The 448,576-nt window shown below is 39.5% G+C and overlaps 4 protein-coding genes and 2 pseudogenes across 17 annotated transcripts; 4 read left to right on the forward strand and 2 right to left on the reverse strand.

Annotated features, from left to right (window-relative positions):
• The first annotated feature begins 7,683 nt into the window (after positions 1 to 7,683).
• On the forward strand, positions 7,684 to 13,046 carry LOC132366216 (tripartite motif-containing protein 60-like; annotated as a pseudogene).
• Positions 13,047 to 34,092: 21,046 nt separating this feature from the next.
• On the reverse strand, positions 34,093 to 35,794 carry LOC132366399 (protein enabled homolog; annotated as a pseudogene).
• A 17,775-nt stretch (positions 35,795 to 53,569) lies between these two features.
• Positions 53,570 to 65,928, forward strand: HSD17B13 (hydroxysteroid 17-beta dehydrogenase 13). 2 transcript variants are annotated; one of them, XM_059923976.1, is made up of 7 exons: positions 53,570 to 53,779; positions 55,326 to 55,433; positions 56,443 to 56,574; positions 58,092 to 58,198; positions 60,292 to 60,429; positions 64,006 to 64,122; positions 65,838 to 65,928. In XM_059923976.1, the coding sequence occupies exons 1-7, from the start codon at positions 53,570 to 53,572 to the stop codon at positions 65,926 to 65,928; spliced, it is 903 nt and encodes a 300-aa protein (XP_059779959.1). The 2 variants fall into 2 exon arrangements, with proteins under 2 accessions (XP_059779959.1, XP_059779960.1); XM_059923977.1 differs by lacking the exon at positions 55,326 to 55,433.
• Positions 65,929 to 99,784: 33,856 nt separating this feature from the next.
• Positions 99,785 to 153,303, forward strand: KLHL8 (kelch like family member 8). Of its 6 annotated transcripts, XM_059922661.1 has the most exons (13): positions 99,785 to 99,956; positions 101,124 to 101,226; positions 108,700 to 108,830; positions 111,323 to 111,434; positions 128,904 to 129,268; positions 134,809 to 135,357; positions 135,764 to 135,950; positions 139,658 to 139,801; positions 140,698 to 140,809; positions 145,007 to 145,175; positions 145,398 to 145,557; positions 150,158 to 150,359; positions 150,575 to 153,303. In XM_059922661.1, the coding sequence occupies exons 5-13, from the start codon at positions 129,056 to 129,058 to the stop codon at positions 150,696 to 150,698; spliced, it is 1,860 nt and encodes a 619-aa protein (XP_059778644.1). In that variant the 5' UTR covers positions 99,785 to 99,956; positions 101,124 to 101,226; positions 108,700 to 108,830; positions 111,323 to 111,434; positions 128,904 to 129,055; the 3' UTR covers positions 150,699 to 153,303. The 6 variants fall into 6 exon arrangements, with proteins under 6 accessions (XP_059778644.1, XP_059778643.1, XP_059778641.1 ...); XM_059922660.1 differs by lacking the exon at positions 101,124 to 101,226 and having other exon boundaries at positions 111,323 to 111,448; XM_059922658.1 differs by lacking the exon at positions 101,124 to 101,226.
• Positions 153,304 to 169,903: 16,600 nt separating this feature from the next.
• On the reverse strand, positions 169,904 to 375,226 carry AFF1 (ALF transcription elongation factor 1). 8 transcript variants are annotated; one of them, XM_059922667.1, is made up of 21 exons: positions 375,093 to 375,226; positions 362,803 to 362,876; positions 261,717 to 261,837; positions 260,022 to 260,942; positions 224,934 to 224,978; positions 219,896 to 219,982; positions 218,924 to 218,960; positions 215,453 to 215,504; positions 204,187 to 204,265; positions 204,024 to 204,061; positions 201,809 to 201,965; positions 195,597 to 196,523; positions 186,685 to 186,788; positions 185,783 to 186,029; positions 184,991 to 185,082; positions 184,756 to 184,816; positions 181,654 to 181,790; positions 180,975 to 181,046; positions 180,410 to 180,550; positions 178,287 to 178,510; positions 169,904 to 175,299 (listed from the first exon to the last, which is right to left on the reverse strand). In XM_059922667.1, the coding sequence occupies exons 2-21, from the start codon at positions 362,838 to 362,840 to the stop codon at positions 175,178 to 175,180; spliced, it is 3,702 nt and encodes a 1,233-aa protein (XP_059778650.1). In that variant the 5' UTR covers positions 362,841 to 362,876; positions 375,093 to 375,226; the 3' UTR covers positions 169,904 to 175,177. The 8 variants fall into 8 exon arrangements, with proteins under 8 accessions (XP_059778650.1, XP_059778649.1, XP_059778652.1 ...); XM_059922666.1 differs by having other exon boundaries at positions 224,934 to 224,975; positions 261,717 to 261,840; XM_059922669.1 differs by having other exon boundaries at positions 204,187 to 204,241; positions 261,717 to 261,840; positions 375,093 to 375,225.
• Positions 375,227 to 417,275: 42,049 nt separating this feature from the next.
• Positions 417,276 to 423,984, forward strand: C5H4orf36 (chromosome 5 C4orf36 homolog). Its single transcript, XM_059923978.1, has 4 exons — positions 417,276 to 417,536; positions 418,006 to 418,137; positions 423,035 to 423,189; positions 423,609 to 423,984. Exons 2-4 carry the CDS (start codon positions 418,073 to 418,075, stop codon positions 423,740 to 423,742), a joined length of 354 nt encoding a protein of 117 aa, XP_059779961.1. The 5' UTR covers positions 417,276 to 417,536; positions 418,006 to 418,072; the 3' UTR covers positions 423,743 to 423,984.
• The last annotated feature ends 24,592 nt before the right edge of the window (positions 423,985 to 448,576 follow it).

The following is a 448,576-nucleotide window of genomic DNA, read 5'->3' on the forward strand; positions in this document are numbered from 1 at the left end:
TTGTGTATCATGTTAAATAGTATTCTAATTTCATTCTTTAACATGTAGCTGTCCAGTTTTTGTAGCACCACTTATTGAAGAGTCTGTCTTTTCTCCATTGTATGTTCTTGCCTCCTTTGTCATAAATTAGGTGACCATATGTGCTAGGGTTTATCTCTGGGCTTTCTACCCTGTACCATTGATGTATATGTCTCTTTTTGTGCCAGTACCATACCATCTTGATTACTGTAGCTTTGTAGTATAGTTTGAAGTTGGGGAGCCTGATTCCTCCAGCTCAGTTTTTCTTTCTCAAGGTTGCTTTGGCTATTCAGGGTCTTTTGTGTTTCCATACAAATTGTAAGATTTTTTTGTTCTAATTCTGTGAAGAATGCCATTGGTAATTTGATAGGGATTGCATTGAATCTGTAGATTGCTTTGGGTTATATAGTCATTTTCACAACATTGATTATTCCAATCCAAGAACATGGTATATGTCTCCATCTGTTTATGTCATCTATGATTTCTTTCATCAGTGTTTTATAGTTTTCTGAGTACAGGTCTTTTGCCTCCGTAGGTAGGTTTATTCCTAGGTATTTTATTCTTTTTGTTGCAATGGTAAATGGGATTGTTTCCTTAATTTCTCTTTCGTTGTTAGTGTATGCAAATGCGAGAGATTTCTGTGCATTAATTTTGTATCCTGCAACCTTACCAAATTCATTGATTAGTTCTAATATTTTTCTGGTGGCATCTTTAGGATTTTCTATGTATAGTATCATGCCATCTGCAAACAGTGACAGTTTTACCTCTTCTTTGCCAATTTGGATTCCTTTTATTTCTTTTTCTTCTCTGCTTGTTGTGGCTAGGACTTCCAAAACTGAATAACAGTGGTGAGAGTGGACATCTTGTTCCTGATCTTAGTGGAAATGCTTTCTATTTTTCACCATTGAGAATAATGTTTGCTGTGGGTTGGACATATGTGGTCTTTAATATGTTGAGGTAGGCTCCCTCTTGGCCCATTTTCTGGAGAGTTTTTATCATAAATGGTTGTTGAATTTTGTCAAAAGCTTTTTCTGCACCTATTGAGATGATCATATGGATTTATTCTTTAATTTGTTAATATAGTGTATCACATTGATTGATTTGCATATTTTGAAGACTCCTTGTATTCCTGGGACAAATACCACTTGATCATGGTGTATGATCCTTTTGATGTGTTGTTGGAGTCTGTTTGCTAATATTTTGTTGAGAATTTTGTGTCTATGTTCATCAATGATATTGGTCTGTAATTTTCTTTTTTTGTGGTATCTTTGTCTCATTTTCATATCAGGGTCATGGTGGCCTCATAGAACGAATTTGGGAGTGTTCCTTCCTCTGCAATTTTTTGCAAGAGTTTTAGAAGGATAGGTTTTAGCTCTTCTCTAAATGTTTGATAGAATTCGCCTGTGAAGGCATCTGGTCCTGGAATTTTGTTTGTTGGAAGATTTTTAATGACAGTTTCAATTTCATTACTTGTGATAGGTCTGTTTACATTTTCTAATTCTTCCTGGTTCACTCTTGAAAAATTGTACCTTTCCAAGAATTTGTCCATTTCTTCCAGGTTGTCCATTTTATCAGCATATAGTTGCTTATAGTAGACTCTTATAATTCTTTGCATTTCTGCAGTGTCAGTTGTCATTTCCCTTTTTTCATTTCTAATTTTATTGATTTGCTTCCTCTCTGTTTTTTTCTTGATGAGTCTAGCTAAAGGTTTATCAATTTTGTTTATCTTCTCAAAGAACCAACTTTTAGTTTTATTGATCTTTGTTATTGTTTTTCATTTCTATTTCATTTATTTCTGCTCTGATGTTTATGATTTCTTTCCTTCTACTGACTTTGGGTTTTCTTTGTTCTCTTTCTCTAGTTGCTTTAGGTGTAGGGTTAGATTGTTTATTTGAGATTTTTCTTGTCTCTTGAGGTGAGATTGAATTGCTGTAAACTTCACTCTTAGAACTGCTTTTGCTGCATGCCATATGATTTGGGTTGCCGTGTTTTCGTTGTCATTTGTTTCTATGTATTTTTTTATTTCCCCTTAAATTTCTTCAGTAATATCTTGGTTATTTAGTAGCACACTGTTTAGCCTCCATGTATTTGTGAGTTTTACAGTTTTTTTTCCTGTAATTGATTTCTAATCTCATGGCATTGTGGTTGGAAAAGATCTTTGATATGATTTCAGTTTTCTTACATTTTCTGAGGCTTGATTTGTGACCCAAGGTGTGATCTGTCCTGGAGAATGTTCTGTGTGCACTTGAGAAGAAAGTGTATTCTGCCACTTTTGGGTGGAATGTCCTATAAATATCAATTAAATCTATCTGGTCTATTTTGTCATTTAAAGCTTGTATTTTCTTATTTATTTTCTGTTTGGATGATCTGTCCATTGGTGTAAGTGGGGTGTTAGTGCCCCCTACAATTACTGTGTTACTGTTGATTTCCCCTTATATGGTTGTTAGCATTTGTGTTATGTGTTGAGATGCTCCTATGTTAGGGGCATAAATATTTATAATTGTTATGTCTTTTTCTTGCACTGATCCCTTGGTCATTATGTAGTGTCCTTCCTTGTCTCTTGTAACATTCTTTATTTTAAAGTGTATTTTATCTGATATGAGTATTGCTACTCCAGCTTTCTTTTGATTTCCATTTGCATGGAATATCTTTGTCCATTCCCTCACTTTCAGTCTGTATGTGTCCCTAGGTCTGAAGTGGGTCTGTTGTAGACAGCATATATATGGGTCTTGTTTTTGAATCCATTCAGCCAGTCTATGTCTTTCTGTTGGGACATTTAGTCCATTTACATTTAAGGTAATTATGGATATGTATGTTCCTATTACCATTTTCTAAATTATTTTAGGTTTGTTTTTGTAGGTCCTTTTCTTCTCTTGTGTTTCCTGCCTAGAGAAATTCCGTTAGCATTCGTTGTAAAGCTGGTTTGGTGGTGCTGAATTCTCTTACCTTTTACTTATCTGTAAAGCTTTCGATTACTCTGTCGAATCTGAATGAGATCTTTGGTGGGTAAAGTAATCTTGGTTGTAGGTTTTTCTCTTTCATCACTTTAAGTATATCCTGCCACTCCCTTCTGGCCTGCAGAGTTGCTGCTGAAAAATCAGCTGATAACCTTATGGGGATTCCCTTGTATGTTATTTTTTGCTTTTCCCTTGCTGCTTTTAATATTTTTTTCTTTGAATTTAATTTTTGTTAGTTTGCGTAATATGTGTCTTGCTGTTTTTCTCCTAGGGTTTATCCTGTACGGACTCTCTGGGCTTCCTGGACTTGGGTGGCTATTTCGTTTCCCATGTTAGGGAAGTTTGCGACTATAATCTCTTCGAATATTTTCTCAGACCCTTTTTTTTTCTCTTCTTCTTCGGGACCCCTATAATTTGAATGTTGGTGCCTTTAGTGTTGTCCCCAGAGTCTCTGAGATTGCCTTCAATTCTTTTGATTCTTTTTTCTTTGTTCTGCTCCTTGGCATTTTTTCCCACCATTCTGTCTTCTAGATCACTTATTTGTTCTTCTGCCTCAGTTATTCTCTTATTGATTCCTTCTAGTGTATTTTTCATTTCAATTATTGTGTTGTTTATCTCTGTTTGTTTGTTCTTTAGTTCTTCTTTGTTAAACATTTTTGTATTTTCTCGATCTGTGCTTCCATGCTCTTTCTGAGATTTTGGATCATCTTTACTATCATTACTCTGAATTCTTTTTCAGGTAGCTTGCCTATTTCCTCTTCATTTATTTGTTCTTGTAGGTTTTTACCTTGCTCCTTCATCTGTAACATAGTTTTTTGTTGTCTCATTTCTTTTTTTTTTGATGGGTAGACTGTGTTCTTGTCTTACTGGTTGTTTGGCCTGAGGCTTCCAGCATGGAGTTTGTAGGCTGTTGGGTACAGCCGGGTCTTGTTGCTGAGATGAGGACCTCCAGGAGACCTCACTCTAATTAATATTCCTTGGGATCTGAGGTTATCTGTTAGTCCATTCGTTCGGACTCAGAGCTCACCACAGGAGCTCAGGCCTTATGCCCTGCCCGTGAACCAAGATCCCACAACCCATGCGGGGCAGCAAAAAAAGAAAAAAGAAAAAAAAAGGAGCAGAACAATAACAAACAGTAAAAATTAAAATAAAATTAGAAAACTAACAAATATGTTAGAAAAAAATATATATAGATGAAATATGACCAGAAGGTAAAACAGAACCACAGTAGCAAAAATGAGGAAAAAAAAAAAAAGCTGTGGGACTTCCCTGGTGGCACAGTGGTTAAGAATCCGCCTGCCAATGCAGGGTACACGGGTTCGAGCCCTGGTCTGGGAAGATCCCACATGCCGCGGAGCAACTAAGCCCGTGCGCCACAGCTACTGAGCCTGCTCTCTAGAGCCTGCAAGCCACAACTACTGAGCCCACGTGCCACAACTACTGAAGCCTGTGCGCCTAGAGCCCGTGCTCTGCAACAAAAGAAGCCACCACAATGAGAAGCCTGTGCACCGCAATGAAGAGTAGCCCCTGCTCACTGCAACTAGAGGAAGCCTGCGTGCAGCAACAAAGATCCAACGCAGCCAAAAATAAATAAGTAAATAAATAAATAAATTAAAAAAAAAAAAAAAAAAAGCTGTGAAAGGACTTGGCCGTAGGGGATGGGGCTTATGTGGGGGCAGGGCTTTGGCACAGGCGGGGTGTAGGTGGCGGCCTATGCTTAAGACTCAGGCAGAAAAGACCCTGGGAGGGTGGGGGGCGGGGCTTAGGGTCATCTGGAGGGGCCCTTGAGTGCCTCAGGCCTTGGAGTGTGGATGATCAGGCCCAGGAACCCAGCAGGCTCCAGTGGGTGGGGAAAACGCCATCCATGCCTTCCCCCCCCATCCTCAGATCCCAGAGGGTCCCTCCCTATCTGCCCCTCCTCCGTTTTTCACCCCTCCCTCCCTCCTATACCCCTAGGATCTCTGCAGCCAGAGGGGGCCCCAGAGGGTGGAGGACACCCCTGGGACCCCAGCAGGCTTCCCCAAACCTGATTGGGCAGGGGAAATGCCAGCTGCATTCCCCCCGATCATCTAAAGCCCTGAGGGTCCCTCCAGGTGTGGGAAGCCCTCCCTCTCCCAGCCACCCCTCAATGGCACCGATTCCATCTGGCCTCCACCCCTCCTTCTCGCTTACTACCCCCATGTCCTACCCGGTCACTCGGGGGTTCCTCCTGTCTCCTTGGGTGTTGAGGTCCCCCCCTAGCATCTGGTAGGTGCCCTAGTTGTGGGGAGACACAAACTCTGCATCCCTCTACTCTGCCATCTTCTTTAGTCATACTTGTAATGTACTACCTGTATAGCCTTGGGCAATATTCTTAAAACCTTATATATTTAATCAGCCAAAATGCATTTGTAAAATATGGAATCTTAAACAAGGATTAGGAATCCATGACATGACAGTGTTATTTATGAACATTAGATTGGAAGGTCAGAAGAGTTGGAAGACACATTTTCATTACTTTATACATTTCTTTTTATACCATAGAGGAGGAAAAATATTTTTCCCTCTACTCTGCTAGGTTCTTGGCTGAGACACCCCTCTGCCCTTCCATAATTAAAGATTAACAGGAGAAAAAACAAAACAACTTTAAATGCATATGATCATGTAGGAGCCCCACAAAGCAATGAGACTCAGAAGGCAGCCCGGCAAATGAGGCTTATATACCAGACTGAGAAGAGCAAAGGGATAGGGGCCTGGGTTTCAAATGGGAGGAAGGCCATTCACTGGAAGGTGAGTAGAGGAAATTGTTGGTAAAGTTTGCTCTGCCATGCAAATAAGTCAGGTAGATGAGTGATCTCTGGAAATAGAGCACTTCCAGGTACAGTCTCCCTTTCTAATATAAATTTCCCTAAATTATTCTCTGTTTTCTGAGCTTCTATGTCTACAGTTTCTCAAAATAGTCTGCTCAAAATCATCCTTATGCCAAATGAGCATATTTTGGGGTGGCATATTCTGTTATCCTTTAATTACAATATAACAAAAAAGAATTTTAATGCACTAATACCTTACAGCTCCTTCAAAACTAGAATGCATGCAAACTTTCTTTGCCAAACTACTGCCATAAGCAGTTAACACCTTTTCTTCTCACTAAAGATTTAACAGTACCAAAATTTATAGTAGCTTTTAGACTGAAATAGTGCTATCGTATATACTTTAATACAATGTTACATGATATAATAAAAATCTAGGCAGTTGAGATAGATTTCTAAGAGCTTTTATTTACTTTGAAAATGTATAAGATCTTGTGTCTAGGAGTCCCCAAGACTATACCTAGGTACAGCTATTACTTGTGTCTAGGAGTCCCCAAGACTATACCTAGGTACAGCTATTACTTGTGTCTAGGAGTCCCCAAGACTATACCTAGGTACAGCTATTACTAGGGGGACTCAGAAATCTCAGGGTAAAGTATATTCAGACCTGTGATTGATTATAGTGAATGAATACAGCAAAATCAACAAAGGGAAAAGATGCATGAGATGAAGTCTCAGGAAACCAAGGCAGACTTCCAAAAGTCCTCTCCCAGTAGAGTCACACAGACCCACTTAACACCTCCAGCAACAAGTTGTGACAACATGTATGAAATGTTGTTACCAGGGAAGCTCTTTAGAGGCTTGTTGCCCCGAAATCTGGGGGGAACAGGTCATGTAGCGAGCCTCTGCCTAGCATGTATCAGATCTCCAGATTCCGAGAAGGAATACTGGTGGTTAGCATAAACCACATCATTTGTACCTACACTTTAGCACAGTGAGCCATTATCAGGGAATGATGGTAACCCTTACAGAATCCAAGTTCCCAGACAGGACCCAAGGGCCAGCCTTTTTTTTTCTTTTTTTTTAAATTTGTTTATTTGTTTTTATTTTTGGCTGTGTTGGGTCTTCGTTGCTGTGCATGGGCTTTCTCTAGTTGGGGTGAGCGGGGGCTACTCTTCGTTGCGCTACAGGGCTTCTCTTCGTTGTGCTACGTGGGCTTCTCATTGCGGTGGCTTCTCTTGTTGCAGAGCACGGGCTCTAGGCATGCGGGGTTCTGTAGTTGTGGAGCACAGACTCAGTAGTTGTGCACAGGCTTAGTTGCTCCGCAAGGGCCAGCCTTTTAAGCAGGCCTTTCTAAGGACAGCAGTCTTAAGCCTGCTCTTTTAACTCTTTTTGTACAATGCCACTTATTGAGCATCTGTTCTGGGTTAGGTACTGCATGTCATCCCCAAAGCACCATGGTGTATTCATCAACCCAGAAGTTCTCTGAACCCTAACATTCAGAGATTTTTTTTGTTTTTTTTTTAATGGAGGTTTCATTATGTTGACATGGTTTATTAAGTCATTGGTCATTGGTGATTATCTCAATCTCCAGTGCCTATCCCCAGGAAGTCACAGGTTAGGACTGAAAGTCCCAACCCTCTAATCATACCTTGATCTTTCTGGTGACTTGCCTCCATTCTGGTGCTATCTATGGGTCCTTGGCCATCACTCATCTCATTAGCATACAAAAGACCCTCTTAACACTAGGGAGATTTCAAGGTTGTTAAGAGTCCTGTGTCAGGAACCTGGGATAAAAACTAAATATATATTTATTAGGTACAGAAGTAACAAGAAGTACAGTGTGCTTAATGGTTTAGAGTTTTACACTCCTGGGAAGTTAATAAGTTAACCTGTTAATGTTTCATAGTTGGTGCCAGATGACACAAACTCCTGGGTCAGAGACAGAGGACTCCTACTATTGGCACAGCCAGCAGCATGAGCATGAGCATCAGTTCCCCATACCTCCCAAGTCCCACAGAGGTGATGTGGAGGGGCCACGCGGATGCTGTGCACACTGCGGGTTTGCAACACATTCAGAGATCCCTGAGTTTGGGGGATCCCCTTTCATAGCAAGCCTGTTTCTGGTCCCACGGGGAGACTTGACCTCCCCTTTCAAGGATGCTTTCTGCAAACACAACCCTGAGAAATGGCCCTAATGGTATAGGTATATTAGTGTAAACTGGGTGCAATAAAGTTTTATAATAAAAAAGGAGACTGTCCATATTCTCAAGAAATATTTTAGTTTAAGTATTTAAGGGAAAACTGACATGATATCTGTAATTTAAACTGTTTGAAATAATATATTCTACACACGTATATATTCATACACACTCTTGCCGTCACATGTAGTGAGAAAGAATACTGGTCAGCCCAAATCTTAAAAACTGGACACTCTAAGCAAGGGAATAAGGGGGTTGACTACATTATTGTTTCAGTATCGCTGTAGTTTTGAAGACTTTCAAAAGGAAAAGTTAGAGAAACCTCTGGTTGGTTTATTCTGTCCTGTCATGTCTAATTTCCAGGCAGAGTTATTCTCTCAAATAGTGGCTACTCAACCATCAGTACACTATTCCTTTTCCTTCTCCCCCACATTATCAGGCACCATTTTTTAACTTTTTCTGCTGTTCACATTTCACATAAAATGATGCTTGAACATAGTAAAATTGTCATGATATTACATTTAATGCTGGACTTGTGCTTATAACCAAGGGGAAATTACCCCATTCTGACTCATCCCTTCTACGCTATCTTATTTCAGAATTATTAAAATGTGAAAAAAAAATGCATCTTAGAATTAATAAAATATGGTTGTATATACTTGTCATGCATTTTAACGTCCCTCCTTGCCCATTATAATCCAGCTCACTTTAGGAGAACGTTGGGCGTTAGGTCCTGAAGGAACTTAAGCCAATTGGACTGTGTATGGCCTGCCTTCCTGAATATACATGCAGGTAATCCTCTTCTAGAGGTAAATCACACTCCCCACCCCACCCCAGCTAACACTTACCTTGAGTAGGAATTACTTGCCGGATATTCTGGCCACTGTTATCCACATGTGTGTGTTTAGATAGCAGGGTTTGTGTGGTGTGTGTGAATGGTAGGAATGGGCTGGTAGAAGGTGGGTTTTCAAACACAGACTGACTCACAACTCCTGTCTCCTTTTCCTCTGATCTAGCAGGGCTCAGTATTTCTGAAACCCTTCTATGTTAGTGTCTCATCTGTATAAATATTATTCTCTTTGACTAGGTGACCCTTTCCTTACTTTTCCCTGGGTTGAGTTGAGGCTTTGTGGAAGGAGCTTGAGTCCCCTTCTCTGGTAAGGTTTGCTGTGCGTCAGGCACTGTGGTAAGTGCCTTCCACATAGTCACTGATTCTCAGTTAAACCCTCACACCAACTATGAAATTAGTGCTGGGAGAGGAATTTCAACATAGGCCTTTGAAGTCTTTTATGTATGCCAAGAATGCAGGGCCCTGACCGCCCTTCAACCAGGCCATCTAATACCAGTTCATGTATAAATATTCTCAGTTGCACCTACAGTGTCCTTTATAACTTCTTCTCTCTATTCCCAGAGAAATTCAGATTATATTTGGTTGTCTCTTCTCTTTAATTTTTTGTAATTGAACAGTCTCCCCACTTTTGTCTTTTATATAACATTGACATTTTTAATATTAATGTTTTTAGGGTTTATTCATTTTGTATTCATTATTATTATTTATTTTTTAATAAAAAGCCCTTCTTGAATATCTACTACAGGCCAATGAGCAAGGTAGACTAAGAACCTACTTATCTTACTCACTATTGATGGACAAAAGAGAAACTAACCAACAAACACACACATGAAGTAGACAATTTTAGATTATGATTGCATTCTGTGAAAGAAAATAGAGGGGATAGCAAGAAAGTGCAGGGAGAGAAAGACAGTCAAACTATGTGAGTAAAAACTGTTTCCTCGAGGAGATAGCATTTGAGAGAGGAGACCTGAAAGAAAACACAGAGGTGTACAAAGATTCCTGCGGAGAATGCTTAACTCCATAGCAGTGACCTCAGCATTGATGAAATAAAATTTATATTTTAAGGCAGGACAAGAAAATTTAAACATAAAATCCTCTTTCTGTGTTTGTTTGGGCCACCTCTCTCCCTCCCCAGTGTGCAGGGTGCTTCTGCATTACACATAAACCAGAGCTCCTCAGAGATGGGACTGCCTGCTCAACCTTAAAGATCAATTGTTTTCCTGTTCATATGACCCTAGCAACTTAACTTCTTAAAAGAATAGCATTCTTTCCCAACTCTGTAGGAGGTCATAGTGACTTGCTGCTCACTTTGGACATGCTTACCTGGACTATGTATCCTTCATGATCTTTATGTAAAATATCAGTATATCATTTTGATATATGATCCTTTGTCTTGAAAATGTATAAGACTTTGCTTTCCAACTTCTAACAGGTGGAACAATTCTTTCTGAGAGTCTGTCTCCCAGATTATAATCCTCAGTTTGGCTCAAATAAAATTTCCCCTTTTTTCTTCTTAACTTGATTAATTAAATTTTTGTAATCACCATATTCAACCAAAAAAAAGTTAATTTTTGCTGCAGTGTACCAAGGAAGAAAGAACGATAGGACTCAAACTCAAAGTGACTAGTCAGGATCAGTACTTAAGATTTTATATAACATGTTGAGGAGTTGAGGTTTTAAAACGCATTCAGACACTGGAAAAATTTAATCACTGGGAAGAGAGGATATAAGTTGTGTATTCAATGGAAAATTTTGATTACTGAGTGGGAATGGATGCAAGGGAGCAAGAGTGGAAGCAGGCTGACCAGGTAGAAGGGTGGTACCATAACCAAGTGGAGAGCTGTTGGTGGCTTGGTCTAGGTCAGGCTTCTGTACTGCATTCATATACCTCACAAAGTAGGGGACTGCCCCCAAAATGTACAGAACAATAAATGAGTAGAAAAAGCAAGGGATATAGTGATTTATATCCCAGTGTACTACAAAATGAATGAAACCACTTCCATTTAAGTTAACCATTTGGATGAGCCTGCAGGTGATTTTTCTAGAACTTTAATACTTTGAAATAATGATAGATTCAAGGAACTTTTAAAGATAGTACAGAGGGGTCCCATGGACCCACTGTCTACGTTCCCATGTTTCTTAACAATATTATATGAAAACCAAGAATTTGATATTGGTCAAATGAGTACGTATAGTTCTGTGACACTTATCACATGCAGATTCATGTAGCCACCACCAAAATCAAGATAAAGAACTATTCCATCTCTATGAAGTCTCTTTTATAGTCTTATAGTCACAGCCATCATACTCCTACATCATACCAAAACCATGACACCCACTTTTTGTAAAGTAGTATTTCAGAGTAACATTCAAAGATCATGACCCCTCATCTATAAGTATTTCATCATGTATTTCCTAAGAATAGAATACTTTCTTATGTAGCTAAAGTGTAATTTTAGAATTCAAGAAGGTTAACTATGATACTCTTATCTAATAAATAGTGCATATTCCGATTTTCCCCGTTGTCCCATACTATCCACTTTATAGCAGTTTTTCTCCCTATCTAGAATCAAAGCTTAAGATCATGAATTTCTCTTAGTTGTTTCTTTAGTCTCTTTTAATGTAGAACACTCCCCCATATTTTTTTCAGTGTCATTCTTGTTTATGCAGTGTTTAAGACCATTGAATGTTCCATGGTTTCAATTTTGGTGATTATTTCCCTGTGATTAGATTTGGGTAATGGTGGGGGGGCAGAACTGTTGCATATGTGGTGTTTTTCTTCCCATCGCAGGCCATCAATTTATCCATTCATTGGTCAGGAGGTGTTCTCTAGTCTCTACATTGTAAAGGTACTTATTTTGTCTCTCTACACATGAACTATAATTCTTAGAATAATATTTTGAGATTGTGTGAATATATTATTTCCCATGAAATTTTACCTTATAGTATTTGCAGTCATTGATGATTCTTGCTTGAATTAATTATTATATTGTGATTGCCAGTCTAGGAAATTTTGAAATTAAAAGCTTTTCTCCCCCATAGGAATGATTGCTTTCTTGAACCTGTGGCTACTTACTTGTAGAAGAAACTCACTAATGTTATATTTGGGTGGGCTAATTTGCGATAGAGCTACAAGCAGTGAATCTCTCTTGCCCTTCAAGTTGAGGTAGGTGCAGGGGACTCAGCAAGACTTCGGTGGCTGTCATCAGCATGCCGGTCCAGTGCAACGTAAAGCTGGTCAATCTGTGATCTCTGGAGGAAGATATCCACTTCTCCCTGGGTCTTGAGCTTGAGGCAGGCCTTGCCAGAGGGAGCATTCTTATCCACCACTTTTGTTCTCAACTCAGTGGAGTTCATGACAGCCCTGGTACAGGCACAAGAGGTGTCTAGCTACCCCATCTGTGTGGATAACTTGAAAGATCCAGTAACCATCACCTGTGGGCACAGCTTCTGTTGCTCATGCATCAACATGACTTGGAAAGATCTAGGTGATACCTTCCCCTGTCCTGTCTGCCATTTTTGGTTTGGAGACAAGAACATCAGGAGCAAACCCAGCTCAGTCATTTGACTGAAATTGCTAATTTACTCCAGATCAGAAGGAGCATGTGGAAGGGGCAGGAAGAGAATTCTGTGTGTGAGAAGCACAATCAGTTTCTGACCCTTGTTTGTGGGAAGAACCTAGAGGTTTTATGTACACAGTGCTGTTTCTCCATTCAACACCAGAAACACTACAATTGCCCCATCATGAAAGCTGCCTCTCATCACAGGAAAATTCTAGAATGTACTGTTGAGCCCTTGAAGAGTGATATGGAACAAGTTGAAAAAGTGATAACTCTGCAAGCCAGCCAATCAGTTGAACGTGAGAAACCAGGTTAAATGTAGGAGAGAAGAAATAAATTCTGAATGTGAGCAATTTAGACTGTTTCTACAGAATCAGCAAGAGGATATTCTTAGGCAGATGGAAGATGAAGAGATGGACATTTTAACAAAACTCTATGAAAACTTTGTAACATTTACAGGTCATGCTTCCATACTGAAACATCTGCTGAGGGAGGTAGGGGAATCTTGCCATGACGTAAGAACAACCACTCTGCGGATGTGGTTAGACTATCCTTGCAAACTTGTTTGTTCTTTTTGTTCACCTATAAACTCTGGCTAATGTATTTTGTCAACTCAGCCAATTTATAAACATGAAAGTTACCAGTATGGGAAGACATGGCAAAATTGAGTCCTGATCATTAACTTGTAATGAAATGTTACCTAAAAGAATAATTTGGAATGAGAAATATTAATTCAGATTATTGACAGTAAGAAGAAATTTGGTGTAATGTCACAAAGTGCAGAAAAAAATACACTCACTGTTAGCTTTCATATATATGTCTAAAAACAAATTCACTCTGAAGTTCAAAAATATAAAATTCCTTTAACACACTCAAGATCATTAACTATGAGTTTTAATATATCCCTGCACTTCTGGTTCACTTAAGAAAAATCAGAAAATACAGTTTAGTAAAAGAAAAAAAAGAATATTTACTGATAGTCTCACCACACAGAAATAACCATGATAAGCATTTGTTATCATTTTTTAGGACATTTTAAATGTAGATACATAGTCATGCATTGAAAAAAAATTGCATACGTAAATTTGCTTTTTTTTAATTTAAAATGAACATTTTGCATGTTAATAAATATATATGTGCAACATCATTTTCAATTCTTGCATGGTATATATGTGCCACTGTTTATTCAGTTTATCCATTATTGTTGGATAATTTATTTTTCAGGACTCTTTCAGTTGCAAGGAACACAAAACTTAAACTGCTCCAGACCAAAAGAGGAAAAGTCTTAGGCAGGCTGTCCTCTGTTGGCAAGATAGCTACCAGCAGTTCTGGAATAATATCCTTTCAACTCCAAGTTCAGCAGGTGGGGGAAAAGCCATGCCTTCAAATGTTCTAGTTCTAGAGTTCACTCTAACTAGACCAATTTGGATTCGACCACTGTATGGAGAGGAGGAGCTGGGTGTAACCTGACAAAATCAGAGCCATCTTACCAGAATGAGGGAATATGAATGCTGATGGGCAAAAACAGCATCTGTCCACTACAGACATTTTCAGTGTTTGCAACTATTTGCCTTCATGGACTATATACCCCAGGGGCTATCCTTGAACATAAATCTTTAGAAACATGATTGATTATTTCCTTGGGATATATACTTAAAAGAGAAATTACCAGATTTAAGACCATGGTATATTTTTAATGAATTTTATACCTTTTGCCAAATTGCCTTCCAGAAAATGCTGCCAATTAACCTGTGCTTTAGAAAATAGGAAGTTCTGTGGAAATTTCTCTCTCACTTTTTTTTCTTAAAGCTTAGACATATATTTATGGCTTAAAAAGATTGCCAGTTCAATTATATAGAATGAAAGTATTCTGTACATTGAAAAACAACTCAAACAAATAAAAAGTTTCCTCATATCCTTACCATTACTGCTAGGCAAAAATTTCATCTTTTTTTACTTTGTATTTATATTAATTACTCCTAAAAAAATTTTATATACATATATATATTGGTATTTTTATTCTGTAAATTTTCTGCTAATGTCCTTAGGCATTTATCCATTTGTGTATTGTCTTACCCATTTATAAAAGTTGTCATGTATTCACCCTTAATCTTTGTCCTGTATGTTGCATTTACCTCTTAACTTAGTTAGGAGCTAATAAAGTTTAGAGTATATAATATAGAGGCCTGGTTTGTTGCCCACGTTTAAAGCCTGATTCCACCACTTTGTTTTGTGTCTTTGGGCAAGTTCTATAACCCCGCCTCTGCCTAAGTGTCCTTTTTGGGAAATAGAGATCATAAATAGTATTTATTTCACAGAATTGCTGTGAGGATTAAATGAAATAATGCATCTGAATAACTGAGGACAGTGTCTGGTATATAGTGATCAATTTTAGGTATTATTTTTGTTTGTGTTGTTTTTCGATGTGCAGAAGATATACATTTTATGTAATTGAATCTAGCAATCTTTCTTTTAAGCCTTCAGTAAGTGTCTAAGCTTTAAAAAAAAAAAAAAAAAAGGATAAAAGAGAACTTTCCACAGCTTTCTATTTTCCAAAGCACAGATTAATTGGCAAGAATTTACTTTGTATAATTGCTAATCTGGGGACTTCTCTGGTGGCGCAGTGGTTAAGAATCCGCCTGCCAATGCAGGGAACACGGGTTAGATCCCTGGTCTGGGAAGGGCCCACATGCCACGGAGCAACTAAGCCCGTGCACCGCAACTACTGAGCCTGTGCTCTAGAGCCCGCGAGCTGCAACTACTGAGCCTGTGTGCCACAACTACTGAGGCCTGTGCACCTAGAGCCCATGCTCTGCAACAAGAGAAGCCACCGCAACGAGAAGCCCACGCACCACAAAGAAGAGTAGCCCCTGCTCGCTGCAACTAGAGAAAGACCACGCACAACAACAAAGACCCAACGCAGCCAAAAATAAATAAATTTTTAAAAATTCATTAAAAATAAATTGGTAATCTGTACAGGCTTAGAGAAAAACAATCTATCTGGTAATTAATGCCACTGAATTATACACTTAAAAATAGTTAAAATAGTAAATTTTATATTATAAATATTTTTGTATAATTTTTAAAAATTAATAATGTAATATTCCAAAACCCATTGAATTGTACACCTAAGTGAGTGAATTATATGGTATGTGAATTTATATCTCAATAATGCGGCTTTCTTTAAAAGCCTAGCTGGAAAAGTAATGTCCACTTAGAATATGACAAATTTCCCTTCTCTTTCCAAATGAAGGCACTATGACAATAAGAATTGCTTTGCATTTTGATTCATTCATTTGACAAATATTTACTGAGTACCTATTATAGGCCAAGCACCGTGCCAGCCCCTGGGGATTCATTGGAGACCAAAACAGTCATGGAGATTATTATAGTAAAGGTATGGGGGCCAGACATTAAAAAAATTCACCCAAATGAATATTTAATTACAAGTCCAAGATGTGCTTCTTGGAAAACTGAAGATTACCGTATAATGGGAAAATAATTTAGACTAGGGGTCAGGAAAGACCTCTGTGTGGAAATCAAGCTAAGGCTTAAGGGAAGAATAGGACTTATGCTGGAGGATTTCCCAATGAGTTCCATGAACATATTATAGTAAATAACGAACAGCCTATAGCAACATTAAATTTTAGGGGAACAGCTACAACAAAAACAAACACCCTACCAATTTTCCTAACAAGACATTTAAACCTACTCAGTTCTTACACTGATAAATGATGCTGGGATGCAGTAAATGTTCTATGCCAGCACTTCTTAGACTTTGCTGTGCCTATAAATTTTCCTGAGGATCGTCTAGAATGCAGATTCTGATTCAGTAGGTCTGGGCCAGGCCCTGAGATCCAGATGTGACCGTGCTGCCTGGCAGAGCACCGCATTTAACTAAGGAAAACAGACATCGCAATTAAATAGATGCACCAGCTTTCCTGAATGATCTTGTGAACTCTCTCTTGAACTGTTTATTTTCAGTTCAAGCAAGTTTGCTGCTGTTGGATTTCATAAAGCTTTGACTGAAGAACTGGCTGCCTTAGAAAAAACTGGAGGGCTTCCCTGGTGGCGCAGTGGTTGAGAATCTGCCTGCCAATGCAGGGGACACGGGTTCGCGCCCTGGTCTGGGAAGATCCCACATGCCGCGGAGCCACTGGGCCCGTGAGCCACAATTACTGAGCCTGCGCGTCTGGAGCCTGTGCTCCGCAACAAGAGAGGCCGCGATAGTGAGAGGCCCGCGCACCGCGATGAAGAATGGCCCCCACTTGCCGCAACTGGAGAAAGCCCTCACACAGAAACGAAGACCCAACACAGCCATAAATAAATAAATAAATAGATAGATAGATAGATAGATAGATAGATAGATAGAAAAAACTGGAGTCAAAACAACATGTCTCTGCCCTAATTTCATAAACACTGGCTTCATCAAAAACCCAAGAACCAGGTAAATTGAGACAGAAATGGACAAAAAAAGATTGGGGATTGCTATGAATATCAACAATTCTGTGGGTTTTCCTAAGTATTTTAATCCTTGAAACACCTGATATTCGAGGCCTTTACCTCGTCTCAGTTTCAGCTTCTGTAGACTGTGGGAAAATAGGTGGAGAGACAGAGAGAGGGAGAGAATGTATATAATTATAGGTATGAATGACACAGTGAAGTTGCTAATCCTTCCTTTAAGTCTGGTGGTTCTCAGACTTAAGTATACATACATTTCTCCGGGAGCGCTTGGGAACTATGTAGGGGTCCCACCCCACAGAGATGTTGATTTATTCACTTTGGTTGGGATGCAGTAGTGGTGGGGAAGGGAGCCTGGAACTCTGTATGTTTAACAAGCATCATAAGTAATTCTGATAGAGGTGACCCAGGACCACAATGTAAAAAAAGTCCTTTCCTTTGGTAATCTAGAGATTATCCTCCAAAATAAGTAGCAGACCATAGTCTGTCCTTGGTTAAAAAATAAAATTACAAAGGATCGGTGCTGAGGTTTAGTTTTAATGTTTCCTCTGTTTGGGAATAGCTTTAATGTTTTTGTAAACGTGATGCATACTTTAAAAAAAAATTCCAACATACACAAAAATACAAATAAAGTTTCTTTTTAAATTTCCTTAAAACCCTCTATCCAGTAGAAACTACTTTCAACATTTTGAAGAACATCCATTTGGACATCTCTTTATGTACAGATTAAATGTCTAAATTTCATATAATTAGCATATATTACATATGGGAATCTGGAAGCAGTAAGTAAACTGCTTGCTTCCCTAAGCATTATGATTATAGATAACAATACTGTATTTAAAAGTTCAAAGTTGCTAAGAAGATAGATCTTTTTCTTTTTTAACATCTTTGTTGGAGTATAATTGCTTTACAAGGTTGTGTTAGTTTCTGCTGTAGTTGGAGTATAATTGCTTTACAAGGTTGTGTTAGTTTCTGCTGTATAACAAAGTGAATCAGCTATACGTATACATATATCCCCATATCCCCTCCCACCCTCCCTCTCCCACCCCTTTAGGTCGTCACAAAGCATCGAGCTGATCTCCCTGTGCTATGCAGCTGCTTCCCACTAGCTATCTATTTTACATTTGGTAGTGTATATATGTCAATGCCACTCTCTCACTTTGTCCCAGCTTACCCTTCCCCCTCCCCGTGTCCTCAAGTCCGTCCTCTATGTCTGCGTCTTTATTCCTGTCCTGCGCCTAGGTTCATCAGAACCATTTTTTTTTTAGAGTCTATATATATGTGTTAGCATATGGTATTTGTTTTTCTCTTTCTGACTTCACTCTGTATGACAGACTCTAGGTCCATCCACCTCACTACAGATAACTCAATTTTGTTTCTTTTTATGGCTGAGAAATATTCCATTGTATGTGTGTGGCATATCTCCTTTATCCATTCATCTGTCTATGGACACTTAGGTTGCTTCCATGTCCTAGCTATTGTAAATAGTGCTGCAATGAACCTTGTGGTACCTGACTCTTTTTGAATTATGGTTTTCTCAGGTATATGCCCAGTAGTGGGATTGCTGGGTCGTATGGTAGTTCTATGTTTAGTTTTTTAAGGAACCTCCATACTGTTCTCCATAGTGGCTTTATCAATGTACATTCCCACCAACAGTGCAAGAGGGTTCCCTCTTCTCCACACCCTCTCCAGCATTTATTGTTTGTATATTTTTTGATGATGGCCATTCTGACCAGTGTGAGGTGATACCTCATTGTAGTTTTGATTTGTATTTCTCTAATGATTAGTGATGTTGAGCATCCTTTCATGCATTTGTTGGCCATCTGTATATCTTCTTTGGAGAAATGTCTATTTAGGTCTTCTGCCCATTTTTTGATTGGGTTGTTTTTTTTTTTTTTGATATTGAGCTGCATGAGCTGCTTGTATATTTTAGAGATTAGTCCTTTCTGAGTTGCTTCATTTGCAAATATTTTCTCCCATTCTGAGGGTTGTCCTTTCGTCTTATTTATGGTTTCCTTTGCTGTGCAAAAGCTTTTAAGTTTCATTAGGTCCCATTTGTTTATTTTTGTTTTTATTTCCATTTCTGTAGGAGGTGGGTCAAAAAGGATCTTGCTGTGATTTATGTCATAGAGTGTTCTGCCTATGTTTTCCTCTAAGAGTTTTATAGTGTCTGACCCTACATTTAGGTCTTTAATCCATTTTGAGTTTATTTTTATGTATGCTGTTAAGGAGTGTTCTAATTTCATTCTTCTACATGTAGCTGTCCAGTTTTTCCAGCACCACTTATTGAAGAAGCTGTCTTTTCTCCATTCTATACTCTTGCCTCCTTTATCAAAGGTAAGGTAACCATATGTGCATGGGTTTATCTCTGGGCTTTCTATCCTGTTCCACTGATCTATATTTGTTTTTGTGCCAGTACCCTGCTGTCTTGATTACTGTAACTTTGTAGTATAGTCTGAAGTCAGGGAGCCTGATTCCTCCACCTCCGTTTTTCTTTCTCAAGATTGCTTTGGCTATTCGGAGTCTTTTGTGTTTCCATACAAATTGTGAAATTTTTTGTTCTACTTCTGTGAAAAATGCCATTGGTAGTTTGATAGGGATTGCATTGAATCTGTAGATTGCTTTGGGTAGTATAGTCATTTTCACAATGTTGATTCTCCCAATCCAAGAGTATGGTATATCTCTCCATCTGTTTGGATTGTCTTTAATTTCTTTCATCAGTGTCTCATAGTTTTCTGCATACAGGTCTTTTGTCTCCTTAGGTAGGTTTATTCCTAGGTATTTTATTCTTTTTGTTGCAGTGGTAAATGGGAGTGTTTCCTTAATTTCTCTTTCAGATTTTTCATCATTAGTGTATAGGAATGCAAGAGATTTCTGTGCATTACTTTTGTATCCTGCTACTTTACCAAATTCATTGATTAGCTCTAGTAGTTTTCTGGTAGCATATTTAGGATTCTCTATGTATAGTATCATGTCATCTGCAAACAGTGACAGTTTTACTTCTTTTCTGATTTGGATTCCTTTTACTTCTTTTTCTTCTCTGATTGCTGTGGCTAAAACTTCCAAAACTATGTTGAATAATAGAGTGGGCAACCTTGTCTTGTTTCTGATCTTAGAGGAAATGGTTTCAGTTTTTCACCATTGATAATGATGTTGGCTGTGGGTTTGTCATATATGGGCTTTATTATATTGAGGTAAGTTCCCTCTATGCCTACTTTCTGGAGAGTTTTTATCATAAATGGGTGTTGAATTTTGTCAATAGCTTTTTCTGCATCTATTGAGATTATCATATGGTTTTTATCCTTCAATTTGTTAATATAGTGTATCACATTGATCGATTAGCATATACTGAAGACTGCTTGCTTTCCTGGGATAAACCCCACTTGATCATGGTGTATGATCCTTTTAATGGGCTGCTGGATTCTGTTTGCTAGTATTTTGTTGAGGATTTTTGCATCTATGTTCATCAGAGATATTCGCCTGTAGTGGTTTTTTTTGGTGACATCTTTGTCTGGTTTTGGTATCAGGGTGATGGTGGCCTTGTAGAATGAGTTTGGGAGCGTTCCTCCCTCTGCTATATTTTGGAAGAGTTTGAGAAGGATAGGTGTTAGCTCTTCTCTAAATGTTTGATAGAATTCTCCTGTGAAGCCATCTGGTCCTGGGCTTTAGTTTGTTGGAAGATTTTTAATGACAGTTTCAATTTCAGTGCTTATGATTGGTCTGTTTATATTTTCTATTTCTTCCTAGTTCAGTCTCAGAAGGTTGTGCTTTTCTAAGAACTTGTCCATTTCTTCCAGGTTGTCCATTTTATTGGCATATAGTTGCTTGTAGTAATCTCTTATGATCCTTTGTATTTCTGCAGTGTCAGTTGTTACTTCTCCTTTTTCATTTCTAATTCTGTTGATGTGAGTCTTTTCCCTTTTTTTCTTGATGAGTCTGGCTAATGATTATTCAATTTGTTTATCTTCTCAAAGAACCAGCTTCTAGTTTTATAGATCTTTGCTATTGTGCCCTTCATTTCTTTTTCTTTTAACAGACCCATCTCCTTTTTATTTATTTATTTATAAAGTTATTTATTTATTTATTTATTTTTGACGGCGTTGGGTCTTCGTTGCTGTGCGCTGGCTTTCTCTAGTTGTGGCAAGCAGGGGCTACTCTTTGTTGCGGTACGTGGGCTTCTCATTGTGTTGGCTTCTCTTGTTGCAGAGCATGGGCTCTAGATGCGCAGGTTTCAGTAGTTGTGGCACACGGGCTCAGTGGTTGTGGCTTGTGGGCTGTAGAGCGCAGGCTCAGTAGTTGTGGCGCATGGGCTTAGTTACTCCGCGGCATATGGTATATTCCCAGACCAGGGCTCGAACCCATGTCCCCAGCCTTGGCAGGCGGATTCTTAACCACTAGGCCACCAGGGAAGTCCTGTGTCCTTCATTTCTTTTTCATTTATTTCTGATCTGATCTTTATGATTTCTTTCCTCTGCTGACTTTGGGGTTTTTTTTTTCTTTCTTTCTCTAATTGCTTTAGGTGTAAGTTTAGCTTGTTTATTTGAGATGTTTCTTGTTTCTTGAGGTAGGATTGTGTTGCTATAAACTTGCCTCTTAGAACTGCTTTTGCTGCATCCCATACGTTTTGGGCCTTCATGTTTTCATTGTCATTTGTTTCTAGGTAATTTTTAATTTCCTCTTTGATTTCTTCAGTGAAGTCTTGGTTATTAAGTAGTGTATTGTTTAGCGTCCATGTGTTTGTATTTTCTTTTACAGATTTTTTCCTTTAATTGATATCTAGTCTGATAGCGTTGTGGTCGGAAAAGATACTTGATATGATTTCAATTTTCTTAAATTTACCAAGGCTTGATTTGTGACCCAAGATATGATCTATCCTGGAGAATGTTCCACGAGCACTTGAGAAAAAGTGTATTCTGTTGTTCTTGGATGGAATGTCCTATAAATATCAATTAAGTCCATCTTGTTTAATGTATCATTTAAAGCTTGTGTTTCCTTATTTATTTTCATTTTGGATGATCTGTCCATTGGTGAAAGTGGGGTGTTAAAGTCCCCTACTATGATTGTGTTACTGTCAAGGTCCCCTTTTATGGCTGTTAGCATTTGTCTTATGTATTGAGGTGCTCCTATGTTGGGTGCAGTTTACAATTGTTATATCTTCTTCTTGGACTGATTCCTTGGTCATTATGTAGTGTCCTTCCTTGTCTCTTGTAACATTCTTTTAAAGTCTATTTTGTCTGATACAAGAATTGCTGCTCCAGCTTTCTTTTGATTTCCATTTGCATGGAATATCTTTTTCCATCCTCACTTTCAGTCTGTATGTGTCCCTAGGTCTGAAGTGGGTCTCTTGTAGACAGCATATATAAAGGTCTTGTTTTTGTATCCATTCAACCAGTCTATGTTTTTTGGTTGGAGCATTTAATCCATTTACATTTAAGGTAGTTATCAATATGTATGTTTCTATTCCCATTTTCTTAATTGTTTTGGGTTTGTTATTGTAGGTCTTTTCCTTCTCTTGTGTTTCCTGCCTAGAAAAGTTCCTTTAGCATTTGTTGTAAAGCTTGTTTGTGGTGCTGAATTCTCTTAGCTTTTGCTTGTCTGTAAAGGTTTTAATTTCTCCGTCGAATCTGAATGAGATCCTTCCTAGGTAGAGTAATCTTGGTTGTAGGTTTTTCCCTTTCATCACTTTATGCCACTCCCTTCTGGCTTGCAGAGTTTCTGCTGAAAGATCAGCTATTAACCTTATGGGGATTCCCTTGTATGTTCTTTGTTGTTTTTCCCTTGCTGCTTTTAGTATTTTTTCTTTGTATTTAATTTTTGATAGTTTGATTAATATGTGTCTTGGCATGTTTCTCTTTGGATTTATCCTGTATGGGACTCTCTGCACTTCCTGGAATTGATTGACTATTTCCTTTCCCATATTAGGGAAGTTTTCAACTATAATCTCTTCAAATATTTTCTCAGTCCCTTTCTTTTTCTCTTCTTCCTCTGGGACCCCTATAATTCAAATGTTGGTGCATTTAATGTTGTCCCAGAGGTCTCTAAGACTGTCCTCAATTCTTTTCATTCTTTTTTCTTTAATATGCTCTGTGGTAGTTATTTCCACTATTTTATATTCCAGGTCACTTCTCTGTTCTTCTGCCTCAGTTATTCTGCTATTGATTCCTTTTGGAGAATTTTTCATCCCATTTGTTTTATTGTTCATCATTTTTTGTTTGCTCTTTAGTTCTTCTAGGTCCTTGTTAAATGTTTCTTGTATTTTTTCCATTCTATTTCCAAGATTTTGGATCATCTTTACTATCATTACTCTGAATTCTTTTTCAGGTAGCCTGCCTATTTCCTCTTCATTTGTTTGGTCTGGTGGGTTTTAACCTTGCTCCTTCATCTGCTGTGTGTTTCTCTGTCTTCCCATTTTGCTTAACTTACTGTGTTTGGGGTCTCCTTTTTGCAGGCTGCAGGTTCATAATTCCCGTTGTTTTTAGTGTCTGCCCCCAGTGGCTAAGGTTGGTTCAGTGGGTTGTGTAGGCTTCCTTGTGGAGGGGACTGGTGCCTGAGGCTAGATTTGTCTTTCTGGTGGGTAGGACCATGTCCGTTGGTGTGTTTTGGGGTGTCTGTGAACTTCTTACGATTTTAGGCAGCCTCTCTGCTAATGGGTGGGGTTGTGTTCCTGTCTTGCTAGTTGTTTGACATGGGGTGTCCAGCCCTGAAGCTTGCTGGTCATTGAGTGGAGCTTGGTCTTAGCGTTGAGATGGAGGTCTCTGGGAGAGCTCTCGCCGATTGATATTACATGGGGCCGGAAGGTCTCTGGTGGTCAAATGTCCTGAACTCGGCTGTCCCACTTCAGAGGCTCAGGCCTGTCAGCCACATGGCTCAGAAGGGAGAAATAAAAGAAAGAAGAAAAAATAAATAAATAAATAAATAACGTTATTAAGATAAAAAAATTTTTAAATATTATTAAAATAAAAAACTTTAAAAAGTAAAAAAATAAAAATAAAAGAAGAGAGCAACCAAACCAATAAACAAATCCAACAATGATAACAGGTGCTAAAAACTATACTAAGATACACATAAAAATCAGAAACTAGTCAGTCACATACAGCAAACCCCAAGTCTACAGTTGCTCCCAAAAGTCTACCACCTCAATTTTGGGATGATTCATTGTTCAGGTATTCCACAGATGCAGCATACATCAAGTTGATTGTGGGTATTTAATCCGCTGCTCTATAGGCTGCACAGAGAAATTTCCCTTTCTATTGTTTGTTCGCGCAGCTCCTGGGGTTCAGCTTTGGATTTGGCCCCGCCTCTGTGTGTAAGTCACCCTCTGGCGTCTGTTCTTCGCCCAGACAGGACGTGGTTAAAGGAGCGGCTGATTAGGGGGCTCTGGCTCACTCAGGCCGGGGCGGGGGAAGGAGGGGTACAGAATGTGGGGTGAGCCTGCGGCGGCAGAAGCCAGCGTGACACTGCAACAGCCTGAGGCATGCCATTTGTTCTCCCAGGGAAGTTGTCGCTGGATCACAGGACCCTGGCAGTGGCAGGCTGCACAGGCTCTGGGAGGGGAGGTGTGGATAGTGACCTGTGCTCACACACAGGCTTCTTGGTGACTGCAGCAGCAGCCTTAACGTTTCATGCCCATCTCTTGTGTTCGTGCTCATAGCCGCGGCTCACACCCTTCCCTGGAGCTTGTTTAGGTGGTGCTCTGAATCCCCTCTCCTCACGCAACCTGAAACAATGGTCTCTTGCCTCTTAGACAGGTCCAGACTTTTTCCCAGACTCCCTCCCGGCTAGCTGTGGCGCACTAGCCCCCTTCAGGCTGTGTTCACACAGCCAACCCCAGTCCTCTCCCTGGGATCTGACCTCTGAAGCCAGAGCCTCAGCTCCCAGCCCCTACCCACCCCGGCAGGTGAGCAGACAAGCCTCTCAGGCTGGTGAGTGCTGGTCGGCACCGATCCTCTGTGAAGGAATCTCTCCACTTTGCCCTCTGCACCCCTGTTGCTGTGCTCTCCTCCGAGGCTCCAAAGCTTCCCACCCGCCCACCCCCCGTCTCCACCAGTGAAGGGGCTGCCTAGTGTGTGGAAACTTTTCCTCCTTCACAGCTCCCTCCCAGAGGTTTAGGTCCTGTCCCTATTCTTTTGTCTCTGGTTTTTCTTTTTTCTTTTGCCCTACCCTAGGTACATGGGGAGTATCTTGACTTTTGGGAAGTCTGAGGTCTTCTGCCAGCATTCAGTAGGTGTTCTGTAGGAACTGTCCCACATGTAGATGTATTTTTGATATATTGGTGGGGAGGAAGGTGATCTCCACGTCTTATTCCTCCGCCATCTTGAAGGTCCTCCAAGAAGATAGATCTTAATTGTTCCCATCACAAAACAGAAATAACCATGTAATGTGATAGAGGTGTTAGCTAATGCTAAGGTGGCAATCATATTGCAATATATAAATGTATCAAATCAACTGGTTGTATACCTTAAACATATCATATGATATGTCAGTTGTATCTCAATAAGAATTATTTAATTAGTTAATTAATTTTAAAAAGAGTTCACTGAAACTGAAAGATGTTATCTAAGGAGGAGGAGAGTACCATCCCCAAGGATAAAATTTGCCAATATTTAGACACTAAATTAATATATTTGAGTCAAGTTTTTCACTCAGACTGTCTTTCAGCAGTTAAAAACACACATTATATTGAATATATTTTTTAATTATAATTGAATTTTTTACCCTTGCCCCCAGAAGAATCCAGCACAAAGCTAACCTTCATGTGGGCAAGGGTGCCCTCTCCTGGCAAAGCTCTACTAGTGCAATTAAAAAATCATTGGGACACTTGCTGTGAAGGGTGGGAAGGGGAAGTATAAATAGAAGTTGGCCTGATTCTAGCCTAATCACAGGAATATAACCTGGCTAAGGAAGGGTCTGGGGCTTGTCCTGCTACACGAACCCCTTTGAAGATAAGCTGATATTAGAGTGGATGCCAAAGGTGAAGTTAGTTTTAATATAGAAACTTAGTTTTAATTAGAGAACAGAAAAATTCTTACTTAGTTTATATTTTGGACCCTATATAAAATCTGTAATTTTCTTAAACCTCACAACAATACTTTGCTTAGAGAAATAAAGTAATTTGACTTAAATTGGCAGAACTGAGATTCAGACTAAACTTTCCTTTTTATGCAGAGGGATAGCCTTCAAGGAAAAAGGAAACAACCTCTAGATGACCAATTCAAAATAATTTGTATTATATTAATATTGGAAACTTAAATTCTCTTTTAAAGCACCTCAAAGATGTAGTTCATTGGTTATATTTACACATCTAACGTACTGCAAAGAAACTGGTTTACTGTAAGTGTTATAATGCAGCATAATAATATAATGAGTTTATTGGAATTAAGTATAATCAGGTGTTCCAAGTAATTTTTTTGACAGCTAAGAGTTATTTTTGTTAAATAAACTTGGATATCAAGAAATCATCTTATTAAAAGCATTTATTGAAAGCCTACTAGATAACAGGTACCCTACTAGGATACCTAACATAAACTACCTCTAATCTTTAAAACAAGAGGTCTAGATTTGGACCCACACCATAGTTTGCCTACCTCAGCTCTAATCCTTATAACAATCTGCAAGATAAGTTTTACTATGCTCATTTTATGGAGAAAGAAACTGAAACTTGGAGAAATTAAGAAAATTGCCCAAGGTCACACAGTCCCAGAGCTGCAGACTAGAATTCTTACCTAGGTCCCTGACCCCAAAAGCCTCATTATTCCTAGCTTTATTTTATTTTTTTAATTAATTAATTAATTTATTTATTTATTTATTTATTTATGGCTGCTTTGGGTCTTTGTTGCTGCATGCAGGCTTTCTCTAGTTGCTGCAAACGGGGGCTACTCTTCATTGCAGCGCGTGGGCTTCTCATTGCGGTGGCTTCTCTTGCTGTGGAGCATGGAGTCTGGGCGTGCGGGCTTCAGTAGTTGTGGCACATGGGTTCAGTAGTTGTGGCACATGGGTTTAGTTGCTCCGCAGCATGTGGGATCTTCCTGGCCCAGGGCTTGAACCCATGTCCCCTCCATTGGCAGGTGGATTCGTAACCACTGCACCACCAAGGAAGTCCCTTCTAGCTTTATTTTTTTAACATAATTTTTTAAAATAAATTTATTTATTTATTTTTGGCAGGGTTGGGTCTTTGTTGCTGCACACAGGCTTTTTCTAGTTGTGGCGAGTGGATGCTACTCTTACTTGCGGTGCGCGGGCTTCTCATTACAGTGGCTTTTCTTTGTTGCAGAGCACAGGCTCTAGGCACGTGGGCTTCAGTAGTTGTGGCACACAGGCTCAGTAGTTGTGGCTCGTAGGCTCTAGAGTGCAGGCTTAATAGTTGTGGCGCACGGGCTTAATTGCTCCGCAGCACGTGGGATCTTCCCGGACCAGGGTTCGAACCCATGTCCCCTGCATTGGCAGGCGGATTCTTAACCACTGCGCCACCAGGGAAGTCCTTAATTTCTTTTTTTAACTGAAATATAGCTGATGAACAATATTATGTTAGTTTCAGGTGTACTATATTGTGATTTGACATTTACATACATTATGAAATGATCATCATGATAAGTCTAGTAACCATTTGTCCCTACACAAAGTTATTACAATATTATTGATCATATTCCTTATGCTGTGTATTACATCAGTGTGTCTTATTTATTTTATAACTGGAGATTTGTCCAGTTCACCTATTTTTGTCCCCACTCCTTCCCCCTCCCCTCTGGCAACCATTTATTTGTTCTCTGTGTCTATGAGTCTGTTTTCATTTTATTTTGTTTATTTGTTTGTTTTGGTTTTTAGATTCCACATATAAGTGAAATAATATGGGATTTGTCTTTCTTTGTCTGACTTATTTCACTTAGCATAATATTCTCTAGATCCATTCATGCTGTTGCAAATAGCAAGATTTTTTTTAAGGGCTGAGTAATATTCTGTTGTATATATATACCACATTTTCTTTATCCCCTCATCTATTGATGGACACTTAGATTACTTCCATATCTTGGCTATTGTAAATAATGCTGCAGTGAACATTGGTGTGTACTTTTATTGATTTCTAATTTCATCCCACTGTGGTCAAAGAACATACTTTTTATGATTTCAATATTTTTAAATTTAATGAGATATGTTTTGTGGCCTATTATATGATCTGTCCTGGAGAATGTTTCTTGTGCCCTTAAGAAGAATACATATTCTACTGTTGTTGGATTAAGTGTTCTATAGATGCTCTTAGGTCCGGTTGATTTATACTGTTGTTCAAGTTTTATATTTCCTTGCTGATCTTCTGTCTAGCTGTTCAATCCATTGTTGAAAGTGGGATTAATGTCTCCAACTCTTACTTTTAAACTGTCCATATCTCCCTTCAATTAGGTTATTTTTTACTTCATCTATTTTGAGGCTCCATTATTAGATATATGAACAATTTTTAATTAAGTGCTTTTCCCTTAAATAAGTTATTTTTTTCTTTTCTGTTAGCGTATAAATAATGCAGCATAATCTGGGTTTATTAGATTAACAATAATTGTATGTTCTGATTCATCCTTTTAAAACGTCTACTCTCCTATATGTAATATACATAACAAAATTTATTTTCTCTAAAAATTTAGCTTTTGTGTGTGTGCTACAGAAAGATATTAGTTTTCATTGGCTAGTACCGTAAAAGATGTTATATAAGAAGGTGACAAGTAACATTTGTATAGTGTAACTGTATAAGTACTTATATGTACATTTCCCATTTAACCATCATGTTACCCACAGAGTGCTAAAGCTGGCTTATATTCATTCAGTGACACCATGTTGGTAGCTTGAAATTGGCTATTTTGGTGGGAGTATTTATACCATAGAAACTGGAAAATGCTACAAAACTGGTAATTCTGTCCCCAGGAGAGCCAGTTGTTACACATTTACCAGCATACCACTGCATTATCTCCATTTTTCAGATTAAACATAAAAACAAAAAACCTGAGCTTTAAAGAGTAGAGATGTCATCCCCAAAATTATTCAGCTACTTAAGTGGTAAAATAGATAATCAAACAGTTCTTCTACCTGAAAGTACTCTTTCTCCCTAAGTATTCTTATGATCCTACATGGATTTTTCTTCTCAACCCCAGCAGATTGGCCTGAAGTGATTTTGGATAGTTTCTACAAAATCCGTTACCTACATTTATTTAATAGGATTTGCAACTCTTGTTAAAATTAGACTATCAGGGAATAAAATATTTCCACGTACTGATATTTTAATGATTAAGATTTTAGTCTGCCAAGAAATTGAATTTTTTCTGGAAGACTTTTCTCTTGGTCTTTTTAATATCATGATATTGGACAGCCTTTAAGTTTAATGAAAATTCTTCTGACAGAGGCTAAGACCTTAGGTAAAGAGATCAAGTAACTAAGTTCAGTAAATGCAACGCCATCTGATTCGTAGGTTAGCAAGGCCACAGTGTGCATGAGATAGTATGCTATACTGTTTACACAGGTGTTTGTGAACTTTGATGGAGCTTGGGAATATTGAAGTCTGGTAGCGATATGCTTGAAAGTGAATTTCCCTCTGAACACTTTTCAAGGCACAGCATCCTTCAACTTCTAGAGTCATCCTCCTCAGCACCCGTTACCTTCTTATCCCACAGGCTAAAGGACTGCTTAGTCTTCTTCAAGTTTCCATTGCCTTTCATTTTTGCCTCTATTGAGCCAAAAGCCATCGCTTTCATTATTATATTTCCTCTGCAGTGACATCTCCAAGCTTTTCATATGTAATACTGTTGCGTCGGGGTGCTGGGGTGAACACAGTGTTCTAATAAATGACTGACCTATGCTGAGAATGAAAGATTATATCATGTATGTTTTAAGCTCTGCTCTCCTTCATGTATCCAATTATCATGCTCACTTTTAAGTACAATACTACACTTTCCAATTGTCCCAGTTTTACTTTACTACATGTTCTTCTTTCTAAATGAACTATTCTGTATTTGTTCCTAAAGAATCTCATCCTTGGGCTTCCCTGGTGGCGCAGTGGTTGAGAGTCTGCCTGCTAATGCAGGGGACGAGGGTTCGAGCCCTGGTCCTGGAAGATCCCACATGCCGTGGAGCAACTAGGCCCGTGAGCCACAACTACTGAACCTGCGCGTCTGGAGCCTGTGCTCCGCAACAAGAGAGGCCACAATAGTGAGAGGCCTGCGCACCGCAATGAAGAGTGGCCCCCGCTTGCCGCAACTAGAGAAAGCCCTAGCACAGAAACGAAGACCCAACATAGCAATCAATCAATCAATCAATCAATAAAATCTTTAAAAAAAAAAAATCTCATCCAATTTTTTTTGCCTCACTTCTCTCAACTAGTGGCACACATTTAAAATCCGCCTCCCCAAAATGTTAGTCACCCAGTTTGGTGACATTAGCAAATTTCATGAATAAATTTGATTATGTATCTTTTTTCTAAGTCATTAAAAAAATGTTAGGGACTTCCCTGGTGGCGCAGTGGTTAAGAGTCCACCTGACAATGCAGGGGACACGGGTTCGAGCCCTGGTCCGGGAAGATCCCACATGCCGCGGAGCAGCTGAGCCCGTGCGCCACGGCTGCTGAGCCTGCGCTCTAGAGTCCGCGAGCCACAACTGCTGAGGCCCGCATGCCTGGGGCCCGTGCTCCGTAATGAAGAGTGGCCCCCACTCACCGCAACTGGAGAAAGGCCCGCGTGCAGCAACAAGGACCCAACGCAGTCAAAAGTAAATAAATAAAATAAATTTATTTTTTTTAAAAATGCCTAAAACTCAGGACCAACTCTTGTGCAATTCCGTCCTAAGTGTCCTTATTCTAACACCCAGATAACAGAGGCCACTTTTTAGGGACTACTTGCTACTCAGTAGTACATATACCAGGATGATTACACAGTAAAGATGTAACATGGAACTAAGTAAGAAAGCTGAAAATTAAATCAAGACCTAATAAATATAAGGGTTACATACGGAGATCAAGGACTTAGAGCTGAGCATATTCCTATATTTTAATTCCTCTGATACTCTAGAAATTGTTCATTAAATAGTCTTAATAGGATAATAAAACTTGTATAATGGCATCTGACTTCTTTCCCAAGACTTCTATTCTAGAGATTTAAAAGTGAAATTTGTCAGTCCTAATCTAGCTAAATTATTTTCGAGTCCTAGTTACTCCTATAGTTCTCATTTGCAAAATAGGGACTATAGTATCTCCTTCATAGGGTTGTTGGAAAACTTTAGTGAGATAACTTATGTAGATTGTTTAACACAGTGTGCAGTACATGATAAGCACTAAATAAATGGTTTTGTTTTTGTTATTTTTTTATATATACTGCAATTTTATTTCAATCGCACAAACGAAGTTAGTATGTAGGAAATTTAATTGAAACAGTACGGTAAAAATAGAGAACCAAAAATTCTAATAGGAAGTACACCTAAAGCATGAGAATTCAACATTCATTAGTGTTTCATCTTCAGTTTTGATTGACACTTGATGCTTGCAAATTTTGAGGCAAACTTTGAGATCATGATGACTATTCTGAAGAGACTTCAGCACCAGCACTAAAATTTGTACATTCAGTTGGTTTGCAGTTGACTTGTTAGCCATTTACATAGTGTATAGTACAGATTTGTCACAGGTCAGATCACAGTGTTGAAGGAAATAAGTACCTTCCTGTAATTAGAAAGGATCCCCTAAACTGCACTCAGTTTAAGACATCCAATGTACAAGAGCACGAAAACCATCATAATATTGTGGCTCCAAGGAATATAGTTTCGATAAGGAAAATAACCTAAGCTTCTGTTTCCCATTTTAATTACTGAAATCTCTAACAATGACAAAACTGTCACATAGGACAGTAAATGTATACAGTAATTCAATCAAACTTCTTGGAAAGAACACATTTAGCAATCTGGGATAATGCAGAACGACAGGAAATAAAACATGACTCAACACTGGTTCTTTTTGTCATTTTACACAGACATCATGTTAATATTAGACCAAGGCACAAAACGTTTAGTGCATAAACCAGTTTCTTTTTTAAGATCTAGCATTTTTACCGTAGTCTTTTACCTTACTTTGGACCACTTGTACCCAGTACTCTATCCTACTATAGACTGTTTAACTTAATCAACAAAATCAAAAGTGATTTCTGACCAGATTTATGGGGGACATAAATATTTGTATCATCAAAGTGTTTGCCTAACCAAAAGTACAATAATAAAGATGAAAATGCCTCCTATTTCTTTTAGAAAGTAGTACTTCATAAGCTTGCCTGCATCTTTAATGTCTTCACTATTGGATGACAATGAATAGTTGATAGAAAGAACTGTATACTTGAATTATGAGAGCTCATCCATCACAGATCTAAAAGTGAAGTTTCTACAGAAACAGGAACTATTTTAACAAGGGAAAAAAATTCACTCATTCAAACCTCTTTGAAGTGGTAATGGCTGCAAACTTGCAGCACTTAGAATTCTAACTATGCTACCAACAAGTTCTGTCTTACGAACTTAGATTAAGAAATCTAGAAAGCAGATGAAAGTGGATTATTTCTTCAAAATTTTAGTAAAACTACTGATAATCAAAGGTTTCAAAGCAAATATGGCACATAACAACTCAAGCATAAATCAAGATGGAGAGCCTGGAGAATTTTGATTTCCTAAAATTTCAAAAAATTCTATCATTGCAACATACAGGATTTCTCCCCTATTTTAATCTTAGAAGTTTCAAAGAAAAGAGAGTGGATAACATACACGTGAGTGCCCGCACACTCACGCATGCACACACACACACGGTGGTAAGTAGAGTATCTAGTTCCTTCTTCCCACCACCTAAGCCTCACTTTATTTATTAAAAGAAAATTATGTGGGACACCCCCCCCTTGTTGTTTTCCCTTTATCTAATGACTTCTGTGACCTTAAAATTGCTGCCATCATTGTTACTTTTCTAATATTTCAACATAACAAGATTCAAAAGCAGCTTTGTAGTCAGGAACGTGTACCTGAACACCTGTATAACTGCAGGGCGCCTAGGTAATAACAACTGCCAAATTCAGGGATGGAACTTTTGAGTTCCACAGTAAGATGTAATTCATGTGAAGCTCAGAATCATGTTTCAGACCATTGAACTTACTCAAGTTAAAATACAAATAGCTGAAGACATGATGTAAAAGATCAAGTACTTGGTGCTGTTAACATATTTACCAATAAAAGTCACAAAATATTCCTCATTATTAGTCATGCAGGTAACTGAGAACGAAGATAGTGTAGAAATTAACTTTAAATAAAAAATTATTCCTTCCCTTCCTCCCGCTCCGCTATACTCTATAAAATGTTTTCCCTGAGACTAGGCCTTGAAAAGGCCACTACATATTTGTTTGACATGCATTACCATCTGCAATTTAAAAAGCTAATTTTGTGGTGGTTGTAATTACATTATAAAAATGTCCACATGCATAAATCTAAAAAAGGTTGAAAACCTACAGTAAATCTACAATATACTGTTTTACATTTGACCACTGGTTTGTGTTATGTAGGAGTCACAGATTTGGTAAAAGCATTGTAACAATTTAGGAAGGCATCTAAATCTTTAAATTCTGGACAAATTTTATGTTTGAATCTACAAAATTGCATGAAGGCTAAACTCGAGAGACTTCCTATCATTCTAAAATTCCTCACTCCGAACAAATTATTTTTAGGACACTTTCTTATAAATATCACCCTTTGAAAGCACATACAATTCCATTTGTTCCACGTTTTATCATCTTAACCTACATAGGGCTGAACTCAATTATTCATGGAATATCAAATATGATAGGAAGACAAACCTGAGAGAAGCATTTACAATACAATAGCATAACTTGTAAATTCCTCATCACCATTCTCTGAAAAAAACTTCTCAAGCCTTTCTCCTCTTTATTTGGGCAATGGATTGTGGAAAATGTGCGATTTTCTCTTGACATGAAAATATTTCAATGCACGGTGATCTTGCCTGACGGATTCAGTATTTTCTGCATAACTGATACAGGAACTCCTATACGACTCTCTTCCATCCTGTTGTAAAGGTCAGAAAAAAGCAGCAAACTGGGAGGGAAACAGCTTATCACCAGGGCAGTAATGCCTGAAGTCTTTCAAAGTATGCTGGTTTTTCCCTCCTTCCGACTGTTTGTCTCCGTTTTCTTCTTACAGCTCACAAAATGTAAGGGTTTTGCTGTTGTTAACACAGTTGTTCTTTGTAGGTTTTTTTTTTTCCTTTCTCCAGATTAAAGTCCTATCTCTCCTTAGTTTGATTCTCTATGCAGTATTTGACTTGCTCAGTTCCTGCCTGATTGCATCAATGAGCTCTGCTTTCAGCTTAGTTAATTCTTTTCTCATTTCATCTAAAATGTCCTGCTTCAGTCTGTCAGAGTCCAGTCCCTCCATCTGGACTCCGTTGGCACTGGGCTGTGACAAGGGCACAGATTTTGGTTTGTGTAATGAATCATAGGACCTGTTGTCAAAAACAACCTGATTTTACCTTGGAGAATCCCATCTGGAAATAACAGGTGACTTGCTGCCACTCATTGTATTTGTTCTTTCCCAAGGTTTTCTTGTCGGTTCAGGTGTACTTGTTGAAGAGGTCTTAGAAGTTACAGGCTCTGAATCTTCATTTTTGTCCTCTTTTTGTTCTGTTTCTATTGTTGATCCCTTTTTTAGCAATTCTTCTCCTCCTGGCCAGCAGGGCACTCATTTCTTCCATTAAACCACTACCCTCTAATGGAAGGGGTCCATTTCCACCACCCGTATCTGTTTTAGATGAGGCCGAATTCACACCAGTGGTATTCCCTCTGCTTGGGAAGGAGGCATCCTCCATCCGTGACACTTTCCTAAGTTTTGCTCCAGCAATTGCAGCTGCAAGTCCAGTTAAAGGGCCATGGTCTTCAGACATGTATCCAAAAAAAAATCCAGATGCAGGGAGGGAAGGAGCAGCAGGTGGGGTTGGGGGAGGAGGGGGTACCTGATTAGGAAGAGGTGGTGGAGGAGGCGGAGGCAGGGGCCCTGGGGACGGAAGTGGAGGGGGTGGAGGGGGCCCTGGGGAAGGAGGGAGTGCGGCTGATGCCTGGGCAGGACCTGGTGGGAGTGGAGGAGGGGGTGGAGGTGCAGGTGGTCCCAAGACAATGCCCTGTTGGACTGGAGTCTCGGCCGGCTGAGAGGTTGCCTGCAAGCCTGGCTTAGAAGCAGAGGAGTCTCCCAGCACAGAGTTTAGAGGAGTCTCCACAGAGGCAGGGATTTGCCATTCTTCGCTCTCGCTCCCATTCCAGCTGCTCCCTTTCTAGCTGCTCTTGCCACTCTCTTTCTTGCCTTTCCCGGTCCAGTTTCTCCAGCCTCTCCCGCTCTTGTCTCTCCCGCTCCAGATGATCCTGACATTCCCTTTCTTGTCTCTCTCTCTCCAGCTGCTCCTGTTCTAGTCGCTCCCTCTCCAGCCTTTCCCTTTATAACCTCTCCCTCTCCAATCTCTCCCTTTCCATCCTTTCTCTCTCCAGCCTTTCCCACTCCAGCTCCTTTTGTCGTTGCTGTTCTTGTAGTTGCCTTCTTTGAATTTCCGATTCTTCTTATGATGGGCCATTCTGAACTTGGGCAGGTAGTTGTGAATTTTGTCTAGGCAATGTTGGCCCTGTTTCCTGTGAATTCAACACTTCTAAGGCATGCATCATGGCACTTGTGAAGACATTGGCATCTTCTTTGCTGCCAAAGTTGAGACCATACATCTGTCTAGCAACCCTTTAGGAATGGCACAATTTATCACGACCTGATGGTCCTGAATCTCCCCGCCCACCACTCTGAATGTGTTGTTGCCTGTATGATGATATATATGAACTCTGCTGAACCTGATTGAACCACCAGCTGGCACCCACTTTTTATTGGCATCATCGTAAACCATCACAGCAGCTCTTGCCTGACAGATACTCTGTTCACGTCTCATTGTGTTTTCTTCTTTATGCCTTTAGATGTAGAAGATCTTTGTAGGTTCCAGTCTTTTTTATCGATGGTTTTTCAGATGTTAGTTGTGATTTTGGTGTGTTCATGAGAGGAAGTAAGCTCAAGGTCCTTCCACTCCACCATCTTGAAAGACTCCTCCTGTTTTTGTTATTATTAATGCTAAAACAGCTATCATTTTTGAGCATCTGTGTTGGGCTAGATGCTACAAGTCAGTTATGTTATGGTTTGTATGGTAACTTAACTTACTCACTTAGCACCAAACCAAAGCTAAAACGTCATTGAAATGTTTTGTTTCTGAAGACTGCTTCTGATTTCAGTTTGGGACCCACCCTGGAACCTGAGGCAGTGGTAAACAAGCTGATAGATGGGATCCTGACTGAGCAGAAAATGATCTTTATTCCATCTTCTATAAGCTTTTTAACAGTGGTGGAAAGGTAAGCCACAGTGATGTTTGTCAGCATTATAAATAAAGGTTATCTATTACATGTTTTTACTCAGATTTAAAACCAGGCATTTGATAAAAGTACAATTAAATGTAATTAAATTAATAAAAATAATAGGCTTAAAGAATCCATCCTTTTTTAAAAAATTTATTTATTATTTATTTATTGTTTATTTTTGGCTGTGTTGGGTCTTCGTTTCTGTGCGAGGGCTTTCTTTAGTTGCGGCAAGCGGGGGCCACTCTTCATCGCGGTGCGCGGGCCTCTCACTATCGCGGCCTCTCTTGTTGCGGAGCACAGGCTCCAGATGCGCAGGCTCAGTAGTTGTGGCTCACGGGCCTAGTTGCTCCGCGGCATGTGGGATCTTCCCAGACCAGGGCTCGAACCCGTGTCCCCTGCATTGGCAGGCAGATTCTCAACCACTGCGCCACCCGGGAAGCCCTAGAATCCATCCATTTTTAAAACCACATTTGTTAATCATTCAAGCAAGATTGGTATAGCAGTTGGGTAAAGGAACTGAATAATTTCCATATTTTTTTTAAAGTTTTTTGTGGTTTTTTTTTTGAAGAAAGAAATTTGTATAATTCTGGAAGTCCTGTCTTATAAATGAATGCATATGAAGGAGGATAGTTTTTAAGCATTATTACATAATGGAATTATGGGACAATGATTTTGGAGGAGACCATAGTCGGGTTTTAGATATTCATTTAAATATACAACAGATAATCACTGAGCTCTTACTTTGTGCAAAATTATACTGAAGCATAGGAATTGCTAAATAATCTTTTATAATTTTGGAGACTCTTGAGCCTTGCTACTTCATATGTGGTCCATGGACCAGCAGCGTCAGCATCACCTGGGAGTTTGTTGGAAATGCAGAGCCTCCTGATCTCTTGAATCAGAATTTGTACTTTAATATGACCCACAGGTGATTGTATGCATATTCAAATTTGAGAAGCATTTCTTGGGAGCAGTAGCTCTCAACTTTGGTGCCCATTAGAATTCACCTGGGATTTTAAAAAATGCTAACGCCTGATACCTGCTCCCAAGATTCTGATCTGAATGGTCTGATCTAAACGGTCTGTGGCCTGGTCTCTGAGGGATACAACCTTCTAGGTGATTCTAATGTACAGCCAAGATTGGAAACTGCTGGTTTAAAGACTGTCTCATCATAGCACATTACCCCATTACTTTTCTGGGAAGGCTGTGTGGCAGTGAGTCTGGTCAGGGGAAAGTGAAGAGGTGCCTTTGGTCAGGAAAAGAAAAAAAAAGCCTCCTCCTGCCTGTCTCTAAAGTCAGGCTTCCCCGACATGGATCACTTGGGAAGTCAATTTAAAAAATAGAAAAATCTCACCTCTAGAGATTTTAATATAGGATGTTTGAATTGGGATCCTGGAATCTCTATTTTAACAAGCAACTGCCACAGGCATTTGGTTCAAAGATCATACTTTGAGAACTACTGACCTCTAGAGCCTTAAAAAAAAAATTCAAGAGATCAAAAGCATTAAGTGGCTTGTGTCAGGCTTTTTAGCCCCTTCTTCTAGGAACTATGGTTGAAACTACCTTAAAGGTTTAGGTAGTAAAGCTCAAGGATCTTCTTGGTGAATAAGTGAATTAAAACCTGTGAAGTGTTTCACATTTGACTTGTTACATTATGTGAGCCCTCGGTGATCAGAGTCCTTTAGAAGGTAACTCTCTGAGGGAAGGAACTTTGCCTGGTTTTCATCACTATATCCTCGCACTTTGAAGAGCTCATGGACACATAGGAGGCACCAAAATGTTTGTTAATTAAATAAAGATTACCTAGACCTTAACATAGAGACTCACAGTTTGTGTTCTGGAGTTAGATGAAGTTGTGTTTTTGTGACTTGCTCGCTACATGAACATGGATGAGTTATCTAACTTCTTTGAAGCTCAATTTCTTCATGGAGACAGCAACAAGTCTTTATAGGGCTGTGAGGAATAAACAAAATAATACATTTAAAATATTCAGTATACTATATTATATAAGTAATATAATATATACTATATATAGTATATATGTTGTATATACTATAAAATGTTATAGTATACTATAAGTAATAAATGTTATACACTACTATCATTGTAATTATCACTATTATTAATATTGCCCTGATTTTCCTCCGACTATGAATGTTTGGTGCTCAATTTCCAAACCTTATTTTAATGCCATCTAAGCAGATGTCTGTATATAGTTACACTGACTTACTTATATATTCTGTTTAGTTTCTCTCAGACTCATTGGAATGTGACAAGTTCCTCAAAATTCTTAAGTATAGGGTGGGGAGAAAAAAATTAAACCTACTGTGTGTCCATCACCATTTAAGGCATTTATGTTAACACATTGATTCTTCACAAGAACACTCTGGGGTATGTGTTAACTCTTTCGTTTACATGTAAGGAATTTAAACCCTTTTGTTAACTTGTTCAGCATTATGCTCAAAACCAAGTATATTGTTTGCATTTTCTTTTTTTTTTGCAATTCTTTTTTTTTTAATTTAATTTAATTTAATTTAATTTAATTTATTTTATTTATGGCTGTGTTGGGTCTTCGTTTCTATGTGAGGGCTTTCTCTAATTGCGGCAAGTGGGGGCCACTCTTCATCGCAGTGCGCAGGCCTCTCACTATCGCGGCCTCTATTGTTGCAGAGCACAGGCTCCAGATGCGCAGGCTCAGTAATTGTGGCTCACGGGCCTAGTTGCTCCGCGGCATGTGGGATCCTCCCAGACCAGGGCTCGAACCCGTGTCCCCTGCATTGGCAGGCAGATTCTCAACCACTGCGCCACCAGGGAAGCCCCTGTTTGCATTTTCTTTTAGCAATTCTGCTTCCACAGTCTCTTAGTGGAACATTTTAATAGTTTCTGGATTATAAAGTATAAAATTATTTCCTATTCTTATTTCCTTTCCAATGTCAGGTTTCTTTTTTTTAAGAGCCTTTAGCATCTGAAATACTCAGTTCTATACACCTTGTATCTTAAATCTTTTGAAGAATTTTCAAGTATATTTATTTTGCAGACTAAATCTTTCAAGTCACTCCTACCCTAAAGAAGACTAAACTTCCTTCCTTTTCCTTTTCAAAAGGAAATGGATTTCATTAGAAAGAACATATAATAGTGACTCAGAGTAAATGTTCTCAATCTTATTTAAGACGAACATGGACATGATATATGATAAATATAAGTATTCTTAAAGATATTTTACAAATGTACTTAATATTAATTTCCTAATGATTTTCATGTATCTTTCTTTTAGGATCCTTCCTGAGTGTTTCCTGGCAATTTTAAAATGAAAGATTGATGTTAGATTTGATGCAGTTATTGGATATAAAATGAAAGAAAAATAAGTGCTTGGTCTTTTGAAAACTGATTTACAAAGTTTAAGTTGATTTCATCTAATATTAATCAGAATTTTAATGTTTGGACTTCTGCATTTCCTAATTATCTTTTTTTCTTCAATAACACCTTTTGAGGTTCTGGCAGGTCCTAATTTCGTATAATACACAGAAATATATTAGGAACTGATTTTGTGAAAAAATGAGGAAAAAGAGAAACAGTTTTACAATAATTCCCAAGATTTTGTGGCTCATTGAAGGCTCTGCAAGGTTTGTACTAAAAATATTTAAGATATATTTTTATTTTTAATTACACTTAAATTTTATATAGTTCACATTTCCTTTTCTATTCTACATCAAAATGGAAACTTTAAGCTCGCTAAATATAATGAAGGACTATATCTAATGGTATTTCATAATGAATTTCATGCGATATAAGAAATATTGCTCAAACATTCCAGCCTACACATTACTACTCTTTTCTGAGAAATACCTCACATTCCAATGCCACACATTTCAGCAAAAGGAAATTAGAGATGAACACGTGTTGCAAGGATAAAAGCATCATTGGGATTTGAGGCAGAGAATTGGGAGAACGTACCCATAAGTAGCAACAATAATAAATGGATCAAACTTAAACTTTTGGTGTTTCTATCTTTTTATTTTGAACAGAACATAGCTTAACCTTCAAATGAAAGGAAAATGGATTATGTGATCAAGGTCTTTTTCTTTTTCTCTTTTAGTATCTGTAAATCTGTTTAAGGAAAGTTACACTATAGATTTGGTAACATATAAGTAAATTTCATCCGAAGGTATTTCTACAATAAATTTCTCCCTCTTTCCCATCAACTAACTTCTTCTAATACGTAGGAATCAAAATTAAATGTAGAATATACATCAAAATGTATATTCTACATTTAGTTGACGTGAGTACATATCTGAGTCAAAAATGCCTGCTTTCCAGGGACTTTCCTGGTGGTCCAGCGGTTAAGACTCTGTGTTTTCATTGCAGGGGGTATGGGTTTGACTAAGATCCCGAATGCCACATGATGCAGCCAAAAAAAAAAAAAAAAGTCTGCTTTCCAAAACATCATTATATTGAATATTGTAACTTGGAGTTCTCTCCATACTTTAGTTCTACTAGAGTATCTGTGAATCGCCAGCGTTTATGGATTTACCTAGACCCTATTACGTCAGCAGAGAGTGACACTAGAAGGTGGAGAGTCCGTTATAGTCATCTTCTAACTCATTTTGAAACAGATTGTTTATTCTTTTGATTAAGTTGTACCTGTTCCAGCTTGTCAAGTGGCAAGTTTCAACAGGCTAGGAGAAAGCCTTTAGTGAAACTTCAGTAAAATAACTGAGGCCCAAAATGTACTGACAACTTTCCTCTTTTCACAATAAACTTGCTTTGGCTCTTAACACACTTGTCTAAAATTAGCACTTGGATGAATTTTGGCATTGGCCATTATGAGAAATAAGTACTACTTCTCTCTTTTGCGAGGTACTTCTTGGATATTATGCTAACTCTGAACCCATTTCTCAATAGTTTAGTGGGAAAATCCATCTCAGCCATCAACCGTGCTACTTGTAAGGGTCACACCAAAATCAGAGAGGCTTACATTGTTTTCAGGTAAATGCAGAAAGACTCCCAATTGTCAACTGTCATGGTACCCTGTGGTCCTAAACTAGGACCTTGAAGACCGATGTCTCTCTCCTTTGCAGGGTACAGAAATCCTGACTGTGGCGGTGAGCCACCCTCCCTGGACACACCCTAAAGCCTTCTTCTGAGCCCTTGCTATCACGCTGGGGCTCTGCCATGGGACTGCTGAGGCTCACCAGCCTCTCTCCTATTCCCTTTGAGAATATTCCCATGCTTGCTTCAGAAACTCTTCCCTGCCCCTGCCCCCATGCCACCATTCTCACTTACCAGAAATCTACACTTTTTAATGGAAATGAGGGTTAGAAAGAGTGGGGAATCAGACCAAAGAAAAGGGTTAAAACTGACCCTCAGTACCTTTTCAACACCAACCTGGCTAGTGAGTAAACTGCCAATAAGTATTTTACAGTGGGGAAGCGGAGCAATTAAGAGCCTCCTCTCCCAGGCTGGGTGATAGATTTACCTCCTTGGAGAATTCTCTGTGTGTGACATCATTATCCCCATTTCAAAGCTGAGATAACTATAACCCAGGGAAGTTCACCAAACACATAAAATCACATGGCTACTTAGAAGTCAAGCTCAGGATTTGAACCCATGTTTGCTGACCTCACTATCATACAGCCTCAGTGGAATTCTTGGAGAGTTGAACCATCACCCTGTACAACCTCTACTTTTACCCAAGCTTTCCTTTTTGTTTAAACAATATTCCAAAATCAGCCAATGAAAATCTCTGATGGCAATTGAAGCTATTCAATCTGGGATTATTTTAAAGTAGAATAAAATGCTACAATGCAGATGCCCAATTATTCCACCTAAAAAAAATCCAGGGCTTCCCTGGTGGTGCAGTGGTTGAGAATCTGCCTGCCAATGCAGGGGACACGGGTTCGAGCCCTGGTCTGGGAGGATCCCACATGCCGCGGAGCAGCTGGGCCCGTGAGCCACGATTACTGAGCCTGCGCGTCTGGAGCCTGTGCTCCGCAACAAGAGAGGCCGCGATAGTGAGAGGCCCGCGCACCGCGATGAAGAGTGGCCCCCGCTCGCCACAACTGGAGAAAGCCCTCGCATAGAAACGAAGACCCAACACAGCCATAAATAAATAAATTAATTAATTAAAAAAAAAATCCAACCAGGCCTGGCCCCAAATCACCTATAGTCTAAAGTTTCCTGAAATTAGGAATTCCCTGGCGGTCCAGTGGTTACAACTCTTTGCTTTCACTGCCAAGCGTGCAGGTTCAATCCCTAGTTGGGGAAATAAGGTCCCACAAGCCACATAGATAGATAGATAGATAGATAGATAGATAGATAGATAGGTAAAGTTTCTTGAAATTAAAATGCTGAGCCTGAAAATATTGGAATAGTCGTAATCTACACTGGACATCAAATCCTTCCCCCAAATAGATAGGAGTTTCCACTTGACCTGAGAGCCAATCTGACCACTCGAGTTCTTTGGTTTTGGGGGGGTTTTTTGGTCTAGGAATGACTAGGTCAACCTCAGCATTGGGGAAATGTGCCTTTTACTTTTATAGTGTTCCCTATAATTACAGGCACCCTAGAAGTGCAAAAAGAGCACTGGTCAATGTAATTCAAATTAGCTGTTCTGAAATCTCAGTTTTTTCATCTATAAAAGGATCAAATTAGATTATATAGTCTCCTATATTATCTCCAGTTCCAGTTAAATAGATGTTTTTAAATCAATGCATGGAAAACCTGGCATCTTCTCTACCCCATCTGTGTTCCCTAACAGAATGACACTTTTAACAAGTGTCTAAACCAGAAACCTGGAGCTATACCTGCCTCCTCTTCCCTCACCTTCATCTCTCACCTCACCAACATCCTAATCCCCAGCACACACATTCAATATCAATCATCATTCCCACATTTATACTTCCAGCCCAAATCTTCCCTCTGAACACCAGACAGATATCCAGTGCCCTCTTGATATCTCTGCCCATACGGCCAATAGGCATTTCAAGGTAGCATTGCTGAAAGTGAGCTTTTAATGTTATCCCAAACCTGTTCCAAACCCCATTAATTAGTTGCTCAGGCCAAAAAGATTCGTGTCATCCTCAATTCCTCTCTCTCACTCCCATATCCATCACGAAAACAATTCTATTTGCTCCACTTTGAAAATATATCCAGAATTCTGTCACCTCTTTTCATCCCCACTGCTACCCCCAATCCAAGTCTCTCTCACCTCTTGTTCCCCTTTCTGCTACTCCAAACACAGCAGCCAGATTGACTCTTTGAAATATGAGATCATGTCATGCTTCAGCTCAAAATCCTTCATTAACTTCTTATCTAAAACTTAAAGCTAAAGTCCTTACCATGACCTACAAGGCCATATGTTGTCCAGTCTTCTTACCTGCTACTTTACTACCTTACTAGGGTTCTCCAGAGAAACATAACCAGTAGGAGGTTTTATATACATACATACTGGCAGACAGAGAGAAAGAGAGAGATGTATTTCAAGGAATTGAGGAATCGGCTCATATGATTGTGCAGGCTAGAAAATTTGAAATTTGTAGAGGAAGCTGGCAGGCTGGAAACCCTTGGGCAGAAGTTGATACTGCAGTCTTGAGGCAGAATTTCTTCTTACTCAAGGTGTCTTAGTTCAGGCTGCTGTAACAGAATGCCAAAGACCAGGTGGCTTATGAACAACAGAAAATTATTCTTCACAGTTCTGGAGGCTGGAAGTCCAAGATCAAGACACCAGCAGATTCAGTGTCTGGTGAGATCCTGCTTCCTGGTTCACAGTCAGCCAGCCTGTCTTCTCGCTGTGTCGTCACAGGACAGAAGGGACAGGGGAGCTCTCTGAGGTCTCTCTCTTTTTTTTTTTTTTTTTATTTATTTTATTTATTTATTTTTGGCTGCATTGGGTCTTCGTTGCTGCGCGCGGGCTTTCTCTAGCTGCAGTGAGCGGGGGCTGCTCTTTGTTGCGGTGCACAGGCTTCTTATTGCAGTGGCTTCTCTTGTTGCGGAGCACGGGCTCTAGGCGCACGGGCTTCAGTATTTGCAGCACGTGGGCTCAGTAGTTGTGGCTCGAGGGCTTAGTTGCTCCGAGGCACGTGGGATCTTCACGGACCAGGGCTCGAACCCGTGTCCCCTGCACTGGCAGGTGGATTCTTAACCACTGCGCCACCACGGAAGTCCCGTGAGGTCTCTTTCATAAGATACTAATTTCCTTCATGAGGGCTTCACCTTCATGACCTAATCACCTTCCAAAGGCCCCAGGTTATAATGGCCAACGTCAACTTCAATATTAGTTGTTTTGAAACGTCTGGTATAGAACTGCAAGTGTGTTAGAGTGATAAATTAAGTGTGTTCCTTTAAATAAGGAATTTTGGAGGCAGCGTCCACAGAAAGAGTTCATTGGAACAGGAGTAACTGATAGAGACAAGATCCCCTGGGGCATAATCGTTACACCCCACTTGCAGACTCCTTGAAATGAACCCACTGAAGGCTCTTCACTAGAAGACCGGACTCCCCCTGCTGAGAGCTGTTCTAGACGGACAGCTGCTGGAGGCTCTGTCAGAGTAGAGGGCGACTTCCGCTCACAACCTGTGGCAGGACCAGAGACCACGGTTTGTGCTGAGATGCCTCCTTCCCAGACTTCTCCTTGGAGTGGTTCTTAACCCCCTTTCCTATTTTTCCTACTTTGACTAACCTGTGTTTTGTGCAAAACCCAAGTGATTTGTGAATTGAATATTGACTACATTTTGTATAGCTCCAATGTCATGATTCTTCGCTGGACCCTGAGACAAACACCACACTTCCAAATACCATTACATTGGAGCTTAGGTTGCAACTTGTGAACCTCGGAGGGACACAAACATTCAGTCTATAGCACAGAGAAAGCTTGGTTTTGCTTTCAAAGCCTTGCAATGGATGCAGTGAAGCCCATCCACATTATCAAGAATAATTTCCTTTTATTTAAAGACTGCTGATTGTCGATGTTAACCACATCTACAAAATACCTTCACAGCTACACCTAGATTAGTGTTTGATTGAATAACTTGGGAACTGTAGCCTAACCATGTTGACCTATAAAACTAACCATCACACTACCCTCACCCTCTTGCAATTAACTCCAGCCACACTAGTCCCTTTTTTTTAAATTTTATTTTATTTATTTATTTTTAGCTACATTTGGTCTTCGTTGCTGCACGCAGGCTTTCTCTAGTTGTGGTGAGTGGGGGCTACTCTTCGTTGCGGTGCGCAGGCTTCTTATTGCGGTGGCTTCTCTTATTGTGGAGCACGTGCAGGCTTCAGTAGTTGTGGCACATGGGCTCAGTAGTTGTGGCTCGCGGGCTCTAGAGCACAGGCTCAGTAGTTGTGGTGCACGGGCTCTAGAGCACAGGCTCAGTAGTTGTGGCACACGGGCTCTACAGCGCAGGCTCAGTAGTTGTGGCGCACGGGCTTAGTTGTTCCCTGGAATGTGGGATCTTCCCGGACCAAGGCACAAACCCATGTCTCCTGCATTGGCAGGCGGATTCTTAACCACTGCACCACCAGGGAAGCCCCACACTAGTCCCTTGATGTTTCTCAACCCACCAGACATGCTCCCATTTCAAGACCTTTGTACATTACTCTTTTCTCTCCAGAACCTTTTCCTCCAGATATCCACATAGCTAGCTCCCTCTTAAGTCTTTTTCCTTAGGTCTTTTCAGAATTTCTCACTCCATATCTAAAACTGCAACCCTGCCTACACAGCCTACACACATTTCCATTTCTCCCTCTGTTCTCTAATCTTCTCCCTGGCACTTATCATTATGGAGCATGCTACATATGTTGCTTACTTATGCTCTTTATTGTCAACATTGCCCTTAGAGCGTAAGCTTCCCAAGGGAAGAGATTTGTTTTGTTTCTAATATTTATTTATTTATTCATTCATTCATTTGGCTGCTCCGGGTCTTAGTTATGGCATGCGGGATCTTTGTTGCCACGTACGGGAGCTTCATTGCTGCACGCAGGATCTTTAGTTGCGGCATGGAGGATCTAGTTCCCTGACCAGGGATTGAACCCAGGCCCCCTGCATTGGGAGCTCGGAGTCTTAGCCACTGGACCACCAAGGAAGTCCAGGAGGTGATTTGTTTTTATGTATTTTGTTCACTGCTGTACCCTCAATGCCTGGAACAGCCCATAAAACATACCAAGTATTTGATATATATTTTTTAAATGAATGCATATTTCTTCCATGATTCTAGCTCTTAAATATCTCCTTTGCCACCACCCTCATTCAGACCACCATCATTTCTGACCTGGATTACCGAAAAGCCTCCTAACTGGTCTCCCTTCATCTCTTCTTAAGCTGCAAACTCCAGCTTGCAGCGTTTCTGAATCTGATGATAGCAGTCTCCCGCTCAAAACCTTTTACTAGCCCTCACTGTTGTTAAGACTCTGAGAGATTAAACCTTCGCTGTGTCTCTATCTTCTCTCTACCCCACACTCTGTGCTCCAAGACAGAACTTCCTATTCCTTGAATGTGCCATGATCTCTCACCTCCTGGTACCCATACACCTGGCTTCCTATATCTGGAACATTCGTATCCCCTTCATCATCCAGCTAACCCCTTCTCACCCTTAGGTCCCATTTATGGCTCACCTTCCACACCCATCTTCAGGACTAGATGATTTGCCCTTCCTGTGAGCTCCCTTAGCTCCTTATATTTAGGACGGTCACAGCACTTTGTACCAGGTGGTACAGTAAAAGGGCAAGAGATTTTTATATTCCCAAGAAAATGGGTAGCCAAACCACAAGTCAATCACTATAATTAACCTGACAGTAAGAGATGAAAGACAGGATGGCAAACGGGGATGGGGAAAGAGTTCACTGAATATTTTTATGATGGAAGAGATCAAAGAACAGTTGAAAGCAAAAAAGACAGGTCCTATAACAGGAAGAGTGGAATTAATAGGGAAAGAAGAATAATGAGAGGAACAAGGAACGAATGGTTGAAAAGCAAATTATAGAGAGCAGGACCCTTTCTTTGCTACTGCAGGGAAAGAAGCAGGATTGATGTGTAGAGATGAAGCGAGGGGTTTTATAAACCAAAAATAAGCTGAGGCTCTATATGAGGTGTGAATTGGGGGTTTGTTTAGTTGGATATACACTAGGTTTGGAAAGCTCAAGATAAAGTTTATATGACCTTTAAGACTACCTAATACTGCTTTATCAATTTGGCAGTACACAGAATCCTTGATGATGAACTAATGAACCCCTCCAGAAAGAGGGAAAAAAAGTATTTATTTGAAAAGATTATATTCTTAAACTTCTACTTGGCAGATTACTATAGTTAGACTAAACAAACTGTGGATTAAAACAATGTGCACAGATTCCATAACTTCCTCATTTTATGGCCTCCAAAGAAATAATGGCTTAGTGTTGACCTTTCTTTACACCATGATATACCAGCTACCCATCATCAATTACAATATCATATCAACTCTTCTGAACTCTACAGTGTGCAAGTGACATTCACAGAATGGCTCTGCTCAGAAGGTAAAGTCCAACTCGGATGATACCTCTGCCAATGTTCTCTCCACATTCTCCTTTTCCTTCCCTTTCTTTTGCTATGTAAATGCTATGATTAATATTACCATCATTATTATCTGTGTTCCAAATTATAAATCTGCTAGTTATGCTATTCCATCTTTTTCCCTTTCTGGTTATTATTACCTGTGTAAAAATCATTACATTTCTAAAATTGGCAGTCAGAGGGGTGGCTCTCAAGAGGGATATTAATTTAAAAGAAAATAAAAGTAGACGAAATTCAAAAAATATTTCAGTTTAATAAGAATCTAAATGTTATAGATGGTATTAGTTTAGTCAAGAAAATTTTTCCAAAAGCAACTCAACCTAAAATGTAATGCAAAGAGAAATTAATGATAAACTTGATGTGCCGTCATTCATATCAGTAGGAAAAAACTGATGTAACTTGTGATCAGAGTAAACTAAACGTTTTTACTTGTTGCGAAAATTTGTTGAAATGAAGCCAATGATGTCATGAAGACATGCAAACAAAACTCGTCAACACTTAAAAAAAAAAGAAAGCAAGGGGGTAGAGTCTATGTTTCCAGCATTTGTTGAGAAGGTTGAACCTGTATTTGAGGAATATGAACATTCTCACCCCAAGGTAACAAAAAAAAATAATAAAAGGTAGTTTTCCAAGTGATCTCAGTCTGAATGAAATTTCTCAGCATCCAAACTATTTGAGCATAATGTGAACTAAGTAACATTAACAAAGTGATTTTCACTTTCTCAAAGTTTCTTAATTCTTGGATAATACAGATATCCCAGAAGGTAAAAGAATCTATATCCTGCTATAAAATTTTTAATTGCCTTTTAGAAGTATATCAGTAGTATATGAATTTGCATGGTGTGAGTCCTCTGGTCTGGCCCACTATGAGCAAGTGAAATATTGAACTTAGAGGCATTCAACCTGAAAACAGATTCCTGATGTTGCAGCCAGCATGAGGTCTGATCTAAATCACCTATGTTAATATTTAAATATTTAAATGGCTCCATATAAACATCACTGCAAACCTGCATGCAGACTGATATAGTCAAGTACTCTTTTTTTATAAATACACTCAGGGTTAAAACTAAAGAGCCAATTATACTCTCTCCAATGCAATATAGTATAGCGTAGGTCAGGATGCCTCAACCTTGGTACAACTGACACTTGGGGCTGGATAATTCTTTCCTTCAATGCACAGGGCTGTCTGTGGATTGTAAGATGTTTAGCAGCATCCCTGGCCTTTACCCACTAGATGCCACTGGCATGCCTGAGGTGTGACAACCAATAATGTCTCCAGTCATGGCAAATTGTCTCCTTTGGGGCAAAAGTATCCTTGGTTGAGAACTATTTGGCTGGTTGGTTTTAACTTAGTTGGTCTAAGTTAAAAGTTGGGGCTCTGCAATCTGACTTCCTGAATCCTAACTCAACCTCTTACTGGCTATGTGACTTTAGCAAGTTACTTCACTTTTCTTTCCATCAGTTTCTTCATCTATACAATGCTCATTCTAGTAGGACCTACCTCAAATATTTCCTGTGAGGATTAAGTAAGTTGTTACATAAAGCCCTTATATCAGTCTATGGCATATAGTAAGCACTTAATAAATTTAAGCTATTACTTTTATTATTATTTGGTTTATATAACCATTTACTACTTGCAAATCTACTTCATATACATGCTCTCTTATTTGAGTCTCATATCCCCCTTGTGTGTGGGTATGTGAGGAAGGTTGAACTTGTGATGTGTTGGTAAAGGTCTGTGTTGGGTAAAAGCATTTTACCCAGAAGCATTTACTTTTATCATTATTTTCCAGATAAGAAAAGTGAGACATAGAAAAAATAAAAAGAATTGCTTGAAGTCATGCCACTTTGTGTGTGTGTGTGGTAAAATATACATAATATAATGTTTACTACTTTAACCATTTTTATTTGTATTTGTATTTTATTTTATTTTATTTTTTTAAATCTTTTCAATGTCGTGCGGCATGTGGGATCTTAGTTCCCAGACCAGGGATCCAACCTGCCCCCTGCATTGGAAGCATGGAGTCTTAACCATTGGACCACCAGGGAAGTCCCTTAACCACTTTTAAAAGTAGAGTTTAATGGCATTAAGTATATTCATGTTGTTGTGGAACCATCACCACCATTCATCTCCATAGCTGTTTTTAAACTAAAGTATAGTTGATTGCGATATTGTGTTAGTTTCAAGTATACAACAAAGAGATCCAGTTATACATATTTTTTCAGATTACTTTCTGTTATAGCTTATTATAAGATATTGAATGTAGTTCCCTGTGCTATACAGTAAATCCTTATGTTTATCTATTTCATATATAGTAGTGTGTACTATTAAACTCATACTCCTAATTTATCCCTCCCTGTCCTTTCCCCTTTGGTAACCAAAAGTTTATTTTCTATATCTGTGAGTCTGTTTCTGTTTTGCAACTAAATTCATTTGTATTATTTTTAGATTCCACATATAAGTGATATCACATAATATTTGTCTTTCTCTGTTTGACTTAATTCACTTAGTATGATATCCTCCAGGTCCTCCATGTTGCTGCAAATGGCAACATTTCATTAGTTTTTATGGCTGAGTAATATTCCATTGTATATATTTAGCACGTCTTCTGGGAATAGGCCCTTTATCTAAATTCTTTAGGCAGCTTGTGGGGAAGTAAAAAGAAAGAATTCCCAAGTCTTCTGTTTCTTAAAAATAATCAGCCTAAATTAATCTTCATGCCAAGGAGACACATTTTGGGGTGGAAAATTTTGTTCCCTTATGTAGGCATATATCACATTTTGTTTATCCATTTATCCATTGATGAACACTTAAGTTGTTTCCACTTTTGAGGTATTGGAAGTCACACCCCTTGTAAGTGAATACTTCTGGCTCTTGGTCTAATGCTCTTTTCCAAATTATCACAAAGGGAACTGATATAACTTATAATCTCCCCCAAACACAGGAGGTTTTCAGGGAAATAGGCATCTCATGTAAAATGATTAGCAAATTGAGACTGATACTGAGCTTTTATGAATAAATCAATCAAACTAAGCTTGGTTAGTCCATGCTTTAAGATTCCTTAAGATAATATCTCTACTTTCTTCTTTTCCTGCATTAAAAAACAAAACAAAACCAAAAACATTTCACAGAGAGATACCAAGCGACCATTAGCTGATGCAGTATCTCTAGGATTATTTCTAGAGGTAAAACTTCATGGTGTGGACAAAGAATTGTTGCCTGCCATTTCATAAACAATGAATGTTGCTCTCCATCAAGCCATCAGCCACTGCAGCTGCCCAACCATGCACCTTGAGGGGAATTCAGGATACAGAAAGACAGGACACTGGCCCAAAATAGTTAAGATGCATATCAAAGGACTAATGTCAAGGAGCCCAGATTCTTGCATCTTCCCATACATGGAAAAGCACTAAAATTATTAACTTGAGATGTCTGTTTTTTGTGATTAACAATAAACTTTGATGTTCGACTACATTTTTTTCCCAGCAAAAACTACTATATATCCTGGCTCTGAAACCACAGAAATGCATCTCAGGGTGGGGGGGTGGGGTGTGGCTCGGAGGAGCTCTCGCTCTTTTTGTCTCAGCATAGAAAGAATTCAGCAAGAGGCAAAGTGATAGATAAGAAGTGATTTATTAGAATAGGACACTTGTGAGGCTTACAAACAAACAGGCAGGCAAGCAAGCATTAGTGGGTTACATTTTTGTAATCAAAGGAGAAGGCAGGTGGGGGCGGGGGGTGGGGGGGGGGAGACCATCTTCTTCCTCCTTCTTTGAGTCTTCCATCAACTCCTCCTACCTGTTGGGTGGGGGAGTTTTTGGCACTATGTGGCCCATCCAGGACTGTCATGGTGCCTATGGAAAAATTATTTCAGGTCTCACTATAATGACAGTCTTTCACTTTGAAGTGTCACCTTTCCCAAATTACTGCTTTTTATGTGTGAAGAGAACATGTCCTAGGGAGTCATTAACTTGTTGACATTCACTGGGCGGGATGTAGGCCTTATTTTTCCACTATTGTTTTATCGTCTTCAGGCATGACTCATGCCTCCATTGCATGGTTTTGTTGCTAAGCAAGCCTGTCTGGCTTTGCTGCTAAGCGATTTGCTCTGTGTCACAAGTCAAGCAAGCCCACAAAGTTTCAAGATTTTCCCATTGCTTTCTTGAGTGATCGTTAACTTACTGTGGTTTCCCAAAGCCCCTAAAGTTCCCTCTCTATCTACAGTCCCCTAGTGGGACTTCTAAACTAATTTTTTTTTTTTTTTTTTTTTGGCTGCACCATGCAACGTGCGGGATCTTAGTTCCCCGACCAGGGATTGAACCTGCGCCCTCGGCAGTGAAAGCACAGAGTCCTAACCACTGGACCGCCAGGGAATTCCCTAAGCTAACTATTTGATTATCCTACTCTATCCCTATCAGCTCCTCCTTTACCTCTTTGGAGCAGTACACTGTCTGAGAGGGTATAACATCAGGCTGTAGTCCTCAGTGAGGCCACCAAATAAAACATAATTCTCATTTTTTAGGTTGTGCATCTTTTTTTCAGTTGCCATGGTGAAACATAGAACAGAACTGCTTCTCAGAAAGTAAGTCCATATTATGCCAGAGAGCTGCTTAAGAAGGATAAAAGGTGCTAATGTTTCTCCTGAATTTAAAAAAGTGAGTTTTTTTATTAGCAGAATAAAAAGAATTGGTCCTAATTAACTTTGGGCAAATAAATCAGAGTATTGATTTCCCTACAGTAATAAATATTGATCTTTTTAAAAATAAATTTATTTATTTATTTTTTTTTTATTTTTGGTTGTGTTGGGTCTTTGTTACTGCGTGTGGGTTTTTCTCTTGTTGCAGAGAGCAGGGGCTACTCTTCGTTGCGGTGCGTGGGCCTCTCATTGCGGTGGCTTCTATTGTTGCGGAGCACGGGCTCTAGGTGCGCGGGCTCCAGTAGTTGTGGCTCTAGAGCACAGGCTCAGTAGTTGTGGCGCACGGGCTTAGTTACTCCGCAGCATGTGTGATCTTCCCAGACCAGTGCTTGAACCCGCGTCCCCTGCATTGGCAGGCGGATTCTTAACCACTGCGCCACCAGGGAAGCCCCAATATTGATCATTTTTGTTCATAAACTGAACTGCAAGAAAAGTGTGCCTCCTGAAAGTAGAGGAAGTTTAAAACTATGCCTTTGCTGTGGAATGTAATAGCAATTAGCACATGGGACTAGGCATGGATGACGGAGGTGCAAATGTAGAGAAATGGAATGATAGATACAGTAAGAGGGCACCATTTCATTGAACTGTTAGCTACCATAAATCCCATGACCTGATTTCACTCCAATGATAAATGCTTTACTTTTAAATAACTTATGCCCTATATTATGCTTGCATTCATTTTAAACTTGAGTATGAGCTGAATACAAAATAAAATATAAACTTTTAAATCAAGGTATAGATGTCAAATCAGTGCTTGAAAACTAATAAAATATAGTATTAAACAACAACAACCAAAAAGTAAATCCAGAGAGGACTTTCTCTGGAGTTCCCTTGTCCCCGTGCCAAGGTTTTACTAGCAATTGATACCACTTCAAAAGCTCAAAGTGTATCTAACGCGTTAGAACACATGGACAAAGCCTGCCTGCAAATGTAGCTTACCTCTGCCAGTCCCATCAACACCTGGAACACAGCTCTTCCCTGCAGCTCTCTGAAGAGGGTGGCTCTTTGCTGGGAATAGACAGGGACTGAACCAGAGGAGAAGAGTGCAGAGCAGAGCCATGAATATTATCTTGGATCTCCTCCTGCTTCTCATCATCATCATCTACTCCTACTTAGAATCCTTGGTGAAGGTTTTCATTCCCCAGAGGAGAAAATCTGTGGCTGGGGAGATTGTTCTCATTACAGGAGCTGGGCATGGAATAGGAAGGCAAACTGCCTATGAATTTGCAAAACGGAAGAGCAGACTGGTTCTGTGGGATATTAATAAGGTACTGGATTCATTTACCCACCTTTTAAAGTTACAAGTGAGACAGGTGTTTAAAAACTTATCCGACTTAACATTTGCTTATATTTGTATTTTTCTTTCTCAAAGTTTGGTAACTAAATTCCCTGGAGCCTTACTCTACATATGCATCAGGATGGGTTTTTTGTTGTTGGTGTTGTTTAAAGTACAAGTGCCATATTACCCATCACATCTAGTTGCAGAGAGCGAGTTGGAAGAGGACTATGGTCACGGCACCCAATAGCTTTTTTTTTTTTAAGATTTATTATTTATTTATTTATTTATTTATTTATTTATTTATGGCTGTGCCAGGTCTTAGTTGTGGCTCGGAATCTTCATTGAGGCATGTGGGACCTTTCATTGCTGCGTGCGGGCTTCTCTCTAGTTGTGGCATGCAGGTTTTCTCTCTCTAGTTGTGGTGCACAGGCTCCAGGGCTCATGGGCTCTATAGTTGTGGCGCGCGGGTTCCAGGGCATGTGGACCCTGTAGTCTGCACGCAGGTTCTCTAGTAAAGGCGCACAAGCTCAGTAGTTGTAGCGCAAGGGCTCAGTTGCCGTTCGGCATGTGGGATCCTAGTTCCCTTACCAGGGATCGAACCCGCGTCCCCTGCATTGGAAGACAGATTCTTTACCACTGAACCACCAGGGAAGTCCCCATCAGGATGGTTTGATGAAGGGAACATAACTGAGACCTTAGCAGTGATTTTTATGCCATGATATGCAGGTTTGATAACATAAACTCAGGAGCCAGGGTACTTCCAAACTGTTTAAATTGAGCAATTTCTCTCAGCCTCAGTTTCCTTATCTGAAATGGGGATAATATTGGGTTGGCCAAAAAGTTCGTTTGGGTTTTTCTGTACGATGTTCTGTAACAGAAAGAACATCGTACAGAAAAACCGAACAGAACATCTTACAGAAAAACTCGAACTTTTTGGCCAACCCAATACCTCACAGGATAGGCAAGAACAGGGGTTAGCAAACTACAGCCAATGGACCAAACCTGGCCCCAGAGCAGACTGTTGAGCTAGGAATGTATTTTTTAAAGGTCTGGCAAGGCAAAAACCAAATAAAAAACTAAGAAGAATATGTGACAGAATTTCTTCGTGCCTTCTCTCACATGCACGCAATCCTAAAATTTTTACAATCTGCTAGGTGCTTTACTGCCTATTACATAGTTGGTGCTCAACAAGCATATGTTAAATATATTGTTGAGTATTCTTCTCCATACTCAAACATCTCCTTTCATGATAGCACAAAGAGCAACATCTTTCAAGCATGTTCTTTAAGCTATGAGAATGTAGCAAAACAAGTGAAAACACGTGAGACTAACATGAGCCTTCCCTGGCAGAAAAGCCAGGTATAATCTCTGCAAGTTAGGCAAGCGGTGCCTCTCAGGAAGTTTGCTTACAAACAAGTGGGACATTTTGGACGTGAATTTTAATCTTAAAAAAAATTTCTTGTCCAATGCTTTCTCCCTCACTTTTGTCCCCTCACTGACCTACATCTTTTGGCATTTGTTTTTTCCAATTACAGCATGGCGTTGAGGAAACTGCAGCTGAATGCAGAAAACTAGGGGCCATTACACATGTGTTTGTGGTAGACTGCAGTAACAGAGAAGAGATTTATGACTCTGTAAACCAGGTGAGACTTCAAAATATAAATTTCTTCCCGTAATTTTGTGTCCCCTTACATGGAATATGAAAAGGTTCTTTATGACTACCTAATTTAAATTAGATTTGTTTTTTTTTTAGCCTTTGCTAATTGAGGTAGTTGTGTGAACAAGGAAGGACATAGAACTTTTCCTTCCATATAATCCACTCAACTCTGCCTATTATTATTGTTTCATATTATTAATCGATTTCATTCTGGTCAGAAGTTTGAGCAGCTGTACAGAGTGACAGAGAAAAGATTTATCACCAGGGAAAAGGATAACTTTCTACTTTCATTTTAGTCCTATTACTTTTGCAGTAATTCCTTTATTTTTTCCTTTAAATATTTCCTCTTTGAGATTTTATTTATGTTAGTGCCAATCTAATCTTCCATAGAAAATATAATATTAATAATTATTATAACAATTTTTAAGGGTAAATATCAAATACAATGGACCAAGCACTCTGAAAATGGTTGTACCCTTTGATTTAATCCCTACAATAACCCTCTTAACCTCACTTGACAGGTGAGCAAACAGATTCAGAGGGTTTAAGCCAGACCAAGGTCATGTAGCTAGTAGGTGGCAGAGCCAGGATTACTCAATTAGTACTTTAAAAATATTTGGTAAGAACTGATATGTCAGACCAAGGTCATGTAGCTAGTAAGTAGTGAAAACAGGATTACTCAATTAGCACTTTTAAAATATTTGGTTAGAACAGATATATCAATCAACACAAACATTAATTTCATTTTATTGGTAAGTTTCAAAAAATATCTATGATGTACTGGGTACTGAAATTTAGATGTTAAAAAAACAGTTTACCCCAGCTTTATGACAGTGTCCCCTTGGCAACCACTCTTTGGACTAAAGCTCTTTCCTGCCTGAACTCTGAGAGATCTCATCAAACAGAATAAAGAATCTAATCCCTGGATGATATCAGCCCCAAAACTTTGAGTTTCGATACTACACCCAATGAATGTGTTCTTTCTATTTCAACAGGTGAAGAAAGAGGTGGGTGATGTAACTATTGTGGTGAATAATGCTGGGGCAATATATCCAGCTGACCTTCTTAGTACAAAGGATGAAGAGATTACCAAAACTTTTGAGGTCAACATCCTAGGACATTTTTGGGTGAGCGTGAGTCAGAAATATTCCTAGTTTGTGTATGTCTGACAACTCCTCTTAAGGTACATGAAGTTCATAATTGAGTTCACATCCTTCTGGATGGAAAACTCCATATCTTTGCCTTAAAACAACAATCATCCAATATTCGTGTCTCTGACAGAAGGGCACAGATTTCAAGGGGACATGACTCACCAGAATGTAGGCTAGTTAGTCTGCCTTATCCACCGGTACCTAACACAAAGCCTGGCATGTACTGGGCGCTCAAAAAATATTCATGGAGCTTTCCTAAGGATTGTCAGTGTACACCTTTTCAGTGCTTTAGAGAAAATACATACAGTGTACATTCACTTGTGACCTCATGTCATGGAATTTTAGAACAGAAAGGACAAAGAACTCACTACTTGGGTTATATAGGGGTTGGGGGTTCTTCTGGCTGGAACTCTGAGCAAAGCTCTAGGTCAGGCTGGAGCTTAGAGATAAGGCTCTACAGACCTCTTATAATTGTTTGGTTTTGTGAGAGACTGAAATATGTCTTTGTAGAGAGCTTTTATATGAATTAATCTTCCAGTGCCTCAATATTAGTGTAGAGCATAGGACAGATCTGGATTCTGGAAGAGAGAAGAAAAAAAGAGATGTGTTCCCCCATTTTCCCAAGCCTCTCACACATGCTAATGAGAATTAATTATTATGCCCACCAAACTACTTAGAGACCCCATGTATTCGTTGTCTACAGCTGCATAACAATTATATCAAAACTTAGTGGATTAAAGCCAGAATAAATGTTCATATTCCTCTCACGGTTTCTGTGGGTCAGGAATTTGGAGGTGACTTGGTTTGGCAGTTCTTGGCTCTATGAATTTGCACAGGGTCCATAGGGTGGGTTTATAAAATTCTCATAAAATAATATTGATATTTCTCACCAAACAGTAAAGCTTTTTGGAGGTAAAGAAAGACTTTTTGTTTCCTGTAACATCAACATATAATGCACAGTATTACAAATAGGGAGATACTAAATCTAATCATGATGCATAATGACCATGGGTCAGTACAGGACTCAGCTTTTTCTACTCAACTTGATATAGGTACACAAGATTTTAACTCTTCTCATCAGAAAGATAAAGCCCCAAACAAACAAACAAACAAAAAAATCACATGATACCAGATTACCATATGGAATTTTCTCAGCTCTGAAAACTCTGAATTTTTCCCTTAATAATATTGTTTAGATGATGGATCCATAAAAGAGATATTTGATTCCCTCTGAAGGGAAGAAGAGGGATATTAAGATGAGTTCTTGGCATGTGATATGCAGTGCACAACACTCAATGCCAGCTCAAAACAATCGTTTTAATCTTTTTTTCATTTCTGTCATCGGTGGAGAAGTAATCATGGAATCTTGGCACGTATTTCATTTCATCGAAAAAGTTGTCTCAAATGACATTTTGTCTTAAAAATAAAACTACCTAATTTGGAAACTTAACACCTGTGTCATCGTTTCTTTTGGTTCTGCAATGATCCTGAAGATCACAAAGGCACTTCTTCCAGCGATGATGCAGAGAAACCATGGACACATTGTCACAGTGGCTTCAGTATGCGGCCACGGAGTGATTCCTTATATTATTCCATATTGGTAAGTATTACTTTCTAGCAGTGCTATATATTTTTATACTTTTAAGGTTTTATTAGACCTCAGATTCCAGTCCTCATAACAGGTAATTTGTTTAATTTTTCTTTATTTTCTTTATTTATTTTTGGAGAGCTAGAATTGTGTTTTCTTCATTTTTGAATCTTCTTAGAACAAAAAGTCAAATGCCTTGCAAAAAATAAAAGCTAAAAAGAATCTCATAGCAGATAATTTGGATTTACAGAATGTATACAGTAGTTTAGAATAAACTCTTAAAAATGACTTCTCCTAAAACAATGAAACTGGTTTTAAATGAAAAATCATTTAAAATATTTTTGGATTTCTGAGAACTCCTCCACAGAGCAATGAAAGAAAACAGTAATGCCAAGCATGTTTCCATTGTATCCTGGAATGAGTAGATGCTCATAAAGGAAATAAAGAACTAAAAAAAAAAAAAAAAAGAAAGAAGGAACTCACAGACTAAGAAGCAAAATATAAGGAAGTCCAAATGAACACAAATCTATGCCATGGCCTGCATGCCCAAGATAAGCTAAACAGAGTGGCTCCTGGATCAAAACGTTTTCCAGTGTGCTTGTGCCATGAAAGATTGTGTGTGTGTGTGTGTGTGTGTGTGTGTGAGAGAGAGAGACAGAGAGACAGAGAGACAGAGAGGGATTGAGAGAAAGCCTTTACCGTATTAAAAGATGCAGATAGCATATTCCATGCTCTACCAAGGACATAAAGAGACGAAGGTGGGAACTCCCTAAAGACACACTATTTGCAAAATATCTTTTCTTCATACACTCCTTCAATGGCATCTCATTTCCTTATTCTGGTCTTATATCAACCTCATAGAAAAATTTAATTTGTTAACGTTTTGGCCAATTCTTTTTGTAACAGCCAATACATGTGTATCAGTGGGTGGGGATGGGGGTGGGTAGTTAGTTGGTTTATTACTTACCTACACATCCATGTTCAAGGTTGAATTTGGTCACGGACCAAATTATTTCTGACACCAAATGTAGTCACAGATGTAGTTAATTTTCACTGTAGGTTAAGGTGTCCTTGCACATACATATGGTTGTTTCAAGCTGCCTCTAGCATCTTAAAACACAAATCAGAATTTCACAGATTAAACATTTAATATTGTTTTAATGTTTAGAAATGTGGAAACCCAATGTAATAATAGTTTTCCTTTTTTCTTTTCCTTTAAGAGAGCAGCCCGCCTTTAACTTTATGGTTCTTGTCATCTGGGTCAAAAATACAATTAACATTACATAGCTCCTTATAGGTAATAAAGTTATTATGCATATGCTATTTGATTTAATCCTCAAGATGGCTCTATATTTTATTACCAGCATCTTTTTATAAATGAATTTTATTTTATTTTTTTGTTTTTTGGCTGCACTGTGTGGCATGTGGGATCTTAGTTCCCCAACTCAGGATCAAACCTGCACCCCCTGCACTGGAAGCTCAGAGTCTTAACCACTGGACCACCAGGGAAGTCCCTATTACCAGCATTTTAAAGATCAGAAAATCAAAGGAAGAAGACAAAGTAGTATGTTGAATGTTACACACACTAACACACCCACACCACCTGAAGTCTTTTTACTCCAAATCTTCACAATGAAATTAAGAAGCCAAAGTGAACTCCACATTTCAAAAGAGAAACTATCAAGAGAGAGAGGAGATATGTGTAGAGTCCCACAGAAGTTTGTTAATACAGATATTAGTTACATAGTTTTTCTAAACATGATTTTCCTGATTCATATTTTTAAAAATAAAAACAGCAGTAAAAACTGATTAGAAAACAGTTTAAAGATTGAATGGAAAAACCTTATAGGTAGAATGAGCAGTAAGCAAGTCAATCAAAGTTATTAGAATTTGTTCTATTGTTATCACCGCTAATAAAAAAATTGGTACATTCAGAATTCAGTGAAATCAGATAAGAAAATGTAAATGAAAATAGATGACCACGTGGAAGATTTGGGGGTTTGGCTTTTATTTGTTCTCAAACAAAATCAACATTTTCCTCTCACAGAAAGCTGAGGAATGTTTCACTTTCCCTTAGCTAACAGGGGTGGATAATTCTCTTACAGTTCCAGCAAATTTGCTGCTGTTGGCTTCCACCGAGCTCTGACATCAGAATTTGAAGCCTTGGGAAAAACGGGTATCAAAACCTCGTGTCTCTGCCCAGTTTTTGTGAATACCGGGTTCACCAAAAACCCAAGCACAAGGTAAGGTCAAAATCAAGTTAAGATGGAAATATGGCATGAGAAATTGGTATGAAATCTACATGAGAAATTTTTAGGTGGGTCAACTCAGAAAACAGAAAACAAAAAAACGAAGAAGGAAAAGCATTTTTTCTTATTAATGTTATTGTATTGCCTTTACGTTTTCACTTTGAAATTAGATGAACAAAGGGGGAAAATGCATTAGGGACTAGTAGGAGTGATCAGCTGCCAATGAATCAGGCATTGGCTATTTATTCGTGTCCAGGTGAAAGACTCAACACACACGCAGGTGTTAAGAGGGAGTGAGAATGGGGGTGGGCAGGATGGAGAGGTGTGCTTCGGGGGTGATGGCAAGAGTGTCCTCTCCTGGAAACCACACCCCCAAAACGAATGTTACCTCACCTCCCTCCTCCCGCTCGCGGTTCATCCTCCTCAATAGAGTATGGAAAGGCACAGGTATATGCCCCGTTTCCACATTCGACAGCACTGGCCGCAGTGCTAGCACAAAGCACTCCAACATCTTCCAAACTTGCCTGATCCTAAGCATCATCACTGCGCTTACATAAAAAATAAATGTTCTTAGGCTCTTCCTTAGAGATTCTGATTCAGTAGAGTGAAACAAGCTCCAAGAATGTTTTGCTTTGTTTTGCTTTGTTTACAAGGAAACCAGGTAACTCTGGAGGCAGGTTTGGAAAACATTGACATAGTAAATATAACCACATGCATTTGATCATGGCTACCACCCTGTCCTCCTTTAAAATGCAAATGTTCCTAGAAGCGGCAGTAAGCTGAGTCTTTAACCCCTCAGTCACGGTGAATTTCTTTTTTTTTTTTTTTTTTTAAATAAATTTATTTATTTTTAGCTGTGTTGGGTCTTCGTTTCTGTGCGAGGGCTTTCTCCAGTTGCGGCAAGCGGGGGCCACTCTTCATCGCGGTGCGCGGGCCTCTCACTATCGCGGCCCCTCTTGTTGCGGAGCACAGGCTCCAGACGAGCAGACTCAGTAGTTGTGGCTCACGGGCCCAGTTGCTCCGCGGCATGTGGGATCTTTCCGGACCAGGGCTCGAACCCGTGTGCCCTGCATTGGCAGGCGGATTCTCAACCACTGCACCGCCAGGGAAGCCCCCTTTTTTTTTTTTTTAAACTGAGACCTTTTCTTTTTTTTTAAATTAATTTATTTATTTATTTTTGGCTGCATTGGGTCTTCCATTGATGCGCGCGGGCTTTCTCTAGTTGCGGCGAGCAGGGGCTGCTCTTCATTGCGGTGCGTGGGCTTCTCGTTGTGGTGGCTTCTCTTGTTGCGGAGCACGGGTTCGAGGCACACGGGCTTCAGTAGTTGTGGCACGAGAGCTCGGTAGTTGTGGCGCACGGGCTCTAAAACACAGGCTCAGTAGTTGTGGCACGTGGGCTTAGCTGCTCCACAGCATGTGGGATCTTCGCGGACCAGGGCTCAAACCCGTGTCCCCTGCGTTGGCAGGCAGATTCTTAACCACTGCACCACCAGGGAAGTCCAAGGTGAATTTCTTGACCAAGTACTTTGTTTCTGGTAAAGGAGGATTTGAGACGATAAGAGAGGAGAAATTGGCCCTGAAAAGAGAGGAAAAAAGCGGAAAGGTGAGGATAAGGACCCTAAAATTAATACACCTGCTTCACAATTTGCCTCGATTCTAATAAACATTCTGCTACAGGTTAACAAAATATACTGAGCTTGCTAATCTGAAGCCAATTTATTATTGGAAAGGAATTAGTCCTAAATATAGTCATTCAAAGGAGCTAACAAATTCCCTTTTAAGCTCAGCCTCATCTGAAGCTATGGACTCTGAAACTCTGAATTAGCTGCGTCATCTCCAGAGCTGTAGCCACTCCCTGGCAGTTGAGTCCTTAACTGTGTTAGAACACAAGTACTTAACAAGTACACGGTACTGTACGTAAGTAAATACAATGATATAATTGGGACTCTGGGCTCAGTTTTCTTAAATAGGAAATTGGGCCCAATACAAATCCTCTTGGTAAGCATTCAGGCATAGTGTGAGCCCAGAGTACCAGGTCTTCCAGAGGGGAAGGCAAAATAGATGACAAGAGTAAGGCTAATATAACCTCGGGTATGTGGGTTCCTGGGGATGACTGGGGGACTGACCCAGGCAATGCTGAAAATTTGGAATTGGTCTCACCCAGACTACCTGATTCTGAACTTCCTTGGCAAAGGCTAATATGTCCATATACTAATGTGAGGCTTGGCTCAGAGACAGGGTTGATAGACCCAGGTAGGGGAAATCAGGGAGGGAAGAAGTAGTACCCAATAATTTAGAAAACTATTGATTTGTATTACTCTCTGCTGGCTTGCCACTCAAAGTCATGGAAACCTCAATCACATAATAATCTGAAGTAAATCACATGATATCTCAGGGAAGGAAGTTATAACAGCCACTACTTACTTAACTCCTCCGCACAACCTTTGTATTCACTAAGCCATTCAGCCTATGCCTAGACAACTTAACTTTGGTGCAATACTTTCAATCCATTTACATTTTAATTTCCTGTCATCATCTTGCATTAATGGGCATTCTATACTGGCCTGTGGTTATGAATACTTCTCAAGAACCCACGTATACAGTCTTCAGTATAAGCAAGGTCACACCTCTAGTTGTAATGTAATACTCCCTATGCATGTCTTGAACTCTCATGAAACTTCAGCATAGGCAAGTCAGCAGTGAATTTCAAGTACTAAATGCCCTCAAAACAATCCAGCTTTGTGGGATACCTCCACAAGAAAGCAAGTGTACTTAGCTATAGATTTCTCTTCTCATAAGAAGAAAGCAAGTGTACTTAGCTATAGATTTCTCATCTCATATCTAACAAGCCCTGAAGAAAGATGCCAGATGTTTCCTTTCTATCCTTTGATCAGTCCTACCCACTACTGTTCCTTGCCTGGCTCCTCTTCTCTTCTATTATCTAATTCCTCACCACCATTTTGATGTTTTGACTGAGTGAGCCATGAAGCACACCTACTGGATGTGAAAGTAGTAGATTGTGATAACAAAACATCAACGTGGCATGGGGGAGGGAAGGCAGGCGGTATTTGTGCAGTGAATCCTGGAAGCTTTTATTTTTTTATTATTTTTTTAATATATTTATTTATTTAATTTATTTTTTATTTTTGGCTCCGTTGGGTCTTCGTTGCTGCGTGCAGGCTTTCTCTAGTTGCGGCGAGCGGGGGCTGCTCTTCATTGTGGTGCGTGGCCTTCTCATTGTGGTGGCTTCTCTTGTGGCAGAGCACGGGCTCTAGGCTTGTGGGCCTCAGTAGTTGTGATGCGCAGGCTCAGTAGTTGTGGCTGTGGGCTCTAGAGCGCAGGCTCAGTAGTTGTGGTGCACAGGCTTAGTTGCCCCATGGCATGTGGGATCTTCCTGGACCAGAGCTCAAACCCGTGTCCCCTGCATTGGCAGGTGGATTCTTAACCACTGCGCCACCAGGGAAGCCCCTGGAAGCTTTTAAATCCTAGTGAAAAGATAAGTTAATTTTCCTGCTTTTGTTAATTATAAAAAACAGCAAAAAGGACCAAACTTTTCTTTTTTAATCACAGACTATGCCCTGTATTGGAGACAAATGAAGTTGCAAGAAGCTTGATAGATGGAATACTTACCAATAAGAAAATGATTTTTGTTCCATCATATCTCAGTATCTTCCTAACACTAGAGAAGTAAGTACAGCACAAAACACCTAAAATACTACAACACTGATAGAGCTATCATTATGGAGAGTTTTTCAGTTGTGAAAGTTGCCATGGAAATTCTCCATGCCTGGGGAGAAGAGTTAAGTTTCCTCTACTATTACCTTACTCAATCTAGAAAGAGAATGATTCATTTTCTCTACTCCATCTATCACCTCTGCCTAGTCTTTGCCAGAGACTATTCTAACTGAAGGAAAAACAGTTTAAAGAGAATGCAATATGGTGAACTAGCTAAAACTAAAGGGTCTATAAAGAAGCCTGCTGGGGTTTTGATTAAGACTGCATTGAATCTATAGATCAATTGGGGGAGAGCAGACATATTAACAATATTGTCTTCAAATCCAAGAGAACAAAGAACACAAGGTATCTTTTTATTTTTTCATCTTTTTCAATATATCTACACAGTATTTTGTAGTTTTCCGTGTACAAGTCTTACACACCTTTTGTCAGGTTTATCCCAAAGTATTTCATGGTTTTTATGCTATTGCAAATGGCATTTTAAAAAATTTTCTATTTCCCATTGTTTGTTGCTAGCATATATTTGATTTTTGCACTTTGATCTGTATTTAGCAACCTTGCTAAACTCACTTCTAGTAGCTTTTTTGTAGATTCTAACAGACATTTTTACACAGATGATCATATTTCCTGCAAATAAAGACACTTTTACTTCTTTTTTTCCAGTCTATATGTTTTTTATTTCTAGCCTTATCACACTGGCTAGAACCTCCTATGCAATGTCAGAGAGGATTGGTGAAAACACACATCCAAGTGTTGTTTCTGATCTTCAGAGGAAAGTAGTCAGTCTTTCACAATTAAGAATGATATCAGCTATAGATTTTTTTCATTTTCTCTTTATCGGGTTGAAGAAGTTCCCTTCTATTACTACTTTGATGAGCGTATTCATCAAGAGTAGATACGGATTTTGTCAAATGCTTTTACTGAATATGTTAAGATATTATGGTCTTTCTATTTTAGTTTGTTCATATGGTGCATTACACTGACTCGTTTTAAAAATTAAACCAACCCTGCATTGTAATGTCTTTGTCTGATTTTTGTGTCAGGATAACACTTACCTCATAAACTGAGTTGGAAAGTATTCCCTTCTTTTCTGGAATAACTTGTGTTGAATGGGTATTATTTCCTTCTTAAACATTTTGTAGAATTCAACAGTGAAGCCATCTGAGCCTGTTGTTCAGCCTCTTAGCTAAACAATAAGCTCCTCAAAGGGAGTAGCTGTTTTTAAAGTACTTTAGTCTACCTTATTATAGAGGGCATAATATCAATAGACATTCAGTAAAAACTCAAGGAGAGGTGGAGAGGCAGATGGAATGGATTCTGGTGGTGCTGCTCTGTGAACTCTTAGCATCAGGATTCATTGACAGTTACAGCAATAATCCTAGATCTTCAGTTTTAGGTCTTTACTCACATAGGATTTCATGTAATAGTTTACTAATATGAGGAGGTGAGAAGAGTGGTATATATCAGTGCTTTCTTTATATTTGCATAATATTTGAACTGTGAGTATTAAAAGACACACAAAAAAAGAGAGAGGTAGATGTGAAGAAAGAACAGAAGAAAACTAAATGCAAACCAGATAACTCTCAGGGTATTTTTAACTGACAACAAAAAAGAACTCTGGTGTCAAAGATTTTAAATTGAAATTTTGTCATCTTTTTTTCATACAGATTTCTTCCTGAACGTGCCTTGGCAGCCATAAATCACATACAGGATATTCAATTTGAAGCAGTGGTTGGCCACAAAACCAAAATGAAATGAATAAATGTGCTGCAGGCTGAGATGTATGCACCTTAATGATGTGGAACTAAGTTTAGAGTCAATGCTTCAAAGCTCTATTTCACATTTTTCAATGCCATTAATATGAAAAACATTGGTTTGACATTAGCAGTGGTCAAATGAACAAGACTAATCACCTGTCTTTCTATTTCTCGAGATTATTTATGTAGTTTTAATAGTCAGATCTATTTTTTATTCCATGCCTCTTAAAAACTTCTATGCTTACATAAACATACTTAAAAGGGTCATTTTTCTTTAAGAGATTTCATTTCTTTTCTTTCCATTTAAGGGTGGACAAAGCTACCTCCGTGACCATAAATACCAAAAGAACGTATTTACACAGGGAAGTTTTAAGACTGTTCTTAAAGTAGTCTTCCAAACTGTAGCCAGACCACAGAATGTCAGCAAGTACACAGTGTGAGTGAAAAGTTAGAGATCAAGTTTAAGCAGGCAGCTGTGCTCCAAAAGGCAGAAAGATTACTCCTATGAAACTCAATGTTTGGGAGCTTTCTCTAGCTTCTCCCTTTTTCATCAGCCCCAAACAGAACTTTCTCACCTGATTCTGTCCCTTATATCCACCAAGAGTGGACCCGCCACACTTTCTGCCCTTTTCATAATCTCTTAAAATACTATGACATTTCAAAAGGTGACTCTCTCTTGAATCTCAGAGTATCTAAAATTTTAACCCCATGGTAACCTCTTCTTTGTAGTTTATGCTTTCACATATCATTGGTACCAGAGATGTTTAGACAGTTTTGAGCTTCAAAAATGAAAGCTAACCCAGGGAAAGGAACTAGGCTGGCTACCTAATAGTACACCACGGATCTGAGAGATGGAGGGGAAAACAAAGTGGTCTTTTTTTTTTTCTTAATAGAAAGAAAAATTTGATTCCAACTACATCAAGAATAATCTTGTTTTCTGTGTTTTTCACACATGTTATTGGCTGCTTTTACATTGACTATCCTCCTATTTTATCCTCATTAAAAACAAATCATTAATAAAAGCAATTTCTTAAAAACAAATGATAAATGTGTTGTTGTGCTTTTAAAAAATGACCTCTTGTAGTTATAAAATGACGAGTTTTGATTTCTAATCTCTGAGTCTCTGTGAGCCTCCTTCAGGAAGCAAGGATCTGGGTGGTAGCAGAGAGACCTTGCAGATGTTGAGGGGGACAAGGGGTTCTCCCAACTCCGACTTCTTTGACAAGAGTGTTGGTGTATGTGCTGAGACTTACTGAGTCCTTTGTATGTGAGGCACTGAGCAGAGTACTATTGTTTTAAGATTTTTTTCCTTATTACTTTGGCAATAATTTTTGTTCATGATATTCTTTTAATTGTTTGCCTTAAAACTAAGAACTTTATGAGCGAAACCTTAAAATGTATTATTTTAAAAGTATGATTAATGATATAAATAAAGAAGAAGAAAATGTATTTCTTTATAATCCATTCTCAGCCATGTATCTCATTTATAGTTTGTCCTCCCTTTCACTTACTGAAATCATGCTTAATAATGTGTATCAAATGGAAGTTTTCTTTCAGAGCATATGTAGTGTCCTCTACCGGAACAGGACAGCCCCAAGGCTTCAGATGGCCTTTGTAGCAAGTTAGGGGGAAATAGAAACAATGATGAAGTAGCCCTTCTCCTCCTTCCTCTTCTCTTTCTTCTTCCTCCTGCTCCTTCCCCTTACCTCCTCTTTCTTTTCAAACAATCTGCTGAAACAAGAGATAAGGAGATCAGCAGAAAGAGAGTAGCTCAGCTTTGCTTTGCACCGCAATAAAGAAAAACCAATTAATTACACTAGCTGAGAGTCTTCATCAGCTTAGAGTCTTAAGGAAAGGAGATGCAAAAAGAAAGCATTACCAAATCAACAATATGTGGGTCAAGGGTGAAGTACTTCTCTATCTCAGGAGCCTGTCAAAATTATTCTAGCTTGTGTTATTTGAGACTATTTGGCAAAATCAACTAAAAAAAGCAATAGACTACAAAAGTAAAGATGAAATATTACCTCCTCCCAAAATATGACACTGTAAATAGTTCCTGCCATAGCAGAACTTTTCAAAATCTATTTTTCTAGTGTAATGAAGTGGAAAAATTGAATTCCACAGAATTCCCTTCAGGGAGAATACTGTATCTGCACAGAAGAAATGCCTTGTCTAACCTGTGTAGGTTGGAAGGCAAGATATTGAGAGGGTCTGAATGTGGGTAGAAAGCCCTACATAAGACAAGTGGATGGATTTTGTGGTAGTTTCAGAAGAGGAAGAGAGAGAGAAAGGAAGAAAAGAAGGGAGTAGGGTGGTGGAAGGAGGATGACAAAAACCTATATGGTGACATCTCTTTGGGACCACCACCGTTCTTCATGCAGATCTGCAGGAAAAAATCATGAAAGGTTGGAAGTTTAGTGAGTAGAAAATGGTGAATACACAGATTTCATCTCCAGGGTCTCATGGGGCTGATCAGAGACAGTCTGAAGGGGAGGAGAATGTTGAAGGCAGAGAGCAGTGTGTGGAACCAGGAGCACGTTGGACCTTCACAGACCACGATATGAGGGTTTTAAGCCGGGTTTAGCCAGCTCTTTCAGGGACCAGGCATCCAAATGACGTAGAGGTAACAAGTTGTTTTATTTTGTGATTTTGTTTTTAAGAGTCTCCAGGCTGTTTTGAACTAAGGTGGAAAATTCAGTTCGATCTCAGATGAAATCATCATTTTAGAACCAGATTTGCCTCTCACGGTTACTACCAAACTATTAGATTCCTGGTGACAGAAGGGGAATAGACCCTAATATAGCATGACCTCTGAGGGCCTTTGGAATTCAACAGTCAGTGTCACAGGGGAATCAGGGAAACTACTGAGACAGTGATTACAGACTGGAGTTGGGGGGAGTGAGGGTTAAGGGAGGTGTAATCTAAGAAAGAATGTTTCAGACAAAGACCCAGACATAACCCAGTGCCATATGACCTTCTCAGAATGCAAAAGTCCAAGAAACTCCTGATGACCTAGGTGGCTGGATATTGATTTTCACCCCAACCCTTATCCTACTTTACCTACTTAAACAGGATTTTCTGAAGACCAAATGGCTTCTGTGGAGTTGCTGATCAGGCAGATATGAGGAACTCTGGTCTAGACCACATATCACCAGTAACTAGAAACATTTTAGAAGAGAGCAGGGTTGGGAGAAGAGAATTTGAAGTTGTAAGTAGAACATACCACTGACATAGAGAAAGGATGGCAATTAATATAATGTGCAGGATCCAGCATTGGGAATTGACGTGGACTCAAAGACACACATGCATTTATATGGGTGAAAAAATGCTGGCCAGAGTTCAAAAGAAAATTGCTACAACTCAAATTGGCAAATTTGGGGGCTATGCACAAATGGGAATTTGAAAAGACCTCCATATATGTGTTAATACGCAGAGGACTTTTGCCATGAGAGATGCAATAAGGTGGTAGAAAACACAGTTTGGAAAATAGGACCAGTCAGAGGACATTGCTCTAATAGCAATTTAAGCAAAAATTACTGTAAGAAGTCAAGTTGAAGGACCTCCTCTCCTCTCCCCACTCAGGGTGAAAAGATGTATCACTGCAGATTTGGGAGCAGATGCAAAAGTAACTCACTTCCCCTTGTTCACCCTGGATCTTAGTGGCTGATTACACATACATGTATTATACCCTCTCTAACCAATAAATGATGTTCAAGTACAAGTCACTCACCTAAAAAAACCCACAACTTCCCAAATTTGATTCTTGGCTGTCTTTACATATTCAGCAAACTTTGGTCCCTACTTCCGGTCTCTACCCTGGCACTCTGTCCTAACACAGGGCATTGCTTACTGTGCACAGCTCTATGGCAGAAGCAGCTCCTGTTGTCTTAGGTGAGGATTCCACAGCCATGGGGCTGGACCCAAGAGGTAAAGAGAAGGCATCCAGATGAAAATCAGTATTTATGGCCTTAGAGGCTCAAATAGCAACATTAAGTAAACATAAGCAATATGAGAGGTAAAACAGGTCTTTCTCCAAGGATAAAAATCCTCCTAAAACAAGAACACTAGATACAAAAGATTCTAGAATAGTCCTGAGTTGTGCCTAGCAAGTGTAACTACTTGAATCCTAGCATCTTCTAATTTTTTTCTGTCCTTGAAACAGTTTCAGGATCATTTCTAAAGAGTCCCTGCTATAGCAGGCCAGATGGAAAAAAAGAAAAAGGACGTTGTTTTCATAGTGCAGATTGCAAAATTGCTCTCCTTGAATCAGCTGAAAAGCAGTGATCTGAAAATTTCCTGACTTGCTCAATGACTTTATCATGTAAAGAAGGTGACTAAGAGAATTGCTCCTCTGTGACAAACTCTGACCAGTGGGGAGGAACTTGCTGGTGAAATGAAAATGACAAGAGTCTTGGGAGAAAGTTACATGTCAGTTAGTATTAGAAATACTTAGGATGAAGAGGCAAGGACTCATGAGGCACAAAATTGCTACCTTTAAATATTTGAAGAGCATCCATGTGAAAGAGAAATTTAGATTGTTTTATGTACCCCTAAAAAGGGAAATTGGGTCCAATGAATAGAAACTGCAGGGTAATAGATTTCAGTTATTATAAAGAAATAACTCTCAAAAATACTCAGCGCTCTTCAAAGATTTGATAACTATAATTATCAGTGCCACTTTTTTTGGGTTTTGTTTTATTTTTAATCTCATATTACACAAAAGTAGAGAAAGTTACTGTTAAAGGTGGGAAGTTCTCTGTTGCTAGGGGTGTCCAAGCAATGACTGGGAGGCCTTGTGGTTAGAATTGGTCCTATATGTATTGGAATACTTAGTGACATATTGGTACATAACAAACTACTCCAAAGTTTAATGGCTTAAAACAAAGGTATTTACTTAGCTCATGATTCTGTGGGTGGGCACTTTGTTGTAAATTTAGCTGGACAATTCTTTCCTGGCTAGGTCCATCCATGTGGTTACACAGCAGGGAGGAGGGTCTCAAGAGAGGAAATGTACAAAGCAGTGGCAGAACATCACTACATCCTGTTGGCCAAAGCAAGTCACAAGGTCAACCAAGATTCAGGGAGAGGGGAAATAGACCTACCTCTTGATGGGAGGGGTTAAAAAGTCATGTTGAAAAGGGCCTGGTACTTCCCTGGCAATCCAGTGGTTAAGACTCTGTGCTTCCAATGCAGGGGGTGCGGGTTCGATCCCTGGTCGGGGAACTAAGATCCCACATGCCACGAGGTGCAGCCAAAAAAAAAAGGGTGGGGGGGTCTGGCTACAGGGAAGATGAGGGATCGTGTTCATTCTCACAGTCTTGTACAAAAAGTCACTCAAGTATCTTTAACAGAGGAATGACGTAATCAAATAAGTGTTCCAGAATGATCACCCAGGCAATATGTTGAGAGCCATTGCTTTAACATTTCTCAACTTTTACTACAGAAAGCATGCAAATTATATAGAGTCAGTCTTCACTTTTCATGGTTCTGATATTCACAATTCAGTTCCACAGGATAGTTAAATAACACCATCCCCCAACAATCTCTATTACCAATCTCTAGTACCCTGGTAGAGTAACTGAGTAATTATGTAAGTATCAACTTTACAGCTTGCTTTTTAGTCCACAAATCACTATGTAAATAGCAGATGCACACATGATCAGTGACCAATCATGTCACTCCTTTTGAAGTCTGTCAGTTATTGGTCACTGCACATCTGGAATTCAGTTCACACACAGACAGCAAAAATGCAGTTGTGGTCCCCTCTTGTTTCGCAGCGATAAACCCATGTGACATTTTACAACATGGATCATTGAAAGAAGGAATTGGCCAAGAAAGATGAAAATACAGCAAAGAAACAAAAAGTGGTATCACTAGATATAAAATTCAAATCAAACATAAATGGAGTTATAGAGAAAGAGCAGACCATAGGAATATTGACATTACATATGCAGCCAGAGAAACTTAGTGAAGGCAAACTTATTGACATAAATGAGGAAAGCAGTTGTAATGAAAAGGATAAAGATGCCCCAGTGGAAAAGGCAACAGAAAAACACTTTACATTAAAGCAGCTCTTGGAGATACTTTACAACATTGAAAGCACAAAAGATAAAATATTGGAAGCTGATCCAAACTTAGAAAGGAATATGAGAATTAGTTAAAGCTTAGAAAAGTTACCTACTCCATATCATAAGTTATGCAATTAGAAGAAGGCGAGCACTACTCAAACTATTTGTGATACATTTTTTACAAATAAACATTTAAATTCTCAATATGTCTAATGTTTTAAATTACAATGTACTAAATAAATATTAGTTTTACTATTTTTTTCATTTCCTTATACATTCATAACCAACAGTAAAACAGTTTTAATGTTTCGACAGAAGACCACAGAACAATTGCAGTTCTTCCCATTGATGCTGAAGATTGCTATGTATGGTTTCAGCCAGCCTAGTCATTTTTATGGTCCCATAGTACCAGGCAGAGAGGACTCCCTGTTCAAGAAACTTCCTTCTCAGTCCAAGAGATTGTTTTGTATAGTTACTAGATTTGGAATTGTTTTGAGTGTAGTAACTCTGCAATTAATGAACAAAGAAAAAAATTAGATGTTAGAAAAACAAATTGAAAACAAATTGGGTTTTAATAAATAAAAGTATTTTTTAATTAGAACTTATCCCATAGCTTTAAAAAAAAAAAAGATTAAACTGCTTTAGGATCCAGTAAAATGCTCCCAGAAGGAAAACTGGAGATATGCTTTTCCCCAAATATACTTCAGAGGCAATAATGGTGATGCATAATGAGCAACAAGCAGATCTTTATCAAGAATCAAAGCTTCCTGCTAAAAAATGGAAATCAGTTACAGTCTCATCTAAAATGAAAAGCTTCCAATTTTAAAAGCATGCCAGTGCTTTTGGTGGTGGAGGCTCACTGCCGGTCTTGGACCCAGCATACTCTGTTTGCATTGGTCCCTCTGGTCATCTGAGCTAGAGGAATGAATAAAAGCACCTCAAAGGCCACTTCTTCAGTAACTTTCCTATGCCCTTTTGCTTCAGTTCAAAAATGCTGGTGAAAGCATTAAGGCTGAACACCAAATTATGTGTTCATCAAAACAAGTTCACACACCAAAAAAAGCTTTAAAAAGATAAATGACTGAATCATGGCTCTCCTCTCCCACAATTAAATGGATCCTAATAATATCTTCTTTTCTGGAGAAGAAGAAGAAAATAGGAAAAATAGTGAAAATGCAAAAGTGGGCCTTGTATATGTTACAGGAATTTCTTCTGAGACGCTCTTCATACTAAGTTACCCTTACAATCTAAATATGGATTTGTTGGGAATTCCCTGGTGGTCTAGTGGTTAGGACTCTGCACTTCCACCGCAGGGGATCTGGGGTTTGATCCCTGGTCAGGGAACTAAGATACTGCAAGCTGCATAGTGTGGCCAAATAACTATGGAGTTGTTTTTAGGTAATAAGAAAACTCATATTTATTTATTGAACAAATATCTACATAGCTTTTACTATATGCCAAGCATTGTCCTAAACACTTCATGAATATTCACTCTGGGAATCATCTCAACAACTCTTTTGGGTATTTTTATTTACCTCATTTTAGAAGAAACTGAGGCACAGAGAGGTTAAGTAACTTGCCCCATATCATGTTACTAGTGTAGTAAAGCTGGAATTTGAACCCTGGTAGACTGGTGACAGAGGCTGCACCCTTTTTCACTATGCTGTGACCTGTTGTTAATTTTTTCCATCCAACAGTTTAGTTTGGTATGTTTTTGTGTCTCTTTTCAGATCCCTCCCACTGATCTCTATTCTGCTGAAATTTGGAAAGCATTATCCTCTTTACCCATTTATAGGAACTTGGATCTGATTCCTAACCTATGATTTTCATTCAGTGTAATGGTCTATGAACATTCTGTGAGATCCCATTGTATATAAGGAAGAGATATGTCTTTGTTTATTAAAAAGACAGAGGCCTACCTATTTTTATAAAGTGACAGTCTTTGAAGAAATAATTATAGTTATCCACTTTTAGTATCAGCATGTATCAGGTAATGTGCTAAGCACTTTTATGTGCAGTTTCTCCCATGCTCCACACAATAATTCTAAGATGGAGGTATTATTAGAATTCCCATTTTATAGATTAGAAAACTAAAGTTAAGAGAGGTTAAGTAACTTGTCCAAAGTGACACAGCCAGTAGGTTGTGGAGCCTAGATTCAAGGCTTAGGTTTATCTGACTCTGAAGATCATTGTTTCGTCCGTATTTCTGTGCCATTCTACGTCACTTTATTTCCTTAAAAGGATAGTCAAAGATAAAATTCTTCCTCTGTAAGATGATAAGCCACACAGATACCCAATGTGGCTAAACTTTTATAGTCAACAAGTCATTGATGTATGCCCAACCAGAATAAATACTACATAATAAAATTTAAAGGGAAGTTAAATCAAACTGTAATGTAAACATCCCTTCTAAGATAAATTGTCATTAATATTTCTTACCTATTCCAGACCATGTCTCAGAAAAAAAAAAAAAATTCAGACACTTTACAAACACCTTACACAAGTCTTGCACAAAACACTTAACACTGATGACTTTTCCAAAAACAATTACATTTTTCATAACCTAGATGGCCTTCAAAGTGTTCAACAGTCCCGGTCATAGTTTTCAAAACCACACATTTCTCATTATTAGTGAATGAATAGAACACTTCAAAAAATATGCCATGTACCCTCTCAAGCATCACTTCCTTTGAAAAAGAAGTAAAAAGATGGGATTTCCCTGGTGGCACAGAGGTTAAGAATCTGCCTGCCAATGCAGGGGACACGGGTTCGAGCCCTGGTCCGGGAAGATCCCACATGCCGCAGAGCAACTGAGCCCGCGTGCCACAACTACTGAGCATGCGCTCTAGAGCCCGCAAGCCACAACTACTGAGCCCACTCACCTACAGCCCGTGCTCTGCAACAAGAGAAGCCACCGCAATGAGAAGCCTGTGCACCACAACAAAGAGTAGCCCCCGCTCGCCTCAACTAAAGAAAGCCCGTGGGGCTTCCCTGGTGGCGCAGTGGTTGAGAATCTGCCTGCCAATGCAGGGGACACGGGGTTCGATCCCTGGTCTGGGAAGATCTCACATGCTGCGGAGCAACTAGGCCCGTGAGCCACAACTACTGAGCCTGCGCGTCTGGAGCTTGTGCTCCACAACGAGAGGCCGCAATAGTGAGAGGCCTGCGCACCGCAATGAAGAGTGGCCCCCGTTTGCCGCAACTGGAGAAAGCCCTCGCACAGAAACGAAGACCCAACACAGCCAAAAATCAATCAATCAATCAATAAAAACTCCAATCTCTAAAAAAAAAAATAAAAATGCAATCTAAGAAATAAAAGAAGATAGTTTAAAAAAAAAAAGAAAGAAAGCCCGTGCGTGGCAACAAAGACCGAACACAGCCAAAAATAATTAATTAATTAATTAATTAATTTAAAAAAAAGAGAAATAAAAAGAGCGCAAAAAGAAACAGTGTGTATTAAATTAGTTTTAGACACAGTGCCTAATGTTTTTTCAAAGCAGACTAGCTTATAACTTGGAGGCTCTTCTACATGCTTATTTATAACTTGGCTATTTTACAGTAAATGATTTAAATAATGACTCTCCATATTCATATCTTTCTTTTTCTAAAGAATTTGTCTGTTTGTTTGTTTCAGTATCGCCGTGGTTCCCAAGCATCTGCCATGGTCTCACGGTGGGGGAAGGAGGATAGGATTTGCCATTTCATTTTACTGCCTCCTGAGCAGTTACAAACGGATCCCCCCAAAAGAGTAGTAACTTTTAAGGTAAAAACTCCATTCATTTTGGAAGAACTCGTTTGGTTATGATCTTTTTACATGAACTTTACCTATTCCATTGGGAATTTAACAAAATACATTTAAGAAAACATAAAAGAAACCTGGTTTAAAATGGGATGTTTCATTACACGGCCAAATTAACCATAAAGCATCTATTCACTACTTCATCACATCTTAATTCTCAAATTTTCCTCAGCAAGAAATCTTTGGCATTTCTGCCCCACACCAAAGCCCCATATTTTTTAAAAGTCTGAATTTTCAAGAACAAATATTTTTAAGTAATAAACAATTTCCTCCATTTTATAGGTGTTGGACATAGGGGTGCAGGAGCTGACCTTGCAGTTGTCCCCTCAAAGCCATGGATCAAGCCTGCCCTGGGAGTGGAGAAGGAAATGAGATTCACATAGAATTTGAGAGTAAAGCAAGAAACTAAGATGGGTCTGATAAGAATTAGATGAAGTAACTCCAGGAGCATCTTTGCCCTCAAACAGCGGTGAGAAGATAAGCAGGGCAGCAGGAAACTCCCTCATCATGCAATTACACAAATCCACAAATACATTCCTTCCTGTTGCATTTCCCCCAGTCCCTTCACCAGCCCAGGATGTCTAAATCAAGTGATTTTTACCTGCATCACCTAAAGCTTGAATAAAAGGTTGAAGAATTTTTCTACACATCACTGAAAAACACATGCTACGTGGCATGGTCTCTCTCAGAGTTCACACCTGTAGTTAAATTCCTAGGCGCCTAAAATAAGGGTAGCTGCCCACTCTCAAACCAGCGCCAAAGAGAAAGTGTATCTTGCCCCCCTCATCACAGCCACCATCCCTTTTTACATATCACTCCCCCACGCTCTAGCATTACAGGGAGTTACAGCTAACGCTAGATTGAAGGGCTTAATGAGTGGAAAGATTAAACAAAACAAAAACAAAAGAGCCATCACAAACTGCAAATTAAGGGATCAGCAAAACCCCTGCTGGTTTAAAAATCCCATTCGACCTTGCCAATGCACTAATTAATATAATAAAAGGCCCAAAGATCTCGCTTAAAATTAAACGAGCTGGCTGCCCACGCAGGGCTTGCTGCCCACTCTCCGAGCAATCTTCTGCTGAGAATGTAACCAATTGTCTCCTCCGGAGGTTAAAGGAAGGGAGGGAAAATTGCTTTGGCAGAGAGTCTAGCAGTTAACTATGCCCTTTTGAAAATAGAATTCTTATCCTGCTTTTAATGCCAAGCACATACAATGTCAAGTAAATTGGTCTTAATACCAAACATGACAGAACTGCAGCAAATGGATAAAAGTGCTACCGTTTATATTAACAAAAATAATAGAAAAAATATGGATACAATTTATCTCATAGTGTTAACCAGTATTTGAAATTTTTCTTCTTTCCAACTTTCACTCGTCTCGTATCTAGAAAAGGGCTTGGAACATACTGGGCACTCAATAAATATGTGTTTAATAATTACTCTAGTTAAAAAACTATACCCTTGTTGATGTCCCACAGACACTGTTAATGTTAGCGATTCAATATTAGTTCTTTTTTTAAAATTTATTTTATTGAAATATAGTTGATTTACAATGTTGTGTTAATTTCTGCTATACAGCAAAGTGATTCAGTTATACATATACATACATTCTTTTTTACATTCTTTTCCATTATTGTTTATCACAGGATATTGAATATCGTTCCCTGTGCTATACAGCAGGACCTTGTTTTTTATCAATACTAGTTCTTGATGCCCAAACTCAGAGGCCAAACATCTTGTTTTGCTTTATTCAATCCATAATCATTTATTATGCCTCTCACTGTCCTAGGCACAATAAAAAACATAAAAAAATTAAAGCTTCCCTGAGCAGCTTACATTCTGGTCCTCAAGAGAAAAATGCACAGATAGGAAAAGGTAACAGTACAGAGAAATAAGAACTGAGTGACTTATAGCAGGAGTATACTGCTATACTTCTATTACTGTTTCTTGATAAATAGTAAAAGATGCCATTTATTAAGCATCTTCTATGTGCTGGACACTGAAGTAGGTGGTTTATGTACATAATTTCATTTAATTCTCACAGATTGCTTCAGAATAGGTTTTACAATCCCTAGGTTTATAGAAAAGAAAACAGATACTAAGAGTTACTCAAGGTGATGCCATTAATAAAAGACCAAGTTGTGGATTCTAGATGTCTTACTTCAAAGATTACATATTCTTTCCAATATGTCATGCTGTCTCCTATTTTTAAAAGGTAGAAAGTATGCTGTGCCTCTCCTCAGAGCTACAGAGATATTTAGGAGATGTAGCCTGGATAGTGAAATTCTGGAATTGCTAGGACATTTTGAGAAATTTATGAGAAGAAAAATGGTCCAAGAATTTGAAATCTGGATTATTTAGGAAAATTTGTGCTCTCTATTCACTGTACATATGTAAAGAATGAAAGATCACTTAATGATAGGCAGGGAAATTTCATGAAAGGGATGAGATTTGAGCTATGCCTAGAGGAATCTAAAATTAAGATTCATCCTTAAACTCAAGGAGCAAATGGTCAAACAAAGGAGAAAGATATGAATCAATGGACATTTATACAGGATAAAGACACTTAGAACTGAACTAATTTTTCCTCTACACAATTAAAACATGGGTTTTGTAGTTAGTCATGTTTAGCCTCAGGCACAGTTCTTAGTGATGGCCATGACTCATACTGAACACATTCATCATTTTCCTAGGACATGAAAACCAGAGTTCTTATAACTCGAAGGACCAGTGATATTATACATTTCAAAACTAAACACAGAATTTGTAATTCTGTTATATATCATTTTAAATAACAAAGGCAAAATATAATCATAAAAATTCTAGCAATAAAAAAATGTGTAAAGCATAAAGTAAAAGTCCCCATCGCCCCCCTTAATCCTACTCCCCCGGAATCCTTCTTTTCATTGATTATTCAACAAATATTTATTGAGTACCTACATTGTGCCAGGCAATGTCCTATCGAGACTCTTGGACAATCCATGAACAAAATAGACAAATATTTTTGTTCTCATGGATTTTACATTCTAGAGGGAGAAAGGCAACAAATAATAAATATTTAAATTATATGGTATATTAGAAGGTGCTAAGTACTATGGAGAAAAAAACAAGTAAAGCAGGGCAAGGAGGGTTAGGAATGCAAGATGGGTGGGTGCAATTTTAAACAGGGAGCTCAGGTTAGGCTTCATTGAGAAGCACCATTCTCCATGCAAATCCAAATACACACTCACTCACTATTATTTTTACAACATAAGATCATATTCTAACATCATTTCTTTCAGTTCAAAAATAGATTGTGGGTGTAATTCTGTGTCATTATGTATGGATCTGCTTCATTGTTTTTAGTCATGGCATGGTATTCCATTATATTTGTGTACCATTACTCATTTAACCAATTTTGTCTTGAAAGTTACTTAATCTGTTTCCAATTTTTCTTACTACCACAAACAATGCTGCAATGAACATCTTTTTATATGTATCCATGTACCTACAGAAATGCTACTGTAGGACCAAGTTCTAGAAGTGGAATTGTTGGAGCAAAGGATGGGCACATTAAACATTTGATAGAGAATGCTAAAGTGCTTCCTGAAAAGTTGTACCAATTTACACTCCCATCAGCATTATTTAAAAGTACGTCTTTTCTCCTCCACCTTCATGAACACTAGGCATTACTATTTCATTTAAATCTTTGCCAATATGATTGGTTTTTAAACAAAATGCTCTTGCAAAATATTTGCAATTCTCTGATTATGATTTTATGATGTGTTTATTGTTCATTAATTCATAATAAGTATTGTGTTGTCAAAATTAATTTATAAAGTAATCTGCTTATGTGTTTATCAAATATTCAATTCTACAATTGTCTCCTACAAAATGCTTTAAATATTTATCAATATTAATTGAAATATTATTATTAAATTAGAGTCCTCATAGTAGTATTCTTTAAAATGTTCTGACTTTTCACTAATTCTAGAACCTTAATTTTCTCTTGTCCTATAAACTTTAAGTATATTGTTTTAACTTAAGACTTTCAATTCATTCTCACAGCCCCTATAACATTTTATCAAAGATCTTGCTAGCTTTTCAACAAACTGGGTTATGACCCAGAAAAGAAAACAAATGCACTTCTTTAAAATACTAAGTACAATTGGGAGCTTGAATTTAACAGTGTAGGGAGTGGGGCTTTATTACAACCACCAGTGAGCCAAGGAAACTCTTCAGAATTGTAATATTTGGGACTGCTCATAGATTTATAGAAGAAACTAACTTGATTCAAAGGAGATTCAGCCATTCAGTTAAAGACTAATGGGAAGAGATATAATATTTGCTTTTTATTTTACCTCTTCTTGGCACTTCTAGGTTTTCTTTCACCCCCGACTTGTGTGTTAGATATGGTTAAGCATCGTTAACTCCCCTATGTTACAATCTTCTTCTATATGACTCAAGTTCATCTTGAGAACACGAAAATGACCACATGAAGTCAGAACTGGGGGACACAAGAGTAAGGGCATTGCCTAAGTACTGGAGGCAGAAAGAACTCTGCCTGTTTCCACTCTTGTCCCACTACAATCCAATGTCTGCACAGTAGTGAGAATGAGAGCAAGGCTAGAAAAAAAATCAGATCATAATATTTTGCTTTCCTGACAGCTTTCCATTGCCCTTAAAACACAAAGTCCTTATAAAGCCTGACAGCATTTGGCCCTTGAGTACACACCTGACTCCCCTCTCCTACTTCTCTCCCACTCTGTCACCACATTCCAGCCAAACTTGCCTTTTTTCTGTATCCCAACACACCGAGTTTCTTTATACCACCAGACCTTCATATGTGCATTTCCCTCCAGCTCCTACACTTTCCCTGGGTGATCATGTGATAAGATCTTTCAAAGCACATTACGGTAGGCTGTTGATAAATATTTGTTAAAGGAAAAAGGTGGTAAATATTAGAGTTGGTCATATATCAATTAATTTAGCTAGTACATTTTGATCATCTATTATGTGCTAAGCATTGGTGATATAAAGATGAACATAAGACAAGTTACAGCCTTACTTTTCTTTTCAGTAGAAAAAGGATTGTTGTTTTAGATGCTTACAGAAATCTTAAAATACTGACTTGAAAACACCAACTTTGAAACATGATTTCTAAATCAAGAGTTAAATTAATATGGAAACAAACTAACAATAAAGCTGAAATTCAAAGATCCTTCCCCACTGTGCAAACTGATTTTTGTTTTCTTATTGAGTTTTTCCAGATGCAATTACCCAAATGTTTTCATCTTTCAGGATAGTCCTGTGACTAACTCCATGTCTGCTATAAAAACAGATTTTGGATTCTTCCCTGACGCAGTGGTTAAGAATCCGCCTGCCAATGCAGGGGACACGGGTTTGAGCCCTGGTCTGGGAAGATCCCACATGCTGCAGAGCAACTAAGCCCATGCACCATAACTACTGAGCCTGCGCCCTAGAGCCCACAAGCCACAACTACTGAGCCTGTGCGCCACAACTACTGAAGCCCCCACACCTAGAGCCCATGCTCCACATCAAAAGAAGCCACCACAATGAGAAGCCCACGCACCACAACGAAGAGTAGTCCCCACTTGCCGCAACTAGAGAAAGCCCATGTGCAGCAACGAAGACCCAACGTGGCCAAAAATAAAATAAATAAATTTATTAAGAAAAAACAGGTTTTATGATCTTTGATACATGTTTGCATATATAAGTATATAAAAAGATTTTTGTAATGATATACACTTCTTATCCTTGAATTCTGGATTTTGATCCTATCTGAATTATGTTTGAAATGGACAAGTATTACATATAGTAGAAGATCAATCAAATAAGATCCAGAGTAAAATTTATCCAAGAATTAAACATGGTAAATTTCAAGAAAATATGGTTAAAGAGAGGTTTTTAGAAGGCAGAGAGGAAGAAAGAGATTTCATGCTGGATGACCTAAGCCTTCAAAGGTGAAGTAGAAGACCACATCTTCTGTTGGAGTGGAAGAGTCACAGGATCTGAGAGCCTGAGAATGTGGGTAAATCTTAGAGAAACACAGTGGAAAAGGTGGGAATAATTTAAGAGGACATGAAAGTGATCAGATAGAAATTTGCAGTAATCCCAACCAATAGGGTTTTTTTTACAGTTTCGGAATCAATAAAGAGAATAATGATAATGTCCTAGGTTTGGAGATAACTAATAGAAATGGCAAGTGGGCAGAAAAGTCAAGGGCCCTAGGAAAAGTAAAGAGAATAGTATAAAAATCCCATGTACTCATCATCCATCTTCAGTAATTATCTCCTCATAGTCAACCTTATTTTATTTTTACTTCCACACTCCTCCTCAATTCATTAGATTATTTTGAAGAAAATCCCAGATATGATACCATTTCACCTAGATTTTAGTATGTATCTCTAAGAGCTCTTAAAAAAAACCACAACATAATCACAATACCATCATTACATCTGAAAAACTAAATTCTTAATACAAATATCCAATCCATGTTCAAGTCACTCTAATTGCTTCATAATTTTGTATAGTTTTGTCCAATTCAGAATCCAACTGGAGTGTACGCACTACATGTGCCTTATAGGTTTTTTTTATCTTGTATATTTGTTTTATTTTTTTAACATCTTTATTGGAGTATAATTGCTTTACAATGTTGTGTTAGTTTCTGCTGTATAACAAAGTGAATCAGCTATACGTATACATATATCCCCATATCCACTCCCTCTTGCGTCTCCCTCCCACCCTCCCTATCCCACCCCTCACAAAGCGCCAAGCTGATCTCCCTGTGCTATGCAGCTGCTTCCCACTAGCTATCTATTTTGCCCACTAGCTATCTATTTTACATTCGGTAGTGTATCTATGTCAATGCTGCTCTCTCACTTCATCCCAACTTACCCTTCCCCCTCCCCACGTCCTCAAGTCCGTTCTCTACGTTATAGGTTTTTTAAGTTTCTTCAAACTTACAGTTTTCCCTCCCACTCTTTCTTTCTTTGCAATTTGTTGTTGAAGAAACTAGAAGTAGGAGACACACTCAGATATGCAACCTGGGCTAGATTTCATAGGGCTTTATAGGCCATTGTAAGAACTTTGGGTTTTAAGTGCAATGGAAAGCCATTAGGAAAGTAAAACGTCATCTCAATTTTTTTAGCCTCGTTCTCATTCTGGCAACTGTGTGGACAATGAATTATGGTAGGCAAGAGTGGAAACAGTCAGAGCCATCACCATCTCTAGCACTTAGGCACTGCCCTTAGTCTTGTATCTCTCAGTTACTACTTCACATGAAGATTTTCCTGTTTTCAAGATAATCAATGACTACATTGGATGTATGTAGACGTTTTCTACCAAACAGCTCTCTTTGGGACAAAAGACAACCTTCTTTTTGGGATTCTTGATCATGAACATGAGTGAACGTACAGCAGATTAATCTTGGCATGGCAGGGAATAAGCCGTCAGCTGCTCTGAAGTGCTCCCCTCTGTGCAGAGACAAAGTGGACCTTGGCCAGACTCGCCAGTATGAACTGAATCCCACTGTTAGCAGCTTGCAGCACAAGCCTCACTGAGTCTGCTTGAGTTGGCAGCATTAAAAGAAACTCAACCCTCGTTAACTATCAGAGCCAAATGTCCCATCCTGTTTTTTTCCCAGCTGCCACTTCAAAATAAAGTGAATGTTTCAAAGTCTATTGAGTACTGCAAGCAGAGCTCAAAGATTTAATAAAAACACACATTTCAAAGAGAATTCATATGGAAGCTTTTGAGATTGCATGTTGCTGATAACATCTGAAATGTAAGTGCCAGGAAAGGGCCTTTCCTAACCCAGGATAATTAATAATAAAAAAAAAATTGTTGTATTCCTCTGTTTAAAAAGATTAAAATTTCCAATATCCTCTAGAAGGCACAATAACAGTTGTCACCATGAATTATTTTTTATAAACATATTTCCTGTTTACCAGTTCCTTTGGAAATTTGTTGCATAGTCACAATGGCAAGCCAAATAATGTGTTGGTTGAATGGATTCCATGTCAGACTGCTTGGGTTTGAATCCTAGCTCTGTCCCTTTCTTAATTGCATAACCTTAGGCAAGTTACTTAACCTCTCTGAGTTCAGGTTTCCTCCTCTAAAAAGTGGAGATAGTAATAGGACTATGTCATAGGCTTGTGATAAGCACTAAGTGAGTTAATATCTGCAATGCATTTTGAATGCTAACAATAGTTAGTGTTAGAAAGTGTGTTATGCATTATTAGCTACCTCCAAAGTTTTAAAATGTTGTTGAGGCTACGTTTGGTTTTTGTTTTTTTAATTTTTTAAATGCACAATTTAGTGGGTTTTGGTATTTTCACATAGTTGTGCAACCATCACCACTATATAATTCCTAGTCATTCTCCACTTCCTGACAACCATTAATACACTTTGGGGCTCTATAGATTTGTCTACTCTGGCCACTACATTTAAATGAAATCATAGGATATGTGGCATTTTGTGTCTGATTTCTTTCACTTGGCATAATATTTTCAAGATTTATCCATGTTGTAGCCTATATCAGTACTTCATTTCCTTTTAGGGCTGAATAATATTCCTTGTATGGACATACCACATTGTGTTTATCCACTATGTATCAGTTGATGGACATTTGAGTTGTTTCCAGTTTGGGGCTATTACAAATAATGCTTCTATGAATATTCACATACAAGTTTTTGTACGGACATAAGTTTTCAATTCTCTTGGGTGGAATTCCTGTGCCACGTGATAACTTTACTTTTAACTTTTTGAGGAACTGCCAAACTGTTTTCCAAGGTGGTTGCACCATTTTATATTCCCACTAGCAATGTATGAGGGTTACAATTTCCTTACATTCTTGTCAACACTTGTTATTGTTTGTATTTTTTATTATAACCATCCTAGTGGGTGTGAAGTGGCATCTCACTGTGGTTTTGATTTGCGATTTTGCTAATGACTAATGATGTTAAACATTTTTTCACACGCTTGTTGGCCATTTGTATACCTTTGTTTGAGAAATGTTTATTCAAGTCCTTTGCCCATTTTAAAATTGGGTTGTCTTTTTATTGTAGGATGTAAATATTCTTTATACATTCTGGATACAAATTCCTAATCAAATATATTATTGCAAATATTTTCTCCCATTCAGTGAGTTGTCTTTTCACTTTCTTGATGATGTCTTTTGAAGCTCAGAAGTTTTTAGGGTTGAGGAAGCCCAACTTTAAAAATTTTCTTTTAATACTTGTGCTTTTGGTGTTGTATCTAAAGACCATTGCCTAATCCAAAGCCACAAAGATTTATGTCTAGGTTTTCTTCTAAGAGTTTTATAGCTTTAGTTTTGTTTTTTTTTAATTAATTAACTTTTTTTTTATAGCTTTAGTTTTTACATTTAGATCTTGAATCCATTTTGAGTTAATTTTTGTGTATAGTACAAAATAGGTATCCAAATTCATTCTTCTACATGTGACTATCCAATATGTCTATCCTTCCGCCAGTACCACACTGTCTTGATAACTGTAGCTTTGCAGTAAGTGTTTTTTATTTTTGGCCACACTGCCTGGCATGTGGGATCTTAGTTCCCTGACCAGGGATTGAACCTGTGCCCCCTGCAGTGGAAGTGCAGAGTCTTAACCACTAGACCTCCGGGGAGGTCCATGTAGTAAGTTTTAAAATTGGGAACTGTGAATTCTCCAACTTTGTTATTTTTTTAAAGATTGTTTTAGTTATTCTGTGCGCCTTGCACTTCCACATGAATTTTAGAATCAGCTTTTCAATTTCTGCAAAAAAGCTTGCTGGGATTATGTTGAATCTCTAAATCAATCTAGAAAGTATTACCATCTTAATGATATTAAATCTTCCAATTTATGAACATGAGATGTTTTTCCATTTATTTAGGTCTTCTTTCACTTCTTTCCACAATGTATATGGTTTTCAATGTACAAGTCTTAGATTTCTTTTGATGCTATTGTAAATGGAATTGTTTTCTTAATTTCATTTTTGAATTGTTTATTCTAGTATATAGAAATACAACTGATTTTTGTGTATTGATCTTGTATCCCGCAAACTTGTTGAACTTATTTATTAGCCCTAATATTTTGTGTGTATGTGTGTACTTCTTAGGTTTTTCTACATAGAAAGTCATGTCTTCTGTGAATAGATAAATTTTTACTTTTTCCTTTCCAATTTGGATGTCTTTTATTTCTCTTTCTGGGCAAATTGCCCTAGGTAAACCTCCAGTACAATGTTGGACAGAAGTGACAAGAGGGAACATCTTTGTTCCTGATATTAGGGGGAATCTTTTAGTCTTTCATCATTAAGTATGATGTTAGCTGTGATTTTTCATAGTTATTCTTTGTCAGGATGAGGGAATTCTCTTCTGCGTCTAGTTGTGTGCTTTTATCATGAAATGGTGTTGGCTTTTGTCAAGTACTTTCTCTGCATCTACTGAGATGATCATGTAGTTTTTTCCCTTTCATTCTTTAATATGGTATATTATAATGATTGATTTTCATATGTTGAACTATTCTTATATTCCTGAGATAAAATCCCTCTTGATCAAAGTGTATAATCTTTTTAATATAAAACTGGCTTCATTTCACCAGTATTTTATTGAAGACTTTTGCATTTATATCCATAAGGGATATTGGTCTATAGTTTTCTTTTCTTATGTCTTTGTTGGTATCAGAGTAATACTAGCTTCATAAAATGAGTTGGGAAGTTGGAACAAATCTAGAAATCTGTCCATTTCACATAGGTTATCTAGACCTATAATTGGCGTATAATTTTCATAGAATTCCCTTATAATCTTTTTTTAATTCCTGTAAGGTTGGTAGTAATGTCCATGACTACATTTGTGATTTTAGTAATTTGAGTCTTCCTTCTTTTGTTCTTGGCCAGTCTTGCTAAACCTTTGCCATTGTGTTGATCTTTTTCAAAAAGACAGCTTTAGATTTCTTTGATTTTCTCTCTTGTTTTTATATTTTCCATTTTATATAATTCCAGTCAGTTATTATTTCCTTCCCTCTGTTTGCTTTCAGTTTAATTTTCTCTTCATTTTTTAGTTCCTTAAAGTATACAATTAGGTTATTGATCTACAGTTTTTCTTCTTTTCTAGTGTAGGCAAGTGCAGCTATAAATTTTTTTTCCTGCTCTAAGACTCTGCCTGTTGAGAAATCATTAAAGGCTAAATGCATGAAATATAAGATAATGCTTAGCATCCAAGGATCTTAAAGTATTAACAGGACACAGATTTTTTTTTTTTGGAAGGGAGAGCAAAACCAGAACACATTATCATTACTAATGGCAAATTTGTATTATTATCTTTAATATACCAACTAAAAGCTATCAAGCCTAACATTATTTTCAGAAGTAGGATATAAATGATAAATACATAACTTATAATCTATCCCTCCATTAATTTCTCCCTGTACATCATCCAATATTTTCCTTATTCCCATGCTGATATATTTTTCTCAGTCTAGTAATTTATTTATTAAACTAATGGTTGCATCAGTATGTTGTTTATTAAGACTTCCAATGAAATAAACTAGAACTAGGCTAACTTTCTGTTCCCCTAATTATCATGTTTTTAAAAACCGTTTTTGGAAGAGAGTTCCTACTAAGAACAGCTAAATAAACAAAAATTTTAAGAAAGAAATATATACTGGAAAGTACCTCATCATTCAAGTCCCAACTCAAACAACTTTTCTTTGAAGTCTTTTCTGACCATCTAGAAAATTATGTGTCTCTATAACCTTCCAATACATTCTTTTATAGGATTTGCCATGTTTTTTTGTTACTGTTTGTGTTATTATAGTGTCTTCTCCCATAGGCTGTTAAACTGTGAGTTCTAAGAGGGTGAGGGACAGTCTTTATTCATCACTGTGTTACCAGGACCTGACACAGTGCCTGGGACTCAACACTATTCATCTGGGAACATGGTTACCAACCAGTTCTGGGATTTTAGCCACGAGGATATGTGACACCTTGGAAGTTTGTTTCACATCTTTGGCTTCTCATTTACCCACCATTGTCAAAGAGTTTGGGGTTGTTATTGTCATCTTCATTTTAAAATTAGAGCGACACAATACAGAGAAGTTAAATGACTTTCCAAAAGTTACATAATGAATAAAAGTCTAGTCTATAAATACATTTTCAGTCATCAACGTTCTAAAATGATGTTATGCTCTTCCCTGAGGTTGCTCCCATAAGGTGTCAATTAATGAATCAAGATAATGCTTTTTGTACTATAAGGCAAATATCCCTAAAGTAGAAGGAAAATAACAAATTTTACAAAATTTGTTTAGAAGAAAGTCTACTGTTGTTTTAAACTTTCCCTTTAACCTGGTGTCAAAGCTAACTTTTAGATTGTTTCCTTTTGTTTCCATTTCTTCTACCTTGGAGGTAGAGTGCTTCCTTCACTACTGCTCTACTGTACTACTACTACTACTATACCAATATATTCCAGCAGAGGGAGCTCCAAGTGTTTTACAACTATTACTATGGTGCCTTTGCTTCCTCCCACTATGCCTATCTCAAAGACAAGTTTTGGCTTAATTCTGGTGCCAAGTCATTGAATGGGTCTGGCTTTCCCCTGGGGGTATATTAGGAACTGGTAAGGTTTAAAAAACCTGAAGAGAGAGACTCTGCGTTTTATCATACATCTTCATATTCCATTAAGGAGGTCATATTTAAATATACACTATGAAGTATAGAACATAATTTTTAACGCTTGATTTGTTATAGTTAGAGATCATGATAGATGATGATTCACTGATAACAACCATGCTTTTTCCCCCACAAAGATGTAGCTTATCCAATTCATCTCAAAGGATGACACAAGGATATTTTTACATTTTATTCATTTAGCAGATCAAATACTTAAAAATATCTCTACAATCTACACTATGGACCCAGAACTCATCCCACTCTAAAATCTAGTGGTACATCCAAGACCTTAATGCTGATTGTGGTAAATTGTTGGTTTGCCTGTGTTTTTAGTAGTTTACGCAACATCTAAATGATAACAAAGAGTGCATTTCGGAGTGCTTCTAAAAGATTCATTTAGCTTGAAATAAGCATTTTTTAAAAAACATTTATTTAAAATAATAAATCAAAGAATAAAAAAAGAAGTGGAAAAGTACTGAGTATCTTCTATAGGCTGGCTATGGTGTAGGCATAAATGGTAACATGATAACAATTTCATTTACAAAAATCAATTCAAGTAGACTAAGGATTTAGATATAAAATGTAAAACTCAAAAGTTTTAGAAGAAAATTTTTTAAGTCTCAATTAGAAAGTGTTTCTTAAAGGAGATATAAAAACCTCAACCCACTAGGTAAAGATTGATAGATTTTATTATCAATACATTCTAATTAAAAACTGATTATCAAAAGATATCATTAAAAAGTTAGAAGCCACAAACTGGAAGAGGTTTAATACTCAGATAATGAACAGAAGATTACTATTTAGAATATTGAAAATTACTCCTAAAAACTAATCAGAAAAAAGAACAAAAATCCAATAGAAAAATAAGGAAAAAATTGAAGAAGAATTTTGCAGAAAAGGAAATCTAAATTGGTAATAAACATATGAAACATTAAAATCTCATTCATAACTAGATAAATTCAAATTGAAACCAGGAAATACTATTTATATTTACCAGATTGGCAAAACTTAAGAAATCTGGCAAAACTAAGTGCTAGTCGGAGTGTGGGACGACTGAAATCCTCAGAAACTTTCCTAAGTGTAAATCTTGGAAGACAATTTGGCATTATCTAGTGACATCAAAGTTATGAACACTGTGAAATCACAAATACCACTTCTAGAGAAACTCTTGCATTTGCTATGTAAGCTTGTACATGTCACAAATGTACATAGCAGCGTGGTCTATAATAGAAAAAAAAACTGGAAACAACTCAATACCTATCAACAGGGGGGATGAATAAATTATGGTATAGGCATCCAATGCAATACTACACAGTAGTAAAAAAAAATGAATAAACCATCAACAAGGACAAATCTTACATATAATGTTGAGCAAGAAAAGCAAGTTGCAAAAAAATACATATAATATGATATTGCTTATTTAAAGTTCAAAAGCATGCAAACTAAATGCAAATAGGGTAAAACTACAAAGCAATACATGGGAATGATAAACATACATTCAGGATAGTATTTACCTCTGTGGGAGAGCGAGAGGAATGTGTTTGGAAAGGAACCCTCAGAGTAAGACTTTAATTATTCTTTATACCTTATGTATACACATATACTGTTAAGTGCAGGATAAATTTAATTATTTTAAAATATTGAAAATTGTACGCATAAAACTCTATTAGCTCTGAAGGGAGAAGTCCTCTAGATAGAATGTGATGGGTCTAAATTAGAGTCATGGTTGTAGAGATAAAGCTTTAGGAGAAAATCTGTGAAATATTATAAACAAAGAAAATACATAATCATGTTTGATTGGATTTGAGTACAAAAAAGAAAACAAGATTAAAAAGAAGCTCTGCTATTTCAAATTTTGGAGGCCAAGAGAGTTTAGATGGAACTGAGAAAGTTGGGAATGGCAACAGATTGGAAGTCAGGACTCAATATGCTGAAACTGAATATTGATAGGAAAGCTAATGGAGAGATGCAGTAGGTTGCTAGGTTGCTCTCACTGATGTGAAAGGTCATTGGTACAGGGGTCGAGGTTAAACTTAAGTGTGAATTAGATATCTGAAGCAAGGAGAGGTCAGAGGCCTTTCTTAGGACTGTTCTTGGAGGAAGAATAACCAACCAATTAATAAAAAGCAATGAGATCAACACTGTAAAGCAATTATACTCCAATAAAGATGTTAAAAAAAAAAGCAGTGAGATCATAACCTCCAGCTAGTATTACAGCAGCATTGTCTTCCTACAGTTGTCTTTATGTACAGAAACAAGGCAAATCATAAAAAAAGGAAAAGAATGACCAATGGGAATATTAAAAAGTTCATCCTTGTTATTAATCAGAGCAATGAAATTAATTATTGGCAAAGGCTTAAAGAAGAAAATAGAGTTGATAGAACTGTCAGGAAATAAACAATCTCATACATTGCTGGTAGGAGTCACTTAGGTAAGATGTCAAAAATCTTTGGAATATATGTGTTCTCTGATGTAGCAGTTCCACTTTTGGGGAAGTACCTTGATGATTTAGTTAGAAGTTACATTTAGTTACAAGTTACACAACCTAGTAATTTTTTTTTTTTGAAAACTGAAAAACTCAAAATAACAAAGTGAAACTTGATTAAAGGAACAGTAGTAGTAAGTCCATACAGTGAAACACTCTGCAATCATTTTTGAATGTTGTTAAACAGAAATATTTTTTGACTTGTCAAGTTATTCAACATATATTCGTCAGTGGGAAAAAAAAGCAATTAAAAAAGCCTACATTAATTCATGTAAAGAAAATGTTCCAAAAGGATACACAGCAAGATATTAAGAGTTGCTATTTTAGAATAGTGGTGTTATTTTTATTTTCTAATTTTTCAACAAGAAGCATATATTGCTTTTATAATAAGATAAAAAAACACTAACTTTATTTTTAATTTTTTTAAATGTCTTTGGAATTTTTCTTAGGTGGATCAATAATATGTTTAGATATGAAAGCAAAGAAAGAGGAAAATGTCAGGACATAGAAGTTATATCAAGAAAAGTACGGGGCTTCCCTGGTGGCGCAGTGGTTGAGAATCTGCCTGCCAATGCAGGGGACACGGGGTTCGATCCCTGGTCTGGGAAGATCTCACATGCTGCGGAGCAACTAGGCCCGTGAGCCACAATTACTGAGCCTGCGCGTCTGGAGCCTGTGCTCCACGACAAGAGAGGCCGTGACAGTGAGAGGCCCGCGCACCGCGATGAAGAGTGGCCCCCGCTTGCCGCAGCTAGAGGAAGCCCTCGCACAGAAACGAAGACCCAACACAGCCATAAAAATAAAAATAAATAAATAATTTCGGGTCTTCCCTGGTGGCGCAGTGGTTGAGAGTCTGCCTGCCAATGCAGGGGGAACGGTTCGAGCCCCGGTCTGGGAAGATCCCACATGCCGCGGAACAACTAGGCCTGTGAGCCACAACTACTGAGCCTGCGCGTCTGGAGCTTGTGCTCTGCAACCGCGATAGTGAGAGGCCCGCGCACCGCGATGAAGAGTGGCCCCCACTTGCTGCAACTGGAGAAAGCTCTCGCACAGAAACGAAGACCCAACACAGCCAAAAATAAATGGATAAATAAATAAATAATAAAAATAAGGAATTCCTTTAAAAAAAAAAGAAAAGTACATCTTGTATATTCCTACCACAAATGGGTTGAATATCATTGGTGATGTCACATCATTCTACCCTAGAAGTAAACTTGAAGGTAAGAATTTAAGTCCGTATTTCATTTGGGAGGTGATTCCAAGAAGCACTGGCAGCAGCAGAGAGGGAGAGAGAAAAACAAAGGGAAGGAAGCTAATTAAGGATGAATTATCATGTAGATCAGCCCTGTGGGCAGCTGGGCTCAAACCCCAGGGGAATTCTGGGAAAACGTGTAGAAGGTACCTCAGAGTTGCCCGCCCCCTCCCCCCATCAGGTCAGTGAGGTTGCTTGATTTTTTTGTCACCAAGTCCCTTCAGTCACTATTTTAGAGCTGCTTGTGGGGAGATTGGAGACTGGAACTTCCCAGCACTTCTAGCCTCCCCTGCCTTTGGGCTAGTGAGGCAGATAGAAAAAGCCATCAGGTAAAGAGTTGCAGGTGTCTGCTGATGGAAGCCTAGCTTTGACCTGCATACTCCACTATCCAACTTCAGAAACACCCCTACAGACACATCTAGACTTCTTGTGCTTTCTAATGGTGATTTTATTTATTTTTATTAAAAAAAATTTTTTTACATCTTTATTGGAGTATAATTGCTTTACAATGTTGTGTTATTGTCTGCTGTATAACAAAGTGAATCAGCTATATGCATACATATATCCCCATATCCCCTCCCTTTTGAGCCTCCCTCCCACCCTATCCCACCCCTCTAGGTGGTCACAAAGCACCGAGCTGATGTCCCTGTGCTATGCGGCTGCTTCCCACTAGCTATTTTACATTTGGTAGTATATATAAGTCCATGCCACTCTCTCACTTTGTCTCAGCTTACCCTTCCCCCTCCCCATGTCCTCAAGTCCATTCTCTACATCTGCGTCTTTATTCCTGTCCTGCCCCTAGGTTCTTCAGAACCATCTAATGGTGATTTTAGATGATTTTTTCACCTTGAGGGTCCACAAAATAATGTGAAGGTATAAGCATCCTCTGGGGCAGGTAGGGGGTGGGGATAAAATGAAGGAGGGAATTAAGAAGATTACAATTTGTTTCAACTGGTCTGTGCTGAGCACTGTGTTAGGTGCTGTGGAGATAGAACAGAAGCATAACTCGTAAATTCTGGCCCACAGAGCTTACAATATAACAGGATACTTATATACATTTAAAACATTTAAGTGACAATAAAGGCTGTATATGGTTAAGTGTCAGTGTGAATTATGCAGCTAAAAATGCCAACTGAGGAGAGAAACATTTCTGTATTTAAAAGTGGGTCATACACTTGAATCCTAGACCAGACCAGTGGATTATATGACAGTTGAAAATGAGGGTAGGTGATAAGCCCAGCATGAGCAAAAATGTCAGAGCAGGTGACTGAATATCTTCCAGTTGTCTTTCTAGATCCCTCTTCACCCTTCTCTATACAGCTTTGTGCCAGAAAAGCTACGTTGATGGACAAAATTAACAGACTTCCTTGTCCACCGGCTTCCAGAAGCTGCCTTTGGCAGGGGTTGTCACCTGAAGTCAAAGAGAAGGAGAGGGAGATTGGGGTACTTCTATCCTAGCACCCTTCCTGCAGGGGGTCATCAAGGCTTTATTACAGTCAGCAGGCCTCTACACACAGCTTTCTCTCCCCTCCAGTTCTGGTAACTGCTCTCTTACTAGCTCAGGAGTACTGCATGCTCCTTTTAGCTTTTCCTAGAACCTGTCCACACCTTTATTAAATTTGCCTCAAATGGCTCATTAAATGTACCGTGAGTTTTCTGCCAGCAGCCTGCCTGAGAGGGTGAGAGCGGGCTTCTTGGGAGGAGAGAGGAGGGAAACTTTTGTTTTTTATATAAATTTATTTATTTATTTATTTGGCTGCATTGGGTCTTTGTTGCTGCGTGCGGGCTTTCTCTAGTTGCGGCGAGTGGGGGCTACTCTTCGTTGTGTTGCGCGGGCTTCTCATTGCGGTGGCTTCTCTCGTTGCAGAGCACTGGCTCTAGGTGAATGGGCTCAGTAGTTGTGGCTCATGGGCTCTAGAGTGCAGGCTCAGTAGTTGTGGCACACGGGCTTAGTTGCTCCGCGGTATGTGGGAGCTTCCCAGACCAGAGCTCAAACCCATGTCGCCTGCATTGGCAGGCGGATTCTTAACCACTGTGCCACCAGGGAAGCCCAAGAGAAGGGAAACTTTTGGCAGACCTTGAGGAAAGGCTTCACATTGAGAAGTAGAGGCAGGTAAGATGGACACTGCTTTTAAATTTTTTCTAAAGAAAAAAGGTAGTCCAGATTTAAGGACAGTAGCCTGAGTGAAGTTTAAAACTCCTTGACTGACATGTAAATGACTGCTTATCAAGGCAGCACGCAGCAAAGGTGATCACATATCTTCTATCCTGAGCCCTCTTTGGCCTCATCTGTTTTCTATTCAACAGTTGTGAGCATAAAGCAAGAGTCTTTTTGTGGCACCTCCAACCAGGTAGGCACGGGCTTCTGACTCAAGGCTCAGCTGATGATAAAAGTAGCAACTGAAACTTCACATATAGGCTGAACAACAGGCTACTCTATTCTAATAACCCAGTTTTGCCTCTGAGGAAATTGGCTGAAAGTTTTTCTTTTGGTTCTGCTTCCTTGAAAATGAAATGCAATTATAATAATATCTCTTTTTCAAAGTTGGCTTATAAACTTCCAAAGAGAATCACTTACAAAGAGGATCTGAAAATTTGAGCTTCTTTCTGCACCATCTGTGTAGGGATTATGAGTGCATGAGTCTGTGGTTACAGGAGAGCCTGTAACCATTTAGGGGAAAGAATTACAGCCATTTAGGGGAAAGAATTACACCATCATCCCAAGGTTGCAACATGATAAACTCAAAGTATTGTCTTAAGGTTTCTGCGCAAAATGGTCAAGGCCTAGTGGAGTAAATTCACATACCCTATCTGATTACTCAACCCTGGTTTATCTCTTTCAATCAATGGTTTTCACTTGCTGATCTCTTCCTGTCTCCTGACTGTTGTTCCTCCTTCTCCACTGGCCCAGTGAAAGAACAGTCCTAAATTGCTAATTAATAAGGAAAGAAAGCCTGCAAGCCTGGGCAGTCCACTATGCCGGTTCTAAAATTTAGAGGCAGCCACATTTTGTTTATCACATACAAATATTATCCTTTTCACAACTGGAACTTCTAACCCTGAAAGGCTTGTAGCAGGACTATTTTCGTGGCTCAGTGGTCATGAGGGACCTAGGCTCTTTCTGTCATTCTTCCATCATCCTGTACATGACTTCCACCCTCAAATAACCTCATAGTCCAAGGTGGCTGCTAAAACTCAAGCCATTATTTCCAGGAAGAAAGAAGGATAAGAGAGGTACCTTCCAGCTGAATCAATTCCCTTTAAGCAGCCATCCCTAAAGTCCCATGCAACACTTGTACTTACACCTTATGAATAGAACTCTTGTCAGGGAGCGTGACAAATAATTTGTTAGCTGCGTACCTAGTCATCCCTTCAAAAAAACTGGGGTTCTTTCATTAATGAAGAAGGCAGGAAGATACTGTTTAGGAACTAGCAGTATCTGCCATTCTGCATTGTATTTTAAAAAATTCAAAAGAAAAAAGAAACCTTTCAGGGATAGAATTTCTTTGAGAATGTGAAGATGATATCAGAAAGCTAATGTAATATAGATCTACAGTAGTCTTCATAGAGATCATACATTTGGAATAGTATTGGAATTGAAACACAATTACATTTGTATCACTGTACCACTTTCTACCATACATATGGATACAACTTTGCTCAGCAGTGTATTGTACACATTTCAAACGTTGGAAAACAGAGTTTCTCTAAATGTGTTTTACTAATAATTAAAGTCAGGAGACTTCTGGAGTGTGGTAGGGATAGAGGCAAAATGCTCTCATCCTGTTATGTCACGTATTGCTCGAGAGAAGATTCCACAGCTCCCACAAAGGCAGCTTGAAAGTTCAACCATGTCTAGGCAGGTTCATGGGAAATGGAAAGTGATTTAACTTGGGCAGGATGGAATAGCCAAAGTGAAATGTTAAAAGCGGAGGGGAAAAAAGCAAATCTGAATTAAATGATACGTTTTAAAAACTCACCAACACGGGTAATTTTCCAAAGAAATAATTTAGTGCACAACCTTAACTGGCAGTGGCTATACCAAGGATGCCTTCTGTTTTAGCTCTATCTACTGACCTGCCCCCAAACTACCCCAGATAAGTAATCACTCTAAACAAGAACAGTGTACCTGCTATGTAAACATATCCTCAAGTACTGTCCTCTAGCCAACGCTGCAGCCCCACTCCTTCCATTCAAATCTTTAACTCAAATTCCCTGTTATATAGATACTCTGGAGGCACCAGTGAGAATTAGCCATCGTGCTTTAAGAAGCAGAGTTGAATAGTTGCAATGGAAACCTGAAGGTCCGCAAGCCTAAAATATTTTCTTCACAGAAAATATTCGTTGGGTCCTTCTTTATTGCACAAAGTTGATATGCATTCATTTATTTCCCAAGTATTTGTTAATCAGCCACCTCAGATCAAGTACTGTGCTCCTACTTTCTATTTAAGAAGTTTTCAGACAAATGAAAGAATAGATATCTAATTAAAATGCTCACTGATACGTGCTACCTGAGGGGCAAAAATAGGTTGTAATGTGAGCATATACAGGAAGCATTAACCCAGAATAGAGAGGAGGGGAACTGTAACCGGGATAGACTTCCTGATGAAAACAGTAACTAGGTTGATGTTGGTTGGCGAGTAGGAGTTAACCAGGCAAAGAGGGAGAAGGCATAGCAATTACAAAGGCCCAGAGAGAAATCAGGGAAATTTAAATATTTCAGAGATGAGAGTGAAAAATGGTCAGCAAAGGCTTAGAGATACCTGTGTCAGATTAATGGCAAGGGTAACGGATGGAAGAACTATCATAAAGTAACTAAAATAGGTTAAGTCAGGCCACTAGTGTGAGGCCAGAAAGTGCAGCCATCCAGTATATCATGGGGCAGAAGGCAGGAGGTGATTGTTAAGGGAAGCTGAAGCCGGCAGTTGGCTGAGGAGGAGGGTGATAAAACGGGAGTTGAGGAGTGGGAAGAAAGGTAACTGCAAACCAGTGACTCTGACCTGGACAGGAGGGGTGGTCTTGCTTGTTCAGACTCTCTAAGGAAATTTTCATAGGCAGGCAGCTGTCCAGGGGACTGCCCACTGACTGAAAGCTTTGCCTCCGCTGCAAATGAAAATAAAATGGTCCCCTTCATTAATCTTTCCAAATCCCTTGGCAGGCCCCATTTGAAATTCTTTTGGAGATTGTATAAAGCCTTTTATTCCAGGATTAGAGATAAAGACTTAAAATGCAAATGTCAATTGAGGTTAAAACATTGCAATTTGGACCAAAGTACAACAGACAGTGAGCCAACAGATACCAGATCTTTACCAATTTTAATTTATGGAACTTTAGGGAAGGTAAGGAGTCTCTAATGAAAGGTCCTTACTTATTAAGGCTAGTCCTGTTTATTCTCAAATGGAGCTAGGGAAGAATGAATAAAAGCTAAGAAGATATCTTTGTCATATTTAAGAAATGTGTGTTCTTTTCTTTCATTGAGGTTGTAGTAGAGGAAGAAGTTTTCCTTGACTCTTCTAGGGTCTCTGTCTACCTCTGAAAACGAAACAAAGATAGATGAACAGGATAAAAGCATACACATTTTATTGAATTTTTACGGGTATGTGGGAGACTTCATGTACATTCAAGAGAATGAAGACCCAAAGAAGTGACCTGAGCAAGAAGGTTTTACACCTTTTAGACAAAGAAACAATAAATGTGTGAAGAATTGACAAGACAGTGGTGTTTGGGCTAGGGTTAGTAAGTGGTGAAGAAGTAACTAGGAAGATAAGGGTTAGCTTATCTTAGGTATGTTTATACAGACTTCTCAGCCCTAAATTCCATCTCTGGCAATATAAATGTCTTCTTTAGTCCTAGTATAGGGAGGGTACTTTTTATATGGGCGTTTGATGACCTGTTTTGGGGAAGAAGAGTGAGGCGGGAATGAAGAGTGACCTTCCTGCTTCTGTTTTCTCAAATTCTTTCAGTTTAAGATATTCAGTATGACAAGGTGCCATATTTTGGGGTAGTATGTTCTGAATCCCATCAAGATGTATCTTGTTTTGTAAGATTTTATTTTTAAAAATAATTATTTGAGAGCACTGTTGTGGATATATCACATTTTAGGGAAGGATTTCCCCGCCCCCCCCCCCCCAGTTTATTGTTATTTGGTTTGAGAATTTCATTTAACTTTCAGAATTTTTGCCTGACTCTCCTCTCCCAACAAAAAGCTCTATATTGGTATACCTTATATGCTCCCCACTCCCCTTGCCACCCTCTGCATACCTTTTTATTTCTCATTATCTGTTTAGTCCGTCTCCTCCACTAGATCTTAAGTCTCCACAAGGGCAGGGACTATTCGGTTTTGTTCACTGTGTATTTCCCAGTTCCTAACTCAGTGTCTGGCATATAGTAGGTGCTCACTAAATATTTTTGAAAAAATAAATGGTAACCATATTGAAATATTGTGTATATTTCTTTGATGTTGTTAGTAACTATAAGTAGTTTGGTATATGTCAATTAGCAGAGGAAAAAAGAGCAGTTCTGTTCTATAAGCATTTTTTAGAAGATACTGCACATGCAATTAAAAAGAAGTTCAGATTATAAAAAGATTCTATTAGAACATGGTCTTATTAAATATATAGTATTACATCATGCTTCCAGACAAATTTTACAATTTGTGTGTGTGTGTGTACACTAAAACTGGTCTTGCTCTATTTTTCAAAATGTATTTACATTAAATTTGCAAAATATAATTTTCTGAAGAGAAATATTCTGAAGTATTAAGATTTATTTCTATTTCTGCTATTTAAAAAAATAAAAGTGATTTTTTTACCCTAGAAATGAAATTTCAAAGTCATTTTGGGGTTTTTACATAAGATGCTAATGTTAAAAAAAAAAACCTCTTTTCTAGCAAAATCAATCCAAACCTATGTGTTAATATTTATAAATGTACCTAGGATTGAATTTATTCTGAAACAGATTCCTAGGGTTGTGAAAGCTAGAGGTTGCTCTAACAAAAGACACATTTCGGGGAATATCCTTCTTCAAAGTTTTTTCTTTGCTCTCTCATTATCCCCCTCCTCCGACATTTCATTGACTTTATCGAAAAATCAGTTTATTTCAACATCATTTTTACTTGCAGTGGTTTTTAGCAGCGAGTGCTTAGGTCAATCAACTGCTTCCGTGGGCTTATAAACTGTGGTTATGTGCTTATAAACACCAGCTGTTTTATATATCCTTGTATAGCCTGTGGAGAAACTGACAGCAATAAAAGTAAAATCCTTTTTTTCCTTTTTTTTTTTTTTTTTTAAGAGACAAACCCTAAGAACCCTCACCAGGATCAAGTGGGGACTTATAGTACTGCCACAGAAGTGAAGAAACGGATAACTCCACAGATATTTATGCCGTGGCCTATCTAAAAATGTGTTTTCGGGACGTCCGCTAGGCCCTGGCCCGTCAGGATCCGGCAGGATAACACTCCCAGTCGGGTGAAAACTCCCGCTACCCAAGCGGAGCTGGGCTCCGAGAGCACGTGGGGCGGGGGCGGACCCCCGGAGAAGGTAATTGGAAACCACACTTCCCAGGGTGCTGTGCGCAGGCGCGGGCGAGAGGACGCTAGGCACCGGCTGGGCTCGGCGAGGCCGCGCAAGAGAGCGCGCGTCCGTCGGGTTCTCGCGCGGGGCTGGTGCGGCGCCGCTCGGGGCTGCGGGAACCTGGTAGCGCGGCTGCATTCTTGGCGAGGCCGGGAGGAACCGAGCGGAAGGACGAGCCGAGGACTGAGGTAACCGGACGCTCGTTCCCCCTCACTCCCCTCCTCCTCTGTGCGGTGCTGTCCCCTCCTGCCAAGTCCTCCCTCACCCCAAATCGTAACGCCGCCCGGGCTCGCGCCTGTGGCGCGGGGAAACTCCAGCCCTGCGCGCAGTAACCCAAACTCCACAGCTGAGAGGGTTTGGGCCCATTAAACCGCTGCACGGTTTCTGTCGCTCCCACGGGGTCGCGTTCCCCGAGGGAAACCCCAGCCTCTGGCTCTGTCAGCCTCGCCAGCGGCCCCCTGGCTCGCTCCTCTGGGTCTTTCGAAGAAGAGAGGGGCAAGCAGGTGCTTCGCGGGGTTCCCGAGCATGAGCAGTGCCGTGCGGTGGGCGCGGGTCCGGGGTCCGGGGAGGGCGGCCCTACACCCCCAGGACCCGCGGCCTGTGGGGGTGGGGCAGGCAGGCTGACTCCGGGCCCTGCGGCGCCGGACGCGCGGCCCGCCGGGGGGTTAACCGCGGTCCGGGATGCTCGCTCCGGGGGCTTGCTGCCCGCCCGGAGGGTTAGCCGCCTCTCCGAGACTGGCCCGCCTGAGGGGTTCGTGGCCCGTCGGGACTGGCCGGTCCGCGGGGCTCGCTGAGGGTCGGACTGGCCGGTGCTGGGGGCTTGCAGCCTGCGCCTGGTGGACCATCCGCGGGGGTGGAGACCGGATCGAAGAGTGCCTCCCGGTGTGACACCAGAAACTGCAGCCTCTTTCAAAACCCGCAGTTGCTCAGTGGAGTTGTTTTACTGTCGTGGATGCCTTCTCTCTCCTCCTTTCTCTCAGTTCTGGGCTTAGCTTGCTGGTTTCCTGCGGGAGGCGATTTATCTACTTCGCTCGAGTTTTCTAGCCCGGGGCTGGTCCTTTACTGGATTCCGCACTGTCCAGGCGTTTGGGTGCCTGAGTTTGAAGAGCTTTTTTATGTGTTCCCACTTGGCAGTGTTGGATCGGATGACTTTTCGTAGAAAATTGAACTTTTCTCAGTGTTCCTTCTAATCTGCATTAATAGCATAACTGTGTTTGGCCCTTTACCTTATGCTAATGTTACCACTTTGGGAAGATTCTTTGGGAGAAAGTTCTTGAAAGAAACGGGGTCGACACAGGTATTTTATCTGCTCGTTGCACGTTTTTTTTCTTTGCATTGTTTTTTTTCCTGTGTAGGTTGATATTTGCTCGACTCTTGGTGTTCTTCATTTTCGTTCTATGAGGAAATCCTTTTCCTCCATCTCCCTCGAGTCTTGATCCTGCCAGAGGGTAGACTTGGGTAAGCAGAGGATCTCTACTTGGCGGTGGCTTTTTTCATTGGCTGCTGTTTTTCCTCCTCCTTCCTAGGGGCACCCACTTTAGTTTGTCAGTCAACCCATGACCTACTTCAAACTTTCAGTCACTTTGTATATCACCCTTAAGATACGAAGAGTATGAACATAAATGTCAAAAGAAATCTTAGGATACCATACTCTATTGCATTTAGCTTCATCATGTTAACAGTTAAAGCTGTTAATTCTTTCAGCATTTGATAAGATTACTATTATTTTCTATATATTCTGTAATAATTGCACATTCTGTATCCTGGCAGGAAATTTAATTCACAGCCAGTGAGGGCAATTTTTAAAAATACTATTTCCTCATTTGTTAAGAAGAAAGTGAGGTAGATAAATTAGACACCCCCCCACCCTTTATCAAAATAGTTTATATTTAGAGAAGTTTTAGGTTCATAGCAAATTTAAGTGGGAGGTACAGATTTCATATACCCTCTGCCCTCATATGCCCCCTGCCTTGCCCCATGTATGCACAGTCTCCCCTAACAAAATCCCCACACCAGAATTGTACATTTGTTACACTCGATGAACCTACATTGATACACCATCACCCAAAGTCCAGAGTTTACCTGAAGGTTCACTCTTGGCGTTGTACATTCTGTGGGATTAGACAAATGACCCTTTTTCAAAAAATCAAGAACTCTTTTAAGAGTTGTAGAGAACTGAAAATGGGTTTGTCATTTTGAAAAGATTAAAGGGGCTATTTTGAACGTCCTAAAAATTAATTTCAAATAGCTTTTGTGTTTTAAAACATTGGATATTTAAACTGGTTTCTTATATTTGAATTTTCAACAAAGAGTCATTTATTTTTGTGTATTAAGAACTAAAGAGATGAGGGAGAAGAAATGCTTCGTAGAATAAGAAAATGTCATATTTTTCAGTTCTGAAACTCATTAGCTTGAGAGTTTCTTCACTTTTCTGAAAAAACATGTTTTATGTAAACCAATGAAGCAAGAGGAAATGGAACATTTGAAATATACTTTTTTAAAAAAATTGATGTCAATATTCAAGACACAGCTACACTAAAATGTGACCCATTAGGCTTTAAAAAAAAAAAATCTATTTTCTTTGTGTGAGGGGCTCTTGTGGAAGCATCAGGATATAATAACATATTGAGCTCAGTTCTGGAACTAGGCAACTCTGGATTAGAATACCAGCTCTTCAGTTGTTGGCTGTGTGACCCTGACAAGTTATTTTCTGAGCCTCTATTTCCTTAGCTGTAAAAGGGGGTAAAAACATTCATTTTTATAATGTGAAGTCATTTTATAAACTGTAATGCACTATCATATCCATCAGTATCATTAGTCACATGCTATATTTCAAAATGCTGCCAGTGTAGTTTATTTTCTTTTGAATACTGCTTATGTAAGTACTGTCAAACTTTTTTTTTTTAAGGGTTGGCTGTACAAGAGAGTTCATTGTCTGGTTATGAATAATTTAGTTGGTTCTTGTGAGTCAGAGGTAAAATTATGGAAGAGGGTCAAAGGGACCTTGAGAAAATTTCTACTTTGTGTGTGGTTCTTAACCTGGATCTATGGATGTGTCCATAAATGGTCTTCCAAGAGTCTGAATTCTGTGTAAATTTGTGTTTTTCTGGGGAGAAGACCCACAGCTTTCAATGTATGTTTAAAAGGAGTTCACGACCCTTTTTAACGGAACTGAAGCATTAGCTTCAGTTATCTAAGGAGGTTTCTTTACTAGATATTCTGCAGATTATTTTTAAAATTATTTTTTTTGATAAAGGAAAGTGAACAGAATTTTGTGTGTTTGTGTATGTGTATACAGATAATTTTTGAAGCACCGTGAGTGCCTGTTTTTCTTCTAGAAATAGAGGTTGATATTTTTGATATATTATGTTCCTACCAATAAGAGTGCTGCTGCTTATACCTGGAGCGCACACCACTGATTGATCCATTATTGTTAGGCAGATAATGTCCACTCCTCCTCCTACCCTTCCAGCCTTGATGGGCATTAAAATGCACGGCAAAGAATGTCACCCTGGGGCTTCCCTGGTGGCGCAGTGGTTGAGAATCTGCCTGCTAATGCAGGGGACATGGGTTCGAGCCCTAGGGTCTGGGAAGATCCCACATGCCGCGGAGCAACTGGGCCCGTGAGCCACAACTACTGAGCCTGCGCGTCTGGAGCCTGTGCTCCGCAACAAGAGAGGCCGCGATAGTGAGAGGCCCGCGCACCGCGATGAAGAGTGGCCCCCGCTTGCCGCAACTAGAGAAAGCCCTCGTACAGAAACGAAGACCCAACACAGCCATAAATAAATAAATAAATAAATAAATAAAATTAAAAAAAAAAAAAAAAAAAAGAATGTCACCCTGATACAATCCAGCATGTTAGAATATGATTTTAAAATGCTAAAAGATAATTTGGTTTGTTTATTCTAAAGTTTGGACTTTTTTTCTTTTCTCAACGAAACACCAAATGCTAAAGAAAATTAAGTATTTTCTCTTCCAAACTAGATGATGATACTTACATAATATATTTATGTTGTAATATTTCTTCTTATATAACACGGAATGTGAAGTTATATTGAATCCTAATTGATGATCATTTTAACATTCAGCATTGCTATTTTGGAAAGAATGTGAAATTTACAGTCAGCTTATGTAGATTAAATTTTAATTTGTGATTTTAATTATGACATTTAAAATTAATCTTATTTGCATTTTGGGAATTTCAGAAGTAGGTTAGTGTTCTAAGTTTGAGTTCATTTCCTGTAATAGAGTTTGCAAGTAAGCTATATCAAACTGCCCTATTTTCTTTGTTAGTGATAGATTGCTGGGCTATAAGGCTTTACAGTGTGAAGCCAACTTCTGTTTCTGGGTCAGTTACCAGTAGCAGTCACAAGGTCTGAAGAGTATGAGGTGGATCAAGTGATGGTATACAAACTTATGAATGAGTCTATCCAGTGGAGTAATGTCTTTTTAAAAAATTATTAATTAATTAATTAATTTGGCTGCATCGGGTCTTAGTTGAGGCACGCAGGATGTTCGTTGAGGCATGCGGGATCTTTCGTTGAGGCGTGCGGGTTTTCTCTTCTGTAGTTGTGGTGTGCGGGCTCCAGGGCGCGTGGGCTTTGTAGTTTGTGGCAGGTGGGCTCTCTCATTGAGGTGCATGAACTCAGCAGTTGTGGCCCGCGGGCTTAGTTGCCCCGTGCCATGTGGGATCTTAGTTCCCTGACCAGGGATCAAACCCGCGTCCCTTGCATTGGAAGGCGGATTCTTTACCACTGGACCACCAGGGAAGTCCCCCTCTTTTTTGAGTTTTTTTTTTTCTTTTCCCCTTTGATATTGGTATTTTCATTTGATATCTGAATGCTTTTCAAAGTTCAAGGTTCTAAATAAATACTTGGGGATTTATAAAGTAGCAGAACTATGTTTAACTCTCTAGATTTGCACTTTATAAAAGTAGTTTGAGAGGTCTATATGGATCTCGAAGATCAGTTAGAGATGAATGTCAGCATTTGCATAGTGTGTGTATATCTGTATACACACACACATATATATATATATAAAAGTCACTGTGTTGCATCTTTAGTTATTTTAATGCAGAAGATTGCGTATTTCTTTAATAATGAAAGTTTGAGTTAAATTAATTGGATACAGAAAACAGGAATCATTTTAGCAAAAATTTTATCTATGGTAATACTGTCATGTTAAGAAGATCAGTGATTTTATAAGGGAAAAGAATCTGAAAAAGAAAAAAATACGTATAAGTGAATCACTTTGCTGTTCACCTGAAACAAACACAACATTGTAAATCGACTATACTTCAGTTTTTAAAAAATCAATGATTTTATGTGTGTTCTCTTACTCTTGAACTTTAAAAAAAAATTCAAAAACATTTTCTGTATGGGGAGAATGTTATTAACATCCATATTTTAGTTCTTAAAATCTATACATACCATACAAAGATGTAGTTACACTCCCTGTACAAAGACAGTTAATGCCATCTTTGGCCTAGTGTTAAGAGTTTTGGCTATATAGTCATGCAAGCCTGTGTTGAGTCTTGGGCATTGCCACTTAATAGCTGTGTGACCTTGGGTAGGTTTCTTAACTTCTCTGAGCCTTATTGTCTACAACTGTAAATATAGGAATAATACCTCTTTGAGTTGTCCTGAGGAGTGGAATGAATAAATGTGAAATATCTAACTCAAATAATAGCAGTTACTTGTATAGCTTTTGTGCCAGACAATTTATTAATTCAGTCCTTATAACAATTTTATGAATTATGAAGTTTGTACTGTAACTTTCCTCATTTTTACAGGTGAAGAAACTGAGGCTGATAAAAGGTTATATAATTTAACCAAAGTCATACAGTCATACATACAAAGTAGATAGTAAGCACTCAACTAATGCTGACTGTTGTTTATTTTTTAAAAAAGAAAGACTTAGAGTAATATGGCCAGTTCTCATCTTTTGCTATAGTGAAAACTGAATCTGAATGTAGATCATTATATAACATATTTTATTTCTTTGCTGGAAAAAATGTTGATTGGAGGATTGTGTTCCTCATCAAGGGCTGAGGATCACATAATTTGTAAAAGTAATAATGTCCATTTATTGAATACTTGCTGTGAACTAGATACAGGGCTAAGTACTTTACTTATACTACTTCATTTATCCTTCCCAACAGTCTTACAGAAAGCTGAGGCTCAGAGTGATTTTAAGTGACTTGCCCAAGGTTACACAACTAGTAGGGAATCTCAAAACTGGCTCTAAAGTCTGCTATTAACCACTAGTTTATGTGCCTTGTGTTAGATATGACTATAGATTTCTCTAAAAAGAAAGGCAACAGCTTAAATAATTTTAAATAGGAAAAAAGTACTCTCATAGTTTAGAACTAGAAGTACAGTAGGCCCTCTGTATATGCAGATTCGAGGAAACTCAGATCGAAAATAGTCAAGAAAAAAAATTCCAGAAAGTTCCAAAAAGCAAAACTTGAATTAGCTGTGCACTGGCAGCTATTTACATAGCATTTACATTGTATTAGATATTATAATTAATTCAGAGAGGATTTAAAGTATATGAGAGGAGGATGTACATAGGTTATATGCAGATACCATGCCATTTTATATAAGGGACTTGAGTATCCTTGCATTTTGGTACGAAGGGCCGTGTCCTGGAACTAATCCCCCAGGATATCAAAGGAAGACTGTAAACAGCGATTTCCCAGATCTATGGTCTTGTAGACCAAACCCAGCTTGCTTCTGGTTTTGTGAAGTTTTATTGGAACACAACCACACTCATTACTTTATTATCTATGGGTGCTTTCCTACCACAATGGCATAGTAGAGTAGTTGTGACAGTCTCAGTGACACATAAAGCCTGAAATATTTACTGTCTGGCCCTTTACAGAAAAAGATTGTTGACCCCTGACCTAGACCAATGCTGTTCTTTTATAAATGAAGAAACTGAGACATGAGAGATTAGGTAACTTCCCAATAATGCAGTTAGTTAAAATCCAATTCTGATACCCAACTCACTGTTTTTTCTCCTATACCATGCTACTTCTTAAGTCCTATAAAATCAACAAGTGTACCATATAATCATTATATAAGGGACTTTAAAGTATTATAAAATGTTTATAATATATAGGAATATTTAACCTAGTTAAAACAATGCTAGCTATAATAGGAGTAAACATTTAGTCATTTCTCTTTCTTTCTTAGAATTTGAAGAGCTTTGGGATTATACTTTGTATAGCCCATGCCTTAAAGTTCTGCAGCCAGCTTTAAACTTATATTTCCTTATTTTCCTTCACAAATTTCTCTGTAAAAAATAGAGGCTTTGGAATTGTTTCATTAATTGATTGTAAACGCAGTTCAAGTTAGAAACCTATCACATATACATCTATAAAATACAGATCATACAGTTTGTACCTAGTTTTTTCTACTTACTGTTACATTATCCATGGAAGTTTTTAAGCATTGAGGTGATATGATCAGATTTGAATTTGGGAATGATAACTGGCAGCAGTAAGAAGGATGTATTGGGGAGAGAAGAGGCTGTGGGGAGGCTATAATAATAACTGTGAGATGATGAGGCCTGTGACTAAAGTGGTGTGGCTGGAGAAGCAAGGCCAACAATATGAGAAAAATTTAGGGAGTAGAGTGTGTGAAACTTGGTTATAGTTGGATAAAGTGGAATGGGAACTTTGAGTACGTGTGAGATATTGCATTCAATGGGGAGCCCTCTTGATCACGAAGGCTAGATTAGGCTCTCCCATATTATCTGGCATATTTCTCTACTATTGCCTTTACCACAATATTATTATCACCTGTTTGTGTCCCGTCTAGATGATTCAAGCTCCTTAATGGTGGGAATTATGTCATGTCTTATTCATCTTTTGGGGGGACAGATTACTTAAAAAAATTAGATTATGCTTTTGCATACTTTTTTTTTAAAAAAAGGAAAATACAAGAGATAGATTGGTTAAGGTATTCCTAAATTTCTTCACATTTAGGATCTGACTCTTGAAGCATTTTAATGAGTCACTTGTTTTTCCATTCATTATGATCTCATCCATCTAGAGGATTGATGATGCAGCCTCTCTTTAAGTGTGCTGTATCATCTGCTGAGGGATTTTCGTCTAGGCCACTAACAACACCATTCTTCAGATTTTGATGTGGGTACTTTCCTGGTGTGTAATACATGTTATTTTTGCATGTATCTTAGTAGCAAAACATAATACAGCCTCACCTATTGTGGCTACCTGCCTTTCTTGAGTTCCATAAAGTAGTGCTTTTCAGACGCTGTAGGGAAAAACTAGTTTGTGAACTAATACTTTGTTAAAGACAACAAAAATAAATTAATTAGTGGAAAAATGAAATGAAAAAAAGGACACAAAATTCAAACTTCAATTTTTTATGAAATTCAACAGACGTAAAATTACTTTCAAATATAACTTTGCTATCAGAGTTTCTAGACACTCCATTTGTGTACTACCTCACTGCAGACCTGTTTAAAAAAAAGTTTGTGGACCAGATCCACTTTGAATAGTACTGCTAGTACTGCTGTAAAGCACTTTGTTGTTGCTTTTCATATTCATCTTTGAACTTCCAGAACCTGCAATATAACATGTGATGACTGATTGAATGATTAATATAAGACAAATGGTGTTTATCCTTAACACTGACAGTGTTTTTTTTTTATTGAAATTCCTTGAAATGTTATAAAACCACATAAGTAGTATATATCCTTAGTATATATATGCATATGTTGCTTTATGTGCTTATTTTGTAAAAATAAAAGGAAGTTCCCAGACTCCAAAGAGAAGACTGATTCTTGTATAGTCATGGTAACAATTAGTCATCAGAACCAATTTCAATCTGCTTACTCAATAAATGACAGTTCTTTAGCATTCATTTTAAGTCAATGTAATAAATCAACAACAACTTCCCTTAGTGAACAAGATTTTGCAAGCCTCTGCAAGTCCACCAGTCACTGAACGCCACACTTCCTCGCAAGCTCTATGTAAGATTAGCAATGTGCTCTACTCAGAGGGACTATGCCTGACCAGCATGGCTCTTCCTGAAGTAAGTAATAATTATTATTTAGCTTTGTGTTTTTTGCTTTATTTCATATGTTGAGTGGGAAATATCTCATCTTTTGACACTTGGAAACAAATTATTGGTAAATTAATTTTTTAGTAGGCTTCATGTTTTTATTCAAGTAATTATCATCTGTTATCTGAGTACAACCCTGTGACTTCTATGGCATTCTCAAGTAAAAATAATAATAGGGGCTCCTTTTAAGAGTTTGCAAATGCAATTCACATATTTAGGTAAACTTCAAGTCCTTTTTTTTTTTTTAAACTGTTTTATACTAGACCCTTAAACTATTGTGACTGTAATAAATTACGTGGTCCAGTTCAAACAAGGAAATGATTATTGGTAGTGAAGCATCGGTAGAATGCCTTCTCAATAAAACAGACTCTAAAATAGAAACATTTTACAAAATATACAGTGCAGTGAAAATGTTGTTTTTAGACCTGGGAAATGACAGTAGTATTTAACAAGCAGACTCTGATAACAAATAACAATTGTATCTAAACATGCTAATGCTAAGAAACACTTTTTTTGTAAGTCACAGTAGTAAATTCTTGGAAGTTGCATGTACCTTTACTGAGTAGGAACTACTGAAGCTATAATTCAGTTTGTCAAAGCAGCAGATTCTCCTTTAATTATTGGCATAATATATTTTTTTCTGGACCATTTGATTCAAAATTTAAAATCTCTATACTCTTTGCTTTTGTAAATAAAAAGGAAATAATGAGTATAGCTTAATTTTTTTCTGATTTAAAAGTAAAAAAATAAATTTTAAGAAACATTTACCTGTGAAATGAAGTAATTCAAAAATGTCTGCTAAGTGACATCCTTTATGATTGTGATTAAAATAATATATGCAGAATGCAGTGTTATTTTAGTTAAGATAATTTATATGTTGATTTGGATAATAGAAAAATAGTCTCCAGGGTTCATAATTAATCTGTTCATCCATTCCAAAAGTATTTTTAATACCTCTATTTACCATGTGTTGTGCTCAACATGGGAACAGTAGGAGTGAGTAGAAAGTGCCTATATTTTGGGGACTTAAATAGTGTTACGGGAAAGACTAATAGTGATTAAGCAATTATTACGAGTATTATAAATTTGACTAAAAAGTTGAATATGGTATAATCCACTATATAAGTGCAATGAAAAAGATGTGATTAAACTGTTATAGGAGCACAGAGGAAGTACACCCAATCCAGGCTAGGAATAAGGGAGATATTCAGGGCTGGCCTTTTTGAGCAAATGAACCTCAGGCGAGTCTTAACAAATGAGTAAGAGTCAGTTGATAAGACTGGGAGTTGGTAAAGGGCATTTCAGAATGAGAAGATAGCCTGAACAGAGGCAGAGAGGTATGAAATAGCATGAAGTGTGTGGAGAATTACATGCAGTCATGTTTTCCTCTATACAACGTAAGGTGGGGTTTACTATCTTATTTCACAAATCCACACGAGTTAAGTTTGGTAAATACACACACATTCTCTGTCAACTTTCAGATATAGCTCTAAAATTAATCAGAAACTGCTATAAAATATATTTTGTATCATTTAAAATCTTCTTCTATAACTGAATTGTAAAGAGTACAAACTAAGGTTATTTTAAAGAAGAATGAGTCTAATAGCACTATTGCTGCCTATAGTAAGTACTGCATCAGTAACTATATAGCACTGAGTTTATTTTAGAGGTGTTTTCAGTCAAAGTGCCATTTGGAATTCTTTCTACTTAGTACTCTTCTGATTAATATTTAGTATAAAAGTCACTCTTTGCCTGTAAAGACCTTTCTGAGGATAATACAGTATGAGTTAATACAGTATTCTGCATAATAGTATTTCATCTTGATAGTACATGCTATAATGTCAGATTATAAATACAAAGAAGTTTGAAAATAGAGAATAAAGTGGGCTGATTTAACATAGTAGTACCTTTATGCTTTTGCTGTAAGGCCTCTTTTCTGTGATTCATTGTAAATTGTTGTGTTTACGTGTAAAAGTACACTATTTTTGTTGTGTATTTCCTGCAGTGAACCAGTAAAACCTATCTTCTTCTGTTTGAAGTATTTTTTTCTTCAGAACTTCCTATTTTGTTGGTTGATATGACTTTACTGGCTCTTAGAGGAACAATAAAAATGGCCTCAACTTCCTGTCTGCCTCAGTGCCATAATGTGCCAGGGTATGATAGAAACAAACTTCCATGGACCATCTCTCTTTTTTTCTGGTGTTTTTAATCTCTTAATATATTGGGGGAAGAAGGAGTATCATCTTTTTTTCTTCCTAGGAGTCAGAATCTTAGATACATTAAAAAAAATTCTGGGTTAGAGTTTAGGTGGAGTTACACTTGCACTCATTATTAATATGCAGTCTTTATAAGCCCCACAGTCAGTTCTTACTAGGATGTTATCTTTTTTTTTTTTTAACATCTTTACTGAATTTGTTACAGTAATGCTTCTGTTTTTTATGTTTTGGTTTTTTGGTCGCAAGGCATGTGGGATCTTAACTCCCCAGTCAAGGATTGAACCTGCACCCCCTGCATTGGAAGGCAAAGTCTTAACCACTGGACCGCCAGGGAAGTCCCTCGGCTAAGTACTATAGAGTGAGTGTCTTAGGGTAAATATTTTTTTCCTGCTCCTGTCTTCCTGTTCTATTTTATATAATAGACTTTTTAAAAAGTTGAAAACATTGCATTCTTTAAATAGACCATTTTCAAAGAATTTAGTATAGAAAGTTTTTGAGCTGTTGTGTCTTGCCCAAATTTGATGTCAAATGTAAAAGTAATTTTATCAAAATGAATATTTGTTAATGCCCTTTTTAGAGAGCAGTCCTCTGACAAAGGAAATAATTTTATGACCATAATAAAGCCTTTTACTAGACAGAAGCTAGAGTAGTTTGACATAAGGTAAGATACGTAGATGTTTTTGAGACATAATCTTTTCAAAGAGTTCACACTGTATTAAGCAGATATGTCTAAAACACAAGGGGAAGAAAAATGAATGAATTAGAGAAGTCAAAGTACTATTTGTGTTCATAGAAGGGAGATCACATCCCATTGGAAGAATTAGAGAAGACTTCATGAAAGAAGCATTACTTAATAAGCTAGGCTTTCACATCATTGCCCCATGAGGAACAGCTTGAGGACTTGTACATAAACTTGAGGAAAAAGGAATAGTGAAGTCTGTGATATAGTAGAAGAAGAATGGGCTTAATCAGAACTGAATTGAAACCCTAGCTCCCACCATTTTTTTTTTAATAAATTTATTTTATTTATTTATTTTTGGCTTCATTGGGTCTTTGTTGCTGCATGTGGGCTTTCTCTAGTTGCGGAGAGCGGGGGCTACTCTTCGTTGCAGTGCGTGTGCTTCTCATTGCGGTGGCTTCTCGTTGTGGAGCACGGGCTCTAGGTGTGCGGGCTTCAGTAGTTGTGGCACACGGGCTTAGTTGCTCTGCATCATGTGGGATCTTCCTGGACCAGGGCTCGAACTCGTGTTCCCTGCATTGGCAGGCGGATTCTTAACCACTGCACCACCAGGGAAGTCCCTTCCACCATTTTCTACCTGTGTGACAGGGCAAGTCAGGGATGTTTAGGCCATCTATAATGTAGTTGTGATGCTTAAATGACAGAGTACAGTCTGCCCTCTGTATCTGCAGGTTCTGCATCTGTGGAAAGTGAGGGCCAACTGTATTATGCCATTTTGTATAAGAGACTTGAGCATCGTTGGGTTTTGGTATTTGAGGGGAGTCCTGGAACCAATCCCCCGTGGATACTGAGGGACAACTGTATATGTAAGATTTCTGGAAAAATATGTGACACATAGTGGTTTAGTAAATAGTCTTTCCCCTCCTTTTCCCTACTTTATGTCAAAAATTAATGGAGCAAAAGATTGGTAGGTAGGCTGGAGTCAGAGCAAGGAGAGCCTTGAATGCCTGGATAAGCTGTTGAAATACATAACATTAAGCAGTTTGGAAGTGACACTTAGAGCTAGATAAATCTTGCAGCCTTGCCCTTGATAGATGTTTAGGGATGGGACAGAGGGGCATGGTGATTGGTTAATGGAAGATAGGAATTAGAGTACAGTGAAAGAGAGTAGAGTTCAATGAGAGTAGGAAGAAAGAGATGAATAGGAGAGAGATTTTTCCCAAGTAGAAATCAGGGGAATTAAAACTGATGGGTTATGTAAGTCGAAAAAGGAGTCAGATTGGCTCAGGATTTGAATTAGGGCAACTGAAAAAATGGCGTTGCCACTTGCAAAAGCAGAGGAATTAGAAAAAATAGCTGGTTTTACAAGGGAGAATTAGACTTTGATTTTTCATGCATTTTTGTTCTGTAATTCTGTTTCACTTGCAGTATGCTCTGAACAGTAGTGCAGGGGTTAACAGCACAGACACTTGGAGTCCTGCTGGCTAGGTTTGAGCCCTGACTCCACCACTTAAAATTATTATATCTTTTTGGTGAATTGACCCTTTTATGTATGTAGTGTCTTTTTTTTTTTTTTATTGCGGTAAAAAACTCACAACGTAAAATTTCCCATCTAAACCATTTTTAAATGTACAGTACATTAGTGTTAACTGTGTTTGCATTGTGCAAAACTGAAATGCTTATACCCATTGAACGACAACTCTTCTTTTTCCCCACCCCTCAGCCTCTGGTAACCACCATTTTATTTTTTTCTAAGAATATGACTAGTTTTGATACCTCATATAAGTGGATTCATGCAGTATTTGTCTTTTTTGTGACGGCCTTATTTCACTTAGCATAAATGTCCTCAAGGTCCATCTGTGTTGTGGCATATAACAATTTTCTTCTTTTTTTTTTAAGACTGAATAAGACTCATTCTATGAATAATACTCATTCTATGTGTATACCACTTTTTCTTTATCCATTCATCCATTGGTGGGCATTTAGGTTGCTTCTACCTCTTGGTTATTGTGAATAATGCTGCAGTGAACATGGTTATGCGAATATAGGTCCTGTTCTTCTAGGTCCTGTTTTCAGTTCTTTTGTATATATACACAGAAGTGGGATTGCTGCATGATGTGGTAATTCTATTTTAGATTTTTGCAGAACTGTCATACTGTTTACGTTCTATCTGTACTGTATTAATATTCCCAGCAACAGTGCGTAAGGAGTCCAGTTTCTCCACATCTTGGCCAGCATTTGTTATTTTCTGTTTGTTTTGAAAGTGTGAGGTGGTATCTCATTGTGATTTTGATTTGCATTTCCCTAATGATTAGTGATGTTAAGCACCTTTTCATATGTTTATTGGCCATTTGTATTTCTTTGGAGAAATGTTTATTCAAGTTCTTTGCCCATTTTTAATTGGATTATCAGTTTTTTATTGTGAGTTATAGGAGTTTATTATGGATATTAACCCCTCATCAGGTCTGTGGTTTGCAAATATGTTCTGCCATTCTGTGGGTTGCCTTTTTACCCTGTTGATTGTTTCCTTTGCTGCACAGAAGTTTTAAAGTTTGATATAGTCCCGTTTGTCTATTTTTTTTCTTTTGTTGCTGGTGCTTTTGGTCATATATCCAAGAAATCATTGCCAAATCCAGTGTCATAAAGTGTTTTCCCCATGTTTTCTTCTAGGAGTTTTACAGTTTCAGGTCTCACATTTAGATCTTTAATATACTTTGGGTTAATTTTTGTGTATGGTGTAAGGTAAGAGTCAAACTTTATTCTTTTGCATGTGGATATCTATGTTTTATATAGTGTCTTTTTTTATCACCAGTAATTTTCTTTGCTCTGAAGTTTGTGTTTGATAATGCAGCCACTTCCATTTTCTTTACTATTACTATTAGCATTACTATTAGCATGGTATATCTGTTTCTATCCTTTTAACTTACTCTTGTATCTTTATACTTGAAGTGGCTCTTTTCTTGTAGGCAACTTATAGTTGGGTCTCACTTTTTTTTTTCCCCCCACTTTTTCTTACCCAGTCTGTCGTTTTTTTTTTTTTTAGCCTTTATTTGAGGTAATTGTAGATTCACATGCAGTCATAAGAAATAATAGATCTTGTATATCCTTCACCCAGTTTCCCTCAATGCTAATATCTTGCATAACTTTAGAACAATATCACAACCAAGGAATTGACATTAATATAGTCTGCTTACCTTATTCAGATTTCTCCTGTTTTTACATGCACTAATTTATGAATGTATATGTTATCACATGCGTAAATTCATGTGACCACTACCACAGTCAAGATATAGTATAGTTCTATCGTAAATATCTTTAGTGGTACCCATTTACAGCCCCAGCCACTCCTCTTCCTTCATCTTTCCCTAGCCCCTGGCAGCCACTAATCTTCTCTCCATCTCTATAATTTTATCATTTCAAGATTGTTACATAAATGGAATCATATAGTATGTAACCTTTTGAGACTGGTTTTTTTTTCATGCAGCATAATGTTATATGTTTCAATGCCTTACTCTTTTTTATTGCTGAGTAGTATTCCTGAGTCTCTGCCTTTTAGTTGGGGGTGTTTAGACCACTTATATTTAACATGATTATTGACATAGTTGGGTTTAAATCAGCCATCCTTCTCAGGTTTTGGCAAACTGTGACCCAAGGGTCAAATGACACCAACTGTTTTTATAAATTTTTACTGAAATACATCTATGCTCATTTATTTACTATTGTCTGTGGTTGCTTTTGTGCTACATTGGCAAAGTTGAGTAGTTGTGATAGAGATTTACCGTCTGTGAAGCCTGAAATACTTACTATCTGACTGTTTACTGAAGAGGCTTTCAACTACAAATTGGGGTATTTGTTTTCTATTTGTTCCATCTGTTCATTGTTTATTCTGCATCAGAAATGTGAACTTAAAAGATATTAGAGTGATTGCTGCCTATTAGAACATCTATACATGCTTTCCTCAGATAGAATTTTAGACCTGACAGAAGGTGTCTGTATTAGTTCTCTACTCTGTTTAACAGACTACCATTAACTTAGTGGCTTAAAACAACACACATTTATTATCTTTCGGTTTCTTTGAGTAAGGAGTCTGGCTTATCTGGGTCCTCTGCTCAGGATCTCACAAAAGCTCCAGTCAGGGTGTGGGCCAGTCTTTGTTATCCTATGGATGCTTAACTATGGAAAAAATCTACTTCCAAACTCATTTCAGTTGTTGGGAGAATTTCTTTGCAGTTGTGTGACTGAGGACCCTAACTTTTTACTGACAGTCAGGTGGAGGCCTCCCTCAGGTCCTAGAGATTGCCTGTAGTTTCCTGCTACGTGGCTGTCTCCATGGCACTTAGCTTCTTCAAGGCTTGCAGGAGAGGCTCTCACACAACCTTATATAATGTAACATAATCAAGAGAGTGACAGTTCATCACCTTTCCATATTCTGCCAGTTAGAAGCAAGTCACAGGTTCTTCTCATACTCAACGGGATTATATGAAGGCATGACTCATTGGGGGTCACCATCATGTGTCCACCACAGTAACTTTAAGAAGATATTAATAACTATTGGGACTTCCCTGGAGGTACAGTGGTTAAGACTCCGTGCTCCCAATGCAGGGGGCACAGGTTCAATCCCTGGTTGGGGAACCTAAGATCTTGTATGCTGCGTGGCACAGCCAAAAAAAAAAAAAAAAAAGGATATTAATAACTATAATCTGTAGTCTTACATTGACCATTTTGGTTCTTGTCAAAAGCTGGAAATAGTAGATGCAATTAACAATAAAGGTAATACAGGAAAAGACTAGTTAAGGTATTTATCATTTTCAGAAACTGCATAGTAAGTGAAGCTTCCACGCTAATAATACCAGTATTTGCAACATGGGTCATACTTTCATAAGCACTTGTAAATCTATTATTGAGTTTGATATAATTCTCAGAATAGTCTTATGAAGTAGATAGGTATATCTGTTTACAGGTAAAGAAATTGAGGTTAGCAAAGCCTTCAAAAAAAAAAAAAAAGCCAGTAAGTGGTATAATCACGGATTTTAACTTAAAGTCTCTTTGTTTCTGTCACTAAAATAGGATTGTAGCATAGAACTATTGGTGGTGTGAATAGTCATCAAATATGCTTTGATAATGAGTAAGTTTGACTTTATGTAAATACTAGTAAATTCGATGTGAAAATGCAAATAAAATGAGATTTTTATAATGCAAGTGTATGTGTTTAGCAACACCGTATCTCTAACCCCCAGAATATTTCTGTAAGGTAAGTGGTTTCTCTGTTTCACAGAGGAGATAACTAAAGTTTAAGCAGATTGTCATTTGCCCAAGGTTACTCAGTTGGTAAATGGTGGAACCATGATCTGACCTCAAAATCTAGGATGAACCTATTTCAGTCAAAATACCCTCTATTTTTGCTTTGCATCATCGGATAGTCTTTAAACTTAAAATTTTTAGCTCATAGCCTCTCTTTTTGGAGATAGTGCATTCCACATCCTGAAAGTCATGTGCTATTGAATTATTCTCAAATTAGATTTTTTTTTAATGTGATAAAATACACATAGCATAAAATTTACCATCTTAATTATTTTTAAGTGCATGTTTCAGTGGTATTATTTACATTCACATTGTTATGCCATCATCACCACCATCCATTCCTATGACTCTTTTCATCTTGTAAAACTGAAACTCTGTACCCATTAAACAAGGCCCCCATTCTCCTCTCCCCACAGCCCTTGGCAACCATCATTATACTTTCTATCTTTATGATTTTCACTACTTGTACCTCATATATTGAATCATACAGTTTATCTTTTTTTGACTGGCTGATTTCACTTAGCATAACATCTTTAATGTTCTCAAGGTCCTCCACATTATAGCATATTGCAGAATTTCCTTTTTAAGGCAGAATAATATTTCATTGTATGTATATACCACATTTTGCTTATCGGTTTATTTGTCTGTGGACACTTGGGTTGCTTCCACGTTTTAGCTGTCGTGATTAGAGCTGTTATGAACATGGGTGTATAAATATCTCTTCAAGACCTTGCTTTCAGAGTCACAGACATAGAAAACAAACTTATGGTTACCAAAGGGGAAATGAGGGGGGGAGGGATAAATTAGGAGGTTGGGATTAACATATAGATAACCAACAAGGACCTACTGTATAGCACAGGGAACTATATTCAGTATTTTATAATGACCTATAAGGGAAAATAATCTGAAAAAGAATATATATTATATACATATGTATATATGTGACTGAATCACTGTGCTGTACACCTGAAACTAACATGACATTGTGAATCAGCTGTACTTCAATTAAAAAAAAAAGATCTTCCTTTCAGTTATTTTGGATATATATCCAGAAGTGGAATTGCTGCATGATATGGTAATTCTATTTTAAATTTTTTGAGGAACTACCACACTGTTTTCCACAGTGGCTGTACCATTTTATATTCCCACCAATAGTACACAGGGGTTCCAGTTTCTCCCCATCCTTGCCAACACTTGTTGGCTTTGGTATCAGGGTAATGCTGGCCTCATAGAATCAGTGAGGAAGTGTTTCTTCCTCTTCAATTTTTTGGAAAAGTTTGAGAAGGAATGGTATTAGTTCTTTAAATGTTTGGTAAAATTTACCAGTGAAGTCATAAGGTCCAGGGCTTTTATTTGTTGGGAGATTTTTGATTACTGATACAATCTCTTTACAAGTTATAGGTCTATTCAGATTTTCTATTTCTTTGTGATTTAGTCTTAATAGGTTTTGTGTTTCTAGGAACTTGTCCTTTTCATCTAGGTTATCCAATTTGTTGGTGTACAGTTCATAATTTTCTCTTATAGTTCTTTTTATTTCTTTAGAATCAGTAGTAATGTCCCCATTTTCATTTCTGAATATAGTGATTTGAGGCTTATCTCTTTTTTCTTTTTTTTCAGTTTTGTTTATCTTTGGCTGTGTTGGGTCTTCGTTGCTGCGTGGGGCTTTCTCTAGTTGCGGTGAGCAGGGGTTACTCTTTGTTGCGGTGCACAGGCTTCTCATTGCGGTGGCTTCTCTTTTTGCAGAGCATGGGCTCTAGTCGTGCAGGCTTCAGTAGTTGCGGCACACGGGCTCAGTAGCTGTGTCCCGCAGGCTCTAGAACGCAGGCTCAGTAGTTGTGGCACACGGGCTTAGTTGCTCCACGACATATGGGATCTTCCCGGACCAGGGATTGAACCAATGTTCCCTTCTTTGGCAGGCGTATTCTTAACCACTGCACCACCAGGGAAGTCCCTCTCTTTTTCCGTAGTCTGTCTAGCTGAAGTTTTGTCAATTTTGTTGATCTTTTCGGAGAACCAACTTTTGGCTTGATTGATTTTCCTCTATTGTTTTTCTGTTCTCTGTTTAATTTCTCTTTGCTCAAACCTTTATTATTTACTTCCTTCTGCTAGGTTTGGGTTTAGTTTATTTGTCTTTTTTCTAGTTCCTGAGGTTTTAAAGTTAGGTTGTTGATTTGATGTTTTGGGGGTTTTTTTTGATGTGTTTAAAACTGTAAATTTCCCCCTTAGTGGGAAATTAGCTTAGCTTTCGCTGCATCTCATGTTTTAGTATGTTGTGTTTTTGTTTTCATTTGTCTCTAAGTATTTTCTAATTTCTCTGTGATTTCTTCTTTGATCCATCAGTTGTCTAAAATTGTGTTAACTTCCACAATTTTGTAAATTTTTCGTTTTTCTTTTTTGTTATTGATTTGTAACTTCATTGTGTTGTGGTTAGAGAAGATACTTGGTATATCTATCTTTTAAAATCTATTGAGTCTTAATTTGTGGCCTAATATGTCATCTCTCCTGGAAAACATCCCATGTGCATGCACTTGAGAAGAATGTGTATTCTCCTGTTGTTGGGTAGTGTTCTGTATATGTCTGTTAGATCTACTTGGTTTATTGTGTTAAGTTCTCTGTTTCCATACTTATGTCTCGTTATTTTGTTCATTATTGTGAGTAGGGTATTGAAGTCTCCAACTGTTATTGTAGAACTGTCTGTTTCTCCCTTCATTTCTTAGTTTTTGCTCCATATGTTTTCATGACTTGTCATTATATATGTAAATATTTATAATTGTATCTTCTTGCTGTGTTGAACCTTTTATTAAAATATACTGTCCTTTTTTGTTTCTTGTAACATTTTTTATTTAAAATCTTATTTTTGTCTGATACTAGTGTAGCCACTTTGGCTCTTTTTTTGGTTACTGTTTGCATGGAATATTTTTTTCAATCCTTTTCATTTCAGCCTGTTTGTGTTTTTGGATCTCAAATGAGTCTTGTGTAGACAGCATATAATTGGATCATGTGTTTTTATTCATTCTGCCAATCTCTGTCTTTTGATTGGAGTGTTTAATTCATTGATGTTTGTAGTAATTACTGATTAGGAAGGACTTATTTCTGGTATTGTGCTGTTTGTTTCCTATGTGCCTTAGAGCTTTTTGAGCCTCATTTCCTGTATTACTGTCTTCTTTTGTGTTTAGTTGATTTTTTTTGTAGTGAAATGTTTAAGTTCCTTTCTTATTTTCTTATGTGTATACTCTATAGGCATTTTCTTTGTGGTTATCATGAGGATTACATTTAACATCCTAAAATTATAATACTCTAATTTGAATTTATACTAGTTTAGCTTCAACAACAGACAAAAACTCTGCTTCTTTACAGTTTCATCTCTACCTTTTTCAGTTGTTGATGTCACAAAATTACATCTTTATACATTGTGTGCCTAAAAACATGAACTAAAAATTCAAATTATTGGAGTGTTGTGCGCAGCTTCCGTACCCGGCGCGGAGCTGAGCTGTCAGCACCGACCTTTCGCACGAGGAACTCTGGTCTGAAGTCCTGGGTGAGCGGCCTGCGGACGCGGCACCCTATGAGCAAGTAAAATAGGACAAGCGCCAAGGAAATAAAGGATCATAGAACTAAGTTAAGGAGTGTATGGCATTTCCTTCGGATAGGACTGCATTTACCAATGGGCCTGTTATTCACCAAAATATAACAAGCTGTGTGGATGAAAGGCTCTTGGTGCTCCAGCCAGGCATCAGGGCTGTGCCTCTGAGGTGGGAGAGCCAACTTCAGGACACTGGTCCACAAGAGACCTACCAGCTCCACGTAATACCAAACGGCAAAAATTTCTCAGAGATCTCCATCTCAACATCAAGAACCAGCTTCACTCAACGACCAGCAAGCTACAGTGCTGAACACCCTATGCCAAACAACTAGCAAGACAGGAACACAGCCCCATCCATTAGCAGGGAGGCTGCCTAAAATCATAAGGCCACAGACACCCCAAAACACACCACCAGACGTGGACGTGCCCACCAGAAAGACAAGATCCAGCCTCATCCACCAGAACACAGGCAATAGTCCCCTCCACCAGGAAGCCTACACAACCCACTGAACCAACCTTACCCACTGGGGACAGATACCAAAAACAACGGGAACTACGAACCTGCAGCCTGTGAAAAGGAGACCCCAAACACAGTAAGATAAGCAAAATGAGACGACAGAAAAACACACAGCAGATGAAGGAGCAGGGTCAAAACACACCAGACCTAACAAATGAAGAGGAAATAGGTAGTCTATCTGAAAAAGAATTCAGAATAATGATAGTAAAGATGATCCAAAATCTTGGAAATAGAATAGACAAAATGCAAGAAACATTTAACAAGGATGTAGAAGAACTAAAGAGGAACCAAGCAACGATGAAAAACACAATAAATGAAATTAAAAATACTCTAGATGGGATCAATAGCAGAATAACTGAGGCAGAAGAAAGGATAAGTGACCTGGAAGATAAAATGGTGGAAATAACTACTGCAGAGCAGGATAAAGAAAAAAGAATGAAAAGAACTGAGGACAGTCTCAGAGACCTCTGGGACAACATTAAACGCACCAACATTCGAATTATAGGGGTCCCAGAAGAAGAAGAGAAAAAGAAAGGGACTGAGAAAATATTTGAAGAGATTATAGTTGAAAACTTCCCTAATATGGGAAAGGAAATAGTTAATCAAGTCCTGGAAGCACAGAGAGTCCCATACAGGATAAACCCAAGGAGAAACACGCCAAGACACATATTAATCAAACTGTCAAAAATTAAATATAAAGAAAACATATTAAAAGCAGCAAGGGAAAAACAACAAATAACACACAAGGGAATCCCCATAAGGTTAACATCTGATCTTTCAGCAGAAACTCTGCAAGCCAGAAGGGAGTGGCAGGATATACTTAAAGTGATGAAGGAGAAAAACCTACAACCAAGATTACTTTACCCAGCAAGGATCTCATTCAGATGTGATGGAGAAATTAAAACCTTTACAGACAAGCAAAAGCTGAGAGAGTTCAGCACCACCAAACCAGCTTTACAACAAATGCTAAAGGAACTTCTCTAGGCAAGAAACACAAGAGAAGGAAAACACCTACAATAACAAACCCAAAACATTTAAGAAAATGGGAATAGGAACATACATATCGATAATTACCTTGAATGTAAATGGATTAAATGCTCCCACCAAAAGACACAGGCTGGCTGAATGGATACAAAAACAAGACCCATATATATGCTGTCTACAAGAGACCCACTTCAGACCTAGAGACACATACAGACCGAAAGTGAGGGGATGGAAAAAGATATTCCATGCAAATGGAAATCAAAAGAAAGCTGGAGTAGCAATTCTCATATCAGACAAAATAGACTTTAAAATAAAGACTATTACAAGAGACAAAGAAGGACACTATATAATGATCAAGGGATCGATCCAAGAGGAAGGTATAACAATTGTAAATATTTATGCACCCAACATAGGAGCACCTCAATACATAAGGCAAATACTAACAGCCATAAAAGGGGAAATCGACAGCAACACAATCATAGTAGGGGACTTTAACACCCCACTTTCACCAATGGACAGATCATCCAAAATGAAAATAAATAAGGAAACACAAGCTTTAAATGATACATTAAACAAGATGGACTTAATTGATATTTATAGGACATTCCACCCAAAAACAACAGAATACACATTTTTCTCAAGTGCGCATGGAACATTCTCCAGGATAGATCATATCTTGGGTCACAAATCAAGCCTTGGTAAATTTAAGAAAATTGAAATCGTATCAAGTATCTTTTCCGACCACAACGCTATGAGACTAGATATCAATTACAGGAAAAGATGTGTAAAAAATACAAACACATGGAGGCTACACAATACACTACTTAATAACGAAGTGATCACTGAAGAAATCAAAGGGGAAATCAAAAAATACCTAGAAACAAATGACAATGGAGATACGACGACCCAAAACCTATGGGACGCAGCAAAAGCAGTGCTAAGAGGGAAGTTTATAGCAATACAAGCCTACCTCAAGAAACAGGAAACATCTCGAATAAACAACCTAACCTTGCACCTAAAGCAATTAGAGAAAGAAGAACAAAAAAACCCCAAAGCTAGCAGAAGGAAAGAAATCATAAAGATCAGGTCAGAAATAAATGAAAAAGAAATGAAGGAAACAATAGCAAAAATCAATAAAACTAAAAGCTGGTTCTTTGAGAAGATAAACAAAATTGATAAACCATTAGCCAGACTCATCAAGAGAAAAAGGGAGAAGACTCAAATCAATAGAATTAGAAATGAAAAAGGAGAAGTAACCACTGACACTGCAGAAATACAAAAGATCATGAGAGATTACTACAAGCAACTCTACGCCAATAAAATGGACAACCTGGAAGAAATGGACAGATTCTTAGAAATGCACAAACTGCCGAGACTGAACCAGGAAGAAATAGAAAATATGAACAGACCAATCACAAGCACTGAAATTGAAACTGTGATTAAAAACCTTCCAACAAACAAAAGCCCAGGACCAGATGGCTTCACAGGTGAATTCTATCAAACATTTAGAGAAGAGCTAACACCTGTCCTTCTCAAACTCTTCCAAAATATTGCAGAGGGAGGAACACTCCCAAACTCATTCTATGAGGCCACCATCACCCTGATACCAAAACCAGACAAAGATGTCACAAAGAAAGAAAACTACAGGCCAATATCACTGATGAACATAGATGCAAAAATCCTCAACAAAATACTTGCAAACAGAATCCAACAGCACATTAAAAGGATCATACACCATGATCAAGTGGGGTTTATCCCAGGAATGCAAGGATTCTTCAATATACGCAAATCAATCAATGTGATACACCATATTAACAAATTGAAGGAGAAAAACCATATGATCATCTCAATAGATGCAGAGAAAGCTTTTGACAAAATTCAACACCCATTTATGATAAAAGCCCTGCAGAAAGTAGGCATAGAGGGAACTTTCCTCAACATAATAAAGGCCATATGTGACAAACCCACAGCCAACATTGTCCTCAATGGTGAAAAACTGAAACCATTTCCACTAAGATCAGGAACAAGACAAGGTTGCCCACTCTCACCACTATTATTCAACATAGTTTTGGAAGTGTTAGCCACAGCAATCAGAGAAGACAAAGAAATAAAAGGAATCCAAATCGGAAAAGAAGAAGTAAAGCTGTCACTGTTTGCAGATGACATGATACTATACATAGAGAATCCTAAAGATGCTACCAGAAAACTCCTAGAGCTAATCAATGAATTTGGTAAAGTAGCAGGATACAAAATTAATGCACAGATATCTCTTGCATTTCTATACACTAATGACGAAAAATCTGAAAGTGAAATTAAGAAAACACTCACATTTACCATTGCAACAAAAAGAATAAAATATCTAGGAATAAACCTACCTAAGGAGACAAAAATACCTGTATGCAGAAAATTATAAGACACTGATGAAAGAAATTAAAGATGATACAAATAGATGGAGAGATATACCATGTTCCTGGATTGGAAGAATCAACATTGTGAAAATGACTCTACTACCCAAAGCAATCTACAGATTCAATGCAATCCCTATCAAACTACCACTGGCATTTTTCACAGAACTAGAACAAAAAATTTCACAATTTGTATGGAAACACAAAAGACCCCGAATAGCCAAAGCAATCTTGAGAACGAAAAATGGAGCTGGGGGAATCAGGCTCCCTGACTTCAGACTATATTACAAAGCTACAGTAATCAAGACAGTTTGGTACTGGCACAAAAACAGAAATATAGATCAATGGAACAGGATAGAAAGCCCAGAGATAAACCCACGCACATATGGTCACCTTATCTTTGATAAAGGAGGCAAGCATATACAGTGGAGAAAAGACAGCCTCTTCAATAAGTGGTGCTGGGAAAATTGGACAGATACATGTAAAAGTATGAAATTAGAACACTCCCTGACACCATGCACAAAAATAAACTCAAAATGGATTAAAGACCTAAGTGTAAGACCAGACACTATCAAACTCTTAGAGGAACACATAGGCAGAACACTCTATGACATACATCACAGCAAGATTCTTTTTGACCCAGCTCCCAGAGAAATGGAAATAAGAACACAAATAAACAAATGGGACCTAATGAAACTTAAAAGCTTTTGCACAGCAAAGGAAACCATAAACAAGACCAAAAGACAACCCTCAGAATGGGAGAAAATATTTGCAAATGAAGCAACTGACAAAGGATTAATCTCCAAGATTTACAAGCAGCTCATGCAGCTCAATAACAAAAAAACGAACAACCCAATCCAAAAATGGGCAGAAGACCTAAATAGACATTTCTCCAAAGAAGATATACAGATGGCCTACAGACACATGAAAGAATGCTCAACATCATTAATCATTAGAGAAATGCAAATCAAAACTACAATGAGATATCATCTCACACCGGTCAGAATGGCCATCATCAAAAAATCTAGAAACAATAAATGCTGGAGAGGGTGTGGAGGAAAGGGAACACTCTTGCACTGTTGGTGGGAATGTAAATTGATACAGCCACTATGGAGAACAGTATGGAGGTTCCTTAAAAAACTACAAATAGAACTACCATACGATCCAGCAATCCCACTACTGGGCATATACCCTGAGAAAACCATAGTTCAAAAAGAGTCATGTACCAAAATGTTCGTTGCAGCTCTATTTACAATAGCCAGGACATGGAAGCAACCTAAATGTCCATCGACAGATGAATGGATAAAGAAGATGTGGCACATATATACAATGGAATATTACTCAGCCATAAAAAGAAATGAAATGGAGGTATTTGTAATGAGGTGGATGGAGTTAGAGTCTGTCATACAGAGTGAAGTAAGTCAGAAAGAGAAAAACAAATACAGTATGCTAACACATATATACGGAATCTAAGGGAAAAAAAAAAAAAAGGCCATGAAGAACCTAGTGGCAAGACGGGAATAAAGACACAGACCTACTAGAGAATGGACTTGAGGATATGGGGAGGGGGTGGGGTGAGATGTGACAGGGTGAGAGAGTGTCATGGACATATATACACTACCAAATGTAAAATAGATAGCTAGTGGGAAGCAGCCGCATAGCACAAGGAGATCAGCTCGGTGCTTTGTGACCACCTAGAGGGGTGGGATGGGGAGGGTGGGAGGGAGGGAGATGCAAGAGGGAAGAGATATGGGAACATATTGTATATGTATAACTGATTAACTTTGTTATAAAGCAGAAGCTAACACACCATTGTAAGGCAATTATACTTCAATAAAGATGTTTAAAAAAAAAAATTCAAATTATTAAAATTGTTTAATTTCAATTTTATTTAAGTTCTATATTTTACTTATTTTAAGTATTCTAAATTATGTAGGAAACATGATTTGGTGTAATAAAGCAAAATTACAGTAAAATAGCTTTTTACATGAATAATTCTTTAAAAATGTATTTGTCTCTCAAATATAAAAAGTACAGTTACAAACCACTGTTATAATAATACTAGCTTTTCTAATTACCCATGTATTTACTTTTATATTCATATGGCTTTTAGTTACTGTGTAGTGTTCTTTCATCTCTTTCATCTTGTAGGTCTCCCTTGAGTTGCAGACCAGGTCTAGTGATCATGAACTCCCTCAGCTTTTGTTTATCTGGGTGTGTCTTACTTTCTCCCTCACTTTTGAAGGACAGTTTTGCTGGATATAGATCCTTCTTTGATACATTCTGTCTTTTAGTACTTTTAACAGATCCACCCATTGTCTTTTGGCCTCCAAAGTTTTTGATGAGAAATCTGCTGATAATCTTATTGAGATCACTGGTATGTGATGATTCACTTCTCTTCTTGTTTTCAAGATTCTCTCTTCAGCTTTTTGGAAGTTTGATTATAATATGTCTTGGTGTGGGTCTCTTTGAGGTCATCTTTTTTGGAGTCTCTTGGATGTTTATGTTCATGTCTTTCATTAAATTTGGGAAGTTTTCAGTCAGTACTTCTTCAGATATTCTCTCTGCCCCCTTCTCTGTCTTTTGTCTTTCTAGGACTCTCATGATATGTATGTTGATCTGTTTGATGGTGTCCCACAGGTCCCTTAGGTGCTGTTTATGTTTCTTCAATCTTTCTGTTTGTCAGACTTGATAATTTTCATTGTCGTAGCTTCAACTTTGCTAAATCTTTTTTCTACCTGCCCAGATCTGCCTTCAAATCCCTCTAATGAATTTTTTAAAATATTTATTTATTTATTTTTGGCTGCATTTGGTCTTCATTGCTGCACATGGGCTTTCTCTAGTTGTGGTGAGTGGGGTCTACTCTTTGTTGTGGTGCGCGGGCATCTCATTGCAGTGGCTTCTCTTGTTGCGGAGCACAGGCTCTAGGCGCGTGGGCTTCAGTAGTTGTGGCTAGTGGGCTCTAGAGCGTAGTCTCAGTAGTTGTGGTGCACGGGCTTAGTTGCTCCATGACATGTGAGATCTTCCCAGACCAGGCTTGAACCTGTGTCCCCTGCATTGGCAGCGGATTCTTAACCACTGTGCCACCAGGGAAGCCCCCCTCTAATGAATTTTTAATTTCAGTTATTAATATTTCAGTTCCATAATCTCTGTGTGGTTCCTTTTTAGGTTTTCTGTTTCTCTCTTGATAGTTCCATTTTGTTAACACAAATGACTTTGTTCACATCTTCCTTTAGTTCTTTGAGCATCTTCAAGACAGTTGTTTTAAAGCCTTAGAAAAGGAACTAATGGCATTTTTACTAGACAGAGGCAGTTTCTGTTGATTTATTTTTCCCCTTGAATAGGCCATACTTTTCTGTTTCTTTGTATGCCTTGTGATTTTTTTCGGTTGTTAAATACTAGATTTGAGTCTAATAATGTGGTAACTCTGAAAATCAGATTTTTCCCTATTCCTTAAGGTTTGTTGTTTTTTTTGTTATTGTTTGACTTTTTTTTTTTTTTTTTTTTTAACTGTTGTGGGCTGTCTTTATGCTGAAGATCAGCTTGAGGTTTAAACTTAAAGTCTTCTCAGGTCTTTTCTGAGCCTTTTCCTGGGCATGCATGGTCACTTTCTAATTTTCCTTGTATATGCAGTTGTTTTTTAATGTCTTAGTCTTTAGTGTCTTACTCCCAAAAGGGGAAATAGTGAAAAATGCAGCGGTAAAGGGCACCAGCCTTTAAAATATCCTGGAAGTCACTTCAGATGAGAGGGAGGGGCTTGCAACAGTGGGAGGAGGTGCAGTAACAGTGGCTGGCCACCTCTTTGTCTGCACCTCTGTGATCAGAAACAGTAGTGAGCAATCAGAGGAGAGATCCCTGATATTCAGAGGATAGAGTCCTTCTTGCCTACTGTGGCTCCTGCAAACTCTGTGCAAGCTGCTCCAGAAACACATGCACAGCTGCTTGCCACATGGCTGAGGGTGGGCAGCTGCTACTGTACACAGAGCTGAAATTGACCAAAGTCAACTGTAATTTACTAAGTCTTCTGGAAGTTGTAATCCTTCAGCAGACTCCAGAGTTTCAAAATAGTTACATCAAACAGATTCTGTCAGTGCAGTTGTTGTCTGTGTGGGAGACAGATTCCTTGTACTTCTACTCCACCATCTTCCCACAATTTTCCAATTAGATTTTAAAGGAGTCCCTGATACAATTAGCTGAGGTGGCTTATGTGACATTTAGTGTAAAAATACAAAGTCACCTGTTCTTCTTTCAACAATGATTTATATGGTCATTTTACATATATGGTATTGGTAAACTATAATTTCTAGTAATCATTTTTTGAGTGGTTGTTTTATGTGTGTTTTGTTATTTTTTTTCAGTCTCAGCTAACTGGACAATGGCAGTTGAGTAGGTTTTGAAAAATGTCTGAAGTTTAATGGACTGCATCTACCTTCTGCCTTTTCCCCATCCTTTACAAAAGAATAAATGGGATGTTTGAGAAGAGAGCTGTATTAAAAGAAGAGTGTTACAAATGGCTTCAGAACCTGTGAATGCAAAACAAGCTAGGAATCGCTTCACAAAGGGGAAAAGGCAACAGCACCAGCAAATAAAGAACAGATCTTCACTTGGTGATGGTGATGGAGAAGACTCCTTTATCTTTGAAGCAAATGAAGCTTGGAAAGATTTTCATGGTTCTCTTCTTCAGTTTTATGAAAATGGAGAACTCTGTGATATCACATTGAAGGTGAGACTGTCTTTTTTTCTTTCCTCAGCCTCTTCAGTGTATTATATAAAATAAAGGTTTCTATAACCACACAAGGCAAATTTTTAGTGCTTTACTTATTATAGTCAGAATGGTTTTAGTTTCAACCCTTTTTTACATTGAAGGGGAAGGGACATAAGGGAGGGTAAGTAAAGGGAGCCTAGCATAAGATAAAATTATTATACTAATTAAATGTTGATATTCACTATTTCTTAGTTTCACTTCTGAAAGTTCTGGAGCCCTAAAACAACAAATAGTTATTATTTGTGAAATGGATAAATTGCTGTTGACCAGATAAGCTTTTTTTTTTTTTTTTCTGGCCGCACCGTACGGCTTGCGGGATCTAAGTTCCCTGACCAGGGATCGAACCTGCACCCTCCTCAGTGAAAGCGTGGAGTCCTAACCACTGGACCGCCAGGGAATTAGCTTTTAACTTGTGAATTAAAAAATCTTGATGTTGGGAATTCCCTAGTGGTCTGGTGGTTAGGACTCCATGCTTCCATTGCAGGGGACATGGGTTTGATCCCTGGTCAGGGAACTAAGATCCTGCATGCTGCCTGGCGCAGCCAAAAAAAAAAACAACTTGATGTATTCACTTACTCTTGATGTTGGTTAGAAGTCAGAATTCTTGGTTGTATATGTAGCTGCACTAGTGTTTTACTGTGTGTTCCTATTCTGGTGTAAGCATATCTTGTTTTTCTGCACTTTTTTGCTTTATTGTGTTTCTCAGATAATGTGTTTTTTGTTTGTTTTAAACAAATTGAAGGTTTGTGGCAGCACTGAGTTGTCAGGTGATGGTTAGCGTTTTTTAGTCTAAACATAACTTTTATATGCACCGGGAAACCAAAAAATTCGTGTGACTTGCTTTATTGAGATATTTGCTTTATTGCAGTGGTCTGGAACTGAACCTGCAGTATCTCCAAAATATGCTCGTAATTTAATCTCTATTTCAATATTACCGTCTTTAAGTGAGATTGTTTATTTTTACCTGATAGTGGAGTAGAGTGTTTTTTAGACTTGGATGAAAAAGTCTTTAGTAAACTTTGTCTAAGGGCCTGTATGATCACGTTGCTCTGCTACAAAGGACAGTTTTAATAAAGTTGGAAAATTGATAAAGCAGTGTTGAAGAGCCTGTGTTCTAATTGTTTCTCATAGCTCATTTAAAGTACCTCTTACTATTCTTATCTCTCAGTGTAATATTAAATTCTTTTGAGGATTTATGTGTATACATGCAGCATTTTCCACATGAGATTTGCCACTTTGGGATCTTTTAGATTTTGCTTTCTGCTCCTGATAGGTCAGGTTCTTAGAGCTCAGAGTTGTGGGGATTGAGGACACCCTTAGAGAATCAGATCAGGGACACTCAGCAAAAGTCTGTAAACTGAATGCATAAATTCTGAGTTTTAGGCCCAGAATGTCCAGGAGTATAGTGTTATACTGTAAATAAATGACCTATATTCTCTTTACTTAAACTTTTAATTAGGACCTACAAATATGTAAGGACACTAAGATATTGAGAAGAAAACTATTAAATAATTTTACTAGCTTTATGTGAAATATAGCCATGTATAAATTTTAATGAAGGAAGACCTAAACTGTAGGTGTAGAACACCTGATTTGTATAGTATATTATGTTTAATCTAATGCCATTGTTCTGATTTTCAACACAGGTGTGAAATTCAGTGACCCACACTGGATTTGGCAAAAATAAAAATGTAAAATAGATTATTTGAATTTAATAAATTATCAGTTCATCAAATCAATATATGTTGGAAAATAATTAAATAGAATATTATTGATTGTATACATTTTATAATTGGATCTTAGAATAATTTTTACTAGCTACTGCATGTAAACTTTCTTAAGTGAAAAGTAAGGATACAGCCATTTTAGGGCAAGTGATAACTAATCTCATAACTTTTCTTTGTTTATTGGGTAACTTCAGCAATAGGTTGAAGTGAAAACCTCAGAAGACTCTATGGTGGAAAAAAGAAAAAAGAATCTGTGGTGGAAACCCCAAATTACTGTGTTTGAAGCAGTGATAGAAGTCATTTAGGAATGAGAAACTTCACTAATTTAAAGGAGCTATCATTTTTATTTTTTCAACTGTAAAATTATGATGACGATTAGGTTTTTGTGAGGAATAAGTGAATTGATAACATGTGAAGTCCTTATAACAGTGCTCAGTACATAATATTCAATAAATAATCAGCTGTTAGGATCATTATGTGTACTATTCTTGTTCCAAAAGTATTAGATAATGCTGCTACGGTATATTCTTTTCTTATCATTAGAAAGAATTGTAGCTTAATCTTTTAGCAGGTCTGTTATTGGATCTGTTTCTTAATTCTAATTCAACATTTCTTAAACTTTCAGAATTTAACTGTCACAGAACAACTAAACCAAGTAGGATTATGGGTAGTTTATAATGCTCTGTTCAATATAAACTTCACTTTTTACATTCATATAACCTTGAGGATTATACTTTGATATAGTCATCTCCTTTTTTTATTAGTATGCTTCAGTAGGTCATTATTGCTTTTAGGACAAGCATTTTAGAAAGACAATTATCAAAACTGGTTTTATTGTTCATATGTAAGGCCATTAGTGTGTTTTTAAATTCCAAAGTGAGCACTGATATTGGAAAAACAAACTCATTTAACAGATATTTACTAAGGTCTTACCTTAGTATATGGAGAGTATAAATAAATCTGAATAATATGCTGTACTTGCTTTGAGGGAGTTTGAAATTTAGCTGGAGATAGGCACATACACAGCTAACTAAAATACAATTTAGTGATTGTCATTTTATGATATTTTTATGGAAGCATAGGAGAGGATCTGTTAACTATGTCTGAGAGGTGATTGGAAAGGCTTCACATAGGAGATTATATATAATCTTGAGGTCATTCCAGGGAAAGGTAAAACTTGTTTATATATTATTATGTATATTTATTAGTGAAAATATTTTAAAACAATATATCTAGTAGCAGCTCTAAAGTTATGTGTGAGGGAAGGTTCTTAAGGCCAACAATTTGGTGGGGAAAAGGCAGAGGGAAATTGTCTTGAAAGGGGTATTGCATAGGTCTCATAATGCTTAAACTATACATCATAGATGAACAAGAGTAGCATCTACAAAGATGCTTTTATTTATGCTTTATGTAGTTTGAGGAAATGTCATTATCCTTGTTAAAGATCATAGTTAATTTTACCTCAAGAAGTTGATAGAGATTATTAGAGGAGGACAGTCCCTTACATCACCTCTTGATGCCACCACTGATTATGTTTCAGTCATGTTGTTTGGCTTTTTTTTTGAAAGTGCACGTGGTGCACTCAGTGGTGGCCAATGCAGATGATCCAAAAAAAAAAAAAAGATATTTTTAGACTATTTTTTAAATGTTTAATATCAGATTTCAGATCCCATTTTAGGGCTAATGTGAATTTGAGAACATGCCAAGCTTTCTGCTGTAGTATAGTTTACAGCTTGAATCTCAGTAGACTCTAAATCCTGCCTTCTAAATTATTTTAACAAAGTAAATATAGTATAACCAACAGAAACAATCATCTTGTACTTGTTGAAATAAGTGATATTCATTCTTCCTCTACATTAGTGAAAAAAGCTGGGTAAGGAGCATTTATAAGCAAAACCTTTTATACATTGTAACATTCCTCAGGCCTTTTTCTTTAGGAGTTATTATTTTAAAATTAGTTCCCAAATAATGAAACACAACTATAAGTGTATTACGTAATCAAAATGTTACATGGAAACAGGATAATTGCTAAAACACTACTATCCTATTACTTGTACTCATTGATTATTTAACATAAAGTGCTGGAGTAACTGGATAACTACTGTGTTAAAAAGATGATGAGTAAGAGGTACAAACTATGTGTATAAAATAAGGTACAAGGATATATATTGTACAACACGGGGAATACAGCCAATGTTTTAAAACTGTAAACGGAGTATAACCTTTAAAAATTGTGAATCAGTATATTGTACATAATAACTGTAACATATAATATTGTACAGCAACTATACATCAATAAAAAAAGATATCTGTCTTCTCAGTACCAAAAACTTCCAGATGGAAATAGATTTGTGAAAAACATAAAACTAGAAAAAATACCTGTAAATATTTATGGACTGTTAGAATGATTCCCATTTCAAGCATAGCACCTAAGGCAGAAGTCATAAGGAAAAAGATTGATTGGATTATATAAAAATCCATAGGGAGTGAATAAAATTTTGAAGCATACTTAATAAAAGAGAAGTTTTGAAATGTATATATGACAAATGACTAATATTCTAAATGTCTGAGGAGTTCTTACAAATGAGAAAAAAAGTCATAGAGTTCTTAGAAGAAATAAACGTAGTCCAAAATTTATGAATGATTCAATCATATTAGTAAAAAGTAAACTAAAACAATGAGATATTTCATACATTGAATTGGCAGATTTTTCTTAACAAGATAACATTCAGAATATGGCACAAATATTGTAAACGGATCAGAAATGGACAATTTAGTAGTATGTATCCAAATAGTACTTACTTATCCTTTGAAGCAGCATTTCTATTTTTAGGAGTTTATCTTTAGGAAATAATAGAGAATGTAAACAAAGATTCTCCTACAACAAAGTTCACTACTGTGTTTGTAATGGCAGACTATTGGAAGCAATCTAATTTTTCAACAAAGTGGTGAGATTTCAGTGTTCTTTATTACATTTCTATAAAATATCATTTCAAAATGATTTAAATAGGAAATGAAAAAACTTCAGTTAAGCTCATAGTAAATACTAACATTGATTTGTTTACTCTGCTTCAGTTTTCTCACTGATAAATTGTGGATAATAATAGTATCTACTCATAGGGGCATTGGGACAATCGAGTGAGTTAATATATGAAAAGCACTTAGAATAGTGCCTGACACGATAACTGTAGTTAACAGTATTGTGTTGTATATTTGAAAGTTGCTAAGAGAGTAGATCTTAAAAGTTCTCATCAGAAAGATTATATGAGGTGATGGATAGTTTACTAAAACTTACTGTGCTAATTGTTTCATAATATATACATATATCAAATCATAATGCTGCATACCTTAAACTTATACAACATTGTGTGTCAATAAAATTGGAAAAAAAATTTTTTAAAAAGAAAGGACTCTTAGACCAAAAAAAAGTATAGTGCCTGATACATAGTAAGTGCTAGGTGATGTTTGCTATTAGCCTCATTAATTCACAAAATGCTTCTGAAATGTGAGATAATACAGAAAAATCATAGTTTATGGTATATACATTATAGATACATGTATAAAAGATTTGACTCTCACTTGGAAGAAGAAAATTGCCTGACTTTAAGAAATTGTCCTAGATTGAAAGTAAGTGACAAAAGATTACATTGTTAAAACAAATACACTAAACTTGTCTGGAGTTTTTATCCCTGCTATACAACATGTACTTGATGCTGATCTCAGGCTAATTTTGATATTAAACTGAGTCTCTCTTTGTTTTGTTTTGAACAGGTTGGCTCAAAGCTAATCTCTTGTCACAAACTGGTATTGGCTTGTGTTATTCCCTACTTCAGAGCTATGTTTCTCTCTGAAATGGCTGAAGCCAAGCAAACACTGATTGAGATCAGAGATTTTGATGGTGATGCAATAGAAGACTTGGTAAAGTTTGTCTATTCTTCACGACTCACTTTGACTGTTGACAATGTCCAGTCTCTCTTATATGCAGCCTGTATTCTACAGGTTGAACTGGTGGCTAGAGCTTGTTGTGAATACATGAAGTTACATTTTCATCCCTCCAATTGTCTGGCAGTAAGAGCCTTTGCAGAAAGTCACAATCGAATAGACTTAATGGACATGGCAGATCAGTATGCCTGTGAGCATTTTCCGGAAGTGGTGGAGTGTGAAGACTTTGTAAGTGTGTCACCCCAGCATCTCCATAAGCTTTTGTCCTCCAGTGATCTAAATATTGAGAATGAAAAGCAGGTCTATAGTGCAGCCATCAAGTGGCTTCTTGCCAATCCTCAGCATCATTCCAAATGGTTGGATGAAACACTTGCACAGGTAGGGATGAATAAGATTGTGTATAGAAATGAAATGATATGAAAGCGAATCAGCATGTTCCATTTATCATAAAAAGTGTAGATTATCCATTGATGTAATATGATGTGAAAATGGCTTTGACTCTTTCCTACTTGCTATACCATTTAAGGATAAGTCTGAATGTGTTTTATTTGAATTAGAAAGATTATTCCCTGCTTTTTAACCTGAATATTTAAAAAATCCCTTTGAGATATCATTAGTACAGACCAGTACTGGAAATTGCTTTAGAACTTGGCACATTGAGCTTCATTCAGATTTTAGAAGGTAATAAATGAGTTTTAAAAAGAGAACATGCTTCAGTGAAAGTAAAGAATGAACTGTCCAATTGCAACTTAAATTTTATATCTGCAACTATTCACAATCTTAGGTTCGTTTGCCGCTGTTGCCGGTTGATTTTCTTATGGGTGTTGTGGCAAAAGAACAGATTGTCAAACAAAATCTAAAATGTAGAGATTTATTGGATGAAGCAAGAAATTACCACCTTCACTTGAGTAGCAGAGCAGTACCTGACTTTGAATACTCCATTCGGACTACCCCAAGGAAACATACTGCTGGTAATTAAATTACTCATTTTATCAACTCTGCTCTAAGGAATTTTGTTGTATTTGAGGGTTGGTTATGTTTGCCCAAACCTAATTGTAAGATGATTAGTATCTGATTGTCTTAAAGTAATAATTGGCAAGTAAGGTTATATATGAATTCTTACTGTGCATGATTTCAGATAGTTTTACCAATAAGCCAGTTTTTTAAAAAGCTGTAACAAGACCTATACACTCTGAAGAGACTGCTGAAATATCTTTTCTTTGGGGGTCTTTCTGATTCTTCTAGGCAGAATTAGATCCTCTGTCATTTTTGCTTAAATGACACTTGGTTTGCACATCTTACTGTGTTGCATTGAAATTTATTTGACATGTTTTGAGTCCTTCAGAGACAGGTAGGTATCTTAATAACTTTGTATCCCTGGTACTAAACATGGAGCTTAACACATATTGCATATTTAAATGTTTGTTTTTGCATTTTATCACATCAAAAGAAAGGTACTTAATACATCTAATGTTAATAGTATAACAGACCACACTAAACTCTCAGAATATAAAGCTCTTATACTTGAGGAGGCATGCAGTTTCGCCTTTATTTGCCATAATTTACAGACTTTCATATTTTCCTGAGAAAATAGTTTTATGTTCACTTACGTTACTCTTTATAAAGAATGTATTTGTGAGATAAGGGAGAATAAATGTGGTCAGTGAATTCTGGAATCAGTACTCTGAACAGAGACTTCCTGTACATCTGCTGTGACCTAATGTGGTTATTAAATAAAGAGATCCGTGGACTAGCCTAAAAACAACAAAAGGCAGTACATGGTAATGAATAGTGGGACTTTATCTAGATAGTATAAAGAAAATTTGAATGTTGTAGGTCTGCCTATGAAGAAGTAGTTCTTCTAAATAGTTTAACATGATGGCTTATTTTTCCCTTTTTTATAGGTTGATTTCAAGTATTAAATTTTTGAAATGTAGATATTTTTAGTTGTGAATCCTGTTTCAAGAAGTCAAGGTATTTAATTCTTCAGATTCAGACTTGAATTCAGAGATTTTGGTAGTCTAGGTTATATGACAAATGTATTAGACCCTCATATACATGATCTCTTACATGATTGCAAGAACTTTATAGAGTAGGTTTTAGTGAAGGATTTGATCCTTATTGTGAGAAAGATGGTGTTATTCCATTTTATGGATGAGGAAACTAAGAATCAGAGAGAGTGAAAGGATGCCCAAGGCTACACAGAACAGTGGAGAAAGGATTTGTGTCGTGATCTTTTTACTTCATTTTAATTTTTTTCCTTCCATGTCATGTTCCTAGGTGACCTATGTAGCTGAAATATTAGGGTCCACTTAACTAAAATCTAATCAATAATTGGGATTACATTCTGGGATTATAATTCCAGCTGTGCCATAAAACATCTGTAATTTAGGGCACATTTCTTAATCTCTGAAGGCCTCAGTTTATAAATAATTTTGACTGCAGGATCTTTAAAGTCTCTTTCAACTTTAAATTTCTCTGATTTAAAACACTGAATTGGTTGGAAAAGATAGCACAAGCAGTTCTGGTCATTCATGTATGTAGTCATTCAGCAAACATATATTAAGTGCCTACTATGTGCCAGGTTCTGGGTTAGGCATTAGAAATGTAAACACACAAATAGACTATAGCCGTTCCTATTTTGAGAGAACTTTCAGTCTGATCTAGGGAAATAGACATATGAATAAGTAAATGCAATAAAGTATTAAAGGTACTTTGATATAATCAAAAGGTATAGTGGGAAGCAAAAAGAGTGGTTATTTTTACTTTGGAAGGGACAGAAAAGGTTTTATAGAGAAAATAACCCCCAGTCTTAGTTTTGAATAATAAATAGATGTTTTTCTGGGTGCCAGTTAGAGAAAAGGGTATTCAGTTTATTTTACATATATTGAATGTTTAGTACACGCCAGGCACTGTGCTCGTCTTTATTAGTGCATAAGCGCTTAACACACTATCTTAATCTCGCTTAGACTCTGGTGACAGATATCAGCATAATCATTTCAATACTGTATATTACATGAATGAGAGTTACCAAAAGTTGTTATCAGAACGTTGAGGATGATCACTGTATGGGTGATGCAGGAGCTTAAACATTAAGGGAAAGAGAGGGAGAAAATCGCGTTGGACAGTGCAAGGCCTTTATGCTCTACTAAGTTTTTATCTTGTAGAGCAGTGGTTCTCATAGTGTGAAGCAAGTGGTAGCCTCTTGACCAGCAGCACGAGCATTCACTTGGGAAGTTTTTAAAAATTCAAAATTTTGGACCTACCCCAAACCCACTGAATCAAACTCTTGGTGGGGGAGGGGTCAGGCCCAGCAATCTCTGTTTTATAAAATAGCTCTTCTGATGATTCTGAATCAGAATAAAGTTTTTTTTTTTCTTTTTTTTAATTTGGCTGAGTAGGGTCTTAGTTGTAGCACACGGGATCTTTGTTGCGGCGTGCAGGATCTTCTAGTTGCAGCATGTGGGATCTAGTTCCCTGACCAGGGTTCGAACCTGGGCCCACTGCATTGAGGGTGTGGAGTCTTAACCACTGCGCCACCAGGGAAGTCCCCAGAATAAAGTTTTGATTTGTTAAAAAAAATTGTGGTAAAATACATATACCATAAAAATTGCCATTTTAGCCATTTTTAAATGTACAGTTTAGTGGCATTCAATAAAATTTTTAAGAACTACTGATGGAGGTAATGAAAAGCTGTTGAAAGAGCCTTTTAATTAGATTATTCAGTTGACAGTCTGAAAGCAAAAGAGTACTAAGTGATAAGAGAGAACAAGATTTTGCAGTAATAGCTGATGAGGGCCTGAACTAACAGTGGCTGTGGGAATAGCGAGGGAGAGAAAGGACACCTCAGGGAAGGAAGAGGTTGTTTAGGTGGGTGAGGAAGGGAGATCTTTTATGTTGGGTTTGAGGTGCCTCTGGGACATCAAGTGGAAATGTGGCTTAGAAATGTAGATTGGAAGGCATTATGATACAGATGGAATTTTAAGTAGAAGGATTGAACTTTTCCTGTGTAAGCATGAAGTATGTGAGAAGTAGGCTGAGAATGAAACAGAAAACATAGAAAAGAGAAAAATGATTGGAGAGAAAAGGAGACTTTGATATTATGGAAATCAAGAGTTAAGGAGTTTCCAAAAAAACTAGGGTTATCAGTATATCAAATGTTGTAATTGTATTCAGTCAGAAATTAACTTTATGAGTTTGTTGGATTTTGTCATGACCTTACTAGCAAAAGCAATTTTTCAGGATGGGTGAGGATCTCAACCATATTATAGTGGAATGTTAACCAGCTGAGATAACTGATGTATTCTATTCTTTGAAAAGTTCAAATGAGGGGCAAAAAAAGAAAATTAGATTTTTAGTGGTATAATGACATTAAATGCTATCCAAATAACTTTTTTTATTCCCGTTAATCAAAATTTTGAGTTCCTAAGTTTTTTTCCACACTTATTTATCTTTTTTTTTTTTTTAGTTAGGGGGAATTTCCTGGCAGTCCAGTGGTTAGAACTCCATGCTCTCACTACCATGGGCCTGGGTTCGATCCCTGGTCAGGAAACTAACATACCACAAGCCGTGTGGTATGGCCAAAAAATAAAAAATAAAAATAAAATAAGCTGTAAAAAAAAAAAAAAAAAATTAGGGAGCTGTGATTTTAACCTCTATTTTGTGGCTTTACCTTTAGGTGTGCTATTTTGTGTAGGTGGTCGAGGTGGATCGGGTGACCCCTTTCGCAGTATCGAATGCTATTCTATCAACAAAAACAGTTGGTTCTTTGGACCAGAAATGAACAGTCGAAGGCGACACGTGGGTGTAATCTCAGTGGAAGGTGGGTCTGCTTTTGTGTTAAATCACATCGTGTCACCACAATGGTCTTTTAAATATTTGAACTTTGAGAATTTCTTTCTATAAGAAAATTCCTACGTTATAAAATATGTTTCAGTATATCAAGTTATTTGGTGAATGTTTACTTGCTTTACGCCCATAGATGCTCAGTGTACAGTCTCTTGCATATAGATGCTTAACAGGAGATGAGTATTAAGGAAAAGGGAGTTAAACTATTCTGAGTTATATTTACAAAATAACCAAACTAAAGAAAAATATTTATTGAACCCAAATAATAAATATATATTAACTTTTTTCTATACCTGGTTACAAAAAACGAATTAATTGCAGAACCATGGATAAATTGTTAGGAGAATAAAAAGTCACTATTCTTCCAATTATAAAAGTATAAATGCTTTGGGGGGAAATATGAAAACATATTTTAATAAAAAACAAAAATCATCCATAACCCAGACACCTAAATAGTTACAGTTATCATTTTGGTATGTTAATAGTTCCAATTTTTATTTGTTTCATTTAGAAAAGGTTTGATATATTAAGAGTTTTATATTTTCTTTATACAAGAGCATTTTTTCATTTTATTAAACATTCTTTGCAAGGATGATTAGTGATTTCATCTACTAAGTAATAAAAAGTTGGGAAACCTAAGGGCGGGATAATGTTTGAACATTTAAATAACTTGTAAAACAGCATGTTTCAGGCATTTTATTAAGTAGCAGCTTACATTTATTTTCATTTGACTACTGAAGTGACTTGATCATAATGCTGAACAGAAGAATACTTGTTGAAAGTTAATTTATTGTACTGTTTTAACTATATATTGATTATATATAAATTTATTTATTTGGAAACAAATGAAAATACTTCTCTACTTGACAGGTAAAGTGTATGCAGTGGGTGGACATGATGGAAATGAACATTTAGGTAGTATGGAGATGTTTGATCCTCTCACTAATAAATGGATGATGAAGGCATCAATGAACACAAAGAGGTAGATGAGCATGGACATTTATTTTGATTTGTTGGTGGAAAATAAAGAAAGCTTCCTATAACTGAAAGGGCTAATTTTTTACTCTATATTTTTAGAAACTTTAAATACCTTCTTTTTTTTTTTTTAAATTTCATTTATTTATTTATTTATGGCTGTGTTGGGTCTTCGTTTCTGCACGAGGGCTTTCTCCAGTTGCGGCAAGTGGGGGCCACTCTTCATTGCAGTGTGCAGGCCTCTCACTATTGCGGCCTCTCTTGTTGCGGACCACAGGCTCCAGACGTGCAGGCTCAGCAATTGTGGCTCACGGGCCTAGTCGCTCCGCGGCATGTGGGATCTTCCCAGACCAGGGCTCAAACCCGTGTCCCCTGCATTGGCAGGCAGATTCTCAACCACTGCGCCACCAGGGAAGCCCTAAATACCTTCTTAAACATATTTTGTTAAAGCATCCAATGTGATGCTTTGTTATAACTTTTAAAATTTTCCTGAGAATTAAGAATAGAATCATGTCTTTGAGTATGATAATGATTGTCATAGTTTTGACTCATACCTGAGCATTTATTTAACTTTTTATTTTGAAATAATTTTAAATTTTCAGAAAAGTTTCAAAAATAGTTGTGTTCCTATGTACTAGTGGTGCTCAACTGAAGATAATTTTGCACATGGGGATACATTAACATCTAGTGTTCTATTCTTGAGTCATTTAACATAGTATTTTTTAACTGAGTTTTCTTGTGTGTTAGAAGTATGAAAAATTAGATGGAAATGTGAAGAGAGTTCGGCTGAAAAGATTTTTGGCCTTTTTTTCACTCATGAGGAGAAAGAATCTTAGTGGGAAAAACCTAGTCTTAAAATACGCTACTTATCTATAAATGACATTTTAATACTTTAGTAGGGCTTGATTTATGCTACGTGGTAACTACAAACAGTTTAAATTCTAACACATGAATTAAAATGGGGGAGAAAATCCTTAAGTACATTTTTAATCTTTATACTCTTGCCTCTTTATCATCTTAAGCTGGTTTTTAGCTGAGAATTGAGTGAAACTTGTCTAACAAAATAGCAGTTGAATTTCTTTAATCTTCTAAAATATTCCCTGAGCACTACAATAGCTTTCCAACTGTATAAAAAATAATAGAACTGCAATTATTGTCTCATGTTGTTTTTATAATTTGTATCCCCCCAAATCATTGTTTCAGTGTGCATTCCAAAATAATATTCATATGTTAAATACGTGATTTTCTCTTTTTCCCCCCTTTTCTTTTTCATCTTTTCACTAAAATGGATACTGATGTTTGTTCAAGGTATAGTTTTATTGAAACCCATCATCCTAACAGAGCATCTCTAGGGGTTGATTTATTTATTCAACAAATACTGGTTAAGTGCCCATTGCAAGATATACCAAGTGCTGAAGATACAGCAATAAATAAGACAGGGTCCCTACCTCCGTAGAGCTTACATTCTAAAAGGCAAGATAGAAATAAAGACATAGTTACAAGGGTAATAATGCTAGCACCAAAGTAAATAAAGAATGCTTGAGAGTGGAGTCCCATTTAACCTAAGGTCTGAAGGAACAAAAGAACTTAGACTGATTAAGTGGTGGGTGGTGTAAGATTGGTGGATGGAAAGAGATGAAGAGCCTTTGAAAATCTGGAGATGAATGAGAGCAGAGAGCATGAAAGAAGTCCCGTGTGGCTGACAGATCAAAGGGGATAGTGTCAACAGATACAACTGAAATAGCAGACAAAAAATAAAGGCCTTTCAAGTTTGCCAAGATTTTTTAATCTGGTGCACTTTGAAATACACACATTTTTTTTTTTTGATAGCAGGGGAGTGATAGAATCAGATTTCTCTTTTCAAAGATCCTCTGCTATGAAGTGGAGAATGTATTTGAGGAAGACCAGAGTGAAAACAGTCTGGGAAACCAAAGGGGTTATTGTAATATTTTTAGTCGAAGAAATAACGGTGGCTTGGACTAAAGTGGTAGAAGTTGAGATAGAGGAAAGAGGACATATTTGAGAGAGTTCAGAAGTGTACAATCAACAAGATTTTATGATAATTAGATGTGGGAGGTAAAAAGAACAATAAGGTAGAGGCTAAGATGATCCTTAAGTTTCTGGCTTAAACAACTGGATATGGATAGTGGTGTGACTTTCTGCATTAGGAAAAGCAAGACGGTGTACAGGATAAAGTTTTTGTTTGTCTTCTAAGGGTTATATTAGTTTTCTCTTGCTGTGTAACCAATTATGACAAACTTAGAAGCTTAGAACAACATCCATTAATTGGCTCACAGTTCCATAGGTCAGAAGTCCAGCAACTTTAACTGAGTTTTCCACTTAGGGTCTACAAGACCAAAATCAGGGTGTAGGCTGTAGGCTCTAATGGAGGCTCTGGGGAAGAAACTACTTCCAAGGTCATTTAGGTTATTGATAGAATGCATTTCTTTGCGATTGAAGGACTGAGTTTCTTGTTTTTACTGGCTGTAGGCCAGTAAAAACTCTCAGCTCCTAGAAGCCATTCTGAGGTCCTTTCCAAGTGCTCCCCTCAATCTTCAAACTAGCAGCGACTTGCAGAATCCACCTCGTTCTTTGAGTTTCTGACCTGTCTTCTGCTACCAGCTGGAGAAACCTCTCTACTTTTATAGGGCTTATGTGGTTAGATTAAGCTCATTCAGGTAATCTCCATTTTGCCATGTAACGTAGCATAATCATAGGAGTAAAACCAGAGGGTGAATATTGTGGAGGAAGACATCTTAAAATCTGCCTAGCACAGGGAGGTAGACAGTAAGTTTCACTTCAAATTAAAGTTAAGGTTGAAGATCCAGACACACAGATTTAAAGTAGAAGCTGTATATATGTCTGGAAATACATATTAGAGTTATCATAAATCCATGGAAAGAATGAAATTGCCTACAGAGAGAGTATAGGGTGATAAGAGGCCTTAGGGAACTTCATAATTCAGTGACAGAATAGAGAAGAAGGCACTGGTAAAGGAAGCGGAAAAGTACCAGCCAGAGATGTAATGGAGGAGGAAACTCAAACATGTGATGTCACAAAAATCAAGAGAGTTTTGAGGAGTAAAAAATAATCAATACTGTCTTACGGTCTTGTGGTTTAGGGGGTGGAGGGAGAGGGGAATTATATGGCACACTCACTTATGCCATGATATAACACTTGTATATTCTAGAGTGTACACGCATGTGTTCACCCATACCTGAAAGTTTTTATAACCACAGTATTTTGTAAGTCACTGCTTTATACTCAAGGGAAAAGAAGTTAAGGAGACAAAATGAATGACAACATTATCCTTAAGAATTCTTTCCTAGGATACTCTTTTGGTAAACTGAGAGTTAGAATCTCAGTAGAGCAGCAGCTCTCTCCAGAAATAATAATAGCTAATACACAGCACTGAATATGGGCCAGTCACTGTTCTTGGTGCATTACCTATATTGACAAATTAATATCAGTTGTGTCTACTGCTTTCTCAAATGGGTGACAGATGAAGAAGCAAGGTAGTAAAGGTTTAAACAATACACTTTATCCAAAGTATATACCAAGTCAGTGACAGATAAATTTTAGAATAGTTCAACTTTTGATTGCTGCAGTGTGTTTTTTAAGAAATTGATATAATTTTTTTTTCAATCACCATTATGATGAATTAACTTTTAACATGGGCTCTCTTCTGTTCCAAGATAAATAGATGCCCTTCAGAAGTTAAGCAGTGTGATATAAAGCTTGTAATATAAAATTGATGTTCTTTTGTGTGATGTAATGAAGCACTGCAACAAAATGTGCTCTGCAATTACATGAATTTAGTAATGAGATTGACTTCTGACCTCTGTAGCAAACCATCTCTGTCAGTTCATCAGTCTCTTAATTATGCAACTGAGTGTTTTACTAACTGAATGTTTTGAACTCCATTTATAGTATTTTGTTGGGTTTTTCTTTATTATTTCATTTAAGTTTAAAGTAACCTGTGTAGGCTATGCATTATAAAACTCCAGAGGGCACTGTTCACATAGACTTGCACAATTTGGCAACCCTGTAGCCATCTATTCAGAAGCTTTGATAAATCTAAAAATAATGGGGAAAAGCCACATTGATGTTTAATGTGATAAATGGGTGCATTAGCACAATTTTTTTGCTACCTTTTTTCTGGAAACAAATCGGAATGCTGAAGTGTCTCTTATTGTTTTTGCAGGCGAGGAATTGCCTTGGCCTCCTTGGGAGGCCCAGTTTATGCAATTGGAGGGTTAGATGACAACACTTGCTTCAATGATGTTGAGAGATATGACATAGAGTCTGATCAGTGGAGTACAGTGGCACCAATGAATACTCCCCGTGGAGGAGTTGGCTCTGTGGCTCTTGTGGTAAGTTATGTGGCAGCTTGCTCACTGGATTGCATTGTGTCACATCCCTAACCAAATAAGGAAAGGTCTGATGTATTCATATTTCCAGTATGCAGAAATTGATTACACACCAGATTATTTCATGAAATACTGCTCTCTTGCACATTCTGGTCTACCATTAGGACAGCATGTAAATCAATTCAAAATCTAATGTCTTGTGTTTTTTTTTCTTTCTTTGTTTAGAACCATGTTTATGCAGTAGGTGGCAATGATGGAGTAGCTTCTCTGTCTAGTGTGGAGAGGTATGATCCACATCTCGATAAATGGATAGAAGTTAAAGAAATGGGTCAGCGAAGAGCAGGCAATGGAGTTAGTGAGCTCCATGGTTGCTTATATGTTGTTGGTGAGTGGATGATTTTTCTCTAGTTTAATTTTTTACAGGACATACAATGATAGTGTCAGTAACACAAATTACATTGCATTTAGGCTCAAGTGGAATCAGTCCTAAGATTTGCTTTTGAATTCTTAAGGTTCATGTTCAAGCTTCTTTGTTTACATCTTCATCTTTCATGTTTAAAACTCTACCTCCGTACTTTTACTTTACTTTTCTTGTCTTCATTTCAAGGGAATTGTGTTGACTAAGCAAACCAATAGGTATTCCATATGCATGATGGCAGTTAGCATCTCTATATTGCTTTTTGACTTACTGTATAATAGAGTTGGAGGGGAATAGCCAAAGCAATCTTGAGAAAGGAAAACGGAGCTGGAGGAATCAGGCTCCCGGACTTCAGACTATACTACAAAGCTACAGTAATCAAGACAGTATAGTACTGGTACAAAAATAGAAATACAGATCAATGGAACAGGATAGAAAGCTCAGAGATAAACCCACGCACATATGGTCACCTTATCTTTGATAAAGGAGACAAGAATATACAGTGGAGAAAAGACAGCCTCTTCAATAAGTGGTGCTGGGAAAACTGGACAGCTACACGTAAAAGAATGAAATTAGAACACTCCTTAACACCATACACAAAAATATATTAAAAATGGATTAAAGACCTAAATGTAAGGCCAGACACTATTAAACTCTTAGAGGAAAACATAGGCAGAACACTTCATGACATAAATCACAGCCAGATCCTTTTTGACCCACCTCCTAGAGAAATGGAAATAAAAACAAAAATAAACAAATGGGACCTAATGAAACTTTAAAGCTTTTGCACAGCAAAGGAAACCATAAACAAGACCAAAAGACAACCCTCAGAATGAGAGAAAATATTTGCAAATGAAGCAACTGACAGAGGATTAATCTTCAAAATTTACAAGCAGCTCATGCAGCTCAATATCAAAAACACAAACAACCCAATCCAAAAATGGGCAGAAGACCTAAGTAGACATTTCTCCAAAGAAGATATACAGATTGCCAACAAACACATGAAAGAATGCTCAGCATCATTAATCATTACAGAAATGCAAATCAAAACTACAATGAGATATCATCTCACATTGGTCAGAATGGCCATCATCAAAACATCTACAAACAATAAATGCTGGAGAGGGTGTGGAGAAAAGGGAACCCTCTTGCACTGTTGGTGGAAATGTAAATTGATACAGCCACTATGGAGAACAGTATGAAGGTTCCTTAAAAAACTAAAAAGAGAACTACCATATGACCCAGCAATCCCACTACTGGGCATATACCCTGAGAAAACCATAATTCAAAAAGAGTCATGTACCACAATGTTCATTGCAGCTCTATTTAAAATAGCCAGGACATGGAAGCAACCTAAGTGTCCATCAACAGGTGAATGGATAAAGAAGATGTGACACATATATACAATGGAATATTACTCAGCCATAAAAAGAAATGAAATGGAGTTACTTGTAGTGAGGTGGATGGACCTAGAGTCTGTCATACAGAGTGAAGTAAGTCAGAAAGAGGAAAACAAATACCGTTTGCTAACAAGTATATATGGAATCTAAGAAAAAAAAAAAAGTCATGAAGAACCTAGGGGCAAGATGGGAATAAAGACACAGACCTACTAGAGAATGGACTTGAGGATATGGGGAGGGGGAAAGGTAAGCTGGGACAAAGAGAGTGGCATGGACATATATACACTACTAAATGTGAAATAGCTAGTGGGAAGCAGGCGCATAGCACAGGGAGATCAGCTTGGTGCTTTGTGACCATCTAGAGGGGTGGGATAGGGAGGGTGGGAGGGAGGGAGATGCAAAGGGAAGAGATATGGGGATATATGTATATGTATAACTGATTCACTTTGTTATAAAGCAGAAACTAACACCATTGTAAAGCAATTATACTCCAATAAAGATGTTAAAAAAGTAATAATAAAATACAAGTCTTTAAAAAAAAAAATAGAGTTGGAGGGAACCATAGGGCAGTACTTTCTCAGACTTTAATATGCATATGAATAATAAGGAGGTACTGTTAAATTGCAAGGAAAGGGCCCAGGTTCTGTATTTCTAACAGCTCCCAAGTGATAATCGATGCTATTTCTGGTCCACTCAACACATTTCCGGTAACAAGGCTTTTAAAGGGCTATGAAATAGGAATAATAATGCCTAACTTTAAGAATTATTTTTAGAATCTGAGATAATGTATGTTAAGCATCTCAAACTGTGTCTGGTGCTTTGTTATCAGTAAATGGGTAGCTATATTGTGATTAGTAATCCCTTCCTTTGCAAGAGGAGATGAGTTCAGAGAGGTGGTCACTAGCATATGTCACACTTTCTTTTTTTTTCTTAATTATTTTTCTTATTAGTCATCCATTTTATACACATTAGTGTATACATGTCAATCCCAATCTCCCAAATCATCACACACACACACACCCCCGCCGCTTTCAAACAGTGTCCGTACATTTGTTCTCTACCTCTGTGTCTCAGTTTCTGCCCTGCAAACCCGTTCATCTGTACCATTTTCTAGGTTCCACATATATGCATCACACTTCCTGATGTTGATATAAATTGGTGTTACAAAACTTAGAGTTTTCTTGATAAGAGAGTGAGATATTGTTAGCACTTAAACATCCACAAGTAATAGAAGTAATACTGACTATTTTAGTGCTTATGTGTATTAAAGAAGAGAAATAACATAATTTACCTTTTCAGTCTAGCCTGATCATCACAGCAGCTCTTTGAGGTAGTGAGAGACTGAGAGAGTGAATAATATACTCATAGTCACAGGCCTAAATAAGTTGACAAGGCTGGAATTTGAAGCAGGGTCTGTGAGAACCCAGAGTTCTTACTCTACACCATTGCTACCTCTCTCAGCTCCCTATCTAGCGTAGGCATTGACATATGTTATATCTCAACAGGAGTATCATTGTTGCTGTTACTTGTTAAATCTTCTGGGCCTTTATAGGTAGAACAGACATGGTAAAAATAAGACTGACTCAGGTTGAACCTTATAATAAAAACCCTCTTGGTCATTCAAGTCCTACTTAAAACAGGTACAACTGATTTGAATAAGAAAACTTTGAAGGTAACTGTATGTACAGGAAGCTAATTGCATCCTCCCTTTTCTGTTCCTCTGCTTTGAGTTCTTTGTTCAAAATTTATATGCATTGGCTAGGGAAATGATAGGGAGCCCATGAAAAAGAGGGCCATGAAAAATATAACTACCCTGTATTAAAAACTTAATCTTCTGCATTAGCATTAGCAATAATTAGAAGTAGAGCTTTTGTTATAGTGAAAAAATGTTTTTTATCATGGTTGTGGTGGTGGTAACACTATTACATTTATTAAAAGTCACTGAATTATGAACTATTATTTTATTTTTTAATTAATTAATTAATTTTTGGCTGCGTTGGTTTGTTGCTGTGCGTGGGCTTTCGCTAGTTGTGTCTAGCGGGGGCTACTCTTTGTTGTGGTGCACAGGCTTCTCATTGCTGTGGCTTCTCTTGTTGTGGAGCACGGGCTCTAGGCACGTGGGCTTCAGTAGTTGTGGCGCACGGGCTCAGTAGTTGTGGCTCGCGGGCTCTAGAGTGCAAGCTCAGTAGTTGTGACTCATGGGCTTAGTTGCTCCACGGCATGTGGGATCTTCCCAGACCAGGGCTCAAACCTGTGTCCCCTGCATTGTCAGGCGGATTCTTAACCACTGCGCCACCAGGGAAGTCCCGATCAGTGAATTTTACCTCAGCTGATTTAATAAAATTAAACCCATTAGAGAAGTTGACTTTGCTGATTTTTTTTTTTAACCTGACCTTCTTTCTAAATAGACCATCATAATATCAACACTTCTGTCCTCAGGAAAATAGGCTTAGTCATCAGGGAGACCTATTACTCATGTAGACTGAGATGGAACTTAAAAAGAGACACATATATTTTTAAAGGAAAGAGCACTGTTAAAATAGCAGTCTCTGTGTTTAACAATCAGGAACATAATAAGTAACATTGTTAAGGTGATCTATAGAGAGGACTGTCGGCTTCTAGAATAGGTAGCATGAAGATGTAGTTTTGGCAAAAATTGGTAAGAATTCAGTCATAGTCCACCATCTCTGTAATTAAGATCACGATTATAGTACTAAGGGAAACAGTTGGAAAACTTTGACTTTTATCTAAATGAGTCAAGTGACTTAGTGTAGTTTATTCTCTTCTCAAGCCTTCTTACTGTTTAAAAATCTAATATATACATGTACACACAGAGAGAAGGAATCTCAGTACTTTCTTGTTTGCCTCTAGGGAGCTAAGGGAAAATTATATGAATGTCCGTGGATTTTTTTTCTCCTAAATTATCTGCTTAAATATAGGGACTTTAGTTTTTCTCACTTTAAGATTTTTAATCCTAATATTGAGGAAAATGCTATTTAAATTATCTTGAATTGTAGTAAATGTATAATAGGAGTTGGTAGTAGTGATAGATGTTGGGGTTTTCTAAAATGTTTTGAAAAGATTGGTTTGTAGAAGCTGTTGAATTGAAATTTAATGGTTAATTTCTATGAAACATAATGCTATTTTAAAACTCTTTCTTTATATAGGTGGTTTTGATGATAATTCTCCTCTGAGTTCAGTTGAGCGGTATGATCCTCGAAGCAACAAGTGGGATTATGTAGCAGCCCTTACCACTCCCAGGGGTGGAGTGGGGATCGCAACAGTGATGGGCAAAATCTTTGCAGTTGGTGGTCATAATGGCAATGCATACTTAAATACGGTAGAAGCATTTGATCCAGTGCTGAACAGGTAATTTTTTTTTCCTTTACATTTTAATGGGGTCTTCCAGTAACAGATTATTCCAGAGTGCTAAAATGCTGCTACATGTAGTTAATAGAAAACTTTGGGGATAGCTTACTATCTTTCAAAACCAGTCCCATAATAGGGATTTTTTGTTTTGTCTTTTGAGTAAAGTAAATCATGATTTGTTTTAAGATAACATCCTTTCTCCTCTGTCTTTTCAGGTGGGAGCTTGTTGGATCTGTGTCTCACTGCAGAGCTGGAGCAGGTGTAGCTGTGTGTGCCTGTTTAACTAGCCAAATTCGAGATGTAGGTCATGGGTCCAGTAATGTGGTTGACTGTATGTGACTTGAGTTCCAGCCACCAACAATTTAATAACATCTGATAGGCAAGAAAGACTACCAGGATTTTGTAATAGCCACCTTTGAACAGTTTTAACTACTACTAGAGTCTCATTTAAATGTAAACTGTTGTATTGCAACTAAGTGCAACTTTTGAAATGGTAGCTGAAACTACTAGTAATAAAGTTGATACTTCCCACTTCAACAAATAATGAAGTAGGGAAGGAAGACACTCTAACCTGAAACCATATCTCCTCCAAAATAAATGTGTTTAAAGGAGTGCCAAAACCTTGAAATTCCTTTTTTTAAAAAGTGTGGATGAATCAAAATGTAAAATGAAGTCATTTGCTGAGCTTTACCTTTTGCCTAAAGGTGTTAACCTTAGGCAGTGGATTTTTTCTAGAGGGGAGATTGGAACCTATTCATCAACACAAGGATATCAGGACACATAACAGACCTGCTCCATTTGAAGATCTTTTCTACTTGGTGCTGATGAATTTATGCCTTGCTTTTTTCTAGGTGTTGAGTTTTCAATTCCTTGGATATTTACAGAAAGAGGAAAAATGTTTCATCTTTCTGAGTGCCCTTTGGTTGTGTTTTCAGAAGCTTATAGGAATGCTGTAGGAAGCCCTTAATTTCAGTTTGAATTGTTAGGACACCAAAAGATCTAACTGAACTAATTCCCTCTGAATGAATCTGCAGTTTTATTTTTTCATTGCATGCCGAAAGGATTTGTTTCATAATCAAAAATTGAACCAGAGGGGATATTAGAGAAGAAAGCTTTAAAGTCGACATTATTCTAGTGCCCATTCGAGAGCCTTGAGAGGGGACGGTGTCCATTACATGACTCCCTAATGAGGAGACTCCAAAAATATGTTTAACACTCTTCTTTGATTTAGTCATTTCATTTTGAACCCAAGATTTATTATCTTTCTATTTTGCTATTTGCCACCATCATAGTTTTTCTAAACTGTACAGAGTCTGGATTTATTTATTATCAGAAAATGAATGCATTTTTACAAAAACCCTTTATAGACTGTAGTTAAACTGTTGATTACTTCAAGTCCATCATTACCAATAAAAGATATTGTAAAAATGGAAAGATTGAAACTGTTTTTCCTGTTATATTTAATTCTCTCCAGTATATTTATTGAACTTTAATTGAAAATATTTCTTTACATTACTTTAAAGCCCAGGATATTGATACACCTACTGATCTAACAGCTCTTCATGGTTTTACCAGCATTATAAAGTGGCTTATTTGTTATATGTATATATTTTTATAAATATTTATGAAGAATATTAAAATATTATATTTTGTATTTGCAGTGCAAGTTTGGTACCTCTCTTTTAGGCCTTCCTAAATTTTCCTTTAGTCATGCCTTAGAATTTAGTATAGTTTACTGCTGTCAGTCATCTTGTTCACAAGGAAGCTGGGGCAGTGAAGAACACTATTCCATCTGTCCAGCCCTGAAGTTCATTGCCTAGTAGCTGTGATGGTCCTTATTAAATGGCAACCTAGGCTTGTCAGTACAGTAAGGCAGAAGGCCACATTACAAAAGCCAGTGCCTTGGGTATATTAGATGAAAAAAATAAGAAAAAATTGTAAGTGGGCTCAGCTAGCAGATAAAGGTCTATCGTGAAGCAGATTTAAATGTTCCCAGTTTTTTGCTGTCAGCCTGTGGGCAAGTCCATAAGTCATTGCTGGATCTAAACCAGTGTTCTCTTGTACAATTGTAACTGTATTTCAGTCAATCCCAAAAGCATTTAACTCAGTAGCACTCAGTGGACTGGCTACAACTGGCTGGATGTGGAGAATAAGGCTCAAAACCTGGCTTCAGCTATTTCTTATGTCTAATGGAGTTCTTGTATTATAATGCTTGTCTAGGTATGGTTACTAGTGTGTTACATGTATTTTGTGTGGGGGAGGGGATCTTTTATTCTTTCTAAGATTATTTAAAATGTTTTTTTCTTTAACATATTTCTGCCTTTGTCATGTGTATAGCATTTAGGAACATGAAGGTGTTACATTTCCATTACTGGTTTTATCTATACAGTAGTCATCTAACATTACTAAGTTGGTACCCTAGCTACCCATAAAGTATGAACTACTCATAAGGGAAGTAAAGTGAAGTAAATGGAACATGTGGCTGCCTGTTACATCATGTGTGGGTAGTCAGAAGCACAGCCTTGAAGGACCTGACAGTGGTATGAAAAGATTAATAGTAGAGTCAATATGCACAGTCTCTTTATTAAAAACGTATTCTTTGAGATATGAAATGTGAATCAGGCTGAAGGAATCATGCAACTGAAAGGTGATTATATTCATAGGAACAGAAGGATGAAATATTCAAAGAAGATGGCTACTTAATTGTGAGGCCTGTCCCTTTAACCTCAGATGTTAATATCACCTACCAAAAAGACATAAAATAGAGCTAAAATTCTAAACTATAAATGGAAAAAAGAAAAAGTAAAAATTTGCATATTTCTTTAAAAAATATTTCTAGTTGCTTCTGTGTGATTCTCCCGAATAGTTATTAAAGCCACTGCTTTTACTGTGTTGTACTGCCACTTTAAAAACAAATTACTTGATACTGTTTTTGACTAATTTCACTGTATTCTGTGTAACTAATTTATTTTTAAATGTTTGAATAAACTTTGTACTCTAAGGAGTATTATTCATTCTCTTAATTCCTAAATGCATTTTAAACTTACAGTGCTGTTAAATGCCTAGATAAGATATTGTTGAAATTGCATAAACTACTCTTGCAAATGGTACACTTGAGAGTTTTGTTCCTTTTTTCTCCATGTCTTATAGAAAATGCATTTAGAATCTAATTCATGTCTTATTGGTTAAGAATGTTTTCTGTGGTTTCTTGTATCAGACTTCTAAAGAAATTATATTGGGATGTCATTGACTCTGTCTCTTTTTCTCCTTTATATGTGGAGTAAACAAGTGGCAATAAAACTTCTCTACAATATTTTCTTAAAACCATGTATTAGTGTAGTAGTACTCCAGCAAATCAAAATAATAAATTATCATATATACTACCAAGTACTGAGATCAGAAAGTTGCTATTTATTGATTCAAAATATGTTGCATGTACCTATTATGAATAGGAACTTCTTCCTATATAGTGTTCATAACTTTGCTTTTCATGGTTTGATTGCTTTTATAGAATCTTTTCAAAACTATGTAATTGTTTATTCTTGATCCTTCAAATACAAAATTGATTTAGTAGTTGCTGGAATATTTTTCTCCTCAAAGAAAAGATCTTTATGTTTAACTGAAAATAGGAAGATTTTTGTTAACCCGTACAAAAATTAAAGGTTAAAGGCAACTGATTTGAGCAATTGTCTCTTCAGCAATTGTAGACTTGTACTATATAGAAATAAGATTCTTTATGCATTAAGATGTTGTCCTTCCAATTAGTAACCTCATGAAGCTATAATTATGTTTTTCCACTTGCCATTGCTAAAAACTTTTCTGAAACTTCTCTTTGAAAACAACCTGAAGATCCATTTGTAAGTCATCCAAGAGAATTAATCTCATCATAGTTATATGTTAATTTGGACCAGAATCTTAACTTAATAATGGCCCTATGTACTTTATTCATCAGACTTGATTCAAAATATTTTATGACTATCAGGTTAAATCTACCCTCAAAGAATTAGGTTTTCCTCTACTGGAAAAAAATTTTTCAAAAGTAAACAGTTCCAATGGAAGATTTCTAAAATTACCCTGAGCAATAGTAACTTCAGTGAAAGAAGTCTATATCATCTTTAGAAAGTCAAATACTGTATGATTTCAGTTATATGTGGATTCTAAAAAAAAAAAACACATGAACATAACAGAAACAGAGTTATAGATACAGAGAATAAACAGGTGGTTGCCAGAGAGGAGGATGGATGGGGAGAGGGGAGAGAAATAGGTGAGGGAGATTATGAGGTACAGACTTCTAGTTGCAAAATACATGCGTCAAGGTGTGAAAAAAAGGGGGGCGTTTCTTTGAAAGGAAACTAATGCAAAAATTCTGGTGGTTTTTGTTGTTTTAACAAGTCATTTTTCCATTATCTTATTGGTTGTGGCTAAATTTAGTCCATCTGAACCATAAGGAGTTTCTTAAATTTGGGTAGTAGTCATGGGGAGTATTAATAACTACAATTTGTTTAATGTATAGTCTTCACCAGTTACTTGATTGATTGATTGATTGATTGATTGATTGATGGCTGTGTTGGGTCTTTGTTGCTGTGCGCGGGCTTTCTCTAGTTCCGGTGAGCGGCGGCTTCTCATTGCAGTGGCTTCTCTTGTTGAGGAGCACGGGCTCTAGGCGAGCGGGCTTCAGTAGTTGTGGCGCACAGGCTTAGTTGCTCCACGGCATGTGGGATCTTCCCGGACCAGGGCTCAAACCCGTGTCCCCTGCACTGGCAGGCGGATTCTTAACCACTGTGCCACCAGGGAAGTCCCACCAGTCACTTTATAATAACCTTTTAATCTTTACAGTCCCAAGTCCCACGGCATGCGGGATCTTAGTTCCCTGACTAAGGTTTGAACCTGTGTCCCCTGCAGTGGAAGCGTGGAGTCCTGACCACTGGACCACCAGAGAGTTAAAGATTAGATTCAAATACAATAAATTGTCCAAGATCCACAACTAATCACTGGTTGACCAATATTCCATGTGACTGAAAAATTCCACTGTTCCACCTAACCAGCTATGCCTCTGCTTTCTCAAATATCTGTAGATATATATTTAAAGAAAGATGATTTTCTTTTTCATAGTTTCTTCGTAGCAGTATGAAAGTATTTATGGTCACCATTTCTCTTTTTGGGTCACATTTCCATTTATTGAGATAATTGACATAAGTTTTAGGTGCGCAACAATGATTCAATATATGTATGTATTGTGATATGGTCATCATAAGAATCCGTCATCACACATAGTTACATTTTTTTTCTTGTGATGAGAAGTTTTAAGATCTACTCTCTTAGCACTTTCAGATATGCAATACAGTTCTATTAACTATAGTCACAATGGTGTATGTTACATCCCCAGGACTTATTTATTTTATAACTGGAAATTTGTACCTTTTGACCCCCTTTACCCATTTCTCCCACCTGCTACATTGCCTCTGGTAACCACTGATCACTATATTTCTGTATGTAATATTTGATACATATACAAAAATATATGTAACATTGAAGTTATTAACCATAGTAATAAAACACCTATGTATTCACTCCCTAATTAAGAACTAGAACATTTCTGGTAGTATTGACTCTGCTCTTGTGTTCCTTCTCTATTCCAATCCCCAGCCTCCCCTTCTCCCCAGAGGTGAGTACTGTCCTGAACCAATCATTCATTCCTTAGCTTTTTTTCTTTTGTTTTTATACAAATATACCAAAGCCACATATTGTTTACTTTTGTTGGTGAGCTTTATAAAAAATAGTATTCTGGGGGGCTTCCCTGGTGGCGCAGTGGTTGAGAATCTGCCTGCTAATGCAGGGGACGCGGGTTCGAGCCCTGGTCTGGGAAGATCCCACATGCCACGGAGCAACTAGGCCCGTGAGCCACAACTACTGAGCCTGCGCGTCTGGAGCCTGTGCTCCGCAACAAGAGAGGCCGCGACAGTGAGAGGTCCGCGCACCGCGATGAAGAGTGGCCCCCACTTGCCACAGCTAGAGGAAGCCCTCGCGCAGAAACGGAGACCCAACACAGCCCAAAAAATAAATAATTAAAAAAAAAAAAAAAAAAAAAATAGTATTCTGTATGTAGTCTTAGTAATTTGATCTTTTCATTCATTTTTATAATTTATGTTGGGTATAGTTTTCCATATTTTTGCTTTTACAGTGGTAAAATGAACACTTGTATACAGTTTCTTGGTACACATGTGCAAGTTTCTTTAGAGTATAAACCTAAAAGAGTTGGTTGTAAGACATGTTTGATCAGCTTCATAACAGTTTTATAAGGTAATGTGAAATTATTTACCAAAATGGTTGTGTGAGTTTACATTATGGTTTATTATTTACTTTCTATTGTAAGACCTGATTCTTGCCAATCTGTTAGGTGTTAAGATGATATTTTATTGTGGCTTTAATTTGCATTTTCTTGATTGTTGAGCTGAACATGTTTCCATGATTATTAGTCTTTCCAGTTTCTCCTGTGAAATGCTTCTTGATGTCCTTTTTCCATTTTTTCTATTTTTTTTCTCATTTACATGAGTTCTTCATAATAGGATACTAATATTTCCATTTATTTTTATTGCACATATCTTCTAGTTTATGGCTTTTCACTTTGTTTTTTGATAAAGAAAACTTCTTAACTTTAATGTACTCACATGTTCTTTTTTGTGTCTTAAGAAATTTATTGTCTCTTCTGAAAGTCAGAAAGTCTCTCATATATAGTCTTTAGTCCACCTGGAATTGGTTTGTGTATGTGTGAGAGAGAAAAAATTTATTTTTTTACTGTGTGGATAGCCAGTTTTCTTCACACTGTTTAGTGACTAATCCATGCTTACCTCTGAACTTTATCTACATGGCCAATTTCCATGTAAGTAAACATCTGGGACTTTCTATTCTATTCCATTGGTCAGTCTGTCTAACCGAGAGCTGAGTGACACATAGGATGAATTACAAAGTATTCTCTCTTTTCTATTCTCTGAATTATTTCACATTGAAATAATCCATTTCTCAAACATTTAATAGAACTTGTAAAACCACCTGAACCTACCACCTTTTGAGGAAAAATTAACTACCAATTCAATATCTTACTGGTTATATGACCTTTTAGGATTTTTGTTTTAAGTCCATTTTGGTAAGATTTACTTTTTAAAATATCATTTGCTGGATCCCACAAGTTTTATTTGTACTGTTTTCATTAATGTTCACTTCTAAACATTTTGTAAATGTTCATTCCATGTTTTCTTTTGATCTGTGAGTTTAGAAGTATATTTTAAAATTACCAAGTATGTTTTTTTCTTTACTTTGGTCTGACCATGATCTATTTGACTCCACTTCATGGAAATGTATTGAGACTTGTTTTATTGCCTGTTATGTTAAAATTTGTTGTTATTTGTGTATTCTTGAAAAGCCTGACTAATGTTGTATGCAGTTTCTGTATTTGTACATCATATCAAACTAGCTAATTGTGTTCTCAGTCTTCTATATATTGCTGTTTTTTTCTTTTGGCTGTTTGACCTATCAATAGACGGAAGTGTGTTGCCATTCCATATTGTGATTAGTTTTCTGTGTGTGTGTGTGTATGTTGAGGTTTTCTGATGTACATTTATGCTAATTTTTAAAAATTGAACGTTTTATTTTTAAGTAGTGTATTTTCAGATATGTATTTGATTCTGTCTGTTCGTAGGGGCTTTATCCTGGACTGGAACTTGTATAGGTTAGTTTTGCAGAGTTCATGAGGCCCAGCCCTTTCAGACCTGCCTCAGACCCTTTGTTCTCTCTTGCTACTGGAGCAGGCAAAAACACCTTCCAGTTTCAGTGCTGTTCTGGAGTTGGTCCTCCAAATATCTCAGTGAGTGCCTTTGGCTCTCTTGTGATTCACATACTGCTTGCTTTCCCCCTGCTCAGTTATTAATATCGCGCAGGTCTTACGTCTGCTCAAATTGTGGGGTTCCTGAAACACCTAGTTTGATTAGGATATTGTTTTAAAATTTTTGTTATCCTACTTGTCCTGGCTGGTTTATGTTTTTGGAGGGGTGAGGATTAACTGGTCAGAAATTTTACCACTGTTGTCCAGGAACTTTTTTTTTTTTTAATTAATTAATTAATTTATTTATTTATGGCTGTGTTGGGTCTTCGTTTCTATGCGAGGGCTTTCTCTGTTGCGGCAAGCGGGGCCACTCTTCATCGCGGTGCGCGGGCCTCTCACTGTCGCGGCCTCTCTTGTTGCGGAGCACAGGCTCCAGACGCGCAGGCTCAGCAATTGTGGCTCACGGGCCCAGTTGCTCCGTGGCATGTGGGATCTTCCCAGACCAGGGCTCGAACCCGTGTTTCCTGCATTGGCAGGCAGACTCTCAACGACTGCGCCACCAGGGAAGCCCCAGGAACTTTTTTTTAAATGAAGGTTTTTTGTGTTTCCCCTCCACCTCCTCCTTTTAGTGGTTAACCTTGGAATTTTTATGGCGTAGTTAACAATCGAAAGTTAATCAATGTGTTTTAATGCCTTTCTGAACAATGAGGACCTTAGAACACTAAAATTCATCACCTTTCTTTCCAACCTTTGTTCAGTATTTCCGTTATTTCCCAACCCACATTTAAACATTATTAAATATTTATTTGGGTTTACTTTGATCGTATTTCTTTTGTGTATCTCAGACATTCCTTCTGAACTAAGTTTTTTCTAAAGGATGTATTTCTAGAAGTTATATGAGGGAAATTCTGTTCAAGTAATCTCAGTTTTGGTTCATCTGAAAAATGTCCTTTACTGTCATTTTTAATTTTTTCAGCTTTATGGAAGTGTAATTGACAAAATTGTATATATTTTGATGATTTGACATATGCATATTGTTATGCAGGTTAATTAACACATCCATTACCTCACAGTTACCTACCTTTGTGTGTGTGGTGAGAACACTTAAGGTTTACACTCAGTAAATACATGTACTGTTATTCCTGATAGTTGTACTAGATACAATTCTAGTTGGTTTTCTCTTGGTGTTTTGAAGTTGTTATTCCACTGTCATCTGGTTTCCTTTGTACTTCAGTACAGCGGCAGTCTTTCCTTCCTACAGGATCTCCTTTTTCTCTTCTGCTTTTAAGATCTCATCTGTTCTGTAGTTTCACTATAATGTATCTAGATGTGTCTTTGTATTTGTCCTGCTAGTATACATTGTGATTCTTATATTTGTGATGTGTATCTTTCTGATCTGAAAATTTATTTCATGGACTCTTTGAATATTACTTCTGTCCTCTTTTTCTGGGATTTGAAACTCTCTTCCTGTTTACTAATTTTCACTTCAGCTCTGTGTAATCTTTTGTAAAAACCATTGAGTTTTTAATTTTAATTACTATGTTTTTCATTTCCAAAAGTCCTACTTCGTTCTTTTTTAGATATGCTTGGTAATTTTGATGGATTCTTCTTAATTCTTTTCCTTTTGTTTGTATCTTTTTCTTTGGGCAATTCATACATATTTAGTTCTATATCCTATGGCTGATAAATCCAGTATCTGAAGTCTTTTGGGGGTCTAAATCTGTTTATCATCTCTGAATTTTTCCTTATGGTGCTATTCTTTCCTGTTTGGTGATTTTATTTTGTAAACGTACTCTTAACTGAACCTGTGGAAATCCAGAGGTTCCAAATTGGGCATGTTCTGAGAGGTTTTACATTTGCTCCTCTAGGCCAGGAACTAACTGCCCCTGGGATTTTTTTTTTTTTTTAACATCTTTATTGGAGTATAATTGCTTTACAATGGTGTGTTAGTTTCTGCTTTATAACAAAGTGAATCAGTTATACATATACATATGTTCCCATATCTCTTCCCTCTTGCATCTCCCTCCCTCCCACCCTCCCTATCCCACCCCTCTAGGTGGTCACAAAGCACCGAGCTGATCTCCCTGTGCTATGCGGCTGCTTCCCACTAGCTATCTGTTTTACATTTGGTAGTATATATAATAAGTCCATGCCACTCTCTCACTTCGTCCCATCTTACCCTTCCCCCTCCCTGGGTCCTCAAGTCCACCCTGGGACATTTTTGCTCTCTTCTTGGCTCTTGGCCTAATGTGAGGTGCTCAGGTTCGGCTCCTCCCCTTACTGTGGGTTCCGTGGTCTCCCAATCCCAGTGCTGATACTGGCATTTGTCCTTGGGGCAACTGTGACTTTTCTGTTTACTTTACACTCCTGCTCAGGTTCCCACTTATATATTGGCCTCGGAGGTTTCCCTGCTTTCCTGAGAATCCAGTAAAGCATTTAAAATTATGTTTATGATTTAAGAACTAACAGTGATGGGAGAGCCCTTCAGACTATGTAGTCTTTCATAACCCCCACAGGCAGAAAGTTGCCACTACCATCTATAGAGCCCCCAAACGGGCATAGTTTTGTCTTAGTTGATATTTACTTACCTTTCTCTTATATACTACTAGACCTCTCTAGTAAAACTTATCTGTTGAATATCTTTGTAGACCTTAACAGAAGAAGCTTTTTGGTCCCATGTATTTGTCATGCCTGAAGTTTTTTCTTAAATTTAAACTGGGAGTTCATAATTCATAAAATGTAAGGTTCCTTGGCATAGCTGTGTCTATCACTTGGTGCCTCTTTGCTCTGAATGTCTCAAGTATCAGTTATTATTTTATATATACCACTCCCTTAGCACATTGATGTTATAAATAAATTCCTTCATAAAGATGACTCTAAAGTACTGATGTAGATTCAGAAAATAGCATTCTGCCTGAAACTTTGCAACCTTTCTTTTGTTTAAAAAAAAATGTTTCTGTTTTGGCCTTTGGCCAAAAGTTATAGAGTTCTTACCTGACCATAATTTCCCTGATTTCCCCCTATTCGTCTGCAAACAAGTATCTTTTTTCCTGTCTGGAGATCAGAGTTCAGGACTGAATGACACAGTGGCTATTTGTAGTACATTCTAACACAGTTCTCTGGTTTTCCTTCTTCTACTTGTTTCATTTCTCAATACCTGTTTTAATGCAGTACCAAATCAGTGTGTTTTCTTGGGAGTCAGCTTTATTGAATTATAATTCATATGATACAAAATTGAGCCACTGGGTTTATAATCCATGATTTAGTAAACTTTTAGAGTTGTGCCAACATCACCATAATCCAGATTTAGTTCATTTTCATCATGTTCCCAAAATTTTCATGAGCCCTTCTTGGAGTTTATCTCCACTCCTCCCCTCCTTTCCTCCCTGCCTCTTGCTCAAGGTAATCATTGATATGGTTTCTGCCCATAAATTTGCTTTTTCTGGGTATATCATGTAAGTGAAATCAAACTCTATATAGTGTTTTGCCCCTGCCTGTTTCACTTAGCATAATGTTTTTGAGGTTCACTTCATCCATACTGTAACATTTTTAATACTGAATAGTAGTTCATCTTAGGCATATACCACATTTTGTTTATCCATTTACCAGTTGATCATTTGAATTGCTTCCAGTTTAGGGCTATTATGCAAAATGCTGCCATGAATATCCATAAACATGTCTTAATGTGAACATGTTTTCATTTATCTTGGGTGAGTTGATACAAGTGGAATTGCTGTTTCTTTTAAGAAACTACCAAAATGTTATCCACAGGGGCTGTACTATGTTATATTCCTATCATCAGTACTGTATGAGGTTTCTGCTTTCTCATCATCTTCTCCAGCACTTCGTGTTGTCTTTCTCTTTGATTATAGCCATTCTCCGGGATGTGAAGTGGTATCTCATAGTATTTAAACCAATGTGTTTGGTTTTTTTTGGTGGTGTTTTGTTTTTTTTAAATAGCATTTTCTCCCTAAAGGAAATGGCTGCTCTCTAGTGGTGCATTCCTCACATTACACTTGGGAAAAGGGCATTTATAACAAGGCTGAAGCGTGTTCAAATTTACATTCATTCATGTTGTGCCTACACTGTTTAGCACGCTGAGTGCAATTTGAGGACCAGGTTCAAAATGTTTTCCTAATTACCCCTATTAATAAGCCTCAGGACCTGGTTGGTTGGCTGTGGCTTTTACTTAATCCCTGGAGGTGCATTATAGTCACAGCAAGTTTTTGTGCTTCAGATCTCATCCACTTTATATACTCACAACTTTTGGCGTAAAGGTTGACACCTGTGGAGTGGCTAATGCCTATGAAGATAGATAGGGAGAAAAAGGCCAGAAACAGTTTTGTTGACTCAAACTTACCACATCCTTTCAAACCAGAGCCAGAAGAGTAAATAATTCTTACTAGTGGAATGAATATAAATTCCTTTTAATGAATTGCACACAAATGGAATGTCTGGTGGCTCCTTGGTATTTTCAGGTAACACTTTGTAAATATGCCTGTAGAGAGTTGTAAAATTTTAGAAGAATGGGTCTCAGCTGCCCCTAGGCTCCTGGGGCTCTGCTGAAATGAGAGCACCATGCACATTAAAAGCAGTGAAGAAATTGAGCTTAAGGAAGGAAACTAGCCAGGGACTAACTTAAGGGATGGTAAGTAAATAAAGATGTGGCTTCAGGAAATTAGGGTAGTAGAACTAAACATTTAATGGTTTAAAGTAAGAACTTACAAGTTTTGCTTTAATGCAACAGGATATCATGTTTTTTTAAGTGGAGAGAATGTACGTATGTGAAATTTCCCTAACCTCTTATGCCTTAGCACAATGCATTTACCTAACAATGCATTTTGCTCTCCTGACAGGTCTGTAAAATGATCATATATATGTGTATACATACATAGCACACACACACAGATGCCTGAATACAAAATAGTAGAAAGCATGATGGATGGGCCTGCTCATGGCTGATTTGCTGCTTCAGTCAAATGGAGGCAAGAGTAGAGGCCAGACTATGCATCTGTGAGTGACATTTTGGTACACAGTAATTGTACTCTATAGTAAATGGAATTATGTTATCAATTGGGGTGGCTAAAGGGGTATAAGATATAGGATAGGAGATACATAGTTTATTCAATTTCATGATAAGCACTGGATAGGAGGGAAATTGATATATTGGGATTAAAATAATTTTAAACATGCATTAGAACTTTAAAAATGTTGCTATAACGAATATTGTTTTTCAAAGGATTAATATGTGGAGATTTTGATTAATCCAATGTCATCATTGCCAAAACAAAATGACTTACAGAGATACTGTTATTTAACAAATTTTTATCCTCAGTCTTTGTGTTTTGGAACCAAGTCTGGTGATTTATATGAACAGAATTGTTTAACTCTCCCCAGAAAAACTATCATAAAGTAAGTAGGGTGTGTGTATCCTTGCCCATCCAGTTCTGCAAAGCATGATAATGACTAATTTGAAAGGTGATTTTAAAAATACAAACTATGGAAAGTACACAGCACATGTAGCTTAACACACGTTCCTCTCCACTTCATATTTTCACTTTCTAGGTCTGTTGTGCTAAAGGGATGCGAATGTATCATGAAACATAAGAGGAGTGTTGTCCTCTAACGGATAAGCTGGCTTATGCCATGCTGTCAAGCTTGAAATAACTCAGTCTGAACAGTATAGCCACAATGGTGGCTTTAGAATAGCATCTAGGTTAGAGAGGGCCACTGAAGGCAGGGACAGTGGCTGTTTGAATGGGAAAATACCAGATCTGAAGTCACCTGTCACTTGCATGGAGAAGAGACATGCAGTTCAGAAGCTGGGCACCCTTACTTACGCTTTATGCCAACATACCTCCTGAAGCATGTCACTTTGCACAGAGCAGTCAAACTATTGAACGGATGGAGTGACTCTCACAGGGATGAAAAGTCAGTCTTCCCTTGCTTTTTTTTAAAAAATAATTTATTTATTTTTGGCTGCGTTGGGTCTTCGTTGCTGCGCGCGGGCTTTCTCTAGTTGCGGCGAGCGGGGGCTACTCTTCGTTGCAGTGCGGTGGCTTCTCTTGTTGCAGAGCACAGGCTCTAGGCGCGCAGGCTTCAGTAGTTGCAGCTTGTGGGCTCAGTAGTTGTGGCTCACGGGCTCTAGAGCGCAGGCTAAGTAGTTGTGGCGCACGGGCTTAGTTGCTCTGTGGTATGTGGGATCTTCCCGGACCAGGGCTCGAACCCGTGTCCCCTGCATTGGCAGGCGGATTAACCACTGTGCCACCAGGGAAGCCTTGTCTTCCCTTGCTTTTTACCTTCATTTAAAATAAGCAAATAGAAAATTAATAGGACTAGTCAAGTAAGGCTCAGGACTGTACAATCAAAGTTTAGATGAGATCCATGGGCCAGAGAGAAACCTATGGTGAAATTCATTCTGTACATCCAGTGGGTTTTCAAAACTTTCCAATATTTTACAGCTTCTAATTTATCCAGGACAAATGTCATTTGCTTGGACCAAGAAGTAAGTTTTAAGGATTAATGGAGCTTCAAATCCTGAGGACCCATGTCAGTGATGTGAATGGAGTTTCACTCAGGGATTGAGCATGGCCTCCCTCCAACGTTGGAAAAAATGGGAAATGCTCTAAGCAGCTCGTGATGCTTGTTCTCAACGGAACGAACTTGGGAAGGGTCGTGCGATCATCAACCTAGTCCAAGTTTCTTAATTTACAAATTAAAAGCAAAAGATAATCTCACAGAAATGAGCTAAGTATAGGAAAAGGCATTCTACAGAATCAAATGCCAAGTGGCCAAATAAATCTGTGGCAAAATGGTTAACTTCAGTTGTCAGAGAAATGCAAATTGAGGTAGTATAAGACTTTTTGCAGGAATTCCCTGGCGGTCCAGTGGTTAGGACTCCACACTTTCACTGCCGAGGGCAAGGGTTCAATCCCCGGTCAGGGAACTAAGATCCCGCAAGCTGCGAGGTGCGGGCAAAAAAAAAAAAAAAAAAAAACTTTTTCATTTTGCAAGCAAAGCTGGCAAGAATGTTAAGCTCATCCACAGTTGGTATAAGAGCTTTTTTGGGAGAAGTGGTTTGGTGACAAAAAAATTGTTTAAATTGGTTTATTGTTTGACCCAGAAATCCCCCTTCCAGAAATTTTTCCTGTAATAACACTTGTAGGAATGCAAGACAATGTGTGTACCAAGAATCCTCAGCACAGCATTGTTTGCAAGAGCAGAATAATTGGGCCAGGGGCAGCTTGCGTGCATAATGGGAGAATGTTTAAATAAATGGTGATATGTCTTTAGTTACACAATATTTTACAGCCAAAATGATTAACATAGAAGACATATAGGGACTTCCCTGGTGACGCAGTGGTTAAGAATCCGCCTGCCAATGCAGGGGACACAGGTTTGATCCCTGGTCCGGGAAGATCCCGCATGCCGCGGAGCAACTAAGCCTGTGCGCCACAGCTACTGAGCCTGCACTCTAGAGCCTGCGAGCCCCAACTACTGAGCCCAAGTGCTGTAACTACTGAAACCCACGCACCTAGAGCCCGTGCTCCGCCACAAGAGAAGCCACCACAATGAGAAGCCCACGCAACCCAACGAAGAGCAGCCCCAGCTCGCCGCAACTAGAGAAAGCCCACACGCAGCAATGAAGACCCAACGCAGCCAAAAATAAATTAAAAAAAAAAAGAAATATAAAGCAGGGAGAAAGTCAGAATATAATACATCCAAATTTATGTTTAAAAATAATGTGTAAGTGCACAAAAGTTCTGGAAAGATGCACCAAACTTAATGGTTGTTTACTCTGGGGAGGAAGGGATGAAGCAGACTTGCTCTTACACTTTTTGCTCTATATGTTTTTGTGTCATTTGATTTTTTTAAAACTAGACTATTTGTAAATCACTTTGAAAAAAATTTTTTTTAATTCCAAAATGATACTTATGTAGATGTAGGCTTGGGGACCTCTGCGAAACCACTCTACCAGATCACTTACTCCCTTGAGATGCTTGTAAAGTCCTCGGTTACGATCTTGTATACCAAGTCCTACCTGCAGGAGGAGGAGTTTCTTCAAAGACTGCAGAACAAAGATGGGAAAGCAGGGAGTTGAATAGTTAACTGAAGACATTTTTCTAAAGCCCATGCAATTGAGTTCAATTGGTTTTCCAATAATAGTGTGTATATATGTAGAAATGTATGTGTGTGTTGTTTAGATGATAATTTAGCAGGGGAGAGATGCAAACCCATAATTGTTTCTGCCCTCCTACATGTGCAATAAGGTAAATGAGATGTTAGGACTGGGCCCCAGTAATAGAGAAGAATGATGTAAAGCACTTATCCAGAGCAGGCACATGGTCTTTTCAAGCTAAAATAGAATTGTCTGTTTAGAAAGTATTTCAAGGCCCGCCCTCCAGTCTGCTGGAAGGGCACAGGTCTTTATTACCAGAGCCTTGCTGTCTCACTACAGTCTTGGCTTTCAGCTGAGTGTGGTCTGTGGAGAAACCACAAACACTGAAAGAATCCTGCTCTAAGACAAAACAGGCTAGACGGGTACAGTTATCTAATCACAACCAAGTAACAGCAGATAAACCTCCGATTATATTCTGGTAAAGACCCACTGGACTTCAAAGCTGTTTGGAATGGATTGAAGGGTTTTGAACACCTCCTAGGTGTCCTAATTTAAAGCGGCCTGGATTGTGACAATTTATATTATTCCCAAGAACTATGGCAAATAGTAAACAAATATCCCTTTAAATAATTAAGGCGTCAAAAGTGCCTAAATACTTAGGGGACAGACGCACAGAGAAAAGTTTGTGTCTTACCTTAGAGGTGCTGCGGTAATCCAGCAGTAGTAAAATTGTCTCCCAGTGTCTGGGAGACAGCTCTTACATACCTTGAGATACCGGAATGCAATGACATTGGTAGAAGTCAGCCTACTTAAAAAACTAAACAAACTTTGTTAAAATGTGTCATAATAAAAACTGAAAAGCAAAAGATAATTTGGAGAGAAATATTTACAACATAATAAGAGGTTAATATCCTGAATATATAAATCAAAAGGGAAAGATGAATAGCCTGCAGGGATAATTTGTTATTTTTTTTCACTGCTCAGCATCCTCTTCCTTCATTAACAGAACTCTTCCTAGTGGAGAACTCATTCCATATGATTTAAGTGAAAACTTTCCCCACATCTACCCAGTTAGGCTCTTGAATTGGGTCTAGAGTATTGGTCCTGTAACCTATGCACTACAAATGGCAACTTCATATGTAACAAAAAACATAGTACCATAAGAATGAAAATGTAAATGAAAACATCAGAAGACAGTCTCCCACCTATCAAATTGGGTGATTTTTTTTCCTTTTTGTGTTTTCCAAACATAATACCCATGATTGGTAAAGGACCGGATTATTAATGCATGCTAAAATCACTAAGTGAAACGTGGTTGCCACAGGGCAAAGCCCATATTTGTAAGAGTTTTGGTGATCATATCCTCACCAAAGACTCAAAGTAAGCATCACTAACAGGATGATTTTAGGTGTCTCCTGATGTGATGCAACATGAAATACACAGCACCACCTGTGAAAGATTCTTGCCAAATACAATCAAGCTTCTACACCTAACCCAGGGACTTCCCTGGCGGTCCAGTGGTTAAGACTTCGCCTTCCAATGCAGGGGGTGCGGGTTCGATCCCTGGTTGGGGAGCTAAGATCCCACATGCCTCGCAGCCAATAAACCCAAAACATACAACAGAAGCAATATTGTAACAAATTCAATAAAGACTTTAAAAATGGTCCACATCAAAAAAATATTTAAAATAAAATAAACCTCACTCAGTTTATAGGAAATCTATATAGGAGATACAGATATGAATTAACTGACTCTTAGGGAAAAACAGTGCCAAGATGTAGGACCTTGTATTAAAAAGGTGTGTTTTTTTTGTTCTGGATTAACAGAGAGACATGACAACCAAATGCAATGCCTGAAACTTGAGTCCTGGCTCAAAAAAAAAAAAAAGGAAAAAAAAAAAAAGCTGTAAGACCTCTGGGGGACAATTACAGAAATTTGAATATGAACTGAATATCAGATGTTGAGAAATTTTCTTAGCTGATATAATTGTATTGTGATCCTGCTGGAAAATGTCCTAGGAAATGCATGCTGAAGTCTTTAGGGGTGAAGCATAAATATACACACACATACATTTACATAAAGAAAATATGGTGAAATACTGTTGAATCTGCCGAACTAGTTTGCTTCAGGGATGGCCATGGGAGCATTCTTCATACTATCCCCAAATTAGAGACAGTCTCAATGTTTAACAAGGGGGTTGGTTAAATAAACTGGTACAACCATGCAGTGGACAACTACTACTGAAAATGTATGAGACAAGATGTGACAATGGGAAGTTTTTGTGAAAAAAATGAAAACCCAGAAGAGGTTTTATGACCCATGTTTTAAGGCCTAGTTCAAGTGAGAGCTCTTCCCTCAGTCTTCCCTTTAGTCTGAAGCGGGACTAAAACTTTCCCTTTCCCGCACTTGCCATTGCATGCTCACCACAGTTATTGCTGGCTTGTCAACTCTACTGTGAGCTTGCCAAAGGTGGGTCCCTGTTTGTTCATTAGGACTGATATAAGTAGAGGTCAACCTAACGTAAGGAAGAAAAAAAGAATCAAAGAGGAAGAGGTGGGTAGCAAGATCTTTATCAGTGTTCAGTCAAAGACTGGAGGGTCACCTGTTGGGATATTGCGGTGCAGTGAGGGGAGGGAGGAAGTCTAAAAAGGCCACCAGTCTTGAGTGTTTATGGCAGAGGCACCAATGCTAAGCACACTCTGTACACCATCTAATGTGATCCTCAGCCCCTTACTAGGTAGACACCAAAGCCATAACTAAGTTTATGAGAAAAGAAACCCAGAGAGGTTAAGTAACTTGCCCATGGTCACACAGCAAACCAGAGAGCCAGGATTCAAATTTAGGAAGTCATCTTTCAGCACCTAGAGTATCATTTCTTTTGGAGTGGCAAAGGGAAGAGAAACCAGATGGACTTTAGATTTCTTCCCATACCAACCTTCTACAAATATGTCTCCCCATACCCAGCAAACAAATTGAAAATAGGCAAATTTGGTCACTGTTGCACCTGGCAGTTGATGTTAAGATAAGCAACACTGGTGGTATTAGGCTAATTTGTGATTGAGGTCTTTTCTTTTTTTTTAATTATTTATTTATGGCTGCATTGGGTCTTCGTTGCTGCGTGCCGGCTTTTAGTTGCAGAGAGCGGGGGCTACTCTCCATTGCAGTGCACGGGCTTCTCATTGCAGTGGCTTCTCTCACTGCGGAGCACAGGCTCCAGGCACGTGGGCTTCCATAGTCGTGGCTCACGGGCTCTAGAGCACAGGCTCAGCAGTTGTGCCGCACGGGCTTAGTTGCTCGGTGGCATGTGAGATCTCTCTGGACCAGGGCTCGAACCCGTGTCCCCTGCATTGGCAAGCGGATTCTTAACCACTGCACCACCAGTGCAGTGACTGAGATCTTGAAAATAAAGCGAACAGAAAGATGAGCTACCCTCTGCCTGCCCCTTTCCCACTTCAACAATAAATACATACTGTGAATAAGGGCAAATTATTCCATGTGAGACTCTCCTTGGCTGTACGTGGTAACTACATATAGCAATTTTAGGAATTACTTTATTCAAGCAAAGTGAAAGCATGGATTCAACGCCAATGATTTCTCTAAATTTTTATTAATTTTTTTTTTTTTTTTTACAGCTCCATCCTCTTGTGAAAAGTAAAGAATCTGAAGACGAACAAGTCAATTACATGGTTTTTTTAAACAGCAATTAATCCTTATTACAGAGAACAATAAACAAAAGATCTGTGGCACGGTATCTTTGGAAAGATCTTTTGCAAATTTTTCTTCTAAAAAAAGAAAACTATAATTCTCACAGATCACGTATGTCTCTTTCAAAGGACTGTACAAGGCAGCTAAATTTTATTCACAAAAGCCCCAAGTTTCAGTTCCATTGCTGAAGTAGATAAAACACGTGGAGTCCCCCTTGTCTGTGCTGCACATCTTCCCACTGAGCGCATCACTGCTTCCCTATCCTACCTACAAAACCATTGTGTGGACTAGATAGCTGGCACGTTATTACACAGTAATTAAAGAAAAATTCATATTATTTTAGAGACAGACCAGTGATCTTCATTTATCAACTGGACGATTTATTCTTTTTTAAACAATTTTAATAATACCAAGATTTGACTTTCCTCTAAAGTTATAAGAAAGCAAAAAATATATAATATAATATAATATATAATGGTAATAAATAAAAAAAGGCAACCCTGCTCAGGTATCATCCAAAACATGATCACATTCAGGAGAAGAAAAAAAAAAAAAAAAAACCAACACAAGATTTGGGACACACGTGTATAAACACACACACCAACATGAACAGTGTATACTTGGTATCTGAGGAGGGGATGTGCAGTAATTTTAACAATACATGTTGATGGCCTGAACAAAAGGCGAGTACTGCCTTTTGTTCTTAAACAAAAGTTAATTAACAAAAGTTAATACTGCCTGTATTCAGCATCACTTAAACATCTACTTGTAAGCAAAGCAAGTTATCTTCCTTAGGTCAGCCACTGCCTGGTCTGACCAGTGCAGCTCGGCCAGCCTCGCTGTCAGTGGTCTTATTTCTCTGTCCTTCCAGGTCGATACAGTAATATCTAGGCTCCCAGGGAGCTGTAAGTTTCCTTCCTGCTGTCTTGGATAGAGAAATACAGGCACTTCTCTACCCAGCACGGTACCTGTTGATATCCAACACACCGCGAACAGAATAGAGTGGCTTTCCCCAGGACAACAGGAAATTTACAGCTACCTTAAGAGAAGTGGTAGATGGGTGCTTGTCAACGCCTCGTAAATACGAACTAAAGAGCATGGCCAGTGGTCACAATTCGTTCTCGGATTTTCGGTGACTGACACAACTGGATTGGATATTTGAGGTGTATATGGTAGAAATACCACTTGCAATGTTTGAAGGAAAATCCCCAACACCATGTTTGTTATTCTGCCACTCCGCCTCCCACAAACAAAATGACAAAAGTATAGGAAAAAAATCTGCATCCACAAATTCTAAGTAGGACCAAAAACAAGAGGCAACCACTAGAGCAAGAGAGAAAGGGACCAAGTACCGCTATAATCCTGACACCCCACCACAACCACAATGAGGAAATCTCTACATCTGTGTTTCTAAAAGAAGGCCAAATATTCTAGCAAGATTTAAATACTGCTCATCAGTGGTAAAGAGTGTAGGAGATGAGGTGGCAAAGTTTTTCACAGATTTTGCATAGTGTCTGGGCAAACAAATCCTTAAGAAAAAGTAGAATCTGTGTGGGAGGTAGGGAATCAAGCCTTATTTGATTCATTTACCTAAAGATGCACAAATACACCTCAAACTTCATGAAGCAGAAGAGAAAAAGGTGCAAGACCCACCTAACATCTCAGAAAGCCATGACAAAATGAATACAGCATTATTCCAAAATTAGGTGTGGTCAACAAAGGCACAATAAATATATCCAATTCAGCCAGCCTCTTTGTGTGTGTGTGTGTGTGTGTGTGTGTCTATGTACACACACATTTCCTTTCATATATCAGAGATAAGAGTTTTATTCATTTTGGAGGGCACAATGGTTTGTTTTTGCTTCTAAAAATTACTGAACAGGAATCATAAAAAAAAAATAGTAAGCTCCTGATCCTACTAACGTTAATATTTAAGGTACCAATTAAGGCAAGTTTTCAGCCAGAAAGGGGTAGTTTGTTAGCTTCTAAACATCCTGAAATCGGGAATTAAAGGATATAGAACAAGGGAGATAAGTGTGGTCCAATTTGTCTAGGGGAAATAGCTAAACATTTTGGTCAAAACAGATTATAAAATAAAGGTCCTTTTGTTCAAAAAAAAAAAAAAATCAGATGCTTTTCCCATTCAGTATTGTGATTAAATCATAGCATCAGCTAAGTCATTCTCCTGTTGTAGTTCTGGTCCTGATAATATGCCAGCTGGACCCTCCTGCTCTTCTACCACAGCTGGCATATGGCGGACGTTTTCACATTCTTAACCCAGTGTAATTTGGTAAATTTCAGTGAAGTGTTTTATCATTGTTTATCAGGGCCCTTAGTCTAGCTAAAATCTTAAATTCAGTGATTCACATTTTAATTACCTCCAGGAAGGACAGAAACATTCAACATTTTTTAAAGTAAAACAGTGTTCTTCCATTTCCTAGTAAAGATAGACACACACACACACACATGAAACTGTAGTGCCAAAGGCAAGTTTTTTACACTCCATTTTTACTCAAGATGTTTTATATTTGTCTGTGAAGTGTGTACTATTACGGTTGTTGTAAGAACTTCACATATTCAAAGGCTTGATTTTATAATCTAGTCCTTTCAATTATCTACCTCAGTACAAATTTTGCCTTTGGGAATTTAAGCATGCAGTGGAAAAGTGCAAATGATTTTAAAATCCTTTAGATTTCTATATACAACTGTAACAGCGAAAAGACCTTATGAACATTAAGGATTCATCAGCCACTACCCTTTTACATACTCTACTTTAAAAGTAGCCATTAAGAATTCTTTTAGGTAAAATGCATTTTGCAGTAAGAATCACAAATATTCCATGATCAAAATAGTACAAACTGATCTCTGCAAACTCATTAGTTTTTTAAGGGACAAATAAAATCTTAATATAAAGGTCAGGGAAAAAACACACACACACACACACACACAAAGAATAAGGCCACTGAAAAAGCAATTACCTCTTTTAGAAATGGCTGAGAAACTGACTTGGAAATGTCTTCAGTCAGGGGGACACTGTGGCTCCTGAGAAGACACACGCACTCAGCACGGTGTGCATGGATCAGAACCTGTCCTGAAGAACACACTCTGGTGTCCTGTCTCCTACACAGAAGAGATGGACCCACAATGCCACAAGCAGACAACCTACCAGGCAATTACTGTTCATTTAACAACAGTCTGCTTTTTAAACAAGTAGTTTAAAAAGGACCATGGCTCTGCTTTAGAACATCAGTAAATGAAATCAGTCCATCAAGATCGCACATCAAGTTCTTATGCTCAGGTATTACACTACTGTTGTAATGCTCTCGCTTTAACCTAAACATGAAGTAACAGACCTCTGTCCTAGCTAGTGATAACCAAAGAACAGGCTAGATACTGTAAGACACTGAAGGAACAGCTTCACACAAACAATTCATACTGTGAAAAATAAGCATCACTCCCATCCGCTACACATCCCTTTTATATAGTTACCAATTACCAAGAAAGTTCTTACATTCATCATATGGACCTTAGACCTCTTCATCACAAATAAAGATGGTACTCCCTTCTTCACTAATAAACATGACAATGTCAAACATGCTTGGTAGGAAACAACACGTAGGGGGCGGAATGGGATGAAGGCAGAAAAATAAACCAGTTGTAGCGTTAACACTCACTCCTCAATTGTAAGAGATGTGCAAATTCTACTTCTAAAAGGGATAAAAAGAATTGGCTTCTAAAAACACTGCACTCAAAATAATGCTTCCAATAATAACCCTCAAAGTTTCAATGAAAAAAATCTGTGCTTATGGATATGTGGGAATTCTGTTTGTTTGGGTTTTTTCCCCCCCACTTTAAGTCATTCAAAATAAACTTGGTTTAATGTATAGAATCTGGCAATAACAACTTATGGGTAGGCCACAGTTCCTCCTCTTCAATCTAATCACATCTAGTTGATTGAGAACACTCTGGACTGAAGGCATGTGGTGACTTTTTTTTTTTGAAAGTCTAATAAACCACCCCAAATCTCCACAGCCTCTCAGGGAGTTAATTTCCCCTAGACAATCAAGGGCTCTCAAAGTCTAGTTTTGCTATAAATATAAAGTAATTTGTAGCAGAAAAATATAGCCTCTCTAAGAAGTAGATTTCATTTTTCTTTGTTCGCTGACAAAACTCTGAGTTGGTAGACAACGTGAGTTACCACATAACTGTAGACCACAGATCAGCACCTCAAATTCCAGCTCTACTTAAACAAAAATTAAAAAGCACTTCAACCATCTGGTCATGGATAAATGTTGGTTTCCTTCTTCCCCAAAGTAGAAAATGCAGAGTACAGTCAATGTGACTGCCTTTCTCTGGAGCAGGGGGTGGGAACGGCAGCGCCCAGTCCTCCGTGGTACATGGAGATGGGGATGCGGATGGGGATGGAGACAGCTCCCCTGTGCGCTGTAGCTCCTCTCTCCCCCAGCCCGACGGGGCCGCCTTCCAGCACAGTAACGGAGAAATCAGAGCTGGGTTGAACGTGCAGTATCCAGGCAATGGGGGGGTCGGGGGGTGGGTTGCCTTCAATTTTATAAATTAGGACAATACCTGGTATTATCAAAGCCACTGTTCAATGGCAGAAAGTGGGGTACAGTGGAGTCCTTCACAACTTATGTTTTATAGATGACCATTAGAATTTATTAAACAAATATTTCCCCCAAAACTTAAAAGAAAAAAAAAAAATCACCCACAAAACCCTACACCACAATTCACTGTTTAAAAAAAAAAAATTCCTTCTAGGAATGAACTAATGTGGCTACTGAGATGATGTGAATTTGCTTTCAGAGTTGAAATTGCTCCTCCTCATTTCATTTGCATCCTGCTGGTTAAAAAAAGACGGAAATGTTTCTAGACCATTCATACGCCCACTCAGGCTACATTGCACTTCTGTCCTTTAGGAAGGAAAGGCAAGATCATCTCTGAGGCCAGCCTCCTCATTTCTGCTTCTACAAAAACATCCTGTCCAACCAATGATTCCATAGTTCTTGAGTTTCAGTGAACAAATGTCCTGGCCATCTCATGGTGCTTCTCTTCTCAAGTTTGGTATCCTGATCAGACAAATGTCTGGACTGTTTTGAGGCTTCCAACGTGCAAAAAAGTTCCCAAGGCCTGGAAAAAGTTCAACCTGGGCCTCCATTAAGGTGTTTTGGTTACTTGTTTCAGCCGCTGAAAGCCCTGTCTTGTATAGCGCACCAGGTCCATCAGACTGCTGTCAAGGGCCAGGGCGCACACACCTGTGCCAAGCTGAGCAAAGAATTCTGCAAACAAAGCAAGCCCAACATGTAAACACACGTGCACACACAAAATAAACGTGAAAACATAAAAAGGCAAGGCTCCAGAAACTACATCCCCACAGTATTCTGTACGTCATCTAGCAGAGCAAAAAAAGAAAAAAAACTTCACAATCTACTGTAATGGTTTGCTAACTCTCCACATCCCTCCACTAGTCTAAAAAGGGAGGAACTAAGCTTGTTTCAGAGTTGACTCCATAATGCCTGACACAGTGGCTGACAGTGGAAAATACTCAATTTATACTTTTGGATCAATGGACACATGAATGAAAATAAACAAATAAAAATACTCAACATGTTAAAAAAAAAAAAAAAGCACCATTAGTTTGCTAAGAAAGAAAACAAGGTTTGAAGAGGCTGTGAGGAAAGTAAGTGGCCACAGCCAGCTGGCCGACTTCTTCCCTATAGCCAGGAAAGAGCATGTCAAGGCTTTAATCTGGTATTTACATATAAGCATTTGCTCAGTGGTCACTAGCACTGACACCAAGCAGTTCCTCTAATAGGTGCTTGACCATCTCCTAAACCTTGGATTTCTCCAAGGGTCTTCTTCACAAACAAGACCCAAGAATATTTACTAAGCCATATTTCCTATACTGTTGCTAACCATCTTTCTTAACATATACTGAAAACAAGCAATAAACGCAATATTTTTTTAAGGATTATGAAAGTTGTATTTATTCACGATGCTACACTTATTGCATTCCCTTAGAAAAATAGAGACTATTTATGTACCCAATTTGCACATATAAAACTTTATATAAATTATGTGTTGCACATAAAGGCCTCTGGTACAGCTAAAATCCTGACACTACAATTTGGGTAATCCTGCTTCAGGGTCTCCAGTTTATCAAGTCTGTCCACAGAAAATAAAAACTGAAACTACAGTCAGTCTTGCTGCTCACACTTAGAAATTATTTTAAATATAATAAAATAAAATTTTCAATTACTCTAAAACCCAAAAAAGTAAACTGGAAGGGGATACATTTTGTTACCAATTTCAATTTAACAGTATGACAAATTCACACCTTATTTTGGCTGGGTCTTTTTTTAAAAAAAAAATCACCTTAGTTTTGACATTATCCTTCTAAGTTGTGGCTGCTTCAGAAGGTAATTTGTCAAAAATAGTTACCAAACAATTTTAATAAGTAATAATAATATTCCTTTTACAAAATGGTACAATAACATCTTAAGGCACCAGAAAATACTAAATGTCTTCGGCTATATAACTAAAAGGCCATTCTTCCAAACAGAATAGGGCATATTCACCTCAGAGCGCATAACAGAAATATACCCAGAATTTAATGAGAATTTGTGTTCCTTTTTTTCCCATTCTACCCATATAATAAGCAAGGAGAATGCAATTTACATAATCTTCCCAGATGAGACTCAACAGCACTTCAAAGATACCCAAACTAATGTTATTTGCAATTTTCTTTTTTTTTTAACTTGTTTGCTTCCTTTTAAGCCTTACAAGTGTAGAAATTATAGCTGATAAACAAAAGTCACAAGCCTCACAAATGGAACTATAATATAAAAATAAATCAAATGAAACATTTATTAATAAATGAAGCCTATTTTATTACTTCAAGTGTTAATGATAAAAAAACTTCTGCACAGATGTTGCATTTAAAAAAGTGAAACTACATACTATGTTTCTAGCTTGGTAAACAGATGAACCTGATGTCTTTGAATGACATAACAATTGAGCATTGAACAGTACATCTTATGAAGACCTGTAAATTAGAGAACTACTAGCTTAAAGTTAGTGATTATGAAACAAATGTGTGTTCGTAGTTTCAGCTGCTTTTTTCTTCCTCAGCCATCAGGTGCTCCATCCATTTTACATTTCTGGGTTGAAGAATAAATGCAGTATTTTAGGTTATGCTACTTCCCATCTCAAATGTGTTGTGCCTGGGGACAGCCAATGACTTTCCATCTGCATTTGCTTAGCCCTTTTGCTAGCACTTCAGTTCAGGGTGAAATAACGATACCAAAACTTCTGAAGGGGCAAGGTGCTAAAGCCACTTCTGATTTAATTTTGCTAAGATCTAGTCACAGAAATCTATCTCCATGCCACAGAGCTCAAGAAAGAACTGTGACAGCATGGAGAAAATGTGAGAAGAGTAAACAGCTGCACACTTCCTTTTCTTCAAAACACTGAACAGATGGTGGGAATGTGAGTTGGTGCAGCCACTATGGAAAACAGTATGGAGGTTCCTCAGAAAGCTAAAAATAGAACTACCATATGATCCAGCAATCCCACTCCTGGGGACATATCTGGACAAAACTTTAACTCAAAAAGATACATGCACCCCTATGTTCACAGCAGCACTATTCACAATAGCCACGACATGGAAACAACCTAAATGTCCACTGACAGGTGAATGGATAAAGATGTGATACATATATATAATGGAATACTATTCAGCCATGAAAAAGAATGAAATAATGCCATTTGCAGCAACATGGATGGACTTAGAAATTATCATACTAAGTGAAGTAAGGTCAGACAGAGAAAGACAAGCACTGTATGATATCACTTATATGTGGAATCTAAAATGTGGAACAAATGAACCTATCTACAAAACCAAAACAGACTTGTGGTTGCCAAGGGGTAGGGGAGGTGGGAGAGGGATGGACTGGGAGTTTGGGGTTAGTAGATGCAAACTATTACATATAGAATGGATACACAACAGGGTCCTACTGTACAGCACAGGGAACTATATTCAATATCCTGTGATAAACCATCATGGAAAAGAATATGAAAAAGAATGTATTTATGTGTGTAACTGAATCACTTTGCTGTACAGCAGAAATTAACACAACATTGTAAATCAACTATATTTTAATTTTAAAAAAGAAAAAAAAAAAGGCCAAAACACTGAACAGAAAATACAATGTTATTCCCCTCCCAATCCCCATGGCCCAGTAATAAACACGACAGAACCATTTACCTTTATTCTTCCTGGTAAGGACCTCAGCCTGTTCCCAAAGATCAAAGGCAGTAAGGACATGGGAAGTAATGGTGACATAGGAAGATGTCATGTTCTGGATGGTGACTGGGGTGCTGATGGTGGCGGGCACGCCCCCGCTCCCCACACCGCCAGCGCCTGACTGGGATCCTATGGAGCTGGCTGGAGATGGCATTGGAGAGAGGGGGGATGGTGTGCCTGTGCTTCTGGAAGGTGGAAGAAAAGAGAACTGGTTAATCACCTGAACTTCCAGATCACAGATCTCCTGTTTCTGGAACTGCAGTCCAAGTCACAAGGCTTCAGTGTGTACTTGCCAAAATGACAAGCACTTCTAAAATCACTTCTACAAGGTCAGAGAGGCACCCTTCACCTTCAGTATCCTGGAAATTTATTTCATAAAACACAGTGGGATGGGGCCCTCCAAATGGAAAAAGTAACTGGAGAGACGTAAGGTGTTCTTCACTGGACATAGAATCAGGTAGGCAAATCTGTATTCCAAGTGTATCTCCCAGGCCCTTTACACATTTTACTCCCTTGCCTGGAATCCCTTCTCTCCCCAACCCCTATTCCAACTTCTCCTAGGAAGACAGTACTTCCCCTGAGAAGATGGTCCTCATCTCCGATATATTCATTCTCTCATCCACTCAATAAACATCACTGAGCTCCTACTCTGCAGGTAGCACTCCTCCAGACACTGGGGATACATCACAGCTTCCTTTCTGTCACCACTTGAACTTGTCTCTTTGCATTTATCATACCTCATTATACTTTTCTGTCTATTCCTTTTCCTGCCTCACAAGCACCTCGAAGGCAGGAACCATCTCTTCCTAATCTCTGCACTTCTAGCCCTTAGCACAGGAGGTGCTCTGGATAAACACCTGCTGAGCCCATCACTGACTGAACAGAGGGCAGCCCACGAGGAGACTGGGCATCAGGGGGACTCACACCGTGCTCTGTGTTCTCCTAGTGACTGCCCACCTGCACCTGCACGCTCACAAGTGCCTTGATGCGGATCAAACGAGAAACACATGTGAAGTCACTCAGACGTTAAGAAGTGATGGATATGAAATGGAAAGATGGGCCAGCAGCAGTGGCCTCGTCACATAGTTACATCTGCCCTTGGGCTTCATGAACTCTAATGGATCCTAAGCGTCCCCAGCAGAAAGTTCACTTTGAAGAACTAGAGCAGAAGCTCCCCGAGGGCGGCAATTCCTGTCTGCTTTGTTTACTGCTGCTTCCCTGAGCCTAAAACAAGGTTTGGTACAAGGAAGGTGGCTAGCCAGATGGTGAAGGAGTGATCTAAAATCACGTGACTGACAACCTGTTAACTTAGAATAATATCTTAGAGGTAGGAGTCATGAAAATTTTCAGAGGTAAAGAAGTTGCTTCTCAATCAGGACTTTCTTTTTTTAAGAGAGGCCATATGGGAATCTCTTCTTTTGAATGTGCTGGAAATGGGGCAATCTTCTAGGTGATGTTCTTAAAATAGCAAAACTCGTCAGAACTGGGAGCTTTTCAAGGAATACGACCAAATTAAAAAAAAAAAAAAAAATACTAGGCAAGTACCAAAGGGAAGAAAAGTCTATCTTCATCTTAAAAACACCCGCACAAGGACTCTGTTTTTCGACAGCTTACGGAACAGATGAGCAATTTCAGTTCACAAAATGGGGGGGAAATTTTAGCTAGAGATAGCTGTTTTCATTCTTAATATCACTGTTACAGACCCTGGAGAAGGTAGGAGGGAATTGGTTTTGGAAAGTTCTTGTTTACTGAAACGCTAAGACAACGTGCTGCATAGAAGGAGAAAGGACCTTGGCTCTGGTTCTGCTGGCTCTGCCTGTTTTGCATCGTTGGGCATATCTAAATATCCTCAAAGCTCTAAAATCTGGACCCTAGATTCTATGTAGTTATCTTTTTATGTTGCCCAACCAGCAAACACCTTGATTTCTAACTATTCCTCAAAAAGGTATAAATGTGCTAATGATTTCAGTTGAACAAGCAAATAAGCACATGGATGTAAACAATTTTTAAAACAAAGTCACAGCAAGAGGTAAAGAAAGAACGAACTTAATTTTGGAAGTTACTTAAATTAGACTGATCATTACCTTGCGATGCATGGAGAAGGTGCCTGGGCAACTTTGGAAGAAGTCTTGAAGAAGTGTTCATTAAGAGTACGGGAATACTTTATTGCTATATCTTTTTTACAACGAAACATAGCCATGTTCAAAATGGACTGGCAACGCATGCTGTGAACATAAACATAAGTTGAAGTGAAGCATTAGCTCCGATTCATGAGTATCACTACTACAGAGAGCAAGCCACCTAACCTTTTCCCTAATGTTCACCCTAATGAACATACTGGGTTTTCCTCATCGACGCGAGAAAGAATATCGAGAATCTCACTGCACTGTTCACACTAGCGTCAGAAGTAAATACTGGTGAAACAACACAAATATACAAGGATATAACTTAAGTCACAAGACCAAAGTCATCAGTAAAATGGCAGTAGATGCCATTTCAATAATAATTAACCATCAGTGGGATTAACCCCTTGACCACACATCCTACCCTTTCTGGTAGTGATTTGCTTTTCATGATCATTTTCACTTTAAGAAAACAGATATGCAAAAGCAAATGTAATACTATTTAGACAAAGAAAAAAATACACACCATAAAACAGCAAATATTTTCTCCTGTGTTTGTGTTGTGGCATCCGAGAAGGATTTTAATGACATTATGAATCTATAGGAAAATACAAATGTACATCAGGTTAAAAAAAGGCAGTCAGAAAATCCCAGACACAAAGATATCTTATTATGTTTGTTTTGGTTTTATATTGATTTTTCCTGAAGATGTGAAGACATGACAGCAACACAGAAGAAAAATGAGGCTTTAGAGCAACAATTCAGGCCATTCAGAAAATCAGGCGAGGACATGCCTTTTCTCTGACCTGTCCACCTGCTTGAAACCAAGTAGACTTGTATCCTTACTGAGTCCCCTCCTGAAATGCAGGTAATAAACAAAGACGAGAGCTTCAGCTGAGATGAGAGGGCATCTGATAAGAGAGTAAAACTGGAAAAACCAACCCTCCCCCTGAAGGGTTTGGCATTTCACCGTGCACTTGGCAAAATGATGCAGCCCAACCCAGTTGTTCTGCTCTAGCACTTCGTCTGGAATACATTTTTAGTTCATGACCAAAAAAAAAAAAAAAAAAAGTTTCTGGATCACTAACTTTTTTAAAGACTCCCCTTTGTTAAGCTGTCTTCAGACCAAAGTTCAAATGGATTAAAGCAATAAAGGTAAGGACAGAGAAGTACTTAAAAGGAAGGCAAAATGAGTCTGCACTTACTTGATGAGGTCTAGGGTTTCTGCATAGATGGAGCAAGCCGACTTGGACGCTGGGCTTTCCAATTCCATAGCAATGCCACACTCAATAAAGGACAAGGCAGCTTCCAGGTACTTAAAAGCCTTCCCAACCTTGTCCGTCTGTGGGCGAAGAACAGGGTCACTGTTAAGCCTAACACGGACTTTTACTTAGTTTCTCACACACATTCTTTACAGAAACTTCCCTCCACTGTCTTAATTTAACTATGGCTAGAGAGAAGTGTGAGAACAAACAAACTCAACATAATAACCAAAGCCCGTCAGCTCTGACCTACTGAGAATTTTCTTTTACTAAAAATTCAGTAGGAAAGAGACAACAATCTTGTAATAAGACTCTACTCTCAAAACCTTATTAAAGTACATATTCAAACTAAGGCACTCAGTACATGGTCCCCTTGTTACTAGTGTGCAATTACCCATCATATGATTTTCCTGGCAAATAGGTTATTCCACACAACTAGAATAATGCAGACACAGTTTCTTTGTTCGTGTTGAAGTTTATCTTATAATAAGTAAAAAATGTTATGGTTTACAAGCATCTTAGATTTCATGTTGAACAATAATCTTTTTATGTATTAATTTAGAGCCCAAAAGGTCATCTCCTCTGGGAGTCTGGGTTAAGGGCACAAGGCTATCCCCTGGGCCAACAGGGATAAAATTTCAGAGTCCCTTAACAGGAATGTGGAAATATGAATGCAATCAGATATTGGTGGTCATCTAACCCCAAATACATATTTTGTCACTTACGCTCTTCTCACTTGGTGGAATTCAGCCAACTCGACTGAGACTGTGCCGAGTCTCACTACATATGAGACGTCATATGCAGCACACATTGTAAGAGCAACTGATCAACATGACATTTGCAAGGTTGTAGTTTCTGCTAATGTCTCTACTTTGATATGTTCAAAAAGAATGAATGAAAACCATAAAGGTGCAAGTGGAGTGTAAGGAGATGGTGACACATCAGCAAAGAAAGAAGGTTTGGCAAATAAAGATGGCTACTAGTTTTAATTTTTAAAAATAACTCGAGGGACTTCCCTGGCAGTCCAGTGTTTAAGACTCCGTGCTCCCAATGCAGGGGGCATGGGTTTGATCCCTGGTCGGGGAACTAAGATCCCATACGCCATGCGACATGGCCAAAACAAAAAAAAAAACTTGCTTTAAAAATATTTTTTCTAGAGAACCCAGGCTCAGAAAATTAGTGACAGAAAGAATAAAAATCAAATCAGCATGTCCCAAATAATCAACAGTATAGGGCCTTATTGGTTTGCTTCACTGGTGCAAATTTAACTCTTCAAGTTTACTTATTCAATACCATCTCCTTCATGGGATTTCCAAAATTTATATTGGCCTTAGGGTAGAAACAAAAGAAACTATATTAAAGCAATTTGCCAGTATCCACTTCCTTAAGTATTTTGTAAAGTTAATAATGAAAATATTCCTGTGATAACTCTATGTATCTCCTGAGACAGGGTTAAACTAGTAGAGTTCTAATTTCCTTAACAGTAAGTAAAGTAAGAAAAGAGGTGAAATACACTACTCTATATTCAGTTGTGCACTTCACTATCTGGAACGCAAGATGGTCATCTTTGAGACATTGTGCAAGTAAAGGAGAATATTGTGAAGAGGCTGGCCATTCAGGTTTCTGTCCAAACTGGCATATTTTGAGAGTGGAATGAGCTAACATTACTTATTAAAATGGGATGCAATAGCCATAGGAAGGTAGAAAGAAGATGTACATATGCATAGATTAAAAGCAACACAAAAACAAAGTTCCCTGGAGTATTAATCTTGTTTGAATAATGAAGGAATCTAGTGCCCAGTGTCAAGATAAGTTTTTGATAACTGGCTGACAAAGTACTGAATATTTACTCTTTCTCAAAAATCAAAAGATTCATACAGTTCTAGCAATAGCCTTGGAGAACTGAAAGGAAGAGGTTAGAAAGATACCGCTGTTTGGTGCTATCTGAGGCATCTTAATCTGACTCAGGTCATGCTGGTACAGGGTCACTTGAGAGACAGTGTCTAATTTGTCTTTGACTCTCCTACAGCATCCAGCATGGTAAGGACTCAATCAACATTTTACTCCAATGAATGGGGACCTGATAAAAGGGTCTTGGCCCAGCCCTTCCCAGCCTGACAACAGATGCCAGGCTACAGACTGGGGTTGAAGAACACTGGGCTAGGGTTTTGAGGCCACCATGGACTGATCTGATTCAATCCCCGTGAACCTCCAGAGTTTGTGGTTAGGTTTGCCTGTGGCAGAATCAAGGCAACCGATGCTGTTCTCTTGTGGTACAAAGTTCAACATACGGTATCTGCAGGGGTTTAGGTGTGGGGAATACACCAAGCAAATAAAGGCCCCAGAGTCTTAGATGCTTAAATATGACAAAGGGCAAGCATTATATAACTATACTGCAGCACAGAAATAAAAGCATTATTTATGTATGCAATTAACAAAACTACCACCTTCCAGAAAGTCCAACAGCCACCAGGCAAAGAGTTCGTTTCTTTAAGGCATGTTTACCAACAGTGCAATCATCACCTTCACCTTAAAATTTCACCTGATGGTATAGGTCCACTGTTCACTGTCAGCCTCTAACAGTGAACAGGGCGTTAAGATAATTTTGGAATGCAAACAGGCTACCTCACTTTTTGAAATGTTTTGGGGTGACCACAAATTGACCAGCTTTCAATAAGCCAGAGTTGTTTTTCACATCCAAAGAATTGATTCAGTGGGACAAGGAAGCCCTCAGGTATATTAAATAAAACACTACCAGGTAGATCAACTTTCATTCATTTAGATATAAAACGTGCAACTAGTACTTTGTCTATCTGCCCATGATCAGATGGAATCAGCGAAGTCAAAACAGTGTCGCTTCCCTAGGAACCCCTCAGCCCTCGCTCATTCCGACCCTGCCGACCCTGCTGACACTGCGGCCAATGTCAGGCCCCCGCAGCCCTTCCCCCCCATCCCGCCCCCAAGCCACAGTCAGTGATTTGGAACGAGACGGCAAGTGTTTGATCAGAAAACATTCCACCAAAGGGAGAAAGAGCCAAGACTGACCACTAATTCTGCTTTGTCCTTCAACCTTTTGGCCTCCTTCATGTGAAAATCTGCTTGTTGTCTGAAAGAGAAGAAAAGACCAGGGGTGGGTCACAGGAACCTAAAAGTACTGGACTGGGGCAAGAAGACTTAAGACGACTGGAGGGGGGGACAAGGATGGGAGGAGAGGCAGGGCAAAGAGGAGGCAGGAGGAGGGGGAGGGAGAAGAGAGAAGCAGCAACATCCAGAGTCTTACTTGTCCAACTTCATGTGAGGCTTCCCTGGCTTGGAGTTACCATTTGGCAAAGAAGGCACTGGAAAACGATTTGCAGTATCTCCAGAAGATCCCTTAAAAAAGATCATCATACCGATCACCCTGTAACATTTAAGACCATTGGCCTAACTGTACCGTCTCTCTAAATTAGCCCAAAATAGTTCAAAAGCAAGGAACTCAAAACGCTGCACACTCTAGCTTGGTCAAGCACCTTCTCAGCTAGATTCAACTGAAACTGTAGATTTGCATTGTATCGGGGACACAGAAAAGCCATAAGACAAGAATGCCCAAGAGAACAGATTATCAACAAAGCCAAATTTAACATTTTCTCTTAAGCAATACATACACACACACACTCACCTACCCCAGGTTAACAGGAAGGAAGGAATCTGTATTCGAGAAAGTGGATACTTTTTTCCCCATTATCACTAATAATGAAAGTATTTGAGATCAAACATCCAAACCAAGAAACAGGGTAATCATGTTTTACTGCAAAACATCTGATAGAAAATTAACACAAAAATCTATTCTTATTTTTCACCTCTGAACCACTTTAAGAAGAATAAACTGCCACCTACATTTTCAGGTAACATGAACTATCTTTTACTCTCCCTCTGAAAAGTAGAGCTTTAAGCACAAATAACTCATTACTGCTTTATTAAAAGTGATGAATAGCTCTGAAATATCATCATAGAAAACTTATCTTATTTGGGCATTTAAAGTAAAGACACACCAACATATTCCCTTTTATACATTACTGCCTCCCCTCCTTACTTTGTGTTCTGTAGAGCTTCCAGATCCCTTCCCCTCTACTTTTCTGTGCTTGGAAACAGAAGACTCTCTGTGGTTGCCCTTGGTACTACTGGCACTTTTGGGAGGGTCCTGGCCACTGGGGTCTGCTTCCTGCCTTGACCTCTTTTGTGCAGGCTTGGCTGGCTTCTGGGAGGATGAGGACGAGGATGACACAAGCGAAGGGGGAAGCATTTCCTTCTTTGAGGGCTCAGAGGAGGGCCTGGGAGTTCTGGAATGAAACATCATGCAAAACTAAGTTAAGGCAAGACATGAACCGTATATCTTAGCTGTTGAGTTATAAGGACAAAATGGCTGTTGACACAAAAGATAAAGATATCACAGAGCCATGAAATCCATTTTTGTAGAAAGGCCAAATTTCAGAGCCCTTTTTTTGATGCCTTTGAAAACTATAGTCCTACCTGTGAGTAGTAAACGAAGTTGTATAATTTGTCACTAAGCTTGCGGAGTCTGCCAATGGTCTTACCTTTACCCGAGCAAGTCACTCTGCAGTAGCTGCTGCCCAACCTGCCCCCTGTCTCTGACAAGCAGGCAGGCCCAGCTGCCACCTCCTCTCTGCCCCCTTCACATCTGACCCTTTCTCTCTCTCTCTTTCAAATCTCTGTTGGTTCCTACGCAGTGACACGACTCACTTGTTTTTGCCAAGTCTTTTTGTGCTTTTGATAAATCTAAGTTTGCTGCCAAATGAACCGTTAATTCCTCTAAGGTCCTCATGGAGGAAAACAAACAGAACTTAGCATATCGTCAAAATGAGCCCGACAAGTTCACTATTCTCTCGTTCTACTGCAGAAGAAAAACGTTTTGCCGTGTTGCCAACCAGGAAGATTCGATCACCTTCGCAGCCTGTTCCCAATCTCTATACTCACTTTGATTTAGAAGATTCTTTGTGGGAGGATGAGGGTGATGACTGCGATTTGACTTCCTTCTCCAGCCTGATTTTCTTGCTATCGTGGTCTCTTTCTGCTTCACCCTGTTATTGCAGTATAACAGCAAATTATTACAAACATAACTGTACAGACAAAATAGAAAAAAATATGCAGCAAGGTCAATGAGAGCAATCAGACTTTTGGAAACTTCTAAACACACACAGAAACCTTATAAGTATCTACACTGTGTGTTTGGGGGGGGGGGGGTGGTGGTGAGGGCAGCAGACCATCTAGATTTGATGTGATTTGTACTGAGACGGATTTGTACATGAGGAAGGACTAAGGAAAGAGCCAGGTTTTTCTCTACCCAGGAAGAAAACAGTTGCGTTTTCTCATGACAACATGTATTATCAAATTTACAGAAAGTCCAAAACGCAGGCTCCTTCCCCCTGGTCTGTGCTCACGTAATGGCCCTTTGGGAAGGAAGCTTTCTAGCAAGGACAGTGAAGCCATGGGTGGGAGTCCTTCAATCGACTCAGGTGCTTTAGAATTAAACTCCTCAACTGTCAGCTCACCGGGAGAGAAATCTGGGACACCACCAGCCAATCTAGGACAATCCCTAAAAAACCCGAAATCCTCTCTGAGAGCCTTAAAGGGAAAAACAACATTCTTCAAATGATCTCACTGTGGGAGGCGCCGGTTTTCACCACAGTCTCTCCCTCATTCTCTGAATTTCTCCAAGAAAAATGAATAAATTAAGATGTGTAGGCTCAAGCTCTGCCCAGGCGCTAATCAGCGGCCCGGCCCTGCTCAAAAGGAGGGAAATAGCAAAGACATGCCCTTCCCTCCCCCGGCATTCTGCAAGCAAGCATGCCTGGGTGTGCGCCTCCATCCAGCCTTTCATAAATTCTGCGGAAAACATCTATCTCTTGTTTCAAAATGGACCATTCGAGATGGCTTATAAGGATACTTGGCTTTCATCTCTCGGTGTCTGCACAGGTGAGAACATTAAGAAGAAGGGAAAATATGGGTGGAGAAAAGAAATCCAAGGGAAGGCTGGTACTATGGTACCACTGGAAGCCGATTCTGCTCTGGCCCGCACACTCCATCCCAGAGCTGCACAGCACTTGGACATGGCTAGTCCACAGCGACAAGTGAAGTCAGGGACTTTGTCCAAAAAAGGAGAATGTAATCATTTTTCTACTGATGAAATGCTGAAGTGGTAATTTTAGACACATTGGATTAAATTACTTTTCACTGGTTTTTTTTCCTTTTTATATTCTTAACGTGGCTACTTAGAAAATTTTAAGTTATGTATGTGAGTCACATTATATTTCTACTGGACAGAACTGTTTTACACACTTTTCTAGAGGTGATCTGCAAAATGGACCTTGAACTTCCAATGAGCTGATGCAAAGAAAGAATTATTGAATGTACAGGTTAGGTAAGATAAAAACAAATCAGTTGCTCAGAAATATAACCATTCATTACAGAAGACCGGGGAAAAAGGGTCTTGAGGGACTTAATAAGGAGAGAACACGTGATGTGAATAAGCACATCCCACAGGCACGGCTGAAACAGTAAATTTCACGTGGCTGTTTCTCACGTGGCAGGCAGTGCAGGCCAACAGCACGAGCCTGGAGCACAGTTCAGGACAGATGAAAGGTCCTGGCACCGGCCACGAGAGGCCTGTTGCAGCTCTGCCCAGCATGTAACTCACCTTCCATTCAACAATTCATAATGAACTCAATGTTGGCAGAGAAGAAAGAATAAACCAGACGTGACTGGTTAAAATAGAACCCTACTAGTAAGGGGTATCCCCTCATCACTACACCCACTGTGGCCAAGAGGCTCTGCTACCAATGGCCCCAGTGAATTCTCTTGAGTCTTAGATTAAAGGCCACACAGCTGGCCCAGCAAGTATTACAAGAGGGTGGGAAATTTATCTTTGGGAAGAGTCACAGAATTTGCTAAAATACCCAGGCAGATAATTAACTTGCACACGAAGTAGTTAGTAATACATATTTTTTTAAATGGAAGGCATTTCCAAGCAGTTAACAACATGTGGGATAAGTCCCCAAGACAAAGCTAAGCATAAACGGTCCACAAGGTTACTTTCTAAAGAAAACACCAAACTCCAGAGGTGGAATGAGGGTTAATTTTTGTTTGTATATCTTCATGCTGCTTAGGACATGCTAGTTATAACTAGAAACCAAAGTGTCAGGCCTTATAAACCACACATGAAAATAAGATTCATAGTGAGTCAATCCTCACAAACTGGTTTTAACTCTGGCTTGTGCCTATCGGTGACTCAAGAGAACAGCCCAAAAACAAGAATCACCAAAGACTAACTTCAATGTTAGCTTTAACAACTATGTTGGCACTTACTGGAATAATACACTTTATGTTGACATGTAGCAACTTAGAAGCTGGTAATATTCTGTCAGCTGGTAATGTAAGCCGTTAAACCAATTAAGCAAAATCCCCTTCTGTCGACTGTGCTTGCTTTGACCCGAATTCTCGCCTGTGGGCCGGGGTCAGTATTTTTGTAGTTGGAACCCTCTTGTCTTCTGTAGGAAGAGTCCCGGGGGCATCCCCAGAGCAGGCACTCTGTGAGCATTTGCCAGCTGGCCCAGGAGCAGACCTGCCCTACAACCCTAAGTGGATGGATTTAGCAAGGCGCCATTAGAGAGGGAGTCATCGGATCCTGGGTGGCAGGAAACGCAGACTTGAATTCCAAGACTGGAAAACAGAAGGCAAGGAGTTCTTGAGCTGTTTCTGGGCCAAGAAGCCATTTGAAAGTGAGGTGAGAGTGACGTACTCTCTTCAGAAGGAAAAAGGAGTCTCCTTTGCTCACTGGCTTATCCACAGATCAACTCCCATTTCAGGGACCCCTGCCTAAGGTCTGGGTCTTGGACACTCCCTTCTTCCAGAAGGACAATGTGTCCACGGTGCCCGCATCTCCAACAGGAGGAGCCTGCTGGCCGATGACTATTCCCGACTGACTTGTTTACTTTTCCTAACCTGTTGGGTCAGGCAGCCTCAGATCACCTGCCAAACGCTGCCCCACCTACAGAGTGGAGCAAAAGGGCAAGGATGAACACCGTAAACGGAAGATGTGGGGCTGTGCTGGGCCGAGCCGGTTTCTGAAGACGAGGCCTCCAGGGCAGCCTGCTGCCTGCCCCAGCACCTGACTCACCAACTAGGTGCCGCGGATAACAGGGGGCAGTGAAGGCGGCTTTTTTAGAACTAACACTCATTTGGGGCCATAGTTTCTAACAGGCAGAAAGATAGCCTACTCAGAGCTTAGCCACGATGGGGAGAGATGACGGGCATCTGGAAGGGAAACCAAAGTGTGGCGGGCACTAGGGTGGCAGGAGTGGGGACAATGGAGGGGTTGAGCCAGGGATGATACTGTAACAGCCCGTCGGTACACTGATCTGGAAGTACGACCTCAGGCCTTGCTTCAAGAATGCCACCAACGGCCCCCAACCTGCACCCACCCCCTAACAGGCACTTGCACACACACCCCGCTCCTCCCGCCCCACCCCACTAAAAGCAAAAAAGGTGTGAAAGAGGGACTTCCCTGGTGGTCGAGTGGTAAAGAATCTGCTTTCCAATGCAGGGGATACGGGTTCAATCCCTGGTCAGGGAACAAAGATTCCACATGCTGCAGGGCAACTAAGCCCGCACGCCACAACTACTGAGCTCATGCGCCTCAACGAGAGAAACTTCGTGCCGCAAACAACAGAGCCCATGCGCCCTGGAGCTTGCGCACCACAACTAGAGAAGAGAAAACCCGCACGCCACAACTAGAGAGAAGCCCGCACACCACAACGACAGATCCTGCACTCCTCAATGAAGATCCCGTGTGCCACAACTAAGACCCAATGCAGCCAAAAATAAATAGAATAAATAAATACATAAATAATAAATATTAAAAAAAAAAAAAAAGATGTGAAAGAGAGCAAAGGAGCCAAGATCCACTAGACTGGGAGGGGTCAGCATACTGAGCTCCAGACCTGCTTTTGCTAAGCAGTCAAGTGATGTGAAGACCTTTCTGGATCCCATCTATAAAAGGTAGCAGCTGAACAAGAGGCACGTGCGGTCTCAGCACTCCAATTCTAAATTCTATCCTCCTCTCCCACAGGGAAGCAAATACGCTTGGTAGCACATGGAGCATAGCAAAAGTGGAGAAGCAGCCTTTGGGGAAGTTCAGGTACTTTTCTGGGATTTGCCTCTGCAGGAGGTTCAATAAGACGACGCCACAGCAGGTAAGTCCAAGCTGACCCCATGAATGAGGCAGGTTATATTCACTGGGGAAAGTACCACAGAAAAGCAAAGGGAATCCACTCTTTTCCTTCTTTTTGGTGAGGGAATACACAGGCATGAGACTGGCCCTAAAACAGTTCTTCCTATGATGCTTTTAGGGTAACTAACAGGCATGAAGAAATTAGATGTAAGTGGCTTTAGGAAATTATAGGGATGACTTTTCAAACCCTTGATTTTGAAGGATAATAACTGGGAATGTTGATCTGGAGAAACAACCCAAGAGAAGACAGTCAGATCTTGGGAAGGTCTGAACTAACCATCAAGCAATAAAAATGCACATTTTCCCACCAGATCCCATAACTTCCCTCCCCGCTCCTCAAAACACACATAAACGATGGCCCTGAAATGTTTTTCCAAAAGTGTCCAAGCTTCTTGGTCCATAAAGCAGTTATTTAGAAAAAGGGAAAGACCTGAATGAACGTAACCTCCCAGTTCTGTTATTTGTCTAAACGACTGTTGAGACAGTCTAGCATTTTATTTGAAAGACATCTATAAGGTGACTGAATGAAATGAGGTTATCTTATGAAAGCACCGAGAGCAATGCTTAGCTCTATGCATGTTTGGTGTGCTTTTAGAATCCTCTCATTTGCACTGCCCTGATTGTATATTATCTTGTGCTTCTCAACTTCAACTTTTCTTCCAAGTCTGGAAAACATAAAGCTTAAAAATTATGTAAAAGAAAATATAAGTTCTATTTTAAATTCTAAACTGTAATCAGGTTGAAGAAATTCTGTAGTTCATGTAAGGAGCACCATGTGAGTTAATGTCTATTTACCCTCACAATTTTCTCATGAATTGTCCCCAACCCACTCCTTTAAAGTAGAAGAAAAAAAAGATAAAAAGGAAAAAAAAAATATATAGGTACATTTCTATAGGTGCCACATTTGATGGCTTCATCACAGCTATTAACCACCATAAACTCTTTTTTTTTTTTTCAGGCTTACAAAATATGTTTTTTAATATATAAGGGGAGACTTGGGGGGGAATATTTAATCTTCATAATGCAATCCTTTTTTTTTTAACATCTTTATTGGAGTATAATTGCTTTACAATGGTGTGTTAGTTTCTGCTTTATAACAGAGTGAATCAGCTATACATATACACACATCCCCATATCTCCTCCCTCTTGCGTCTCCCTCCCACCCTCCCTATCCCGCCCCCCTAGGTGGTCACAAAGCACCGAGCTGAGAGCTGATCTCCCTGTGCGATGCAGCTGCTTCCCACTAGCTATCTATTTTACATTGGGTAGTGTATATATGTCCATGCCACTCTCTCACTTTGTCCCAGCTTACCCTTCCCCCTCCCCGTGTCCTCAAGTCCATTCTCTCTTTATGATCATTTTCTCACACTTTTGAGTCTAAAATGGCTTTAAGGGTTTGTTAACCCTCTGAAAATATTTGTTAAACTTTGTGCCAAGAGAGGGATGAACCTTTAAATAAATCCCACTAATGCAAAGGAGCAGGTACATTATTCAACAGCTCTCACTATATTCTCGTGGAGTTTTTTCTAGTGTTCACACTTAATATGAAGAAAATGAACAAGTCTTCACTATCCAAATTTGGGGGAAAGCACCTAAGCTTAAAAAGAGACCTGGGCTGCCCACAGAGCTGCCCCACTCGTCCAAGGGTGGTGGCCAAAGGTACCCTGAGCAAGTGGAGTCAGGGTCCTGACAGGAAAGGGGGAGCCTGCCCCTCGCAGAGAGAACCTGAGGTTATGATGTTCAGTATTAATACCACCACCTGGAGTCCAGCAGGAAGCAAAACCAATGACACACAGTTCTCTGATCATGAAATAGCTATATTGTTGGCTGATGTTTATATTTATCTGAAAGCTCCTAAGAAATGTTTCTAACTAGTGACATACTTCAGGCCAGGAATTCCTGGTTGTCTAGATCCATGATGTCTAAATGCACCACACTGGAGAGATTTCTTGGTCCAAAACACTAGCTTTATACAGTCCTGGCCTGGTAATAAGGTTCTGCTCCAGAGCCTTAGGCATTAGGATCACCTGAGGAGTTAGAAAATAACAGTGGGAGTGTGGGGCTGGGGGGTGGCACACATCCTGCCACCAGTACTGAGGGTTCCCCAGGGGACTGGAATGTGCAGCCAGGGTTTGGAACCACTGGTTCAGTCCCTGATCCTGTCAGTCCCACAGCAGGGAGGCAGGCCGTTCCCAGAGCCAGATCTCTCAGCTGCTCGCCAGAGCTTTAAGGCAAGCATGGACTTGCCTAAGATGAGGCAGTCATTATTTCTCCATCCTTTGAACAGAAAGATAAATGAGCTGCCCTAGGAGAGCTCAGCCAAGGGCTGGAAATGGCTCTCAGAGGGCACAGTTCATCTACTCAACAGGGACAGCTGAATTTCCCTTTCTGGAGCTGCAAGCAGAGCTTCTAGATTTGCACTGGAGGATGGACTGGTCTGACAACTGTCTGGGGAGCCTCCAATTTCCAACATTTACCCTTGGTTAGTAAGCGCTTTAGAAGCTAATACTTCTCCCCACTCCAGCTGATGCAGAAGGTCAGCAGTGGAGACTAGATAGTATTAGGGTAGCTGGGGGACAGGTGGTAAAAGACTTCCCAGGAGGAGGTAAAAGAGTGTATTTTTGCTATTGATTCTATGTACAAAATAGGTAACTAATGAGAACCTACTGTATAGCTCAGGAAACTCTACTCAGTGCTCTGTGGTGACCTAAATGGGAAGGAAATCCAAAAAAGAGGGGATATTTGTATACATAGAGCTGATTCACTTTGCTGTACAGTAGAAATTAACACAACACTGTAAAGCAACTAAACTCCAATAAAAATTAATTTAAAAAAAGATGATGTGATATATACATATGTACAAAATAAAATAAAACATACATCATGAAAAAAAAGTGTATTTTTGAAGATTTCTCGGGTATAGTAGATGCAGGCACCTTTTCCTAGCCTGGCCCATCACAATTTTCTCCATAAAGTTTTACACCTCTTACATGCACACATCGTTTTAAAAGTTACCGAGGACTTCCCTGGTGGCGCAGTGGTTAAGAATCCGCCTGCCAATGCAGGAGACACGGTTCAATCCCTGGTCCGGGAAGATCCCACATGCCGCGGAGCAACTAAGCCCGTGCACCACAACTACTGAGCCTGTGCTCTAGAGCCTGCGAGCCACAACTACTGAAGCCTGCGTGCTTAGAGCCTGTGCTCCGCAACAAAGAGAAGCCACTGCAATGAGAAGCCCGCACACCGCAACGAAGAGTAGACCCCGCTCGCCGCAACTAGAGAAAACCCACGCGCAGCAATGAAGACCCAATGCAGCCAAAAATAAATTAAATTAAAAAAAAAAAAAAAACACTAAACTAAAAGTTATCAGGAACGAGAATACACCCTCTTCTAGCTGAAACATCACTGTCAATTGGCACTTGATCCCACCCCACTGGACTTGCCCGCTGCAATTATGGTGGCAATACACACGCTCACGTCTCATTCGACAAGGTGCTCGAGAAACTGTCGCCCTTTACTATTTGGTAAAGTCACAATATATTTTTAACCTAGTGGAGTAATCAGTCAAATCAGACATGAGAGCAGTCTTCATGATCTTTTTGTCCTTGTTATCCTTAGCTCAACTTCCACAACTGAGTAAGAGATTTTTATGCATTTATAAGAGTGTTAAAGTTTATATTCCTTCTCAGCAGGAAAGAGTTGCCCCTTCTTGTGCCTTTCACTCTGAATCCTGGGTAGGTTGGCTTGGGAATGCCACTGGGGGGAAAACTCATTAATCTTTCACCATCAAGAAGCAGCAAAAAAAATATATCAAGAGCTCAATAATTCAGAATAAAGATTGAAAGGAGATTGTTCAAAATAGTGTATATGTCCAAGTAACAAGGGTCTTAAATAATGCAGGGATTATTATTATTATTTTACTATGTTCATTCCTTAAGTGAAGCTTCCAAATACTATGATAAATGACAGATTTCAATACTTCACAATGCATCATAACAGCCTATATTACCCAAAATGATGCCCTAACCATCTCTATAATAGCTCTAAAACTTTTTTTTCATAATGCTCTGCTCATTAGTAAAAGTCATTAACGGGAGTCACAAATTCTAAATCTGGTGGTTTCAAATTAATGAGGTGCTAGGTGGCCATGAGTTAAAACATGGATATAATATCAGTATCAAAATGATCAAACTACAGGAGTAACATTTAGTATATAGCACTCTTGTCAGTAATTCAGAATTAACATTTCAGTTCATGTAAGGTTTTAATTTCCAGGGCAAAACCTAATGAGCCAGGTGGTAAATACCAATATTATCACAATAGATAAAAACATACCCTTAATGCTATATTATTCTAAAGCAAGATATCCTTTTCAATGACTGCCTCATCTTTTTTTCAAACTAGCAAGACTTAAAGCAATCTGGCATTTATCAACACTTATCTGCAGTGAAAGACTGACTCTGGTATAGTCGCAAAGGCAACATGGAATCCAAAGATTTCCAGCCTCTTCTAAGATGATTCAGGGTTAAAATCAAGGGCCAAAGACAGCCCCAAGTCCGCAGCAGGGACTGCTGTAGGGAAAGGTCAGCCCCCCACTCACCTTTCTCTTTTTGGCCAACTTGCTTGAGTTTTCTGAGCTTCTCTTCTCAGAATCTGGCTTCTTCCCTGCCGATGGCTGTTTGTCTTCCGGTTTCTTGGGGCGGCTGCCCTTCCCAGGAGGCTGGGGTATCCGAGAGAGGAGGTCCAGGGTGATCTTCACCATCAAGCTTTGTGGGAGCGGAGTGTCCCTGAGCGGGGAGAGCAGCTTGGTGTCTCTCAAAGGCACCAGGGGTTTGTCCTTGCGGCGGTCCTCCTGGACGACCACTGCCAGTCGGCAGCCACTAGTCCTGGCGCCGCCGCTGCGGGCAGGGCCCTGGCTCTGGGTCAGGGGGACGAGGGCAAAGTGCTCGGGGCTCCTGTCCTCCGCCGCGTCCTTCGGAGGTGCCTTCGGGGGGGCCGGGGGGCCGCTCCTGTGCTTCTTCCGTTCGCTGGGGGTGGGCGCCACTGGCTTGGGCTCACGGCTCTCTGCGGCACGGGGCCGCCCTTTCGTCTTCACCTTGGGCTTGTCTTTGGAAGGCTGGTCTTTGGAGGCCTGGGGAGGAAGGCCGGGCTCGCTCTCCACCAGCAGACTGGCGCGCGCATCTGCATGCCCCGGGGCGGAGGCCTTGACGGGCTTCTTGGGTTGTTTGGATCCCACGGTTTGCCTCTGTGGGGGCTCCTGTTGGGCAGGGGACTTCTGACAGCTTCTCTTGCCCGCATGGGGGCCTTCGGAAGGCACCCGGGGGGCTTTGCTGGAGCTTTTGGGGGGAGGCTCTTTGGACTCCGAGCGCTCGTGACCTCCGGTGGCGCCGTCGCCACCCTTGCCCTTACTGTCCGGGTGCCGGGCCGGGGGCTCGGCGCTGCCCGGGGCCTCGGCGGGCGGCGCGGGCTGGCTGACTTTGGTCAGCCAGTTGTCCAGCTGCCATTTGTTTGTTGTCGGAGGTTCTGGCTACAAACAAGGAAAAAGAAGATAGGGTTAACTGACCAATAACGATACTCTTCTGCGTTAGTCACCCAATCCTACAGGACTGGCCTGGAGATGCAATCACTACAAATCTAAGAATTCAGGTTCTTTTGACCCCCCTCTAATTATAGGTCAAATTCTGTAACAATTAACTCTTAAAACAATCTTCCAATTTTTTCATGCTACAGGAATTTTGCTGTGGCGGACACTAATAATAGACCATTACATACTGACCAATGTAGACCACTGGCGACTGCAGAGAAATCTGTGTAATAAATATTTTGTTCCACTGGTAATTACCATATAATTTAAGCAGAATTTTCACATTTTGGCTTGTGAACTATTCTGTCAGAAAATGATAGGGAAAAATGAAGGCTAAAAAGAATCTTTTTATCAAGGATTTTCAGAAGAAGGTCAATGAATAAGTCTTAGTGATTATGGATGGGTTTCATGCTTTATCCCTTTTTTTGATGTACTTGTCAATTGAAAATGACTTTCTTCAAGACAATTTCATTTCTCTTATTCACTTAAAAATATTAATACATGACACAGCTTTCAGTTTATCACAGATACACTGTCTTCTGATTTTCAGATTTTACAACTGGGTAAAAAGAACCAAGTGAGGTCACATTAGCCAGTCATTAGTCCCACTTGAATTCTTTAAAAATCAAACATGAAGTCTCCTGTTACAGGCAGTCTCTGAAATAGCACCTATTTTTCTAAGAAACACAGGGAGGCTCCAGAGCACACAATTAAGAGCAGTGAGATTATACTGATTATCCGTTCAACTCACTTGGCAAATAAACAGAAGTCCCTGACTTCTCCTGTTATCTTAACAAGAGATATCTTGTTAAAATCTTTGTTGCTAACTGACTATTGATGCATCGCACTCTCTCTCTCCAACTGGGATATTAGATCTTACTAAAACAATGATGAGGACATCTTTATCTCCAAATTCTACTATTATGTCTTGCACACAGTGGTGTACATGAGATATTTATTTGGGCTTTTTCATGGGTGTATTATTGTACCTATAAATTTTATGCAATTTGGGAAAATATTCATGTCTTAATAAAGTAAGTAATGATTACTTTTTTTTTTTTAAAGGGCAGTATGTCACTGGCATGCTTCATGCTTTTAAGATCCATTCTGACAGGTGGTTTGTATAAATGACTAAATAATTTCCACAACACAACAGGAAGTTAATTCAAAGATATCTCACATGGGATTAACTGATTAGATTATGGAGTAAGGAGCTCGCTCCAGTAAGTGGATGATATTTTATAGGGAAGACTGTTAACAATTTTCCCAAGTGGAATATCCCAAACAATTCAATTCCATAAGAACATGCAAACGTAATACATTTAAGATATGTGGATATAACGTAAAGGCTTTGGGGCCAGGAAAAGGTTAGGTAATAAAACGATCGGGTAGCTAGACTGGGCTTTGTGTGATTGTAACAAAATAGAACTAAGAGGAACTCTAAGGAACTAGGTAGGATCATACTTCGGCCAGAAAGAGGGCTACAGAATTGTGGGTTTTTTGTTGTTGTTGTTTTTTTTCCCTTCTTAAGACAACATATCTTCTTTGTAGCTCCCTCCACTTACATCAACTCTATCTCCATGCTCTCATTTGAATTTCAGGGCAGGGAGAGAGGGAAGAAGGAAACTACTTTGACAAAGTCCCACATAATCTAAAACTGCATTCAATATTCTAACAAAACAGGATGGTTGTTTAGGGTAGAGAAAAAATTAGCACACCATACCTACTTGTCAGACATTATTTCTTGCAAAGACTTGAGGGCGTGGTAGTTCTAATGGTTAAATGATTGGGAACAAGGCATTAAGATATATCATTTATATATTGGGAGACTGGGAGATTGGGATTGACATATATACACTACTGATACTATGTATAAAATAGATAACTAATGAGAACCTACTGTATAGCACAGGGAACTCTACTCAATGCTCTGTGGTGACCTAAATGGGAAGGAAATCCAAAAAAAAAGGGGATATATGTATACATATGGCTGATTCACTTTGCTGTACAGTAGAAACTAACACAACACTGTAAAGCAACTATACCCCAATAAAAATTAAAAAAAAAAAAAAAAGATGTATCACCTCAGGAACCAAATCCTTCAAACCCTTTCTCGGGAAAGGTACAGAGATCTTTCACCAGGGCTACGCTGACAACTGCACTGCAATCAGTGACACTCTTGCTCTACAGAAGAGTACTTACACATTAACCAAAAGGGAAGGTCATTCCTGATATAAATAACATCCGCTTCCCCCCGACACACCCCAAAACAGGGCAGTTTAAGATACATTTAGTAGTCCCTAAAGGAATGTCCTGGTTACAGAAATAAAACATATTTTCCTCTACTGCGGTACTGAAAATGTCCAGAAGGGAGGCCTATGGCCCAATTGCAGGGTAAAACTGAGTTGGTGTGCCCAGACAAGAGGAAAGGGTAGGGGTGATCCTTTTTGTGTACCTACTACAAAGATGTAAAATGGATAGAATTCCTTTAAGGTTAGGTATTATTTGGGTGCTGGGATGGGGGAAAGTTTTACATAAGGGACTGATTAAAAACAGATTTTAAGATGAATTTTAAGAGTGTAAGTGCTGGATAGGATCAAGGTTTGGACTTTCATTTCTTCCTCAGCCTTTCCCCATGCCCCACCCCCAGCCTCCCAGTGCTGGATCAACCCAAACACTGCACAGAGGAGGTGCAACAATATATGAGCATTTTAATAAATGTTTGACTGTATGTCTCTTTACTTCTCCTAGATTCTCGAATTAGCAAAAGTTCGTGTATTTTAGAATGAATTATGATTTTGAAAAAAAAGTTTTGAGCTATGCACAACATATGTCTGGTTTTTTGTTTTTTTTGTAAAACATCATAGTTGTTGTGAGGGAGTACAACTCCAAAACTTAAGAGAAAAGAAAAAAAAGACAGAAAGAGAGAAGTAGCATGATGTAGTAGGGAAAAAAAATGGCTTCCGAGTTAAACGGCTATGGGTTTCAATCTTAGTGCTGCTACTTCCTGACAGGTGAAAAGAAAGCTCCCGACCTTCTAGGGTTGATGGTTACATTACGTAAGTTATGAAGAAAGTTCCAAGAGCTTAGTAGATAATCGACCACAGTTGTTTACTACCAAAGAATTAGACAATGAATAGATTAGAAAACTAAGCAGATCCCTGAATAACTGAGAATAGAATCTTTTTTCCCTGAACTTTACTTAAGCAGTAAAAGGGCGATACGTCCCATATATTCTGAAAAGCTGAGATTTACATGTTGACTCACTATAAAGAAGAGACTGAAAGTGGTTTTTCCCCAAGTTCACCACCAGCCCATTGGCACACATATAACATTTCAGATCTCATAAGGTCACTGGACAACTTCATCAAATGAATTTAAAATGGAGACTTAAGGAGCAAATTCCTCAGCATTAAAAATAGAATAAAGAAAAGGGTGAGAAAGTTAAAACTAGTAACTATGACCTATTATGGAATTCATGTAATGCTCAACTAACACAGATTTACAATAATGCAGGTATTTATTTTAAAAGGAAAGAAAGGTTGTTAAATAGCTGGGAAAAATTAAAGGTTTAAAATCTAGACAAAGACAAAAATATGTCTGAGGAAGTCAAGCATTGGTACATAACCAACAAAACCATACTCAAGTCTAGATTTGCACATTAACACAAATATACAAATATGAGCCTATTTAGGAAAGTGGTTTTAAAAAGTAAAGTATGATGGGAACATCATTTTTCATCTAAGAGTCTCTAAATCTATTCTATTCAATAACCTCGTGAGCAACAAGATATAACTGCTTCATTAAAACAAACACCAGGTTAAATATTTCTTTCAAGTTTTAATTATTCAGCCAAATCTGTGCCATTTCCATTTTATTTGAATTGAATTTTGATTTAATTGGATTCTCTTGCTTATATCAGTAACCAAACAAGCATGCAGATTTTTCTTAGTGAATAAGGTGAGATATAAAGCAAAGATCTTAGGAACAGTAACATGAACAAGCACACAATTTCTCTGTAGAGCATATTCAGTACCGTTTTCCCTGGGGCATAGAAAAATTACTTCAACAGCAATTAGTATCTCAGGAGAAAACAGAGAGCCCCCAGAAATACACAGAGTAGCTTCTAAAATCTGAAAGGCACTTCAAGTGCAGCTAATGCTGATCTATGTTTATTCACTCAAAAAATATTTACTGAGCACTTACTCTGTGCCAGACATAAACTCATATCTAACAACAACAACAAAAAAATGATACTCAGTTATTTTCCTCATCCTCTCTTGCCCTCAGATATGGCTCCTCAGTCTCACTACATCATCTCCAGATGTATTTGGTTAATGCTCTAGTGCAGTGGCCTTGCTTTCTAAACAGCAGAGACAAATACTGAAAACTTTAACGCTTTCTTAATCAGAAAATCTCATTTCCTGGGATTCCTACCTAAATACAGAGAATAGTTTTCTCTATACAAGCTAGTCTAGTTCACTAAAAATGTCTTCCCCAGCAAACATTTTACCCTGCTACTCTAAGTTTTGAAGACATTTGGCAACCTTGTTAGTTGTTACTACATTTCTTTTGCTCAACAATCCAGTAAATAGCATAAATTCTCCAGATAAATTTAGTGCTTGAGATTTTCAGTCTCAACTGTTTATCTTTACAATATCTCCCAAGGGTGGGTGACAGGCAAGCACTATTCCTATTTTACATGGGACAGTGGGATCAAGAAACACGGCCCTGGCGAAATTACATCGCCATCAATTTAATGCATGGCTTTTAGTGATTCAAAAATAGAACCTCTTATGGCTTATTTCTAGTTCACGTTCCTGCCCTTTGCTAAATCAGGCTGTCTCCTTTTGATTTAATTCATGCGTTCCTAAAATTTCAAAAAGCTTTCTCATTAATATTAAAATGGCAGCCTACTGAAAACGATTTTTGGGGTTTTTTTTTTTTTCCTCGAAATAAGGGAAAAGAAAATGGGGTGTACATATTCTCAATGAGTTGCTCTTCAAAACAGCTCTGGCAGCAACAGGGAAGAACCTATCATTTTCAACAGGAGAGAGATGACATCTCTCCCAAAGTTCCACAGCCCAACGCCAAGAAACAAGTAAACACGAATAGCCAGCAGCGTGCACGGCGGCCGGAAAGCGCCGCCCCCAGGACGGAGCCCCTCAGGCAGCCCGGGCCACCGGGGTTCGACCGCGCTCCCGAGACGGCCGGGAGCGGCCCAGTACCTCGGGAGCTGGGGCTTCTCGAGGCTCGTTCTCCTCGCTGTCACTGGAGCTGCTCTCGCTCTCCGAGTCCGAGGAGCTGTCAGAGTCGCTGGTGCTCTCCGACTCAGCGCTGCTGGAATGTGCTGAGGCCGCGGCTGCGGGCAGCGCCTGCGGAGCGCTGCGGATCAAGCGAGAGAGTCAAAGACCCACGAGAGGTGGATTCCTTCCCTTCTGACTCCCTTCCTTCTTTGCCCGTTTTTCTGCTTCTCGAAAGAAGGGGCCTCAAAGATCACCCAGCAGTACTAAATGACCATGGCGGCCAGTTGGGCGCAAGCAAGGCCCATGGTGGCTCAAAGCTCAGTGAAAAGCCTTGCAACAGATCACCAGGTAACTGCATAAAAGAACCTGGGGAACTTTCCTGAAGAACACTGCGAACTATGTGAAATGTAAGTGAGATGCGGGGTGCTTCAAATCAGGCGCGGACAAACCACGGCCTGAGCTGGCTGCCTGCTTTTACAAATAAAGTTTTGTTGGAACACATTCGCACCCAGTATTTTATGTATTGTCTGTCTGCTTCTATACTACAAAAGCAGAGTTGAATAGCTGCAACACAGACTTTATGGCCCACAAAGCCTAAAACCTTGACTTTCGGACCCTTTAACTTTGCTGACACCTGCAATATAAAACCCAAAGGAGTTAATTTATAAAAGAACAGCCAATCCATTAAAGTCTTCCTCTATTCTCCATATGAGAACCAACTGTAGAGTAGTCAGAGACTGCTGAACACAAATGGGGTTCCTTTGGAAAGTGACCCCACAGACAATCCACTCACACTTCTTGGGCAGAATGATAAAATGGGCCGTTCTTTATGAGTGGCTTAGGATCACTCCCAAATATCAGCTGAAGTAGAGAATAACTACTTCAAGTTTTCAGGATAGGGCAATAACTCTAGGCCTGTGAGAAAACACACAAGTGATCACACTGCTGGACACATACAGAATTTCAAAGCATATCTTAAAACCTTGCCCTAGATGGAATTAGCCACAGCAGTAAATCAATAACTATAATCGTGAAAGCCTCCAAATCTACCCAAAACATTTTCAAGATAATAAATTTATTAAATAACTACATTAGAATAACAAAAATTTATTAGATAATAATAAGGTCACTAGTTGAGACCATTTTAAAACAAACACTATACAAAAACAGAATTTTCTCATGTCAAATTTGTGGTAGCTGAAGAGCTTAAGCCAAGTGATGGTCAAAAAGAGATATACTTTCAGTATTATTCCTGCCTCTATCCCCCCCCACCTTGTTTTTTCCTGTTATTCCCTCCTCCACTTTTCAGTTAGGTTACTTTGACATATTTTGTAAGTCGTTACAAGCCACCAGAAATTACTGAACAAAATGGGATGTAAATAAGCAGAGCTTATGAATCCTTAAGACCTCACATAATTATGCGTGATCTTCCTCCACATTAACTACAACCTCAGCTATATGAGAGCAAGGTTTTTAGTGCTGAGCTTGTCTCAAAATGGATGACCACATCTCAAGGGAGTAAAACAGCTACAGGGTAATTTAACTCTTTGTCCATGGAGGACAGGTATTGGCATATTAAATCATTAAATTCAGTGCCAGAGGAAATGGTAAATAAAGGTAGTTCAGATAGTCTCCATTTCTAAAAACGAAAGCATTACATTTTCTAAAATATGGCTAAGCTGTTTACAAAGTGAAAACAGTGCCATTTTCCATCATACCAAAATGTACTGCAGGTCATCTTTTAAAGCAACTGAAACAATTAAAAAATTCATATAACTATGAAGACAGGCACTATGGAAAACAATTTCTAGAAATAATTCAGCTTTAATTTTTGAAAACAGAGCAAATCTGTCACTTTCATAAAAACACTGAGCTCTTCAGTATAACTTTTCAAATACTGGTTACATAATACTGACGAAAGTGACTTAAGCTTATTTTAAACGCTCAAATTTTACACATACAAAACTGACTAAAGATTTAGGTGGACGCAGGGACTCTCTCTTTCATAGCGTTAACAACCTCTCTAGGGCTGATTTAAGCTTCCAAAATATGAAACAGGTACTTTCTTTTAACTGTGATCATCCATCTCCTTCTCCCATGAAGAAGCTATGAAAATACTAAATAAGGCTGTAATTTCCCCATTTGGTAGAAAAAAGCAAACATTTTGTACAGATGGGGAGAAACCCAAACACAGTACCTTGGAGGTGCAGATGCAGAAGGAGGCTTCTCTGGGGTCTAGGCATTCACAATAAGGGGAAGAAGGACCAGGAAAAGAACAAAAAACAGGTTAGGACAAGCAGCTCAGAAATGTTAGATGGATTTAAATGAATTCCTGGTATTGTGGGGTGTACGGAACTTACCTGACCACTGTCACTGTCCTCACTGTCACTGAGCTGAAGGTCATCTTTGAGCATGCTAGAACAGGCAGGGATAGAGACACTGCAGAATTTAAAATAATGTCTAACAACTTCTTTTAGCATATAAACATAAAATATGCTTAATGAAACAAAAGGGGTGGGACAGGTATAACTTTTATTTATTCATCAAATGCTTTATTTTCTTGGAAATGTTAAGTTTTACAATTTTAACACAGAAACTAGTTCAGTCCAAACTCCTTATCATTTCAAAACTGAGTCTTTCACACGTTCTGAGCATTAAAAGCAGAACTACAAGTTCTGCAAGTGATTTCTTGCCAGCCCTGAGACTAAGGCTCCCAGGTCCACACAAACAGAAGAAACAATAACAACAAAAATACATAAAATAGAAAAATATACAGTACCCTCAAATCATTTTCTTCTATGGTCTCTAACAACTAGAATAAATGATTAACCATTAAATGAGTTAATATTGGATGAATATCTGTAAAGTACTTAGAACAGTGCCAGGCACTTAAAAAGTGCTATACATGAATTAAATAAATACATAAAAATACAACTGTCACCAAACAGTGCAGTTATGTTACGTTTTTGTCCAAAGACATTATTAATATTGAACTTTTTCACACACACAAATATCTTCTTCTGGGTGCCTGAACACTAATCCGTGAAAAGAGTAGTAATACAAATAATACTGTTGTCTAAAAAATATGTTTAACCTTCCTGCTATCATTCAGGTAAAAATAAAAACTCAGTTCATGTCCTCAAAGTTATATTAATACTTATCTCTAGGCATTCAAGTTTATGATGAACCTAAATATTAAAAGCAAACATTTTCCAATCTGTACTTGTTTACTCAAATCTTAGCCCTTTCCCTACCCCCTCCCCTTTACGTTTTTTTCATGGAGATACCCAACATCAAAGGAATGAATCAGTAATTGCTCCCCCCGACATCCCCCAAAATTTACAAGCATGACTCTTTGAGGAAATGTTATAAGTGAAATTGGAAAAAAAAAAAAAAAATCTGCTTGAGTATTACTGATGTTCCAAAAAGCAAATTATATTAAGAAGTTACAATCCTTCATTATTTCTAAAAATACCTCTTCAATATTCTGACCAACGATTTTTATTGCAAACTCACTACCTGCCACTAAAGTAAGCAGGCATTATTATTTTGGGAATCCATGGTAAAAATCACTATATTTTCTAATGAAAATAAATGATAAAAACTTGGCTCTTTCAAAATGACCGCCTACATGCAATGTTGTAATTCTGCCAAGGACTTATTTTCACCAACAAATGCACTAAAAACATCTTGTGATAAGTTTCTTTTAAAAAATAAAAACTGTTAGCTACTTGTAAATGTAGATCTTGCTCAACATGTATCTAGTAGAAGCTAAACTCCTATTTTAGCAAGGCTAGAAGACACAGCCTTTGGATGTACAACTTGGCAGCAGCAATCTTAATGGTGTACAAGAAGAAGTCACTCAACAGGTTTACGGCTAAAAATGGCTTGGCTGGGATACACACAAGCAAAAGATATATCTTTGGAATAAATGTTAGGTATAATACAACCAGAAAAAACAAATCTGGCAAAGTATATTCAATGTTAACCACCAACAACAAAACCACAGTAAATGGACCTCTTTATTTCTTAGTCATTGGGTTTGTTTTGTATAAAGCTGATTTGCCTTAATTTCCTGAAACAGCAGTGATCGTGTAATTCAACCACACTTCCTGTTGCAAGCAGCGGACTACTAAATATCTTGTAAGTTGTTTGCTTAGCTACTGAATGCCCAGTTTCCGTGCATATACTCTCCTCAAGTGAGAAAGTATATGAGATATGTTCAGTAAGTCAGAAAGTATATGTTCTGACTTTTAGCTCCACTTGCTCTTAGGGAATAGAAGGGACCATAAACATGCTGTCCCAGGGCTTCCCTGGTGGCACAGTGGTTAAGAATCTGCCTGTCAATGCAGGGGACACGGGTTCGAGCCCTGGTCCGGGAAGATCCCACATGCCGCGAGCACCTAAGCCCATGTGCCACAACTACTGAGCCTGCACTCTAGAGCCCGTGAGCCACAACTACTGAACCCATGTGCCGCAACTACTGAAGCCCGCACGCTCTAGGGCCCACGTGCCGCAACTACTGAGCCCACATGCTGCAACTACTGAGCCCACATGCTGCAACTACTGAAGCCCACGTGCCTAGAGCCCGTGCTCCGCAAGAAGAGAAGCCACTGCAATGAGAAGCCCATGCACTGCAACGAAGAGTAGCCCCTGCTTGCTGCAACTAGAGAAAGGCTGCATGCAGCAATGAAGACCCAACACAGCCAAAAAATAAAGAAAAAATAAAGAAAAAGAAACCCCTTATTCTGAACATCAAAAAATGGGGCAATTCATTTAAAAAAAAAAACAACAAAAAAACCTTAACCAAGTTTTGTTAATACAGAAAATTAATCACAATTGCCATCATGATTTTTTTTTTTTAAAAAGGATCTATATAGTTGGGAAATTTGTAACCTGATGACAGGTAAAGGTTTTATGTTTAAATGGATCAGTTGCTAAAAACTCCCCTACTGTGCCACAAATAATTATATTTGAAGCCAAGCATATCACTAAATTACTACACTATACTTCATATATTATATTCTATATATAATGGACCGGTCCTTCAATGTCAAGATGACAAATTACAGCACATCTGGGTGAGCACCTTTGCACCCACTAAAAGAGAAGCAAATCTCTTAGATCTAGTCTCATTTATACCAATAAAACCTAGGTCAAGAAACATAAGACCCAAGGGACATACTCAACTGTAAGCTTTTCTGAAGCAGGATCCAGCCATGTTTGTCTTCATATTTTCTTTATCTAGAACTTGGCAGGTACCCTAAGAAGGTGGCTGAATGAACAGCATCGCTTTTGCTGAATAAGTAACAGTACCACACAGCTGTGCCCTTTATGTAATCTGAACTTGACAGGCATTGCTTTTACTCATAACCCCACGGGCTGACTCTGATCAACCCCTCACATTCTAAGGATGAGGAAACAGCTCAGAACAGCCACCTAACTGGCCTAAGATCATGAAGCTGGTATATGCTACAGCCTGCATGCAAAAGCCATTCCATCGGATACCACCTCCTTGCTCTGGCCAATATAGGACCAGTGGTTAGAAAACCTAACTGAGGGAATGAAATCTAAGTCCCAGAACCCACTGAGAGAAAGACTCTGGTTTAAAAGAAAACAGGAACTATACTGCTGGAGTAAAATGAATACACTATTTTTCTCCTATGAAAGTAAATGAACTTTAAGCTTTATATACTGTTTAAACTGGTTAAATAACTAATTTCATTTCCAAACTCCAAGCAAACCAGTTATTTCGAAGCATATGGCATCATATGGCTTAGCTTGGCACTGTTCAAAAGAAGACAAATGCTCAGGTAAAGCAACTCTTTGAACTACCGTGTAGGTTTCACATTTTACATTATCAGCTAGGTAAACTTCTTACTGAAAGGTTACAAACAATCCTCAAACCCCTTTGTACAAATGCAATACACTGATTTCTTGGCTTAACATTTCCTATGATCGGGCCATACCTTTTATTTGGAAAAGAGCAAGTGAAGGCAAGCTCACAGTAGTTAACTTGCAATTAATAGTCACAACCCTGGTATTAGATGTGCTCAAAATGGCAAATAAACTGATACCTACTTTTCAGAAACCACTAATGAGCATGTGAGAACATACTTTCCTTTTTTTTAAATAAATTTATTTATTTATTTATTTATTTTTGGCTGTGTTGGGTCTTCGTTTCTGTGCACAGGCTTTCTCTAGTTGCGGCGAGCGGGGGCTACTCTTCATTGCGGTGCGCGGGCTTCTCATTGTCGTGGCCTCTCTTGTTGTGGAGCATGGGCTCTAGACGCGCAGGCTCAGTAGTTGTGGCTCACGGGTTTAGTTGCTCCGCGGCATGTGGGATCTTCCCAGACCAGGGCTCGAACCCATGTCCCCTGCTTTGGCAGGCAGACTCTTAACCACTGCGCCACCAGGGAAGCCCTGTACTTTCCTTTTTTGATACAGGGCAGAAATAACGACTGCAAATGCTTTTTGTAGGAGATGATGGGAGGTGACGAGTTAGGAAGAGGGCTCCGCATACAATAAATTTTTAAAAATGAAAAAGCAGACCTTAATCCCTTATGACACAACATACAAGGGGGACTCTCCAAATGGTGACAGCAGTTGGCAGAATTCAAATTCATGGAGAGACTGTCTATGGGAGATGGTAGACTAGCAGGGCAGAGGGAAAAGTGATTTGGTACACGATTCACTATAGTTAATGACCTAACGGTTGATAAGGCAAAAATTGCGGCCAAAGGTGTAAAAGATTATTTAAACTCCATGGATGAAGTGAAGATTAGAAAAATCACAAGAGTATAAATGAGGGAAAAGTTGAAGTTAATAAATAAGATTAAATCATTAAGTACGATAAATAAGGTACTAGTATAAGATGACATATTAGACAACTAGAAAGAAAATCTAGAAAAATTATTGCTGAAAATTATATTTCTATTAAACATTGCTTATAGGTATTTAATCAAGTTTATGTGTAATGTTTTTCCTTCTACATTTATCCTGAGTACTTACTATATGCCAGGCCCTGCTCTAGACTTTACTGATACAACTCTAAGCAGACAGAAACTCCTGCTCTTGTGCACTCAGAGTCTAGGGGAGGGAGATAAATAACCAAACTATATTCTTTCTCAATGGGTAAGAAGCCTAGGGAGGGGGAAGTAAACATAAAAGAGAAAGGATGGGTGTGGGAGGTTCTTCTACGTTAGGGTAGTTAGGGAAGACTGTACTGATAAGGGGATGACATCCAAGGAGGGACCTGAAAGGAGGAGGGAGCACAATTCAGGGAATGGGGAGGGTGATTAAGGCATAGAAAACAGCAAAGAGGCCAATGTGGCCAGAATAGTGTGTGTGTGTGTGTGTGTGTGTGTGTGTGTGTGTGTGTGTGTGTGTGTGTGTGTGTGTGTGTGTGTGTGTGTTGTGGGAGTATAGGAGAGGAGGTGGAGAGGTAGGTTATAGAGGGCCTTGGAGGCCTCTGCAGGGTGGATGAAAGGGGTGGGGATGGACGGGGAGAATATGAATTCTTGTGCAATTAGACCACACCTTGCTGCTTTAGAAACCCAGCAACCCAGAGTGGGCAGAATGTACCAACTGCTTTTAGGGCTAATAAAAATCTATCTTACTAAATTTTTCAATCTATGCTTAAATTAATCTAGGGTCACTTACTGTAGTAAATTAGCAGCATGATTAAAAATGAGACTTAAACAGACTCTTAAGGACACCCTTAAAACCATGTTTTCCAAATGCAAATGAATACTTCAAAGAAGTCACTTCCAATAAGAATTACTGCCTAGCCGTTTTCAAATGCCTTCAGAGCCTGTAGCCCATCAAGCCCCTTTAAAGGTGGCAAGTATTATCTGCCTCCCTCTCATCATTCAGTCTCCAGATCAAATGTCACCTTCTCTGAGGGACCTTTCCTGAGCCTCCCAGAAGTATCAACACCAGCCAAAAAAAAAAAACCCTGCTTCCTCAAGCCTGTCTCTGTCACATCACCTAGTTTGTATTACATGCCACCGCATTGAGTTACAAGGCATGGAAGACAAGGACTTTGTCTCACTGGCTACTATTTCCCCAAGTACCTAAACCAGCACCGGGCACACAGCGTGTGTTTAATAATTATGTACTGAATGGATGAGTGGAAGTATCTCCAAATAGCCTGGCATCCAGCCCAGAGGCCAATATTTATATAACTGGGGTCAAAGCATGTTAAAGAACGATGAGAATGACTTTTCTTATGTAGAACATAAACAAACCCATTTACGTAACACTTACCTATTATATACCAGGCACTTGAAAAATTTATTCTTCTTGTCCATTTTATTTAACCTTTGGTCTAAGACCAAGTACGGAAGTATATGTTATCCTAAAGGGGTGCTCCCAGAGTAGTTCAAGCCATCATTTGAGAAATACATATAGCTCCAAGAGGAATACTTTGAAGATGATCTTCCAGCACCTTAGCAGTATTTTTATAATTATTTAAAATATGCTTCATTTCATAGCCTCACCAAAATATCCCTTCAATATTATGCAAGTTTCCGGCATAAATTTGTATACAGTGTCAAGTTAAATATTGCCCTGCAAGGGATCCTAGAATATTGTCTACTAAAGCCAGAACCCCAAGAATTAAACTGACTATTCCAAAAGACTATAATTCTACCATGAAAGGAGGTGATTCTGCATTTGGGAGTTTCAGCATTTTCTAAATATTGATTTAATGTGTCCTAGTAACTGTAATTCTGAAATAAGCAGATTAAACATTGCACATAATGACCATTTGTTTGCTTTCACCTAAGCATGAAATTTTCTTCAATACCCAATATTACAAATTCTCATTTCTCCATAGCATGGCTAATAGTAACTCACTAAAAAAAAAAAAAAAAAAAGTTATATTCCTTATTCTTTCATTTTACACCTCTACTTTTTCTCTTGAAAACAAACAGAACATTTCCTTCTATATCTAGATTAATAAAATAATTATGAATACCAATAACTTTGGATTCACAATCACTTGTTAAGTTTGGAGTAAAAATAAAGTGCATCTTTTTCCAGCAATGCCAGATATTTGAGAACTGAGAATTATTATTAACAGCAAGATCTCCATTTACATTCTGAGAAGCTGAAGGTTTAATGTAGACCTACAAATGTATTACTGACCAGCACAAATGTTTGTTACTTGTTTTCAGAAGAGCTGAAGAACTGTGAATAAAGGATAGGGGTATAATCTCAAGGACAAATACTTTATAAGTTTTGCCCATTAGGGTGAGCTCTGCTACTTCAACCATACATTTATCAGCAAACAGCTCTTTAAGTCAGAGCTGTCAACTGAAATAAAGATCCCAGGTAAGACACCTTCATATAGTACTTTTTAAAAAAAATTATAGTTGATTTATAATGTTGTGTTAATTTCTGCTGTAGAGCAAAATGATTCAGTTATACATACACATACATATACACACACACACACACACACACACACATACAATACACATTCTTTTTTATACTCTTTTCCATTATGGTTTATCACAGGATATTGAATATAGTGCCCTGTGCTATGCAGTAGGACCTTGTTATTTATCCTTTCTATATATACTAGTTTGCATCTAGCACAACTTTTAAAAATAAGACAAAAAGAACTACCTAGAAAAGTATAAAACTTTTTTCCTTAGGTCAAATATGATTTAAACGAACTGATACAAGTAAGGCATTTCTTCAGACTTAATTCTCGGACATTTCAGCTGACACATGTCCTGATGTGATGATTTTATATTGCAGTAAACTGATAGACTGGGTCTTCCTTAGTTCTTTAGCAAGATATTTAAAATAATGTTTTGAGTAAAAGTTGAAAACTCAGGCTCATTTAAAAAGGTATCAGACTCTTCCCAGCCTTTATTAACTTTGCACCATTCCTTCTCGTCACACTTCCAGGACAATCCCAATCTTCACATCCAAATACTTCCCTCATTTCAAAAGAAACTTCCCAAGTAAGTAATAAAAATTCCAAATTGCTATAACTGCTAATTTATGTCTCTTAGTCTAAATAGGTAGTGACGATTTCTGAAGCAAAAATAAGAAACATAAAGGAGGGCACCAGCTAGTAAGGACTTGGCAATTTGGGGGGAGGGTAGGGGATGGGAGGGAGAAGGAAGTTAGCTACAATAATGCCTATCAACTGCTCTATAGTTTCTAAAACATTAACACGTTATCCCTTTTGAGAGGTTGGCAAAAGCACTGACATTAAGAAACTGTGTTTGACTGTACAGAAAGGGAACTATCCACAATCATGTGAAGGACGTAATAGCTGTACAGAAAAAGGAAATACTTTGGTACTTTGCCCTGAGAACTCAACAGACCCAAGTCGTGGAAAGGAAGAGGATTCCAAAGCTAGGAGCCGTTAAACCAACATTCCCCCCCCCCCTCAAACTTAGGGGCAAATAGCACTGGATCCCTAGCTAATCACTTCCCTGAGGTACCTGGTAGAAAGAATTCATCATTTGATAATTAACTAGAGCTTCAACTACAGAGATTAAAAGTAACAGATTTAGCACATTTCTTTTACACCTACATCCTCTACCAGCTGGCTAACCGCCCCCTGCCCCCAAGTCTGGACAGATGTGAGAGTTAATACAGACTCTCCACAGTTTATTCTCTAGTGCCAGGCCCCTCTTTTTCCCTTTTATATGTACTACTCTGCTTCTGTAAGGAGGCCCAAGTACTAATAACTCTGAAAGAAAAAGCAGTAAGACCTATATGGGTTTTTAAAACCAAAGTACAAATGACCCTGTAATTAACATTTTCTTTCCTGACATTCAAAGTGCATTAGACCATCTCCCTGCCACTCTATGTGACATTCAAACAGTTTAACTGCTTGTCAAAGAACCCTAATGCTGACACTAGATCAAATTAACCTTCGAGCACTAAGAGATGTGCCATACTAACTCTGAAACAACGACTGTACTCTACAGATTAATTGGAACACTGTTTTCATCCAAGCTCCATAAAAGTGATTTCTTTTTCCCATAGGTACATTTCATTTCAGCACTTATCCATACCACCAGCCCCACCACACACAACCCTTCGTATCCACCCAGTCTCAGTATTACCTTCTTTTCTCTATCACTCTTGTCCTCTTCACCTGTACTAGGCCCTACTTTCATTCCTTCTCCAAGTTTATTAGGATCAAAACAAATATTCTTTTCTAGGTAATGTTTTTTTTTAATTTGGTCACACTGCACAGCCATGCAGGATCTTATTTTCCCAACCAGGGATCGAACCCTGGCCCCAGCAGTGACAGCGCAGAATCCTAACCACTGGACCACCAGGGAATTCCCTCTAGATAATTTTTTTAAGATAATTTTTTTTTAATTAATTTATTTTATTTTTGGCTGCATTGGGTTTTCGTTGTTGCGCGCGGGCTTTCTCTAGTTGAGGCGAGCGGGGGCTACTCTTCATTGCGGTGCGTGGGCTTCTCATTGCGGTGGCTTCTCTTGTTGCGGAGCACGGGCTCTAGGCGCACGGGCTCTAGGCACACGGGTTTCAGTAGTTGTGGCACGTGGGCTCAGTAGTTGTGGCTCACTGGCTCTAGAACGCAGGCTCAGTAGTTGTGGTGCACGGGCTTAGTTGCTCCGCGGCATGTGGGATCTTCCCAGACCAGGGCTCGAACCCGTGTCCCCTGCATTGGCAGGCGGATTCTTAACCACTGCACCACCAGGGAAGTCCCCCCTCTAGTTAATTTTATATAGGGTAAACCAATTGTTTTTATCTAGAAAACACTACATATGTCACAATATATGAGCATATAAACTTGCAGGCACCTCTGACTTCAGTGGTTTAACTCAATCAGGAGAACAACCCATTTCTCTGAGTAGCAAAATTGTCACAGAATATGGTCCGAGTCCCTATCAACTACCTTGTCGGAAAGCTGATGAAAGTTGGTGTGGGAGGCTGCAGCTTTGGCCTGCCCGGGCCCAGATCAGACCCAGCTGCCTTTCTTCCTCTACACACACTTCCCAGGGACACAGCCACTTCCTCCCTTTGGTGCCACTGCTTCCACCAGCTCATTCCTCAGGGAGCTCCTCCTTTCTGTTCTTATTGCCAAGTGGGATGCTCTCAGCTCCCCTTTCCTTGCTGCCCCCACCAAAGACCATCAGCCGGGGCCTCTTATGGTCTAAACAGCTTTACTATCAACCATCACAAACAGCACAAGGTGTAAACCCTTGGGGAAGTCACAGAGAGTCCACACAATTATTGTAAGTGTGGTCCTTGGCACCGTCCTGTCTATTCTCCACCAGCCATCAGATAGATTCTATTTAGAGGAGGAGGTAGTTGGTTAAGCTAAGTCGGTGATTCTAGACTTTCAGAACTCAAGAGTAAAATAATTTTTTTAAACAAAAATAAAGAGGAAAAAAGAAAAGGTCAAAAAAGAAACAGGCAAAGAATAACTAACATAGGGTTAATTTTTTTTTTTCTAGTAAAGGACAATAAAAATAAGCAAAACCTCACCATCAGCCAGAACCACAAATGAAACAGATTTTTATTACACATACAAAATAATCCATCCATCCTATAATAAACTTATCTTTTTAAAAATTTTTTATTTTTCTGTTTTTGGCCGTGCCACACAGCTTGCGGGATCTTAGTTCCCTGACCAGCGATCAAACCCGCACCCTCCACAGTGAAAGCGCACTGTCCTAACTACTGGACCGCCAGGGAACTCCCAATAAATTTATCTTTTTAACAACAACAACAAAAAATCGTTATTCTTTTTTTCTTACTTTGCTGTAGAGATGTGAAAACAATTGCATCAAGGACCTGGCACTTAGGAATAGTGATTTTAACCCTGTTCCATATTCAGTCACGGTGAGGAGATAAAAGAAGCTCTTTGCCTCAACTATACAGTTTTTAAAATATTCAGTCCACAGCAACACCCCCTCCCAAAATACACGGAACAAATACTATGCCTCGAAAATAGAAGAAAGCTGGAGCTTGAACCTGAAGTCCTCAGAGACTAGCAACTCCGTGTTAGGAACTGATCAAATACTGAGGAGAGAAAGGCCTCCTCACTCAGTCCCTGAACCACTGCTAGTCATGAAAAGAAAGAAATACTAGTTCAATACCACCAAGAAATGACAAATTGGGTCAAAATGCTGGTTTAAAAATCTTTACTATGTAGTTTCAACTGTTCCCAAAACCCAAAATATATCTGGACTTACTTGGCCTTAATAAAGCACAGCTGGGCAGTAAGACTCATTCTTTATTAGTTAAAACTAGGCCAAAAAAGTGGCAGAAAGTCTGAAATTGTGCACATCCCCCAAAATTTGTTTCCACAAGCTAAAACTATTTAAGACTGAAATTTATAAAGCTAAAACCTTCTATTTTCCACAGTTAATATGTAAATAATGGCTCAAATGGCTTTCTTTTAAAACCCCTTAGCAAACTCTTAAGGTACCTAAACCTTCAACAGGAGAATTTAATCCAAATAGAAATGTTGGTCATTTCTTCCCTTTACACTGCAGCAGTATTTTATGAGTCATTACTTGAAAGCAAGGAGGAAAAAAAACTAAGCAACAGATTTACATGGGAAATTACAATGTTATATTATAAACTTTTAATAAACAAAAGCATTTTACTTACGATGTTCCCTGCTGAGAATTACTGTGGGTTTTTGAAGATGTATCATATTGTTCTGTGGGCAAGGGAAAAATGATCAGAGGAACACAATGACAAATTCATGAGACCGTTAGTTATAAATTCCCTCTTTTTTTGCTGTCCCCCCACTTTAATCTAAACACTTAGTATACTTAAATTATGCCAACCAGAGTGTTATACACTGCTTATAAAATAACATTTATGTTACCTCTAGAGAGAGGGCTTGCTCAGAATTGGAAAGCCCTAAGCAGAGCGAACACACTTTGAAGGCGCCACCCGGCATGCCGACCACACTGCCATGGGCAGGAGACTCTCCTTGCTGTCAGCTGGCGGGGCTCCATTGTGGAAGCACTAGGATGGGGCTGCAGTCACCCTCACCTGGTTTGACGTCACATATCTATCCGTGATTTGCTAGCACTCTCTTTTATAGACTCTGTCCTTGGCCCACTGTGCTCCCACCCATCCCCCCACTATTCAACAGCCCCCATTCATTCATTCAACTGCTATTTACAAACTGCCTATTAGACACCAAGATGTTCAAGGCATTTGACCCCGTCCTCAATGAGCGTACAGCTGACTGAGGGACATCAAACAGGCACGTGTTATCTACAACCCTAGGCAATGCAAAATCAGCGCGAAAACCAATCATCTAAATGAACCGTCCCGGGAATCTACAGATAGGTCACTCTGCTGGTCATGACGAAAGAAGGCAAATTAGAAAAGAAACAAAATTAATTGTGTCACAAAGGATGGGTGAGATTTTGACAGAATGACTGCTGGCAAGAGGGAGATGAGGGTGGGGAAGGCCTTCAGGCAGAAGAGACAGTGAGCGAAGGCTCGAACATGGGAGGAGTTGAAATGGTGCAGGTTACGACAGGGGAAGGCTGGGGTGCAGAGTGTGTGGTGGGCAGCATGGGGGGACCAGGGAAGTCAGATTTTAGAGGGCTCTGAGTGCCACAACAGGATGTTAAAACTTCAGTTGTCAGGCAATGAGACATCTCCAAAGCACGATGCAGCTGTTCCTCAGAAAGATTAACCTGCTGGTGCTACCTGATGTAACCTAGAAAGGAATGGGAAATGTTAAGTGTGGAGGCTGCAGACCAGCTGAGAGGCTGTGTTTGTCTAGGCCTGAGGTAATACGGACCTGAAGCAGAAGGGGAATGGAAATACGGTTGCCTTTCAGACAGGGGTGAGGAGAGTGACCACAAATGTCATGTGGAGGCCCTTGAACATTTGCAATTAAACGCTTTATCCTCATGGTGGCAGCAGCTCTTATATGATATTTTTAAATTGCTTGCCCTTCTGGCTAGCAAGCTAGGGCTGGCACTACAAATTAGAGGGGCTAAAGTACATGCACATGTACTCCTACACAGTCACCTTGACCCGGTCCTAAGCTCAACGAGGCTCTGGTAATCCTTAGGCAGCTGCGTTTTTTTGCACATGTGAACATAAATACTGGGACATACAAGTAAAATCCCTATACTTCATTCTCTACAGACTCCAAAACCACAATTTTTCAAGAAATTTGAATTATCTTGCTGGGCATACTTTGAGAAATATATGTCACACTCCACTTTTCTGAAAGCTATATCTGCACACACTCCATTCCTGCTTCATCCAACATAAAACCAGACCCCTCCAGGGTCCAACTAGGCCCCCCAAAGGCCACATTCTCACAGAGGTAAAAAGGGTTTCCAGCAGCAGCATAAAAGACCCCAAGGTAAGCATTTGCTGAGCCAAGACCTACAGGAGACCTGCCAGTGTCTGAAAACTTCTCATCAGGGCAACGAGGAATCAGCCTACACTATTCCACAGGCCTGGAGGGCCACCACCTCTGGCGAAGAAAGTGCTTACCAGTTCATGTTCAACTATATTTTGCTAAAAGGAGAAATCAGACAGTTTAAAGGATTACAGGGTCTTTCTAAACCAGGAGGTAGCAATCATGCAAGCTGTAAGTAATTCAGTGGAAGGCATATAATCTGCATGACTGGTAGCCCTAGCAAATTTGGGGGTGGGGTGAGGAGCAAGAGGTAAAGGAACGCACAGCAATCCCGCCCACAGCTGAGCTGGTGACACACCTGCAGACTTATGCCACTTCACCCGTTATCTATCTTTGGATAGGCTGCCAAGATGTTGAGAAAAAAAGATTTCCCAGTCTCCCCAGTACTGTGCAAGATGATCAGGTTTATCTCTCTGCATTTGGGGGAAATTTATTTATTTTTATTATTATTATTTATTTTTGGCCACACCACACAGCATACGGGATCTTCACTCCCCGACCAGGGATCGAACCCATGCCCCCTGCAGTGGAAGCACTGAGTGTTAACCATTGGACCGCCAGGGAAGTCTCTGGGGGAAATTTAGTTAGGAGTTATTTGCAAAGTCTTATTCAGTACTTCTAGAGCAGGGGGCAGCAAACTTTTTCTGTAAAGGTCTGATAGTAAATATTTTAGACTTTGCATGCCATACCTTGTGGCATAATAATAAATGAATGAGCACGGCTGTGTCCTAATAAAACCTTCTTTACAAAAACTAGCTGTACAACAGATCGACTCTCAGGCTACAGTGTGCCTATCCCTGTTCTAGAGGAAGATTATTTCATTTCTTGTTTTTCTCATCTTTTTTACTCTCCTCATATCCTTGCAATTTAAACAACAGGACAATCAAGGGAAAAACACAAGCGAGGAAAAAGAATAAGGTGGAGATATTTCAAGAAGAGTCACCTCTATGGAATATCTATGAGCAATCTTCTCCCAACACATACATGCACACCACGCACCCTACTTTCGTCTCCCTATCCTCTGAAGACTAACACTTCATAACTTGGGCACTCACCGTATGTTGATGAACTACATGACTGCAAATACACCAGTCATTTTTGTAAGGCTTGAAATGCCTTGCATGTAGTTGGGACACAAAGAATTTAGTGAACCGAGAGGTTACTGATATAGAGAAAGGCTGGATCCAGTTAGCTTTCTTCTGTTTCCCCCTGAATTCTCAAGTATTTACAATCCATTAAAAGGAACCAAAAAAAGAATTACATGACAAATACATATAGAAGGTCTAGAGAAGCTATGTGCTCTCTTCCTTATAAAAATTTCTTGGTTTTGTTTAAAATAAATACAAGAAACACACAAAATACCCCAATCTATTCTTATACACAATTCCTGGGTAACAATGCATTTAGAGTCACTCTCAAGATATTTATCATATGTGAGGTAATACCAAATTATATTTTATTTTTTAGGTACTTAATAAGACATCTTCATTAACTCTTTGCAATAATCTGAAACTCCACCTAAAGAACAGCTTTATATTTGCCCTTCCTTCCTATTCTTTAACCGTAGGAAGCCTTCATCTCTGCTGGAGCATTTTTCATTAATGTTTTCTACATTAAAACAGTAAAAACCATGCTTTGTTCTCCAATGCAATAATCAGTTCCACATATTTACTTACTTTGGTTTAGGGTTGCAGAACTGATATGCTGAGAATCCTAGAAAGAAAAATAAAAATCTCTAGTTAATAAAATATTAAGGTTTATAAATCCAAGGTTGTGTCACTGTTAAACCTGATAAATATTGATAAATCTAATTTTTACATAAAATAGGTTGTATTGCTTCTGTTGTTTCCTAAAGTTTATTCTTCCTTTGGTGTCAAGGATTTTCAACACAAAGTATAATGTTTTACCTTAAAGTCAATAATAAATTACATTTTTTGAAGAAAAAAAAACTATCATTAGAAAATATGTAAAGTATCTAACATGGTAAATTGTGGTTTGGGTAGATAAAACCTCAATGACATCATGGAAAGAAAGACTGATAATATATTAACAATGTGCATGTATACCAGGCTGGACTGAACACAGATCTGAAGGTGATATTTCTATATTCTGAATGTTATCCAAAAGTAGAAAAGGCGAGGGGACAGTGTTGTTAATATACTGTTCACAAATACTTTAACAGAAATGTGCAAGTAGGCAGTTCACCTTGCTATTAAAGCCATCACGAATGCAGCTGATTGCACTAAACTTTAAGAAAATGTAGGAGGTATGACAAGTGTAAATGTATATCTGTAACGTACCTAAGATCCTGAACTAGGAAGCAGACACCCTACCTCACTTAATTCTCCTGTACCTCCGTGTCCCTCTTCTAAGGTAAAGAACCTCAAAAATGAAAGAATTTATTGTAAAGTCCTGAATACTTTCATAAGCTACAAAACCCTATACAAATGTAAGATGTTCTTACTGACATAAGTGGAGAGTGAAGTATTTGAAAGCATTAGGAAGCACTTTAGTAGCTAAATTAATTGCAATATTAACCTAATCTCCAAAGAGTTCAACAAATAATACTTGATTAATCTGGCACACAGCAATACTTCAGACTTGTCACTGGTGCGGATGCGGTGCCTGCTAGACTTGTAAGGAATTACCTTTGCGGGAAAAGGAAATTTGGAGGGCTCAGCTGTACTAGGCGTGTGTATTGCTGTCAAAGGAGGAGGCCATGAATGGGTCATTTCCTGGAAAAGAGATTTGGAACGGGAAGAAAAAGTAAATTATAAATAAAACATTTACTGCTATTTAAGTTAACTTTTTAAACTGAATGTAGAGTGGAGTGATGGTAAATGAAAAGTGAAATCTTAAAAGTTATTTCATTTACTTTTTAAAAAAGCTCCTACTTGGTGGGCTATGTTCAAAAGCTGAAGCTCTCCAACAAACAAAACTGAAAAGAAATCAGTTCGAAGAAGAAAAACAAGAGCATAGAACAGGAATGGTCTTAACACTCTGAACAGCATGAAGCATAAAAACGGTAGTAGGTATTACCAGAGCTTGTGTAACTATGAAAACTCAGTCCTGTCTCAATGCTTTCTTTCTCTCTCAGCTTCTTTATTGCATTTCCTGGAATTATTTAAGTTCAAAGGAAGAAGAACTTTCCTGTTTGACTTAAGCAAACAAGTAATTCAGGTCACTTGTTCCACTTGGGAGAGTTTTAATGGATTTGACCCTTCCCTGATACACATTATTAGTACGTAAGAACTTTTGCAGAGAAGGCCTTAAAAAGTGACCGTCCCTTTTCAGTAACAGAAGTTTCATTTCTATTCACTGTTTTCATGGAAGCAAGATTTCTATATCTTCCAAATTAATATATTTATCTTGACATGAGTTCTTTTTTCTAAGCACATTCACTTGCTGGAAAACAAAATGTCATATTAAAGGTGTCTAATCGCAAATATGCACACACACTTTGTTGAAGATCTAAAATGGCACTGGAGATTAACACCAGCCCCTTCCTTTTACAGCTGAGAAAAATGAGGTCTAAAATGACAGGATCAGGTCCCCCAGGAAGCCAATGGCTGAGAGCACAGGGAATGGCCCCTTTGCGTTGGAGTCTGAGAGAAAGAAGTCCATCCCCACGTGTGTCAGACCTGCCAGGCAAACTGGCTTAAGATTGACAAGCAACCCTCCACCAGCACACTGGGGACCCCAGATCACGCTATGTTACCTCACCTGTACAACACACTGTTGTTGTTTTTTTTTAACATCTTTATTGGAGTATAATTGCTTTACAATGGTGTCTTAGTTTCTGCGTTGTAACAAAGTCAATCAGCTATACATATACATATATCCCCATATCTCTTCCCTCTTGCGTCTCCCTCCCACCCTCCCTATCCCACCCCTCGAGGTAGTCACAAAGCACCGAGCTGATCTCCCTGTGCTATGCAGCTGCTTCCCACTAGCTATCTATTTTACATTACACACTGTGCTTTTTTCCAAGTGCTGACCAACCTCTCCATCACCACAGAAATGCCATCTGATCCTTGCAACAACTGGAGATGGAGCTGGGCAAGCATCCCCATTCCCCACCTCTGCACACATCTTCCCCGCCCTTCCCCACAGCCGCCCTCCGGGTTGCTAGAACCTCAGAACAGACAGAAATGACCTGGCACAGTGACAAGCAAAGTAACCGATGATGGCTCGAGTAATTTTTGTTAAAGGTGATATCATGCCCTTGCTCACTTGACTAACCATCTTTTGTTCAGTACAAAAGAGGAATTCTATACTGAAGTAAAATGGAAAGAGTAGCAGCTCTGGAGCCAGAGACCCAGATTGGATCTTAACTCTGACCCTGCTGGTCAGGTCAGCCTGAGGAGTTTGAGCTGTCTGAGCCTTAGTTCTCAGGAAGAGGTGGACGAAGACCACTTATTTTTCAGAGCATAAAGTGCTGGAATACGTGGTAAGAGAAAGCACTTAATAAATTAAAAGCCTAGTTTTAAAAGAATTTTAATACTGCACCAAAGAGTTTCCTGTTGTTTTATTTATTTGACTATACTCTAAGGTATGGGACCATGAGAACGTTACAATGTAAAAACTTGTAATAATTGCAAAGGTGTCTGAAAGTATCATCCTTCTGTCTTCCAAGAATTTCTTTAGAATCCCAATGGTGTCTATGACTTTTAGTCACCAATGATTCCCAGGAAATATCTATTGTACTCTCAATGCCTAAGGCTGCCCCGGCTATTAAATTAGGCAGTTGGAAAGTGCATAAACTCTTTCAGGCCTTAAGTGGTTTGCTGATAGTGTGAAAGAATTTATACACTTCCCTAAATGCTTAGTTTACTAGGGGAAGTTAGGCCTTAGGAGAATTGGGGCCATAAGGAGAGGAGGCTGCCCAGAATTGCGGGGCCCTGAATTCACTCCCTACTTTAACAACGACTTATCACATGAATGGGGGTAAATCACTTAGCACCTGATTCACTCCTGGCCTTCCAGGTGCCACAGCTGCTATCTCCTCCCCACTCTCCACCTTGCTCATTTTGCTCTAGACACTGTCTAGTTATCGCCGTTTTTCTAATACACCAAACTGTTCCCACCTCGAGGCTTCTGAGCTCTTTCCTCTGCCTTTTCCTCCAATCACCTGCCTGCTATATGACTCATAGCGCTTATCAACAACTGACATTTTATTATATATTTATCTTCTCCACTATGGTCTCCACAAGAGCAAGGACTCTTATTCACACGGCATCCCAGTGCCTAGAAAAGTATGTGCATCTTCAGGGATATTTGCTGAATAAATGAACATTCCAGTGACACTGGTACAACGAGTGGTACAAAGCTACCACTCGTTGTACCAGTGTCACTGGAATGTTGCACTGAGATAATGTCTACAAGCACTGCATTAACTGCCCCAAAAGGCTGTCCAGGCTGTAGAAAACCTGAGCCGTTTCCATACACCCACTGAGGACATCATCCCCGTCTGGACCCTTGTGCATGACCAATTCCTGGTTGCTGGTAGTGTCTGCCTGCTACCTTCTTACCCTGCCAGTCTGCACAAGTCACAGGCCACCAATGCCCCTTCAGTAAAACGCTGCGACTCTGAACATTTCCACCAGAGAACCAAACACTATCGTCTATAACTGATTTTCTCCTTTAGGGAACTATTTACTGCTTCTATTGCCCATCAGAAAGATCTGTGTTAGGATTCCTGGCAATCTTCATAAATTACTGGTAGGAGATAAGAACAGGAACCACGAGGCAGAGGGAAGTATCTGGATCGACATCAGAGAGTGAGAGCTGGATTTGACCCTAGAGTCATCTACTATCTACCAGCCCAGGGCCTTCATTTTACCCGTGAGGAAACTGAAGTCCAGGGAGTACACGTGACTTAACTGAGGCCCCAAAAGAGGAGAAGAGAAGGGGACAGATTCTAAGTCTGCACAAAGCAGAGACCCAAGCCCCTCTTCAGTCCGGGACATCCTGCGATTTACTCTCTCTCTTTAAGACTTCCAAATGAAAACACTCACCTGTGGCTCACATTAACCATCTACTTTCAAGCATATCCAGGTAAGCAAGAACTCATTAAAGTGATGTTGGCTGAGAGGGGAGGGAGGATGGATGAGTTTATTAAATTAAAAATGCTTGCCTGATGTTCTAATACTACCACCTTACATAAAGGACTCAACAAGTCGTATATTAACATACATCAAAACGTTAACAGAAGCATTTGACACATGCAGGAGACAACTAATCTACATTGTTGCATTTACTTTTGAAATAACCATGGAACAAATCACACACAATTTCAGGGAAAATGCTAAGGCTATTATTTCATAACTAAGTCGTCTGTTACTTTTATGACTCATCTTACCAAAGAATTTCAGAAATACCAGAGGGAGAGGATAAAACAAAAGCTTGATCAAGATATCTTATTATTAATCTTACTTGCTGGTTGGCAAAAATTTCTCATTTTCAGCAATACAAAGTATGTTTCCTTAGAGGTATTTCTTTCTTAGAAAACTCTAACTACAAAAGTAGGATACCGAAGATAGTAAAACAAAAATAATGGAACTGTTTTCCAAACATCTGGCTAGACACCACCTTTGTCAAAAATTGCACAAATGAGAAGGTAACCAATATACTTAATTACTGGTTTCAGCACCACCTCACTTAATACTTTGCAATGAAAACTTAAAGGAAAAAATTGGGTAAGCATATTTTGAGGAAAAAAGTGTGCAGTTGGGATAAAAATTAATAGGTACATGTGTCATATCTCTCCTACTTCCAAAAAAACCAGAAAACAAAAATCAGAAACCTTATAGCAAAAGATAAAGTAAGAGTATCATTAAAAGTGACATGGAAGAAAATTAAGAGCCACAGAGGAGGAATGAGAAATAAACAAACAAAACTCTCAGCCATTACAATTACTGTATTTGAGCATTAAATTTAGCTCTAGATTTCCTGGAAGTTAAAGCCAAAATGGGACACATAACAGTTTATATAATTCTTCTCTGATAAAAAGAAAGCATGCCGGTTCATCAGGAGAATTTATTTATTTTCCTGGAACTGAATTCTAAAAGGAATTTGTCATCCTCGTGCAAGGAAAACTGAACAAATGGATAATGGATTCAATGATGTATTTGTAGAAGCAGCACAAATGTTCCTGGCATGGTCTCAAACAAGAGCAAAAAATAACCCTTTCAAGGTAGGTGTAAAGATGTCCATTTACTTTCTACTATTTTTCTTTTTATCCCTTTAAAAATTCATGGTCTCACTGACGATAAGGCCAAACATATAAAGTGTCACCTATAAAACACCGAGAGGTGAAAACCAAGCACTACTTAACCCCTGGTGCCCCCTGCTGCAGCAACACAGGGCATCTCCTCTCTGGGAGGTGAGCAATTCTCCAGGGTCTCTACAGACAACCAGAAAAGCTTAAGGGAGATGTCGTAAGACTCTGGTCCAAATGCCTCGCAGTTTGTAGACTTCATTTCAATTAAAATCTGTCAGATAGTTCAATAATGCCCTAAGACCCCCTTTGTTATTATTCTGGTTTATTTTGCTTTGGGAGGTATGAGGGGAGAAACTGTTTAAAGGAGTTTAGAACGGCAACTGTTTATTGAAGTCAAAGAAAATGAATATATGTCTGCCTACTTAAGTATTTCTTCAAGCAAGAAATAATAACAATAAGCTCACCTTCAGAATCTCTTCAACACAATGGACTTCACTGGAGTAGGTCTGCTGAACGGGAAAAGCAAGAAAAAGATTAGCACACAAACAAAAAACAACTAGAGTGCTGGTACTAATTAATACAGCAACACTCTTGTAAGTAGAATCACCTCAGGGCCCACCTCTTACGAGCTAAATAGGAGAAACTTCACATTCTGGATGAAATAAAACCAAAGAGATTAACCTGACCTAATCGTGCAGGAAAGGTTTCTGCTGGACACAATGACAGACGAATTACGACCCTTAGGTCAAAAGCTTCTGATGGAAAATATGTATATTAAAGAAAATTAGTACATTAGTAAATCTAGGGGAATAACAGATATAACAAAAGTGGAGGTGGTGTTAGTTTGCTGCTTTATAGCAACATCTGTCCAGTGAGCCAAGTTACGTGAACATGAAGATGGCATTCATTCTGAACATCTTACTGAGCCCACAGGAAGGAGGCCAGCATCCAATCAAGGATAGATTTTATGGTAATATCATGGTAATATTCTAAAATATTAGAAACTTTACCTGCCAAAAATTCATTTTAAATTCTAGCCCTACTTGAAGTCAGCATTTCCATCTTATACACACACACACACGTGCACACATACATGTACACATACACACACACACACACACACACACACAAACAAGTACACACAAAATAGTTCTCCAGAGACAGACCCTAGGGAGAGAGGAGATTACCTAGGGTCTTAAAGGAAAGATCACCTTGCTTATCCCCAGCTAAACAAATGACAGCTGCTGTTGCTAGTATCACAACCATAGTTTCTAGAAAATGTCATTTTACAGTCTTTACATTTTTAAGTACAAAGAAAATGGAAAAGTAAAATCTTTTTTTAAAAAAAATCACTTTTCCTTAACTAGAGATATGGAACAAATCCCCTGACTTCACAGTTTTTAATAGAATATCAGCTTTTGCTGTGTGTCAGTTCATGAGCCAAGTGCCCTGGGCAGCTCCTGTACAACACACCCCCCTCCCATTACTGCCCCTGCTGTGAAGAAAGCACTGCTCTTCCCAGTCAGTTGGTCCAATGCTTGCCTCACAGCCAGAGTGTAGATGGAAAAGGGTTCTTTTCAGGGCTCTCGTCTCTAATTTGAGTGTAATTTAATACAGCATTGGTTGTTAATTCCTGATCTAGGGTTTATTAATCCACCATTTCCCTCATTCCAGTTTCTTTAAGGAAAAAGGAGAAGAGCATACAGCATTCACACTCTCCTGGAATTGAATCTAATGGACACGTCAAAATTCAGATGCAATTTGATCTGCCTAGGTCTGGTTTTAAAACATGTAAATTTCATGGAGATGATTTTATTGAAATGTTTGCAGTTTGCTATTTTTGAGGTAGGGTCTGGAAGTTAGGAGGTATAACCAAAGAATCAAGGGTATCCCCTTTCTCTGCTGGCCCTACTGGACCTGCCTTTATGCATTATGCATGTCAACAACAGGACCTGCTTACCCAATTTTTGTTTTTCAAGACTATTAAGGAATGCCTAAAAACTGGACCAAATATTACAGCACAAATGTCAGAAACAATGAATGCTGTTTTGACCTGCGGGTAAAATGTAATTATATCCTACAGTTTTAATCTTTCACATGCGTCATTAGGAACAACAATTAGGAGTTGAAAGTTAATCAACAGAACAGAGCATATGACTCCCGACTCTGGTTAAATAGTCCCCTCATCCTATCTGCTGCTGGAATGAGAATGAGAATCCAATTAAAATATCTGGCAGTCATGGGGGATGGGGTTAGGGGAAGGATGGAGTGGGATGCTGGGGGTGGAAGATGTAATAAGCTTTTATATACAGAATGGATAAACAACAAGGTCCTACTGTATAGCACAGAGACCTATATTCAATATCCTATGATAAACCATAAGGGAAAAGAATATTAAAAAAGAATGTATATGTATGTGCAACTGAATCACTTTGCTGTACAGCAGAATTAACACAGCATTGTAAAACAGCTATGCTTCAATTAAAAACACTTTTGAGGGGCTTCCCTGGTGGCGCAGTGGTTGAGAGTCTGCCTGCCAATGCAGGGGACACGGGCTCGAGCCCTGGTCTGGGAAGATCCCACATGCCACGGAGCGACTAAGCCCGTGAGCCACAACTACTGAGCCTGCGCGTCTGGAGCCTGTGCTCCGCAACGGGAAAGGCCGCGACGGTGAGAGGCCCGCGCACCGCGATGAAGAGTGGCCCCCGCTCGCCACAACTGGAGAAAGCCTTCGCACAGAAATGAAGACCCAACACAGCCAAAAATAAATATAAATAAATAAAGTAATTAAAAAAAAAAAAAAAGATTAAAAGCCTAAAAATGAACTAAGTTAAAAAAAAAAAAAAAAAGAATCCGCCCGCCAATGCAGGGGACATAGGTACAATCCCTGGTCCAGGAGGATCCCACATGCTGCGGAGCAACTGAGCGAGCCACAACTACTGAGGCTGCGTGCCACAACTACTGAAGCCCGCGCGCCTAGAGCCTGTGCTCCGCAATGGGAGAGGCCACCGCAATGAGAAGCCCGTGCACCGCAAAGAAGAGTAGCCCCCGCTCGCTGCAACTAGAGAAAGCCCGCGCACAGCAACGAAGACCCAACGCAGCAAAAAAAAAAAAAAAATTTTTTTTTTTTTTTTTTTTTTTTTGATTAAAAAAAATACAGCAATCAACGAAACAGTGAAGCACAGTTGGAATGAGGGCAAAAAAGATTTGCCCACTGCTTCCAACAGAATGGGGTCAGGAAGCTACAACTTCAGGACATTCAAAGACTTTTTGATCTTCATTACTACTCAAGCCGTCAACCCTTAGCCAAGACGTTTCATGTCACTAAAAGATTCATTTTTTTCCCTAAAATTTTATTAAATGAGATGAACCAGGACTGAAGAAATTTTTTCCACAGATTATTGTTTATTGGTATCAGGGTAAGATAAATATTGCTCAACAGTCACCATTTAACCCATTTAAAATTCTAACTAAAGTCTAAGGCTCAAGCATTAATTGGTTAATGTACTGTGAATTTTCTTATCAGGTCCATTATGAAAATGGGGGTATTTCAAAGGGGTGCCAGAATTCCATCCCAAATACATGAGGATACCTCATATGTAAAGATCTCCATGCAGCACTGTTTACAATGGCAAATAACTGGAAATGATCATAAAATAATGTAAATACATGTACTTGCATGGAAAGACGCTCAAGGTATTTTCAACTTTTCCTTTGGAAAGAATTTCATACTTACAGAAAAATAACAAAAACAGTAAAAGAAATTCCTACAAACCCTTCACTCAGATTCCCCAAGTGCTGGCATTCTACCACAGTTTGCTTTCTATTTTTCTCTCCCTGCCCTCCACCCACACATCTACACTGAGCCATTCAAGAGTAAGTTAGACAGAGTTAATGCCCTTTTACCTCTAGATACTTCTGTGTGTACCAAGGTATGCTTTACAGCTTTATTTAAAAGGGGGGGGGGGGTGGTTACCAGATCATCTGTATAGTATGAGCCCATTTTATGTTCCATCTACCCAAGATTCATATACCCACTCTTCCCTGACCCAAATTAGAGACTCAAACTAGAGTGCAGTAGGTATCTCAGCAGAGGAAGATCCATAAGGACCGGCTGCCTCGTTTTAAAAAGTACAACTTGGCACCTCCAAGTCTGCCACTGGAAGGAGACTTTCCAAAAAGGGAGGGGCAGTTCAACAAACCATTATGGCTTAATCCCCTTCCTTAAAATCCACTTTCCCCACAGGGTCCCCAGCTGAGTAATGCCACCCCTACTCAGAGAAGCCAGGCTCTCCCTTCAACACTGTGGCCAAGGAGTAAATAATCAGCTTCTCTGAAGCTCAGCCAAGTTAAGGCTGAAGATCTTTAGGTAAGACTTCTTCAAAGAACAAGGGATGATTAAAAAGCAGCAACAACAACAATCTGTGCTAACTGCGTGAATGCAGAAGCTCTAGTTTGCAGGTCCTTCCCTGTCTAGCGCACCTTCAGGGGCAGAGGCACTGACTTTAGACACTCACAACCACAAATCACACTGTTGTCTCCCACCTTCAACATCTAGGTTCCTAGAGGAGACCAGCTTGGCTACCTCACACATACGGTGTCCTGTATATACACGGACCTCCCAGCGGAGCCCTCACTTCCCCATGGGGTATGGCCTTAACACAGGAACCATAATCCTATTCAAAAAAAAAAAAAGTAGCTACTTATTGAACACATATTGTACTTGATACTGCATTAAATTCTCACACATTTCCTCCATTTGATACCATCTATTGTAAAATGCACCATCATTAACTTGGCAGGGGAAAACCTACGGCACTAAACGTACGCCTCAACTGTAGATACATCCCTTATTACAGATACTGAAAAATGAAATAAAAATTTGAGGGAATCCTGCGTAATGCTCCATTTCATTCTCACATCAATCTTTGCGGTATAACCCCCAGTTTTTAAAATGAAGACTGAATTCTAAAGAAATTAAGTTACATGTCCAAGGTCACACAACGCTCTCAAGTGACTGAGCCTGACTTCCGAATGTTGCTACACTACTTTTTCAAAAACCTCAACTTCAGGCAAGAGACAAATAGATTAGTATTTAAGGAGGGGATATGATCCCAGTTGTCGTATGCATGACCAAAACCATTTTCAAAGAGTACTGTTTTCCCTGTGTTTGTGCAAAGAAGTTGCTATTCAGACTTAACTGCCTCTTACTACTGCGGGTACTTCAGACCAGAAAAGGCAGCGATGCTGGCCTCGGTCTGATTTCTCACTCCTCTTGGAATGACACTGTGTGATCCTAAGGAAATGCACTGATACCAAAATAAAATATGTCAGTAAATGTCTTTTAAGCATGACACAGTTTGTTTTAATAAGCTAAAAAGAGCTGGACGGAAGAAATAGACCTCACCGTTAAGACCAGGAGGCTCTGGCAATACTGTGTTTTAAGCCTCTCAAGTTTCAACAGAGCAGCACTTTTTCAACAATGCTGTTCTCAAAAAGGCTTAGTTATCACTAACCAGAACTGCAGGGAGCACACAGGCAGAGTGCTGACGAAGGAGGTCAAAAGATCTTGGATTCTAGTTCTGGCTCTGCTGAGGACTGGTTCTTGCAATGCTGGCTCAGATTCAACTTCCCTGGGACTATCTCCTCATGGCAATAAAGGGATAATATTACCAATCCTAACTGCTTCACAGGGTTGGTATGAAGGTCAAATGTGAACCTTTAAAAACTAACAGGAGGGACTTCCCTTGTGGCGCAGTTGTTAAGAATCTGCCTGCCAATTCAGGGGACACAGGTTTGAGCCCTGGTCCGGGAACATTCTCACTGCCAAGGAGCAACTAAGGCCATGCGCCACAACTACTGAGCCCACATGCCACAACTACTGAAGCCCGTGCGCCTAGAGCCCGTGCTCCTTCTCAACGAGAAGCCACTGCAGTGAGAGGCCCATGCACCACAATGAAGAGTAGCCCCCACTCACCACAACTAGAGAAACCCTGCGTGCAGCAGTGAAGACCCAACGCAGCCATAAATAAATAAATAAACTTATAAAAACTATCAGGAGGCACTGATATGTGAAATAAATACATGGGGCCAACATTATCAAGGCAGTCTTCACTGGTGTGACAGCTTTTAAAGAAACCCCAAATAGGTTCTCTCTCATTTTATGTTTTAAAAGATTAAACAAATTCTCGTGCTATTTTTCTTCAGATATATGTCAACTTTTGGACTATGGTTCAGTCTATAGTATCTACTTGCTGCTCACCTATCCCAAACTAACTAGATAAGCCACACTCTTCTTGCCCCTGCCTGGAACCCGTTTCCCTCTCCCACTTGTGTCGGGAAAACTCCTACTCAGACTCTGAGTGGCAGATTAAAGACCATCTTCTGGAAAATATTCCTTGATTCCCTCACTCCCAAAACTGTGCATGTGCTCCCATGGCTGTCAAACCGCCTCATGTCCCACCATCTCTGCTTCTCCTAGATTACTAGTTCCATGACTGCAGGGGCCAGCTCTGCCTTGCTAAATCACCAATTACACGCTGCCTGCCACAGAGAGGCAACCAATCAACGTTTGCTGGTACAGTTTTCAGCCTCCGAACTCAGAATATGAAAACAAATTCCCAATTTTTAGAGCATTAGAGACTTTCTAAATACTGTAGTTTCTTTGAATTATAAGCCAACATCTTAATTAACAAACTACACAGAAATAAACGTACGAGGGACAAAAAGGAAATTGTTTTGCATTGTTTTCTCCTTCAAAACATTAAGATTACTCTTAGAAACTATTTTTCACATATCAGATTGGCAAAACAAAAAAAGAAAGACGGACAATTCTGTGTCTATGAGATAGATGTGGGGAAATAGGCGCTCAAATACCGTGGTTGGTGGGAGGGTAAAACAGCACAATCTCTGAAGATAGCAATTTGGCAAGAGCCACCAAATTCTATTTTCTCATGCTCTGACCCAGCAATTTTACCTCTAGCACCAGCTCCTACATGTACAAAAAGATATATGCACAAAGTTATTCACTTCAGCCTAGTCTCCAAATAGTAAGGTACTGGAAAAAATCTAAATTCCCATCTAGAGGTAATTGGCTAAGAAAACTGTGTTACATGCCCCTTAGGCAGAAATATTACGCAGTCATGACAAAGAATGAGGGCACTCTTCGTGCACTGATTTGGGTAATCTCCAAGCTATACTGTTAAGGGGGAGGGAAAAAACCAGGTGCAATACATGCCAGGATTTGAAATGAAAAGGTGACGTCAGAAGAGAATATATATGTTGAGTTACTTATTATGCATAAAATACCATTGGGAATAACACAAGAAATCTATAACATTAATTACTTCTAGAAACGAAAACTAAGTGGCTGGAGGGCTAGAGTAATGGGAAGATTTTCACTGTGTATCTTTTAAAATTCTGCATTATGAAGTATATTATGTATTTATAAAGGAAAACACAAAAATTAGATTGAGATTTTAAAAATTAAGGATAAAAATTTTTACTCAAAAGTACAGCCAAAGGTCTCTGCCACATTTGTGTTTACTCTCTATTAGCATTCTTCTATGTAACTTTCCTTCTCCCAAACACATGTCTATATGAATCTGTCCACAGCTTCCTCCTCGGAGCTCTGGGCTTGCCTCATGTAACACTCAGCACACTGAACTGTTCCTAGATTTACAGTCAGTCTTCCTGTGAGGTGCTCCTGGGAAAACCTAGGACTTGGTGTCTGGCCCAGTATTTGCTGGCTAGTTCACTCTTGTATCCCAAACTAGAATGCTACAAAGCCCTTGAAAGAGATGTATTTGGGGTGGGGGTGGGTTCTCTCTCTTTTTTTTTTAATCAGTCATGCTTAAATACTGGGCAGATATATTTGAAATAGACAAAGCCTCATAGGATTGTTGTGAGGAAGAAATAAGACAACTCACGTTAAAGCTAATGCCGCACAAATAAACTTAAGCACTTATCATGAAGATGCAATAATCAGCACTTCCCAGAGACAGATTAGAGGAGGAAACCAAAAGGCCTGCCTGAGCAAGGTTCTGGCATAAAATCAATTTTATTCTGTGAATACAAAGTAAATTACCTAAATAGCTAGGCCTATTCCAAGAACTCGCTCATACTGCTTGGGTATGCCTACTTGGGCTGAAAAAAGGCACAAGGTTCTAACAGTATTACTTCTTCAGAAGTGTCATGCCCTTTGGGCAACTATCTAAACGTCTACTTCCACACCCAGTATTTTAGATAAGAATTTTTTAAATCCCTGGGCAGATTTATGGACACACTTATAGTACAAAAAGAAAAAAAGGAAAGCTATAGATTGTTAATATGGAAGGAAGGATAATGGGTCAGAAAACAGAGACTAAGATACCCTTAACAGTTTTCCTAAAGATGAATAGTATTATAATGCAAACCAATTTTAACTGTCAAACTCTCCCTTCAAAAAATTAAACACCCTGAATCTCTACTCAAATATTTTCAAATAATGGCAGGGTTTGGGGTAGTATTTTTTTTTTTTTAGGTGATAAGCTTCAATATGTAGCAAAGAGTTACGTGTTCCCTGGAAGCCTCTTTTTAATGTCAAACTGGTCTGCCAGGCATGGAGGCTACCACAATTAATGTTATGCTAACTGCAGAAATCTCTATAGTTCTCCAAGTAAATGTTTCAAGGAGAAGAGGAAAGAGATTGATGAAGGACAAAATTATTTTAAATGATGAGGAATCTACAGGTCACCTACAGCTATCGTCCAACAAAAATTTACTGTGGAAAGACCAAGCAATTCTACTCAGGTTGGAGGAACTAGAAAAGGGGCAGCAGTCTGGAAAAATGGGTGTCACAAACACTGGCTGTCCTTTCCTGGAAGTCTTCCTTCACCTTGACTCTGTACCCACCACCTTCAACTCTGAATGGTAACTCATAGTGCTCTAATCTGTCTCCCCCGGAACGGTTTCCTACAGGCAGGGATTGGCTTTATTCATCCCAGTATCTCCCAGGGCCTTAGCATAATTCTGGACTAACACAGATATGCAAGTAATATATGTCAAATGAATGAACCTGATCTTGCCATCTCATGGCATCTCCGACAGAATTCACAAACATGAGCTAGCCAAAAAGTAATTATGGAATATTTTATAGTGAATTCTCCATTTTTTCCTGTATACTGGAAGCAATGTGTGTTTGCTCAAATCCGCAAAACTCTAGGCAACTTCACAGAACAAGGCTGTTTTGTTTTTTAAGATACAGAAATCCTCAACTGAAAAAAAAAAAAATAATGAAATTCTATCACCACCATCAACTCAGTGAGATGCTTTTCACCCAAGGAGTAGTTGCCTAAGTGCAATTTGAGGATGTGAGTTTCTCAGAGAGCAGTTTCTGATGTGACAGTAACATCAGATCATGATTGTTGGGGGAGAGGTACATTGGGCATGCTTGGGTGAGGTAAAGGAAGGGTGTATCTCCTTGAGACTGGAGATCAAGAAATATTCCAGGATAAATGCAGAAACAGAATGCTGGAAGCTTGGAAGATGTGCTAGCACCCCAATTCACTTATTAAATGAGAGCTAACACACACAAATGCTTATAAAGTTCACCTTTAGGTAAACTCCTCTATAAGCGAACTATGTTATCTCCCTGCCTTTCACCAGCTAGAGCAAAAACAGGCTAAAAAATGAAAAGAAAAAAAAGACCCTAAATATCATTACTGAAACTTATAAACCCTTACAGGAAGAAGTATTTTGAACTATATGTACTTTAAAGATTAATGTAACTAGAGAGTTTATTGTTCCTTTCCAGTTACTTTGATTTTACCAGTGAAGCAATTTGCTTTAGTGTCATAAAGAATTTATTTTTCTAAAGTATATAAAATTTACAAAAGCTCATAACTTGTATTAACTGAACTACTTAAAATATTCTGGAAATTCTGTTTTGAGCTCTATTAAAAGAGGGCATCTTTTAATCACGAAACCTAGGATCTAGTTCTTAAGATCTGGTTTAAATAAATAAAAATAGGAGCCATGAGTAGCTGTTCCCCACATATATAATTATAACACTTACTTTATATAAATATACAAATGAAAATTAGGGGAGTAATGAAAGTGCTGGTTTCATTTATTGTATTACTATACTTCCTGAGATCACATGAGTATATAAATTTTAATATATCTGTAAGGCTTCTACAGAGTCACGTGAAATAGTTTTTATTTTAAAATATACTATTTAGGGACTTCCCTGGTGGCACAGTGGTTAAGAATCCGCCTGCCAATGCAGCGGACACGGGTTCGAGTCCTGGTCCAGGAAGATCCCACATGCAGCGGAGCAACTGAGCCCGTGCGCCACAACTACTGAGCCTGTGCTAAAGAGCCGCGAGCCACTACTACTGAAGCCCGTGTGCCACAACTACTGAAGCCCACGCGCCTAGAGCCCGTGCTCCGCAACAAGAGAAGCCACCCCAGTGAGAAGACCGTGCACTGCAATGAAGAGTAGCCCCTGCTCGCCGCAACTAGAGAAAGCCCGCGCGCAGCAACGAAGACCCAACACAGACAATAAATAAATAAATAAATTTACAGGTGGGGAGAAAACAGAAACACTAAAAAAAAAAAAAAAAAATACTATTTATGTTGCTGCATTATACGCAGAAATGTTTTCAGTAAATATCCTTTATGACAATATGTCAAATAGCTTCTTGGTGTAAAAGTGAAAAGGGAACAAAAAAAAAGTGAAAAGGGGTGGGGTGTAACTGAGATAGGTTTAAACAGACTTAAAAACAAAGTACCTGGATGAAAAACAAATGCAGAAAACTTACCACTGTTTGAGAGTAAATATATCTAATCTCAGTTATTCACCAACTTTCTAACTTTTGACTGTGAACTATTACCATTCACAGTGTAATAAGGAATCAGAAATCCCCAGTGTTTTAAGACTTGAAAACACTGTGCCTTTGACGGAAGATCACATGAGACCCCACGAAGCCCATTGTGGGCACAGCAACCATGAATGATTTAGTAAGACTGGCTAAAAAGCACTGCTTTGAAAAAAGAAAAAGACATCACAAAGAACAAGTCTAGACAGTGGTTCCATTCCAGTGATAATAAACTGACAAGTTCTTTCAAATGGTCCAAACTACATGACCTAACTCCCCTTCCGTAACCAATTCTACTCACTAAAACAACTTTTAAGGTTTTTTTTTTTAAGAGGAATTAAATTCGGATTTTTGAGTGGGTACATTGATTTGCAAAGCACAAGCAGTCTTTCAATTAAAAAATACCACTGCAGAGAGGGTGTTAAACTGAAGTGTGATGGTGTTTTGTGACCATGCTTACTCCGTTCCCATCCTACTCTGTTCTCTCCCCACCTCACACACACAGACGCACACAAACACACACAACACGCACACACAAGTACTCTCTCACAAATCATATTAAGGGATGGTTCTGAGTCTAAAACAACACTACTAAATTACTTTGTCAACCATGACAGGATTTATAGGTGCATAAACCTGTATTACTGCTCCTTTTTTTTTTTTTTTTTTAATTTTATTTATTTATTTATTTATTTTTGGCTGTGTTAGGTCTTCATTTCTGTGCGAGGGCTTTCTCTAGTTGCGGCGAGCGGGGGCCACTCCTCATCGCGGTGCGCGGGCCTCTCACTATCGCGGACTCTCTTGTTGCGGAGCACAGGCTCCAGATGCGCAGGCTCAGTAGTTGTGGCTCACGGGCCTAGTTGCTCCGCGGCATGTGGGATCTTCCCAGACCAGGGCTCGAACCCGTGTCCCCTGCATTGGCAGGCAGATTCTCAACCACTGCGCCACCAGGGAAGCCCTACTGCTCCTTTTTGAGTGTATGTGTCTATCAAATTTAAGTGGCAAACAATGTTCGGGAACCATGTCTAATTCTGTGTTTCATAGGGTGCCTGGACATTTTTTTTTTTAATAGCTAGGCATAAGTGAAGACTACAGAGACACCAGGGGGAAGAAAAAAAAAACTTTCCATCGGTTTCTGGATGAGGTTGAAAGAAACTGAAGTCATATGAATAAGATAAGCCATTTAATCCACGCTTTGTCTGAAAGGACATAAAGATTTTTATCCTGGACTTATTCCAGTGGTAATCTCAACAGTTCCTCTGGGCTAGGTGTTGGTTGTCTGTCTCCTGGCATCATGATTTTTAAAAACAAAAAACAGAACCCAGAGGGAAAAAAAGTAAAGAAAATTACTGAAGCAGTAGGCAAGAGGCAATATATACTCTGAGGAAACAATCTGAGCTTCAAACTGCCCTGGGGATTACTGATACTATAATAAACACAGAGGAGAGAAGGCAAATAAAGATGGCCTTGCCCTTTATATCTTAATTCTGAATAAGTAAATTCCTTTTTTGTTTTTTTTTGGTCTTTAATATTGGGTAACAAACAGATTACTTGCCAGGATCTAGAAAAAGGGCCAAAGATCATTCGAGAAAGTGTAATTATTTAATATAACATTATGGTGGTTATAAATCACTTATTTAATATCAAAGAGCACCTAAATTTAAGAGACTATTTTGCTTTTCTATAATTTATTAAAAACCAGATTCTTTACAAAGAAAAAGAAACCTTACTAATGCCACCGAACCGCAAGTAGATTTAATAATCTTTTCTTTTTCCTGCATTATCTTTATATGTAAGTTTGGTCTGAAAGTATAAACAAATTGCATGAGACTTCTAGGAAAGCTCATCTCATAAAGTGATTTACTGAACTGGCAAAAGTGAAAATATGTTTAATAACAAAGTTTTAAATAAACAGTCACTCAACAAGTGCCAGTATTTTTTAAAAATAAATACAAGGGACAGGCCAGATAAGTACATAAAAGAATTATTCTTGTATTTATTTTAAATAGGTATTTAATCTGTGCCAAGGAGAAAATTTCCTTTGCTTCTAAAATAAATGTGCTCTAATACCTGCTGAATTTAAAAGCATTAAGCATTCGTAGTACATCTACCATAATTCTATCACATCTTACACAGACCACCATTCTAAAAGTTACAGTAGGAAACAATACGTTTATACTCATTTTGAAAACATGTAGCAGTCAGTGACTCTCCGCCCATCTTTCTCCATCTCAATATACTTCTCTCGAAGTCCTTCTGACTCTCTCTCATCCCCTCACACACACACATGCAATGAAGTTTTAAAAGTACTCTTTTGACTTTAATCCGGAGCCCTTAAACCAAGACTCCAACTTTTTGAGTGTTTTAAGGCACAGTATAACTCAACCACATTTGTCCTAACTCCCAATATTCTTGCATTTACTGTCATTCCTATGTTCTCCTTTTCCTTCTACACTTTCTAGAATGCAGAATCTAGGTGCCAGAGAAGAGAGAATACGAAAAATAGGCCATCATTCTGATAGGAACAACAAAAGCAACTCCTCTTGAAAATTGCCTTTAAGGGACAGGAGGACCAATCCAGCAGAGGTAAATTATATCTCAGTTATACATCAATTCAACTGTGGCCCTCCTGACTATTCCACACACCTGGCCCATGCCCCGCCAGGGAAAAGGCTCCTGGAACCTACTTAACTTTTTCCCTGACATTATCATAATCACATTGCTAGTTTGGGGAAAGGGGAGGGGCACGGGCCAATTACAAAAATCCTTTGAACAAGTTCTTTAATTGGTATACAGCCAGCCAAATACTCTGTTAAAATAAGCAGTATTATTAATATCGTCACGATAATGCTGTCTACCAAGTAGCATTAAATGAACCTGAAAAGTTTTAGATTGGCCTCTGAGCAGGTAAGTCTTAATCTGTTTTTCTCTCTCTTTTAGGTAAAACTTCTAAGAAGCATCTCAATGTCAGAAAATCATCTCCTTAGTAAGATTCTCTCAAAAGCTTTTTGTAGGACAAATAAAACAGTTTCTTCTAACTAGAACACGGTCTTTAAAAACAAAAACAAGAACTTGTGAGGAACATAAATCACTGGAAAACTCTCTTGCTTCCTAAGTCTGAGTGCAACAGATCTCCAACTCGTTTTATGACATAGTTCCTACTTTGAAAAGCCAAAAGGCATAACCTAAATTTAAATCAATCAATGAAGAGTTTGCGCTATAACAACCTGAGGGTTCTGCCTGCTTTCTCATTACTTCTGCCCAATTTCTGAGCTCTCTTGCTGATGGAAGATACACTACTGCTTAACCTTAAACAAATTCTATTTTTTGAGGGGGGAAAAATATGTAAACACTGTCATGTTCTCTAATTAGCCTTTCATCACATAAATTTACACCCCAGATAGATACGGACTATGTGACCACAAACTATGCTGAATAAATTAATGAGACCCATAAAGCTACAAGAACATTAAACATTAAAATTTATCTACTACACCTGCTTGCACTGAAGTAAGAACACTTCTAAATATTCCTATACTAGTAGAAATCAATACATGGGTTAAAACTTGGGTAGGTGCTCCACAATCTTTTATATTTGACGTAAATTCTATTTGTCTGCCAAAAAACAAAAACAAAGCAATAAAAGCCAAAAGGGATTGGGGGGGCGGGGGGGGGGGGTGGAGAGAGAGAGAGAGAAGGGGAGGGGGGAATGCACACCTGTATACAAACATATTTAAGCTTTTATGCTGCCAATATCTTCGACCTGTACCTTTACTTTGGGAAGACAAAAGAAACCATCAATGTTTGCCAAGTGATCCAGAAGTTCAAGACCAGAGTTTGAAAGAGGGACAAAATATCTGACTGGTAAGGAATTGCTTATTTTAAAATGTTTTTAATTTCTTTAAAATGCACTGCCAAAAATGTGCTGTGATTTGCGATAGATAGAAAACTAGATTATACTTTCTCTGCTCTTACTCCATTATTTCATTATAAAGAGACAGAGAGAGAGAGAAAGGAAAATCCATAATCCAAACCAACAACCAGTGCAAATCTCAAGAGATATTCCAAGTCTCTAGGGGCAGCCAAAAGGAAAAAAAAGCCTCTCCACACCACCTGTCTGTTACCTATCAAGTGTACACGAAGGGAGGGGACATGGGACGGCTGAATGCCTGTGGCTAGAAAGCTTATTTACCTTGTTTGTAAGGTCAGGCACACAGCAGCACTCAACTAGAGTTTATTCAGATCCTTCCCTTCTTTGATGTTAGCCCCTAACAGAGGAGGCAAAAGAGAAAACAAGGAGGGAAGGAGGGAGAGAGGAAAGAAGGGAAGTGGGGAAGGGAGGAAACAGAAGGGTCGGGGGGGGGAGAGAGAAGGAGGGGGAGAAAGAGAGGTTTTCCTTTGAGGCCTCAGTCTTCCCCACCTGAACCTCAGGCTTGCACTCGCTGGTACTTACTGTGGGGCAGCTGTGCACTGGGGCACTTACCTCCGTGAACATGTCTTACTGCCTTCCTACATGGCAAAAAGGCTTTCCTGTTTCCATACATCCCCTTGCCAGCCCTAACCGGTGCCACTAGGTCACTGTATTTTGTGCTGGCAGCTGCAATGGCGGCCCTGACAGGAAAGAACTTTTCATCTCTTCCCTTGTACTGAGCCATAAGCAGCAGCGAGTGCTCCCAGACACAACTCCCCTGGCTCTGCTCCTAAAAATGCTCTCTCAAGTACACCGTTGCTTAGCAATATTTGCCTTCCCCCTGTACATTTGAAATTGGCAACATCTGTCCCTTTGGCAGTTTTGACTTGTGCAAAGCACCATGCTCATAGTTTAAAAACACACACGGCTTTATGAAATGGGCACTCCTCCACTCTTCCCATCTCCCCGAAAAACCAGGGATGTGGAAACCCCCCCAAATGGCTTAATCTTCACTTAGCTTTAAAGGTCGATATAACCATCTACAGGATTCAGAATACTGAAGCCAATAGGAGTTCCTATTAAACTCCACCTGGTAAGTAATGTTGTCTGTACGATTACACGTGAGGATGTGTCTGAACTAAAAATCCCATTTAGTTTAAAATTTTCTATGTAACATTTTCTATCACAAAGTATTATGTGTAAATATTTATTAGTAAAATAAGATATAAAGGCAATTTATTCACAGAATAGGTAGGGTAACTTTCATGCTCACATTATAGCCCAACCTCATAAACAAAAATACAGACACACACACACAGACATGGATCAATGGCAAAGGAACCTAAGAAGTCTAGAGAACAAAAATTCGTTTAAGTAATTCCAACATCATGAATTTCAAAACAAATGATCTTAAGTTTCCTAAGTTTTTTATGCATCCCTCAACATAGCCATCTCGGTAATTTACTGAGGTTACTCATTAACACTAAAAGTAGTTCATAATACAGTAATTTTATACATAGGAAAAAAACCTAATAAAAATAAAACTTTTATAGGTAGTATATATGTTCTGCATGTAATTTTACTTTATATCTAGCGCACTGACAGGAAATAAAAGTCAAAATATTAAAAGGCATAAAAGTCAACTAAGAATTGAACCATGTTCTGTGCATTCAAACTTGGGCATGTAGATATTTTTGTTCCTTTAAACAAATTAGGCTACAATTTTCTTTTTGGCCAAACCAATCTTGACATATTAGAAACACATGTTTTAAAAAACCTTTTATAGGAACCGAGTTCCAGCTACAAAGGGCAAGCTGACCTATTGCTCTCATCAAGTCTCTACCCGGAGCTGACAGAAGCAGAAAAGCCTGGGTGATACCAATGGCCACTAGAAATACATCCAAAAGGTCCTTGACTAGAGTTAACAATAGCCCTAAAATTCCACAACATGTGTGGATTCATAATCCTGCTTTAGCCGCAAACATGAACTCAACACCCTGGAACACACTTCTCACCATAGCTCATCACTAGCTACTTGCCCAGTTACGTACAATAATTCCTGTGAAGTCAAGCTTTTTATTGCAGCTTATTGGAGAACTCCGTGCAGTCTTTGCAAATTGGGGAATTCTCAAAAACCTCAGCTATTCCTCCAAGTCATCCTCAGTGGTTCTGGCCTTGCAGGGTAGTACTTATGAGCAAGGTTCTGAGCTGGACACACCAGCTTCCAGACTTGGCTCTGCCAGGGACCAACTATGAAGCTCACTGCACGGAAACAGCTTAAGCACAGTGCCTGATATACAGTACATTCTCAATAAAATACAGACATCATTTTTATTCAAATATTAATCTTACCATGACACAAACGCCTCAGTCTTTTTTTCCTTTCTTTCATTCTACTAAACTTCCCCACTTCTCCAACCCATCACACAAACACAACTATTATTTAATGAACATCTAAGAAAACTTCCACTGGAAAGAGGAAGAGAATGCTAAAGGAATGAATGACAACAAATTTTATATCTTTTGGTAACTATATAGTACAATCCTTGCTTGCACCTCTCTCTGATTTATCTTTTTTGTTTGTTTTTTGTTGTTTTTTTGATTTACCTTTAAACAGCGAAAGAAGCCATCACCTATTGGACACCTGTGTCTGCAATACGTATTTAATAAATTCTGAGTTAATGTGGGGAAAACATGATGATTTGTAGAGACTGGACCCTGGGCCCGGGGACTAGGGGATGGTGGGAGCCAGGGCAGGGGCTGTGGTGCTGTCCAACAGGCAAGTGCTGATAAGCCTTGAGGGCTTGCTTGAGACTGCCCTCACGTGGAGCCACCTATGGCACGAGGAGAAAGTGCAAAAAAGCTTCCCATGAGACGAGTTCCAGGCCCAAGAGGAGAAAGCAAGAACTGGCCATTTAGCACTGCCCTTCTACATGACTGTCCCTTTATGGGGCAATGATGGGCCATTAGAAAGCCAAACCCTGGGGTTTGTTTAACCAACTACTAGAGCATTATTGAGAATGTCTCCATTCTGAGGCTTCTGGCATGAGACCTGCTCTTAAGGATGAATGCCACGATCTATCCCACAGTGCCAATCAATAAATAATTATTAGGTCTGAAAGCAAGGGAAGTAAAACACAGGCTGTAATGCTCTTATAAAAATCAGCTATATCTTCATTACCATGCAGTGATGGTTCTACCCTATTCTGATATTCTGAAGAAAATCTATGGCCCCTGTACTATTTTTACTCCTGAAAATGTTCAAACAGAGTTGAGCCCATTCTCCTTCAAATCCTACATACCTAAGAACTTGCAGGACAACCTGCTGGCATAGTCAGCAATACATGTCACACAGTATTATCATAAAAGCCTTCTAAAGGATACTCCTCACTCAAAAATGTCTACAGTATGGCATTAGCAGCAGGAGTAGCAGTAACAGCTGTCGGTAGTAGAAACATTTATTAAGCACCAGTTGGATGGAGGGGGTGGAGGAAGGGGGCAAGAAAATAATGAACAAAACTCAGTTCTGAACGGAGGAAAGTTTTTCAAGCATGAAAAGCCCCTTCATTGGCGAAGGCAAAGAAATGTTTTAAGTCACGTCGAGGCATCAAGCTTATTTTTCTTCTGTGACATTGCCCCATCTCTAACTGAACTTCCTAATTCTCTCCTCCATGACTCAAAGTCTAGTCTAAAACAGTTTTACCCAAACTTCAGTCAATTCCACACTATCCTGACGGTGATACCATATTGCAATACTACCTGTACTGTTTTCTTTAAATCAACTATCAACTCACTTTTTTACTTGGCCTGATCCTAAGTAACAATATTTATGAAATCCTGGGTTTGATATGCTGGTGTATATATGTTTTCTAACTCGCATTAAGATACATAAAGATTGGTGCCCATATACTCTTTTGGAAGTTCATGTACTAATCAATGCTATTTAAGCCAAACGCTGAATGGAGCGTCTTGGGACATCTTGTTGATGTTTTTTAGTAAAGCTGTAGTGATTCCCCTACCTTGTAAAATCATCCTACTTTATTCGCTTACACAAGTGTTGTCCATCCTTCACAAATTACATGAGAATACGCCTACTCATGCCTTTCCTTACTGGATCTGTCACCCAGAACACAAAATTAAGATGTGCAATTCAGTACAATAATCTTTTTTCCATATGTTTCCTGATGCCCAAATACAACTGAAAGCCCCCTATAGTTCTCACAACAACTAGTACAATTCTGGAATCCTGAAAATGCAGCAGGTACTCAATACTTTATTAGTGGCACAAAATATTTATTCAAGTCTCTTATTTTAAAAAGTGATATATTTTTAAACATGAATAAAATTAAACCCATGATATAGAATTTCATTACTTCACCAAAACAGCTGAGAGAAACACCATCAAACCAACCCAAACCATTAGGATACTTCTTAAGACCCTGGTGACTTCTAAACATAGTTGTAAAGTCAATAAAGATAACCTGAAGATGGGTAATATACACTTTTCCCACAGTGTGAAATTTGCTTTTACTGTCAAAGGAAGGTGGGATATCTCAGTCTACTATATGCTAGGCAAATATATCCCATTTCATTTTCACAACAGCCCGGTGGTTCAGGCAGAAATGTCCCGCTTAACGGTGGAAGAAAATGAGCCCAAGTATTCTGACTCCAGTTATTCATTAGAAACATTACCTCCCACTTAATATTTCCTTAAAGCCTTAATATTCAAAACTTTTCAGCTACCTAAACTTCAGATCCTAAGCCAAGGCAAAGAAATAAATCCACTACATTTACTCAGACATTTAGTGTTAAAATAACTATAATGATGTGATACAGAATCTGTTTATTAAATATTTACTATATGCCAATCACTGATCTAAGGGTTTCACAAACATTTTCTTATTTAAGCCTGACAACTACTTTAAGAAAAGGTTCTATTATTGTTTCTATTTTAAAGATAAGAAACTGAGGCTCAAGCAGTAATTTTTAATAGTTAAATAATTTGCCTGTGGTCTAACAGCTAATTCAAGGTAAAGACAAGATTCAAACCCAAATCTTCCTTAATCCAAAATCCACGCTCCTGGGACCTCCCTGGTGGTCCAGTGGCTAACACTCTGCGCTCCCAATGCAGGGGGCCCGGGTTCGATCTCTGGTCAAGGAACTAGATCCCACATGCCACAGCTAAAAGATCCCACAAGCCTCAACTAAAAGATCCCGCGTGCCGCAATGAAGATCCAATGCAGCCAAATAAATATCAAAACAACAACAACAACAAAATCCGTGCTCTTAACTACTACCTATAATGCCTAAAAGTCCCATCTAATCAGTGCTCCACCCCACCTCCCCAAAATCTTCAAGTATATCTTCCTACCCTCCAACAACATCCAGAGCTTTTAGCATTCTGTGGATTACATGTTCTATTATATACTTATTATTCATCCCTAGTTATAAAATTATTAAGACATCAAAATTCTCAGCAATGGTATTGCTAGGAGTAAAAATGACATCCAACAAAAAAGAATAGTTTGGAAATTCTCCAAAAACAGTCACACCCCAGTTCTTAACAGTACCTTACACTAATTAAGTATACTTGTACAAGTATAGAAAATTACACCCTATAGAAACTGTACACTATAGAAACTTAAACATGAGTTGTCTATATAACTACAGGATCCCTATTGCTAAGACCAGCTCCTTGGCGGCGAGGGGGGCAGGGGGTGGTGGTGAGGGGGTCTCTGGAGTCCCCACAGGAGCCAGAGCTATTGTGTCCACCCTCCCTGTTGCAACCAATAAAAGCCGTTCACAATATAAAAACAAAAGCATATATATGTTGCTAAGATCAAAGGAAGGAAAGCAGCTCTTGTTTGCTGAATGGGTGTTGAAAACCAACTTCCTATTAGTCACTATAAAAACAAGAAAAGTCATTTAGAATAAAAGGTACTAAAGGATATGCTAATAGACTTGGTATAGGAAACAGCATCACAGTTCAATTGCTAGAATTCAAACTCTTTTTTAAAAAAGAACCATAATATTTTAGAATAGAAAAGAGCATAATGACTATCCACTCCCTTGTCACACACAGAAAAAAAAAAACTAACCGAGCGCATTTCTACTTGGTGACAAGGACGATAAGATCCATGTTCCACCGTTTCTGGTAGCGGCAAAAACCTTTAAAAAAAAAAAATGTTAAAAAGGTGGGGAGAGTTGTCAAGTAGGCCAACGTTGTGGGGTTTTTTCTTTAACTAAAATATGAACAAGTGTCTAAATCACACATTTAAAGGTTTATAGGAAAACACCTTCACATTTGGAAACAAGAGCAAAAAAGATAAAGAAACCAAGTAGGACCTACTTTATATAATTTCATTTAAAGTTTGAAAATCAATCCCTTTTTAGTTTAACTAGATACCATTAAACATGCTGCAGTATAAACCTTTCTGAAAAGATATGTCTTTTGCACGTCTGGGTTCTCATCTCTTGGATTTGCCCAGAGCGAGGCATAATCACAAGGACAGAGAGATTCTGTACTTCTCAGGGAGAGAGCACCAACACTCACAGGGCTCAGGCAGGTGACAGGAGGGGCGCAGGAGGGCTGGGGCAAGCCAGCTGCTGTTCTTCAGGAATACAAGTCCTATGTTGCCAATGCTTCCAGCATTTTAAGAAAAAAAATTATCAAAATCCAGATTTCAGTGTGAAATCTACTAATTTTCAGATGTTGCAACTAAATCAACACACCGTACAAGACACCTCCGCGTGAGGGCCCTCCAGCACTGACTTTAAAGCTTCCTTCTCTGCCAAAGGAGGGAACAAGAGATTGGAAAACACACCCATTTTGAAGAGAAGGGTCTCTTTTTATGCTGAACATAGCCCCACATACAGAATGAACATCTTCAGTTCCTTCCAAGAGATGGTGAAAAGTATGCCTGCCTAAGGGAACAAAGCATGAGGCAGCCTCACTGCCGACCTGGGATGGTCTCCCCTTTGCTGCACGGGCTCCTGCCAAAGCCTGGGATTGGCAGCAGCGGCCTGACAGATCGCAAGAAACATGAACCAAAGAAGCAAAACAAACCACAGTGTAGTTATTTTATATGACTTGCACGGAATAAATCTGTGAACTATAGGTGAGTCATAACGTAATAAAGGACTCAATTAGGTTCAGAACAACACCACCAGTGTTTTCCCTCGTCTTAGCAACTAATTCACTGGAATCTTGAGAGAACATAAGGGCCATAAAGGACCCTGGTGTCTCTGCTTTACCCTTTACTGCAAGATAATTAATCTTACCAGAAAATTAAACCCAGGCTGCCAGTTGGGCATTTTCAGGGTCAATAATTCTTAAGTTACTAGGATACCAATTAATGATACCCAAGTGGTCTAGAGGAGTTAATGCCTCTACCCAAAATGGCTGGCTCATTCCCAAAAATGTGAATCACTCAATGGCAAAATATTTAAAATTGAGAATCCTTTGAGACTAACAGCAATTTTAATGTAAGTACCACTTTTATATTTCTTTTATTTTTTTTTCACATCTTTATTGGAGTATAAATGCTTTACAATGTTGTGTTAGTTTCTGCCGTGCAACAAAGTGAATCAGCTATATGTATACATATATCCCCATATCCCCTCTCTCTTGAGCCTCCCTCCCACCCTCCCTATCCCACCCCTCTAGGTGGTCACAAAGCGTCGAACTGATCTCCCTGTGCTATGCAGCAGCTTCCCACTAGCCATCCGTTTTACATTTGGTAGTGTATATATGTCAATGCTACTCTCTCACTTCATCCCATATACTAAAGGAAATCTGGTGTCTTATTTAGTACAGAGGAAAGCACCTATATACACGACAGATACATAAAAAATCATTACTTTCCAACTCTTATAGTACATAAAACCACCTGATTAATCTCTAAACTCAGTACTGAAAAGCACAGCAATTTAAGGCTGGAACTCTACTAAGAACACCTCGTAATCAGATTATGTTGCTTATTTTCAAATCCACACATAACAATACCTAAAATTACCTGGGAAATAAATAGGCTGAAAATGGTAAGTCAAACAATTCCTCTAAAAAATTATTGAACTTAGTGGCTTCTTCCCATCTAAGTGTCCTAAAATAGAAAATTCAGTCTCACATCAAATAGTTTTCCCCCTCTGCTCCAACATTTATTAGAGGTTATCTTTCAGACTCCAGATCAACGTGAACAGGGTAAGAACTCTCTAGCTCAGCACAGTGCAGGAAATAGCCCTGTTTTCCCCAGTCCTCACCTGTGCTAAACACAAAGGACAAACAAGCACGTGAGACAAATGACCCCACCCTCAAAGTGTTTCCCACCTGGAGAAACACACAGAGGACGACGCCAAGGAGAACTGCTGATACTGGAAGTGTGGGCACCAGGAGCACAGGGGAAAATCCTCGCTAAAGGGCCTGGGTGACAGCAGGGGGGCTGGGAGGCACGGGCAGGATGGTCACAACCCAAGCCTGCAGAGACAAGTAAGAAAGCAACTGGAGATTCCTATCTTGAAGGCAAAGAAGAGGTACTGAAGGATCTTCAGCTAGGATAACTTGATCCGGTTTTCATATAATAACTCTTGTGGAACCGTGTGGCAGACAGTTTGAAGAAAAAAAGGCAGGAAGACAGGTTAGAAGGAAGTTGTAAGAGTTCAAGAAAGTGACAAAAAGCTCAACCATAAAGGGGCAGTGAGGAATGGAGAAAAGGAGACACTTTCAATATTTACAAAGTAATCCCCACCCACAGGACTGGGTTGCCAAATGGATAAAGCAGAGAGCAGAGAGGAATTGAGACTCATGACCAGGAAGGAGGAGAATGTCTTGTGTGTGCGAAGAGGTCCAGGGGAGGCAGATATCATGAAATCCACTGCACACACGTTCAATCTGAGATGCCTCTGCAACGTCAACAAGAAAAGCCCAGTGGACAACTGGATAAAAGGATGTAGAGCTCAGAAAACTTTCTGGAATTTCAGGCTAGAAAAATCAATTTGGCGGTCATCAGTATTTCAACAGTTGAAGCCTTAAGTGCAGATGAGATCACCAGGGATAGGCAGTAGAAGGAGAAAAGATGGTTGAGGGCAGACCCTGGGGAAGGGCGGGAGAGGCAGCCTCTGGAGGAGATTAAAGCATGTCCAAAGACGTAGAAGAAAGAGCAGAGGACAGAGAAGGGCAGTGTTTGCGGGGCTGGTGGTCAACGGTGTCAGATGCCATGAAGAGGTCAAGCAGGCTATGCTCAAGAGCACTCCTTGACCTGGGCATGAGGAGGAGTCCACCGGGGGTTGCGTGGTGGAGGGTGGAGGTGCAGGCTGGCCTGCAGTGGGCTCAGAGTGGATGGGAGGAGAGGAAGCAGGCACAGAATGTTTACCTCTTAGGTCTCCAGACTTTTGGCTGTAAAGGGAACAAGAAAGAAGCAATTAGAGTAAGACACAGGAGTGAGGAAAGCTTTGTTTTGCCCTTTCAGCTAGGAAAGGCCTGGATGTAACTACAGATTGTTAGGAAAGAGCCAAGTGATGGGGGAAAGGTTTAAGGCAACCAAAAAGGGTGTGCAGGTGGATGGGAGAGAGGAAGAACACCTCCCTCTCAGAGATCAAAGGAAAGAGAGAACTGGTGGGCGCGGATATGGAATTTTCCTTTTTGAATCATCGTAGGTGGAAAGAACTGAGATTTCATACCTGGTGGCCACCGCCACTAAACGGTAGAAGCAAAGTTAAAGGCCTCAGAGCAAGCCACGTGGCTGTCACCACCAAAAATGAGTTGGAATCATCTTCTCATTTGAATCATCTGTGCCACCCAACATTTGTATGATTTATCAGGTGCCGACACGAAGGCAAGGCCAGGAAGAAAAACGGCGCTCTTAACGCTTTAAATAAAAGTGTTACTCAAAGGGTCATGACTCCACAGAAAACATGCTGTGTGGCAGAAAGACTACTGGAACTAGAAGTTAAGGGTCCTGGTTTCGTGCCCCCAGCTCTGCCACTTATGAGCTTAAATCATTAAACTTCTTAGAGACTCAGTTCCATGGCATGTAAAGTGGTGATTCGTGCCAACTGCCCTGCCTAACTCACGAGGTTGCTGTGACAATCAAGAGGAAACAAATAAGCAAGTGCTTTGGGAATTAAAAGGGGGGGTGGTGGGGGGGGAGGCAGTAAAGTATTTCCGAGAGCATAAGCTTTTGTAAAATGAAATATTTACACCAGGGGTTGCCAAACTATGGGAAGGCTGCTCTTCAGGGGTGAGCTGGAAGCCCCTGTGCCATCAGGCAGGGATGGGAAGGGCGGTCAGTGGTCCCTCACCTTGGCAAACCAGTTTTTAAAAGCTCAACAACCCCCAAGCAAATGCTTTCTTTCCCTAGGCTCTTCATCTGTCTAACACTTGAAAATCAAATGTTTAGGGCTTTATTCACCTAGAACATCTTAACTGGGCATTCGTGATCCCTTTGATCTGATCCCACCCACATGCTCAAGGATACTCCAATACACAGGAGCCTGTTCCGGGTCTTCCTGTCTCCTCAGCAACTCTACCTGCTCATTTTGATAGCCCTACCTTGTTCCTTAAAGCCCAGCTCAAATTTTAACTCTAATCACTCCTACCACCACCTACTGAGCTCTTCCTATGTACCCAGTACTGTTTTAAGCACTTCCTATGGATGACCCTGCATCCAGTAGCCCCACTGTACAGAAGGATAAACTGACAACACAGTGAGGTCAAGTTCCTTTGCCTCTACCAGATCTCCTTGAACCAAAGGCCCAGCTACCCCTACTAAATTTTGCACCGTTTCTTGCCTCTATGTCTTTTCTCTCAATCCTTTAGCCTGGAATGCACTTTTGTCAATACCCAAAGTGCTTCAAAAGTCAACTCTAAAAAAAATGAAAGGCAATATAATGTAGGTGTCATAGTTAAGGGCATGGATTGGAACCAAACTACTTGGATATGGATTCCAGATCCAGCACTTAAGGCCTGGGTAAACTTGAACAAATGAATCTTTCTGCACCTCTGTAAATCTCTCAGTAAAACAGCCACAGTAACAGTGCTTACCACATGGGATGGCTATGAGGATTAAGTTGATTCACATAAAGCATCTGGAACAGTTCCTATCACAAAGTGCACTAGAGAACAGTGTGAGCATTATATGACTATAATTAGTAGTTCCATATTACCTCTTCATACTGATTATACTTTGTATTTTTTACGCTATGTAATAAATGTACTGTCAAGTGTCTTTCTCTCCTATCAGCTCCCCTTTGTATCTAGTGGGTGTTCAAATATTGTTGACCAAAATGGCAGAAACCTAGAATGTAAAAAGTGAATCCTTCTATGACTAAATTTTTCCTGACAGGAAATATTTTTTTTAACATTTTGTAAGAATGTCCAGATTATTTGGTAAAAGGAAAAAAAAATTTTTTTCCCCAAATTAACATGTTCTCAGACATGAGGAGAAAAAAATGTTGGAAGTAACATAAACTCTAATTATAGCATGAAATTCTATTAAAAATTTCTTCTCTAAAATGCAATAGCAAACATTTGCTTTGGGGTAGAATATTTAAAAAATTGAGCTGCAAGGAAAAGAATCCATAAAGCCTGAGCTGGTAAGAATGAGTGTGGGGACTCTGAATAGCACAGAATACTTCCTTCCTTTCTTAATTCATGCAGTGCAGTTCAAAGCTTCGCTCTTGCCCAATATGAATTTTTGGAGTTCTATTTTTTTGTAAATTGGAACAAAAAAACCCTAAGGTAATTTATCTAAGGGACAGAGCTAGAAATAGGACCTCTAATTACTTAAACACTAAGGCCCCTAGATTAAAACATTAAACCTCAAAACCTTTCAGCCAAAGGGATTAAGGAGATTAGAATGGGCTTGACAAATTACCACAGGGTTAGGGGGATGGAAAAAAAGCAGAGAAAAAGTAGGCCAAGCTTAAATAGGGAATAAAATGAAGTTCAAGAGAAATCTAATGGTGTGTGTGGACCCTGAACATCTGGCAGGGGGGGGAAATGGTCGACCTAGGGATTTCGACAATTAAAAAAGGAACAATATCAATGTAAAACTAACTGCTTAGGAAGTTCTTAGAAAATGTGAACATGCCGCAGAGTTAACCTTGGAAAATGATTTTCAAATAGACCTTGGCAAATGGAGAGGAGAAATCCATGGCCCCCAAAAAAAAAACAAAAAAAAAACAAACTTGTTATGATAACATGAACCAGAATCCTCTCTTAAAAAGAATTCAGCTGAAATATCTCATGCATATTGGCCACCCCCACCAAAACAGCCCAAATCAAAACCACTAACTCAGTCGTCAGCAGGACTCCCCTCGGAATATCTGGTTTTCTGTCCCTGAAGATTATCAGTTGGCTGAGAATAAAACACAATTAATCTAGAGAGGAGCTAAAATGACTCGGGTGGCACATGAGAGCCTGGGAGAGCGCACAGCCTGGAAAGATTCTGAAGTGGTGAATGTCTCCATTCTGGCAGAGGCACAGCATGAGGGACCCAGGGGGGATCCAATAACCCTCCACAAACATCTCAAGTGTGAAAACAACAAGGAGGAACAGGAATTTCTTATCCTGGTACCAAATGTACTTCTGGCGTTTTGAGAAGGAATGGAAAGTAAAACGTACAAGGAAAACAACTCCAATTAATACCACCCAAAAAGATGTTCCAGGTTCGATCGCAGGCTTTCTTTCTTCTTGCTTCTATAAACAATTCTGTTCTCTGCAGTAACTCATTTCCAGCAATTTTTGGAGCTTTTCCAAAGATATTTTGCCTATATTACTTAAAATGTTTCCTTCAGAGTTTAAAGTGTTTCTTCAAACTCAAAATAAATCGCCAGGATCAGGAAATTAAAGGTGGCAGCATCTACTCAGCTCTAGCTGGTGAAACTGAAAATCTGATTTTTCACCAGAATTCTCCAGTTTGTAAATATTGGCTCAGAGGGAGGAAAAAAGAAAAGAAAAGAAAAGAAAGAAAGAGAGGGAGGGAGGGAGGGAGAGAGGGAGAAGAAAGAAAGGAAAGGAAAGGAAAGGAAAGGGGAAGGGGAGGGGAGGGGAAGGGAAGGGAGGGGAGGGGAGGGGAGGGGAGGGGGAGGGGAGGGGGAGGGGAGGGGAGGGGAGGGAAGGGGAGGGAAGGGGAGGGGAGGGGAGGGAAGGGAAGGGAAGGGAAGGGAAGGGAAGAGAAAAAAGAAAAACACATTATACAGGCAAAACAAAATAGTCTGCAGGTCCAGTCTAGTCCTCAGGCTGCCTGCAACTTCTGCTCTAAAACTTCTGTCAGCCATTTGCCACTATTTTTAAGCTTCTATATTTAGATATTTTGGGGTCTAAAATTTAGCCATCCTCCAAGCAGATACAGGTTATTACTATTCATTATTTCTTGTAGATAGGACATATTCTGCTCCAGACACTCAACATCATCAGGGAATTGTGCACACAGAAAACCTTGCTATCATCTTCCTAACAAACATTTAAGTCACGTAGGTCTGCCCAAGTTACCTGAGCTCTAGCTCATGGAATCTAACTTAAATTTCCAATAAAGAACTACTGTAATAAAAACATTTTTAGAAAACTGAGTGAAGCTAGATAAGGTTGTATCAGAATCTTACTTTCCCCATGAGCTTGAAAATGTTGGGGACCCAAAGGAAAAAACAAAACAAAACATGAGCTGTAGAGGAAGAGTGTATGCAGTTCTGGGGGCCCTACTCCCTTATTTCTTCCCTGAGGCTTCTCTCATGTCCTGCTCAGGACAAGCAGTCCCATCAATTCAGGTGATCATTTTGTCTGAGGGCCCACAAGGGAGACTCCAGAACCAGCAGGAAGGGAGCCCTTCTCTAACTCCTTGTGGCCTGTTATCAGCTCTTCTGGAACAGTTTCATTTCCAGGCTCTGGAAGAAACCTCATGAGAATCAGCTACAGGTACTTGAGCCCACCTGTATACTTGCTGAATCAATCTCCTACGATGGGACCTGGGAAGTTTTATTTTTAACCATTTGTATTTTTAACAGGCTTCCCCCAGGTGATTCAGACTTGCCACCAAGTTTCAGAATGACTGCACAGAATGAATGCACAAATTCCATTTGATCTACAGTACTGGGTTTAGAACCCAAGAAAACTTATAATGGTCTCTGTATATCATGTGGCATAAACCATTGGCAAACACTTTCCCTCTGCTTGGAATACTGATGCTGTTTAACTTCTAACACACCTACTGTAGTCTGAATATTTATGTGTCCCCAAAATTCAGGCCAAAAACCTAACCCAAAGGTGATGATAGTAAGAGGTGGGGGCCTTTGGGAGATGCTTAAGTCATGAGGGTAGAGCACTCACGAATGGGATTAATGCCTTATAAAAGAAGTTCCAGAGAGAAAGTCCTAGCCCCTCCCACCATGTAAGGACACAGCAGGAAGGCACCGGCTTGGAACCCGGAAGAGAGCCCTCACAAGAACATGACCATACTGGTGCCTTGATCTTGGACGTCCAGCCTCCAGAACTGTGAGAAATAAATTTCTGTTGCTTACAAGCTACGCAGTCTGTGATACTTTGTTATAGCAGCCCGAATGGACTCAGGCAACCTCTCACATTTTTCACTTCTACTCACCATTCAGGTCTCACTCAATACTTCCCCAGAGAATTCTTCCCTAAGCTCCTACATTCTAAGCCACAACACTCCTTTATCAATCTTATAATAGTTTATAGATTCCTTTACAGAACTTGCCAAAGTTATTACACATTGATCTGAGTGGTTACTTAAATAGAGTCAGTTTCTAACTAGATAGTTAAGGTCCAAGAGAGCTGGAATCATCTGGGATTTCCCCGCCATTGTAACCGCATCCCCAGCATTAGGCCTGCCATACAGTAGGTACTCTAAAAATTTTAGTTAAAAGTTACTGAACTGATGATATACATGGGAGACAGGGAGCTTAACTATATTTTGAGTGACTCATCAGCAGGATATACACCATCAACACACCGAAAGTACACCTCTTGAAGGGTTAGATTATTTCGTAATGGGGAAGTTCCTCGTTTCAGGATTTAAGATAAGAAAGCTAAATAAGAAAGTAGGAAAGATTGTTTGCATACATGAATGCAAAGTGAATCACTATCACAGTTTTCCACTGTGGATTACTTCACTCTATTAGCCTGGCAGTTTATTAAAAATGGAAGGCATAATTTAAGAGTTGTCATGAGTCAAAGTAGTCCAACAATGAATTCACAGCTGCAGGTGACACTTGAGTCTTGGAAATTAGGTGGAAGGATTTGGTATCAGAAAACGTTCCCAAATGATGTCATGAGAGGCCACAAGGAAAAGAGCAATTGCTCTGCAGAAATCAGAAACCATCAGGACTCAAAGCCAGATTTCTCTGGAGGGGAATGGAGTAGGGCCATATAAGGAGGTAGAAGCAGTAGCAAATTTAAATTGATGTTAAATTCTGCTACGTTCCAGTGACTTATTTGCTTAAATTAAGTTAACTGTATTATTTACACGTACACTTCAAACCCTAAGTGAAAAAACAGAAACCTATAATTTCCCCTAATCTATAAGCAGATTCTCAAGTTTTCAAGATGATCTTCAATTTCTGCTTCTGAAGACCCAGCAGGACCCCATTTCTTCCCGCTCCTGCCCTTGCCACACGTAAAGCTAAGCCAGGGAGGGCCTGGTTTAGGACCTTCTCAGCTACACCTGTCTGGTCCCAAAGCTTTAAATACCCACCATAGGCAAACACAGCCCAAATTTATTATTCCCAGTATTAAGATGAGATTTCTTTTGTGTTGTGATTTCTAATCATCATGTGCGAAACTTACAGGATTTAAGCTATGTTAAGTAGTTCAAAATGGAGTCCCAGTGGCCAATGTGAACTTCTGTATTAGTTGTTTTGAAAAGTCTACCATAGGACTGTGAATGTCTTAGAGTAAGACCATTACACCCACTGATAAACTCCTTAAAATGAGCCCACTGAGTCGAGCAACTGAAGGCTCTTCCCTGGAGGACCCAATTTCCCCCTGCTGAGAGCTGTTCCACGTGGGCACTGCTGGAGGCTCTGTCCAAGCAGACCGCTACTTCCCACTCATGCTTGTCCCGAGACCGCTGCTAGACCGAGACCATTGCTAGACCGAGACCGCTGCTTGTGCTGAGACACCCCCTTCCCGGACTTCTCCTTGGAGTGGTTTGTTACTCTCTTGCCTATTTTCCTGACTTGACTAACCTATGCTGTGTGCTAACTGAATGCTGGCTGCATTTCGTTTATCTCCACTCCTGTGATTCTCACCCTGCCACAAACATCCAAACTTATCATTTTCCCTGGGCTGATCTACTACCGATGACTGCCAACTTGTCATGTCTACCTGGATATATAACGGCATCTCAAACTTAATATGTGATCCATCCAGAGCATCCTGGTTTTCCCTCCAAACCTGTTCCACCCAGGTCAACTCCATCTCAAGAGCAGGTATCATCCCACCATCCACACCTTTCCAGTAGGACCTTCCTTAATGCCTCACTTTCCCTCGCGCCTCAGGCCCACTCCCATCTCCAGTCAATCACAAAGCCCTATTACTACCCTGCCCAATATATTTGGAATCTATCCACTTCTCACCATGTCCACTGCTATTATCCTACGCCAAGCCATCGTCATTTCCCACCCCCTAGCTGGCCTCCCTACTTCTGCCACCCTTGCCCCTCCAAGCCATTCTCCACCCAGGAACCAGAATGATCTTTTTCAAAATGAGAAAGTAGATATATCGCTCCCCTGCTCAAGATCCTCCTATGGTCTCCATGCATACTTAACAAGCAGAGGTAGAAAGATCACAGAACTGAGAATTCTAACTCTGGCTCTGCTACTAACTAAACTGTAGCAAAATTAAGTGACCTCACCTTCTTAGGCTTTATTTGCAAAATGAAAGGGCTGTAGGTTTAGCCTTAAAATTCTAATATTCTAAATCCAGTATACAATTTAATATGCCCACCTCAACTTAATTCATTTCTCCCTTTCAGTAAAATGCCTATCTGCCTCTAAGCACATCCACTCCAGTCCAGGGTCCACACTCAGGAACGCTCACACAGAGATGCCTTGGTTTTCCTCTCACTCTCATTTGTTAACTTCCAGTAGAAAGAGCTAGAAAGGAATCTCAGCCTTCCATTTGGGCAGTTCGGTCTCTGATGTGGCAACTCTACAGCTGGAAGGCATCCATGTGAGATCGTGGAGTCCTGGCTATATCCTCAGATGGGTCATTTCAAGATGCTATACATCTTCCAGTTGACACAAAACTAAAACCAACATGCCCAGAGAAAAATCCAGTGCACACTGTGTGCTCTAGCCTCTATTTAGTCAGAATGTTGACCTTTTGATAATTTTTTTCCTGTAGGATTTTAGGAAAGACTAAGTGTTAACAGTGAGCATGACTTATCCCAGAAAGGAATACCATTATTTAGGAGAACCAACTAAAATACACAAACCAAGTGTTTCCCATGAAGTGAAAGGACAGAAAATAGCAAGGAACTCATACGTATGTGGCTTGAGAATAAAGGAGTGCCAGACAGACAAGATGACTTTCCCATCTTGGTCCATTTTTTAAACATACTGTTTGATGGAAGCAGTGGGGGAGGGGAGAAATGAAACAAACCACAAAACCCACACACTCAGAAAGCCAGGAAAGAAAACCTCCTCCGACCTGCCTTAGGACAAATTCGGCAAATAAAGGAAAACCACTTAGCTATCCCCAAGTCCCTTCCCATGGCTCTACCAACAGCCAACTTCCCCTTGCACCCTGGCATTCTCTATCCTTCTGCCCCAATGCCACAAGCAGCCCAAGATATTGCTACTATTCCGGTTCAATATTCAGAATTTACCTGCTCTGGGGTTAATTCCCCACTTTTGCTGTCCCCCACCTCTACGCTTTCCTTTGATTCACCAGAATATTAAAATCTGACAACTAAAAAAGAGCCCGTATGCCACAACTAAAGATCCCGCGTGCTGCAACTAAGACCCGACACAGCCAAAAAAATACTTTTTTTTAAATTTGAGATTTTTAAAATCCAATCTACATGGTTTTTTTTAAATGCTTTTTTAAAAATATTTATTTATTTATTTTTGGCTGCATTGGGTCTTCATTGCTGTGCGCGGGCTTCTCGTTGCGGTGGCTTCTCTTGTTGCGGAGCACGGGCTCTAGGGCGCAGGCTCAGTAGTTGTGGCACACGGGCTTAGTTGCTCCGTGGCATGTGGGATCTTCCCGGACGAGGGCTCGAACCCATGTCCCCTGCCATTGGCAGGCAGATTCTTAACCACTGAGCCACCAGGTAAGCCCCTACGTGTTTTTAAAACCTTAAAAAAATAGCCATTTTATTGGGTCTACAAACAGAAGATTAATGGTAAGTCTGTGAAACGTGAGATCTTACTAAACCAAATCTAAACGCTCACCAGAGAGCACCAATATCCCTGTTTCCCAGACTTACTCCCCCTTCATTACAAGTTCTTTGCCCAGAGCCCTCCAACTGCCTGACCCCTCAGCTCCATCCTCCCATGCCACCAACACCACCCAGGGTCTCCAAGGCAATTAGCACCACAGCTGCCACTGGCCTGAGAACCCTGATTAGAGAGGCCAGAGGGAGACATCATGTTAAAATGAAGGTTGACTGCAAACACAGGCTGAAGAGGAATCATTTACATCTACTCAACTGTTGACAGCAGATCAAGAAAAGCCAAGAAAACCCCATTCTCTTCCCACATCTATGGATGATTTTGTTCAACTGTCCACTCAGAAAATATGCGGGGACCATCTAATGCGGTCCTATGTTTGAAATATGTATTAAATCTGAGGAGCTGTAAGACCCTGGAGAAATCTCAACTCACCTTATCTTTTTTTCACCAGGAAAGCAAAAGGTTAACTGGGATCCTCTAACCTAAAAGGTCTACCAGAAAACCTGTTGGCTGAATTTACATGGGTTCACTGTCTTAAGGCTGATGTTTGAAACTTTCTCTATGCACCTAGTAGCAAACAGTTCTCTAACTGTTTCACATGTGTAGGCTGATCTCCAGGCTAGACTGTCATCTCTCTGAGGCAGGGACCAGTACTTCTTTGGCATCCCACCCTGTGCTTATACATATGGTTGGGTATTTGGTAGACAATGCAAATATTTGTCAATTGGTCTTAGAATTGTTTTAAAGCAATTTTTAGTTGCTTAGTTTTCTTTTTAAAGAAGACATGTTAAATTGTCCCCTTACCTTTTTTTTTTTTAAACTAGGAAAATAGAACAGACCTTATTTGATAAATAAAGAAAATTCCATTAAGTTCTTTCTGAATTATAAGGTAGGCTGACTGACCATAGGAGGTGGGAAGACCTCACTTTATTCTTCTCCACCTTCATTCTGTTCCCTACCCCTACCGCCCATCAGAGCACAAAATGTTCAGTAAATGGCTCATTGCAGTGAATCTGCATAGCTTATGGGGTTACAGGGATTGTTCTGCCATCTTGGTCATTTCTACCACGTGCTTTACTCCCCTTTCTAATTTTTCCTCAGCCCCCTTTCTAATTTTTCCTCAGCCTCCAAACCAGTCACATTCTGAAGACATCCGGAGACACTCCAGCTCAACAGCTGACTATGGACAGAACCCTAACCTCTTCTAAACCAAAAGCTGACACCACAAAGGAACAGATTTTCCTCCTTCAAGATAAGGGTTATCTTTCCAGCTATGGATCCTGGAATTTTTTCTTTTTTTTCTTTTTTTAAACCTTAAGGAATTTTGCCTTCTAGCACTATGTAAAACTGATGTAAAGCTGGTATCTGGGTGCACATACAAGTCTTTGAGGACGGGATATGCAAATTAGAATGTTTATACAATGGATGTAACTCAACCACAGACTTTACCTTAACAGATAAGCACTAAAATAAATTCACTTCAAACATTTCACTTTGCACTACAAATCTAAATTTGAGTAACCGGTGTTAATTTAGAATTTCAGTGATAGAATGTGTGCTCTGATTCTCCTCATTCAAACACCACGTTGCCATTTGTCAAAGGAGCAGAAAAAGGAATTTTTCCTTTGTTTAAAAAGATAAAGTATTTTGTTTACTTGAAAAAGCCATAGTTGAATAATGTTCTATATTATATTTGTGACTCACTCTCAAATGAGATGTCGTCACACCTCCACTCTTTTTTTGTAGGTGGTAAATAAAGTATATTAGAATAGAAATTTAGTTTCACAGTTTCTTATAATTTATAGGGAACAAATCTTTAAAAATTAATACTTCGCCTCCAACATTTTGACCTCTTGTTTTCACTTTTTTATGGTTTGGATCTCAGGAAAAACTAACTGGGGCAGAGGAAATATTAACCAAAAAAAATTTTTTTCTTTCCAATGTCTTTAAAGAAGCCAGTGTTCCCCAAAGCCCCCAAAAATCAAAGACAGCTCAAAACCTTCCTGAAACTCTCATGATAGAAATGTCCTCTGCCTCAATTGGGTTGTGGGTTGTATAGGTGTATCCATTTTTCAGGTGTATACATTTTTCAAAACAGAGCAAACTACCCTCTTCCCATTTCTATATTTTACTGTATGTAAATCATGGCTCAATAAAAAGATTTTTTTTTTTAACTTTCTACGAATCACATTTCAGTATCTGTCATCAGTAATCCACCTCAGACCTGAGTTTCTTGTGGGTCAGCGAGATCCTAAAGCCAGAAAGGAATCTCCCTGAACAAAGGCCACTGACACCCCTGTTCCTAAACCTCTAGAAACTTCCACCTCAAATCTTTCTTCACACTGGAATTGCCTCAGATGTGAACTTCCACTCACCTCGACTGACTGAGAAGGCATTTTCAGCTTAGTGAGCTTGGCTTTGGCAGGCACTTTTAAGTCTGTTTTTTCAAAACTCTGTTGCCGGTAGTCCTCCGGCAGTGGTTTCAGTTCAGGAGACTCACTAGGAGCCTGATCTTGACCATCCATGGGCCGGACATAAGCCGTGGGCTTCTGCTGCATTGCAAGGCTTTTTGAGGGGAGGGGGGGTGGGGGGAAAGTCTGAGAAGGTGGCTGGGGAGGGGCTACCCCAAGGCTGGCAACTGCTACTGAACTGTCTTGAAGGGTGTCTTTATCATGGACCTTTACCGGTAGGTCCTTGGGAGACTTGGCCGGACAGTAGCCTTTATTGTTACTGTTACTGCTGTGAACCTTGTTGTTTCCTTGCGTCCTGGGAAGAGTCTGCTGGTTGGAATGTACAGGTGACAAAGGGGGGACTGGGGAAGGCAAAGAGAACAAAGGAGAAAGCTCCCTCTCTGGAGCTGAGTCTGTCATTGAAGCACAGTGGTCTCCATCAGCCCTGCGGTCACCCTTTTTGTGATGACTAGAGCTGTACCCCTCCTGACCAAGGTGATCTTGGGTCATGTGCTGGCTGTCCGGTGGGCCATAGCTTTTGACATGGAGACTTGGCATTGGTTCCATTCTTGGCTGCGCCATCTTTGGGTTGTGGCTAATGGTACCAATAGGAAGTGGTCCAGAGGCAGGAGTATTAATAGGATGGTGGTGGACACTAGTGTGGAAGGAGTGAGATGGAATGCTGCTCCCCTTCTCAGGAAATGAGGGGTATCTCGGCTTTCCCAACCTATTTTCAGAAGCATCCAAGCGTTGAGGGTGGGACTTGGTACTAAGGAACTCCTTCACCTCTTCATAGTTTCCCAGCATGTTCTGTATTCGACTGGAGAGCTCATCACCTTTTTCTGTCTAAAAAAAGAAAAGACAGCAGAGTTAGATACTGAGGGGGAAAAAGCGGGGGGGGGAACCATTGTTTAGTAAACCACGTTACATAATGCCATTAGAAAAGAAACACCTCAATTTAATGTGTAACACAGAATTTAACATGCAATGTCGACTCAATTCCCCTGCTGAGAAGCCTGCCATGGACAAATATTACTAAATACAGGAGACGAACATTACAAAAGAAAACCACAAACTTTAGTAATTTTGACTACCGAGGTTCAGAAGATTTTCATATTTTGTTTTCAAAAACGATCTCTAGGATAAGTTGTCTTATTTTCACAAGTGTGACCCTTGTTCAAACTCACTTTCATCATAAAGTCAAATATGGTGATAAATCAGACTTTCTCATATTCAAGAAATTACCTTGTAGGACTTCCCTGGTGGTGCTGTGGTTAAGAATCCACCTCCCAGTGCAGGGGACACGGGTTCCAGCCATGGTCCGGGAAGATCCCACATGCTGCGGAAGCAACTAAGCCCGTGCGCTACAACTACTGAGCCTGCGCTCTAGAGCCCGCACGCCACAACTACTGAGCCCGCGTGCCGCAACTACTGAAGCCTGCGTGCCTAGAGCCCATGTTCCGCAACAAGACAAGCCACCGCAATGAGAAGCCCGCGCACCGCAACGAAGAGTAGCCCCCGCTCGCAGCAACTAGAGAAAGCCCGCGCAGCAACGAAGACCCAATGTAGCCAAAAATAAATAAAATAAATAAATATTAAAAAAAAAAAGAAAAAAATTACCTTGTAGGGCTCTCCAAAAAGGGGAATCTTTTCAGAAAATGCCTCTTTCTCTTGGTGAGCTTCCTGGTTGCGTCTTTCCTTCTCTCTAATTCGAAGCAGGTTTCTGTCTTCATTGTACAAGCTGCTTCAGATGCCACAAAAGAACAAAAACAAAGTTTATCAGTATCCAAGCTTTGCTGTGCATATGTACGTGTGTGAGGGAGGCAAGGACAGCTCAAGAAGCCTCGACGACAAGGGAGCTGGTTTAAAGAAAGCCCAAGTCACTCATCCCACTCCTAGATTAAGGCCTCAGTCAGCTGGCCGTGACCCTCCAGCTTCGGGTCCTGGTTCCGGAAAACTAAGAGTTCACTCTGGGCTACTGGCTTCATGGCTCAGGACTGACTCCAAATGGAAGAGTCTTTTATAGTCAGTGGTGGGACTGAGACAAGATTAATGATATTTTTACTTTCGCCTTGCAAAATACAGGGTAGAGGTGGACGCTTTTCATCTGAAGGAGTCAGCAGGATGTGAACTTTAAAAAGGCTGTTTTCCTGGATCAGTATTTTATATTTTGGAAGATTAAAATCCAAAGGCTTATTTCATAATTAAAAGATTACCAGGCACCCAAAACAGCATTTACTTTATTCTCAGCCTACTCTACTGGAAGAATCTCGGCATGTAAACCTGAAAAGATAACTTTTATTTCTCATTTCAAATGTCAAGGATGGGAAAATCCAATTTTAGATGTCAGCTCTACCTACTGAAAAACTATAATCTGATTGCACTGTTTAAACCACATAAAAATGTATCCTAAATCATCAGCCCCGGCACCAAAGGGGTTAAAAATGCATCTACTGGCAAACAAATCACGAAGTTGGAAACCCAAAAGAGTGCAGTTTTAGAATGCAAACCAAAAGTGGGCTTACCTTAGGTCAGCAACTCGGGCCACGCCCTCCCAACCCCGACATGTGATATGTAAGAACAATGAAAATAAGAACTATTAAGACTTTTGTCCTCATAGACTTGCTTTAGAGTATCTACTGAATCTTTCCCCCCAACATTATTTGAATAAATCGGAAAATATTCAACTGTTTCTCCAAGGCTCTAATGTACCTTAGAAATTCTAGCCCTGATGTCAGACACCCTCCCCCACCCCTTTCCCGGCACCTAGGCCCTCTCAGGACTTCTCTGACTTCCTCTGACAAGAGCCTACTTACTGGTCTCCCTGCCTCCACATCTTGTCCCTCTAATTTAGCCTTCTCAAGGAGAGAAATCCGATCTAAGGCTCTGGTTCTCATGTCACCATCCATATTTTAAAATAACCAGCGTTCGATGGCTCTTTGCTACTGCAGAATAAACTCTGAACCCTTGCTTTGGCATTAAAATTCCCCCATAATCTAGCACAGACCTACCCTAGAAATTACCTTGCTGTCTCCCTGCAGGCCTACCATATGCATTCTACCTAACAGTCAGTCATGTCCATTCCCCAGACACACCCGGTAAAGGGCAGCCTCTTGCTCTAATCCACCCCCACCCCAGAACCCCCTTTTCCTGAAAGATAACCGTTCTTCCAGGACCAGTTTACCTACAAAATTCCCTCAAACCACCTCTGTATTTCAGTCACTCCAGACCACTCCCTGCTTCTCAGTGATATCCTGGACTTCGATGCTTTCACTCTAATGACACGAATTTCCTCTCCGTCTCTCTCAACCACATACTCCTTTACCCAATTTTCAGCTACCAGCGAAAATCGGGAGTGATTCCAATTTCACCCACTCTAAAGGCTTTCTCAAATCCACCTGACTTAATATACTGATTGGTTCTCTCCCCTTCTCTCCTTTCACCTTGAATGTCAAGCCCATCATAATAGAACCTCTCATATTTTTCTGCCTCCTGGTGCTCAAGCATGGTACTTTGCATAGAAGCTAAACATTAAATGTTTTTTAATTTAAAAATAGCCACTATGCTTACAGTATATTACTTGTAATTTTTAAGTTTAACTGAAAGACACGGCGTGCAAAAACAGTTTTTAAAAAATTATAATCATCTAAAAAATGAGTGTCTGCTATTTCCATAGCCCTTCAATCTACAGGTTGGGGGAAGCGGGAGGGCACAGGCAGGGGTGGGGGGTGGGGGGTGTGCAGGAGGCTAAGCTACCCTGTTGAATTCACCGGGATGTAGTAAAGAATTATCTGCTTAGATCAGCGTAGCAAAAACTTTTCCTAGATGATGGGTATCTTGATATCAGATTTTAAGAGAACAGCAAAGTGAACATTTATGTTAGTCAACATACTAAAAACACTGAGGAAAAACTAAAACAGAAACTGGCTTATGGAGTCTTCTTTAAGAAGTCTGAATCTCACACATTTCAGACAGACTTATTTCTGGTTGACAAGTAGCACAATGGACCTGTTGATCACTCAAGAATTCCTTTCAATTGTTTTATGATTTTGGTAATTTTTTTTTTAATTTATTTATTTTTGGCTGCATTGGGTCTTCGTTCTGCGCGCGGGCTTTCTCTAGTTGCGGGGAGCGGGGGCTACTCTTTTGTTGCTGTGTGCGGGCTTCTCATCGCGGTGGCTTCTCTCGTTGTGGAGTACGGGCTCTAGGTGCATGGGCTTCAGTAGTTGTCGCTCACAGGCTCTAGAGCGCAGGCTCAGTAGTTGTGGCGCACGGGCTTAGTTGCTCCGCGGCATGTCTGATCTTCGTGGACCAGGGCTCGAACACGCGTCCCCTGCATTGGCAGGTGGACTCTTAACCACTGCGCCACCAGGGAAGCCCCAATTTTGGTAATTCTTGTTGGCTCAAAACACACACACACACACAATGTGTACCATTAACATCCGACCATGGGAGCCAAAAAAGAGGGTTGATCAGGAAATAAATTTTTCCTTCAAACTTGCTTCACAGCCACTTTGTTTGCAGGGAGGGGTAGGGCATGCAACTGTCCTCTAAGCAACTTGAACTCCCAAGCTTCTCTTTTCCAAAGCTACCTGGTACAGACAGCCCACACAGGGTGCACATAGAAGGGGAAGCTGCTTTGCAAGGGTGTCTGCTCTGCTAGTCTCACCACAAAGGGAGTTCTCCCTTGTCTGTTTCTGCTGGTTATGTCAGTGGAGTTTCTATAGCTTGACTGCTTGTTGAATGTTCCTGGCCTATGGCTCTGCTTTAAGAGACAGAGCTCTGCCCACTTCTAAGTAATCGCTACCTTTGCCTCAGAAAGGGCACCCCAAATGGCAAAATTCTCAGTCCCAAACTGAAAAGCGAGCGTGTGTAACAGAGCACCTCAACTATCAGGCTGCTCGGGGTCCTTGCTTAATTTTCCTGTCAACTGCACATACATTTAAGAAAAGCTACAGTGGTTTTAAAATTACTGAAGTATTTCTAAATCGATCAGCTCAGCCTTATCTCAGCATCAGTTAGGCTTTAGCACACTTCTAGATTTTTATTCCAAAATAATCAAAGCTGCTACAAAAATAATGAGAAGAACCCAATTTTACAAAACTCCAAACACTGGCTTACTGCTTTGGGATTCAAAAATTGAGGCACAGGCCTCCTACCGGGAGGGAATTCTACTAAATTAAGGATTCTGCTTAATTAAAGGTCTGACTTCATTAGTTTAAAAAAAAAAAAAAAGTTTAAAAGCCACAGCCAGATTTCACTGGCAGACATATGTAATATTATACCAATTCTGAGATGAGCTTTGAGTGTATTTTTTTTCTTATTCACCATCACCCTTCAACTGAGAAACCCAAAAATAGTGAGGTGAGGAAAAGATATCACAAGTGTCACTGGTAGGATGAGTTTTATGAGGCCTAAACTTGGTGAGAGAAACTCACTCTCACCCACACTGTCTGCTGGGCAACTCCCTCCTGGGTCTCACTCACCAAGGCCCCTGGGCAGGGCAGAAGGCGGCAGAAGAAACAGGAAGTGACCAGTCCAAGCCCCAGGATGATGACATAGGGTAAGCTGTGAGCCCTCATTCTTCTAGGCTGTCTACCTTCTCCTTGCAACTAACAGGGTTTTGCCAGTCATACTGGGCAGCTTTCTGATTTATTTGGCTTTTACTTATTACTAAGTTTACAATGGCTTAAGGAATGGTTTCTTAAAGGATCAGGCAAATTTTTTCATGAGCATTTTCTTTTTCTTGGTTCCATTTTGAAATCAGGGGAAGTTTACATTTTAAAAACATTAACACAATTAGTAGCATGAGTAAACCATTGTTCAGCCTCTTACACACCACTGTTGTTTTTAAACCAAGGTGCAAGCAAGGAGGGGGCGGATGGAAGAATTTTAAATGAGGGGACTTTAGGAAGCAGTAAATGTCCTGCGTGATTCGTAAACTCTGTAATTACCTTTGAATAATTACAAGTTGACAACCACTTCTCTTAATTAAAGGTGGCAGTTTTTCCTCTGGTATGAAGGAAAAAAAGCATTCCTGCTCTCACAGGATAACCTCACCCCAACATCAGGCTTGTCAGACTTTGTCACTGTTCACAGAGAGTGAGTTACAGTTGACCCTCCATGTCTGGAGATGTGGAACTCACAGACTTGGAAGGACCATACTAGGCCATTTCATATGAGGGACTTGAACATCCACGGATTTTGATGTCAGCAGCAGTCCTGGAACCAGTCCCCTGCAGGTACCAAGGGACTACTGTACAAGTTCTCCTTCACTGATTTCTACATGGCTCTTTGCATTAGATAAGAGGTTCTCAAACTTCAGTGAGCATCGAAGCACCTGGAGGACTTGTTCAAACACAGATCATAGAGACCTGCCCCCAGGGTTTCTGATTCAATCTGATGTGGCACCTGATATTTGCATGTTAAACAAGTTTCTAGGTGGTTCTGAAGAGTAGAGAGAGCACAGTCTTTGGGGGCTGTATGGATCGCTTTAGGCTTACCAAGAAACAATAGCAATTATGAGAGCACCAGAGCCAAGGACGGCTCCCACTTAGCACCTGAGAATCAGTGAGGACAGCTTTAGGCAAATCACATCAGCTTCCTATTTAATATTCACAACTACCCTGTGAGAAGGAGATGATTAATCCCGTTTCCCAGGTGAAAAAAAATAAGGCTCAGTGATTAACTTGCTATTAAATGGTAGACCTGAAAATTCAAGTGCAAGCCGCCTGACACCAAAGCTTCCGTTCTGAGTCACAGTTCGGTGGCTAGTAAAGCTTTCAGGCTATATTAAATAGAGCAAACAAAGAAAGCATGCTAAAATGTGGTAATTTACAGTCACTCATAACTGCTCATAATCCCTTAGTCTCAAAGAGGTACACATCGACAATTCAGGTATTATCCCTGCCAGCGGAGCATCTCAGAGCCATAAAACACATGTTCCCTTAAATGTATCCATACAGGTCTGTCCCTGCCCATGGACCCAAAAGAGGGCCCTCTTAACGGGGGGGGGGAGCCATGATGGGGGGGAGGGGCATGACAGCATGAAGTTGCTCTTCAAATTATAAAAACTGTGCTACAATTCTTATGTTAGAGCCTTTTTTAAGTTTACAGATTTAAGGTCACTGACCCCAAAATAACCTCTGGATTCACAAGTCATCTCTAATGTGCTAAGGGGCTCTTCACGTTAATTTCTTTCAAGAACAGGCTATAAATAAACTTGCACTAAAGTAGCCATTATATGCCCGATACTGGGCTCCACTCCCATTAACTTCTGGCTGGCTGACCTAGGCCATGTTCCTAGGGCCTCAGTGCCAGCTTTCTGGTCAACCCAGGAGTCCCCACCTGGGGGCGGGGGGAGGGGTAGACAGGTCACATGGTGATGTGAAGCAGCTGGCTGCATTCAAAAACAAGTCCACGCGCTGACGTGCCCCCGCCCCGGGGAGGGGGGGGCGGGTGCAAAGTCAGACCACCCAGCAGACATCCATGAGTTCCACCAAAAGTGTGCAAAAATATTTTTAGATAGGGAATAACTTTACTTTGCAGTAGGCAGGTTCTTGCTTTTGGATCATATACTACTGTCCACCATCTGCAAGTTTCAACACCGATGCCTCAGAAAGATTTCTGCAAAATACATCAAACCACCTCCTCTACCACATTTTTTTTTTTTTTAATTAAGTGAACTAGAAAGACCGATGGGGGAAACCACAGGCTTCAATTTCCAGTGCCTGGTGAGAGAGAGCGGTGACATGTGAGACTCACGAGCCATTACTAAGGTGGGCTGTGCCACAGATGTTTTCACTGACAGAATTCCACCACTCTCCATCAGCAGCACGGGAGCCTGAACAAAGCTTGGAAAGCTAAAACCTGCCAGGGTGCGCTCGCTTTCAGAGAGGTGGTGAAACTCCTGAGGAATTCAGAGCTGCCCAGTCAGCCCCTGAATGCAGTCGTCTGGTCAACCCCATGCTGGGGCCTGTCAGGGCACATTTACTCCCACTTTTCAAATGCTTCTCCTTGGCGGTATGGGCCCATGCATTAGAACATTGAGATAAAATGAAGAAATCACAGCTCTGTAAGGATTAGTGAGAGTGATCCCCCCTTTTCTCTTTCCCCTGCACCAAAAAAGGAAAGAGCCTATGTGGAAGGAGGGGAAGGAAGGCCCAAGTTGGGCTTGGGATGCGGGGGGGCGTGCTGGCTCTGCTATCATCTGGCTATAAGCACCTTCCCCAGGCTGAGCCCAAGGGCCCTGCTGCTAATCTAGGTTAGTCATGCAGGATCCCCGAATGCCACCAGGCGCTTCCATGGCAACTCGGCCCACAGGGCAGGCTGTGCACAGCTGACTGCCCATTTATCACCCTTGACCGGTCACTTCGCACAGACCTTCCTCTGATGGATGTGACTGACTCAAGTTTAAAAGTTAAATTCTCTCTCGGAGGATAGAGTGCAATTTCTCCTGTGTATTTATTTTCATGGGCATGGAAGAGACATTTGGCGGGAAGGACAGGGTAAATCCTGAAATCGACAGGGTGCATTAATTCTGGAAAAGAACGAGTCTTTTCACTGTTTTAGCAGCACTATGCCGTTCTGGTTTGAACGTACAAAGGATAGATCAAAACATAAAACTCACAAGTCTGTTCACAAAAGATAGGCAACTCTGGATTAGAGAGTAGAGATATACGTCACAAAGTGACAGAGGCAAAAGGAGAGCAGGCTTGGGTGATTACTCGTCGTGCAAGTGACTTTTTTAGTTTGGAAGCCACCCCTGTTGACTTTTTAAGTCCATCTTCTGGCCTTTGTTTCTATGTCCTCTACTCCTACAATCCGGGGATCAGAGAACATTTTGCACATTGGCTTTATGAAAAAATGTCCAACTTTTTTTTGTCATTAAACCGTATCACTCATAAATGCATTTTAAAATGAGAAATCAAAGTGGCTCCATGTTTGAAGGCAGAAGAAATGTTGCTTCAAAGAATGGAAAATGTTTTCGTCTCCCACTCTGTGCACATGAAAGAATTCACAACCGGCTTTCTCATGATAAAAATCACTCAGCTAAATCTTTCAAGGATATCACCTTCATTACCTGCCCCACCACTTAACACACACAATAAATATAAAGAAAACATCAGAGACTTAATCCTAAAACAAAATCTGATAGGATATAAAAAATAAATACCAGCCAAAGCGAAATGACAAAACAGCAGTATGTCACAGTTGTTTTCCTGGAGGAGTTCCTAAAGGATCATCTCTAACAGCTCTCTCTGCTACTCACTTCTGCTTGCCACAAAATGCTCAGCCTCATTAAAATACCAGAAGAGTTGTGACTCCATTTTGCAAAATTCAATCAACCTTTAAGATACTTCATATACCTTAAAGGCATGCTATGAGTTTTAAATTGAAACAGCCTCTACCTGGGCAAGGTTGGGGGGAAAAAAGTGAGTCACTTCACTTTTAACGAGAGACATGCTAATTTACTTTTCAAAATGAATCTGCCAGGTCCTCTGCAGGCATGTTAATGTGGAGCAAAGGTCTGAAAGGATATACTTTACAAAAATCTATCAAGAAGGAGCACCAGATCAGGGTGGAGGGAGTAGGTGGTAGTTTGGTGGTTTAGGGAGTTTCTTGCTTTAAAATTCTGTTTTAATGTGCTTTTCACAAGGAAGTATTCATTCATTTGTGTAGTTAAATGTTCTAATTAAAACCAAAAGAAATAGCCTCATATCCATATAACAGTATCAAGATCAGGGGTAAAGAAATATTGGGGTGTTGCTCATTTTGGCAATAACTCTCATCAGAATCTCTGAAAATTGATTTCGGACCCTGAACTCAGTCTTAGATCGTTGCTAAATAATAACTATAGACCCACCTTCATAAAACTGCATTGAAGACTATGTTCCAAAGTTCAAACACTAGCAGCTGCTGTTTTTTAATTGGAGTAGTCTCACTATAACCCATTTTGTTCTTCTTAATAAATCACATAGGGAATTCCCTGGCAGTCCAGTGGTTAGGACTCCCCGCTTTCACTGCTGAGAGCCTGAGTTCAATCCCTGGTCGGGGAACTAAGATCCATCCCTCAAGCCTCGTGGCGAGGCCAAAAAATAAAAAAACAAAAATAATTTTTCTAATCATATAAATACATTTTGAGGGGCATTTTTTGCCCCTATATAGATGGAAAAGCACAAGAACTTGTCTTTTCACTACTTGGTCTTAGAGGGGGCACGGGGGAAATGGTGTGGGTGGGCATACACAGCCCCAACAAAAGTGGGATGAGGGGGAAGGAGACGAATGAGCTAATGCATTCCCATGTGCAGTACCCCAAGTCCCGTACCTTCCAAACACATTTTAAAAAACAGAAAACTAGTACTGACGGAGGAAGGCCATCATGCCAATGACACAATTACACAAACCACACCAGGGAGAAGAAATCACTCCCACTCTCAAAGATTTTGACAATGCATATAGCTGGCAGTTAATAAAATATGTGTTTTTAATGTTACTTGAAATGAAAACATCTTATTGTTACTGACAAATTCCAGAAAACTTAGTCTCTGAGAAGCGTTCCCTAAAATGCTGACAGTACTCACCTGCAGTTAACTGAAAGGACAAAGAAGTTACTCACCACAGTGGGAAACAGGATCACTAGAGATAAATCTGCCCCCTGACTAGTAATTTACATCTCCCCCTTTAGTTATAAAGACCCCTGATGATCAGAGCCACCTCGCCTCTGACGGCCTGCTGGTTGGCAGTGCCCATTTGGCACCCATCAGAAACACGGGTAGGAGCTGTTGGCTCTTCCTGCAAGTCTGGTCTGTACTAGGATCAACCAGAGCTCTGGCCTCATTCCCAGGCCATTCTTCTTGCACACTCAACTGACCATGAAGGACCACATCACATACCTATAAAATAATGAGGCTGGTGAAAGTCTGTATCATTACAGCCACAAATTAAAAGAATGCTGCGGTCACAAACTAGGAAAGAATGTAGACAAGCAAGCTTAAAGTTTTGTTTGCTTGTTTTAATGTTTGCCTCATTTAATTCATACTCAACTTTAAAAAAATGTTTGGGGCATTAAATCAATTAAGCATCCAAAATTCAAATGAAGTGTTTTGTGGGCTTCCTCACTTCTCCTCCTCCTGGGCTATTTGCTCCACAAAGCTGCCTCTTTCTAAAAATCATGAATCTGATCTTGTTATTCACCCATTTGATAAGCCTTCCGAGTGTCCTGCTGCCTACAGGATTAAAGCTGAGGGGTAGGTGTGCCAAGCAACCCTTCACCACCTGGCTTCCACTTACCCTTCAACCCTCATGGACACAAACCCTTTTCCGCCCACTCCCTCACCTCTCAACCCTCTGAATACAAGGAACTGGGAGAAAGCGCAACCCTCCTCTCTCTGCTAGTTCCCTGATGAACTCCTAAATTGACTTTCAAAGCCGTCCAAAACATCACTGCCTCTAGCCTCGACCTCCACTCTCACCTCCCATCTCCTGTTGTGAATGATTTCTTTCTCTGGGATACCTCTGTTCTTGCCAATCTGCCCATGTTTACATTTACAAAAACAAGATGAACTGTATACGTGCCTACAGATTTCCCTGGTTAGACTGTGAGCTCCTTAAGGGCAAGGTCTATTCCTGAGAGCTTAGCAAATAGTGATGCTTACTTAATACACGTCTTTGACTAAAACGATTATATTCTGGCATTACTCAATTGCAAACAATCCAGAATTCTGCAGAATTCTGCCAGTCTTATTTATTATTTGATGACAAAATATGATTCACTGTCTGATACCTAAAACCGATTTTACCAGACTGTTGTACCCATCAAATGACTCAAACCTAGAAGGAAGCTGACATCATTCTTTCCTAGGTCAGCCATGAAAGCTGCCTCAGCTAACGCCGCATGTTTATCAGTTAATGTTACAGATTTTATTCTTCAATTAGTCATAAAAGCATACTACACCAAAGGAAAAAAAAAAAAAGTTTGGGTAACATTTATAGCAAATACACATTTAATTTTAAATCAACAAGATTCAGAACAATATTAATAAGCTGTCTCTAGGAGTAAAACTTCAGCAACAAAACTCCCACAATGAAAAATCTCTCTGTGCTGCTATAAATGCATCGTGGGAAAAACAAAGAAAATACAAGAGCTAGAGAAATAATTTTAAAATGCAAATCAGATTATGTGGCTCCTTCCACTGCTGAAAGCCCCCTCTATAGGTTGCCCTTAGCATTCAAGACTAAAATCCAGAAGCCTGGCCTGGAAGGCTCCAGCCCCACTTCCTTTCAACTGCTACCTCCCAGATCTATTCCCCTCCTCATGCCCTTCCCTCAACTACTAGCCACACTGGCCTTTCCATGCCTGGAATAGATCGAGCTGTGCGTTGCTGATCCCTGTCTGGACACTCGGTCCTAGAGCTGAGGACAACATTGTCACTAATATCTCCGGTAATTATCAGCTCCTCATCCAGGTTCCACACCTAAATGGCCACTCTCCCTGCCCAGCAGGACCTCTCTAGCACTTCACCCTGCTTTGTCTCTTTTTATCAGTAAAATTGTCTTGTCTGTTCATTTATCTGTTTAACTATGTCTGGCGCCCCCCCCCCACCTCCATGAAGAATGTGCAGAAGGTCAGTCACCTTTTCTCGCCCGTGCCTCACTATGTACCCAGCTCTATCCCATTAAGCTAAATGAATATTGGCTGAATGGATGGAATTCTGCATACAGATGCAAAGACAGTAGTGGTTTCTTTCCTTTTTTTTAAAAGAAAATCATACAACTTGAAGTTAACAGAAGCATTTTCAAAAGACAGTCATTTTTTAAAAACTAGGCAGTTATGGACAGAATCCTCTAAATGACTAATACATCAAAATTTCAAGTACCATATAGAAAGCAAGAGAAAAACAAATCAGTTCCAAATTCATCTTGTGTCTGTCTCATGAGACTGCTAAAATGTCCCTAAAGGGATTTAAAAAAACAACTCTTCTCTCAAATTATTCAGGAGCAAGTTTTTTGTTGTTTTTGTTTGTTTTTTGTTCTTTTAAAGAAGAGACTAATTCTACAGTCATAAGAGATCAAACATACTAAGTGGATATTTTTTGTCACTTAGCAGCTTAAGCACCAGATAATTCCCAACACACACCAAATTAAACAAATTACATTCTATAGAACAGCTTGGAAAACTGTACAGGATTTACCATTCCAAAGGAAGAGTCCCTCCCAATGACTGAACTTCTAACACACATTCCAGAAAACCAATTGCACCACATACGATAAGAAGAACCGTTTGAAACTGGGCCAAAGTACCAAATACAGCTTCAGCCAGAACAAATGCTCAGCCTTTAGACTTGCTAACCAACAGCAAAAAGCAACAGGAAAAGGCTTACACTTGGAAAATGAAAGGAAAAGCAATGTCTGTGTATTGATAAGAACAGTGGGGAACAATGGGATAATAAGGAAACTGGCAAGATGCAATTTATTGCTCTAAAGAAGAAAATATTCAGAAACACTTATTCTTTAAATGGGTACACAGAGATCCAATACATTTTTTGGTTACTGAACAAACCCCCCAAAATTGTAGGGCTCTTCCTCCATCCATTTAAGGAAGCTCATTCCATAAAAGGAGAGGATATCTGAAAACTAAATTTAACGATTCTCCATTCCCCAATCAACACACGACTGTAAGTAGTAGAAATCACTGCCAATTATATTTTAAACCTAGTTAAACAGACTGCTGTGGATACACATATGAAGAGAGAAACTTTCTAAGACTGAAAAAGTTTCCAGGCTCTAACAATCACATGGAATAAAGCCACATGGATAGTTAATCTTACTTGCATATTACACAAAACAGACGATGAAAATGTAATGTAAGAAAATGTCCTATACGTGTTTTTACAGAACCATCGGCACTTTTTTTTCCCTTTACCTCTTGACTTACAGTTCTCTCTTCTTTTGGTTAACTGCACATGCCACACTTGTTTTCACAGAAAGAAAGCTTAATGTCATAAAAACTAGAGGCAGTCTCATTATCTATTCCATTTCATTCCACAGACATTTCAAGTAGGAAGAACAGGGAGATTATTATAGGAGAAGAAAGCTGGAAACATGTATTGGTATTTTATATGGCAACAAGCAACAATGACATGTTTCTAAATATTCTCATTTTCATCCTAACCCCAGCTCACCTCCTACCACCCACTATAATTGGCATCGCCTTAAAGCTAAACAGTAAGTCATTGTTTTTCTGGAGAAGTCTCCCTTCATTTTGACCTCTGCTAAGCAGTGTTATGAGCCTTCCAACGCTTGTCAGGATTCTCTCGGCTGGATTTTGGCCCAGCCAGGAACATTTATACGCAGACTAGATCATCTTTTCCCCATCAGTGCCAACAGGCAGCTCACTTGCATAAAACAAAGGGTACTTACCAAACTTAATAAAGCATCCCTCCACCTTCTTCAATGCTAGTAAATGAGAATCTGAGGGCTCAATTATTTAAAAAAGAAAAGAAGTACACTTCAGGATTTTGAGAGATTATGTCCTTTATAATGCTTTAACATTTTCATTTTTAACTCTCTCTTTGAAAAGCCGAGGCTAATATATCCATTGTAAGGAAATGATAAGCAAACATTCAAAATTACCAATACACTGATAACATATTAAACAAGGCCTCTGATTATAAAATATTTCCTTCAAACAAAATTGCATTTAAAATATTATTTATGCCACTTAAAGTTATTTAAGAGCACTAATGCACTTATCTATCTATGGTTTTCGGTAGCCCGACTCAAGATCTTAATCCTCACAGAACGGTAACAGAAGACCTATTTGTTTCCAGTAAATATTGATTTTTATGTGCTAGACCTAGGGACAAAAGAATTAAGGAGGCCACAATCTAGCGGGAGAAATACAAAAGCGGGGAACCACTAAGAGTGATTGTAGAGGTTGGTTACAAGCGCTAAAGAATAGGGGAGAAAAACACCAAGTCTAAATGGAGGGGCCTTAGATGATTTAATTAAGAGCAGTGACATCTGAGCTTGAAGGATGAGCAGAAGTCTGGAAGAGGAGATGGGACCCCCATACCCCCGTTGAGAAAGGGATCACTGGCCATGGGGTGTTTGCACACATCTCACCTCGTTCCCCAACGCCAAATTTCTCATGCCAAATTTCTCATAGGAAGGGTCCAAAGAACTCTGGGTTATTTGTGGGGATGACAGCTTTTTGCAGTCATCCTCTCCACTGGGCTGGCCTAGGCCTCAATGATCTTTCTTCTGGCAACAATCCCCTCATACGGCCTGTGGGCTTTCCTCGGCCTGAAACAATGATCTCAAATAGGGTGCACCCCAAAAACTGTCAATTTTAGGCAATGAACAGAGCAGGGATGTCAAAGTTTAGAATGCAAATGGACTCAACTGTGGCCACAGATGATCACAAAAGCAAAACTGATCACTCCTCCCACACCCTCTTTCCTCCTCGCCGCCCCAAAGAGCACTGTCCCAGCACCCACAAGGTACCAGCCCCCGTTACAAAGCCTTGCTGCGCAGAATCTGGCCTGACTTCTTAATTCAAATGATTTTACACTCTTTTCAAGACCTCTAATGTATCATTCTGTTTACTGAGCCAGCAGTCACAACCCCAGGACTGAAAAAGTTCAGTAGTAAATTTAAAAGAAACATTTAATTGAACATCCCCACCCCAAACTGTTCCTTAGTTTCCTGACATGATTAGCCCAGAAATTTCAGAGTGGCGAGTAAAATTAAAGGAAAACAAGGCTACCAATGGCAAAGGGGGGGAGGGATTTTTTTTTAACATTCCTATTTGACATAACATTAACCAATGCTTTAATCCCAACTTATAAACGTACACTGAATAAAGTTAGCCGAAACCAAAAGAATGGACTAGACTAGGGGTCGGCAAACTATGGCCTGTGGGCCAAATCTGGCCCAGCTGCCTGTTTTTGTAAACATTTATTGGAACGCTGCCCATTTTTGTACATATTGTCTATAGCTGCTGCAGTCCTGGAACAGCAGAGGTGAGGAGCTGCAAAGTTGAGTAGCAGCAGCAAAAAATGCATGAGCAGTAAAGCCTAAAATGTTTGCCATCTGCCCCTTCACAGACAAGGTTTGTCAACCCCTGAATTATTAAACAAGAAAAACAAAGGATGAATTTTTAAGTTCATTTTGGAGTGTTTCATTTAAAGGATTACTTCTGAAATAATTTCTTCTGGAATATACAAGTCTTTCAGTAACACCAAATTTCTCTCTCACCAGCTTACTTGCCTAGAGGGGAAAGATGGAAAATCTCCACTTTTATCTCTTAATTATCTAATTTTAATGCCTTACTCCCTTATTCCAAAAGATTAGCATAATGTAGTGTGTGGTGAGAAGCGTCCCAAGGGGGCAGCCTGCAGATTCCAGTGCCACTCACTCTACGATGTTACCCACTATCTCCAGGGCTCAGCTTCCCCATCTCCAATACCTTGCCTGGACTAACAGTCAACAGCCTCAAAAGGGTGGCAAAACTGAATGTGTTGGTGGAAGTTCGGGAGCTGTACCAGGCATAAAAACCATGCCAGTCACTGGTTCCAGCTGCATCTTCAATGGAATAATGGCCTTCACACTACAATTCTTTAATTTTAGGATGAAATAAATGGAAAAGGACAGGATGTGAGAGAGATGGCAGAGCAGAAGAAAACATTAGGAGAAGCTCTGGGATTAAAAACTCCCAAGGCACAGTGAGTCCAGCCAACTTCCCTGAGCTATCTACTCCAGCAGGCGGGTGTGGTTTTTGGAAAATATGAAGAATTAAGCCAGTGGCTGCTATTAAAGGTCAGAACTTACTGTTCCTCAAATGTCCTGGTTCTTTAGAAGTCTGGTGGGAGACTGCATGACTAGATTTGAGTACCTTTATTTAAATAAAAGGACATCTGTTAGGTTGACAGCCCTGATGAAATTAAACTGAGATCTTCAAATGAAGGTAGAGTGAACATCTTGTTTGATGTCTTATTCCTTTGAATTTAAAACCTCTTAGGGGATCTCCCACTAATTAAGGCTGCTACACCCACTCTGCCCTCAGGCGGATGTTGCTTCCCGTACAACTCCGGGCCAATCATAGATTGAACTATTCCCTTACAATGAAATAGCTGAAAAATGATGGGAACATTCACATTAGACTTTACCAAAAGCTGGAGGATAACAGAACAGAAATAAGCAGGTAACATGCAACCAGATCATTTGATTGACAAATTACAACTTGTCTCACTTCAGCTTGGGGTCCCTGGTTATCTGTAGATCCGCTGCCAGGGAAGATATGCCATCACCCCCAGACTTCTCTCATCCTGCCCAAGAGGGAGGCTCTGAGAGCCCGGGGGTCCACCCATGAAGGATGAGGGACACATCAACTAAGTCCACCTCTTTCAGGAGAGCCCCTGCCTCGCTACCGGTGACTTCCACAGCATAACCCTGGAAGAACACAACCCAATCATCCTAGCATTCCTCTAACAAGTGCATGTTTTGTTTTTTTTTTTTCGTTTTTTTTGGCCGTACTGCACAGCTTACAGGATCTTAGTTCCCTGACCAAGGATTGAACCTGGGCCCTTGGCAAGGAAAGCACGGCCCACTGGACCACCAGGAAATTCCCAAACACACTCTTAAAGTAGCAGGGGGTAGTTTAGTTACACTCTTTCACAGGCATTTTACTGTTACCCAAAACTAGGGACGTCTAAAGGAATGGACACGGTCTTTACTCCTCACAAAGTGTCTTCACTTGCGGGGAGGGCTAATGCCACAAAAAAAAGTATTTTTAATAATTTTGGAGTCAGACTAAATGTTCAAAGCACTCTGTAAAGAAAGATTTGCTTATTTTTAGGAAAGCAGTCACCATATGCCTAGTCACAAACACAGAAGAAATTTTAGTTTGTAACAATCATGGGAAAAGTCATTTTTAAAACAATACTCAATATATCTTAGAAGGGTCGAAAATCCCAGAAACTCAGTAAAGCAATCCAAGAGAATTCTTAGTAAGAGAAACCTAGGTAAAGAAAAACGTACCTTATCCAAAGGTTTTGGTCTGAGACCTCAAGAAACTACCTAAATAATCTACAAAATGAGATATTATCAAGGACATACAACTCATGTTATAATTAAAAAAACAAAACAAAACAGGAATGACACCCTGAAAGAAGGAAAAATAAAACAAAAATGTGTCTATTTACTCATCTTCTAATCATCTTCCCACATTCACACCAAAAAATAACCCTAAGACTAGTTCTGTAACTTAATAGGGGTTTGGGTTACACAGATGTATGCATTGTCAAAACACAGAAGTCCACTTAAGATTTGTACATTTTGTGGCATGTAAATTTTATGGCAGAAGGGAAAAAAGAAAACCCTGTATATAAATACTTAACTTTAGTTAATGACATACAAGCTGAAGTATTTAGGAGAAAGTACACTGATATCTGCAACTGACATAAAAAGCACAAAAGACAAGATTACTGGATGGATACAGCAAGGAAGAGATGAACAGACATATGGTAACGCAAGTATAGTAAAGTGTTAATAATATAATCTGGGGATGAGGCTTTTTCCTGTGGAATTCTTTCAACTTTTCTATTTGAAAATGTTCCTATTACAATATTAAGGAAAACCACCACAAGAATAAATTAGTAAATATGGTAGGATCTGAAAGGCTGCCACATGCTGGGAGCTCCCACATCTTTCATCAGACACATTCAGAGAATTCTGGTGCAATCTGAAGTTTTCTCAGAAAGGAATACCTGGGAAGCATATGGTCATCTATCAAATAGCACGGTGGACTTTGCAAGGAAAGGAACTAAAGAGTGATCTGAACTTGTGAGACACAGATTGCATTTGCTGTGAGCGGAATTGAAACAGCTTGAGTGTCTGCGTGCATGCTGCATGAGTGCTATCTGTGCAAGCACGCTGAGCAAAACCTTACCTCACTGCTTCAAAATCGTTCTCTGGCTTCTGCTTTTTGCTCTACTGAGAAACTACAAGTGATCCAGCAGAGATACACACACACACATTTGTAGGAGTGAGTTTCGGGCTCCCATCTGCAAAGCTTTCAGGTCAATCTCCCTAGCAACCACCGAGAAGACAATTCACCTTTCCCGCCTCCCTCCTCCAATCTTCAACTTTTAAAAAAATTGTTGCTGTTCCCTATTTGCGAACTAGGTTGTTTGTGAGGTTTTGGAAAATTAATCTTCTTTGATTCCTGTCCTATTTCTTCATGTACTGATTTAGTGCCTATAAAGGAAAGACCAGAATCACATTTCCTTCTTTATATTTCAGAGTGTTTTTCTTGCAAGTCCTTCCCTACAAAATTACCAGGCCAGAAAGCTTTGGGCTTTAAGGAGGGCCTGATTCTATGGTTTTATTTTCCCTAGTTTGAGTTACATCTGATATATAAACTACAAAAGGCCCAGATTTTAGAAACGCATTTGACACAAGTAAATCTGTAATATAATAGGTGGTTACCTTATACCTACCAATCTCCCTTTCTGTATATTTTTTCCCTCGAACTAGTTCAAAATGCTACTGCAATCAACCTCGTCCCTGCCAGATATATTGAGGCTCAAGTCACTCAGAATTTTTTCCTTGCTCCTTTAAAAGGCGCACCTTAGTTCTCTGTTAACTCACCCTCGGCACCTCTGACCCCTCTACCACCTTCCGCTACAGCAACCAGACTCAAGGTCTCCAAATGGAGACTGCTGTTTGTCAGTCTCCTACCATGGCTTCGCTGAATTTGGGGGAAGGCAGAGAGGACGCTGAGCAATACAGGACAGGACAGAACTCTCTGGTTACTGGCATACTAAGCTGGTTAAGAGCATGGTCTCTAGAGTTAGTGAAGGTTCAAACTGGGCTCTGCCACTTCCTAGCTGTGATCGTTTGGGCAAGTCATTTAATCTCTCTGAGTCTCAGTTACATCAGCCATTAAAAGGGGTGGTGCTAATGATAGTACCAATTCCCTAAGATTAACATGAGGATTAAGTGAGCTAATGACTGCTAAAGTGCACAGTAAACAGAGAGCACTCAACTGGGTAAGAAAGAAGCCTGAAAATGTCCCTCAGATGTACCTCCAGCCCTAAAAAGAATACTGTGCTCTTTATCCATCCACTCGGGATCGATACTTCCCTAATTCGCAACTTGTATCCATCCAAGCCCTTGCCTGTGCCATGCCCCCTCTGCTTCAACAAATCCTTTCCTCACCACACTCAGAAGTGTTTCTTCCATTTTCTGAATTTCTATGAGAAGTCTGACCACTTCTCCCTTTTCTACAGGGCAGTGTAATCCACACGGTACCTAGCAGTGTCTTGCGTACTATGCCCCAAACATGGCCGAATAACTCACATTTGGGGCCAGCACCGACTGAGCTGGAGTCTGATGACAATGCACAGGTGCTCGCTGAAGCACAAATATCCCCAGGCCTAGAACCAGGGGGGCCCTGCAGAGAAGGGGTCCTCAACCATGGCACTACGGACACTCTAAGCCAAATCATTCTTCATTGTGGGGACTGTCCTGTGCCCTGTAGGAAGTGTAACGGGACCACCTGCCTCTATCTTAGACGATGGTAGCACACCTTCCTCCCTGCTGTGACCATCAAATATACCAGAAATGCCAAATATCCCTGGGGGCGGGGGTGGGAAAATACCCTCGATACCCTCCTCCTCCTTTCCCTTCCTCCCCCACGTTGAGAGCCACTACAGTGGAGAATGAGAAATATTCCCAAGTCACTGTTATTTTCTACTGAGAAAGCAGACTGAAAACAAACATGGAGATCTTTCTTAATAGCTACATTTGTGAAAGGGACCTTTGGGACTCTGTTGTGACTAGCTATGGTCAACCGCATAAGTCACAAACTCTAAGCTCTAGTTTCCTCTTCTTTAAGATGGAAATAATTGTACCAAAGGTTTAGGGCTGTTGTAAGAATTCAATTACCTAATGCATACAATTACCTTAGCCCAGTGCCTGGCACATAGTTAAGTATTCAATAACTGTGAGCTATTATTAATAAATACATACAGCTGGAGTCCAAGAACTGGGCAAAGCAACACAGGCATTGGTCTCCCTACCCCCATGCTTTCTATGCTCCTCCCACTCTTCTCTTACCCAAGGAGAAAGCAAAATAATTCAATATTAAACACAATACGATGGTTTCTAGAGCTGGCAGCATATAGAGCAGGTAAGAGAACAGCAGAAAAAAAGGAGAATCCAAGGATGGTATGAGAAGTGTGGTGTCCTGCAGCAGAGGCAAAGGGGTGCATGCATTTCATACTAAAAAGAGGCAGAAGGATGTCTGCTTTGTCCCACAATGAGTTTCTTATATGGAAGCAGCATCCTGGAGGAGGATACGGGGTAAAAAGGATTTCACATCTTTTATCCACAAAGGTTCCATCCATACATATCTCCCCTTCCAAACACTACAGGAGTTCCCTGAATTACAAATACCCCACAACTTCAAATAGTTGCATTCTCTCCCTCATTCTCCATGTGGCGACCAAGTTGTGGCGAAAGGTACTTCCCAGTGCTGGGCATTAGTAAAGACTGACCTCACATTTCTTCTGCACATTTCTTCACCCTGAGAGGAATTTTACACATACCGTGTTTCCCTATTCTCCCTCCCTTTTTCTGTTTCACAGTCACAGTTGAGTTAAAAGACAGACAGACATACACATACAATCATATTCCACTTTCTCCATCCTTCCTTTGTTTATTAGTAAACCAAGGAACATTCACCATATGGATAAGTGTATGAGGATAAGACAATTAAATGAAAAGTCTAGAGTAGATTAGTAGAGGCTGTGTGTCAAGCTGTCACTTGCTGTGTAACCTGGGTCAGTCAGTTAATCTCCACAAGCCTCAGTTTCTTCATCCGTGCAATAGGAGTGATAATCTCTGTCATACAGATTCAGGGATATCAAATATGCAAAGTTCCTGGCTCAGGGCTCAGAATATAATGGAATGCTCAATAAATGACTGTTATTATCATACACTGAAACTATACATAAAGCCTCTGTCCTTCAAAGTGTCCAAGTTTACCAACAGAAATACTCCCAAAATAATTCATTTTTTTCCACATTCTCCTCCTATTAAACCTAAAGATGCCCTACACCACTCCTCCCTCCTGCCAAAACAAAAAACTAACTTGAGTATAGGATAAACCATCTTATTCAAGCATGGTTTGTATGCTTTGTTTCATCAATTGCACTGTTTTCCATTATTGCTCCAAATTTTTGACATTTTGGTACCATAAGTGAAGAAACATTCTGGGTGCAGCCTGGGGGCTTAACCTTCATCACATGATTTTCATTGCTGCTTCTGCTGCTTTCTGTGTTCCAAACCCATTTTGGGGAGAAAAGCGGTAATTAGGAAACTATCTACGCTTTTAAAAATTCCCAACACCTACTGAAATAACCACCCACTCTTACCAGCTCAACTATGAAAACACAATGGGAAAAAAAATCATTTTTGAATTAAATCAGAAATGTTTTCCTCATTTCCTTATTTACAAGTAAATAAGTAATTTCAGTGACTCTTGCTGTCCTACAGTTTGGGCACAATTTTTAAAGGAATTCTATAAAAATATAAGTATCTGAATTTTCTATCCCTGATAATTTAAACAAATTTGATTGAGATTTACAAAGTTGAGGCAATTGTCAAAAATCTCTTTACTTTCTTGTTGATTTTATTTTTTTTTATTTTTGGGGGGACAGGCCACGCCACATGGCATGCAGGATCTTAGTTTCCCCGACCAGAGATCGAACCCATGCCCCCTGCAGTGGAAGTGCAGACTCCTAACCACTGAACCGCCAGAGAACTCCTAATTTTCTTGTTGATCTTAAAATGATACTAATAGGAAAAAAAAAAAAACAGCAATTTTTCAAACTAATATTTAAAAGCATGACTAGAAATAATGATTTCAGTCTGCATATATGATTCCAACTTCTCCTACTGAGACAATGTTTGGGTTCTGTATGAACATGCATGAACACTATCTGCAAGTGTGAATAGAAAAGAAAAAATCCTACAAGGGGTCTTCAATTATTATGAGTTTGTGACCTACACTAGCTCTTCAACTATGACAGTCTTATAAGTAAATATGAACGAGTGAGGTTCATAACTATGGTATTCAGTGTGGTTTCCATAACCAGAACCATGAACAGGCTGCAATATCTATTAAACCCAAGTGGCAGTGTGTTAATATCTCCATGACTACCCTGGCTTCTATAGCACAACGTATAAAATAACACCTTGCTTTAGTCAATATGCACTGGGCTATTTTCAGCTTTTAAAAAATGTATTCTTAGCATAGCGTTTCTAAGCATAAAAGATCTGAAAGTCTTATCTGTTCCTTTTCAAATTTAAGAGATAATGAGAATCTCAAAAAATCACAACAGCCTAAAGTAATCCCAACCTCATCTTCTTTTCCCCGTACATTGACTAAATCACTTATCAAATGTATACAAAGAATAGTTCAACTATGTGAAAACATTTAATGTATAAAGAAAAAAGCTGAAAAGGAACAAAAAGAACATCTTTAGTCAAGTTGTTGAGATTTAAGGAAGATATTTCTCTTTCGTCTTAATTACAATTAACTTTAATAAATTGCTGCTTTTATTTTACTGAACTACAAAAAGATTTTTAAAGAGCCTAAATTATATCTTTTATGGTCAAGGAAAAGCAAACGACCAAAAAGTCTGCTAGAAAGTGAGATACTATGCACAGCAATACAGAGACTGCAAAATGCTGTTTCTGCCCAAAGCCAGATGTGAATCACCTACAAAAATACAATTCCAGTTAGAGTTATATTAATAATACATTCATTCATGACAAGAGCAAATGTACATTTTCACTTCTTTCTGGAGAAACTGAGGCAAACAGGATTTCCCAAATGTCCCCAACATAAATGAGTGGTGTCTGTCTGGTGATTCAGGAGTCCCTGGCACTGGGACTTACCCTTTTCCATTCCATGAAAATCTAAAAAAAACAGAGATCCTGTTTAAAACTTTAATACTTCTGAAAAACAGGATGAGGTTTTTATAAGTTTGTTAGGAAGTCATCCTATTAAAAGCCACCAGTTTTTGACAAAATACTCAGGCTGATCTTGAAAAATGTACATGAGAAAATATCCATGAAAATTCTGAAAGCACGAAGGGTAAAGAAGGGAGATTAGCTCTTTCACATATTAAGACATATTATAAAGTTACAATCATTGAGTCTGATGGTGGTTCTTGAACAGAGAACAAAATGTTTAGTTTGGGGGCAGGCTGGGAGGGAGGCTGGACCATCCCTCCCACTCCTTAAACCAAAATAATATCCATGTGGATGAAAGATGTATCTTTTATTTTTTAAAAAAATGTCACCAAGACTCAAAGAAAACTGGAAGTATACATAAGAAACTAATGCCTTCAAGGGGAGCGATCTAAAACGAAGATGTAACAATTCTGAATATCTACACACCAAAAGCATTGCAACCACATTTGTAAAGCAAAAACTTCAGAAGATACTAGGAGATGTAGAAATTCTCTAATTGTATGAGACCTTTATTCATCTCCCAGTCCATGGCAGAATAAATGGACAAAGAATATAGAAATAATGTAAAATAGGTCTAATGTACAAACCCACGTTTAACCCTGGACCCTGAAAATAAAGAATACACCTTCTTTTCACATGTTCACAGTACAGTCATAAAATTACCATATATCATGCCACAAAAGGTATAGAACTAAATACATCTATTTGAAAATAACTATAAAACAGAGGTACAAAAGAGATAAGGTGATAAAGAGCACAGGATCCTTGAAGCAACTCTCTATAATCAAATAAAGCCGTGATGCATGCAGAGGATAAGAACTTTCAGTTCCTCTAGTAGTTTGTTGTGATCACATTTTTTTTCTTTTAAGAAGCCACAGAATCCCTTGAGAAAAAGGTACTTAAAACCATCTGCTACTTCCTAAAATATCCAAAGTAGAACATTATTTTCTATTTCTATATATACTAAAAGAACACCACCTTCTACTATATTTTCATGTTTACTTATCTTCAATGAGAAGTTCATTCCCGGGCTTTGCTTAAACCTCTTAACATATATAAGTTATTTCTTCAAGATCTGTTTTTGGCAGAGATGGAGGCCATCTTTCACCTCACTCCCCACAACAGCCTTTCACATGTATAAAAAGATGCTTTGTAGATTAACCTTTTAAAATAGCCAGGCTTAAAAACCCTCCGCAACAGTCTAAATCTTCATTCCCTTATGACTGTCCTCACTGAGCTAGGACTTCTCTAATTCTATCACATCCTTTATTTGATGGTTTCCAAACTAAGGAAAATGTCCTCTCAAATTTCTTTCCCACATGTTTAATTTGTTTATATTTATGCACCAATTAAAGCAAACTTTTAGAAAACATAGTCTCTATTTTTAAAGTTCAAGTTACGTTGTTATGGAACTCACTTTGCCTCCATGAAAATTAAAAAAAATTTTTTTTAAATAGGGCTGAGTTTTGGTATAATTCACAAAAACAATTAAAATTTTATTTTAAGAAACTGCCACATAATGGCTATTTCCTAAAACCATACTGACCCTGTTTAAAAATGCCATCCTTCCTACCAATATCACTTATTACATTCTGAAAGGACAATTAAATCTAACTTGTCATGATCTGCGTTTTCTCCATTTCAGGTTAACTTCCTCGAAGGTCCTCATGGCGCACGTGAAAACAAGTTCCCCACACTCCCTTATTCTCCGCCCCGGCCCGGTTGGGTTTTTGTCATAGTACCTAACACAGTCTGCCGTTGTTTTGCTGCCAGCTTGTTTGCTGGTTTTCTGTCTCCCTGCGGGGAGGGAGACCCCGGATCTGTCTGAAGCAGCTCAGAGCCCTGCACACGCTGCGGCTGGCTCTGAGCGAGCAGGGAGGCTCCATCGATACAGGATACAGAGAATCAATATTAAAAGCACTGTCCAGGCATGTGAATTGGTCACAGGCATAAAGCTATTCATACTGATACATAATCTTTAAGTAGGTAAAAATTAATACTCAGAAGCAGTGAATTCTGATAACATGTCCTCCAAAGCAGAAGACACACTGGGCAGACTCATTCAAGGCAGCTGTGCAGTGGACAATGAACCAGGGCCTCACAGCCTTTTTTTAAAAAACAGAATAGCAGTGGAGTGCTGAAAAGATGATCCGCTATCACTACCATCACACATGCACATACAGATAACTTCACCGCATTTCATGAAATATTTCTGTTTGTAAAATAGATGTATCTTTTCCTGAAGGTTGGAGCACACCACCAACTGAGGGCACGTGGTCACCACCTTCCCCTGGCAGGACCCAAGTTTCAATGATAATTTCCAGAAGCTTCATTTAGATAATGTATCTTTGCATGTGAGGCTGTAGTGAATGAAAACAGCTAATTTCTGCCTGAATGTTTTTATTATAAAGTATATTGAAGTTAACAACTTCTAGGACCATTCTGCAGTTATGAAATAAAGGAGTTATATTTAATAATATATTTGTGACATTTGAGTTGTGGGTTGGAAGTTTCTTTTGCGATTTTGACAACAGCATGCTGGTACTTTAAATTTGGTATTCTTTAAACATTCCTTGATAAGTTTCTTCATCAAAAAGCCCAATCAAATTTAAAAATACCAAAAGGGATTTTCTTTATAGGAAAAAAGAGTTGTGTTTTTAAGACATATATAAATTTAAAACATTTTCTAAATCACATCTCAGAACCACTACTTTCACAGCCCAACTGACTATGAGAATAGTACATAAGTCACAAGAAATTGAATGAATTAGATCGGTTTAAACATGGGCTATGGGTGAGCATATATTTTGGAAAACAGTTTGGTGGTTTCTCAAAGGGTTAAGTACAAAACTGTCATAAGACCCAGCAATTCCACTCGTAGTGTACCTAACCAAGAAAAAGAAAAACACAGTCTACACAAAGACCTGCATGCAAATGTTCAGAGCAGCATTATTCAAATACCCCCCCCCAAAAGGCAAAACACTGGAAAAAACCGGTCTATCTATCCAGACAACAGAATTAATTACTCAGCAATTAAAAGGACAGAGCTACTGACACATGCTATGCCACAGATGAACTTCAAAAAATTATGTGAGTGAAAAAAGCCAGATGCAAGAAACTACAAGATTCCGTGTACATGAAACACCCACAAAAGGCAAATTTACACCCAAAAAGTAGATTAATGGTTGGATGGGGCAATGAGGGATCTTACTGGGAGGATAAAATGTTCTAAAATTGATTAATGGTGATGGTTGCATCAGTAAAGTAACTAAAAATCACTGAACTGTATACTTGAAATGGTCAACTTTTAAGATATGTAAAATATACCTCAAAGTTGTAAAGAAAAGAAAAAACGAAAAAAGAAAACAAAGCAAACAAAAAAAGCTGGGCTGGGAAGAAGCGTAAAATGACAAGTACCATGGGAGATAAAAGATCTGGTGAACATGCCCCCTCTCCCTTTGCAAAAAGAAAAAAAAAAAGTAATTTACCAAGCTACCAAAAGACCAAAAGTGGTGAAGCTTCTACTCTGCTATTTAAAATAATGGATAGGGCTTCCCTGGTGGCGCAGTGGTTGAGAATCTGCCTGCCAATGCAGGGGACACGGGTTCGAGCCCTGGTCTGGGAAGATCCCACATGCCACGGAGCAACTGGGCCCGTGAGCCACAATTACTGAGCCTGCGCGTCTGGAGCCTGTGCTCCGCAACGAGAGGCCACGACGGTGAGAGGCCCGCGCACCGCGATGAAGAGTGGCCCCCACTTGCCGCAACTAGAGAAAGCCCTCGCACAGAAACGAAGACTCAACACAGTCATAAATAAATAAATAAATAAATAAATAAACGTGAATTTCTTTAAAAAAAAAAAATAATAGTAATGGATAATACCAATACCTTAGGGGTTTCACCACAGAATTACGGGTGAACTTAGATAGAAACCAAGTTTTATTCTAGGCTTATCATGAGAACTGTCAAGATTTTAAAAGCCTACAAATTAAACTCAAATGAAGTAAATCTAATGATTTTCACTTTATCCTTAGAAAAATATGACTGTTAAAATGAGAAAAATACGAAGATGTTTGTAAGAAAATGCCCCTGTCATGAGGGTTAAAACAAAACCCCTACACAATTAGCAATATGATAGAAATGATCATATTCAATCTTTTATAACTTGCCATCTAGGGCTTTTTGTCTTCTGGGCATAGTTCTGATTTAAAAACAAAAACTAATTGGTTTACTCTGAATTTTACTAAAACCAAGTGACACAGACCACTGTTTATTCTTCCCAACATCTTCAGGTAGCAGAACTCCATTTTGAAACAAATGTAACACACTGGGTTTCATTCTACCCTTTTACTATCCTAATGTTAGTAAATGTTGCTGCCTGATTTTTTCCATCTGGTACAAAGTTTATATTTACACAGATTTTCTTTTTTTCTTAATGGAGAGCTAGCATAAGTATGGTTGAACTCTAAGAGGGAACTGAGTGTGAAAGGGAGACACACAGCTTATAAAAGAATAACAGAAAAACATAATTCCTAGACGTGTAAATGCTAGGTCAAAGTTACTTGAAAAAAACATAAAACAAGAGCTTTAGCTATTGTTTTACTGTCTAGAACTTTGAACCAATAAATATCTGTTTTTAACCCCCCCCAAAAAAAACCTTACTTAAAACGTCCTATTAACTCAGTGAGAAGTTACTTTCCTTTAAAGAAAAAAAATTAAAATCCTAAAATCATGGACTCAAATTTTTATCAGCATTTTGGCAGCTTAAGTTACCAACTTACTAGGTAGACCATCTTACTTAGAAATGTAAATGTCTAAGGTAAAATATTAATTTGTCAATCATGAGACAAAAATATGTAATTTCTGTAAAGCTGGAAAAGAAACAAGTTTCATACTTTTATACAAAACAATGGGAACTGGTTAATTTTATAAATACCACTTTCCATAAATTCACATCCAGAGCAAATCAGGTACACCTGTATTTTTAAAGCAAAGAGAATGGGGAGAGGGAGAGAAGCCATTTAACAAGTTATCCAGATGCACGTTATCCACGATGAAAGTCACATGACAGTCTCAGCTCTATCACCACCACAAAAACATATGCCCCAAATCAAAATTTAATTACACTGCATAACAGAGTTTGTGAATTGTGCTTCATATTTTATCGACTGCTCTGCTTTTGACAGGACAGTTTCCTGAAGGAAAGTTCCAAGAATTGAAAAGTTACAACACCCACATACCAGAAAGTGTTTCCTGAATTTTGTTACAGGAACTGACTTCTGCTATAATTTTAACATTTACTTCCCATAGGAGCCCCATTTTAAAATTTTTGTTGCGTATTATTTGTTCAATGACAGTACACCTAGACAATGCTCTTGTTTAAAAGAAAGGAAAAAAACCCTAAACTTTTATTTCAGTTTCAAAAGTTTGGATATAATTGACCAATTCACAGTTATAACTTTTCCCTAGGAACAAAAACAACTGCCGCCTGGGACTTCCCTGGTGGCGCAGTGGTTGGCAGTCCTCCTGCCAATGCAGGGGACACGGGTTCAAGCCCTAGTCTGGGAAGATCCCACGTGCCACGGAGCAACTGAGCCCGCGTGCTGCAACTGCTAGGCCTACGTGCCACAGCTACTGAGGCCCAGGAGCCTAAGAGCCCGTGCTCCGAAACAAGAGAAGCCACCACAATGAGAAGCCCAGTGGCCCCCGCTTGCAGCAACTTAGAGAAGGCCTGTGCGCAGCAACGAAGACCCAATGCAGCCAAAAATAAGTAAAATAAGTAAAAATTAAAAAAAAAAAAAAACTGCCACCTGATGAATGGGGGATGGCGGGGGGGGGGGGGGTGTTGAAGAGTGAGTTAGTAGTTTTGGGAGGGAGACCAGAGCGGATAGGAAAGGGTAAATTAAGTATCCAGGTCCTTAAGAAACAATTTTTGGGAAAGTGCTGCTGGATCAAACATTGCACATTACTTCTTGGTACCTTCCTTTTCCTTTTATTTTTTAAATATAGGTGCATTTGGACATTTCAACTAATAGAGTTTATAATCGGTACATAAATTTATAGAGGTAGATATCTACCTTCTGTACCAACCTCTTGTCTATTTCAATGGGGGGATGTGTATATATGAATATATATTAAATCAAAATGTAACTGCATTACACACATAGTTTATATGATACTGTATCTCCCTCACACACACCCCATTTCACAAAGTGTGGTGGGTGGGCCTCTGGCCTCAGACCCAGCAGGGCTCCACCCAAGCTCCACCCTGGATCTGCCTAATAGGAATCTCTGGGGGGAGGGGAGAGCAGAATCTGCATGTTAAGAAGCACTCACGTTGTTTCTTGTGCCTAATTCAGTTTGAGAACTTTGAGCTTAATATAACCACACTGCCCCTAAAATATTCCTTCACTTTTATTTGTTTAATTGCCAATCGAGCTGTAAGCAATACTGAAAAGAAAGGCAAGATCCTTTTGGGTAAAATAAAGGCGAGCCAGTGACTCAGGAGTCACATCCTTAACTCTCCCCAGCCCACCCAAACAAAGGATCATGTGGCCCGCAGGTCTCCAAGCATTCATCATCACATGAGCCACTGTGGAGGAAGAACAATCTTTGGTACTTTTAGAATGTGGTCGAACTATGGGTGCCCTCTGGAAATACAATACCTAATACCAAAATAAAGACAATTTAGCTGTCAATAGAAATACAATATATTTCTCCCTTCTGTTTGCTTCAGTTCCTTTTGACAAGATGTCACTATTGGGATTTCCTCTTAATATATTAAATCTGACATCAAATTACTGCTTTAAGAACCTGATAGGAGTCCAATCTGGTTAAATTAAAAACGAAGCCAATAAACCAATGCAAGAAAACAACAGACGTTCACCATTGAAAAAGGCTTTCAGGATATTAAGTCTGCTGGCTTTGTGGCCATCAGGTTAAGCTTTAACTCACTGTGGATAGATAGGAAAAGGGAAAAGTTTGCACAGGAGCAGGATTCTCAACACTGATCACTGCCAAGACACAAAAAGTCAGCACTGGGATGTTTATTAAAGTTAATTTTTACTTTTGGGTCTCCAAGGGCATTAACACCAAAAGTTATAAATCTTATTCTCCCCCCCTCCACCAGAGGCCTAAAGCTAAACTTCATCTGGTACATATATACTTGAGCAAGACATTACTTTGCATTCTAGTTGCTGTATTATTTTGAGCAAATGAATACAGGTTATGTTCATACTAAAATGCATGAAGAACAATCGGAAGCAGAGCTAAAATACTACAACTTTAGCTTTCAATTTTTTTTTAACTTAAGTAAAAAGGATAGGTAATCATTTAAGCTGTAAAAGTTATGCACCCACCCCATATCAATAAAATGTAACTGAACCACAACAAAGAGATTATGATACCCAAGCTTGCTATGTTTGCACTTCTGAGCCAAGAAACATTGTCCTAAAGGTGCAGGCTGCATTTCCAAGTAGAATGGAAGCAAAGTCAGAATACACTGTTGCATGTACTCCTTCTCACCACATCTCACATACAGGACTTGCCCTTTCAGAAGACAGATTTTGGAAATAAGTTTATTTTCCTATCTTGGAAAGCAAACAAAATAGAGAAATTTGCTAACAGAAAACTAAGTTTATATATTAGAAGCAATCAAGTTGTATGTTATACCTCAAAGCAGTAATGAAGCGAACCAGCTTTATAATTCCTCCATTTTACAGCTATTAAGTAATACATAGCTTTGGATGCTCAAAACAAATAAGTGACAGTACCCAGATGAGAGAGATTTCTCTCTTATCCATGATTAAGATAATGAGTATATTTGACATTTAAGTTGCTTAGTGCAGCATTCACTAAATTCCATTTTCAAAACAGTATAGAACCAGCTATTGAATACATTTTCATGGTATAGTATAGAATCCCCTAACTCTCTTGAGAGACCACTTGTGTTATTTTATTTTATTTTATTTTTTGCCAAAGAAGATCCCCATAAACCAGCTGAATGAAAAAAATGACTCAATCCTCCTTCCATCCTCATCATGGAAGAACCTCTATAGTCTGAGTCAGGAAGCTCAGCGGGGTTCTCAGGATGAACTAGAAGGAAATCATTTAAGAAACCTCTTCTGTCAAGGACACAGTTTACAATGGCGTCATAAGGGAAAAAATGAAGACATTCACTGGGTCAAAATACTGCATAAATTATTTCCCTCTTGAAATCACTTCCTTGAACTGCACTTTCCAAAACATCAAGCATTCTTCTTTGATATTTGCTCATATTAAATCAGAACTTTTTTGCTTTCATGAATTTTCTTCCAAGGTAATCTTTACAAAGCTCATAAACTGGGGGTGGGGACAGAGGATGGAGCAAAACTGGTTCCATACCAGTTTAAGAGCATTGCTTTTTGCCGTGGAAAACTTCCCCCACCAGAGTCAGAGATCCACCAAAAACCGGCTTCATAATAATCTTGGGAACAATCTAACTTTCCTCTATTATTTTTTTTTTAACATCATTAACTTTAGTCAAATTCAAACAAAAAAAAACCTGTGGGAGAGTTACCTAAACCTAATTTCCTTCTGCAGTTTGTGTGAAAGCGCTTTTGAGACCTGCTCAGCCACCAGAAGCTACTCTTCTAAAGAAGCAAGTTCAACTCCCCCAACTCTCATTCATGCACCCTCCCCCCGCCATCCCCCCCCCCCCCCCCGCCCCGGCCACACACACACACCCTGGGGGGAGGTGGGCCAGGGCTTCTCCAGTAGCACAAGGTGCATTTAAAACCGGTTAATCGCTGAAGGTAGTTGAAGAGATGTATGTATTCCTTTCTAAAATTCAGGGATTGCTTCAATGAAGGGGTGAGCAGAGATGGAGAACCAAAGCCCTCCTTTCTCTTTTATCCATCAACACACTCCTCAAGATAAAGCAAGCTAATCCTCATAGAAAAGGATAGATCTACAAACTGATGGGATTCCATGCCCACCCCTACCCATCATAGGTTTACCAGTCCTCAAAAGAGGGTGTGCCAGGCTGTATACTCCTATAAAAGCAGTCTCCAAGTGCTTTAGATCAGAATTTGGAAACTAAAGCCATGATCTGTAACTCTTTCACCTTAAAGCAAGGAAGCATAGTCAATATATCTGTTGTCCTTATATAGACTCCAAAGGAAGCACACACTGATCTCACAGGGGAGGCATAGAATATGCCCTGCTTTAACTGATGTTGCACTTCTAAGTGACTGCCTTTCTCCACAATTCTGAAAAGGCAAAGCAGATATTTAATGTTCTCAAAATACTGACCCAAAATCTAAGTTTTAAAACTTAGGCAATTGACCTTTCACTCAATAAATGTCTTCCATATCTAGCAGAAGAAATCAACCACAAAGCAAAACAAAATAATCAATTTCCTACTTTTAGGTTTTTAAAATGGAGAGGAATATGTAACCTCAATTTATGGAAATTCACAAGCCAAGAGATTTAAGCAGTCCCTCCCTCATTCAAAGTACTTCTAGCCTGTGCAAGGAATACTAAAAATGTGAGACAATGTCTTAAGGAGCTGACTAGAGAGAGGAAATACACATGAAAAATTAGTCATACACCATCCATCAACATTAAAAGAAGACTATTACCTTATAACAATAACAATAAGAGAATAGTGCCATGGTCAGCTCGTGTATTCACTATCAGTGCTACAAAATTCAGTTTCATCTAAGTTTCCATCTATCTCTTCTACTCAAAAACAAACAAAAAAATCCCACCACCTAATTATTTAAACAGTGCACAATGGTTAGAACTGAGCTATGAACGCTATGAATATTCAGATCCAATGAGTCCAAGAATCTAAATTAATTGTTTCAAAAGCAAACAGATGCTGCAAGTGACACACGGGCAAGATTTTACTACCCCAGATTATACATCACAGATGATGGCTGCATTTCTCTTAGCACTACTCAGGCAGAGTGGCCCAGCTTTGGGGTTTCCTGAAATCCAAAAATACCTGCAATTTTCTCCGTATATTCTCTCTCGGGATCTCAAAGATTACCTATTCTCCCACAAATACAATGTCTAAGTGAGCTTGGACCACATTCCAGCTACAAGTGAAGAAAATGCACATTTACCACTTGAGAGATACACTCCCATGATGCAGACTAAGAAAACAGCAAGACAGCATGGCCTTGGGGACTTCCCTGGCAGTCCACTCGTTAAGACTCTGCACTTCCAATGCAGGGGGCACGGGTTCAATCCCTGGTCGGGGAACTAAGTTCCCACCTGCCGTGCAGTGAGGCCAAAAAATTAAAAAAAAAAAAAAAAAGACATTGTAGCTTTGTTTCTAGTTCAAGGGCACATCTGAAGGCCAGGCAGAAAAGCAGAATATGTACAGTCCTCCTATTTCAATTACTAGCAAATTGAACTACCATACTGATAACTCGGATTTTTACATCTTGTAGCAAAGTACTTTTAGCAGATATTGCTTTTTGTGCATTTAGACTGAGGCTTTGCAGTTCCCTTTCAACACCTATCTCAGCATTAAAGAGGCAGCCTGAAAGTAAGGAAATGCTGCAGGGCAGCTCAGAAGTCAGGCAGGCACTGCTCTACCTGCGTGACCTCAAGCAAGAAACAGACTGGCTGGGCCTCAGTTTCCTGAACAAATGTGAAAAATACAAGTACTTACCTATTTAAGTGACTGAGAAGAGTCAGAGGTAATCCAGTTACAGTTGCTGTGCCTGGCACACAGCAGTGTCCAATTTAGCTATTACCTCATTTTGTTCTTAATTAATTTAAGGGTTCAGACACTGAAATCACTCACATCTGAGTTCAAATCCCAGCTTTCTATTATTGAGCTCTGTTAGATACTATTTAATTTCTTAGCTCACAGTGTCTTAATCTAAGGTTTTGATGCCATGGACCCTTTTGGCAGTTAAATTTCAGTCAAGGTTAGCATAAATAAAGATGCAACTTTTGTTTCTCATCCAAGTTTTCCTACTACATGGCCTCAAGTTAAGAACCTCTTTCTTAGAACAACCAATAAAATGGGGGCAGGGGATAAACCACTGAGTCTAGAGGATTAAATATACAAAGCACATAGATGCGCTCTATATAGTGAAGTTCTTTTTCTTCCTAGAAAGTTCTATCTCTTAGGAAAAAATTTCAAAGTCTCATCAAGCCCAAACTTTAAGCTTAAAGCATCTATTTCTTTGAGTGACCTACCTGGGTCTTCAGACCTGAAATGTGTTTAGCCTTGTAAGATTTCCCCCAAATCACTTTATTACATCAAAAAGCAACTTGAGGAGCTCTCATTAATTTAAATGTGACACCAAAGTACTTTCCAGTAAAACTGAAAGTTTAAAAAGAATATATCTAAATTGTAGGCTTCCTTTAGCACCAGCTGCTGTCACAACTAAAATGAAATCATACACAACAGTTTGAATTTCATAAAAATCACTAATGCCTTGTCATCACTCTTAAAGCCTCATTACAAAAAAAGTAACAAACCATGGAAAGTCAGGGCTGGAGGTTCTTACAATAGCGTTCCTCTGACAGCAACTGCAGTTCATTATCCTCTCCCCTTCACCAACCCCGATACATTCCAGGTCTTTGCCTACTCAGCAGATTCACGCAAGCTGTGCCGTTTTATGTGCAATCGTACATTCTGGCAGTAAAATTTCCAGTCACTTACCAGGCAAATTCTCAACCACCTCCCCCAAGGCGAACTGTTTCACATTAATCGATTTCTAAAATTCTGCTCAAGGCATTAGCGGAGAGGGGGGGGCGGAATCAGGAGAACCAAAAGGAGGTGCACAAAGAAGCTAAAGGACAATTTGGGCAAAGGCAGACAAGTTAAATCAACTTGATTTTTCTGAAAATAATTATTTTTGGAAGAGAAGAGAAATTTAACTTTAATCTTAACTTTAACTCAACCCCCTCCTCTCTGCAGAAATTGTCTAGTATGTTCTCCAAACTGTTTTTTATCTGACATAAATAAAGAACCACAGCATCAGGAACGATGAGAAAGCAATGACAAAGCTGCTTCCTGCTCGTCCTCTTCGCAGCACCCCAACCCTTCCCTTGCAACCTTCAATTCTCCTAGCCACTAACATATTTTAAAAGTTTCTCTCGGTGCCTCCCTTACCTTGACTGGGCTGCCATAATTCAGTTTATAGAGCTCAAGGTCTCCTGTCCATCAGAGCCTTCAACCCGCGGCCCTTCTGCCAGCGCCGCGCTCACCATTTGCCGGGGCCGGGCGGGGACGATTCCCCAGCGCGACTCCCCGATGTTACGGGACTACCTGCTCCCGAACCCGGGCGTCCTCAGCGCAGCCTCCGGCTCCCAGCGTATTGGCTCGCGCTAATCCTGATGGACATCCGGGCACTGGGGCCTCTGCAGGCAAACTACACTCTGGACCGGCCCGGGGAGCTTCGCGTCCGGATTCAGACCGAGTGAGATCCCTCCGGGCGATTCCGGAGAAGGGAAACCGAAGGGCTCCCTTCGCGCAAAGCCCACCAGCACACAGCTCCCGCCAAGCAGCACGAGAACTCCGGCCCGCGTCAGAAGGTAAAGGAAATCGTCCTTCGGCTCTGTTAAAGTTGTCCGAGTTCGCCTGGACACCCCCTTCAACAAAGTTCTGGTGGTACGGTCCGCCTCCTTAAAAGGGCACGGCGCTCCACCGGCCCAGCCCGAGGCTGCGCCGGGCGGGGGCGCAGAGCCCGAGAGCCGACGCAGCCCAGCTGGCTCGACCGCGGCGGAGCCCCGCCTGCAGGCTCCTGGTTACCACTCTCTTGCCAGGTTTTAACAATGTACAAACACACACTGCCGGAACACGCAGTACCCGGGCGCTCAGAACTCCAGCCCCAATTTGAATATTTGTTGAATATTGGGTCCCAAGAGGCTGAAGTGAACAAGGAATAAAACCACAACAGTAAAACACGTTCGCTACGTTTGATCGTGCCAATGCTTGCAATCAGGAAATGTGCAACTAACGCACACTTGTTTGACTTTGTTAGCTTTCAGTTTTGATTTCGTTACATTGAAACAAATATGTACAAAGCGCCGTCTCTTTCTTTTTTTTTAAAACGCCCTCTCTTTTATTGGACAATATTCAGATTAAAAGGAAACAGCAACTCAGATGGTACTTAAAGAAGTAATTAAGGAACTGACAAATTTTTAGAAAATGACTGAGGATGCAAGCCAACAATATATTAAACACTGTAAGTACAAACGAAACCGTGTCCTACTAAGGGGACCAGGGAAGGCATTTAAATTTAAACTGTGCCTAAAGCTAATAAGCAGGGAAAAACGTCGTTGGGCAGGGGAGAGGTTGGGCTTCAGCGTCTCATGCGGACCAGCAGCACACTGTAGGAGCTGCAAACTCCAAATGAATGCTGAGTGAATGCCGGCCCCGTGGACTCCCCATTCTACCTAGAATCATGACAGTGACACCATCTCACAAAGAGATACTCCACACTGTACTGCTAAGGAGCCATGGATACAGACATATTGACATCTGCACAAAAACTGCAAAGCTGGGGGGTGGGGGCTGGCAGGTGGGAGGAAGGCCCAAAGCATCTCTATGGTGGGTCTCAAAGTGTGATTCGTGGTCTACTGGGAGTCCCCAGGACCTTCTCAGAGGTCAAGCTATTTTTAGAATAACACAAAGACATTATTTGTCTTTTTCACTGTGCTGACATTTGCACTGATGGTGCAAAAGCAATTGTGGGGAAACTGCTGGCACCTTAGCACTAATCAAGGCAGTGGCTCTTCACTCATTAGCAGTTTAAAAAAGAAAAAAAGGTCAGTTTTCTTTACACATGTCCTTAATGAAGGGAGCAGTAGGAATTACTACTTTTCTTAAATCTTGACCCTTGAGTACAGGTCATTTTAATGTTCTTTGTGACAAAATGGGAAGTCCACATGAAGCACTCTGCTGCTGCAGAGTGAAGTACAGTGGTTGTCTAGAAGAAAAGCACTTGTATAATTGAGCTGCAAGCTGAACTAGCTGTTTTTTTCATGGACTACCATTTCTACTTGAAAGAACAATTGACAAACTGTGGTTATTCTGACTTGGGTATTTGGCAATCATTTTCTCAAAAATGAACAAAGTGAGTCTGTTTTTTCAAGGAAAACAACTGACAGTATTTATTGCCAATGATAAAATTTGAGTTTTCAAGCATTTTGGAAAACTTGACATCTGCCACTGCGAGCCTGTCAGCTTCCCAATACTTAAAGACTTTCCCGATGAGGTAAGGACAGTAATGAATGTGGTTTTGGAAGACCTGTGTACGGACTTCCCTGGTGGCACAGTGGTTAAGAATCTGCCTGCCAAGGCAGGGGACACGGGTTTGAGTCCTGGTCCACGAAGATCAGACATGCCACGGAGCAACTAAGCCCGTGCACCGCAACTACTGAGCCTGCACTCTAGAGCCTGTGAGCAACAACTACTGAGCCCGTGCTCTAGAGCCTGTGAGCCATAACTACTGATGACCACACGCCTAGAGCCTGTGCTCCACAACAAGAGATGCCACTGCAGTGAGAAGCCAGCACACCACAACAGAGTAGCCCCTGCTCGCCACAACTAGAAAAAGCCCGTGCACAGCAACGAAGACCCAACGCAGCCATAACTAAATTAATTAATTAATTAAATTGTAAAAAAAGAAGACCTGCGTAACTCAGTGACCAAAATTTTCTAAACAGTACAAAATCGTGGGGCTTCCCTGGTGGCACAGTGGTTAAGAATCCGCCTGCCAGTGCAGGGGACACGGGTTTGAGCTGTGGTCCAGGAAGATCCCACATGCCGCGGAGCAACTAAGCCCGTGCGCCACAACTACCGAGCCTGCGCTCTAGAGCCCGTGAGCCACAACTACTGAGCCCACGTGCCACAACTACTGAAGCCCGCACACCTAGAGCCTGTGCTCCGCAACAAGAGAAGCCACCACAATGAGAAGCCTGCACGCCACAATGAAAGAGTAGCCCCTGCGCACCACAACTAGAGAAAGCCCACGCACAGCAACGAAGACCCAACACAGCCATAAATAAATAAATAAATAAATAAATAAAATTTTTTAAAAATCGTGCATGGGTAAAAGATCCATTGAAAGTGCAGGACAAAAAAAAAAAAAAAAGAATGTGCAGGACAGACCAATGGATTTTAATATATCAAAAAAAAAGTTCAATGATATGATTTCAAATTCCACATTGCAACTAACCTTTAAGAAACTATGACTTGTAGAGTTTTGATATAATATCAAAAAAGGTATTAAAATACTCCTCCATTTTCTGTGTGAGGCTGCATCTTCTTCATATATTTCAACCAAAATAACATTGAACACAGAAGCAGATGAGAATCCAGCTGTCTTCTATTAAGTTTAGACAGTAAAGAGATTTGCATAAATGTAAAATAATGCCAATCCTCTTACTAAATTTTTTATTTTGGAAACAGTTTTTTTTTCCAAATAAAAATATTATTTAAGTTAACAGGTAATGGGTTTATTATTTTAAAGAATTTAATATTTTAAACATCTCAATTTTAATTTTTAATACAGCAAGTGTCAATAGATAAAACACACACATACAAAAACTCTTTGGGGTCCTTAATAATTTGAGGGTGCAAACTTATTCCATGTCATTTGTTGATACTTGTTGATACTTCCATGTCTCCTCCAGCTCTCCACAATCATCATGGCTTCTCTTATATTAAAAGTAATACTATTATATTATAGCTATTCCTGTGTAGAATCTTAGCACCGAGATCAGCTTTGGTAAAATATCAAATCACCTGTGTCATGTGTTAAAACCACAGACTCCAGAACTAGTGAATCAAAATCTTTGTAGGGGGAGGTCTCCGGGATATGCATTTCAACAAATTCTCCAGCTAATACTTGTCTGCTTACATGTGAGAACGACTTGCTTAGATCACGCATACTTAAAAGATAAAGGTGAGTTCTTTGATTCAGTATTGGTTTATAATCCCTCAGTCATTTTAAGTATCATGGTTGGACAGCATTTATTTTCATTCATAAGAAATCTCTATCAGACAATAAAATACCACTGCACACATGCATTCTTTTGCAATAGGAGAATGATAAACCTTGAAGGAAACAAAGCATAAATTTAGGCAAAAGTCTACTCCCAAAAATTTTTTGCTTGCCATTTTCCCCCATCTTTCTCTTGTTCTAAATACCAACTATGATCATTTATCCTTTAAATTGATATCAGACATATAAGTAAGCAGAAACAATATTGCATAATAGCATTTACTCACAAAATTTCCATTTATCACTGGCTAGAAATATAACATCACTTATATTAAAATTACATTTTTCCCCTGTGAAGATGAGGAAATAAAAGAATACAGCAAATATTTACACACACGGAAATATGAAATCAACAGCAGATCGGGATACACCTGAAATTCCCAGGGCTCTCAAGATCATTTGTAACGTAAATTAGTGACAGTAATTTGAAACAGATGTGGGATTACACTCGATTTGTAATAGATCTAACAATACTAGAGGAAAGTGCAGGAGAAATTATTCTGGAATTGGATACTGCATGTGGCTGAAGAAGTATGGCAATACACACGTGGGTGTTATTATCTCCAAGTGTTTTGAAAACATCATTGTATCCAACCCACAGTCTTGTTCAGCAGTGAAACTGAACAAAAGACATTCTTAACCTTTTGGGGGTACAGAATTCTTTGGCTTTCTGATGAGATTTGAGGATACAGACCTATGCACATGACATTTGCTATACTTTGATGTTCATGATCCCCCTGCAGCTCACTTAAGGAGGACCTGAGGCTCTGTAGACTTTAGGTGATAAATCCCTGGGCCCTAAGGTGCACTCAGAATGGACCAGCTAATGGACCCAATTTACCTTACAAATAATGGGTACGATCACCTGTCAATCTTCACTGCCCCTTTAAAATGTTAGGACTGTCTTAGTAATTGCCCAGTACAGTGAAGTTTTGTGGGGGTTTTTTTTTGGCCCTGCCGCTCAGCTTGTGGGATCTTAAGACCAAGGACTGAACCTAGCGAAAGCGTGGAGTCCTAACCCCTGGACCGCCAGGGAATTCCCTACAGTGAAGAATTTCTAATGAAAATAATGGAAAGAGGGAATACCCTTCTAGTTGCTAGATGGGATTCTGCCCTATTCATGAATTGCCTAATAAAGCCAATTCAAAACAAGTCTTAAAAAAAAAAAAAAAAAAAGGAAAGATGTTACATGACAGCAAAATATTGTCTATATAGCAAAATAACAAGTTTCTCAGTATGGTGAGAATATGCTAATCAGTTCTACATTTCCAGAATTCACCAAGCCTACAGTGACCAAGTATGCTAACAACAAAAAAGTAAGGTATACAATTTAATAAACAGGGCAGAATTTATAAGGTGAGTGGGACAGACTGTTTTACTACCTGAAATGGGTTCTTGAATCACAAGAGTGCCTTTTTATTAGCTCTTTAAATTAATGAGCTTTATAAATGACACTTGCACACATGTAGTGGCAACAACAGATGGCATATATAACAATATCTTAAGTACAATCACAAATGTGCCCTACATATTGTTATCCAAGAGTGAAAACAGAATCATCTTTCAAGTGTTCCATCATTTATTTGGCAAAATATAAACAGGCATATGTTTTAAAATGTATGTTTATATTATTTTTTTTTAATTTAGGAGATAGAAAGCAAAATCTAACGTACTTTAAATTAAAAAAAAAATTTTTTTTAAAACAAGTTGCCTTAATCAGGACTGTTAAATATTCATTCAATGCATGCATTTGGTCCACAATAGTCATTCAATGATACTACTCTTTAATGGCATTTTTGGTCTAACAGTTACATCGGTCAAGTCTAAGAATTTTTACTTCATTTCAATGGGATGTTGTTTAATGAGGACACTGCAAAAATCACTTCACCAAAAGAAGAGTGCTCAAGGTGCCACTGGACAGTCACAAATAAATAAGACACAGGAAAGGGGAGGGGAGACAAAGGAGGAGAAAAAAGATGAGCCATCTCGGGTGGGCAGAGATAGCAGGGAAAACTGGATAAGCATTGCTGGAAATTAACTAGCTCCCCCTTCAGCTAGGACCTCAACACAAAACAGTCCTCCCCTTGCTGGTCCTGAGAAAGACCTCTTCTTCCCCAGCTTTACTCCACACTTTTCAGGTCCTCTACCATGATCTTCAAATCAGGGGTACGTGGAAGTCCTCAAGAGGGATGAGGGCAGAGGTTTGAAGCAAATCTATTTCCTGGTTCTTCATTCCCAAATGCCCTCTTTCCTGAAACGAGGGTTCAGGCTTTCCTCCCACTTCCACTTGCCTTTCCCTACTTGATCAAGAAAAGTAGGCCTCTCACCCATTCCAAATCACTCTTCTAAGTGTACATTGCTCCAGGGTGCAAATACGTCTGAAGCCCCAGAGGAACAGTTCTATGTAGGAGGGCAGTCCCTGAGCTCAAATCAGGAGAAACTCATTGGTGGCTCCTCATTTGACATATCCAGGTAACCAACCTGGAGCAAGGCCCTGCCTCACCAATCCAGCTATATATCAGAATTATGAAATGAGATGGAAGTTTTCTCTGATACGATTCAGCTGATAGGTTTGAGATTGAAGACTTCCAGTTTTTCAACATTCATTTGGGGGGGATACAAGCAAAAAGGTTTAAAGACTACTGCCCAGTGTCACCTCTTCCTTCACTGAAATGTCTTTTTCTCTACTCCTGGTCTACACTTTTGCTATCTTCTTCTGTTTGTGCATAGATAAAACATTCTTCCTTCACCTCCCCAATACCCCTGCCCATCCATACCAGCTGACTTATTTATTCTCAGCCTACAAACAAGCTCAAGTTTCCCCAACCCCCAACCCCACCCCAACATGTAACTGAGCAGGACCCTATGGGGTCTTCCTGGGACAGACCCCTCCCCCATATCTTCTGCTTTAGCTCCTCTCTGAATTACCTAAATAATAGTATCTGATGCACATTTCCTGAGTTGTTTTTCAGATGCTAAAACCACCACCAAACAAAGAAATTAACTACTTGATGATCCCGAGCACATACCCCCCAGACCTACTGGTGCCTAAGGATTGATAATGTTAACTCCTGTGACACCACCTTGTCACCCCACCATAAACCAATCAGAGAACAGTGCACGAGCTGATCACTTACCCTGGGACGCCCCACCCTCACCTGGCCTTTAAAAATGCTTTGCCGAAACCCTTTGGGGAGTATGGGTTTTGTTTCTTTGTTTGTTTGTTTGAGCATGAGCCACCTATTCTCCTTGCTTGGCCCTGCAATAAACCTTTCTCTGCCCCAAACTCCTACATTTTGGTTTGTTTGGCCTCACTGTGAATTGGGCATATGAACTTTCGTTTGGTAACACACACTTAAAAAAAAAAAAAAAAGTCTTTTTATTTTGGAATAATTTTAGATTTACAGAAAAGTTGCAAAGAATTCTCATATACCTCCCCGGCCAGTTTCCCCATTTTCATGTCTTATAGTACCATCTGTCATTTGTCAAAACTGAGAAATCCACATTGGTATATTACTATGAACTAAACTCTAGACTTATTTTGATTTCCATTAATATCCTCTTTCTGCTCCAAGAGCCAATCCAGGATATCACACATTGTACTGTGTGACAGTTTCTCAGTCTTATGACTTTGACAGTTTTGAGGAGTTCAGGCCAGGTGTCCCCATCTGACTTTGTCTAACGGTTTTTCCCTTCAAGGGAGGGAGGGACTTATGCTCCACTCCTATGGGGTGGTAGTATCCACACATTACTTGGAATTCTTTTGTAAGAAAGATTTACTTCTCCATTTATTAATTTATTCAATCATTTATTTATAGCAGTATGGCATATACTCACAGATACTTACTTTATCCTTTGGGCTATAATCCAATACTCTACGATTTACTTTATTGCTCAAATTGTTCTGGCTCTGGCCACTGGGAGCTCTTCCAGTTAGCCCCTCATCCCTTTGACTTGCTCCCATCCTTTTGTCTTTTAAGCACTTCCTTACTTTCTGGTACAAGGGACTCCAGGCTCATCTTCTATTTTCTCTACCACAGCTTTCTCTAGAATCAGCCATTTCTCCCACATATCAGTCTTCTCCCCCTAAAAGCTAGTGCCCAATCTCCTGCCATTGCAGCCAAACTTCCTAAACGAAGAGTGGTCTGCTTCCTTTGTGACCCCAGTGGCCACCTTCCTCAAAACTGTCCTCTGTGGACTTTCATGATACCTCTCTATTTGGAGGGACCTCATTGTGTTTCATAATTCTTTCTGCTCACACATCCGGGATCCAATATGAGATGCTAGAAAACGTCCCTTATCTCTCAGTCTACATGCTGTCTTGGACAAAATCATCAGTGACCCTCCAGAAGTATGACTCTAGCCCAAGCCTCTCCCCACAACTCCAAGTCCCTTCTTTCCAGCTGCCCAAAACCACTTTCCTGGGTATAAAAAGGCACTTGGGATTCTGCCCCAAATGGATCATTCACTTAGTGAAAAGTGTCACCTTAGAGATGCCAAGAGCCACCTATCATTCAACCTGAGCTGCTTCTTGGGTCTGCAAAGGGTGGTTTCTCTACAGAGGGAGGGGACAATGTCTCCTTCACCAAAGAAGGGACTGGTGCGGGGCTGTGGGGGGGTGGTGTTGCTGGTTCCATTCTTAGGAATAAAAGCAGAGGGCAGAATTCAAAGAGGACTTCCAATTAGCAGATCAGGAGGGATGTGGGTCACATAAAACTAAAAAATTCCATTATCTTTATAATGTATTTAACTGTAATGATCAGCAATTAACTTCTTAAAATAAGATCTGCCTCCTTAAGTTTTTTACTAGTAAAAACCAGGGAGTACGCACAATAACGAGTATGCAGGGAGTGTGCAGGGTAGAGCGGTGATGCCTTTAAAAAGGAAAGGCAAACAGGTTAAAGGAAAGAGAAAAAATTAGCCTGAGAAATGGTCCCAGGCCAGGCAGTGACCCCCGGGCAACTCAAACTCAACAGGGCCAGAATTAACATGACTCTAACCCATTCCTCTCCCCAGGTCCTAGTCACCAATCACCCAAACTAAAGATCAGTCACTCTCTCCTTTTCCTGGCTCTTCCTGCACATGTAATCACCACCCAAATCCCAAAGGTCTCTTGAGATACTAAAAGTGCAGTGGTGTCATTGCAGGGAGATCTTACTTGAAATGCTTCTCTGTTTTCTTGAATTTATACAACTAGTCTCGAAATGCTTTTTCTCCCCCTGGGTTGAATATGCTTTCACTCTCCTGTTTTACAAAAATATTTTATGACATAGAAAGATATAGTATAAAGTTAAAAAAAAAAAAAAAAACAGCAGTTGCTATACAGTGCATCTGTTATGAACCCACTTCACCAAAACTGAAATAGATTGACTGAGCCTCTGTACTAAATGCTAGCCATAGATATTCCTGGCTGGAAGGATCAAATGACTTGTCTTATTCTGGGCATTTAAAAATATTCTAAGTATTATAAAATGAACACTTACCCGTAATTTATGTTTTTTACAATTGTAATAATTTACAATTATTGTAGAAAATAAACTATGATGAAATCTTACCTCCAGAAAGGAGACCAAAGGAGATCATCTAATCCACTTCTCCATGCAAGAATGCTCTTTCTCTTCCTAGACTGGCCTGTTTGCATATCTCCAGGGACATGTGTTGTAATTACAAGGCAACCCCTTCCACTGCTGGCCAGCGATAGCAGTGGAAACTTCTGTGCTCCACAGAGCTAAAACTGGCTTCCCTGCAGCCATCATCCATTGCTTCTACTTCTGCCCTCTTGATTCTAATATAGCCGTCCAGCTTTCCTATGCTTACTGTTGGATGGTGTATGTTGCTCTATCCTTTGCCTTTATACCTATGCATGTTCTTATTTTTAAATACATCTATTGGAAGTAGATGACTGTGTTTGGTAAAACCCACTCTGCTGGATCTCTGCCTTGTAACTGATATGTTTAGTCATTATTTTAATTATTGATATGGTTGGGTTTAAGTTCTATCAACTTGCTACTTGTCTTCCATTTGTTTCTTTGGGTTCCTCTGTTGCTCCATTCTTTCATTCTTTTGCAAACTTTCAGGCCCCACCCAAACCTACAGAAGCAGAAACTCTGTTGGTGTGGTCCAACAATTAGAGTTTCAACAAGCCCTCCAGGTGATTCTGTTTCACACTAAAGTTTAGTAACCACTAGAGTCAATATTGTACCAATTCGCTAACTCTTCCATCATCTAATTCCTACTGGAAATTAAAAATAATCATAAGGTGTTCCATTTTTTCTAGAACACCTAACATTCTCTAAGTTCAGGTTCTTCTTCATACATCATCATACTTTTTCAATAGCTTAATGAGGATTATTTCCCTTGCCAAATCTCTCCCCCCCACCCGGCACTTAGCCTTCAACCTCATTGCCAGAATATGGAATATATTGTTCCTAAAATATACATCAGATGTTACTCTTAAGAAAGAAAGAGAGAAAGAAAGAAAGGGAGAAAGAGAGAGAGAAAGAAAGGGAGAAAGAGAGAGAGAGAGAAAGAAAGAAAGAAAGGAGAAAGAGAGAAAAAGAAAGAAAGAAAGGGAGAAAGAGAGAGCAAAGAAAGAGAGAGAGAAAGGAAGGAAGGAAGGAAGGAAGAAAGAAAGAGAAAGAGAGAGAAAGAAAGAAAGGAAGGAAGGAAGGAAGGACTTCCCTGCCTCCAGGCTGAAGATTACAGGGGCATCCAATACCCTTCGCAATTTGGCACATCAGTAGCTTTCTTTCTCTCACTCTCATTTTTTTCTTTCTAGATCTGAAAATGATGAATGTATTTATTTAAAGCAGAATTTTATATTATATGTAGCATTTGGCAAACATATAAAAGAAATTGTCATCTTCTTAGAAAAATGGAAGGTAACACTGATAAAGATAAGATCCCATATTTCATGCTATTTCTCCAAAGCAGCATTTTTGACCCAAAGTTATCTCAAGTGAAATCAGAGACATAGATGCCACAGACAGGAGATTCTTTCTCCAGGTTCATAAAAAGCTCAAAGCAATGGGATTTACTACACAATACTATGATGTTAGTTGTCACTTTGAGTTGCAAACAATATTTAAACTGAAGCAGATGAAAATATTACATCTTCTATGCTATTTCTTTTTTTAATTTAATTTAATTTTTTATACAGCAGGTTCTTATTAGTTATCTATTTTATACATATTGATGTATATATGTCAATCCCTATCTCCCAATTCATCCACCACCACCACCTCCCACCAACCTCCCTCCATCCCCTCCCCACCCCATCACCACAAAAGCCCTCCAGCCAGACAGTTCTCTTGTACCAGCAGTCTTTGCAGAGTATTTTCTCTTTGTTGGAATGGTGCTTCCCCTCTTCTCCAGCTGGAGACTTTCTACCATTATGCAAGTCCCAACCAAGGCAGCTCTTCTCAGAAGCTTTCTCTGAGATCTTAACCTTCACACTTTTTACCTATCACAAACTCTTACCTCTCATGTCTATCAAGTCGTGAGGCTGGATGGGATTAAGGGGAATGTTTGCTTGTTCAAGGGAAAGGCAGCCAACAGATACTGCAGTTAACGGATAATTACTGAAACAGAGAACTGTGAAGAACTCTGCTGGAGGGGCAATTGGCAAGATTTACTCCTACACATGAATGCCCCCAAACCAGCACAATCTGAGGAGTTCTCCAATCATGTAATCATTGGACTCTGACCTGGGCCCACAAATGAAGCAACTGGAGACCAGTGAATTATTTTCAACATTTGAAAAAGTCCACAGGAAATCACATAACTGCCCATGGAAAGCGTGTGAGGGACGCTGCTTTGGGCCTTTCTGGAGCTTATGCCAACTGAGTGTGGCAACACCAGTTAGCTTATGCTGATCAGGAAGTCCAACTGACAGCTGTAGGTGGTTTGATTTGATTTAAAAATAGAAAAACAAACAAAATTGTTTAAACATAGTTTGTTTGGTAGAGGGACTCTTTCAAAACATGAGATACAAAGAAAAAGAGAAAACAGTAATAATTAATAACACACACAGAGGACATCACTTTGAAGACAGGTACTTCCCTCTTGGATGTGAACTAATGAAAACAATTCAGATCCTTCAGACTGAGCAGTGGTTCACAACCTTGGCTACACCTGAGAATCACGTGGGGAGATATATAAATTCCTGACACCCAGGCCATACCCCAGATCAATTAATCTCTGGAGGTGGGACCCATGCATCCGTATTTTTAAAATGTCCTCAGGTGATTTAATGTGCAGCCAAGTTTGAGAATCTCTGCTTTTGAGCCTTGCTCCTCCAAGCATGGGCCACAGAGCCAGAGCAGCAGCGTCCTGCACAGGATGCTTGTTACAAATGCAAAATCTTAGGTTCCATTCCAGATCTACCAAATCAGAATATGCATTTTAACAAAATTCCTAGGTGATTCGTATGTCCATTAAAGTCTGAGAAACAGGGAGAGGAACCAAGATGGCGGAATAGAAGGACGTGCTCTCACTCCCTCTTGCGAGAACACCAGAATCACAACTAGCTGCTGGACAATCATCGACAGGAAGACATTGGAACTCACCAAAAAAGATACCCCACATCCAAAGACAAAGGAGAAGCCACAATGAGACGGTAGGAGGAGCACAATCACAGTAAAATCAAATCCCATAACTGCTGGGTGGGTGACTCACAGACAGCAGAACACTTATACCACAGAAGTCCACCCACTGGAGTGAAGGTTCTGAGCCCCACGTCAGGCTTCCCAACCTGTGGGTCCAGCAATGGGAGGAGGAATTCCTAGAGAATCAGACTTTGAAGCCTAGTGGGAATTAATTGCAGGACTTCGACAGGACTGGGGGAAACAGAGGCTCCACTCTTGGAGGGCACACACAAAGTAGTGTGCGCACTGGGACCCAGGGGAAGGAGCAGTGACCCCAGGGGAGACTGAACCAGACCTACCTGCTAGTGTTGGAGGGTCTCCTGCAGAGGCGGGGGTGGGGGGTGGGGCGTGGGGTGGCTTTGGCTCACAGTGGGGACAAGGACACTGACAGCAGAACTTCTGGGAAGTACTCCTTGGCGTGAGCCCTCCCAGAATCTGTCATTAGCCCAACCAAAGAGCCCAGGTAGGCTCCAGTGTTGGGTTGCCTCAGGCCAAACAACCAAAAGGGAGGGAACCCAGCCCCACCCATCAACAGTCAAGGGGATTAAAGTTTTACTGAGCTCTGCCCACCAGAGCAACAGTCAGCTCTACCCACCACCAGTCCCTCCCATCAAGCCTCTTAGATAGCATCATCCACCAGAGGGCAGAGAGCAGAAGCAAGAAGAACTACAATCCTGCAGACTGTGGAACAAAAACCACATTCACAGAAAGACAGACAAGATGAAAAGGCAGAGGGCTATGTACCAGATGAAGGAACAAGATAAAACCCCAGAGAAACAAGTAAATGAAGTACAGATAGGCAACCTTCCAGAAAAAGAATTCAGAATAACAATAGTAGATGATCCAGGACCTCGGAAAAAGAATGGAAGCAAAGATCGAGAAGAGGCAAGAAATGTTTAACAAACACGGAGAAGAATTAAAGAACGAACACACAGAGGTGAACAATACAATAACTGAAATGAAAATCACACTAAAAGGAATCAAGAGCAGAATAACTGAGGCAGAAGAACAGATAAGTGACCTGGAAGACAGAATGGTGGAATTCACTGCTGCAGAACAGAATAAAGAAAAAAGAATGAAAAGAAATGAAGACAGCCTAAGAGACCTCTGAGACAACATTAAACACAACAACATTCGCATTATAGGGGTCCCAGAAGGAGAAGAGAGAGAGAAAGGACCAGAGAAAAAATTTGAAGAGATTATAGTCGAAAACTTCCCTAACATGGGAAAGGAAATAGCCACCCAAGTATAAGAAGCGCAGCGAGTCCCATACAGGATAAACCCAAGGAGAAACACGCCGAGACACATAATAATCAAACTGGCAAAAATTAAAGACAAAGAAAAATTATTGAAAGCAGCAAGGGAAAAACGACAAATAACATATAAGGGAACTCCCATAAGGTTAACAGCTGATTTCTCAACAGAAACTCTACAAGCCAGAAGGGAGTGGCATGATATACTTAAAGTGATGAAAGGGAAGAACCTACAACCAGGATTACTCTACCCAGCAAGGATCTCATTCAGATTTGATGGAGAAATCAAAAGCTTTACAGACAAGCAAAAGCTAAGAGAATTCAGCACCACCAAACCAGCTCTACAACAAATGCTAAAGGAACTTCTCTAAGTGGGAAACACAAGAGAAGAAAAGGATCTACAAAAACAAACCCAAAAGAATTAAGAAAATGGTCATAGGAACATACATATCGATAATTACCTTAAATGTGAATGGATTAAATGCTCCAACCGAAAGACACAGGCTTGCTGAATGGATACAAAAACAAGACCCATATATATGCTGTCTAAAAGAGACCCACTTCAGACCTAGGGACACATACAGACTGAAAGTGAAGGGATGGAAAAAGATATTCCATGCAAATGGAAAACAAAAGAAAGCTGGAGTAGCTATACTCATATCAGATAAAACAGACTTTAAAATAAAGAATGTTACAAGAGACAAGGAAGGACACTACATAATGATCAAGGGATAAATCCAAGAAGAAGATATAACAATTATAAATTATATGCACCCAACATAGGAGCACCTCAATACATAAGGCAACTGCTAACAGCTCTAAAAGAGGAAATCGACAGTAACACAATAATAGGGGGGACTTTAACACCTCACTTACACCAATGGACAGATCATCCAAAATGAAACTAAATAAGGAAACAGAAGCTTTAAATGACACAACAGACCAGATAGATTTAATTCATATTTACAGGACAGTCCATCCAAAAACAGCAGATTACACTTTCTTCTCAAGTGTGCACGGAACATTCTCCAGGACAGATCACATCTTGGGTCACAAATCAAGCCTCAGGAAATTTAATAAAATTGAAATCCTATCAAGCATCTTTTCTGACCACAACACTATGAGATTAGAAATGAATTACAAGGAATACGATGTAAAAAACACAAACACATGGAGGCTAAACAATACGTTACTAAATAACCAAGAGGTCACTAAAGAAATCAAAGAGGAAATCAAAAAATACCTAGAGACAAATGACAATGAAAACACGATGATCCAAAACCTATCGGATGCAGCAAAAGCAGTTCTAAGAGGGAAGTTTATAGCTATACAAGCCTACCTAAAGAAACAAGAAGTCTCAACTAAACAATCTAACCTCACACCTAAAGGAACTAGAGAAAGAAGAACAAACAAAACGCAAAGTTAGCAGAAGGAAAGAAATCATAAAGATCAGAGCAGAAATAAATGAAATAGAAACAAAGAAAACAATAGCAAAGATCAATAAAACTAAAAGCTGGTTCTTTGAGAACATAAAAAAAATTGATAAACCATTAGCCAGACTCATCAAGAAAAAGAGGGAGAGCACTCAAAACACTAAAATTAGAAATGAAAAAGGAGAAGTTACAACAGACACCGCAGAAATACAAAGCATCCTAAGAGACTACTACAAGCAACTCTATGCCAATAAATTAGACAACCTGGAAGAAATGGACAAATTCTTAGAAAGATATAACCTTCCAAGACTGAACCAGGAAGAAATAGAAAATATGAACAGACCAATCACAAGTAATGAAATTGAAACTGTGATTTAAAATCTTCCAACAAACAGAGGTCCAGGACCAGATGGCTTCACAGGTGAATTCTACCAAACATTTAGAGAAGAGCTAACACCCATTCTTCTCAAACTCTTCCAAAAAATTGCAGAGGAAGGAACACTCCCAAACTCATTCTATGAGGCCACCATCACCCTGATACCAAAACCAGACAAAGATACTACAAAAAAAGAAAATTACAGACCAATATCACTGATGAATATAGATGCAAAAATCCTCAAAAAGTACTAGCAAACAGAATCCAACAACACATTAAAAGGATCATACACCACAATCAAGTGGGATTTATCCCAGGGATGCAAGGATTCTTCAATATACACAAATCAATCAATGTGATACACCATATTAACAAACTGAAGAATAAAAACCATATGATCATCTCAATAGATACAGAAAAAGCTTTTGACACAATTCAACACCAATTTATGATAAAAACTCTCCAGAAAGTGGGCATAGAGGGAACCTACCTCAACATAATAAAGGCCATATATGACAAACCCACAGCAAACATCATTCTCAATGGTGAAAAACTGAAAGCATTTCCTCTTAGATCAGGAACAAGACAAGGATGGCCACTCTCACCACTATTATTCAACATAGTTTTGGAAGTCCTAGCCACGGCAATCAGAGAAGAAAAAGAAATAAAAGGAATACAAATTGGAAAAGACGAAGTAAAACTGTCATTGTTTGCAGATGACATGATACTATACATAGAGAATCCTAAAAATGCCACCAGAAAACTACTAGAGCTAATCAGTGAATTTGGTACAGTTGCAGGATACAAAATTAATGCACAGAAATCTCTTGCATTCCTATACACTAATGATGAAAAATCTGAAAGAGAAATTATGGAAACACTCCCATTTACCACTGTAACAAAAAGAATAAAATACCTAGGAATAAACCTACCTAGGGAAACAAAAGACCTGTATGCAGAAAACTATAAGACAATGATGAAAGAAATTAAAGATGATACCAACAGATGGAGAGATATACCATGTTCTTGAATTGGAAGAATCAACATTGTGAAAATGACTATACTACCCAAAGCAATCTACAGATTCAATGCAATCCCTATCAAATTACCAATGGCATTTTTTATGGAACTAGAACAAATCATCTCAAAATCTGTATGGAGACACAAAAGACACCAAATAGCCAAAGCAGTCTTGAGGAAAAAAACGGAGCTGGAGGAATCAGACTACCTGACTTCAGACTATATTACAAAGCTACAGTAATCAAGACAATATGGTACTGGCACAAAAACAGAAACATAGATCAATGGAACAAGATAGAAAGCCCAGAGATAAACCCATGCATATATGGTCACCTTATCTTTGATAAAGGAGGCAAGAATATACAGTGGAGAAAAGACAGTCTCTTCAATAAGTGGTGCTGGGAAAACTGGACAGCTACATGTAAAAGAATGAAATTAGAACACTCCCTAACACCATACACAAAAATAAACTCAAAATGGATTCGAGACCTAAATGTAAGACTGGACACTATAAAACTCTTAGAGGAAAACATAGGAAGAACCCTCTTTGACATAAATCACAGCAAGATCTTTTTTGATCCACCTCCTAGAGTAATGGAAATAAAAACAAAAATAAACAAATGTGACCTAATGAAACTTAAAAGCTTTTACACAGCAAAGGAAACCATAAACAAGATGAAAAGACAACCCTCAGAATGGGAGAAAATATTCACAAACAAATCAACGGACAAAGGATTAATCTCCAAAATATATAAACAGCTCAATATTAAAGAAACAAACAACCCAATCCAAAAATGGGCCGAAGAGCTAAATAGACATTTCTCCATAGAACACATACAGATGGCCTAGAAGCACATGAAAAGCTGCTCAACATCACTAATTATTAGAGAAATGCAAATCAAAAGTACAATGAGGTATCACCCCACACCGGATAGAATGGGCATCATCAGAAAATCTACAAACAACAAATGCTGGAGAGGGTGTGCAGAAAAGGGAACCCTCTTACACGGTTGGTGGGAATGTAAACTGATACAGCCACTATGGAGAACTGTATGCAGGTTCCTTAAAAAACTAAAAATAGAATTACCATATGACGCAGCCATCCCACTACTGGGCATATACCCAGAGAAAACCATAATTCAAAAAGACACATGCACCCCAATGTTCACTGCAGCACTATTTACAATAGCCAGGTCATGGAAGCAACCTAAATGCCCATCGACAGACAAATGGATAAAGAAGTTGTGGTACATATATACAATGGAATATTACTCAGCCATAAAAAGGAACGAAATTGAGTCATTTGTTGAGACCTGGATGGATCTAGAGACTGTCATACAGAGTGAAGTAAGTCAGAAAGAGAAAAACAAATACCGTATATTAACACATGTATGTGGAACCTAGAAATATGGTACAGATGAACCGGTTTGCAGGGCAGAAGTTGAGACACAGATGTAGAGAACACCAAGGGGGGACAACCGCGGTGGGGTGGGGATGGCGGTGTGCCGAATTGGGCGATTGGGATTGACATGCATACACTGATGTGTATAAAATTGATGACTAATAAGAACCTGCAGTATAAAAAAACAAACAAACAAACAAGAAAAACAAATAATACTTAACTTTCTTTGGGTTATTTGCATGGAAATATGTTAATATAAATGTTTCAGACATTACATGAAATTTCTAAAAATCTTTTATGTTCTGGTATAATGTTATAAGTCATAATTCTAGTTATTACTTTAAAATGTATATCTCAGAAATAACTAAATTTCCTTGTCAATTGCATTATTATGAACTTTCATCAAATCTTTAACCATGGTCATTTTTAAGTCTTTTGTCATTTACAGACAGTTCTGGGTGTACTCTGATGCTTTTGCAAAAATGTTCCTATAAAAGGGTTTCATCTTCAAGGAATTCATGGAAAAAACTCTGACAAGTACAGGTTTCTGGTAACGGACTATACTGCTGAACTGAATGAATAAGCATTTTCAGAACTCTTATGGAAAACTGATGAATTCATAAAAGTGCTAACAAAAGATCAAGATAAAAAAAATTAATTACATGGGAATGAGTGAACTGATGAGGATGATTATAATTTTTGTGACTTTCTGTTTGAAAAAAAAAAAAAATCCCACAAGGACTCAGAGGCAAAAAACATACAAATCAATTTTCACTGCAAAGTAAAGGAGCGGTTACAGTGGAGGATTACTGGACTGAATGTCAATATTATGACATAGTATGAGTGTGTTTCGTGTTTGGTAATTGAAATCATTGCTACTTTTGTTGTGGTCATCCATTTACAATGCTTGGTGTCAGTTTATTTATCTCTTGTAAAAATAAAATACAGTGTGTGTGTGTGGGAAAAAAAAAGAAGTCTGAGAAACATTGCCTACAGAACATTTAAGAATTGCTTAACCCAGCATTATTTACAATTGCCAAGATATGGCAGCAACCTAAGTGTCCATCAACGGATGAATGGATGAAGAAGATGTAATATATATATACACAATGGAATACTACTCAGCAATTTTAAAAAAATGAAATTTTGCCATCTGCAGCAACATGGGTGGACTTGGAGGGCATTATGCTAAGTGAAGTTAAGTCAGACAGAGAAAGACAAATACTGTATGATATCACTTATATACAGAATCTAAAAAATACAACAAACTAGTGAATAGAACAAAAAAGAAACAGACTCACAGATGTAGAGAACAAACTAGTGGTTACCAATGGGGAGAAGGAAGAGGGGAGGGGCAATTTAAGAGTAGGGGATCAAGAAGTACAGACTATTATGTATAAAATAAGGATATATTGTAAAACACAGCGAGTATAGCCAATGTTTTATAACTATAAACTCAAAGGTTGAGTATAACCCTTAAAAATTGTGAATCATTTTATTGTACACCCATAACTTATATAATATTGTACATCAACTACACTTAAATATTATTAAATTAGTATTTATTTAAACTATTATTTTAAGGTATTTATTAAGATATTATCAAATTATAAAATCTTCCTTAAAGTAATTGTTACAATTAATTAGATTTACAAATAAGATAATAAATGGAAAACTCAACAACAACCAAAAGAATTGCTTAACCTCTCAGAGACAAGTGACTGATATTCCCTCAATATTCAGTCTAAAACATTAATCCCTAAACAATGTTTTGGGACAGGCTTCTCCATTGTAGGAGCCTTTTCCATCCCTTCAAGCTACTCTCAAATTTTCCTGATTACACATAAGAAAAGGGAAAGATTTAAGAACTGGAAGAAAGAGGATATTTCCCAGTCTTTCTCTGCAGGGTTGTTTTTTTCTTTTTGTGAGGGAGGAAAAGAAATTACATACACAGACAAGCCACAATGATCAGTAAATTGCAGCTTATAAATTACACTAAGATCTGATCTCCCCATACATAAAAGACGTTATGTCAACTACTGACATTTTTTTGTGATACCCAGGCCTGTCCTAAATGTGTTGTTTTTATTCCCAGCAAATGTATAAATCCCACCAACTCAAAATCTAATTAGGGGTACCAATTTTACTTTCCACTTGAGGACTGAGGATTTCCTCCCAAAAGTCAGGGAAGCTTTATTTGAGGTTTATCTGTCATGAGCTCTGTCTCCTACTAGGTTGCATGCAAAACAGGCAAATTAAGATGAAATCAAATCATTTATTAAGCACATATATTGTCCAAAGCCCTGTGGAACTCTATAGAAGAGGCTTTTGGGGGGTTTTTTGTTTGTTTGTTTGTTTGTTTAATCCTTATCTTCTAAGCACTTACTTTAACTAAGGGAAAGGGCTGTTCTATTTTCTAAGTCCTAAATATCTTGAAAAATACAGTTGACTCTTGAGCAGCTCGGGGGTTAGAGGCAGCCCCCCTCTTTGCAGAAACACCATGTACCACTTATGGTCCCCCCTCCCTACCTGAGGTTCCTCCGTATTTGGGGTTCTGCATCTGCAGATTCAACCAACTTGGGATTTTGCAGTGCTATAGTACATATTTATCATAAAAGTGGACCGGTAAAAAAAAAAAAAAAAAAAAAAAAGTGGACCGGTAAAAGTGGACCTCAGCAATCCAAACCCACGTTGTTCAAGGGTCAACTGTAAAGCAAATCTAAAGAACAAAAAGTTGATTAATAATCAATTAAACCTTTTCCTAATCAAGGATCTATAAGTTATTGAGCTAATTAAATAGTTTTAAGCATTACATTTAAGGATTCACTTAGGAAAATTACAGCAGTTTTAGTTTACAGTATTGCCTATGTCTCAGAAAGGAGGGGTCGAGGTGAGAATTCTCAGCTGGGAAGTTGTGAGTGCCCTGAACACCTCAAAGCCACTGGCTTCATGCTTTAAAATGCTTAACAACTTAACAGGCCCTACATTTCCATTTGGAAATTCACAGAAAGATAACTTGCCCCCAAATATGATGGTATTTCCTCGGTACGTGTTATTTGAGACACTTAGTAATGGGGTCTTAGATACTAAAGCCTGGGCACAATGGAAAGCAAGGTAATAGGAATAATTCTGTTCGTGATATGAACTGCCAGCGTTTGCTGATTGCCCACAGTATGTCTGGCCCTGTTCTAAGTGTTTTGATGGCATTAAATTTATTTATTTATTTATTAAATTAATTCCCACCACAAGCTGTTAAGACAAGTACAGTATTACCATTCTGCCTTAGGACAAGGAAAATGAGACCCAAGAAGTTGGGTAATTTCCTTGAAGTCATGCAGCTGTAAGTGGTGGGACTGAGCTGTGACCCTAACACCCCGGCTCCAGGGTCCCTGCTCTTAATCACTATGCCATGCAGCCTCTCTGGAGAACCTACTGTTACACTCCCAAGGAAACAGTCATAGGATTACTTTTACAGTCTTTTAGAAAATCATTCTTCCTGCTATCTAGCTATGTTTCATTACAACACTCCCAAATTTGACATGACTCTTGAGCCCAGCTAGATGGCTTCTGCAAAAGGCAAATGGTGATTTATTATCATAGTTGGTTGGTTTTGTTTTTTTTTAGGTATATCTGGGTTTGAAATTCAATATCTGGGACCAGAGCATCTACCATTTTTCAATGACTAAAGACAAAGATATTTTTTAAAAAAGCAATCTGAAGTAAACATGGAACTCCAGTCCTGTTTTTTTACCTGATATTTCAGATACCATGAACACTAAAGTCTCCCACCGTGACTCACAAGTCACAGTGAATATGTCGTTTTCATCTTTCAGAAAAGACGGTGGTAGAAAGTCTGCAGAGCTGCAAGTTAATAATGTTACTGAGTCTGAGGGCTAAGAGTAACAGTTACTGATGTCATCTAGGACAATCATTTTATGAATAGAAAGAATTTTAGAATAAGAACTAAATTGGCTGAAACAATTTCAACTAACAGCATTTCTCTCCCTCCCTTTAACAAATGTATAGTTGCAAGGGGCCATATATGTAGGCTGTAGATTTCCAACAACCTCAAATAAGTAGATCACAGCTGAGAAACCAAGATAAAATAATAAACAAAAAATATTTTCTACCCAAACAATTTTCCTAACACTCATACATTTATTCTCAGAGTTGAATCAAGTTCCTGGGATACAACATTTTTGGACAGCCTCCTAATGCCTACATGCAATACTTAAGCCTGAGTTTTTCAACAAACTTAGATGACGTCTATAGCATGTTACCCAAGACATCTTTGGCAAACACCTCCCTGAACACTCCCTAGTCACCGTTGGTGGCTAGTTGTTCCTGGAGGGCACCCTCTCTGTGGGCAGTCTGAAACTGCTCTTGGGGAGCCTGGGGTTTCAAGAACTTGTGTTGTACAAAAGCTCTGGTGTAGAGCTCTCTGGAGGTGGATCCCATGGCCTACTGTTCTCATCATACCTCTTTGATGTCAACAGCTAATCAAGGCTCTTTGGATACTGCCAAAGCAGGGGTACCAGTGTCTCCCCACCCTGAAGGGGTCCTGCTGTCTTCCACAACTTACGCAGTCTTGAAGAAGTGCTAAATCATTACTACTCTACCATGGTTATTGCCTCTGGTTCCCACATGAGCATTAGTTAGTTATCACCTCTTAAGGAATGAGGACTTTCACGTGCAGGGCTGGCTCTCAGCCAAATCTGACTCAGCCCAGCCTATAAATTGTTGTCAAGCCCCTAGCAGACCCCTGACTCAAGATGCAGAACTGTTGTGTTCAGACCCTACTAGGGAGGAGGGAAATGACCAGGAGGAAAGCATAGAGCAGCTTCCTAGGGTCCATTAGATAATTCGGCCCAAGCCCTGGAGTTCCTGCCTCCCAGAGGTGCATTGATTAAGTAAAGCCTTGTCCACAAGCAACACCAATGCTTGCACATAACAGTATAAGATTCTGAGAAGGAAAGCAAGTGGGAGTGGCTATTATATAAGGAGCAGAGAGAAAACAGAAAAGACATCTAATCCTCTTGCTTAATTTCACAGGTAAGAAATTCAAGCAGCAGCATTTTCCAGGTTTAAATAGACTTTATGATGAAGATTTTAAAAAAACAAACAAAAAACATAACCACAATTACCCCACCTAAATGTTTCCTTTAATATTAATATTTATAAAATTGTCCTTTAATAACCTCAAATATCCAGATAGTCTTCAAATTTAATTGGTGTGCCCAGACCCAAAGAGGATCCTTTCATTACAGGGTTGATATGTCTCTTAGGTCTTTTAATAATCTGTTTTTTTTTCCTTGAGCTTTATTTGTTGGAAGAAAAAAAGATTATTCTCCGTAGCGTTCTCACATTATGGATTTTGCTGATAGCATGCAGGAAGTGTCCTGTAACATGTTCCTCTGTCCAGCATATTTCCTATAACCTGGCTTGTTTAGATTCCTGCCCAAAATTCTAGAAAGACTGTTTCATGGGTGCTTTGTCTACATCCCATTGAATCTCATCAGGATGCACAACAATTAACTCTTCAAAAAATAAAAAAATCTTAACATTAAATAGTAATGGATTCAGGTATTAACAGCCACCCCAAACCATCCCATTAAAAAGTTTCTCGGGACTTCCCTGGTGGCACAGTGGTTAAGAATCCGCCTGCCAGTGCAGGGGACACAGGTTCAATTCCTGGTCCGGGAAGATCCCACATGTCGTGGAACAACTAAGCCTATGCGCCACAACTACTGAGCCCACATGCCTAAAGCGTGTGCTCCGCAACAAGAGAAGTCACTGCAATGAGAAGCCCAAGCACTGCAACAAAGAGTAGCCCCTGCTTGCTGCAACTAGAGAAAGCTCGCACGCAGCAACAAAGACCCAACACAGCCAAAAATAAAAATAAATAAATAATTTTTAAAAAGTTTCTCACCACCTCTTAAACTAATGATATTACCAGCTATTGGTAACTAGTGCCTATCCAGTTTGAAAATGCAAATATTGGAATGATAATATCCCAATACTATCAGTCTTTATTTGCCATTTTTTTCCTGTAAATAACTTTTCCTCATTAATTATTTGGTTACCCAATCTGTTCAGGGAACTAGAATTAACACTTGATTCTTTCTTTCATATTCATTTTTTAAAGTATAAGTTGGTTCCCTGCCCTTTTCCAAAGGTGACTAATGAATTTTGTTGTTTCAGTATTATTTTAAATCCATGGGTTTAAACATGTTTGATGTGTTTTAATCCACTGTAGTTTTTATTCTTTTATATTCCCATTGACTGACCTTTGGCCGCTGGGAAACCCTTCAAGTTGTTTCTGGAGTCTTTCTGCTATCACACCAATACTCTTTGGTAGTGCTTTGTTTTCTAGTAATGATGAGAAATTCTAGGCTCATCTCTACATTTCCAGACCCAGACCTAGAATCAGTCTTTACTCCAAAGAGCCCCGGTTCCTTTTAGTGGGAAATGGTGTATAAAATCCACACTGTGCGGTCTGGGAGAGTGCCCTGCTTCTGGCTTGGCCATTTTTAGGCTTTTTTTCCAAGGGCCAGAAGAAGAAAATGCAATTTTTTTAAACATAATAGGCATCATTAGTTTCATCATTATATTTAGGATTACAGTGTTTTTACTTAACCTCTTTGGTTTTGTTTCTATCATCTCTTTTCTCTTACAATGAAAATTTTGTTTCCTAACAAATACAATAATGATAGCTATGTCATTACTAAACATGTTTGCTGAGAACAGTTTAAGGTTTCTTTGCCATTAAAGTCACTTGAAATACAGATAATCCTCATTTGCAGAGTAGTGCAGGACCATAAAAAGGATTATGCAGGCTGAAACTTTGCAAAAACAATCTTAATAATGAATGGGGGCAATTACAATTGTTCCATGTCCTTTACAGATTTTTGTCAAAACACTAAAGTCTATACATTTATAGGGAAAAAACTTACATTACATATATAATATATATGTAACATAAGTTACATGTAAATAACATATACAAATAACATATATAAGTAACTTACATGGTTATCAGTTTATAGGGAAATGAACAAAACAGTAAAACTAATATTTACTTAGTATGCTGTGATTTAAAACAGACACATTTGAGAATTGAATGATTTTATTTGTTTAAAAAAAAACTTTCTAAGAGTTCTTTGAAGGGTGCTTGCCTTCCTCTTGCCACATAACTTATGACACAAAGCGAACATCTTTTCTATGCCTTGGCAAACTGTCATACTCCTTTCTAAGTATGGATCAACTTCCAACATTGCATCCTTTGCTCTTTCAGTGTAGTGAAATATCTCCAGAACTTCTTTTAATGTGAGTGCTTTTGAGGCACCACTTCCCCGGGACATCTTCATCCTTTCCATCTCAACCACTTTCCTTATTTATGTCAATAAGTTACTTTCACTCCACTCTTCTGGCTGCACATGCCCACAGTCAGATATTTCTTCTATAACCTCATTATAGTCTATTAGAATTTCACTTCCAGCATTGTCACTTTTTGTTTCTTTCCTGCACTTTCATCTTTGTTGCCCAATTCTCTCTTTCGATTATCCATTTATGTGAAATGTCACATGGGTTTGTCACTGGGAGACAAGAAGGCAACACAGTGACATGCTTTGCTATCTCTGCGTGAACTAAATGAGCAACTCAGTGACCAATCACCAAAACGCTTTAAAAGAAGTAATATGATTGGTCACTGATCATGAGGCCATCTGTTATTTATATAGTGATTTGTGGAGTAATAAGCTAGCAGCAAAGTTTGCACTTTATGAAATTGCTGTGCTAACTGAAATTTGAACCACTGTGTTGGGGGACTGGTGTTATTTAAACCATGTAACTGAAGTTTGTACGTATTGGAACTGTGCAAAGTGAGGACTGACTGATTCCTCTCGGAAAATATAAACCACCAATTTGAGAAACTATTAAATTCATTTGTTCATTGTTGCTTTCCTTTTTTTTTTTTTTTTTTTGCAGAGCAAATGTCTTTAATCAACATAAATGCCAAAACAAAACATCGACAAATTAAGTCCAGCAACGTATAAAAAAAGATAATACATGGTGTCCAACTGGGGTCTACTGCAGGAATGCAAAGTTGTTTTAACATTTGGAATCAGTCAGTGAAACTCACTACACTAACAGAATAAAGAAGAAAAACTATATAATCATCTCAATGGGAAAAAAAGCATTTGGCAAAATTTAATATCCACTGATTATTTTTTTTAAAGTCTCAGCAAATTAGGATTACGTCTGCAATATAATAAAGGGTATCTGTGAAAAGCATATTGCTAATGTAATATGTAATGGAAAAATATTGATTATTTTCCTTCTACAATAGAGAATGGAGCATGGATATCTGATCTCACTTCTTTCATTCAATATTAGGTTGATGGCCCTATCTATGCAACTAGGTAACAAAAAATAAAATGAAAAGTATAAAGATTGGAAAGAAAGAAATAAAACTACCTGTGATCTATAATTTTATGTATCAATTTGGCTGGGCCATGGTGCCCAGATATTTAGTCAAATATTATTTGGGATATTTCTGTGAAGGTGTTTGTTTGTTTTTGTTTTGTTTTGTTTTTGGATGAGAATAACATTAAATTGGGCGACTCTGATAAAGCATATTGTCCTTTATAATGTGAGTGGGCCTCACTCAATCAGTTGAAGGCCTTAATAGAACAAAGACTGACCTCTCCTGAGCAGGAAGGAATTCTACCAGCAAACTGATTTTGAATTTGAACTGCAACTCCTCCCTGAGTCTCTGGCCTCCTGGCCTACCTCATCAGATTTTGAGTGTGCCATGTTGCTTTCAATTTTTAAGAGATCATTTTCCCCCTCTCCAATTTTGATTTAATTTTGTTTTATAATTATGTGTAACATTTAATAGTTCTAAAGTGAGCCACAAAGCAAGGTACCTTCAAGAGAGTCTAGCTTCTATTTTTGTCCCCCCATCAGTTTTTGGTTTATCCTTCCATTATTCTTTAATATAAGCAAATACATATACATTTTCATATTCTTCCTCCCTTACTTTTACCTTACTAGGTAAAAGATAGCATAATTATACATGGTATTCTGTATCTTACTTTTTAAAATAATATATCTTAGAGACCACACAACAGTAAAAAAAACAGTCCTCATTTCTTTTTATAGTTGTATAATGCTCCATTGTGTTGAAGGACCAGATTTTTTTTAAAACCAACTCCCTGTTGACATTTGGATTATTTCCAGTCTTTTGCTGTCACATACAGTCTGTAATGAATAAACTGGTGATACCTTTTCTTATTTTTGCCAGTGTATCTTGGGGATAAATTCCTAGAAGTGAGCTGGCTGGATCAGAGGGTAAATGTAAACATAATTTTGCTACCTACTGCCAAATCCTCCTTATAGGGTTATTCTGTTTTGCATTCCCACCAGCTATGAGTGAGAGCACAGTACTTCCTCCCCCTACAGTCTTTTCTAGGGCATGGCATGTGGGATCTTAGTTCCCCGACCAGGGATCGAACCTGAGCTCCCTGCAGTGGAAGTGCAGAGTCTTAACCACTGGACCTCCAGGGAAGTCCCCCCCACACACCCACAGTCTTATCAACAAAACATGCTGTCAAAAATTTTGCTTTTTACCACCCTGACAGACAAGATATGATGCAGCAGTGTAGCTTTCATTTGCATCTCCCTTATCATGCATGAGTGAGCATCTTTTCATATTAAAGGGACATTTTTAAAATGTAAGTGCTTTGACAGGTTTGATATTTTGTTTTATTTTTTAATTTATTAATTTATTTATTTATTTTTGGCTGCGTTGGGTCTTCGTTGTTGCGCACAGGCTTTCTCTTGTTGCGGGGAGCAGGGGCTACTCTTCGTTGTGGTGTGCGGGCGTCTCATTGCTGTGGCTTCTCTTGTTAAGCACGGGCTCTAGGCGCGCAGGCTCTAGAGTGCAGGCTCAGTAGTTGCGGCACACGGGCTTAGTTGCTCCACGGCATGTGGGATCTGCCCGGACCAGGGATCGAACCTGTGTCCCCTTCATTGGCAGGCGGATTCTTAACCATCGCATCACCAGGGAAGTCCCAGGTTTAATATTGTAGAATAAAGTTTTCAAATTAACTTTTCACAAAGATAAAGGAAAACTGTTAAACACCCTCCTTAATTCTGAGTAATTTAAATACTCAGAATACCCCACATACACATAGGCTTTTATTCATACCAGTTCATCTAATCAACACACATTCGAGGGGTTTGGTGCACCAGGACCTGCTCCTGGTGTGCTAACACAGGCAGGGCAGAGGGTATGGGAAGGCCAATGATGAAGTGTTCAGCAGGCATCCCAGTGGTGTGCACATCACTAGAGTTGAGAGTATCTGAGGCAAATTTCAATAAGGAGTAGTTCATTGGGTCAAAAGAGAAAGGGCTTTCTAGGCTTTAGAGGTGGTCTAAGCAAAGAATAGTAAATGGTCACAGCAGAAGAAGCCTGCCTTTTCTATTTAAAAAAAAAAAAAAAAAAAAGGTGGTGGAACAGGCTACAGGTGCCAGAGAATTATGGTGAGAAAAGCAGAGACAGATAGAAGCAAAAGCCTAAAACTACTGTAATAAAAACCTGTAGCTAGGTACCTCTATAATCTAACGTAACACCCAACTCTGATTAAGGAGTCTAAGAAAAAGTCGTTCAAGAACAAAGAGTCCAGTAAGGTATTTTGTCCAAGGACAAGGATATATCCCCTGTCCCACATAGGTGGGAATCCTTTCTATTTAGAATTAAAATCTGAGAAACTGAGCAGGCTTACTATGAAACTTTACACTGTGCAATTTACTAGACAGAGTCTGTCATGATATAAACATGAAATGTAACAACGAGAAACCGTACCACCACCAATGAGACAGCATTAAAAAATAATTCGGAGATTCTTTTTTTTTAACTTTGGGTTTATTTATTTATTTATTTATTTTTGGCTGTGTTGGGTCTTCGTTTCTGTACGAGGGCTTTCTCTAGTTGTGGCGAGTGGGAGCCACTCTTCATCGCGGTGCGCGGGCCTCTCACTGTCGCGGCCTCTCTTGTTGTGGAGCACAGGCTCTAGAGCGCAGGCTCAGTAGTTGTGGTGCACGAGCCTAGTTGCTCCGCGGCATGTGGGATCTTCCCAGATCAGGGCTTGAACCCATGTCCCCTGCACTGGCAGGCAGATTCTCAACCACTGCGCCACCAGGGAAGCCCCCGGAGATTCTTTGATCAAAGTAATTACACATCTAAACAAAAACCCAAATACAACTAAACCACTTCATAGCTTTTCTTATTAAACCTATCAGCAACCACTTACCTTTTCCCTCAACCCCACAATTAAGACTGTAAGAGTCAACAGAGCCCAGGGCAGAGCACACAGCTGATTCATCTGTGTATCACCCATAGTACCATGTGCAGCAGGCACTCAATAAATATTTGGTGTATGAAAGAATGAAAACACCCTCCCATAACAACATGCTCAGACTTTTCCATGGGAGGACCTTCATCCTGAATTATAAGTTGGGGCAACTCCCTAATAAACCTTTCAAATAAATGCAATAAACACCTATGGAGCACCCAGTATGCTCAGTGTTAGGCACTATTCTTGGCACTGGCATGTAAAGATGAGTAACCCATAGTCCTTAACACCCCGAGGGAACTCAGTCTACTGTGAGAAACTCGAACTATAAATAAAATACAAAGGAAAATGCCACCGCGGAGAGAAAATGATGTGGGAACACACGTGAAGGAACAAGTAATTATGCTGGGAATGAGCATAAAGAATGAGCATAAAGAAAGGTAAGCTCGGGGCTTCCCTGGTGGCGCAGTGGTTAAGAATCTGCCTGTCAAAGGGGACACGGGCTCAAGCCCTGGTCTGGGAGGATCCCACATGCCACGGAGCAGCTGGGCCCGTGAGCCACAACTACTGAGCCTGCGCGTCTGGAGCCTGTGCTCCGCAACAAGAGAGGCTGCGACAGTGAGAGGCCCGCGCACCGCGATGAAGAGTGGCCCCCGCTCGCCGCAGCTGGAGAAAGCCCTTGCACAGAAACGAGGACCCAACACAGCCAAAAATTAATTAATTAATTAATTAATTAAAAAAAAAAAAGAAAGGTGAGCTCAAAGAATCTACAAAAATTCAATTCCAGCCCCCTCCTCCCCAACACACATGCTCACACATGCTCACACTCGCTCTCAAATGGTACTTGAAAAACAGACGCATGACCAAGTCATTGAACTGCAAATAACCTTTCAAGGGTCTACAATAGGTCAAAATTTATCTCCACGCAATACAAAGTCCACCACCACCCAGGTCGGAGCATTTTATAAGTATTTAATCCTTACAATGACCTGACGAGGTTGCTTCTACCATCATCTCAGTTTTACAGACGAGGAAACTGAGCCACAAAATGATTTAAAAAAACAAAAAAACCTTGTCCTAGCTATCAGGCATGGGACCATCAGATGCTGAGCTATGACCCCAGTTCTGGCACCAGGGCCCTTTTCATAACCACCGACTTCTCTGCCTCACGTCCTGCCTCTGGGCTCCTTGCACTATAAAACTTCGGTGATATCAAACTACTTTTAATTCTGTGAACACAACTCAAATTGTTTCAAACCTCTGCGCTTCTGCATAGAAAGCCCTCACCAAACCCTTCCACTGCATGGCAGTAAAAACTCTGTGTGCCCCTCCCATGATCAAAGTATCTTTTGTTATATCCCTCCATCACTGAGTTTATCACAATGTATCATAACTATTCATCTGCATTTACATTCCTACACATAAGTCTCCTATACTTACCCTACGATAGTTAACCTTTACTACGCTTTACTGTAATTACTTGCTTAAATGTCTTTTTAAAAATGTCACCTCCTTAGAGAGGCCAATCCTGACTCTTTATTTTGTCTAAAATTGATTTTCCTACACACCCAAGTTACTTGCTTTTTCAGATCAAAGATTTCCCCCTGCTTATAGTATTTCTCACAGATCAATTTTTAAAATTTGATTTGTCTCCCCCACTAGAACATATGCTTCATGGGGGCAGGAAGTATAACTGTTTCTGTCAGTATATTTTCAACACCTAACCCTAGGACATAGGAATAAATATTTGTATATCTGCCTCCTTACACTATTAAATCCTTAAAAAAAAAAAGACTGTCTTAATGAGTTTTGTATCCCGAGCACACAGAACATAGGAAGCCCTCAATAAATGTTTGTTGAACTGAAACCAAATAAAGGTTAAGGCAGGAAAAACAGAATTTCCCCAGGAAAAAAAGGAGTGCTGGAAGACCATTTCAGGCCTGGGGACAATATGGTTAGAAACACAGGGGCGGGGTTAGAGGGGGGAGGGGATTCCCCGGCGGTCCAGTGGTTAGGACTCAGCGCGTTCACTGCGGAAGGCCCGGGTTCAATCCCTGGTTGGGGAGCTAAGATCCCACAAGTTGCACAGCGCAGCCAAATAAATAAATAAAAATAAAGTCAGATTGACTAGAAAGATGATGCTACAGTTAACGTAGTTTAAAAAAAGAAAGAAAGAAACACAAGGGGCACAGGAAGATGTGGGTTTTGGAGGAAAACAGTGAAAACTAGAAGGAGCCCGAGAGATGTAGGGAAAGCACTAAAGAGGTGAGTGCCAGCAGGCTGCAGACGCCTGCAATATTTTTCTTTAGGCAGCAGTGATCTAGCAGAGTTTTTAAAGCAGTCGTGGTTTTAGAAAGATTCTTCCAGTAGACACAGGGAATGGCAAAGGCAGTAGTTAGCTGGAGGTGCAGGAACTGCAGCCGACTGGGAAAATCCAGGCAGCACAGTCAAAAGCATTCACAAGACGACAGGCAAAGAAAGAGGGCCTGGAATCTGAGACCAGAAAGGACGGCAGAATCTCCCACACCACAACCTGATAGCTTATTCTTTGTGTCATGACCCCTATCTTTAGCTAGTGAACAAAGTTATTTTCTGAATTTAACCCATGTGACCAAAACATTACATCCAGCTTTTCCTTTTAAGTGTATACGAAATGCTTTCCTGTGGTTTCACATTGTTAGCTTTCAAGATACTCGATATGAATACTGTTAATTAGAAGAAATACCACCCTTTCAGGAAATCACAAGTTAGCAATTCTTGATGGCATTTCCTGTCTAATCCCTTCATCTGTACTTCAAATCTTAGAAGAAAAGCAACTTCATAGTAACCAAAATGACAATGGTGGAACAGCCAGAAGAAGGAGACTGTATTTAATATAAATCCCTGCATTTATAAAAACTCTAAAGTTTAAGTAGGACTAAGTTGAATTTTGCCACTGCAGTGCTTCAAGCAAAACGGTATGACTCCAAAGCCCCCAAAAGAAAGTAAAAATGAGTCAGGATAATCGTGGTTCTCAGCAGAAAGACCTTACACAGGACATGTCACCTCCTTCTATGATCCTGTAACACTTTATTGCCACTTCCATCAGAGCATTTATCACACAGTTTCATAATTTATCTGTGTGCCTATCTCCCTGGCTAAAGAGACAGGGACCCCTTATATCTTGATCATCTTTGAGACACCAGATTTTAACATACCATCTGACATAGGAAATGTTCAATAAATACTTGCTCAATGAATGAATGAATGAATGAATAAAAAAAACTAAAAAGGGACTTCCCTGGCAGTGCAGTGGTTAAGACTCCGCACTTCCACTGCAGGGGGTGCGGATTCGATCCCTGGTCTGGGAACTAAGATCCTACATGCCTCATGGTGCGGCCAAAATATAAAAAAAAAAAGGGGGGGGGCAAAGCTTTCATATGAAAAACTTTCTTAGTCATCATTCTGATTCTAGGAAATAAAGCTAAGCAAATCTGTTATTTGGATACTTCCTATCTCTTTACCAAATCAATCTCCTTCCAGAAATAATAAGGGAAAAGGTAAGCTGCTATACTAGGCTAAATATCTGCATTAAAATTTGGGGGCCACACAATAATTTGCACACTTCTTTCTTTTCCCTGCTATAAAGGATGTGGTAATTTAAGAAAAAAATAATAGAGATTTTTGGAGGCAGAATTGGGAAGCCCTATGTAAAATTCAGCGTAATCTACTAAGGAACTGTGCAGATTATTTCTACAGTGCCTCACGCTCTCACCCTGCCCCGCTCCAAGCAGCTGCAGCAGCCAGGTGTGATGGGCATGGGACCCAACCTAACTGGTCTCCCGGCCTCCAGCCTATGCCAGCTCCACATTTTGCTGCCAAACGAACCTCCCTACAGGGCAGGCCGGGATTAACAGAACCAGAATGAGATGTGTCCCCCGCCCTCCAGCACTTTCATGCAGCAGCGCACTCCTTCAAGTCGATTGCAACATCAAGGCCAGAAGCCTCAGGGGTGTTTCTGACCTCCCAAACCAACTGGTATAAATCCTAGAGCTTCACCGTTTCCAGTTTTCGTCTATCCCTTCCCTTCTTTCCATTCACCCTGCTTTCACTACTCCCTCTTCTAGGGCTACCAGGCCTAGCCTAGATCAGCTACAACCAAGAGAAATATAACAGGGGCTACAAATAGTAATTTAAAATTTGCCAGTAGCCACATTAAAACAGTAAAAGAAACCAGTGCGGTAAATTTTAACGTTTTATTTAAAACCAATATATCCAAAAAGTGTTTTCATTGTTTAACTTGTAATCAATATAAAGATATTGGTGAGATCTTTTACATTTTTCTCCAGAGCAAGTCTTTGAAATCTGTGTGTACTGTATGTTTCCCAGGACATGAGGACTGGTCTCAACTCAGACCAGTCACATTTCAGGGGCTCAACAGTTACATGTGGCCAGTGGCTGTGGTACTGAACTGTAACAGTGCAGGCTTAGATGGAATGACCCCACTGCACCACCGCCTCCGGCTTTTCACCTCTCAAAAATACTTTAATCCAGCTGTAACAGACCATTCCCCCTAAACCTCTTTCCTTCCATGTCACTCCTTTGGCTGTCCCTTAAGCATGTCTTCTCTGCTTCTCTCCAAACTTTAATACCGGGTTCAAGTGCTACCTCCTTCATGAAGCTTATCCCATACCCTCCCCTCATAATCCATCTCTATCTCCTCTGCACTTCCATGTCATCCTTGCAAGTCTATAACAACATCGGTGCTTTTGCCTGTGCTACCCAACAGATCGTAAACTCCTTAAAGACACAGTATTGCTATTTATATTACAGCTCTCAAAGAACACAGCACAGTGCTTTGCACACCGAAGACCCCTGATAAACTTCTAATGAAGTGACTTCTTTAAGTTACTAGCCTTATACAAGAGAAGTGTACCCTTAACATGAATGCATGCCCGAGGTACAGCTAGTTTCAAGGTAAACTAAACTACTGCTCAATACCAGTTGGCAACACAAAAGCTGAATGTTGGGTGCATCCCAACTTAAGCTCAGAAAAAGTGACACTAACTCACACTCTGATCCAGAATTTTAGCCAATGTCAGAGATCAGAAGCATCATCTTCATGGAAGAAGAGGACTGAGGCCAGAACCCCTGGACATTCTACACAGCATCATGGGCCATGTTCACAATAATTAATTACAGATCTAACTATTAAAAATAACATGCTCTAAAAACATGCTAGAAAATGGAAACTCCCAGATTGGATACCTTATCTGTGTAACAGAGTGCTGAAGTAACAACTAGGAACAGTCAGGACCTGGTCCCTACTCTGTAGTGTTTTATGTTCCTGTACCAAACCTTTGACTTTCTCTATGTGTGAAATGAGAGGGAAGTATACTCCCCATCCAAGGCAGGGATAGTTTCCCCTAAACTGCTTTTGCTCACACCTACCATGTCGTAGACGTTTAGTGCTTCTCCTCTGGTCAAAACCCTCAAGCAAGGGCTTCCCTGGTGACGCAGTGGTTAAGAATCCACCTGCCAACGCAGGGGACACGGGTTCGAGCCCTAGTCCGGGAAGATCCCACATGCTGCGGAGCAACTAAGCCCATGCACCATAACTACTGAGCCTGCGCTCTAGAGCCTGCGAGCCACAACTACTGAGCCCGCATGTAACAACTACCGAAGCCCGCACGCCTAGAGCCCGTGCTCCACAACAAGAGAAGCCACTGCAATGAGAAGCCCGCGCACCGAAACGAAGAGTAGCTCCCACTTGACACAACTAGAGAAAGCCTACACACAGCAACGAAAACCCAACGCAGCCAAACATAAAAATAAATAAATTTAAAAAAAAAAAAACCCTCAAGCAGCTTTTCATCTCACTCCAACAACTTTCCAACAGCGACAGGGCTCTCTACAGTCTGGCCTCCTGCTAGCTCTTTCAGACCTCATCCAACTACTCTCCCCCCTCACTGGCTGCCTTGCTGAGTACACACTGCCTGAGGGCCTTTGCACATGCTCCCTCTGCCTGAAAAGTTTCCCCCACTCCCAGATCTAGTCATCTGTCTGGCTTATGCTCCTTCAGGTTTTTGCTCAAATATTACCTTATCAGAGAGGACTTTCCTGATGACTTGACAGAAAATAGCACAACTTTTCCTCATACACCTGACACTACTTATACCCACCAATCCTGCTTTATAACCCTAACCTGTTACATGTTTACTCTTTGTCTACATTGGACATAAGCTCCAGAAAAGTAGAATCACATTGGTTTTATTTGCTGCTATAGCCTCATTGCCTGGAGTGACCAGTGCCTGGAATGCAACAGGGACACAAATATTTATTGGCTGAACAAGTGAATGTGAAATATTCTAATTTTCTTAAGGAAGTGGCAGAACGAGGAACCATTTCCTTTTCAAATAATATTTCAGAAACCATTCATTTTAATATCTTAAACCTAACTACAAAATTAAGACATGCACATCATGAAAAAAATTACCCTTAAATGTATAAATTTTTTTTTTTTAATTATTCCACTCATCAACCTGAATAATTCTATTCCCAAGAAAATTAACACTGCAAGGGTTGGGGCATGTCCTTTCAGAACCATTTTAATGCATGTATGTCTAGATAGATAGAACTCTATATTCCTATCCATAAAAATAGACCATATCTTTGATTCTATTCCATAATTTTTATATATTACATCATGCTATGTTGATACACACAGAATTATCTTATCCTTTTTAATAGCTACTTAATTTTCTATTTTGTAGGTGTATCTAATGTAGAATCTAATCTCCTATTAATGAACTGATTCGAGCGTCTTTCATTTGAAAAGGACCCTCCTCCCTCTCAAAAAAAAAAAATCTCAAACCAAATAATTCACGCTCTGGCCAAGACATTAGGATCTCACCTACACATCCGGAGCCAGAGCAGAAACTGATGCACATTAATGAAGGAACAGGGAGACACTCCATGCAGAGGGTACCGCATGAGACCTGAGACCAATGAACACAATCTTCTGCTCTCTACCAAATGGCCCCTTCACTCTCTTATTTTTCTTCACAATTCAGCAAGCACTTATAAAACACAGATGATTCTGGGCCCACTGTGCCATCTCTCTGTCTTCTGCTCCTTTTTTCCCCTTCTGAAAGATGGATTATCTCAACCCAGACTAACCCCCACATAGATTTACACCTATTGATTCTCCATCACCCATGTGTTATGCAAAAGGGATCCGTAGAGGGTCCCCCGAGACGCTCCGGGGCAGACTTTATTTCCTAAGCTGCCTTCGTGATTTATACAGCAGTTTCTCCCCCTCTTCTGTCCCCAGCAGTGATCGCAGAACAGGATGTTGCTCATAAATCTTTTCCCTCAGCTAACCTACCACCCACTGACTAGCTTATTTTTACAAGAGTTGCCATTTCCCATACTCCCCTAGTGTAAGACCCCTATGTAAGGTCTCAAAAGTGTGGTTCCTAAGACAAATACTCTATGCTATCGCTTATATGTGGAATCTAAAAAATAAACAAATGTATGTAACAAAACAGTAACAGACTCACAGATATAGAAAACTAGTGGTCACCACTGGGGAGAGAGAAGGTGGGGGGCAAGATAGGGGTAAGGGATTAAGAGATACAAACTACTATATATAAAATAGATGAGGGACTTCCCTGGTGGCACAATGGTTGGGAATCTGCGTGCCAATGCAGGGGACACGGGTTCGAGCCCTGGTCCACCAAGATCATACAGGCTGCGGAGCAACTAAGCCCATGTGCCATAACTACTGAGCCAGCACTCTAGAGCCCGCGAGCCACAACTACTGAAGCCCGCGCACCTAGAGCCTGTGCTCCTCAACAAGAGAAGCCACCACGATGAGAAGCCGGTGCACCACAACGAAGAGTAGCCCCCACTCACTGCAACTAGAGAAAGCCCATGTGCAGCGACGAAGACCCAATTCAGCCAAAATAAATAAATAAATAAAAATTTTTAAAAAAAGAATGTTGGCATGGCAACATTAATTATAAAAAAAAAAAATGAGCAACAAGGATATAGTGTACATCATAGGGAAATATAGCTATTGCTTTGTAATAACTTTAAATGGAGTATAATCTATAAAAATATTGAATCACTATGTTGTACACCTGAAACTAATATTGTAAATCAACTAAACTTCAATTTTTTTTAAAAAAAAGTATGGTTCTTGGGATGGGCAAAGACCTCAGGAAAATGTCATACTTCTGCCACTGTGAGTGCAGAAAATTCTACAAGGGGCTATGAAGGAATGCTGATATATTTAAAAGCACATCCTAAATCCAGGGAGACAAAAATAAGGCAAATCACTAAGAGGGCATTACAGGCTTCCCTGGTGGCACAGTGGTTAAGAATCTGCCTGCAAATGCAGGGGACACGGGTTTGAGCCCTGGTCCAGGAAGACCCCACATGCTGTGGAGCATCTAAGCCCATACGCCACAACTACTGAGCCCACGTGCCACAACTACTGAAGCCCGCGTGCCAAGAGCCCATGCTCTGCAACAAGAGAAGCCACCACGATGAGAAGCCCGTGCACCGCAACGAAGAGTAGCCCCCAATCGCCACAACTAGAGAAAGCCCGCACACAGCAACGAAGACCCAACGTGGCCAAAAATACATAAATAAAATAAATAAATTTATATTTTTAAAAAAGAGGGCATTACCATTTCTTGATGGGTAGAGGCCAATTCTTACTCATCTTTAAATTATTTAATTACTTTATTGAATATCTTCTGAGTGTAGATACAATGCCAGCCCTTGGAGACACAAAGATGACAGCTCTTAATCAGCTGTTCAAAGACAGAAATTTGTAAGGAAGATAAACATAAAAGCAATTTAAGAAATAAATGCCATAATAAAAGATTTTATCTTTCAGAGGCAGTGGTCCTTTACTGCTGGAAAGTGAGAGGAAGAAGTAACTGAACCAGCAGTTGAACAGCATCAGATGCTCTGAACCACTACAGTCTATTCTCTTGACCCCCAAGATAACACTCTCCTGGTTTTCCTCCCACTTCTCTGGCAGTGTCTTCTCAGTCTCCTTGAGCCTTCTTGCTACTCAGTTTCCTGTTCCTAGGCATTTTCATCCTCTTTCTCTCCTTAGAAATCTCATGTACAACTCTGATTCAATTTCTACAGAATAAATGTGTATCTTGAGCCCAGACCTTCCCCAATGAGCTCCATTCTAGGATGACCAATTGCCCACTTGACACCTCCACATGCAAGGATTTTCACAGGCATCTCAAACTAAACTCTCCCCCAAAGAACATGTACCACCTTCAATGTTCCTCATCTTAATCACAGCATCTCCCAGTAACAAAGCCAAGTGGTTGGGAATTGTTCTTGATCCTTCTCTTTTACTCATCCTTTACATCCAACCTACCTGAATATCCTTTTGTTGTTGTTCTTGTTGTTGTTGTCATTGTTGTTATTTCTCCTCAATTATCCAGAATCTATTCTGTTCTCTCCAGCTCTCCTGTGGACTACTTAATAGGCCCCCAATTGGTTTCTGTGCTTCCACTTCTGCCCCACTTGACAAGTGACCATTTAAAAGCAAACCTACCGATTGGTTCAAGATGGCAGAGTAGAAGGACTTGCTCTCACTCCCTCTTGCAAGAGCACCAGAATCACAACTAACTGCTGAACAATCATCGACAGGAAGAAACTGGAACTCACCAAACAAGATACCCCACATCCAAAGACAAAGGAGAAGCCACAATGAGATGGTAGGAGGGGTGCAATCACAATAAAATCAAATTCCATAACTGCTGGGTGGGTGACTCACAAACTGGACAACACTTATACCACAGAAGTCCACCCACTGGAGTGAAGGTTCTGAGCCCCACGTCAGGCTTCCTAACCTGGGGGTCTGGAATGGGAGGAGGAATTCCTAGAGAATCACACTTTGAAGGCTAGCGGGATTTGATGGCAGGACTTTGACAGGACTGGGGGAAACAGAGACTCTACTCTTGGAGGGCACACACAAAGTACTGTGTGCATCAGGACCCAGGGGAAGGAGCAGTGACCCCATAGGAGACTGAACCAGACCTACCTGCTAGTGTTGGAGGGTCTCCTGCAGAGGCAGGGAGTGGCTGTGTCTCACCATGAGGAAGAGGACCCTAGCAGCAGAAGTTCTGAGAAATACTCCTTGGCATGAGCCCTCCCAGAGTCTGTCATTAGCCCCACCAAAGAGCCTGGGTAGGCTCCAGTGTTGGGTTGCCTCAGGCCAAACAACCAACAGGGAGGGAACCCAGGCCCACCATCAGCATACAAGCTGATCATTCAAACAGAAGGTCCAGCTGCAACAGGCAGCTCTACCCACCACCAGTCCCTCCCATCAGGAAACTTGCACAAGCCTCTTAAGATAGCCTCATCCACCAGAGGGAAGAGAGCAGAAGCAAAAAGAACCACAGTCCTGCAGCCTGTGGAACAAAAACCACATCCACAGAAAAACAGACAAGAAGAAAAGGCACAGGGCTATGCACCAGATGAAGGAACAAGATAAAACCCCAGAAAAACAACTAAATGAAGTGGAGATAGGCAACCTTCCAGAAAAAGAATAATGATGGTCAAGATGATCCAAGACCTCGGAAAAAGAATGGAGGCAAAGATTGAGATGGTGCAAGAAATGTTTAACAAAGACCTAGAAGAATTAAAGAACAAACAAACAGAGACGAACAATACACTAACTGAAATGAAAAATACACTAGAAGGAATCAATAGCAGAATAACTGAGGCAGAAGAACAGATAAGTGACCTGGAAGACAGAATGGTGGAATTCACTGCTGCAGAACAGAATAAAGAAAAAAGAATGAAAAGAAATGAAGACAGCCTAAGAGACGTCTGGGACAACATTAAATGCAACAACATTCACGTTATAGGGGTCCCAGAAGGAGAAGAGAGAGAGAAAGGGCCCAAGAAAATATTTGAAGAGATTATAGTTGAAAACTTCCCTAACATGGGAAAGGAAATAGCCGCCCAAGTCCAGGAAGCGCAGAGAGTCCCATACAGGAAAACCCAAGGAGAAACACGCCAAGACACAGAGTAATCAAATTGGAAAAAATTAAAAACAAAGAAACATTATTGAAAGCAGCAAGGGAAAAACGAAAAATAACATACAAGGGAACTCCCCTAAGATTAACAGCTGATTTCTCAGCAGAAACTCTTCAAGCCAGAAGGGAGTGGCATGACATACTTAAAGTGATGAAAGGGAAGAACCTACAACCAAGATTATTCTACCAAGCAAGGATCTCATTCAGATTCGATGGAGAACTCAGCAAAAGCTAAGAGAATTCAGCACCACCAAAGCAGCTCTACAACAAATGCTAAAGGAACTTCTCTAACTGGGAAACACAAGAGAAGAAAAGGACCTACAAAAACAAACCCATAACAATTAAAAAAATGGGAATAGGAACATACATATTGATAATTACCTTAAACGTGAATGGATTAAATGCTCCAACCAAAAGACACAGGCTCGCTAAATGGATACAAAAACAAGACCCATATAGATGCTGTCTACAAGAGACCCACTTCAGACCTAGGGACACATACACACTGAAGGTGAGGGGATGGAAAAAGATATTCCATGCAAATGGAAATCAAAAGAAAGCTGGAGTAGCAATACTCAAATCAGATAAAATAGACTTTAAAATAAAGATTGCTAGAAGAGACAAGGAAGGACACTACATAATGATCAAGGGATAAATCCAAGAGAATATAACAATAATAAATATATATGCACCCAACATAGGAGCACCTCAATACATAAGGCAACTACTAACAGCTCTAAAAGAGGAAATCGACAGTAACACAATAATAGTGGGGGGCTTTAACACCTCATTTATACCAATGGACAGATCATTCAAACAGAAAATTAATAACGAAACACAACCTTTAAATGACACAATAGACCAGATACATTTATTCGATATTTATAGGACATTCCATCCAAAAACAGCAGATTACACTTCCTTCTCAAGTGCGCATGGAACATTCTCCAGGATACATCACATCTTGGGCCACAAATCAGGCCTCAGTAAATTTAAGAAAACTGAAATCATATCAAGCATCTTTTCTGACCATAACGCTATGAGATTAGAAATCAATTACAGGGAAAAAAAAGTAAAAAACACAAACACATGGAGGCTAAACAATACGTTACTAAATAACCAAGAGATCACTGAAGAAATCAAAGAGGAAATCAAAAAATACCTAGAGACAAATGACAATGAAAACACGACGATCTGAAACCTATGGGATGCAGCAAAAGCAGTTCTAAGAGAAAAGTTTATAGCAATACAACCCTACTTCAAGAAACAACAAACATCTCAAATAAACAATCTAAACTTACACCTAAAGAAACTAGAGAAAGAACAACAAACAAAACCCAAAGTTAGTAGAAGGAAAGAAATCATACAGATCAGAGCAGAAATAAATGAAATAGAACCAAAGAAAACAATAGCAAAGATCAATAAAACTAAAAGCTGGTTCTCTGACAAGATAAACAAAATTGAGAAACCATTAGCCAGACCCATCAAGAAAAACAGGGAGAGGACTCAAATCAATAAAATTAGAAATGAAAAAGGAGAAGTTGCAACAGACACTGCAGAAATACAAAGCATTCTAAGAGACTACAACAAGCAACTCTATGCCAATAAAATGGACACCCTGGAAGAAATGGACAAATTCTTAGAAAGGTATAACCTTCCAAGACTGAACCGGGAAGAAATAGAAAATATGAACAGACCAATCACAAGTAATGAAATTGAAACTGTGATTTTAAATCTTCCAACAAACAGAGGTCCAGGACCAGATGGCTTCACAGGTGAATTCTATCAAACATTTAGAGAAGAGCTAACACTCATCCTTCTCAAACTCTTCCAAAAAACTACAGAGGAAGGAACACTCCCAAACTCATTCTATGAGGCCACCATCACCCTGATACCAAAACCAGACAAAGATACTACATAAAAAGAAAATTACAGACCAATATCACTGATGAATATAGATGCAAGAATCCTCAACAAAATACTAGCAAACACAATCCAACAACACATCAAAAGGATCATACACCATGATCAAGTGGGATTTATCCCAGGGATGCAAGGATTCTTCAATATATGCAAATCAATCAATTTGATACACCATATTAACAAACTGAAGAATAAAAACCATATGATCATCTCAATAGATGCAGAAAAAGCTTTTGACAAAATTCAAGACCCATTTATGATAAAAACTCTCCAGAAAGTGGGCACAGAGGGAACCTACCTCAATATAATAAAGGCCATATATGACAAACCCACAGCAAACACCATTCTCAATGGTGAGAAACTGAAAGCATTTCCTCTAAGATCAAGAACAAGACAAGGATGGCCACTCTCACCACTATTATTCAACATAGTTTTGGAAGTCCTAGCCATGGCAATCAGAGAAGAAAAAGAAATAAAAGGAATATAAACTGGAAAAGAAGAAGTAAAACTGTCACTGTTTGCAGATGACATGATACTAGACATAGAGAATCCTAAAGATGCTACCAGAAAACTACTAGAGCTAATCAATGAATTTGGTAAAGGTGCAGGATACAAAATTAATGCACAGAAATCTCTTGCATTCCTATACACTAATGATGAAACATCTGAAAGAGAAATTAAGGAAACACTCCCATTTACCATTGCAACAAAAAGAATAAAATACCTAGGAAGAAACCTTCCTAGGGAGACAAAAGACCTGTATGCAGAAAACTATAAGACACTGTTGAAAGAAATTAAAGATGATACCAACAGATGGAGAGATATACCATGTTCTTGGATTGGAAGAATCAATACTGTGAAAATGACTCTACTACCCAAAGCAATCTACAGATTCAATGCAATCCCTATCAAATTACCAATGGCATTTTTTACGGAACTAGAACAAAAAATCTTAAAATTTGTATGGAGACACAAAAGACCCCAAATAGCCAAAGCAGTTTTGAGGGAAAAAATCGGAGCTGGAGGAATCAGACTCCCTGACTTCAGACTATACTACAAAGCTACAGTAATCAAGACAATATGGTACTGGCACAAAAACAGAAATATAGATCAATGGAACAGGATAGAAAGCCCAGAGATAAACCCATGCACCTGTGGTCAACTAATCTATGACAAAGGAGGCAAGGATATACAATGGAGAAAAGACAGTCTCTTCAGTAAGTGGTGCTGGGAAAACTGGACAGCTACCTGTAAAAGAATGAAATTAGAACACTCCTTAACACCATACACAAAAATAAACTCAAAATGGATTCGAGACCTAAATGTAAGACTGGACACTATAAAGCTCTTAGAGGAAAACATAGGAAGAACACTCTTTGACATAAATCACAGCAAGATCTTTTTTCATCCCCCTCCTAGATTAATGGGAATAAAAACAAAAATAAATAAATGGGACCTAATGAAACTTCAAAGCTTTTGCACAGCAAAGGAAACCATACACAAGACGAAAAGACAACCCTCAGAATGGGAGAAAATATTTGCAAACGAATCAATGGACAGAGGTTTAATCTCCAAAATATATAAACAGCTCATGTAGCTCAATATTACAAAAACAAACAACCCAATCCAAAAATGGGCAGAAGACCTAAATAGCCACTTCCCCAAAGAAGACATACAGATGGCCAAGAAGCATATGAAAAGCTGCTCAACATCACTAATTATTAGAGAAACCCAAAGAAGACATACAGATGGCCAAGAAGCATACGAAAAGCTGCTCAACATAACTAATTATTAGAGAAATGCAAATCAAACTACAATGAGGTATCACCTCACACCAGTTAGAATGGGCATCATCAGAAAATCTACAAACAACAAATGCTGGAGAGGGTGTGGAGAAAAGGGAACCCTCTTGCACTGTTGGTGGGAATGTAAATTGATACAGCCACTATGGAGAACAGTATAGAGGTTCCCTAAAAAAACTAAAAATAGAATTACCATATGACCCAGCAATCCCACTATTGGGCATATACCCAGAGAAAACCATAATTCAAAAAGACACATGCACCCCAATGTTCATTGCAGCACTAGTTACAATAGCCAGGACATGGAAGCAACCTAAATGCCCATCAACAGACGAATGGATAAAGAAGATGTGGTACATATATACAATGGAATATTACTCAGCCATAAAAAGGAACGAAAATGAGTCATTTGTAGAGACGTGGATGGATCTAGAGACTGTCATACAGAGTGAAATAAGTCAGAAGGAGAAAAATAAATATCGTATATTAACACATATATGTGGAACCTAGAAAAATGGTACAGATGAACCAGTGTGTAGGGCAGAAATTCATACACAGATGTAGAGAACAAATGTATAGACACCAAGAGGGGAAAGCGGCGGGGTGGTGGGGGTGGTGGTGTGATGAATTGGGAGATTGGGATTGACATATATACACTAATATGTATAAAATGGATAACTAATAAGAACCTGCTGTAGAAAAAAATAAAATAAAATTCAAATTAAAAAAGAGAAATAAAAATAAAAATAAAAGCAAACCTACCATTAACCTACTTAAAATTCTTTGATGGCTTTCCATTCCCCTAAATATAAAGTCTAATTTTTTAGCATGGTCCCCAGATCATTTCCTGGCCTGGTGCTCTATGCTCCAGCTATACTGAAATTCACTAAGTTCCTCAAAAGGACCCTATTTTTTTTACCCAAATCTTCTGAAGTATATTTTCTTTTACCCAGAATACATTTCTCTTCTCATTCCACCACCGAACTTTTTCGGTTGATTAACTCTTCAACATACATTAATTTTCTGCCTAACCACCACTTCCTCCAAGAAGTCTTCCCTGATTATTCCCTAAATCTACATTTAGGTGCCCTTCCTGTATGTTGCTGTAAAGGTCATACTTTCCTGATGGCACTTATGGATGAATGCATGAATGAATGAATGAATGGAGCAGGGACGGGAGGAAGGCATAGCATATGCCAAGGCATGGTATTTGAAACACAAAGGCCTACATATGGAATTGTGAGAACTTCTGTACAGCTAGGCAGCAAGGCTGGGGGAAGGACAGGAGTGATGGGAGATGAGACTTGTAGACAAGGTTGAGGCCCACGGGACACAGGGTTTGAACGCCACATTAAAGGAATCAATCTCTAAATTGTAGGTGATAGGGAGCTGTGGAGGTTTCTCAAGTAGAGGAGCAATGAACTTAGGGGAAACCCCCTAACATAATAAACTTTCTCCCACTGAGGAGCAATCAAGTTATGCTAGGAGATAATGACTAGCACTTAGAGGCATAAAGGAATATGCTCAGGGAAGTGAGGGCACTCTGGAAGCAGTTCTGGCTCAGAAAATCAGTTGGGGGAGTCACCTGGGCTGGGGGTGAGGTGGTGGTGAAGCCATGATGAGGACTGTGTGGGAGAAAATTTGTGGTGTAAGAAGGAAGCAAGGCAGAGATAGAGGTCTAAGAAGTGACTTGCTTTTATCAGGTGGGAAAAAAGGAAGTTTCATGTGAAAGTGAAAGGGGCTAATCAGAATGGTAAGGAGCTTATAAGCCAGGATGAATGTCCCAGAGAGGGGATCAGGGAGGGAGGAAGGAATGTCCACATCGTGTGTCCAATTTACTGTGCTGCGCTCTGCATACAGTAGGTGCTGAGCATTTGCTGAAGTGTAAAATAATACACTGCAGCACCTCTGTTCAAGCTACATATATTCTAAATTTTTTTTTTTTAGTATTTATTTATTTATGGCTGTGTTGGGTCTTCGTTTCTGTGCGAGTGCTTTCTCTAGTTGTGGCAAGTGGGGGCCACTCTTCATCGCGGTGCGCGGGCCTCTCTTGTTGTGGAGCACAGGCTCCAGACGCGCAGGCTCAGTAATTGTGGCTCACGGGCCTAGTTGCTCCGCGGCATGTGGGATCTTCCCAGACCAGGGCTCGAACCCGTGTCCCCCGCGTTGGTAGGCAGATTGTCAACCACTGCGCCACCAGGGAAGCCCTAAGCTACATATATTCTAAAGAAGCTGCATATATTTCCCAGATTATCAAGTCACTCTCTTATTACAGAAATTGTCACCTCAGGGAGTTGGGGAAGATAAAAAGCACACCCACCCAAAATATAGTTTTTTGACTACATTTCAAAAAACGCCACACCCACTCCCTGATTCGAAGGATGCCAGGTGTGAAACCTTTTGAAAAGAAACAAGATCTTCTTCATACAAATTATTACTCTCTACTTTTTCAAATTGGGGATTTTAATGTATCCTCTGTCTTCATAAAGGAGAGAAATGTTGCTTTAGTGTAAAAAGGTCATCTGCGTGGGTTTGAGTGGGGTGGGCGGGAGGGGTGCAAAGAATCGGGCAATGACAGACAAATGCTGATGGAGAAGATTGGGCCTGGGCAAGGGAAGGCAGATGCAAATACCCAGGAGCTGAAGTCGGCACATCTCAGAGGTTCAACTAGCAGACTGAGCCAAATAAATCTTTAGGGATCCACAAATGCCCATTAGCCTCATACTGATTCCACATATCAATATTTCCTTTCTATGAGCCATCACGGAGCACCTATCTTCAAAATGCAGGCAATATTCCTGGTCTTCTGGCTACGCTGCTTTCCTGGATGTAGGCTTACGATGCCAAAGGAAGAGAGAAAACATTCTCCCTATGGGCTGCCGGCTTCACTCCTCCTCCCTCGCTTGTGGGTTGGAGACAACAGGCTCAGCAAGTGCCTGCGTAGAGCCTGAACGTTAACTCGAGTCTCATAACCCACCCCCGAAACAGACGAAAACGCCATTGCAAGATGACTTTGACAGATTAGCCTGAAAAGTGAAATGCAGGTGACTTTTAAGCACCATTGGTTATAAGGCTTGCTGTGCTTTGAAGCAATTTGTTTTTAAAAGGTCAATGAAGACAAATAGGGAGCAGTAAATTATTGTTTACACAATTCTGAAGACTTTATACACAGGCCTTAACATGTAGTTTTCAAGAGTTGGGTCAACAAGCAATTGCCTCAATAGCTACAGGATTTCACAGAAACACCAAGTTAACCCATTAGTAATAGAGCAAGAACTTTGGGCTGTTTTTCCAAGAAAAGGCAAATAAATATCCATCATAACCATCATCCATCCTCCATCTCTATGACAGCAACAACTACAACAGCCGCAAACTCAATCATTCATTAATGGCTGGTTATTTGCAAAGCACAGAGATAATGCTCAAAGATTAAACAGACCTCCAGTGTGAAAGAAATATACAATTTACACAGATGTGTGATGTAACACTGAGACTGAGGGAAATGAGCACTAGAGGTCATATTAGCCTAGGTCTAATCAGGAGAGAGAAACCACACGATAATGTGAACAGAAGTGTAAGATAAAAAATGTTAAACTATGATGGGGAAAAACTATCAAGACATAAGGAGAGACTCTAAGAGGTACCCTGGGCTGAGAGACGGTACCCAAGGACAGACAAACTTTGAGTGGGGAGGGTCACTCCCCGAAACTGAAGTTGAGCTCTCGTCGTTGGCGAAGGTATGGTTGCAGCCCACTGGATGGCAGAGTTGTTCACTGGAACTGGTTCATACTAGCTAAGCAGCAGGAAACAATTCTCTGGGGTACAGGCAAGCTGAGGCTGATGGGCATACAGAGAGAGCGGGGTGCCTCTGTGGGCGTGAGGTCTGGAGTGTGCCAGTGACTGCACTGAGAGGGCCCAGGCAAGTAGCCAAGAGACTGCAAGCTCTGGGGCGCTGGCTGGGCTGGGACGGAGCATCACTGGGTGTCTGCACACGCGGCACAGTGTGCATGCTCTCAATGACAGTGTACAGCAAGAGTAAGAAAGAGCAGCCACCACAACCCTGAAGAGAATCTCTCTAACTGCAGCAATGTCCTTCCAGCACCCTCCACTGACCAAGTGTAACACCGTGCTGGCTGTAAAGGAGAAAGGCCTAGAGTCCATTCTAGCAGAGCAGGTACTAAAGGGTGAATTTGGAGACGAGAGGCGTTAATTGAAATGTGGCACGGAGGTAAAGGAAAGGATAGGAGTGCACAAAAAGAGTAATGAATTTCTTGGGTGATTAGAGTTTAAAAGAGATGACATTTCAGCTGAACATTAAAGGATGGGTAAGATTTGGGTGGGGGAGGAATGAGTAAGAGAAAACTCATTCTCTTGAGAGGAGTTTTACTATTGAAAGGAGTTTTACTATTAACTCTGGGATCTTCAGCAAACCACTTAACCTCTTCAAGCCCACCTACCTTATAAGATCTGTATGAGATTAAAATGCAACAGTGAATTGTGAATAAACTTTGAATAAAGTTTAAAGCATTAGATGAAAACCACTTGATGGTAATACTTTCACACAGTAACTAGAATGCAAGTGCTAGTGTGAGTTCCTATCAGGTTAATCTATCCCCACCCCAGTTCCCTCCCTCCCCATCCTTTCCCCCTGGTTCCTAGCAGACACTTGTGACATCAAGGCTCCACAAGTCTTTGCTGAATGGATGAGTGAGTCTTGAATTATCTTAACAGAGAAGACCTTCCATTTAAAGTCAAACAAACTGTACTTCCCTGGTGATGTAGTGGTTAATAATCCGCCTGCCAGTGCAGAGGACATGGGTTCGAACCCTGGTCCGGGAAGATCCCACATGCCGCGGAGCAACTAAGCCCGTGTGCCACAACTACTGAGCCTGCGCTCTAGAGCCTGTGAGCCACAACTACTGAGCCCGAGTGCCACAACTACTGAAGCCCGCACGCCTAGAGTCCATGCTCCGCAACAAGAGAAGCCACCACAATGAGAAGCCCACGCACTGCAACAAAGAGCAGCCCCCACTCCCCGAATCTAGAGAAAGCCAGTGCGCAGCAACAGAGACCCAACGCAACCAAAAATAAGTAAATAAATAAGTTTAAAAAAATAAATAAATAAAATTGCAAAAAAATTTTTTAGAAAAGTCCAACTAAGGGAAATGCATGATTCCTTATTTACTTAACACAAAAGGGTAGAAAGTATTACTAATTAAATATCTACTTTCTCTACACAGTTAGGCACACTTATCTTGATGTATACCCTAAACTATATCTTAATGTAATATTGTAATGGGAAACATGAAATGAGGGTTTTACTGAGAAGTGAATTCAGAGTGTCATCAACCATTTTAAATTGCCCAAACTCTTAATTATATAAATTCCAAAATAACAACAACAACAAAAAAACAGTCTCATAATCACCTGAGACCACAGTCAGGAACATTTGATTAAGCAGTTCACACACTGCCAGACCTTGGTCACAGACCAGGATCTCTGAGCTGGGTCTCAGAACAGGGGTAGGGAATTGGGGAGGCAGGCTGCTTCCCAATACTGCCCAATGGAGCCCAAACTTTTAAACCTCCTAGGGACTTTAAGAACATCATTGAGGTCAAATTCTCTGCACCCTGAACACTAAAATGATCAAAGGCAGGTCAATAGAAAGGGGAGAAAATTAGTATTTATTAAATACTGACTCAGTGCAGGCACTGGGTTTTAAAAAATGCATTATCTCATGCAGTTCTCATTATTATTCTTATTTTACAGGTGAAGGAAGTACAGTTTAGAGAGGTTAGGAAAATTGCCCAGCATTACACATCTAGTTGGGACTAGAATTCAAGCCCAAGTCTCACCGATTTCAAAGCAAAATCACTTTCCCCTGAACTCAGACTGCCCCTCCAAGTGGAAATTTAACAGCAGAGTCTCAGTGAGCCTGTAAAAATTGTTCTCCTTACCTCAGTCACTACTGTAGGTTGGAAACATGAGGACAGAAAGGAAAAGTAACAATGATATTAAGAACTATTCCAGGGACTTCCCTGGTGGCGCAGTGCTTAATAATCCACCTGCCAATGCAGGGGACACGGGTTGGAGCCCTGGTCCGTGAGGATCCCACATGCCACAGAGCAACTAAGCCCGTGCACCACAACTACTGAGCCTGTGCTCTAGAGCCCAGGAGCCACAACTACTGAAGCCCGCACGCCTAGAGCCCATGCTCCGCAGCAAGAGAAGCCACCGCAGTGAGAAGCACGTGCACCGCAACAAAGAGTAGCCCCCACTCGCCACAACTAGAGAAAGCCCGTTCACAGCAACGAAGACCCAACGTAGCCAAAAATAAATAAATAAATAAATAAAAAGAACTGTTCCAAATATCTTCCCTTCTCACTCCAATCATTGACTGTGCTCTCAACTCTTTGTCCTTTACAAGGAACACATATTTTAAGATATATTTTCTAGACAAGTAAGGTATATTCCCTGCTCTCATTTATTAAATACACTGTCTCTTTGAAAATCAACACCTCCACCCTTAAATTAAGGATGATTTCATATCTCAGTTATCAAGTGCTCACTGAGGGAAAGTAAATTTCTGCCAGATGTTGAAAGATAATCTAAAATGAAACCTCCTACAACTTCTAACCGTTGAAAGCTTGAGTTATTCACAGGGTCACCACCTGACATCTGTGCAATGCTCTACAGACTGCAAGTTGCTCTCAGGGAGAGAGCACACATCACCTCACCGCAAGCATGAAAACAGCTCTAACTTATCTTAGGATGGGCACCACCTCCATCCCTCAATTTTAAACATTTATTTATTTGGCTGCGCCAGGTCTTAGCTGTGGCATGTGGGATCTTCATTGCGGCGTATGGTATTTTTAGTTGTGGCATGCAAACTCTTAGCTGCAGCACATAGGATGTAGTTCAGGGATCAAACCCAGGCCCCCTGCATTGGGAGCGCAGACTCTTAGCCACTGGACCACCAAGGAAGTCCCCATCGCTCAATTTTAAAACTAATTCATCCTTTTCCAGCCAGCAGCTCATTAGTCACCCCTATCCCCTCCCATCCTTTTTTTTCCCCACCCCACCTTCCACACCCCAATGTAAAGCTTTGTTCCTGCATTACAAAAAGATGAATCAGACTTTGAAGGCTAGCGGGATTTCATTGCAGGACTCCAACAGGACTGGGGGAAACAGAGACTCCACTCTTGGAGGGCACACACAAAGTAGTGTGTGCATCGGGACCCAGGGTAAGGAGCAGTGACCCCACAGGAGACTGAACCAGACCTACCTGCTAGTGTTGGAGGGTCTCCGGCAGAGGCGAGGGGTGGCTATGTCTCACTGTGAGGACAAGGACACTGGCAGCAGAAGTTCTGGGAAGTACTCCATGGCACGAGCCCTCCTGGAGTCCGCCATTAGCCCCACCAAAGAGGCTGGGTAGGCTCCAGTGTTGGGTCGCCTCAGGCCAAACAACCAAGAGGGAGGGAACACAGCCTCACCCATCAGCAGACAAGCGGATTAAAGTTTTACTGAGCTCTGCCCACCAGAGCAACAGCCAGCTCGACTCACCACCAGTCCCTCCCATCAGGAAACTTGCACAACCCTCTTAGATAGCCTCATCCACCAGAGGGCAGACAGCAGAAGCAAGAAGAACTACGATCCTGCAGCCTGTGGAACAAAAACCCCATTCACAGAAAGACAGACAAGATGAAAAGGCAGAGGGCTATGCACCAGACAAAGGAACAAGATAAAACCCCAGAAAAACAACTAAATGAAGTGGAGATAGGCAACCTTCCAGAAAAACAGGTCAGAATAATGATAGTCAAGATGATCCAGGGCCTCTGAAAAACAATGGAGGCAAAGATCGAGAAGATACAAGAAATGTTTAACAAAGACCTAGAAGAATTAAAGAACAAACAAACAGAGACGAACAATACAATAATGTATTGAATGAAATGAAAAATACACTGGAAGGAATCAATAACACAGTAACTGAGACAGAAGAACGGAGAAGTGACCTGGAAGAGAGATTGGTGGAATTTACTGCTGCAGAACAGAACAAAGAAAAAAGAATGAAAAGAAATGAAGACAGCCTAAGAGACTTCTGGGACAACATTAAACGCAACAACATTCACGTTATAGGGGTCCCAGAAGGAGAAGAGCGAGAGAAAGGACCCAAGGAAATATTTGAAGAGATTATAGTTGAAAACTTCCCTAACATGGTAAAGGAGATAGCCACCCAAGTCCAGGAAGCGCAGAGAGTCCCATAAAGGATAAACCCACGGAGAAACACACCAAGACACATAGTAATCAAATTGACAAAAATTAAAGACAAAGAAAAAATTTGGAAGCAGCGAGGGAAACACAACAAACAACATATAAGGGAACTCCCATAGGTTAACAGCTGATTTCTCAGCAGAAACTCTACAAGCCAGAAGGGCGTGGCATGACATATTTACAGTGATGAAAGAGAAGAACCTACAACCAAGATTACTCTACCTGGCAAGGATCTCATTCAGATTCGATGGAGAAATCAAAAGTTTTACAGACAAGTAAAAGCCAAGAGAATTCAGCACCACCAAACCAGCTCTAAAACAAATGCTAAAGGAACTTCTCTAAGTGGGAAACATGAGAGAAGAAAAGGACCTACAAAAACAAACCCATAACAATTAAGAAAATGGGAATAGGAACATACATATCAATAATTACCTTAAACGTGAATGGATTAAATGCTCCAACCAAAAGACACAGGCTCGCTGAATGGATACAAAAACAGGACCCATATATATGCTGTCTACAAGAGACCCACTTCAGCCCTAGGGACACATACACACTGAAAGTGAGGGGATGGAAAAAGATATTCCATGCAAATGGAAATCAAAAGAAAGCTGGAGTAGCAATACTCAAATCAGATAAAATAGACTTTAAAATAAAGATTGTTACAAGAGACAAGGAAGGACACTACATAATGATCAAGGGATAAATCCAAGAGAATATAACAATAATAAATATATATGCACCCAACATAGGAGCACCTCAATACATAAGGCAACTGCTAACAGCTCTAAAAGAGGAAATCGACAGTAACACAATAATAGTGGGGGACTTTAACACCTCACTTATACCAATAGACAGATCATTCAAACAGAAAATTAATAACGAAACACAAGCTTTAAATGACACAATAGACCAGATACATTTATTCGATATTTATAGGACATTCCATCCAAAAACAGCAGATTACACTTCCTTCTCAAGTGCGCATGGAACATTCTCCAGGATACATCACATCTTGGGCCACAAATCAGGCCTCAGTAAATTTAAGAAAACTGAAATCATATCAAGCATCTTTTCTGACCATAACGCTATGAGATTAGAAATCAATTACAGGGAAAAAAAAGTAAAAAACACAAACACATGGAGGCTAAACAATACATTACTAAATGACCAAGAGATCACTGAAGAAATCAAAGAGGAAATCAAAAAATACCTAGAGACAAATGACAATGAAAACACGACGATCTGAAACCTATGGGATGCAGCAAAAGCAGTTCTAAGAGAAAAGTTTATAGCAATACAACCCTACTTCAAGAAACAACAAACATCTCAAATAAACAATCTAAACTTACACCTAAAGAAACTAGAGAAAGAACAACAAACAAAACCCAAAGTTAGTAGAAGGAAAGAAATCATACAGATCAGAGCAGAAATAAATGAAATAGAACCAAAGAAAACAATAGCAAAGATCAATAAAACTAAAAGCTGGTTCTCTGACAAGATAAACAAAATTGAGAAACCATTAGCCAGACCCATCAAGAAAAACAGGGAGAGGACTCAAATCAATAAAATTAGAAATGAAAAAGGAGAAGTTGCAACAGACACTGCAGAAATACAAAGCATTCTAAGAGACTACAACAAGCAACTCTATGCCAATAAAATGGACACCCTGGAAGAAATGGACAAATTCTTAGAAAGGTATAACCTTCCAAGACTGAACCGGGAAGAAATAGAAAATATGAACAGACCAATCACAAGTAATGAAATTGAAACTGTGATTTTAAATCTTCCAACAAACAGAGGTCCAGGACCAGATGGCTTCACAGGTGAATTCTATCAAACAGTTAGAGAAGAGCTAACACTCATCCTTCTCAAACTCTTCCAAAAAAATTGCAGAGGAAGGAACACTCCCAAACTCATACTATGAGGCCACCATCACCCTGATACCAAAACCAGACAAAGATACTACAAAAAAAAGAAAATTACAGACCAATATCACTGATGAATATAGATCCAAAAATCCTCAACAAAATACAAGCAAACAGAATCCAACAGCACATTAAAAGGATCATACACCATGATCAAGTGGGATTTATCCCAGGGATGCAAGGATTCTTCAATATACGCAAATCAATCAACGTGATACACCATATTAACAAACTGAAGAATAAAAACCATATGATCATCTCAATAGGTGCAGAAAAAGCTTTTGACAAAATTCAAGACCCATTTATGATAAAAACTCTCCAGAAAGTGGGCATAGAGGGAACCTACCTCAACATAATAAAGGCCATATACAACAAACCCACAGCAAACATCATTCTCAATGGTGAGAAACTGAAAGCATTTCCTCTAAGATCAGGAACAAGACAAGGATGGCCGCTCTCACCACTATTATTCAACATAGTTTTGGAAGTCCTAGCCATGGCAATCAGAGAAGAAAAAGAAATAAAAGGAATACAAATTGGAAAAGAAGAAGTAAAACTGTCACTGTTTGCAGATGACATGATACGATACATAGAGAATCCTAAAAATGCCACCAGAAAACCACTAGAGCTAATCAGTGAATTTAGTAAAGGTGCAGGATACAAAATTAATGCACAGAAATCTCTTGCATTCCTATACACTAATGATGAAACAACTGAAAGAGAAATTAAGGAAACACTCCCATTTACCATTGCAACAAAAAGAATAAAATACCTAGGAAGAAACCTGCCTAGGGAGACAAAAGACCTGTATGCAGAAAACTATAAGACACTGTTGAAAGAAATTAAAGATGATACCAACAGATGGAGAGATATACCATGTTCTTGGATTGGAAGAATCAATACTGTGAAAATGACTCTACTACCCAAAGCAATCTACAGATTCAATGCAATTCCTATCAAATTACCAATGGCATTTTTTATGGAACTAGAACAAATCATCTTAAAATTTGTAATGGAGACACAAAAGACACCAAATAGCCAAAGCAGTTTTGAGGGAAAAAAGCGGAGCTGGAGGAATCAGACTCCCTGACTTCAGACTATACTACAAAGCTACAGTAATCAAGACAGTATGGTACTGGCACAAAAACAAATATAGATCAATGGAACAGGATAGAAAGCCCAGAGATAAACCCATGCACCTATGGTCAACTAATCTATGACAAAGGAGCCAAGGATATACAATGGAGAAAAGACAGTCTCTTCAATAAGTGGTGCTGGGAAAACTGGACAGCTACATGTAAAAGAATGAAATTAGAACACTCCCTAACACCATACACAAAAATAAGCTCAAAATGGATTCGAGACCTAAATGTAAGACCAGACACTATAAAACTCTTAGAGGAAAACATAGGAAGAACCCTCTTTGACATAAATCACAGCAAGATCTTTTTTGATCCACCTCCTAGAGTAATGGAAATAAAAACAAAAATAAACAAATGGGACTTAATGAAACTTCAAAGCTTTTGCACAGCAAAGGAAACTACAAACAAGGCGAAAAGACAACCCTCAGAATAGGAGAAAATATTTACAAACATATCAACGGACAAAGAATTAATCTCTAAAATATATAAACAGCTCATGCAGCTCAATATTAGAAAAACAAACAACACAATCCAAAAATCGGCAGAAGACCTAAATAGACATTTCTCCAAAGAAGACATACAGATGGCCAAGGGGCACATGAAAAGCTGCTCAACATCGTTAATTATCAGAGAAATGAAAATCAAAACTACAATGAGGTATCACCTCACACCAGACAGAATGGGCATCATCAGAAAATCTACAAACAACAAATGCTGGAGAGGGTGTGCAGAAAAGGGAACCCTTTTGCACTGTTGGTGGGAATGTAAACTGATACAGCCACTATGGAGAACAGTATGGAGGTTCCTTAAAAAACTAAAAATAGAATTGCCACATGACCCAGCAATCCCACTACTCGGCATATACCCAGAGAAAACCGTAATTCAAAAGGACACATGTACCCCAGTGTTCATTGCAGCACTATTTACAACAGCCAGGTCATGGAAGCAACCTAAATGCCCATCGACAGACGAATGGATAAAGAAGTTGTGGTACATATATACAATGGAATATTACTCAGCCATAAAAAGGAACGAAATTGGGTCATTTGTAGAGACGTGGATGAATCTAGAGACTGTCATACACAGTGAAGTAAGTCAGAAGAGAAAAACAAATATCGTATATTAACGCATATATGTGGAACCTAGAAAAATGGTACAGATGAACCGGTTTGCAGGGCAGAAATAGAGACACAGATGTAGAGAACAAACGTATGGACACCAAGGGGGGAAAGTGGCGGGGGGGGGGGGGGGGCGGGGCGGGTTGGGTGTGGTGGTGTGATGAATTGGGATATTGTGATTGACATGTATACACTGATGTGTATAAAATGGATGACTAATAAGAACCTGCTGTATAAAAAAATAAATAAAATAAAATTCAAAAATTCAAAGATAAAATACTAATTCATGTGAAAATTTAAAAAAAAAAGATGCACATTTCTCTAACTACTGGTGCCACAATGAAGCCATCTCCCAGGAACAGCGTTTAATCTAGTACTCCTTTACAATATCAGAAAAGAAAGCCAACTAAGAGGATTTCTGGCCCAAGCCTCAGTTTCAAACCAGAGCTCAGAAAGTATTTCCCTGCCACCGGCTTCTGCCAAGACAATGTGGAACGGACTTGGGGCCCAGTGACAGAAGGAAGGTAGCTTGAGTATCTGCCACTGATGAATCAGTTAACCTTTCCTTCCCCTTTTTCATCTGTAAAATATAGCCCCATAGAGAGCTGTGAGACTGAAATGAAATCACAGCTATCAAATACTTCTTAGCACAAAATCTGGTCACTGTGTTCATTAAATATTAGCTGCTGTTGGCCTCTGAACTCATAAAAGCCGTGTCAGCCAGGAGCGCCCCCACATTCGCACCATTCCAGTATCTCGGGGAATGGAGGCCTTGAACACTCTCTTATCTCTCGTTGAAAACACATTGGCTGGAGGACAGCCCCTCTCTACCCTCCATCCAGGGACGTGCTGCTCTCCAGCTGTGACCTCTGCTCCTTTCTCAAATCTTATAACTTGTTTGGAAGATACACTCAGAAGGTGATTACCAAACACTTGGGAAGTCAGTAAACACATGAGAATTCTTGGATGCCCAGCGCCTTACTGGTTTCACTTGGGTTACAAAGGGCAGTCTCTGACCCCCTCAGCTGTTTAAAATCTGGCTAAGGCCTGGACCGACTGCAACAAAGGAGCCAAGTGAAAAAACAGCACAAGAGAGATAAGCTTGATGGGGAGTTGGGGACACTAGGAAGAGAGTTTACTTGAAGGTGGACCTTCAGCTGTAGGGTTGCATTTAAAGAGCAGTTTCCAAGTCTTGGTTCCATAAAATGCCAGGTTATTAGTGCTAATAACCGTATTTTAATAGTGTTGCTTTCAACATAAATATTGATCATAAAATGTTCAAATACTATAATTTTGGTTAAGGGTTTTGATCCAATACAAAGCCTTGTACTACGTAAATAAAAGGAATACTAACTTTAAATGTAAGCCTGAAAACAATAACCTTTGGACTTCTGTGCAAAGTTCTAAGAATTTACTTAAAAACTGACCTCTTTCTGCATTGCATGGGAGTAAGGGAGTTTTTCTCTTGATGCTGGGTGGGAAAAGGAACAGAGGAGGGGTCTAAGCCCTCAGTCTCCCCAGAGAAACAGGGCTCAAAAATTCTGCCCTGTTCCCCCCTCTTGCAACAAAAATGCAGCTGAAGCCAGGGCACTTCAATTCTCAACCTAGCAGGAGTACCTGCGGGGCCACCCCAGGCGGAGCCATTTCTCCAGGATTTGCAAGTCAGGGCAAACCCGAGGTAACAGAGGCTGCCTCCCTGTAACCTTAACAAAGATCTTCTCCAGTGGGAGCAGTCAAAATTCAAATGAAGAGTAGCCCCACGCTCTCCACTAGGAAACCCTGTTTTCTTTTAATTAAAAAAAATGTAGAGGTCATCCCTCAGCTTTGCTTACAAGTAATGAGTCCAACAGCCCCCATTTATCACCCCTGGAGATTCTTTTACACTTTGATGTGAAAAGAGTCAGGGCCCATTGTGATGTCAACTACTCCAACAGCAGTCCTTTCACTTGCAAACGAAGCTTGGGCCCCCAGTAAGAACTGATTGTCAGAAAAAATTCATTGCCTTTCCTTCCAGTGATTTATCAGAGATGGGGGAAGAATCTGGCTTTAAGACAACTTTGCAGAAAGGGTTCCCAGCACACCCCTACTGCATTCCCAGCCTCCACTGGTTCTTTCTGCCCCAAATGCCCTTCCTCAGTGCTCGAGAAAGGCAACCTTCTCTCTTGAAGCCATCCCATCTGGGAGGACTTTCCTTCTCTCTCCTTCAAGCTTTCTTGGGGCCTAACATTACTTACTGTGCCGGTGTTCACTCCCTTAGGGCAACTCTCCAGAGCAAGGACGATACCAGTACCCTGGCTTGGCCATTAACAGACCCATAACCATCCCAATAATTAGGTCACAAGGCACCCATTTCCCCATCTTTACCAGTCTCTTACATTAAAAGGAATTAAGAATTAAGGAAGTTTAAAAGGAAAGAGGATTTAAAGATTTCTTGACTCATCCAAGAATCTGAGGTGGTAGTCAAAAAGAGGAAGGTTCACAGCAGGACTAGGAAGATTTTTTTCAAGTAAACTTTAAAAATTAGAATATAACATGCACTCACACATGCATTTTCACAGAGTGACATACCCCTGTAAGCAGCACCCAGATCAAATCACAGAACAATACCGGCACTCTTGGACTATTAACTATTCTTAGCAAAAAGACTTATCTCAAATGTAACTGAGCTTTAGAGCTAACGTCCATTCTACAGGAAATACCTGAGACAGAACCACATGATTCTCAAGCTCAGCACTAGTGACATTTGGAGCCAGAAAAGTATTTGTGGTGGGGGCCATCCTGAGCACTGTAGGATGTTTAGCAGCGTCCCTGGCCTCTACCCATGAGATTATGACAACTAAAAGTCTCTCCAGACATTGTCAAATGTACCCCCCCCCGCCACCTCCAGGGGGTAAAAGTATTCCAGGTTGAGAACCACTGGTATATAAGAACAAAAACACATTAAGAGGAGCAGTCAGACAAATCCACAAAGTAGGACATACATTCAAACTCAGCTTCCTCAACCAGTCAATCCCCGCCCGCCCCCCATCCCTGCCAAATAAGCAAGGTAAATGCTCTAGGTTAAGACTTAATTGACAAAACCTAACACAGTGTACGCACTTTGATTTGGCTGAATTAGGATGTAAACAACTTGAATAGACATTTTAAAACAATCTGGATAGTTTGGAGATGGGTTAATTAATAAATGACTCTAAAATGTTAATATTATTAGGTATGAGACTGGTATGCAATTATGTAGGGAAATGTCTCTTTTTTTAAGGAGATGCACATAAAGTATGCCAGAGTGAAAAAACAGATGTCTGGGATTTGCTTTAAAGCACTTCAGCAAAGAACAAAAGAAAAAGGATAGATTTTTTTTTAAAGTGTGGCAAAATATTGAGAAATGTTCAATCTGGGGAATTCTCTCTACTTCTACTAATGTCTGAGTATTTCTGTGATAAAAATTTTTCTTTTAAAGTGAAGAAAAAAGAGAGTGGGCAAGAAATATGATAAAGTCTATGCTAAATTCGGTTAACATGCCCAGTCAGGGCCAATGTTAATTCTTTATTGCTGCTACAATGCACAAGATTTCTTTCTTTCTGTCTGTCTTTCCCTTGTGTCCCACCTTCCACCCCTGCCTTTCCTCCTTCCCAACCTCCCTCTCTTTCTCCCTTTAGACTGTCTTCCCCTTAACAAGAAGTCTTGGACCACCTCATGCTTTCAGTAGCTTTAATAAGACCTGTTCACTTAACAATATCTATTAACATCTTACCTATGTAAACACATACAATCCAACGTCTAACATTTTAAACTCATTTTAAAGCAACAAAAATGGTGGCACTCTGCATTACAGGTTAAGAAGAAGGCATCATCTGATGAAACGATCAGAACTTGCTGGTCAAAGGCAGAAATGAAATTGCACAGTGCCTTACATGTTAAATGTTATTTAGTAATTTAACAATTTCTCTCCAAAACAAACTAGTTGCCCCAGCATTCCCTTTAGTCTGATTCACACATTCAACTATTAATTTCTCCAGGCTTTTTCTTTCTCCAGTACAATGAGGCAGATTACTGTCTAATCTGACCACATTACAGAGTTATCATGAGGTACAGAAAACAAGATTCAGATTCTGAAATAATGTCCTCCAGGCTTCTGAAAAAGAGGAAACTGGAACTGAAATGCTCTCTTTTCTAAACCTGTTCCACAGATTCCAAAGGAGGCTGACTGCTACAGCTTCAGAAAAAAAGGATTGTTATAACCAAAGCCCTCCAAAAAGAAAAAAGATTCTTCCCCAAATCAGGATAGTATAAAATCAGTATTCCTATAAAGACGGTATAATCCTAAACAATTCAACACAATGTCCATCTTATCCACCACCATGGACCAAAGTGTCACCTAAAATGATATAATGCCAACTGTTTGGACTAGTAGCCATTCTATTGAAGGTGCTGAATAAATATTAATTCATTCTCCTCCAACTCACAGCATTAGTAGAATTCAGGGCTAAAGACAAAGAGAAAAAACGTACACGAATGAACTTGAAACTGACCTTGGGCACACTGACTTATGAACTTAGAATAATTTTTTTTTTTTAATTTATTTTATTTATTTATTTTTGGCTGCGCTGGGTCTTTGTTACTGTGAGCGGGCTTTCTCTAGCTGCGGTGAGTGGGGGCTACTCTTCATTGTGGTGCGTGGGCTTCTCATTGCGGTGGCCTCTCTTGTTGCAGAGCATGGGCTCCAGGCGCCTGGGCTTCAGGAGTTGTGGCTCACGGGCTCCGGAGCGCGGGCTCAGTAGTTGTGGTGCACGGGCTTAGTTGCTCCGCGGCACGTGGGATCTTCCCGGACCAGGGCTCGAACCTGTGTCCCGGGCATTGGCAGGCGGATTCTTAACCACTGCGCCACCAGGGAAGCCCATGAACTTAGCACAATCTTAAGATGACTCTAAACATAAATCTACCTTACAAGAAAGCAATTCCACCCCTAAATAGCTACCCAAAAGAATGAAAACATAGGGGCTTGATGACCTCTACAATCCCTGTGTGTGATTTAGGACAATCCCATAGCCAATATTAAATGTAAAATAGACCAGAGAAAAACTTGTAAGTGTATCCACATGCCCTGCAAATAAACACACTCTTGTTTTTTTTTAAAGGTCTATTTCCTCTATCACTCTCCTTCCTATGTATATTATTCCTGGAGTAGCTCACAAAGGAATCCCTTCCATCCAGAGAGTTGCCTCTAAACAAAGCCTTTCTCCTTTAAGGTAGAATTGAGGAAGGTACTGACTCTCCTGAAACCCAGCACTCTACCATCCTCACCAGAGCGATAGAATTAATAATTTATCAAGGACTTATGATTTACCAGGAACTGTGATAAGCACTTTACATACATTATTCTCTGTATCCCCATTTTAATGAGGCCTTAAAAGTTGAGCAATTTGTCCAAGTAACCAACATGTCAGAGATCTAAACACAGGCTGTGGCCCTGGAGTCCCACACTCAAGCCCACTATATCACCCATGCAGTAACAGGTCAATTGGATTTTACTGGTAAATTTACTCAATACTTCTACAGTTGAGTCTAGCCCCTCCAACCCCAAAATTTAACTATCCATTTGGGAAATAACTAATTCTGAAAAAGATTTCCTCAGGTCTGGGATGAGTCTGAAACCAAACTCTTCTAAAGCCATCAAACGGAATGACTCATCTTAAAACTACATATGACAATGACACATACTTCACACTTAGGAACCATTTTCTAAAATAAAGGGAAACAATGCATTCTATATAAGAAACATCATTGCACTTGTAAATCAGGCCTAAAATGACTTGCTTGGGAAATACAGGAAATTTCACAATTCCAGGTGTGGATTATTTACAATGCCCAGGCCAATCACTGTTTCAGGAAAACACGGCCTACAGCCATTAATCTCTCTCCTGAGCATCTGGAAGTCAGGCCCCTGATTTACTTACACAAAGAAAATCTGTCTATATAATAGGTGTTAATCAGCTTAACACCTTGTAGCCTCCTCACTAATTGAGGACTCTCCTCAATTAGGAGAGTTAAACATTATTTCAGACTCTCCTGGGGAAGTAGAGCATCCACGACTACAGCATTATGATTCAGGGTTCACAGAATGCAATCCTTCAAATCTTCACCCTAACTGAAAAGCATATCAGCAAAATCTCCTAACGCGTACAGAAGGGTAAGAAGGGGAACACGGTAGTGACATAACAAAAAGGCATGTTCTCTCTTTCAACAAGGAAAAAGAAAGTAATTACAAACGCCAGGAAAAATAAAAATACCATCCAAAGATGAAGGAATTTTAAATGCGGCATGAATTTGAACAATTTACTCAGCTAAAGAGTTCACCTATCCAGATCAATATGAAATTTCTCAAGTGGTACTTGGGTTGACTTGGAACCCATAGAGGAGAAATGAAACCCTAAACACTATTTTGCTTCCCAATCAAAATAATGTAAATAATGCTTATTGGTTTTTCAGCTTTTATTATCAATTAAAAGACAAAGCTTGCAAGGGCACAGATGATTATAAAATAAAATGTACTATCAATCTGGACAATTTAAAACTAAAAGCAGAGCTAACAGTTGGAGGGTAGAGGAGAGAGAAGTGGAAAAACAGTAAGGATAATTATACTATCGTATTAGACTATGAAAAGTTGATGGAAATTTTTTAAAATTTAATATTGATTATATAATATAATTAATATGGTACATTAATTTAAAATACCTCATTATAAAGATATATAAATGTTAAAGATATTCAAGTTTATAAAATAAAAGAAAATAACATAAACATCAAAACTAAATAGACAACGTAAAAGAATATGATTATTTTTAAATAAAAATCAAAAGCAGGCAAAACAAATCCATGGTGTTAGAAGTCAGAATAGTGGCAGGCTTTGAGGGAGACAGCAGCTGAAAGGGGACAGGAGGGGCTTCTGGAGAGCTGGTATTGTTGTTGCTTGATCGGTTACACAAGTGTGTTTACTTTGTGAAAATGCATTGAACTGTACTAATAATGTCTGCCCTTTTCAATTTGTTATACTCCAATGACAATTTTTAGAAAGAACAAAACGGGGAGGGGAAGAAAGGTGAGGGGAAATATAAGTAAATCAGATTCAATAGTGTCTAATGCTGATACATTTGGAAGCCAGGGAATAAGCCTATTATTTACAAGAACTAAAACAAATATTGTCTTTACACATGACATTAATATTCTGTCCACGCTTATGACTTCTGATAGCCCTGAGCAAACTAAGGATTCACACTCAGACTTCTATTTAGTTTGAGCAATTAGAGCTGCCTGCTCAATACACATCTGTTTCCTTTACAATATGTGCTAGTCCTGGACCAGTTCCACATGAATTTGATTTTTTTGAGGGGGGGACTACTAAAAGATTAAACTGCCATGACTAAACATTTAAACAAGTGAGCTATTTGGTATATATTAAAAATAGAGCTCCATTTAGGATTTCCCCTAGCTTATCACTTGTACTGGGTGTTAAAATTAAAAGGACCACATCAGGGAGGTAAGGAGCTGAAAAGGTAAATGTAACAAATAATAGAAACAGCTCTGTAATTGCTAGAATGTTACTACAAAGGGCAGTTACCTATCCTAACTTAATAATTAGCAACAATAGAAAACATGTGTAAACAATAGACTACAAAATATCTTTTTAAATTGTCACTGATGATGTTGTTAACTATTATAATTGATTCTCCTACCAGAAATTACCCTGGATGCAGTGTCAATAACCAGAAATAGTTGAAAAATCATACCTCCAAAAAATTTTAGAATTGAAATTTAAAATTTCTTCACCCCGTAAATTTTCATTAATCTGATATTTAGATTCCTCTGTAAAAAGACCCAGTTTTAATGTTTTATCAAATTCAAATCTAATTGATTAATGCAAAGGGATCCCAATCAAAATGCCAACAATTTTTCTAGAAAATGACTAATGACTCCAGAGTACACGTGGAAATGTAATCAGATGTGAATAGCTATAAAAATTCTAAAAATGAAAAGTAATGACAAAGAATCTGCCTGAATATTAAGACCTATAAAAATACACTGAAATAGTATAGCACCATTGTCAGAAGAGGCAATCAATGGAACAAAAGAGTCTAACAATAGACTCAACAATCTGATGGAATTTGGACACGCACTCAAATCAGTAAAGATATATGATTTAATAAATTATGTTGTAACAACTGGTTAGCCTTTTGCTTTAAAAAAAAAAGGCTCCCTAACATCCCCAGACTTTTTTCATTTCTTATTAATATGGAAATTTACAACACACACTTTACACTAACTTTAATTACAGATGGATCAAAATGCTAAAAAGTCAACGATCTAAAATGGGTTGCAAGTTAAGAGGGTGAAGCAGCTAACTCAGTGTGTGAATCCAGCTGTGTGGGAATTGTAGTGAACTAGAAAGCATCGTGCTTCCCCAACTTTTTTTTTTTTTTTTTTTTTTAACATCAAGTCTCTCTGGGGCAAGCTGACAAAGCAGATATCTGCAGGAGGAAATCAGGTGGGAGTTCGGGAGTTCTGGAGTTCTGGTTGGGGAGAGCAACATCTTGGCACACCTGAAAAGTACTAATGGCACACCACTTGGTAAGTTTTGAATTAGAAAGCTCATGACTTCTCAAAAAGAGAAGTAGCTATTCAATTCCATCTGAATGTTGCTATATTGCAATGCAAACCCAATGTTGTTAAGTTTTTTAAGAGAAGATGGAAGTCTAGATCATTATGTAAAAATCATTGGTAGATATATTTTTTTAGAACACTGTGAGAGGCCAAACAAAACCCATCTGTTGACCAGATCTGCCCCATAGGCCACCAGCTTACAAGTTCTGATTAAATGCAAAAAATGAAACCTTTCAAGTGCCAGCAGAGAACACATGACATTATTTTCTCAATCTTGGAGTAGGAAAGACCTTTCTAAGCACAATCAAAACCAGAATCCATAAAAAAGACATTTAACTACATAAAAATTTAAAACTTATGTGTAACCAAACATTATGAATAAGCCTAAAAAAACGGATGATAACAGCTTCCCCTCTGGCTCTAGCAGAATGTGGACTGTTGCAGCCTGGGTCACATGCTTTCCTCTGTGGGGGAGGAGAGTGCACCAAGTTTAACAACAGGACCACCAGGACCACCTGGAGTACAGGAAGAATTTCCTAAATGAACCAGAAAGGAGGAGGAAGTAGGAAAGCATCAGAATGGTCCACAATTACAGTCACGATCATCTATTACTCAAGAAATATTAATTAAGTTTGAGTCTACATGTCTCATACTTTCATATATGTGTATCTGAGCATCGAATAGTATAAATAAAAACTGATCAGTGATATTAAGAATTCCTTCTGGATAGCAAATGGGTTATTCTTAATAACTGCTTCAGAATATAAATATGCTCCCCTCAACCAACCCTGGTCATGTACTATATGCAAGCAAGATGGCAGTTAACTATATGTACAGAGTTGGAGGGAGAGATGTGAAAGTCATAAAATATAACTGACAGAATTCCCTCTTTCAAAGCTCTCATGATAAGGCAGATTTCATCATGATATCTGTTTCAGCACAAGCTGAATAGGTGTACGTTTTCCCAAATCAGTGTAATCTGGACCAGTACCTTGAACAGAAAATTAAGATGCTGATCTAACATCACAACCACATGTTAAATAAAGAAATGAGTTAAGAGAGTACTAGATTTAAAGAAAATATGTAGCCAGTCTAACAGGTTTGACTTCATGTAGAGGAAACAGAAATTTTCACACATTTTCCTGCACCAGAGAGTCATAAGTCACAAAAATAAAAAGGACCAAACTTATTCTTTGAACACTAGATTATAAAATTAAATATTATCATATCCTTGCATCGTGGATTTCACGGTTACCTGTTGCCACTGCTGTTGACTCTTTCGGTAAATGCCATTGCTGCCAGTCAGTGGAAAGCGACGAGTCTATTCATCTGAAAGTGAAACAGTAGCCTGTGAACATCAGCCCGTAAGTAAACTCATAGGTACACCCGACCTGTAAGAAATCTTATTGGACACAGAATTCAAAGTTCCCATTCGAATAAGAGAATGGTTCTTCACCAACTCTCAAGTTGCGTGAACAAACCGGCCAGCATATATCAAAGGCCAAATGTACTTTTGGCCAAATGCACTTTTAATTTTAAGGCTGCTACTCAAAGCAATTTCAGCCAGGAAAAAATGTGCACAAGTTTATCATGAGGAGGAAGAAAGGAAATAACATTTCCCCAGTGTCTACTTTGTGCCAAGCATTGTGTTAAGCCCTTTAAAAATGACATTTCATGTAAACATTACAATACACTTGCAAGGTACATACTAATACACCATATACCAAATACCCCATTTTATATATAAGAGAACTGAAACTCAGTTTTAAGTAAGTTGCCTAAGGTAATAGGTTGTGTCAACAACCTCACTAGAGTCAAAAGGGAAAACGGTGAAAGAGTATGGACAAGAAAGAAAATTAATAGTTGATCTTCACATAAGAATTCAACACTAAGTAAAAAAGTGGGCCCAGTTTAAGAGCCAATCTTGAGATTTTACTTCCACTCATAAAAGGTACTTAACCACCAAAGCAATTCTGGAGCATTCTCTCAAAACAGTACTGGTTTTAAAAAGTTGTTATCCAACCTGGGCAGATGGCCTTGGTACTATCTTGCGTATCTCTAGAAACAACCTCTCTCTCTATGGTTAACACTATCAACAGCTGTTTCCTTTTCCCTTTCTTGTGTGTATTTGTAAATTTACTGCTCTTATCCTAACTTGCTTTAAATAGTTTCTATTTTTTCAGACATCCTTAAGGCAAAGGGTATGTTACCAAATTATCTTAGTACCAATTTAACAAACTATTTGATACAAATGGAAACATGATGTTAAATTTGTAACAATTTTAGCTTGTCTCCTATTTTAAGAGGCTGTTATACTTTTTGCCTAAGCCTGAAGAAACGCTGAATAGAGTCCTTGAGCTCTACTCTGCCTCTTGATAAGGTCTTTTATCTCCCCCTCCATGAAATTAAAATTGCTGACTTGCTGACTACAGTGTTTCATATTAGTAGATACCACTTGTCACTCTATCTCCTCCCCCAAAAGAATGCAACACGGATGCTACAAATATTCTAATTAAACTCACACTAGTAGAGCTCTAAAATTTTCAGGGTCAAACATGCTTTGGAGTAGGCCACTCCTTCAACTGGCTACAGTGGCCCTAGGCAAGTTTCCTAAATTCTCCAACTCAAATCCCAATCACCTCCCTCACTCTCCCCCCTTACTCTCTCACTTTCCCTCTCTCAAACACACGCTTCTTAAAATTATTATTAATTTATTTTATTTTTGGCTGCATTGGGTCTTCGTTGCTGCCGGCGGGCTTTTCTCTAGTTGTGGCGAGCGGGGGCTGCTCTTCATTGTGGTCCGCAGGCTTCTCATTGCAGTGGCTTCTCTTGTTGCGGAGCACAGGGTCTAGGGGCTCGGGCTTCAGCAGTTGTGGCTCGTGGGCTCTAGATCGCAGGCTCAGTAGCTGTGGCGCACGGGCTTAGTTGCTCCGCGGCATGTGTTATCTCCCTGGACCAGGGCTCAAACCCGTGTCCCCTGCATTGGCAGGCGGATTCTTAACCACTGTGCCACGAGGGAATCCCATCAAACACACACTTTTGGGGGGGGGGGGGTGCACACTGCGCAGCTTGCAGGATCCTAGTTCCCCGGCCAGGGACTGAACCTGCACCCTCGGCAGTGAAAGTGCACAGTCCTAACCATTGGACCACCGGGGAAGTCCCTCAAACACATACTTCTGTTTCTCCTTCTTCCTCTGTCTTTCTCTACCCTCCTTTCCCTCCCCCTTCCCCCACCTCCCCTCTCTCTCTCTTTCTCTCTCAACATGGAGGGCTGGCCCACAGCAAATTATCAATAAAATAGTAGGCATTTGCTTTGGCATTAATCTTCTTAACACTGTAAAGCCTTCTCAAGAGTCCATGATGGCAGTCCCCAACACAGCCCTCCCAGTGAGGACGGCCCACCTGCTTGCGGCCCAACAGCACCCATCCCAGGGCGGATTGGTGGAGAAAGGAGGGCAGCAAGGGAGGGGGCGGGGGGGCTGTTGAGGGATATCAACCCGACAGCGTGGTCCTGAGTTCCCATGTTTGTTCATTCACTCACTGAGCCAACAAATATTTCCTGGGTATCTACTGTAAGAATAAGAGAGTGAAGGAAATAGGCCCTTGCCATGCTGAGTTTACAAACTACAGGAGGTAAGCAAAGATGAAACATAATATATAGATGTTAGACTTTAAAAGGAGAAAAACAAAGTGAACAGTGTAGAGTGCCAGAGAGGAAAGGAGGTAAGGTGTTACAATTTTATATAGAGTGGTCAGAGAAGGAAACATTTGAGCAAAGGCTTAAAGGAAGTGCGGAGCAAACCAGGCAGAGCTGTAGTAAAAGACGGTCTAGCACTCTGGGTGATAATGATGTGTCAATGCTCATGTTCCTCAATTGTAACAAAGGCACCACCCTAGTAGGAGACAGTTGATTATGGGGGAAGCTAGGCGTGGGGATGGGGACAGGGAGGTCTACGGGAAATCTCTATACCTTCCACTCAATTTTGCTGTGAACTTAACTGCTATAAATAAATAAATAGGGCAAGCCTGTTTTTTTTAAAAATGGTCCTAGGAACTGACAAGTCCAAGACTGAAGGAGTCAGCTGAATCCCTGGCTCTCACTACTGGTTTCCTGGGTGGGTGAGTGAAGTACAAAGTGAAAGAAACATATTCTCTGAGGGATCTGGCCCCTGGGCACCGCCAGGGACTTGTGTGTACAATTCAAATTCATAACCTTGTATGGTGGCTCAATCCTTTCCACAGAGGCAAGGGCAAGGAGGCTACATCACCAGATTATTGACTCTTATGTCTCACAGGAAAGACCAAATTCAGCCTATGAAAGTCTGCTTAGATGCTGATGTATGTATGATTTGCACAGCTGTACGGAGTAGCCACACAACTCAGATATAAGGTTAGTTAGGTTAGAATGGAGGCCTACTGTAGTCAGGAGGTTATAACCCTAAACTACTGCTAAGAAAGGCAATTAGTATATGCTTCAGTTAATGTCTCCTTCGAAAATCTTTCTTAAAAAGTCACATTTGTACAAGGAGGTTTGTGCAATAAAATGTTGTTTATAATAGCAAAAAAAAAAAAAAAGTGGGAACAACCTAATACATACAAACACAGAAATGGTAAATAAATTATGGCACATGAGACACAATGAAACATCAAAAAGAATAGGTTTATCCAAACAAGATGCTGAACAAAATGTACAATGTGAGCCAATTTGTTTGAAAAGAAATGCTTTCCTTTTATATTTATGCATAACACACACACAAACACACACACACAGAACCAAACTGTTAATAGTGACTTCTCTGGAAAGGGGCACTTTCATCTTTTATTCTATATGCTATGAATCCTTTATTACCTGTGTAAACATTTTTTTTCCCCTAAATATAAGGGTTGGGGGGGGGATGTACTGGCCCATAAATATTGAAATCAGAAGGTCTTCCTGAAGTTTTCATACATTTTTATATTATTCTCACCAGATTATAAAGACAAAGCAGAATAAAAAATGGGGGAGAGGAGCAGTTTAAAATCCTCCCGTTTAAAAAAAGCAGTTAAGATTCCAACTTGGCTCTATATTAAAAACAGAGTAGGGACTTCCCTGGTGGTCCAGTGGTTAAGACTCCGCACTCCCAATGCAGGGGGCCTGGGTTCAATCCCTGGTCAGGGAACTAGATCCCGCATGCCACAATGAAGATCCCATGTGCTGCAACTAAAACCCGGTGCAGCCAAATAAATAAATAACATAACATAACATAGTGCTATACAGCAAAAAGAGAATAAGTTCAAGTGAGACAGGTGATCACTTTGGGCAAATTAAGCCCTACCAGCCTCAGTGCTCCCATCTGTAAAATGGAAAACAGTCTATTTTACAGAGTTACTGAGAAAAGTGCTTTATAAATCTAGCTAAAATGCCCAGCACACTGACACATCATGGGCATTCAATACGTAGCAGTTCTTATTTAAGTCAGCACTGTCTATCTTACTTTTTATGTAAGTGAAACAGACTATGCTTCATGTAGGACCGTACCTTGCCAGATCTATTTAAGTGACCCTTCATAGTCCTTCCAGCCTCTTGCAATGCAAATTTATTCAGAAATAAAAATGTCATGTACATCAAACTACTTTTCTCCCCAAAATAGCAGGTAAAACATTTCAAGGAAAAAAAAAAATTTTTTTTTAAGTTTTATAGACATTTACGCCATATACATATATAATTACAAGGAAAGAAAGAGAGGAGGAATACAGAAAAATGATTCAGGATATTTTCAAATATTCTGTTCTAGGTCATTAAGTGCTCCCAAACCTAGCACATTCTGGGGAACCTACTCCCAGGAGTCTTTGTGACATGCTTGTTTAAAGGCCTGCTTTGCAACCTACTAGGTATATAACCTCAAGAAGATCACTGTTCTCCCCCAAGGTCTCAGCCTTCTCATCAGTAATATGGGGCTTCCTGGGGTTGTTGTAGGGTTAAATAAAATGGGTGTAATGTTTTTAGCACAATGCCAAGCTCATGGTGAGCACTCAATAAATGGTTGTAGTAGTTGTTCTGGGTATCTTTCTGCCAACCAAAGCACATGCCAGGGACAATCCATACATTAGAGAAGCTTTTCAACTGGACAAACAGCGCTAAGCAGGTCTCAAAGCCCCATGACCATGACCCAGTTTCCAAAGGAGAATATTAGGAAAATAACTGTCCAGAGACCAGAGGATGTCTGGACTGGTCAGTAGTCCCTGGTCAGATCTCCTTCCCCTTTTCCATACATACCCTCCAGGAATAACAGTCTCTTGGTAATTGGCAACGTGTCATGGGTGAGTCATGGGTCATACACTGTTTTCATCTGAATTCTCCAGAACTCTACCCCAAGCACCCCACAATCTCCCAGGGCCCCAAACTGACCTGAGCACCTATAATTCCTTTAGCTCTCCAGTGCCACATGAAGCCCACATGCCTAGAAATTCATAATGGAACATGATTTCCCCAACTATCTCTTCTCCACTTCAAATCCTTGTTCTAGGGGGCTCTGGTGCTGCCCCCAGACTCAAGTACACATCCCACACCTTGTCAGCTCCCTCCCGTCATTCAGGTCTCAGCTCAAATGATAAATTCTCAAAGAGGTCTCCCCTGAATACAGTAGCTAATGTAGCACTGCTGTGCCCTCCTGCCAACCCATGCTCTATTCCATTATACTCTATACGGATTCAGAATGTGCCTAGCTGCAAGTAACAACTGCTTAATTAATAGAGGCTTCTACTTCTCCTATAGCAAGTCTAGAGGAGGGTGGCTACTGGTATAATTTTAGCTGTTCAATGAGGCCATCAGGAATTCTGGCTCCTTCCGCTCTGCCATATTTAGCACACTGTCTTTATGCTTGTCATTTCATGGTACAAAAAGATTGCTGCCATAACCAGACAGCTTTTCAACATGCAAGGCAGGTAGAAGATGAGAGGAGGAAGGCGTGGCTATGTCAGCCACATCTCTCTCCTTTTGTCAGGAAAGGAATCCTTCCCCAAACCTATCTAAAAACCAGAACTAGGTCACGTGGCCTCCTCCAGCTGCAGGTAAATCAGGATACAAATTGTTGTCACTGGCTGAGAACAAACATGATCTATCACCTAAGGCTGGGCACAATGTAATCCCACACACAATCAAGGTTCTCTTAGCAACAAAAAAATGGGAATGAGCACTGGGGAAGAAAAGAACAGTGTTGGCCGCACTTATCTTTTCATAGTACTTACCACTATCTGAAATTAACTTATGCTAAGTAAATACATATGTTAATATTTATATCTCCTCAACAGAATGCAAGCTCTGTGTCCAGCTTTACTTATATATACTCAGAGCCTATATTTTAAAATAATTGACTGTCAACTTTCTCACAGTAGGCAGGTATTATAGATACTGGAATATAGTAAGGGTAGTCTAGGTTGTGCTATAGTGGCAAATTAACCCCCAAATTTCAGTGGCTTGATAGCACAAAAATTTATTTCCTGATTATTCTTTATGTCCACTGCATATTGCGGGGGGAAGGGGAGGGTTGTAAGAAGGAGGCAGGGAGTTTTCTCCACATTGAGAAACCTAAGCTGGAAAAAAGCCAAGCTGGAAGCTCCACTATCTCAAAATGTGGCTGCAGGGTTTACTCTAGTAAAAAATACAGGTGGAGGGTCTCATAAGAGCCACTTAAATGCTTCAGTCCAGGAATATATGTTACTCCCATAGACAGCCCACGGGACAGAATTCGTCACATGATTCTGTATAACCTAAGGAGGCGGAGACACATGGGAGAGCACATGAATGTTGGTAGTAAATATTTAAGCCTCATTCCCCATGGAATGGTAAGATTATCATACAATGATACATTGTATCATACATCATCGCCATTTTAGAACTTAGACCCATTAAAGAAGTTTCTTGGAATGATCTCAAAGTCAGGGATACTCAGTAAAGCAATTATTTCATCTTATAAGGCAATACTTACCATTAAAAAAAAACAAATTTTTTTCCTTCAGGAGTAATAATAGGAAATATTTATGTAGCACTTATTATGTTCTGCTTCAAGCACTTGCCAAGCCTTCTTACCTTTAATCTACCCAACTACCCAGTAAGGGAGATACTACAGTATTGTTAACTCCATTGCATAAGGGAATGGAAAAGTATTGGGAGCCAACTCTCCATGGGTCATTTCTGCATATTGTACAAGCAGAGGCACCAACTGCCTTTGTTCCATACAATCTTAAAGATACTTGTATAGAGAACAGCTTTGAAAAATATAATGTCTCCTTCTAGAGCAAAGGGCAGCAGGTTTACTATCCAGTATAATCAAGATAATGTCTCCCTCTGGAACAAAGGGCAGTCATGCTTACTGCCCACTATAAAAGATTAGGATTCCCTAAGATCAGGATTTCTCTCCTTAATATAATCCACTGTGTTTGCAGGTAACGTCTGACTCTCTCCACAACTCCCCTCTTTGGAAACTGGGGCTTAGGGAACCGGTGTAAGAAAATGGTGATACTCTGGCCACAGCTATTATTATGAATAATAAACCCATTCCCAAGAGTCCATGAAACTGTGGCAGGTTAGCTTGTTACCTTGAAAGCAGGGTAAAATCTCAGAGCCTTAACAGTTCTTGACAAGAAGTTAAGTAATTTGCCTAAGGTCTGACAGCTAGTAGGTGGCATATCCAAGATTCAAGCCCAAGCTGTCTGGCTTAGAAACCATGCTTTTAAATTCTCTGCTATACTGCAGTAGTCCTCAAAGTGTAATTCCAGAACTGGAAGCATCAATATCACCTGCAAACATGTTACAAGTGCAAATTCTTGGGCATTACCCCAGACCTACTGAATCAGAAACTTGGGGAGTGGGGGAGGAAGAGACACATCTGTGTCTTAAAAGCCTTCCAGGAGATTCTGATGCTTACTATAAGCTTGAAAAACACTGTCATATGCATATATTCTGCATATATTCACGGTATCTATAAGATAGAACAAAATGGTATGAGTATATCCTGATTTACATAGGGATGTGAACTGACCTTTCATAACTTGAATAATAGATTTGAAGCACTAAGAGAGATGGCTCCTAAGCCCTTGCATTTAATTTTTAGGAAGGTAGGGATCTTTATTTGGTGCAAATAAATACCACATGTCTGTTTAATACGTCTGCATATTCTCCTTTGGAGTCACAAATATATGTCCATAATGCTAAATGAAAATACCTGCTTTTTTATTCCCACAATGATTAGAAAGTATTACTTAGCCAAGGAGAAACACTATTTATATTTGAGAGTCAAGCTGTAATTCTTGAAAAACAGGAAACCACATATCAACACAGCCAACACAGTGTACCACAGTAGAAAGGGCAGCAGGCTTTGAGTCACAGAGTCAAGTCACTTAACTTCTTCAACTCAATTTCCTGATTTTAAAATGGAAAATGAACTCCAACTTCAGAGTTGCAATTAGGCCTAAATGATATGTCATGTGAAAGCCGTTGGTAAACAGCTTTTGTGCTACATGGTTGTAAACTCCACCTGCATGGGCTCTTTCTCTGTCTTGATCTGGCGTTATCAGTTCCTCCAAAGCTTAGAGTACTGTCTGGCACATAGAAGATGCTCGATACTTATGAGGTATTGGGAATGAACATGAGGTATTATATTAATGATGTAATTGATTCCTCTGGGCTCCACTTGTCACAATAATCTCAGTCTTTTAATAGGAAAAAGTCACTTGAACAAGAAATCCTTAGTCATGTTTTAAATGGGGCAGATAATTTAAGAAAATCAGCTGATTTTCGTCCCCTGGAGAACACTACTGAAGGAGTTCTGTCCTAAGGCATAAGACAGAAACTCCTATTAGCAACTCTCACAGCCTTAGAGCCTCATCGTTTCACATCTACGACAATCTCTTGTGCTCTTGTAAACAGTCAAGGATAAAGGATGTGCACCTACAAAGAACTAAATATTCCACATTTACTTCTTCACTGTGGTAGAATTTTAATAAATTACAGGGTTTAGGTAATCTCTTTTAATGAAATCTAATATTAAATCAGCAAATATTAAATAAGCTACTATTGTGTATAAAAAGAGACTGCTAGAAAACCATTGTCAAATATCATTTGAGAACAGAAATCACTGTTGAATTTATAATTTAATGAAAAAATATAATTTATTTACAAAACTTTATGTATGGTAAATGCAGTTCCTTAATTTGTACTCTCTCCAACATACTTTCTCGATCTCCTGAAAAATTAGTTAACGGTCTAGTCTTGAAATAGGGGAACTTTGGGCTTTTAGCTTCAACAGACAAACCTAAGATAGCAAATGAATTCAAGTTGAAGGACAGCTTTCAGTGGAGAGCTGCAATAGTAAGGAGAATATCCCAGCTATGTTGCTATACCTTAAGGGACATCTGCAGAGTGTATTGTCCCCTGTGTATGTCTTATAATAATTCAGATATTTATAAATAAATTAGTTCTACCTTTTAATAAGTAGCACAGTCTATCTCAAGATTTGGAATTTTAACAGTCAACTAACTTCATAAAGGATTATGCAAATTTGTTTGATGAAAGAGCACAAATTACAGAGTTGAACGTGAAACTCCTTTCGTTTGCTTCTTTAAAAATATGGGGCTTCCCTGGTGGTGCAGTGATTAAGAATCCACCTGCCAATGCAGGGGACAAAGGTTCAATCCCTGGTCCAGGAAGATCCCACATGCTGCAGAGCAACTAAGCCCGTGTGCCACAACTACTGAGCCTGCACTCTAGAGCCCACGAGCCACAACTACTGAGACTGCATGCCACAACTACTGAAGTCTGCGCGCCTAGAGCCCGTGCTCTGCAACAAGGGAAGCCACCGCAATAAGCCCGTGCACCCCAATAAAGAGTAGCCCCCATTCGCCGCAACTAGAGAAAGCCCGCATGCAGCAACAAAGACCCAATGCAGCCAAAAATAAATAAATAAATATTTTTTAAATATGGAAAACAGGTTTGCCTTTCCTAAGCTTTTTTTTTTTTTACCCATCTTTTCAACTCCCAAGGCACTATAACTTCAACTAAACAATTACATGGCTACAGTGATTTATAGAGGTACCTAATAAAGATGCAACTCATATATATACATATATATACCTTAATCGAACAATACTCTTCCAATGTAATCCAAAACCAAATTAAGCAAGTATCTTAGTCAATAAAAAAGTTACTTTTAGCTCCACCAAGTCCTTGCAAAATTCAGTGAAACCAAAAGGAAACAGAAGAGAAAGCCAGTTTTGACATGGTCTAACTACTTACCGTCTCATAACCCCACAATGAAACAGTGACTTCTGGTAGCAAAAAATGCATGCATATTCTGCATCTTGTAGGAGAAAGCAATGTTGAAAATCACCTGGGCTTTACTCTTGCCATAAATTCTCAGCCTCTTGATGATTTTTGTATTCTAAATTAATACACTTGAGTCTTAACACATTTTGAGTCTTCAAAATCGTATCTTTATTAAATTGAAGAGTTAAGCAAATGCCAAAGACACTACAGAAATTCAATTGCTACAGTGAATGAATAAGACATATTAACTCTGATATGTAACAGTTCATTTTCTTCCTGCAAGTGGGAAGCAAAGAGTCCATAGTAACACACCTTTAAGTTCCACATCCCTAGCCTCATCATCGCTGTCAGTTCTATTTAGAAAAAGAAAAGAAGGGGGGGCGGGGGGAGGAAGTCCCCAATATCTAAATTCATTTTTTTTTTTCCAAAGCCTTGTATCCCACTCTTCAATACCTCTTTGTCTTAAAGTGACCAAATCTGTCCCAAATCATTTCCTTGGTTCCCTCTCCTAAATTAGTTGAATTCAAATTAGTTTTTTAAGTACTAGTTATCTATTCTACTTTCTCTCCTGGTCTCCTTTCATTCTCATGGGTCGTTATCCTTTAGTTCTCTCCATTCCTCTTCTACATAAAATACTCTTCAAATAAAATACTTTCGGACACTGGCAAGAGACACCACCTTTAAATGAAAGCAGGCAAACCATCCAGAATTTTCAACTCTCCTGTGAATTTATTTCCAGAATATCCACTCAAGGAACCCTCGCCGCTAAAGATGAAAGGCAAGCTAAGGAAATACATTAGACAGAGGAAGTAAACATCGAAACAGGGCATGCCTAGGTATTCTTAAGCCTCTAAGCAGAACTAGACTCCCGAGTCCAAAGGTCTTTCTTTTTCGTGACTTCTATGCCCACGCGGAGTCTGACAACACGTAGGTCCGGGAGGGGTGTCCCACTACCGCCCGTTCCTTCTACCACCTCTGCATGACCTTGCTCTGAAGTAATCTTGCACAAGCAAAATCCCCCAAATTCTCAGGCCGGTCCCTTGCCTGAGGTTTCTGTGCCTCAATTACTGAGCTCTTCTCACCTTCCAACCCCCTCAGGGAACACTGGGTCTTCGCCTTAATGTACGGTTTCGCCTTTAAAGTTTTAAATCTGTCTGGTTTCTTCATGGTATGTCATCCCTCATCCCCCATCCCCATCCCCGCCTCCAACATGCACCAAGAGGGTTAAGATTACCCCATCCCACCGTTAAAAAAAACAAAACTTCGTCGGTAAGGCCTTCCCCACCCCCACTTCACCTCCCAACAGAGATGAGCTCCCGAAAGATTCGGACACACCTCCACCTCCAAAGCCAAGGGTCTTCCTGGGACAGTTTGCACAACAATACGGGGTCTGTGTGTGTAAACTCCTATAAGACTAACCTAGGAGGAAAATATCAAGACCCTTGAAGGTCCGTCGCAGCTTCATTAACGATACTCCCAACACATTACAGGAAAGTATGATTCCTATAACCCTCCAATTCCTCTCCTTCCAAATTCGTCGACCCCGGCGCTCGCAAAGTCGGAGGGCTAGCGTGCCGCAGTCGGAGGATCAAACACCAAGAAAAAATTATCGTCAAGGGAAATTAACCAGTTCCATGTTCTGCAGACGCCGTCTCCCTCTGTGCCAGGAGCAAGCCTCAGAAGGTGCCTCCAACTTTTCTCCTCCCTCTCCAGAGTCTGCGGACCACCGACGCACGCTTCCACCTCAATCACAATTTGATGAGATTGGAACCACCAATCTGTCTCTACTAGACGTAGGGGGGAGGGGTGACTATGACGAGAGGGAAGGGAACTCGTAATGGAGGAGAGAAAAGCCCCGCTTTTACCCCCCGGAGAAACTTCTGGGACTCTTCTATTACGCAACCTCGGGACCAGGTTCCAAAATCCGAACATCTTTCCGCAAGACGCGGGGCGCACGGGCCAACGTCTGATTTGGGGGAGGAGAATGGGTCCCTTCCTGTGTTCCCCTCCCCAGTTTTTCTAGACGCTACCTGCTGGGATTTGTAAGGGAGGTGCGAGCTCTGCGTCTCCTTCGCCCGTTCTCCCCTAAGGTTCCCACTGGAAAAGCGGGAACGCCAGCGACTTGAGCCAGCGTGCTGGGAAGCCGGCAGCGAGGCGGCCGAGCCTGGGCTTCCCAGAAGTCAGCGACCGCGGCGTTCTGGCCAGGATGACCCCCAGCCCGGGGGGCGCAGGGTTCCGCTTACCTTCCAGACCTTTAGTCCTCCAGTCTCGGGTCGTGCGCCCTCGCCGCCTCCGCCCGCCCCTGACCTGTTGCCGTGGGGAAGGCGCGCAGGTGTGGGGAGCGCAGGGCGCTCAGCGGCGTCTAGCGCTGGACCCGGCTCCCAGCCGCGGAGGCGAGAACGCAGCTGTGCCAGCGACGCGCGCAGGCGGCGGCCGAGTGCGCAGGAGCCGCGCGCTCGCCCGCTCGCTGGCTGGCAACCTCTGCGCGCCGGCGGCCCAGGAACGCCCAGGAGGCGAGGCCACGCCCCCCAGGAGGTCACGCCCCCCCCGCGCTCCCCGGCCCCGCCCGGCCCACGCCCTCTAGCTGGCGCCACCCAGATGGAGAGGAACTGCTCGGCCCTCCCCCCGGGACCAGTGGGAGGATCTAGGGCGAGCAGCCTCTCAGGATGGAATACTGCAGTGACCGCACCGGCAGCATGGGTGACCCTGCCCCCGGCTGGTGTGGGACACAAGAACCCTTTCGCTTTACAGCGGGATTAAGCTTAGGGTCAAGTTCTGACTAAAGTGTCAAGGAGTCTTTTTGCAGTCTCTTACACAATTGAAACAGATTCTGTATCCTTTAAAGGAGATAATAACTAACATCTGGAGAGCGTTTTACAGTTTATAAAGGGCTCTTCACGCACAGGCCCGTCTCATCTTCGTAACAGCCTTATAAAACAGACACATTATTGCTGCCGTTTCCCAAATAATGAAACCGAAGAGCTGAAAATAAGTATTGTGCCCAATGTCACAAGCTCAAAAGTGGCACGAGAAACCAGGTCTCCCGAATCCAGCCTCCCGGTTCTTGCCCTTCAGCAGCCCAACCCCAGAAAATTCTACTGGGTATTGGGGCTTTGTCAAATAGATCCAAAAGCTTATGTCTAGTTACTACCCGATCCCTTCTTTGAACATACCAAGGAAAGCATCACGCTGAGTTCTTTGCATCATCTCGCCTTCCTCCCTGAAAGAGATGCAGGAAGATTGTATCAAATGGCCCAGACAGGCTTTTTTCCAATATCTTAATGGTTTAAATGAGTGAAATTATTTGGATGAAGAAAATCATCTTATTCATATGTAATATAATGTAAATGTAAATTAATATAATGTATGAAAATATCCCCCTTCCGTGCCCTCTCTGTTCTCCCCTCCTTTGTTGTTGTTGCTTTGTCCCTCATGTCTCTCATTGTCAACATGAACAGTATTTGAAAACCTAAGTGATAGATACTTGCATTTCCAAATTAAACTCTGGACTGCTTGACTTAATTTCCCATGGACTGTCTTCCAAAATATAACTCTTCTCCCTACTCCCTATGCTCCCATGATGATATTGATTTGATTTACCTTAACAGCTAAAATGATTAAGGTGCCCCTGATGAGATCTAGTGTGCCTCTAGATGAAAGCTTTGGAGGTCTTCCCTGGGCGGGGTGGGACAGCAGTCACCCCTGACAGATGCGAGTTTGTGCACTTCTTAAATGTTTCTAACAGAGATTGATATCTATTTTAATCATAACAAATATGTTAACCTTTTTGTTATGGAATTAATATATTTCATTGTAAAATATATATAAGCCTGGTCATAATTTATAACATGAAGGTTTTTGCCAATCTAAAACTTTTTCCTTTGTTGTGTTCCTAATCCCATGACACCTCCTAATACCTTCAAACTGTAGTCAATTTAGTAAATGATGTTGACAGTGCAAGTTTGATAATATTATTTTACTGCTTTTGGAGCTGAGGGATGTAATTTTGCAAAAATTTTTTGTTGAAGATGATGTAGCTTTGGTTCAGAGAATAGTTCATTTATAGGAATTTTTTTTTTCACACACACACACTGTATTTTATTTTTACAAGAGATAAATAGACTGACACCAAGCATTGTACATGGATGACCACAACAAAAGCAACAATGATTGCAATTACCAAACATGAAACACACTCATACTATGTCATAATATTGACATTCAGACCAGTAATCCTCCACTGTAACAGCTCCTTTACTTTGCAGTGAAAATTGATTTCTATATTCTTTGCCTCTGAGTCCTTGTGGGATTTTTTTTTAATTCAGACAGAAAGTCACAAAAATTATACTCATCCTCATCAGTTCACTCAGTCCCATGTAATTAATTTTTTTTTCATCTTGATCTTTTGTTAGCACTTTTATGAGTTCATCAGTTTTTCACTAGAGTTCTGAAAATGCTTATTCATTCAGTTCAGCAGTACAGTCAGTTACCAGAAACCTGTACTTGTCAGAGTCTTTTCCATGAATTTCTTGAAGATGAAAGCCTTTTGTAGGAACATATTTGCAAAAGCATCAGAGTACACCCAGAACTGTCTGTAAATGACAAAAGACTTAAAAATGACCACTGTTAAAGATTTGATGAAAGTTCATAATAATGCAGTTGACAAGAAAATTAGTTATTTTTGAGATATACATTTTAAAGTAATAACTAGGATTATTACTTATAACATTATACCAGAACATATAAGATTTTTAGAAATTTCATGTAATGTCTGAAACATTTATATTAACATACTTCCATACATATTTCCATACAAATACAAATATAAGATTTTTAGAAATTTCATATAATGTCTGAAACATTTATATTAACATATTTCCATACAAATACAAATATAAGATTTTTAGAAATTTCATGTAATGTCTGAAACATTTATATTAACATATTTCCATACAAATAACCCAATGAAAGTTTAGTATTAGTTGTTTTGTTTGTTTGTTTGTTTATACTGCAGGTTCTTATTAGGCATCAATTTTATACACATCAGTGTATACATGTCAATCCCAATCGCCCAATTCAGCACACCACCATCCCCAACCCCCCGCAGTTTTCCCCCCTTGGTGTCCATATGTCCATTCTCTACATCTGTGTCTCAACTTCTGCCCTGCAAACCGGCTCATCTGTACCATTTTTCTAGGTTCCACATACATGCATTAATTATAGGAATATTTTTAAGGCAATGTGCTAGGTGATAGGCCATATCAGTGACAAAGACAGTGCACCTGTTTTCATGAGATTCCAGTGCCTTGCAGATACAAGCAAGTAAATAAACAATTCCAATGCATGCTTCTATTGATTAATTTCTGGAAGTGGAAATAGGTTATTTTAAAACACTTAAATAAAAACTAATTTTCTCATAATAAATAAAGAAAAAGCAGTTAGTCATTCTAGTGAGTTTTTTTAAAAAGTTGCTTTTCTGCCTTTTCTCCAGGTCACATCGTATAACCAGTTAATAAGCAGGCTATTTTAAATAGTGATTATACCATATCCAAATTTCTAAAATATTTATGACATAAAAGAAAAGTAATTATGCAAGAGAGATGCAGATATTTCACTTTATTAGCTACACTTTCCTCTATCTTCTTCATTATAGGAATTCTTTAGTTACATTTTTAGCTCACTCAATGAAATTCTAGCACTTTCTTCATCTTGACAACCTAGTCACTTTTATTTCTGATTATGTTTCTGCTAAGGTGAAGCATTTCTCTGACATCAGTGATCTTTTTTACAACAGAACTGAAAAAAATTTTTTTTCCTTTTTAATACAACTATGGTACTTTATCAGCTACCTCTTCATGTAAGGACTCCTGAGATGTTACCTGACAATTTTCAGTCATGATTCTACTTAAATTTTGAGGACAAACAAGTGAACCCCCAGGGACTCACAGAAGCTCATAGGTGATATTCTCAGAGCTCCTGAAGTGTACAAGGGGGCAGGAACACATGTTAAGGTGTTCCTTAGAACTGGGGGGAAATGTGCCTGCATCCCAACCCCGAGGCTGCTTGCTTGGGCAGACTGGAGTATTCCTAAACTCTGCAGTCAGCAAGACCTGAGTATTGTAAACCAGCAGTTTAAATTATGTTACTCCAAAAATTACTGCCTGTATATTTCAAAGGGAATGAATTTCTTCAAAGTGTAAAAAATTCCTAACCAAACTGGCAAATAAATCCTAACTAAGTCCTAACCTGAGCATACACCTGTTGTTGATAACAACAACAACAACCGACCAACCAACCCAGAGTTGGGGGGAAGGTGGTATAGATGAGGAGCGGTGACAGTGAGGAGGAAGGAGGAAGGGTTGGCCTACGCCAGGTAAAGGGCAGTGGAGATAGAGCCTGTTTCCAAAAAAGAACAGAAAGGAGGAGGGGGAGTAGGACCTCCGGGCAAAGATTTTGAGGGGCAGTGATGAGAAATATAGGAAAGGTCAATGGCAAACTGATGGTGAAAGGCCCTACATGCCAACCTAGGGAGTTTTCTTTTCATCCTAAGCGCAGTGGGTAGGAGATTGATTTGATCAGGTTGCATTTTAGAAAGACTACTGTGGTTGCCATACGAAAATGAAAATGAATAGGAGACAGTAAGGCTGTAGTCATAATCCCCGAGGCCATGGAAGAAAGTGTACTGAGAGCTGGGCATAGATTGCAGGCAGATATAGAAATTCCCAGCTTTACATCTCTACCTGGGAGGCAGGTATGCAGATGTAAACCTGCTGTCTTTTGCTGCAAGAAGAACTAAGTGTACAATTATTGTAATTAAAATAACTGTATTTTATCTTGAACACTGTGCATAAAACATGGTTCCTAGTGACCAGACCTCACTTTTTTTTTTCTTACCTCATTTTTTCTAACAAGTACATATGAGTTTTATATTGTGTGTGTTTTTTTTAAATAAATTTATTTATTTATTTATTTTTGGTTGCTTTGGGTCTACATTGATGCTCGTGGGCTTTCTTTAGTTGCATTGAGTGGTGGCTACTCTTCGTTGTGGTGCACGGGCTTCTCATTGCGGTGGCTTCTCCTTGCAGAGCACGGGCTCTAGGCGTGCAGGCTTCAGTAGTTGTGGCACGCAGGCTTCAGTAGTTGTGGCTTGCTGGCGCTAGAGCGCAGGCTCAGTAGTTGTTGCGCACGGGCTTAGTTGCTCCACCACATGCGGGATCTTCCTGGACCAGGGCTCAAACCCGTGTCCCCTGCATTGGCAGGCGGATTCTTAACCACTGCGCTGCGCCGCCAGGGAAGCCCAGCTGTGTGAGTTTTTACCTATTGCTACTACACAATACTTCCCAATCCCAGTGGGATTATGAATATTTTTGAGTCACGTGATAGTATTGTTAAATTAATTTAGTATTTAAAATTGTAATTTGGAAAATCCCAATGAATCTGGAGAAAAAGAATATGAGCACAGATCCATATTTTTCTCTGAAGAAATAAATGTAGGGATTTAACTAAATTTCTACAATTTACCAGACATTTCACCCACATAGTTTTTTTTAATCCCCTTGAAAACATGTGTATAGTTCTAGTTCATGTATAAAGAAGAAATAAACTCAGAGAGATTATTCATCTCTATCATGATTATACAGCACATAAATAGCAGAGACAGTATTTGAACTCAGCTTTTCTATGGCTCAAGGTCATGTTCTTACCACTATCAGAATTAGATTAGTATAAACTAATGTCTGTTACAGTTAAATTTACATCAGCAAACCTGAGGGAGTTCGCAATGGGTTTTCAATCTGACGGTTACATCCGGAGGGTTAAATAGGAAGTGGATAAGTAAGCTGAGAGATTATGGGAAAACCAAATATTTGGAAAATGAAAAAGGGAAAGAAATAACAGACAGAGCCAGAATACAAGAACCAAGTTATGGTGCCCCAGTGGGGCACCACTGGGTGGTGAGCTCCCAGTGGGAGCGAGATTGAGGGGTAAAAGCACCCTAAAGATTATGGCACAACTTTAAGAACGCAATACTCAATACTATGGTTCACCTCAATCCATATCTCTCTTCTAAGTTCCAAACTATCACCCTCATTTGTTTGCAGGAAATTTCCACAGGGTTGTCCCATCGGCAAAACATACTCAGCACATCTAGTATGAAGCTCATGGTTTTTCACTGTCCACCCATTCTTTCACAACCCACCCAACCCAATTCCTCCTGTTTGGTCTCCAACTTTTGTTGCTGGTACCGTTATAGACACAGGATTCAGGTTCAAATGTCCATTACCAAGGGAACCCTCCTACACTATTGGTGGGAATGTAAATTGGTGCGGCCATTATGGAGAACAGTATAGAGGTTCCTTAAATAACTAAAGATAGAGTTACCATATGATCCAGCAATTCCACTCCTGGGCACATATCTGGAAAAGATGAAAACTCTAACTCAAAAAGACACATGCACCCCAATATTCATAGCAGCACTACTCACAATAGCCAGGACATGGAAACAACCTAAATGTCCATCGACAGAGGAATGGATAAAGAGGATGTGGTACACACACACACACACACACACACACACAAACACACACACTGGAATATTACTCAGCCATTAAAAAGAATGAAATAATGCCACTTGCAGCAACATGGATGGACCTAGAGATTATCATACTAAGTGAAGTCAGACAGAGAAAGACAAATATCATATGATATCACTTATATGTAGAATCTGAAAAACTGATACAAATGAACTTATTTACAAAACAGAAAGACTCACAGACATAGAAAACAAACGTATGGTTACCAAAGGGGAAAGGGGAGGAGGGAGGAATAAATTAGGAGTTTGGGATTAACAGATACACACGACTATATATAAAATAGATAAACAACAAGGAATAGCACAGGGAACCATATTCAATATCTTGTAATAACCTATACTGGAAAAGAAACTGAAAAAGAACATATACATATATAACTGAATCACTTTGCTGTATACCTGAAACTAATACAACATTGTAATACAACTATACTTCAATTAAAAAAATAAAAATATATGAACACACACAAATACAAACTATAGAAAACTGCCATTATTACATTGATGAAATTAAAGTTTATTAATTACAAAAAAAAGTCCATTACCTACCAAGTCATACTTAACTTTCCTTTTATATATCTCCCTGCCCTACAAGTTCCCTTCTTGTTTTTGTTTCATTTCTCCATTCTTTCACTGAATAGCTACTAAGTGTCAGGTACTAATTCTGATCAATTACAGAGATATAAAGACAAATATGAGACTCTCCTCGTCCTTGGAGAGTTCACATCTGGAAGGAGAGTGTCGAAGGCAGAATTCTAAGATGGCCCTGAAGATTTCCACTCCTGGTGTGTATCTGCTGTTTAATTTCTTCTCTTTGAGTGTGGGTGAGTCTGATCTAACCAGGTGAGCTCTTCTTTAAAAAGAAGACCTAGGGGTCAAAGAAGGAGGAAGTCAGAGAGATTCAAAGCTACAGCAGATGCTCGCTTTTGGCCTTGAAGGAACAAATTACTATCTTGTGTAGAGGGCCATATAACAAGGACCTGAGAGAGGCCTCTGGGAACTGGGAGTGGTCTTTGGCCTCCAGTTGGCAAAAAAATAGGAACCTCAGTCAGACAACTGCAAGGAAATGAATTCTGCCAAGGAACTTGGAAATAGATCTTTCCCTAGTTAAGACTCCAAATGAAGATACACCTGGACAACACCTTGACTTCAGCCTGGTAAGATCCCGAGCAGTAACCCAGGTAAAACATGCCGGCCTTCTGACTTACAGAAGCTGTGAGGTAATAAATGGGTGTTGTTTTAGACTGCTAAATTTGTGGTAATTTGTTATGCAGCAATAGAAAACTAATACAGAGAGATCAAAGAATAAATAGATCACTGTCACACAGCCTGCTTAGTGCTATGGTACAGGCACGCACAAGGATGCTCTCAGAGCCTAGACAGAGGCATCTAACAAACACTAATGAACTCAGGGAAGGCATTCTGCCAGAGTTAGAACCTAGGATGAATCACAAAGGGAAAGACGGAGTTGGGGGATGTATGACTGGGGAGGGAAGAGTGTTGTGTGCGCAGAGGGAGTTAATATGCACAAGTCCCAGAGTATAGAGCAAGGATAGAGAGGTAAGATAGAGTAATAAAAAAATAACACCATTTACTAATTGTATACTATGTAGTAGTTCAGTGCTAACCTCAACTGAGGTGTTCACAGTAACCCTGTGTGTGCTGGTGTGTTGCTCATTTGCCTCAAATCCAGTCCCTGCTCTTCCTCTACTGTGCTGTGAATCACAAGGGGTTGATTCTTGAAACTACCTTTTCCAGACTTCTTGCTGGGCAACGGGCTTTTGCCTGGGTTGAGCCAATGGATGGCACTGGGAGGAGACTGGAGGCAGGAAGAGAGGAGACTCCAGGGTGCTTCTCTTCTCTCTCTGCTCTGGGCAGTGGCTCTGGCCCAGCGGCTGCACCTCCTCCCTAGGCTAGCTCCCACAGACCCTGATGAGTGGCTCTGCCTCCTGGGCTCCAGGAATATTATGTCTTCCCCTTAGTCCCAGCCTGGGGTGTGGCTGTTAGTTGCTTCCTGCAGTTGCTTAATCCCTGGGTAGTCTCACCTTCCCCTGTTTGCTCTAACAGCTCTCCAGTCTGTACCTTTTAACTAGTTCCCTTACTAAATTCTCTCTATTGAATTACCACCTGGCAGGAGGGTTATTTTCCTAATTGCATCTTACTGAATCACCATGCTTTACATATGAAAGAACTCAGAAAGACTGAACAAATTGCCTAATAACTCACAGTTTAGGATATTGTGGGGCTCAACAACGTAGAGCAAGTCTGTGACTCTGAAGTATATCGCTTTCTAACAAGCTGCCTTGTGTCTCTGAATTTACCATCATCACCGTATCGAGTCAGCTCCTTTTCATTTCACTGTTACAGTAGCCTCTGAACCATTCTCCATCTCTCCTCCCTCCTCTCTCTCTAATGTGTTCTCCACAGTGCTGCCACATGAGTCCTCTTTAAGCATATCTCTGGTCATGTGACATATCTGGCAACTGCAAAGAGAAGTAAGCATCAACTCCCCCATTCTAGACTCAAGACTCCCTAGAATAGTTCTTAAATCAGTCTTTTTGGCCTCACTTTTGTTAAATATTTTGCTCTACTGAAAATCTACCCCTGATTTTCACTTCTTTGTCTTTGCTTATACTGTTTCTGTTCCCTTTAGCTAAAATGCTCTATTTCTACCTTTTGAAATAATCTTTCTCTGTTCTACCTTTTGAAATATCTGCCCTTCAAGGGTTATTCACCTATTCATTCATTCAACAAACCTGGGCAAGTTATATTCTAGGTCTTCAGGATAGAAAGAAGAACAAAATTATTCCTACCCTCTAGAATAGGTGCTGGCAAATGTTTTCTGCAAGGGGCCAGATGGTAAATTTTTTAATTAATTAATTTATTTATTTATATTTGGCTGCGTTGGGTCTTTGTTGCTGCACACGGGCTTTCTCTAGTTGTGGAGAGCAGGGGCTACTCTTCGTTGTGGTGCACGGGCTTCTCATTGCGGTGGCTTCTCTTGTTGTGGAGCACGGGCTCTAGGCACGCGGGCTTCAATAGTTGTGGCACGTGGGCTCAGTAGTTGTGGCTCGTGGGCTCTAGAGCACAGGCTCAGTAGTTGTGGTGCACGGGCTTAGTTGCTCCGCAGCATGTGGGATCTTCCCAGACCACAGCTCAAACCCGTGTCCCCTGCACTGGCAGGTGGATTTGTAACCACTTAGCCGCCAGGGAAGCCCCCAGATGGTAAATATTTTAAGCTTTGTGGGTCACATGATCTCCTTTGCAACTACTGAACTCTGCCTCTGCCATTGTAGCACAAAGGATAGTACATAAACGACTATGGCTATACCAATAAAACTTTATTTACAAAAACAGGTGGCAAGCTGGATTTGGCCCATGTGCTGTAGTTTGCTGACCTCTCCTCTAGAAATTCACATCAAAGCAAATGGGAAAGCTAGCAGGAAATGATAATGAATAAAAAATAGAGAAGGGATGTGGAGAAAAGAAGTACAAGTGCCAGCATCTATGTAAGAGGAGTTTCAAATGACAAAATTAAAAAGAATACGGAGGGTGATATATTTGAAGAAAAAATAAAATTTCTCATAACTAATGAAAGATGAATGCTTTCAGATCATAAAGTGCCAAAGAGAAGAGATAAGGAAAAAGCAGACCAAGACATAAAGAGAAAGATTTGAAACTTTCTAGAAAGAGAGGGCATGTGATCTACAAAGGAACAAGAATCATATTGATATTAGACCTCTCAATAGCACCCTGGCTGCAGGAAGACAAAGGAGTAATATATACTAAATACTGAAAAAAACTTGAGCCTAGAATGTTGTATTCAGCCAAAGTGTCATTCAGAAATAAAAGCATAGGAAAAGTGATACTCAGCCCCAGGCATACAAGTTCTCAGAAAATATACCACACAAAGACCCACATTGAAAATATATTTGAGGAAGTACAGAAATAAGAAGAAAAAAAAATCCTTTCTAAACTCCCTGGGTGGGGGTGGGGGGGTGGGGTGGATCTTGATGTGTTTTACAAGATATCAGAAGTAAGAATACTATATACTTAAGTAAACTTTGTTGTAAACTTAAAAAAGAAAAAGCAACTAGGGCCAAAGAAAAGAGAAAGAGAAAATATATCCACTACAATACAAAACTCAAATTCTGGATATTATTAATATGATGGATGCTTTGGGAGAAAGTGAAAGGGACAGGAGACCATGCTAATATATATTTCTTTTCTTAGGGTAATAATTTGATTGCGACATGTTTAAGAAATAAATAAGGAGAAAATAACTAAGGTTATGGTTGTATCAGTCAGGACACAGAAACCACATCAGTAATTTATCAGGGAACATTTAATGTAATAGTTATGATCTAACAGAAGGTGGTTCAACTTTTAACAAAGTTAATAAAACTATTGAGAGAGGTAACAGACAACTATAGAAGAGCAAATGGAAGCAGCACTACTACCACTAAAGTTAAGGAAGAATAACCAAGGGAGGAACAAACTTGGAAGAGGCCCCATCCTCAAGGCTGAGATTCAGACCTCCTTGGAGAGGACAAGGAGCTCACTAGATGACAGAATTTCACTGGAGAGCTGCAGCTCCGAGCTGGGGTGCAGCCTGCAGGCCAGGGGTGGCCAGCTGGAAGGCGTCCACTAGGGTGGCGATGAAATTTGCTGGAGAGTGAGTGTCACTGGCTCTCCACAGGAGACGTCACAGAAACCTGAAGATCCAGGAAGGGAAGCCACCTTCTCTGCTCTGCCTTGCAGTGTCCCTCCAGTGCCCTCTGCTGATAAGGCCTAACATTGTACCAGCTGGCAAATGAGAATGTTCACAGGGTCCAGTTCTAGGTGGTACTGGAGCTGACAAACAAGACATTGATACCTGGCACAGTCCTCCCCCATTTTTTCCCCGCTCAGTGCTATATTGTCAATATTCATCCATGTTCTATGTGTATAGTATGCCTTGAGCACACTTCCTGGTTATCTTTTCCTTCCATTGTTTTTGGACTGTTTTACAGTTCTGTAAGTTGTAGAAAATGAATAATAATGCAAACAATTTTAGCCTGTAGAAATGGAAATGAATTGTGTCCAGTGAAATACAATTGATTATTTTCCTATGGTTAGACCATTTTGTATCTTTTTGTAAATTCATTCTAGCATTCCTAGTTGCCTATATATGTGTGATTGAGTTATCCTTTGATCTAGTTGTAACATTTTACTGGTTTCCTCATTAATTAATGAGAGAAGTAAAACCTCTGACACATATTCATTTTGTATTTGTATGTGAGTTATGATCTTAACTTTCAAAAAAATTATATCTTAAAAAAAAAAATTATATCTTAAATAAGCCAGTCCTAGAGTAGTCAAGTTCATCAAAATAAAAAGAAGAATAGTGTTTGCCACACCTGGGGGAAGGAGGGCATGGGGAGTTATTATTTAACTGGTACCAAGTATCAGTTGGAGAAGATGAAAAAGTTCTGCAGATGGATAGTGGTGATGGTTGCACAAAAAATGTGAATGCTTAATGCCACTGAACTGTATGTTTTTAAATGGTTAAAATGGTAAATTTTGTGTTATGCATATTTTACCACAATTTTTAAAATTAAAAATTATACTTTAACATCGGCTATATTAATTGCTTCTCAAATTCACTCACAGTTCTGCTAAATATTCTATTACCTAAAGATTAAATTGTAAAGTTAGCCACCAACAACTTGTATGTGAAATAATGGGAAAAAGAAGAAAATATTTAATATTTACAAATAAACACATACACATACAAGCAAAGAGAAAATTCGCAAAGCTACTATAGTCCTTGTTTTTGTAATGGGTCATGAGCTATAGTTGATATTTATGACCCCCTTCTTTCATTACCTATTTCATATTTCCTTTGCTCTCAGCTAGAAGCTTAGCTGCTCAGTTTCCTAGTAGAGTGACCTAACCTTCAATCTTGAAGCATTATCAGCCTTTGATATTCCTGCCTCTTTTTGGTTACATTTCCTTAATTAATGCTTACTATTGGGCATGGAAGTATTAAGAGATACCCCAGGAAATGCCCTGGGTTCCAGATATAGTCCTGTTTGTACTCAGTGGTTAGCAGCAATCTAAGTTTCCCCTTGGTAGTTGGGATCAATAACTGCAGCAGTACAGAGACCCCTTTTACTGCCTGTTACTTTGTGACATAATAAGTTCAAGATGGCCAGGTGGCAGCTCATCTTCCAATTCAGTGCATGCACTGTTGTGTTCCCTGGTGGAAGCATTTCTCCTTTGGGAACAAAGACCTTTAAAGCAGCAAATCTCAGAGTTGCCAGGATGGGAAGCAAAAATTTGTGTGTGGGCTATTTGATACAATAGTGAGAGAAGCCACTCCTACTTACACCCCTTGATTCCTGAACCCATGTGTTCTGGGATGTGGAGGTGATACTACTACATATTGATCTCTGATTCAAAGCATATATAGCATCTTGCAGGACAGAACCCTGTCTTTAAAGTTGTTGTCTCATAACTGGCACCATAACTTAGTTTTCAGTAAGCAATTCCACCTTTAAGCTAGAGCAGCCACTTCTAGATAATGGAGTATATGGTAAGACCAGTTAATTCCATAGGTATAAGTTCACTGCTGCATTTCTATTGCTGTGAGATGAGTTTCTTGATCAGAAGCAATGCTGTGGGGAATACCACAATGGTGGATAAGGCATTCTGTGAGTCTATTGATAAGAGGTCCTGGCAGAATTATTACGAGTAGAGAAGGCACCTATACTCAGAATATGTGTCTATTCTTATGAGGAAGATTTTTCCACCCTCTCAACAATGGAAAAGATCCAATGTAATCAGCCTGCTACTAGGTGGTTGCTCATCACCCTGAGACATGGTACCTTATCAGGGAGGGCCAGTGCTGGTCTCTGCTGTTGGCAGATAAGGCACTCAGCAACAGCATTAGCCAGGTCAGCCTTGGTAAGGAGAAGTCTGTGTTGTAGAGTCCATGGCTAGCCTCCATCTCTAACATGACCATTTTGTTCATGGGCCCATCACTGGGTGTCTGGGGAAAGAGGTTGTTTGACATCCACAGAGCCTATCGTTTCCACTTGATTATTAAGAGCCTCTTCTGCAGTGAATCCCCTTTGGGGAGCATTCAAATATCTTTACAGTCTGTGTCCTTTCCAAGATCATCGACATTCCTCTTCTCTGTATGTTTTTGTCGCCCACCTTTCAATCTGCTCCCTTCCCTAACCATCCAAGCAAACTATTAACAACCACACATGAATTAGTGTACATACATCTGTCTTCTCACATCAGACAAAGCAGATATATTAGTTTCCTAGGGCTTCCAAAACAAATTACCACAAATCAGTTACCTTAGAACAACAGAAGTTTATTGTCTCATAGTTCTGGAGGCTAGGATTCTGAAATCAGAGTGTCAGCAGGGCCGTGCTCTGTCTCTGAAGGCTCTAGGGGAGGACTATGTCTTGCCTCTTCCTAGCTTCTGGTGGTTGCTGGCAATCCTTAGCGTTCCTTGACTTGTAGATGCATCACTCCAATCTCTGCCTCTGCTGCCCCATGGCGTTTTCCCTGTGTATTGTGTCCAAATTTCCTTCTTATAAGGACACCAGTCACTGGGTTAGGGCCCACCTTAATCCAATATGACCTTATCTTTTTTTTTTTTTTTTAAAGAAATTCATGTTCTTTTATTTATTTATTTATTTATTTATTTATGACTGTGTTCTTCGTTTCTGTGCGAGGGCTTTCTCTAGTTGCGGCAAGTGGGGACCACTCTTCATCGCGGTGCGCGGGCCTCTCACCATCACGGCCTCTCTTGTTGCGGAGCACAGGCTCCAGACGCGCAGGCTCAGTAATTGTGGCTTACGGGCCCAGTTGCTCCGTGGCATGTGGGATCTTCCCAGACCAGGGCTCGAACCCGTGTCCCCTGCACTTGCAGGCAGATTCTCAACCACTGCGCCACCAGGGAAGCCCCAATATGACCTTATCTTAACTTGACTACATCTGCAAAGATGCCATTTCCAAATAAAGTCACCTTCACAGGTTCTGGGTGGACATGCATTTTGGGGGAGAACACTACTGAACCCAGTACAGCGGATAATCCTGCTCGGAAGATTTCCCTTTGCCACTGTCCATTAGGGTCATTTCTGGCCCTAAGCACATTGCAATGAAGTTAAAATTTAATTACAAAAGGATAGATAAAATTTCACATATTTGAAAATTAAGTTATATAATACTGAATAACCTGTATGTTAAAAAAGAAAGTGCAAGAAAAAAAGAAAAGAAAAAAAGTGCAAAGTAAATTGATACTTAGAAATAAATAGCAATGAAAACAATACATGTGAATACATATATTTATTAAGAAACAAGATAGTTTTAAAACAAAGCAGCTAAGCATTTAACTATGGTATTTGAATAAAAGTAATATCCAAAGAAACAAGAAGGAAGCAAAAAATAAAAATAAGCACTAAAAATAAAGGGAAGATATAAAAGCAACAACATTTTTTAAAAGACAGAAAATAGTAATGAAATAATAGATAAGAAAGGCAAATCTATGGCAAGATTGATGAAAAGAGAGAGACAGAGAAAATGCAAATAAAGAACAATGTGAAAAAAGGGAAATTAACCACAGTCTCAACAGAAATTAAAATTTAGCAAACAGTATTATGAATAACTATGTGTAAATAAATACAAAAACCTAAATTAAATGGACAAAACTCAAGAAGAAATACAAAACTGCAAAAATATTTCAAGGAGAAAGAACTTGAATAGATCAATAAAGATTAAACAAAACAAAATAAAACCTCAAGGCCTAGATGGTTATACAGACAATTTCTACCCAAGTTTTAATGTATAATTAACGTGTAGTATATTCTCAGCAGCAAACATGAAAACAAATGGAGAAATCTTAAATGTATATCTTTGAGTTTGGGGCTTCCCTGGTGGTGCAGTGGTTAAGAATCCACCTGCCAATGCAGGGGACACGGGTTCGAGCCCTGGTCTGGGAAGATCCCACATGCCGCGGAGCAGCTAAGCCCACGTGCCACAACTACTGAGCCTGCGCTCTAGAGCCCGTGAGCCACAACTATTGAAGCCCACGTGCCTAGAGCCCGTGCTCCGCAACAAGAGAAGCCACTGCAATGAGAAGCCCATGCACTGCAACGAAGAGTAGCCCCCGCTCGCCGCAACTAGAGAAAGCTCACTCACAGCAATGAAGAACCAATGCAGCAAAAAAAAAAAAAAAAGACTAAAAAAAAGAAAGCTGTCTCTCTGCACCTCCTGGCTCGATTCATCATGTATCAGGTGTGCCCTGGCCTATGTTCCCAGTGGTTTCATGCTTATACCTTCACAGTTCCAAGAAGAGCTTCTTTTGCTATAAACTCTCACAGAAGTTCTGGATATACATATGCTGGTTGGGTTAAATTTATTCCTTTTTTCATCCTTGAGCCAATCACTGTAGCCAGGCAAGTGGCACTTGTTTTGATTAGCTTAAGCCAGTGCCACATGATCATTCTTGGAGTCAGGTTCACCCAAACTATGAGTATAAAGGTGGGTTGGGGTAGTTTGCCAAGGAACATGGGATTCTGTAATAAAAAGGGAGAGAAGGAGGTGCTTGGCAGAGAAAAACAATAGATATTTATTATATCTCTTCCCTTTCCTTTGCCTTTATTGTTCATTCTGACACGAGAACACATATATGAAACCATTGCAGGAACCAGAGACCTGGTGATTAGTCCTTAGGGAGGACCTTGACTTGAATTCAAGGATGGCTGGGTGTATAAGACACTGGGCTGTGTAGGAAGAGTAACTTGGAAATTGGAAGAGCCACTTCCTCGCCTCCTTATCACACAATCAGAGGGCTTTTTTACTTTTATTTTTATTTAAAAAAATTTTTTAAAATGTGGACCAGTTTTAAAGTCTTTATTGAATTTGTTACAATATCGCTTCTGTTGTATGTTTTGGTTTTTTGGCTGCAAGGCATGTGGGATCTTAGCTCCCCGACCAGGGATCGAACCCGCACCCCCTGCATTGGAAGGCGAAGTCTTAACCACTAGACCACCAGGGAAGTCCCCAGAGGGCTTTTTAATTTTATTTATAAAATTTATTTATTTATTTTTGGCTGTGTTGGGTCTTTGTTGCTGAGCGTGGGCTTTCTCTAGTTGTGGTGAGTAGGGGCTACTCTTGTTGCGGAGCACGGGCTCTAGGCATGTGGGACTCAGTAGTTGTGGCTTGTGGTCTCTAGAGCACAGGCTCAGTAGTTGTGGTGCTCGGGCTCAGCTGCTCAGCGGCATGTGGGATCTTCCCAGGCCTGGGCTTGAACCCGTGTCTCCTATATTCACAGGCGGATTCTTAACCACTGTGCCACCAGGGAAGTCCCCAGAGGGCTTTTTTTAAAAAAAAAAACTTTCCTGAGATATAGTTCACGCCATACAATTCGTCCATTTACAATGCACAATTCAATAGCTTTTTGTAATTCATAGAGTTGTGCAAATATCATCACAATCAATTTTAGAACATTTCATCATCCATGTACCCTTTAGCTATCATTTCTCCTCCCTTAATTTCCTCATCCCCACCAGCCTTAGCAACCATTAATCTACTTTTTGTCTCTATAGATTCTTCTATTCTGGATATTTAATACAAATGGAATAATATAATATGTGATCTTTTGTAACTAGATCTTTCACTTAGTATAATATTTTCAAGGTTCATCTGTATTGTAGCATATATCAGTACTTCATTCCTTTTTTTTTTTAAATTTATTTTTATATTTATTTTTGGCTGTGTTGGGTCTTCGGTTCTGTGAGAGGGCTTTCTCTAGTCGCGGCAAGCGGGGGCCACTCTTCATCGCTGTGCGCAGGCCTCTCACTCTCGCGGCCTCTCTTGTTGCGGAGCACAGGCTCCAGACGCGCAGGCTCAGTAGTTGTGGCTCACGGGCCTAGTCGCTCCGCGGCATGTGGGATCTTCCCAGACCAGGGCTCGAGCCCATGTCCCCTGCATTGGCAGGCAGATTCTCAACCACTGCGCCACCAGGGAAGCCCCTTCATTCCTTTTTATGGTTGAATATTCCATTATGTAGCTATAACACGCTTTTAAAAATCCCATTCTTTAGTTTATGAACATATGGGTTGTTTCCACCTTTGGGTATGGTTTTGGGTGGAAATGTGTTTTCATTTCTCTTTGGGATATACCTAAGGGTGGAATTTCTGGGTCAAATGGTAACACTATGTTTAACTTTTTGAGGAACTGCTAGACTGTTTTCCAAAGTGGCTGTACCGGACTTCCTTGGTGGTCCAGTGGCTAAGCCTCCGTGCTCCCAATGCAGGGGGCCCAGGTTCGATCCCTGGTCAGGGAACTAGGTCCCACATGCCACAACTGAGTTCGCATGCCACAACTAAAGATCCTGCATGCTACAACTGAAGATCCCCACATGCCGCAACTGAAGATCCCGCGTGCTGCAACTAAGGCCTGCCACAGCCAAATTAAAACAAAAATTGGCTTGAAAGCAGATTTCCATAATACAAATTATGTTAAAAAAAAAAAAGGGGGCTTCCCTGGTGGCGCAGTGGTTGAGAATCTGCCTGCCAATGCAGGGGACACAGGTTCGAGCCCTGGTCTGGGAAGATCCCACATGCCGTGGAGCAACTAGGCCTGTGAGCCACAACTACTGAGCCTGCGTGTCTGGAGCCTGTGCTCCGCAACGGGAGAGGCCGCAACACTGAGAGGCCTGTGCACCGCGATGGAGTGGCCCCCGCTTGCCACAACTGGAGAAAGCCCTCACACAGAAACGAAGACCCAACACAGCCAAAAATAAATAAATAAAAAGAATATCAAAAGGATAACACATATTTAAAAAAAAAAAAAAGAAAGAAAAAAAAGAACACCAGGACTTCCCTGGTGGCGCAGTGGTTAAGAATCTGCCTGCCAATGCAGAGGACATGGGTTCGAGCCCTGGTCCGGGAAGATCCCCCATGCCGTGGAGCAACTAAACCAGTGCACAACAACTACTGAGCCTGTGCTCTAGAGCCCACAAGCCACAACTACTGAGACCGAGAGCCACAACTACTGAAGCCTGCACGCCTAGAGCCTGTGCTCCACAACAAGAGAAGCCATCGCAATGAAAAGCCTGTGCACCACAACGAAGTGTAGCCCCCGCTCGCAGCAACTAGAAAAAGCCCAAGCGCAGCAAGGAAGACCCAAAGCAGCCAAAAATAAATAAATTAATTAATTTATTAGGGAAAAAAACCCACCAAAAACAAAAAACAAGTGGCTGTACCACTTTACACTCACAATAAGGGTGTATGAAAGTTCCAATTTCTCCACATCCTAGCTGGATCTTTTTATTGTCTGTCTTTTTTTTTTTTTTTATTAAAGATTTTTTTGATGTGGACCATTTTTTTTAAAAAATTTTATTTATTTATTTATTTATGGCTGTGTTGGGTCTTCGTTTCTGTGCGAGGGCTTTCTCCAGTTGTGGCAACTGGGGGCCACTCTTCATCGCGGTGCGCGGGCCCCTCGCCATCGCGGCCTCTCTTGTTGCGGAGCACAGGCTCCAGACGCGCAGGCTCAGCAATTGTGGCTCACGGGCCTAGCCGCTCCGCGGCACGCGGGATCTTCCCAGACCAGGGCTTGAACCCGTGTCCCCTGCATTGGCAGGCAGACTCTCAACCACTGCACCACCAGGGAAGCCCCTGTCTTTTTTAAAATTACAGCCATCCTAGTAAATGTTAGGTAGTGTATCTCGTGGTTCTGATTTGTATTTCCCTAATGGCTAATGACGTTGAGCATCTTTTTAAGTACTTATTGGCCATTCGTATATCTCCATTGGAAGAAGGTCTTCTCAGATTATACATTATTTGCAAATATTTTTTTCCCATTCTGTGGGTTGTCTTTTTACTTTCTGGATAGTGTCCTTTGAAGCACAAATTTAAAAATTTCGATGAAGTCCAATTAATCCATTTTTTTCTTTCATTGTTTGATTTTTTTTAAATGCCACCCTTGCTGCTTCTAAACCTGGTACTTTATACAAAAGCTTATCTCTGTTTATTTTATACATAAAAACCTCACAAGCACTTTAGGTGAATCCTAGGAATGTTTTTTAAAAAATATGACTCACCAGCATGGGACATCAGAGCCTGAATAAGGTGAGGAGGACATCCACACGGGGGTGATGTGATGTGAAGGATCAGAACCCACATGGGGCTAGGAGGACATCCATGCATGAGGATGGCCCCGCTCTGGGTGTTGGAGCCCAAAAAAGGGAGGAAGGCATCCACCTATGGGAGCAGGCTTGGCTAGGGAGTCAGACTCTGAATGAGCTGTGAGTTCACGCAGGGGACAGCTCTGGGCATGTGAGAGACCAAATGGAGTGAGAGGGCTTTCATACAGGGGGTGGGGTGGTCAGGCCTAGAGTACTGGGATATAGGTGAGATGAGGAGGGTTTCTGCATGCGGAAGAGGACAGCAGAGGTGATGGGAAATCGATTATATTAGGAGGAATGATCAAATATTAAGGATAATGAGGGCCAGGTTTCTCACTATTGGAGAAAGGATTAAAAGTATAGAAAGGAAGAAAACTAGACTGAACCTTATGGTCGTGAATTAGAATTGGAGGTATTGGTGTGAACTCATGGTTTTTAATATAGAGATATATAGAAATACAGATGTAACGTATACAGGTATACACACATTTACATATATGTATTCATACATGTGTCCATATATACATAAATACACATATACACACATGTATTGATTAGACCTGTCCTCTCAAAGAACCTGGGAGTAGTGACATCTCAGTAGCAATGAGCAAAACTGGTGCCCAGATATTGATTTCTAAATACCGTTTTGAGAGCAGGCAAAGAAGTTGGCTCATAAATGAAGGCAGGCATTGACTATTGGCAGACCTGTCAATTCCAGGAAGGCAGAGAGTGGAGCCACATACAGTGAGAGTACAGGGTCCTGCAGTGGTTTCAGGACCAAGCTTGGGTCTACACCAAGAGTGAGTAGGAACCCCGGCCCTGGATTTGCTAGCTAAGCGATGTATCAGCATCAGGTTCCTTAACATTTCTGAGCCTCAGCTTTTCATTTGTAAACAGGATAGTACAATGGTAGAAAGGGACAAGTAAGTCAAATGCCTGGCATGTTGTGAGCACTCAGAATTCTTGGGAACACCAGGAAGGCATGCTGCAGCAGCAAAAATCAAAGAAATAAAAACTCTTGTGAAAACTTTCCAAAATCTTCATCTTAGCTCGGAAGGCCAGGAACTTGGTGGAGTTCCAGGGGCTTTCCAGTTCCATATACCAGCCTTGAAATTAATATGTAACATTTTCATGTTAATTAAGCCTATTAATAAAATTTGTGGTAAGAGATCTGACCTGTGTGTTGGATATTCCCAAGAGTGGGGTGTTGGATGGGGGTGGGATGAGAGGAATTATGCCACTTTGATTTTGTTCCACAAAACTAATGAGCTGGGGAAATTCCTATGAAAATGGGCAGCCACTGGGATCTCACTACTGCTCAAACCAGAGTATTCTAAGTTTCCTCCCTCTCCCAGCAGTGCTTACATCCGATGAGTCACCAAGACATCCTTCCCAATTTCCCACAGCTGTTCTGTTTCTCTTCCCCTCCCCTCTTTGGTTCCAGCCCTCAGTTCTGACTTGATTAATTTGTGCAAAAGTTTCTAACTGGCCTTCCTGCCCCTAGTTTTGATGTTCTCCAAACCATTCTCCATCCTGCCATGTAGTGATTTCCCTTTTTCCAAGCATTAATCTGATTATGTCACGCCCACAAAACTCCCTGAATCCTTTCTTGCAGGATAAAATTTTGCACTTCTTAGATGTCATTCAAGGACCTCCTGCCATACAGTCAGCTAAAACCAATAGAGACCATTTATTCCCTGTCCTTTGGGATGGTGTTCTCACATTTCTACCTAAACTTTTTACCCAAGCCTTCCTTTTCCTTTTTGCAATGATAGTTTCTTTTTATATCCTGTTGTTAAAATATTTTTAATCACATTTTTAAATGCCCATAGAAAAACAAAGAGTCTACACAGGCTTAGAGAATGAACTTATGGTTACCAGGAGGGAAGGAAGGGGGAAGGATAGTTAGGGAGTTTGGGATTGACATGTACACACTGCTATATTTAAAATGGATAACCAGCAAGGACCTACTATATAGCCCCGGGAACTCTGCTCAATATTTTGTAACAACCTAAATGGGAAAAAAATTTGCAAAAGAATTAGATACATGTAAATGTGTAACTGAATCACTTTGCTGTACAACTGAGACTAACACAATATTGTTAATCAACTATACTCTAATAGAAAAGTAAAACAAACAAAAAACAAAAAAAACAGAGTCTAAAAGATTGCTGTGTAAACATCAGTCCCCTGACCCTGCCCATCACAACTTCCCTCTCCTCAGAGGTTACATCTTTCACTCTTGCTGATTATTTTCGTAGCTTCCTCCATATCGTTGCTACTCAATTTTAAAATTTAAACTTTCTACTACTGAAGATTTTGCTCTTTTATACACACACACACTCACACACCCTTGCTGTGCACACATCTTGCCAGTAAAATTATATAATAATTTTGCACAAATACATGTTCATGCAAATGCTAATCCAATTTGAGATGTAGTATATTATGACAACTTTTCCTTTTCTGCTTAATTCCCCCATTTCCTTAATTTCCTGTCAGTTTTATAAAACTCCTCCCACCATATTCAGAGGCATCAATTAAAAAAAAAATCATTTCACTTCCTTCTGCTTTGTCTCTTGTAGAAGTACCCTTGAAATCTGTCTACAGTTGTTGTTATGGGACCTCTCTTCACTTCTCATGATGGAGGTCTTGTCTACTGAATCCCATGTCATCTTCTTTTTTGGTTTACTCCCTCATTTTGGAGAAGCACATTCTTTCTAGTTTCCTAGAGAGAATTCAGTGTACGCATATTTTTTGAGACCTTGTGTGTACTAAAATATTCTCATTCCATTTCATACTTGAATGATAATTTGGCTGAGCAGAAAATTTTATACTGAAAAATATTTTCCTTCACAATCTCATCATCTAGCTTTCAGGGTTGTTGCTGAGAAGTCTGATTCCATTCTGACTCTTGATTCTGTACGTAGGATCAATTTACTTGCCTTTAAGGGCTTAATTCCCACCATATCCTCTGCTTTAGTTAGGATGCCTTCAGCAGCAAGTGAATGGAAATCAACTCCAGGTGGCTTAAAAAATAAGAAAATTTATCTCATATAAGAAGTCCAAAGTAGGATGGCTCCCAGGATACTTAACTCAGTGATAAATGGCTTTATCATAAACCTTAATCTTTCCATTTTCCAGCTTTTCCCTCTTGTCTTTTTTCCTTACATTAGCTCTCGTTATGGTCACGAGATGGCTGCAGCAATTCTAAGTGTATCAAATATCCAGACACAAGAGGGTGCAAGGGAGAAAAAGATAATTGCTTCATAATGTATCTTCTCTAGGAGTGAAGAAACCTTTTCTAGAAACTCCTAGTCAATTTTACTTCATGTTTCTTTGGTGAGAATGTATCACCTGCCCAAGCCTAAAAATATCTATAATAAAGGGAATGGTATTACCTTGACTGTTTTAGATTAATCAGGATTCACCCTCAGGAGCAAGCACATGACCAAGTGGAGGAAGTAGATGCCTGAACAAAACCGGAGCTGTAACAGCAAGGAAGAAGGGGAAATTGTTTTGGAAGGCAATCAACAACGTCTACTGCACTCCTGGACATACTTTGTTTAATTGATCCTGACTTTATTACAGTTCCTTCAATGCTCATATTTTTAGGCTCTGACTTTGGATTGACTCCTGCTGTTTCTGCCACTGTCTATAGAAAGCTGAAGAGTAGGCTTGATTTTTGGAGTCTTCCTAGGAAATCATTTATCTCTGTGCACTTGACTGTCATTAGATTAACCTTGTATCCCCTATAACTAAAGTTACAGTGTTGATATTGGGGGCTCCCCTATTCCCTGAGATGGGGCCCTGGCTGCAGGTTTGTACTGAAGCTCCCCCCTACTCCCATCACCACCAAGGCTAATTGGGCCAAGGAGAGGACACTGAACCCAAGTTTAACCAATCAGATTCTCTCTGTATTTGGTATCAGAATGGAAAGAAAGTCAGTCTCCATTTGCTTCAAACTATAACTTCAAACTCAAGAGAGGCAGCTGTATTTCATCTTGTGCTTTGAGGACTAGAAAAATCAGCTTGCAAAAAATCAGCAAAGGCACAGAGAGAAGCAGAAATGAGATGGAGTGGAGTGCTCCTGGTTTCTCACTTCTTGATTTCAGTCTCTGCCTGAGGGCTGGCTGCATTCCTACCCTTGGGTCTCATGAGATAAGCCAGTATCCCCATCCCCCTTTCCATTTAAACTAGTTCCCTGGAAGTTCTGCTATTTTTAACCAAATTACAACTAAGGGGATTATGACCAGTCCTTCTGGACTAAGGCAATAAAACTTCAGAGCTTGTGACTTTATCATGTGGCTCAGGGCCTCTTTCTCTCTGCCTTATCTCCAGGTTTTATTTATTGGTGTACCTTGTGGGGAATCTGGTATGGTCGGGAAGGGGATCTGAGGTGTTGTAAACAAGAACTGGTAGAGAGGGTGTGTGTCTGGTTCATGCAGAGACTAGTAGGATGTTTCACTTTTCTTTTTAAAAATATTTATTTATTTATTTATTTATTATTTGGCTGAGTCGGGTCTTAGTTGCAGCACGTGGGCTCTTCGTTGTGGTGCAAGGTCTTCTCTCTAGTTGTGGCACACAGGCTCCAGAGCACATGGGCTCAGTAATTGCGGCACATGGGCTCTCTAGTTGTGGCACACAGGCTTAGTTGCCCTGCAGCATGTGGGATCTTAGTTCCCCAACAAGGGATCAAACCCAGGTTCCCTGCAACGGAAAGCGGATTCTTTTTTAAAATAATTAATTAATTAATTAATTAATTAATTAATCTTTGGCTGCGTTGGGTCTTCTTTGCTGCACGCGGGCTTTCTCTAGTTGCAGCGAGCGGGGGCTACTCTTCGTTGTGGTGCTTCTCATTGAGGTGGCTTCTCTTTGTTGCAGAGCATGGGCTCTAGGCATGTGGGCTCAGTAGTTGTGGCTTGCAGGCTCTAGAGTACAGGCTCAGCAGTTGTGGCGCACGGGCTTAGTTGCTCCACAGCATGTGGGATCTTCCTGGACCAGGGCTGGAACCTGTCTCCTCTGCACTGGCAGGCAGATTCTTAACCACTGCAGGAAGGTGGATTCTTAACCACTGGACCACCAGGGAAGTTCCTCACTTTTCTTTCATGTGGCAGGCATACAGTAAACATTAATAAATATTTGAACAGATGAGCATTTGATACCTCATAAATCTGAATTTGATAAAAGATTAAATTTTAAACTGATTGTTAATAGCTGTTGCTATTAAACACCATATAAAAACTCAGCAACCATCCTTAATTGTTGCACCTGTGGTCACTGTGTTGGGGTATCAGCCTTGCCTTTACCAGCTGACTTCCATCTACATGTTATGCAGCCAGTTTGCTGTGGGTAGGACAATTTTAGGGCTGACACAGGAGACCACTGAGAGAAGTCCTGAGGAGTTACCAACAGCTTGGGACCCACTTGAACAAGCATTTTTGCTCAGAATCTTGGCATTGATTGTGTCACCTTGGATATGTGTTTGCCTTCCGGCCAACTTCCATCACTTCTTGACCCGACTCTTCTTATACATGGTGTTTTGGACAAGTTGGAACTATGGTTCCCAGAGTCCCTTTCCTTGTGTGACTTGTGTTAGAGTTGGAGAAAAAGAAGCTGGTATGAGATTTGGTAGGTAGAAGTGAAACAGCAGCCATGCGCTGGGAGAAGCACGCGGAGAGGTTGGCATGTCCCAGCTGGTCCCCACTCTCCACCGTACTGGTGCAGGTTCCATAGGTCCTTGCTCTCCCTTGCTCCACACCCAGCTCTTCTCTCAAGTGCAGGCCCTGCTGATCACCAGTAACTCCAGGTTGGGTGGTTCCACTCTGATGACTGAAGTGCCTGGCTTTCCAGACGAGTTGACGAGCTCCATCTTGCCCACCTGTGCCAGCGCTAAAGGAGGGCTGTTTAGTGACTTTTCTCTGATCCTTCAGCTTCTGCTTTCAGACACTTAATTTCCCAGCTTCTCCAACAATAGTGGGTAGTAACTATGTCTTGTTTGCTATCCCAGAAGTCATCATACCTTCTGGCATATAATGAATCCTCAGTAGACATTTACTAAATGAATGATCTTTAGTTTACAGAAAGAAGGAAAGAAAGAAAAAAGAAAAAGAAATTATTTCTTTTCCTTAAAATTAATTAATTAATTTATTTATTTTTGGCTGCGTTGGGTCTTCATTGCTGTGCACAGGCTTTCTCTAGTTGCGACGAGCAGGGGCTACTCTTCATTGCGGTGCGTGGGCTTCTCATTGAGGTGGCTTCTCTTGTTGCGGAGCACGGGCTCTAGGTGCACAGACTCAGTAGTTGTGGCTCATGGGCTCTAGAGTGCAGGCTCAGTAGTTGTGGCGCACGGGCTTAGTTGCTCCATGGCATGTGGGATCTTAGTTCCCTGACTAGGGCTCAAACCCGCATCCCCTGCATTGGCAGGCAGATTCTTAACCACTGCGCCACCATGGAAGCCCAGAAAGAAACTATTTCTGACATTGAACTGGTCCAATTCTCGTCTGCATAATTTTGGCTATGAGGAAAAGGTGCTTTCCAATCTCTTCTTACTTCTTAAAATAATTCCACAGTCATATTCCTTTAAAATAAATTAAAAAGGCACGGTTGAAATAGAGAAATGAGGGACTCCCCTGGTGGTCCAGTGGTAGAGAACCTGCCTTCCAATGCAAGGAACGTGGGTTTGATCCCTGGTCGGGGAACTAAGATCCCACATGCAGTGGGGCAACTAAGCCTGCACCCCACAACTACTGAGCTCGCGTGCCTCAATGAGAGAGCCCACCTGCCACAAATGACAGAGCCCATGCGCCCTGGAGCCCGCGCACCACAACTAGAGAGAGAAAACCCGCACGCCTCAACTAGAGAGAAACCCAACCAGACCGCATGCCGTAATGAAAAAGATCCTGCATGTCTCAACAAAGATCCCGTGTGCTGCAACTAAGACCCGATGCAGCCAAAATATATATATATATATGGAAAATAAATAAAATAAGTTTTTAAAAAAATATTTTAAAAAAAGCAATAGAGAAATGAAAGTAGCTTGCTTAAGATCCTAGGGCAAGAGAGGAAATAAACCAAAATTAGAACTTGTGTTGATACTTATGTTCTCCCTAACTACAACTTAAGCCTACTTAGCAACCCACTGAGTTTTATCTCCCTTCCTTTATCCAGTCCACTTTTGTGCACCACCACCTCTTCTGCCCCTTGCCCATATACACATGTATACTTGTCCAAACGCCAGCACTAAAAAATAAACAAAAGTACTTGTTGAAAGTATGGCTCTCCAAAGGGGAATACATTCAAGTCAATTTAATGGGTATTTATTGAGCATCCTGATGTAAGAAAACTTGCTCTACAGGCAAAGTAATGATGAATAAGAGGGCAAATGTGGTGTGCTGTTCCTGCTGGAGAAACTTGACAAAAAATTCTTTGACATGGAACCATTGTAGGTTATTACTTAATTCCTATTCTCAGTACTGTGTCTTTTTCTCATTCATCATTTGAGTCTTGGGGTTGTGGTTTCCTCATGAACATACACCCAAAGTAGCTTAATAACATTCAGCCGAAATAGGTCTTCCAGCCCTTGGCCCATCTAAGAGAACATTTTGTTATTCCCTAGGCCAGTGGTTCTTAAAATTCACCAGTAAACCTTCACCTGGGTAGCCTCTTTAAAATGCAGATGGCTGGGCTTCTTTCCTCACTTTCCCCCTCCAACCCTGCCCCTGCAGATTGAAAATTCAGGATATCCATGAAATTTGTATTTTTCACAAGACACCAGGTGCTCATCTGACACAGTCGTCTTCAGGCCACTTTTGGAGAAATGTGCAAAAACACCTGAAAGAGAATCACCTGGGAGCTTAGTTTTGAAAAGCTAATTCTTGATCCCTACCCCCCACACCATCTGAATTAGAATTTTGGCAGCAAGGACTGGACTATGCATATTAAGTTAATTCTCCACTTGATTCTTATGGGTCCACAGATTCCCCCTTTGAGAAGTATTGTTAGATCTCCCAGTCTACATTTAAAGGCCAATTTAGACACAAAATCCTCTGGAGGGAGAAACAGAAAAAAGAGGGAAGGCCTTCCTCTCTAATAAACATTGATCTTAGATTCATCCTTTCTTAACTCTTAGAATCTGTTCCCAGCTTATTACTGATCTGAGCATTTCCTGGGAAATGGCTGGGTTCCCAAGGTCAGGCAGCACTCACACCCTCCGGGGTGGTCAGGACTGCCGAGGGGCCCATCCCAGCTAGCCCTGATTTGCAGACGAAATATTATCTGCAGGCCCATCAAACAGTAATGGGAACCTCAGAAGCCTAGGGGGTGTTGGGAACTGCCTTCCTGGATAATGGGGGCCGTGATCTTTCTGGGGCCAACCTCCGGTCACCAGTCTGTTTCCCACCCCACCCCCTGGCATCCCCCATTCCCAAAGCCGTGTCTAACACGTCATACCACATGCCAGTTTTGTAAAAAATAACTCTTATTCAGATCATTTGCAAAGGGCACGATGTGGCTGTGTGGAACAGAACAAGGATCCCGAGGTGGCTGTGGGTTTGAATCTTGACCTCATCCAGTACTAGCCTGAGTTTGGACCAGCTACGGAGCCCCAAGGCTAAGTGCATAGTGCTAACTGCTGGGAGGGGCTGTGTGAATCACAGAAAGCGCCGAGAGCCGCAGGGTACTTGCCTCTCTTCCTGACTCCACACTTCCTTTCGACCTCACGCTTATCTCTTCAGTCCACTCTTCACTCTCCCGGCTCCCGGACTCATCTGCAAATTTGAGAACGCTTCCTTGAGCCCCCTCCGCCCCCTCCCCGCTTTGTGGAGGACTCTGCCCCATAAGGCACTACTTTTTCTCACCAACCTCTCATAACCGGGGCCGCCACTTCGTCATCTTTACCGCTGGAATACCTCCTAGGACTGGAAGGGAACGTTTACTGAGCGCTGCGCATGTGCCAAAAGCGGAGGATTAAAGATACTGCAGGAAAAGTGCTTAGAGGAAGGGCTTGGCGGCTTTAGTAATTATAGCTATTATTCACCACTGTTTTGCTATTCATTTCTCACAGTGACCCTGGAGAATGGGTCCTGACTGCTGATCTGCTCCTCTTTGCCGGTGAAAAAACTGGGGCTCAGAGAAAGTTAAGTAATTTGCTCCTGATCACATAGCTAGGAAGTGGTGGAACTGGGATTAAAAAAACCCAGTCTAGAGATGGCTCCAAATCCATACTTTTCAACTGCAATTATTAAGACCTCAGTCTGAGTTACGTTCAGAATAAATATAGGAAAACTTTAAAAATATGCTAGTTTTGGAGATATATACACATATTTAATTATTCAGGTGAAATTACAGTGACTTATCAATGACTTCAAAAAACTTACCCAGTATTTACTGGGAAAGTGATAGGTTAAACAAGATTGGAGATGTGTTGATAGCTGCTGACACGGGGTAATGGAGATTCAGTATTTGAGTCTCTTTGCTTTTGTATCTGTTTGAAATTTTTTTCACTTAAGAGTTAAGAACTAAATTTATTCTACATCTGCCCCAAATCTACTAATTACAGCAGCAGATTTCCTGTAGGCCCTAAATTGGTAGTTGATAGGCTTCACATTTCGTGAGGATTCTCTTGTTTTTCAAGATTTTGAATACGAAGTTTTTACTTTTTAAACTCTCAAAATAATGAACATTTGTATTTATTATATAATATGGGCAAGGCAGTCTTTTAAGTAATATGTGTTCTCAGCTAACGACCCTGACAGTCCTGTGATGGAAGTATAATTATCTCCACCTTATGGATGGAAAACGGAGGCACCGACGAGGTACCTTCCTAACTGCAGGGCTCCTTGCTGCTGTGGAAGGAGATTTTGAACTCAGTTCGTCTCATGCCCACACCCGCTGGAGGGCACCACCTTTAAGCAAATGTTCGTCTTAGTATCAGTTAGGAATGGTTTTACCACAAGTGACAGAAGACCATACTAGTCGTAGCTTGTGTGGTCAGTCATGGCTCCAGGGTTCCAGCCGCTTTCTGTCCTGATGCTCAGCCACCCTCTGCTTGATACCTTTCCAACCTTTAGGCTTCTTGGCACAAGATGGAGGCCTCTTACAACCTTTCAAGACACCTAAGACAGGAAGAAAAGTCAGGAGCAGTGCTAGCAAATTCTTAAGTGTGTTTCTCTCCTCAGCAGAAAACAAAATATTTCCCAGAAACTCCCAGCAGACTTCCTTCCATGTCTCATTGGCCAGAGCTTTGACTGTGGCCCCCTGAGTTATAAGGAAAACTGGGATGTTGAGGATGTAGGATAAAATTATGAGGGTTGACTTAAATAAGTGGTTCATGAGCCTGGGGACACTAAATCACTGGTCAGTGTTAGATTAGTATTATTTATTATTATTTTTATAAATATATAGATCTTTACTTAAAGTTTTTCAGGAACACAGGGGAGAGACTTATACCACATAGCCAAGCAAAATTTCCTAAATATACCTTTTAACATTTCTGTGTCCCCAAAGTCCCACCTTTTATATCAGTTGCCTTCATCTCATCCTGTCTTTCCAAAAGAGTGAACACCTTTGAAATTCTCCCCACTACACCCTCTTTCTACTTTCTCCTCTTTTTTTTAAAAATAAATAAATAAATAAATTTATTTATTTTTGCCTGCGTTGGGTCTTCATTGCTGTGCACGAGCTTTCTCTAGTTGTGGTGAGTGGGGGCTACTCTTCGTTGCAGTGCGTGGGCTTCTCATTGCAGTGGCTTCTCTTGTTGTGGAGCATGGACTCTAGATGCGCAGGCTTCAGTAGTTGTGGTGCGTGGGCTCAGTAGTTGTGGCTCACAGGCTCTAGAGTGCAGGCTCAGTAGTTGTGGCGCATGGGCTTAGTTGCTCCGTGGCATGTGGGATCTTCCCAGACCAGGTCTCGAACCCATGTCCCCTGCATTGCCAGGCGGATTCTTAATCACTGCGCCACCAGGGAAGTCCCTTCTTTCTCCTCTTAACTCCTCCTCATTTCCAGCTCTTTCCTTCTGTGTTTATTTCTTTTTCATGTAAGAGTAATCTAGTCTATTGTGTTAGTTATCTACTGGAGTAACAAATTACTCCAAATTAAAAAAAAATAAATTTATTTATTTATTTATTTATTTATTTATTTATATTTTTGGCTGCATCGGGTCTTTGTTGCTGCATGCGTGTATTCTCTAGTTGCAGCGAGCGGGGGCTACTCTTCGTTGTGGTGCATGGGCTTCTCATTGCAGTAGCTTCTCTTGTTGCGGGGCATGGGCTCTAGGCACGTGGGCTTCAGTAGTTGTGGCACGCAGGCTCAGTAGTTGTGGCTCGTGGGCTCTAGAGCCCAGGCTCAGTAGTTGTGGCACACGGGCTTAGTTGCTCCGCAGCATGTGGGATCTTCCCGGACCAGGACTCAAACCCACGTCCCCTGTATTGCCAGGTGGATTCTTAACCACTGTGCCACCAGGGAAGTCCCTACTCCAAATTTAGTGGCTTAAAATTGACATGTTATCTCACAGTTGCTGTGGGTTAGGAATTTGAGAGCAGCTTAGTTGGATGTTTCTGGCCCAGGGTCTCTGATGAGATGGCAGTCAAGATGTTGGCAAGGGCTGTAGTCATCTGAAAGCTTGACTGGGGCCGGAGGATCCACTTCTTAAGATGGCTCACTCATACGGCTGTTGACTTGAGGCCTCAGTTTTTCATTCCATGGTCTCTCCATAGGACTGCTCAACAGGGTGGCTGGCTTCCCCCAAAGCAAGTGATCTGAGAAGAAGGACATGCAGGCAGCCACAGTGCCTTTTATGATGGAGTCTCTGAGTCACACACAGTCACTTCTACTGTCTTCTATTTGTTAGGAGAGAGTCACTAAGTCCAGCCCACACTCAAGGGGATGGAAATTAAGCTCTGCATCTATACATATTACCTGCTTTAGATTCCAAAATCCAGGAGGGAGCCAAGAACAGGGGAGAGGTTGTGTCTTGACCAATGGGGTCAGAGAGGGAGGAGTTTGGTCTTTTTGTAGTGCAAGGTAAGCCCTATTTCCCCTCAAAACTCATACAGGCACATTCTTCAATAAAGGAAGTAGAGCACATCTTGGGCAGCCAACAAAATGAAAACTATCCACTATTAATTCTGAATGAACAGTGTAGTACTTGAAACAGGAAGGGGAAATTTCAACTTAGAATTCTAATAAAAAAATATCAGGGACTTATTAAGACACCATGGGAAAAAGAGAGATCCTCCTGGGTGCCTTGTCTTCTCTGAGGTGTTATAAATTAAGTGACCTTGAATCACACACAGTGATGACCCAACTCTTGGGTTTGCAGTTGCATTCACACCGTGTTGGTTTTCTGTGCTGCAAATCAGTACTACAAAACTTTAGCAGTCTAAAAGACCACCCAATTATTATCTCACAGATTAGAAGCTTGGGCTTGGCACAGCTGGTTCTCTGCTTAGAACTTCACAAGGCTGAAGTGAAGGTGTCAGCTAGGCCACATTCTCATCTGATAGACCCTTTCTATCAAAGGCTCTTCAGAGCCTCTTCCAAGCTCACAGAGGCTGTTGGCAGAATTGAGTTCCTTGTAGTTTAAGATTGGGGTCCCCATTATCTTGCTAGCTGTCAGCAGTGGTTACTCTTGACTCTTAGAGGCCAGCCTTACGTTCTAGCCACAACATGGCAGCTCACTTCCATGGCAGCTTATACAGAGTGTGTACATAGGTAGGTGGGAATTTTGGGAGCTGTATTAGTTTGCTAGATCTGCCATAACGATGTACCGCAGCCTATGTGGCTTAAACAACATAAATTTACTTCCTTGTCATTTCTAGAGGCTAGAATTCTGAAATCAAGCTGTCAGCAGGGCTGGTTTTCATTTTGAGACTTTTCTCCTTTGCTTTTTTATGGTCATCTTCTCCTCTCTGTGTCCACACATTGTTTTTCCTCTGTGCATGTCTGTGTTCTAATATTCTCTTCTTATAAGGACACTGGTCACATTGGATTAAGGCTGACTCATATAACCTCAATTTACCTTAATTACCTTTTTAAAAGGCCCTATCTCTAAATACAGTCATTCTAAGGTACTAGGTGTTAGAACTTCAACATATGAATTTTAGGGAAACACAATTCTGCCCATTACAGGGATCATTTTATTTTATTAAAAAAATTTTTTTATTGGAGTATAGTTGATTTACAATGTTGTGTTAGTTTCTGCTGTACAGCAAAGTGAATCAGTACATATACACATATCCACTCTTTTTTAGATTCTCTTCCCACATAGGTCATTACAGAGTATTGAGTAGAGTTCCCTGTGCTATACAGTAGGTCCTTATTAGTTATCTATTTTATATATAGTATTGTGTATATGTCAGTCCCTAACTCCCAATCTATCCCTCCCCCACCTTTCCCCCCTGGTACCCATAAGTTTGTTTTCTACACCTGTGACTCTATTTCTGTTTTGTAAATAAGTTCATTTGTACCTTTTTTTAAGATTCCACATAGAAGTGATGTCATACGATATTTGTCTTTCTCTGACTTGCTTTACTTAGTATGATAATCTCTAGGTCCATCCATGTTGCTGCAAATGGTATTATTTTGTTCTTTTTTATGGCTGAGTAATATTCCATTGTATATATGTGCCACATCTTCTTTATCCATTCATCTGTCGATGGACACTTAGGTTGCTTCCATGTCCTGGCTATTGTAAGTAGTGCTGCAATGAACACTGGGGTGCATGTATCTTTTTGAACTATGGTTTTGCCCAGATATATGCCCAGGAGAGGGATTGCTGGGTCATATGGTAGCTCTATTTTTAGTTTCTAGGGAACCTCCATACTGCTCCCCATAGTGGCTGCACCATTTACATTCCCACCAGCAGTGCAGGAGGGCTCCCTTCTCTCCACACCCAGGGATCATTTTAGAATTCTGCCTCCCATACGTACATTTTGGCTAAAGTTGTAAGGCCAATGTTGGCTCTTATAAACATTGCTAGAAAGTCATTAATTGTCACTCTGCTGTGGGGTTTCAAGTCTTCTTTGAAAGACTCACAACTTGCAAAATATAAAGCACCCCCTGGAATATGAAGTATTATTCTGAACATTTCCAATTCCTGAGATTTAGAATACTTGTTTCAGATATTCAAGGAAACTCTATAAAGCTACTTAGATACATTTGAGAGAATTTGCTTAGCTTTGGCATAGAAATGAGTTTGTCCTAACATTGTTTTATCTCTGTTATTTCCTTTCTCAAATATACAGTATATATGAAATAAACCTTAAAAATTAAAAGCATTTTTTAAACGTTTTTATTGGAGTATAATTTCTTTACAATGGTGTGTTAGTTTCTGCTTTATAACAAAGTGAATCAGTTATACATATACATATACATATATCCCCATATCTTTTCCCTCTTGCGTCTCCCTCCCTCCCACCCTCCCTATCCCACCCTTCTAGTTGGTCACAAAGCACCGAGCTGATCTCCCTGTGCTATGCGACTGCTTCCCACTAGCTATCTATTTTACATTTGGTAGTGTATATATGTCCATATATACACTACCACTCTCTCACTTTGTCTCAGCTTACCCTTCCCCCTCCCCATGTCCTCAAGTCCATTCTCTAGTAGGTCTGCGTTTTTATTCCTGTCTTGCCCCTAGGTTCTTCGTGACCATTTTTTTTTTTTTTTTAGATTCTATATATATGTGTTAGCATACGGTATTTGTTTTTCTCTTTCTGACTTACTTCACTCTGTATGACAGACTCTAGGTCCATCCACCTCACTACAAATAACTCAATTTCATTTCTTTTTTATGGCTGAGTAATATTCCATTGTATATATGTGCCACATCTTCTTTATCCATTCAACTGTCGATGGACACTTAGGTTGCTTCCATGGCCTGGCTATTGTAAATAGAGCTGCAATGAACATTGTGGTACATGACTGTTTTTGAATTATGGCTTTCTCAGGGTATATGCCTGGTAGTGGGATGGCTGGGTCGTATGGTAGTTCTATTTTTAGTTTTTTAATGAAATTGAGTTATTTGTAGTGAGGTGGATGGACCTAGAGTCTGTCATACAGAGTGAAGTAAGTCAGAAAGAGAAAAACAAATACCGTATGCTAACACATATATATAGAATCTAAAAAAAAAAAAAAAAAAATGGTCACGAAGAACCTAGGGGCAAGACAGGAATAAAGACACAGACCTACTAGAGAATGGACTTGAGGACATGGGGAGGGGGGAGGGTAAGCTGAGACAAAGTGAGAGAGTGGCATGGACATATATATACTACCAAATGTAAAATAGACAGCTTGTGGGAAGCAGCCACATAGCACAGGGAGATCAGCTCGGTGCTTTGTGACCACCTAGAGGGGTGGGATAGGAAGGGTGGGAGGGAGATGCCAGAGGGAGGAGCTATGGGGATATATGTATATGTATAGCTGATTCATTTTGTTATAAAGCAGAAACTAACACACCATTGTAAAGCAATTATACTCCAATAAAGATGTTAAAAAAAAAAAAGCATCATGTTAGGGTGCAGTGCCTACTAATGAGCTGCAGGGGGTGTCCTTTGACTTATTGTTAGTACATTGAAAGTAGAAGTGGAAGCTGAGAAACAATTAAGAATTGGTGACTACAGACATAGAGAACAGACTGGTGGTTGCCAAGGGGAGGGGGTTGGGGGAGGGATAGAAAGAGAGGTTGGGGTTAGCAGATGTAAGCTTTTGTACACAGAATGGATAAACAGCAAGGTCCTACTGTTATAGCACAGAGAACTATATTCAATATTCTATGATAAACCATAATGGAAAAGAATATTAAAAAAAAATGTATATATATGTATAACTGAATTGCTTTCCTGTACAGCAGTAATTAATACATCATTGTAAATCAACTATACTTCAATAAAAAATAAATATAAGAATTTTGTGACTATAGGGGCTTCCCTGGTGGAGCAGTGGTTGAGAGTCCACTTGCCAATGCAGGGGACACGGGTTTGAGCCCTGGTCCGGGAAGATCCCACATGCCGCGGAGCAACTAAGCCCGTGAGCCACAACTACTGAGCCTGTGCTCTAGAGCCTGTGAGCCACAACTACTGAGCCCACGTGCCATAACTACCGAAGCATGCACGCCTACAGCCCATGCTCTGCAACAAGAGAAGCCACCGCAATGAGAAGCCGGTGCACCACGGCGAGGAGTAGCCCCCGCTCACTGCAACTAGAGAAAAGCCTGAGCGCAGCAACGAAGACCCAACGCAGCCAAAAATTAAACAAATAAATAAAGTAAAAAAAAAAAAAGATAGGATAATCTGAGCACGTAAAAGCTATTGCAGTGGACTGAAACAGTGATTGTAGGTAAAGCTTCCAAATTCAAAGTGAAAAAATGAAAAAAAAAAGAATTGGTGATTATAGTTAGTAATACAGTATTGTATACTTGAAAGTTGCTGAGAATGGATCTTAAGCATTCTAAACAAACACACACACACACACAGAGTTAATGTGTTAACTATGTGGGGTGATGGATGTGTTAATTTTCTTGATCTTGGCAATCCTTTTATAATGTATATGCATATCAAAGTCATCACTTGGTACACCTTAAATACATACAATTGTATTTGTCAATTATCCCATGATAAAGTTTCAAAAAAAGAATTTGTCTTAGAGGTTCAAGTAGATGACAAAAAATTAAGGAGTAAAATTCACAGATAGTTTTAACATTAGGAAGTCAGTGTTTGAGCAAGTATAAGAAATTCTATGCTTTGAAATAATTCCTTTTTTTAAAATCCAGAATTTTAGTAGATTGATATTTATTGCCTATGGGAGCTTATATGCATTCTAATTTTAGATTTTGTCTTAAAAAAGGAATCTTAATTATTTCAAGACAACTTTCACAACTGACAGAAAGAGAGGCAATGATTTCTTTTTTCCATATTTCTCCAAGCTGAGAATGTATCTTTTTCATAACTGACTTAAATCTTCAAGGGAAAAGAGAGCTTTTCTTACACATGGGGGGAGGGAGGAAAGGGAGGACAAAGTTTAAACTTTAGGGGCCAATCACAGAACCCTGCATACAGAAAGTGCTCAATAGATATGTGTTAAATTGCCTTAAGTTTAACTGAATCAAAGCTTAAGATGAAATATGAATCACTGAAATGAATAAAGTTAAAGAGTTTATAGATATGGTAAACCTGGGATATTCTTCAAAAGACAAAGTTTTAGGACAAACAAAATTTATATCCTTTTATACACTAACTTTAATGAATTCTTTACACAAATACGCCAAAATATAAAATAGGTAAAATTATTGTCCTTTACTAACTTATTAATGACTTAACACTGAAATATTTATGTGAAGGATTTAGACAAATTCATGGACTCAATCATAAAACTATTTCTGAGAGCTACACATTAGGTTTCATAAATGATACAAAGGCTTAGAAACCATTCATATTTATGAACAGAGTCTACAGCCCAGGTGTTTTCGATTCCTAGTTAGACCCTTTCTATCAGAGCATACCACCTCTTCAGATGGTCTCTACCTCCTCAGGAAAGGAGTTCAATTGATGTGATTTATAATATATTTGAAAAGTCAACAAACTGTGAATCATTTTAACAAATATTTAATGAATAACGAGAGATCTCATCTATTGTTTTCTGATTGCTCCTAATTTCCTACTTACTCTTGAAGTAACATAAATTAGCATGAAATTGAAATGTCAATTGGACTGAAGCAGATAAATTCTTTGTTTTAATTTGAACCTTACAGGGTGACGCTATAACATCCCAAAGGTCTCATATATTAAGCTGTGCAAAGAAAGACCTTTCTTCCCATTCTTACAACAAATGTTTTATGCTTGTGCAATGGAGGAATTCAAGTGCTGCTGTCAGGGGCTGAGCTCTTCTGGTGTAAACAGCTCCATGGTAGATGCAGTTTGTGGTGCCCTCCTGAGAGCCAGCGAGGGATCCCCACTGCTCCAGATTTTGTCCTGGGGAGAATCCTGGGCTGTAAATCACATGTCATAGTCTTGGATCAGGATAATGGATTCTGATCTGCTTTGACTCCCAAAGAACACGAGAATTCGGTACCTAGAAAATTGTAACTTCTGCCTCTAAGCAGAGCAAAGAAGACACTAGCTGAGGCTATTATTCTTTGTTCTGGTCAGAAAATCATGTGTTTAAGGTACAGAAACATACTCCATTGACCTCAAATAAAATGGGTGGGTAGTGAATGTTGTAAGGATACAATGACGGACAAAAGGACATAGAGTCCAGTCATAAGATCCGGAGAACTCAAGGAGGTAGGTCAGGAGTGAAAATGACCTGGGTTAAATTTGACTCTGCAACTTACTAGTTGTGTTATTGTAAGCAAGTCAACTTGTAACCCTATAAACTCTTTCCCCCTTTACTGTATAGGGAAACTATTGTCTTCTTCCCTCCTAAGCTGTGAGGATCAGATGTCATGTAAGATGGCCAAGAATGATGGCTGGCATGGAGTAGCTGCCCAACAATATGCTTTAAAATGGCTTGATGCTCTAAGTGTGGCTCATGGGAGACTCCTGGGGCATCCCCAGAAATAGAAACAGAAGAGATGGTTTAGGGAGTAGGTGATGAATTACATTTTGGATATGCTGAAATTTTCAGCTGAACAGGATATTCAGGTAGGAAGTTCCCACAAACCAATGGAAATGCAGGATATGAATTCAGAAAGAAGGCAAGGCTGTCTAGAGATCAGATTTGGGGTCCATCCAAAGAGAAGTGATAATTACATTACTGAGAGTAGAGCCACTGAGAGTACTGGGTAGAACAAATAGAGGAAGAAGGGCACCACAACTACGGGCATAAACCAATTTAAGTGGAGGAACAAAGAGGGAAACACGGGAGGGAGTAGCTAGAGAAGTGAGAGAATTAGGAAGGTGCTAGTACAGAAGGGTTGAGAACATTTAGGGTTTTCAGTGCTGTTAAGTTCTTTGGTGATTGTAAAGTTTTTGCAGATGAATTACTTTATCACTGTCTTTGAGTTGGTATCATTCCTAGAGAAGTTTTGGGTGTAGCCATGAAAGAATTGTAGGCTGCATCTGTGATTTACATATTAAGTTAAAAGAAATAAAACATTGCTCTTTGAAAGTAGAACAGACACATATACACTGTATACATGATGAGAAATTAACAGAATATTCGAAAAGGGCAGTTGCAAAAATATTTACAAGTATATACTCTAACACTTTGCCCTAATTACAATCCTGGGAGAATGTATAGTGCGGTAGAGAGAGCAGAAAATCAGAATCATAGTCTTGGGTCAAATCCTGTGACCTGCTTGAGGTGTCTGTTTTTTCTTCTCTAATAACCGGAAAATTACATCACTAAATAATAGCATCTATTGTTGTGATAATTAAATGAGACAATGTATATGAAGTACCTAGAACAGTGCCCAAAGTACAGTAAATGTTATCACACTAGTGTTGTTTTTGTGTTATGTGTTATGATTATTATGTCTCCTTTATAGTCCTCCTTGTACTTTAATCTTATCACTAGGTGGCAGCAATGCTCTCTTAACCAGTTTAAATGAAAAGTGGCAACTTTCTGGAATAGATGAGATCAGTGAAGGCTTATCCAACAGGAAGATGTGTGTAGGGCACCAGAAAAACAGGGGGAGAGAGGTCATAGATAGAGATAGAGACAGAGTGAGAAAAGGAGGGAGGGAGGGAGGAAGGGAAAGGAGGAAGAGGGAGAGGGAAAGACAGAGAGGGAGAGAGAGTGAGAGAGATGTTTAGAAATAATTTGATATTTCAAAAGAAAATACTGAAATAGTGATAATGGGGTGGGGGTAGAACTAGATCCATATTGGATATCCTTCCACATTCTATAGGATTTAGTGTTATTTTTGTTTATAAATCCATGTGGGGGAGTGGTGGTTACCATACACTGTTGACCCTTGAACAATGCAGGGCTCAGGGGCACTGACCCCTGCACAGTCAAAAACCTGAGTATAACTTATAGTCGGCCCTCCATATCTGTGGTTCCTCTGTATCCAAAGATTTATCCATCCTTGGAGCATGTAGTACTGTAGTACTTACTACTGAAAAAATCCACATATAAGTGGACCTGCACAGTTCAAACCCATGTTGTTCAAGGGTCAAGTGTATTTTCTCTGCTGATGGTTTTTAAGGATCTATACTGGTCCTAGGTGAGATTTAGCAAAGTCAGCTGCCCAGTAAATGTCAGTAAAGCATAATGTGTTTTACTGTTCATTTTAATCAAACCATTAATCTCAATTATAAAAATATGGCTATTTTCCTCTATGTAGAATATTCCTTTTACAATAAGATACTTAATGGTATATTAGTTATCTATTGCTCTGTAACAAATATCCCTAAGGTTGGTGGCTTAAAATGATGAACATTTGTTATTTTGTTTTTTCTCAGGGCCAGGAATCCTGAAGTGGCTTAGTTAAGTGGTTCTGGCTTAGGATCTCCCATGAAGTTTCAGTGAGGACATCAGCTGGGACTACAGTCATCTGAAGGCTTGCCTGAGCCTTGGAGGACCTGCTTCCAAGATGTTTCACTCACATGGTTGGTGGCAAGAGGCCTCAGCTCCTCACCAATTGTTGGTTAGAGGCCTTGATTCCTTTGCATGTCAATAAGCTGACTTGAGTGTCCTCCCAACACAGCAGTCGACCTCTTCCAGGGTTAGTGATCTAAGAGAGACGGCAAGAAGGAAGCCACAATACCTTTTATGAGCTAGTTTGAGAAGTCATGCTCTAACTTCCACCACATTTATTCAAAGTGAGTCACATAGGAGATAACTAAACACAGTTGTCAGGAATAATATATGTATACAGGAAATGGCGTTCCCAAATGGAGAAATCACAGACTGATCTCTCTCAGTGTGACCCTGGACCCACCACATTCTCTCCCTGCGTCTTCGTTTCTTCATCTATGAAAACAGGCCACGAAACCATGGCCACTTCAGCTGTAAGGTGGCCTATCTCTGCCCCATCTGGGTGTGACCTCGGTTAACAACTTGGTCTCTTGTTTTGTCTCTAAAATGAAATGATCCTAGATGGTGGATTTCAAACTTTTTAGATCCACTGAGAGAACTGTATTTTACACTGAAACTTCACATACACACAGGTATGTGTATGAGTACGTATGTATAACAGAAATGAAAGTTCCACAACATGATACTTAAAAACACTTATTTGCATGTTGTATTCTCATTACCCCTTCCCGCCATTCTACGTTAATCCATTAAAAAAATTCGGGTGAAAATCTACTACTTTGATTTCACAATCCATTAATGGCTTCACCATTCCTTGTGTTAAAATACTAACACCCCCTTTCACTCCTGGCTGCTCCTTTTCCATTGGTACTAGAACAGAAATCAAGCGAGTCCTCATCTTCTTGTTTCTGGGAGGCAGAAAAGTATCCTCTACAGGTGGGTCAACACTACCAGCCAGCTCTAATTAGGCAGGAGCTAGTATCAGAAGTAGCTTGCCAGGGTGGAAAGGGTACTGCATTTAGCTTCAAAAGTTGGCCCTGTAACTCACTAGCTATCTGACCTTGGGCAGTCCTTTAACCTCTCTAGTTCATTCCTCCTCTCTACAACTGGAATTAGTAATCCCTCGCCTATTCCATAAAGTTGTTACTAGGCTCAAAATTAGATAATTGGGCACTTACCCTGTGGCAGAGAATTTACAGACCGGATCTTTGAACCTCACAACAACCCCGTAAGATATAGAATATTATACTTGTTTTACAGGTGAAGAAATTAAGGCTTAGAGAATTTACGTAGGCAAGATCTTAAAGTCAGCAAGTGGCAGAACTAGAATCCCAAACCAGTTCTGACTCCAAAGCCGTCACACAAAACAGAGGTAAACTATGACTATTTTCATTTGATGTTAAGTGGTGACCACCTGACGTACTAAAATATAGGTTCATCCTGAACCACCACAGTGTAGTGACTTCAGAAACCAGTCCATCAGGCCACGTTTTCAGATCCTATTTTGCCCTTAACACACATGAGGTGTTTCGAGCTTTAGGGTTTAAAGCGGCCCTGACGCACCGGGGCCCGCGGGCACTAACAGCGCTTCCGCTCCTGAAGGGCACCCGTGAGACTCACGCACGGTCAGCACGTCAGAACCGGGCGCGTTTCTGTAAGTGCTGCCCCCAAACCAACTCCTCAGGTGGCTTCACACAACCCCCTCACATTCAGAAGCGTCGTTTTTAGGGAAAGGCCTCGGTTACAGCCCTTTCTGCCGCTGTGGGCTTTGTCCCATCAAGCGCGAGCCAGCCCTCGGCTGTGGGACGCGGAGCCCCCGCCCCAAGGGAACCCCGCGGGGCGCGTGTCCCGGGCCCGGCGCCCCGGCCTCCTCGCGGTCGGGGCCGGCACCACAAAGCCCTTTATTGAGGCTGGGGCTTGACGCAGGGCCGCCCGCAGCTCCCGGCGCGAGCAGGAAGGAGGAGCGGGACCGCGGCGTGTGCGCGGCCATGGGCGACTAGATGGGCGCGCGCTCTGCCCTCGATCCCCAGGGGACCGCGACCCTCCCGGACCCCAGAGCGCCGGTAACCGGGCGTCGGCGGCCTCTCCCAGGACCCCTCTCGCGAGGCCCGGGCGGAGTGGACGCGCCCGCCGCATGCGTGGTGCGGCTGGGAGGGGGAGTGGTTTGAGGCGCGGGCGGCGAGGGCCCGCCCTCCCCTTTTTCTCCCTCCCCTTTTTCTCCCTCCCCTTTTCCTCCCTCCCCCCTTCTTCTCCCTCACCCCTCGCCTCTCCTCCCCTCCCCCCTACTTTCCCCATCCCCTTAATTCCCCCGCTCCTCGCTCCGGGCCCTGCAGGCCGCGGGTTCCTCCCGGTGTCTCCGCGTCCCGCGGGGAGGAGGCTCGTCCCGAAGAAGCGTGCGCTGGAAGGGAAGTGGGAGTGGTGCTTGAGGTCGGCCACATTTTAAGTTCAGAGGTTTCTTTTTTGGTTTAAGTTCAGATTTTTGAAAAAGGAAAAACCTGGGAAGGTTTGCATCCTTTAAAGGGCTCGGGCGGAGGACGGGAAGTTCCTGTGTCCGCAGAGCTATTTGTCGCTTAACATTGCCACAGTCAGACACCTTTTGGTGATGAGGTATTTGAGCCAGTTTGGTAGACTTAGGCAGTGACAATTTACCGGGCCGGAATGCCGATGCTGTTCACCTGGCATCTTCTCCTTACATGGCAAGACATGATAAAATGAGTTCGTGGAAAATAAAAGAGAACACAGTTCTACATTAGGAATTCAGTTCAGTGAACGTTGATTAGGGACGTTCTTACATTCAGAAAATTTTTTTCTGAAGCTTTTTTATTATTTGGGTATTAAAAATATTCAAGTGAATATTTTATTTTAATATTAATTAGGTGCATTGCAATCATTTCAGACAAAGTGAACAGATTATCTGAGTCATTACATCAGACAATTAGGAAATTGGACTGTAATAATTCACCATGGCTTATGGCTTGCCAAGAAAGAACGCAGTGGAAACCATTTTGAGGTGCAATTGTTATAAAGTGTAAGTATATTTATCCTGGTAAGCGTTGACTTGGGCTGGGGAGTGTCCTTGTTAAAAGTATTGGACACCCTTACGTTCCCCATGAGATACCGGACTATATGAGGCATTCTCAGGTGTCTGGGTACTGATGTTTTTAAAAGGAAAATGCTTTTATAAGGATTTATAAATTTTCTTACTTGGTTTTCATAACAAAACAACACTGTGAAATGAGGAAACTGAGGTTTGAAGAAGTGGTATGATCCAGGTCCCACAGTCATGTAGTAAGGAAGTGACAGGGTTAGAAGTCTGAGTCTTCTTTACTCCAAAGCAACATTTTCCAATGCAGACAACCACTTTAAAATCCCTCTTTAGATAGTGTAAATCTACCTAAAAATGCCTTGGTGTCAGTTATATCTTAACAGAACACTTAATTAGCTGGTACAGAGAGTTAGTTTTGCATCCTGTACATTTTGTCAGGTGATGTGTGGACATCAAGAAGACCTGCGCTCAAAGCCTGGCCCTGCCACTGGCTCCCTATGCTGCCTTGAGCAAATTACTTAACTTCTCTGTACCTTGGCCTCCACATCTGTGAAATGGACATATCAATACCTACCTATATGGTGTGGAATACAAATGAAGTGATGTATGTAAGGTACTTGCATGTTGCCTGACATAATAGTAAACCCATAATAAACATGGGTTGCTACTACATGGTAGTTTCACTCTGTGCTACCTTGTTTTTAATTTTTGGACTTGTTTTTTTAAACCTCTCTGCCACAATGTATGACATATTACCGTGGTGAGTCAATTGAATTTTACTTTTTGACAGTGTTCTAAGAAGTAAATGGAGACACCCCACGGGGTTGTAAGATGAGAGATATGGGAAAACCAGAGAAAACTCATCATTGCATTCTATTTAGATTTGTTAGTTCAGTATGTATTTAGACATTGAACTATAGACAAATACCACTGTAGTCATTATTGTAAACATAATTTTTATAACGAAGATATTCCTGTATCTGGAGAATGATTTAAAGCACTGATTCTGTGGTTTTGGCTATATAACATTTTATGTCACGAATAATATCTGCAAAACCAGTGTCTTCTCTATCATTCTCACAAGAAAGTATTTGATATTCTATTTATAAGAGCAGCTAAATTAAGAGGAATAGAATGGTAGTAGCAGTCTTTGGAGTTCACTAGCTCAGGCAGCTCCTCACCTTGGGCTTTTTTTGGTTAAGTATTTTTAGAAGATCATAAAAAAATACGCTAAAAACATTCGAACAATATGGAAGCATTTGAAAGGAAAATTAAAATGTTACCTCTCACATCTGCATTGCCATCCCTGCCCTACCCGCCCAATCCCGCTCAGGTAAAATGTTTTATATATTTTTTAGAATTTCTGTCTGTTATATAAGATACACACACACATATGTATATACACACACATGTTTTTACACATGGGATTATATTGCTCCCTCCCCACCTATATCGTGTGTAGCCTGGTGGTTAAGAGCACAGATTCTACAGTCTGACTTTCTGGGTTGAAATTTCAAACCCAAGCCTTGTGACCTTGAGCAAGTTGGTGTCTGTTCTTATTTCCTAATATGTAAAATGAGCATAACAATAGCATCTGCCTACTTCATAGGGTTACTGTGGTAATTAAATGTGTTTATATGTGTATACTGATTAAAACAGTGTCTTGCATGTAGTAGGTGCTAGGTAAGCATTAGCTGTTTTTTTTTTTTTCTTTCTTTTTTTTTTTTCATCGCGCCATGTGGGTTGTGGGATCTTAGTTCCCCGACCAGGGATTGAATCCCGGCCCTTGGCAGTGAGAGAGTGGAGTCCTAACTAATGGACCGCCAGGGAATTCCCAGCATTAGCTGTTTTATTGCTCATCTTTCCAAATCAATATATAAGGATAAATCTCATTCTTTCATTACATGTATGTGCTACAGTTTGTTTAACCAGGCTGCTCTTTTTTTTTTTTGGGAGTATAATTGCTTTACAGTGCTGTGTTAGTTTCATCCACACAGCGAAGTGAATCAGCCATATGCATACACACATCCCCTCCCTCTTCTATCCCCCCCCATCCCACCCAGCTAGGCCATCACAGAGCACCGAGCTGAGCTCCCTGTGCTATACAGCAGGTTCCCACTAGCTATCTGTTTTACACACAGTAGTGTATTTATGTCAAACCTAATCTCCCAATTCATCCCACCCTCCCCTTCCCCCACTGTGTCCACAAGTCTGTTCTCTACATCTGCCTTTCTAGTCCTGCCCTGCAAATAGGTTCATCTGTACCATTTTTCTAGATTCCACATATATGCATTAATATACGATATTTGTTTTTCTCTTTCTGACTTAATTCACTCTGTATGCAGACTCTAGGTCCGTCCACATCTGTACAAATGACTCAATTTCATTTCTTTTTATGGCTGAGTAATATTCCATTATATATACCTACCACCTCTTCTTTATCCATTCATCTGTCGATGGACATTTAGGTTGTTTCCATGTCCTGGCTATTGTAAATAGTGCTACAATGAACATTGGAGTACATGTGTCTTTTTGAATTATGGTTTTCTCAGGATATATGCCCAGTAGTGGGATTGCTGGGCCATATGGTAGTTCTATTTTTAGTTTTTTAAGGAACCTCCATACTGTTCTCCATAGTGGCTGTATCAATTTACATTTCCACCAACAGTGCAAGAGGGTTCCCTTTTCTCCACACCCTCTCCAGCATTTGTTGTTTGTAGATTTTTTGATGATGGCCATTCTGACCGGTGTGAGGTGATACCTCATTGTAGTTTTGATTTGCATTTCTTTAATAATTAGTGCTGTTGAGCATCTTTTCATGTGCTTCTTGGCCATCTGTATGTCTTCTTTGGAGAAATGTCTATTTAGGTCTTCCACCTATTTTCTGATTGGGTTGTTTTTTTGATATTGAGCTGCATGAGCTGTTTGTATATTTTGGAGATTAATGTTTTGTCTGTTGCTTTGTTTGCAAATATTTTCTCCCATTCTATGGGTTGTCTTTTCGTCTTGTTTATGTTTTCCTTTGCTGTGCAAAAGCTTAATTAGGTCCCATTCACTTATTTTTCTTTTTATTTTCATTACTCTAGGAAGTGGGTCATAAAAGATCTTGCTGTGATTTATGTCAGAGTGTTTTTCCTGTATTTTCCTCTAAGAGTTTTATAGTGTCTGGTCTTACATGGAGGTCTTTAATCCATTTTGAGTTTATTTTTGTGTATGGGGTTAGGTAGTGTTCTAATTTCATTCTTTTACATGTAGTTGTCCAGTTTTCCCAGCACCATTTATTGAAGAGGCTGTCTTGTCTCCATTGTATATTCTTGAACCAGGCTCTTCTTGATAGATATTAAGGTTATTTTGTGAGGTTTTTTTGGGGACAAACAATGCTTCAATGAGCATTCTTGTAAATACATCTTTGTGTATTTGTTCAAGTGCATTTATAATAATTATAGACTTCAAGTCACTCCTTAAAGTTAGATGATAAAATAAGAAGTAAGCTGGAGGAGGAAAACAGATGGCATGTGTGTAATACACTCACTTCCCCTACTTGGACCACAGCAGGTCTTTCATCTTTCCTCATGCATATGAACTCACGTTGACTGTAGATGAGAAGCATAGCTGATATTTTAAAGTTCCAAATTAGGATACATAAAACAATCCATTAAAATTTCATTGTGATTATTATGATTATTTTTTTAAAATTTATTTATTTATTTTTGGCTGTGTTGGGTCTTCGTTTCTGTGCCAGGGCTTTCTCTAGTTGCGGCGAGCGGGGGCCACTCTTCATCGCGGTGCGCGGACCTCTCACTATCGCGGCCTCTCTTGTTGCGGAGCACAGGCTCCAGACGCACAGGCTCAGTAATTGTGGCTCACGGGCCCAGCTGCTCCGCGGCATGTGGTATCCTCCCAGACCAGGGCTCGAACCTGTGTTCCCTGCATTGGCAGGTGGACTCTCAACCACTGCGCCACCAGGGAAGCCCTGTGATTATTTTTAAATATTGTAGTTTGGGGTTTCATTCCCTTCTCCAGTTTTCTAAGGATTCTCTTGGTACTAGTGCTTCTATATACACCTAGGTTACATCCCAGCTCTGGTTCTCTGTTAACTTCTGAGTCTTTGTTTTCCTTTTCTACCTCCATGGTAGTTGTAAAGATTAAAATCAGATCACACACTCAAAGCCTTAGTGTGTGCCAAGCACTCTGCTCAACGTGTGAGTATTCCCTTTGTTCCTTCCCTAATGTGTTCATATTTTTGATCAGCCAAAAAAGACTTGGAGCTTAGTTTTTTTTTTTTTTCTTTTTTTAATTAATTAATTAATTAATTTTTGGCCGTGTTGGGTCTTCATTGCTGCACGCAGGCTTTCTCTAGTTGCGGCAAGCAGGGGCTACTCTTTGCTGTGGTGCGCGGGCTTCTCATTGCAGTGGCTTCTCTTTGTTGTGGACCATGGACTCCAGGAGCATGGGCTTCAGTAGTTGTGGCTCGCGGGCTCTAGCATGTGGGGTCTTCCCGGACCAGGGCTCGAACCCATCTCCCCTGCATTGGCAGGCAGATTCTTAACCACTGTGCCACCAGGGGAGTCCCAAGCTTACAGTTTTTAACTACATCCTCTTTAAGGACATGTAAAGATTGGATTGACTCCAAAGAGGCTGTTTTTTGAGCAAAAATTTCCGTCATTATAATTTATGGTCATTTTCAGTATACCTCTACATTAGTTAATATAAGGCTCCTTCTCCTGGCTAGGTTTGCAACTCTGGAAAATCCTGAATACTCTCCTGTAAACCAAAATGCCTAGTGGAAAATAGAACTGAGAATTCAAATGTCTTTTCTATATCCTGCAGTAGATGTCAATAAATATTTATTGAATGAATTAATGAATTTTTGCCCTAGACAGGAACCCTGGGAACTTGTATTACTCACAAAGACCTGGTACACAAACCTAGCCAACATCAAGTTGCCTTTCTTGGAAGAAATTGCATTTGGTAGTTCTATACACCTCAAAAAATGTAAAACCATTAAGGATGGTCTGCTCCCTTCAGCAGAATGTAAGTTCTGAGGGAACTACTTTATTATATTTTTTTATTTGAATTTTATTTTACTTATTTATTTTTATACAGCAGGTTCTTATTAGTTATCTATTTTATACATATTAGTGTATATATATCGATCCCAATCTCCCAGTTCATCCCATCACCACCCAGCCCCTCCCTCTGGGCTTTCCCCCCTTGGTGTCCATACATTTCTGTAGGAACTATTTTAATAAATTGCAAATTTTGTGTGTTATTTTGATTATTAGACAAATGTTTAAATCTGATCATTCACACCCATACTCCCTATCTATGTAGCCCTGTCTTGTTTAGTATTCAAGAATGTGAATTTTTCTGTGTGCTAAATATTCAGTTTTGACTAAATTATGCCTGGTGAAAAATGTCAGTTGGATTGCTTCATGTATTTTATTTTTCAGCCATCCAACTTGAAAGAGAGTATGAAATGAAGCACTTGAATAACCTGAAATGTGAGGAAAATGCAGCCGAGGAAATTCAGTTTTCCCTAAGGGAAAGGCCAGTTGGTTTGAGAAGACCTCTCCCACCTAAGTGACAGTCATCTCATAGTTGAATCTGTACTCTGTGCTTTCTGCATCCAAAGAGGATGAAGGGCTCTGACCTTCCACTGTGTGAAGTTTGGTGCAGTCATCTGAATGGACAGCCCCCTGGTGGATGAGCCAGCTCCCGTGGGTTAGTTGACAGCTCTGAACAGATCTTCTGGGTCCCAGTCCCGTATTTGCACCTTTGTATCACAGCAACAGTACTGTAAATAAATGAAAATGTAGCTGGCATCGAGTCATTTGTGCTCTTCATTTTGATTTTTGTAAAGTTGCACTAAGGAAAGAGGAAACTCCTTGTCAGAGGCATCCCCCCACCAAGAGACATTATTTTGAAGAATATTTTGAATTTTCATCTTTGAGACCCCAAGGAGGTACGAAGAAAGGAGAGAGGGAAATTATTTATAAAATGATTAACTGTGAAAAATTTTGTTTGATTAAGAAAAATTGTAGGTTTCATTTTAGTAACTCTCTAGTTTCCAGTTTTCAGTGAAACATCATTTACTATTCTCACGTGGTACTTTATTTTTTTAAAACATCTTTATTGGAGTAATGTTGCTTTACAATGTTGTGTTAGTTTCTGCTGTACAACAAAGTGAATCAGCTATACATATACATATATCCCCATATCCCCTCCCTCTTGAGCCTCCCTCGAATCCTCTCTATCTCACCCCTCTAGGTGGTCACAAAGCACCGAGCTGATCTCCCTGTGTTATGCAGCAACTTCCCACTAGCTGTGTATATATGTCAATGCTACTGTCTCACTACGTCCTAGCCTCACCTCCGCCCTCTGTGTCCTCAAGTCTTGTTCTCAACTTATGTGGTACTTTAAAGTGGCAAGTAGAACTTACTTTGTTTTTGTTCTTCTAAAAAAACCGTCTTTTTTCCTTTTGCCTAATTTCATATTGTCTTTCTGGGATACCCTCTGGAGCATGTGGAACACACATACATGTGTGAAAATGATATGAAAATACAAAGACAGCATCTGTGAGGAAAACTCTATTTGTACAGAGTGGTTGGAGAATGGGGAATTAACTGGAAAGAACTGGATTTGCATGAACAAATTTTCCTAGAATTCGAATCCAGTAAAGCACACTTGGATGTGAAAGTTATATTTAAGCACAATTTAGTGTTAGATGATCCAGTAGGCATTTTATGATCTGGTATTTTAGCCTCATTATGAAAGGCATTATGGCATAGTATTTAAGAGTACATACTTTAGACCTGGCTGCCTTCTTCAAATCCCAGCTTGGCTGTTGATAGTGGTGTGACCTGGGGTGAGTTACCTTATGTCCTGAGCTTCAGTTATCTTACATCATATAAGATAAGAGTAATACTGGTACTACTTCATAGAATTGTCATGATTAAATGAAAACTGCCTGGTACACAATGAGAATTACTCTAGTGTTAGCTATTAGTGTGATCAACACTTCCTTTGTACTGCTGTAATCTTAGTATCGAAGATGTATGACATTGGGCTGACTCTGTTGACCTTTGTGGAGACCAGAAATCTTGAATTTTCAAAAATTTGGTTTTATTCTTGTCAATGTATATGTACTTGCCAGACCGTATGACCTGATTTTTTAAAATTTAATTTTTATTTTATATTGGAGTATAGTTGATTTACAATGTTGTGTTAGTTTCAGGTGTACAGCAAAGTCATTCAGTTACACATCTACATAGATCCATTTTTTTTCAGATTCTTTTCCCATGTAGGTTATTACAGAGTACTGAATAGAGTTCCCTGTGCTATACAGTAGGCTCTTATTAGTTATATATTTTATATATAGTAGTGTATATATGTCAATCCCAAACTCCCAATTTATCTCTCCCTCCCTTCCCCCTTGGTAACCATAAGTTTGTTTCTACATTTGTGACTCTATTTCTGTTTTGTAAATAGGTTCATTTGTACCATTTTTTTAGATTCCACATATAAGCGAAATCATATGATAATTGTCTTTCTCTGTCTGACTTCACTTAGTATGATAATCTCTTGGTCCATCCGTGTTGTTGCAAGTGGCATTATTTCATTCCAGCGTGACATTTTAGTTCAAAATCTGGCATATCCTGATCTTTCTGTTTATAAACAACCATCTCTGATAATCAGCTTGTCACTTATGTCTTTCTCTTAAAAGAAGCATGGAAAATTTGTGTGAAAAAAGCCACTGTGTAACTCAGAAACATACGTATTGGTTTATGTCTGCTCTTAGGAGCCACCAGGGGACCTTAAGCATCTTCCTCCTCACCTCAGAGCCTTACACCCCTAGTTAGAAACATTAATTGGGGGTATGAGTTACATGCTTCCATCCTTCTTCAGAGCCATTGTGAAAATGGATGAAATATGTATCTGTTTGCAAAAAGCTTTCCGGAATTAAACATTTTAATATTCCTTGGGAAAAGGTGGGATTTGAGAAAACTTTAGTTTCCCATCATTCTCTTGGGAGAAAAATCTCTGCTTGCAGCTTTAAGATTCTTCTAATTGTGTTTTTAGGCATATATTTCTGAGCCTGCTTTAAACTGTACATATTTAAGTAAAATTACATCACAAAATATATATAATATGTGTATGTACATCTCTCTCCTGAAATGACATAAGAAGAGGAACAGTTTCTTACTTACGTTTGTACTCTGGTGCCTTATCTTGATGCCTAACTCATGTAGCCACTTAATAAACATTTATTGATCGTTGACTGAAAATTTCCATATGGTCAAAGTTTCATAATAGAAAGTACTTCATAGTTGTATTCTTACTTTTTTAAAAAAAAATTTTTATTTAGTTATTTATTTATTTTTGGCTGTGTTGGGTCTTCGTTTCTGTGCGAGGGCTTTCTCTAGTTGCGGCGAGCGGGGGCCACTCTTCATCACGGTGCGCGGGCCTCTCATTGTCGCGGCCTCTCTTGTTGCGGAGCACAGGCTCCAGACGCGCAGGCTCAGTAGTTGTGGCTCACGGGCCCAGTTTCTCCGCGGCATGTGGGATCTTCCCAGACCAGGGCTTGAACCCGTGTCCCCTGCATTAGCAGGCAGATTCTCAACCACTGCGCCACCAGGGAAGCCCTATTCTTACTTTTTGCAGTAGGATAATTTTTATGGAGAGGTAGCCATGGTGTGATTGAATATGGGCTCAAACAGTTCAAGACAAAGATAAGAATGAACAAATACAAAATTTTACATAAAACGTGTTAAAGTTATAAAAATTTGTTTTAAACTGTAACAATTTTATTTGCATACTAAAATTTTGCTCCTTTACATCTCTGACCCCTTCCACTTTGTTATTGATGTCACAAGTTACATATTTTTATATTGTATACCCATTAATATAGATTTATAGTTACTTTTTATGCTTTGTCTTTTAAATTCTATACCAGCATTCAAAGAGCACCACCATTACAGTATCACAGTATTTTGTGTTTGTCTATATATTTACTTTCACCAGTGACATTTATACTTTCAGATGCTTTCATGTTACTATCTAGTGTCATTTTGTTTCAACTTGAAGGACTCCCTCTAGCATTTCTTGTAGGGCAGGTCTAGTGGTGTTGGACTCCTTTAGTTCTGTTTATCTGGGAAAGTCTTAATTTCTCCTTAATTTTTGAAGGTCAGTTTTGCCAGATATAGAATTCCCAGCTGGTAGTTTTTTTCTTTTCAGCACTTTGAATATATTATCCCATTCCCTTGTGGCCTGCAAGATTTCTGCTGAGAAATCTGCTAATAATTTAATAGGAGCTCCTTTATACATGATGAGTTGCTTTTCTCTCACTACTTTCAAGATTCTCTCTTTGTGACTTTTAACAGTTTTATTATAATGCATCTCAATGGAAATCTCTTTGGTTGATCCTAGATGGAGTTTTTTGAGCTTTTTGAAGTTGAATATCAATTTTCTTTCTCAAAGTTTGGAAGTTTTTGGTCATTATTTCTTCAAGTAGGCCTTCTTCTTCTGGGACTCCCATAATGTATATCAAGTTGGTCTTCTGGTACCCCACAAAGTCTCTTAGACTCTCTTTACTTTTCTTCTTTTTTCTTTTTACTCCTCTGACTCAGTAATTTCAAATGATCTTTCTTCAAATCCAGTGATTCTTTCTTATGCTTGATCAACTCTGTTGTTGAACCTCTCTAGTGAATTTTTCAGCTCAGTTATTGTATTCTTCAGCTCCAGCATTTGTTTTCTTTCCTTTTGTGTAGTTTTACTTTGTTGATATTCTCATTTTGTTCTTGCATCACTTTCCTAATTTGGTTTAGTTGTCTATCTGTGTTCCCTTTTTAGCTCATTGAACATCTTTAAGGTGGTTATTTTGAATTCTTTGTCAGGTAATTCATAGATCTGCAATTTTTTTAGGATCAGTTTCTGGAGATTTATTTTGTTTATTTGAATGGACCATGTTTACTTGTTTCTTTGTAGGCTTTGTGATCTTTGGTGAGATTTTGGCATTTGAAAAGCCAGTCTTTACAGACTGACTTTGTATGGGGGAAGAACTTCAACATATGGGGGAAGAACTTCAACAATCAGTCTGGCTAGAGATTTTGTGGACCTCTCAAACCTTTCTGGAGATGCATCTTCTCTGGGTTTGTGTGTATAATTTCCAGGTAGAAGAGGTTTGTCCACTTCCTCACTGGAGCCTGTAATCTCTTGCTCCCACTGTTGTCTGTCTGTGATAGTACACTATCTCTGGTGCTGTAACAAACTGCAGTGCTTGTGTTTGTTCGCTATGGCCCCCAACCTGGTATCCAAACTGCTGTTCCCATCAGTGTTCTGAGTCAGGTGAGACAGAATCCCGTGAGGACCCCCTGAAAAGAACATTGGATACACAGTTTACTCTTCTCTTTCCTTCCTGAGGGAGAAGCTGGGAGTTGGGATTTTTCTTTTGATCATCCCATACTGTGCCTGGGAGAGGGAGTGGCTAGGGTGGGTAAATGTCATGAGTTCTCCTACTTCCTTTGATGCATCTTTCTTGGCTTTGTGTTCACCTGAGGTGGTACAACATCTTAACTGGTTTCTGGAGTTCCCACAAGGGCAATTTGGTCTGTCTATTGTTAAGTCAGTGTCTTCTGAGGGATCGAGAGCCTAGGGCTTCCTATTCTATGATCTTGCTGACATCACTCTACAAATATGCGATTTCTGTTATGTTGATAGTACACTGGGATTTTAGGGTTATGTATAAGGATGAGGTTGCAAACCCATGCATCCCAATATCAAGTAGGTAACATAAATGAACAAAATGGGCCAGTGAAGCCATAAAGGGAATCCAGAGGCAGGAGAAGTGGAGAGCATGCATCTCCTTCAAAGGGGCAGCAGCTTCTTAGCTCTTGCCTATTGATGCCATTCTAGAATGGCACCGGGGGAAAATCTTCCAATTCAATTTTCCTCAGAGGGTAAATCTTCCAATTTTTCAAGAGAAAATGGAAATAAAGATGAAGAAGAGCACAACTTGTTATTGTGGAAAATTTCAAACATACAAAAGTAGTAAGAGTAAGAAAATGAACTTCCATGTTTCCATCATCCAGCAGCACTTATCAGCTCATGGCCAATTTTATTTCACTTATGCTCTCTCACTTTCCACACCATCCCAAGTCCCCATAACTGGGTTATTTTGAAGTAATTTGTAGATATCATATCAGTTCATCTGTAGTTACAGAAATGTAGATTTTATAAATGTGAACATTTCCAATTTTATAAAGGATAGACCAATCAAAGCATACATAGGGGGCCATAATCCACCTGTGGGTCCACAGTTTGGTTTCTTATTAGGGAGTTGTATCTGGTGGTTGGTGCTTTAAAATATTTAGATGCTATTGTCTGAATTAAAATATTTAGAAGTTATTGTCTGAATTATCTTGAGATACTTTCTTCTATCTGTGACATAATGGCTCAAATGGAGATTGTTGCTCTTAAGAGTTTTTATGTGAGTGACCCATTTGACTTGGTGATCCTCAGACCTGGGAAAAGTTGTCAGGAACTTAGGGTCTGTATGCAGCCTTGGTTGTATAACTTTGAGGAGGTGGAACTTCCACATTCCTAGTTCAAGTTTGCCTTTATAAAATTCAGATGTGCTTTGTGTAAGATGTTTATCTGCCGGGACTTCCCTGGCAGTCCAGCCCTTAAGACTCTGTGCTTCCACTGCAGGGGGTGTGGGTTTGATCCCTGGTTGGGGAACTAAGATTCCACAAGCTGTGAGGTGCACGGCCAAAAAAGTAAAAAAAAAAAAATAAGAAAGAAAGATGCTTATCTGCCAACCAGAACCACTCCCAAAGTTTCTTGGCTGAAAGTCTGGGAATTGGGACTTTCACTCTGTTACACAATTCTACCTCTTCTTTCCACATCTGTCCCCTCCAATTGTTCTTTCTCCCATTTGACTAGTTTTTTTTTCCTCCACCTAGGTTATTATCATTAATATGGCAGCCAGGTTGTTAACTGCTTAAAATGTGGAAAATACCATTTTATGATTGTACAACCAAAGATCAGTCTTTAGCAAAAATTCAGTGTGTTTCTATTTCTTTAGAAATCAAAACCAATTTGCTGTTTTCTTTAAAAAAAAAAATCACATCCAGCTGCATCAACATATATTTTGGACAGTAGTGGGATTAATTTTGTGTTTATTTTTGTAGTTCACATCCCACCAAGTAGCTTATACTCTTCCCTTTTAGGGTCATTGTCACTAATCCTCCAACAGTTTCCTTGAGAACTGTAAATATCTTCTTATTTAAAGTCCAAAAATATATTGTACAATGTATCTAACGCTGTTGTATTAGTAAGTTTTAATTTCTTAAAAATCAGATATGTAAGACAGCGGTAGAAAGAAAACTCTAGGTTTTAGTTAACAGGTCTGAGTTCTAGTCCCTTCCCTCCTTTCCCTGATTCATTATGTATCCTTGAGAAAATTTCTTAATTTCAATGGAACTCAGTTCATTTCTCTTTTAAAAAATTATCAGTTTTAAATGTATTTTAAAGGGTAAAATAAAGATTTGTTTTCAAAAGCAGTAGTTCTGTGTATCCCCAACACTCATTTCCACTTCTCAGAGGCAACTAATTTTACCTGTTTCACCTATTTTGTTTTTTACCTCCATGTCTCTAAATAACACTTTTATTTTGCTACTTCTTGGTTTTTCCTTTTTAGGCATAATTATGCCTTTTTAGGCATAATCTATTGACTTCCCAATGTTGAAGATAGCATTTTGTTTCTTTTCTTTCCTCCATCCTCACCACACATACATAACATTTCCATCTCCCTCTAAATATAGATTATAATTTTGCTTAGATCTATATATATATACATAAAGATATATATATATATAAAGATATATATATAGATCAAAGCAAAATTATTTTATATATATATCGCCATGGCATGCAGCATATGGGATCTTAGCTCCCCAACAAGGGATCAAACCTGTGCCCCCTGCATTGGGAGCATGGAGTCTTAAACACTGGACCGCCAGGGAAGTCCCCTAGCTCAATATTAAGTGTTGACATTATTATGTGTAAACTCTTCACAGCTGAACCATGTAGTAAATTATGATTACTTTTCCATTCCTTCCACTTATATATGTGTATGTGTGCAGTATTTAGTAATCGAATTAGTAATTGCTTCGTTTTCAATGTATTTATTGCTAAATCAACCTCAAGCTCTTTGCCGGTTGTCAGTGTTCTCAAAACATTTCTATATATTCTATCATTTCATCTTCCTAGGAAGTCCTCTGAGAAGGACTTGCTCTAACCTGAACTGTTTATTTCTTCACTCAGAACTAGCTGTCCTGTGATTTCTACATTACCATCTTGGGAATCCACTTCATACTCTTTAGTGTAGGTACTTCTGTTTCTCATATGTCTAATCACCCTCTTTCTTGCTTTATTCCTTTATCATAGTAGAGCATATCCTCCAATAGTTACCTGAGAAAGGGTGTATGTGAGGAAAATTTTTTGAGGTCTTATTGTCCAAAGTCTTTATTTTACTCTCAAACTTCATTGATAGATTGGCTGGGTATGGAATTCTAGGTTGAACATATGTTCCTCTAACATTTTGAAGGCCTTGTTTATTCTTTCTAGTTTTTTGTATTGTTAGTGAACATTCCTAAAGCCATTTTTACTCTGGATCCTTTCCTTGAGACCTGCTTTTTTTTTTTCCCTCTCTGGAAACTATGGCATACTCTGAGAGTAAAATAAATGTGGTAGCTGAAATGAAAACCTTATAAATTTTAGAAGATAAAACAGTTTCTCTCAGAAATTCATGTCCCTCAGTTCTGGGAAATTACTTTAAATTATTTCATGGATCCTTCCATCTTTTCATTTTCTATATACTTTTTAGATTACTGTTATTCATATACTATACCTTCTGTACTGGCCTTCTAATTTTTAAATCTTTTTTCTCCTGTTTTTCATCCCTTTGTCTTTTGCTCCAATTTCTGAGAGAAACTCTGGTTTATCTTCTAACCATTATAAGGTTCTCATTTCTGCTATCATATTCTTTTCCCTCTGAAGGCTTGCCTCTCTCCTTTTAAAAAAGTAACCTGTTTTATTCATAATGGCTTATCTTCTCTTATCTCTCTGAGAGCACAAAGTGGATTTCTTCTCCCTGCATTCTACGCATTTCCTCAACACTGTTTTTGTTTGTTTGTTTACTTTTATTTCTACCTTTTTATGTTAAAGGCTCTCACAGTAGTCCAGGAGTGATGAACAGCGTAACTTAAGGAAATAATGGAGGGATAGATAATACAGGTCTGGCTCAGGAGTCATGGAAGAAGTAGAAACCATAGGATAATGTCATTGATTGGATGTGTCTGAGTGAAAGAATATGAGAATTTAGGATGCCTTCCAGATTGTGAGCTTGGGAAAGGAAGAATTGTCTTGGGTGTGTAGGAGATACATTTAGTCTTAGATATGTTGGTGTCTGAAGTTCTTGGGAGACATTTGAGTGGAGATTGCCAGTAGTAGTGGGCTGCTCAGGAAGGAGATTGTGTAGAGATGAAAGGCGAAACCGTAGATATCTTTAAGCTCATCCAGGGGGAGTACGTAGAACAAAAGAGGAGAGATAGTGAACATTCTGAAACTTTGGTTGGCAGTGCAGAAGAGGCAAAACTTTAGGGAAAAAAATGTTTGGCAGTGCAGAAGAGGCAGAACTTTAGGGGAAAAAATGGACTAGATACCTAAATCCTAAGTGAATTGCATACTACATTTTATTTTTAATGAAAAATATTCTGGCATAGAAATTTAATAGTAAATAATTGAAATTTTTGGAGAGAATCTTTATTTTTTTTCAGTTGACGAAAGTTCCTCAATGAAATTTCTTCAGTGAAAACATTTAATCAGGGTCAGAGGAGGAAGACAGAAGGCAAGAGAGGAAAGAGAAAAAAAAATTTAATAAGAACTTAGATGCAAAAATTCTTTTAGGTGCTCTATTCATACCCTGTAGTCCTCACAACAGCCCTGCAAGGGAAGAAAGGGCAAGAACAGAGCAGAGCAGAGTTCTAGCATCAGGGGAAGAAAGTCTAGGGACAGAACTGGGTCAGGGTTTTGATGAAGCAGAACTTATGCCGACAGTTGACAGGGCAGCAAATATGGAGGAGGAAACAAAGGCTTCTCCTTTTTCTCACAGTCTCTAAGTATCTTAGTCTCTAAGTATGTCTTGTTTTCACTCAGTTTCTCTTACGTCTTTTCATCAGAGTCTTAAGAACAATTATCTTCTTTTCTGTTCCAGTAAATGGCACCATTTCCATTCCTTTGTGTAGTTCAGAAGCCTAGGAATCATCTGTGCCTCCTCTGTGTTCCTCATCTCCTCTTCCCTCCCAGTCCAATCCATCCATGTACTACTTCTTTCTCCACCTCTATCACCCTTGTCTGAAACTCCATTGTCTCTTGTTTGGAATATGGGGAAAGCTGCTTAACTGACCTCATTGCTTCCATTCTTGCCTTCCTACTGTAGTCTATGCTCAGCTGCCATAGCGGTCTTTAAAAAATGGCAACCGTGTCATTGCCAAAAAGATCATGTCCCTCCCCTGAGTAACATCCTTTCCCATGGACCATGAGGCTCTATATTTATTTATTTTATTTATGGCTGTGTTGGGTCTTCGTTTCTGTGAGAGGGCTTTCTCTAGTTGCGGCAAGTGGGGACCACTCTTCATTGCGGTGCATGGGCCTCTCACTATCGCGGCCTCTCTTGTTGCGGAGCACAGGCTCCAGACGCGCAGGCTCAGCAATTGTGGCTCACGGGCCTAGTCGCTCCGCGGCATGTGGGATCCTCCCAGACCAGGGCTCGAACCCGTGTCCCCTGCATTGGCAGGCAGATTCTCAACCACTGCGCCACCAGGGAAGCCCCGAGGCTCTATATTATCTGACACTTGCCTTCCTCTTTGACCTCATTTCTCCCACTCATCATCCAGCCCTACTGGGTGCAAGCACATTAACCTACTTCTTGTTCTCTGACATATCAGACTTGTTTCTGCCTTGGAACCTTTGACCTTACTGTTTACTTTTCCCCAAATTCTCTTCCCTCAGATTTTCATAGTGATGTCTCCTAGTTATTTAGGACTTAGCTCAAATGATATCTCCTGAGGGAGGCCTCCTGTGACCACGCTAGATAAATTGGCCTTTCCTTTTACTCACTTACAATGATAGTGTTCTGCTTTAATTCCTTTATAGCACTCAGTATCTGCAATTATTTATTTGCTTACTTATGTATTTACATATATTATTTCTCTGTGGTGGCTCTACTGTCTATAATAGTATCTACTTATAGTAGCCACTCTATCAGTATTTGTTGAGTGAATGAATGTATTACCTTAAAAATTGTTGAGAAGGTACCACTTCTTTTTTTTTTTTTGCCACGCCCGAAATGTGGGATCCTAGTTCCCTGACCAGGGATAGAACCCGTGCCCCCTGCATTTGAAGCGTGTACTCTTAACCACTGGACTCAGGGAAGTCCCAAGGTACCACTTTTTAAAAATCAGTGTTTCTAATGCTTTAAATGAAAGTTTTTTTAATTAAAATTTTAAATCAAAGTATAACATACATGAAGTGCACAAATCTTAAGTGATAGATTTTTTTTAAATAAATAAATAAATTAATTAATTTATTTATTATTTTTGGCTGTGTTGGGTCTTCATTGCTATGTGCGGGCTTTCTCTAGTTGCAGCGAGCTGGCGCTACTCTGTTGCAGTGCACGGATTTCTCATTGTGGTGGCTTCTCTTGTTACGGAGCATGGACTCTAGGCGTGCGGGCTTCAGTAGTTGTGGCATGTGGGCTCAGTAGTTGTGGCGCACGGGCTTAGTTGCTCCACGGCATGTGGGATCTTCCCAGACCAGGGCTCGAACCCATGTCCCCTGCATTGGCAGGCGTATTCTTAACCACTGCGCCACCAGGGAAGCCCTAGATTTTTACATATGTGTACACTCATGTAACCACCATCCAGATCAAGATATAGAACATTCCCAGCACCTAGCAGTCTCCCTCATGCCCCTTCGCAGTTAATACTTTTTTCCTTCTGAAACTCATTTTTTTATTTTGTGAAAGACTTCAGTGCTGTTGCATTTTCTAATGTGGTTTTGATCTTTTGCGGTGGCTTGAAGCAGGATCTGTTTCCTGACTGGGAATCAAATCCAGGCCTCGGTGGTGAGAGTGCTGAATCCTAGCCACTAGACCATCAGGGACTAGTGTAGTTTAACCTGTTTTTGAACTTTATATAAGTGGAGTCATACAGTATGTACTCTTTAGTGTCTCTTTAATTTTGCTCAACAATTGTGTCTGTGAGATGGTTCCACATTGTTGCATGCAGCTGCGACTTGTACATTTTCACTGCTATGTAGTATTCCATTGTACATCTAGTACAATTTCTTTTTTTAATTGAAGTACAGTTGACTTACAATGTTGTGTTAGTTTCAGGTGTACAGCAAAGTGACTCAGTTATATATACATATATATATATTTTCAGATTCTTTTCCATTATAGGTTATTACAAGATATTGAATATAGTTCCCTCTGCTATACCGTAGGTCTTTGTTGTTTATCTGCTTTATATACAGTAGTGTGTATCTGTTAATCCCAAACCCTAATTTATCCCTCCCCTCCTTTCCCCTTTGGTAACCATAACTTTGTTTTCTATGTCTGTGAGTCTGTTTCTGCTTTGTAAATAAGTTCATTTGTATTATTTTTTAGATTCCACATATATGTGATGTCATATAATATTTGTCTTTGACTTACTTCACTTAATATGATAATCCCTAGGTCCATCCATGTTGCTGCAAATGGCAGTATTTCATTCTTTGTTATGGCTGAGTAATATTCAATGTATATATATGCATATATATATACCACATGTTCTTTATGCATTCATCTGTTGATGGACACTTAGGTTGCTTTCATTTCTTGGTTATTGTAAATGTGCTGCTATGAACATTGAGGTGCATGTATCTTTTCAAATTAGTGTTTCCATCTTTTCTGGATATATGGCCAGGAGTGGGATTGCTGGATCATATGGTAACTCTATTTCTAGTTTTTAAAGGAACCTCCATACTGTTTTCCATAGTGGCTGTACCAATTTACATTCCTACCAAGAGTGTAGGAGTGTTCCCTCTTCTCCACACCCTCTCCAGCATTTGTTATTTGTTGACTTTTTAATGATGGCCTTTGTGACTACAATGATGGTGATACCTCACTGTAGTTTTGGTTTGCATTTCTCTAATAATTAGTGATGTTGAGCATCTTTTCATGTGCCTGTTGGCCATCTGTATGTCTTCTTTGGAGAAATGTCTGTTTCGGTCTTCTGCCCATTTTTTTGATTGGGTCGTTTGTTTGTTTTTTGTTGTTGTTGTTTTGTTTTCGATATTCAGCTGTATGAGCTGTTTGTATATTTTGGAAGTTAGTCCATTGTTGGTCACACTGTTTGCAAATTTTTTCTCCCAATCCATAGGTTGTCTTTTTGTTTTGTTTATGGTTTCCTTTGCTGTGCAAAAGCTTATAAGTTTGATTAGGTCCCATTTGTTTATTTTTTCTTTTATTTCTTTTGCTTTGGGAGACTGATCTAAGAAAATATTGCCAAATAGTATGGCCATTTTAACAATGTTAATTCTTCCAATCCAAGAACATGGGATATCTTTCTATTTCTTTGAATCATCTTCAGTTTCACTTATCAGTGTTTTATAATTCTCAGCATATAAATCTTTCAACTCCTTGGTTACATTTATACTTAGGTATTTTATTTTTTTTGATGTGAGTTTTAAATAGAATTTTTTAAACTTTCTTTTTCTGATATTTCATTGTTAGTGTAAAGAAATGCAACAGATTTTTGTATATTAATTTTGTATCCTGCTACCTTTCTGAATTCATTTATCAGTTCTAATAATTTTTGTGTGGAGTCATTAGGGTTTTCTAAATAGCGTATCATGTCATCTGCATATAATGACAGTTTTACCTCTTCTCTTCCAACTCAGATACCTTTTATTTCTTTTTCTTATCTGATAACTGTGACTAGGACTTCCAATGTTATGTTGAATAGAAGTGGTGAGAGTGGGTATCCTTGTCTTGTTCCAGAATTTAGTGGGAAGGCTTTCAGCTTTTCACCCTTGAGTATTATGTTGGCTGTTGGTTTGTCATAAATGATTTTTATTTTGTTGAGATATGTTCCTGCTGTACCCACTTTGGTGAGAGTTTTTATTATGAATGGATTCTGAATTTTTTCAAAAGCTTTTTCTACATCTATTGAGACAATCATGTGGTTTTTGTCTTTTCTTTTGTTGATGTGGTGTATCACATTGATTTGCATACTTTGAACCATCCTTGTGACCCTGGAATGAATCCAACTTGATGGAAAGGCGTATGATCCTTTTTATGTGTGGTTGGATTCTGTTTGCTAATTTTTTTTATTTTTTATTTTTTAACATCTTTATTGGAGTATAATTGCTTTACAGTGGTGTGTTAGTTTCTGCTTTATAACAAAGTGAATCAGCTATACATATACATATATCCCCATTCTCTTCCCTCTTGCATCTCCCTCCCTCCCACCCTCCCTATCCCGCCCCTCTAGGTGGTCACAAAGCACTGAGCTGATCTCCCTGTGCTATGCGGCTGCTTCTCACTAGCTATCGGTTTTACATTTGGTAGTGTATATATGTACATGCCACTCTCTCACTTTGTCCCAGCTTACCCTTCCCCGTGTCCTCCTGTTTGCTAATATTTTGTTGAGGATTTTTGCATTTATATTCATCAAAGATATTGGCCTGTACTTTTCTTTTTTGGTAGTGTCTTTGTCTGGTTTTAGTATTAGGGTGATGATAGCTTCATAGAATGACTTTGGGAGTGCTCCCTCCTCTTCAATCTTTTGGAAGAGTTTGAGAAGGATAGGTGTAAGTTCTTCTCTGTATGTTTGGTAGAATTTGCCTGTGAAACCATCTGGTCCTGGGCTTTTGTTTGTAGGGAGTTTTAAAATTGCAGATTCTATATCACTTCTAGTGATTGATTGGTGTGTTCAGATTATCTATTTCTTCTTGATTCAGTTTTGGTGGGCTGTATGTTTCTAGAAACCTGTCCATTTCTTCTTGGTTGTCCATTTTGTTGACATATAACTGTTCATAGTATTTTCTTATGATTTTTTATATTTCTGTGGTATTGCTTGTTATTTCTCACCTTTTATTTCTTATTTTATTTGTTTGGGTCCTCTCTCTTTTCTTCTTGGTGAGCCTGGCTGGAAGTTTTTTGATTAAAAAAAAACATTTTTTTTTACTGAAGTATAGCTGATTGAAAATGTGCCACTTTTGAAGAGTGATCAGGGGATTTGATTCTTGCTGTTTCTTCCCTATATATGCTTTGACACACATTTTTCCCTCAGTTTTATTGGGGTGTCATTGGCTATACCATAAACTGCACATATTTAAAGTACAATTTGATGAGCTTTCACACCTGTAGGATCATCATAACAATTAAGATAATGAACATATCCATCCCCTCAAGAGTTTCCTTGTACCCCTCTTAATTCATCCTTTCTCATTGCTCTTCTCCCATCCCCAGCCTCCCCCAGGGAACCACTGATCTAGCTGCTTCCTGGTACTATAGATTATAGATTGATTTCTAATTTTGAAAATTTTATATAAATGCAATAATACAATACGTACTTTTTTTTTTTTAGTCTGGCTTCTTTTGCTCAGCATAATTATTTTAAGAGTTATCCATGTTGTTGCGTATATGTTCCTTTTTATTGCTGAGTGGTATTCTATTGTATGAATATACCACTTTGTTTATCCATGAACTCATTGATAAAGATGTGTGTTGTTTCCAGTTGAGTGCTTACAAATGAAGCTGCTCTGAGCATTGTATGGACATATGTTTTAATTTCTCTTGGGTGGATACTTCAAGGAGAGGAATGGCTGGGTTGTATAGTAGGTGTATGTTTAACTGGCCCATTTTCAAATCCCTATTTTAGTTTTGAAGGAATCAGGGAGCTAGATGAAGGATATGTAACTTCCCCAAGGTGACACAGCTTTTCAAGGAGTGGAACTGAGATGCGATTTTAGGTCTGTGTGAATTCAAAGTCCAACCTTTTCCAGAAACCTGTGCTGTTAAGCCATCTGCTTTGTCCAGTATGGCCTGGCTGCCTGTATGACCTATTGAGAAAGCTCATATCAGAGAATATGGCTGGTATGGGGCAAGTAGGAATTTGGAATGAGACAGATTTCTTCATTTCATTACTGGCAGCCCTGGGCCACAGCAGGCCTTCTGGGCAGCAGGGTGATTTCCAATAAGCGTACTGTGTGCCGAGTTAAGAACATATGGTTTCTCTAGGATTTAACTTCCAAGGGGAAGAAAGAATGAAGAAGTTGGGCCACATGTGCCCACTTTCTCCCTCCAAACTTATCAGTTAGCTCCTCTTCCCTTGGGGTGGAGTGAATAGGGGTCAGAAAGAGGCCAGGAGTATAATACTGTTGGAACCCTCTTCACATGGAAGGAAACACCCAGAATAGAAAAGTGTTCCTTCTCAGCACCTTTATATGTGATAACATACAAGACAGATAAGATCTTCTTGAGACAGAGTAGGAAAAAAGATGGTCTGAGTCAAGGTGAAATTTAGGAGGTAAGATTGAAGGACATTTCTTTGCCTTCCTTCATTTGGCTCACTCTAGACCCCATGACTTTTGTTCTGTATATTTGGACAGTTCCCAGGTGGTCTTCTGTATGAAGAACATATTGAGACCATTCTTAAATCCTTTGTGATTTTTAGGAGAGCCACTTCCAGGAGATCTGGCAAGACCCACATCATTTTAGATCTCATATGACTCTGGTAGATAATAAATCCTGAGAGAGCCTCACATTCCATCAGAAAGTGGTGCGAACCAACATTCACTGAATATATTCTATGAGCCGGGGACTGCAAAGTGCTAGTGCTTCTGAACAGTTTTCATGTCATGGCACATGTAGAAACTTATAATATTTTATCCTGGACTAAAGGATGAATGAGGTTGCTCAAGGCCAGAGGTGACTGGCCCTGGGGCTCTAGGCAACCCAAAGGCTGAGGGATCACCTCCTTGCCATGAGCATCATTTAGTCACAGTGCAGCATTGCACCCAATGGTTGGGAAGCCCTGCACTACATATCCAGGATCCCTTATCCCATTAATCCTCTCATTTATGGACAAGGAAATTGAGGCCCAGGGGTTAAGCACCTTGTCCTAGGTTGCACAAGCAGAACTTGGTGTCATACCAAGCTTTTTCATAACCTAAAACCCACACTTTTTTGCACCACATGATGCTTTCTTCTAAAGGATCTGTGAATATTTTGGTCCAGCCCTGCATATCACTCACTGGATAATTTCTGATTGGCAGTTCATTCAACTGTTGTTCATTTCAATAAATATTTATTTGATTCTGATAATCTGTCAGCAGTGCTTGGTGCTAGGATTTAAAGATGAGCAAGACCCAGTCTTGTCCATTTTTAAAATGATAAACCTTTAGCTTGTTTCCAGTTTTCATTATTATAGATAATGCTTCAGTGAACATACTTAAACATATCTCTTTATGCACATTGTGTGGGAATTTCAATCCAGACTCTATGCCTAGAAATGGAATTTCTGCATCATAGGATACATACTTTAGTTCTACAACATAATGCCAAATTGCTCTCCAAGTGGCTGTACCAATATATGCTTATTCTAGTGGTTTATGAGTATATTGGACATTTGCCTTTTTGTTTGTTCATTTTTGGGCTGCCCAGAATCTAACCTTATTTCTGTGGTTTTGTGAGCTGAAAAGCCAGGTTCTTGCTCTACCTGATCCCAAGAGCCTGGGCATAAGCATGTGGCCAAACTATGCCAACTGGATGCTTCCTTCTGGGACATTGAATCTGGAGTAAGAGAGACACAGAAGCCAGGCTGGTTTGGCATTGATTTCAGTGACAGTGTCAGGCATCCTGTGTCCAGAGGCAGAGGTGGAAGTAGCATCAACAGTGGTGTCAGGTGCATCTTAACAGACCCTTCCCATGACAAGATTTTAGGTGTAATTCTGGGTTTCCTGAAGTCCCTGGACCTACCTGTTTTCTGAATCTTATTTTCTAGCCTTCTTATTCATACAGTTCATACCATGAGCTCTCCAATAGCCTTCCAACAAATTCTAATTCTCCTACTAGAATTGAGTGTAGTGTACTGTTTTCATACTGTTAGTCACAGTACATTGGAGGGTTATGAAATGAATTTAGTGGGTATGACCAACATGTAAAAAATGAAATAGTATAGAATCGAATAGAAACATTAGTGTTCATTGACTGTGGTAAGGGTAGGGGTTGTTTCATGAAACATACACACATGTAAACATGTACAGATATACACATATGTGTACTAAGTTGCTAAGTAAAGTGCTTTTCTTATTTTAGGTTATCATTCAGAGATTTGAAAAGTAGTGATATAGTGTTTAAGATCATGGGCTCTGGAATTAGCTGCTTATGTTCCAGGGCCACTTGCCAGCCATATGGGATTGGTCAAGTTACCTTAGCTCCGTACCTTGCTTTCCTCATTTGTAACATGGTAATATGTAGAGACTGCTAGTTTTCCACCAAAATTATTTCCCCTTCTTTCAAAGCTAGGGTATTTTTAAAGTCAGTTCAAGCTGCTATAACAGAATACCAAAGACTGGGTGGCTTAAACAACGAACGTTTATTTCTCACAGTTCTGGAAGCTGGAAGTCCAAGATCAGGGTGCCAGCATTGTCAGATTCTTACTGAGTCCCCATTTCCTGGTTTACAGATGGTCACCTTTTGCTCTGTCCTCACATGACAGAGAAAGAGATCATCTCTCCTGTTTCTCATAAGGGTACTAATCTCATTCATGAGGGCTCCACCATCATGACCTAAATACCTCCCAAAGGCCCTACCTCCAAATAATATCACAGTGAGGATTAGGGCTTCAACATGAATTTTGGGGAACACAAACATTCAATCCACTGTTGTGTTGTAGCTGAGAACATGACAGTGCAGCAAGGCCATATTTGCTGGTTGACTTATAATTAAGTGTGGGGATGCAGCTAAGTTCTTGCCAATGGAATGTATGACAGTAATGTGTACCACTTTCAAATCTGAACCTTGAAAGGCATTGTGTATACTTCCTCCATTACCTTTTCCTTTTCTTGGTGGGTGGAACCCTGATGTGGTGGTCATCCAGCTTTGGCCATGTAGACAATGATAATGTAGACCAAATAGACAACAAAATGGAAGGGGCTTGGGTCCTTAAGTGACTGTAGAATTCCACCAACATGTGCTACTTACATCAAGACCATTGAATATGAGAGAAATGTCTTTGTTCTCTAAGCCATTGCATTTTGGGATCTCTTTGTTATATAAATCTTATCTTTACCCTGACTAGTACCCAATCTCATGGAGCTGCTGAGGATTATTTGAGCAATTCCTCATGTATAATAAATACTAAATCAGGTATACCTGTTATTAATTTTTTGAAATCAAGAACCCTGATTAGTAAAATGAGGGGTGAGTTTAGCTCAGTGGTTCTCTATGAGGGGTGATTTTTTCCCTCCTCCCTCTCCCCTTCAGGGGACATTTGGCAATGCCTAGAAATATTTTTGGTTATCTTAACTGTAGGGTATTGTAAAGGCATCTAGTGGGTGGAGCCCAGCGATACTGCTAAATATTCTACAATACACGGGACAGCCGCTCATAACATAGAGCCCCAAATGTCAATAGTTCCAAGGCTGAAACCCTGATTTAGCTGATCGGTTTAAGCTACTCGGGATACATTGCTGAAACAGAAGTTTGGGTCAAACTGCATGGCTGAGAATCATGAGGTGGGGTATTTCCCCAAAAGAAATGCCATGCTATTTTACCATGGCAGGAGGAGAATGAATGCTGGGCAGCAGTGAATAGATGTCTCCAGTACATTTTTGACTACTCATATTCATTCACACCCTCTTTCCATGTATAAACCCACTCACTTATTCCTCAAAATCATATCCAGCTACTGAATCAGTTCCAAGTCCAGGATTTCAGGGTGATACACAGTCCTTGTCTTTAGTCTGGATCTTGCAACCAATAGCTAAATAATATGCCATTAACTCTAACACAATTGTTATACCATGATGGAGAGAGAACAAGATAACTATATACAAGACCATCTTGCAGATAGATGGTCTTAGGTCACGAAGCTACCATTCCTTCCTTGGTATTTGGGGGCAGACAGCAGAGGAGTTGCTGAATCTATTCAGACTTCACTGAGCCACCAATCCACCATTACGGAGCCCAAGGTGAAATCCAATTATAATTTTCTTTTGCTTCATTTGGGAGTTAAAGGGGTAGGAAACAAGACAATAAAGGCATTGACAGGGAGGCTTAGAGATGTTTTCATTGTCCCTCAGAACAGATATAACCTATGAAAAGAACCTAGTGACCTTGGCTTACTTTATTTATAATTATGGGCATAATCTATTAGCCTTAATTGATCCCTAGAGAAGGAAAAAGTTGCCAATGTACCAGGCATCTCAGTCTATTTTGGAATTTTCTACTGATAGGCTCCTACCCTCCATTCATGTGCTCCTTTTAGTTTCAATCCCTCTCCTTCTCTTCAAAGCATCTACCTCCACTCTAAAGACTTGTTTTTCACTTTGAGACTTTCACAGTATTGGAATGTAGGTGTAACCTCCTTCATGCACTGCAAGTGTAGGTGTCATTTTTCCTACATTGAATCAACTCTGTCAAAGTAACTTCTTCCAAATGCCAAAAACAAACTCTCTCTCTCATTGTTTTAGTGATTGCTCACCATATGGATATTTCCTGTTGGAACTTAGTTTCTTTCTCTCACCACTTATGTAGAGCAGCTAAGAAAAGAATGACCTGAACCTAACAAATGACCAAACATTTCCTGGGCTTCATTACCTGCACCACCTCCTTTCCCAGGAGCTCTGCTGCATCAGACCTTGGGTGTTCCCACGAGAGTAACTGTCAGAACTTGATCACTGCAGTTTAACAGTATCAAAATTACTTTACATACATAGTGGAAATAGCTGACTTCATTTCCTTCAAGAGAAGAGGAGGACTGTTTTATAATGGTGATCTCCTTTCATTATGGAATTGCATGACTCTTTAGCATTTGAAAGAAATTACTAAATTTTACTAACAAAAGTCTTTGAAAAGCAAATCAGAAAATTGGAAGCAGGAGCAAAGAAGATTTTATTTATTTTTGATACTGACATAGTTATTTTTTTGGGTTATATGTAACAGATGTTATTAATAATAATAACTAATAATAACAACACAATAGCTGATATTTGTTGAGCACTTAAATGTCCCAGGCATAGTAGCTAGAAATGGTCAGATCAAAAACCTAGAAATTTGTACCAGATGCTTGAGATTGATCCCTAATTTTCTTATGAAATACCTGAGCTCAGTAGCACTCTTTATTTTGATTAATTTTGGCTATTGTACTAGGTACGTGACCTCCTGGCCTAGGAATTGAGAGTAGAGAAAAAATAGCCATAGCTTTGGGGTTTAACCTCTGTTGAAAGTATATAAAGAAGGGATAAATGGCCACTTTCATCATGACTGTAAAATGTCTGACTTGCCTGGTTCCACCCATTTTTGGTAGTTGATTGTTGAGGTCAAGGATCTATTTTGCTTATGTATTTTTTTAGAGAGGCCACTATAAAGTAGCTTATAACCCACAGTGAATGCTGGGAAATATTCTTTGTATTTAAGATCATGAATGTTTGAATCAGGTAATTACTTCAAAATAAAAGAGTTATTCAGACATGTAAATTAGGATATTACCTTTTTAGCATGGATATTATTCTTTCATAATGTCAGTTAACACATGTTTACTGTGCACCTGTATTCAGCACCTGATAAAGCACATGAGTTAGGGGTTTAGGAAGGTGAATAATAGCGACCAGGATGTGATATTTAGTTTGAGTAGCAAGAATAATATTTTATACAAGGGAAACTTATGAACTTTTATGATTTTATTTATTTTTCATATATAGTATGAGCCCTGGAGTTGATTCCCATCATCTTGCCTTGTCATTTACTAGCTTAGCCCATGGCAGGTTGTTTAACCTCTATAAGCCTCTCAACATTCACAGGTAAATGAGGGTAATAATGGTACCTGCATGACAGGGTTGTTGGACGGATTAAATATGTGTAGGGGAGAAAAAAATCTTTTTCTCTCTCCGTCTTGGGTTCTCCAGCTGGTACCTTGTAAGTTAGACTACAGACAGATTAATAAGAGAAAAACAAGTTTATTAACATATGCGTCACACATATACATGGGAGCACTCAGAAATGAGTGACTCAAAGAGGTGGTTAGAACTTCACCTTATATACCATCTTAAAAGAACAGTACATTTAAAAAAACAATTAATTAATTATTTTTTGGCTGCATTGGGTCTTCGTTGCTGCTCGCGGGCTTTCTCTAGTTGCGGTGAGGGGGGGCTACTCTTCGTTGTGGTGTGCGGGCTTATTGCGGTGACTTCTCTTGTTGCGGAGCATGGGCTCTAGGCACGTGGGCTTCAGTAGTTGTGGCTCGCAGGGTCTAGAGTGCAGTCTCAGTAGTTGTGGCACATGGGCTTAGTTGCTCCGCGGCATGTGGGATCTTCCCGGACCAGGGCTCGAACCCGTGTCCCCTGCATTGGCAGGCGGATTCTTAACCACTGTGCCACCAGGGAAGTCCAGAGCAACACATTTTTAAAGACGTGACAAGACAAAGGAAAAGGACTTTGAGTTTCTAGGGGTGAGAAGGCAAATATATGGGGAAACCAGTCTAGAGTTGTCTCCAGTGATTAACTGCTGTCCTTCCTGGTAGAGAGGGGAGAGGAGACACTTTTACATATTTATGTCCTGCTTTTAGGCAAATAGGGGGAGGGTAAGGAACTCTTCTTGTATCTGCTTCTTCTTAATTGCCTTCGGCTCAAAATAATCCTTATGCCAAAGTGGCATATTTTAGGGTGGCAGATTCTGTTACCCTTCATATATAAGGGAACTATCACAAGGCCTGGCACTTTTAGGAAGAACTCAGTAAATGGTAGTTGTTGTTAATGTTATTATCACAGAAAATCAGAATCAGCTGTTTGCTTTCATGGCTAACAAACCCCGTGATCACACTTGTTAAAATTTGTGGATGTTCTCATAATTCTAGGATTTAGACAGGCTATGAGAATTTATGGCTATAATCTTAACTACATCTGATCGGATGAGCTGAGGCCAGAAAAGGTCCTGGGAAAAGGACTGCAAGTACTATTATAAATAGCAAGGCACCAGTGCAGGGTAAACAGGTCTTTCCAGCTGGTTTTGTTGATGAGCTGCTTCATTTTCCCTTCTGGCTATTTTATCCTGAAGGTGGAGCACATGCTGTTTCAGGATAACCCCTTTGCGAGCCCATTACCACCCTTCTCTAGGTCCTACTCAGCCCATCTCTAGTCCTTCCCATGCCCATGCATTCCACTTTCTGCAGGTATCTCTTACCTGGAAGCCTCGGTATTTGTTAGCCTTTCTTATGGGAACCTATGAACAAAGACAATGGGTGAATCATCTCAACAGTCTGGCTCCTCCTGGAGTCATCAGGAGGTTGTTAACAACTTTTAGGGAGCTGCTTGAAATAACCACAACTTACTCTATCTTTACTCCTTTTTTTTTCAGTTCCCCTTTTCTTGATTACAAAAATAGTCATTGATAGCCATTTCAAAGACAGTACGAAACATATAAAGAAGGAAAAAAAATCATCCATAGTCCTACATACAGAAGCAGTCAGTATGAGAACTTTGGAGCCTTTCGATTTGGTCTCTTCCTGGGCTATTTTAACATGGCTGGGAGCAGTCTATCTATGCCATTTGATCTTGATTTCTTTTGCTTAACCTTCTAACATAAGCATTTCTCACTGTTAACATGTTTACATTTTAAAGAACTCCCATATCTCATGGTACCATAATTTACTTAAAATTAGACTCACTTTGGGCATTTAAGTTGTTCCCAGTTTTCTGCTTTTATAAATAATAATGCTGTTATAAATAAGAATGTGCTTATAAATAACAGTGCTATTATAAACAGGAGCATTTATAATAATAATAAAATTTTTGCAAGTATTGCAGCTTATTTATTATGACAGCTTCTTAGACTTATAGTGACAAGGTTATCAGTGCATATTGCCAGACTTTTTCCAGAAAGGTTGTGTGAATTTTCACTCCTACCTGCAGCATATGAGAATGTCTCTTTCACTCAACTCTTATTTACTAACAAGTGATATTCACCTTAAAATTGTTTCGTTCTTATTTATAGGAAACACGTTATCTTAATGTATCTAAAAAATTATTAGTGATGTTGATTACGAGCCTTGTTAACTGTTTTGTGAATTTTCTGTTCAAGTATTGGGTTCTTTTTTTCTGTGAGGTGATAGTATTTTTCTTTTTCATCAGTTTGTGCAACTTTAATGAAGAAAAATAAATCAGTTACCAGCAGAGCTATTAGTTGATCACTCATCCATTGACAACTTGCATCATTTATTCAGGGCTATATTAAACAGTATATTATTGGAAAATAGATTAACTAATAGCTTCAAGCCACCTAACAATTTATTTATTTATTTTATTTTATTTATTTTTTAAACATCTTTATTGAAGTATAATTGCCTTACAATAGTGTGTTAGCTTCTGCTTTATAACAAAGTGAATCAGTTATACATATACAATATGTTCCCATTTCTCTTCCCTCTTGCATCTCCCTCCCTCCCACCCTCCCCATCCCACCCCTCTAGGTGGTCACAAAGCACCGAGCTGATCTCCCTGTGCTATGCGGCTGCTTCCCACTAGCTATCTATTTTACATTTGATAGTGTATATATGTCCATGACACTCTCTTAACCTGTCACATCTCACCCCACCCCCTCCCCATATCCTCAAGTCCATTCTCTAGTAGGTCTGTGTCTTTATTCCCGTCTTGCCACTAGGTTCTTCATGGCCTTTTTTTTTTTTTTTTTTCCTTAGATTCCGTATATATGTGTTAGCATACTGCATTTGTTTTTCTCTTTCTGACTTACTTCACTCTGTATGACAGACTCTAACTCCATCACCTAACAATTTAAATGAAAATTACAAGATGTTTGAGGCCCCATTTTGGAATATAAAGGGTGTTTGACTTCCAATTTCCAATTTCTTGTTCTGTAGAACAAGAACAGGCCATTCCTTTATTGACATGCATAAAATACATCACATTTTCTGTTCTGCTGATCCTACCAATTCAATACCAATCCTCTAGCCACATCAGTTATGAGCATAAAGTATATCATGTAACCTCAAATCTCTAACAGTGGAAGGCTTAAACAAGAATGGATGCTGCTAGAATAATGCTGTTTCCTTTGACGTGACAACTAAGTATCCAT

Source organism: Balaenoptera ricei, chromosome 5, assembly GCF_028023285.1.
Source record: "Balaenoptera ricei isolate mBalRic1 chromosome 5, mBalRic1.hap2, whole genome shotgun sequence".
In the NCBI taxonomy this organism is placed as follows: Eukaryota; Metazoa; Chordata; class Mammalia; order Artiodactyla; family Balaenopteridae; genus Balaenoptera; species Balaenoptera ricei.

Excerpts from the sequence above, each read along its gene's own strand:
- HSD17B13 (XM_059923976.1), top strand. The coding sequence starts at position 53,570 with ATGAATATTATCTTGGATCTCCTCCTGCTTCTCATCATCATCATCTAC. Across the intron at positions 56,575-58,091 it reads ACATCCTAGGACATTTTTGG|ATCACAAAGGCACTTCTTCC; the intron begins GTGAGCGTGAGT and ends ATGATCCTGAAG. Across the intron at positions 58,199-60,291 it reads CCTTATATTATTCCATATTG|TTCCAGCAAATTTGCTGCTG; the intron begins GTAAGTATTACT and ends ATTCTCTTACAG.
- KLHL8 (XM_059922661.1), top strand. The coding sequence starts at position 129,056 with ATGGCTTCAGAACCTGTGAATGCAAAACAAGCTAGGAATCGCTTCACA. Across the intron at positions 135,358-135,763 it reads TGGATGAAACACTTGCACAG|GTTCGTTTGCCGCTGTTGCC; the intron begins GTAGGGATGAAT and ends TCACAATCTTAG. Across the intron at positions 135,951-139,657 it reads CCCAAGGAAACATACTGCTG|GTGTGCTATTTTGTGTAGGT; the intron begins GTAATTAAATTA and ends CTTTACCTTTAG.
- AFF1 (XM_059922665.1), bottom strand. The coding sequence starts at position 362,840 with ATGGCATTTACCGAAAGAGTCAACAGCAGTGGCAACAG. Across the intron at positions 219,983-224,933 it reads GTGTTGAAGAGATTCTGAAG|GAAATGACCCATTCATGGCC; the intron begins GTGAGCTTATTG and ends TCTCTTTTCCAG. Across the intron at positions 184,817-184,990 it reads CCTCACATGAAGTTGGACAA|ACAACAAGCAGATTTTCACA; the intron begins GTAAGACTCTGG and ends CTTCTCTTTCAG.
- C5H4orf36 (XM_059923978.1), top strand. The coding sequence starts at position 418,073 with ATGGCTTATGGCTTGCCAAGAAAGAACGCAGTGGAAACCATTTTGAGG. Across the intron at positions 418,138-423,034 it reads AGGTGCAATTGTTATAAAGT|ACAGGAACCCTGGGAACTTG; the intron begins GTAAGTATATTT and ends TTTTTGCCCTAG. Across the intron at positions 423,190-423,608 it reads TCTGCTCCCTTCAGCAGAAT|CCATCCAACTTGAAAGAGAG; the intron begins GTAAGTTCTGAG and ends TTTATTTTTCAG.